The 521,100-nt window shown below is 40.6% G+C and overlaps 4 protein-coding genes, 4 long non-coding RNA genes and 1 other non-coding gene across 28 annotated transcripts in view; 5 read left to right on the top strand and 4 right to left on the bottom strand.

Annotated features, from left to right (window-relative positions):
• Positions 1-4,300, bottom strand: part of Hsd17b4 (hydroxysteroid (17-beta) dehydrogenase 4) — a 68,070-nt gene extending 63,770 nt beyond the window's left edge. The window contains exons 1-2 of the mRNA NM_008292.4: positions 4,092-4,300; positions 2,322-2,375 (exon numbers count right to left, since the gene is read on the bottom strand). Coding sequence (NP_032318.2) covers positions 2,322-2,375; positions 4,092-4,149 — 112 coding nt within the window. The 5' untranslated portion in view covers positions 4,150-4,300. The remainder of the gene's footprint in view (positions 1-2,321; positions 2,376-4,091) is intronic.
• A 34,971-nt stretch (positions 4,301-39,271) lies between these two features.
• Tnfaip8 (tumor necrosis factor, alpha-induced protein 8) lies at positions 39,272-153,074 on the bottom strand. 9 transcript variants are annotated; one of them, XM_011246795.2, is made up of 4 exons: positions 80,669-80,728; positions 79,753-79,814; positions 78,882-79,204; positions 40,719-42,301 (listed from the first exon to the last, which is right to left on the bottom strand). In XM_011246795.2, exons 3-4 carry the CDS (start codon positions 78,952-78,954, stop codon positions 41,736-41,738), a joined length of 639 nt encoding a protein of 212 aa, XP_011245097.1. In that variant the 5' UTR covers positions 78,955-79,204; positions 79,753-79,814; positions 80,669-80,728; the 3' UTR covers positions 40,719-41,735. The 9 variants fall into 9 exon arrangements, with proteins under 9 accessions (NP_001171231.1, NP_001171230.1, NP_001347864.1 ...); NM_001177760.1 differs by lacking the exons at positions 78,882-79,204; positions 79,753-79,814; positions 80,669-80,728 and adding an exon at positions 152,875-153,074 and having other exon boundaries at positions 39,272-41,235; positions 41,979-42,301; XM_011246796.2 differs by lacking the exon at positions 79,753-79,814 and having other exon boundaries at positions 80,669-80,748.
• On the top strand, positions 78,839-90,888 carry C030005K06Rik (RIKEN cDNA C030005K06 gene). The gene is made up of 4 exons (NR_155293.1): positions 78,839-78,983; positions 80,676-80,824; positions 89,416-89,519; positions 89,620-90,888. It is a non-coding gene; the product is annotated as an RIKEN cDNA C030005K06 gene (long non-coding RNA).
• On the top strand, positions 103,249-118,871 carry Gm33335. The gene is made up of 3 exons (XR_386228.3): positions 103,249-106,677; positions 116,167-116,285; positions 118,275-118,871. It is a non-coding gene; the product is annotated as a predicted gene, 33335 (long non-coding RNA).
• A 13,953-nt stretch (positions 153,075-167,027) lies between the features above and the next one.
• On the bottom strand, positions 167,028-299,911 carry Dmxl1 (Dmx-like 1). Of its 5 annotated transcripts, none has more exons than XM_006525916.4 (45): positions 299,325-299,911; positions 291,989-292,114; positions 288,644-288,715; positions 285,838-285,916; positions 283,707-283,833; positions 281,005-281,071; positions 280,077-280,255; positions 275,079-275,268; positions 273,217-273,385; positions 269,384-269,596; positions 268,300-268,553; positions 267,507-268,191; positions 267,297-267,418; positions 264,607-264,696; positions 264,424-264,526; positions 261,509-261,628; positions 260,710-260,931; positions 253,136-254,818; positions 251,659-251,766; positions 243,616-243,785; positions 242,941-243,038; positions 241,720-241,885; positions 240,849-241,110; positions 238,204-239,282; positions 237,328-237,519; positions 233,721-233,797; positions 230,113-230,240; positions 229,473-229,721; positions 228,974-229,087; positions 219,704-219,858; positions 214,780-214,922; positions 212,528-212,613; positions 211,470-211,671; positions 209,786-209,903; positions 206,520-206,582; positions 200,504-200,590; positions 197,796-197,917; positions 197,168-197,309; positions 192,892-192,952; positions 181,178-181,305; positions 176,592-176,684; positions 175,108-175,199; positions 174,052-174,104; positions 171,226-171,443; positions 168,236-170,328 (listed from the first exon to the last, which is right to left on the bottom strand). In XM_006525916.4, the coding sequence occupies exons 1-45, from the start codon at positions 299,409-299,411 to the stop codon at positions 170,104-170,106; spliced, it is 9,219 nt and encodes a 3,072-aa protein (XP_006525979.1). In that variant the 5' UTR covers positions 299,412-299,911; the 3' UTR covers positions 168,236-170,103. The 5 variants fall into 5 exon arrangements, with proteins under 5 accessions (NP_001074840.2, XP_006525979.1, XP_030106315.1 ...); XM_030250455.1 differs by having other exon boundaries at positions 283,707-283,808; XM_006525917.4 differs by lacking the exon at positions 206,520-206,582.
• Positions 299,912-314,544: 14,633 nt separating this feature from the next.
• 1700065O20Rik (RIKEN cDNA 1700065O20 gene) lies at positions 314,545-329,169 on the top strand. The gene is made up of 5 exons (NR_045386.1): positions 314,545-314,684; positions 324,082-324,169; positions 325,145-325,324; positions 326,623-326,720; positions 328,974-329,169. It is a non-coding gene; the product is annotated as an RIKEN cDNA 1700065O20 gene (long non-coding RNA).
• Positions 329,170-352,320: 23,151 nt separating this feature from the next.
• On the top strand, positions 352,321-352,466 carry LOC115488948. The gene has a single exon (XR_003952675.1). It is a non-coding gene; the product is annotated as a small nucleolar RNA SNORA48 (small nucleolar RNA).
• Positions 352,467-370,919: 18,453 nt separating this feature from the next.
• On the bottom strand, positions 370,920-376,880 carry Gm16283. The gene is made up of 3 exons (XR_386220.3): positions 376,305-376,880; positions 375,267-375,430; positions 370,920-371,061 (listed from the first exon to the last, which is right to left on the bottom strand). It is a non-coding gene; the product is annotated as a predicted gene 16283 (long non-coding RNA).
• Dtwd2 (DTW domain containing 2) lies at positions 376,850-436,356 on the top strand. 8 transcript variants are annotated; one of them, XR_386012.3, is made up of 9 exons: positions 376,850-377,180; positions 397,457-398,521; positions 399,340-399,430; positions 403,175-403,331; positions 404,042-404,132; positions 408,294-408,388; positions 408,687-408,879; positions 432,114-432,242; positions 434,001-435,687. XR_386012.3 is itself a non-coding variant. In XM_006526212.3 (8 exons), exons 1-8 carry the CDS (start codon positions 376,935-376,937, stop codon positions 434,169-434,171), a joined length of 1,671 nt encoding a protein of 556 aa, XP_006526275.1. In that variant the 5' UTR covers positions 376,852-376,934; the 3' UTR covers positions 434,172-435,687. The 8 variants fall into 8 exon arrangements, 5 of the variants coding, with proteins under 5 accessions (XP_006526277.1, XP_006526275.1, NP_081130.1 ...); XR_003952540.1 differs by having other exon boundaries at positions 376,853-377,180; positions 397,457-398,111; XM_006526212.3 differs by lacking the exon at positions 403,175-403,331 and having other exon boundaries at positions 376,852-377,180; positions 397,457-398,111.
• The last annotated feature ends 84,744 nt before the right edge of the window (positions 436,357-521,100 follow it).

Here is a 521,100-nt window from a genome sequence, read left to right as displayed (position 1 = left end):
TTTGTTTTTGTTTTTGTTTAATTCTAAGGAAGAGCAAGGTGCTCTTAGGCAGGAAAAATGCCTTGCTTGGTCCACAAAGTTCCCAGGAAAGTCACAGATGAAAAAAAAAAGGGTTAAATAAATAAATCAATGGGAAAAAGAAAAAGAAAAGAGGGCAATGGCCTTCAAAAAGATCAGCTGTGTCAAGTCCGGTGTGGTGACACACACCTGTAACAGGAGTATTTGGGAGGTTGAGGCAGAAAGACTGCAGGGGAATGCCAGCCAGGGTTAATAACAAATCCCAGGACAGGCTAGGCTACAAAGAACAGTCTCAAAATTAAAAGTGTGTGTGTGTGTGTGTGTGTGTGTGTGTGTGTCTGTCTGTCTGTCTGTCTGTCTGTCTGTCTACCTGTCTATCCATCTGTACCTTCACAAAGACTGGATCCTGCCCTTTAACACCTAACTTAAACCATCTTTCCTGCCAGGCTGAGCAATTAATTATCTTAATTTAGACTCCTTGAACTTTCAACTAGGACTTGTCGCAATAGCAGAGCAGCCAAGGCAATCATAAATAGACATACTGTCTTTGTATCTCTGACCTCTTTGAACTCAAGCCCTTATCATCTGAATATAACATATTCAGAGGTGATAGGAAAACAAGATGCACAGACTCATATATCACTGCAGTGCATTTCCTTTAGTGCTCTGAGGAAGAGCCTGACTGGCGAGCCCAAGCTTCCCTGCTCTGAAATTATTTATGAAATAAGATTTGAAATTTGAGGTGGGTGGGAGGTGTCTCTGCAATGTCGTTTGGTTGGCTTGTTGTTCTGGAGGCTTTGTTTGGTTCCAGGATGTGGTCCATGTACTGTTTGCTTGTTTGGTTTGGTTTGGTTTGGTTTGGTTTGGTTTGGTTTGGTTTGGTTTTTAAGAGGCGTTCTCATGTAGCTTAGGCTTGCTCTGAACACACTGTGTATAGCCAAGGCTGGCCTTGAACTTTTGATCCTCCTGTCTCCATGTCATAAGTGCTAGGATTACAAATATCCCCATGGCCCCTGGCTTGAAAGAAGTTATATATTTTCATGTCTTAGTTTTTTGGGTTTTTTTTTGTTTGTTTGTTTTTACTAAGGGGGTAGGGAGCCTCTCATATAGCCCCTCAAAAAAAAAAAAAAAAAAAAAAAAAAAAAAAAAAAACCAAGCAAAAAAACAAAAAGCAACAACAACAAACACCATGTCAGCAATGTACCCAATGAATAAAATGCCTTCTTTGCACAAGGAAATACTCTTCAGTCCTTTAGGAGTTAGGAAAGATTGAACAAGTTCTGTGTAAACTCAAAAAGAGAGTAGGATTTACATAACAAACAGGCTAAGGGTAAACTACTGAGAACTCAATAGCACATGAAGAGAAAGCAGTATCGGTGTGCGCCTTCAGACCTGCACACAAGCATCCTCAAGAGGACCTGACAATAAGAAATACGCAGCCTCGCTAAATATTATAGTGTCCAAACTTAGGAAGCCACTGCTAGCCAACAGTCTTATCCTCAGAATATGCTATAAAATATCGTGAGGCCCGAGCACTGCCCTGCATACACCCCTGTTCTACCACCCAGTCATTCCCAACCGTGGACAAAGTGGTTCCTGTACCCACACCGACTCCCAAACACATGATACTAATCTTAACGATGCAGATGGCTGAATCCTTCCATATTCTTCAACGCTGCAGCTTTCAATAACCCTTGACCCCCACCATGGAATTAACATATAATCGACTCCACCATTCGTTTGAAGTTTTAAAAAACTTTCCATTGAAATAGTTCTTTTAAAAAATTTTTAAAAAGTAACTAATAGTTATGGCTTCCTGGCTCCAAACTTCAACTATTTCCTTTTTTTACCAAGGCCCTAACCAGGAGCTTCTCATTTAATCTCCCACGTCAGCAGATAAGCTTGTTCCTCAAAGAGTAACCGCCTACCAGACTAAAGTCAACAATGAATTCCATACAATGAATATTTATACCACTTTATCAATTCTTTTACATGAGAAAGTCTATAGAAGTAATTTACTTCAGAAAGTGACGTAAGCCAGGCATGGTGGCGAACACCTGTAATCTCAACAACCCAGGGCTAAAAAAGATTCTGTCTTAAAAATAAATAAATAAATAAATAAATAAAAAGCCAATCTTTATAAAGGAAAAAAAGGTAGCCTTGAACTAAAAAAAATATATATTTCTGACAGAAATAAAAACTATGAAATGAAATCTTAATTGCACCAGAAGGACAGAGGGTACTTGTGAAAACTGTATTTTTGCTAACAGCTACTGGTTTAAAAGTAAGACACAACAACTTACCAATGACTAATGCTCCTCTTTCTGCAAACGCCAGGGCGTAAGCTCGGCCCAATCCTAATGAGAAACAAGGGAAACAGAAAGTTGAAAGACCTCAGCATGATTATTTGAGCCCATGAAGCCTGGTCCCCATTTGAAAGTAATAAGTCAACAATTCGTTACAGTAGGAGAAGATGGTACCTCCGGTGGTACTCTCAACATCCTCTCCACTCAGACCCTCTTCTGTCTGCAGAAGTTAAACAAGTTAAAGCCATGTTTTCCCACCCGTTTCCTACCATTCCCTGGGCTGCTAGAACACCGCATGTGAACTGGGGTCCACCACTACGCGCAATCAGGACATGTTAGAGGCAGAAGTGGGAGGGTATCGCCTTACCCGGGCTCTAGCGCTTGCTGCTCACGCAGCTGCTTCTCTTCAAATACCCATATTTTAAAACAGAGCCCCAAGAGGCAACTTCTTAACCTGGTCTCCTAATCAGTGCACGGCAGTCCCCTTACCTCAGGACCCTAATGATCTAGGGTACTTGGACTCTGGCAGAGATCCGATGACTGCTCAAAGGTGTGACTTCCAAAGCCCCGCCTGAAACCCGAATCTCTCTTATTCTAAAAGGTCTAGTGATTTCTATAGCCTGCGCTGAACCTCAAATGTGCAGCTGTCAACTGCAAATCACTTCAACTCTGAATCTATGACACTGGCAAGGAGTGAGGATGTTTGGGGAACTGACCTGTGAAGTTAACAGCCAAGGGTGGAAGATTTTACTCTGGCTTAAACTCTTTTTAATTTTTTTCTTCAGTTTTAGTTGACACATTTCATTGCTAGATGAGGAAGCTTAATAGAAAACTTATATTTTAAGATAAACTGATAAATATACAAATAAATATACAAATGGACGGAGGAAGATCAGGAGTTAAAAGCCAGTTTGGGCAAGACCCTGTCGAAATAGTAACAAGATCAAAGGATTAATTCAATACCCTGAAAACTGAGGGTAGAGGTTATTCACTGCTGTGGAACTAATGAAGACATTTCATTGCAAAGCATCTACCTGAATGTGAGTTTTTTGTCTTTTGGGGTTTTTTTGTTTTTGTTTTTTCATTTTCTGTCCTTTAAAATTAGTATTGCTTCAATTACAATTCTCTATCTCTGAAACAAAAGACATGCAGAAATAAAAGACAGGCAACTTTCCCACTGGCTGGCACACTTCAGAAATACCTTTGCTCTCAAGTTCTCTCTCCCTATCTTATCCCTGTACCATCTCTCACCTTTCACACACACACACACACACACACACACACACACACACACAGAGTGTGTGACCTTTGCCACAATTCCAGTGAACTTTGGTGTGTGGCCCTCTCAAAAACTTGAATCATGGGGCAAACAAACACTCAGCGACTGACTATTCAAAGTCAAGGAGCTGGCAAGTCAATTCCTCGGGTGGGACGCCAGGCCCCAGAAGTTCTTTTAAGCTCATGTGTGACTTGACAGAGGCCTAAGCGGTCAAAGGCAGCAAAAGTCACATCCATAGCCACACACTAGAGAGAGAGGACGAACTTTACTCAGCTGTGCACCCTGCAAGCCTGCTGACATCTCCCGGGGGAAAGACGTGGGCCTTATAAGCTCCCTCCGGGCATGGGACCCGGAGCACCTGCCGGCGTGCCCAATGCCCCTCCGTGCCTGGCCCACGCCCGTCCCTCCCGATCCAGCACCAGCTCCACATCCCGCAGCTGCGCGCCACAGTCCCTCTATCCGGATCGCTGGCCCAGCGCGAGGCTCACCTCCCCCGGCGCCGGTGACCAAGACCACACGCCCGTCGAACCTCAGCGGCGAAGCCATGAGTCTAGCCTGCACCACGCACACACTGGCAGCGTCCCGAGTACTGCTCGGCAAGACCGGGACAGCGGGCGGGGAGAGGAGGGGCGGCACACAAACAAGTGACCTGCCGGTCTCGGGAAACTGGCGCCGGTGGTTCCAAGTGCGCCTGCGTGGGACTGGCTTGGCATCATGGGAAATGTAGTCCAGTACGAGTCTCCTTGGTGGAGAAAAATCTGTCCAAGAGAATTGCCTTGGAAGTTCTTTCAGAAGAGAGCTTTGCCAAGGTCCGTGTGATTAAATGGCTTATTACTTACTCTACTTTCATATATTTCCCTACAGCTTCAGCATTCATTCAATGTGTTCTAAGTTCAGCCATTGCCCTAGATGAATAGCGCTTGGCTTCCGTTCTAGAGGGGTGTTTTGACATAGCTTCTAAAAAAGAAAGTTATCTGTCACAGTGATCAAGACTTCTCAGAGTGTATCCGCTGGATCTACTATGTGAAAATCACCCTGAAATTGTCAAAATGCAGAATCCTGCATCCCCATCCCCACAACTGCCTTCCCCAGACATAGTGGACAAAACAAAAAACAAAACTAAACAAACAAAAAGTGCTGCTAAATGAGTTTAGTATTCACGTGTTGGGAACACCCAGAGAGTGTCAGTCATTCATTCAACAAACATTGAGCAGCCAGGTCTTAGAAACAAACTTACAGAGAACAAAGGGAGGTATTGAAGCTATTAATAGTGTGGTGCCTAGCTTTCAATAGCATTGCAGCCTGACAGGACTTGTGAAAAAAGTGTGCAAGTGTACCAATGGACGGTGGCAAGATATAGGAACACTATGTACCCCTGGAGAGAAGACAAAAGAAGGACTTTCCCAAGGAAGTGACCAAGCGCTGCTTAATTAAACACTGGGCAAGTCCGAGGGGGCTTGGGAATACAGGGAGGGGAGGTACTAGCTAGGCTGGGGCAGCAAAAGAATGGAGCCACAAAACAAAACAGAGCTAATTAGATCATATTTCAGTGCAGAAAATGGTTCTGAGCAGGATTACTCCAGAAGGTGGTTAAGAATACATTTACTGTTAGAAAGAACACTTTGTCCTTTTAAGGGGGCTTGAGTAGAGATGAGCAAGAAAATAAAAAGACCTGGGAAGGGTTAAAAGAGGACAGAAGAGAAAATGTTGAAGAGGAAAACTGGGGGTATAATTTGAATAGAGTGAATAGGTCTCTGTGGGTCGTCCATTGATGTGTGGGAGGGGAGACTCTGGGGTAGTTACCTAACCAATAACCTCAGTCCTGGAAACGTGGTTTTAGTACTCCAGCGGAGCAAGAGGAATACCTGCCTAACCCAAGCCTTCAACTTCAAAGTTCACATCCTTTTCACTGACAGCTCAAAGCTAGGCCAGCACTTTGTTCTCTAAGCCAGCCGTCCCCATCTGCTTATCATATTTGACCCTTGAATTCCCATGCTCACTGAAACCCAAGCAGCTGAGGTCAGCGAGCACACAGGACTCAAGGTGAAAGGTGGGCAAGCAAATGCTCCTCAGCCGTGGGAGGCTCGCCTGGCATGAATGATAGCCTGGGTTCAGCGTTAAAAAACCAATTCTAAAAACTAAAGAGTAGGGGCCGGAGAGATGGCTCGCTGTCTAAGAGCACAGGCTGCTCTTCCAGAGGACCAGGGTTCAAATACCCATGAGCCCACATGGCAGCTCACAACTGTCTGTAACTCAGTTTCAGGGGATCTGATACTCTCACACAGACATAGGCAGAATACCAACGTACATAAGATAAAAATGAATAAGTTGGTTTAAAAAAAAAAAAAACTAAACTAAAGATTAAAGTCCTTTAAAAATTAGCCATATGCGAGCCAAATTTTCCAAACAGGCCAGTTTCAATTGCCAAGAGAATGAGGTTCTCTCCAGATTCCTCTACATAAAACAAAGTAACAAGATGCTAATTAATCTGTTATTTGTCTCTTGTTCTCACTCCTATACTTTCCTTACAAGGAAAAGAATTTTGAAATCACCAATCCACTTTGCTTTCTGTTCTGCTTTTGTCAAGCCTTCGTGCAACTCCGGTTAAAGCTCTTCTCTTCTCCTCTTTACCTCTGTTGGTAAAGCCAACTTCCTTCACTGGGACTGTGTCCTTCACTGGGACTGTGAACACACTATTTTAATGACAATTCTCCAATAGAAAAAGCAGAGCCAGTGAAGAAAGTTAGGAGGAGCGGGGCTGAGAATGGAGCTAGTAGCACTTGCCAATTCTACTCCCAGCTCTACTTTATGCCCAGCACCCACAGAAAGTGATTACCAACAGAAGCAGGGAGGAAGTACAATACCCCAAGGGCTTGTCCAGCTCAGGACCTTGTTACCTTTTCTCTTACGCAATGACTTCCAACCTCACCTGTGGAGCCTGCTCCAGACCACTGGCCCCAAGGCAAATCAGCCAGCTCCTATCCGGGTTCTCTGCTTTCCTTATTGTCCACACACGGCACGGTATTAAAGCATTTTAAAACAGGAATTTAAATTGAAATGTAGAAGTGAGCCTAGCTGTGGGGAACTCAAAACCTGACTCTAGAAAAAGCCTAGTGACCACGCAGTAACACTGTGGGCTTTGTGCCTTTGAGATTCTGGAGGGGAAGTCTCTACAGCTATAGAGGTAATGAGGAGCCAGACTTACTTATAAGCTAGCTCAATGGTGGACTACTTGATAATGTGTTTGGGACAGCTCAGGTTCCAAAGTCGCCACTGCAGTATATCTGTTCTGACCTCGTCTTGTAATCTTTCTTGATTAATTCAATAACTCTGTCATTCTGGTTTTTAAGAATGAGTCTAACAGCATTACTCCTGCTTTCAGAAATTGAAACGCAAAATCAACTCCATTGGAACTTGTGAAGAGGCGCGTTCTGGATCGCACCTGTTAGAAATGAGCCACTGTGGAGTTGGGGGTGTGGGGAGGGTGTTGGTATTCCACTTGCCAATGTCAATCTCAAAACCCAGATCTGGCTGTTTCTAGCTTGTCCTTGACCATGGCCAAAAGAAATAAGGAAATGCAGGTTGTTGTATACCGGCCCGTGGCCTACTTGAACCGGGTACACCTGGGAGGCAGGCTGGGGATGAAAAAGACTTAGCCGGCGAGAGAGATAATGAAGCCAAGACGATTCCCTGTTCAAGGCTCAATGTTTATTAAGAGACCGTGCTTATAAGGGGGAAGGCCCATCCCCTGTCAGTCCACTCTTGGTGCCTGGAGCCATTCTGACAGCACTGGTCGTCAGGCTTCTTGATGTATTGTTGCCAAGTTGTCAGCACTCGTCTGTCAGTTCCACAGGTAGTCAGCTATCTCAGGAACATCTCGGGAAGACAGGTTCAGCCTCTCTCGGCAGGTGGCAGAAGAGCAGGGCAGTTGTCACTTCAAAGAGGAACCAGTCAGAAGAAGCCAGCCAAGTCAGAAAGCTGCACCGCAGGTGGCCCCACCTCAGTGGCGGCCTGGACTATACCAGCCCGCTTCAGGCTGGGGGAGCCTACAGCAGATGACAAAGTAAGTCTACAAATAAGTATGTTTGGAATATGAATAGCTACATATTTAGAAATTACAATCATCAAAGTAGAATGAGTAGTCTAATTTAATATGCAAAAGAGCTTTCACTATGTAACTATGGATTTATCTATTCATATATGTATATAGTTTTCTTGTCTTGTCCTTGAATCCTGTTCTTACTTGGACAAAAAAAAAAAAAAAAAAAAAAAAAAAAAAAAAAAAAAGGAGACTCATTCTTGCTAATTAAAAACACATTGTTCCAGTCATGGTGGTACACACCTTTAATCCCGGCTCTGCAAAGGCAAAGCCCAGTATATCTTTATGAGTTCAAAGTCAGTCGAGTTTACATAGAGAATTCCAGGCCAGACAGGTCTGCATAGTCAGACCAGACTCTGGGAAAAAGAGAGTCATCTTGGTGTATTTAGGGCAAATAAATGAACTTTGGGATTTTTTTCCCTCTTTTGTCTTCTACTTTGACTGCACATTAGCATAAAGGAAAAGCTTGGTAGAATAGAGCTATTCCTTAAGGCTAGAATGATACAGTTCACGACAAATAGAAGTTCTGATTCATTCCCTCGGTGGTCCTCAATCCCCATGCACTTGGCTTCAGCTCAAATCTAGATAGACTCTAAATCATATTTACAGCAGTGTGTGGACTTGAGTATTCTTCAAACCTGCTAGAATTCATCTCAGTCTTTGTACTACTTCAGCAACGTCTATGTGAGTCAAATTCTGGCAGCAAAAATTATTTTTGAAGTGTTAAGTATGAAACCCAGAGTCGTCTTGCACAAGGTAGATTTACTCTACCACTGAGCTAAATCCCCAGCCCCTTAAAATAGAATTTTAACAAAAAATTATATATATATATATATATATATATATATATAATTACTTGCATAGCAGGCAGAAGTCTGAACAGGGGCAGACTCTTGGCTTGCTCATCACATATCTCAGTAAGGTACATGCCGGTATAGTCATCCATCTTGGTCAAGATCATGAGTGGGGTGGTGTCTTCTCAGGCTCTAAACCCATCTGATGTTTCTATCCTTTTCATTGCTACTGCTTTTCATGCAAAATCATCAAAGTGACAGAGTCAGTGGGTTCCTGAAGAACCCAGGTAGACCATCAGACCTATTATGGACTCATTTAATCTTTCCCCATTTTCCTTCCAGTAGGAAGTCCTTTACTTTGCTTGCTGATTCGAACTCTCCCCAGGTGTGTTCTTTGCTCCAGCCCTCTGGATGCCTCTCTTCTAAGCTGCCTCTTCTTCTATGGGTAACAGAAACTTTCTTGCTGAGTCCTGACAGGGTGGGGAAAGCTGAACCAGCACTAAGGGGTGTTACAGTGAGCTGTGTTCTTCCCCTCTGCTGTCCATTTCCAGTCAGGTTGCCGCAGTAAAACGGAAATCCGTTAAACACATTCTTAGCAGGTCCTGTCTTGAAGCCCTCCTGCAGGATTGCAAGCACTTGAAGCCATTTGGACCAGACTTAATCAGCTTCATCGAACATGAAACTTATTCATGTTTCCAACTGATCAAGCTCCAGAGCTTGTGGGCACAGAGTTTAAAGCGTCTGTGCTCCAAAACACATTACTCCTGTTGGGCACATGCGCGAGTGCGGGAGGGGAGGGGGGGAGTAAAGGGGGTGGCAGAGAACCCGCGTCCCACAAGAGCTCCGGGGCTCTGGGTGGGCAGGGGACTGCCCCGTGTGCTCTATACACAGCCCTGGTGGGCAGTGGGAAGCCAACGGGCAGTGGGAAGCCAACGGGGGCTGGGTGTCCCTGGTCCCTGGGAGGCCAGGGATGACTGGTTCTAGATCTTGGGCATCGCAGTATGTCACTGGACACCATGAAAGACCTGAGAACGGGTGGAGGCCGGAGGAGGGAGGGGGCGGGGGGGAGTCCTCGGGGGCCAAAGGGAGAAGAGAGCAGGAGGGAGAGGGGACGCTGGGCAGTTCCCACACAGGTGAGAGTCCTTGGTCCAGTCTGGCGGCTGGAAATGCTGGAAGGCCTTCCCGAGAGAGATTAGATGCGGCTCTTTAGGGGAAGGCCTATTCCTTCATTCAAGCACGGGTCTTGATGAGCAGAGATGGTCCATGGTTTTAGAGCTTTATTGTAGAAAGGCAGAGAGAAAGAGAGGAGAAAGAAAAGGAGAGGCTGGTCATGGCCACGTGGAGAGAGTGGGGAAAGAAGGGGGAGAAGTGGGGTGGGGGTGTATGATGAGAGTAGGAGAACAAGAGCTTAAGAGAGAGAGAGAGAGAGAGAGAGAGAGAGAGAGAGAGAAAGAGGAGGGGCCAAGCAGCCCCTCTTATAGTGGGCTGGTCTACCTTGCTGTTGTCAGGTAACTGTAGGGAGGAGCATTCCTGGCTATTGTCAGGTGGAGGGTGGAGTCTAGCCAGAATGCCAAGAGCTTGGGACATAGTCTGCGTGAATGATAGTCACTGGGTTATGGAGTTGGGGGCTCCGTGGTGTCAGGTGCCTTTGTCTGGGAATGTGGCTCATGGTCCTGTCCCGTGTAGTTTTCTACTGGGTCTCCGGTATATATATATATATATATGGAGAGTACACACACACACACTCTACAAGGCTCAACCCAGTTTGGGGAATTTATCTTAGACCTGCTTCTTGAGGGAGAGAAGTCTTAGGTTCTTCGAGGACTGAGACCATTATCTCTTACTTAGAACTCCTGTCTTTACCTGCTTACTGTGACATCACTGGGATCCTGTATTAAGCATAGGATTTTTTTCCCACCACTTCTGTGGGGTGGTGAACTGTGCACAGACAACCTGGTTCCCAGTCCAGCACAGGCCTGGAAGCCCCCCCCCCTACTCCCACCCCCGACCTGGTGGGCGGTGACTTCCACCTTCATGGGACAGTAGGAGTTTGGCCACACCTCCTGGGCCCCTGGCTCCTGTCACAGCTACAGCCTTCCTCAGCCCCCTACAGAGTGGTGTGTGGCTATCAGTCACATAGGCAATGCCTCAAGCTCCTGGTATTTTGTCTGGACTCCACCCCCACAGTTACATGGCAACAGCCAGGTATGCTGCTCCCTACAGTTACCTGGGTAGCCCAGCCCACTATAAAAGGAGCTGCTTACCCCCTCCTCACTCTCTTACCTCTTACTCTATTGCGCTCACTCTTGCTTCCTTGTTCCCCCTCTCTCTGCCTTCCCTTCTCCCCTCTCTCCACGTGGCTATGGCCATCCTCTGCTTCTCTACTCTCTCCCTCTCTCTGCCTTTCTATAATAATTGCCTTAAAACTATGTACTGTCTCTGCTCACTGGAACCCGCCATGCTGGAGCAATGCAATGAAGCAAGTCTTCCCTGCACTCCAGACATGGCCACCTCCAACCCAAGCCAGCCGCTGAGCTAGCCAGACTGTCTCCTCCCTTTGGTAACCTGCTAAAGCTCTCCCCTACCCCCGTTGCAACCAGGCCAGAGTTCTCAGCTCTTCCTGGACATACAACGGCATCTGGGATGTTCGAGAGTGAGAACCTGTCATCCCTGGCCTCCGTGCTGCCCAGGGACCCAGAACCAGCTCTTTCACTCTTCCACAGTGCCCAGCAGGGTCTTCGCCCTTCCTCACCCCCCAGAGTGGGATCCCACAGCTTCTCACAGTCCAACGCCCACCAGGTGGCAGACTGGGGTCCTTGCAGTCAAACTTCCTGCATCTGCCTTGTCCAATGGTCCTAGCCCCAAGTAGACATGGGACCCCGTTTTTACCCACACACACTTCAGTCACTGTTGTGCTTCTTGGCCATCATGACTTTTGTCATTCTCCTACTCCTGAGACTCTCTGTCCTTTACAGCTAACTCCCCTTTTACCTCCAAAACCTTGCAGGGAACACTTTTGACTATTCTTTAAAAAAAAAAAAAAGATTCATTTATTTATTATATGTAAGTATACTATAGCTGTCTTCAGACACTCCAGAAGAGGGAGCCAGATCTCGTTAAGGCTCCATGTGGGAAGAGCAGTCGGGTGCTCTTACCCACTGAGCCATCTCACCAGCCCACTTTTGAATATTCTTATCATTGGACTTGAGTTGCTTATGCAGCCTCTCCATTCAAATCAATCCAATTAATAATCTCTCTCCAGGGGCTGGAGAGATGGCTCAGAGGTTAAGAGCACTGTCTGCTCTTCCAGAGATCCTGAGTTCAATTACCAGCAACTACATGGTCGCTTATAACCATCTATAATGAGATCTGGTGCCTTCTGGCATGCAGGCAGAATGCTGTATACCTAATAAATAAAACTTTAAAAAAAAAAAAAAAAGAACTCCCTCCATATACACTTCCAATGGAACCCCTGTTACCCTGGGCTTACCACTGCTTATTTCAACGGCTGAAATTTAAACATCTTTTCTTCTTCTTCTTTTCTTTTCTTCTTCTTTTCTTTTCGTCTTCTTCTTCTTGTCTTCTTCTTCTTCTTCTTGTCTTCTTCTTCTTCTTCTTCTTGTCTTCTTCTTCTTGTTGTCTTCTTCTTCTTCTTCTTCTTCTTCTTCTTGTTGTCTTCTTCTTCTTCTTCTTCTTCTTCTTGTCTTCTTCTTCTTCTTCTTCTTGTTGTCTTCTTCTTCTTCTTCTTCTTGTCTTCTTCTTCTTCTTCTTCTTCTTCTTGTCTTCTTCTTCTTCTTCTTCTTCTTCTTCTTCTTGTCTTCTTCTTCTTCTTCTTCTTGTCTTCTTCTTCTTCTTCTTCTTCTTCTTCTTCTTCTTCTTCTTCTTCTTCTTCTTCTTCTTCACCTGAGGGCTTGTTCTTAATCGAGGCTTCCATTTGTACAAAAGCCATCATCTCCTGAGAAAACTGTATTCTTGTGAGCACCTTATTATCTTTAGAACTCGCTTACCTGTTAGGTAGAACCCCCATCCCAAAATTACCTCTCATAAAAATACTCCTAATCCCAACACAATGTACAAAATTCAAAACCATGTACATTCAACAAGTCTACTGACCAAAAGCATTCATTTGCTGCCCAAGCATGCAGATCCAATTAAGATCATTAGAAGGCACACAAAGTCAAATGTGGCAGTTCATGTCTGTGTGTCCAGCACTGTCTAGTTCATGTCTGTGTGTCCAGCACTCCTATAGTGAGACAGGAGGCAGAAAATGGAGAATTCAAAGAAGCTCACTGGTAGCAACAATCGTGAACAAGAGACTTTTTCTCAAACAAGGTTGAGAAACATGGGCCAACATGTTGAGTTTTCCTCTGATTTCCATGTGTGATATGAAACATGGCGCACACACGGGGGAGGGGAAGGAAGGAAAGAGACAGAGACACAGAGACAGAAAAAGCGAGAGAAAAGACAGAGAATGTTCTTTATTAATTTTTTATTAAACATTTTTTATATCAATTCAAGTCTGGCAAATACTTTCACTCCCATTTTGGCTTCTCAATCCCAGAACAAAACTAACCACTCTGTCTGATCCAAATTAGTTAACATTTGAGAAGTACAGAGGAAAATGTTACTGTAAAACTAGAAAGAATGAATCATGTTCAGAAACAATTTAATCAAGATCGTAATTTTCTTTTCATTTCACAACAAGAAGCATTAGCTGCCTTTTATTCCAGACTAGCTTCTAAAAGATCCTGACAGAGAATAAAAAATTATTTAAGCCCCTAGACCTGTGTCCAAAATAGCTCCATTGTTCCAGGATGCCAGGTGTTTGCGTTTTTTTCCAGGTGTTTGCAGTTTTTGCCTTTCTATAGCCCAATGCCAGGTGTTTGCGGGTTTTGTGTCTTTATAAACCCCTTACCCCTTGAACTCATCGTCGACTCCTCTACCCCTGCATGGAATACAAGTTGTCCCCAGTGCACTGGTCTTTCCCGAATAAACCACTTGCAGTTTGCATCAAGACCGGTTTTCGGGAGTGATTTGGGGTGTCACCTCTCCTGAGTCAGAACGTAGGGGAGTCCTCACGTTGTGGGTCTTTCACTTCTTTTTCCCTACCAGGGTCTTCTTATCAGCTTCCCAAATGCTTAATATTACAGGTGTGTGCTACTCGTAGGCCCAGGCTATTTTCAAGAAAGTTTAAAAAAGAATGTATAATTAACAACATAATGAACTGGAAGATAGAGATAACATCTCCCCCCAAGAATCAAAGGTAGCATTTATTGACCATTCAGGGAAATAAAGATTCCCTTTTAGACCAAAGGCCAGTTGAGTTCATTTTAGCCTTATCAAATCCGTGGTAAAAAGAAAGGCAAGTAGTACATCAAACAAGGAGAACATGTCATTCCAGACACATCATGGAAGATGTCACGAAGGACAGACATTGGTCCAAGTTGAATGGATTTGGGTAGGAATATGCCACCAAGTGGAACAGAGATCCCTGGAGTAGAAGAGGCTTTGTCAATGTCAGTGAGTAGAATAACAGGGCTAAAGGGTAGAGTTGATAAATTTGAGGTGGCATGCAGATTTTAAGATGCAAACAAGACTTTTTGTGGGAAAACCAGAAAGAATTTGGGAACCTAAGGTTGGAAACCAGGGAGAGGGGTGAGAATTTTAAAAGTAGGAGAGACTGATACTATGAAAGGAGAGTTGATACTGTAATGTATTACAGTACTGTCATGTACTGTAAATGACTGAAATTGTTAATCATGGAGAGGGAAGGAGGAAGAAGGAGTTGAAGGGTGAGTGCAAGAGAAAACAAGGAATCCCCATATTTATGATCTGGCTAGAAAAAAGGCATCCCTGAGGCAGCGTGTGAGCGATCAGGAAACTCAGAGCATCCTTGCAAGGATGAACAGAGGTTGGGAGGGTAGCAGCAACAGCTGACAGGAGAACCACTCTCACAAGCTTAGACAGAGTCAACCACTAGTTGAAATGAAGAACTTTTCTAAACTTTAAGCCATGTTCTAGCCTTGGTCACAGTAAACAGAAGACATTTCTCAGCCATACCATACTTTGTATTTCTCTGTTGTGGATGGCTCTGTGCTGCTTGTGTTTTTATGTTAATTCCGTTCTCCCAGGAGGGATTGTCTGGAATGAGGAATGAGTCATGTACTCAGGTGGCTTCTTGTGAACCAATCCCCTAATGAATAAAGGAGCCAAACACTGGGTGAGTGGGGGGGGGGGGGGCTTCCAGGTTGGATGGAGGAAGAGAAGAAGCAGGTGAGAGTTAGACCCTTTTGGATGGGGATATTGTGAGGACAAGATGTAACTATAAGTGTCTCCCAGTTTCAATGGAGAATCTGTCAGGATTCGCCACCAGATGATCTAGATTCAATAAGGCTTACAGGATTTGATTTTAATTGCTGTGCCCAGCGATTACCATCATCGTTTCTGAACTACATTTGTGTTGTGTTTTTCTTCATGCGGCGGCTCGTCTGGGTTCAAGAGAGAAAGATACAACAGCAAAGTGTGTACCTATAAGCCATAGATGGTCAACTGAATGAGCCACATTTACTAATGGGTAAGAACACCATGAAGGGAATGCAGTAATAAGGGCCTGCCATTTTTGCTTTACTTCCTACATCTCTCCAGAAGGCTTCTTCCTTCCTGGTAACATGTAGACCGATTGACTACCAAGACTGTTTCTCAGATGGCCAGAGGCTCAGTCATTCCCTTTTTCTAGTATAACAACTAGGTCCAGATTATCACTTAAGCCATAAGGGGCAGCCTGGATGTACTTGGCACTGGGCAGGAAGATGAGCTTAGTCATTCTTTTCCACCTATATGACTATTTTCTGTGGTTTTTGTATTTCCATCTTCAGTTGAACAACTTGCTGTATGAAATAGAGATCCATGCTGAACCCTTGAAAACATTGGTGTCAAATATAGTAACACACGAATGAGAACTACCTTCTTAGAACAAAAATATGAAGAACCAAGGCAAACACTGCATTTCTTGGCTAGTTGCAACATTATCACTGAGTAGCGGCTGGGTTTGCCTACAGCTTTTACATGTTTATCTCCCATTTAGACCTCAGTAGCAGAGGTAAGAAAAAAAGGGGGGGGGGATTCATTTCGGGATAATACAAGCTGTCCAAGAATTACACTGCATAAATCATGGTCAGTCATGGATAGAAATGGAAATGTTTTTCTTAGAGGGTCACAAGAAATCCCCTAGGGGACACAGCAATCAACAGACAGCTCTATCTTGCCAAAGTTGAGATCTGCTTTCTTCTCAAACTCAGTCAGTAAAATGAAAAAAACATACGTTTTGGTTGGTTGATTGGTTTGGTTTGGTTTTTTTTTGCAGTGATGTTGTTTGTTGGTGAGTCTTGCTATGTAGTCCTTGCTGATCAAACTTGCTATGTAGACCAGGCTGACTTTCAAACTCTTAGAGATCCACTGCCTCTGCTCTTGGATGCTGGGATAAAAGGTGTGAGACACTATACCCAGCCAATATTGTGGTTTTGGTTTGGGGTTGTTTTGTGTTTCAGTTTGTCTGTTTGTTTGTTTGTTTGTTTGTTTTGAGATAGGGCCTCCTGTAGCCCTGGGTAGCCCAGGCTGGTTTCAAATTTGCTATGTAGCTGAGGACAACTTGGAACTCCTCCCAGATCCTCCTGTATCTACCTCCCAAGTGCTGAGATTAAATGTTTTTCTCCATTATCTTATTTCATATTCATAAATAGGTAATATGCACTTATTCTGCTACAGGAAGAAAAGTTTTCCAGGAAGCTATGTGTGGTAGCACAAGCCCACTACCCCAATATTACTGATGCTGAGGCAGGAGGATTATAAGTTTCAGCTACATAGGAGTTTGGAGAGCAGCTGAGCTATGTAATGGCATTGTGTAGGTAAGTAAGAGGGGGAGCAGCAGGAGAAAGGAAGTTATTTGTAGGAAAGAAACTTATGCATCCTTTGTAGTAACAAAGCTTATGGTCTATGCCAGTGGTAACAGGGACTGCAATGCAGCTGGAATAAAGCTTTGGGCTCCTGCAGGGTATCAGACGGAGCACACCAAGCATAACTAATATGCTTATTTCCCAATGGAGTTTAGGTTCACCAACTCTGGTCATCTAGCACCAGTAGACTAGAAATCCAACAAAGCCAAACAGAAAGCTTTTCTCTTCTCTGTATCCCTAGATAGTCTTAAATCACTTTGCTGGAAGCCGCTACCCAGGCCTGGATTGTACTACAGTCTGGCGATGTCATTTGTACTTTCAATAGCAGCTGCTGGTGTTTTCTAAATATTGCCAGCAGGCAGCTGCTGCTGCACTGTTGTGTGAATTAGGTACCTTTGGCAAAAGTAAGATCCACGAGAGAATTGCAGCTGAGTGAATCTTGTTTTAGAAGTTTGAGGAGATCGCATCAATTCTTGTTTCAAAGAGCAAGATGGAGTGATGGCACTCGGTGCTGACCAATGGATAAAAGTTAAGCTTTTAACAAAAGATCATCTACCTGAGCCTCCCAAGCACTGAGATTGTAGTCCCTCACCACCACACCCATGATAGTCATTTACAGACTTATTTAATATCAAACAAGAGGATTTTCTAATAATCTGACTGATGATTTGGAACTTAATGCATTCATATGTTGGTTTCAGTCTTTTGAGCTATATCAGGTTGGCCTTCTGAGTCATCATTTTGCCAGTATTAATAAGGTTTCCACATGTACTTGACAAGAATGTGTGCTTTGTTGCCTGGGCTTGGGCTCTACATATGGCCATTAGATCATATTATTCCCTTCGTCTAAGTTCCCACTGATATCTTTCCTACTTGTCCTCTAGTTTCTGAGATAGATAAAATGTCCTCCTGTTCATGTATTTCTGAATATCCTGCTCTTTCCATTTTCATTTTATATACTGTTTCCTCTTATGCAGCCCTCCTCTGACTCTCTCTAGAAAGTAAGGACTTAGAAGATGCCCGGACCATCCTGAAAAACACGAGAAGCTTAGCAAGATTTCAAAAATCTGGCAATTTTTTTCTGATCATTATTTTACTAGAAAATAATGACTATTGAATGGGGTTCCTGGTAAGCTTATTTGGTGTCAAGACCTATTACTTTAGGATAAGACCTAGAATAGGTAGCCCCAAAACATAGTGAATTCTTCAAAAGGAATAGACCACCAATTTCATAAACAATACAACAGGGATTTTTATAGTTAGGTAACATGAGAACACTAAAATCATTGTAGAAATTCAGATTTAAGGGCATGGCCCACCTAACCTTGATGGTGGAGGAAACCTAATTATCTAACGAAGGGAATAGAGAATCATTCAAATGTGAGAAAACATTCAGGAAGACAAATAAAGGCATTTTACCTGCCTAGGGTAGGATCACACCTCCTATCTTTTTTTTACCTATATAGACCTGGGAAAGTCTTTAATCTCCTTCTAAAAGAAGTTCCTGGTTAATTTCTCAGTAGAAGGTAATTGATAAATTATAAATTTAAAATTTAAAACTATAAATTATATTTATATAATATATAAGGAGGGGTCAACAGTCTACTATGGAACAACACAATAATTACAACTTTACATTCTATGTGATTGGTTATATTTATACTTAATTGTGTGTAGCATTCATAGTGTAAACTATGGGTTTAATACCTCTCCCTAAATTGTCAGTTTTAAAGAATAGTTGTTCTGGGGAAGTGTTGGGTAGTTTTATGTCGACTTATGACAGGCTGACGTCATCTGAGAAGAGGGAAGCTCAACTAAGAAAGCATCTTCATAAGATTCAGCTGTAGGCAGGTCTGTAAGGTATTTTCTTAATTAGTGATCGATGGTGGAGGACCCAGCCCATTCTGGGTGGTGCCGCCCCTGGGCTGATGGTCCTGAACTCTATAAGAAATCAGGCTAAGCAAGCCATGAAGAGCAAGTCAGTAAGCAGCGCTCCTCTATGGTCTCTGCACCAGCTTGCCTCCAAGTCCCTGTCATGTGTGCGGTCCTGCTCTCAGTGGTTTTGATGGTGAACTTTTATATGGAACTGTAAGCAGACTTGAACAATGTGAGGGAAGGATCTTGGGGAAGATGCTTACGTTTTCCCAGCATGAAGGATGAGACAAATGCCACAGTCACCGTGACCTCATGGAAGCATCAGGACAGTTAAAGGAGGCCATTCAAACCCCCTGGCCTGAAGTGGTCTCATCTTAACAAATGCTCTTGACGCTACCCATTGAGAAGGTCCCTAAAGAAACATAGAACATTTAAACCATGCAGCCAGTTCGTCTTCCTTTGCAAACAGAGTCCATTTCTGATGCATTTAATTGAGATATGTTAATCCCATTCAGGATTTAAAAGAGGGACATCTCAAGTTGTGTCATTATTTCTGTTCCTCCCTGTGTGCAACACGAGAATATGCATATGAATTTAGACATCACATTTCAATTTTCTTATGTTGTTTCCCTCTGCTGAAACAGAAGTGGAGAAATTTGGCATCTTTTTGTTTTTACTGAATTCCTAAACCCCTCGTCTTGGTAGAGAAAATGTTTGTGTTGGTTTGTTTTGGTTTTTTGCAGTGCTGAGGATAGAACCCAGAGCCTTGTAAGGTGCTAGGCAAGTGTTCAACCATCGAGCCACATCCTCACCCCCAAAAAAGAAGTTTTTATAAGGATCTATTGAAGGGCATAGTAAAACTACATGTTTCCATACAACTTCTCACAGCTGACTTCCTGAGCTGTCTGAAAAAAGCGTATCCACATTTAACATAGACTTTCCTCTTTTTGCCCCATCGGATTGTTATAGTCACCCCAATTAGATTTTGCTGTTGAAGAACTAAGGCGATGAAGCCAAATCTGCAAGTTTGTGTTGTAGAGAACAGTGGTAACACACCACCACCAGAGGGCGTAAAGAGCCACAGTAACGGCTCGTTCTGTGTGTGGGTTGATTGATTTGTGGGGGTTGTTTTATTTACTCGTCTGCATATTTTACTTATTTGTTTGAAAAAGATCTCACTCTGTAGCTCAAGGTGTCTTTGAACTCATGACAATCGTCCTTTCTCAGTACTGGGATTCCAGGCGCGAGCCACCATGTCAGGTCAGTAAGTGGTGCTCAAGCTAGGCTCCCCTATGCTGGAGAGTACTGACAACTTCTGTTCCAGCTCTAGCCTCTTTCTCCTAATAATCCGGAAGCTGACAGAAGGTAGAGCGATACCTGCATATCCTGCTGCAAAGAAGAGGTAAGAAGAGCCGAGAGGCTTCTGTGACTGTGTTCCCAGACCAGCTCTGCAAAGGAATGCAGCTGATTATAATTTCCACAGCAGGCGGTTCCTGTCTCCAAGCCTAAGGCACCCTTCAGGGTTGGTCTCTGTTCTCTGACCCAGATCACTAGTTTAACAGTTCAACTGCCTTTTGAGTTTGCCGTCAAGCAATTAGATGACAACACTAAGGATCTGCAGTAACCTTCAAAGGCCAACAGCAAGCCGTAGGCAGAGAATGGTCAGGTTTAGAACTTGGGGAACCCCCGTTTTTTAAAGAATTTAAGGACGTACAAGTGCCCTGTAGCTTTCTCCACTGGATGTCCTAAAAACAGAAGCAATAAATGGTAAACCATTGCCTCCCCCACCCCAGCACCACACAGGGGCTTGGGGATTTGGTTTTTCATTACAGTGCAGCCTGGTAAAGGAATGGTTAATAGAGCCAAGTAGGATGATTCTCCTGTGCAGAATTAGCCAAACACTGCAGGCAGAAATGGTAGTCAAGAGTAACACTGGTACATTAACAGTGGCTGTGACCCTTTGACCACTGTAATGCCTTAGGTCCTGGCTGATGCGGCCTAATACAAATATCAAACACCTGGGACTTCATTTTCTGTTTTTGTTTTGTTTTGTGAGACAGTGACTTACCTGGCAGGCTTCAAATACACTGTCCTCCTGCCTCAGCATCCTAAATGCTTGGAATTAAAGGCCTGTCACTGAGCTCACATCTCCCCACCCCTGATTCCACTCCCAACTAGATTTCATCTAGAACATGTCTGCAAGCACATTTGCTGAACAGAAATGTGAATTTCATTTGAACACTGCTAGAGGGAAAAAACAAAAAAACAAAAATGTCATCTGGGCCTAGCAGAGGAGGGCAGGAGCAGAAGCAAACTGAAGTCAAGAGGTCTTAGAGGGAGGAGGACTCCAGAAAGAGAAAAGCTGAATCATCCAGAGGGGGCTGGAGAGATGGCTCAGTGGTTAAGAGCACTGACTGCTCTTCCAAAGGCCCTGAGTTCAAATCCCAGCAACCACACAGTGGCTCACAACCATCTATAATAGGATCCGATACCCTCTTTTGGTGTGTCTGAAGACAGTGACAGTGGACTCACATACATAAAATAAATAAATCTTAAGAAAGAAAAGGAAGGAAAGGAGGGAGGGAAGATTATAGAGAGGGCTAAAGGAACGAAGGCAGCACTGAGGCCCTGTACTGCCTCGTCTGGAAGCATACCGCTCCCACACCCGCCACACCCAAAATCTCCAGCTCCTCCAGAAGATTCAGATTTGGAAAGTCTCATGGTGCAACGTCACGAATTCCTCTTCCTTGGACCTTCTGCTGCTAATGCTGCTTCTCTTTCACAACCCTCACTCATGGAGCAACACATGACTCCAGTTCACCATCAGCTTAGATCCCTGGCATTTTATCACTTCTGTTTCCTAGCTCCAGACCTGCTGGAGCCACTGCTGCTGCTTACAAGGGGGCTCCAAGGCTTGGGAGAGACACACAGGCGAGCCTTGTACTTGAGCTAAGAAGGTTCTAAGACGAGATCTATTTTAGAAGCTTCAGCAAAGAGGGTAGAGTCCCAATTTCTTGTCATTTCCCATCTCTGAATCAAGCCCGATGTATGGGGAATTGGTCAGACTTTGTTCTTAAGCTACATCAGGACTGGAGATCGGCTTCATTGGAATGATCTCTTCAAGAACAGATTATCTGGAATGTCTGGGGCTGCACAAATAAAGTAAATGGATGCTGAGCAGGCAAGAATGGAAGCAAGTGCCCTCCATCTCTTTCCAGGCCGTCCCTCTGTATCAGAGAGCCTCACATAACTATAATGAAGTACTTCATAAGCTACTTGTAACGCTGAGACTTTTTTGGCTGAAAGTTAAAGTCCAAGATTAGATAGGCCAATTGGTTTAAGCCTTTGATGAGGGTCCCATTTCACGGTGGATATATACGGCTGAACAAGCCCAAGTGTTCCCATCTCAAGCTAGAAAGGGAGCAGGGAGGGGTAAGATGCCACAGTAATTCTGGGCATGCTTCCAAACTCTAAGAACATTCTAAGTCCTACCTCCTGTGGATCCACAGCACCCCCATGCTGCCATGCTGGAAAATAAATCTTGAACATAAGGAACTTTGCGAAACACTCATCCAAACCATAGAAGTCACCCAATACAGCCTATCTAGAATTTTAAATACAATGTAAACAAATCCTTTGTACAGTGCGGCAGCCTTGACTCTCTCAGCATCCATAGGGTAAGAATTGCAATCATGAGAATCACTCCTATCCAATTGCTCGGTACTGCTTCAGTCTCTGCCCAGGTCTTTCACTGATCTCCGTTGTCACCAAGTCACACCTACAGACACACAGAATCCCCAGGAGGCCGAGCCAAGCCGATGATAAGAGTTGACAAACAGCACAGAATGCGTATTGCAATCATCAGCATGGCATGGGCAACATGAAGATCCTATAGCATGGTAGAACCTGTTCTGTTTTTAATTCATTGTGAAGCCAAACTGTGTTGTTGATAAGACATTCACATAGAATTAATATCAAAAGTCATCTCTACCTCCCATTAGAACATTATCAATAAAATAAAACAATAAAAGTTTTTACCTTTCATTACCATCCGGTTCATTGCAGTAAAACTGTGTGCAGTGAGTAGAACTGCATGGGACTCATTAGGAAAGGGTGGTCGTTCTCTCACACAAGACATCGTCAATGTACAAAGGAACAGGCAGACAGAATACAACAATTCTTCTCAGGAAAGACAGCCTACTTCCTCAACATGATTCAGTTCTCTCCCATTGTCCATAATTGCCACTGGAAAATCCCACGGTGAGCCTTGTGGGTGACCCAGGGAGTCCTGAGTCCTGGAATCTAAGTCTCCTGTTGAGCTGAGACCTGGTGTAGAACACACAGGTCCTGGAGTCCAGAGGCAAATCCTGCCAGACTGGATGTGCACAGGAGGGTCGTGAGCAGTCTGCATAAGAGTTTGAAGCTCTGAAACCCACACAGCCTGGGTTATATATAACGCTGCCTCCACAGCGTAGCAGCTGGGACTATTTCAACAATTTCTTTTTTCTAAGCCTAAGGTTTCCCACCTGTAAAATGGTGTGTCTACCTCCTGGAGTTGTGAAAGAAACAAGATCAGTCCTAGGAAGGTTTCAGTGTACTGCCGGCCATAGAACTGGGGTTAGGCCTTTTGATTAGTGTTGGGTTGGTTTTCTTATTGTTGTTGTTGTTGTTGTGGTGGTGGTGGTGGTGGTGGTGGTGGTAGTAGTGGTTATTTTGTGTTGTTTTGTTTTCCAAATGTCCACTGGAAAAAGCTTAGCCCAAACATCTCATCAGGAGGACTGCCTTTGATAATGTATTTCAGCCTTAAACTGAGCAAGGAGAATACAAACATTCAACTCTTCATTGATACTCAGTGCCCTACTTTGCTGTTTGTGATAAACACCAGGAGCAAAAAGTGACTTGGAGAGTGTACTGGCTAGTTTTGTGTCAGCTTGACACAGCTGGAGTTATCACAGAGAAAGGAGCTTCAGTTGAGGAAATGCCTCCATGAGATCCAACTGTAAGGCATTTTCTCAATTAGTGATCAAGGGGGAAGGCCACTTGTGGGTGAGACCATCTCTGGGCTGGGTAGTCTTGGTTCTATAAGAGAGCAGGCTGAGCAAGCCAGTAAGGAACGTCCCTCCATGGCCTCTGCATCAGCTCCTGCTTCCTGACCTGCTTGAGTTCCAGTCCTGACTTCCGTGGTGATGAACAGCAGTATGGAAGTATAAGCCGAATAAACCCTTTCCTCCCCATCTTGTTTCTTGGTCGTGATGTTTGTGCAGGAATAGAAACCCTGACTAAGACAGAGAGGAAAGGGTTTATTCCATCCTACTGCTTAAAGTCTGTCACTGAAAGAAGACGAGGCAGGGACTCAAATCAGGACACAGACCTAGAAGAAGAGGCCATGGAGGGATGATGCTTACGGGCTTGCTTTCATGGCTTGCTCAGTTTGCTTGCTTATACAGCCCAGGATGAGGTGCAAGGGATGGTACTACACACAGTGGGCTGGGTCCTCCCACATCAAGCATCAAAGGAAACATTGCCCCACAGACTTGCTACAGGTCAATCTGATAAAGGCAAATTCTCAAGTAATAGGATAAAAAGGATGAGAAGTGTGACTTTATTGGAAGAAGTGTGTTATTGGGTGTGGTCTTTGAGGTTTCTAAAGCCCAAGCCAGCTCCCTTATATCTCCTTCCCTCTTCCTATGGATCAGGATGTAGCTCTCAGCTACTGCTCCAGTGACTGCCCAAGTCATGCTCCCACCATGATGATGAGGGTGATCGACTACACCTCTAAAACTGCAAGCCCTCAATTAAATCATTTCTTGTATAAAAGTTGCCTAGGCCATTGGGGTTACTATTGCTGAGCCAAAACACCACGACCAAAGCAAGTTGGAGAGAGAAATGCTGCTTACTGCCTTGTTCTCCAAGGAACCCAGGACAACCAGCCCAGGAGTGGCCCAACCCTGCACATGGGCTGAGCCCAATCATATCAACCACTGATTAAGAAAATGCCCCCCAGGCTTACTTACAGCCTGATCTTATAAAGTCATTATCTCAATTGAGGTTCCCTCCTTTGGGATGACTCTAGGTTGTGTCAAATTGACATAAAACCAGCCAGGACAGAGTCTCTTCAAGGCAATAGAACAATGACTAAGATGAGCATGATAATGATGGTGATTGTGGAGTTATTGGCTTTGAACTTGAAGAATTCCCAAGCAGGCTAACATCAGCTAGACCTAAGGTCATGGCATGAGTGGTTTGTTTTTGCTTCTTTTGTATTTTTTGTTTTTTGTTTTTTTGAGACAGGGTTTCTCTGTACAGCCCTGGCTGTCCTGGAGCTCACTTTGTAGACCAGGCTGGCCTCGAACTCAGAAATCCGCCTGCCTCTGCCTCCCGAGTGCTGGGATTAAAGGCATGTGCCACCACGCCCGGCTGTTTTTGCTTCTTTTGTTGGTTTTGCAATACAGATTTGGTTTTTCCTCAGGGTTTTTCCTCCTGGACAAGAGACAATGGTTTCTTCCTGTATCTCAGGCAAGGATACTGGAGTGAGCTGAGTCTGTCGGTACTATACTCAATAACTGGCCTATAATTACAGCTACTCAGGAGGTTGAGGTAGGAGGATTGGAAGTTCAAAGCTTACTTGGGCTACTTGGTAAGTTCAAGGGCAGCCTGGCCAATCTAGTGAGACCCTGTCTCAAAAGTGAAAAAGAGAAGAAGCTACAACTCGCCCACAGTGCTCTCAAGACATTGAATTCAGTGCCCAATACCAGTAAAAAGTAAATAAATAAAAAGTACTAGGAAGATCTATGGCTTATTGTGGAATTGAACCCAGGACCCTGTGCACTAGGGAAGTATTTCAAATGTAGGCACTTGTGCATTCTCGTTTGTGTCGACCCAGGGTACTGCACCTCCAATCCCTACAGCCAAATCAGTGTTGATTACATCACTGTATTATGTATTTAGTCCTGAACCTATCATTATTGGACAGGCACGGAATGTTCTGACTGGCCAGAAGAAGGTCATATGCCCAACTGTTTTTTGTTTATTTTATCAACTTTAACTTCATTACTATTGTGTAAGCAAGCGTGTGTGGATTCGTGTGCGTGAGTGTATGTGAATGTAAGTCTCAGTGTGCCTGCCACAGAGGGCATGCCCGTCAGAAGACAACTTTGTGGACGTAGCTCCGGTTCTGCTGTTTCTTCTACGTGGACTCCAGGGTTGTCAGGAATTCAAAGCAAGTCCTTTTAAGTGCCAAGTCATCTCTCTGGTCTAGCTGATACCTAAAGGGGCAAAAAAAACTGGAGACAGGTGATTCTTCTAAATGAAAAGTAGGGTATCTTTATAGTATAACAAGGAATGGGTTTTAGCAATGGACATCAACTCCCACAAACATGCACAAGATCTGATCACATGTATCTTTAATTAATCTCCAGCATATTGAATGACAATAAAATACAATGCCAGAAACCAAGACAGGCCATAAATTCCAGGCCAGATTGCCTCTGTTGCAAGATGGGCAAGAAGCCTCTGTTCTAGGAAGGAGTAGATCTAGTCAGTTAATTGAGAGCACATCTAGCCCAATAGTTGTAAGCCAGAGTCAATACCTACGAATGTAGAGTATTCTAGCAAGTGTCAATCATCCTCCTTCCCCTACACCCACACAAGGTCAGGACCTTGGAAATTCCAGGACTTTAAACAGTAGAGCCACCATAGAAACCAAAGGAAGCCAAGGGGGACAAACGAAGAATGTTTGTGTGTGTGTGTCTTAAAGAGCTCATCGGAAAGACAAGTTCTTCTCAGATGACACACATATGGATCACATTTATATGAATGGAATCCATATTAAAGCCATGGCCGGGAGCAAGGATGACTTAGAGAAAACTGACCAATCACCTTTCTAGGAGTGAGGATGCACCAAGAACATGATGTCAGCCAAGCTGAGGCCTGGGAGGGGTCGTCGTTGGGGGGGAGCAGCAGACTGTATCAGTCAGAATTTGGTTTTGGTTGGATGGAAGTGAGCACAGCCCTGGCAGCTATGGTTAAACATGTTATTGTATCGTAAAAGTGAAAAACATGATATAAAGTAATAGGAAGCATATATTTCCCAAAATAAAGGTTAGCATCTTACTGTAAACCTGAATCTTCCTTACGTACAAGCTGCTACATGTTAAAGCTTTGTTGGAATTTTGGAACGTTTCAAGTTTTTTGAGCTTTGGGTTTTGTTTGTTTGTATTTTTAATTTCAAAAGAGCACTCCACATTTAAAATCTGAACTACGTCTGGTCCAAGATTTTTGCATGAGGGCCATTCAACCCATAACCTAAAAATGCTCCAAGAATGAAGCAAGTCTCCAAAATACTCTCGATATTAGATTCCTTTTTCATAAAACAGCTAGGAGGATAGATGAAGTGTAGTGTGAATCTGAAACTTAGCAGCTAGAATTTTTTTTTTTTTTTTTAGAAGAGGAAACTGTTTACTGTGGATGAATCCTGACCCACATACAGGCTTCAGTCTACACTCAGCAAGTCCTCATCCCCTTCATATCCCACCCACCTCTTGTAGGTGACAGCAGTGGTACTGCAGGTGATGCCAGAAGTAGTGATGGTAGTGTCATGGTGGTAGTGTCAGTGGTGACAGTGTCAGTAAAGGAGGTGAAGACGGACAGTAGTAGAGCTCTTCCCATATGTGAGGTACTGGTTTGTTTTGTTGTTTTGTTCTTTTTTGTTTTTGTTTTGTTTGTTTTTTGAGACAGGGTTTCTCTGTGCAGCCCTGGCTGTCCTGAAACTTACTTTGTAAACCAGACTGGCCTCGAACTCAGAAATCCTCCTGCCTCTGCCTCCCAATGTTTTGTTCATTTTTATTGTTTGTTATTTTACTCAAATGCCTTATGTGCATTATGTGTAACAGCTATAATCAATTCTATTCAACGAAAGTGAGAACTCCCATCTTACTGTGATCGGACACCATCACAGACACTTAGTGGCTCTTCATCCGTATGCTTACTAATCATCGGAGCTGTGGACACAGTAGCAAGAGATCCCAGTTGTCATACTTTCAGCAGCAAGCCAGTTGTTGCAGCTAATGACTGTTAGCTTTCTGACTTTTGTACTCATGAGCAAGCATCACAGAAGTAAACACAGAGCTAAGTTTTGACGGCCTCTTCTTTGAAGCCATACAGCCTTGTACAAATGCATATCTGGGAACAGAGACACATATCAGCCATCCACCCATTCGTGAGCACTAGGGTGTGTGGCAAAGGGTAGGGTTCTTAATACTGGTTGCAGACTCAAGCCCCAGAGAGCTAAACCACTTACCAGCTGTATTAGAGCAATAGTTCTCAACCTAAGATGGGGCTCCTTTGGGGGATGACCAACCCTTTCACAAGGGTATCCTCAGACCACTGGAGAACACAGATATTTACATTAGAATTCATAACAGTAGCAACATTGAAGTGATGAACTAGCAACAAAATACTTTTATGGACTACACCCACAACGTGAGGATGTTAAAGGATCAAAGCACCAGGAAGGTTAAGAGCCACTGAGCTAGAAGGTGTGTTATCTTAAGCATGTCTAGGAGCCAGTTCCTCTTCTGTAACGAGAATGATGCTGCACAACTCATGGTGGGAGAGGATGGCAAAGACCTTCTAGTACCTCCATGATGGCAAACAGAGAACACTTCCTTATGACAACATCATGGACAGAGTGGAAAAGTCTGAATTCCAAGATAGCCACCATGTGAGATATATCTGAAAGGGGACAGAACTTGTAAATAAAACGGAAAGGTTCAAACCCATCTGATCTCTGTAAGAAGTAATTTTGACTACCCAAGATGCCCTCTTTCCTCTGTTCTGGAACAAATAATTTTATTATCTGAGAGAATCCTATTTCCCCTGGTTCACTCTCATTTGTACACAGGAGACATTAGACTAGCAACAGCCCAGCTACTATTTAGGGACGATGGAGCAGGCCAACCTAGGTATTCACCTCTATCCTTACCCAGATGTTCTCAGAAATGCTACTTGGTGGGGGTGGGGGGAGGGTGACAAAAAGTTGATGTCCATGGGTCCCCAGATTTTAGGAAATATGCTGACATCATGCTTGTCCCATCTCACTAGTCACCTGGATAACCTACCAGGTGCTTTGCTGTTAGGTCACTCTTCATAGAGCAGTTCAGGTGTGTGCTGTCAATATGTTATCACCCCAAAATACTATTTGGCTAATGAGGTGTCTCAGACCTCAGGATGGTGGATGCTTTGACAGTTGACATCTTCATGATGGTTGATATCCTCATGGAATTTGCTGCATGAAGTTGAAGTCGTCATGCCTGGAATCCAGAAATGTCTGATGAACCTTGTGATTAAAAGAAACCCATTGTGAAAGAGTTCACGCTGCATGATTATTTTCATGGCAAGTAGAAAACCAAGCAAAACTAATCTTTAGTCCTATAGGAAATAACTTGGTTACCCCGAGTATGTACGGTATAGAAGGGTTTAGCTGTTCTGGGGTGGTGTTGGTAGTTAATGTGCATTTCACTTCTGGAGAGCTGTACCTCTCCAGATACTTTAGTACGTTTATAAGAAGAGGAAAAGTGGTAAAGAGGGGAAAAGGGAGGAGGGGAATAAGAGAGGAAATGGGAAGAGTGGAAAGACAGCTCAGCAGTTAAGAGCACTGGCTGCTTTTTTCATAGGACCCAGGTTCTAGTCCCAGCAACTACACAGTGGCTCACAACTGTTTGTAACTCCAGGTCCAGGGAATCCAACACCCTCTTCTGATCTCTCTGGGTACACAGACATGCAGATGATATACAGACATACATGTAGGCAAAACACCCCCACACATAAAAATAATATTTTTTTAATAAAAAGAAAAGTAATAGAATAGTTCTTTAAAGGAAACCCAAGAAAATTGAAAGCAACAACTATAAAGAAAGCAAACAAGCCAACAAATAGTACTTGAAAGGATGTTTGGTGCCATAATTTAAAATCACTGGGGAGATGGCCCAGGCAGCAAAGCACTTACTGTGTAAGCCTGGGGGCCCAAGTTCTTATCCTCAGGACCCATGTGAAAAAGCCAGGTTCGTGCGCCTGCATCTCTACTCCCAGCACTGAAGAGAGAAGAAGCTTTAGGCCTGTACTGGCTGGTTTTGTGTCAACTTGACACAGCTGGAGTTATCACAGAGAAAGGAGCTTCAGTTGAGGAAAAGCCTTCATGAGATCCAGCTGTGGGGCATTTTCTCAATTAGTGATCAAGGGGGAAAGGCCCCTTGTGAGTGGGACCATCTCTGGGCTGGTAGTCTTGGGTTCTATAAGAGAGCAGGCTGAGCAAGCCAGGAGAAGCAAGCCAGTAAAGAACATCCCTCCATGGTCTCTGCATCAGCTCCTGCTTCATGACCTGCTTGAGTTCCAGTCCTGACTTCCTTTGGTGATGAACAGCAGCATGGAAGTGTAAGCCAAATAAACCCTTTCCTCCCCAACTTGCTTCTTGGTCATGATGTTTGTGCAGGAATAGAAACCCTGACTAAGACAAGGCCTATCTAGGTTCAACTAGTTCTGTCCATATTTGCAAATGCTGTTCCCGCAAATATGGCTAGAAACCCAGAACCCCTCTCCATTTGTGTGGGGAGCCGCCCTCACATTCGCCGTTACAAGATGGTGCTGACATCCTGTGTTCTAAGTGGTAAACAAATAATCTGCGCATGAGCTAAGGGTAGTTCTCCACTCCATGTGCTCTGCCTTCCCCGTGACGACAACTCGGCCAATGGGCTGCAGCCAATCAGGGAGCTACACGTCCTAGGCGGAGGATAATTCTCCTTAAAAGGGACGGGGTTTCACCATTCTCGCTCTTGCTCCTGAAGATGTAAGCAATAAAGCTTTTGCCGCAGAAGATTCCGGTTTGTTGCGTCTTTCCTGGCCGGTCGAGCGCGGGTAATACATTTGAGTCCAATGCTGCTGCCTGAGACCATCCTGCTTACTATACAAGGGCATCTACGCAAAGTCCTTGCACTCGGTAAGGAAGGAGCAACCATGCTGTGCCTCTTAAGTCTTCCAGCCTCATCTGTCCTGCTCCTTGAGTTTATAATAGTTTGCATGAGGAGGATCACCCGAACTTAGAGCTGGCTTCCAGGAACTGGAGTCTTCCCGGTGTGCAGGAAGATTTTCTCCGCTATTACAAAAAGTAGGCAGGGAGGACTATTTGGGGAGCACCTCTTGTGTTGAAATTGATTACTGAAAGACTGATACGCTTAGTTTGTTTTACATTCCAAATTCAGTTCACACTGGCAGCAGCCAGGAAGTCAACGCCTCTTATCAAGATGGTGACTTTTGGACGTGGAGAGAAGTTTCAGCATTAAGAGCACTCTCTGCTCTTAAGAGGACTTAGGTTTGGTTCCCAGAACCTGCATGGTGGCTTATAACCATGTCTCTAACTCCAGTTCTAGAGGAGCTGATGCTCTCTTTCCTCCTCTGTGGGCAGGCGCATGGTACGTACACACAAATACACACACACACACACACACACACACACACCATGCACGCAAAACTTAAAAAAAAAAATGGTGGTTTTTCCTTCCCTTAAGCTGATAGAAGTGGCAAGCCAATGTCTTGTCTGTAAAGTTTCCTTTAAAAGCCTGGGGTGAGGAGGGAAGTATGGCAAAGGTCACCTGTAAGACATTAGAGAAGAGGGCGTGGCCACGCATGCGCTCCCAAGAGGCATGTGTGTGTGTGTGTGTGTGTGTGTGTGTGTCTGCGTGCACTGCCTGGCTTTTCGAAGTAATTCGTGGGCTTTGAGACTTAGGCCTCATATCTCAACAGTACTGAATGTCCCGGTCATTCAGTCGTTAGTCCTTCTGTCCCTGTCCGGTTTCAGCCCCAGTCTTGAGTGCCAGAGGCAAAGTAATAAAAATAAAGCCCTTATTCTCAAAAAAAAAAAAAAAAAAAGAAAGAAAGAAAAGATATTAGAGAGATGTCTCTCTTGGGTCTGCTGTGGAAAGCCAGTCTGATTCAGAACACAAAGTGGGGTTTATAAGCAACGTACATCTTTACATTGTCAATCTCCGAGGAGAGGGCCTAGTCAAGTAAAGAGATAGATGGAAATGTGTATATGTCCTTGGGTGGTGTGTTTGTGTGTGTGTGTGTGTGTGTGTGTGTGTGTATGCACGCTTGCATGCGTGCGCACCTGTGTCCATGTTTGTGTATGTCTGTATCTATCTGTGTCCATGTGTGTCTATGTCCAATATGTCTGTTTGTGTGTTTGTATCCTTGCATGTGTGTGTGTGTGTGTCTGTGTCCTTCTGTGTATAGAATATGCATGTCCCTTGTTTTTCCATTTGTTTTTCTGACACACAGTCTTTCACTATTATATGAGAGCTTAGATTTGGTTAGCTGGCCAGCCAGCAGAGGGATCCTTTTATCTCCACTTTCCCAGGTTACAGCTCTTTTTGTTTATTTGTTTGTTTAATGGGGGTGCCAGACAGAAATCTGAAATCAGTCCTCATGCTTGCATGACAAGCTCTTTATCAAACTAAGCCATCTTCCCAGTTAAACAAAATTATGAACTTCAAAAATCTCATCTTTTCATAATCATGAAAAATAAAAATTTCTTTCCTGAGCCAGCCAGGATCGGGAAGTGTTGTGATTTGTCTAGAAGGTATCTGGAGCGGCTCTCTGGATGGAACTCAGTGTGAAGGAGAAGAGCCCTGTTTTTTCTAGACACAGAGAAAGCCACTGGGGCTGAATCTCAATTGGGGTCTGACCCCCACCTTGGGCTCAATGCTCAGGAGTCCATTCTGAGTTTGCTCTCTAATCCTCTGTAGACAAGAAGACAGGACATGTTGTTAGTGCTTTTCCTCAGGACAGTGGTAGTGACATGTGACTAAGTGCTGGGAAGAATTCACTCACTCCTGGGTCAATGGCAAAATCGTCCACAAACATGGCTTCAAGGGAAGCGATTGTCTTCAGATCCATGCTAATATGTTCTTCCTGGTCTCCACCCAAGGGCTTAGGGGGCACACGCATACATCATGACCACAGGTTATGAAGTCAGAATTTGTCTAACTTCTTGAGGTGTGGAGAAGTCTATTTTAAGTGATTTAAAACAAAAGGTTTTAAAGTAGGTATCGTATTATCCAGTAGTCGGGAAGTGGATGATGGAAGGTTGTAAGTACTTTGTCAGCCTGGGCTACAACTGAAACCCTTTCTCAAAAAATAAGGCAAACAAGTTCCTCTTTGCTTTGCTATCACTCAGATATTTGTGAAACTTTAAATATGAATTAAATGTTAACGATTGAAGAAACCGTTCCTTGTTTTTCAAATTCATTCTTCCACTTACCAGGGTTTGTAATCCACATCTCTTCACGGACTCACTGGTAACTAGCTTTTGTTTTGAATAAAAACAAAAGACCCCTATGCATGTTTTTGTTTCTTTTAAGTACACTATCCCTCATACAGGCATGAATGTGCATATATGCATGCCTGCTTATGCACATATACAGACTCTCACATACATTCGATTAAAGAAGGAATCTATCACTTTGAGTCTATTGCTTTAAAAATGTCAGCTTTAACCTCAAACTGGTAGAAAAAAAAAAAAACTTCACATCAGGAAGTATATCCTCAGCGTTCTGGGAAGCCAAAGTTAGAACTAGATTAAATGTGTACTGTTGGCTCCCCCTTCCCCAATCAGTCAGCAAACTCTTTAGGACCAGCACCCAGGTGTTCTTGCACAGTCCAAAGTATCTTGAATAGCATAGTTAAATTAATCTGTCAGGCATGGCTCGGGACTTACCTTTCACATGGACAAGAATGTCAACTCAGAACAGATTAGTCTATCATTATTTCTTGTATTTGTTTCTAGTTGAAAACAATTCCCCCAAGGAACTCTAGATTCCCCCAAGGGTTGGTATCTTTGCTGGAGCCAGGACAGAAAAATAATGACATGGTATTTAGTCAGTACAGGCCATTTCAGAGAACCACGCATTCTAGAGCCCTTGCCCTGGCATAGTTCCTCCTGTACTGAAGCCAGGTTGCATGTGCGTGCACATTCCGAGGAAAACAGAGTCTTCATCACACCCTGGAAGATCGTTTTTATGTGTTGGAATACCTTGCTTGATCAAAATTTGTCCATGTACCTAGGAACCAGAAGGCTTAACAAATACTTTATGCTAAGGAGGTCATTGATACTGGGTGTCTATTTTAAAAGTTCACCCTGGGACCCCGAGTCATCTTGTGTTCCTTTGCCATTGGAGGAGCTAGAGTCCCAGTGACAAGACTCAATCAAGTGGAAGCTACACATCTCAGTGAACACCCTGGATCCCATGAGTCAGAGGAGCTTTCTTGATGGTTGGTAATATTTTGCATATGTTGTCTCACATTGCGTCTGGAAAAATTAAGGGGTCTATAAAATTCTACTGGAGGAAGTCCCCTGGAAACATTCAAATTGGTCTCTTTTCCTTGCAGTATGATAAATCATAACTGTGAGTATAACCTTTTCCTGGAGTCCTGCAAGCTCTCCTAGAGAACCATCAGCCCCAAGGGTACAATTGACGACTCCCAGAAGAACCTTAGCACACTCTGACTGGTACAGGGAGCAGAAGTAATGCTGGATCTGTCTTGGTGTGAGGTATTCGAAGACCTGCAAACTTCTGCTTTTGCACTTGTGGTACTTACACTTAAGAGAACAAGAGGTAGAAGGTGCTGGGGAAGATCAAGAGGCCCAGTCACCCCAGGATTCCAGGCTAATCTTCAGCCTCAATATGACTGTAAGCCACGAGAGAAGAGAAATGCCAAAAATACAGGGAATGTAGCATATACTCAGCATAAACATGCACGAGGTCCTGCAGTCAATTCCCAGTCCCAAATCTAAACAGGGAATGGTCTGGTTGAGCCTATGTATCCCTAGGAATCATGAGAGACAGCTAAATGTTCTTGGTTAAAACACACACATACACACACACACACACACACACACACACACACACACACACACACACACACACACCTTCTATTGCCTGTGGCTAATGGCAGCTGAAACGATCAAGCAATTTACAGAAATGTAGAGTGTAATGGTCAAGTGGTCATGCCCAAATGACAACCAGGCAGGAGTTTTCACAACTCAATCGGAAATAATTTTCCTAAATTAAAAGCAAAAGCCAATTTTTCAAGGGGACCTGAATCGGATAGGGTTCTCTGGATCTGCTGAAGCCTGTAGCTAAATTCCCTTTAGGTTCAGGCTTATTCGCATTGCTTCTTGGGAAATGGCAGAAGGCCAGCACTAAACAGCACCCACAAAAGAACAGTCCTCAGCTTTCAGAGCCCTCTGTGCTTGATTTTATCTTCCCAACGAAAATATGAAATAGTTGAGTCTATACAAGTTCTAGAGACATAGGGAGAAAGCTCCCTGGCATGCCAGGGGCAGGAAATAAGTTTGCTGCTGGCTTCAGCCTCTGCGCTCTGTTCCCTGGCAGGTTCTACCTGGTCACCCTCCAGTGACTTCCCAGGAGGAAGAGATGCCAAACTCCTGACACACTGTTTGAAAACACCATGGAATGTTTCTACCCTTGGATTTCAGGGTCTGTTCTTCAGTGAATGTTTTAGCCAGGTAAAGGTGTGACTGCCCAGTTGTGAAAGGGGGGGGGGGGGGGAAGGTCCCTAGTTAGATAAACACAGCAATGCAGTGATTTTTGCCCAGTGATCAGGGAGGTTTTATCCTTTGGAAAACAAGTGGTCTTAGGTGACAGCAGCAGGCAATGAGGATGCCCTTTAGCATAGAGAAACGGCAGTGCCTACTGAGGGAATAAAAATCTGTTTCTAGGGAAAGAGAGCAGCCCATCTTGTAAACTATTAATTATCCCATGCAATGGTGACAATAAAGATATTTACCCTTTACTTTTCTGCCTCATGTTTAGATGCCACACACATAAGATGACTTAGCTGTCTGCAAGCTTTTAAATGGAAAAGTGCAGAGGAATTTAATGCCTTAGCTGACTTTGCAAATCAGAACACTTAAAAAAATCAGATATTAAACTAAAAAAAAATTGTGTGCACATATTTTCTGGGGGTCAGAGAACAACTTGTGAGAGTCAGTTCCTCCTTTTCTCTTGTAGCTTCCAGGGTCCAAATGCAGGCTTTCAGGCTTGGCTACCAGTGCATTTAGCTCACTGGTTCCCAATACATGTGTCTTGACCCCCCTGAGGGGGTTACATGTCAGGTATCCTGCATATCAGATATTTACGACTCATAACAGTAGCAAAATTATGGTTACGGAGTAGCAATGAAAATAGCTTTATGGTTGGGGGGGTCACCACACTATGAGGAACTGTATTAAAGGGTCATAGCACGAGGAAGGGTGAGAGCCACTGATTCAGCTGCTAAGCCATCTCGCTGGCCCCAATTCAAGTATTTTTCCCTCGTGTTAAGATTGAACTGTGAGTGCCTGATCAGTCATTTTACTTTCACAAGTCAAAACCAGAATTATGCAGCAGAGAGTAGAGTGGGCAGAATGCTCTCGGTCACCCAGGAAGGACAAGGGGTGACTCACTGGCTGCCTGACCTTACAAAGATCACATGGAACTTTCGTGAACATAGAGTTGGGTTCCCTGCATGTGCAGAGCATTTTCCCAAAGCACAGATGCTTTGTTCACAGCTGGGACTGCTGCCTGGCTTGTCCACATCCTCTCTCTGTGCTCTGCACACAGCAGTGCTGTAGCTCTGGTGTAGCCCCTAACCCGAACTTCAAGCTCATCACTGGGTGGAAAAAAACGCTTCTTGGGAAAGACAGAAACGAGTCTTACAGTGTTTCCCTTTCATGAAGTTTCCAGTAAAAAGGTCCCTCTGGTTCTGGGCCATATGTAAGTGTCCCGAAGGACACCAGAGTAAAAGAAAACTGTTCAACACTTGGTGGAGATGGTAATGGGCATTTATAAGCATAGATTTTCCTGTTGTACCATTTCAGAAGCAAAAGCTGACTCATTTTTCCTGTTTCAGCATTTTCATTAGGGAGTTATATAAAGGTTTTTCTTCTTTCCTTCTCTTTCTTTTTTTCTTTCTTTCTTTCTTTCTCTTTCTTCCTTCCCTTCTTTCTCTCTTTCCTTCCTTCCTTCCTTTTTCTTTCTTTCTTTTCTTTCTTTCTTTCTTTCTTTCTTTCTTTTTCCTTTCCTTTCTTTCTCTCTCCCTCTTTCCTTTCTTTCTCTCTTTCCTTCTCCTCCCCTTCTTCTTCCTTCCTCCCCCTCCTCCTTCTCCTTCCTTTTCAAGCAGAGCCTCATAGTCCAGGCAGGCCATGAATCATGAATTCACTATGTGTTTGAACTCCTGCTATTACTGCCTCGTGCTCCAAAAGTGCTGAGAGTACAGGTCCTTACCACCTTACAGCACTACGCTTGGTTTTTGTTTTTTTGTTTTTTTTTAATGACTCATTTTTAAATGGATGTGAATGTTTGTGTGGGTATATACACATGAATGCTGGTGCCAGCAGAGGTGTTTTATCCCCTGGAGCTGGAGTCACAGGCCACTACGTTCTGGGAGCTGAACTCAGGTTCTCTGTAAAGGCAGCATATACTGTCAACCCCTAAGCCATTTTTCCAGCCCTACATTTGATATATGATCTTTATAGAGAGAGCTTTGTAGTTGTTACTTGAATTACAGAAAATGAAATTGTGTCAGAGCTAAGATACAATTCTATCTGTCAAATAACAGTTCTAAAATTGCCTTGAGTTTAAGTTATTTAGAGGTTTCTGTTCAGGTGTGTAATTTCTCAAGCCAAACACTGCTAAGTTCAGCTAATTTAGAAAATGCAAGCATAGAAATTCAAGCCTAACAACAGTATTTAAACACTATTATTCCTATCTGCATGCTGTGCCATTCGAATACTTTAATTTTCTTGCGACTAGATAACACTTAACTTCCTCTACAAATACTTCAGCCTCTGGATGACTGCATGGATCTTTCATTTATCAAGGTGGGTTTGTTCAGTTATAGCTTAGCTCATAGACAACCCATCCTATCTCAAGGGCCATTTAAACTCTCAGTGGGGGAAAAAAAAATCCAACCCTTCAAGTTCAAGCTACAAAAAGTATTATCTTAAACCATGGGGTGGGAGTTAGGAGCTCAGGAACCCAGCAGGTTAAGCTTTGTAGGGTTTTGTTTTGTTTTACAAGTGTATTAACATGGTGGGGTGGGGGTGGGGCTTTCCAGAGAAATCGCAAAGGAGACCCTCACACATGCTTCTCACACATGCTTTCCTTTGTCACAAACTGAGTTGTATATGCAAGTTCTAATAATCAGAAAAACCCAAGAGTATGTTTTTAATCTTACTTGTCAAAACGGTTTTCCGCCTTCAAACCTGGAAGTAAAGTTGACGCTTTGAACTGATGTCATACTACTCCTTGGCACACAATGGGGGACTGCCTTGGGGCAGTCAGAGTGCTGTGCCTCCTCCAAAGGCTGTCTGGGGGAGGGCTGCCTCCCCTCATGAGCCCGTGTTCAAACCCAACTTAATTGTGAGCACCTTGAGTTGAGGCACTACAAGAGACAGAAATCTGAGCTATTCCATCCCTTCAGATTAGAACTCATGCTGCAATATTGAAAATGACTTTGCATAGTATTAGACCCGGATCTTTGAGAATAGGTCAGACTTGCAGTGATTTAAATTTGGTCTAAAAAGGACATTATTTGAAAGTTTTTTTTCAGAGGCATAAAAACCTCTTTTTCTGAGACAACGATATGCCTACTATTGTCTTTAGACATGCTACATTTAAATACAAGCAAGGGCACTGCTTGTCACACTGATGCTTAATTGTGACCTCAAGAAAAACCTAAATTTCCTTGCCTCCGTTTCCTCATTTGCAAAGTAATGAAGGTTTTGGTGGGGGTTATTGTGTGAGTATGCCTGTCATATCATAAACGTTAATTGCCAGTATTGGTTATTATTTATTACATAGCTCATACGTTTTGCAGAAAAAGCATCAGCCCATAATAAAATCAGTTCTAACACATTTCTTTCTTTCATGAGATCTAAAAAGACATCATTTAGAAGAAAATGGTTAGAACAGGCTGGGTTACAATCAGCAAGGGAGAGGAGAGGAGAGGAGAGGGGAGGGGAGGGGAGGGGAGGGGAGGGGAGGGGAGGGGAGGGGATGGGGGATGGGAGAGGAGAGGGGAAGAGAAGAGAGGGGAAGAGAGGAGAGGGAAAGAGAGGGGAGGGGAAGGGAGGGGAGGGGAAGGGAGGGGAGGGGAGGGGAAGGGAGGGGAGGGGAGGGGAGGGGAGGAGAAGGAAGGGGAGGAGAGGAGAAGAGAAGAGAGGAGAAGAGAAGAGAAGAAAGACATATAAAATAAGATCCCTAATTGCATTAGCTTAGCTCAGAATTTTCTACCCTAAGCTTCTTCAAACTCTTTCCAGTTCTAGCCCTTCCTACCTAAAGCCATGCAAGACAGGAAGAGAGTCTAGTCACATCAGAAATTAGCTGGCTACTCATACAAAAAGGAAACCCACAGGCATCATGAAATAACTTGCTAAACATGGCATTTTTACTGACCCAGAAATGCATATTTTCCAGAAGAAAGACTAACAAGACAATGGTTTTCAGAAGATTCTGAAAAATGGCAGCATAGACTCCCTACTTCAGCATACAGTTAATCTTCCATGTCCATTAGTTCTGTATAAGGAGATTCAAATTTGTGTGTGTGTGTTTGTAGGGGCCAGCAACATAGCTCAGCAAGTAAAGGTACCTGCTGCTACAGGCACCTGACCCATGAGTTCTCATTCCCAGAATCCACTGAGCAGAGTGGACACAGGACCCCAAACCCATCATACATCGTAGAAGGAGACAATCAACTACTCCAAGTTGTCCTCTTACTTCCACAGGCATGCATGCGTGTGCACACACACACACACACTCACACACTCACTAATAAGTAAATATTTTAAAAGTTTTCATTAAACACACACACACAAACACAATTTTTTCTTGTGGTTATTCCATAAGCAAAACACCCTTTTCCCCCAAATCAGCAATTACATTGTATTATGTGTTATAAGTTACAATTCTTGAGACTTGTAAATATAGAAAGATATACAGGCAGGCTAGATACAAATACAATATGCCATTTTCTATAAGGGACATCTACCGATAAGCAGAGTTTGACATCTACAGGGTGTTCTTGAACTAACTTTCCACATATTCTTTTTTTATGCCTTCCTGGGTATGTTGGCTAGTTTTATATCAGTTTACACAAGCTACAGTCATCAGAGATTAGGGCGCCTCAATTGAGAAAATGTCTCCATAAGATCGGGCTGTAGGCATGCCTGTAGGGCATTTCACAATTAGTGATTCAGACCATTGTGGACGGGGCCACTCCCTGGGCTGGTGGTCCTAGGTTCCATAAGCAAGCAGGCTGGGCAAACCGTGGGGAGCAAGCCAGTAAGCATCACCCCTCTGTGGCCTGTGCATCAGCTCCTGCCTCTAGGTTCCTGGACTGTTTGAGTTGCTACCCTTACTGCTTTTGATGATGAACTTTTATATAGAACTGTAAGAAGAAGAGACCCTTCCCTCTTCAACTTGGTTTTTGGTCATGGTGTTTCATCACAGCAACGATAACCCTAAGGAGGACTCTGGCATACAAAACTAAGGGGTGCTACCACTGTCCGCATCATGTGCATAGTGTTGCTACCTACAGGTCCATCAGTATGACTCAAATGTGCGGACGTCTCTCAATTTCTCCCAAGGTCTTCAGTTTTGTCGGTCACGTCCTGAGCTAAAAATTCCTGAGAAGCTTCAGTATCTGTGCTTTTGCTGCACAAGGACTGGTAGAGCAGAGTGAGTCAGACCAGTGGCTCCCATGAGAGCACACTCTTAGCTTCCCTGATGTTGGTTAAGGAAGGCTGCTGAGCTCTGTTTCTGAGCCGTTTAGCACTTAGGAAGTCCAATCCTCAGTAATGCAGCCATTACACTAGTGTTATCACCTCTAGGATCATCCAGAGGCTCCCGGAGGGAAGAATTATACTTTCCAGCTCAAATCAATATGACATCACACCTGCATAGGTAATTTTTGCCATTGCTGTTTATCTTTACTGAGAAAGCTGGGTCTCAGAGAAACCTGACCACTTCCTTCTAAGCTATGATGGGTCAAAGCGGATCTTAACTTTGAGAATTTTCACTTGTGGGATCTTTGCTGGTAGATTTTCAGTCAATGTTCTTGAGGTAGGTAAATGACAGGTTTGGTGGCAATTCCAATGTTTAGGGCCAGTGGTTGGGTCTGTTACTTCCCAGATGGCTTCTAGCTCTTTTACACAATAAGCAAGGGTCTACTTCATTATCCACACACCAAAAATTATACAGAAATGGCACACCAAGCACCGAAGACAGACACGGTCATCAGTCTACTCGTTGAAAAACCAAATAACACAATCTAAATCCCGAGTCGTTAAATAAAAAATGGCATCTTTTATTCATCAATCCCTGTTACACACTGAAATACATGCATCTTTCTTATGTTACTTAGCAACGTCCTTTCTATCCTTTCACCCATAAATCAGTCTGATGAATTCATCTTTAAATTCAAGAAGTTTTTCTTTTTGAAACGCTACTTACATTTTATTGTCTCAATATCAAAGCCAATCTAGAGATTTATTCTTCCTACAGGTGAAATAGATGTTAATACGGGAACATGTCAGTACATGTTCAAGATGACATCAAAGTTATGCCCTAAGCAGATATTTCAAGGCAATATCATGCCACTAGCTCTGAGACTCTAAGTATCACTGATAGTACTAAAAGGTAGAAGTCAGCTTCAAAAACACACTCTTGCAATGGACACTGCTCATGATGTCTAAGATTGTTCACTCCCACAGTCATGATTTCAGATGCACAGTTTTTTTTGCTTTCCTGAGCATTCGGTTTGACTGCCTCAAATTTAACTCCTGAAGGTCAATGACGATCTGTAACCAAAGAAGCAGAGTTGTTTCAAAAGGATCAATGACAGCAAAGAGAGGCTCTCGACATTGTAAGAGAGATACACAGACGTAGCAAAGGATCAAGGTGAGTCAAGATACACGGCTTTATACATATTAGAAATATCCAACGTGCCACCAACATGATTTCCCTAAAACACAAGAAGTGCCAGCGCTTGGGGCCACACTCATCTGTCTTTGTATCCCTTGACATCTGAATGACCAACTATCCGTTTTTCTCACATCTTGCCAATCATTAAGACGTTTGCAGCCAGAATTTTTGGCAATACACTTTTTTTTTTCCTTTCAAATACAACAAGCCACACAGAAGTACTACTATTAATGTCCAACAACAATAACAGGTCATATGGGGGCCAAGCCTTTCTGAAATACATGTGATTGATAAAAGAGTCTCCGTCTTCCCTTTACAAGTCATCGGTGCTGGACTTCACCTAACTCGCTGCTGGTCACAATCTTACTTCGCAAGCTCATATGTTCTCTTCATCTAACATTTTGTTGATGCCGTCGCAAAGTTTCTGTAAGTGAGGTTTAAACTTTCCAAAGGGATTGTACAAGGCAGCCAAAAAATCACAATCTGAAAAATGGTCAAAGACATTATTAACCCGTCCGTGAGACTTGGCGGTAAGGTGGCGCTGAATGATCTCGTGTAGGAGCTCTCGGCACTCGTTCAGCAGCCTGGACAGCACATTGCGGTCGAAGGTGTACTCTACCTGGTGGAAGCTGACGACCGTCATGGCAAGCTGGTGCACCTTCTTCTTGAACTTCTCCATGAGCGCCAGCTCGTCTTGATTGAACTGATTGTTCCTGTGGAGGACGGCCAGCTTGATGACCGTCTTGATGAGGTTCTTGATGACCCTCTCCGCCTCCTTCTTGTTCTGGGTGTACTCCTTGGTCACCCTGTACAGCTCATCTAGCACCTCGCTGCTGGTGTCGTCGATCAGCGTGGTGGCGATGGATTTGGATACCATTTTGCCCAGGATCTTCTTTTGTGCCTGAACGGCCAGGTTTTTGGAATTGAAGACATCTGTAGCCACTGCAGAATAAAAAACGAAAGGGACAGGTAGAAAGAACAAAAGATCAGTTAATAGCAAGTAAAATAAAACCAAGCAAACCTCCAAGAATTAGGGAGTCCTTCCCGGCACTCCTTTACCATTTACTGTTTGTTTCCAGTTATTGATATTATGCTGATAGAGCAGTTAACGTTGATAACTTCCTTGAAAAGAACTTTTGATTTGAAAATATTACGTTTTGGGGGCTGGGGAGATGGCTCAGTGGCTAAGAGCACTGCTGCTCTTGTAGGGGATCTGTGTTTGGAACCCAGCACCTATGTTGCCAGGCTCACAACTGCCTGTAACTCCAGCTCTATGGGGATGTGACATCCTCTTCTGAGCACCTGCCTACATATGCTCACATGGATGTATGCGCAGTCATATAAATAAAAACAAATCTAAAGATTAAATACTATGCCTCATGAGGGGGCAAACTTTTATGCCTTTCTATTTAGCTTAACTGTATAAAAATTTAAGTCAACTCCATACCTATCTTCTAGCCAATTGCAAACCTAGGCAACTTAAACTCATTTGAGAAAGCAGGATAGATAACAAGGTCAAAATACAGAGTGACATGGCATATTTACTCCAGCGAACCCCAAGGAGAGCACTGTTTTATGAACCAGCTACAGAAAGCACAAGTGCCTAAGCCATCGGTCATCGCTCTCCCAGCCATCCCACCCACTTTGAATTTCACTCTCAGATGTCAGCTTTTGGAAGGTTACACTCCAGAGAGACCTCACTGTCCGCTGCTGTTCCTGGTCTACTCTTGCTTTTACGTTTCGAAGAAATAAGCTTAAAATGAGCCAACAAAACATGCTACACGAAAAACATTCTCTGGAAAAGCTGATCCCCAGAGTCGACTTTCGGAATGCTCGTCACTTACTTTGGCAGATGTTTAATGTACACAGAAGAGTTGCATGAATTACAGATTAATGACATAAAAATGCTTCTAGCTTAGAGCCTCAGAAGTGAAAACGCTCAAGAAACCAACATCAGCTTCACTCTCTCAGGATTACCCCTTCTGTGTTCTGGCTGTAATATGAATGCTTGTCTGGGACTCTCCTTTCCCCCTGGCTGAGGGTCTCAGGACTACAGTGCTCTGGGTATCCAGAAATTTCTGTTCTCTCTGTACATTCCAGAAAATGCACTTAGAGAAGTTGGCATATAACCACTTAGTGATGAAGACGAACAGCTTAGGGCACTGATGATGTAAAAAGATTTGTTTGGACCAAAGCTAGCATCAGCAGGAAGCAAAATAGCAGAACTACAAAACCCAGGCTAGGACAGATATGAGCAAGTTTCATGCTAGATGTAAGGCGGAGACAAAGAGAACCCACGTTACACTTAAAATCTGGATTCAAAGCGGGTATGTGGTCTCATACAGGTTATTACAGAATGGCTCCTAGTTTGCAGAACTGACCCAGGAACATACAATGCCGTGCACCTATGGAAAGGATGTCCTGGTGGAACTAGACACAGAGCCCTCCCAACTGTTGATATTAAGTTACAGAAACATGAAGTGAAAATGCAGAAGAAGACCCGAAATGTGTTTTGAGAGAGAAAAGCTCAGGAGAAGAGATCAACTTCAGGAGGGTCTCCAAGCTTTTGAACCATTTGTGTTTAATAGTCATCTATTTGCATTCCCGTCTCTTCGTTGATTTGCAAAAGAGTGTTAATTCACAGTAATGAAATCACACTCACACATGCAAACACACACAGTACCCTAGCAGTTAATATTCCCTCATTATGGCCAAGGACTCTCTTTTGTGCTATGATTCCAGATACAGACCTTAAGAATAAACAAATCTAGTTTCTACAGGAAGAGATACATGGTCGTTCTCAGAAACATAACAAATTACTTAGATATCAGCAACTTACTTTATATAAAGATTCTGTTTTTAACTATTTAGAGATTGGCACCTACAAACACCCCATCTAGGATCTACAATCATGTTTCCCAGATAGACACACTTTCTGTTGGGAAATACTGAAACCAACGGGGGTGTGTGTGTGTGTGTGTGTGTGTGTGTGTGTGTGTGTGTGTGTGTGTGGTTTAGACTCATTTGTGCTAACTTCTCAAGGCTGAACCTGCATCTTTGTAGCTCATCAAGCTACTTTGCTCATTAACTCTCAACATCCCATTTCATTTCCAACATATAGAGAAGCAAGAACGCGACAGCACAGCATTTTAGCTTCCTGCAAGCCGGGGAAGAGAAGACAGTCTACTGCAGACTAAGCAACATCACCCCTCATTTACTGTAACCGAGTCATAACCCAGACGTGGAAGTTGATCTGAGGCTTTTCCTTTCTCCCCAGAACGTACACGTGACACTTCCATCTTACTCTTTAGATCACTTCAGTGCATCCTGCTCCCTCTCCACAAAGCAGACATGCATTCAGTGGGTTTATTTTTCAGGTCTGTTTTGAGCCAAGTCGGGGTTGTGGTTGACAGCTGCTTGCCAGGGATATGTGGTCTGGGATCGTAAAATATGACTGTTTTCTTTCTTGGACACTAACTGCTGCTAGCCTCGCCTGCTCGGGCTCGTTGTCAGATCTATCAGCTCTCTTAAAGGCCTGGCGCATCTCAGAGCTAATCCAGGACCTAGTTTTTCTCGTTCTGTCTAGGCTCACCCCTGTGTGATATCATCTCCATGGCTGTGGATAGCATCCATGTGCCAACAACTCCCACAGCCCTCAGCCCTGACTTTTTTTCCAGACTCATGTTGCAAAAACATTTAAGACGGTTTTCTTTTGAAACTTTGCAGGCATCTCGGACACACCGGGCCCCTAATTGAATCCTTGTTTAGCCCATCCTGTAGAGGATACTCCCTCTCCACTATTTATCACTTCAGTTAATGGCATCTCTCTTGGCTGTTGCTCAAGTCTGAGACCTGGGAACTAGCCACCATCTCGTCCTCTTCTTTCTTAGCCCATTACCAATTTTTCCCCCACTTTCCCATTTATCCATCTCTAGATCGTATGCAGTTCCTTCCATCTCTGCAGATGTCATCTAGGTCAGCTCCTTTCCGATGTCCTCTCACGCTACGGTCAGGGCATTTTGAAGACATTGCATGAGAAAATGAGGTTCTATTTAAGTTCTTTGCTAACCATCACGCTTCCCAGCTCCTAAATCATTATTTGCCTAATTGTTACAATCTCTCCCTTTGGCCCCTAATATCTCCAAAAGCAAACCCCACCTGTTTACTTGTTTGTGCCATGCCCTGGGCCTCGCCAGGCACTGGTTTCTCCCATCGCCTCCCCATGCTTAAGACCTTCTCAAGGAAAATGTTTTGGCCTGGAAAACGCAAATTTAAAACACACATTTGGGTGTTTCTGTTTGCTTATTTTAAAACCTAGAGAAATAGACACTTGTTTTAACTCACTAAACATGTGGGTTCCCCCCCCCCACCCATGTAAGCCTACTTCAGAAAGTGGTTTCTCTTACCATCAGCAAATTAGTTTTCTTTAAAGAGGGAAGATTTATTGTATACAAAGATTTATTGTATATATCAGAAAACAATAATGCAGATATTTTGAGTATAAGCAAGGTCTAATATTTCTCACGTGAACTGCAGTGGAAGATTAGCTACGGTGTCCCACTTCTGCTTCTGGCTTGGTGTTTAAACACAGGAGAGAGAGAGAGAGAGAGAGAGAGAGAGAGAGAGAGAGAGAGAGAGAGAGAGAGAGAGAGAGAGAGAAAGAGAGAAGGAGGGGAAAGGGAGAGAAAGAGGGGGAGGGGAGGGGGGAAGAGGAGAGGGAGAGTGACACCAAGGCTTGCGCTCCTGGACACAATTCTCTCCAAGGAGACAGTATTGAGAATATTGATCAGCTGTTTACAATTAAGATGGATTCGTTTGCCTTGGAAACAGACATGGAAATTGTTGGCAGAAGAGCGAGCCTGCCACCATATCCAGCATGCGTGAGGTCCCATTTCATTCCTAGTCTTGAGAGGAAAGACTGCCCTGCAGAATAGAGCACATCTTACAGTAAGTCTGCTCGCCTCCCTCCTTCCCCAGGACTGAATCCAACGGTCCTCCTCGACAGTGTTTTCTGCAAAACAAACTAATATTTAGGGATTCCTGGTTTTACCACCAACAATCATAAAGTTGGAGATAAATATTGATGGTAAAAATATTCTGACCCTACTCCAGGATCGCCCTTCTCCTCAGCTTCTTTCAGCCTTCCCTAATTCAACAACAGGGGTTAGCTGCTTCTGTCCATTGGTTGGGCGCAAATATCTGCATCTGACTCTTTTCAGCTGCTTGCTGGGTCTTCTGGAATTCATTGAGAGATGATGCACCTAACCCTCAAGAGACTGGAGACCCCAGGGAGTTTAGAGGTCAGGTGGGGTAGGGGGTGAAGACATCCATGTGGAGACAGGGGGTGTGGAGGAGGTATGGGATGTGGAACAGTTGGAGGGGGGGGGGGATAAAATATGGGATGTAATAAAATTAATTAATTAATTAAAAATATTCTGGCCCATGTGTGCAAGTGAAAAAACTGTGTTCAGAAGAAACCAAAGGAAAAGCTTTTTGCTACTATCAATGAGTGAAGAGCAAATTTTCTAAAAATGAACAAAAAGGCCCCACAATCGCTAATATTACACAATGAAGCACTCAAGTCACGCCACATATTTATCAGTAAACACATAATCTTTTCACTCAGTAGGTCTGTTATTCTTGCTTCTTTTGAATGCTGACTATATACACACATGTTATTCCAATTTATTACCAAGTTAAATTCCATCCAGTAGACCCAGAATGAGGAAGGGTGGAAGAAAACCATTCAGAGAGCATGTTGAGCCTTTGGGCTGAATTCACAAATGTTCTTTATAAACAAACAGTGCGAAACCTTGGGGTATAAGAGATGGATATGAAACCTGGGTGATGGTGGCACATGCCTGTAGTCCCAGCACTTGGGAGGCAGAGGCGGAGGCAGAGGCAGGACAGGCAGATCTTTACAAGTTCAACTTACTTTGGTCTACAAAGTAAGTTCCAGGACAGGCAGGACTGTTACAGAGAAACCCTGTCTCAAAAAAACTTTAAAAACAAGAAAGAAGAGGAAGAGGAAGAAGAGGAAGAAGAAGAGGAGGAAGAGGAGGAGGAGGAGGAGGAGGAGGAGGAGGAAGAAGAAGAAGAAGAAGAAGAAGAAGAAGAAGAAGAAGAAGAAGAAGAAGAAGAAGAAGAAGAAGAAGAAGAAGAAGAAGAAAAGTAAAAGAGGAGGAGGAGGTGGAGGAGGGAAGGGAGAATGAATGAGAGAGAGAGATGAAGGAAGGAAGGAAGGAAGGAAGGAAGGAAGGAAGGAAAAGGAAACTAGTTCGCATCAAATCCAGCTGTCTCGGGAGATCAGTGGGCTAAGGTGCAACCTCCCTACTCTGGGATCGGGTGGTGTTCCAGGAGAGAATGGCTGGTTATGTTTCCTGGTGGCAGCCTCCACACTGAAAAGCTAGAAGGAGGAAATAAACAGGACAGAGAAGAAATGAAAATAAGGGGGAAAGAGAGGATGGAGGGGGGGCAAGGGAAGGGACAGGGGATAGAGGGGGAAGATTGTTGTTAGGAGGAGCTGCATATCTATATGTGAGCTGTGAGGACAGCTGGCCCTGCAAAGGTCAGAAGTGACACCCATAGTCGGAGAGGGGAGGAGCGTGAGGCACCTTACCACAAACTGCATTCATGTCTTCAGATGGAAGAGGCTATCCCAGAGATTGCTATCTTGAGAGAATGGACAAACCTTGGATCCTTAGCTTGGGCCTCAAATGCATAGTGGTGTGCACATATTCTCCTGGTGCCACATGGCTAAAACCCAGCAACAGACACCACCACAGGGGCAAGGGCAAGCCATACACCCCATATCTCGCATGTAATCCAGAAACATAGGTGCCACTTTAAAGGGCCACATAAAGGATGCGCACCAGAGAAAATGGTGATTTTGAAATGCCTCCTGTCAGTCACTGGGCACATTCTTAGCAGCAGCTAGGACCTGGTAACAAGCCCTTACAGACCACTTTCATCTCCCTCACTACTACACAATTCAAAACCTGGCTGGAGACTGAAAGGGTGAAAAATGGCTCTGGCTTATGGAGGGGTGGATAAAATTTTCCCAGTGGAGTGTCAGTGAGCCTTGTTTGCATAGTTTAGAACTGTCCTAAGCGTAAAGTGTTAACAGCTGACCCTGTTCCCTCATTAACTCGGATAAGAAAAATCTTCAAAACATCCAGTTCGTGTTTGAGAGTCATGAAATGATCTGAAAATCACGCCTTCCAATAATACATAGCAAAAAAAAAAAAAAAAAAAAAATTAAAGTAAAAAAGGCTGCAGTAGGAACAGTCTGTGGACTTATTGTGGGTCCTTATTGTGACAATTCTTCCCGGACTCCTGGAAAAACAAGCCCAAACACTCTGCAACTAATGAACGAATGAGCTATGGCTCAGTTACTGCACAGGGGTATTGCTAGGACTGTTTCCCCACCCGTGAGCTGAGATTGCTGATCTAAGCTCCCAAGGTCGTTCTAAAGAGTAATAAGCAGGGCGGCCACATGGCGCGGCCGCCTACACGGAAAGGCTCCTCTGTAGACTTGTATGGAGAGCACAGCACAGCAACCTTCATCTGTATCTCCATACTCTAGTGACGAATTACATTTGGTCAAGATCAATCGACTCCTGTGAGTACCCTGAAACTGAGACACGCAAAGCACCAGATGGCTGTGTGGAAGCAGAGACCTCATGTGGTGTACCTGACACCAACTCCTCTTTCCTTTTCCATGATCACACTGAAATATAAGGAGCATATTTAAATCCTTCGGAAAGAAAATTTTCATTTCTGAAGGGTTTCGATCTCTCTTGGCAAAGACTCTGCTGCAGGAACAGGGAGGTAGCGGAAGGTCTTCTGAGTGATAAGACGGGTCCTCCCTCGGAGAACAGAGGGAATGCCTACCACGCAAGGGCAAGGACAGACGCGGTTGCAAGACGCATGCAAAGCCAAGCAAGGAACATCTCGAAAAGGAAGTGAACCAAAACTTACGCCACAGTGGAAGCCACACCGTGGCATCACCACTGCACACCCAGCCTTCCAAGGCCTCTGAGACTAGGGAACAGGAAGCCAGTGCAGCGGAACAAAGGGCCCGGAGTGGAGTGACGCTGGGCTGGAAGTCTGGGTGCAATTTAATGTCTTTAAAAATTCAGTTTTCGCTGGGCGTGGTGGTGCACGCCTTTAATCCCAGCACTAGGGAGGCAGAGGCAGGCGGATTTCTGAGTTCTAGGCCAGCCTGGTCTACAAAGTGAGTTCCAGGATAGTCAGGGCTATACAGAGAAACCCTGTCTCGAAAAAAAACAAAAAAAAAAAAATTCAGTTTTCTCGTCGTGTGTGTGTGTGTGTGTGTGTGTGTGTGTGTGTGTGTGTGCGCGTGTGCGCGCGCGCATGTGTAAGAGGAGTTGCCCATTTCCAGATGGTGTGGACCGAAGTGAGATCTACCGAGTTACAAACTTTGAAGTAGCCGCCAGTGTGCTAGGCTGCCTTACTTCAGCTGCCCTTCTTGGTGTGACTGGGAACTTCAGAGGCAGAGGTGCCCTGAGCAGAGGAACCAATTCAACACACTGTGTGTGCCCTCTCTGGTCATTTCTCTTCCTCTCTTCTATTTGATAGTTTGTGGACAAGATCGATGCTTTCTAGGGATTACTCCGGCCCTTTATTGCCTTATTGCTGGCATAAACTCCAATGAGACATCCCTACTTGGCTCCAGAAGTGGAGGACAAATTGGCGATGTTTAGATGAAGCAGTATGGTTGGATCTCAAAGAATGTCAGCTTCATAATTGTTAGGACAAAAGTTAGAGAAACAAGTATATTTTATGGCTGCCCCAAGTCAGGGCAAGATATATATAGCCATAAGAATTCATTACATCATCTTAGGTAATAACCACAGTATAGATAGCAAAAAATAGACAACAATAATAGTAGCTGCCACTAAACAATAGTTTTGTTAATTCTTTGAGAATTTTATACAATATATTTTAATCATATTCACCTCCCAGTCTTTTCCATGTTCCCCAGTTTCATTTCATTCCTACCCCCCTTTTAATAACACCTCATTACATTTCGTAATGTCCTTATACTTCTGGGTGTGGAGCCATCTTGGCAGGTTGATCTACCAAGAGCCACATCCTTTGAGAAACTTGAGTTTCCTTCCCACAGAGGCTATACCCTCTCCATAGTTCTTCATGTAGGAGTCGGGGCTTATGAGCCTCTTTTCTTACCATGCTAGAATGTTAACTGGGTAGCTGTCGTTTTAGCAATTCTTACTGTACTGTCCCTGGAACTTGCATTATCGTATTGAAGTTTCACATCAGTCCTAGAAGGAAGGCTATTACTACACATATTTCCAGGTCAGGTCTCTGAGGCCCAGGAAAAAAAATGGGAGTTGCTTACTCATACACTCTGTTTTGATTATATTCCTTTCCCTCTCCCAACTCCTATCAGATCTTTCTCATCTCCCTACCTCCCCAACTTCATGTTTTCACTCTCTTTCTAAAGAAAAACAAAACAAAAACTAAACCCAAATATCAAAACAAACAAACAAAACCCCAACAAGGCATGCATATACCAAAACAAAAGCCCATTTCAAAAACACGGAGTTCCTTTTGCATTGGTCAACTGTTCCTGGACACAGGGCCTGTCCTAGAGTGTGGTTGGTTCCTTTATCAAACATCTTTCTTTAAGGCTTAGGGATCTGTGTGGAAGAGGAAGCAGGACGATAATAAGAGCCAGAGCTAGTGGAGGACTCCAAGGAAACAGTGTTTTCCAGACACAACAGGATGGATGCATATGAACTCACGGAGACCGTGGTAGCATGCACAAGACCTGCACAAGTTTAAGCCAGCCCCGAGAAGGGCAAGTGGACACAAAGATCCTAGGCAAGAAGCAATTTGCAACTGACCCTGCTGGGAAAGGGAAATTTAGTTTTCTCTGATGGAGTGTCACTGAAACTGAGTCACCTCCAAACGGCTACACAGTCGGTGACTGCTAGAGATGAATTTGAATGCAGGCATGCCCCATGTAATCTGTTCTCTAAAAGACTCACGTGATATATGAGTTTTAGAAATAATGTTTTATATTAAACCACCAACCGAAAAGTACACAGGAGGGATCCATGGCTCCAACTGCTTATGTAGCAGAGGATGGCCTTATTTGGCACCAATGGGAGGGGAGGCCCTTGGTCCTGTGGAGACCTGATACCCCAGCGTAGGGGACTGCTAGTGCAGTGAGCAGAAGGGGTGGGTGGGTGGGGGAGCACCCTCGTAGAAGCAGGAGGAGGGGGGATTGGGTAAGGGTGAGGAAACCAGGAAGTGGGACATTTGAAATATAACTAAATTAAATAACCAATTTAAAAAAAAAGAAAGACTGTTTTATATTGAAAACACCTAAGGAAAACCTAATGATGGCTCTCTACGGGAAGGGAAATCAAAGAAGAGGAGAAGGCCCATCTTGTGTTTTTCAGGATGTACCTGGTCAGCTTTAAGATATGGAGTTTAACCTAAAAACCAACAGACAGTGAACAAGACTGAATAAATCAAGTGAAAGTCCCTTAGCTTGGCTTCCCTCACTGCACAACTCTGATCTCAACCCTTCTCCAAGAGGCAACAACTGTTCTGAGATTTTTGGCATCTTTTCAGAGCTATGCATAGATCTACGCCTGCATAGATAAGCAAATATATGAATGGCTCTTGAGCTATGTGAAGAAGTCTTAAAGGCCCCCCACCTCTCCTCTTTGATTCTGAGCTAGGGTTTCACTGTGTAACAACTCGGGCTGGCCTGATACTTGGGAGCCTCCTAAGTGCTGGGATTGCAAGTGTGCACCACCACACCTAGACTAAGGCTTGTGGTTCTTAAGAAATGTAATGTCTGAGTGATGAAAGGATTCATAACATGTAGGTGTTCAAAATGCTATGCATAACTGATATATAATGACGACGTGCCGAGGAACACGGCCATTCACCTTTGCTGCTTACTAACCCAACAGCAGTAAGAGTCCTATAAGTGGTGGGAGGAAGGAAGGAGGCCTTCAGCCTTTGATGAACCGAGTAAAAGGAGGACCACATACTGTGACTAAGATTATCATATAACTTATCGTCCAAATGGAACACCTTTGTACAGGTGCTACTGCTCATTACACCACGACGAGAGAACTGTAACTGCCTCAGGTAAAATATCCCTACAGGAATAAAAAAGGAGCAAAACTAAGGATTTAGTCATATATTTATAAAACATTTCTTGAGAATCCTGTAAACATATTGGCCAGGTTTTCTTCAAAACAAAAATACTAGGTTTTTTTTAAAAAAAGAAGTTAAGGGGAGTCATATTGGTGGCGTGGGGATGAGTCTTTCTTGTTAAATAGCTCTTGAAGGAATGTATACCAAGGTTCCCTCTGAAGATGCTCAAATATGCATGCAATAAAAAATTACTATAACATCGATTTTGCTTAAGTTGTCCAACCACATTTCAAACAGGACCAAAGAACAAATCTGTACATTAACATCATTTAAGATAATTAATTGGCTAGCAAACTGATGGAATGGATTCAGAGAAGATCACTGTAAATAGGAGTGGGCCAGGTGGGCAGGGCAGGCTGTGGGCAAAGCTAGGCAATACACTGATGCAGGCATAGCTTCTGGACCCAGGCAGCCTGGGTCAGAAGCTGCATCGTTCCCTGGGGGCCCTTGAGACTGGACCACATTACCTACTTCCTCTGTGCCTCAGTTTCTTTATCAGCAAATGGAGTTTAAATAAAAGTAATCCACATGAAGTACATTTGCTGTCAGGTAACCAGGTAGGTTTGTGTAAGTAATTATTGTCATCATTATAACGCTAGCTCACCATTAAGGTGAAGTTCTGGTACAGAATGGCTCAGGCACAAGTGAAGGGAGCAGAGAGAATATTAACAGGTGTACTACACCATTCAACAGAAACGTGTTGTTTGTAACATGCCAGATGCTGTGGCTTAAAAGGTAAGTAGCAATTTCTCTTCTCTCTAGGCACTCATACTCACAGAGGGGGTGGTTATGGCGGGAACCCAGGTGGGATGATGAGAACACAGGAGGGATTGATGGGAACACAGGTGGGATGATGGGAACCCAGGAGGGATTGATGGGAACACAGGCGGGATGATGGGAACAAGGGTGGGACGTGCCACGGAAGGTCCACGGGAGGACTGTGCAACAAGCAACAGTAGTGAAGAAGAGAGTGAGCAGTAGTACCTTTTTGGATGAGATGACGGACAGACGGAGGATAGAGTTGAAGGCTTCTCCAAAGATACTTAGCCTCAAAACAAAAGTACATCTTGCCTTTACAGAAACACGTTCCAGAGCTGACACAGAGACTTCCTATTGGCCAGTGAACCACTAAAAACTCTGTTCGTTGGCATAAACCAGAAGCCAATGTATGGATTTTAAGGGGTGGGGGTGGAGGGGGTAGTGATGGTAGTGTAGAATGTAAATAGTAGCTGTGTTCTTGTTGGGGACATAGAAATGCTTGCTACTGGGTTTCTCAGTTCTCAGGCAGTGTTTGGCAGGGAAAGGGGAGGCAACAAGTTTCCAGGACAGAATTCTGAGTCCTGGGCCACTGGTATCAGAAGTGCATGGAAGTGGCTTGGTAATTGCTGCACCGACTGCATGAAGTCCCCAGGACTGTAGTCTCGGAGATTGAAAGGTTCCACACTGCTCCGGGGTATGTTTCTAGAATACTGGACTTAAAATCCCAAAGAGCCACTTGTTGACCACAGGATCACATTGAAAACAAGACTCCGTGGGTAGCACCCCTTTCAAAAATTTTACGAAAATAGAGATGTTGACTCATGCTTGGAATCCACAGAAAATATTTTCAAGAGGAAGCCTGTTAATACTCAGTTTTGATAATGCAGCTAGGAGAGTATGAGGTAAGCCTTTCCAGGAACAATTCAAAGAGGGCCTAACTCCTACATACAGGATTGAAATTAAATGAAAGTATCTTCTAATCATTTATACAAAACCGACTATCTGATTAGTCCATGGCTAAGAACAACGCGATAAACCGGATATTGACTCATTCTTTTTTTGTGGTGATCAAATACAGGGCCTCACATGTGGTGGGCAATCCTTTATGTTTTAGCTATAAATCTATACAACACTGATGCATTTTCTGTTTTCATTTTTAAGCCATTGCTTTTCTCTCCATCCTTGGCCAAACCGTGCTGAATAGCAGCTACTTTGTTGGTAGAGTGACCATATTTAGTTAATTCAGCCTTTGTAGCAAATGATCTGGAATATCCCAAACAAATATCTCAAGCCCATCTGTTGGGAGTATTTTAGGAGCAGTAACCTGCTGGCCTTACCCTAAGCATCTCCCAAATATGCATCTTGGCACAACCTCCTAAAATTTTGGTCCCAAACTTTCCCAGCAATTACACTAAAATATCAGTTAAGCATCTTATGGCCATGCCAATGTCTTGTGAATGATCCTGTGGAGGGTAAGCAGAAGGTGAGAGGAGACTTAGAGCCTTTGAGTAAGCTACTTTAATTCAGATATCAAGACAGCCATGCCCTGAGGCTCTGTGATAAATACAAGGCTTCCTCTGGAGGCTCTCCGAAGCATTGTTCTCCACAATGGGTACTTCCAAGGAGACATCTGAGTTCTTCAAGAAGTTCTTTTCCTTCTGTCTGCCTTCTCTCTCCAGTGTTGTGCACCCTGGCTGACCCCTCTAATTTGGAGGGTTTAGGAAGCACCACACACCTTTGGAGCCTGGACAGGCCCCCCCCCCCCATTTTGGGTCTGCATAAAGCAGTGTGCTCTAAGGATAAGGGAGTAAGCGGGTGTTAGAAAATTATGAAAATAAATATAAAAATCTTTGTTTCTGATTTTTCATAAGATCTGTGCATAAGAGGCACACATTCCGGCATGACAATGGTCCTCTTGAGCTAAGCTGTGACCCCATTTTTTTGAAGGAGGGTCCCCTGGCCTTCTGAGTGATAACCTCAACCTGTACCATACAGATGTGACTAGATTGTAGGGCAACTTCTGGAACTCCTACTGAATAGTCAGGAATTAAAAATTCTGCCCAGCATCTCTGATCTCTGATCTGGTCCCAAGTGATTCTAATGTTTTTTTGGGAGGTGGAAGGTTGAAGTAGATATGAAGGCCTGTAAAATGAAAATGTGTCGTGATCCAGAGAATAGAATCACTGGCCAAGGGACAGGCCTCACATCTCAGTGTCACCAAGAACCTCCTAGCAAAGGACTCACAGGAGGAAGAGGTTCCCCCTAAGACATGCTAATGATGGAATAACTAATTCTTTGAATTAAGGTCCTAACTCAGGTTTACTGAGCCAACTATTACTAACCAGGTACTTCTCCCAACTGTAGGTTCTTACTCCCAGACAGGACAGAAAAAAAGAGCCTTCACCTTAATGAGCTTGAAAGAATGTTTAAAAACAAACAAAAGAGAGATTTGTAAGAAATATTAAATATGAGACTTTTCTATCAAAATACCATAAAACTTATGTTTAGGACAAAGAATTAATCTTTTCTAATCTTCTCCAGAAGACTTTCATGCAAATGTCTTAATCCTCTCCACCCAGTAAAAAACGTTTGAGTAAACGAAGGTCCACTGCTCTGTTGTAGGAATTTGAGGCCCTAGAGCAGTAACCCTTTTCTCCCTGGAGCAGTAAGTGACCTGTTCCCCTTTTTCCATCGTTTCCTGTGCACTAATTCTTTTCAAAGTAGCCAGTTGAACTAGACTGTGAGGTTGGACCCAAGTCAGTGGGGAAAAGACACAGTCACCGCCGAAGTTTGAATAAAAACCAAATATCTCCCTGTCTCAGTGTGCTCGCTCATCTGCGTGCACTCTCTAGATCAAGAATATAAAGTATGGGTGACAGGGGCACCTGCAGGAAGAGCGTGATGACATGGGGCTGAGGCACAGCAAAACTCAAACTCCTTTACAGGAGACTGCAGCTAGAGCTGAGTCCATGGCCCCCTGTCCCTTCTCTGGGACAGCTACTTGTCTTTGATTCTCCCAGAGAATTGGACCTGAGAGTGACAGGGACTCTGTGGGCAGAAAGGTCTCCTGGGGTAATAGTGACTAAAAACCATAGTGTTTCTGGGTGGTGGTGCTGGTGGTGGCACGCCTTTAATCCCAGCACTTGGAGGCAGAGGCAGGCGGATTTCTGAGTTCGAGGCCAGCCTGGTCTACAAAGTGAGGTCCAGGACAGCCAGGGCTATACAGAGAAACCCTGTCTCGAAAAACAAAACAAAACAAAACAAAAAACCCAAAAAACAAACAAACAAACAAAAACAAACCATAGTGTTGGGTTAAAAAAAAAAAAAGAGTAAAGTTTGGCCAGAGCAAAAAAAAAAAAAAAAAGAAAAAAAAAAGAAAGAAATACATCCTGTCTAGAAATGTGCTTATACATTAGTGTGGTGGTTTGACTGAGAATGGCCCCCCATAGGCTCATATATTTGAAACTTCATTACCAGGGAATGATACTATTTGAAAAAATTAGAAGGATTAAGAGGTGTGGCCTCATTGGAGTAGGTGTGGCCTTGTTGGAGAAAGTGTATCATTGGGGGTGGGCTTTGAGGTGTAGGCTTTCTTTCTTCCTTCAGATCAGGATGTGGATCTCAGGTACTACCCCAGTGACTGCCAATGTGCCACATGCTCCCTGCCATGAGGATCATGGACTAAACCTCTGAAGCTGTAAGCCAGCCCCAAGGTAGTGCTTTCTTTCATCAGAGTTGCCTTGGTCACGGTGCCTCTTCACAGCAACAGAACAGTGACTAAGACAACTAGAAACAAGAGTTTTCTAATCTGGTAAACTTAGAAAATGAAGACAAATTAGGAACAATTTGTGAGTTTCTCAGGAGGCCTTGCAAGGCGATGGAATATAATGGCTGGTCTTCACAGAACTTATTTAGTCACTGTGGTACTTTGAATAAGAATGGCTGCCGTAGGCTCACAGATTTGAATGCAGTCCTTAGCTGGTGTGAGTGTTAGGGAAATATTAGGAGTAATGGCCTTGTTGGAGGAGGTGTGTCACTGGGGGCTTTGTGGTTTCAAAAGCCCACACCATTCCCCGTGCGCTCTTTCTGTCTGTGCTCATGTATGAGATATGAGAAATTAGCTGCCGTTCCAGAGCCATGTCTGTCTGTCTGTGGCCACATTCCCCACTATGACGGTCACGGACTACCCTCTGGAACTGTAAAACAGAATAAACTCTTTTATACGTTGCCCTGGTCATGGTGTCTCTTCACAGCATGAGAAAAGTAATGAAGACAGTCACACACTTCAGCTATCTTTAGCGCCAAATCTCATTTCTATACAATGTGTTAACTAGGTCATAGAGAGGGAGTAAATTTGCCAAGTTTATAAAGATCCTAGGAGGAAGTTGAACTGGGTATACCATGTCAATGTGGAACCCTAAACAGTAAATGAACTTATAGGTGTGAGGAAAAACTTCATTCACTCACTCATTTTTTATTTTTTAGATTTTCTTAAAATTGTGTGTCTATCATGCCCCAGGCAGAACACCTGCTCACAAGGGGTTCAGATTCTAAAGGAAGACCCAGGGCAGAAACAAGTGCACAAGTGCCAAGTCATGGCAGGGGCCACATAAAACAGAAGTGCATAAATGAGACAGTATGTTCTTTTATCCAGGGTAGGCAGGGGAAGCCTTTCTGAAAAGGCCACATCCGAGAAAAGTCATGAGGAAGGCACAAGGTGTAACCCCGAGTTACTCCCATAGAATCTTTCCTGTTAAAGTGCTTGCCATACAAGCATGAGGAATTGAGTTCTATCCCCAGAACCCACACTAAATAAAAAGTAAGTTGTTGTAGTTGGAACTTCATGATGTTCATGCATAGGACAAGAAGATCCCGGGGGGGGGGGGGGGCTCACTGGACAGCCAGCCTCGCCTTCTCAGAGAGCTTTAAGACAATGAGAGAGCCTTCCTCAAAAATACAATGTAGATGGGTCCTGATTGACCCTGGCCTCCATACACAGGTACGCACAGACATCCACACACATTTTTCTCATACACACACACACACACACACACACATATATATATATGCCCCCTCCCCCACAAACACTACACACAGCAAGAAATCTAAGAAAGCACAAACGTACCTTAATATGTTGAGAAAGAACAAATTAGGGAATGTTTTAATTTTTATCCCATATTGAAACTGGCTGGCTTAAAATTACATTCAGAATTTAAAATAATAAACCCCCCATCAAACCCGAAAGACAAACAGTTAAGTTAAAATAACCACAATGCTAGGATGCTGACGACACAGAGCTGGTATGTTACACTCATCCTTTTCAGTTAAGGAAAGTAGCTAAAAAAGACCATTACAGTCCTTTCTTAAAAGAACTGGAAGGCGTCCCCTGAATAGATCAACCTGCCTGTCTTGGAGCTGAATTACTTCTCTAATGGTGGATACCAGGGTAAAATAAACTTTGGCAAATAACGCAACGAAAACGGGTCATTTTTATGACCTACTGCCAAATATCAACAAAATAAATGCCTTGCCCAGATACTTTGTCAGCCTGTGATTCCCCCCATCCCATAGCTTTCATCATGCTCTCTCCCACACTGGTCCTTCAATAGCTGCCTTCCCACCTCATTCATCAACCCCAGCTCTAGAGATGGAAGAGGGAGAGGGAAGGCTCAGAGGGGCGACCTAGGGTCACAACACAAGCCCTGATAACTTGTGACAGTTCTCTCCTTCCGGAAAGGGTTTTGCCAGGACACTATCAAAAAGCATTGGGTAGCAAGTTCTTCCACTTAAAACTTAGTTTTGGCACTTATAAAGCTGATAGTTGCTGATGGTCAGATGGACGAGACTCTACCTTTTTCTCAGCTCAGATAAAACTCATGGAACAAAATCTACACTGTCACCATCAAAAAAATATCTTTATTATATCTACATTTTGAACAACCATTTCTAGGATTTAATTCCAGCATGTTCCCATACCCACGAAAATAGGCTCCCATAATATTTTAGGTTTTTGTTTTTGTAATTTGTTAAATAAATCATTAAAAATTTGGAGTCTTCTCTCTCCTCCCCCTCCTTCAAAACAACAACAAAAAAACCTAGCCCTTCTGACAGCAGTGAGTGTGCGTGTATATGTGTGTGTGTGTGTGTGTGTGTGTGTGTGTATGTTGGGGGCAGTTATGGGTAACTAACTCCCTGTCCCCTGTGAGCGTATGAGTTCTCATCTCTGACTGGAACGGCCAGGGTCTCACACCGAGATCTGAGTCACTTTACGAGAGCCTGGGATAAAGGTCTTGGTGACTCAAGAGCTTCTAGCACTTTGTTCTCAGGCTGTCCATCAAAACAGGCAAGGAGGACACGGCGACACTCTCTTCCCCAATTCCCAGGCTTCTGTCAGCGTCTCTACTCACCTTTCCCCTCAGAATGCTTCCATTTCTGAAGTAGCCATCTAACGCCATCCTACATCCATGTGGCCACATCTTCAGCCTGGTCCTTTAAATACCACTGTCATGCTTTGTTTTCTACCTACTACGGACTTGATTTTCTTTTAGCTAATCAACATACTTTCATTAGAAAATAAACTTACTCAGAAAGGACACCACATATTCCACGTGACTGGAAACTAACATTATTCCCTTTAGCACATGAAGGTCATCAAAATCAATCACTATTTTTAACATCAGAAATCAATTCAATGGGAAAAAGTCAGTCACCAACACCATCAGCTGCTCCCAGGTGTTGCTGTTTGCCAGAGGCTATGAGTCCCTATGTAGCTTTGGGTTACAATAGTGAGTCCCATGACTAAAGAGGCAAGGGTCACATATCCCAAATACAAGCATTCTCTGGACAGATACAGAAGATTTCAAAAACACTTAGAAGCCCCTGGTCTCATGATGAGGCTGAAGATGACTGAACACTCTGTCTGGGATCACCTATGACCATTCCCTGTGGTACCAGCCGTCCAAGGACCACGTTTTGGGAAACAACCACACACTCCATTCTAAGCTTCATGGCAAAGCCACCTATCTACATCAGTAGTTTTGCCTCAGAGATTGTGGCCATAGACATTTGTTCATGAACCTCTCTCCCAGAGAGCATCCCCCTTGTGTACTTAATCCATATGTAAGTCTGGGAATTCCTTGAGACCAAGTTCCCAGGGGGCAGCCATGGGTCTTCCACACTTCATTGTTTTCTCTGGTGAAGCTACTAATATTAACTACCCCCTTATTCCAGTAGATTCCTGCCTTACCTGTGCTTCAATCTTTTAGAAAGCTCATCCAGATATTCTGAAAACACAACTTTTGCCATCAAAAATTGTATCTTGATATTTTTTTCAGCTACATTAGTTAATACTGTTGTTTATGGAAGCGTTTGTAATTGGCCCTGGTAACTATGTAAAATATGAACAGTTTCTTTATGGACAAGTAGGGCACCGTGAACCACCCCCTTATCATCCTGCCTTGCCATCTTTGAGGAGAACTGTCAACATTCTAAACCACCTTCCAAATGAACTAAACCATGTCCCAGCTGATCACGTGTTCAGTAGAGTAAAAGACTCAGGGATATGTATGTGCATCTCTGCCAGGTTCTCACCGTGGGTATCACACATTACTCAAGATAGTTATCAGTGAAGCTAATTCCCTCTTCTAAAAGCTACCCTATTCACAGCAAGTTCTGTTTAAAAGGGAAATACATGTAACTTAGAAGGTGAGGAAGCAGAGATGAGGGAGTGAGCTTTCTCAGCATGGTTTTTGGATGGATTTGGATGCCTCTTCTGGGGATGGTTCAAGGTGTCCTACATGTCCATGAAGACCTGTTCATTTCACCCGCGCCAATGCGAGAGAAACAAACGCCTCCATAAACAAAGAACAGCATTAACTAACATAACTTAAAAAATATTGAGATACAATATTTGATGGCATAACTTGTGTTTTCAAAGTATCTGGATTAACTTTCTAAAAGACTGAAGCACAGGCGAAAATCTGAGAAGGTCCCCCTTAAAGGCTGGGAATATAGTTTTACAGAGTCAAATGATTAACAAGGTTTATGGCCACATTTTTGGTCCTGGGGAAATAGTTTTGATTATATCTGCCAGTTATTTTACATTAAGTCTATATAAATAACAGAGCTTCTTATTAAAATATTGTTTCTTTGGAAAAGATGATACTTTGTTGAAAAATGTATTATAGTAGTCTCATATTGTTTCTTTGGAAAAGATGATAAATGTATTATAGTAGTCTCATATTGTTTCTTTGGAAAAGATGATACTTTATTGAAAAATGTATTATAGTAGTCTCATAGCTGCAAAAGGTTGAAAGTCTCTTCTTGTCTATTTTGTGTTGTTTTTAACATGCATCTAATGCCAAGTATAGTTCTGCCAGCTAGAAAAGATATCTGCAACTGCCCATGGGCTCAGGTTGACACTGAGCATGGTTAAATGGTCAAGTGCACTAGGGTTTATACAGAGTATCAAGTGATTCCCAGAAAGAAGTAGAACTCTCAGGATGGCTTTACTATGACCAATCTGGCCCCACCAGACCTTGTCCACTCCAAGGAGATGTGCACTCATCCTTTCTGAGTGGTACTCCATGATCCAACTACCTCCTATAGGATCAAGATTTGACCATTTCTCAATACTGCTACATTGAGGACCAACCAAGTGTTGAGCACATTTGAGTACAATCACACTATAGCACTAGCTAAGAAGAGTAACACTGACTTCATCTCTAAGATGTAAGGCAATGTATATTCCAGAAAACACATCATCTTATAATTCAATTCTTTTGAATGTATGATTTCAAAGTCAGTTTCTAAAACTGAATATTAAACCTACCCTGGCTAACTAGTTTTCCTTTGAATTTAAGGGGATTGTTCTTTTAATGTTTTAATTTATACCACCTAGTTCTCTGCTTTGGAAAAAAATTGCTTAGGGGAGTTAAGGATTTGCCAGAAGGGGAGGCCTTTCTTGCCTCCGTTTTCCACATTCATCTTTATTGCCTTTTGTTGATCTTGGAATGAAGGAAACAGATGCTGGTGTATGAGACGTGGTCTCGGGCAGTATTTATAACCTGTCAGCTGTAGAGAGTTAGTCTTTATATAGGCAATGGCAAGTGTTTCTCTGTACCTTTATTTCCCTGAAACACACAAATACACAAATGCCAGGACCACACCCACATTCCAAAGCCAGGCACTTTCTACTGCAAATAAACAAAACGAATCCCACACACTGTCCTTATTTATCTGTGCAGTGTTGTCCCACCAAAAATATAGGCTATTTAAACCAGTGTTTAGAGAATTTAGCTCATATCAAAAGGGAGTTTAATCCCGGAGAGCATGTGTTTAACATACACAAAGCAAAGAATTTCCTTCTATTATATTTGCATTGGGGGCAGGGTATGGCTTCATAGTAGAGTGCTTGTCTAGCTAGTGCAGGGTCCTACATCCTTAGAAGCACACATACACACACACACACACACACACACACACACACACATACAAGCACACACACACATACGCACCCCACTACCATTACATTTACACCACTAGAATATGGAACAATATTAGATACAAGGAAAAAAGAAAACAACACAATATTTGGATTAAAATTCTATTTTCCAAATTCAGAGTCTTAACAATCTCTCCTTTCCAACATTTTAATGGTAAGATAATACTGACAGGCCAGGCAATCTGGTCCACCTTTTTTTGCTGATAAAGGGCTTACTGCATTTTGATGACTATATTAATATTATGAAATGTTTATATATTTTATATTTATATAGCTCTATGTGTATATCTACCTTCTATTTATCTATCTCTATATCTACCATCTATCTATCTCTCTATCTATCTATCAATCAACCATCTAGCTATAATCATTAGGGGTAGCTGAGAAGAAGCTTGGCACTCTAGCTAGGGTTAGCTCATTAGCATAGGTCTTAGTAACAGCTATTTCTATGCCTAGGAAAGTCCAGAGCTTTGGCAAGATTTCCTTTCCAGGAACAGTGCAGGCCATTTAACCAGTGGCTTGCCTGCATTACTCACAACTGGGCAGAACTTCAAGGCATGCATATATATGGTTAGAGGGCTGAGGCCTTCTTGTCAAAGTCCCATAAAGTCCATTTCTTTTCATCTTCTGTGTCTAAACTTAGAAAAGCCTGAGCTCTAACGGTGGCAGGTATCAAACTGGGTTCCAAGCCTTCTTTACTCTGCTCAAAGTGTTTGAATTGGAGGCAATGCACTGTTTCTCTCAGTTATACCATCTCCACCACATAACACCACTCTCCACTCCTAAAACACTTTTGATTTGAAATTATACTTAGCTAATAGGAAGTGTCTTGAGGGGATTGGCATTCAGGGTTTTTTTTTTTGGGGGGTGGGTTATATGCAGGCAGGCAGGCAGGCAGGAAGACAGGGAAAAGAAAAAAGACTGCAGGTATTCTAGACACATTGAGTTTGGCTCAGATACTTCTTTTTGCGATGGTATCATGGGATATATTTACATCAGGTAACTATGTCAAATTATGTCAAATTTGAAAGACGAATCTTCAGTTTCTGCCACCTTCCCACTTAGTAAGGCGTTAGGTAGCCACAGCCTTCGGTCAGCTCAGACAGAGCCAGTCTGCTTAATGTCCTTCCACGGCCTGTCTGCTCTAAGCTGGGTCCTGAACACTGTGGTTCAAACACACACCAGCAGACTGAGGGCTCCCTGTGCAGACTCAGCCTACGAGGCCTTCCTAAGCTTGTGCCTATGAATTGTGTCAGAGCTATTCAGTCTAATTCTGACTCTTGAGACAGGATTGATGTAAGTACTGAGCGTCACATACTCTAGTACCTACAAACCAGGTGATTTGCCCAGAGACATAATAAATATCCAGGTTTGAATGATCCATGGACCTCATGAAAAATCACACGTTTTGTTTTTGCAAAGTATTTTATATTGTGAGCCATCTAGAAGTGGGTCTATTCACACTTCACTGGCTATCAAGCATTTTCTGTTTGCCTACAATGTAGTATATTCATCATTAAAAAAGGTACAAAGGGTTAGAGAGATGGGTCAGCAATTGAAATGTCTTGGCATTCTTACAGAGGATCCAGGTTCAGTTCAAGGCCATCCCTGCCTATCTCAAGTTCCAGGGAGTCCTATACACACACACACACACACACACACACACACACACACACACACAAGACATCTATACAAAATTCCTATCTGCTACTCTCCACTCTAAGAGTCTTGGTTTCTAAAAAAAGAATCAATATTTTCCATCAAGAAACTGTTTTTACTTGATGAAAATTCATACATAGGATTTCAAATTTTTAAAATTAAGCTTTATTCTAAACCAAAGCTGGCACTGCTTTTTCCTGCTTCCGTGTGAAAAAAAGAGGTATAAATAAGGAAAGCACTCAACAGCACACATTCTAGCGTCAGTCATGTCTGGCCCGACTGCAATACTGTGTTGACTAGTTTTATGACAACTTGACGCAAGCTGGAGTCATCCAAAGGGCGGGAACCTCAATAGAGAAAGGGGCTCCAGAAGATCAGGCTGTAAGCAGACAAGACTATGGGGCATTTCCTTAGTCAGTGATAGATGGAGGAGGCTCAGCATATTGTGAGTAGGCAAACCTCTGGGCTGGCCATCCTAGGTTCCATAAAAGGCAGACAACACAAGTCATGAGGAGCAAGCCAGTGCACAGCACCAATCATGGCCTCCGCATCAACTCCTGCCTCCAGGTTCCTGTCCTATTTGAGTCCCTATCCTGACATCCTTCAGTGAAGTGGAAGCTTGAACCAAATAAATCCCTTCCGCCCCAACTTGCTTAGGTCAATAGTGTTTGATCAGAGCAAGAGTACCAACCCTGACCGAGACAAATACCTTATGTTTTATGTTTACAATTTATTTCTAAACTTAGCAAAGTGTAGCCCTGTCACTGAAGATGGTTCAAAGATCTGATAATGACTTCACCCTAAGCCAACTAACAATATTTGCATGCATTTTGTATTTTAAATCCTCTTTCCCCTGCATGGCTGTGTATTTGGCAGACAAACGGTAACTCAAGTGACCAGCACAGTCGGGGATGCAGAGAAGAAAGTGCAGACAATCCTGTCTCACCGATGTTGCATCCATTTATAATTTCTACAAACTATATTCAAAACGGCTTTCTTTTGTAATTTTCATATTATTTAAAATGTCTCCTATGTGAATTCTGAATTACATAGGAAGAGACTCAATAGTCACAGTTTTTATTTTATAGTCAATACTTCTTAAATCCTAACACAGGGGGAGGATGCTACTTAAACGAGGTACCAGAGTTTTTGTTATTGTTGTTGTTATTTTAAGTTAAGGGAGGAAAAATTACAAAAGTTAAAGAGAAGGCAAAGGGCAGAAAAAGAAATTTCTTTTAGAGTCTTAGCTAAAGGCCAACAAGATCACTAAAAATATTTTGGAATTTGTCAAAATGGCATGGTTCTCCCTGAGTGAAAGAAAGATGTGATTTAAAGAAGTCTAAAAGACACTGGCTAACTGGAAGGAGCTTTAGGAGTGGAAAATGTTGCTACATCATGAGGGCCGTATATTCAAAAGGACAAGTCCACGGTCTGTGTAGCAGTCCAGGGTCACTTTCATCTCTTACCTTACACTGCTCTGTAGGCAAGTCAGGTAGGAACCTCAGGAGGGTGGCAACTGAAAAGGAGGGAAAACTCAAAGAACAAAAAAAGTAGAAAATACAGACCTAGAAGATTCTCAAGACAATTAAAATATCCTCATAATTCACTTACGACAATCAGCATGACACCCAAAGCCCGAGGACAGTTTCAGTCTCTATAACACAGAAAGCTGGGGGAACAGAGGACCTGGAAAAATGTAAAGTAGCCAAGGGGCTGGCTTTGAACTTCAACACGCAGCAAATGTTGAAACGAGCGACAAAGACCTATTATGTCCAAAATCCCCTGCTTTATTTAAGGCTTGGAAAATGGTTAGTCATATCTATCCTAAACACTTCCTGTCCACAGGCAGGCTGATGGCAACCAACTGCCAAGTTCAGTAGCTGCCTACATTCGGTCAATTGACTCATTCATGAACTAGAAGAAAAAAAAGCACCATAGATTGAAAGAAAAAAAATCTGGCTGAGTAAATCTATGGATAGATATACAATGAAAACTGAGGACTGACTATTTCACAGGAGAGAGAGGGGAGGGGAGGGGGAGGGAGAGAGATCTGGCCCGTGAAAAAATAAAAACCAGGAGAAAAGTCACAGACAATTCTACTCTGAGAGAACAAGTACTGGTTCTATGATAACTCTCGAACCTGGACTAAATATAACAGTTCTCTCTCCCAATCTGTCCTAGTGAACACTTATTGAAAATGTGTCCCATCCTAGAATGCCCTGGAAAGTGGCGAAATCAAACAACTGTCTTTATCTTCAAGTCCGGAAGGGACTGTCCGGATTGTCTTAACTGTAGGAAGACCCAACCCACTGTGGGCGGCCCCACCCCTAGGCAGTGGTCCTGGGCTGTATCAAAAGGCTAGCTGAGCTTTAGCCTCGTCATCCGGAGAGCAAGCAGGCGGCAGCATTCCTACTTCCCTAGATGGACAGTGACCTGGAAACTTAGATCCTTTCCTCTCCAAAGTTTGTTTTGGTTAGAGTATTTGATCACAGCCACAGAAAGGAAGCTGGAGCACCTTCCTCTACCATCAATGAATCCAAATGACATTCCACATCTCTGTGGACCAAAACGCCAAAGGCTGTAGCATGCTCAGGGAAGAAAACAGCAGTAACAAGGACAGCTCATCAATTTGTTAGCAATCCTTTTAGTTTGGTCGAAGCATGCTTTAAAGCAGAGCCGTCTAGAAAACTTAAAGAAACAAGAGCTAAGAGCTAAAACATATCAGGAAGGTATGTGACATTAACGGCTCTACTGGTCGTAATGCTACGCTAAGTACTCGTCTTTGGGAAAGAGAACTGAAAACAGAACACCCCCCCCCCCCCAACCCTGCAGGCAACCTCGGGGCTGTGTCAGGCTCAGCTGCCTCTCCCAGTAGCAATTAGAATATACCTGATTAACCCTTAGACGTGTTGAAACAAGCCAGCTGCAGCTTTGCAGCCAGGAGACTGTGAGGAACAACCCCCTCCCCCCATGGCCAGACACGCAGACGAAATGATCCCACAGCATGCTGGAATACGAGGCCGGAACAGGAATGTGAAGCAACCTACGCATACTTCTAGAGTTATCAGCTTGATCTAGAAGTCAGGACTAAGGCTGAGTGACCAAGAAATTCATTAGACATCCCAGGCAGCTCAACACAGCCCTGGCTTTTGAGTGGCCCCCAAGTCAGCGCAGGATTCCCAATGTCACTGCCTTCTTGGCGGGCCCCCTGTGGCCAATCCAGCCTGAGAAATTTCCTTTTCTTTTAACGGCACCAATCCTTCAGCTCCAAGTTTGCACATTGGTGAACATAGCCCGGCCCACGGCCCACTCGGCTTCCTGCTAACTCAACCAAAATAAGCAAATTGCCCGAACTTACCCAGGTCACCACCATTTCTTGCCTGGTGAATACTGCTGCTCACTTTGGGAGTTTTCAGTTGCTTTTTGTCCAACTCCCATTATTCCTCATGCCTTGATTCCTCCCCCTCCACAAGCCTGCCACACAGCTCCCACCCATTCCTCTCCTCCTTCTCCTCCCCTCCCTCCCCTCCCTTCCCGCCACCCACCCCCCTCCCCCCAGTTCTCCCTTTCTGTTCCCTTACTCTGGAATCTGCCAAATAGCCCCTCCCTTGATTTTCTGTTCAGTCCTGGGTCCCAGTCCTTCCTCCCCCTTGCCCTTCCTAGGTGCTGCTTGCCCCAGAATTCCACCTCTGTTGACAACTTTTGGGGGAGACTCCTTCTTTAATGATCACCTTTCCTCTCAGGAACCTTGTGTCCAGTGTTTGGCCCTGCGAACTGAGGAGGGATGTATCTTCATACTAGCTATTTCAAAATTGACTTACTCAGTTTTCATTTTAACCCGGGAAAGGAAAGGAAAGCATTTCATAAGTGCCTTACAATGGGGGTGGGGGGTGGGCAGTCGATGCAGAACCGTTTTACACTCACAGAATAATTTTGCAGGAGGAAAAGGTTGTTTCTTTGCTTTTCATGAAGGGTACAGGGGAGATTTCACTGCGTGAATGTGGTTGGTCTTGGGGTGTCAATGTGAACCACCTTATTTACTTAGTTGTTAAGTGAAACTATATACATAAACACTATCTCCCGGTTTCTCACCAGGAGCAAGCCATGCAACATTTTTCTGCTGGCATATGATGGCAGTTTTCTACCTTAATTACAGGACAAAACTGAAGTTTCTCAGAATGCTTCACGGAGTCTCAGTCCCACTTAACATGTTTAAACTCACGTCCAAAGAGCTCTGAATTAGATGCGGAAGAAGAGACCACCCTGGCAAAGCCCACCACCGGTGGCTTCCCACGACATACAGCGTATGCCTGAAGTAAATGCATGAGGAGGAAGTTAGACACAAGGGAGGAGAGCACATTTCTTTTATTCTCACGAGCACAAAGACCTGTATGACGCTGTGATATAATAAGAAATACTTATTCAGTCTTCATTTCTGGCTCCTGGCCAGAGTTTCTAAAACCCTGGGGATTTCCTAAGCGATAGGAACATCTTTTATTATATGTTCTTGGTTCACTGTTTCTGTCACAAACGCTCTAAGTGCGAGAAACATTTTGTTCCTCACAATAAAAATCTTACCTATTTATGCTAATGAGGCATCTCAGACAATATGGACAGTTTGCCACAGAACCAAGCGAGTGACAGGAGGTGGGAACTCTGTCTAGAGGAGCAGGGAGGAACCGGAGACTCAGTTCAGTCACTAACATCTAATGGTCTGAGCCCCTCATGCAAGTGCTGGGAGCTGGTACCCCTGGAGTCACAGCGGTGCTTGGGCTCCCACACAGGTCTTTGGTATGTCTTCCGTTTGGTTGCTTTTTTCTAAGTCAGACATTTCCCTGCGCTTTTGATCTGTTGTAGCCTGTGGGAGAATTGTTCCCATCCTTTTGTCGTTTACCTTTTCCTGGCTATCTTTTCCTGTTTCTTTTCCGCGCTGAAGTGTATCTGATGTGATGCCTCAGAGGCCTGCAGGCCTGCTCCCTGGGCTCCTCTCAACACTGAGGAGAGGTGCTGGGATGGACAGAATGAACGGAGCCTGCTGGTTACTAAGCCTTGGGCATCACACACAAAGGGAGATGACGGGCAGCTTAGGAGACTGGGTATTTACAACAGGACAGTCTTCATTCCCCCACTAAATACCAACCGAATACCTAAGGCACATTCCAATCCTATGACAGCCTCCTCAAGCTTTGGCTTCCAGGCTTCCTTAAACCCAACTCCACTCAAGGCCTCACACCAAAGCAAAGTTGCCTCTAACACAGGCTCAGCCTTGGCTGGCCATTTCTTCCATGGACTATTCTCCTGGCTTCCAAAGAGCCCATTCTCTCTGGGATTTCCTCCTCCCATTTGTACAAGGCTAATGCTGTCTCCTTGACTAGCTCCACCTCTCTCTGCTCCTGTAGAACAGTTGTTCTCAGGAACTGAAATTATGGTTTTAGCCTCTCCTTCCTTTACACTCTTCCTCTTGGAGATCAGAGAGCAACCGATCTCCCCATCTAACTTGGCTCCTCAGTATTCTTAAGCTAAGCCTTGTTCATTACTATGGAGCTAGAAGACACTCCATCTATAAGTGTCATATGTGAGTCTTAGTACAGTGACCATCTTAAACATCGTTAACATGCTGTAGGGTACCAAGATAACCTAGGCTTTGTAGTGTTGGTGATTTGCAGAGCGGGACTTGTTTTCAGTTTGCTCCCCACTCTGTGCCATTCCTCACCAGGGTGCTAACCCCCTGCAGCTAACTCTTTCAATGCTGGCCGAAGCATCTGAACAAGACCTGACACTCATTCTCTCATTGTCATTGTAAGGGGCTGTGGAAGACAGTAGGCGGCTGGCCCTCAACCACTTCATAAACACAAATGTTCTGACTCCCAGAATGCACCCGGCTGGCAGGCTCCAGGGAAGGTAAGGCTGTGGGAGGGGCATCTGTCCCTGCAATGGCATCATGCTTCATGCCAGGTGCTGGCTTGACTCCTTCTCCACCCACACGCATACAACACATTCTCCTGAAGAATGTGTTCCCCGCCCAGCCAGGATTCCCAACATCGAACTGGTCTTAAATGATAGCCTTAAAGGAATGAAAACAAGTGAGCCCACTGGTCAGGCCTCTCCTTTGGCCTGTTGCTTTCAAAACCAGGGAGTCTTATAGTCTTGATTTGTAGAGCTGAATAGTATTCCATCGTGCCTTATCTCCTATTGTCACTGGAGAAGGTTGAGCAGGACCACTTCCTTCATTCAAACATTCCATTTACACTTTTAAACTACTCCAAAAGGTCGTGAATGGCACCTAAACAGACAGATTAGAACCCTCCTGCTTTAAGGAGATCTCGGAGCCTGAAGCTAGAGCCTGTGTTCACATACAGCCTCACTTGTAAAACAGGCCAGGAAGAGGGTAGAAGAAGCCTAGTGGGCAGTGGTAGCCTTGGTGCCTCATCTCTGAGACAAAATATTTATTTAAAAAGATCTGGGATGCAATGCTAACCTGGAGCACAGTGATTCTACATGCACTGGGCAATAAGGATTGTTTTCCTTACGAAGCACTTGCTAGACAGACCTTCTGCAAACATTATAGACACACACAGGACTTCATTTCATCCTAATTTATTCTCGGTATTATTTTAGGAACAACTCTCTACACGAAGAGCGCATGTATCGTGCTTGTTTCCATAATTTCCAACAGAAATGCCTACAAACAAAAGGTTGTGGCAAGTCATTGACTCTTGTATCATGTTCAGATGAAATCACCAGATCCTGAGATTTTTCTGGCTGCTGTGCTCTCTTCCACCCACCCACCCTTTGGCTACTTCCTGGATTACTAATAGCCAGGAGCAGGGAATTTAATCATCTACTCTCTCCTGACAGTCCACTGTTATCATAATCCAAGAACAACAACAGTATGATGTATAATCAGGCTGGCAATATTTTTAGAGGCGTGTGTGGGGATCCTCAGTTGTATTTCAGCATTTAGAGGTAGGGGTAGTCCCAGGTACTTCAAGGCCAGCGAGTGGCTCACTATAGAAGAAAGAGTGTACCATACACAGGTCAGGATGAATTTTCTTTTCGTAGTCCTTGTCAGCACATTGTACTCTCAGGCTAGTGACTTCACAAACAGAAACAGTTAATCATGTCTGGCCTCTGAGATAGCATGCTATGCCTTTGATATTATGTATGATGCCAAGCTCAGGAAAACCAAGAACCAGGCATTACAGCACAGCCAGCCTTCATCACTACATAGCTTTGCTTCATCATTCCCTTTGCCAAGCAAGAGTCAGGGAGAGAAGACACACGGCAGGTACCCAGCAAGGCAATACATGAGAAATGGAAAGTGTCACACCATAGATGACTGAGACGGTGAGAATTAATAACACTGTGTGTAGCTACATAGTGTCCCAGGGGTCTCCATTACCGCATAAGAAGATTCGTGTAAGTCACCACCATGAAATAACCGAGCCTCTCCTCTCCCAATAATAATTGCTTGGCCAGCAAAACTATGAAACTCCTAGAGGAAAACCTTCAGGATAATGAAACAGAATGGGGCTTTTAAGGGGAGAGGACCCAAAAGACAGAAAACTAAAGCAAATGCAAACAAATGAGATTATATGACATGGTCAAGGCTTCGCGGGGCAAAGGGAACCATAAACACTTAGCCTACAAAACAGAAGATATCTGCAAACCATTCATCCGACAAGCAACTGCCATCTGCCATGTTTGGGGGGTCAAGGGACTCAACGGTTAAACGGTCAAATGCTTGGGTTTAGTCACCCAACAAAACCTGGAGGAACTGTCTGTGTTTCTCAAACGAATACAAATACCCAATCAATACAAATGCCCAAAGCATTTGTTCAGCCCTTGTCGTCAGGGAAGCGTAACTGGAAACTGTAGTGACATGCCATCACCTCAGTGACAATGGCCGTCAGCAAAAGGAGAAACAAAATCAAATGCTGGCATTTATTTTGGGGGGCGGGAGGAGAAATTCTTACACACTATTGGTAGAAGCATAAAAAATATAGCATTATAGAAAACCATACAGAAGTTCCTCCAAAGCAAGCAAGCAAGCAAACAACAGAAACAGCTTTATCACACTACCCAGCAGTCTCACTGTGTGTATATCCAAAGGAAATAAAATCAGTACATCAAAGAAGTACCCGTACCCCCATATTTAACACATCACTTTATAATAACCAAGATCTGGAATCCACATGGGTTTCAGACTGAAAAATAGATAAAGAAATGGTGAGTATAAAATGCAATACCTTTCAGCCATAAAAATAAATGGATTCTTGTTCTTTGTGACAATGTGACTAGACCTTATTCTATTGGGTGAAGTAAACTAGGCACAGAAAGTCAAATATCACATGTTCTCATATGTCAGGTACAAAATACATTACACAGAAGGAGTAAGTTCCAGCGTTCTCCAGCCCGGCGGTGACTACAATTAACTATAACATCAAATAGTGAAGAAGGTACCTCCTGCACTTGGGCTCCTCTCTGTTTGGAGGATGCACATACCTGCTACCAGCTTTGCTAGCTTCTAGATCTCCTGCACTTGGGCTGAACAGAGGCACTTGAGGGTGCCGGGGGGCTGCCTCCTGGATAGCGGTAGCAGAGAGAGTCATACAAGTATGAAATGAGAAGAATGCCCAGCCCTGACTCTAGTATAGAGAATAACTCAGTATATTCTGGCTTCAAAACTGCTTCTTTTGTGTTCAAGGAAATTCACGATGCAGGCCCTGACCCCAGACATGAAGCACACTTGCTTGTTTTGCTTGTACTAGTCACGGCACTTGAGTGAAAAATTTAAGAAAATCAAATAGGCTTGTCCTCTGAATTGGGAAGGCACTGTTTGTATTTCCGTAAAGAGGCTAAGGCGATGCCTCTAAGCAATGCTCTCCAGGATGCTCACACATCTTGATTTAAAATTAATTCTTTAATGGGGCATCATTGGCTCCTTCCATATGAGGTGACCCCAGTTTGGCGTAGGAGGTTCAGGAAGGGAAAAAAATGTATAGCTGCGTTGTCAAAAAGTTCCTAATAAGGCACGGATAAACATAACTAATGACTATACACAGGGTCAAAACAGTGCACACTGGGAAAGTGAGGGAGGGCAGGGAGCAGCCTGGAAAAGCATTTTCTGCCAAATGTGTGTACATAGAGACAGAATCCACTTGAGGCAGATCCAGAGAGAGATCACAACCAAGGAAACAGGGCTGCTGTGAGGAATGAGGAAGCAGAGGCCTGCTGGCCAAGTGGTGGGGTGGATTGGTGTGGTCAAGGTCATGCAAATAACAACTTCTCGATGCAGAGAAGCTGTCTTTTCACAATTGAAGTGATCTGCTCCCATTTCCCACAACCACTACTGGAAGCAGAAGGAGTGTCTCCCCCTAGCAGCAAGGGTGGGAACTCCAGCTAGCCAAGACCAATCAGATGGCTAATCTCTAGGATGTTGAAGGTTGAGGAGGACCAAATACTCAGTAACAGAAATCTGAGCAGTCAGAGGCAGTGAGGCAACCTAACCAGACCATTCTTGGGTTATCTGACTCTGTGCCTAATACATCCTGAAATCCTGGGGTTTCAGCCTGTTCGAGGGTGCTGTGGGTTTGATCTCAAATGTCCTCCAAAGACTTATAATGTTTAAAGGCTCTCAATATACAATTAGAAGATGGTGGGGTTTTCCAGTAACTGGAAGGGTACCAAGGTGAGACCTTGGCGCATCTTTGCTCTCTTTAGCTTCTTGGCCACCACGTTAACGGTTTTCCTTCCTCATGACAAGCTGCCATGAGCACAGACCCAAGGCAAGAGCTCCATCCATCAGGCCCTGAGACCTCTAACACTGTGAGTCAAAATAAATCTTCATCCAGTGAGGGACATTCCTGAACTCCTAGAACCCAGGAAGATAGGACAGGAGGACAGTGAGGCCTAGCATAGGCTACAGAGTAAAATCCTATTTCAAAACCAAACAGTAAGTTTTTTTTTTAAAGTGTTTTCATAGAAGTTAATCACATCAGGAATTTTGTTATAGTGACAGAAAACTAACACAGAGAATATATGAATTATTCAAAATTTCCAACAATTATTTTGTTTACAACAACAGAAACTACATTCCACTTTTTGCCATTGGAAGGCCAGTGACTGGGTTGATTACTATAACAATCAGAGCACAAATGCCACGGTAAGGACACATAAAGAAGATATATTTCAGGACTAACGAGGAAGGTAAAGTGGGTGACCTTTCTTGGTGACCAATTAGAGGCAGAAGACAAAGGAAAGGACAGAGTTGGTGAGAACATCCAGGCCTATAGTTTGGAATCCAAAAAAAGAAGGGTGTAGCATGCATGCATAGGAGACACAGAAGGGAGATCAGATCTGCGCTGGCAGAAGGGGTGCGGTCATGGTAGACTTATTGAATGGAAGGTCCCTGTTCAATGTTCAAACATAGTGTCTACCAGGAAGCCCAGATACAGGTGGTTCTTAGGAGTCCAAGATGGAGGTATAGCAGAGTGGATAAAGAGCCAGAAAAGAGGAGTCCAAGGTATGGTGAAATCCAAGGAACCAAGGAAGATGTTGGTCCTTAGTATTAAATATTGTGTGTTTTGTTGTTGTTGTTTTTAATTGCATTTGTTTATGTGGTGTGTGTGTGTGCCATGGGAGGTGTGTAAAGGTTGCAGAGGTCAAAGGAAGGACAACTTGTAGGAATTGGTTTTCTCCTTCCCCATAGACTTCCAGGGATTGAACTCAGGTCATCTGGCATAGTGGCAAGCACCTTTATTGCATGATCCATCTCACTGGTCTTTAAATTGTTATTATTACTAGTACTAGTACTAGTACTAATATTATTACTATCAGTTCTTTTAAAAGGACAAAAGACATGAGCAGAGGGTAGTGATAATTTTGACACATTTGTGGAATGATGAACCAAAAAGATGAAAGACAAAAAAAAAAAAAAATCTCATGAAACAAAACACAAAAGCAACCAGATTTCAGTAAGATAAGATAGCAGAGAAAGAGCATTTAACGGCCAGGTATGTTGCTTTGTATCTGCAACCCCAGCACATAGAGGCTGAGACAGCATCACCACTGTGAGCTCCAGGCTGGCCTAGGCTACATAGCCAGAGGATGTCTTGAAAATAAAAACAATCAAAGTATTTTTTTTTAAAGGTTCATTTTAAAGGTTGGGTAAGTAGTGCCTAAAGTTGGACAAAGCGATGAGAAGAAGCCTTATAAATAAGTCACTTGTTTACTCTATGGTGGTTAATGAGCACCTCTGCGGCACAAGTTCTAGAGATAGCAGTGGGGACTAAGAGAGACTCTTCTGCCCAGGAAGAAAGATTAGCTAGCGTGGCGTGTGCCAGCAAGGAAAGGGACAGGTGTTCTGAGAGAAGCAAACTGGGGGTCCTGGTTCAGACTTGGGGGCGGGGTGCTTCGACCAGAAAAGGCTTCTCCAAAGAGTAGACTAAGAAAAGAGTTCAGATAAAGATTAGAGTATCAGGGCAAAAAAGAATAGTGGCAAATACTAGTACCCTAGAATGGGGGAGTGCCCTCTCATCTAAGCATGGAGGAAAAGTCATGAAAAATAGTGTGGGACTCCAAGATGGAAGGGTGTCATTCTGAGGTAGCAAAGACACCTACTCCAAGGCTTGAGGATGGTGGTGAGTGTGGCTGAAGGAGAGGCTGCCAGTCTACAAGCAGGAGGTTGTGTAATGGCCGCCATGTTTGTTGTGAAATAGCAGGACTGGTGAGTCAGGAGAGGCCTAGGTTAGGTGGTAAAGGGAAATGGTTGGTGTGGGCAACAGAGGAGAGAGCTGCACTCTCTTGCCAGCCAACCCTCCGTTCTCTCCCAAGTGCTCACAAAGCGATAATGGCGTTCGCATTTCCACTCTAAAAATTCTGATTGATTCCCAAGGCAAAGGAGTCTTGGATCCTTCAGCACTTATGTCTAGATCATCCACAGTGAGCTCAACCATCATTCATTTTTACCACTCTCATAATTAAGCAATGTACTCAACAGGAAGCATCTAAATGCCAACTATGTGGATATTAATTGACTCCTCAGGAAGCCCATATCCACAGGAAATTGTTGACAGCCTCTTTTCAAAGGCATTCTCCTCCTTAATAGACTGGGCTCTTCCCATCCACTAATGTCTCCATATCTTAACTCGCCTTTTGATAAAGCAAGTTCTAGATTTTTTCCCCCTCACTTTAAGCACAGTCACTTACTGACGAGCAGGCGAAATGAAAGCAGTTCTTTAAGAGGTTACTATAGACGGGAGCTACCGCTGGCACAGAGTCAAGTGCATTCTAAGCCATAGGAGCCGAACAATCTCCCCAGTCATATGCATCCACGCTCATGCACACGCACAAATAAACCGGCCTCTAAGGACTTCTGCATCTCACGATGGTTTTTCCAGATTCAATTCCCCCGAACGTGCACTAGTCTCTTACTAGGGTTCTAAAGGATGAATTAGAAGTGTCTACCATTACAACGAATTAGATACAAAGAATCCAAGGGCAATTAATTTCCTTGCAGCTCAGAGAGTTTGAAGGGCTCCTGCTGATCTCTCACTACACAGAATTGACAAGTGTGCCACCAGAGGAAAGAACTCCACTGTAAGTGAAGGGAGATAGGGAAGATTGGAATCAGAGAGGATAAAGGAGTAAGAAAACTGACTGGTGATAGACAGTGTGAGAGATTAGGTCCCATAAAAGCAGGTACACACACACACACACACACACACACACACTCGCCCTAGCAGAAGCTTCAGTGAATCAGTCCAGTCAATAAAGTAATCGTTCACTTTTTCCTCAGACTTAGTAAAAAAGAAAAAGAAAATCTTACCCTACTATCAGTTTAAAATTCTAGCAGACGCGAACGTTTTGGGCTTCCTTTAAAATGCAGAGGGCAAAGCCTGTATGGTAGGTACACCGTTGCAGGCATGGGCAGGTGAGGATCAAGCTAAAGATTACACCAGTTTCCACACAGCTTACAAACTCCCTAGCAGAGCCAGCAAAGAAGGGGACACTGTGGATGTTGCTAGAGGGAGGTATAATACAGTTGACCTAGCAGTTTTTCATCCGATCCCCACCCCACCCCCACTCCCCCCCCTTTCGTAAAAGGCTGGGAATAACAGGCCAGGAAGAAAATGCTAATCTAAGTGCTATGCAATTATAAAGTTCAAGGATGGTTTTCTCAGCTCCGCTCCTATTTCTCTTTGACTGCTTTTGACTTCGTGCAAATGGTGCAAAACAGAAAAAGAAAGCACCCATCAGCACAAAGTTCTGTTGGTACAGAGGCCCCTACAGGGAAACATCCCAGCTCCAAAAAGCCCACGGGAAGCTCAGACACAATCCTTCTGCTGTCATTTTTTCCACTGACTGGCCCGTATTTCTATTAAACAAGCCCTTTTCAATTGACAGCTTCCCTCATGCCACAAAGCTAGGTACACAACCACACTGGAAAGCCTACATTGCAAAATGCAGAACTTCCCTTGCTCTGCCGCTGCCTTAGCTCTGACTGACTTGCAACTTAAAAGAGTCTCCCAAAAAGCTACGTGAAAAGAGAGGGAGACTTCACAACCTTGAACACTACCCCCCCCCCCACACACACCTGACTAATTTTCCCCAGCTACCCCTAATCCCACCCCCACTTACAAGTGGACTTTTGTATACATCAAGTTGCAGGGAACAAAGCGCACAAACACTCACACACAAATAAACTCCCAAGCTAACACCAGCTATAATAGTGTTTTGATTGGAGCTTGTCCAGCCCTGTCACCAGCTCTGTTAGGAGTAAATGAAACTCTTGCTTTTGCAAAGACAGAAAGGGACAAACTCTCCTGTTTCAAAGGACAAAAAGGCCCCCCTCACATCTTTCAGGCCCCCGGAAACTGCAGAAGGTCTGGCATGAAAAATTTAAATAAATAAAAGGGAAAAAAAAGAGCCTAACATATTCCCCAAATAAAGATCTTTCACTTCTCTCCTCACTCTGCTTCCCCTTTTTAGCCGGAAACGTATGTCCCTTCCAATTCTTGACACCCCCTTTCAAAGGGACCCGGACTCAGACTCTTCCTGGGAATCCAGCTTTGGGTTGTCCCCAGGCAGGCAGGCAGCCCATTCCAAGCGCGTTTTGTATTCTCAACAGTCAAAGCCCGCTTTCTCCTTTCCAGAGAAATCTGAAAAGCAGCCTTGGTGGGCTGGCTTGGCTAGGTCTGGTGCTGGGTCCTTTGCTCCTTAACTGCCTGGCTGGTGGGACAGGGCTGCCTACTCTCTAAAGTCCAGCCAGGCAGAGACAAAGTTCCCCACCGCTTTCTGCGAGCTCCCATCAGCTCCTGCTCCCGCCTTCCTCCACATTCCTGCGCTGAACTTGGCGGAGTCCAGCGGCTGGCGTACCTTCCCTGGGCTCCTCCGCTTCGGAGAGCATGCTGTCGGGGTGCACAGCCACAGGCGCCACCGCCACGGACATGGACGTGAGGCTGCGAGGCTCCTAGACGAGTGAGATGTGCGCCGGCGGGCGGGACGCGGTGGGAGGAAGCCTCTGAGATCAGAACCTCCCGGGGCGGGCGAGCGAGCGGCTGCGGGAGGGATTTTCAGGGGAAAGTTCCGCAGGAGTGACGAATCGAATCGCGCGGGGCTGGGCTGCAGGAGTCCGCCCCCGAGGGGCCACTGCGGGTGGAGGCGACCAGGCAGGTGGGGCCCAGTGCAGGAAAGGTGCCCTGGACAGAACGAATGGGGGCAGACGTGCAGGGGGACAAGCACTCACTACATCTGGGGAGTGACGTTTTTGACACTCTCGGTCTTGGGTTTTTACATGCCCCAATTCTTGAAAACTTTTCGGACTGTTATTTTTCAGGCTAGTGATACGGATGCTGTGCTAGCCGCGTTTAGAAGGGGTCCTGTTCACAAAGCAAAACTTCACCAGCGCCAGGACCGGCCTCTAAGGAAAGTAGGGCAGGATAGGCAGGGGGCCCTTATGCACGGCTGGCTCTCTCTAACCAAGCTGCTAGGAGCTAAAGGCTTCTCAGGCTTTGGGAAATGCTGACAGGCAGGAGATAAAAGGGCAAAGGGCAGCCATCCTGGCCTCCTCTCCCCTCCCCTCCCTTCCCCTCCCCACCTGGCTTCCACCACTGGCTCAGAGGAAGTCATCTTAACTCTGGGGTGGCTACACCAGCTCCCACCAGCCTACCTGTCTTACAGAGATTGTATTTTTTACAGGGCCTTGTTTTAGCATCAACCCTAGAGTGAGGGGCTCCAAGTAAAATACCTGAAAGGAAAACATCCAATGGAAAGAAATCTCTGGCTGGAGAGTGTTACATTCTCCTATAACTGAGAAAGGTTAGAGTCTTTAAGAAATGTATTTTCCAGCTACCTTTCTTTTTCTTATAGCATTTTTATATGGAAAGGAGGGCGGAGTCCAGGCCTTGTGGTAAATTTAGTGAAAGGACTATGTAAACTGACCAGGCTTTTTTGAATTGTAGTTTGGATTTAATTCTGCTATTTATTATTTATAGGACCTTAAGAAAAAAAAAACTCAAATATCCATCTACTTATCTATAAAATGAAGACAAAAGCAGTATGTGATTCACAGATTTGTCTGGTTATTACAGATGGCACTATAAACACAGTGATTTGAAACTGTAAGTTCTACACACAGGTTGTCACTAACTATTGCACCTTATTACAATAAACTTTGTAAAGGATACTCTTGCCTTTTCTTTGCCAATCAGTTTGCCATCAGTATCGAAGCTATTCACCGGCAAGGGGGATGCCATAGATAGAGCTCTATGGTCTGATATTAAATCAGTCGCTACTGCTGAGTGATTCTAACATGCTTGAGACCCTACCAGAATTTTATCTCAAATTTATTGAAAGGGCAAGGTGAACCAAGACATAATAGCCAGAGGGAAGAAAGAAACATCTGGAAAAGATCAGTGCTGTAGAGCCTACGGGAACTGAGCATGGCCGGAAAAGAATAACCGGCTATACCCTTCTGAAAATGACGGTTAACCTTGCTCTCCTGTGCCCTACATCCTAGTGCTGCTGAGATAGACAATCTATGCTCAGTACTCTTTGTATTCATGGCGGACACAAAGGATGCCGATGCTTCTGAAACAAAAGAAACGCCCCCTTGCTGTCTGTCTTTGCCTGTCCTTCGGAGCAATCCTTCTGCCCCTCCCTACCCGACAGCATCCGGCTTTGCCTTCCCTCTTCCGCTGGCCAGATGTCCACAGATGTCCACCTGGGCCTCGGAGGAACCTCGCCACAGCTGTTTGCTACACAAATGAGATGCCTTCGGCGGATCTAGAGCTGGAGTGAAGAAGCAGCACCTTTTGAAGGTGAGGCGGTAATTATGCAAATCAAGACAGCCCAGCTTCCACATCCGTTGGCTCCTGGCAGAAGGCCTTTCTTTCTTCCTTCGGAAAGTGCCCCTGTATGTCATATTTATTAAATGCCCTCTCACAAATCTGAGTATGTGCAAACCTCCCAAGGCCTGTTACGTAAAAGTCCTTAATACCCTGCTTGTTTTTACGTTGGTTCACAAAAAGTGCTTCAGCCCAGCCCAGGTTAGTCAAGGAGAACGTGTGCTGAACGAACAGTTTAAAGGCCAAGACAGCAGCCTGGTAATCAATTTAGCATCCTGTTAACAGCCCTGCAGATCTTTGAACATTCACCAGGATCCTTGAGAAACCTCCAGAGAAACTTTTTTATTCAAATGCAGTCCAGCAGTCACCTTGGGGGAGAACTTTCTGATGTAGAGCCTTCAAGAGCAACAATGCCCAGGTCATTAAAAAATAGACTGTACAGGATAAGCACTCTATAGCTGTTGGCAGGACCTCAAAGTCATGTGCCCTGGGCAGGCAAACTATTCTGTTTCATGACCATGACAACAGATAGTTGGTTCTCTACAGCTCTGGTAGCCTTATACTTCTTCCAAGTGAATACTTCGTAGTGTTGATTTGTTGGGCTTTTATTCGAAGAGGGCTGGGCTAGCCAGTGACTAACACTCTAATATGCCACACAGTGATCTGCAACTGCCTATAAGACTATTCACTTTTTGTCTTTTGGAGATAGGGCTCATGGATCCCATAGAGGTATTTCTATATGGTCAAGGATGCACTTGACCTTGTGATTCTCCTCATTTGACCCCCAATGTGCTGGGGTTAGAGAGGCTTATACTACCACGTCTAGTTTAGGTGGGGCTGGAGATTAAATGCTTCGTGCATTCTAGGTAAGCAAGCCCTCTACCAGCTGAGCTATCTCTCCAGTCCCCTACTTACTCTTGCATGTTTAAGAAACAGTCTAGTGTCCTTTCTGGGCAGTAAGCTCGGAATTCATATTAACCATCCACTATAGATCACCTAATATAAAGTAGCAACCAAATCGGCAACATTTCCCATCTAGAAAAGTGCATACTTAAATCTTACGTTGGGTTCTGACCCCTGTATCCCGTCTCTATCAAGGTGGGAGAATTCAAACACCTCAAGGATTCTGATGGTTTACTCCATTCATCCAGGCCTTACCTACTATTACACAAGTCACATAGAAGTGGCTCTTCTTTAGCTGGACCTTCCTTCTCTAATTATGATAATTCTGGACCACGGATTAAATTCATTCCTTACAAGGCACCTGGTTCTATGAAAAATGTATTAATGCCAACCCAACTGAGCTAAATCTTTGTAAGCCGACTAAATCTCATGCAACAGGACAAGCCTCTTAAATTACATTCTAATGAAGCCATTTTTTAAAAGAAAAGAGGGGTTGGCTACAAGCCTGGGCTCTGGGCCCTTTGGCTTACAGAGACCCAGGCGCTTTTGCAGAATGAAGTGGGTTAGAGAATTTGCAGTTCAGAAGGCTAGCAAGCAGAAGTGGGGAGAGCTGGTGTGGCTACTCGGAAACATCATGCACACCCCAGCAGACTCAAGGAGGGCCTGGCCATCTGCAGTGGAAAACATGCACGTCTGCCGAGTGCTCCTGCACCGGCATCTACTGGCTATGGGAATAAAAGAATAAGGAAATAAAAACATGGAAATGAAGAAGTCAAAACTATTGATAGCATGACCAGAGCTTCTTATGGAGCTATCGATAGTTTTTATTTCTGCCCTGGGGTCAGGATGCAGGAGCTGAACATATAAAATTATAGGTCACAAAATAGCTGTTTACAGAGTATTCTAATGGTCCTTCTGTTTGACTCGGAGGCTGTCCTCAACTTTTCTATTACCTGTCTGCAAAGACTCCCATGGTCTCTGTACAAAAGTGACCTTTGTTTTCCCTGACCTGAAATATGGAAAAGATCTTTTTCTCGGTCCCACGTGCTTGGGGCTATGGACTTCCAGCCTCTACCTTCACATTCCATCAAATACCTTGCCATTGGATCCTCTAAAACATGGGGAAGCCCCATTGGGCTTCCCTCAGCCCTCACTCGCTGGCCAGGATGCTGGCTCTCGGTGTGAAAGGATATTTGTGTAACAGTGGAGGCTACTTATGTATCTTCCAATGAGGTTACGCGTGTGCTTCATATGACCTCATATGTTGATGCGCTGATGAGTATGTGGGTACGGTTAGGGAGTTAGAACACAAGGGCCTGAACCAAGAAAGGCCACAGAAGTGTGGAAGTGAGAAGAAAACGGGGCACTGGCCACCAGATTCTGGGAGTGTGTAGCTATGGGTAAATTCCATTCAGATTTTCAATGACAGTTCCAGCAAATCTTACATAATCATTCATGTGCTGGGTGGGTGTGAGCGGATAGTTCTGAGGGAGGAGGAGGAGGAGGCAATGACACAGAGGTGCGCGCTGGCAGGCAGAGAGCGATGCATCTGGCACACACTTGTTTCCTAGGATTTCACTGTTTGTTTCTGTTTCCCTCCTAAGAAATCACCCTTGCTACAAAGCTTCCAGTAGACGATTAGATGCATGCACCAGGTTGGAAAATGTCTGAAGGTTTCGTGAGTCCCTGGTCCTCTTTCTAGAACATGCATCCGGGATTCCTTTTGTTTATGTTTCCTCTTTGGAAGCAGCGTTGGAATTGCTGGAGTTTACTGGGAGACCTTTAATCAGATCTCAGTGTGGGCATTAGATTTAGGTTTGTAGGAGAAGGGCAGTATATACCCAAGAAATAGACCTGGCTTCTCCAGAGATAATGACACCAGTGTCTTCCACAATAGGTGACATGTGTGACTCAGTGGCCTGACTCAGTAGCTTCAGAAGTTATATTCTTCATAGGGTTTTAAATATATTTTTCTCTCCTTGTTTTTCCTTCCTATATGGTGTGGGAGAGACCAAGTGATGGGACCATGGGTATTCTCTGAGGTGCAGTGGACAGGGCAGGCCTCAGAGGAGTGGGATTAAATTGCCAGGTCACATGACTCTGCCATCTTACTATAGGCCTGAAGGGTATACAAAGGAATACCTTCTCTTTGCAGGCATTCTTCACGGTAGATTCTGTTATGTCGAAACTCTTCACCCTTGGTTGGTGAGAGAATTCAACCACACCCAAAGTTGAGGGGACCCTTTCTCTTTCTGTGCCCTTTAAATTTTCTCTGACTTTCTATCTTGTCTCCATTTACCTCTCTGGCCTCTCGGTCTTTGTTTAGTCTCAGGGGTTGATGATGGCTGAAGACTCAAATTTCTCAAACTTCTTTATTGCTAACCAGGAAAGGAGAGTCTGTCTATGCGGGGATCAAAAGTCTGGATCTATCTGCGAAGGTCTCAGCTTCTTAGAGACGGAGGATCTTCGCTCAATGGGACACTAGTAGAGAGACGCTGCTAGCACAGGTTTTCTTTAAAGTCACCCCTTGGGATCACCATGGCTAAGATATGTAACTAAACAGAGGGGGTTATATGACTTGCCAAGTCACTGACTGAGGAGCAATGGACCCCAGACCACAGTGTATGGAGGCTGAGCCTCCTTCCTGTCTCCTGTATTCGGGCCCTTGCTTTCTACCCAGTTGCTCATACAAAAGCCAGTCCTCCCTTCACAGAGGAATACCTCAAAGATTGCTACACTGGAAGGTCACCAAAGAGTTTACAGCTGGCTGTCATTCCAGCACAGACTGCTCTAATCCCTGTTCACATGCTGAGATCACCGCTTCAAATTAAAGCAATTCCATTCTTGACATTTAATGCTTTAAATAAGCTATAAATTTAATAGCATCTATTTATTCAGCTACATGAGATCACAAATGTGTTGGATCTTTTTTTTTTAATTAAAAATGCAATTTGGTCCCCAACCAAGCTTCCTTGTATATAAAACAACCAGAATTAAGGGGTGAAAAGACTCAATTTGAGTTTTTTGTCCTTCTTACAGACAGCAGAGCCCATGCTGGTTAAGCCTTGCTTGTGTTAAAAGGGATCCCCTCTATTCCCTGTCTTTAAAAGAATTTCCTCTAGAAACAGGCAAGCTGTTAAGCCTCTGTTTGTACATCTGTAAAATGGGGAGGATGCCACTTATTTAACAGTCTCAGTGATAAAAACAGGCAAGGAAGCTGGCTGGGTACACAAACTATAGCGTGCCCCTTATCTCTTTCCCGTGTATTTTCATGAACGAGGCCAGACTGGTTTGGGCTGTTGAGGAATGTCTTTTTGGAACCCTACATGCTGACCCAGATTGATATGGCAAAGCTGTAGATAGCAAACATACCAGGACTGGAGTCCTTCCTATGCCCAGGTAAGTGGGGACAAATGGAAGACAGCACCATTTCTTCCTAATTAGAAAGTTCCTCTTTCTAATGAGTTGGAATTGAAGCTTAAAAACTGGAAAATGACTCCCCTTCTAATCACTGCCCCTTCCTCCTCACTCTGAAAAAATAAGTTTGCAAGGAGATGAGAATAGACTTATGACTGAGTTTTCTTTTGGAGCAGCCTAAGAGAGACCCCCTCGCACTGGCTGGCTGACCGTAGCTGCATGCAATCTGAGCTTATGCAACTTCCCAGCGCTGATAGCCGGCGCACATCTGTGATTGATTACTGTGAAGCGTTCAGAAGCCAGGGGCTCTGCCTGGGACCCCCAGTAATCACCTCCTCTCTCTACCTTGTGTTCACTTCGAGGGGCCACAGAACTACGCCAAGACAGGCTGAGTAAGGAGTCCAGGCTGACTGCATCCAGCAGAGGAGAGAGAGAGAGAGAGAGAGAGAGAGAGAGAGAGAGAGAGAGAGAGAGAGAGAGAGAGTGTGTGTGTGTGTGTGTGTGTGTGTGTGTGTGTGTGTGTGTTGTACTTTTGTTTTGTTTTGCAAGTTTCTGAATAAAATTTGAAATCCCAAAGTCATGCTCCACATGTGGAAAGCTGAACTCAGACTCTTAGTCTGAGATCTGTTTGGCAGTTGAAGCTACGTCCAGTTGTCATAGTCTGCTTCTTTCATGTCAGATTTTGGACAAGAACAGAACCTACGAGGTTTTGACCGTGTGCCAGGTGGTCACAGTTTAAGAGACAGAAGAGGCTCGTGGAGAAACTCCGGGAGGGATGGCCAAGCCGACACTGGACAGACAAACTCAGCAGGCGGTAAAATGTGAACTGATGCAGAACTTATCCAAACAGGGTTCAGGGCAAGAGGACAGGCTCCTTTTCTGCTGTGGCTCAGGAGGTTTTCCACTTGAATAGGTCAGGTTCGGAAACCGGTTTATTTGGCCAGTCCCTAGAGAGGGGCTATAGAGATATGTGTCAGTTACCCCTCAGAGGATGGGGTGCACGTTCTGACAACCCCCCTCACCTGAGCCGTGTACAGAGTACAGAATGTGATATTAAACCCATGGACTTTGTAGGGAAAAAAAAAGGTAAAAAAATCATTAACTTTCTCAATTTAAACTCTATTTCCACTGATTTTTTTTTTTTAACTACTAAATTCAGCAAAGTCACCTTGCATGGCATTTAAATTCTTTTCAATTTCAGCTATAAGTGATCGGATACAAAAAATAATGACATAGTCCCTGGAGCGCTGTTCACCCTAATTTTATCTTGGAAAACATGACGATGCAGAGCTGGGACTTTGCCCCTCTTCTGACGGCTCTCTGCACCTCCGCCTGGCCTTTGACCCTGGCAGCCCTTACCCAGGAGATGTGAGTGCTACATGGAAGACTATGTAGCTTTTGAAAACCTGATAGATGTGCATGACCAACGGCTCAGTAGTAAAAGGTGATTGCCACCAAGCCCTGGAGCTGTCATGTTGGAAGGAGAAAACTGACTCTCCCTCAAACTGTCCCCTGACCTTCGTGTGTACATACCCTCACGCATGCACGCGCGCGCGCACACACACACACACACACACACACACGCACGCACGCCCAGAATAAATGTGAAATAGAGAAAGAATGACTATAAAAACATTGAGAGAGGATAACTGAACATCCCCATGTAGCATCCTGTGATGTTTTAGTGCACTGTATGTTGATCTATGAAAGATACTTGGAGTCTCTCATCCTTGTCAACATTTTCCTTTCTCTGTATTAAAAACAATCAAAATAATAATAATAAAAAAGAACATTCAGAATGTTCTTTTCTAGTTATTTTGAGGTATCCATCTCCCCATAGCAAACGTTTCTAAAAGGGAGGCAGCCATTGTTGATTCCAAAGAAATCACAACCTGTCCCCATGCTAGAAAGCAACACTCAGTCCATAACTCTTAGAAATGTTGAGGGACAGGCTGCTAGTCTTAAGTGACTTTCTGGGAGGTCTTCAAAATTAACATTGGCTATACAGTTTTTACTGTATATGACTCTAATTCATTCCTAACTACATCAGCTCCTTAGACTCTCATTAGTTATAAAGGTGTGGCCTCAAGTTGCTGATCAGGACTCACAACTGCTGTTCTGAGATGTTTACATTGGATGCTACCATAAACTCACAAGGGCACCATGGCATAACACAGACTGGGGACAAGGAGGGGACGAGAATAACATCTAACCTCTTGCGCAATGCACAGTGCATAAGCTCTTTGCTCGGGTTGGCTACAGTTTAATGTCACATTGTGTCTGCGTGATGATATCATTTCTTTCCAAAGAAATGTGATAAACACAAGATTTCAGCTGATGGAAACACAGAACAGGAAATTAGGGTTGCAGGACCCTATCTGATCTCAGGGTTGGAGAAGTTGTGAGGTGGCTCACGACAGACTCTCTCACTTCACATTCTAAGCCTGTTCTTCATTGCCTGCCATGAGAAAACTCAGGGGTCTTTCTTTAGCCATTCTTCTACCGCTGACAGAAGTCTGTGTTTATTCAGGACAGCACTGATGAAATTTTATAGGAAGAAGTTCCCTTCCAGGTCTTGGTCCTTGCTTTTTGTGGGTGCCTTAGGCATGTAGCTCCCTAGTACAGACACTTCGTCAGCTGGCACTCAGTGTGCACTTGACTGATTGGTACAACCTGGCCTCAGAGAGTCTCTTCTGGCATCGATCGGGTAATGGGCAAATGTCCCAAGTGAGAAGACCCCTTATGAACAGCAGGCCTCAGCAGCTTAGAGGGCGAATTCCCAACAAGTTCTACCATCACAACAAACACCCTAGAGACTTCACTGCCACCCAGTGAGCCAATATCTAGAGTGGAGAAAGCTGTTCTTTCTTGTTCTCTAGCAAGCTCTGCATTTCCTACCAGCCAGTCCCCATCAGAGTTCATCCATATCTCTCTCTCTCTCTCTCTCTCTCTCTCTCTCTCTCTGTCTGTCTGTCTGTCTTTTGAGACAGGGTTTCTCTGTGTAGCCCTGGCTGTCCTTAGAACTCACTCTGTAGGCCAGGCTGGCCTTGAATCCAGAAATCTGCCAGCCTGCCTCTGCCTCCCGAGTGCTGGGATTAAAGGCATGCACCACCACTGACTGGCTTAATATTTCTTTTTAACACATTGGATTTTTTAAAAAATTATCATATTTAAAATTATACATGTGACAAAAAATTATCATTGCAAACATTAAAAAAATGTATAGATTAGTGACATTAAGTAATTCACATTTTAATCTTTCAACTTAAGTATATTATTTCTTCATAGGATGACAAAGTTCTTAGTATATAAATACTTATTAAATTGGCCATGTATTGTCAACTGCCTAGTACTGGCCTGCTTGGATGGCTGCTTAGTGTCAGTGTACCTAGAAACATCCACTCCTGCAGGCACCGTCAGGGGACACCTTGATCAGGTTTTGAACATCTTGACTTTCTTCCTACTTAACATTCATTCCCCACCCTCCACCCCCCACCATTTGGGCAACAGTGGCTAGAAATCTAGTGGTGATCACTCATGTTACTACTCTATCCCCCTTTATTTCCAATTTCAAATGCCAGTCATAATGTTTCCTGGGTGGCCCTTTCTCCTGTATTCTTGCACTGACCAGTCAAGTCATCCTACCCAGTTATAGCGCTTATAATGTTTAAATCGGGTTTCTCCCAACAGCATGGGCTGAAAACCCAAATACCTGCCAAGGATACAATACAACAGTCCCTACGTACCACAAACCTTAAGTGACACAGATAAGCTGGGCTGCAGGTGAGACACCACTCCCAGGGGGCCAGCCAGTGTGTTCATCTCTCCCCCAGATAAAAGCAATAGTAATGTAAGAAAGCATGAAAAGTGTCTCTGGGGACAAATTCACAAGCATGTGCCCACAGGCTCACTGACACGACTGGGTTAAAAAGTAATCATACAGGGCTGGAGAGGTGGCTCAGTGGTTAAGAGCACTGACTGCTCTTCCAGAGGTCCTGAGTCCAATTCCCAGCAACCACATGATGGCTCACAACCATCTATAATGGGATCCAATGCCTTCTCCTGGAGTGTCTGAAGACAGCGACAGTGTACTCATAAATAAAATAAATAAATCTTTAAAAAAAATCATGCAGAAACTTTTGACATTTGTTTCCATTAACTGGAAATTACTTACAAGAACACTGTGCAGTCACACTGTGGGGGCAGCTACTGCCAGGTGCACTTTTTTTTTTTTTTTCCTGCAGCTACATCCTCTTTTGGCCTCTCTCAAAGCCAGACTCAGGCCTCTCCTTTTCAACGAAGCCTACGGAGGCCAGTGGTGAATTTCTCCAAGCAACTTCTACTATTGGTAAGCTTGACATCAGATGTCCTCTGAGACAGATAACTAAGTTACGTTATTGCAAATACAAGTTTATCCCTCATGTCTGTTTGCCTATTTCCCTTTCTAGACCTATAATACATGTTGGGTCCTTTGAAGAGGCTATATAACCAATAAAATAATCATTTCAACATTTAATTATACATGAGCTATGACAACATGTAAGAATAAACTGTATTTCCTCCACCCATAAAGTATATTATGGAACCATCAAAAAAAAAACCAAATCTGCTATCTTCAAAGAAAAAAACAAAGTTTAAAGGAGCATTCGCTTGCACTGGAGACCAAGGCTGGTAATCTGCAACTATTCATAAATCTAACAAGTTTCCAAAAATTCCTTCAGAAAAGGAGCCAAGAGGAACGCAACTCTGCCAGCTGCAAGCCTTCTGTTTTACAGCGTGTGCCGAGTGGACGTACTTGCTTTATCATCCCCATAAACAGAGTGTGGGGGTACATGCAACCTTCCCAGAAGATGTTCGAGTCAACAAACGGGCTGTGCTTCCCCATAAGGAGGCACCTAACTAGCTCCCTCATCAACTACACAGCCCACTACCATTGGCATCCAGACCCTTTAGTACGACAGATTGAGCAACACTCCACTTCAGCTGATGGAGTTTCCAGAACCAGGAAGGTATCGGCAGCTGCTACCACTTGACAGAGCAAAAAGTCGCCATCGTCACGTTGAAAACTTTGTTTCCTTAAGTTAAGAACTAACATCCGGCTATGCCACCAACACGCACACACTAATAAATCCCAGATGGGAATTCCAGACACCTCTTCACTCAAGCCATGAATTTCCTTCAGGCGACCACATTCTATTAAGCTGGACTCCCAGTAGTGAGCCGACCTTCAGAGACTGCCTTCATTTACAATACATTGTGCTTTGTGGAGCAGGTTCTACATCCATCTTTGCATAACATGTAATTAATTTTGACACTTTTTTAATGCATGAAAAAAATCTGTTAGCATAAGAAGGCAGCAAATTAAGAAAGCTGGTCCCGTGGAAGCAGAAACGATGAATATTGGCCACTAGAGGCACAAGGGGAGGGAGCGGGTAATGGGTACAAAAGAGATTTGCACGGGAAGAATACTACAGGATGGATGAATGAACATCATTTACAAAAATGAATTATTTATTGTATAAGGAACCAGAAGAGAAGAGTCCAAAGTTTCCCATCATATAGAAATGATAACTGTTTCAGGGGTTGGAAATAACAGTTACCTTGATTTTATCTTTAGACATTTTATAAGTATATGAACGTGAAATCACCACACTGTAAGTATGCCCAAATAACATTTTAATTAAATATGAAGAAGAGAAAATTCTTTTAAAACGGAACACCATTTGTCTCAAGTATTTTGTTATCTGGCCCAGAACAAGAAAAAAACATTTCTCTTGATCATAGTCCCAAATTCTGACTCAGCAACTGAATTTATGTACAGAGATGTTAAATCACGCCCTATTTCAGCAATTGACACATATCACCTACTGTAATGTATTCCAGGTTCCGTGTCACACAAGCAACATCATAGGACATGTCTCTGAGCAAGATGGCGCGCTCCACGCTGTGGAGTACTTCGACACTGATCCCCTCTCACAACAATCCTTAAATAAGAAGTCTTGAGTGTTGCTTTCAACACTCACTTCTCATGAGTTTACAGATCCTCAGAGGCATTAAGTGGCTGGCCCACAGCCACCAGCTCCGGCTGATACTACAATAGGAGTCTTCAGACTTTAGCCCAAGTCTTTTATCTATACCCATGGTGTCTCTGTTTGCAAGGTTAACCTGTCATGCAATTTGGAAGAAGGATACAGACTGGTAAGAAACATTGAGAGTGGATACCACATGGAGGCTTTGAGGCTGGCTGACTAGGGGAAAGAGGTCCAGACATTAATAGAAAAGAGGAAGCCCACTGGAGGAACAGGTGTGACCAAAGGAAGCGGGTGCCACTTCACACATCTAAGGGTGCGAGAAAGCCATGTGGGAGGGTCTTCAGCCTCTTCTCCAACTGACTGCCCATATAAGCACAGCTCCTGGGTAGCTCTCAGTCTTGTGAAATCACGTAGACTATCCACTCTTTACCAAAATCTGCAGGGCATATTTTCAAAAGTTATTATTTTATTTTATGTGAATGGGTGTTTTGCCTTCATGGGTGACTATGCGCCATGTGTATGCAGTGCCCTGAAGAGGCCCAGAAGACACTGTTAGATCCCCTGGAACTAGAGTTACAGCTAGTTGTGAGCCACCTCGAGGTGCTGGGAATCACATCCAGGTTCCTTCGGAAGAACAGCCAGTGCTCTTAACTGTTGAGCCATCTGTCCAGATCCCAGAACACACTTTTGTGATGAAGTGGACTATAGTTAATCATACACTTATACAACATAGATAAAGCCCAACATCTATCCCCCAAAACTAGTAAAGGTGACCTTTCCCATTGTTTTTACACACAGGCAATCATTCTGGCCCAATGTCAAGAGACAAAATGATCAGAATCCAATGGGCTGATCAGGATTTCCCTTTGCTTCTAAATGTTCTTTTAGATAGCATGTACCAACACATGGTATAGGGTCATTGTGTTTTAGAGGGGTGATGAGAGGCACTGAGCTCTCAGATCCATAAGGTAGAGTTATACAGTTAAAATTTACCTTGAACCATCTAGAGACTGCCATATCCAGGGATCCATCCCATAATTAGCCTCCAAACGATGACACCATTGCATACACTAGCAAGTGTTTGCTGAAAGGACCCTGATATAGCTGTCTCTTGTGAGACTAGGCCAGGGCCTAGCAAACACATTAGTGGATGCTCACAGTCAGCTATTGGATGGATCACAGGGCCCCCAATGGAGGAGCTAGAGAAAGTATTCAAGGAGCTAAAGAGATCTGCAACCCTGCAGGTGCAACAACATTATGAACTAACCAGTACCCCGGAGCTCTTGACTCTAGCTGCATATGTATCAAAAGATGGCCTAGTCGGCCATCACTGGAAAGAGAGGCCCATTGGACACGCAAACTTTATATGCCCCAGTACAGGGGAATGCCAGGGCCAAAAAGTGGGAATGGGTGGGTAGGAGAGTGTGGGGGAGGGCATGGGGGACTTTTGGGCTAGCATTGGAAATGTAATTGAGGAAAATACATAATAAAAAAAATTTTACCTTTAACCATCCTTAAACAGTCCAGAAAATTCATCACTGGCTACATGATCTTGTGAGAGTCCTAACTATGCTTCAATCCAATTGCTACTCAGATATTCATGTTCTTCCTCCAAACATGGAGCAATCACCAGTACCTTTCTTGGCCTCTCAAATGATGTAGTCTCCATTTTCCTTCTGGTCTGAACCTCAGAGTGTATCCAGCTATTGTCAATAGTTTGATTTCATACTAGCAACATTGACCTACTTGCTCTTGATTGGGTGGTGAGTGCCAGTGGCCAGGATGTCCTGACAACTATCTTTTCCATCAGGGTCAGGTGCCTCTACAACTTCAGTTGTATATCACAGGAACCTAGGGAGACTAAACGTTGTTAAGGAAACCAGGGCTCACTGTCCACTCTAAAGAACGTTGTGTCATTCCAGGGACCACTTCTATTGACCTCTTTCTCCATTCTGCAAGTATCTGTGGAGCCCCCGTCTCTTACAGGAAAATGGTACCGATGACAACAGCTATAGTGTTTATCTTTGAAGAGCCAGTTAGTGGTTGCAGGGAGGGTGGGGCTGGAGAGGGACTGTCATACAGTATGACATCCACAGGAGCAAAAAGGCATGGGAGGTGCCATGGAAGTTCAGAGAAGCACCTAAGTCACACCCGGGGACAGAGTCATCATGGAAGCCTGGTCACAAGACATGCTGGAAGCAAAGGAGGTGGGATGGAGGGGGAAGGACCTGGGTGGTATTAGCAACACATGCAAAAACCCACACACTCAAGAGTGATCAGTGGGGAGGGAAGGCTGCGCTGGGGAGGAAGCCACTGGGAAGTCAAAAGGATTTTGTCCCTTGACAAATCCTTAGAAACCAAAGGGTCTGCAGAACAAACCAGCTTTAAGCTAATGGAGAAAACACGGAAGACCATTCATTTACAAAGTTTCCCTAAAAAGTGAACGTTATAAGGGGCCATTGTTAAAAAAAAAAAAAAAAATCTGACAATCTTAGTCCAGGGGTGAGTGCCTTTGAAAGGGAAATATTTGTATTTCCACAGCTGTATCAATGCCAGACACAGGAGGTGAGTGGGTGCCCTGGATCTCTTACAAAAACACATTTGCAAGAATCTACATGGACTCTGGCAGCAGCTGGAATACCGTATTTTAAAAAAGGACAAACTCAAAACTCCTTCAACTTCCCTGGGTTGGGGCTGGTCCAGCAGGCCTGACCCAAGGGAGCCTGAGGCTCCCAAGGCCCCAGCTGGCCTTTGGGCGAAACAGGAAATACTCTCATTAGAGAGGCGGTACTCAGTATGAAACTCTTGCCCCACTTCCTGTTCTACTGTGAGGCTCTTTTGAAAAAATACAAGCATTCCTTGGAGAAAGGTCCTGGGAATTACTAACATCTGATAGCAATTCACTATTGGATTTTTTTTTTTTTTTCATTTTCTGCAGAGGTGAGGGCTAGGGGCACCTGGGTAGCAAGCAGAGATGTAGAAATTAAAAGAGTATGGGGTGTACTGGGTACAGAATGAACAGCCATTATGGCTTCCCTCCCAGGTCTGGCAGGCCAGTAATCTCATGCCTTCCTAATACTAGCAACAGACAAAGAGCCACAGTCAACAGACAGCTCACAGAGCTGGAGAGTGCAGTTCAAAAGCTTGGGGTTCCTGCTCGACAGCAATGCAAATTATTTCAGTGACATAAAATATTTCAGAACAGTTTTGACTGTGATTTCCTTTTCTGCCTCTCTGATTTGTTTGAGCCTCCAAAGGCCAGAGATGACGTTCACAAGGACAGATTCCTTCCCAAAGTTTCCAATGTATGGGTGAAGTTTTTGGAGGTCTGCAAGACCTCCAAAACTCAGAGACAGACAGTTTCCTAATCTAAGGTAGAAGCTAAAGACAGTCACACACAAAAAAGAAATGACAAAAAGCTCACATCCATAAAATCTGGTGTCTCTCACTGAGTAAACACAGCAGTGACCGCTGGTCAGCGGGCTTCCATCCCTACCTGACACCATGTTGGCCAGGCAAGTCTTCCTTTGTTTCCAACTCCAGTGCTGCTAAAGGGATTTATACCAGCAGTTCTCAAGCTGTGGGTCACAACCCCTTTGGGGAGGGGGGTGTCATGTTTCAGATATCCTACATATCAGATATTTACTATGATTCATAACAGTAGCAATGAAATAGTTTTATGGTTGGGGGTCATCACAACACGAGGAACTGTATTAACAGTCTCAGCATTAGGAGGGTTGAGAAACACTGATGTATACAGTTCATCACAAGCCTCTGGACCTCCAGTTTCTTTCTTGGCAGTTGTTTACACTTCGGGATTTGCTGTGAAGCACTCAAATGCCTATCATAGCATCTTGCCGGCTGGGGCGAGGCCAGAGCTAGCCACTGCAGGTGAATTGTTGAGCAATAAGATTACTGATGTACAGTAAACCACCACAGTGTGCAACGCTGCAATCACACTACAAAACAGAAGTGGGAAGCCACCTTGAGACTGGCCAGTCCCTGGACAGAAAACACAACCAGGCTTTGAAACCACTTCTCCAGAGACGACTACTGGGAGTCACCCACTGATTTGGTCTCATGTACCCTGTTCCTGGACTGCTGCTGCTGACATTTGAGTGTTCCAGAATACAAGCCTGGCAGCCAATATCCTATTCCGGCTCGGCAAGGGCAGTAATTCCATTCTGTGAACTGTGGCCACGAAGGCGGCCACTTTCTGGTTTACAAACAACAACAACAACACTTGGAGCAATTCACCCCTGGCACCCCGCCAGCTGAAGCCTCTTCATAGCTAATTTGTAGCATGCAATAGAGACATGGTGCCATGGCCTGTCCGTGTGTATGGGTCCTCACAGAGAGGATCCAAGTCTCTTCTGCAGTTACCTATAACTCAGTTCCTCAAAATACAGCCTACCACTGCCTGCAGAAAACCCAAGAAACCCAGAAAGCTAACATTCAAGGACCAGTTCGTTTCCTCATTCTTCAAACTTGTTTTTAACAGATGGGGAAAATGGGCCCACGAAGTTCATGCGACAATAACCAAAAGCCCATCACACAAGTTCCTTCTCAGCAGCTAGACAAGTGAGCCTCCGGAGTCTGGACTGTTGCCTCAGGAGCTCTGTGGTGCGCTGCAAGGAACCTCCTGGAACCCCAGTAATGACACTTGGCCCCACTCTCTGAAATCTCACCCAGTATCCCTGGCCACTCCAGCTTTTCACTGGGGTCTGAGCCAAAGCCCAAGGTATTCCTTGTTGTGGCTGGCCCTCTGTGCATGAATTTCCTTATGGAACATAGCAGGGATGACAGCTGACTGGGGACAATGCTCCAGAGTCTGACACACGAGCCAGGGAATTCATCTAAAGAATAAAGTGGCACATCTCTGAGCCAACCAACTCACCCCAAAGCGGTATTTTCCTGACTCTATACTATATTCCCTGTCACCAGCCCTTCTTCTGTCCCCACCAGTTACTCTCAGGCAGGATTCACCTACAGCAAAAACAAACTCCTAACTATTCATGTGCAGTCTCAAAGGGTTTGTATTTCCAAGGGCCTACTTATTTTTATTAAAGTTAATAAAATAATTAGTCAAACATCACGACTAAGCTCATATATTTATAAGACTGGTCTTTGCAGGAATATGGTTACATAGTTTTTTACAAAACTATCTAGGACTTACAGTGTTTATAGTGACAATAGTGTACAATAACTTGAAGAACTGTCTATAATAAATTTTCTCTACTTACAACAAATACCAGTGTTGTTTATGTTACCTTGAAAATGCTTTATTGACCTTTGTGACTGTTTGTATGTGACCTATCATGATACGGTGGTCATGAGACTGGTGGTTTTGCATCTGATGGTAATCCCTGGGAGTGGTCAATTGAGATGTAGTGAATAGGTTTAGCCATTCACTATATCACCTTGGCCAGTCATCGGATGAGAAGCAAGTTAGTTAGGGAACCTGAAGCGACTGCAGGGCCGGATTCCTGGACTTCATCCCTCACTCACCTCTCAGGGGCTTCCTAACAGACTTCATATAGCCAGGTCCTATCCTATGGGGCTGACTGCCTCCCTCCTGACAGAGGGCAGAAAGGGCAAGATTTGTAGGGTAGGACGAGGTTCTGGAAAGGTCTGAACTGGTAAAAGCCCCGTGTTCTGAAATGTAAGGACCCAGGAGTGAGGTCACGCATGACTTGGGAGTTTTTCCCATGTTCAGCATGTTCAGGAGCGCCCCAGCACGTGAGAGGTGAAAGACAGAATGCTATTAACTAGTTGCTGAGGAAAGGTGGCTAATCAACAATACATTACTAATACAGGAAGGGTGGGTCAGAGTCTGCCTTTGAGGATGCTCAAAATCAGCTGGGTTTAGCGCTCATCTCTCTAATGCTATCATTCAGAAAACAAAGGCTGGAGGATCTAGGGTTAGATGCTAGCCTGCCTACATTAACAAGACCTTGTTTTCAAAAGCAAAAATTAAACAAACAGAACCAGAAAGTACTCAAGAGCCCATTAGGCGCGGCTTTCAACAAGAAACACAGCACACAGCCAATCACAATTCAGCACGCCCCACTCTGAGCATACAGCCAATCACAGTCCAGCACTCCCACTCTGCGCACACAGCCAATCACTGCCTCTTTGCAGCCTCACACCTGAAACAGACTCCCAACAGGACGACTTTCTGGAAGCTGATAATCCTTTAGGGCTTTAACCAGCCTCTTTAGTAGTATCTTTAACAGGGCCCTTCCATGCCCCGTCTCCCACATGTTGCAAATACTTACGATGCTGTTTATAATTTCTCCCAGCAGTCCCCTATTCTTAGATTCTCCGTAAATCTGGCTAAGAAGACTCCACTGGAGCTACTACCCTTCTGAAAATTATAAAGAAAAGATAGCACAGCTCTGGGCTCCCAGGCTCCCAAAGTAATCAAAGCACTTTACTCCAAGAGCTGTTAACAAAGAAGGAAATTTAATGCTCATCCTTTAGGCTCAGTGAGATTTCATCGGTCATTACAAAGAAACATGAAATGACCTTGGCTGGCAATTAAAAGGAAGAAAGGGAAGAAACTATACAAACAAGCATAAAAGCTCTTCCAGAGGTCCTGAGTTCAATTCCCAGCAACTACATGGTGGCTCACAACCATCTACTAAGGGAATCTAATGCCCTCTCTGGCATGCAGGTGCCCATGCAGCTTGATCACTCGTACATTAAATAAATAAATCTTAAATAAGTGAGAGATGGTGGGTGATGGTTGATTATGATTGTCATGATGATCGTAACGACGGTGGTGAGGTAAATCTCACATCTATAAGATGAACTCAAAGAGGAGGAGAAAGAACCATACAAGAGATCCTAGGACACACTCAATACAAGATGAAAATACCCTCTGTCACTTTCTTCATTGGACGTAGGACACAGAATGACTAAACAAGAGGAGACACTGCAGGTGACATCTCAAAGTCACCTTTTTCTGTACTTAGCACTGGTCAGACCAACATCACACAATGATATTGGAGGACTTGGCCTGTATCCAGAGGACAGCAGTCATAAGATGTAAAGGAATGCCAAGGGGGAAAATGGTTTGAACTAGCTCATCATATACAAAAGGACAAGGGCAGGCAAAATCTGTCCAGGAAATGCTGCATTTGGTGGCAGTGAGTTGACCCCCTTCTGAACTTCCGCTTTCAAATTAATCTTAAATACTATCTGCTTCTCAATCTCCTTTTCCTGACAGCTTGTGGACATTTCATCCTATGTTAACTAGGCCCAAGTAATCTAATCATAATGTGGGTGAAACATAGGTCATCCATCGACTGACTGGTAGAGAATTATCACGAAACTACAAAGGATTTATCTTCATTCCCCAAAATAGATAGGCAGTATTGGCACAACTGTCCTTTGGGCTTGAAGAGAAAGAGCCATTGTTGCGGTGGCTTCATGGATAACGGTGCACTGGGGTAAAGACAAAAGGTAATCCTACAGAAACATTGGTGCTAGAGGAGCCCAGTGCACTTGGAAGCCTGAGGCTGTATGCGACCACACATCCCTGCCCGTGTGGACAGAGTGGTGGAAAGGTGGACCTCGGATCTATAAATGAAACAGGGTGTTGTGACCTCAAGGCCTTTGCAGCTGCTTGAATTCTGCCTAGAACATTCACAACTACAATCACTTATATGACTCATTAACACATATGCATATAAGCATGCATGTACACACACACACACACACACACACACACACACACACACGGGGACGGGGACGGGGAGAGAGAACAAACTATTTCCCTCCCCATGTTTAAATTTTCCCATTCTTAGCACATAGTTTTGGCTTATTATATATTTTACATTTATAATGTTTGGTGTCAGCCTCTTTCAACTACAACAGCGGCTCTCCAAGAGCTGGTGTTTCCTCTTGCCTAGTCTACCTCTGTATCTTCAGGGCCTGAAAGGATGACTGGGATCCACAAGGAACATGGTGTGTGTGTGGAAAGAAATACAGCAGTGCCAACCTCTCGTTTCTTTGGCTTTCAGTCCTGTGGGCTGTAGTGCCCATGATCATAGGTCTCTCCTTCTTCACTAGCAGGATTTATTTTGTAACCACAAGACAACGCAAGAGAAGACCTTAAGGGCCAGTGGTGACAAGCTTTCACTCCGCTGCAGAACTGCGCAGGCGCATGCCCAATAGCTCTGTAAATAGTAACACTTGGCCAATAAGAAGTTCCCGATACCGCCATCTGGCTTCAAATTTCCAGTGTCTAAATTTTAGCATTCCCAGTGAGGAAAGTACCTCCATCTGCTGTAACTCTTCACTTAGAAGACCCAAGGAAAACAGAAGTGGTGGCGCTCCCATGCGCATCTCAGCTCATTCCACTAGAGGGCAACATGAGATGTGTGCTGGGATCCACGGGGCAGGAGGACGGGTGGGTGGTAGAGGGGAGGGCGCAGCCAAGCCCCTTGGCCCTTTGGTTCTTTGCTGGGCTCGCACTCTCTTTTTTCACACGATTCTGCTTATTTTCATTTGCTAACATACTCTGCTCTCTAGTGCTTCATGCTAACCCATGAAATCAACAGCCCTGAAAGGTTTACACGTAGTTCATTCTGCCAAAGTGCATCCCTTCCTTTTGGAAGTCTCCCCAAACACACTTCTCCAAGACCTTCCCAAGCAAAGCTGGCTCAGACCCCAGTTGTATAGACACCACGACATCAGTCATAGAAGCATGCCAGTGTGTGTGTGTGTGTTGTGTGTGTGTGTACTACATAAGCACAAAGCAGGCAGAAGGTCACATGCACAGTTCTGCACACCCAGAAGACACATATTTATCTTATATAATTGGTGTGCAAGTGACCACACTTCATCCGAAGTTATGACTCTACAAAATAGTATTGGCTGCCAAAGGTTCAATTAATGAACTGAGACAAGTTACCTCAGCACCTACCTATGTCTTTCAATTTCTAGTTCTTTCTACTAGTCACTTATGCTCTACCAGGTACTTTTCCAACCTTTTCCTTTCTCTTCTTTTCTCTCTCTCTCTCTTTCTCTCTCTCTCTCTTTCTTTCTTTCTTTCTTTCTCTCTCTCTCTCTCTCTCTCTCTCTCTCTCTCTCTCTCTCTCTCTCTCTCTCTTGACCAACTCTCACTGAAAATCCTTGAATTCACTCTCTTCCTGCTTCAACCAGCTAATTGTTGGGTTTACAGATTATTCCTCCTCACACTTGGCCCCCCAAAAGCCTTAAATATAAAACTTTTAGATACATTTATCTAAGTACTATGCACAGACCTGTAGAGACATGCATATAAAAAAAATAACTTTAAAGGATGTTTGAAAAGTTCTTTCATTTCAAATCTTGACAATTTTTAAAATTTATTTTAAAAATCAAATTGTTTATTTGGAGCAACAGTGTAGCTACAAACCTAAGGTATTATTCTTAAGAGGCAAAAGGTTTTCTATTTGGATAAAGTTGTTCTTTGGATATTAGGAAAAAAATAAGAGCAATAATATTCTCACCAGCAGTTACAAAATGGGGAAGAGAGATAAACTGGGTGTTTACAGGTTACAATGCCACAGACCCCTGGGAATCAGAGGTATTCTACAGTTCACAAATTCAGAGAAATATAGAAAATAAACTGAGGATCTTAAAAAAAAAACCTATAAAATCTTAGAGGCTGTGTTTCTGAAACTTTTTAAAGATTCTGTTTGTTCTCAAGTAAAATTACTTATCTGTACTATGCAGATGCCATTTTGACCCATAACCCTCATATCTCTCAGCTTAACACTGGCTCCCACAGACAGGAAGAGCCCTTGATTAGTGTACAGCCCCTCTAAAGCCATAACCAAACATTAGCCCCTTGCATACAGCAGGACCTTAGGCATCTGAACTTCCCACCAGACCCCACGAGACGCTGCACCCAGCGTTGTCTGAGAACGTTGTCTTAACTCACCCAGTCTCGGCATTTTCTCCCTGTGTTCCTAAGGAGGACAGCGTCAAAGTATGTCACACAAGCGTGAGGGTCATCCACGGTCCCATCTTTCAAGTCGATTCACCCCAGCCTTCCAGGAAATTCACCACAAGCTTACCACACGAACCAACGAACCAGCATACCGTAGGTCATCAGTGGTCACTTTAGAAGCTGTCCTGCTTGGTATTCAGGGCGCTGCATTTTGCAGTTTGTAGAGGAATGTGTTAGGCACCTCTTAATTGTGCTGTCACAGAGGTCTCTGCATTCACACAGAGGATGGATGGGGGCTGCCTGAGCTCCCTACCTGTGAGCTACACTACACAGAAACACGAGCTTACTGTGCTAGGCACATGGGCAAGATTAAAAAAAAAAAAAATTCAAGCAGAACAGGAAGTCTACTGTTCCAACAGGCTAGGGGGGAAAAGCAGAGACTTAAAAGAAAAAAAAAAAGTAAAAGACAAAAGGGTGTGGCTCCATTCACAGATGTCTGGAGAGGAAATTTTAAAAAACAACACCCCACTCCTACCTAGCTAGTACAAACATGAATGAAGGTCTATTAATAGGAAGAATTGCTCAGAGATGATCTTGTTCTTCGGAGAGCTAGGGAACATGGTGACAGAATGTTACTGCTTAAAATCGATAGCTTTTGGCTTGTGAAAAGAGGGATGGATAAAGAATGGGAGTACGAGCTTGTTTGGGCACACACAAATACACACACATACGTATGCAACACGCATGTCTCCATAGAAATGATCTAAGAGTCTCTTTACTATCTATTTACTTTCCTGTGGATTAGGAAATCGTCATGGCTGACAAACCACCTCAGATAAGATTCTGCCCATACTCGAAGCACGCTACTTAGGGGTGTGAAGCCTTCTCCTGGGGACCTTAACTGTGAGCGCAGGCTCTTCCTTTCAACCCTACAGCTACAAATTTCTAATTTCTTGGTATTATTTTGTGATAGCTACTTACAGTTAATACCATTCTTGGCTGTGTTTCTCTCTTAGTCCCCCAGGTAGTTGTGTTTGGATCTTACTCTTATCTTTTCTAGTATTGATAATCTGGCTCGAGTTACCAGGCACCCAGCAGGGGGGCGGGGGGGAAGATATACAGGGAAATAGAATTTGCTAGACCTGGTTCAAATTCCATTTCTGCTGCTCTCTGGTTTGTAGCCTTCCAAGTTCTTTAACCTGCCTGAACAACTTTGCACCTGTGCAAAATAAAAGTAATACAGCCAACCTCAGAGAATGGTTATTGCAGTTTAAAGAAAACCATGCAAAGCGAATAGCAGACTGCCTTACACATAGCGACTTCCAGCAGCAACAGGAACTACAGATGGCATGAACTTAAGTGAAATGACCTGTTAATTGGGGGAGTGACCTAAAGGAAAGGAACTGAGTGTCAATGTACAAACACAGACACATGTTTATTATTTTCCATCTACGTAATCACGTGGGAGGACGTTACAAACTTTGTGTTTTAGAAGCCACCTTTTAATACTCACAAAAATGTTCTCTCTCCAAACTCTGGCTGGCCCAGAATGATACAAAACCTCATCGGTGGGTGACAAGAAAATGTCAAGAGAAATCTGTTCCCGGAAGTTCAAGATTCTGAAGCCCAGGGACTTGCTAAACTTGGTTTACTGATATACTCTAGGGTAATTAATAAAGAGCCATGCCTAAATGGAGGGAAGATCTCCCACATCCCTAAAATGGCCTTGGTGATAGTGTCATGGCTGAGTGGTTACCAGGCCCTGCTTTTGATTGCTGATGATGGAGGTACGCAGTGAGGCTATGGGAAGGGGAAGCTGGAGGAAGACTCCTGCAGCTCACATCAACACCAAGCAAGAAAGAGAAGGTAGTATACCCAGCAGGACATCCCTGGTCTCAGAGAAGTCCAGACAGTGGGACAATACCGGAAAGCAAGGTGCCTGGATGGATGTGGCCCTTCTTTGCCAACTCTTCTCTTCCCTCACATGAGATCTCAGCACCAGGTCATCCATGCTTGGATCTATTCATTGTTGTTTAATTGTTCCAGCATTCAGAATTATATCCTGCTCAAGTCATGTTAGTTGGTTAGAAGAGGGTGGGTGGGCGGGCACAGGCGGAGGAAGACTCTCATGTCATGATCTGTGGAACAGCCCAACCCCCCAGGGTAGCCCGTGTACAAAATAGTTAACTCCTTTGCCTTTGAGGATATTAATACAGCTCTTCCACGCTTCCTTAAGACTTGGATGGGTCCATAGATCAGTATTTATTATGCTGTCCAGGGCAAATGCATCCTCGTGCTAATGGCAAGAGGGGAGCTCACAGAATTTCCAAACCTGGACACTAGTTGGTGACCTAGTAGCCAAAGAATGTGTCTAGACTAGATCTTGATAAGATAATTCGTATTCAAATACGAGTTACTCTTGATCTCCAAGTCTCCCCCCTCCCCTTGCCTCTATCTTATCTTTTTTGGCAATACCAGGGATCAAAGCCAGAGTCTTGTCTAGGATGAGCACACTTCAGTGGAGGCACAGGGCTGTTGAAACTCTCCAGCGTACAACTACATCGTCAGTCATGGAGATGCCAAGTAACACGCTGACACTGAGTGAGTGCCACCACCCCCCACCCCCGGATTCCAGGGCCATCCATCAGAGGTTTCTGCATGTCTCTGCAGCCACATGATAGTGGCCGCTAGAAAATCAGCTGTACTATATGCTATCTAGCAACTCTCAGCAAGAAAGAAACACTTACATCTATATCCTCCCTACACCCAGGGAAAATGAGTGGCAGTCTCAATCTCCATAGAATATGGCAGAGCAACTGGGCAAGCAGCAGCAAGGCTCTGCAGCACAGGGCAGGGCTGAGAAGAACAACCGTAAGGCCAACTCCTCCTACCCTTCCAGAACTATCTCCAGACACACACTCTCACTCTGGCTTCATTTCAGTGGCCGCGTATTATGAAGAAACTTCCTGTGCTGCCACCCACATCCTTATCAGCGGCACATTGAACACAATCACCACCACGCTGGTGCCTGCACGCAAAAGATACCTTCACTTATTACATACGACTTTTCAAGCCTTAGCGGGAACTGGAAACATTCACAGAACACCTTGACCTTTAGAGTCTGGTATTCCCAAGACAATGCCCAGCCCATCGTGCACAAAGCTGAGACTACCAACATCAATGTCATTTTCTGTCTTAGTGTTCAGCTTCCTCTGACCCCGTCAGTCTTCTTCCAGCCCCCTCTTTCCCGGTCCTACCTAGCTTTGCCAATGACCCACTGAAAACCATGATTGAACCAGACTGCTCTCCTCTTCTCACTTTGCTCTTCTTCAAGAAGGAGGAAGTCATTGGAGAAGAGGCAAGGAAGGTGACCTGATGGAACTGTTCCAAGAGACTCAGTGCCTGAGACTGCTACATGCTCAGAGGTGCCCTCCAGAAATTTCATTAAAGACAATGCAGATAGATGTACCTGGGGGATAGCCTACCTTTGCATGAAGCCCAGGGTCCAAGGCTAGTCATATTCAGAGAAAGCCTACTGTTGAATGGCCAACAGCTGCCCCACCGTGAGAGCAGGATGCTTCCCCAGGCCCTAGGAGGTGGGCAACATCTCCAGAAAAAGAATCTAAGCGCCCTCTAACAAGGATGGGGATACATGGGTGTATCAGGTTTGCCTCTCTCTAGATTCCTTGGCTTTCCCTCTTCATATCACTCTACAAAAAAAAAAAAAAAAAAAAGCACGTCCTTGGCTCATCAGATAACACAATGGGGACAGTCTGGGAAAATAAACAGAACACCTGGAAATCTCCCCTCTTGGACCTCTTAGAGTAACAAGCTAAACTGGGCAGCTGTTGCTGGGGCCAGCAATGGCACAGGTATCAAGGTTGGGGTGGAGGTTTCCCGTGTCCATTGCTGCAGCAGCTGCCATTCAAAGCCTTCCACCCAAGCAGCTGCTCAAACAGTGGCTCTCAATCTTGTGGGTCATGAGCACTTTGGAGGACTGCGAATCAGATACTTACATTACGATTGATGACAGTAGCAAACTTACAGTTATGAAGTAGCAACAAAAATAATTTCAAGGTTGGGGGGGGGGGGCGGTCACCAAACAGGAGAAACTGTATTAAAGGATCACAGCATTAGGAAGGTTGAGAACCACTGTGCTCAAAGAGCACATGTGAGGTTTTGAGCCTTTCCATTAGGTATTATTTATTGCTATAGTTTCAAGTATACATTGTATCAGAACGTTATTCTTTTGGTTTTCCTTAGGGTCTTGTTCTTTTGGTATTTCCAAGAGCTTTGCTACCATCTAACCAGGTCTCTCAAGCAAAGAAAATGAGTCAGCAGGGGAGACTGACAGCCAGGCCCCAATCACAGTGCTGGTGTTGAATGGCCATGAAGCGAGCAGGTCTGGGGACTCAGTGAACAGGGACGTCTGTCTTCTTGTCCGATTCATTTATACTCAATCCTCTTCGCACTTGCACCACCAGAGAAAACACTAAATCAGCCTTTAGAAAGCAAAGAAATGCCAGGTTCCAGCTGCAGCAACTCTGCTCCTACTTGGATGTGGTTTCTTCTCAACTGAGCTGAAGAGAAGCAGAGCCCTGGGCTTTTATAGCGTTCTCACACCACAATCCTTCACACAGAACAGAACAGCATCCCCAGTAATAAATTTTAAACTAATTAAATTCTCAATTGGCTAGGAGAAGCTCTCTCCAGCCTTGGAGTAAATCTCCCTATGCATTTCTGGAAATTCTATTTAATGAGGCGACACAGAATATTTTCCAGCCTGACGTCAGACATTTCCAAAGCCCCCTGCCTTGGCAGCCTGGTTGGCCATTGCTTCTGATGTCTTCTCATTGGTGCTGCCCCCCACTGGCTTCTGTAAACCTTTCCCACATGGTGTCAAAAGGTGGTTCCCTGAAGACACAACACCTCAGAGATCCCAGCAGAGTATTTCCAGTCTCCCTGGAGGTCAGAACATCTTGTACATTATATGGTATATGGTCCTATTTGAAAGCACAATTTTTTTTTTAAATGTAATAAAAATAAACTACAGAAACTCAAAAAAAAAAAAAAAAAAAGCACCTTGTTTGCTAGTGCTTGCCAGAGAGGATGATGTATCAAGCCATTCTGGGCCCGAGTCCATCTGTATGCAGAGCTTGCATGCTGTGCACAAGTTCTCCACAGCCTCCTCCCCAATGAAATACCTTTCCAGTAGAAGATGGAAGCAGACTGTATCTCATCCCCTGCAAAGTGGTTAGAGTCCCCCTTCCTTTCCACTAATACAGACCTACTCCAGAAGATGAGGACACAGGAGGCCCAAGTCCCCTGTCCAGTGCTATTCTACCATCCTTGTCTGTCTTGTTACTGCCAGTGAGAGCCCATGCAACAGTTTAATCTGGAAAATGTCAACTGACGCTTGACGCTTACCGAATATAAGGCTAACTCAGAAGCGAGGACTCTGTGAGGAATCAGCTGCCCTGCAAACTGACACTCGATGAGGGAAAGAGGCTGGCCGACAAGTGAACACTCACGTAAGTAAACGACCTATGTGGAGCCACAGGCATGAAGAAGGAATCGGGATGGAAAGTGGCTGTGACATTGATGGTGCATATCCAACAGCAAAGGACTAGCAGTCTGGAGCAAGAACTGGGCTCCAGCCTGAGACAGGGCATGCATGGCTTACTGTGGGCAGTGGAGTCAGGAAGGCAGGGCAGGGCAGGCTGTGAATGCACTGTTGGAAGCAAAGTATGAAAGGCAATTGTGAGCTAGGCAAGGGCTGGAATACACAGCTCATTTAAGACACTGTTGGAAATGTATACCATCTGGGGGGAATGTGACACAAGACAAATGCCTGGAAGGCAAGGTGGCAATACGGATCAAAAATCTTACAACTCCACCATCCCTCTGAACCACGTCCAAGCGCACAGTCAATGAGACGGATAAGAATGTAGACAGCTATTATGTAAAAAAAAAAAAAGTATAGATTATGACAAACAATGAGGGCAGAGCTACTTGGTGTGGTAACACTGGTTATCAGAGTTACTGGGGTGCCAAAGCAGGTGGATAGAGAAGTCAGGGCCAGCCTGAGCTAACCACTGAAACGAGATCAAGTGACTGGGGTTGGGGAAGGTATGAAGGGAAGACCCAAGTATCTAAATACCATACTCAGAGCAGGGCACTTCCACAGACTGGCATGCCACACAGCCTTCAAATAGACCTTGCATTTGAGGACATGGAGACCCTTCACAAAGGCTGTAAAACAATACATTGAAGCAGAGGGCTTGTGAGAAGGTTCCCTGGCTAAAGGAGCTTGCTGCGAAATGTGACAAACACCTGAGTTTGATCCTGAGGACCCACATGGTACAAGAAGAGAACCAACCAAACACTGTCCTCCAACCTTCACACGTGTTTCATGGTCTGCATGTGTCCACACACATACACACATGAAAATCCATTTTAAAGCAGAGAGATTATAGGAAACAGTATAGAGTCTTTGTGGAAAGGAAAGAACCTAGACTAATGATATGTACAAGTATATTCTCTGGACTTTTAAACAAGTTATTTATTGTACTTTATATGTCTAAGTGCTTTGTCTGAATGTATGTATGTGTACGACACGAGTGGTGCTTGCGGCCTGAGGAAACCAGAAGAGGGCACCAGATCTGGTTTTGTGCTGCCACCTGGGTGCTAGGACCCAAACCCAGGTCTCCTCGGCAAGAATAGCAAGTGTTCTTCCTAATGGCTAAGCCATCTTTCCAGCCCCAGTATGTTCCTCTTTATGTGGGATGAATAAGATGGGTTTTTGTCTGTCTGTCTTGTTTTTTTCTTTCTTTTGTCAGAGCATACTTGACAAATACACTCCACAAACATGATACTCTTCTAATGAGGGAGCAATGGATTAATGAAACCTGTAGATGACAAAGAAATATGCCAGGAGCCTATGTTTTGATAACTTAGAAGAAACAGAGGCTCAGCAGGACAACCTGCTATCTTTTCAGGGAATCTTCAAGCAAAACAGAAAAAAAAAAAAAAAACCATAAAGCCTGCCTAAGACTTGGGGCAGGAAGTGTGTCACTTCTGCCTGGCTGGCCCTTCTGACTCAGCACGGCCATTCAGGTCCTCTGATCCTTGTGGTTTGATGACAGATAGGAGCTGAGAGGAAGCTGGCTTCTCCCAGCCCAGGGAGAACCTGAACTGCTGGGCTTGGAATCTTCTAAGGAGAGGAACTTGACCTGGGGTGTTTTAGAATCCATACAACCAAGAGTGGTCCCTTCCCTTTTTACTGTTGCAAGTAAAACATGACTAAGTTCTGGTCTGTTGCTTAGGAACGAGAGACGGCCACACAGGGCCCAAACACTGTTGCTCTTCCTTCCCAAACAGGTTTGGAAGTTTAATAAATAGTCTGGACAAGTCGCAGCAAGTCTCCGGCATTCAGAGTCAGACTTACTACAGACAGAGCTGGAAAGCTGCTGAGAGTCCAAGTCCATTCAGCCAAGGCGCCCTGCTCTCCCCGGAAAGCAAAGGTGCCGCAGCTCCCATGGGCTGTTTTGTTGGGCAGCTTCCTGGATTCAAGACTCAGTGGCCAAAGACGACAGAATCAAATAATTTGCTAGCATAGAATCCCACACACTTCTCTTAGTTCTAAAAACTACAAGCAAAGGAAAGAAACATACACAGAACCAGAAATCAGAACGAAGCAGAGACTCAGAAAGCCCTTAGCAGGCTAGGGAAAATTAAATTAGAATTTAAGGACCTTGACAACCACTATCTAGAAGGCTACTACCTTCTCACTTTCATTCAACCCAGATTTCTCAAGGTCTTGGTGTGCCCTAAGCTAAATTACAGGATAAATGATAAACACCAGGGCAGAGGAGGCTGTCTGGGCAGGAGGTGTTTGTGAATAGGGACAGGCACTCTTAAGGAAAGCCACAAAATAGAGCCAGTTTGGGAACGAGTTACTACAGATCTTACGAGCCCTGTTAAAATGCTGCAACTGTAGAAAACCCTAATGCGGCACCTCCAGCCTGGGAATGAAAGAATCGGGATTTTTTCACCAGGAGTAGCACATGGAGCAGCGCTGGGTCAGAGATCGAGAGTCAGTCAACAGCCTTGAAAGCCATCTAGGTCCAGTCCGGTCTTGGCTGGTCAAAGTGATCATCCGCACTGCAGAGATGCTATGGGTACTCAGTGAAAGAAGGGACAACACTGGTAGTTCACCTGGAGTCAAAGAAACACTAAAGCAAGACGCTGCCCAGGCTTCCGGCTTACTTGCTGAGGAGAAAACCAGAAAGGAAGGCAAGGTCAGTGTTTTTCACAGTGAGAGCATGAGTTGCCCTCGAAACACATTCCAGGCAGACACAGGAGTTGAGGATGCAGATAAGAGCTTTGTCCTGAAATATAAATGTGGACGCCATTGGCACGTAGAGAATCTGAAGACCTGGAAATAGACGTGACCTCGAGGGAGAGGGTGGAACGAGGGTAAAGAACACCAACAGAGCCTGAGAAATGGCAGTGCTTGCAGAAGGGCAGAGCCAAGCAGAGCAGGGGGCGGTAGGGGGAGGGGAGGCAGAGAAGAGCTCAGTGAAAAGGAAGGCAGGGGTTGACCAAGGACATAGCACAGGGACAGAGAGTGGAAGCACCCTGAGTGGACAGGAAGGGAGAAAGTGAAAGGTGTCCACCCCTCACTAAACCAAGGGTCATGGTCACTTCCTTCCTCACACCTGTGTATTTCTAGAGTCTTCCGTCAAGAAGCCAATGAGACTAGCTTTTGAGATAGGCTTAGCAGTAGGTGCTGCTGGTAGCCCAGGAGAAGAAATGACAAAGCAGAAGGGCTTAGGTGACAAAACACTATGGCCTCAGGGAGTGGCAGACCACTATTCAGCCACAAGTACTGATGGGTCATTGACTAGTAGATTAGCACTGTGTCAGGAAGGGATGGTGACAAAAGATCTGTGGCCACCCACCGGCATGAGGCACAAAAATAAACCCAGCTACACTGTAGAGAATGAGGCTGAGCGGAGAGTTTTGGCCCTTTTCTGTTTCCTTACTGGGCATAAATAATGGCTCCATAATCCAGGGGCAGACTTGAGCCTTAGCCTAAACCTATACAGCTGTGTGCCCAATTTATTTATAGTTGTATTAAAATACTATCTTTAAATATGCAAACATTCAGATTTTTTAAAATTATTTATTACATGTAAGTACACTGTAGCTGTCACCAGAAGAGGGCGTCAGATCTCATTACAGATGGTTGTGAGCCACCATGTTGCTGGGATTTGAACTCTGGACCTTCGGAAGAGCAGTCGGGTGCTCTTACCCACTGAGCCATCTCACCAGCCCAGACATTCAGATTTTTAATCTGGCTTTGCAGTTTTTATCTTATTTGTCAATTTAATTTTGGGATGTTTTCTGTATTGTGTGCATGTATAAGGGTATATATGGGTGTATGGTGTATGGGTGTGTGTGGGTATGTGTGTGTAAGCCACAGATGAGTATCTTCTTCAATTCTCTCCTTTATTTAATTATTTGTACTGAGACAGGATCTCTCAGTGATTGGCTAGACTGATTGACCAGCGAGCCCCTGGGGTCTGCCCTTCTGTCTCTGCTGCACCGGTTCTGGGATAAGAGACATGTCACCACCTCTGACATTTTGCCTGGGAGAAGGAGGTACTGAACTTGGGTTCTCATTCTTGTTCAGCAAGCACTTTACTGACTGAGCCATCTTCTGAGCCCTGATTTTTTGTTTGTTTGCCTTTTATATTCTCTGAAGATTGTTTGTAGTGTTGAGACCCTTCCCTAAAACTTGTCATGAGAACTATTACCAAGGTACTTAATAATGGCAACTGGCAACAGTCTAGTGTTCCTTGTCATGAAGACGTGAATGAGCATGCATGAGTGCAGTGTGTGCATATATGTGTGTGAGTGTGTGTGTGTGTGTGTGTGTGTGTGTGTGAGAGAGAGAGAGAGAGAGAGAGAGGTGGGGGAAGAGAGGGACAGGGAGAGGGAGAGAGAGAGGGGAAGGAAAGAGAGAGAGAAAGAATATGTTGTGTTAGGGTTCGAAGACAGACTAGAATAAAAGAAAATTAAGTTACTTCTTAAAGACTGAATAGACCAAGTTCAAACCATGGACTAAAGATAGATTAGAACACAAGGCTAGAGTTTGTTCAGTCGTTAAGACCATGTCTTGGTCATTATTCCATTGCTTTGAAGAGACGCTGTGACCAAGGCAACTGTTAAAAAGAATTAAGTTGGGAGGCTTGCTTACATGGGGTTAGTCCATCATAACCAATCATGGCAGGAAACATGGGGGCAGGTACACAGGCATGGTGTGCTGGACAAGTAGTTGAGAATTTTACAGCCTGAACCATAGACAGGCATGTAGAGAAAGTAAGACACTGGGCCTGGGGTAGGCTTTTGAAATCTCAAAGCTCGCTCCCAGTGACACAAACCTTCTCTAACAAGGGGACACTTCCCAATCTTTCAAAAACAGTTCTTCACCTGGGGACCAAGCATACAAATATATGAGTCTATGAGTGGCCATTCTTCAAACTATCACAGAGCATGAACTGCTCTTTGCAGAGCACCTGGGTTCCAGTTTACTGGAACTCCACTTTGAGGTGATTAAACACCCTTTCTGGCCTCTACAGGCACTGTACTCTCAAGCATAAATCCACACATGAACATAGGCATATATACTAGTACCCACTACCTAGACTCTTATATATTATATTTTAGTTTTTAATGCATATATGTGTATATATGCATATATATGCATAACTAAAAATAAAATCTTTTTATAATATTATAAAACAAGATAGTGTGAAACAATTCTAGCTTCTTGAAAACCAGGATTATTGTATTTGATAATGTAGCTCTCATTCCATATATTTGTATATACTTCCAACATATTAAAAAACACCGAGGTGTATACAGAGTAGACAAATCAGTTACATCATTGGATAGCTAGTATTAATGATTCAGTAGGCAAATACAGATTAACATTAACTTCCTGTGGAACTGGGGATGTAACTGGGTTGAGCATATGCCCTGCATGTGCAAGGTCTTGGGTTCAATCCCCAGCAACCCACAAAGAAACTTGATATTATAATATTTCTGAAAGTCTCACAGTTAAATAAAATTAGAAGAAAAGAAAGACCTCCCAGAGAACTTAAATTCAGATTTCTTTCAGGTCACTCCTCTGGTTTGGAAAGACCAGGCAAATTCAAACTTACTTGAAAATGGTTCACTTGGCTAATTTCTATGGGTTTAATTTTCCTAACTTTGGTCTTCTTCCAAGTCATTAAAGTACGATAAATTTAGAAGACGAGACAGGGAGACTTCTGGCCCCAGAAATGAGAACCTGGTACACCAGCCTCAAGGACAGGCTGCCAATCTGGCAAGTCCAGGAGAGACTGCAAGTTACTGACAAAAAGTACTTCCTTACATATTCTTACCGAGGGGACAAAACTGTAACCTACCTGATGTGACTTCCCCATGAGAGGTACAAGCTCGGCTCTGGAAGCTCTTGGTTTCTGAAGTACTGTTTGTCATCCTTGGTTCTACTGATATTTGGGGCCAGTTTAATTACATGATGTACTAGATCCTGTGCACTAAAGAACGTTCTCGGCAGAATCTCCCACTACCTAGATGCCAGAAGCACACTGTGACATCCATAAAAGTCTGTAGGCATCACCAGATGTCCCCGGGGGAAAGTCACCCATACTTGAGAGCTGTGTTCTAGCTTGGCTACACACTGGAAGCGCCACAGGACTTTCTAAAAATACTGACTGGAGTTCCACCCTGAGAGGTTCTGATTTTACTTGTTTGGAGTAGGCCCTGGGCTTCTGAATCTGTGAAAGCCAGAGAGCCCATCACACAGACAAGTGAAAGAATGTGTCCTGCAAAGCTATCAAATACCTCATCTGAACACAATACAAAATACATAAGACCAGCCCTCCCCACCCCCCAGTTAGGATCCTTCTAAGCTTGGTGTTAGAGTCAACATGGCTGGAAGAAAATAAATGATCTGCAAACTTCTTCTCTCCTTCAGATGAACACCAACCAGTGAAACACTCCAGGGTCAGCAATATAACCAGTGGGTAAAAGTGCTTGCCTCTAAGCCAGAGGACCTGAGTTCAATCCCTGGGAACCACACGAACCACATGGTACAAAGAAAGAACTGACTCCAGCAAGATGTTCTCTAACCTCTGTACAAACACATAAACACACAGACAGACACACAACTAATTGATTAATTAATTAACTAATTAATTAATGGGGAAATATGCAAACAAATAGTAACAGAAGCACAGATATGCTAAGCTTTGGAATATTTACAAATAGCCTTAGGGGAATGAGACCCCAAAATGATAGCTCCACCATAAGAGACACACCTAAGCCACCTTAAAGCAATGTCAAGTTTGTGAAAAATGAGAAACCATCTGTGAGCTGGGAAGACCTCCACAGGAACCACCTATGGGGGAACTTATGGCCCAGTAGATGGTACAGTCTGTGATTTGTCTGGGACCCACAATGTTTAACACCTATACAAAAGTTTCACAGCCACAAACAGGCCAAATGCCCTCCTCCCTCCACACACAGCATCCTCTGCCAGCTTCCTCAGCATTCAACAGCACTGGGCTTGGGTCCAGTCTTCCTGGAGAATGGCATGGCTCTACCCCAGAGGCACAGTTCCCCTGGGAGCTAATTCTCAGGCTCTGGGCTCCTCATCAAATGTGTGTCAGTCTCGGAGAAAGGCTAGGCTAAGAAAGGCTGCTGTTTCTTTAAGAACCAGCTGATACACGTGTGACGGGAATTCCTTTCCTATTAATAGTGATTGCTAACTTGTATTGCATACTCGTGATACATGCAGTACTCATATAAGCACCAAACATGCAATACTATCTCACAGACTCCCATCAGCACTGTAGAGTAATTGCTATGAGCACATACATTTTAGAGACAAGGTAATTGAGGCTCCTGTGTTTAAGAAGCTCCCCAGAGGGAAAGCTGAGTATTGGCCCATTACTCTGTCCATTCAATACTGCTCTCTCGATCGTCCCTGAGGTTCTTTTGGTATATGTGACTACTTTTAATACGGAAGCTAGAATATTAAAAGTATAATAATCAAAATAGGTATTTTTTTCCAGGTTTTTAGCAGATAGCTGTTTTAGCAGGTGGTGCTTACTGTAAGCTAACTTCACCTTCTGCTCTAAAGTCTTACATCCTACAGGATTTTAATGAGCACACTTGCCTTCTCTGCATGAATGAACAGGCTGCCCTGCCCTGCAATCTCCTTTCACTTGCCCTCTTCATGGTCACATTTCCCTAACTTTACAAGTCCATACTCTTCCCAGTGAACAAACACACCCTCCCTCCCTCGGCAGCGGCAGCGGCATGCTGGTCCCTGCGAATCTCACTGATCTGAATCTGAACCAAGGCTTCCCACTGAAGCAGCTTTCTTTTCCTCTCTTCTGTGAAAAATAAACACATTCTATACAAAATGTTTCTATGCTGAGCACTCCCTCCATTGATCTGTTAGCAGGTTTTAAAAGTGTGTGTGTGTGTGTGTGTGTGTAGATATGCACCATCACACTTTCATCCTCAAGGGCTGCCCCCAACCCCTCTGTCCTCTCACAGGCTGGCCCTGAAGCCTCAACCACAAGATGAACTGCCCACTTTAGCCCTTACATTGTTTCCTTTAGTGTCACCTTTTCATTTTAGTCCCAGAGCCATCTTGTGGACAGACAGATTAAACAGTGCTGAAGGCAGACCAGATGGCTCATCAAATAAGGCACTTGTTATAAAAGTATGATAGCATGAGTTCTATTTCTGGAGTTTACATTATAGAGAAAATGAACCAACTACTGAAAGTTGTGTTCCAACCTCCACAAATATACTGTGGGAGAGTGGGTGCTACACAAACACACACACACACAAATATAGAAACTCACACTCACACACACACACACACACATACACACACTAATACTTAAACTTTTAAAACCTGCTAACAGGGAACCTCTTTCAGAGAGTGTGAAGTAAACCACACTGCCTCTGGCTACTAACCCTCACCTTGTTCATGGTTTCATCCTATCCTTAATCCTCGGCCCCCAGAAAATGTTGTAATCTCACAAGTAACACCTCCACCAAGTCTTTTTCCTTTAAAAAAAAAAAAGCTGAAAACAAAATGTTTTGAAAACCCCACTCAGGTGTGGCAAGGGTGTCTATTCAGAGGGACAGGGGCACTCAGCGAAGCCATGAGTGGCCACATTTCATCTTGGTTGGGTGAGCTTGCTACTTGCCATGCAGGGTGAGAAATCAGAATACTGAGCCTGCAGCAGAGCTGCTAATACAAAGGAAGGAAGCTGCGGTTTGAGCAAAGAAGGAAACTGCAGAAAAGGTTTCTGGTCTCTGTGTCTCACAAAATGTAACCAAAAATGTGCACAGCTGTCTTCTTCAATACCAGATGCAGTCAGCAAGAAACAGTGTAACGGCTTTACCACATAGAACCACATTGGCCTTTTTACTAGGCGCCATAAGTTACAGGAAAGGGACAGTCACCTGCAGCACGGAGCAGCAATGGCTCTGAACCCTTCACGCGCTATATTCAGTCTTTAAGAGAGATTGTAAAACATTACATAGCCAAGAACACTTATCATGCCTGGATTACTTAAGACCTTAGGAGGCCACTTTCTGCAAAGGCAGCCTTTCAGAAGAGGCAGGGAAGCCCAGGCTGTACCCCACATCATGCATGCAGTCAGGAAGCCCATAAGTCGTAGTAAGGGAAGAACACACATAAAAGTCCAAACTTCCAACTTAATTTAAACAGAAAGGCAAAAACTGACTCATGAAACCAAACATGGGTCAACACGAGAACACTGTCAACCCTGAGAACCCAGAGGACAGTTCACAGATGGGAAACTGTGGAAATGTCAGCAGCAATGTACTCATTTGCACTAAGCTATCATTTCGTGCCTGCAACACCCAGTTTACATTATTACTTTAATGTTAATCAACAGTTGGGCAAGATCCGTGAAGTGTCGAGTACTGGGCCATACGAAGTCAGATCACCTCTAAATTACAGGAGTTGGAATCCATCTCTATATTCTGCAACTCTAAGTGGCATGACTGATTAAAGGTACAGTTTGTGGCTTGTTTTGTTTTGGTTTTTTGGGTTTTTTTTTTGTTGTTGTTTTTTGTTTTTTTTGCTTGAAATACAGCTCTTTTGGAAATGAAAGGTGTTTTGTTTTATTTTGTTTTGTTTTGTTTCGTTTTCCAGGGTTGGAGATCAAACCCAGGACCTTAGGTGCAAAAATCACAATTTCATAGCAGTTGTGTTTTGAGGAAGGAATGTTATCTGTACATATCCATTCTACATTTCAAATATAAAAAGTTTTTAAAATGAATAAAAATATGAATACAAGAATGGAAATACTGCTCTATAACTAGATGATTATAATATGCATGAATAATTAGATGTATTTATCTACTTTACTAGGAAGTTTTCCCTAGTAAGAATGCCAGCAGAAGGTACTTAAAATGTAGAACCCAGAAGATATTTACAAATGAGAACTGTATGTCTACCCTTGACCTAGAATTTATCCAGAAAGTTACCTTGCGACTATAATTTACTGGTACCCAATGATAGAAACCTGAGTGTTTACTGCAGTGTTAGTTATTATATAAAAACCTGAGATTATTAAGAATGTTCAACAATAGGGGACTTGTTTTTGTTGTTGTTGTTTTTCAAAGATAAAACTATAATCCTAAGAGTCAACCCCAAACATGCAAATCAAAGCACCACTAACTTGACACAGTAGGATATATACATGCATACACACATACATGAATACACACACACACATACATAGAATTCATACTTATATATATTACTCAAGTATAATAAAATAACTATAAAAGAAGAAGTTGTAAGTTTTAGAAGGGGGTGTTTGAGTGGACACACAGGAGGAGAAGGGTGGAAATGAGGCCAATACAGTGTGCTCATTCACATGTGAAATCCTTAAACTACAAAAAAAAAAAGAAGATTTGAGGCAAGTCTATTCTATTTTAGATTTGACTACTCTATTTAAATAGAGTTTAGCAAACTCTATTTGAAATGACCTTTAAAATGAAAATGAAGCCAGGTGTGGTGGTGCACACCTTTAATCCCAGCACTTGGGAGGCAGAGGCAGGCAGATTTCTGAGTTCGAGGCCAGCCTGGTCTACAGAGTGAGTTCCAGGACAGCCAGGGCTACACAGATAAACCTTATCTCGCAAAAACAATAAATAAATAAATAAATAAATAAATAAATAAGAAAACCACAGCCCAGGAGAAAAGGTTTAGATATTCTGGGATTAAAACCTTTCTGTTTCAAAGTGTTTAGACACCAAAGCCTAAATTTAAAACCCTTCTCCAGAACTAGGACACATGCACTTTTTGCAACATATTCTGGAAGAAAATGGGGGTGGGGGGGCTTTTTTTTTTTTTTTTTGATTAGAGAAAACTGCTAACATGCCCAACTATCAATGCACTTTACTTCGGAAACCTATTTTTCCCTTGTAAATCAGCTTATTTCGATTCTGCTCATAGAGGGCCAATCACGGGGCACTCGCCGCAGCCCGGGGACTTCCCTTCTTCACAGGGCTCTTCCTCTGCTCTTTCAGTTTGGACTTCACAGATTTAACGTAGTCTCACACGATGACATGATCTTATCTCTTATTTTTTAAATCCTTTTATATCATGACAGGTAGATTATGTTGACTCACTGATAAGGATTCAATCATAAATCATCTTTCAGATAATCTCATCTAGCCAACCCTTTGTAAAAAAAAAAATATTCTCTTATTTACTTTTGTTTGGCATGGTTTTGTGTGTGTGTGTGGTCTGCATGTTCACATTTGAGGGGAAACACATGTATGTTCACACAGGATACAATTCTGCGGAGGCCGGAAATTGATAGCAGATGTCTTCCTCCGTTGCTCTTTATTTATTAAGGCAGACTCTCTCACTGGACCCAGAACTCAACTGCCCTGGGAATCCAGGTTTTAATCCCAGAATATCTAAACCTTTTCTCCTGGGCTGTGGTTTTCTTATTTATTTATTTATTTATTTATTTATTTATTTCAGTTGGGTCAGCACACCCACTCAGCTTTTGTGTGCTACAAGAACGATATGAAGACAACAGAAAACAAGTCTAAGAGGATGCAATTTTATCGACAGGAAAATTATCACCTGGAAGGAAAAGGAGATGGTTATGATTCTCTGTTTGGATAGAAATGAGTCCGTGCAACCTCTGGTTTACTGCAGGTACAAGCTGTGAGGACTGTGCCACACGCTCAGATGACGGCTCTGCTCCAGGACAATCAGCCAGGAAAAGGTTGAGAATTCCCCGTGGGTCACCAAGGAACGTCCGTCCACCTGCCTCGTGCTCCTGCAGAAGCTCATTGCCTAGGCCACTCAGTTGGCGTTGGGACAAGACACTAAGAATTCTTCTCCCTGTAGCTGGGGAGACAGAGCCAGCAGGAGTAGAGAGCTAATGTAGAGGACTGTGACCACAGTGTGCTGTATACTCACAGGAGATTGTCAAAGGTGAAAACTGATTTTTTAAAATTTTTTATTGGATATTTTATTTATTTACATTTCAAATGGTATCCACTTTCTCTGTTTCCCCTCTGGAAAACCTCTATACCATTCCCGCTCACCATAAAGATTTTTTTCTATTTGTATGTATGTATGTATGTATGTATGTATGTATGTATGTACGTATGTAGTATAGTGTTCTATGTGTATGCCCATAGGCCAGAAGAGGACACCAGATCTCATTGTAGATGGTTGTGAGCCACCATGTGGGTCCTGGGGATTGAACTCAGAACCTCTGGAAGAGCAGCCAGTGCTCTCAACCTCTGAACTATCTCTCCAGATCCCCCTGATTTTTCTCTTCTCTTCTCTTCTCTTCTCTTCTCTTCTCTTCTCTTCTCTTCTCTTCTCTTCTCTTCTCTTCTCTTCTCTTCTCTTCTCTTCTCTTCTCTGAGACAGGGTTTCTCTGTATAGCCCTGGCTGTCCTGGAACTCACTTTGTAGACCAGGCTGGACTTGAACTCAGAAATCCGCCTGCTTCTGCCTCCCGAGTGCTGGGATTAAAGGCGTGAGCCACCATGCCTGACTGCCTGATTTTTCTTGTTAATGCGGGAGAGATTGCTTGAGAGTACATCGAAACTGACAGCGATGCAGCCCTCATTCCATTAAGCTACCTTTTTGATAGGTTCATAATACACAGCTCTACTCACTACCATGCCCAGGACAGGTCCTGTTTCTACCAACTAGTAGCACAAAATCTGTAACAGTAAGCCAGAATTAAATCTACTAGCCTTTAAAATAATTTTTTTTTAATTAGAGAAATAAACAGCATACGATGTAAGCTGTAAAGCATTTCTGTAAGGACAGAATAATTTGATCAAATTAACCCCTTAGAAAAGTGTCTAGCTCTTCAACACATGCTCTCACAACCCACTCCCTGGGGCTGAGGGAGGCAGGCCAATAGATCAAAATTATTAGACAGTACGCTAAATCTCTAGAAATGTCCAGAAGGGAGCTTACACGGTACACAGGACAGCGGACATGCTTGGGAATATCTCAAAGCATTAGCTCTAAAGGAAGCAGCCAGTTCGAGCGGGAGAGGTGCTTCCCACAGAAAAGGGAGAAGACTAAAAAGTCTATGGAGGGAAGAAATAGTTCCAGCCAGCAGAGATGGAGTGATTTCAAAGAGGAAGCTGGGATGGACAGGTAGATATGAACTAGCCTTAACATGCTAGGTGAGAGGGCTTAAACTGAAAGCAAGGGAAACCCTTTAGTGATGGTCAAGCTGGGGAAAACAGTGTTTGCGTCTTAGACCACACAAGCTAAAACCTGGAGGACGGAAGAAGACTCCCATTAACATTCAGAAGACAGAGAGAAAACGTGGAGAGAATTTCCACTCAAAGCTGTTTAACTTTTTAATCCTTGGATTCCAGATCTGGTAAACGGACTTAAATGAATTTCCGACGCAAGGGGCTAGAAACTAGGGGCACTGTTGAACGTGTATGTCATATAGCAAGTGCATACATAAACAATGGGAAGAGTGACCCATGAATCTAAAGGGCATTGTCCAGTTCCTGCCCCTCATTCATTGAGCTCAACTCACCTTTCTTCTCAGTTCTATTGGTTTGAAGCATGCGTTCACTTCTTGGCTGTATACCATTATCCATCTCTTTGGATTCACTCCACTACCCCCATCCATAGATGGGGCAAGAAAGTCTGGCCCCTGGTCTTGGAGGCCTCTGAGATGTGAGTCAAGAATTCTCCTGTGGCACAGAGGTAGCAGTCCCTCTGACTCAGCCCATCCCCAGGCGCCCAGCATTGCTTACACTGCAGGTGTGGGGCTAGGGATAGAGACGGGTGTGTGTGTGTGTGTGTGTGTGTGTGTGTGCATGAGTCTCTCCTGCACCACATGTTGTTAGCAGAGAAACACTAGCTGTTCCCTAAGCTTCAAAAACTGTACACAGTCTATCAGACAACTTGCACTTGAAATAGAACACAACGCTCATTAACGTGGGCACATTCTGTATGACCTCACTGGCGTGGGTAATGGGAAACCAAGGAGTTATCTCTAACTGAAATGGAATGTTTACACGGGCTGTTCGGCTGCTCCCCCGAAAGGAATCAGCCCGGGAAGCCAGGCTCCCTTCCTTTCCTAGTGCATGGTTTTGTACTGGATGGAGCTAAAGCACACAACAGGGAGGCTTTCTAAGACAGAAGAACCAGGGGGTCAAAAAACAGCACGCTGGACAAAGTTCAAGACACACACACACACACACACACACACAAATAAATAAATAAATAAATACATAAATACATAAATAAAGTAAGTTACAAAATAGAAGAAAATATTATGTGTCTAGCCATAGGAAATCTCACATGTGAAGCATCCTTCAACACTGAATCTACAACGGTCTCCTGCAGGCTCACACTAAGGGCGCCCTTGGCTACCTAGCAGGCTTTCTAGCTCTGCTTTCATCAGCCCATTTGATGGGGTTGTGGCTGAAAGGGCTTTTAGGTGCTGAGACCCAGGCGGGGAGTAGGTCACTGAAGGTGTGTTTTTGAAGAGAAGAACTTGTCCCCAGATCCTTCATCTCAGTCTCTGTGCTTCTCGACCATCGAAAGGTCAGCAGCTCGCTCTCCCACATGCTCCCTGCCTGACCGTATACTGCCCAGGAACGACAGAGCCAAGACAACATGCACCTAGATTTCTGAAACTTTGTGCCAAAAGACATCCTTACTTCTTCGGTTGTTTCTCTTGGGTATTTAGTTGGTCACAGTATACAAAAAAACTGAGGCAAAATTAGAAAGAAGTGGGGGAAAGGCCAGGGGTATTTTCCAGCCTTTCTGCTTTGCCCTGCTGTTTGGGGTTCTGTTTGCTGTCGAGGGTGAATCACCTCAGATCAGAAGCTGTAAGTGTTCATTAAGAATGGAAGTTAACGCGCTGATCCCGCTGACCCCAGGAAAAGATGATCACGTGAGCAAGAGGCTCCAGATGAGCTCATAAAATGCCCATTAAGTCACACCACCCCAGCCCCGATGGCAAAACTGATAAAGGCCTCTGAGTGCTGGCTTGACAGTCTGAGCTCTGTCCCTAGATCCTTCAGGGTGGTAGAAGAGAATGCCTGAGCACTGTCCTCTGACCTCTGACCTCTGACCTCCAGGCAGGCCTTCACTTTTGTGTTCTCTCCCCATCCCCCCCCCACCCTGCCTCCCCCCCACACACACAGTCTCTCACATACATGCCCCCCTCACACACACACACACTGAGTCTCTCACACACATACACCTCTCTCTTTCACACACACACACACACACACACACACACACACACACTTACACATTTTTTTTTTCAAAAGACTATGGGACAAAGAGTTGGACTTGACTAAGAAAAACCAAATGCTATGCCACACACTGAAGCGGGTGACCTGGCAGAAGCAGCACTAATTCTCAAGTGCAAATTGCATTCTTTCCACCCTACCCTTCTCCTAGTGGGTAACTGTTGCTTTGCGCTTTTACCCACAGACTAGCAGAGAACACAAGAAAGCAGAGGGAAAAAAAAAAAAAACAACAACAAACACACCCAGCGGTCCCGGGAAATCTTTTTTTTTCCCCCCACCATAAGAGCACATGCATAACTCTAGGTCATACACTCTGAGGATAAGATTTAAGAGACTTGTCTCTAAGAGCACAGGGACTCTCCAGCTTACAAAACACCAGCGAGCAGCTGCAGACGCTGCACCTGGGAACCAAATGACTTTCATGGGACAGGGGTGTTGACAGTCAAGCCTAACGCACAGGTTAGAATCCACTAATAAGTCTAAAAAAGTTGGTTCCATTATTACAAATACATTGTGAGTGAAAAATAAATCTATCTTTTCTTTTCTTTTTTTTTTTTTAATTATATGTAAGTACACTGTAGCTGTCTTCAGACACTCCAGAAGAGGGAGTCAGATCTCAGTTAGGGATGGTTGTGAGCCACCATGTGGTTGCTGGGATTTGAACTTCGGACCTTCGGAAGAGCAATCGGGTGCTCTTACCCACTGAGCCATCTCAACAGCCCTATCTTTTCTTTTTTCTGATAAAAGATTAAAACTGAAACAACTACAATATTTTTGAGGCTTGTCAGGAGATGCTCAAGTCATACAGTCTAAGTGGCCCCTTCTTTCCTGAAGACAAACTAGAAATTCCTTAGGAATTTCTCTCTCACCTCTCTCCCCTTTCTCTACTTCCTAGGCTTTCCCGCCCTTCCCCAACAGAAAAAGTTCAATGAGACCTTGGAGTGGGTGAGAGGAGGCATTGGGGACACGTGGGTACGTATTTACCCGAGGAAGCAGGGTGAGGAAGCAGGGTGACAGTTGCAGTGCATTATGGGCAGGAACTAATGCTTTTAGGTCAGTTCCATTTTTTTTTTCACATGACAATGACTTGTTAAGTGTTTTCGTTGTACATGTTTAGACCTTTCAGAAATCATAAGCCAAGGAGTCCACCCCACTAGATTCCACGAAAGCCCACCACTGAATTTGGGAGTCAGATGTGAAGGAGATGTTAAGGCCTGCAGCCTGCAGCATCTGAAACACTCAGCAACCAGGAAAACCACAGGTAATCAAGATGTACAGAAAGTTCCATGAAACCCCAACTAGAATGACGACTACTACCTAAAATAAAAAAACAGCAAATGCTGATAAAGATCGGAGAGAAAGTTACTCACAAATGACGTCAGTGGGAATGTAAATTACGAGAACCACTATGGAGAAAGCATTGAATTTCTTCAAAAACATCAGGTTGGACTGTGTTGGACAGAAGTCTGTAGGAAATGGGCCTTTGGTGGAAATTATGCTCCAAGGCAATCAAGGATACGGGATGTATCAAAGCGCAGCCTGTAGTCAGCTGGCCACAGTGCTAATGTCCATTAGGTGGTTGCTCTCAGACAAGCTATGCAGCTCTTCTGTGCTTCAAGTTTCCTCATCTTAAGAGGCATCTTAGTTAGGGTTTTGCTGCTGTGAAGAAACACCATGACCAAGGCAACTCTTATAAGGATGGCATTTAATTGGGGCTGGCTGACAAGTTCAGAGGTTCAATCCATAATCATCAAGGTGGGAGCATGGCAGAGTCCAGGCAGGCATGGCGCAGGAGGAGCTCAAGGCTGGTATAAGGAGACTTGCTTCCAGGCAGCTAGGGTGAGGGCCTTATAACCCACACCCACAGTGACACACCTACTCCAACAAGTCCACACCTACTCCAACAGGGCCACACCTTCTAATACTGCCACCCCTTGGGCAGAGCATATACAAACCATCACAAAAGAGGAGCTAAAGTCTACCTTAGACTGGGAGACTGTGAAGATGGCTCAGTGGGTTAAGTGCCTACCGCACAGCATAAACACCTGAGTCTGGATTCCCAGCATCCGTATAAAAAGTCAAGTATGATGGTGCCTGTGTGTGACGCCAGCATTAGGACACAGAGGCACGAGGGGATTCCTGAGGCCTGCTGGCCAGCGACTCTAGCTGAGCTCCAGATTCAGCAAAAGACCCTATCTCAAAAGGTAAGGTGAAGAGAATTTGAGACAGACGCCCTGTGTTGACTTCGGACCTCCATATGCATGTGCACATGAGAGAGCACGCACATGTGTACACACTTGATCATGTACACAAACATACACAACGGATTTTATTCAGTCATAACAAACAAAATTATGCTGCTCACAAGAAACGGGATGAACAGGCCACCATCATGGGATGTAAAATAAACCAGTTTAAGAAAGACAAATATAACATGTTTTCTCTCATATGCAAGATCTAGATTTATAGGTAAAAGCAAAGGGGGTGGGGAACTATCTGGGAGGGAGGAGTGGACCAGCCTACTGGCAGTAAGACAAAAAATGGCAGTAGAGAGGTGAATATGAGTAAAATATAATATACTTATATAAAAGTGAAAACCCAATGTTTTGTATATTTTTTAAAAATATTAATTGCTCACCAGTTTTGGCATGTGAAATTTCCAACAGACATCAAAGTTGGAAGGATAAAGCGCTGTCAGCCCCCACCCACCCCCTTCAGTAATGACCGATGCATTGCTCACGGTTCACGGATACCGCTCTACTCCCTACTCCTTGGCCTCTTAATATCCTCCCCCATTCTAAGCAATTCTTTAGATTAATTTATTTAATTCTATGTGTACACGTGTTCTGCCTGCATGTTCACGTGTGCGCACCCCTGGTGTCTTGGGAGGCCACAAGAAGGCATCTGATGCCTAGGAACCGGAGTTAAGGCATGCTTGTAAGTCAACATTATATGTACTGGAAACTGAACCTGGGTCCCTGCAGAAACAACAACAGGTACTAACTACTGAGCAACCTCTCACACCCCTGCCATCCTCCCCTGGTTTTTTTTTGTTTGTTTGTTTTGTTTTTTGTTTTGGTTTTGGTTTTTTTCAAGACAGGGTTTTCTGTATAGCCCTGGCTGTCCTGGAACTCACTTTGTAGGCCAGGCTGGCCTCGAACTCAGAAATCCACTTGCCTCTGCCTCCTGAGTGCTGGGATTAAAGTCGTGCGCCACCACGCCCGGCTCCTCCCCTGTTTTAATGAAGCAATTTGTCACTTTAAATATTCAATTCAATACTTTAAATATACATTTCAATACTCCTAATGACTTTAGAGTTATGCCACAAACACCACAATCCAAATTCTAGAGTATTGCCCTGATAACAAAATGTGCCGTGCGTGTATAACTGGAGGGCAGGGGTGGGGGTGGGGATGGAGCAAGAGTGGGGTCAAGGCATGTCTAAACCCCTGGAACTCTTGTGCAGAGATCATGGCTCCTCCTGCCCGGGACCTGTGTCCTGATACACAAAAACCTGTGCTCTCACCCTTGCTCCACCAAGGAGGTCACATAACTACTCATTAGCCAGATTAAACTTTCTTTCCCCTTATAAGGGCATGTCCAGCAGCACCTGGAATTCCTCCTTCTGCTAATCAAGCAACCCCAGCACCCTGGCCCTGCTCAATGACAGACACTCACCCACCCCCCCCCCACCCCCAGATGTTTAATTAGCCTTTGTTCCCTGCAATTAAAGGAGCTGCTCTCTGAGGCCTGTCTACTGTTTCTTGCTGCACTGCCTAAAGTCGCCATCACTCCTGGTTTGTTCTTGCCTCCCCTCCTGTCTTGGGGTCTGAAGGTGGGGAGGGGGAGCAGAGAAGCAATGACAAATAATGGTACGCTGCTTGGTCTTTAAAAGAAAATCTCATTGACAACAACACTGGAGGAGTCTCCTGGGTAGGTCACTCGACACTGTTGAGAGTTATCTCAGGGAGTCTCAACTGAGGGACTGCCTTGATCAGACTACAGTGGGCATGTTTGTAGGGCATTTATTATTATTGTTAATAAACATTAGACAGCCCATCCTACCACAGGCTGCATCCCAGGACAGGTGGGCCTCAAGAAGCAGGCCAGTAAGCAGCACCAGGCCATGACCTCTGCTTCAGTTCCTGCCTCCGGGTCCCTTGCCTTAAGTTTCTGTCCGCCTTTCCCGCAGTGATGGAGTACGACCTGCAAGATGAAATAAACTCCGTCCTCCCAAGCTGCTTTTCGTGTCTAACCGCAGCCATAGAGGACAAATTAGAACAAGGACCTCCCGTTAAGAGAAACAAACCAGCCCCAGAAAGACAAAGACTGAATGACTCATTTATACATTGACCAAAAAGGCCTCAAAGTTGACAGAGACTGGTGGGTGCAGTGAGAGTTTGAGGTAATCACAGACATAACACTTCAGTTAGACAGGAGGACTCAGGTCAGTCAGGAGATCTACTGCACATCTTAGAGATGTGCATCCTGATGACAACAGCTGCCAACCATGCCCTATGCACGTGAACCCAGACTGTGGTGGGTCTCACATACCGGTGATCTCAGCTGTTGTCTTAATTTCCTTCACTGTAAGGGATGGGGGGAAAAAGAGATAGCAATACTGATATTAAGCACCTTAATTGAGTATTCCCTAGTGTAAACATTACCAATATATCACGTTGTACACCATTCATATATTGAAGACTTACTTGTCAACTAAAATAAAAACCTTTAAAGAAATTAAGGCAATCCAGAGTTTGTAAACGACAGACCGCACTTCATGATCTTGGAAGCACGCACATGCATGCTTTCATCCTTTGGAAGCCCATATAGAGTATATGAGCATACTCATAAAAAGTATTTGTATATCTTTTTTTCTGCATTAGATACCCAGAACTAGAATTTCTGAGGATGGAGCAGGGGATGGAGTTACTGCCCCACAAAATCATAATTTTTGAATCTGAGCAGACCTCAGAATCATATGACCCAGCTTTTGCATTTTAATAAATAAGGAACTAAAACCCAAGCGCATACACTAGCTGACTGCCCCGGATTCACAGCTCCCTGGTCGGGATTTGCGCTGAGGGCTACCAGTCTTAAATAGTTTGCTTTCCCATCAGACATTTTCTTCCCAGGCTCGCAGTGAATCTGGCCTGGCTGCCCTCCTGGGGCCAGAACTACTCGGGACAAATCCCTGTTATTCCTCCTCGGGCTCATTTTTCCCTCCTCCGCTCCCACTGGGAAGCTATGGGCCTCACCTGAGCCTCTGGAATCAGGACTTGGAGATTCCTGGGACACTCACGGATTCCCTGCTTCAGCTCCACCCTCCTCAGCAGACACCTCATAGTCTCTCCCCTTTCTCTGCAACCTCAGTGGCCATCCTTCATCTGCCTTGTGTCATATGGGGTTACCGCTATCTCTGCGGTTTATGAGGACTCGTCTATACCCCTTAGACTTCATTCCTAGTTTCACAAGATTTTGCAAAGATGAAAGCATGAATGTCCCTGCTTACTTAAAACCCAGACTCTAGCTTTTGTGAAGTGATAACTTCGGTAAAACACGAGTGTTACGTACGGAGGTGGACTGCAATCATTTCACTGCTCCACCTCACGTCCTGAACAAAAGCACACCTTGCTGTGTGCGCATGAGCGAGGCGGCCCATACTCAAATAAGAAAGCCACTCTTATTTCACACAGCTATAACTGCATCGGCAGTTATAACTGAATTAAGCAAAATAAACTTTTTGAAGTTAAAAATAACCCACAGGGTTTTTGTTAAATCATTTTTCCCCTAGTTTCCTCTAAATAGTTTGGCAAATTGGGATGTTTTCCACTCACCGCAATCTTATGGAAAGTGTTTTAACTACATTATGCACCCACAAGCTGGAAATGGTGGCTCTCCACACAGAGTAACTGGCTGATATTATCCACCAGTTAGCAAGTATTTACAGTACACCAGTGTGCTAAGCACAGCACAGGAAATACAAACAGATAAGACTAGGCCCTGTGGCCCTTGTAATCTCCCCATGATAAATAAGACAAACACATGAAAGTTAAACAGTACAAGACAGTCAGTGGCCAAGGGGGGCAGGGGCAAGAGTCTTACAGAATTTGGAAATGAGATAGCTGGGCATGTAGATAATGGTGAGAAAGACGAGGGCACCCAACCCTGAGGCTCACATACAAACTACAGCTACCTGTGTCAGTGATGAGGTTCCTGGCCAGCTCACAGCCTTGAGACACCTCATTCCCCACCTTAAGATCTCATAGGTGCTGATCTTCCTCATCCTGCCAGCTTCCGTTCCAGCCACACTGCATTGATGGCCCTCCTCCTGGTCCCTACTTCAGGACACACTTTCCCTTCCCCACTCAGTGACAGTCTGTCAATCTCAGATGTCACAGATGCCACCTCCTCCACCGGGGCACTTGCCACGTTTTCTTCAACGCTATGCAGATCTTTGCCTCCTGAGTCAGCTTGTCTCCAAAGCATCCCCAATGATTCTCACGTCCCTGTGTAATCCCTTCCCATGTGACCTGTGTAGCTAACTGTGTGACTCTCAGGACATGGTTATGACAAATACTTGAGTCTTCTACCTATACTAGGTTGGGTCACTGTCTCTAGGGAGACTCATCCCCCATGGAAGGGCTTACTCCAAAAAGCCTGTCAGAAGCTGAATGTAAGAAATGAGATTTCTTGCTTGGATCTTTCTGGTCCAGAATCTCTGGATTATGCAGACCTGGCTTCAAGCCTGAAGACACCTCAAGTCAGTGCCAGGCATCTAAGCTGCTCCCAAATTCATGGCAGCTCTATGCAAGATTATGTACTGATCATTAGCTGATTGACTCAAGAATAAAAGAATGGAAATACTAATGCTGTGCAGTGGTGGCGCACGCCTTTAATCCCAGCACTCGGGAGGCAGAGGCAGGCGGATCTCTGAGTTCGAGGCCAGCCTGGTCTACAGAGTTCCAGGACAGCCAGGGCTACACAGAGAAACCCTGTCTCGAAAAACAAAAACAAACAAAGAAAAAATCAGTAAATGAGCAAACATTTGGCTGTGTGGAAGTAGCAACCGCTGGCAGTTTAGATTCTGATTCTCACCCTGGGTCTTAGGAAATACTTCTAGGAAAACAGAGAGGCTCTACAACACCTCCAGCCCAGGCCTCATCTCCCAACTTGGCTTTTCTAACTCATCAAAAGCAAAATCAGCACTCAAGGGCCACCTGTGGCCATCAAGGGCTAGCAGTGACCAAGTGGGGTCGGAGCCAGTCTCAGATAGCAGCACTCAGAGCTTATCGCTATCCAAGCCTCATGGAACCTGGCACATTCCTATGGTTCCCTCTATCCCGAGACTGGAACCATTTCACAGATTTTCATTTGCTAGTTCTCTTACTCCTCCCATATTCCAGGACAGTGCTGGTGTCCTCTCAAACCTGGGGCTAAGTTCCAGTCTGACGATGTCATTCCCACAGGTCTTGGTAGGACCCACAGAGGCTGCTGTTAATCTATAAAAAAACAAACCAGTGGGTGAGGGAGAACTACTCATTTATGGCCCTTTCATAAATCAAACCATAAGTAACACACAGAGACCTTGTCATCCCCACTGAGAACTGCACAGTGCTCTGATAATATTTAATGTGTGAAACTACAGGCTGTAATATAGTAAGGTGAAAAATCATGAACTTAGCAGGTAAATGGATTGGATTGGAAAATATTATACTGAATGAAGTAACCAAGACCCAGACAGACAAAGACCATGTGTTCTTTCTTATTTGTGCATCTCAACTCTGAATCTTTAGGTTTGAGTTTAACTTGGGGTAACCTTAGAAGCCAGTAAAGTAGAAGAAAGGAGGGATAATTAGGAATAAGAATGTTTTAAACGGCCATAGAGAAACATTATTTTATAAGCTTACGTGTGTGTGTGTGTGTGTGTGTGTGTGTGTGTGTGTGTGAGTGTGTGTGTGTGTGTGTGTGTGTGTGTGTGTGTGTGTGTGTTGTATTACCACCACAGAAGGATAACGTTTCCACCAGAAACCACAGATGATCAATCCTAACCCCAGTGCCAGGCAAGGATGCCTTCCATTAAAAACAATACAGACTATTCCATTGCTCTTGGTTGCCTACTCAAACGTAAGTGCAAGAGCCTATTGCTGATGACATTCAGCCACAGACCATGGTGGGGATGGGGGAATCAGGAATCAATCTAGTACTGACCCCATGAGGGCTAGCTCTCATAGCACCAGAGGGTGCTACATAAGCTGAGACAGGACAGAAGAGACAATCAGTTGTCTAACCTAGCTACAGATCCTGTGAGCCACAGTAATGCCCAGTCCAGCAAGATATCCCTAGTGGTGCAACAGCTTGGAGTTAGCCAACAACTGTGATTGGACGCAGGGCCCACTCAATGGAGAAAATGAATGCCTGGTATCATAAACCTAGCTAAGGGCCTCTGGCCAGAGAGCTGATTGATACTGGAGGAGATGCCACAACTACCATTTTGCTAAATTAATACATTGTCCAACCGCCTTCTAAAAGCTTTCTCGGTATAGCCACAGATGAGCGCAGCTCCCGGCCCTCATCAAAGAACCTTCTTTGGCAGCAGAAAGCTGTTACAGAGGTTCACAATTGGTCACACGCAGGGAGCAGGTGGCTGTGGACGTTCTCATTCCTAAAGGGGACATCTAGAGGATGGCCCCTACTCTTAAGTCTCAGGGGAAACTGAGGAAGAGGGGTGGAGGATTGTAAAAGCCAGAGGACTGGGGTGGTGAACACCAGAGTCCTTCAGACATGGCAGAAATGATGCAACAGGAAACTCCCAACAATACAGTTACCTGCACAAGGACATCCCAGTCAACGTTCTAGGACAGACAAAGGTAGCGGGCACAAGACCCAACGCCTAGCTGAAGAGCTACAGGCAGTTAATGGTTACTAAAAGAGGGAGAATTGGTTTTGTCCTGGGGTGAACAACCTGACTGGTTGCTTAAGCCTAAATCCCTGTATATACAGGAAACACTAATTGGACTCTGTGTGTGTGTGTGTGTGTGTGTGTGTGTGTGTGTGTGTAAAACAAGAATGATTATAGAAGTCATGAATTCTCGACTTCTCACAGGTTGTAGAGGTGGAACGGGGAGGAAGTAGGAGGAGAAAAAAAGAGGGGTAGAAATATTATAACTGAGCGATCACTGTAACAACACTAGTCCCTAAACAGAAACGTAAGTTAGGATAACGTTTGTATTAATGACTGTGAGAGAGGAAAGAAACAGTAGAATACTCTAAAGCCTCTGTAAAGGAGGGTTGTAAGGGAGGTAGCTGTTTCTCAAGGTCAAAGCCAGTCAGTATGGCTTTAAGGCAGGAAATACAGTGCTAACTAACCCTTTTAACTTCGCCTGGGGCCAAAGCAAGTCTGGGTCCAAGAAAGAGTATTTAGTGCCTGTTAAATTCTGTGTGCTTAATACCCCTCTTTCTCTTTGGAGAAGACCTCAAAGAGATTCTGGTATTTAGCCTAATTCTCTCCTTATGTTAACCATACCTCTTTGCCTCTGTGTACAGGTCAGATGTGGTTTCTTCTAAAAAGGCTCCTTCGAGATTGATTCGTCTGTGTAAATTATTCCATCCTATCAGTTAAGAGACAAGGATTTTTATTATGGAACAATTTGGGGCTAGCCAAGGGGTGGATAAGGAAGGGCTGCTAGCCAGCTGTTTCCAACACACCTTCGTAAATAAAAAGCTATTGCTCAGGCAAAAAACTTGTCTGATCTCATGAGGGTGTGTGTTTAACTAAGAAAAGGCTTGCAGTTGCCTCAAGATCTTAGTCTCTCCGTGCTACAAATGGCAAGCATCCTCTACTAGTTTTAGTCCAGCCCATGGAGGTAACATCGGAAGAAGATCTCTTCTTTTTAAAGTGCATCATGGCCCTCCTTCTGGCTGCATCTGTTTTACAGTCTCCATCTCTTTCTCAGGAAAGGCCGCATCAAGTGAATTTTAAGAGTCTCATCTTGAATCCCAGCCAAATGTCCACGGAAGCACGGGAACTAGGGAGGAAGCAATGCCAAGTGAAGTCACCAAGCTGGGCTGTGTGTTCCCTGGGGAGCCATACGTGAGTACGTAAGGGCAGAGATGGAAGGGAACCAAGAAACGACATGCATTTTCACGCAATGTCTACAGCCTTACGGTGCTTTGTTTCCAAATTTACTTTTCTGGGAGTTGTCTTAATAGTGGGTGTGATATGTTTACTTCTTCAACTATCAAGATAAGATCTCGCTTATTTGATAAGAACTTACAATATTCAAGTACAGGGTGGTGACAAGGGAAACGCCTAAGATCCTGGTTGCCTAAATATTCCTCAATAAGGTTCAAGTTTAAACTTTGTAAGAGGAAAGAGATGGTCTAACCTATTAATCACAGTAGATTCTCAGGGAACAGTTTTACTTTTAGCCTCAGGCTTTTTAAAAAATGTATTCTTATTTTGTGTACATGTATGTTTTGCTTGCATGTTCTTCATGTGTCTGCCTGGTGCCCACAGATGTTGGGAGAAGGCATTGAATCCCCTGGAACTAGAGTTATGGATGTGTGTGAACTGCCAAGCGGGTACTGGGACTAGACCCTGGATACGCTGCAAAAAAACAAATGCTCCTAACCACTGGGCAATCTTTCCAGCCCTAACATTAGACTTTTAAAAATAGTTCTTTGAATGAAAGTAAAAATATTTGAGTGAAGCATAAAAATGAAATCACTCATTAATAAACACTAATAACAAGACTTTCTTCATAGAAGCAGAAAGCAGACATTGGTTGCCTGGGCTGGGGTGGAAGTATGGGGAAGGCTTAGTTAAATGTTACAAACCTTGAGTCCTAAGAAAAAGAATTCCAAGGCCCAATACTGTACAACATGGTGTCGTGAGCTAATAAGAGAACAGATCTTAAGCGTTCTGACCATACATGTAGATTGTAACTTTAATGAGAAGGTGTCCAGTGTTGGTCCTTGTAACTTTTATCTAGATGTAGCTGTCTATCATATCATATCATATCATATCATATCATATCATATAAGTTTACTTCTTGAATAGATTGCAATCATTATTCATTCATTATACCTCAATAACACCAAAAAAAGGTAAAATCTGGGCTGGAGAGATGGCTCAGTGGTTAAGAGCACTGACGGCTCTTCCAAAGGTCCTGAGTTCAAATCCCAGCAACCACAAGGTGGCTCATAACCATCCGTAATGAGATCTGACGCCCTCTTCTGGTGCATCTGAAGACAGATACAATGTACTTAGATATAATAATAAATAAATCTTAAAAAAAAAAAAAAGTAAAATCTAAAAAAGTCTTTACTGTGCCCAGGAAGTTATCTAAGGACACCAGAGAGAACTGCAGGTTGGAATGTTGTAAAAATAGGAGTCTGGGAGGACTCATAGGACCTCTGATGAAAGCAAAGTCATTTCTGGACTCAGATGATTTGTGAGACAGCACCTGGGCTGTGTCCAGAACAGAGAAAACTTGGGTCCAACCCAGCACACTCAGGGAAGAGAGGGTGTGGTGTGGCTTGGTAACCTGCAGAGAGATTTGGGAATGGGATGGGAAGTAAGCACAGAGAGAGGAGGGGGGTGGAGTCAGGCACAGCCTTGAGGGCTATACAAGGAGCTTTGAACCTGCTAGTCTATCCATTCCTCACTTGATGTTACAAGAGAGAAGGTTGAGAGACCTGGAAGCCAAACACAGTGTCTAGGAGATGCACAGCACACCAGTGTCTCTTGCATGAGTACTATGCCCAATACGTGGAACAGCCTTTGACACTGGATAACAAGTCAACAGACCAGGCCCATGATCAGCCACATCACCCTTCAGAACGTCAATAGACCCTGGGGGAAGCATGGATGGGTCTGAGCTAAAGAAACAGTCAGCGGAGAGTTGTATTTTGAAGAGGACAGGGCTGGGGAAATGGAACTGGAGAGATACCTAAAGCTGGGAGGCAAAAGTGTTTATATTCCCTTGGCTTTTCCCAGCAGGCTATTTTTATTCAGATTTTTCAAAGGGAGTGTTAGAAGGACTCAAAACCTCAACTGAAATCTAAATTCTCTCCCTTGCCAAATATATTTTTATTATGAAGTTGGAGCACTACAGATAGAACAAAATGAAAATGTAAACCCCCTTCCCTCCCAAGCTGCAGCTCTACTACCAATGGGACAGTGTTCATTCTTTTCAAAAATGCCTATGCACTCATAAACATAGAATATGCCTTTTTAAAAAACATAATGAGATCATTATTTGGTGTTTTAATTCAATCTCTCTTGAAGATCTTTCCATATCAGAGCACAGAGGCCAACCTTGTTCTGTGGCTGCATAGAGTTTCAACTCCAGGAAACACCGTTTTACAGACACAGGCAGCCAAGCATATTGAAGCCATTGAAGGGTTTTAGTTGTTATTTTGTTTATTTTGCAATTCTGGGGATTGAATGTGGGACCTCATGCAGCAGCTAGGTGAGCAAACTCTGCCAGAGCTATTCTCTCGGTCCTTGTTCGTTCTTAAAAACAAAACTGTAATGAACTTTTTTTTTTTTGTACGAAACTGAATTTACTTGTGGGTCACTCATATCAGCGTCTTGATATTGTCACAGATGGGTTCTCTATTTAGCATATGTAACTAGAGTTAACAGTCACTTGGCAAGGAAAAAGGATCATGAAGATAGTCTAAAAATAAATTTACTCACCAGAGTATCTCAGGACAACACTGTACAGCCCCAGAGTCTCCTGGGAAGACACTGAGCCAGGATTCTGCCTTCCCAGCCAAGCTCCTTGGTTAAAATTTCCTACTCTATCTTGGGACAGGAAGGGCAGTTTTCCTTCCCAGGGCACCTGGGACGCTATCTTTCTTATTCTCCCAAGGGCTTTGGTCTCCCCTGGCACCTGTGCTTGCAGTGATAATAAAAAGTGAATGTGATCGTCATCAGAACTTAGGATTCCAGCTCCAGGAGGGCCGGGAGGTAATCTAGTTTCTGCTTGACATTCTTAGATGAGGCTGTTCGGGCTGACAGTGATTACACGGTGATTACACAGTTCAGCATGCTCACACGGCCAGTTACAACACAACCACCACCTCCATGCCTGTCCAAGCCTTTCCCCACCACTCGGGACCAAATGAGTATTTGTTTTAACTTTTTAAATTACATTTAATTACTTGGTGGAGGCTAGAAGGTGTGCTGATGTCAGGGCACAGCTTTGGGGATTCAATTCTCTCCTTAACTCTGGTCAGCAGTTTCGATGGCAAGTACCTTAGCTGCTGAATCATCTCAGTGGTCCAAATGTGTATTTTTAAAAGGATTCTGAGAATATGTGGAGACAGCACAGTAAAAGCAAGCCAAAAGGGAAAAAAAAACCCACTTCTTTAGAGGCTTTGAAACTTTTCTTTACCAAATTAACATGTTTAACAACTTTTCAAAGTGACACATTAGTTACACACAAACACACACACACACATATGCATACATACATGTACATGCATGTGCACACACATGCACGTGCCTCATACATATGCATGCACACGTAGTGCTAAGGTATTAACAAGCAAGGGCAGATAACAGCACTGACTTATTGCCAGGATGATATGCAGTTCTCAAGTCTGCAGGGAGGACAATGGATTGGAAGCCACAGTGCTCCAGGTGTCATACCTCTTCCCCTTCCCGCTCATGGTCCAGGGTCTAAACCAGATACTTTTAATAGCGCTGAGGAAAGTCTATAAAAGTTCTAAACTTGGAAAAATATAGCTCCATCCTCTAACCCAGTCTTGTGCCCTACCTGTTACTGACCCATGGCAAGCATCTTCATGTGCCCCTAGATGAACTTGGTGACAGATTCTGCAACAAATGGGTAGTAGACAGGGCAGGAGAAAGGGAGTGAGCAAACGCAATCAGAGGCCTTGTGTCGTGTGAAAATCATAGGCAAGCTCTTTCTTCCACGTGCAAACTAAAAATATCTTTATTAAAGATGGATTCAAATGCCAGCTTTCCCATTGACCTTGAATAACACAGTTCTGAATGTTTTTACCTTTCACATGGTGATAACAGGGAATAGAAAGAAAGCTCAGTGCTTAAGAGCACTGGCTGCTCTTGCAGAAGCCCCAAGTTCTATTCCTAGCACCCACATGCCATCTCAACCATCTATAATTCTGGTTCTAAGGGATCCAATGCCCTCTTCTAGCGCCACAGGCACCAGGTACACAGGTGGCACATAGAGATGTATGTATTTATATAAATATACAAAATATTTAATATGCATATTAAATAAGGCATCAGTGGTCACAAATGCAATAATAAAGAAGTGGGAATCTGGCTGTAAAATAAAGAAAAGGAAAAGGGAATACGAACAGAGGAATCAAGCATAGGGACATTCTGGTGTTCACGGTCATATGTGCTGAAAGCATAGGTTTCCCTATGCAGTATGATGAGAACACAGCCTGACAGCAAGTATAGAGGACCACCACTGTCCAGAGAAGAGCTGCCTTGGTTGGCACAGCTGTATCTGAGGCAAAGCCTCACCTCACGGAAAGAAAATAATTAAAAAGGATAGATGGTTTCTCACAGCCTAATAAGGAAAGGAAAACCACCAGCTTCCTTGCACAACATGTAGTTAGTGCTAGCCTTGCACACTGTTAAGTTTCAGCTGACCTTTCAAAGACAAAAGTGCTATAGTTACTGAGAGCAGAGTTATTGTAAATTGAAAAGAAGAAACGATGGTTTAGTATAAGAACTGATCAAAACACAAACTAGCATTTGGTAGCATAGCAGCTCCCTAACACTAGAACGGGAATACAGTAGATTGACTGAAATAGATACACAGCATAATCGGTGCCCTCCAAAGTGTTACAAGAGTAGATCACAAAGATCAAAAAAGAACTGTATTTCCATCATTGGACTTCTGACAAGGGTGACATATTTTAGAGTCTCAAGAGAAGAAAATGTGACGTATGGATTTTATACCCAGCAAAACTGACTCTAATTACAAAAGTCACAAAATGTTAGCAATAAATCAGGGAATATAGTTCCTATGAGTTCTTATTATCAAGTCAGCTAAATAATCCTTCTTTAATTGGAATGTCTAAAGCCTCTGGTGTGAAGACTGATGAAAATAACTAGAGAAATAACACCAAATGGAAATTACAAGGCAGATTGTTTGATATATGGCTATATGATCTAGCAGTATAGAGAATAAATCATAAAAAAACTGGGTAGAAGGAGCATGACATATACCAAATAGTATCCTGTTTTTCCATAATCATGGTGATTATAACACTTGTGTTGTTACTTGGAGACTGATACATGTAATCATACGGAGCAATCAAATGTGACTGTTATTTTTCTCTCTCTCCTGTGACAAAAACAAACAAACAAAACAGGATGTGTTGACCACACCAGGCAAGAATAAGAGCACTACCACAATTTTTGAGCCAAATTTGAAACAAGCTTTATTAAATACTGACCAGAAAGATGGACGTTAGTCTAATCCATACCTGAGATTCCCAGAGAATGCCCACAAATTATGTTAGGTGCCTAGAAAGGCAAACCCCAGAAGGCTACATTTTTCCTGCCTTTGTCCAGTTGGAGCAAGCATACATCCTGACATACTTCCTATTGATGGATCTTCCACCTATGTGTGATCAAGCACATCCTATGCAGCTGGAGCAATCAATTTTGTTTACAGAAGTGAAAAACCTATGAGTAATCATCTTACATGAACAGACCTTAACATTCTAGGAAGTTTTCTGTCCTAGAGGATCCAGGGCTTATAGGTTAGAAGTATTTTTGTTTATCTCATTTAAAAAAAAAAGTAATTAAATCTTAAAACATAGGTTTATCTTTCACAGATTCCTACTACAGAAGGGAAAAAAATAGAAACACTCCCCCACCCCCAACACACACACACAGTCAAGGCATGTGAACTGGAGACATCGATATGAACTCAAAAAGTGTTGTATCTTCACAAGAGTCTATGTTTCTGTATGGATGTGAGTATTCCTCCCAGTTGAAACCAGTAGAAATGCCTACAAAGAATGGCTTCTCCAGTGAAGGGCATTTCCTACCTGTTTTGTGGTCTGTAAATATCACAAATAAAAACCTGGGATTCTGAGGCTCCTTACAAGTTGAGGCAGAACCATGTAAAACAAGCTTGGATCACCTTACCAGGGCAGCAAGCACATTACAGAAGGACTCCAGAGACAATAGGGAAGGATACTCCCCGTCTAGCATCCCAGGATGGAAACTCACCAAGTATATTTAATTCTAATGGTTTAAATTTTAAGCTTTATTATTTTAAACTTTAAAAGTAATAAAAGCCGGGGCTGGAGAGATGGCTCAGCGGTTGAGAGCACTGACTGCTCTTCCAGAGGTCCTGAGTTCAATTGCTAGCAACCACATGGTGCCTCACAACCATCTGTAATGGGGTCTGATGCATTCTTATGTTGTGTGTCTGAAGACAGCTACAGTGTACTCATATTAAGGAAACAAACAAACAAATAAATAAATAAATGTAATAAAAGCCTCCCTGTCATCTTCCAAGAATGATAGAAACTAATTCTAGAAAAAACTGGGTAAAACAGAAGACATAAGCATTTATCTGACTGTTCCTATGTGAATTATACCTCTGGGCAATCAAATAATGATCAAAGAGGAGTCTGGCTTTATAAAATGATTCTGCCTATAATTGACGTGATAAAAAAGGCAGAATTGAAAACTCCCCACACTCTCCAACTCCCAGGGAGTTATTACATCTACAGCATGATGCATCCTTTAGAAAGTGGAAAAACCAGACCCGGGGACCTTCCAATAACAGCATATTCCACCAGTTGGAGTCTTGCCAGAGGGGGTCCTGCCAGAGTCTATCAGGATGGAGGCAGATGTAGGAAACAGGAGGCAAAGGTGGAGCTGCATCTTGATTTCAAAGTGAGGGGAGTGGTAGAGCTACCGACCCTCCTCGATGAGAGGAAGATGGTGAGGGAAATCAGCCCCGTAATGACACTTATAAAATACACCGGGTGATGGCACCTAGCCTTTAACCCCAGAACTGAGAGGCAGAGGCAGGAAGATATCAGAGTTCAAAGCCAGCCTGGTCTCTTGAGTGACTTCCAGGATAGCCAGGGCTACGCAAAGAAATCCTGTCTCAAAAAAACCAAGACACAACAAGATTGTTTTCTGTCCAATGAGCAAGACTAAACCCCTGTGTGTCGGAACACAGAACACTGACTGGGATGACGCAACCAAAGAGGCACCAGAAAAGGCTTCCTACTAACAGGTCTACATTGAGTTCTGGAGGGACAGAGGGATGTGTGGTTGGAACACACTGAGGCTCCATTGACAATGCTGATGTGTGCTTGCCTTACAAAACCTCCCTAAGTCCTGTTCTAATTTTGTGTAGATTTCAGGTATTTTTGTTTTATTCTACAATAAAAAAAAAAGATTAAAGTTGGGCGTGGTGGCGCACGCCTTTAATCCCAGCACTTGGGAGGCAGAGGCAGGTGGATTTCTGAGTTCGAGGCCAGCCTGGTCTACAGAGTGAGTTCCAGGACAGCCAGGGCTACACAGAGAAACCCTGTCTCAAAAAAAAAAAAAAAAAAAAAAAAAAGTTTAAAATGTTAAAAAAAAAAAAACAAACAAAAAACTAAACCTGTAAACCTGTCAGTACATCAGAGAGAACTGCAGGATTTTGGACAGAGGAGCTGGGGACCAGGCTCCCAGAATTCTGCTCCAGAGACCCATTTATGTTTAAAGTAAACGGTTCTCATTTACAGGCTCAATTAAAACTTGACATAACATTTCAAAATATGTTTGGAAGCTTATAACATATGACGTGCTCCAAGACATCTCAAGGACAACTGTAATTTAAAATGACGTTGTTTGGGTGGGTGCCATAGCTCAGTTAGCAAACTACTAATCTAGCACCTACAGGGACTGGTTTCTAGCTCTAGCACTCTGTCGAGGCAGGAGAATCAAGAGTTCAAAGTCATCCACGGCTGCATAAGGATTTCAGTCTTGGGTGGGAGTAGGCAGGGGACCAGGCTTCCTTAACAAAAGGAAGTCAAGTGTTTGGTGCTCAAAACCCGAAATCCACTCCGGAAGCATGGAGCAGGTGGCTCAACACAACTCTCCAAGCATCTTTCTATAACCCAAACACCACCATGTATAGAGTGAACTGAGGAGTCCTGCTATGTGTGGAACCACCGGGCTAAAGACCTAGGGCCCAGGAGAGGTCACAGGAAATGAGTGTTCCTAGCAGCTATTCTGAGGAGCAAATCCCCTAGAGCAGTCAGAACACTGCAGTGTGGGAAGGAGGCAGCTGAGCGAGGGTGTGGCCCTGGGTCAGCTGGACAGGCCGCAGGAGGTTATTAACCTTCCTCACCTGGCTGAGAGGATTAACAAAGGCTCCTTTCTCATGGTTCCATTCCCAAGGTGAAATTGAATAGCAGTCTAAAGCACTTTGCACACAGTGCCTGGTCCATCAGAAGCTCTGGATAAATGTTTGCCACGATTATTGAGTTAGCAAACATTTGTGGAAATGTAATGAATTTTTCTAGGCTTAAATGCAGGATGATTTCGCCATAGTAAGTAATGCCATTTAAAAAAACAAAAACCAGAACAAAACAAAAAACCCTAAACATAAATTTTGCTGCTGGCAGTTCATACTCACGTGGGATTTTTAATATTTTTAAATCATTGAATATGTTTGGGTTTTTTTTTTTGTTGTTGTTGGTTTTTTGGGTTTTTTTGTTTTGTTTTGTTTTTTGTTTTTTGTTTTTTTTTTTAATACCCTCCCAGTAACCATCATCAGTAGAGTTTTAATTCCAATAAAAATTACGGTCAAGACCAGTCTTAATTCAGCAGCCTTCTGGGCAGGTGGGCAGGTTGGGGACCAATCCAGACGCTATTTGTCTGCCTAAGTATCTGGCCCTCCTGCTTCATCCTAGTGACCCATTGGAGAGTAGAGTGTGACTCCATCTTCACAGTTTCCTTTGAAGTTGTGACTGGTTCTAGCCAGGAAGGCATGGAAACTTTGGGAATTACTTACCTTCCAAAGAAGAGAAGGACTCTCCAGGAGAACATTGGTCATTGCTACCTCTATCGTGCCCTGTGCCCGAGTGCACACTTCCCCACTTTCTGCCTCCAGATGAGGCACTGCCAAAGATACCACTGCCTGCCCATGCTCCCTTTCATTCGCCTAACTACCCATTTGCAAATAAGCAAATGAAAGGTAGCACACATGCTATGGTGGGAAGAGAAAGAAGTCAGACAACCAGCACTGTTTGAGCCACTAACAATAACCCTGATCTACCCAACCACAGATTACCTTCATAAAAATAACTTAATACTCTTACTGTGAAAATCACCATGCCGGGGGCTGTCCCCTTACCTGTATACTTAAAGTTCCCTGATCGATATGAACTGACTGAATTGTGTCCTCCTGCCATCACCGAACATAAACCCAAAGGAGACAGCACTGAGACACCAGGTCTTTGGAGCAGTGGCTTGAATGGAACAGTTCTGCCTCATAATGTCATAAAGGAGTCAGTGAACTCAGACCAATAAACAAGGAGGCTTCTGAGGAGATTCTTCTCATATTTTGATATTTGGCTCCTCAGTCGTCAGAATTGTGAGAAATAAAGTTATTTTCTTTATAAATTACCCAGTGTTGGGCATTTTGTCATCTCTCTCTCTCTCTCTCTCTCTCTCTCTCTCTCTCTCTCTCCCTCTCTCTCTCTCTCTCTCTCTCCCTCCCTCCCTCCCTCCCTCCAGAATTCACATGCTGAACTGTTGAATCTCAGAGCACGACTATATCTAAAGACAAGAACTGTTACAGAACTAGGTCAGCTAAAGCAAGCTGTATTAGGATTGACCCTTTCCCAATATCCCTGGTGTCCTTATAAAAAGAGGAAATGACACACAGAGGCACCAGGCAGCCGCACAGACATGATCCATGGCTAGCAGATCTCAACTACAGGAAATATTGAAGAAAATTCTTCATGGGCCCGAACAGATGGCTCAGTTGGTAAAGAGCTTGCCAGGCAAGCATGAAGACTTGAGTTTATTCACATCCCCAGAACTTACACAGAAAAAGAAAGAACCAGAGGTACCCTCAGCACTGGGCAGGCCGAGACAGGTCTGAATCACCATGCTCCAGGCTCACTGAGAACCCTAGTTATGTAAGCAAGTTAGAAAGCAAGACCAGAACATCTGACACCAACCTCTGGCGTCTACACACACACACACACACACACACACACACACACACACACACGCATGCATAGAAATTAAAAGCAAAATATTCAAATCTGAAGAACAGAAACATACCAGATGTACACTTGGGTCAACAGTAAGAATGACAGGATCCAAATATATCAAGTGAGTAGGTAAATTCGAAATCAAAACAAAAACAGAAACCCAATTTCTTTCTGGGGCCAGTAAGATGGTTCACTAGGTGAGGGCATTTGTCACCAAGCCTGACAACCCACATCGTGGATGAAAGACCAATTCCCATAAGTTGTTCTCTGACTGCCACATGTGTCATGACATGAGAGCACGTGTGTGTGCACACGCACTCCCAGAGTAAGTCAATAAATGGGGAAGGAAAAAAACTTTCTCTCCTTTTAATTTCTATAAACCTAGATTATTGTGAGTGGAAGTGTGTCCCTCTAGGTTTTTTATATCAAGGCCCAAACTCCCAATGTGACCATATATGAATTCAGTCCTTTAATAAAGAGATAATTAGGGGTAGATGGAAGTCATAAGAGGGAAGCCCTAATCCAACATGACTGGTACCTAATAAGAGGGACAAACACCAGAGACATTCACAGCAGGACACAGAGGGCAGGTGGCCATTTGTTAGGCGTGGAACGAGACCCCAGGAGAAGCCAAGCCTCTGATATCTTGATCCTGGCCTAATTCTCCAGCACTCTGACAGCCTCAGAAACAGGTCCACACCTACCATGACTGTACACATACTAGTGGAAGCCATAAAAGGGAAAAGAACCTTAAGGTTAATTATAGGGATAGTTTGGGGGAGAATGTGCTTGTATCATGCATCAGGCAGAAGGTGGTTAATTCTCCGCTCAGGCCATCTGTCTCCGAAGCCAATGCCCATTCTTCCATCTGTTCACCCCTCAAATGGCAAGGCTGGGAGGCCTAGTCGGCTGGATCTGAGCCAGCAAACCTAGAGGACAGAGGCTGGACTCAAAATCCACCAGTCTTCACACTTGTTAGCACCTAATCAAATATTTAAAGTTAGACAGCAAGAGCAGTGGACCAACTAAAATTAGTGCTAGCTAGCACCGGGAGCAGGCCTTCGTTAGTCATACTTCTCCGTGACCTTGTTAGAATGAAAAATTAAAAAGGAACCAGAATTCAGCACAAGGACAGGAGTTCTCAGGTACTAACACAACCCAAAATTCAGGGAAGGGGAGAGAAAAGCAGAAGTCACAGTAAGATGGCTTCGAAGAAAAAAAAAACGGTCTCTATCTGGTTGCCTACCATTGCATAATCAGAGGAAATGTGGGACCGAGACAGGTTATTCCTGGAGGTTCCAGGACCTCAGGGCAGTGCAACAGGCCTAGGCTAAGGAAAATGGGTCACTTAGCAGCTCAGAGTCTCAGGCTGTGCTTGAAAGAAGGGTGCCATGCCGGACCAGCACTCTACAAAACACTGTCAGGGGCCTCAAAGCCAGCCGCACAGCAAACCCGCACCATTAGCACCACGTACGACCGACCGGCACCCAATTCTGACAGCACTCCTGTGCTGTCCACTCTGAGCAGATCCTCCCGTGTGACCGACCTTCCATGGATGACAAACTTGGATCTCTTTGTGGGGTGCCACGGAGTCCTTATTGTTAACACTTTCCAGTCCGGTGAGGATTGAACAACTACTTTGTGATTTCTTAAGATAGCTTTTTTCATTCATTGTACATAGTTCATTTCAATGTTCTTTCACCTCTAAAGCCACTCTACACAGAGAAAATAACCATGCTAGGCCGAGGAAAGGGTCTCGTGGGAAGCACTTGCTTTGTAAGCAGGGAGACCTGAGTTTGGGTCTCCGGCTTGGCAGCATGCATCTGCAATCCCAGTTCTGGGGGGCAGGCGGGTGTCCTGGTGGTTGTGGAGATGGCAGCAGATGCCCCAACCTTACTAGACAGGTGTAGTCTCCCCTCCCCCAGCCTGAAACCTGCTTGCTCAGGGGTGGAGCTTCCTGATCAATCGTTCTGCCACGCCCACTGCTGGAACCTGCCGCTTTGCTGTTCGGAGCCGTGCACGTGGTTACCCTGCTATTGGACCCCAAGATTATTTGGCGGGAATCGGGCCCCTTCCCCTGCTTTATAACTGCGTGCGGAACAGTAAAATTGAGCTTTGATCAGAATGACTGTCTTAGCTACATTTCTTTATCTCGCCGCCTAGCCCCTCTTCTCTTCCAGGTTTCCAAAATGCCTTTCCAGGCTAGAACCCATGTTGTGATCTGCTGGCCGGACACAACAGACAGGCAGTCCAGTCAAATCTGTGGGCTTCAGGTTCAAAGAGACAACCTGTCTCCAAACTGAAGAAAGTGGGGGAAGAGTCCTGACATCAATCTCTGGCCTCTCCACGGACATGCACACAGGTCTGTGCCACCAACCCACGTTCACATGCAGTAATACACATGTACAGGAACATATAAAACACACACACACATGCATATACAGCAATACACACACACACACATATATAGAGTCCCATATGTGTGTGTGTGTACATACAGCAATATATATACACACATGGTCATACAGTAATATATATATATATATATATATATATATATATATATATATATATATATGCACATGCTTACACAGCAATACATACACATACATACATATGTATACAGTCATACACACGCACACACACACACACACACACACACACACACACACACATCACTATAGATATCTGCTGTCCAAATACGTTTTCTCAAATAGGACATGAAAACAGGTCTCACAGACTGGAGGTTCTATTTTTTTGCTGTCCTTAGCTCGCAGGGAATGAGGTAGGGTAGAGCAGAGAGACGGCAGAAGCACAGAGTCCCAGGTCTACCCTGGTAGCAGAACCCAAGAACATTCACCTTTAACATCAAGTTTGCAAAGTGAGTGGCCTGTTGTGGGGCCAGAAGATAGAGCCTCCAACGTTTCAGTGCACACATTCACCTTTTCGGCTTCCTAGAAAATCCAGGATCTGCCCGCCTGGGTAGAGCTTCCTGTTGGGAAGGCAGCAAGTACATAGTACACCAGGCAGGGACTCCTTGGTGCCTCTTCCAGGAGTTCTCTCCTGATACAGAGCTTCCTGAATGGTGAGTAACAGCAGCGCGTCTTTGGGTCCTGTCAGATGTTTCGGGTCATAAAAGCAAAGGAGCAGAGAGGCTAGGCATGTGCAAACAAAAGTCATCTCTAGCAGCTGAGGAAGTCTGGGCTCAGTCGACTCCAGGTACACCCTGTGAGTCACTGGGGGCCCCGTCTCCACGAAGGTGATGACAGGGTTATTTAATCAAACACCAGCCATTTCCCAGAAAAACCACCTCACATTTTAGAGAGAGAAGAGAAAATAAATTTGTTTCCTGATCACCTCATGGTGGAGTCAGGCACTGGACTTATTTCTTGAAGGTCTGAGTCACCAAAATATGTCTTGAACTTCGAAATCTGTTGCCAACATTGTGCCTGCACTTTTCCCCATAAGGTCATGGCATTTCGTGGTGTGTGTGTGTGTGTGTGTGTGTGTGTGTGTGTGTGTGTTTGACTCTGATCTCAGATCTCAGTTGGCTGGACAGCCCAAGACAAGCCCATGGCATTTCATGGTGTGTGTGTGTGTGTGTGTGTGTTTGATTCTGATCTCAGATCTCAGTTGGCTGGACAGCCCAAGACAAGCCCATGGCATTTCATGGTGTGTGTGTGTGTGTGTGTGTGTGTGTATGTGTGTGTGTGTGTTTGATTCTGATCTCAGATCTCAGTTGGCTGGACAGCCCAAGACTAGAAAGCATCAGTTTAGCAAGGTTGCCATAGCTCCATACCATAACCTCTACATCTGCCATTGTTGTTGAAGGTCATGTTATAAGAATTTTTAAAGCTGGTTGTGGCGGTGCACACCTTTAGTCCCAGCACTCAGGAGGAAGAGGCAGACAGATCTCCATGAGTTTTCCCTGCCTTGAAAAACAAAAATAAAAGATGTTTTTAAAATTATGTGCATGTACACGTGTGAGAGTATGTATGTGCACATGTTGCGTGTACATGTGTGCACATGTGAGTGCAGGAGGCAGAGAGGTGACACAGAGGTGTCAGGTCCCCCTGAAGTCTGAGTTACAGGTTGCTGTGAGCTACCCAGAGTGTATACCGGGAACCAAACACTGGCCCTCTGCATGAACAGTGTACTTAACCTTTCAGCAATCTCTCAAAAACTCCAAATCTCATTTTAAAAAATAATTAAACCAACTGAACATGGTGACACACACCCTTAATCCTAACTCAGAATGCAGAAGCAGGAGAATGCATGAGTTCAAGGACAATCTGGTCTACACAGTGAGTTCCAGGACAGCCAGGACCAGGTAGAGACCCCGTCTCAATAAATAAATAAATAAATAAATAAATAAATATTTGGGAGTTGGTAGGACTTTATTAAATGAATCAGCCTGCAGGAATAAGTAGAGGTTCTGTTTTGATAGATAGATAGATAGATAGATAGGGATAGGGATTTGGGGGTTCAAGGACAGTCTGGTCTATATAGTAAGCTCTAGGACAGCCAGGACCAGGTAGAGACCCCATCTCATTAAATAAATAGATAGATAAACAAATAAATAAATAAATACGGATTTGGGAGTTGGGAGGGCTTTACTAAAAGAATCAGCCTGCAGGAATAAGTACCAGATGTGCCTGTCTAGGCTGCCTTCTACTCTTTGGCTCCTTTCAGACATCCAGTCACATATTGTGTGCCTTGCCCAATGCTGTGTTCCCAGAAGAGCACGGACTTCCCTGCCCTTTGCTTCTGGAGCAAACACTTAGGCTGAGTTCCTTGAAATGCCCCAGGCAGCTGTCTGTGTTGGCTACTCTGCCCTCAATACCTGTTTGGAACACGGGAGGGGCGAGAGGCCAACTCACTATTCATAGCTTAATTGTGACAGGTCTTAAAAGCACTGTCCCGTGTAGGGGGAGGCTTAATGGGCACCGGAGCTCCTCATGCTGAGACACAAACTAAGCAGCCCTGTGCTGGCTCACACCGCAGATGCATGCCCCTCAGAGAATCATGTAATCCCGCAGCAGGGAGTCACGGAAACTCTGCTGTATTCACTGGGCTCCTCTGGTTTTGTAAGAGACAAATTATCCACACCATGAGCACATTCAAAACAATTCCCCACCATCCTCTTCTACAGGACTGTAGCTCAGGACCGCCACCATCCTCCTGAAAGGAGACCAATTTGGCTAACTGATGTAAGGCTACCACTAATGGAGTACCTTAAATATTTTCCGTTTAGTCGATCCAGTAATCATAGAACACAATCACGGTCACCAACTTTGAGGAAGCAGGCTCAGAGAGCTGATGTCAATTTTTCAAAGTAACGTAGCCTGTGGTGGCCGAGAAACGAGCAGCTGACTCCAGCAGAGTTATCCTAACCTAGCTCCTCCTGACTAAACAGGCCATCCTTACTCTCATCACCCATGAAACAAACACAGGAAAATCTGAACTTAATACTCTACTGTTATCAAAGAGTGTCTGAGATTTGTTTGTACATGGGTTTGGGGTACTCCTGCATTGGCGAATTCCAATGCCTTCCTCCCTTGGATTTTTTCCTTTTGGTGGATGGAGATTAACCCATCCTTAGTCACCCTGAGAGAAACCACAAGTGTTTGTCTCTACAGCCCCTGTTCTCAATAAGAAGGGAGATGCTGTGAAGCCAACCACGGTGGCCTGCAGCAGCTTTTCTCCTGTACCATGAGTCCTTGCTGCTTCAGAAAAAAAACAGCTGCCCCCTGAAATGACGGGATAGGCACTACCCAATTGCTACCTGACGGCTACTGAGACAGGGATACTTTCAAACATTTTCCTCAAGTAATGTCCCCACTTTACACAAACATTTAAGGAAAGAAAATATTACAGGATCAGACGGATTGCCGTTCTGTCATTGTTTATTTAAAACCGACATCAGGCAAAATGTGCCAGATATAGTTCCTGTCTTAGTTAGGGTTTTACTGCTGTGAACAGACACCATGACCAAGGCAAGTCGTATAAACGACAACATTGAATTGGGGTCTGCTTACAGGTTCAGAGGTTCAGTCCATTATTAAGGTGGGAACACGGCAGCATCTAGGCAGACATGGTGCAGGCAGAGATGAGAGTTCTAACTCTTCATCTGAAGGCTGCTAATGGAAGACTGACTTCCAGGCAGCTAGGATGAGGGTCTTAAGCCTACACCCACAGTGACACTCCTCCAACAAGGCCATACCTCGAAATAGTGTCATTCCCTGGGCCAAGCATATACAAACCATCACAGTTCCTAATCATAATCAGAGAAATAAAACTATTTTGAGAATGTTTTGACTATCCTAAGTACCTTTCCTCTGTGAAACACAGAACATGTTAGTCCACTTTGCTTCAATCCGGTCACCCTCAAGGATGCCTTCTTACCTGGGTCCTTCTGTGTGAGTTACCAGCCTTCCAGGCCATCAGATAAACCAGACGTGGCTCTGAACTACCGGCCATACACCCAGAGCTCAATTAACTCTACTGTCGGAATGAAGGACGCTCATGTCCGACCTTGCTAGACTGACGAACTGGATACCCCCAAATCTGAGTGCCCCTAAAGGTTGTGGTCTAAGACCACGGAGAAGTGCTTTCTAAGGTGCCTCTTAACTGACCTTCTAGAATCATCCACCCTCTATTCTTTTTAACTCATCGCTGTATCTTCGGGCCATAATAAAGAATAAAAACCAACTGACCTCCACTGGGAGTTATTTTTCATTTACATCTTAAGGCAAGGCGTTCCCTTTCTTGCCTCCCTACCCTCCCCACTCCATGAAAAATTCCTTTCCAAATGTTGGACAGTGACGGCAAAGAAGAAAAGTCTAGAAACTGCAGTCCACCAATAACAGATATGGGATATCAGGAAAGGAAGTACTAAGAGTTGTTAAGTAGTTATGACAACCTTTGGGGGGGTTGTGAAGCTTTTTCCTGTATGCTTTCAGTATTCGATACAGGATGTGGGCACTGAAGGGACAGAGCCACAAGGAGATAAAAGCTACTCTGGCTAGGCACCACTTGCATCTCCCCTCATTGTCTCTATCTTAGACATAGATCCCTAAAACTATGAGTCTGCTCTGTGTGCGTCCTCGCTGGCAAAGTCAGTGCCCTTAGAGCTAGCTAACAATCCCCAAGTTTCCACAGGCCTCCTGACCTTTCTTCCTGTCTTTGTCATCCCTACCTCTCCCCTAACTCCTGGAAGTTACCTTGTATCTGGTCCTTTCAACTCCTACCATGCAAAACTGAGAAGGTGCAGAAGGGGTCATTCTGCTAAGTGCCCGGCAAAGCTCAACTCTAAATGTGAGTGAGATCCCCCAGAAGCAGCTGTGTTGCTTCCAAGTGCAGCTAACCCTAGCACAGTGCATGAACTGCGCTGGGCCTGACATGATGCCCCACACAACCCCAAGGATTTATACTGCTGGGAGTGTCCCTTAGAGACCTGCCCCTCCCCCTACAGGACATTTCCTAATGAGCAGGGCTTGGACGCAGTCACTTCTCTCCACATACCCTTTCCTCTGATTTCAACAGTACCAAAACTGCAAAAGGCCTGACCTCCAAAACAAAACAAAACAAAAAAAACCCGCTCTGAGCCTGGTGGCTACCATTCTATTTAGGGTCTCAGCACAGTCTGCCCTCATATACACTCAAAACCTAGGCAGAGACTATAGCTAAAAATACGATCACAATGGGAAAGTGTGCTTGGTTAGATTGGGTCGGGCTGCCACACAATAGAGTCACCTAAGAAGAAGAAACCTCAGCTGAGGACTTGCTTCCATTAGATCAGCCTATAGGCAAGTCTGTGTGGTATTTTTTTGATTACGAAGGCTGTGGGAGGGCCCAGCCAATTGTGGGCGGTACCACCCCTGAGCAGGTGGTTCTGGGTTACATAGATAAGAAACCAAGCTGAGCAAATCATGGAGACCAACCTAGGAATCTGTAAAAGTAATTCTTGGGGGGATGGGGAGGGAGGGGTGTCTCTGCCTCTCTTTGCTCCCAAATAACTGCAGGGTATTTCTAAGCCACCTGAATAAATGACACAGAGACCTGATATTTTCATTAACAAGCTACAAGCACTAAGATCGGCAGCTTCTCAATGGCAGATTCTAACCCTACTATGCTGGCTTGGGTACTTCCCCACCACGTGGTCCTGCAATGGGAGTACTGCCCTGGCTCACTCGGTTCCACATGTGCCCTCACCATGGCCGCTTTCTCACTGAGGCCTCATGGCAACGTCTCCTGGTCCATCTCCTTCTCACCGAATCTCCCCTGACTCTGTCCCTGGGACTGGGATTAGAAATCCTTCCATAGTCTCCTCTGCCCAGCGAATTGCTCCATCACACTTTATTAATCAATCCGAAGTGATAGAAAATAATTTTCACGTAACATTGAGATCGTGCATAACATGCATTGAGACCACCAACTAACATGTTTGACCATGCCAATGTCTGGACTGCACCCAGATGTCTGGGCATGAAAACCAGCATCTGAATACAGACAGCACAAAGCCATCCCAGCAGTAGGCATTGTCTCTCCGTGCTTACTCTGCTTCAGTGCCTCCCTCGACTTCCCCCAATGGTGGATTACTTATAAGCCCCTTCTTCCCTCCAGCTAGTTGCTTTTGGGCATGGTGTCACAGGAATAGAAAGAAAACTAGTACAGAAAGACAACAAGAATGAGATTTCTGACTCACATGACCCCTTTTTTCAGTAAACACAAACTCATGAGAACAAGGGCTGTGAAGATACTGTCTACACTTTTGATAAAATATTTGAGGATTTATTAAACCAGGAAATCTAGACCCATTCAAGAGCTTATTAAATCTACATCCAGAACACATATTATCTAAATACACTATACACATCTTACAGGAATATGGGAGCTAATCTATTTCCCTAAACTTTATTTATCCAGTTTACAGGCAAACACTCCAGTGGTGGTGGGTAGAGGAGGAAAACATTAATCTACATGGAGGGAGATAGCATCCCAAAGATCAAAAGAAAAAAGAAAAGAAAAGAAAAGAAAAGAAAATTATATTACTACCTAGAATATCAGCAATACATTGTTGACTTAACTCCCTATGACAGATCTAATTAGAAGGTGGCAATAAATGTTTCCAGGTGTTTAATTAAGTGTGATAATTATTTCTTTTCTTAAACAGAAATGGAGTCATATGTTTACACTACAAAGTATAATGTTCTCTTAGTTAAAACAGCGTGAAAACACCTTTGTGTAATACAGGATTCAATGCATGATAAAAATATCCGCTGTGATAAGCCGCACTTAAAGTGATTTATCAGCTCTTAACTTGCAACCACCAAAGCACAAAGGCTTCTTAAAAGCCATCCTGTTTATTCTTTCTTTTCTTCAGCTACAAAGTTTTGTTAGCCCTGGGCTTCAGTAAATAATTTGTATTCAAAGTATCTTTCCCCACCAGCATCCAGGGGATTCTCAACAAAGATGTGGGAGAAGTTTCGTGGGAATGCACACAGCGAGAATAATCTGACCAGTAGGAGAACCAGAAATTATACGTAGAAGGGAACTCAGAAACTCAAGCACAGTAAGGCTGTTAGGATGCAGCAAACTGCTCAAGGTATCGTTTTTTTGTGTGTAGAAATATGCCCTTTGCAACGAGTGTACTGATGCCCCCTCCTCAATAGAACTAACTTACATTAGGATGAAACTTTCAGATTTAAGCAACCCAAGGACGTTATTATTTCAACACTGGGCAGTAAACTACAGTTGGTAGTGCTGTATGTTGGGAAATCAATCGGTTTAGAAACATGGTGTTGCTGAGTCAAGGAACATCTTTTAGGTGGCCAAGTCGTTTGATCAGACTGGTCTTGAAACAGCCTATCAGCAGTACTGGATCACCAGGCCCTGGGAAACTCATCAGGTGTTCTCCCAGCAGGTGCTGGAAGCTCGGCGCCACCGGTAAGCACACGGGACAAACAGAAACGCACACACGCACACACGCACACGACTTTCTTCGCAGGATGATTTTAAGGCAAAACTCTGCTCGCTGCCCGTTTACAATGCAGGATTGGATAACAATCTCAGAGCAGCATCTCAGTCTACAATCTGGGGCATCCTGAACAACACAGGCAACCCTTGCTTCAGCGTGTGAGGTTGGTCATGGAGAGGACAGTACTCTTCGCCAGAGCGGAGTTCAGAGAAGAAAGGAAAGGATGGGGAGAGGGGGCTCAACGCAGGGGCTGGAGGAGGTCTCTCCCCAGCGGTAGATTGCCAGCAACGGAACTGGGATCCATAGTGTGCGCGGATACGTTAAAACTCCGGGACTTTCCGAGATGCGCGCTCCTACACACTCACGCCCACTTGTACTCCCCACTCGCACCCACTCGCACCCACTCACACCCACTCTCAGGGCTGAAACTCTTGGCGAATTGCAAGCGCGACCCCAGTAGCACTTTAAAAGTTCCCAAATAGTGTCTGGTTTTATCATTACTTTTTTTTTTTTTTTTTTTTTTTTTTTTGACTCCCACAACCCCTAAGCTCCACTCCTGGGAGGGAGGCACTTACTCGGAGGAAGGGCGCGGCGGCGCCGGGACGAGTGAAGAGCGGGGCGGTCCCGCAATGCTGTTCCCCGGAGTTGGACTGCTCGCGGCTCTCGGACCCCTAAAACCCCTGGCGGGCCCCAGCGCGGGAGAAGTGGAGCTCGCGCCTGGGGCGGGGCCAGGAGGAGGCAGGGGCGGAGCCTGTGTGCCAGGGAGGAGCTGGGAGGTGGACTAGGGGAGGGGCCAGACTGCTGGACGAAGCAGAGAGGAGGTCAGGGGCGTGGCATGATGGGAAGGGGGCGTGGCCGGGGCAGGAACTCAGCTGTAGGATCAGTGGGGAGGGGCTGAGCTGCTGGGCGGGAGGAAAAGCAAAGGCCACCTATTAGGGCGGGGTCTGGCGGCAGAGACCAGGCAGTGTGGCCAGGGAGCTGGAAGCAGAGCGGGTAGATCTGCACCTCCAAGGGCCCCAGTACACAATGGTCCGCGCAGGACGGTGTTACTCAGGGCAGGCAGTATGGAAGGTCACCGGGCAGCGAAGCACAAACTTTGGTAGCTGGCGGCCAAGATCTGCTTGTGAGATCTCTCAGTTTCTTTGCATAAATGAAATTGCCTTTGTAGTTGTTATGGTCAAATAGGGCCACTCTCTTTTGCACCATGACTGACACTTAACCCATGTACGTGACTGATGATCTGCAGAAGTCTCTGGATCCTGCTTCTTTTCCATCTTTCTTCCTCTCTCCCTCCTCGTGTTAAGATTACTCAAAGACATTCCAAGCACTTGTGGATTCTTGGCTTTCATTGTCAGAGATCGTGGAATTCATCTCTCGGTTAGTCTCGCATTGGCTTCCCCGTGGGAAGCCTGTGGTCTTGGGCACACACTCAGACTCACACCACTCTAGCATGACTGACTGCCTTTGCCCTAGGAACCAGGAAACTCCAAAGGAAACACGGGGATGAAGCTGATTCTGCAGTTTCTTTCTGTTAAAGAGCCATTCCTGGGTGGCTATGGTAACTGGCAAAGACCACTTGTGAGTAAGAGGAACCCACTCATACCGTAAACATCCACTCTTGAGACTAGCTCTGTAAAGCCGGTCAGGAATACTATTAACAAATTAAAAATGTACACGCAACCATTCTAATCCTCTCAACAGTCTATGATTGTAGCTCTTAATAGCCCGGCAGAGAAGCCGGGCGTGGTGGCACATGCCGTTAATCCCAGCACTCTGGAGGCAGAGGCAGGCGGATTTCTGAGCTCGAGGCCAGCCTGGTCTACAGAATGAATTCCAGGACAGCCAGAGCTATTCAAAGAAACCCTGTCTCGAAAAACAAAACAAAACAAACAAACAAAAAATCAAAGAAAAAAAAAAAGAAAAGAAAAAAAAGAAAGCAACATGCCCAGGAAGTGTATGATTGACCCAGGGGAACGGGGGAGGGGGTGGGGGTGGGGTTGGGGGGTTGTGGAGGGGGCGAAAGAAAGTAAAGACTGGGTTGGTGAAATGGACAGAATCACAACGATACGGATTTAAAGCAAAGCACAGGACCATACACTAGATACAGAGGTGAATAAAAGAGGATCACTGTCCGAGGCTGTAATTAGGCATCAGAGGTATCAGGATGACTTTCTGGAAGGGGTGCTCTGAGCTGGGTTTGGGTACGAAGTGGGAACTTCACAATCCTTTTTAAGGTAGGAGCAGTGGTTTTGTGTAGTAGTTTTTCTACAAGATTAAAACATTCCTAGCCTGCTGGGCAGTGGAATCCCCAGCCTTTAATCCCAGCACTAGGAAGGCAGAGGCAGGCGGATTTCTGAGCTCGAGGCCAGCCTGGTCTACAGAGTGAGTTCCAGGACAGCCAGGGCTATACAGAGAAACCCTGTCTTAACAAAAGAAAAAACAAACAAACAAACCAACAAAACCATTCCTAACCCTGGGCTTTGGGGGAAGGGGAGAGCTGGAGACTTTTAATGACTGTTTCTATTTCAGTAGGAGTTAGCGCCCCCACCCCCGCACATATGTAACAGATGTGCAGCTTAGTCTTCATGTGAGTACCCCAACAACTGGAGTGGGAGTTGACCCTGAATCTGTTGCCTGCCTGTGGATCCTGTTCCCCTAACTGGGCTGCCTTGTCTGGCCTCAGTGGGAAAGGATGTGCCCAGTCCTGCAGGGACATGATGTACCAGGGTGGAGTGGTACCCCTGGGAGGCAGCTCCCCCTTCTCAGAAGAGAAGAGAAGGGGAGAAAGGGGGACCTGAGTGGGGTAGGACTGGTGGACTGGGAGGGGGTGCTTAGATCTGTAAAGTAAATAAATAATTAATGTAAAAAGATTTTTAGTCCTGCAGGGCTGTTTTCCTTAAGGAATTCCTTAAGCCAGAAGGTAAACAGCTCAAGACAGCTTCAGGAAGTCCCCTAAACTAACCAGATTCACTAGGCCCCTCCTCCCTAGAGTAAACCATAAAAGCTGACAGTCCCCCTCAGACAGAGGGACGCTGAACCGCAAGGATGACTCTGGAAGAAGCAGAAACCACCTGAACTGCCTAGATGTTTAGACCAAAGTCCCTTGGAAAGGACACTGCCAGCCTGTTGAGCATCCCCACCCCCGCCCCCCTTACAGGCTGTACAGCATGCGTCAGGTTCTCAGCCTTGGAAGTGGAGTTTTGTGACTTTGAGTGATTTCTGCTCCTTTAAGTAACCTCTTACCCATATTCCTACAAGTAACCACACTAAAACTCATTGTTCACCAAATTGGACTTTGTTGGTATCCATACTTTTGTTTGTCATGGGTTCCCTGTCAAGGGTGAATAGATATGTGTGCTTCATCCTCCAAGGAAATGTTTTGTCCCACAAGTGGCAAGCATGTTCTCCCATTACAAATGATTGCAGACTGGGCAGGGTGGTGCATGCCGTTAGTCTCAGCATTCAGAAGATAGAAACAGGTGGCTCTCTGTAAGTTTGAGGGCAGCTTGGTCTACAGAGTGAGCTCCAGGAGAGCCAAGGCTATGTGGTGTGGCTCTGTCCCCTCTTCCCCCACAAAATATGATTACTAATATTAAAATGATAATAATAATAATAATAATAATAAACAAAGGATTAGAAGAGAGGTTATATTGATGGTTGGACTAATGCTAAAACAACAGACCAGAACCCAAACTAAAGTCTTCCATCCTCCAGTACCCTTGGATGGAGGAAGGCAGAAGGATTTTAAGCATGGGAGATATGTCAAACGTTGTTCTATAGATAGAAAAGGCTTTCCCATATGGAAACAACCTAGAGGACCCCAGAGCCAGGTGACTTGTTCAGTAAACTGACAAAACATGTCAGGCAAGATGCTGCGGCAGACAAAACAATGTCTCACAGAGAGGTGTCCAGCCTCTGACTCAAGAATCTGTGAATGTTAACACTTCAGCGGGGAAGGAGTTCTTTCCTCATGATTAAAAATAAGAACATTGAAATGGGGGCATTACCTTGGATTATTAGCTGAGCCTAATTATGTGGGTCCTCTAAGGTGGAAGTACATTGGAGCAGAGTGTCAAGATGTCAGGAGACATTCAGCCTGGGTCATGAGCCAAAGACCACAGGGTGGCCTCTAGAAGCTGAAATGGGTTGTAGCTTACAGTTCAGAAAGGGTATGAGATATCAGCCTTGCATCCCTGAGATGTAAGATGTCATTAACCAAAATTAAGCAAGGAGATGTTTCTTTCTTTAGGGCCCCCAGAAAGTAACTCAGCCCTCCAGACTCCATAATTTGATACTGGCGAGACGCCCATGAAGTATGGAACTATAAATAAAACTTTGTGTCAAATGCCTAACCTTGGAGTAATTTATCATGGCAGCAATTGGAAACCAGTACAGATACCGAAGGCTGGAGGGGATGAAAGGGTAAGACGGACTCCAAGGCCTACAGATGGATAGGGTGCTGGGTTGTTGGACAAGGTTTCTAAATGCAGTAAGCCATTATGAGTAGACAGAAAAAGCAGAAAAATGCATTCTAAATATTCCAGAATCTGCAATTGTGCAGGTAAATTAGAATGAAATGCGTTTTTATATTTGAGCTTTCTTGCTCCCAGATAACTAGAAACTACCTCAATGCCTACCTGCATTGGCTACTTCCTTATTGCACACAAAATATTGTAAAATAGCTTAAGGGGATGAAAGATATATTTGGGTTCATATAATGTAGTCTATGGTGGTGGGGAAGTGGGGCATAGTGGCTCTGTCTATGGGCCAGGAGCATGAAGAGTATGCAGTGGTTTTCTTACAGAGTGGTTCCAGGAGCAGACATGCTGGCAGAACCCAGAAGCACGAATAACCTTCTAAGGCCCACCCTAGCTAGGCCCCACTTCCCACAGTGTTGAAAATAGCACAGTGTCTTAACTAGGGTTTTATTGCTGTGAAGACTCACCATGACCAAGGCAACATGATCAAGGAAAACATTTAATGGGGGCTGGCTTACACTTTCAGAGAATTATCATCATGGCAGGAAGTATGGAGGTATGCAGGCAGACATGGCGCTGGGAAAGAAGCTGAGAGTTCTACATCTTGATTCAGAGGCAGTGGATCTGTGGACTGTGTGCTACAATGGGCATAGCTTGAGCATATATGACCTAAAAGCCCACCTCCACACTGACATACTTCCAACAACAAGACCACATCTACTCCAACAAAGCCACACTTCTTAATAGTGCCCCCACTATGGTCAAGCATGTAAACACAAGAGTTGGGGAGGGTGGTGTAGGAATTCCTATTTAAACTCAGACACACAGCAAGCCAGAGACTGAGCCATCAGAATGGAAGCTTATGGGGGCAAATTTCACATTACAGTCATTAAAGCATCTATGGCCACTGAGTGGTGTTCGTCACCATTAGAAAATTCTAGTACCAGATCTGCCACATATCCACTGGATGTTTTTGGATAAAGCACAAAGCCTTAACGAGGCTTCTGTTGTAAGTGTGAGTGGCTGTGTGAGTCACCAGGATGCCCTGTTATCTGTAAATTCAACTCCATACATTGTTGATGTTCTTGACCTTCAGTGTGTGAATTGTTTCCTCCAGGTTTGACCATCAAATGCCACCATGAAGCAGAGTGGGTAGATGACCTATGGGAGGACTGGACTACACAGTCATGACGATGAAATGAACAGACCTATATAGCAAGTAGCAAGGCCCATGGGAAGGGGATTGCTACCATTCCCTCTCAAAGGGAAGAGAAAGTATCACACACTTCCATAAAACCTGATATTTCCATCACTACTCATTCCTGCCCCAGTCATAATCTCAGATATATTTAAGTATATAGGAGGTTTAAAAGTGGGACCCTTCTGTGCTGAAACTGTTTACAAGTTACTCATGCTCCTATAGGTAACATCAATATCATTATTCATTCTCCCAAACTAGACTCTGTGGAGTCTTTCTTTAGTCTCTCTTCTCTGACTTGCTTCAGTATGAATAACCATTCCTTTTATGTCTTCCAAAGAAAGTCATCTGATTCTCATGAGACATTGCCTTGCCTACACTTTTAATTCCTTGGCCCCATTATTACTATTGGCCCATCTGGAAAATATTCCTTTTTTCTTCCTTCCTTCCTTCCTTCCTTCCTTCCTTCCTTCCTTCCTTCCTTCCTTTCTTTCTTTCTTTCTTTCTTTCTTTCTTTCTTTCTTTCTTTCTTTCTTTCTTTCTTTCTTTCTTTCTTTCTTTCTTTCTTTCTTTCTTTTTATGAGACAGAGTTTCTCTGTGTAGCCCTGGCTGTCCTGCAACTCACTCTGTAGACCAGGCTGGCCTCGAACTCAGAGATCCACCTGCCTCTGCCTCCGCCTCCCCAGTGCTGGTATTCAAGGCGTGCGCCACCATGTCCGGCTTGGAAAATCTTTCTAAGCACCCATTATAGAGGAATTTTAATCCAGCAACATGGCTGCTCTGGCAAGGGATCATGTCTAAAGACCTTTAAGGTCTAGATGATCTGAGCAGAATACAGACACTCCCTGGATTACAGTATGATCTGGTTGGAATATAGACACATCCTTAGTATACACCTTTAATCTCAAACAGTGAAAGGCAGGATAGTTTATAGTAGGAAGTAGCCATTTTGGAAAGTGACATCTAATTGAGGGGTAGACAAAGTGATAAGTCAGAGAAAGATTTGACAGGAGATGCTCAACTCTCACAAAAACAAGATGGGAAAGAAGTTAAATTCAGTTGAGTCAGTTCAGTGAGTTTGGTTCATGCAGTCTGTGCAGATCAGAGGAGGCAGTTTTACTGGGAGAGTTTTACAGAGACAGGTTGTCGGTAAATACAGAAGGACCCAGAGAATGAGAATGAGCTAGAAGATTAGAACACAGTGTTCTGGTGTGTGGGGGGTTACTGGTTAGTTCATATTGTTGATCCTCCTATAGGGTTGCAGACCCCTTTAGCTCCTTGGTTACTTTCTCTAGCTCCTTCATTAGGGCCCCTGTGTTCCATCCAATACATGACTGTGAGCATCCACTTCTGTATTTGCCAGGCACTGGCATAGCCTCTCAAGAGATAGCTATATCAGGGTCCTGTCAGCTAAATCTTGCTGGCATATGCAATAGTGTCTAGGTTGAGGATGGCCTAGTCAACCATCAATGGGAGGAGAGGCCCTTGGTCTTGAGAAGATCATATGCTCCAATACAGGGGAATGCCAGGGCCAGGAAGCAGGAGTGGGTGGGCTGGGGAACAGGGCAGGGGGAGGGCATAGGGGACTTTCAGGAATAGCATTTGAAATGTAAATGAAGAAAATATCTAATAAAAAAAAAAGAAGATTAGAACAGATTGCCAGAGTTAGTTTGAGACCAAGCAAAGGAATTCAGTCAAGAAGACAAGAGAAGCCAGTTTGAATTAGTCATCTTGGAGAGGAATTTGAGCCAGAACAGCCGAGTGGAACTACTTCTGAAAGAAGCAAAAAGGGTTAGTTTATTCAGTAGTAAGCCTCTGAGACAACAATTACATTTGCACGCCATGTTTTTCATAAGAACTCCTTAAAAATCAAAAAGTATAGAACTTGGTGCAGCAGAGTCCTAACATCCAAAGGCAGCCAAGCCATCATGTAGCCTGGATCTGAGTCTGCAGAGTGAGTGGGAGGAAGGGATTTTAATCATACTAGGTCATCTAACTATCTTTCCCATTCCCTCAAATTTTCTGCCATTAATATATATGATATTCCCTCCTTGTTCATAGAAAATAAAGAAACTGATAAAAAAAAATCTCTCAACATCTAGGCTAGCTGCTAAACACAGCACCTGTATGTATCTTCGCTCAATCAGAGCAGGCCTGTTCCCAACTGTTTGGGTTCCCAATTGTTTGAGCCATCTCTTCTATTCATAGGGTTTAGATTCTAGTAATAAATGATTTTATCTTCAACCAGCCCGTTCCTATGATCCTTTGTAACATAAAAATGCTAAAGTACAAACAAGATACAAAATGAAAAACTCTTTGAATAATCCACTTTATCAGAACCAGCTATACCTATTTCTGTTTTCTCATGTCTTCAAATTTTTCTCATTTTATTAGTTTTCATTTTAGAGATATTAGAGTGAGAACTTAGGGCTGGAGAGATGGCTTAGTGGTTAAGAGCACTGACTGCTCTTCCAGAGGTCCTGAGTTCAATTCCCAAGCAACTGTATGGTGGCTCACAACCATCTGTAATGGGATCGGATGCCCTCTTCTAGTGTGCCTAAAGACAGCAACAGTGTACTTAAAGACATCAAATAAATAAATAAATATTAAAAAAAAAAGATTGAGGACTTAAACGTTTTAAAGGCAAGCATTCATTGCTACAAATCTCCCTCCATGGCTTTGAGGAATAGTGAATAGATTTTTCTGATTACTTCTTAAAGACATTAAATAAATAAATATTAAAAAAAGATTGAGAACTTAAACAAACTTTTTAAAAGTAAGCATTCATTGCTACAAATCTCTCTCCATGGCTTTGAGGGATAGTGAATAGATTTTTTCCAATTACTTCTCCCTCTGTAGGTATGCTGGCTACTTTTCTGTCAACTTGACATAGGTTTCTGAGAGAAGGAAGCTTCAGTTGAGTAAATGTCTCCATTAAAATCAGGCTGTGACCAAGGCTGTGGGGCATTTTCTTAATTAGTGGGGCCATCCTTGGCCGATGGTCTATGGTTCTGTAAGAAGACTGAGCAAGTCATGGGCAGCAAGCCAGTATGTAGCACCCCTCCATGACCTCTGCATTAGCTCCTGCTTCTAAATTCCTGCTATATCTTCCATTGATGATGGAAAATGATATTGAAGTGTAACCCAAATGAACCCTTTCTTCCTTGATTTTTGCTTATATTTCATTGCAGCAAATGATAGCCTACCTAAAACAAGTTGGTACCAGAAGTTAGGTATTGCTGTGATAGACCTAACCATGAGTGCTGTTTTGTGGAAGATTATGGAAGGACTTTGGAACTTTGTGTAAGAAAAGTCATTGAGTATTCAGTGCTTGGTAAGATGTTCTGTAGAAGCTTGTAATTTAAGAATGTTGAAGGCAATGCAGAAGATGGAACATTGTGAAGTTTAACTTCTCTGATGGGGCCTTTGTTGCTTTTGAATTAAGATTCTTTTGTTCTGGTTGGCTGGAGTTGAAGAATTAGTTGTGATTAAAAAGATACCTTTCTTTTGCTGGAATACTTGATGCCAGTCAGCTGGAACTGAGAATTTAACAGATTAAGAAGATACCAGCATTATTGAGGTGAAATCTCCTAGGAAGTGTCTCCTGAGAACACATATAAGCTATGTTCCAGAGGTATCCAAGGTTATACTGGCAGTTAACGTACAGAGGTACGTTATACTGGCAGCTGAATTTGGTAGTATAAGTCACTCAGATAGTACTCATTTTAAAGGCATGAAGTGCCCTCCTCCCAGCCTTCAGCGGGCTGAATCAGACCTTGTTTGCCACAGTCAGCTAGCCCATGTAGGGTGGAGTCTTCTGACCTAGGTGAAGTCTATTATCCTGCCCCATCTGCAGCTTCCTGCAAGAAGCCAATAGCTGCTGAGCAGCTGAGCTTGTCTTCCTGACGAGATCCTGGCAAAGCGGGGGCAGCCCCCCCCCTTTAAATTCAGACCCTAGAATTAAACATTGAGCCTTGATCAGAGAACTTTGTCTTGGTGAGTTATTTCTCTTGCAGTCCTTCCAATCCATCCCCAGCTTTCCTTTCAGGAACCCAGGAACCCGTGGCCACTGGCGGCTACAATGAAGGTGTCATGGAGAGCTGCTGGGGCTTGGCCTTGTGAGAGGCTAAGAGAGGCCATTGTTGGAGGTTCAACCACACTGGCAATTGAAGTGCCAGGATTGAACAGGTTATGCAGAGAAGTTGAGGCTTGGCACCATGAAGAGGCGCTTTGTAAGGTTATTAGTGAAAGTGTAGTCTAATTGTAGCAGATGACTCCAGCATTTTAAAGATGTAAGTACCTTGGAATGACCACCAAGAACAGCATCAGCAGTGGAGTGGAGCCAGCTGGAGCATATAAGACAAGCTGTGTGTTGAAAAAGGCAGAGCCAGAGAAGTGAGCTATGTCACTTGGAGGAACACAAAAGATCCAGAGTGAATTCCACTTATTTATACTTTTGGGAGTTGTTTTTGCTTTGATTCGTGACTGTGCCCTGGTTCTTCCCTCTTGAAGAAAGCATTTGATTTCTTTTTGACTTTACAGGAGCCCAAAGTTGAGAGATTGAGTTTTTAAGAGAAATTTTAGTTAAGAGACTTTGGACTATTAGAAAATGAATTTTAATGTTTGAATTTGTAAAATGTTTTACTTTGGGCTGGTGAGATGGCTCAGTGGGTAAGAGCACTGACTGCTCTTTGGAAGGTCCTGAGTTCAAATCCCAGCAATCATATGGTGACTCACAACCACCCATAATGAGATCTGATGCCCTCTTCTGGTGTGTTTGAAGTCAGCTACAGTATACTTATGTATAATAATAAATAAATCTTTTTTAAAAGTTATATTTTGTAATGTCAATATTAACATGTGATCTTGGCGTTGGAGAAGGAAAGGAAAGGTGGTGGCATAACAGTGAGGTATTTGTGTGTCAGGTTGACAAGGGGTCAGTGGTGTTGGCTACATTCCTGAAACAAGCTTCTGAGAAGAGGGAGCCTCAGCTAAGAAAATGCCCCCATAATATCAGGCTGCAGCCAGAGTTATAGGCCACTTTTAAGGGAAGGCCCAGCCCATTGTGGATGGTGAGCCTGGGTTCTATTAAAAAAAAAATTAGGTCAAACAAGTCATGGGAAGCTTAATGTGGTGGCACACGTCTTTAATCCCAGCACTCAGGAGGCAGAGGCAGGCAGATTTCTGAGTTCGAGGCCAGCCTGGTCTACAAAGTGAGTTCCAGGACAGCCAGAGCTATACAGAGAAACCCTGTCTCCAAAACACAAACAAACAAACAAACCAAGTCATGGGGAGCGAGACAGGAAGACGGAGTTGTATTGCTTTATCTTTCCATTTTTCTGTGTTTCTGTGTTACACTTTTTGCATTTGTTGGTTTGTGTTGTGTACCCTGGAATTTTGGCGAGTGGGGTGGGATTTTCTTACTGAGCAGCTTTTTCCAGTACCAGGCTCTCACCGATGTAACCTGTAGCCCACTATCTTATTTGGAAGTTCAGAAATAAGCCTTCACATTTACTACTAGAATACCACAGAAGTATCTAACCACTTTGAAAATGGTTCTTAGTGTGGCAGAAGAATTGTGCAATATTTACCTCTTATATATAGCTCTCGGAAGACCTCACTCCTAGGGCTCCCCCGTCTCCTCAGCTGATGGCCCAGTGCCCCCTTGTGGAAGAATACGATTTAAAAGCAATCTTTCAATACTGTGGATTACTAATTATCCACAGTATAAAGAAGACTGGTCTAGAGTGAGTTGCTTGATTCAATCTCCTAAAGTCCACATTCTGGGTGGAATGGCATGATGGATAATAAGCCTAGGCTTGGAAATGTAGAGAAAGGTTCCTTAGGCAGAAAGTGTGTGGAGTGGAGGGGCTAGAGGACACCACCAAGGCGCTCTAAATCAACATATACACGTATAGAGACAGAAGCAGCATGCAAAGGGCTTGCACAGGTCTATAGCAAATGGGGTCCTAGAGCTGAAAGGAGAAGCAGCATATCCCCCCCACCCCCCACAGTCCAGAAGCTTTTACTTGATAACCACTTGCAAATGAAAATTTCATTTTCTCCACAGGAGCCTCACTGAGGAAGCTCCAGTAGATGGACAAGATAGGATGAACCCAAGGGCATCTTTGGAGGTTCATTGTCCATGATGTCAGAGATTTCCATTTTTTTTTTTTTTTTTAAGACAGGGTTTCTCTGTGTAGCCCTGACTGTCCTGGAACTCACTTTGTAGACCAGGCTGGCCTCGAACTCAGAAATCCGCCTGCCTCTGCCTCCCGAGTGCTGGGAGAGATTTCCATTTTAAAGGTTATTTTTATATATAATACATATTTTTCTTTTTACCCTATTGATCCTTTGCACATATATTATAGCTACCAGTTTGTTTTTATTGAATTCCCAAATGTGAGCCTGTTCTTGTGCCTTTTCTTGAGCTCTTTGCCTTCTCTCTGTTTTGTCCAATTCCAATGTGTTCATTTTAAAATTTTATATTATCCCATAATTGCTTAGAATCCTGTGTTTTCTACAGGAGACAGAAAGGATGGATCAGATAGGAGGTGGGAGGAACTATGAAAAGCAGAGAGAGGGGAAACTAAGCAGGACACATTATGCGAAAACCAACTCTACTTTCAATAAAAGGAAAAAAAAAACCCACCTGTTTAAAAACTCTTACCCTTAATTTTCAGAATATTTTTCACTTCCAAATCTGTTTCTATTCAATTTTCTCTTAATCTGATTTTTTTGCATTTATCTCCTACCCAGCACATCGTAATTATGTGTACGAATGCATGCATACCAGATATCACCCAACGCTATTTCAAAACACTATCTTGTTCAGTCAGGTTCTACTTGCTGGACTTGCAGTTCTTTGCTTTGTATCTAGAACCCTGACCACCTTCAATAAGCATAAAATCGTTGCCAATATAACCTATTTTCTGTAATTTGGAAATATTTCTATTTTAGCAACAGAACCTATAGCTACCAGGGGAGGCAGTATTTTGGTATGTAGATTTATTTTGAACATTCATATTCATACCAATCAATGCCACCAGGAGATCTTAAGCTCATGTAAACTATTAGACAGCAAGCAAGCATAGCAATAAAAATAATAAAAATGACTCTACGGAGGAAAATATGTGGCTTCTTTAAAATTTTGATTCTGATTTCTTTAGTTTCTTGGAGAAAAATTACAACAATTTTGTCAGCTGCTTGCCAAGATCTTTTTCAATCATGTTTTATTAAATTTTTATAGATTAAAATATAATTACATTAATCTTCCCTCCCCCTTGAATTTTTTTAACTTCATATTTTATCAGCTCAGGTATTCCATGCCTAGCCACCACTCTTTTTTTTTTTTTTTTTTTTGTTAAGATAAATCAAGTAGCCGGGCATGGTGGCACACGCCTTTAATCCCAGCACTAGGGAGGCAGAGGCAGAGGCAGAGGCAGAGGCAGAGGCAGAGGCAGAGGCAGAGGCAGAGGCAGAGGCAGAGGCAGGCAGATTTCTGAGTTCAAGACCAGCCTGGTCTACAGAGTGAGTTCCAGGACAGCCAGGGCTATACAGAAAAACCCTGTTTTGAAAAACCAAAAAAGACTTAAAGTCAAAATTACTCCTTGAGTTTCTCATTATAGTTACTACCCCAGTTTTCAACCCTATCAGAACTCCAAGGTAACAAAGGATATTGCCAAGGAACAATGTTTGCAAAGGAATCTTATTATGGTCAGTAAATTTCAACAGTGAACACAAAATAGTCAATAAACTATGCTGTAACTAGGTATAAAGTTACCAGATTTTCTTGCTTTATTTATGCAGCAGCACAGGAGTTAGTGTAATTTGGAAGAGCCTAAGTACTTCCACTCTTTTCAGCCTGGCAGTCACTGCCTTACCCTTTTTGGCTCTAATAATCCCAGATTGTATCTTTTTCTCCTAGATATGGTTGTTTCATCTACAAAATCTTCATACACCTTCACAGAACCTTTCTGAAAGCTTGCTGCAGCTTCTTTGACAGTACTGCCACCTTGAACTTTCACGCTGTAGAGATGATTGCTCTCCTTAAGTCTCATGAATCAATCTCTGCTAGCTTCAAACCCTTCTGTAGCTTTCACTCCTCTCTGAGCCTTGATAGATCGAATAGTCATGGTCTTAATCTGGATTAAACACTTTTGGATTAAGGGAATGTTATATCTGTTTTGATGTTCTAGCCAGACCACTAAAATTTGTCCCATATCAGCAATAAAGCTGTTTGGCAAGTTGCCTCCCTTTAGCTTAGTTCTTTTCTCTACCCCCTTAAAAAGACAAAACCAAAATGTATGCATGTATAAGTGTGCATCTGTGTCTTCACAGGTCAGTAGACAACTTGAGGAAGCTGGTTCATTTTTATTTGTGGATTCTGGGGATCAAATTCAGGTAGGTTATCGGTTTTGGGTATTTACTTCTTTTTTTTTTTTCTTTTCTTTTTCTTTTTTTCTTTTTTTCTTACGTATTTTCCTTAATTACATTTCCAATGCTATCGCAAAAGTCTCCCACACCCTTCCCCGCCCCCCCACTCCCCTACCCACCCATTCCCATTTTTTGGCCCTGGCGTTCCCCTGTACTGGGGCATAAAAAGTTTGCCTGTCCAGTGGGCCTCTCTTTCCAGTGATGGCCGACTAGGCCATCTTTTGATACATATGCAGCTAGAGTCAAGAGCTCCAGGGTACTGGTTAGTTCATAATGTTGCACCTACAGGGTTGCAGATCTCTTTAGCTCCTTGTATACTTTCTCTAGCTCCTCCATTGGGGGCCCTGTGATCCATCCAATAGTTGACTGTGAGCATCCACTTCTGTGTTTGCTAGGCCCCGGCCTAGTCTCACAAGAGACAGCTATATCAAGGTCCTTGCAACAAACGCTTGCTAGTGTATGCAATGGTGTCATCGTTTGGAGGCTAATTATGGGATGGATCCCTGGATATGGCAGTCTCTTGATGGTCCATCCGGGTATTTACTTCTTTTCACACACTTTTTTTAAAATTTAAAGCCAAAAGACTCTTTCACTTTAACACTTAAGAGCCACTGTATGGTTGTTAATTGGTCTAATTTTAATATTGCATCTCAATGGATAGGAAGATCTAAAGAGACAAAGACTGGGGAACAAAGAGTCATGGAGCAATCAAAATGCATTTATGTGAGTAAGTTTGCAGTGTTCTATGTGTATAGGTCAGGATATCCCAAAATAATGTGATCAAACCAATACAGTGATAATTATAGTTTGAAATATTGTAAGAATTACTATAATGTGACAGCTATGAAGCAACTTTGCACCATTTGAAAATGGTGTTGATAGTCATGCGCAGTTGAGACAAACCTTAAATTTGTAAAACATTCATATTATCTTCAAAGCACAATAAAATGTTATGTCTATTCATAATTTTTTTCTTGTGAGATTACACTAACTACTATTAAGGCCATTTAATATTTTATTAACTTTTAATGTGCTGCCCTGTTATTCAGTTTGACTTTCTCTAATAACATAAAAGTTATACCACATACAGAGTCACTAACACACCTCTCCACAAATATTTCTTGTAGTTGACTTGGTTTTTAACTGGCTGTGGTTCTTTCTCATAAGATATTTAAATTTCTTGTTTTGTAACGTATGTTTGCCTAGGTTTCTAGCCTTTTAATCATACCATTGCCACTTTCAGGCTGTATAAGCATTTTCTGAAATGTCTAATTATATTGTTTCAGTCAATGAGATCCACTTGAACATTTTTGCTGTTTTAAAAAACAAGCAAACCTCATTTTTAACTAAAGAATGTCTGTAAGGGTGACCTGCTGACTTGGTTTACACCAATCCCTTTAAAGTTCTGGTAAGCACAACAGCAAATGTTCTATCTTAGCTAAAAGCAAACTGTGGGACCAAAGGAAAATCAAGTAAGCAGTGTTTCACGGTGGTAAGAGAAATCCAGTATTTTAGAACATGAGACCTGCCATGTTATAAATCTCTGTAACATGACTCTATGAAAACAGAGCATGTAAGTTAATTGTGATGTGACCATTTCATTTGTGTGGATAATGAAAATTTAAGTGTATTTGTATTATTTTCTATACACATTTCAATTATTTAATGAGCACCCATTAAGTAAAAAATATTGTAGAAAATAACAAGAAGGTATTTGAGGAAATTAAATTATCTCTTCAATCATCACATATAGAAATTCTGAATTTAAAAGTCACATAATTAAAATCAACTAAACTGGCAGAAGTATTTCTTAAAACAAAAGCATGCGAAAAAAATCACTGCATGATTGTTTATTTAAAATATGACTCTGGATGTAAATACATATGGACTTACATAATGTTGTTATTCATATAAACTCTCAATTAAAATGCTCAATAGATCATCCCTGAAGCATTTTGATTTTAATAAACACGATAGTAAATTTTCTTTCTTATGGAAAGTGTTTAAAGCCTTTTGAATCTTGATTTGTGAAGAGATTACTAAAAAATAACTTAGCTACATCAAAGAAAATATTGTTTGTAATGTTGTCACAGATTCCTCCATGGCAAATAGTCATATATTGCTATTGCACAATTTACAGGTACAGTTTACTCTGTGCATATAAACTCTCTATAATGACAGTGTTTTCACTGTAACTTGCTCACTATATTTAAAATATGAAATACAATTACAAAACCTTTAACAATACACTTTTATAATAAAAGTATCCTGAGGATATTACAAAATTCATTTACCAGCCCTTCATTTCTTTGCTTTGACTCTTCAATTCCTAATAGTTTTCCATATTTCATTACATAAAAATGGCCATTTCTGGTTCTAACTAAAAATAAATTTGAGCTAAATAGTATGTAACTGTCCCTTAAACACTTATTCTACAGCCAGTCTCATTGGCTAAAAATCAAGTATTTTTTTCAAGTTTTTTTTTATAATTCTGAATCAGAAAAGATATAGCACAAAACAGACAGAAATAGGGTTATCATATTTAAGATAGAGGCATTGTAAATTTTAAATATTTTGGTCAAATTTTATAATAAAATAATATTTTGGCAAAATAATAAAATATAACATTTATTTCCTATCAATGTAGATCTGCAGGGCATTGTACATTTGTAAATACTATACTTAAATTGACTGTTTTCACATTTGATTCTAAAAACACTGCTATAACATTTTTAGAATTTTTAGACTAAATTCATCTTAAAAGAAATAAAATTAAAACAAAATTTAACTAAAATGTCTGATCATCAAAACTGCTGACAAATTTTTAATATAAAATGCCTTGTGTGCCACACAACATCTTTATTGCCTACTGAGACTTATTTGATTCAGTATCTTTAAAATAATAATAATAAATTTAAAGCTTCTTAAAAGTAACATTAAGGTTAAAATAATTTAAAAACTTAAAAAAAAACCAAGAGTTTTATACTGCGGCAGTAGGTGTTATGGCACAAAATACATGAAAAGACTTGTAGCTTCTGTTTCTGTATATACAATATCAAGTAAGATGTATAAGATATATATATATATACACATATGCACACATATATACATACACATAAATACATTTACATATACACTTCTGGGTTATAGGAGGGAAAGAGAAAAACGAATAAACTCTTGGATTCTCTTATCACTGAAGTCCCAACAGCAGTTTTAGTGACAATGTCTTATCTTATCTGTATTTATATGAAGTTTTCATTATTAACAGGAAAACAATTAGAGCTGTCTGTGTGACAGAGAAGTGAGAAGGTGGAGAGTTCAGTGGTGAGTGTTCTCTTGGTCGGCACCTCTCTTAAGGGTTTTACTGTCTGTGGACTTCATGCAGCAGTGCTTGCAGAATTTATAACAATGAGAAAACAAAGTCTCTCTAACACGATGGCATGTTTACTAAAATATACTTTGAATAAGTACGGATACAACATTACTCATACACTCTATGTTAGGCAATAATATCTAACGCTGAATGACCTGTTATCTCTTAAGGCATCAGTGCATCAAGGGCAAAGCTCCATAAAATAAATATGAAAACAAGAAAGCATTAGTTCATCCATGGTGCAGGTGATTACTGTGCATTGCATCTGCTCGCTACTTCTACAAACAGGTAATAAATCATATACCCTCTTGTGAAAATGTTATAGCATAAATTTCACATCATTTTTCAACACCTCGTTTAAAGGGCTAAACTGATCCGGCAGGATCCTCATTTTCATTGTTCCATCAGCTCCACAAGAGAAAATGTGATTTGCTGGTCCTGTCTCAATTTGCATGACTCCAGTTCCAATATTTCTAAAAATAGACTGCCGAGCGTGTTCATTGATAAAAGTATGGAGAAGACTAAAGGACGAAAGACTCCAAATCTGAAAGATATGAAGGACAAAATGAAAGTGGAGGCTGGTGATTGATTTATGAATTCCAAATAAAATGCAACTCCCTTCCTGTGCAGTTAGGACATTTCTAAAACAAGGACAATCAGTGCCTGTGTGAGCTCTGATCACAGTCTCCTGATTCTCTATAGGCTATGACCATTCATCAATTGCTTTTTTTTTTTTTTTGTTACTCAAAGTCCATCCACTGAGAGTAGGAATTATTGTTAATGCACTGAAGATGCAAATACAGGAAAGGGGGAGAAAACTCTATTCAGGAAAAAATCCCAAACCTATTCCTAGATTACCCTGTCGGACTTCATCTTCTGACCAATCCTGCCCTCTATTTAGATTTGCTTATAAAATGAATTATCCAAAGTTCTAGCCACATGATGCTTGAGTGTGTAATTCTACTTTGTTATAAAATTTCTTCTCAGTTCTTTGCTTTCTCTTGTTTATTTCTCTGAGAGTGATGAGAATTGAAACCCTGGTGGCCTTTACCAGCAGCAACACGTTGAAATTTAAAAAGTGGCTTCAAATCAAAGAAAAATAATTCTGCTAGGATATATTCAGCTAACCTAGAAATTTAGTAACCATATAACAAAGAATAGAGTCAAGACTTATCTTCTTATAATATCTGAAATATATTTAAATCCATAGAAAATTTAATTCTTAAGCATTAATTAAGTATATTTCAAAACTAGTAAAAATATAAAATTTAAAGTTAAAAGTATGTCCATTCACTAAAGGACTTATTAAACAGTAATTAGCATTGTTGGCTAAAATAGAACTGATTCAACTATTATTTGGAATATGTTGGTATCATAAATATAAAGGCCTAAGTTTCTAATTTTTTTCATATTACAGATACCATGTATCAACTGTATTTACCTTTATATTGCCTTCTGCAGATCCTGTAACAAAGTACTCTTCAGTTGGATCAATAGCAATGGCTTTAACAGGGGAATCATGGCTCTGAAAAAGCTGCCTCTGTTGTCGTTGTCGAAGGTCAAATATACATGTGAAACCTTTTCTGCCACCCGATATGAGGAGTTGATGTTTGGGAGCATATGCTAAAACTGTAGCTCCACTATCATGGCAGGTAAAAGCTGAAGGTCAAAAACAAAAAGGTTAAAATCACTTAGTAATAGAAGAAACAGGCTTCCATTAGGTGGGTGAGATTGAATGAACAGACTTGCTTTCCTGCCTAAGCCAACTTAAAAACCAATGCAATATAAGGAATGATTGGATAAACCAAACATGAGACAATGAAGAATCACTGTGGAGAGAAGAAAACTGAGGTAGACATAGGGTTGTTCTAGCAAACTGCCTACAGTTTTGTGTCAGAACTGGACACAATAGCATCAAATGGTTGAATACTATCTATTATATAAGTGTGACAATTTATAAATATACATTTATAAATATTATAACACTGCTGTGTTATAATATTATAACATTCCTGTAACAAGCCTTTTTGTAGCTTTCATATATAAAACAGTACATACAGGTGGATCACGCTAGGTACAGGTTTAACTTTATTATAATTCTAAGGTTTTCAAAGTGGTTGTTATCTTGTAGCACACTGAATGGACTTTTTTCTGGATTACTTTATCTTGATCATATTTTTACAAGCTTACTTTCCTTTCAAATAATGAGAAAAAGATTATTTAAAAATCCTTGGATATATCATCACTTTGTTCATAAAACTGTTTGTTAAGTGTTAAATGTAAAAATTCATCTCCAAACTAAAGCTAGAGAAAGTACCCAAGGATCTGAAGGAGTCTGCAACCCTATAGGTGGAACAACAATATGAACTAACCAGTACCCCCAGAGCTCGTGTCTCTAGCTGCATATGTAGCAGAAGATCAATGGGAGGAGAGAGGCCCTTGGTCTTGTGAAGATCATATGCCCCAGTACAGGGGAATGCCAGGGCCAGGAAGCAGGAGTGGGTGGGTTGGAGAGCAGGGCGGGGGGAGGGTATAGGGGGTTCTGGGGATAGCATTTGAAATGTAAATGAAGAAAATATCTAATAAAAAAAGAAAAAAAATCACCTCCAAACCAAAGCCACCTAGTTTTTCCTGGCCCCCCACCCCCCGTTAGTTTGCACTTTACATGTAACTATACAACCCATTTGTAGCTAAATTTGTGAAGTGAGGTCTGTGTTAAAGATATTTTTGGTTGTTTCATGTCACTATTCAATTCTCTTTTTTAAAATTTTTTTTGTTAGATATTTTCTTCATTTAAATTTCAAATGCTTTCCCAAAAGTCTCCTATACCCACCCCCGCCACCTCACTATTCAATTCTTTTAGCACTATATTGAAAACTGTTTTGTTTTTTTCTTTCTCTACTGAATTCTTCTGTGCTTCTGTTAAAGTCCATGATACATAAGGGAGATTATGAGATTTTTTATTTTTTTCAATGCTCTAACTTTTGAAAAAGCCACTGTCACAATGCTTAATTTATTGCAGCTTTACATTAAAAGGATTAGGCAGTATGAGTCCTCTAAATTTGTTTTTCTTCAGTATTTTGTTGGTTATTTGTTATTTTCATACAAACTTTAGTGTCTGTTTATTGTTATACGCAAAACAGTTTTCTTGTATTTCATTTACCCTGTTGAATCTATAAAGTTGGGATGAAGTGGCATTTTAAACAAAATTAAATTTTTCAAAGCTCCATACTTCTATATTAATTTAGATCTTCTTTGACTTCTTTAATTATTTTTGTACCTTTCTACATACACATCCTGTATGTATTTCTTTTGACCAATGCTTCAGTAATTATTTTGGGCACTAATATGATAAGGCCTTTCAAATTTCAAATTACATATATCCACTATTGGTACAGAGGAAAGCAACTGGTTTAGTATACTGTCCTGAGACCTTGATGTGTAGCCCACATCAGTTCTAGGAATTTTCTTTTAGATTTTTCATACAATTATATCATCTAAAAGATGGCTTTATTTTTTTTTCCCCTTCTAGTCTGCATAGCTTTTCTTTTATGCATATGTTACTAGACTATCCAATACAATGTTGTATAGGAGTGGCCAGAGGGTACATAGTATGAGGTTTCTGATGTTCAGGTCTCTGCATTTGCCAATCGGCTAGCACATACACGGCTGCAAATATGCATGTGCACACATATAGAGATGCTATTTATTCTTTAAGTTATTTGTTTGCCTGCAGGTATGTATATATACCATGTGCATAAACCAGAGAGGATATCAGGTTCGCTGGAACTAGAGTTACCTATGGTTGTGAGCCAACATGAGGATACTAGGAATAAAACACAGGCCCTCTGCAAGAGCAACAAATGCTCTAAAGCCATCTTTCCAGCCCTAACATATGGTTTTAATATTGTCTTTGTCCCACTGTCTCTAGTTAATCACAAGTATCTGTTTTCAAATACTGATAACATGGACAAAGTTAACCTTGCAATCTGATAACATGTACTATTAAACACAAATTATTTGAAATTATTTTTAATTTATGATTTTCTTTTGAGATAGTCTCCTATAGTCCAGGCTCAAACTCTATGTTGCAAAGGATGGCCTTGACCTTCTGAGCGCTGAGATTACAACATGTATTAACATGTATTAACACGCTATGTGGTGCTGGGGTTCACACCTAGGACTGTGTGTGTGCCAGGCAAACACTCTCCAAATGAGCTACATTCCCAGCTGTAGCTTCAGTTTATAAACTGCCTTTAAAACTTACCATGGACTAAACTATTGGCAGGCGCTACAAGTGTGTCCCATAGACATATGTTTCTGGAGGAAAAAAAAAAAAGGATTTCTTTTAACTGACAGAAAAATAGAATAAGAAAATAAGCCTAGTATTAAATACCTGAACTTTCTTTAAAGGGATGTTTTTGTCGTTAAATATATAAAAATTATGTACATAACATTCTCACATAAAAAACTTCTAACTTACAAAACTGAGTTATGCTTTGATAATCATGCACTTAAAAATAAGATTAATGAAGGCTGACTATAGAAATTACTTGATGTATTTACTGATTTCCCAATGTATCAGCTGAATAACACACAAGTCATAGAAAATGCTAGTTAATATAACAGGGTGTGCGCGTGCACGCACTCACGCACGCACACACACACACACACACACACACACACACACACACACACACAATTTCTACTAAACATGGGCCAGAGTCTACCACCTCGAAAGCTAGTTTCTAGTACAAACCGAGGCTTACAGATGAGTATCAGAAGGTTGGCAAGCTCATGGTCCTGACGGAAGAGCTTAGCTGCTCTGCATGAGTGGGTGGAGTGAAGAAGACGGATGTTCATGCAAACTGGCAGGCTGCTCTGAGTTCCCTATGTTCTTATGAAAATGACCTACCTAGTAATTATGGCATGGTGAAGACTAAACAAGTTAACTAAATAATATGGCCAATAAATAAATAGTACCTTTTCAGCTTCAAATTTTCTGGATATATAGAAAATAACACACAAAGAAATGTTCATTTCACCAACAACCACATCCTTTCTTCTAAAGTCTCAATATGAGAACACTAAAAACATTAAAATTCTCAATATGAGAATAAAAAATAAATTAATGGAGAAAAAAAGGATAGTTTTTGTTTTAAATGGTACTAGAATTTTATAAGTTTTATGCCACTAAAAATGCTTTATGAAAAAAAATCTTTATGATAAAAATTCCTAAGGCCTAACTACTTAGACAAAAGAATACACAACAAAAAATAAATTTAGCTATCCATATACACTTCATTTCAGCTACATCTCTTACCTATTGTCACTTGAAAGACCAGCTGTAGCTATCAGAGAGGAGGAACTAACGAAGACAAAATCATTGGCTGTTTTGTTATGACACTGCCAAGCCTGGAATGGTTATAAACAACAAATGTTACTGTTGCTAGTGGAATTTCCAAAACCAAGTACATGTATGACTAAAATGTGATCATGTTCTTTACGTCTCTTAAAAATAATTTCTATCTTCTGAACCTTTAAAAAAGTTGGAGAATATAAGAAATTTTCATGTTGATTCTCCCCCTTTCTGTAAAAAATACAAACAGTTCCTGAACCACATTTTCCACTTTTGTTCCACCAACATCTTATGAAGCAAACATACACAGGTTAAACTTCAAATACCCCCTAGATCTAGTTAAGTGGGAAAAAACAAAAACAAAGCTGTTTTATGCAGACAGAAACCAGGATTTAAGATTATTTTAGCTGTAAGTATCTTTGTCAAATTGGCATTATGTATTTTTCAAAAACATTTAAACTTTTACATAATTGTTGAAAAATCATAAAAAGTTACAATCACACTTAAAGTTGAAGCAAGCTTACTATGATACATTTTATTAATTAAAAAAGAAAATCAATGGTCTCAAGCGGTCTTTTCACTGGAATATAAACTTACACATTTCACACCGTAGCGTAATAAATCTAGGAGGAAAGAACTCACTAAATCCTTTTCAAGTTACCCTAAACAATCCTCCATTGTGTTTACTCACAACAGTATTAAACTCTAACCTTTAACTTCAGGTGAATTAACAGAACCACAATGCATAACCTTTTTTAATACATACTGTTTATGTTTAGTTCTGTAAAGGGCTTTATTAAAGAACAGACTAAGTAATTACATTATTTCATTTCTGTAGGTCAATTTTTATGAAGAATCCACACTCTTTTTTTGTTGTTGTTGTTAAAGATTTATTTTATTTATTATACATAAGTATACTGTAGCTGTCTTCAGACACACCAGAAGAGGGCGTCAGATCTCATTACGGGTGGTTGTGATCCACCATGTGATTACTGGGATTTGAACTCAGGACCTTTGGAAGAGCAGTCAGTGCTCTTACCCGCTGAGCCATCTCACCAGCCCGAATCCACACTCTTAAATAGAGATGAAAACAACAGGGTCAGCAGCAAGATGCCCTTTCTAATTTGTTCGTAAGTAAGAGCTAAGTAAGGAAAATGATCTGATACATCTGCCAATCATCTTAGGTAGAAGACTGATTTACAGCTTAGTGAGGTTAGAAAAAGTTCCAGTATTTTCTGTGAGTCTCTGAAGATGTGGTGCTGTACCCATTAACTTTCTAAAGTTTACTCATTAATTTTCACATATTACAACAGGAGCCTATAATAGCAACTGAACAGATAAGAATAGAAATGTTTTATTTATTAATTTTAATATTACTTGTTTCAAACATAGCCTTGATTCTTAAACATAAACTTATATATATATATATATATGATTTTTTTGCTTACCAGATATGGCTTAGGCATGCTCCCAGTAACTGGGCAACATTTCCAGTTTGTTTGGTACAAACTTAAATATCCATCAGCATCAACAATTCCAAACTTTAAAAAAAAAATCAAATTGTTAATGCAAATAAAAGCACACATTTATCTTTATCCTCAATGTGACACAATGTTTAGCATTTGATTGATAAAGACTGTACCTTTTAATTTTTTATACCACTTTAAGAAGACTTCCAGTGTAGCAAGAAGCAAACATAGTTAAGTAATGTGTGCCACTAGTGTATATAGTTCTTATAACTTAAGTAATGTGCACCACTAGTGTATATAGTTCTTATAACTTAAGTAATGTGTACCACTAGTGTCTATAGTTCTTATAACTTAAGTAATGTGCACCACTAGTGTATATAGTTCTTATAACTTAAGTAATGTGCACCACTAGTGTCTATAGTTCTTATAACTTAAGTAATGTGCACCACTAGTGTCTATAGTTCTTATAACTTAAGTAATGTGCACCACTAGTGTATATAGTTCTTATAACTTAAGTAATGTGCACCACTAGTGTATATAGTTCTTATAACTTAAGTAATGTGCATCACTAGTGTCTATAGTTCTTATAACTTAAGTAATGTGTACCACTAGTGTGTATAGTTCTTATAACTTAAAAAAAAAGCATACTGAATTAACTATTAGGCCATACAAAACCTTTGTGTAAATACAAATATAGGTGTTCACAAAAACAAACAAATAAACCCAAAAACCAAAAAACTAAAATAAGGTCTTTCAAAAACATGCAATTTGAAAAATACATAAATAAGGTGACCTGGCATGGTACTACACACCTGTGATTCAACCCTTTAGAAGGCTGAGGAAGGAGAATCGCTTTGAGTTTCAGGACAGCAAGGCCTACATAATGAGTAACTTGGGACACTAAACTACAGTGTGAAATCCTGTGTCAAAAAAACAAAAAACAAAAAAACCCCTCAAAAGCACAAAACAAAGCAAAACACAAAACAAACAAAAACCCTTAATCACAAAGAAAAAATACACAAACAATAGAAAGTTAAAATAAGAATTAATTATCATAGTCAAATAGTTCTTTTTCTGAATCTCAAGGTAAATTTAATTGGGAAGACACTAAATTAAGTATAGGAGAATGTGATACAGAACTCACAGGTTAAAATAGCTAACTTTTTTTTTTTTTTAAGACATTATAAAAACAGTACATGCTAGTAAGGGACTCACACCTGTAAATCCCAATCATTTAGGAGGCTAAAGCAGAAGAAAGGATTGTCATGAACTTAAGGCCAATATGAGCCACAGAGTGAGATCCTGTTTAAAACAAACAAACAAACAAACAAACAAAGGTGCATGCTTAGAAATTATATAAAACTCATGTTTATTTTGGACCCAGTCTTCTTCTAATTCTAAATCAACCACCTATTATAACAAGGTGATTATTTCCTGTAAGATTTCTTTTTATGAATATTCAAACACTCATATAGATTTTTATAGTAAATTGGATAATATACAGATAAAAGTTTACATTTTAAGTTTATTTTAACTGACCTCATCAAGACATAGAAATCTAGCTATTCTTGTACTGGGGTGGCACTGCAGTGTATAGTTGTCTTACAATTGTAAACTTTCTTTTTATAGACAGTTTTCAACTTATTGTATTATAAAAGGTGCTGCTTTGAACATTCATATAAATGTACACCTCTTTATAATTATATAGACTAAAAATTTAGAATTGGGAATGCTTTGCATCAATTAAAATTGAAAGATGAAGCTGGCAAGATTGATGATCTCATCTTGTTCCCTGGGACCCATATAGTGAAGGAAGGAAGGAAGGAAGGAAGGAAGGAAGGAAGGAAGGAAAGCCCTCTAAGTTGCCTTAGACTCCACAGTATGCTCTTGCACCCCCCCCCACAAAGTTCAAAAAATGTAAAAATATGAAAATTGAAGGTAAAATCAATTTTAAGCAAAATATTTGAAATTCGCTACTTATTTATTCTTACATATTAGTAGCACAAGGAACTGTCAAAATTTAAAATATTTACCAAGTTTTAATTTTGAGTGATGATTAGTGAACATATCCAATTTTTGGCAAACTTCATATTGTTTATTTACTACTCTACTGTTTTTTGAAAACTCTGATAGCCTATTCCTTTTATATTTGTTTTACTTTCTCACTACCTAGCCCTTTTTTCTAGTTTATTCTGTTTTCTGGAGTAGAGCTAGATTTGTTCTTCAGCAGGTATAAACGTAGAATATATATTCAAATAGTGTTAATTTGAAATATAGTTTGGCTGAACGTCAACTTATTTCTCACTTCTTATGTTACAGGATTCTATAACTATAACTCTACTAATTGTAATTTTCTCCTTTTAATAGGGAATTTTGAACAGCTTGATTCCGATTGTTTGAAAAGGAAGGTGAGTAAGTAACATTTACAACTCCATTTCTTTCACATTTAGAGGACTATTTCTTTATACTTGAATCAAAACAAAACCTAGGATATGTGCACACATATCTGTCAATACATCTTAGTACTAGGTAGACCCTTTTGTTGTGAAATTATATTCTTTGCTTTCAACAAATAACAAGTACTGCTTTCCCCTACTACTTTGATTTTTCTAAAATATTCCCTGAACTATTTCTCAGGAGATAATTTCTTATTTGGTGCTTCCTCAATATACATACATACATACTTGTTTCTTACATTTATGTTCACTGACCCCCATTTTTGAGAACTGTGTTTTTAATTTGTAAAAACGGTTCCCTGTTCTATGCTGTTTCATTCTAGCCTGTTTTATTGATAGCATTTCTGAATCTCTTAATTAATTTTTCATGTCATTTATTAGTCTTATTATCTTAGTTTTGTTGAAATTTCAGTCTTTTGAGTGCCCAATTCTATCTGTAATTCACATCCAAACTGATTTACATAACTGGGATGGATTGAGTCTTCTCTACCATTTACTAAGGATGATTCCTTAATGAAGGCTAGAGCATGTACAGGTGTTGTGCTATTTGGTTCCATCACATGGTTAAAGTAAATGAAAAGTTAACTGCTTAGCAAGATATCTGGTAGGCAATGAACTAAAGCCTGTTTTACTTTAAAATAGACTATATGAAGGACTAGTAAGTGCTAATGCTAAAAAAAATAAGCCAGACCACAGAATCAAATTATAGAAAGGTTTGAGTATCATACTGATGAATTTTGTAAAAGATATCTTGAAAGGTTTCTCCAAAAAAAAATTACTTATTTTAATTATGTTGTTCAAATTATCACCTTAATGGGAAGACATTACATCAAAGGAACTATGGATTAACATACACCGACTAGAAGCAACAGCACAGTTAACTAAAATGGAAAGCATAAAAACATAGTATTTCAGACTACACTTATTAAGCACTCATAATCTGAAAAAATCTGAAATTCAAAACAGTCTGAAATGTGAACTTGCTGAGCACCATCATAGAAATTTAGGAAAAAAAAGGCTATTTTCTAGGATCTATGTAAACTTTTAGTGATGCGTGATCCTGAAGACAATACCAGGCTAATTTATACTTTAAGCCCTTGATTGGAAATAAGTAGCGATGTGAGAAGTTAGTAAAGGGATGCTCTAGAGGTGTTTCAGCAAACTTCTTAAAAAAAAAAAAAACTAAATAAAATATTATCATTTCCTCTTTCTTTCCCTTCCATTCCTCCTTGCCCCACTTAAAATTTATGGCATTCTTTTTTTTATTATTGTTACATATCTATGAATAAATATATAAATAACTTGCCCAGTCTGCTTAGTGTTGTTTATATATATGCTTTTAGGGCTGACCATTTTGTATTGGATAATTACGAGGCTTGTCTCTGGAAGAGATCAATTCTTCTCCTCTTGGTAGTCATTAGTTGCCTATGCTCTTTTTGGTCTAGGGCCCTATGAAATTTCCCACTACTTCATCTATTTGTGTCATTACTGCTTAGGTACCGTATCGCTGAGCTTGTCATGGGTGTACTTTTCCTGTCATTTCTAGGAGAAAAATCTCACAGCACACCTAGTCACACCCTCTCTTCAATGGCTCTGTAACTAAAGGTTTGCCCTCCATAAGGTCTTTATTCTTCTTAACTCTGCTAGTAGAAAATGCTAAAAGAAATCATAATAAACAATGGAACTGTAATATCAAAATGTCCTATTAAAGCTGTGTGGCTAGTTGACAGTTTGCTGACATGTCATTCTACAGCAGTGTTTCTCAGTTTTAGAATGCACACAAAATCACAAATGCAGATGACTTAGATCTAACACACCCCAAACTGTACTTGCTGCTTGGCGCTGAATCATATTCCAGGAACTAAAAAGTTGGACACTTACTGGTCAAAGAAATGTAAGATAGAGCACTGGTTCTTAGGGTACATTTAAATTAAGCTTAGTAGTAATATATATGTACCATAAACTATATACATATACTAAATGTTCTTTCAGAAGAATTAGAAGAATTCTTATGAGTTAGTACTTTAAACACTTTGTTAAAAATCTCAAACTAGTGAATTTATACCCCAAACTTTTTTTTAAAAAAAATCATTTAATTCTCAATAGTACCTTATTTCCCTGATAGTTAAATCTCATTCTTGTAATTCTTGAATTGCCACCAGACCGAAAACAGGTTATTTGCTGAGAATGGCCCCATTCAAACATTCTGACACTTCCATCTTGAGCTCCGGTCAGATCTGCATTATAAGATGACAAAAATTACATATTTATTTTAAAAAGTTTTGAGAAAATTTATTTAACGCAATCTAGAATTATTTAGCAGAGTTATACCTAGGAAATAAATCAATCCATTTATGTAAATTTCCCTTTTATTTTTCATTTCATACAACAAAAATAATATGTACTTCCATTTGAATGCGAGCATGTCTTTAAACAAAACAGTAGAAACATGTATATTAGAAACATGTCTATAAATTAAGATTGTTCTCAAAATTATCTTAATGTCTTAATACCCTAAAATAATTTTTATATTTATAATTATTGTAATTATTAAAAAATAAACCTTTATCAGTTATACTATTAATGTTTAAATTTATGTTTTTCTCAGGAAAAGACATGTTAAAGGTGGTCTTGAATGACATATTAAAGAAAATTTCATTTTTAAGTTATTCTGACTGGCTGTTATCTCAAATATATGCTAATGACTCTGATAATACTAATTATTATAAAGATTAATAATATCAGTAGGTAGTTTTGATAATGAGCACTCAGAACTATACAAATGTCACCCAAATTGTATTAATCATAACTCAGAATTAGTGTGGTATAGGAATAATGAAAATCAATACATATAAAATACCCAGCATGCTGCTAATATACTATTAGTTGAGTTTTATTAATTCTTCATCAAATACTTAGTTTAAATGAATTCAGACTATTTTAGAATGTTTGCTGTGCACTGGGCAGGGCTGAGAGGGCAGCAGCATAATGCCTTGACACTAGCTAGAAGAGATGCTCTCTTCTTCCCATGGTCTTAATTATTTTCTTTTATATTTATGGGTGTTTGACCTGCATATATATTTGTGCAACATGTGCATGCAGAGATCAGAAGAGGGTATAGGATCCCCTGGATCTGGAGTTAGATATGGCTGTGAGTTTTATGTGGGTGCTGGGAATGTAACCTGGGTCCTCTGGAAGAGCAACCAGTACTCTTAACCTTTGAGCCATCTCTCTGACCTCACAGACTTACTTAATTATAACCAATGAGGATAACCATTTAAAATTATTTAAGTTTTCCAAATATTATCTATAGTGCTAAGAACTCTAGGCTACATGGCTCTGGTGTTCTTGAATTGTGGTGTATTAACAACCTAAAACACAACTCACTCTAAACAGTAAGACAAAAACTGAACCTTTAACTCTAATTAAGAACCTATCACTTCAATGAATCAAATTTCTTTTCATCTTGCCTCCTCGAACACCTTTTTATTTTAGTTCTGCTACCTTGGTGTGATGGCTAATATTTTACTGCCTGGGTCTAGATTCACCTAGATTGATGAGACATACCTCTGGCTGTGTTTGTGAAGATGTTTCTAGATAGGATTAACTGAGATAGAAAACAGATGAGCTACAAATATAGCAGGTTACATCTCATGGGCTAGAGAAGCATATGAAACAGAAGAGGGCAAAGGAGAAAACAAGCTCAAAGAGATAGCACATCTTTTTCTATGGTTCTTGGCTAGCTCTCACCATACTCATTTCTTCTCAAGTAATCAAAAGACTCAACCCCCTGAAACCTTAAGCCAAAACAAATTATTCCTCCCCTATCAGCTGGTTCTGTCAACTATTTGGTGACAGCACTGAGAACCTAACTCGTGGTAAAGCCATAAACCACCTGCAGTCTAACTTCGTAAGTTTATGAAATGGCGAATGTTCAAATAGCCTTCTGATAGTTCTGTGTCAGAAGACAAACACAGAGGAGACTACTTATAAAACTCCTAAAAGCAGCAACTTACCAGGTACAGGAGAGCCTTATGTACACTGCTTCTTGCTGCTATTTATAGACTACCACAAAAACCTCACCCTCAGATTTCAGCTGACAGCTGATTTGAACACGTTCCCAGACTAACTCTGTATTATGTGTGATGTACCAGACGGTGTCCAGCAAAGTGCCTCGGGTAACAGAATTGTGTGTCTTCCTAAATTCAAGTCTAGAACTCCTATATCTCAAACTCTACCTAACTTCAGGCATAAACAATATGGACTCATAACCTTTTATATTTTATTTTTTAGTTTTTGAGAAATGACTAAACTTTATCAAAGATAATTTAAAATTATGGTAGTTACAATGGGGAAGCTTAAATTAGGCAAATTAATTATTCCTCTCTAGGACTCAATGGATAAAAAGGGATCCCCAACACCTCAGCAAGAGTAGAATGCATCTTCTGACAGACAAGCAGAAGTTACAAAAAACGAGATGGACCAGTGCTAACATCTTTTGAATTTGTTTTTCTCCCTACGTTGTTCCTTCCCCTCCCTGCCTCTGTCCTCTTTGTGTGTGTGTGTGTGTGTGTGTGTCTGTCCGTTGTGCCCCACCCCACTCTGTGTGTGTGATTGTGTATACATACACACCAGAAGTCAACTGTGGTATCTTCTTCAAGGGCTTTCCACCATATTTTGAGACAGGGTCTCCCAAGGAACCTGGAGCTCATTGCCGAGCCTACAGCAAGCCTATCAGGCCAGCAAGCCCCGGAGACTCTCCTGCCCAGTGCTGAGATTACAGGTCTGTGCCACCATACCCAGATTTTTCTGTGAGTGTCAGGGATCTGAATTCATGTCATCATGCTGGCTAACAAGTACTTTACTGATGAGACCATCTCCTCAGCCCCATATATACCTTGTTAAATGACTGTTTACAAAAGGCAAACAAAAAACCTGCACCTCCCCATGGACTCTTTTTATAGTGTACATCTGGGCCCTACAGTCTTTTTATAAGATCATTTTAAATCAAGATTTTAGTGATTTTTCTATCTGGCACACGGCTAAAATCAAACCCAAAGATGCATTATTTGTGTGACATTTTTCTGTCTCTAAATTAAGAGTTCTAGATAACTTGGCTTAAACAACAATAGATTCATAAGTAAATTAAATGTTCCCTAAACTCTCAGAAGGAAGCTGGCCCAAGTATACTTTCATTTCTCATGGACTCAGAGAACCTTTGGTAAATACATGCTACTTTGATCCAGGCTTTTTAACTCTGTGTTACCAAGTAGGACCTGATCCCTCCTCACCTGACTGGCATTCTGGAGTCTCTAAGAGTTTGTCTGTGTTGCCAGATTACCTGACTTTATGTCTAGATCATCTGGAATCTCACTTCTGCAATGTCAGGGGACCCAGCTCCTCCTGGATCTTGCAGTGTCCCCACAGTCTCTGTCTTGGCTGACTTCTCATCCTACAGTGCCCCCAGATCCACCAAGATCTGACTTCACTTCCCTGTATAGGTAGTTAGGCCCTACTCATCTGTATCACATAGATCTCTCAATGCTGTATCTCTGAAATCTCACATGCCTAACCTCTGCTTGACCAGAGATGACTAAGTGGCATACATAGAAGGACTAGCAACATATGTTAACCCTTAAATGGTGACTCTTAACTCAGACAATAGAAAACTCTCAAAAAGCCTGTCCTTTCTTGTAAGGGCAGTTCTGATGGTAAAACCTGTTCTCCAATTGGTTCTTGATCTGTAAAGAAAGCCATGGCCCAATTGCTGCTGGGTGGAAGGAATAAGCGGGACTTCTGTGTCCCTGGAGGAAAAAAGAGACAGATGAAGGGAGGAGAGGAGAGTTTACCATGCTTTGGAGAATGATCAAGGAGCCATGTGAGGTCTCGGGAGGAGCGGCAGTCTGTGACTGCTCCAATAGGTCAGGGATGTTTAGCAGGGACTAGATGTAATGGGCACTAAAGTTTAGGGCAGGCGGGAGGTGTGGAGCTAAGAGTATTAATAAGGGCATGCTAGTAGCGAGTTTTTAATAATGCCCAGCAATTGTGCCAAGAAGGCAAATTGAAAATGAGCAACCTGTGTGTGTGTCTTTTATCTGTGGATTGAAGGGAAACTGGGTGGAGGCTGGTAGCGCAGCCTGTTCCTGGAGCTTTGAGGGGAGAGTGAAAGCTACACACAACAGATGGCACATACCAGGGAAGGCGAGAATCCACTATTAATTAGTCATTCTCGGACTGATCACATACACATAGTGACGTAAATCTAGGAAGAGGGAATATTGGTTTCTCAGGGAGCAGACCAGAGTCATGTGGCTCCATCTCAGCAAACCTGATCAAAGGAACACAGGCTCAGCTCACAGTCCCTGGGATTCCCTGCTGTGAAGAGAGACAGGGTGGCTGCTCTGAGGCAGAGAACCCAGATAGTAAAAGCAGCCTGCTTCCTGCAAGCAGGTAATCAAAGGATAGAATTCTAAAGTTCATTTGTTTGTAAAGACAGAAGGGAATACAGATTTTGCCCAAGCCACATGGGGATCCCCCTCCTCTCCCACACACAGTTTGGAACTAATACTGAGTTTGGGCTCAGAGGCACTGGGAGCCCGGCTGTGCAGAGACAGGCTGCTTGGAGGAAGACAGAGAGAGGCAGACAGTAAAGGCCTCCAACAAGCAGATAAAGGATAGAGATAAATGAGACTTAGTTATTTTAAGGATAGAAGGGAGTATACTTTAATTGTTTAAATGTTCTTAAGAATACAGAGAAGAGTCGGGGAGGTTGAATGAAATAATGTTATCAAGCAAATCTAAAAAGGTCTATGCCAAGATAATACTCAAATTCTTTGAATATGAGCTCCACAGGAATTCTGGGATCGATATTCCTGGTATGACAGATTAGAAGCCTCAGAATAGGCCTATACAGTAAGCAAAAGGGAATTTGTTGATATTAAAATAGTGAGACATTCAATCTTAAAAAATTAGATGGAAGGCAGGAGATAGGGTGCCTAGCCTATCTTAGACAGTAGAAATTTAGGCCTTGAGACTTATATAGAAAGAGAGCCTGGAAATAGGCTCATACAGCAAGTAGACAAAAAATATTAAATAAAAAATTTAGGCCTTGAGCTCATGAAAGTTGGGGCAGGGGACAGTAGAAGCACTGTCTCAACAGATAACATTTGCTTAGATTGCTTTATTTGTTTTGAACTGTCTTAATTATCAAAATGAGTGTGATTTTTTTTCTTTTTTCTTCTTCTCTTTTTTCCCTGCAATGAAAGCCTCATTTTGCAATGTTCTTCAAATAATAGAGGAGACTCCTCTATGCACACCCTGTACAATGTTAACACTGCCTCCATTAAGCCTTAATTAAGAAAGGCCAAAGAATAAGATGCTGAGTTTCTTTTAAAATAATTTAAAATATATTAACATTCCTGAGGCAGATTTTGTGTGAGGTCTTAAATAGGTAACTGCTACTCAAAGAATGGTGCTTGGAAGGTCTGTCTGTAAATCCCGTGAGGTCAAGCAGCAGCAGCAAACACACGCGATGGCATGAGCCAGTGATGTCAGCACTGATTCCACACAACTAAGACTTGGTTCCACAATTGGGCCACTTAAGAACTCTGGTCCTTAGAGACAATTGAGAAAACACAGTTGTACCTTAATATCTGCTGAGAAAACACAAATAAATATGATGCTGATAAACTGCCAGCTGACTGACATGCAGTTGAGGAATACTTCCTCGTATGATCTGAATATTCGCTTGTCATTTCCTACACATGCAACCACTGTTTAAAGGAAAATAAAGCCGGCACTAGTGTATTAGTGGAGCACAGCCCAGTCCACGTGCAGCTGAGTAAGGAACCAAATACCAAAGTTCCTCTGACCAGAACAGAGGAACTTCAAACCATGCAGCCTCTGACTGGAAGTAGGCAGCAGGCACTTCCCAGTTAAGGGAATGTGGACTTGGCCACCACCAGAGAGGCTCTGCAATGTGCCCAAACAGCATCCACAACTGCACTTGGCTTCAACACAACTAGACTGACAAAGGCTGCTCACCACGGATGAAGACGAGGTAAGGCTGGCACCACAAACATGGGATCATTCAGACCTACTTGCACATGCCATGGGAGGAAGGTCCACACTGGTTCAGTGTGATCTGTTTGGCTCCATTCTAGCCAGTCCCTTGTACTGCTTCCGCTGCAGGAGATGGGGTGGCTGGCACTGCTAGAAAGTCCTGTACGTGAGGAACTCTTCATTCCAAGCCTGCACCACCTGTCCCTGCCCTGCTGCCACCTCATGAGTGTGATTTTGAGTTTGGTAATTATTTCTGGCTACTGGACCAAGGACATGCTATTTTGGGAGAATGCCTCTGCATTTGTGTTGACAAAAAAGGAGAATAGGCTCTGGACCCCATTCAGAGTGATATGGATCAGTTATGACAGGAGGAGACTCCCTGAATTCAGAACTAGAAAAATTCAAGAGAACCAAACAGGTAAAGATTCTTTGTGCCATCCTTCACATAGCATGAAGACTTACTATAATTGCTTATTAATAAAATTAACTCATAAAAAAGACATCTGTCTTTCACATGCTCGAACAAGGAGCAGAATTTCATCCATACCTAATCTGTGCACCCTGCACAATCCATACAGATATCTTAATGGTACTAAAATTTTGGTGGTGAGATTTATATATTACAGAATGTACAACTTCAGCAAGATTCACCCTCAGAGATGCTGAACTGATCTGCTTGGACCCCTGCTTCTGGGAATTGTCATGAATTCCAGAATATCTTGCCTCATCCACCTTTCAGATGGACCGAGTTAGAACTTCAGTCAAGCCCTGAGCCTTCTAAGCATAAGAGACTGGATAACAAATGCTAAGGCTAGCTTTCCCAAAGTGTAACCAAGTTTTCTAATTTTGCTAACCCTCCCCAACCCTTTCAAATTTTTTTCGTCACCCTTGTTCAGCTGGAAGAAGTTATGGAGAGTTGTCAGCCTAAAACTCTGGGTTTGGGGGTCTGGTAATGGTTATTTTACAAATTATAGAAAAATTGTCACTTTAAGGGATAACTTGAGAATGGTCATAATTTTGAATAGGGAAGAAATAGGTGGAATTGATTATGTAGCCAATGTGTACATTGGAAATAAATGACATCATAAAATAAATGGACCTAACAAACATCTACAGAACATACCACCCAAACATAAAAAGAATACACTTACTTCTTTGCAGTTCATGGAACTGTCTTCAAAATTGATCATACATTATGGCACAAAACAACTCTCAACAAACAGTGAAAAGCTGGACTAACTTCCTGCATTCTGCCTGACTATGGTGGCACAAAACTAGTTATTAATGTTAACAGAAACCATAAAGAATATCCAAACTGCTGGAGCCTAAATACCACACAATTCAATCATTAGGTCACTGAAGAAATCAAGAATGAGATAAAAAAGAAATCCCAGAATAGAATGAAAATGAAGACGCAACATAACAAAATCTATGAGACAAAATGAAGGCAATCCTAGGAGGAATATGCTTACGTTAAACAAACAAACAAACAAAGCCCTAAGATTTTTTTTTTTTTTTTTTTTGGTTTTTCGAGACAGGGTTTCTCTGTAGAGCCCTGGCTGTCCTGGAACTCACTTTGTAGACCAGGCTGGCCTCGAACTCAGAAATCCGCCTGCCTCTGCCTCCCAAGTGCTGGGATTAAAGGCGTGCGCCACCACGCCCGGCTCCCTGAGATCTTAAATGGCTTAATGGTGCATGCAGCTGAAGAATGTGGAAAAAGAGAACTAAACCCAAACAAGTAGATAAGAAGAAATAATCAAAATCAAAGTAGAAATCAATGAAGCAAACAAAAAATATCAGTACAAGGAAATAGTGAAACAAAAGGTTGGGTCTTTGAAAAGATAAACTAAATTTAAAAACAGACCTTTGGTTTAACTAATCTAAAAGAAGACTCAAATTAATGAAATTAGAACTGAAAAGAGAGACTTTATAACAAATATCAATGAAATTCAGGAGAATCATAAGGGCATTTTATTCTACTAAGTTGGAAAAAAAATCTAAATGAGATCTATGAGTTTCTAGATACATATGTCCAAATTGAACCAACAAGAAATAAATCACATAAACAGATCCGTAAGCAGCAATGAGAGTGAAGAGGCAACAAAAAATCTTCCACACTAAAATATCCTCTCAGACCAGTTGGAGTTACTATAAAAATTCTACAGAACAAAGAATTAACTCTAATACTACTGAAATTATTTCAAAACTCAAAGGAAGGCTTCTAAACACGCGCGCGCACGCACACACACACACACACACACACACACACACACACACACCTGCACGCGCATCTCAGTCCCCCTCCCCCCACTCTCTCATAAATCTGACTAAGGAAATGAAAGATCCTACGATGAAAACTTTAAAGGACACTTTAGACAGACACTGAAGAAGACACTAGAAGAAAACACCTTCCATATTCATATATTGGAAGAATTAATCTTGTTAAATGGCAATCCCAGCAAAAGCTATTCAGGTTCAGTGGAATCCTAACTAAAATCTTAGCACCGTTCTTCACAGAATGAATATTTTAATGTTTTTCAGAGAAAAATAAACTAAAAAATTCTACGGTGGGGTGGAAGAGTTGACTCTGGTTAGGAACATTTGTTGCTCTTCCAGAGGGCTCTAGCATTGACTCCTACCATTCATTCACAGGGCAGCTTAGAAGCATCTGCAAATCCAATCCCAGGGAGTCTGATACAGTGACCAGTACCCAAGACAGATGACTCCTAACAACCCATAACTCCAGCTTCAGGGAGATCCAGTACCTCTGGCCTCCTAGGGCACCTGCACTCAAACGCAGGCAATCCCTTCCTACATACACACAGAACTATAAATAAATAAGGCAAGCATAAAAATTACAAATTTGTAAAGTAAAATCATTCAGATCTGCAAGAATCAAACATAGGACTGAATGACAAAATTTCCTTATTAAATGTTTTTATTTTGTTTAATATGATACTAAGCCTTTAGTGATTTATTTTCAGGACTGAATAAGCTATCTATATTGTATAGCAATTTGGTGAAGTAAGGTGAAAAAATTACTTTTACTTTCTATCTATTTGGAATTTGGAAGTTAAGTATCTTTATGGCAATATGGTCATCTGCACAAGTTCAGTAAGAATTCAGATTTGGGGATTGGGCTCAGCAAGAAGACACTTGCTGGGTTTGATCATCAGCACTGAAAAGAAAGAATCTTGTCTCCTTTAATAGGACATAATTAGAAAGCTTGGTTATATTACCAAGTCTTTGACTGGAATGTCATACTTGAGAATTCAATACAATCAAATATAACTATATAGTATTAAGGTGGTTTTATGTGGCCAATAAAGCAACTTGAAATAAAACTGGCCCACTACCATGTACATAGTTTATGTAACTCTTAGGTGCTTGTGTTACAGCTGAGTAAGGGTCGTGTATCACTTCTGGAACTCAAGCTATTTGGAGATCTTGGGAAGAAAGGAACTGATGGCAAGTCCATGGGTTGGTTCTTCAAAGTCTATTACAAGATTCTTCATAACTGTCCAGCAAAGTTCTTTTTAAAACCCTGTATAATTACTATTATTCTTGTACCTATATAAACATTCAAGCCAAGGTCAAAGAAACTAGACCTATTTTAAAGAGTCTAATTATCTTTGGTAAAAATTGGGGTCAATAATAAGCTGTAAACTTTGTATGAAGACTACATTCTATAAAAACTCACAAACAAGAAGATTAGTGAGTTTCTTCTTCATCAGTAAATGTATGTATGCTAAGAAGTACAATCCAATTCTAGGGAGACACAAGCTCCGGTTCTCAGGGCTCTTCAGTCCTCACCCTGTATATATATATCTTCATCTGTGTTACTTTATAAAAACCTTTACAATAAAGTGTCAAATGTAATTAAAGTGTTTCATTGAGGTTTGCCAACTATTCTAGCAGATTAGTCAAACCAAAGGAAGGGGTTGGGAAAATCCCCTTTAGTGCCAGATCTATAATGGAAGTGGACAACAAGTGTGATTAGCATGTGAGGCAGAAGACAAGCTTGTGAACTGAGTTCTTGACTTGTGGCTTCCAAGTCTCACTGCAGGCAGAGAGTGTAATGAGTTGAACTGAATTACTAACATATTAAGTTTATCTTCAGAGTAGGGTAGCTGTCTGGGATAAGGAAAAAAATAGTCACACAATTGCCATAAAAAGTGTTACTGAGAAAGTATAGAAACAATGTATTTTCCCATTTAGGAATTTATTTTTGTTTCATTTGCTTAAATAATAAGCCCATATTCTTTAACTAAATCACCTCATGGACAGTATGGTTGTGACAAAGAAGACATGTTGGGGAACAACTTAATAATTAAATTAGCTTTCCTCTCCCAAGTCTCTCATATGTCAGTTATGGAAATTCTCTCTATAGAGAAAATGCCTCATAAAACAGTGGTGATTTTTTTCTTACCTAATATTTATAAAATAAGTCCACTAATAGCCCCCTAATAATAGCTGGTAATATCTTTATTTATATTTAATAGTTTGGACCTAATAGCATTCACTGCAAACATTCATGGTAGAATATTAAGCTGGCAGAATATATGCAATAGAGCTGATAGCACATCAAGTCCCTTCAATATTTCAGGACAGTTACAAATCTTACTAATAGAAGGCAAGAACATTTTTAAACAATTCCAAATATTTTGCTTACCAATAATGTTATTTAAACCTTGTATATAAAATACATTTTCGTGTTTTTGAGAAAGGACCTCATTTTGTAGCCTTGGATAGTCTTAAACTCACTAAATGTGAACTTGATAGCACCCTTCCTCAGCCTCCCAAGCAGTGTGATCTCAGATATACGCTACCCACATGCTCTGTTAAAATATACACGGACATCTTATTATACAGGCTTTGATGACTGTCTTTAGTTCTTTCTTCAAATTATTTTATATGTGTGTGTCTATGTATCCAGTCCATGCTATATGTATTTGGGTACACAGAGGCTAGAAAGGGATGTCAGATCCTTTTAAATGGGAGTCACAAGAGGTTGTGAACCCCTAAAATAGGTGCTAGAAACCAATCTTGACTAAGCAAGCACTAAGAATACCAGGAATTCTTAACTTTTTAGCCATTTCTCAAACCCAGATTACCTCTAAAGCTATATAAACTCAATATAAGGGAGCCAATTGAATATTTTATACCAATTTATACTTTTAGTATGATCCATTTTATTTGATAAAGTATTCAATTTAGATAACACATGCTTATAGCACATCTCGTAATACAGCCGAAAAGAACACAGAACTTTGCTAATTTTATTTTATTGTACAATTGTCTTTGAGAAAAGCTGATGAAAATTTTATACATTATTAATTTGGAAAGACATGAATATCTCTCAATATACTCCTTTAACTGTGAAGAGAATAACATACAAATCTTTTTAAAAACAATAATCATATAGTATGAGTATATTTCAAACACCAATTAATCAACACTTCCAATAAATTTATTATTTTTTGCTAAAACAAGAGAAACTTGTGATTTCTAGGAAAAAAAATGAAAAAATATTTCCTACATAAAACTGTAAGAATTTAGTAATAATCCCTTTTATAACTTCTATTAATGTACCAGATGAAAGATAAGCTGACAAAATTAGTATAACACAAACTTATCTATGAAACATAAGGTAGGATAAAGGCTATCTTTCAATTGAAACTAAAAGCTACCCATGAATTTGCTGTACAATAAAAAATATAAAATAAAGACGAGAGAATCAACAATCATTGTTGTCAACTTACAGTAAGGAAGAGTTGGATGTGATGTCATTCTTCTAACGTTATTAATGGCTTTCTTAAGCATCTGGTAAAAGAAGAAATACTTTATAGTAACAGTAAAATAAAGGACTAGAAATGTAAGTTGTATAGCTAGGTATAGCTCAGTGGTAGAGCACTTCCTAATTAGGAGTTATACACAGAAACAGGACACACAGACAACAAGACATACACACAGTTTCAACCTTCTAGTTAATCAATACCTCCAAAACCCACTCCACCCCTCTTTTTGTCTAAAACAATCAATCAAAGAAAAAAACTTCAAGAATTTAGTCTTCTTTCTTGCCAACTGATTCATTTAAAATAATTTTTTGAATTATTTAACTAGCCTGTCAAAAAAGAGTAAAATAACTATGTAAAATTGAGCGGAACTGCATGTAAGTTGACATTTGCATATTAGTTTACATCTGTACATCAATCTTGAGGTAAACTTTTTAGTTGCTTTTTTGGATTTTAAATTGTTTAGCCCAAAGTTGCGGAGTAGGCTGGGTAGCAAGCAAGTAGGCCGTCAGAACTGGTAAGTGATGGGAAAGCTTTATTCCAAAACAGAAGCTGCTTTTAACAAGTACTAGTACTGAACATTTAGTAACAAAATAGGATTAAGAAATGTTTTATTAATTTTCCAGAAAACAAAAACTTGATGAATATATCATTATTTCTTTAAACTTCACATCAAAGTCTCTTTACTTTGTTTGCGGGTGGGGACTGAGACTGAATTTTGTTATATTGCCCAAGTTTACCTGTAACCTGCAACTCTCCTGCCTCAGACTCCTGAGGTACTGGCATAATTACAGGTATGTTCACCATGACTACCAAAATCCTATGTTCTTAGTTAAAATTTTTTCTAAAATTTGGTCACAAAAGTGACCAAATTATCATAGAAAAGTAACAAAACACAGATTAAAAGTTTTTCTGAAAGCATGTAATAGAAAATAAAGAAACCATTAGCTACTTTAAGATTCATAGAAAAAGAACCACCTTATTCTATTGGTATCTTTTTGAGAGAGGAATGGGGGTAATTTTTAATCAGAATGGCTTCCAATTAAAAAGCCATCAAGATGGTAATGCTCTACTGCTGAAGACAACACCTACACAACTCACTGAACACAGACACGTATAGAGCAAGGACCTACATAGAGCTTATACCCCTACTGACTAGTGTTTGTGGTACTTGAAGGTATTCTGTATGCTATCAGAGGAAAAAGATAAACAGCAACGCTTCTACAAACCTTGCTATCTACAATAGTGACCTACCTGCATGATGTGTTGATGCAATAGTGGCACAAAAGTTTTGACAGTAACCAACTACTATCTGGTTGGAATTAAGGCCCACTCCATGAGACAGAACCCACGCCTAACATTGCGAGACTAGATAGACCATAGACCTAGAGGAAACCAAATTCCTTACAAAGGAACAGCAAGAAAATGATTCCTAATGGTATCTTAGGGTTTCCACTGCTGTGAAGAGACACCATGACCAAGACCAACTCTTATAAAACATTGGTATTTTCTGTCTTGTATATTTTGATTTTCTTTCTTTTTTTTGAGATATATGAGGAAGCCGGGGGTAGGGGTGGGGGTGGGGGGTGAAGAGGGAAGAGCACAAGGAATATGATCAAAATATACTGAATGCAATAAAAAAAAAAAAGCAGTCCTAACATAGGCAGGAAGAATGCTTTGGTGTATAAACAACTATTTTTGACTACTGACAGCATGACCTGCAGTGCTCTATGTGAAGCACATCCATTGACAATGTAGGCAAACCCTCCCAAAGTTTCTCTTTCAGAAGGCTTAGAAAATGGAAAACTAAACCGTGAATTGATAATTTCAACAACTACTACATGCTATAAAGATAATACAGTGAATAATTAAGATTAGAGGTACAGTGGATAGGGCAGATGTCTTCTCTATGAACTCCATGGAAATCTCTTGAGATCTGAAGTTGGAATGTGAGTGTTAATACAGAGGTAGGAGTATTTTTAAAAGAATGCAAGGCAAAGTCTTTGCAACAATGGATGAGTCTGAGGGAACAGTAAGCCAGGATGAACAAAGCAAAGAGGGTAAAGTGTAGGCTAGAGCTAGGACTAGAGGCAGGCAAAGGTTTTGGAGGACAGGTTAAGTTATACTGGGAAATATAGAATTCTCAAGGCGTGACAATCTCAAAGAATATTTTAGAAACATCTGCTGCTTTATAAAATAGTGGGAGCAAGAGGTTGCAGCAAGCAAGTAGTTACAAGAGAAACCATACTGTTTTATCCAAGGCTCATGTTGAAAAAAAAAATCAGTTTCTCTATGAAATAAGACATGACTAAAACTCACAAATTTTAAGATTTTTAAATTATATACTAACCAAATTATTATATTTTAAAATTACTGATTTCTAGGGCTAAAGAGAAGGCTCAATGGTTAAGAGCACTGGTTGCTCTTCCAGAAGTCCTGGGTTCAATCCTCAGCACCCACATGGTAGCTCACAGATGCCAGTAACTCCAGTTCCAGAGGATCTGAGACCTTCACAAATGTACATTCAATGAAATATTAAAAAAAAAATCACTAATACAAAAAACAAATCACTAATTTCTAATTACAAATTCAATTTAATTCTTAAAAAACAGACACTTGAAAACATTGAACTTGACCTTTGAACTAAGCTTTAGCTGATTAATGAGTCAACAGGAATCTATGACAGCTCCGGCTGTATTAGTTATCAGGGGAAAGATTACAAAAGACTACAATTTTATAATCACAAAATTACAAAACATTAAGAAGGGTTAGTAATGATGACTGAGTCTTCACTTGAACAATTATCGTTATCAATTAGTTAAAAAACATCAGCTGACTGGTAAAGAAAACAGAATGTTCTATAGGACTTAGGGTTTTAAAAACAAAAACAAATAAAACAAAGCAAAAAAAAAAAAAACAAAACCAATAGTCCTTAACACCTAGAAATTACTAAAAGAATGACAGGGAATATTTGCTTGTAGGTATTTCTTTTTAAAGATTTATTTATTTATTGTATGTAAGTACACTGTAGCTGTCTTCAGATGCACCAGAAGAGGGTGTCAGATCTCATTATGGGTGGTTGTGAGCCACCATGTAGTTGCTGGGATTTGAACTTGGGACCTTTGGAAGAGCAGTCAGTGCTCTTACCTGTTGAGCCATCTTGCCAGCCCAGGTATTAATTTTTATAGCCTAATCAATTAATAAAAGAAAATCTTAAGGAGAAATAAATATAGATAACTTCTTAGGCAATCAGTGCTCAAATACATGCTATACTACTACCAATATATTTAGTTTAAATTTGAAAAATGGAATTTTTTCCCTAGAAGGAACAATATGTCTCAGCATTACAAAATGCCATACCTAAAATAGATAGTGTTTAACTGATATCTACTAAAGGTTATTATCTGGAACAGGGTTAAGTACAGCTTTTGAAAAAAGCTGGATAAATACCTTGGACTTTGTGAGCACAGCATGTCTGTTGAGACAGTAAGTTCTATTACTACAGTATGAAAGCAGGACCCACAAATATAAAAAAAAAAATTGACCACAGCTGAGTTACTATAAAACGTTATCAACAGATATAAAAACTTCACTTAATTTTCATGCGATACAAAACATTGAGTTTTTTTGTTTTTTGGTTTTTTTTTTCCCACATAGGGAAAAACTTAGGGCTGGGGCTGGAACTCAAGAATAGAAACCTTGGCTGACACACATGAGGACTTGGGTTTAACTTTAACACTGGAAAAAGAAAAACAATATAAAACAAAACAACTTAAACCGCACTCTTATTATAGTAGCTTCTATACAGTACATGGTTTACATATGGCCTATAACTTGATCTGGACCAGTAAGCTTCAAATAATCATTAACTAAAATGTAGCTCTTTCATTTTTAAAGTATATTTTAAAAACTATAACTTTCATTTTTAAGTATATTTATTTTTGAGTTAGGGTCTTTCTCTCTAACCCTGGCTGTTCAAGAACTTGCTATGTATTGTAGGTTAGCTTCCCAGAGATTTGTCTGCCTCTATCTCCAAAGTGCTGAAATTAGAAGGTGTATGCTATCATGCTGGGCCAAAATATATTTACAATTTTTCTGTAATCCTTCAAATGAAAGCATTATTCTTAATTATAAAAATGTACAATTCTAGCATATAAGACTTAAATAAAACTTTAAAAGTCCCCCTTTATGCATGAACCTAGAGGGAAAGGCTAAAGGCAAACCTAAGGATCTTGAAGCTTACCACTGATGCTCCTCTGCCCGTCTGTGTACTTCCAAGCCACGGCATGTTGATTGGAGTGCCAGGGTTGCTGTGTGTGTATGGAGTTGAACCCTGGACAGCTGATAAATCATCACGCGCATGTATAACCAAGAAGTCTTCTGATCTACAAAGGAATATCAACTAGAATGAAAAAAGACCGTCAGTTCTTCTTCTTTTTTTAAATAGATGAAAATTTAAAGACTTTGTATTTCCTTTCAGAGTTAGTTTTCCATTTTTATTACTCTTTCTCAACTTTAATTTTCCCTTTAAGAACCTACTGTGACCCCTTACCCACTCCTTAGCAAAGCAGGGCCTACTGAGCCTACAACTAAGAGTGCTACTTTGAGACCTTATGTGCTGCATCAAGAGGGCACTTATTCCTGCCTCTTAAGGAATCTTTTCAAAGTTATAGTCCAAAGAATACAGTCACCTATATTATATGACTGAATTAAAGAATACAGTCACCTATATTACATGACTGAATTAAAGAATACAGTCACCTATATTATATGACTGAATTAAAGAATACAGTCACCTATATCATATGACTGAATTAAACAATACAGTCACCTATACTATATGACTGAATTAAAACAAAGCATAAGAATACCCTTTGGTTTCTGTCTCTGTATCATCATCCACCCAAGTATAGATCTGTGTGGCCAGAATTGCAGAAACATCCAGTTCTTGTACATCATGGCTGGAGGCAATTGCTATGCAATTTCTATTTGCCTGAAAAATAAATCACGTTAGCTTTTTACATTAAAAAGGTATAAGGGCTATGTCTGAAGAAAGTCTCTAAAATCATGAAGAAAAGGATTCTTACCAATTAATATTTTAAATTAACTTTAATAATTGAATTTTTAGTAAAATAATCATAAGTGTGAACCGAATAGATATATATGACTGTGTTTTAGAAATTCTAGTAAATCTAACAGAAAGCTAAGTAGAAATGGAAATGGGTGTACCACTTCAATTTCTCTCCTTTTACCTTCTAGATGACTTTGTTCTTAACATCTCTACAACTAAAAATGCACACAAGTCCACTGCAGTAGCTCACACCTGTGGCAGCTGCATGAGAAAACAGCTGGGTCTCTGAACGCACTGACCATCTCCAGTAATACAGCTCACTGGAAGTCCAGCTACTATCTGTCCTGCTTCTGTCACTCTGCAGGAGCTGGCAGGAAACAAGTCACTGGTAGCCCAAGGAATCAGTGTGAAAAGATTCATCTTGTAGTGGCTGCTTATGCTGCTAGGTGTAAACTATCTGTCCCTAGTCAGAGAGACTGGATTCTTATGTTATCAAACAGCATCCAATAAACTAAAAATGAACTTGTTAGCTTGAATATGATAAAATCTCATACCATTCACAGTTTTCAATACAAACAATATCGAATGAAAGAAATGAAGAGGAGCTAAAGGGATCTGCAACCCTATAGGCGGAACAACATTATGAACTAACCAGTACCCCGGAGCTCTTGACTCTAGCTGCATATGTATCAAAAGATGGCCTAGTCGGCCATCACTGGAAAGAGAGGCCCATTGGACACACAGACTTTATATGCCCCAGTACAGGGGAACGCCAGGGCCAAAAGGGGGGAGCGGGTGGGTAGGGGAGTGGGGGGATGGGTATGGGGGACTTTTGGTATAGCATTGGAAATGTAAATGAGTTAAATACCTAATAAAAAATGGAAAAAAAAAAAAAAAGAAATGAAGAAATTTCAATCTTAATGCCATTTTAAAAACATGGTATGTGGGGGCTGGAGAGAAGGCTCAGAGGTTAAGAGCACTAGGTGCTCTTCCAGATATCCTAAGTTCAATTGCCAGCAAACACATGGTGGCTCTCAACCACCTATAATGAGATCCGGTGCTCTCTTCTGATGCAGGCAGAATTTATAGATAATAAAATCTCCAAATTTGGAAGAATGTAAAACTATAATATCACATGTAGAGAAATGATGTAATTATGTGTATACACGTGAGCAACAGATTTTATATCTGTGGATGACTATTCATTCCTGGTTACTCATACTTTTTTTTTGGACAAGGTTTCTTAGTAGCCTTGGCTGTCCTTAAACTCAGACTGACTTTTTAAGGGGAAAGAAGACATCATAGGGTGAGGACAGTAACAGACACAGAGATATTACAACTTGAGAAATACCTAAGGGATTAACTGCACTTCTGCCTGATTTAAAAGTCCATGGTGAAGGATGTTTATGAAAGAGGTGAGATGAAGGATACAGGGAATATAAGAACAGAATGGCTAAAAAAACTGGTTAGAGAAAGTTATGAAGACAAGTGCAGACTATAAAGATGAACAATCTATTGGTAAAAGGATTTCTGGGTAACTTTTACAAGACATATATCATATAACATTTTTTGATAGCATGCTTGTAGTCCAGATACTCAGAGGCTGAAGCAGGAGTCTTACATAAAGCAAGGATTTCCAAGAATGGCCTGGCTGGATAATATTGTAAAATTAAAAATAAATATGTGCATACACATTATCTTAAGCATCCTTTACGTACACATGAAAAAATTATAATCCTATCCTTTTAAATGAAAAGGAAAAAAAAACAACAACAGTGAGACACTAGAAACTATGCTGTATGGCAATTTAGGGAAATTCAAGTGGGACCTGATTTAGACAAACTTCACCTTGGACTGTTATAAGTAAGACTGAGCTCTTCTCCAGGAGCTTACAAATCTCTCTAAGGAGGATCTTAAGCAGACAAATAACAACTACTGAGAAGACAAACAATTTTTACAGAAATACACCAAAGAAGGAGGTCTTCTAATGCATGAGTTTAAGCTCTAGAATTATATACAATAAGCTCATATAAGACCCTAGAAAGCCTTTTTGGATTAACTAATATATTATCTTGCATATATTTTTAAAGTTATTGGTTGATATTCAAATACCTAATACTACTCTCTGTGTGGCAATAAAAGTTTATTATATTTCCCAATAACAAAACTACATTAGTAAATTATATAGTAGTTTTACTAAAGACAAATCTTACTGAGATAATAATTTGAGGAATGGGAAGTAGATTTGGAAGTAGAACACTATCATTAAGTGAACTGGTAAGATGTTCTCCAATAAGAAATAGTTATGCAGGGTGTGGTGGTGCATGCCTTTAATCCCAGCACTCGGGAGGCAGAGGCAGGCGAATTTCTGAGTTCGAGGCCAGCCTGGTCTACAGAGTGAGTTCCAGGACAGCCAAGGCTACACAGAGAAACCTGTCTCGAAAAACAACAACAACAACAAAAGAAATAGTTACAAGTCATAGAAAAGACAACTATCTATTTACTTACCCTATTAACAGCAAAGGCAGTAATGATATCAGATTCCTTATGAATAATTCTTGCTTTACCTCCAGGATATCCCAGATCTGCCTCTATCTAAATAGAAGAAAGTATAATATTACAATTGCTATTTTATTCATAAAACAAATGTATATATGCAAATTATTTAGTTCTTTCATAAATTATTTTAACAAACTTTTCAAATACATCAATACCAAAGGTACTACTGTACAGGTTAATTATCCCAGAAAAGAATTTGGTGAGGGGAATTTCTTTAAGCTTGTTTTCATATATAAAAAGACAGCTGATAAAACATATAGCTTCTTGAGCTGTTTCTTTTAAGAACACTAAACTAACAAGGATAAAGACATTTTAATAATTGAAGTAAAGATTTTCTAAGTTTTAAGTAGTGTAATTATTTAATAATGCGTAATACATATAAGCATTGCAAGGGAGGTCGGGTGGTAGTCAGTGCAGCTTTACAGACCACAGAGGTTCACTGTAGGTATTTATTTTGTTTCTCCCTTTAAACTACTTACTACAAAGTCCAAAGGCCATTCATAGTTCTTAGACTAACAAGTGTTGTGATCTTACCAGTTAGTTGTAGGGTACTGACTTCTGATCTAAAAGAACCTCCAGAGAAACTGGAGTTCAGGAAGAATGGTAGCTCATTCAAGTCAGTGACTCATTTGAGTAGCTGAGTAAACCCAAGTGAGTCTATATGAGGATAAATATTTGGCATTCTGCATATCCATGTATATAACATTTTTGAGTTAAGAAGTGAATATTGTAACATCAGCATTACCAAAATAGGCAGTTGGAAAGTTCCGACAATTAAAAGAAACATTGCTTGATATATTACTTTTTATTTTAACACCCTTACCTTTAATCTTCTTAAATAGGTTAATAAGAAATGTTTTAAATCTCATTATGAAATGCAGAAATCATTATTTCAAGAAGAATGAAGACTGAAGTGTGGACACTATGCCCCTCCTTAGAATTGGGAACAAAACACCCATGGAAGGAGTTACAGAGACAAAGTTTGGAGCTGAGATGAAAGGATGGACCATGTAGAGACTGCCATATCCAGGGATCCACCCCATAATCAGCATCCAAACGCTGACACCATTGCATACACTAGCAAGATTTTATCGAAAGACCCAGACAGATGTAGCTGTCTCTTGTGAGACTATGCCGGGGCCTAGCAAACACAGAAGTGGATGCTCACAGTCAGCTAATGGATGGATCACAGGGCTCCCAATGGAGGAGCTAGAGAAAGAACCCAAGGAGCTAAAGGGATCTGCAACCCTATAGGCGGAACAACATTATGAACTAACCAGTACCCCGGAGCTCTTGACTCTAGCTGCATATGTATCAAAAGATGGCCTAGTCGGCCATCACTGGAAAGAGGCCCATTGGACACGCAAACTTTATATGCCCCAGTACAGGGGAACGCCAGGGCCAAAAAGGGGGAGTGGGTGGGTAGGGGAGTGGGAGTGGGTGGGTATGGGGGACTTTTGGTATAGCATTGGAAATGTAAATGAGCTAAATACCTAATAAAAAATGGAAAAAAAAAAGAAATTAGCATACAACAAAGAAAGTTTAAACATCTATTCATTGATTTTAAAAAATTATTTTAAAAACGGCCTCCAAAATGACTGTTTAATTGAAAGGTGCAGAGACTTATGCAACAACTAAGCCTATATATTGTTATTTATAGTTCCTGAATATATAAATGTCAAATATAGTCTATCTAAAATATAACTAGCTTACAAACATAATTTCAGTGTTTGATAAACATTCTGGGTTGAGGGTCTACTTCTATAATAAGGCAGGTACTAGTTCTGACTCATTTCTATATTTTTTAAAATAAAAACTGGAATTATCCATTTATCTGTTTGGTATCTAAAGTACACACAAGGCCACTACAGTGGTTTTGGGTTATCAACAAAGTACACCAAGAGACTACTGCTGGGTCTAAAGAATTGAAGGTATTAGAAGAGACATGACATTTTTAGAGAATAGTGGGTCTGCTGGTAACAGAGAGTAGGAACAAGCTGGTTCAAGGGAGAGCTCTCTCCAACTTTACCACGAAAAGAAAGCAGGCACAAATGAATTTCAAAACAGCTTTCTCAATATGGGAATATATTCTTATCTTCTTACCTGAAACAATGTTTCTCACAGCATGCTGTTAAGATGGCCTGCCTGAGATTCAATTGGGGTGGTATTTTAAATATGGAGGTTCTGAACACCATGTCAAATACACGATTAAATCCCATGAGGGTGAGCAAAAGAATGGAGCCTAGCTTCTCAAGAGCTTCAGGTAAATTTTATTTAAGAATGACTATACAAGTAGGATTTAAGATCTAGAAAACAGGCAGGTTCAGTTTATGGAAAGGCTTTAAACACTACAATACAAATCCAGTTGTCACAAGAATGTTTAGAGGCCATCAAATTATTTTGGATAATCTGTTAGGACCTGAAACAAAGGATGTGAGAATGGCTGTCAGAAAACAGGGTGAGAAGCTGTTATGGCTGAAGAGAGAACGGGGGAAGACTGGATCAGGAGACCAAGTGGTAAATGGTTAGAAGGAGATAAACTGTGCAAATGGGTTGTATTCTTTTAGCATGATTAAAGAAAGGCTGATTCTAGTTTTCAAGCCTAAAAATGAGTACACGAAGGAACCATTCACACTGAAGGACAAGTGAAAGAGCAGCTAGGGTGGGAGGAATGTAGCCATTAGGAATGATTTGGAGCTAGTGTGATTTAAATGGTACCAGCACAAAGATAATACTTACTGTAAGATCAATCAAATATAAGATCAATCACAAAGAAAAATAAAAACAGAACTAAGTATTGTCAAGGAAAGATACAGGTGAGGCCAGGTTAGAAGCTGTCAGTAACCCGGCTAACACAAGCAACTCTGATGTTATAGAAATTAAGTGAGGCAATCATGTTAGGAAACTGTCAGGGATCAGTAGTAATAAAGGATATTGAAGAGCTGAAATGAGAGGAACTGGCAATGAATTTACAGTTTTTCAAAGCCAAATTATGACAAGGACAACCTCAGTCAAATGGGCTAGCGATAATACCTACCCACATTAGGTGTTGACATTTAGTGAGGAGAGGGAATAAGAGGGGCATTAAAAGGAACTGATATTTAGTTTGTTAAAACAGACAGTTTTCTCATGATGTTTGCAATATGAAAATGAGGAAATGGCAAGTTCATGCAAGAGCAAGTGCTTAATAGAAATTAAATCTACAATAAACTATAACGATTAGTAAAATTTAACAACTGACTATGTCATACGTTAGAATGAAAGGTAAATGAGATCTTAAACACTGCTAGTAAAAATGTAAAATGGTATAATCACGGAAGGACTTGGGACAATCTCCGAAAGAGTTAAAACATATACTAAGGATGCAGGTACAGTTCAGTGATAAGACTACTTGGCTAGTACATGAGAGACCATTGCAACAATATCTAGTACTGCAAAAAATCTGTATCTACCATGTACATCGGCTATCTACTCCTAGGCATTTATACAAGAGAAATAAAGTCTATACATAAAGACCCTAATGCATGAATTTTAAGGCAGCCCTATTTGAAATTGCTCCAAAATACAATCAAATCATTAGGTAAAAAGATGGACAGATTATGATCCAGTCATCCAATAGAATACGTATCAACAACAGTAAGTAATAAACTATTGAAACACATGACATGGAGGAATCTCAAAATGATTATGCTAAATAAAAGACACAGACAAAAAAAATAAAAATAAAAATAAAGTTAAGCATGGTGGCTTATGCCTGCAATCCTTAGCACCTGAGAGGTTGAGGCAGACAGACTGCCCTGAGTATGAGGCCACCAGGGGCTACATAGTGAGCTCCTGGCCAGCACAAATTCTCTATTAAATAGAATAGCAAAAATAAAATAAAATGACATATGACTTCCTGAAAATGAAAATTAACTTATACATTTGTGGCTACTTGGGGAAGAAAATGACAGATGAGAAGGGAGGAAAAAAAAGAAGGATTAAAAAAGGTTGATGAGGGTTGATGTATATACCCATTATCTTGATAGTGGTGATGATTAAACTGAGCAAGCTACATACTTAAATATGTGCAGTTATTTAAGTTTACAAAATGATTTTTTTTTTACTTTTTAAAGACAGCATATGGAGTTCCCTTATAACATTTTCTCGCATGTGCTACTATGCTTCCTTCTAATTCATCTTCCTCCCCGACTACCCTTTGCCCTCCTGCTCCTCTTGTTGGTGTCTTTCCTCTACATGCCACAGACAACTCCCACTAGCCTTTGTTATCTAGCTATTTCTTTAAATTGAAGCATTTCATCCTAGACAAACTGAGACTCTTAAGATTTTCAAGAAACTGGGGCTGGAGAGATGGCTCAGCGGTTAAAAGCACTGACTGTTCTTCTGAAGGTCCTGAGTTCAAATCCCAGCAACCACATGGTGATTCACAACCATCCATAACGAGATCTAGCGCCCTCTTCTGGAGTATCTGAAGACAGCTACAGTGTACTTACATGTAATAAATAAATAAATAAATAAATAAATAAAAGATTTTCAAAAAACTAACAAAACTTAGATGACTTAGGAAAGCTCATGATATAGTCAAGGCCCAAGAAACTTGAAGTTACAAGAAAGTTCACAAGGACCTCTTCAGAGTTTTAGGAGCAGTAAAGAATTCCTAGGCCAAAGAAGGCTGTCTGTGAGGATAGCAAATTGGGCAGGAGCTTCAGAGATACATGTTTTGTGAGTATCACTCATTTGAGGTCCACTTTTCAGTGATGTAGTTGCTTTGGAGTCACATATGCGCATGCAAATAACCTCAATAAACTCAGTTATGCCAATGCAGACTTGAGTGGACCTATTTTTCTGGTCTGTCATGGTATCCTTTCTGAGGCGAAAACAGGTTTATTCAGTTACATAAACACCATCTGTGTTCTCTTTTCCCATTTAAGATGTTTGCCTCTCCTCTCATAGTCCCCATTCTTTCATGACCTACACACACACACACACACACACACACACACACACACACACACACAGAGGTTCATATAAAGAAATATTTGCCTGAGTCACGCTTATTTTGCTTAAAATAATGATTTCTACTTCCACCCACTTTCTTGCAAGTGTCATAATTTCATTTTCCCTTAAGGATGAATACTATTTCATTGTGTACATGTACAGCATTAACTATAGACAAACCTAGGCTGGCTCTATTTCCTACCTATTGTGAATAGTGCGGAAATAAACAAGGATGTGTTAATATCTCTGTGGTATGTTGACTTAAGAGTCCTTGGGGAGCACCCAGAAGTGAAATGTCTGGGTAGGTGAACCCTATTTTTTAGTTTAGAACCTCCATATTATTTCCATAGTGGATGTGCCGGTTTATAGTCCCATCAGCCATGTGTAGGGCTCCTCTCTGCCCACACTTTGAGTAAAATCAATGTAAGAGTCATACCTGAATGTTGTGGCCACAGAAAATAATCTAGGAGTTATTTATGATTGTACAAGTTCTTATCTGCTCTGCTTTAATTTCAAGAATGTAGGTACTTAAAATGCATAAGGCATTTGTGTTATATGCTATTCTTCAGAGTAAAATAAAGACTATACAATAGTAATTGCTATATTTTTCAAGTAAGAGAGAAGTTTGACTTTCAAAGGTGATACTTGCAAACACAGAACAATGGTACTGAACTTTATACCTCTTGATGTGATTACATTTCCTAAAAACTTCAGAGGTATTTATTCAGAAAAATCTGTAGCCAACACAGGGAACATTCAACTCCCTTAAAAACTGCATTCTTTAAATTAACAAAAGAGAGCCAATTTTTATGATTGCAACATTTAAATTGATAAGATTAAACAGTAAGTTGAGGGGATGAATCTCATTCCACTAGAAATCAAGTCCAGTTGAAAACCAAAATGCAAATCTCTTCTTGTTCTGGCTAAGAATGCAATTTTTAATTTCAGTTGAATGACATTAATGTACCTTATTGATGTTTGGCTCCTCCATCATAGAATTTTTGATGGTTTCACTGCTGTCCTCTAATGACTTCGTTAAGAAAGAATAATCACATGTCAAAGAGTAAAGATGAGTTGTAACATGCACAACGCTGAGGTATTTTTTAAACTTATATTTGTAACCAAATTACTAAAAAAGAATATGGGAATAATATCTTCTTAAATTTCATATATTAAAAAAATATGCTGGAGAATATATGGTTAGAGAGTAAGAAATCTTAAAGGCTCAAAATTCCTTATCTACCACTATAAATTTTATTTCACTGCATATTTTTTTAACTCATTTGTTTTATAACGATGAGATTAAAACATTTTATCTAAGGTACCTTTTATGTGTAAATTCAGAGCTTGTGATGTCAACTAAAAATCAAAGTCAATCTATTGTCTTAACACTTCTGTCTTATTTCCATGACATATAATTCCTCTAGAAATTATCCTTAGTAGAAAATCCCAATCACTATCTTTCCAATCCCCCTATGCATGTTGGCAGGAATAGTTGGTAGCTTGCTTGGAGGCATAGCTTCACACAAGGGTGACATTATGACTGGTTCAAGAAAAAGCTTAGTCAGGACTTCTAAGTTCTCAAAAAATAAAATACAACTGATAAAGAACAAAGATGCTAACTGTTGAATCCAACTTTTGTTGGATATAGCTTTAACAGCCTAGCTCAAACCATGTGTAATTAACTTCCAAATAAATACAACCACTTTGGGAGAAATTTTAGTTAAAAACTAAAAGAATGTCCAATAAACTACATTATACTGGAAAAGAAAAGCTCTGAGATACATAAGAATTTTAAGATATGATAAAGAAATGAAGTCAGATAAAGAAATGGTAAATTTTCATTTTCAATCACAAAAAGGAATAAAAAAAAATTGCATCAAAATACAGAACATGCCATTTATCAGTCTTCTGAGTAACTAAATTCACAATGGCTTTAATGATCATTTTAATATAAATAATACATAACAGGCAATTTTATGAATACCCAAAACAGGCAACCTAAATGGTAGCAAAGATTATTTTCTATCAACTCTATAAATTTAAGACTTTATTTAACTCTATTCAAGCTATGATTTTATTGTTTTTTTTTCCACATTCCTTTATTAAAATCTCTTTAGGAGTATCACGATCAGTAGTAAAACTACGAGGGAATAACAAATTCTTACAGCTAAGTCCAGGATGGCACTACATCCTATAAAACCCAAGGTCTTTTTCTTTCATAAAAGGGGACTTTTCAAGACCTCATTTTCTCCTTAGCCCAGGCTTGAATAAAAATCTGTGTGTGTAGCAGAGAAAGAGAAAATGGGAGCCAGTGGAGCCTACCTGGGCCAGGGTCCTTGACCTGTCTATCTCCTTCCATCCCTCTCCATCCTCGGAAAGGTCTGGCTAGCCTGTTTCACAGCTACATTTACACTTGGGCTAGTTTCTGTACCATGGCTCCCTATAAATTATAAGGCAGCTGAAGATGGCATGGGAAGAACAGGAGTCACCCCTGCCTCCATTTAGCCAGCTATATATAAATTCATTTTCCTTTACAAAACAAACACAACAAATTTCTCAAAAACTTTCAACGATTGTGCTAACGTTTAAGTTATTTATTTTAAAAATATTGCAAAGAACTTAAACAGTTGCTTTGTAGATTAAAAAATTCAGAAAAATACTTAGCTTACTGATGTTACAGAAGCTATTATTTAATACTTATGTTCATGCTTTTGATTAAAAAAACTTCAACAAAAGCAGTTTTGTTTTTCAGAAGGTATCATGAAGCTCAAAACAAAGCTATGATTAAAACTCTGTTCCATTATCCTCCCCCTGATACAGAATACAGCAATGACTACTTAGTTATGGGCTCAATACAACATGAAAATACAAAACATTTGTTACCAATTTTAAAAAGTCAATATTGTATTAGAAAATCATTAAACCAAATGTTAACTCCACACCCATAATATAAACTAGATAAAAATGTACAAGTTAACTGCTATTCTTATGCAATATGGCAGAGTTAGTTATACAACTGTTTCTCTATGCTGAGTCACCAGGACAACGCTGTGTGCATATGCATGTCAAAGGCACACTACCAGAGAAGCAGCAAGCTTAGTGAGCATTTAACACCTAGGACAATGTAGCATATCCTTAGAGACTACATAAGAAAGCTGTAAGTTGTAATTCATTTTAGAAAATCATATCTTAAAAAAGTATACCTCTCTACCTATCAGTTTAATCAGTTATATAGTTTTGTCTAGCATATTCACTGTTAACTGTATTTTTCCATTTTCTTGAATGCATATACTAAATAACAATATTTTCACAGTTATATTAATAAGTAAACAGCATTTATGCCTGCCTAGATTTTAATATGCAATCAAAGTATTCACTTTTAAATTCCAAGTTAGCAAAAGTACTGTATATTCTTTTTTTGTCGTATGGTCATAGCAAATAGTAACAATATCTCCATCCAGTTGTTTATTATGATTTGTTACTATGGGAGAGGAACATGATATAAGTACATTATAATTTCAAAAAAAATTCAAATAAAAAACTCAAGTACCCCAGAGGAATAACTGGCTAACTACAACTGTGTCTACTGTTTAGGTTCACCTAATAACTATTAATTACAAAACATTTTGCATGAAGAAAAGAAAAATGATGTTCATTTATTTATAGGTGGTAAGATCTTCATGTTATCAAATGTATTTTTTAGTAGCTCTGAACTAAATAATCCTCTCCAAAAAAAAAAGAAAGAAAAAAAGAAATCCCAACTCATTGTAATGATATTTTCAAGGTATAATCACACTATTATAGTTTAATTATAGACTACTTTAGATTTGCAAAATTTCTTTTATTGATATATAATTCACAAAAAGAGAAAATACACATATTCAAAATGTTTCCTGTAGGTAAATCAGTTTCAACTAACTCTAAGATAGACTTCTTTTTAACTATCATAGGAAAATCATAGGAAATGTCTCTTAAGTAACTGGTCATATAATGTAAAACATGATATGCAAGAATCAGACTCTCATCTCAATATCTACTTAAGAGGAGAAAGCTCCAAGAACATGATGCAAAAATATTGTTCCTTCACTTTTAACATAGTTCTCTAAACATTAAAGTTTATGATATAAAATGGATCTGCACAAAGATGGGCAAACTTCATTTATTTTATTGGTTATATAATACTATGAAACTTTAGTAATAAAATAGTAAAGAGTTTTAAGATATACAAACCTCATTTAGACATCGTTTCTTTGTGAATATATTTCTGATAAAAGTTTCTTGAATTTCTTCCTGTTTCACCAAGTACTGCCAAAGCCTCTTCACAGATAGTGCGAGATGATTTTTGGATCTATAGGTACAGTACATTAGTTATTTACCTCAAAGATTTCTGATTAACTTCCCAAGTCCTTACAACTATACCAGTGTTTATTAGAATAAGTTGGCTAGGATCACACCTCATGACCTAAGAAAGCAGCCAAAGAGCTTCCTTATAGAGGATCATATAACGGATAGTTTGGGACTAGTGGACAATGTGATTCCTGTTAGTTTGTCACTGTAGTGGGAAAGCAGACAAGTTGACCATCACTAATCTGAACTTTTTTTGGTTTTGGGTTTGGTTTGTGTTTTTTTTAGACAGTAACTCAAAACTATGGTAGGACTGGAACTCTCTATTGTAGACCAGGTTCAAACTCAGAAAGACCCACCTACTTCTTGTCTCTGCCTCTTTAGCACATGCACCTCCATGCTTGGCTAAAATTTAATTCTTTTTAAGAGATGATATGACATCCAAAATGTTTTAGGTTTTAGAGCATAACGGATTCTGCACTAGAGATACTTATACAAGCATTTACTGACATTATAAAGCATTAATTTATGTCTTATCCTAATATAAAAATGGTATTTGTAGCTATAGGCTAATAAAATTTTACTGACAAAAACCAGGAATAGGGCTGAATTTGGCAACAGGGGTTGGCCACAATTTCCTGAACCTTAAACTAAGGACAAGGAATTTTTAAAAAGTAGTGTCTCATAGAAGACAAGTAGAAGCAGAGTGTTTTTGTTTTTTGTTTTTGTTGTTTGTTTTGTTTTAGTGTGTTTTCTATGAATGCAGTAAGTCTATAACCTTCATGTTCCTGGCCAAAAGTGCTTCTGCAAAAACAGAAGTAATGACACTGAAGAACTAAATACACTATTAAGTATACATTTATTCAGGAAAACATTTTCTAGATAAAACAAGTATCGTATAAACTTACTTATAGGTCAATCATTTTCTTCTTCTGGATATTAAAACATCTGCTGAATAGTTTATTCTATTGCAGAGTAGTTCAATAAAAGTACACTCCTCAAGCTACATCTAGCTAGTCTGTCCCACATTTTGAAAAACTCAAGTTTACCGGCTCATAGCCAAGCCTCCTTCATTACATCTTCTGTGTGGTTGCTTTCACTCTGCAATGCCAAAGTTAACTAGTCACAACAAGGAATCCTGAAAAGCCTACAATAATTACTATCAGGACTTTCAACAAATGTTAGATAACCTTCGAGAATCACAAGCATTACACCAAAGACACAGATATGTTCCTAGAACAAAATGTTAAGCATTGCTGGGCAGTGGTGGCGCACGCCTTTAATCCTAGCACTTGAGAGGCAGAGGCAGGTGGATATCTGAGTTCCAGGCCAGGCTGGTCTATAGAGTGAGTTCCAGGACAGCCAGGGCTACACAGAGAAACCCTGTCTCGAAAAACCAAACAACAACAACAACAACAAAAATGTTAAGCATGGACTATAAGTATGTTTTTCTCTAAACACTACCCAAGGACAGCCTGATTCTCCAAAACTCTTTATTATTATTATTATTATTATTATTAAGACAATAACAATAAAGCAACAACAAAACAACATCCATGGTAAAACCTACTTGAAAGGAGTGTTTGTAGGTTCTAGTAAAGCTTTGTGACGGAGTATTGCAGGGCCTGCAGACACATTCTCCTCAGAAGTGTGACTTGAGATATAGTTTTGAGGTGGTCCACCATGGATTTCAAGTCGCCGGAGAAGAACTTGTTCCCAGCATTGAAGAGTTTTTAGAACTGCATGACAAAGAGGTGAACTAACTGGTAGTTCTAAAAAACAAAAACATAATTGATAAATGATTATATTCTACATAAAATGTTTCTGAGAAAGCAAGGGATATTGATAAAATATAGTAGAATATGTGGGCACAGAATCTTATATTTTAAAGATAAAATGTCGTAAAGTCTATATGACTATTTCAGCATTACTACTTATGAATTTAATTTCACATGAAAATGTTTTTGAAGATTACAAAAATGTTTATGAAAGAAAAATTAAGTACTTTAATCTTTGAAACAAGCCAGACTATCATTTAGCATTTTTGTTTAAAAAAGAAAATAATAAGCAAGCTTATATAATCCTTACCATGAAATGAAATACTAATTTAACTATTTTTGTTTATCTATTCATATTTAATAATGGTCTTGATTTATAATTCTGAAAATTACATACTGATTTATAACAATAGAATGAGTATAAACTTTCCTTCCTCTATTATCCCAACATAGTCACAAAATTTTTATCATTAAACTGATATTTTAGTGTTTACTTTTTAGCGTATGATTAAAACACAGTTCAAAGCTGAAACATCTTGCATAGGACCACATTTCCTTACTTTCTGTACAACCATCTCCTACTGTGGAACTCATCACTATTTTTGAAGGTTTATAGGTTTAGTATTAAGTTCCAGGTAGAGATACAGTCTCAATATAATAATATCATGTACAGAGCCTTTGATTTCTCAAACATTTCCCTCCTCAGTAGGTATGATAAGAACATTTAAAAATAGTTTATACCTGACAGAAATGCATCCTTTACTACAGAAACTCATTTAAACTTTTAATTTATTTAGAATACACATAAAGAATAACAATCGGCATCAAGCCACACTAAGATGTTTATTACCTGCAAGATCATGACCTGCAAAGGGATAGAAAGTCTTCAAATTGTTGAGCACCAACTGGACCATAGCCAATCTCATCAAAGACCAACTAAAAATAAAAAATGTCCCCATTAAAGATTTACATGAGATCTATAAATGATGCCATCCTTTAAGGCAGCAATTTCCTAACAGGAATTAGTTTCAAGATACACATCTGCAAAACCTAAATCACATACACATGTAACTAATAATTCATGTCAGCATTAACCAAAACAGTGAAAATAATGTAAATGGCTGTCAGGAGACAATAACGATAGTTTTCAAGGATGCAATTTTAAGGTAACTATAAAAATGAAGTATAATATTTATAAAACTACAGTGTGCAACAGTAATTGAACAGCAAGCTTCAGAGCATCGTATATGATTGTGTTGTCCTCTATGTAAGAAAGCAGCAGACATACAGAGGTACTTATTTCTGTAATCAGAAGGACATAGAAACTAGTAAAAATGGCTATCTTTACAAGTGCCAGAGAAAACTGAGTAGAAACAAGAAATGAGGCGCTTGACTTTATATTTTTATATAGTCCAATTTAAAATTATTTCTCCATCTTTAATTTTGAGTACATCATGTTTATGACTTATGGTACTAGTTTTAAATTATCAACCGTGCAAAACGCACACACTATAAAGTTTAGCAGTATAACCTTCTCAACAGCAGTACATGCACACTGTTTTGGAACCATCACCACCATCATTCTCCACAACTTCTCATGGGACCTATATGCTTCTCTCAATTTCTGTGAATTTGACCATTTCATGCATTTTATAAAGTGGAATTAAAATACACTATTTTATTTCTCTTTGTATAATGCCCTCAAAATTCATCCATGATGCAGCATAAATCAGAATTCTCTTCCTTTGTAAAATAATTTTCTAATTACATATATAACATATTTTGTATATTCAGTCACCCTGTCAGACACTTGAATTGCTTCAATCCACTGGCCTTTAACCTGCTGTCAACTAGATGTACAACCACATGTTTGTGCTTACTTTCAAGTCTTTTGGTATATATCCAAAGCAGAATTAACATTTTATACAATAGAGTAAGTTTTTAAATAAACTACATTATCATTTTCCAAAGTGACTGTACCATTTTATAGTCTGACCAAAAGAACACAAAGGCTCTAATTTCTCTCCAGTTTGGCTAATACTGCCATTTAGTTATTTTTGTAGTAGCTACCTTAATGGGTGTAAGATAACATCCTTCCCACTCTGGTTTTCATTAACCTTTCCCTAATAACCAGAATATATTTTTCCAGTGTTTATCAGTCATCTGCATGTCTTCTTTAGAGAAATACCTATCTATTCACATCTTTTGGCCATCTTCCCCTCGCCCTTCCATTTATCCAATACTGAAGATTAAACACAGGGCTTCACACATCTAAGAAAATGTTCTACAACTGAGCTACATCTCCAGTTCAGGCCAGTTTTTAAGTAGATTTCCTTCTTAAATTGTTGGGTTATACAATTTGGATTCTGAGTCATACATATGTTTATACAGTCAAAAAGTAAACCTAATTCAACAGGAAAAAATACACTAGAAAGCAAAATCTCTTAATTTTTCAATAAAGATTTACAATAAATATTTATAAAACTACAGTGTGCAACAGTAATTGAACAGCAAGCTTCAGAGCATCATATATGATTGTGTTGTCCTCTATGTAAGAAAGCAGCAGACATACAGAGGTACTTATTTCTGTAATCAGAAGGATAGAAATCTGCTTATTTCCTTTTAAACTACTGTTAACTCATCATTAATATGCCATGTCTTAATAAAATGTATTGCTGCTCCAATGTAAACATGAATAAGATCACTCATGAATATAAAGCCAGTGAACCTTTCAAAATGCTTTCGAGTATAGTGAATAATTAAAGATTTTTATAATCACAGATGCTTTTTAAAGACATCTAGAACTAGAGGTCTACCAAACAGGCATTTGAAGTTCACAGTTAAAGTCTTAAGATTTACCTTATGGGCCCAAATCAAAGCATAATATGGAAGATTTGTACAACATGTTAGAAATTAGAATGATTTACCAAGAGATAAATAAACAAAAGTTAATTGAAAACTTACTGTTTTAGAAAAGAATTTGGCAATTTCAACTAAATAGTGTATAATCAATCAATAAATTATTCCACATTACCTTAAAAATATTATTTATATAGGCCAAAGTGATTTTCTAAAATAAGCTTAAAACACAATATTCAGTACCTGAATGAATTTGAGTTTGAATGCTCATGGAGCTGGAGACCAGAAGGCAAAGCATCATCGTCGTCCTCTTCTTCTTCATCATCACTTTCTAGACTTTCCTCAGAATCATACTCTGCTCTACTTTGGGAAGGTGGTAGAAAAGGCTGAAAGAAAAATTATATATATTATCACCCAAATATCTGATTTGATGCTTTCAAACATATAATTCATCCCATTTGTGACTATTTCACAGTAAGCAAAGTACCTATTATTTACCACAGTATATCTTTGATATAAGATTTTATCTATTCACTCAGTAAACAAAAACATTCTTCAGAATGTGCCCCACAAGTCTACTTGAGATAGATCTGCTCCACCCCACATTCCTCTGTCAAGGTCTTTCTAAGCAGCCCAGTCTTAGACTTGTGACCTACGTGTTTTAACCTCTCAAGTGCAGGAAAATACAAGCATTTGCAAGAATAAATTGGCTTGATAATACAATGTTTAAAAGAATCACACCCAATGATACCATAAAGAATTTTATATTTTAATGATAAAGATAAGAAAGTAACTAAAAAATTAAGTAAAATTTATATATTAAATGTTACAAAGAAAAAAGTAAAGATGGAGAAAAGTGAAAGCTGACCACAGAAGGCCTCTTTGACAAGTGGCATTTAAGTGAAACCTAAAGGAAGAAAACATTACCAGCCTAAAAATAATAACAGGGCTAATAAAGTCTGACTAAACAATAATCTCATATACAGAGAAAACAATTCTCCAAAACCAATGATTAAATGAAGACAGAGAGGAAGAAAGAGACAAATTTCCTACATTATCTGAAGCATGAAGTTTAACAGGCCAGTGGAGTGAGACCATCAGAGATTAGATCAAAGTTAATTACTATAAGGTTGTTTGGAAAATATCCAAATGTTGAAAATGTGAGGGATTTGGCAATTAACATAAAAAAGCAGTAGAAATAGCCCCTGTTCTGTAGAGTAGTGTAGGACTGAAAAACTGATCATTAAGTAGAAATTCTAAAAACAATGTTAATAATTAGGAAGAAAATAAAAATGTTCTGTAACCTTTAACAAAAGTATTTGTCAAAAGCAACGGTTAAGACAGCTGAGAATGCACTATGATACATCAATTCATTCTAAGCATTAGTAGATTACATAAGTAAAATGTGTAACCTTATCCATTCATTGAGATCCATAACTGAAAGATTACATGTGAAATTAAAGGCTTCTCATGAAACTGTTCTTATGGCTTAAAAATAATTTTTTTGTGTGTGTCTATTTGTGTGGGTATGCACATGTGGAGGCAAGGCCACTGTTGGGTGTCTTAATCATGGTCCTCCACCTTAACTTTTGAGACAGATTCCCTCACTGAATCTAGAGCTCATGATTTCAGCTGGACTGGCTAGCTGATAAGACCCTGGGAACAACTGTCCACGGTTACTGAGTTAGTATGTACATTGCTATGTGCCTGGCTTTTGGGTAGATTAAGGAATCCACATTATTGTCGTTACATAGCCCTGAAGAACAAGAGGATTCTTCCATCGTATGTTTTATTTTTCTTTAACTGTTTTAAAAGAGAAGAGTTTTATGTTATATGTGTGGTGGTTAGGCTCCCTTAGGCTCATAAATTTGAATGTTTAGACAAGATTAGGAGATGTAACCTTGCTGAGGTAAATGTGTCCCTGGGTGTGGGCTTTGAGGTTTCAAATGCCCAAGTCTGGACCAGTGGCTCTTTCTTCTGTTGCCTGCAGATCTGGATACAGAAATCTCTTGCACCATGTCTGCCTCCATGCTGCCTCGCTCCCTGCCATGATAATGGAACTGTAAGCAAGATGCCAATTAGATGTTTTCCTTTATTAAGAGTTGATGTGGTCATACTATCTCTTCACAGGAACAGAACACTAAGACAATGTGTATGTGTCTATAAATGTATATGGATGTGCTACATATATGCCTGTGCCTCCAGAGGCCAGAACAAAGAGCTGGATTGCCAGAAGCTGGAGTTATAGGTGGTAACCTCTCTGACACGGATTCTGGGAATTAAACTTAGGTTTTAGTTTGAGTTTCTATTGCTGTGAAGAAACACCACGACCATGGAAACTCTTATAAAGAAAAACATTTAAGGTTTATAGGTTCAGAGGTTTAGTCCATTATTATCATGGCAGAAAGCATGTTTGCAGGCAGGTGTGGTGCTATTGTAGGCAAGGATGACAGATGAGAGTTTTACATCTGGATCCACAGGCGGCAGGAAGAGCGAGCGACACTGGGCCTGGCTTGAGCTTCTTAAACCTCAAAGTCTACCCAGTGACACAATTACTCCAACAAGGCCATATCTACTCTAACAAGGCCACATGTTCTAATCCTTTCAAATAATGCCACTTCCTAAGAGCCTACGGGGACCATTTTTATTCAAACCACCACAAGCAGTAAGTAAGCAGTAGTAACTACTGAGCCATCTCTCCAGTCCTCTGCAAATCTGTTCAAATGTTTCTCACCTACTCTACTGTAATTGATTATATAAGCTAGTGTTTCCCTAAAAATTGAGGCACAGATGATTGTTATATATTATATGGAGACCATTTTAAAAAAATAATTCAACAGAGCTATATTTTAACATGTTAAAAAAGAAATATTGCCAACCACTAACATCAACCTAAGCAGCAGGAAAGACTATAAAGGACTTTTCCAGCCCCAAGGTGGGAAAGTAAACAGGAAAAAAAAAAATCCTACCAGTCCTTGAGCTTGCCCTAAAATCAGGCCGCACAATCCCTCTAACCTCCAGCCACCCCGAAAGCTTCCCTCCCCTCCAAGAAACCCTATATCAACCATGTGTTCAGCCCAGTTCTCTGCTGTTTCTCTCCTGAGCAGAAGCAGTCACCCTCCTGGGATTTTGGAATTTTCCCACCCAATAAATGTCTTGTGTGAGGTTTGTTGTGCAGTGTGATTTGTTGTATTGCTTTGCTACTGATTGCCAGGATATCTTTCCCATGCAAGCTGTAACACTTACAATTACAGCTTCTAAAAATGTATAGTTGGAGGCCGGGGCAATAACTCAGTTATTAAGTTGCTTGCTATGTAAATACAGGGAACAAATTCAGAATCAATGTAAAAAAAGGTCAGGTGTTGTGGTATGTATCTTAGCACTAGAGAAGCAGAGACAGGTAGATCCTGGGACTTATTGTCCAGCAAGCCTAGTCTACTTTGCCATTTCCAGGCTAGGGAGAGATACCCTGTCTCAAAAATAAGGTTGATAACACCTGAAGAATGACACGCGATGTTATTCTCTGTATACATGTGTATGTGTACCACTCCCCTACACATGCATACATACCAGAGCATTGATATACACGCGTGCGCGCACACGCGCACACACAAGCCATGTACAACTAAAAGGTTTAACTTACAAGTTCATTGACATTATTTAACATGAAGGTAGCTTTAAAAAAATGAAACCTTAACTTTAAATGATTAAAGATATATTAAAGGAAATAACATATAAAAATAAATAGAAATGAAAAACTTTACTTTTGGCTATCTATGTATTGGGGAAATATAGAAAGCAGTACAACCGAAACTCATGTAGCATGATTAAAATATTAGTTACATTATCATTACAGTTTTTTGTTCATTTAAACTAGTTGTAGTTCAAAAAGTACTTGCATTATTCATATGTAAATCATGGCATGAAAGGTACCTTTTCTGTATACTGGCAAACTGACAAACTTGGTAAGTTTCACTCCTTTACATTTAAAGGAGTTTATATGAGTACACTCCAGCTGTCTTCAGACACACCAGAACAGGGTATTGGATCCCTGTTACAGATGGTTGTGAACTCAGGACCTCTAGACGAGCAGTCAGTGCTCTTATTCCCTTAGCTCTCTCTCCAGCCCACTCCTTTACATTTTAAATATTGTATCTTTAATGTACAGTTTTTGACATCTGAAATATTTTCATTCTTTCTTCAACACTACCCTCAATACTTACGCTGACTAGCTTTACTACATTCTCTTTGCATAAACTTTTAAATATCACCAGCGTTACTATTCACAATTAGCTCTTATATCACTTCAATTTAATTTGAGATGACTTCTTAGTATTATTACTTTTCAGGATTGTGTTGTTATATCTTTCATTTTTGTTGCCAATTCCCTCTTCCGATTATAAAATATCTTATGGGAGATGAGATAAGAAATCAAGATAATACATGCTATGTTATTTGTGTGAGATGAATCACAGACACTAAAGGGTTTTGAAAGAAGTAAAGTAACTGTTCGCTTATCATAGCATGCATCTGTTATCACACAGTCATGTGTGGAATGAAGAGCCAGTAGGGAAGTCTGCATTTTATGCAATTACAAATATGTAATTTAGTGTAGAAAGTTAAAGTTGAGATAATAATGTTATTTAACTAAATACTGGTAAATAAATAATTTGTATCTGTAAAACAATTCAGGGTGGCCTCAATGTTAAAATGAATGAGGGACTATGGAGTTAGTGGTACAAAGCTCATATAAGGTTCTAAGTTAGATTTACAAGACTGTAGGGAAAAAAAGATTGAAAAGAAAAAGAAGCAGAAATTGAATAGGGGTAACAGATGATCAGAACACTCTGACTCCTTGACTCTTGGCTAGTATTAGGTATATTATATTAAGATGTTAACTAACTACTCTTTTTATCTTACTTAACCTTAGTTTGAAGTGGAGAGTCCTAATATGTATAATATATATACTCCTTTAAAAGCTGATTAGATGTATAATTAAAATAGTTCAGTTTTTTTCTTGCTTTTTATATTGTTGAATATCTTGACACAAGTTAAAAATTTTAAAACTAGCATAGGAAAATACTTAGAAGTACCAAGAGCTAACCATTTATCTCTAAACCCAACTGTTCCATTTGATTACATTCTTCTGTCAGTGATGTTTTAGTACCTTGGCTATGAAGTAGTCCCAGATACTTAGTTCAGGCGGGACGAACTTCTCCTTGACTGCAGGTGGCTCCTGATTTCCAGAGGAAGAGGATACAGGAGATTCTCTGGCAGACACTTTTGATGGACTAATATGTCTGTTTTGTTTTTCTCCTTCAACTAGTAAAGAAATGAAAAAAATTATTATTAGAAGTACTACCTCCAATTAACATCTTTAGATAAAAGCTAAATGTAACTACGAATAGGATACAAAAGCTAAAATATGATTATGAAAGTACAGAGCAGATGAAAAGCAGACGAAAGGAAGGAGGCAAACCATCTCTGTATAGCAGCCTGTGCTTTTACTCTATCTTGTCCATAATTACCTGAATGGCTATTTATCTACTGTCTGTAGTGGATAAGAGATGTAGTACCTACCTACTAAAACATCCCCTACAGTTTAGTTAGGACTGTGACAAAAACTTCCCAAATCCTTTTACTTTGTGTTTGTAGGGGGTAGGGGTTTGCTGGGCACTGAACCCAGAGATTTAAGCATGCAAGCATATATTCTACTAGTGAACTACCCCAACAAGCTCTAAAAAGAAAGAGAGAGAAAAAATAGATGGGGCTGGAGAGATGGCTCAGTGGTTAAGAGCACTGACTGCTCTTCCAGAGGTCCTGAGTTCAATTCCCAGCAACCACATGGTGGCTCACAACCATCTATAGTGAGATTTGGTGACCCCTTCTGGTATACTTGAAGACAGCTACAGCATACTTATGTAAAAAAAAAAAAATTTAAAAAATAAAGAGACAAATGAAATACAAATCAAAAATAATGCCACAGTTCAGACTGCTCATGAACAAACTGGTCTTATTATACATTTAAAATATTTTTATTGGAAAATTTTGACTTCCATAATTAAATTATACTTGTTATAACTTGAAAAGTGGGTGAGAGAGAGGGAATCTCTAGTCATTAGAATTACACAGAAGAGAAAATGCTATCTTTGTCTCATTTTTTTCAAGCCTCTAACGTTAGAGAGCATTCTTTCAGTATTTGCCCTAGAAAGTAAAAATTATATGGGAGTTTCTAAAACAGATTTATATGGTGCCAGTGATCAAAGCCAAGGCCTGCACATGCCATGCAACTACTGCATCTCTGAGCTACATATCCATAGGCTATAGAAATGCTTAATCAATACTAAGTCATAGACAAACAAGGATCTTGTAACCATAAGCATGACCTAATAGGCAAACAGTTCACATGAAGACACAACAATATTTTTCTCTAATGGTTCGAATGAGATTTACTTACCTCCCAAAATGATCTAAGTATTTGTGCCATAATTACAATTTTAATTTATTATTTTTAACTATTCAACTTTAAAATACAACATGCACATGCAATATATCAAGCAACAATAACCTGAGTTTAATGTAGTGATTATATGACTTTGGCAGAGGGGAAAGAATGACATATTAATATTCTAAGATATTATACATTAGTAGTTCCCCTGGCAGTTCAGGTATTAATGCTTATGTTTACACATTTAAATTTGTATGAACTTTTCCATTTACTTATATCTGACAATCTACAATCAAGTTTCCAATACACACATTGTATACATTAATACACATTCTAAAACTAAAATGGAATAGAAACAGGATATAGGCCTTATGATTTATCTAAGAGGAATGGAGAGGGTAAAGTGTAACTAATAAAAAAGAAAGGCATGCAAGGATGGGGAAAAGCCAGATAGGATCAAGAGGTAACATGAATTTTAAAAACACAATTCTTATTTGTCTTGACTCACTGATTGGTTTCCATGACAAACAGATTTCACAGACATTCCTTCCTTTCCTTGAGAATCCTGACCTGACCCTCAGCACATTCTGTACTATGGATTTAGAAATGTAAGTCATTCCCAAAAGACTCAAACAGAAATGAAATGTGTAAGAGGTCACATTATGGCATAGGCATACGAGTGGGTAACTATCGTGTCTGTATTCCTAGATTTGCTACAATGAAGCTATTACTGTGATTAAAAACGAACAAACAAATTAAGAGGAAGAAGTGAGAAGGGGAAGGATAATATGTACGAGCAGAGCTGAATATATTCCAAGTTCATTATATACATGCGTGGAAATGGCCTTAGGTAACCTGGATGATGATGATGATGACATAATCAAGAGTACATCAAAAGTTTGCTTAATATTTATGTTACCTGTGTGTGTGTGTGTGTGTGTGTGTGTGTGTGTGAGTGTATGTGTGTGTACTTAATGTGGTGGCTTTGCATGCAGGGTATGTATCATATATGTGTCATATGAAAGCCTCAAGTGTCAGTTCTCAATAATGTCGCCTACCTTGTAATTTGAATCAGTGTCTGCCAATGGCCTAGAATCACAGTTAAGCAGGCGGGCCTGTAAGCCACAAGAATCTGCTATTTGTCTTCACATCCCCTTCTCCAGTGCAGTGGTTACACTATAACTGGCGTTTTATGCACATTTTAGAGACTGATCTCAGTTTTCATGCACACACAGCAAGCACTTTATTGGCTGAGCTATCTCTCCAGCCTCAGCTTACCATTTTAAAGCAGATATAACAAAACCAGTATTTTATAACCCGATGTAAACATTATTTCTTTACAATTTTAACACAATAAGCAAAAGTATTTCATGTCTTCATTTCAACTGAAAACTCACTTATCTTTGGGGCTCCTACAGAGAATGCCAGAGTACATGAAATTCATAATGGTGACTTTGAACCTTAACACCAAAATACAGAGAAGAAAGGGCAAATTGCTTAACTAGTGACTTAAAGTTAGGTTGAAGAAAATACAGATTTGTAAAAGATAAAAGTCATTGAAGCTTAACAACAAATTAATTCCAAATCCATTTCTTGTTTTAGTAAGACAATTCAGGCTAAGTGCTTAGTCTTTTTACAGGCATGTATATCATGAAGGGAACTTTAGATATGAACCTATGTGAAATCTAGAAATAAGCTTCAATGAGTCCAAAAAGGAAAATATTAAAGAAGCCAGCAAATTAAGTAAAGGTTTTTCTTAAATGAATACAATTAATAATTTTCAAAACCTGACATACTATACATATAAGAATGTTTGACTCTCAGGATCCTCCTAGAATCATTACCTCATATAATATATTGTACTTGTTCTGTAAGTATTCATAAAAATAAATTAACAAGATGGGTATGGTGACACACAGTGCTAATTTCCAAACTTTGAAGGCAGAGCTAGTTAGATTCTGGAGTTTAAGGACTGCATGATCTACAAAGTGAGTTCCAGGCTAGCCTGGACTCTAGTGTGAGACCCTGTCTTAAAAATAAATAAATTTACATATATTTGAATAGAAAGTAGTAGATTCTAAGGTAGCTGATGAGCAAAATGATTCACTGGGAGATACCAAGAAAATACCAAAGCTGTTATTTAGCCTTTTTTGTTAAACTGCGAGAGAGAAGGAAAAGGGAAAAGCTGGGGTAAGTAAGGCAAAGGGGTGGAAAGGAACAGGGTGGGGAGAGACAAGGGTAGGAAGAGAGAAAAAAAAAGAGGAGAGAATGGAGCAAAACTGGTTGGAGGAGGAAGAAAACAAGTTTAGTGCTGTATGCACAGGAGCACACAGATCTAATGCGGGTCAGTCAAGTATGCTCAGTAGAGTTCTGTCATCTAAAGATCTGTGATCACTGTGCTGACATGGCAACTCTAAATTATTACAGCACCACAGTTAGGAAATAATATTCAACCCATTTTGTTGCACAACTAGAAACAGCCAAAAACATCAGAAAAAAATGTCTACAGGAAGACACTATACTTAGTTTCAAAAACATCATTATCCAGTGAATGAGACTATCTATACTAGACAGATGATATGCTTCTTTTCCTTATAGCTTCTAGCTTTGTATATCAAAAAGGACAGCCTTAATAGTGAAATAAAAGAATAATTATAAAAATATATATTTACATTCCTTTCAATTCTTCTTGGAAGGCTTCTTGTATCTCCCATTCTCACAAAAAAAAGTGTTCTTTAAACATAAAGGGAAGCTTAATATGGCATGGCCCTCATCTCATCAACACCTAACACTAACAACCATGGATTCATTTCCCTCTAAAGTGGTTGTTTCAGACTTGATCATCTTTTAAAACCTCTCAGCAGTCAGATACCAGTGCTGAGTGTTTGTTGTGCTCAACTGTGTTTTATCGCTGACATTTATCTTAAATGTGTATTTTTCTTCTATAAGAAATGTTATTCTGTGACTAATAAAACACTTAGCTTTCATATAAGTTCTATGTATACAAATTACTTAGATTTTCTGATCTGTATTTAGCATAAATAATAAAAAAACAGAGATAATTTTAAATGTTTTCAAAATATGTGACTTTTTTCGTTTCATAGTAAGGAGACATGACATGCTTACCACAAATAAAAATAATTTTATAGCCGGGCGTGGTGGTGCATGCCTTTAATCCCAGCACTCGGGAGGCAGAGGCAGGCTGATTTCTGAATTCGAGGCCAGCCTGGTCTACAGAGTGAGTTTCAGGACAGCCAGGGCTACACAGAGAAACCCTGTCTCGAAAAAAAAGAAAAAAAAAAAGTAATTTTATATTTTATTTTACAATTAGGAGTTAAAATTTCCTTAAACTTATTAAGAGAAGACAAAATTCATAGGTTTTATGGTAAATCCAAAATCCAAAATTTTAAAATTTAAAATATTTTCCTGCATAATACAAGAAACAAAAGTATGGATTTCTGTTTGCAGGAAAAAAAAGTTAAACTTCTAATTTTCAACCTAATGACTAGCTATCACAAAATAACTAAAAATACTATGAGCATACACAATTACCACAATTTAATTATAAAAATCATGTTTTTCACTAATATGTGATATAGAATTCACAAATAGAAATTTATTAACATTTAAGTTAATAAATTATATATATAACTAACTTTTTGGTTAGGAATCCTAGCCTGCCATTCCTAGTCAAGTGGCCATGGGGGCTCCCTAAGAAAGCTATCTGAGAATGCTTCAGGGAGCAATCAGGAGGCACAGTTCCTTCAGGCTCCGAGCTCCAGTTGGCTGCCTTGAACTTCTCTGAATGACTCATCTAAGGAGAAACCAAATAAACCTTTCTGCCCCAAGTTTCTTTTGGTCAGAGTGTTTTGTCACAACAAAAAGCAAAGAACAACAGTTAGTAAAAGCACTAGAACAAAAGACATGTAGAAAATAATTGAGTTTATGAGATCATTGCTTCAAAACACTTCAGATAAGAATTTATACCAGAGTAGGAAACACAACTACCAAAGTTCAAAGACCTTTCCAAGCACTAAATTTGAAAACACCTTTATAAAACATGCATTTAGGGGTTTCAAACAAGTATTTCACTTTCAATACACTGAATTTGGATACTGATTATTTAGGAAAACGAAGTACTGTAGACATCTCAGTTTTCATTAGGCTAAATTTAAAAACTTAAAATATACATGTATTTTAATGATGATTAAACTCATGTCAACTTTCTGACGAATATTTTTTTATCCTTGTGACAGTTAATGTCAACTTGATAGAATCAAGAGTCACCTAGGAGATGGCCCTCTGGGCGTGCCTACGGGGATTACCTTGTATTGACTAAGGTGTTATCAGGTGTAGTGCCATTTCTGGTGGGGGTCCTAGATTACGTAAGTAGAAAAAGGGAGCAGACACTCACTGCTTTAAACTTCCAAGGGCAGAAATGATATAACCAACTGCGTCAAGTTCCTCCTGCCTTGACTTTACGCCATGATGACATTACCTTGAACTGTGAGCTAAAATAAACAGTTCCTTAAGTTGCTTCTGTCAGGAAATTTTATCATAGCAACAGGAAAAGGAATGAAGACAAACTCCTTACTCGACAATGTACACTGAATCTTATTTAATACACTTAAGATCTTGAAGCACTGTGATTGCATTTTGCAGCAATCCAAACAGAGCACTGCTTATCTGCACCGAAAATTCCCTAGATTGCCATGCTGCATTCCTGTGCTTTAAGAAAAATAATGTGTGCCGGGTGTGTTCCCAGCACTTGGGAAGCAGAGGCAGGCGGATTTCTGAGTTCGAGGCCAGCCTGGTCTACAGAGTGAGTTCCAGGACAGCCAGGGCTACACAGAGAAACCCTGTCTTGAAAAAAACAAAAAAAAAAAAAAAAAAGAAAAAAAAAAGAAAAGAAAAAGAATGAGCTTAAAACTAAGATTTCAGAGTTTTATTTCACACGAGCAGCCATCATTCTGCTATTTTCTCCTAGATGCTATTGGTCAACAGCTTTTCAGAGTATCTGCTTCACAGACCAGGCTATTTCTGTCTGCCATTACTCTACAATCTGCTTCCCTTCCCCCTCAGTCTCTCCATCCTCTCCTTTTATTCCTCTCTTTTCCTCCCTGTTCCCTTCCAAACTGGATTAGTTTTGGAACCAAATACCTGTCTTAATCAACTGATCAATCATGTAGGTGCACTTGGTGTGACTTCTGTGACTACATCCAGTTTCTCAGTTCTCTAAGATGGGTGAGTATAACCTAGGTTGGATATGTTTACATCTAACTCCACTACTAGGTAACTGTGTTTTGAATATTTGGTTGTCATATCCCCACTCCAAAAGGATAAACATAAGATAATTTTTGGTTACTTGATTATTTTTGATTATTTGAGAATGGTTAGTATTAACATTTATGAAGATTCTTATGTACAACTATACAATGTTACTTTTGCCCTAAAGCAACAAATCTTAGTATATAAATAAGAATCAACCTATACATTGTGTAAGGCTCTTCATATTTACCTGTGCTCAGCATAAATATGTAGAACTGCGACTACTGATGTGTCTCAGTGGTAGAAGCTTGCCTAACACACACATGGTTCTGTGCTCAATTTTCAGTTTCAAAGAAAAAGAACAAGCTGGAGCTACGATCAGGCTAACACTATACTTTTCATCTTAAAGCATATATTAACATTGTCTAGCAGAACTTATCCCTTTCAGTATTTCATAGAAATAAAACTGGAATCTTAATTAATTTTTCTAAAATATATTAAAAATAGAGCCAAAATTAATTTAACAATTATTTACTTAATCATTAACTTAATGATCTATGAGTTTAACTCCTGTTAGGTTTGAAATTTTTTTCTTGATCTCAGATATATGAGAAATACAATCAAGGTAAATTTCACAGTTGTTAATTTTAATTTGATAAATATATCATGGGAAGTAATTTAAAAATTGTGAAAATTAAAATGTTTAATATTTTAACGAACAAGTAAATTTGATAAGCAACTCTGCACTTAAAATTTATAATTTTAAGGGGAAAAGGTAGAAGAAAATAATTTTAATTCAGAGCGAAAGGATTACGTAGACAAGTGTAGTAGGTGTATCAATAGCAGGTGAGACAGAGTGAAGTCTGTGGAGCAACTACATCTGCACTGGACCTTCCAATAGAAGAGCAAACTTCCTACCTAAGGGCTGACAAAATGACTTTGGGAGTGTGGAGGGAAGACAAGGTTTCACTACATGTAGCCCTGGCAGTCCTGGAACTCACTATATAATAGACCAGGCTAGCTGTGAACACACAGAGATCTCCCTGTCTCTGCTTCCAAAGTGCTGGGATTGAAAGACATGCATCATCATGCCTGGGTTAAGACCTTTTATATCTGAATTTTACTGAAATACAGCCATACTTACTTAATGTTTGCTATTGCTACTGTGGTACTACAAGAGAAGACTGAGCAGTTACAAGATACCAAACCATCTCTGTACCAACACAGCTGCCTGAAGTTCGCTCAAAATTATGAACTGAATTTGCTTGACTCTCAGCATTAAAAATCAGGAATTTAATCCCTGTTTATTTGAGGCTGTATCCTACCTCTCCTGAGCTGTTGAAAAGGGACCGTATATGGATTAAAAAGTAACAGAGTGGCAGATAAAATGAGCAAATAGTTTCAATGTGAGGATAAAGTAGAAACTAAGTTGCCAAGAATTTTGTTCTATAATCATGGGATTATAGCTCTGTGAAAAATATATGCCATTACTGCTTATAATGACTATTGAAAATAACCACTTTTCTTTCTTCTATTACAGAAGAATACTTCAGGTCTAAAAATATTTCTTTATCAGAGTATGAACTCTAATGTTTTTGAAAACCTTTTTACAAATTTATTTTATGTATTTGAATGTTTCACTTGCATCTTTTTGCTTGCAATATGTCTGTGAATCCTGGTGTGACTCCTGCCTGGGAAAATCAGAAGAGAGTGTTGGTTCCCCTGGAATGTGAGTTACAGACAGTTGTCATCTGCCACATGGGTGCTGGTCCTCAAACCTGGGTTTTCTGAAGAAAAAGTGCTTCTGTCTGTTAAGCCATCTCTTTACATCTCCCACAATGATGTTTTAAAAGTAACAAATCCAAGTCAAATTTTATTTTTCTGTAAGTCCTCATCATCTAAATCATAAACATCCAAACCTACAACGAGTGCAGGTGTACGGTGCTTAGAGGTGGTGAGGAGTAAAATTCAGAGATGAGCTTGCTGGGCTTCACTTATATATGTACCGACAAGGGTTTCTTCTAAAAAGCATTTAAAATTGTTTTCAGACTTATACTCGAAGATTTAATTTTACACATTTTAATAATTTTTAAATTTAATATCAATAAAGTAGCAGGATTTCCAGTATTATAGACAAGCTTCAAAACTGAAAAACCAATACTATCACATATGTTAATAAATCACAAAAAAAAGATTTAGAAAATATCATGAAAATTATTTTCTAGTTCAAAAAGGTGACTGTTTTAATTTTATTTAAATATAGTATATGTAGTAAAAGGATACATTTATTTAAAAGATTTACTTTTCATGGTATTCTAAACACTTAGAAATTTAAAAACTCTAATAGCCAGTCATAATATGCAAACCATAAAGCAGCCTCATGGGAAATGCTTTCCCAATCATTTCAAGCCATACTGTGATTTTCTATGATCAGCACTAGCATTTGTTTCTTTTGGGTTTTGTACACTTAGAAATATTATAATTTAAGGGACAGAAAAAAATATCAAAAACCAAGTATTTGAAACTTTAATGGAAGAGCAGAAACAGTTTTCTAAAATGCTAATCATTGTTTTAAATCAAAAATATGGCTTGATTAAAAGAAATGTCAATTTTCCTTAAATGCCAAACAAAACAAACTACCCCACTGTATGCAACCCTTGAAAAACAACAACATAAAGCAAGCTAAACTGTAAGAGCCTATTTCTAAAGCTAAGATCTTGCCTGCAAGAGTGGGAAGGCTATGAGAACTGATGGCTGAAAGAGCTTTGGAAAAGCCCACACATTCCATGGAGAATACCACTACCTGGTGAGGGCTAGGCATAGCAAAGTGCCTTCCTGCCAAAGAAAGAAGAGAAAAATCTGTATTTGGTATGGAATAAAACCAAAGTGTATTTCAAAAGAAATAAAGATTTTAGTACTAAGAGACATTATAACTACATTGTATAGTTTAATTATCAGTATAGGAATATCTAAAAGATTGAAAACTGCACAAGAAACTTTAAAACTTCATTTTTTACAATAGTATTTGTTGGTGGTCTTGTACAACAAGAACTTTCTTACATAAAATTAAGATGTAATTACATTTAACAAAGTTACCATAAAATGAATAAAGCTTCAGCTTATAAAGACAGAACTGAGAGGAAGGTTAGAGTGGAAGGAAAGAATGGGAGGCGGACGGGGTGTTGTGGGGGGAGTGCACAACAGGACAATAAAAACTTACCAGATAAAGCTTTTGAGTTTGCCTGTCCTTTGCTGGGAACATGTGCTCCTCCACCAAATACTGCAGACCACATTTTTTCATTTAGGGGGTGGGCTACAATCCGAAATAGCTCATTACTAGAGTGTGTTGCCAGCCCATGAATGAACAGACTAAGATATACTGCTGTGAGAATTTCACAAAGCAAGACTGTAAGTCCTGACTGAGCTTCTTCCCCAGAGGAATTCAAAAGCTGAATTAGAAAATTTATTCCTAGGACAAATAAGAAAATTAGCTGATATTATCAAAAACAAGACAAAAAATTAAAAATTTTTAACGTTAAAAATTAAATACATTTTTCTACTTTTTGAGTTTTTAAAAAGATGTACTCAATAAATATTAAATATATTTCTGCTGGATTCATAATTAGTAGATTATTGTGGTTTTAGGAGCAATTGATGAAACATTTGTTCAATTCAGATAAACTTACGTAAAATCTCATAGCTAAAAATTTAATACAACTGAAGAATATGTATTGAATTTGCAATGGTGTCAATGCTATCAATATTTAACAATGATCATCAACTGGTAAAACTAAGGCAAGTTTGCTTTTTATCATTTAACATTTCAAAAAATAATTCTTATATATGTAAATTATTTATACCTGGCCATTGAGCTGGTGATGTGTTGGGAGTTACTGATTCATCCAAACTTCCAGTTCGCAAAGAATGCCGATGGGCAAGAAGTACTGTTTGATAAACCATTCCAGTAAATTGATTTGTTTGAAATGAACTAAGAAAGGAGACAATATTGAAACCTAAGATGAATTTCATATATAATATTCCCATTCTTAGATACAATTTCTATGATACTTTAAAATGTTTATTTATGAATTATACTATTATGTTTAAGTTACATGTTCTACAGTGCTATATTCTATTAATACAGTATCCTTTAAAGTATACCTACATATATTTTCTAAGCTAAATCAAATTCGACAAGTATCTAAGTATATTTATTTAGTGAAAGATAAGGAATATTTTAAGGAAGAAAAAAACCCACATCATTTTGGGCCACTAGAAATAAACTTGCATGTATGAATTTAAGGTTCTTATTTGACTCAAAAAACAAAAACAAAAACAAAACAACAAAATAAACTTATTTGATAAAAAAATGAAGTGAGTCTAGGCTCAATTTCATGTTTAATGGCTAGCTCATCCACTGTCTGGCTCTGAACCAGGCACTTAGCATAGAATGGAGAAAACAGCTTCTACCTCCATAAAAGTTATGGTAGGATGGAAGAATCGAACCTAATTAGTTTTTATCATATTGTTGTTGATGAAATTATACACATCACACTATTAAGGCAAAGAGGATAATCATTACACATTTAAGAACTTATGGAAAGATAAACAAATAACAGCTTAGCATAAAGGATTTTAACATTCTGATACCCAGCAGCAAAAAGATCTTATAAATGTGCTAGAAAATAGTTCTTCAAAAACTCCTATAATATATATTGAGTAAATGATTATATTGTTTACACTTAGAATGATAGTGCCTTACGGCTAGACTTGGCAAATCTCACTGGTCATACATTTTGAGACTTTTATAATTATTATTGGGCCTTATTTTTCAGATTTAAGATGGCAGGGTAATAATAAAAATTCCCTCTGCCTGTAGAAAGATTTATGACAAGAAGATAGAAACATTTTGATGAAACCAAACTAATACTCAATTGCATAAATTAATTCAGTTCAAAGAAATAAAACTGAAGCTACCTTGGACACATACATATAACCACAGTGAAAAGTGGGATTGCCCATGGACAGTTTATAAAGATGAACTGACAACCAAAAGTCAATACAAATGAGAGCTGATACCATCTAAGAGATAACAAACACACCAAACATCTCCACCCACAGAAGCAAACTTACAAGAACATTTAAAATGAATGTTATATTTTTAAAAAGTTCTCTAAAGTCAAAACACAAAGATGATGTATAAAATGGGAGAATGATTAAAAGAGATAGAGACTACACAGCGGAATAGGAATCTCCGGACTTCCCTCCACCTAGGGATGTACCCTAATTATTTATCAATGGATTGATTCCCTCTGAAAGAAGGTCAGAAACCAGTTCAGAACTTCCTAGTCACTCCACAACTGAGAAAACGTCTATCAAATGGGTAGGAAAAGCTAAGGCACATTGAGGTATGGACTCATTTCACTACAAAATTATCTATCTTCTTGTGAAGATATGGGTAGACCTCATATAATAGTCTCTAAGTCTTAACCCTCTCCACAATTACTCCATTTAATTTTTAAAAATACTTTTAGAGAACTTCGTAAGTACTGTTTACATAATAATTATCTCTCTTTTCATTCCAACTCTTCCTTTATCCCTCCTACTCTCTCAAATTCATGACTTATTATTGCTATATGTTATTTGTATCTCTCTCCCCGTGTGTGTGTGTGTGTGTGTGTGTGTGTGTGTGTGTGTGTGTGTGTGTGTGTGTGTGTTTACACATACAATCTACTGAGTCCTAGTAGTGGTTAGGGCTGATGAGTTGGGACTGGATAACCAATCAAGAGGTTTGTACGTAGAGAAAACTGATTCTATCTCAGAAGCCACTGACTGTTTTTCAGATCTTCATCTGCAGAGGTGGGGTAGTGAGAAATTCCCCTCTATATGCTGTTTAGGCACAATATTGCTGAGATCTCGTGGCTTTAGCTTCCTTCTTATGTCTAGAAGTCCTATCATGCAGCAGGAATCTGGGTTCTCTAGCACTTAACAACCTTTCTGCCTCCACTTGCATGACTTTCCCTGAGCCTGAGATGTGAAGTTTGTGTTAAATATATGATTTGGGTTAGGTACCACAGCTCAATTGTTATAATCTCAATTTATCAACTAAGGGAACAGAAAGGATTAGAAAAGGCCCCTCTAGCCTTAACAGGTAAAACAAGTACTACCAGGAAGTACTACGAACTGGAAGTAGGGACAGGACTTAAAATAAAACTAATTTCCCTACCCTAATATGATCTGATGCCCTCTTCTGGCATGTAGGCATATATACAGACACTGTACTCAAACATTAAGACAAACAAACAAAATTAAAATACCCACAAAACAAACGGAAAATATATAAATAAATAAATATGAAAAGCAAATAAGAAATAGCAACTCCAGCAACAAACCTGGTACTTATGGTCTTCTCTAAAAAAACCAAAAACATACTGTACTGCATAAAAATGTACAATCAATATGCATACATTTAAAAAACTCTGCAGTCTTAAAATAAAAAAAGTAAAAAAAAGAATTCCTTGTATTTTACTTTATTATGTTTTGTTGTTATCTTTTAGAAGCCTGTTCTTTTCTATTGAGAGATAAAAAAGGAATTGATCTGGATGTGAGGGTGTGGGGTGGAACTGAAAGGAGGGTGGGAAACTGTAATCAGAGAAAGAATCCATTTTCAGTAAAAAGAAAAAAAACAAGCAAAAAAATTCTAAAATATGAACTCTGCTCAAAGAGAAAATACTGCAGAATTTTCTAGAATGTATCAATATCTAGAAAATGAAAGTGGGGTTTGCCTTAAAATGAAACCAGTAGATAAAAGAATGCATGACATTTGGAGGAAAAAAAAAAGAGAGATGGACACGCAAGTTATATTACCTGTCTTTAAGAGTAGAAAATAGAAGTCAGATAATATTTAACTAAATAATATCAGAATATTTCAAAGAACTAAAGCTAGACTATATATCATCATGTCAATTTTAAGAATTTTAAGAAATTATACAGAAACTTGAAATATGAAGAGAAATTTCTAAATAGAAACTCTGTGAAAATATTTTCAATCTCACGTCAGTTGCTCCTGTGTCTCAGGCTTTTTGTTATATACCAAACTATAGAACTAATCACTCAAGTATGATATTGTATTATTTAATATCAATTCATTTAACTGTTTCTAATAATGATCTTAAGGAAAGACTATTTTGTTCATTTTACAATTCTCGGAGTCTATCACAGTATCTAGCATGATGGCAGTGTTAATTATAGACAACTAAGCAAATCATAATAACAACAGTTGGCTTCTGATTCTTTTGTCATAAAGGTATAAAGATGAATTTTCAAAGATGAAAAAGTACTCAACATCTCAGTCATGCGCTTTCTGCAGTTACTAAAAGCAGTGTTGTGTATACTTTTAAATTAATAACGTACAGATAACCCCACTATTTACTGAAAGTGATCTTAAATTTCACAAGAAGGCATTTACCTGTAGTTATGACTACCACAAAGGCACTGATAAATACAAGCAGAAAGTGAGGCTGCTAAAGTATGCATTACATATACCTGTAAAAGTAAGAACACACACAGAATAATTACTTTAAGTAAAAAAAAAATTAGGCATAATTTTGTGAAAAATGAAATGAAAATGAAGAGTATTTTGCCTCTGAAAGCTATTTTTTCTTCTCCCTCTTCCCCCTTAGAACATAGTTTCTGCCTAATGAAGTTGTTCTTTAGAAATGTTAAAGAAAAAACTCAGTTCTTTGGTAGAAATTATAAAATATACAATTACTACCAATTCTCTCTTTCCAAACCAAAAGAGAGGTATTCCCAGAACAATATGAACCATGTACTAAAAGCATACTCTTTAAAACTCGACCTGCTTTTTCTTGAACAAAATATGAATAAGCCACATTAATAAATGACAGTTCACTTATGTACAGGTCAAAGAAAATGCTAACATCTATTATAGTCACCCGAAAGGGAAACTTTAGAAAAAGGAAAAGGAAGAAAGGCAGTAAAGTCAAATATTTTTTAAAGAAGAAAAGGATTCTAACCTAAGATGACAGTAGCTATAATAAAACAAGGATGAATAAGATTAAGGTACAAGAAAGCATACTGGACTATACAAGATTATCTGATTATCTGATTATGAAGCACAAGTCTTTCATGTAGATGGGTATTCATAGATAGAAGTCTAATTACTTCTTTGGCTTCTACTATCAATACTACCTGTGGTGAAAAATAGCTTATATTGAATATGGCAAAATGCAGGCAACAATGACTTATATTTTCTCCTCAGTATATAGTTAGCATCTATTTCTCCAGTCATGGCCTTCTGACTTCTTTAACCAATGAACAGAAGTATTATGTGAGAACTGAGCTTACAACTCAAAAGTCCTGGCAAAATCTACTCTCATTGCTCTTAAACCTCTGAGATTTTTGTAAAACAACAACAACAACAACAAACAAACAAAGAAAAAAACAGAAATAAAATGTTACTGGGCTATGAGGTATACAAACACTTGGATAAACCTCTGAGTGAGTCTCTAAGGATATTTCCAGAGAGATGTGTTTTTTTCTGAAATCAGTAGTCTGATTAAACAGGCTGACCTCTCACTTACCAATGCATTGGAAGACCTATCAGGAGGAGAGTATAAGAAACAATATATATATATATATGCATATATCTATATATCTATATATATATATATATATATATATATATATATATATATATATATATATATATACACACACACACACACACATACATATACACATACATATATACACATACATACATACATTTTTTTTTTGGTCATCATCCTTCCTTCCCTACCTACAGAATGTAACTGATATATGAGCTCTTTTAATCAAAACTCTGACCCATAATTGTTCTGGTATGAAAAAACTGCAGGGATGGAAATGGAGAGGAGCCTGAGGAAAAGAAGGTCCAGCGACAGGTCCAAAGTGGGATCCAGCTCAAGGAGAGGCCCCAAGGCCTGACTCTATTACTGAGACTATGGAGCATTCACAAAAAGGGACCTATCATGACTGCCCTTGGAAAGACCCAACAAGCAGCTGAGTCTGATGCAGATATTTGCGCCCAACTAGTGGACAGAAGCTGCTGACCCCTAGGGTTAAATTAGGGAAAAGCTGGAAGAAGCTGAGGAGGAAGGCAACCCTGTAGGAGGACCAGCAGTCTCAATGAACCTGGACCCAAGATCTCTGACACTGGATCACCAATCAGGCAGAAAACACCAGCTGATAACAGGCCCCCAACACATATACAGCAGAGGACTGCCGGGTCTGCATTCAGTCAGAAAAGATGTACCTAGCCCTCAAGAGACTGGAGGCCCCGGGGAGTTTAGAGGTCTGGTGGGGGTGTGGTGGGATGGGGACATCCTTGTGGAGGGGGACAGGAGGAGGAGGTATGGGACGTGGAACAGTTGGAGGGTGGGAATAGGAACAGGAGGGGAATAAAATCTGGAGTGTAAAGAAGAAAAATTAATAATAATAATAATTTAAAATAAAACTAACTTCCTAAGCTTTGAACCTAGACTAAAACTATACTGTCAGTTCTTCTATTCACTAGCTTACCATGTGCAAATCCTTGAGCAACTCAGACTTCACAGTAACTGCGTTGGTTTAAGGGAGAATGGCTCAGACAGACTAATATACTGGGATGTCTGGGTCCCACTTGGTGGACTGTTTAAGAAGAAGTAGGAAGTATGGCCTTGTTGGAGGAGGTTTGCAATTGTGGTGGCCTTTGAGGTTTGAAAGGCTCATATAAAGCACATTATCTCCCTCTCTCTTTTTGCTCCTGCCTATAGGTAAGGATATAAGCTTACAGCTATTGCTCCAGCACCATGTCTGCCTGCCACCATACTTCCTGCCATAATGATCATGGACTAACACTCCTTTGAAACTTTAAGCAAGCACCCAATATAATGCTTTTCTTTCATAAGCTGCCTTGGTCAGGGTGTCTCTGCACAACAAAAGAATAATAATTAAGAGAGTCACACATGCAAATTACTTATAAACAAATTTTTCCTCTCTTCTTCCTTTCCTATTCCACCACGTTTCCTACATCCTATCACTTCTACTTCTCTGGAGAGACCAGTTTAATGCACTGGGCTTGCCTGCTGGCTGATTAAAGATGAGACACATATATTCAAATCTTGTCAACCACAAGAAAATAAATAAAGTTGTCCTACAATCATCTAGTTGCCCACCAGGGAAGAATGAATGAATGAGTTCCGACACTAGCCAAGTTAGCTCAAACCAAAACAAACAATGCGCCAACAATGAAACCAAATTAAAGCCAGTTCTATTTCAGAATAGTTCGAAAGCAGCAAAAGGTATTTTAGAAGGAAAAAATAATGTGATACAGCATGGACTCCTGTAATTAATTAAATACACACACACACACACACACACACACACACACACACACACACACACACACACACACACACACACACTGTGGACAAACTGTAGTAATCTGTTCTCTTCTCTCATGCAAAGTAGCCAATGAAGGTTTTCAGGTTTGGTAATAAGTTCCTTTAATTACTAAGTCATCTCTGCTGCACAAGTGTTTGTGTAGAATAAATAATTGATATGCTAAACTGAAAAAAAAAACCATTCAAGCATCCTATAAGATATAAGTAGCACAGTAAGTCTGGACTATAGCCAGATTTCCTTAACTCAGAATCATTAATACAGTAAATACTATGTCTAGTCTGGTGCTTTCATTTATTTTGCTAGAAAGGCTTAATTAACATTTTATCATTCTGTAGAGGGAAATGAATGCTTAAGGCCAAAAAAGGCAAATAAAGCCTAAACTCAAGAAACAAAGTCAACTAGAATCAGAAAATAAGTACTTGAAGGCAGAAGGGGACTGCTTAAAGAAAGGAGCAACCAGAGAGAGAAAAATAATAAATACACAAGTAGAGCAGGGATCTCACAGAAGGTAGATGTGGAAAATACAATTGAATATCTTATAAATATGTAAAAATACTAAAATAAAATTCATCATTTTATCTAGACAATATATGCTGATTTAAAAAAAGCTTGAAATGAAGCATACTTACTTTATTGGTTTGGCTATCAGGATGTGGTGGTGAATCAAAATTTATTATGGCATGTAGAATATCATGTGTTAAATTACTAAGGTGCAATAATGGATTGGCAACTACTGTTTTGGCACTGGCTGTACAAGCAAAGAGAAGAGGCACTGAAGTTTGTTCTGACAAAGGGTTAGAAAATATTGGTTCTGCTGTTTCCTTAAAAATGAAGAGAAAAAAAGTTAACTATTTTTATTTATAATCTACTCCTTAAGTAATTCAGAGTAACTTTCAAAAGTGTTCAAAATTAAAAATTAAAAGCACTCAAAGTACATATTTAAATTGTTATGATCTGAGGAGGAAAATGCTTCTACAACTGCATCTAGAACGATAATACCCTTAACACCCCTCAATAAAGTATAGCTCATTACCTCAGAAGGCACTCATAAGACTGTGTTCATACAAATTAAGCAAGTCAAAACATCTGTTCTGCAAGTGTCATGTACATAGCTCCACCAATTCCTAATGACTACACACAAAGATTCATTCCTTAACGTAATTATAACAAAGAAAAGCAAGTTTTAATATTTCAAATAAAAACCACAATTTCAAAAGCTATTTCAGATATGTATTATTCTTTTCTTTAAATAAAGCTTTTAAATTTTTAATTAAAATAATTATATTATTCCTCTCCTTTCATCCACATGTTCTGTTTGACTGTTCAAAGTTATATACCTGCCAGTGTGATGGCACATGCCTTTAGTTTCAGTACTTGGGAGGCAGAGGCAGAGGTAGGAAGATCTCTGTGAGATCAAGGTCAGTTTGGTCTCCATAGGGAATTCCATATTAGCTGGAGATACATGATAACACCTCACCTCACAGTAAAACAAAAATGGTACATACCTGCTGAGATTCTTGCAAAAGTAAAATTAATTCCATTCTCACTGATGCAAGACCCCCACCATGAGAGCCATGAAGCACACAGTAACTAAGAAACATTCTTAAGAGTGACTGATATTTCAAGAGCCACTGCCTTTTTTCCTGGAAACTTTCTCTCAGTTGTTTCACTTTTGTTTGGTGATGCAAATCATCAGCATCCTCAGTTGATCCAGATTCATCTGCACTCTGGCTAAATGTGGTCTGCAGCTGGTCTGCGTCTGAGCAAAAGTCACAAGTCCTCTGAAGAGCTACTACCTCTTTCTCAAGCCAGTGGTAGAGTTGGTAACGCAATTTCCCACCATCTATTTCATAGCCAGTAGATAAAGTACGAAGTTCTACGGTGAGAATCTTCAAACATGCTCTAAATTTTAGTTGAACAGCAATTATATCTTCTGATGGATTTAAAATGTCATTTTCATCTAGTGTGCTTAAAGAGTCTGTGTAACTGCTCAATTCATCTATTTCTTTAACTGTCTTTCTCTGCAAAGGTCTTATTTCTTTCATTGAAATAGGGGGATCTTCATTTTCTTCATCATTATCACTATCCCATTTCAACTCCAAAGAGTCATCTTGAAATACCACACTCGGTTGGCTCCAATCAAAAGAAAGGGTAGAATGTGAGTGCCTCTCTGAGGAACCCTCTGAAGAAGATTCAAGACCATTTGTCAGCGACGGTGACCAGTCAGCAGCACAACACTTGTCTTCTCTTACATCCAATTTTAGTGAAGAATCTTTACTAGTTAAAAAACTAGATCCTCTACAACACGGTTTTGCTTTCTTACTGACTTTGGGCATCTTTGACAATACTTCCAAAGCCAACATTGGGCAGCCAGCTTTTAGGTGAGCACTAGCAGTAGTAAAAAATAATCTTCTTTCACTTAGATTAATTGTTCCTGCCAGTCCACTTTTTCCTGCTAAAGTCATGTGTGTTGAAAATGTTTCCGATGATGATCCAAAATGTCTTCTTAGCAAAAGAGGATGTGTTCTTAGGTAATTGTAGAAATTAAAAACTATAGGATTACAGGCTGACATCATGACTTGATCTGAAAGTAAATTAATTTGATGAATCAAGAGAACTTCACGATAGGAACTGAGAATATGTAATCATAAGAGTCCCCTTGCTCTCAGAGGAAACAATATTTTATATCACAGTTAACCAAAGGCCATACTACTTTCCAAGTGAAACAAAGTCTTCAAGTAGAATCCTTAGCTCTTTTCTTGCTTGCTGCCTCTTCAGTCAGCTTGTCTAGACCTCATCTTTTCTGACCACAGAAGCTATATTCTGTCTCCTAAGAATCCCATGATGTTAAACACCATCTCTATGCTGTTAAGTTGAACATCTCTATCTCTTCTTTCCAAGTTCCATAGTTCGTTTTCACTTAAATACAAACACTTTTGCCCTGTGGGCTTATTTGGTGTGCAATCTGTTTTGATTGACTTGCATTATTTAAGCCAGTCAACCAGTCCTTTGACCAAATATCATCTAACTTGAGAAGGCATCCTAATTTTATCAACATTCCATCATATCATTCACTATTAGTCAAGCTAAAAACCCAGGAGTTAATTTCTAATTCTTCGGCACTCCATATCAAACTTAGACCTGTGTTTTAACTACACTAAAGTTATCCTATAGCCAAATACTTGTCTCTGCCTGTAGTCTTCTCACACTGCCCATGAACTAAACCACTACTATCACTTTTCTCTGATTTACATGGTTCTAGGGATATGTGATCTTGCATTAATATTCACTTATTTTTAAAAACAGAAAAACATGTAAGTTTTAAATAAAAATTTTAATACAATATTAATAAAGTGATGTTTCCCCTCAATTATGAAGAGGCCAGTATGAAACTTTACCTTACATGGCTAAGAGACTTGAATACTTGAGTCTCATAGCTTTCTTCTTAATTTAAAAAGATACATATATCCTAAGTACCACAAACCACATATGTAGTGGCACATTAAACAACATGAACTAGAAGCTACTTTACTTACTGTTAAAATAATGCACTACTATATCATCTACACATATAGTTCAATCCTGCCTAGGGGAAAATCCTGGGAAAGTAAACCCCACCATTTTTATGAATTCACAGAAGAATGTACTTTTATAGTAGGCTATAAGAATGTCTCACAAAAAAAGAAAAAAAGAAAACCAGAAGTAGAGTTCTAAAGGGTACATTTAATCTCTCTATCCTACTGCTCACAGGAAAAAACCAGTCAAGGATGTGGCCAGTTTAAGGTTCCCTAATCACACCTCTTACTTAAGTTAGCTTTCTTTAAGCTCAGTATGTTTTTCTTGTAAAAATTATAAAACTGATTAACAAGTGTAATAGCCCAACCTAATATTAAAAATTGGCTTCATATTTTTACACTTTATATTTACCATATTTAAAATCCAAATTTTGGTAATACTGATGTTTAATACATTTCATAAAAACAGAAAGTCTAAAGTTCTTTGTTTTAAATGGTTTATCTTTCTGAAAGAACAAAACCCCATTTAGTCACAAAGACCAAATATTTAATATTGTATGTTACGTTAAACAGTGGACCACATGCTGAGAAAACACCAGTAACGTTTTTATTAAAATCTTGCAAGAGCACCTTACCTTCATCCTCTGTAACTGGTTGCTTTATTAATGTTTCCAGAGCAGCACTATAATCTTCTAAAATCCAATGTGCCATACTCCGAAGAAAGGGGTCATGATGTGCATTTATGCTTGACGAACTGAGCTCACTGGCTGGAGAACCAATTCCCAAAACTTTTTTGCGTAAAATAGACTTGTATGTTGCTGACTTATCAAATTCAGATTCAAATAGTCTTGCTATTACAAGAGCCAACTGAATGTCATTCAGTTTCTCAAGACATACCTTTAAAACATTTATAAATAAAAAATATTTATAAACAAAGTCAGCTTTTGGAAGAAACTTAATTTATTTACTATAAATGTATAAAGATTTGTTATCTCCAAATTTAGCAAGTAATAAATGTAATAATGGCATGCATATTATCTACATTAGTAAATTAACACTGATAAGATCTCCAAATATATGTTATTACTAAAACATGTATTTATAAACTAATTTCACCTGAGGTAATGGATAATTCTATCTAGTTTCAATTAAACCTATAATTTTATTTTATTCCTCTTAAACTTCAACTCTCCTCAATTCATCTAATCAGAGTAGTTTTCAAATTAAAAAGCTATTTTTTAACTCCACCAAATAAAAGAGCCAAATATACTTAAAATGTGCAGTCATATGAGTAACTTACTTTACAAAATCTGCTTTATCCCAGTTATATAAAAATATCATAAGCTACATGGTAAAAATAAAAAAGCTACTGTGAAATCTTATCAGTTACTTTATGTTCTTAGCCTTGTATTATTTCTAGTATAGTAAAAATAAAAATAAAAATTTAAGATTTAGATTGTTTAAAGAAATGGTAACACTACTTGAAAAAGAAGTTAAACTAATTACCTCAATTGCATCTTTGAGGCAACCACCTAGAAGAAAAAATGCTGCAGAATGTTCAAACCTTTGCTTGCCTAATAAAGAAAAGGCATTTTTCAAAGCTGCTTTACGCCACCTCTCTTCCTCAAAATTGTGCCCAAAAAACTGTGTCATTTTGGTGTCTTTTTGAGATCTATAAATGAATGAAAGTTATGAAAATTTTAAAATCCAATTTTGTAATCACCCTTTTCCGGTTAGAACATTAAAGTTAGGAGTTTCAAGGAGAAAGACAGCAAATTTGAAGACAGTCTGCACACACCAAGATCCAGTTACGATAAAAGTTATAACAATGGAAACAAAACTTTTGCCAGTTCAGAAATTCCAATGTATCTACATCTTTACCAGCAGATTAAGATTAGATAAACATTTACTTTTATAGGTAAACCACAGAAGTTATTTAAAAATTCTCTTTCAAATTGCAAAGTGAAGTATACTAGCATAACTCAGAAAAAAATCACCTTTAAACTCATGCAAAATTTTATTAATATATACTTATACAAAGATAATTTATACATTAACATTTATGCTAATTCAAAATTAAAATCTCTTCAATAATATTGTTCTAGTCATGTAGAAATGACTTACATAGTCCAAAATTCAAATAATGGAACCTGCTCTGATAGAAAATAATACTGAAAAACCTAGATTCTTAGGAAACTTATATTAAATATCAAAAATTTCCCCAGAGATTGTCATTCTTGAACAGGACATCAAACAAACAATGGAAATCATGGAGTCCAGGTGCTGTTGACAAGTGAGATGAAAAAGATACAGCATCAAGAGTAACAATTTCAGGGACTTCCTGGTCCATGTCCTTCAGTAACAGAGGAAAGACGCTTATCTGACAGATGCCAGACTTCACTATCTACCATGTTCCAGAAAGCTGATGAAAATTCATCTCAACAAATTTTTTTCTATTCCACTTCTTTCCTCCCTCCTTCTTGGTGATGAGGGAAATGTCTCTAGAATAAGCTAATAAGGGAGAAAATATGTTTTTAGACTGACAAATGCTAAAACAAACTGAAGGGGCATCAACTGGTTTCTTCCACTGTAGTACACATGTAATTTTTTCCCAATGAAGTATGAAACACAAAAGCACTAATAACATATCACTAAAAGCATATTTTACTTTACGCATTCACTTAAAGTAAAGAGTGACTTCGAGCTGGGAAGCAGTCATTTACTTACCTATATAATCCCCAAATCACAGCTTTTTTTTTCATTGCAAGGTAAAAAATTGCAGCATCTAAAGGATCATTATTTCTATGAAAGGCTGCTTTGGCTACCTATAATTGGGAAACAGTAGTCAATTGTTTACAGAAGTAGCTTGTGAGTGAACAAATAATTTCTCTTACATACAAGATTAGTATGTGTTATTTCTATGTTAAAATTTAAAGAAGTGTACAAATACTGTTGTACATAATTCCAGTAATAGAAGCATTTATGGTAGCAAAATATATATGGCTAAACTACTGTATTTTTTTCAACAAACACTTCAGAAATTCGGAAATACACTAGTAAATAAATGTGATTAAAAACTAGAGTTTGAGGATAGCTAGGTCTAGCAGCTGAGGTTTAGAATTACAACAGTTCAAGAGTTTTAGACAAAAGGATTATACATTGAAAACCAGTGTGAGACCATTAAATATAAAAAACCCAAAGTAGGCTAGGCTGGGGAGTCTGCTCACTGATACAATGCTTGCCTAGCATTCACAAAGCACCAGGATCAATACCCAATACCACACACACACAAACTATGAAGCTGTTTCTAAAACAAAAGGGAATAAACTAATATTAGAGGAGACAGAATGACATAAACAAGTATTCGAAATATACTATTTTTATAACCAAATAAATTCTTACTTTTTCTATGCATCTGCGCAGGATGCGAGCATTGCGAACCCACCACCCCACACCCATTGCTCTCAGTTCAGACCAAGTTGGATCATCTTTCTGCATGGCCGGCAACATATTCAGTAGTTCTTCCTCTGCTACTGAATGAAAAGCCCAAGCAAAATGACCAGTAGAAAGGCCTGAGGAAAAGCCAAAAATGACATTTAAAAGCAATGCAAATATTTAATATGATCATCATAAATGTATATGATATTTGTGCAATAAACATATAAACTGTTTTAAATTTTTAAATATTGGCATAAATAACTCCAAATAATCTCATTTAATATGTCAGGGTACATAGTAAACAAACTGGGTGCTTAAAATACAGAGTAATATGGCATATTCTTTAACTTTGCAGACTCCTTTTATCATAACATGTTAAGAATAAAATCTTGGATATAGCATAAAGTCTAAGTGGAAAGGACAGAATTTTAAGGAACCATCATCATAAGTACAAATCCTGCGTTTATGATTTAAGAAAACATTTCTAGGCATATTCTATCTATGGCTACTTAAAACTGTGATGGTAACAAGTCTGAACTGGAAATCAGATGCTCTGGTGCACAGTCTTGGCTCTCTCAGAACAAGCCTTTTGCCCTTGGAAAATATCTGTCTTACTAACTCTGCAGATTGTTACATGGGTCAATAAGAAGTACTCTTTCAAACTTTTATCATAGTTACATATAACTTTTATTGTTCCTAAACTATGAGTTATTTTTATTCTTGATTCTCTAAACAAATGATACCACTCCAATGCACATAATTAAAATCTATTTCTTTGAACCAACAAAATACTTATGGGAAATGTCACTGGGCTGCAGTATTTTGTTCTATGGCTATCTCTCACAGTTTGGCTGAGACTATCAGAAGCACTTGAAGTGCTGTTACTACATAGTGGTGTGCTTTTTCTTCAGTATTGCTTCTCTTTTCTCTGTAAACATCTTTTTTAGATGTTCTAATAGCACAGACAGAATTAAAGAACTCCTTTCAATCATATAAAAGTAAAACTCCAACTAAGTATAACAATTTATTACTCCCAAATTAGAACATACACATTATATCTGAGAACTATTAAAAAAATATGACCTTGGGAAAGTTACTTAATTTTTTAATGACTCAAGATTTCATGGGGGTGGGTGGGTATGGGGGACTTTTGGTATAGCATTGGAAATGTAAATGAGCTAAATACCTAATAAAAAATGGAAAAAAATGTACATAAAGGATTAGAGAGAAGGCTCAGTGGTTAAGAGCACTGGCTGCTCTTTTAGAATACTTATGTTCAAATCTCACCACTTACATGGAAGCTCACAACTGCCTGTAACACCAGCTCCAGAGTATCTAACATCTTCACCCACACATGCAGGCCAAACATCAACGACAAATAAAAATGAACAGATCATTAAAAAAGAGAGAGAGAGAGAGAGTCTGGTGGTGGTGGTCCATGCCTTTAATCCCAACACGTAGAAGGCAGAAACAGGAAATCTCTGAGTTCAAGGCCAGCCTAGTCTACAAAGATAAGTTCTAGGACAACCAGGGCTACACAAAGAAATCTTGTCTCAAAAAAACAAAACAACATCAAAAATGTGCATAATGAGAACACTATGCTATTACACAATTTTAAGGATTGAATGAAATAATAAAATAAAGGAATATAGAATACAACCTAACCCATAACAATTGTTATTATGCTGTTTTATCATATTGATTTTTTTTTTCCAAGACAGGGTTTCTCTGTTTAGTCCTGGCTGTCCTGGAACTCACTCTGTAGACCAGGCTAACCTCAAATTCAGAAATCCGCCTGCCTCTGCCTCCCAAGTGCTGGGATTAAAGGCACGCCCCACCACTGCTCGACCATATTGATGTTTTAATACTGATGTGTAACATCTGTGTCAATAATCTAATGATCAGTACATGTAATATTGCTCAGATTTGATTCTGTTCTTACTTCTTTCCTTTCCCTTTTTCTTTCCCCTCCCTCCCTCCCTCCCTCCTTTCCTTCCTTCCCTTTCAGATTTATATCTTTGTTTCAGGAAAAGTCTTCAGACACATGAGAAGGTGGCATTGGATCCCATTACAGATGGTTGTGAGCCACCATGTGATTGCTGGGAACTGAACTCAGGATCTCTGGAAGAGCAGTCAGTGCTCTTAACCTCTGAGCCATCTTCTCCAGCCCTGAATCTGTCTTTTCATACTACATTTTTTTTTCTAGTATTATTGAGCAAAATAAATGATGTCATAAGATTTTAACATATGTGGTTTCACATTTTTAATCTATACTACAGAATAATTTCTTCTCATTGATGAGACATTAGCGCTCTATTCCTACTGCTAGAGGGTTCACTATAGTCAAGATATGGGAACAACCTAAATGTGCTTCTACAGAAGAATGGGTTTTAAACTATGATTTACATACACAATGAAATACGAAATTCTGCAATGTGTAACACAAATAAGATTTGCAGATATTATACTAATAATTTAACAATAATCACATTAATGATAAAATGTATTATTCTACTCACAAGAGATATTTCAAAGAAAAAAATTCATGGAATTAAAAAGTAGAGTTGTGGTTGCAGTGACTGAGAGGAGGGGACTCATTAGGCAGCAAGTTTTACCAAATAAGATGAATAAGCTCTACAGGCATCTGCTATACAACGGTCAATAATATTGTGCTGTTTACTTATAAGCTTATTGGAAGGATGACTGCATGGCATGCAGTATAAAGAATACCTTTATTTTTAAAAAATCACTAAAAATAAGCAGATGGAAAAGCTAATAAATATCTAAAGGAAATAGTAGAAATCAAAATGTATATTAAGAATGCCAGTGGGGCTAAGATAACTCAGCAGTTAAGAGCCCACATGAGGATGCTTCAATCCCACTTAGAAGTGGGAAGAAAATAATCATGGGGCCAAAGGGAGGGAGGGGCCTGTGTGGGAGAGGAGAGAGGAAGGGGAAAAGGATCAGCTTTGGAGGGGTGGGGGAACAGGAGAGAAGGCCAGAGAGCCAGGAGACTGAATGAAAATAAGCTACCTAGGTGGAGAGGGTGGGAGGACTCTCTAGAAAGTGCCAGAGGCCCAGGAGATGAGAGACTCTCAGGACGCAATGGAGGTGACCTTAGCCAAAATACCCAACATTGGGGAGAGTAAACTCAAAGAGTCCACCTCCAGAAGACAGATGGGCCTCAAGTAGAGGAACTGGGTTAGTAAACCAGTCAAAATTTTTGACCTAGAAAAAAACTATCTAAAAGAACTGCAGGGGGGCTGGTGAGATGGCTCAGTGGGTAAGAGCACCCGACTGCTCTTCTGAAGGTCCGAAGTTCAAATCCCAGCAACCACATGGTGGCTCACAACCATCCGTAATGAGATCTGACTCCCTCTTCTGGAGTGTCTGAAGACAGCTACAGTGTCTTTTACATATAATAAAAAAATAAATAAATCTTAAAAAAAAAAAAAAAAAAAAGAACTGCAGGGACAAAAATGGAGAAGAGACTGAGGGAATGGCGGTCCAGTGACCAGCCCAACTTGGGAATCAAACTTAAGGGTGGGGGAGGGACATGAAGGCCAGACACTATTACTGATGCTCACAACCATTGGACTGAAGTCAGGGATCCCTCCGGTTGAATTAGGGAAAGGACCCCATCCATAGGAAGACCAGAAGTCTCAACTAATCTGGACCTCAGGGAGCTCCTAGGCACTGAGCCACCAACCAGGACCATACATAGGCCATTCTGAGGCCCCTAGCAGATATGTAGAAGAGGACTACCTGGCCTGGCCTCAGTGGGAGATGTGCTTAATCCTCAAGAGACTTGAGGCCCCAGCGAAGTGGGGAGGCCTGGTGAGATGGGAAGGGGGAGAAGGAATAGGATAAGGAACTGTGGAGGGAGGACTGGGGGATGGGAGCAATGACTAGAATGTAAATTAAAAAAAAAAAAAGCATCGGCTGCTCTTCCAGAGGTTCTGAGTTCAATTCCCAGCAACCATATGGATTTGACGTTCTCTTCTGCACACAGGTGTACATACAAATAGAGCACTCATATACATAAATAAATAAATCTTTAAAAAAACCAACCAAACAAGAATGCCACCAATGAAGTCATCAGCAGGCTCAAAACAGTCAAATGAAACTGTAAGAATATGAAGAATTGTGGTTTTGTTATTAAGTATAGTTGAGCTACCAGCAGGAGGAAAAGGAGAACAAATTTCTCAAGCAATAGTGGCTGAAATTAATGAAAACCACAGACACTCGCAGAGCACAAAGCAGGCCAAAACAACCTATAATTCTGCATGTTACCAACAGCCTGGAGCTGACCCTGTGCCACAAATCTCTATACCCAAATCCCGCCAGGAGAGAGCTGGTCAGATGAGACCACCAACTGTTGTAATCCTCAACCTCTGGAAAATATGCCACACTGTGAAAAGACCAAGTCTAAAAATAATAGAAATAGAGGAAAGAAAAGAAATCCAGGTCAAAGACACAGAAAACATTATCAACAAAATCACAGAAGAAAATTTCCCCAATCTAGACGAGATGTCTATCAAGATACAAGAAGCATACAGAGCATCAAATAGACTGGACCAGAAAAGAAATTCCTTCAGAGTATAAAAATCAAGCACTAGGCATACAAAAATGTACCGGCTAGATTTGTGTCAACTTGACACAGGCTGGAGTTATCACAGAGAAAGGAACTTCAGTTAGGGAAATGCCTCCATGAGTTCCAGCTGTGGGGCATTTCCTCAATTAGTGATCAAGGGGGTGGGGGTGGGGGGGAGGTCCCCTTGTGGGTGGTGCCATCTCTGGGCTGGTATAAGAGAGCAGGCTGAGCAAGCCAGAGGAGGCAAGCCAGTAAAGAACATCCCTCCATGGCCTCTGTATCAGCTCCTGCTTCCTGACCTGCTTGAGTTCCAGTCCTGACTTCCTTTGGTGATGAAAAGCAATGTGGAAAATGTAAGCTGAATAAACCCTTTCCTCCTCAACTTGCTTCTTGGTCATGATGTTTGTGCAGGAATAGAAACCCTGACTAAGACAAGAACCAAAGAAAATTAAAAGCTACAAGGGAAAAGGACCAAGTAATATACAAATGTAGACCTACTAGAATTGAACCTGACTTCACAATGTAGACTCTAAAAGCCAGAAGGGACTGGGCAGATATCCTGAAAGACTCTATGGGACCACAGATGCTAGCCCAGACTACTATGCCCAGAAAACTGTCAATCACAATAGATGGTGAAAATAAGACATTCCATGGTAAAAACCATATTTAAGAAGTATCTATTTAGAAATCCATTCTTACAGAAAGCAAACCCCAAGCTAAAGAGTAACCACACCCAAGAAAACCTAATAATCTATCCTGGGCTAGCAAATCAAAAAAGGAAGAAATAAACACCACACACCACCACACCACCACTACCAGCACACTACCACACCACCACCACCACCACCAAACACTGATCATTTGTTTCTCATAACATCAGTGGTCTTAATTTCCCAATAAAAACACACATAGTAATAAAATGGATACAATAATCGTATCTACTCTTCTACTAAATCCAAGAAACACACCTTAACATCAAGGACAAACATCACCAAAGGATAAAAGGATAGAAAAAGATATTGCAAGCAAAAAAAAAAAAAAAAAAAAAACCTGACAAAATAGACTTCAAATCAAAACTAATCAGAAGAGATATGGAAAGACACTACAATAGTCAAAGGAAAAACCTACCAGGAGGACACTGTCAATTCTTAACATCAATGCACCAAACACAAGGGTACCCAAATTTATAAAAGACACACAGCTTAATTCACATATCAATTCTCACATACTGACAGGAGGCTTCAATTTCTCTCTTCCCAATACCCAGGTGATCCAGACAAACTCAAGCAGAAATAAATGATGGAGCTAACTGATGTTATAAACCAAATGGACCAAACAGGTATTTACACAACATTTCACCCAAACACAAAACAATACTTCCTTCCAATCAGCATCTCAAGGAACTTTCTCCAAAACTGAGGACATACTTGGACACAAAGCAAATGTCAACACATACAAGAAGACTGAAATACTATGCATCCTATCGTACCACCATCATTTAGAGGTGGTTATCAAAACAACAGAGAACTCAGAAACCTGTGAAAAATGAACTCATTACTGAATGAAAAATGCATCAAGACAGAACTTAAGAAAAAGAATCAAAGATTTTCTAGAATTGAACAAAAATGAACACACAACATACCTAAATTTATGTGACACAAAGGTGGTTCTAAGAGGCAAATTCACAGCACTGTTTCAACCTAAAAAAATGGGAGAGATCTCATACAAGTAACTTAGCAGCACACTTGAAAGCTCCTCAAGAAAAATAAAAAATTACACTCGAAACAAGTATGTGGCATTAAGAAGTATGATCTAAGTAAAATCAAATAATGGAGAGACAATGTCTCAACTGGACATCTCTTGTCACAAAATTAATTTTCCAGTATTGGGACTGGGCTATATCTAATTGGGTTGTTGGCCAAAGGGGAATCCCCAAACCCATACTGACACCAAGACTATGATCTCAACAAACAGATGGCACCGCAGAAGACAACACCTACATAACTACTGGACATAGAAAAGTTAAACTAGCACTTAGCTAGAGCATTCACCCCTATATATTATTGTCTTTGCTAAAAAAAAGTACTCTGCATGCTACCAAAGAAAAGACATAAGCACCAACCCAACTACGGACCTGATGATCTACAACAGTGTCTTGACTCCAAGATACACTAAGCAATGGTGGCACAAAGCTTGCAGGAGTAACCAACCAATACTCCATGAGATGGAACTGATACTCGACTCTGATTAGGTTCTGATCAAGAACCTGAGACTACATAGCATGGGGACCTAGGATGAAAGCAAATACTAATATTTTACTAAAAGAATGTTTCAATAAAATGACTTCTCATGACATTACACTATAGATAAGAGCCTTGCTCGGTTATCAGAGAAGCTTCCTCCAGCAGCAGATACAAACATAGATACCCATAGTCAAACAGTCAAACTCAGCTCTAAACCAGGTATCGCTATCAAACCCTCAGGGGTCAGAGTACCTGAAGAGGAGGAAGAAAGTCATGAGCCAGAAGGGTTGGAGGATAGAAAACAAAGCCCTCTAAATTAACAAGATCAACACACAGATGAACTCACAGAAAGCAAGGCAGCATGCACAGGGCCTGCCTGGGTTTGTACTAGATTGGGTCCTAGAGCTGAAAGGAGAAGAGGACACATGCTCCCATCCCTAACCCAGAAGCTATCTCCAATTGACATCCACTTGCAAGTGAAAATGTAGTATCCTCCAAAGGAGTCTCACTAGGGACACAAACTATTCTTGAGGGTAGGCTGCAGGCACAGCAGTAGATGTTCAATAGAAAATAGAGAAAATGAACTCAATTACATCTTTGGAGATTCTGTGTCTCATAATGTCATGTTGGGACATTATTACTCTTTTTTTTAATTATCTTTTTCACTTTTATTTTAAGCCCACTGATTATGAATTATGGCTTTCAGTTTAGTGTTTTTATGGGATTTCTGAGCATGTAAATGGGTAGGGTCTCTGCAGTTATATCTCCTTCTTGTGTAATTTTTTCTTTCCTTCTCTTTGTTTTGTCTTATTTGAATGTGTTAAATTTTGTCTTATCTTTTGTGTTGTATTGTATTGTATTGTATTGTATTGTATTGTATTGTATTGTATTGTATTGTATCATCCCTTAGAAGCCTGTTTCTGTTTTCTGAGAGACAGAAAGGGGGTAGATCCAGATTGGGAGGGCAGTGGGGAGGAATTGGAAGTAATAGAAGGAGGAGAAAATGTGATCAGGATATACTATGTGAGAAAAAATATATTAGTAGATAAAAAAGTCAGTAAATGATCCAAAGACATTAATCATAAGAATATGAATTACCAGTAAATATGCAGAAAACATGTTTAATACTTCAAAATCTACGGGAAAGTAAATTTAGATTATCAAAATCACCTTGGTGAAGGAGTTGAGCTCGGTAGGCTGGAAGGGAAGTTGTAAGAAAGGTATGGAGTCGAACAGCCAAAAGAAACTTTAATCCGCACTCGTCTAGAGTTTCCCCACCTATGACCAGAAAAAAAAAAAGGTGTTTGTGATTTTAAAAAAATATTTAAAAAATAATTTTATAAGCATAAAATACTAAAAAATGAGTAGAATCAGCATATGTCACAACTACCACATATAAGAATAAAACATTCTTAAACTGGCAAAATGTTTGTTACTCTTAAATATTTTCTAATATTTCTTTTTACTAAGCAATTTTTATATTATAGGGAAAAGAGCATGACTAAGTAAGTAAAGTTAAATAAAGATGAGAATAAATTGATTTAGAGTCTATTAACATTCTTGTTTTGTTTTGTTTTGTTTTGTTTTGAGACAGGGTTTTTCTGTATAGCCCTGGCTGTCCTATAGCTCACTTTGTAGACCAGGCTGGCTTCTAACTCAGAAATCCACCTGCCTCTGCCTCCTGAGTGCTGGGATTAAAGGCGTGTGCCACCACGCCCGGCTAATATTCTTTATAATCCAACTGCATTTGATTTGAACCTTTTATTTTTAAGGAGTTTATGTTTTCTGTGCTATGTCATTTACTACACGGATTCAAGTCATATCTGCATTCTAGGATTCAGCTGTAACACTGGAGGAAATAGTTTTTGCTAACAGTATGAAAATTGAGTCCTGATTTTTACTTTAAATGATTAAAAATAACAATATATTCATTAAACATATTAAATTACCCATAACATAGTCAAATAAGATTAGTAACCACTACTGATGCCCTTAAAGTGTAAACTAATTTTTCTTAAAAACTTTTATTAAATTTTTGTGTCAAATTGAATCCTTTTTTTTGGGGGGGCCAAGCTTAGTTCAATGGCAAATCCTACTAACCAATATCTGGGTTAAAATAATAAATTTATTAATTTCAAGCTTTGAGATATAATGGAAAATTTCCATTTAAATTTGTTTATACCTTAGATTAAAAAAATATTCTCTAAGTGATGAAAAGATCTCATTTTGCTGTGTTTATATTTGTTATTCTAGGTAGGCATACACAATAATGGTAATTTCTGAAAAGTCCTTAATCACTCTAAATTTTTACAGTGGATTATTCCCACAGAAGGAAAAAAACAGAAATACTTAAATTCTGCTATTTAAAATCTGTACTTTTGCTAAACTCATAAGGATTCAGCTGGATCTTTTGTAGCAAGCAGATCATTAATGATGAGTTATGAGTTATGTTATGAGTCTGTGTACTTTATCATAGTACTATAATTTACAGACTAAACTATTTATCAGAGTTAAAAGTGTTAAAAAAAACCAAATTTTTATATTAGCTTTTAAAAAAGGCACCGTATCATTTTATGTAAGATCATACTCTTAAAAAACAAGTAAAACTATCTTTTTTCTTTCCATCTTGTACAGAATTTACTTTTACCTTGATTTCTGTCTCTACTTTCTCCAATATCAGTGCTTGTAGTTGCAATTGTATCGGCTAAGGCCATCAAAGACATCTGCTCCATCCTGGTGAGCCCTGGTAAGCTAGAATGAAGTAAGTGGCCAGAAAGAACCTGAGCATGCTCAGGACCAAAATAAGTTGGACTGTATTGTGAAAGGTCAATGACTCTGGGCTGAGTATTTTCTTCATCTGTTTCTAACATGTGATTATCAGACATCAGAACTGAAGTCTGAAAAAGCTCATCATAACTTTCTTTTGATAACTGTTTTGATTTCTTTAAGGAACTCTCACTCCCAGTTTTTTCCAAAGATGAGCAATAGCTGTCATCATCTGCTGCAAGTAAGGCGTACAAAGGAAGCGGGGGGACAGAGTCTATCTCTGTGTAGTCTCTGCTGTCAGCTTTGTTGAATGCCTGCGGGTCTCTGGTGGTGCTTCCACTAGCACTGATGGTGAGAGATCTAAGGCGGCGCTCATGATTGGATTCAGCTTCATTCAGAGCCACAACTTCCCCAGCAATGCATTTGACAAGATGTGACAAGATGGCCTTGGCTCTCCGAACTTTGCCAAGATCCATGAGTTCCAAAAGCTGCAGGGGATGGTACTGAGGTAAAGTTGGGGAAAGTACATGAGCGGCTTCAAAGAGACCGGAATCTTCCATATCCACTGAGGGGTCAAATATACTTTTCTTTCCACAGATTTTCTGTGCAAGACTGGTCATGGATCGAGTCAGAGTCTTCTTTGGAGGATGTAGCCCAGAACTTGATGAGTTACTTTGTTTTATTAAACTTAGTATAGATGGAGTGCTTCCATTGTATGACTCTGATATAACAGGTTCTTGTTTATTAGATGGCTGCCATTGGGAATATACATGCATTTCACAATCCATTCCTACCACAAGGATGCCATCCCGGACCCATGATAAAGAAACAGGAAAAGGTGGGGCACCTTCTACAGAAGAAACCAAGTCCACACTTCGTAACAGTACAAATTTAGAAAGAGGTACAATTTTAGTACTGTCCCAGAGAGGAAATGCCTGGTTTTCCTTTCCAGTCTGATCTTGTACCTTGCCAGCCATAGGTCCATACATAAAAAGTTTTGAGCCAATCCCTACAGTTAAGATATGAGAACCATCTTCTCTAGACATCCAATCTAAGTGAACCAAATGTTTTGTGTTTGATGTAATACTTTCTTTACTGACTAAATATGTCTCCTGTTTATTATAAGCCACTAAATTGCTATCAATACTAATGCCAGAATCCAACACTGTACTTAACTCATCTAAATGAATTGTCTGCTCAAGGATCCAACATGAGCCTCCTGTAGACTCACATTCAAAGATACTTACATGCATCACAAATTCCTGAGATCTACTATTACCAGTGGGCTGTTTATAAGCTACTGCTAAGCGACTTGTATGTGCACAGCTCACTTCTACAGGTCTACCAGGGACAGTAACACTACTATTGTTCTCAAGTCCATCTTCAATGAGTAATGGCCATTCTTCCCAAACATACACAACATCTAGTTTTCCATTCTTTGATGTTGCTGATTCTCCATTCGTTACTCTGCATCGCCAAAATCTTACTTTATCATCTGAGCATGAAGTTGCCAATAAATAAGGGGCACTGCAAACAGGATATATGGAAGATGAACTCAGGTGTCCTGGAAAGAAAATGAACCATTAAAAATTCTGGTAATGACTGTTTTTTTCCCCCCCTTTGGGTTTTTTTCTTTTTCTTTTTTTTTTTTTTTTTTGCTGATACAGGGTTTCTGTGTGTAACCTTGATTATTCTCAAATGCACTCTGTATACCACTTTGTCCTCAAACTCAAGAGACTCACCTATTTCTGCCTCCCAAGTGCTGGGATTAAAGTCATGTGTCACTACTGCCTGGCTTACTTATATTTTCTATGTATTAAAAGTTTGAGGGCTTGTGAGATGGCTCAGCAGGTAAGAGCACCCAACTGTTCTTCTGAAGGTCCTGAGTTCAAATCCCAGCAACCACATGGTGGCTTACAACCATCCATAAGGAGATCTGACTCCCTCTTCTGGGGTGTCTGACGACAACTACAGTGTACTTACATATAATAAATAAATAAATAAATAGAAAAAAAGTTTTAGCTGTTTTGCTGAAAATGTGTTAAAAAACACAAGATGTTAACAACCTGGCTTTTAATGATACCAATAAGCTATATACTACAGGGCTGTCAAGATGACACAGTGAGTAAGAATACTTGCTGCCAAGCCTGACAATCTTGAGTTTAATTCTCAGAACAGACATGATGGAAGAAAAGAATCAACTTCCTTAAGTTGTCCTGACATATGTGTTTAAACACACAGGCACATGCCACACACACAGAGACAGAGAGACAGAGACAGAGACAGGCAGGCAGGCAGACAGACAGACAGACACAGAGAGAAACAGTATGACGGCCAATCCTTATCTAAGTACTAAATGGTCACTTTACAGTTTTGTTATCTTTTCTTTTTAATTAATTTATTATTTGATAAATTGTACACTTGTACTATAATACATTCTGATTCTCTCCCTCATACTCCTCACCTTCTCTTGTCTCCCTTCCATCACTACCACCCACTCCCCACTCACATTCACCAGTGTCTTTCCAAGGCTCACGGCTTTCAATTTTGTTTTTTGATCCATCTAGCTTATTAAAGAAGGCCATCTATTTCACTAGTGGATTAAAATTACCATTGGAGCCCTTGAAGGCAATGATATCCCCTTTCTGACCCTATCAGTGGAAAACAGTCCCTCCTCCATCCATGCTTGACTTGATGAGAGACTCATTTATATACAAACCCTGTATGGGCACCTACAATTGCCAAAAATTTATCTTGCCCAGAATGACATTCCGCAGCCTTCTTCCTATCTGCTAGTTTTATATTACACCCCGCCTCCTTCTGCAATTTTCCCTGAGCTTTAGGGGGAGATAATATATTTCTTAGATTTGAACACTCATCTACCATTTACTATCAGTACTTGGTGCAGCCATGGGTCTACGTTGACCACTAATCACTAGAAATAGAGACTTCTCTTATTAGTACTGAAAACCACATCAAAACCACATGGTGATGGTGACTGTTAGTCCCGAGTGGAGAACTGATATTATTTCGGTAACCTGACATATCATTAAGCTGTCTTCTAAATATTTAGTTTATATCCCCAAAGTCTTATAATACTGAAGTATATTTATAGCACTAATTTATTCCTAAGTGAAACTTAATATTTTATCAGACTTAAACAAATTATATATTCTATTAGTTTCCCAAAATAGATTGTCAAATTTAAAGGGACAGTGATAACGACTTCAGGCGTTGGCAGATGTAAGTTCTCTATTACAGCTACTCAACTTTTCATTGTATAAAATCAAATATATGCAATAGTAGACAAATGATTATAACTACATATTACCAAATTTATTTAAAAATGTAGGTAACTGGGCTGGGGAGATGGCTCAGTTGACTCAGTGTCTGATGTACAAGTATAAGGATCTGAGGTTGAGTATTTAGAACCCATGCGAAAAGCTGAGCATGAAACACACTGGTTAGTAAGCTAATTGTCAAAAACCAACTTAAAAGAGATCAAATGCACTTATCCTACATATGAGAACAATGTCACTCCCAGAATATATAGTCTATTAAATAAAAATGACAGTGCAAGGTATGGTATACCTCCCTACTAGTCATTGTCAGAAAGGCTTTAGAAGTCTACGAAATAGTACATGATGATGCACTTGATGACCAACCACAATGAAATAGACACTGTACACACTGGTTTAGGATAGAGAGGAATCAGTCTAAAACTGAGTAGAAAAATTCCTCTATGGTGGTGAGCTTGCACAGTATGAGGATGCTGTGCAGGATACTGGGTGAGACAAGACAACTCTGGACCATGCTTGTCAGAATACTGACCTATCAGCGAGGGTAACTAAATGCTTACTGATAGGATCTGAAGTCTGCTACAAAGGAAGACATTTCATGTCTGGTACAATAATCCTAGTCAAAAGAACAGGCGTAGTAGCTGCTATTATTATTTTATTAGGTGGTCATGTGGTTAAATCTCTGTTTATATCTATAACCTAGGCTACTCTGAACCTTGGTCAGAGACACCTCCTTTTGCAGCGGGCAGCAGTCTATGGAAAGATGCACAATTGGTCCAAGTGCTAATAAGAGACTGTGTGCTCAGCCCATATCAAGTTCCCTCTTCTCAGCTCTTGGAACATCACTGAAGAGAAGGCAGGAGACTCTAAGAGTCAGCTGGAGGAGGGGGAGCTTTGTGAAATGCTATATTCTGGATATGACATGGCTATCACACTCATGAACAAAATCACCCGTGGTTACTTGCATAAAATCAAAACAGCTGAAATTCTGGCAGTGGTGAGTAGATAGTATCTAGGTACTACTCCTTATTGAGGAGCTATGAGTAATTGGTTAAGTTTCTGAAGGACAGAGAATCATTCTTTTAATGACCTTGGTAGGATTCCAATATCCATATGTGTGCATATATAGGCAGCACTGACTGGACTAAATGGGTTATTAAAAATAAAGAGACATGGTAGAAGTGCATATAAATGGAATTTAAGGAAGGAAATAACAGTTAGGGATATAAAAAGAAAAGCTGGGAATAGCAGCTCTTTAGCCTTGTGGAGTAGAAATAAGTGGGCAGAAAGAGGTAGTTTGGCTGATTATTGGCCTAGCTAAATGTTTGAGCTTCAGATTCAGTGAGAGACCTTGCCTCAAAAAGTAAAGGAGGAAAGCTAGAGAGAGTTCAGCAGGTAAGGGAGGTCACACTATTCTTCCAGATGGCTTAAGTCTGACTCTCAGTAACCAAACTAAGAAGTTTGCAACCACTTGAAACTCAAGCTTCAGAGAATCAGGCTGCCTTTCACAGGTACCTGCATTCACATGCACATACCCCACACATATATGCATAATTTAAAATACATCTTAAAGAAAGATACAAGTGACCAAGGAAAGATGCTGAATGTCAGTTCTGGGATTAACAGTAGATTAACAGATTGTCAGGCCTAATAGCAAACACCTTTATCCACTGAACAATCCCATAAGGCTCTATACCATATTTTAGAGCACATATCATCTTAACTAATGTAACTTTAAAGCCTTAACCAAATGTAACATTACAATTCCTTTAAGGTCATTGTCAATTCCTTTAAACTGAATAAAAACATTTTTAATCCTTTCCAAGACAATTTACTGAATAAATAAACAAATCTCACCCTAGAAAAGCTTTCACCATATGCTCCCTAAACACCTTTTTATTTTTTAGTATGGCCTCATATAACACAAGAAGTCCTGGAATTGGGTATGTAGACCAGGCTAGCACTGAACCTGCAGCAATTCTGCCTTCGCCTTCCAGCTGTGGGAATTACAGGAATAAACCGGATTTGATTGCATGCTGCTTTTATGAAATAAAACAAATACCTGTTTCCCACATAAATTAGACCAAAAAATTGTCAATGATAAGTATCTTTGTTTCTCTATTTTGCTATTTTACTTTAATTGGAGTTAAATAACGAAGACCTGCTGTTCTGAAGAATAACAGAATTATGTCAATACTAAAGTTATTCTTTTTCTAGTTTTAATTTTCTTTACACTGATGCTTTAATATGTAGAAGCATAATATAAAAATTAGTTAGAATATCGTTAACAACCCAACTCCTAAAAATTTCACCTTTCACAAAAGATTAAAGTACCTGATAGCATTTGGGAAACAGAAAAAAGTTCTTACTTTAAGCAATCAGTTAAAGGAATGAGAAGTAGCAAAAACAAGCAAATAAACAAACAAACAAACAAAAAGCAAATAGATACTTTGAGTATGAAAATGGAAGAATAAATGACTAAAACCATGGGTGCTGTAGTGGTAGTCTCAGAACAGTCGTTCTCAATCTGCGGATCACAGCCCCTTTGAGAGTTAAACCACCTTCACACGAGTTGCCAAAAGATTATCAGAAAACACAGATTACAATTCGTAACAGTAACAAGATTACAGTAATGAAGCAGCAATGAAATGTTATGGTTGGGGTAACCACAACATGAGGAACTGTATTACAGGGTTGCAGCATTAGAAAGCTTGATAACCACTGTTTAGAACCTTAGCACACTGACTCTATACCTGAAAACACAAAAGTCACCACAGTACTTGTTACTTACATCAGACTTGCTGGTCTCTAACCTAGTGTTTGTGATAAAGTGTCATACTCTCATAAGAATTTGATTACTTAATAAATAGGTGATTGAGAATAGTTTGGAGTGACTACAGTCCCTGCACTTGGAAGGCTGAATAAAATGAGTGAGTTGGAGAATTTAAGACCACTTTGAGATACTCCTGTTTATAAGCAGTCCAAAAATAAAGACTTTTGTTTTATATTATTGATACACATAGATCAAATACATGAAATGCTTATTAGATAACTGGGCACTAAGCCACTGTGCACAAATCAGTAACTTTATTTCTAACAAGTTCACAGAATGCTGCTGCTCCAGGTCCAGAGATAGCATTCTCAGAATGCAGTCTGAATGATGCCTTAGAATAAAGGTGATGATTCAGGCACCTTGAATGGTCTATCTTATTAGCACATGGCTCCAGAAACTACTATAAATACTAAAATAGATGGCAAATGGGGTAATGTTTGTAACCACCTATAAACTTTCACTTTGTCTAATGTGATAGTTTTGTCAACTTTGTCAACTTTAGAGTCACCATGGAAACAAAGGTCTAGGCAAGTTTCTGAGGGAGTTTTTAGGTTCCATTAATGGAAGTCAGACCCACTCTAAACCTGGTAAAACAATTCGATGGGCTGATTCTTAGACTGAACAAAAGAGTGTGGTGGTTTGAATGAGAAAGGCTCATGGAGGCTGGAATATCTGAATTCTTGGTTCCCAGTTGGTAGAACTGTAAGGACTAGGAAGAGTGGCTGTGCTGGAAGTGTCACAGAAGGTGAAGCTGTAAGGTTTTCTACAACTTGGGCCAGTCCCAGTGTGCTCTGTTTTCTGCTTTTCAAGTTGTGAATTCTCAGTTGCTGTTCCAGGCAAGCTGCTGCTTGCTGCCCTACTGTCCTGCCACCCTGCCATGATAAAACTCTAAGTTTCTAAAATGTTAAGTCTAATTATATGTTTCCTATGATCAATGGTATGATCTATTATGGCAATAGAAAAGTAAATAACACAAAGAGTAAACTGAGCTGAGCACCAGCATCCATGTATGTATGGTTCTGTTTCCTGTGACCAGACAGTTCAAGTTCCTTCGATGATAGTCTTTACCTTGGAACTGTAGCCAAAATAAACCTTTCTTAGGTTGCTTTTTCAGATATTTACTCCAAGCAGTAAGAAAAGTAAATAGAGTTGGCTGACAAATGTCATATAACCTAAAAACATAGTAAGTCTTCAATGTACATTCAAAGTACATACTGCTTTGTATGTACTTCAGAGTGAGGTACAGTATTTACTTTTTAAAACCCTGGTAAGCATTCAAGGCTTACAAAGTTGGATTAGTCTCTTTCGGTAAATTGTACAAACCTGCTGAAGGCTTAACACTTATTATCTCAACTCCTTCTGGCAAATCCAACTCTTTGCTGTATACCATTTCAGAGAAGAGAGACAATTTGCTGGTACTCTGGAGATTAGCTCTGCAAGCCTGGAATTTCTGTGAAAATGGAGATAGAATCTTCTCTGGAGAAGAGGAATAATGTTCTTCTGGTAGCCAACTAGCTTCTGATATTTTTGTGTCTATTCTTTCATCTATAAAATAAAAAAACAAAAACAAAATCTGGGAGGGAATCCTTTACGAATAAGTATTGTAATCACTACTTTTAAATAAATAGCTGAAATATAAAAGATAACATTGTAGACACATTAGTGACTATTTACAAAAAGAAAGAAAGCTGTTTTACTTTCAGTATTCTAAATAAACTATAATTATCAGCAGTATATAAAAATGGTTTCAAAACTCACTCTATAAACAATGGGAAGGAAGATAGGTTCAAGAAAAGATAATAGGAGGAGGAAGAAGAAGGGTGAGAGGAAGGATATGGCCAAGTAACTATACACATATACGAAAAGGTAATAATAAACCCATTACTTTGAATAATTAATATATACATTAATATTAATATTACGTATAAGAATACATATAGTTAGTTTGTAAAATTGTTTCTCGGTTAAATATGTAGGATTTCATGAATTGTGTAATGAATTATGTAATCAAGTAAAAATGAATTTCTTTAAAATAAAAAAGGCCTAAAGTTTTCTACTTGTGTATGTATACTTTCTTGAAGTGCAGGTCTATCTGAATATACAAAAAACAAAGTAGACTTACCCAGTGAGACAGGAGTTGACCTTAAGTGTAAATCCCACATGCGTAACAGTGAACGGTTGTCTTCAGTACACTCTATCACAACCAGGTAGAACTTTTCAGAAAATCCATTACATGAGCTGTCTGTTGACATCAGGAATATTTTTCATTAAGACAGATGGATGAGATGGTATACATAATATATGAAGTTAAAATAGTTTTTTTTAATAGAAAGAAACTTTAAAATGCAAAGCAGATTACAGAATGGGTCATTAGCACATGAATTTGCATTAATTTGAAATTTTAATTATATACATGCTATATGCAAGTTGCATTTCCAAGATCTAAATTTTAAATATTTACTTTGAGCATTTTAACCTTACAATCCCTATTATAGTTATCACTATGGAACTGTTCACAGCGAGATACCACACACAATCACTGGGGGAGACAGACACAAACCAACCTCACTGGGTAGTCCTAGAAAGTAATTCTAAGAATCTTAAACCTTTCTGTATCAGGGGACTAACTCAAAGGGTAAGTCTGAAAATAAAGTTTAAGTGAGCTACTCAAACTATAAGAATTAAAAGAAAAGAGAGGATAAGACCAATCATTCTATTTTTGATCATTACAATAAAAACAAAAGAATACCCTGATAATAGTATTTGTAAAATATTTTTCTTGATAGAACAAAAGATAAAAATATAACTCCATAGGTATTTTCCGGCAAACAATAATAATAAAAGTAATGTCTTTTAAAAAGTATAATCAGTAAAAATTCCTTGAGTATTTTAAGAAATAATAGATCATGTATTTGGTTTTAAAGAGAAAAAATTAAAATAAAAGATTCTTAGAAAATATTAGAAACATAAGCAGCATAGCAAAATTTACTGTAATGCAGAGTAATTTCCCTTTAAAATTTTGGTTGTAATATATTTATTAAAAATAGGATGCAGACATGTGTAGCCACTTGCAGGGCCAACTATCATGCAGCACTGTGGTTACTTTGTCATGTAGTCTGATGGAATTTTCCTTTTGCCTATTCTTTCTTTTCAACGTTTTTAGACAGGGTCTCACTACATAGCCTTGTCTGGCCTGGAGCTCATTATGTAAACCAGGCTGACCTCAAACTTCTAGCTGCCTCAGATTCACAAGAGCCGAGATTAAAAGCATTCTCCATCTCACAAGGCTTTCTATTCTTTTCAAACACTGGTCAAAGCCTGGGCATGCTTTCTGCAACACTCTGGTCCTCTTTCTCACTTTTCCTTAAGTTGCTCCCTACCCTTGCCATGTGGTCCTTGTCCTCTACTGCGGACATGTTTGCTTTCTCAGATACTAACTTTCAAAGGCTTGTATTTTTCTCTTCTTTAACCTCCTCCTAGCAGATGACAAGATTTACAGCATATCTGCTCTGTTTGTTTGTTTGTTTTTCTCTCAATCTTGAATAGAATTTTTGGGGGTGGGGGATGCTCAAGTATGTACAAGTGTGTTGAGGTCAGAGGTTGATGCTAAACTCTTTCACAAGCACTCTCTCCTTTGTATGTTGACACAGGTCTCTCACTTCAAAATGCATCTGTCTCTGCAATGTTGGCATTACCAATGTACGGCTGTGTCCAGCTTTTTAAACATGAGTTCTAGAGATCAACCTCAGACCCTTCATGCTATGTGACAAGCATTTCTCTGTCTGAGCCAGCTTACCATCCCTGTATTCCCTTTATTTTTAACAAATGGCCAGGATGTCCAGAACTACAAAACCACATGAAAAAAGCGTGCTTTTACAGTTCATGGAAGCTCAGGGAATACCATGAAACATGAACTGAAAGCACAATAAGAAACTGCCAGTGTGCAGAGCTCTAAGGAGTGCTGCTCAGAAGAGAAGTGGGAAACACGGAAGAAACCATGTATTGTAAGAGAAATCCTTGAACAAATAAGTCATGTTATTAATTAATGTTATCTGAGACTTAATAACTGACTTGACTAACATAGTGTAATTGCTTACTTCGGATTTTAGTCTTCAGGAAAATTTTACGCACTTTGGTCTGCCTCTGTAATTAAATAACCAAGAAATTTTATCTCTATTTTCTCAGTTTTACTTCATGTAAGATAACAATAAGGTTAGGTGGTAGAATTTAATTAAAAGTTAACTTTTATTATAAATGTTTTACTAGTAAATATTTATATTAAGACTCTGCTTAATGGCATTACTATTTATTTATTTATTTAGATTATGGGCATCTGGAAAGCCAGGTTTTACTAATAAATATTTATATTAAGACACTGTTTAATGACATATCTAGCTATCTCTATCTATCTATCTATCTATCTATCTATCTATCTATCTATCTATCTATTTAAATTATGGGCTTCTGAAAAGCCAGGTGTCTACATTATTCAAGTCAGTAATACATCCATATAAAGAGCATTCACTCACTCACTCACTTACTATGGCAATAACAGACTCCACCTACTGTGTACTTAAAGTAACATGAAACTGGGCTAGGGGTAAGGCTCAATCTTAGCTTAATATCTTGGAAGGAGACCAGGCAGCAGGTGGGAACTAAGAGTAAAGTAACATACAACCGAGGAACAGTTAATTGCTTTGATTTGTGGTATTTCAGTTTTGTTGGTTTTTTTTTTTTTTTTCCTATTTCCTGGTTAAGAGTAAAAAGCTAAGCCAGGAGACGGCCTGTATGGCTGTTTTCAAGTTATTCAGGAGGCTGAGGCAAGAGGATAGCTTGAGCATGGGATTTAAGGCAAGGTTAAGCTACTTTTATCAGACCATATAAATAAGAATATAAATTCATACTCAGAAGAAAAAGGTAGTAGTATTTATGATAAAAATACCAACCTGAAATACAACTTGAGGTGTATTAGTTCATTTTTACTGACTATATAATATAAGCTGCAAATACTTATCATCATATCAAAATTCTTCTTACCTGAATCCAATAAAATGTTATCTACTCCCAGACGTTTCTTCTCAAGGTTATTCAAAATGAAGTCTTCTTGGAAAACATGAAGCAACTGGGTTTTTCTGCCATGCTGAAGTAAATAAATAACAACATAAATTGACATATACAGGTCATTTACTTAATGATAAATAGAAGAAAAATAATACTTACAAGCTTGGTAATAGAATCTAATGCAATAATGCATCCTGGTCTGGCTGTTGATTGCTGACTGACAATGTTAAACACTTCACCAACATATTTCTGTTAAAAAAAAAAAACAACTTCTTTAATAATAAAAAAAAACCCTAAAAACAAAATTTCATTAAGATAAATCATGAACTCAAGTATTATAAATATAGTTTCTTTCAACTATAAACAATATAGGATTTTACCTTAATAGAAACTACACAGGAATGATTCGAATACAGCTATATTAGTAGGTATAGAGGGGGAAAGGCAACACTTGGTAAGCTTAGGTGGAAAATAATTTATATCAACCAAAGTGAAAGACTATCCTCAACTTCTTAATATACTAAAAGCAATGCTTTTAAAACATCAATTTTTCAGGATATCATATTTATTTATTTTGTTGTGGTATTGGGAATGAAACCCAAGGCCTCATAAACATATGCTGTCTCACTGAGTTACATTCCCTGACTAAGAGTTTCCTAATTACCCATCAATAGGATAGTTTCTCTACACTAATAATGTTCTATTTGAATTTCAGGTAAGTTTTTTTCATGTTAGTGGGACTGGGACTAGAACTCAATATGCATACCAGGCTAGCTTGGAACTCACAGAAATCTGCCTGTCTCTGCCTGCCTCCTGAATGCTGGGATTGAAGGGATGTGCCACCATGTCTAGACTGAATGCTGGGATTGAAGGGGTGTGCCACCATGTCTAGACTCAGATACTTATTTTATATCTTCAGCTCAGACTTTCCTCTAAAATCCAAAGTCCACTTTATTGAATCTCTTGGATGTCAGACAAAATGAGTATGTCCAAAGCAAAGCTCTTAAATTCTACCTTTCCAAATCTGCTAGTCCTACATTCTTCCATATTTCAACCATAGCAAGTCTACTTTATGCTTAGCTGACATAGAATTGAGTCATTTTTTCCTCACATACAAAATCCTGTCCAAACCCAACTATTCACATTCAAACTACATCTAATACTTGACAAGTTTTCAGTGTTTCTAACATTAACACTCATTGCCATTCTTGATTCCTTAACTTTTCTCCTAGACTAATGTAATAGCTTTTTAAATTAGTCTCCCTCACTCTACTTTTTTGCACAGTGGGACTTAAGTCATCATAGTAACCTATTTTTAAAAATCCTACGTCAAATTATTATCACATGAGTATAATTTTCAATGGTTTCCATGTCATTTTAGACAAAAGTCCAAAGGATCTGACCAGGCTAACTCTCTCTTTTCTCTCTGACTACTCGAACTAGCTTTATTTATTGCACTAAGACCTCCTTAGTGTTTTGTTATATAATCACACATTTTGGCTGCAGGGTCCATGAACAGGCCAACCTTCTTTCTGGATCCCTCTTCCTATAGCCACACATCTAGCTCATTCAATTCCTTCATGTGTTTTCTATAAAGCTTTCCCTTGAACAGCAACATAAGGGGTACTCCCTTTCTTTTGCAGCACTGTTTCTCTCCACGGTGCTCGTTAACTAACGTATATATTTTTAGCTAGTTCCCTTCCACCAGCTATCTCGCTTCACTAGGATGAGCTTTCTAGTATCAGTTTCTGGCTTTTTATAGACAAATTTCCAGCAGTTAAAACAATGCTTAACAAATGAAAGACCCTCAATAAATGCCTCTTTTCACTAAAGCAATATATGTGGGTAACATATATACTCATACACTTTACAAGATATTGTTTTATAAAATTATGCTTTAAAAAACTTCACAAGACCATAATTAAGCAACAACTCTACTCCTTTTACATTCTGAGCATTAAAAACTAACTACTGGCAACTTAGGCTAGAATCACCTAAGCAGGAAACTTAAGTACCGTCTGCCTCAGGAGAGATTTGAAAACACCAATAAGCCTGACATAATGGCAAATGCCTACAACAGGAGCACACAGGAGACAGAAGCAAAAAAGCCTGGGTGTTCAAGGTTAGCCTATGTCTAGAAAAATGTTTTTCTTTTTGTAAAGTCAAGTAACCAACTCAAACAGAAAAACAAAATGAAACAAAACAAAACAAAAACTCATCTAAACACTAGAACTGAAAAACGCAGAAATATTCTCTAAATGGAGGGATCAGTAAATACAGACAGTAGGCTTTCACTAGTTAGGCTTAGGAAGAAGAGGGTCTCTAGCATGGTAAAAGTCTTACACTGACATTTGATAGATTTCCTTGAGCTGCAACTAAGCCAAGGGTTTTTTCTTCTCATGTTTAAGATTAAAATTCTACTCTTATTATTCTAGCTCCTTTTAACTATAGAGGAACCAACACTTTCTACAGTTGGAAGCCTCTGTCTACCTTTGAGTAAAGAAGCATATAACTAGACTCGGGAGAGGGATGGAGGGAGAGGCTGGGACTTGAACTCATGGACCACATGCTCAACCAGGCTAACTCTCTGCTTTTCTTTCTGACTACTCTTATTGTAATGTACTATGACCTCCTTGGTGTTTTATTACATAACCAACATATTTGGTTGCAGGATCCATGAGTACAAAACAACAATAATAATAATAAGGAGCTCAACCCCAGCCTAGAAATAATGAAGGAGCTAAACTTAAAATCACTATACAAGTGTCACAAATTATAGGCCACAATTCTAGAACAGGTCAAGCTAGGACAGGTTAAGAATCCAAAAACTTCATATAGCTTGTACTTACAGAAATTTCAGGGTTGGAAAGTTCATATAAAAGTTTCTTGGCATCAATAACTGCTTCATATAACCTCAGATATTGTCCATCACTAGCTACAAAGCATGCACTAGGAGAGTTGCAGTATGCACCTAGAAAGTATTTAGAAACATTTAAAATGCAACCTTTCGGTAAGTATCTTAAAATCTAAATCACTAAAATGGAAATCAGTGTGCTTACCTAGACAGTAACTGGGTATGAGAGTAGGGAGCCATGCCACATTGGAAAAGGCAGAAACATGAAGAGAATTAATCCGGGCAAGTTCAGATACTCCTCCAGAAAAAGATAGTGGCCCAACTGGATCGACCCTCCAAAGAATAAGCTCACTGTAAATTGCATTGGGATCTTGAAATGCCATATCAACGTTGCTTTTATTTTGTTGTGCCAAGGAGCATTCTTCAGTATTTACAGCATCATGAGCTTGCTTTTGGTTACCAACATTTGGTGTCCTTAATGCATTATGGTGTGACGTTGTCAGTAATAAAGGTAATACCGAGTGGCAAGCTAAGTCATTAAGATGAAAACGATGACCACAATATCTGGATTTGTGAGAAATACTAAGCACTGTAGAAAAAGCAGATTCCTCAGCAAAACTAACCAGCCACTGATTCAAAGAACCATCAGCATGCTTTGAAATCATCATAACATTAGGGGTAAAAATACTTAATTTTAAGTTATTTGATGATTTACTGTGAGCAGAGGAGATAAGCATTGATGTGGAACGAGTGAGGCCAGTGGGTCTCTGTTTTCCTTGTTGAATAGCCAAGTCAACGTTCTTGGTACAAGCATACATCACTATGCTTTTACAAAGAGAGTTTGCATCACCTGTGGGGAAAGCTACAGGAATTCTGGAAACAAAGGACACCTAAAATTAAGAAAGTGGGTGTTAGAACATATAATTACATAAAAACATGTTAAAAAAGTTTTCACATAAAAAAAAAAGAATTAGCTCCTCATAGATGATTAACAGTACCTGAACTTGACGAAACATACCAGGCTGGTATTCATCCAGCCAATCTACATGCCAAACTAGTAAAGACCCATCCATGGGATGGATACTGAAAAGCATGTCTGCGTTTTTACTCCATTCAGACAGAAGCACTTCAATCTGATGATCGACGGCGGCTGAAGATAATGGTGTAAAACTTGAACTTGGTAACATTTTGTCTTCATCCAATTCCTTCTTTTCATGATTTATTTTTAAATCATCAACACCATCATCCAGTTCTATAAGCAAGAGTTCATGAACCAATAAAATTATCACTACAAATTAAAACAGAGCTTTCTAAATAAATTAAAAGTGAAAAAACATACTTTTGTATTAACAAGAAATAAGATCAACGAAGTTAACTTAGTAATCAGACAGCTAGCAGGACTGTGAACATGCATATCTTTACCTCTTTCAAAAAGCCCAGACTCAATACCCTTTCCTCACCTCCTGGATGAGGCATATTAAAAGAGGCAATTACAAATTTTTTTATCAAATTTAAATGAAAAATAAATAAAAGCTTACAAACTGGCTAGAAAATGAGAGCACTTGGGACTCTGTGAGTCTCTTTTGCCAGTGTAGCCAGAGTGGAAGGGGTATGTATCAAGGCACAGAGAAAACGCTTGTACTCTCTCCCTGCCCTCTTCCTTCTCCACATCCAACAGCATGATGAATACAAAGCACTGTGGTGTTAGTGGTAAGCATAATTGCCTCTTCTTTCATACAGTGTTTCTCAACTCTAATGTACATATAAATCAACTATATTTAAATTGCAGATTCAGGAAAGTAGTTGTGTAGTGTATGAGATAATACATTTGATGCCATTAATCCATACTTAAGTCATAAAGTCACAAGCCTTACAGGCTGACAAATCCAAAAGAACAGAAAGCTCTGAAAAAAAAGTAATGTAAGCAAGAATATCCATACCCAGTTATTAAATAAGCTAGTCCATATTACATTATGCCACAATGACCATGGGAAATTATCTCATATAATAACTAGTTTTATCCTCATAAAAACTACTTATTTTGGACTGCAAATTTAAAGTTTCATCCTTCTTAAACTTTACCTTCATCAGATTTTAAATCTGCCTGAATAGAATCTTCTACACTGGCTTCAGATGAGGGCTGTTCAAAACTTTTTCTAAGTTGCTGTAAGAAGACTTCCATGGACAAAGTAAAATGTAACTCTTTATTGTTTAACCAGTGTACCACAAAAGGTCCACATTTCTCTTCATTTTCATTTAAACTCAAGGATGTAATAGATGGAAGAAGTGGGATATCTATAAAGAAAAACAAATGACAAAATACATATTTTGAACCTCTATAACATAGCATACACAATTTCTATTTTTATTATTGGCATTATACTTACCCTTTAATTTGAGAAAAATTTATCTAGTTTTCAGTTTAACTTAAAAGTTATTTTATAACCAGAAATTGAAAACAGCCTAGCTATCTATCAACTAATAAATGCATAATGAAAAAGTGATACATTTATACAACAGATTATTATTCAGCTGTTTAATAAAATAAATTTGCAGGTAAATGGATGAAGCTAGAAAAACATGCTGAGTGAGGTACTCCAGAACCCAAGGGGGTAAACACTGAATGTTTTTCTCTCATATGTGGATTTTAGCTTTTAAGTTTTTGACATATGTGTTATAATCAAATAACCACAGACATTAGAAATTAGTAAGGAACCTGGGGGAAGAAAAAGATCTCTTAAGGATGGTGAAATAGCATATAGTGTTAAGGAGAGATAAAGGGGAAAATAGAATAGGGGAATTAAATGTCAAGGGATGAGAAGACAGGACAAAAGAGGGAAATATGAAGAGAAACAACTAACACTAAAGGGCATTTGAAAAGCCATATGTAAACAGTCTACTGGAAAGTTTCCAGAGACTTTGTAGCAGTCAGTCTTAAATGAGTGTCTTCATCAAATCCTTCCGTAGAAGGTTGATGGCGCTAAGCATAAGAGGAGGCAGAAAGATTTTAAGAGCCAAAAATAAGGATAACACCAAAGAAACAGTGTCTTCCAGACACAACAGGATTGATGCTCATATGATCTCACATAAACTTTGGCAGCACACACCAGATCTGCAACATTCAAGGCAGATGGGGGCCCAGTCCTGAAAGGGGGAGATGGGCACCAAGTCCCAGCTCTAAGAGATACTTAGCGGCTTTCTACAAGGAAATCAGCTTTCTACAAGGGAATGCCACTGGAATATATCAAGTACATTCCAGAGCATGCCCCATACCCAGAAATAACTGACCAACGCTAAACAGACTCCATGGTCAGCTTTTTGTTTTGGTACTTTTGTCTTATTGGTTTTTTTCTGTTTTGGAGGGGAGCTGGGGTGAACATAACACAAACAAAATCCAATAGTAGGGAGGCTCTTAAGAAGTTTGAGGGGAGTAAAACAGGATCAAAATATATTCTATGAAAAAAAATTAAATAAAAAAAATATTTCTTAGCATTATTTTTTTTTCCATTTTTTATTAGGTATTTAGCTCATTTACATTTCCAATGCTATACCAAAAGTCCCCCTTACCCACCCACCCCCACTCCCCTACCCACCCACTCCCCCCCTTTGGCCCTGGCGTTCCCCTGTACCGGGTCACACAAAGTCTGCGTGTCCAATGGGCCTCTCTTTCCAGTGATGGCCGACTAGGCCATCTTTTGATACATACTTAGCATTATTTTTAAGTATTTAATTATGTATTTTGAAGTACAAATCCAATCAGTTGCTACAAAGATAAAGAAAATTCAAGTCTATCATGTCAATAAAATCTGAATCATGTTGTTATCAATAGAACTATAAAGGCTGCAATGGACTTAAAAAACACAAACAATATTCCACAAATTAAGCTTTTTCCATGATAAAAGATTTTTAAAAATCAACAGAATTATCTGTTTGATTTATCTATAGTAAAGGCAAAAGTAGAAACAATACCAGAAGAGATAAATGGTACCGGAAAGAACCTTTCCCTTGATTCTACTATCAGAGGCAAGTTCTAATGTATCCAATCCAAGAGTTCCTGTTTATATCTATACAGTAGCATAATTATTTTGATTATTTATTTACCTATTCTACATCTGATTACAGCCTTCAAGAGAGCAGGACAACAGCTATTTAAAGTGTCACTTTCCCTCCAATTCCTAACACTATCTCTAATTTCTACACTGGTATAGAGTAAGCAAGTAACTGAAAGCCTGATTTGCCAATGTCACTGTTCCTGGGTAGAGCTTGGAACTGAAATGGCACTTCTCCAAGAAGTTATGGAAAAGGCTTTCTCATCTTTGGCTGACACAAATTCAAAGAAGATTACAATGCTGTTAACTGACAATAGGCATTACAACTGTTAAGTACACAAGAGAAGAAATACTGCTGGCTTTTAGCAAGATATTCTAACTAAAGAAAACTCAGCATTTTGTGCATTAATACCCCACTCAAGGAACATGTTATTTTTGCAACAAACTTTCACAGTTAAGATATAAGACCTAGAAATGAGATTCAACAACATTTTGCTTTGACATGTAAGATTTTGTCTTAATCACTGTTCTACTGCTATTAAGAGACACCATGACAAGGAAACTTTCATAAAAGAAGCATTTAATTGAGGCTTGCTTACAGTTTCAGAGGTTAGTGCATTATTATTATGGTGGGGAGCATGGTGGCATGCAGGTGCTGGAGAAGCTGAGAGTTCTACATTTTGTTCTGTAGGCAGAGAGCTAGCCGGGTATGGACTTTGCAAACCTCAAAGCTCATGCCCAGTGAAGTACAACAGGGACACTCCTAATCCTTCTAATCCTTCCAAATAGTGCCACTCCCTGGTGACTAGGCATTCAAATGTGAAACTGTGGGAGCCATTCTTATTCAAACCATCACTGTTTTCCTAGGTGATCTATAATTTAAAGAAAGTTTTAGTTCTCCTTAGGAAGCTGAGGTGCCACATTCAAACTCAGGGCTCTTCTCTCAAATAATCTCCTAGGCATTTTCTGAGAATTCAGGCTTTCGTTATTCTTGTAATATTGTTGCTTTTTAAATTTATTTCATTTTTTTTCTAAGGTGCTGCAACTCAAAGCAAGGGCCTCATCCATGCTAGAAAATCACTTTACCAGTGAGCTTTACTACAACCTAATCCTGGTCCTTGGCTCACCAGGAGCCTTCAAAATTATGCCACTAACTTTATAGGTAACTGGTGTATAAGCACTGTCAATATTATGTATTTGATAAAGATGATCTTTCCCAAATCTAAGTAATTTTTTAATAAAGATGATTCAATATTCTGACATATTTTTCTTAGCCCATGAATACTTTTACAACTAAGATTACAGTCAACCAAATAAATCAAAAGTATTTCTATACTTTAACTTAGCAGAGTTCACTCTGGTAGACAGAATTCTACTCAAGTAATTAACTGATAATTCCACTGCTATATTTCTTTGAAAATGCAATACTGCAATTTCAGCTCCATGGAAATTGGTTCTGCTTAACTGATGCTTAAGAATATTCTGTAATATCGAGGCCAGCTTTGGCTATATAACTAGACTCTGTCTAAAGAGAGGCAAGAGGGGGAGAGTAAAGAAAAAAGATAGGAAAAGAGAAGGAGGGACTATATTCTACAAGATATAAAAAAAATAAATTTTTGTTCTAGAGAAAGGGACTAAAGTGTAAAAATCAAAGGAGTCATTTATTTTCCACTTTCCATAAAGGTGGTATTAATTATGTGTAAGTATTACCTTTTTTTAAAAAAAGAAACACTTTGATACACTACTTTAAATGCATCATCTGTGACCCCTGATTTTTTATACTCATAGAAAATATTTACTGAAGTGATAAGAGCTTAATTCTCTAAGTTCACAGGTACCTATCCAGATGGTATGGTAGTTAATTACCTGTGGCTGGGTTGATGCTGGCTGCAATATGAAAGTGACAAAGTGCATTGGCATGCAGTGGTGTGTTCCTGTGGGCATGGTGAGGATCCTGCTGATGAGGCAGATAGCCAGTATGTGCTACAAGAGCAAGTGATCTACTCCGACCTCTACGGAAAGGTCTCAGATTTACCTGTATATATAAAAACAAAGTAAAGTGACTGCATATTATGATTGTCAGAATGAATAAAAATGCTATTTTATATAATTATACATGTAAAAAAATAACTCTCCATTTTTTGACCTATCAAATTTGAATCTTGAAGAATAAGTACCCGGCCTACTATTTTCCATATTTGCTTTTCAACATCTAAAATCAATTTCCAGAACTTAAAAGTTAAAAAAAAAAAAAAAAAAATCAAGAACCCGAAAAAATAGTAAGATGGGCATAGTGATGGACACTTGAATCTTAGTACCTGGGAGAAAGGTAGGAAGAGCTCTGACTGAGTCTATACAATAAGCTAGCCTGGTCTATACAATAAGGCAGCCAATGCTAAATAATGAAGCCCTTTTTTCCAAAAATAAAGTACCAACAAAGATCTGTCTGCTTGATGTCTTTGCCCACAACTTGCTCCCTGTCACTATGAATATTACCATGATATACCAAGTTATCCAATTTTAAAAAAAGCATCATTTTTCACAGAGATCATTTTATCTGATCTCATGTGGTATCCAATTTAAACATGCTATTTTAATATTTCATGGCATGAAATAATTCATATAGACCGTAACTAAGGTTATCGAGCTAGTAAGAAGCAGAGTAGAACAGATTCCTTGGCTAACACTTTTTGTTACGTGATTAATATACAAAGCCACTGAATATGTCACACAGCTTAATTATATTCTCAGCCATCATCTCTGTGACTTCCAGTCCAGCCTGATCTATACAATGAGTTCCAGTACAGCTAGAGCTAAATAATGAGACCCTGTTCAAACACCAAAAGAGGGGGAAAATTTGTTTTCTATACTATACAAGTTTAAACAAATCATTTTCAAGCCACTTCATGTTTTAATACTAAAAAAGGAATAAGAAGCCAGGTATGGAAATGCATGTCTTTAATCCCAGCACTCAGGATGCAGAGGCAGAAGCACGAGGATCTTCGAGTTTAAGCTAGCCTGGTCTACAGAGAGAGTTCCAGGATAGCCAAGGCTATACTGAGAAACCCTGTCTATGAAACAAACAAAAAGCAAAACCAAAAAGAAAAAGAACAGAAATACTGAGTCAGTATTTCTATTCTATTTTCAATCAAAAATGGTTTTTCACACTTGTAATCCCAGAACAAAAGAGACAGAGACAGGATGATTGGCATAAGGCTGAGATCAGCCTGGAGCTACAATGTAAGACTTTGTCTCAAAAGAGCAAAATTTGTTCTATATTCAATTAGCCCAAACATCAAAAATTGAGTTTTACCATCAATGCTTATAAACTAAAGATGTGTTCTGACGGGTCGAAAGATAACAAATGGCAAATGGTACAACAGAATATAAAAACAAATCTACCTTATGCTCCAAGAGAAAATATATTTTATAGTCAAATCTTTGAATTCTCAGATTTTACATTTGCCAAGTAAACTGTTACCATTATTTCCATTATTTTGTAACTGGTTAAGCTAAGATTAATCTCATAATTAAAGATAGCTCATAAGTTACAAAAAAGTACTTAAATGTATTTTCTTTACTTAGATAAAAGGAACATTTCTATAATTGTTTTCCTAAGATATACTACTACTTATAATATTATTATGTAACCCAGAAGAAAAAAAAATACACTGTATACAAAGTTTTTAAAATCTGTAGGAAACACATAATATAATAAAAACACTTACTTCTAGAGCACTTTGAACTCGGTCTTTACTGGAAGCATTTCTCTTTAAGTTATTTGTTAAACTAACTGGTTCACACCAGTGGTTGCAGTCACTTCCATACAGGAAGCAATCATTTGGTAAAAATGTTTCTACCCAAAGACGACATACATTATCTTTACAGCAAGTCAACAGTACGTTACATACAGAAGCCCTGAGGAATAAAAATATTTTAGAGATATTACTAATTACATAACACATCAGAAACATCCTGCAGTGTTTCTATACATATTTAAACATTTAACTAATATTAACAAGAGAGCCAAAGAGATAACAGCAGTCAGATGGCTATTCCTTTTGAGGACTAGGGTTTGATTCCCAGTCCTTTTAGCTCCAGTTCCAGGGAACTCAACACCCTCTGTTTTCCAAGGGCACTATAGAGATATACATGAAAACAAAACAACCATACATATAAAAGCTTATAAAAAAGTCAAGAGAACATGTATATATTGATGTCACAAGAGAAAATGTTTATCAACCTATTTCTTCTGTCTAGAAGAAAATAGTTTTTGTTACAATAATCTTGAGATTTTTATTACATCTAAAGAGCAATGACTTAGATCAAGCATTAATTCCTCAATTAACAAACACAAAACAAAGTTCCTAATAAAATGTTCCTATTTATTCAGTGAATGACCATTATTTTTAACTATTTAATGTTCAAGTGCTACTTTCTGCAAAGTCATTAAGAAACTGATGTAAGCATATAGTATACTTATTGTCTCTTAGCCTACCTAGGCCCAAAGCAGTGATGTGCAAAAGAATTCATGACAGACCTGATCGAACCACATCCATCATTAGCAATGGACTTAGCATTCTGGACTTATTATGAGTTATTTCCTTTTATGACATCCTCAAAATAAAAAGTATAAACAGCTATTACCACAAAGAAATCTTTTATCAGGTAATTTAGCAAATGAAAGGAAGAAAGGAGGGAAAGGAGGGAAAGGAGGGAAAGGAGGGATGGATGGAAGGAGGGAGGACAGGAGGGATGGATGGAAGGAGGGAGGAAAGGAGGGCAGTAAAGACAAAACAGAAAGAAGAAAGCTAAGAGGAATGAAATAAAATATTCTACAGCAACTGCCTTATCATTCATCACTTTGTGATTAGAAAGACCCAGCACCACAAAAGAAAAATGAAGCAAAATCAGTGTTTTTCCTTGGTTCCCCTGTCAGCTTCAGCTTCCCCAGTGCATTCCCCCACCTCTCCCGTCCAGCTCTCTCACCACCTTCTGTCTATGCCTTCACATTCCTTTCTTCTCCCCAATGCTTCTTCCCTTTTTCTGCCCTGACACCATCCTCTCAGCCTCTCTGGGCCATGTTTTGTTTTCATCTCCCATCCATCTACCTCTCATCTCTCCTTCTACAATGCACTCTTTTGATTTCTTCCTGAACCTTTTGCTTCTCACTCCTCATCATTGTAACACTCATCCATCCCTTGAATTTCTCCTTCCTTTCTTCTGTCCCTTGCCTATACTTATTTCCTCCCTCTAATATATATCCATCCCTTGCATTTCTCCCTCACATAGACCATAGCAATAAAATTAAAAGTAAGCAAATTTAACAAGAAAATAAATCAAAAAACAATACCAAAAGTTCATACTGTCAATGAATAACTAGCATAGAAGCACTGACAAAGGAAAGTAGCAGGCGGTAACTAAACGGTGGACTAGATAGCAATCAGATGAAGCAAAAGAATTTAAGAGAAACAAACAAGTCAAGAGAGAAGCCAACTAAAAATCAACAGAGTGCAGCAATCTTAATGCATGTCTATAGCTTCAAGTGACTCCTCAGAATATCTGTAGTCAATATCAAAGACTGGAGCTGCCCTTCTTCACTTCTCTTACAATGTTTATTATTCCCTTGATGGTCTAGCACAGTGTTTCTCAACCTTCCTAATGCTGCAACCCTTTAATACAGCTCCTATATTGTGGTCACCCCAACCATAAAAATTATTTTCATTGCTACTTCATAACTGCAATTTTGCAACTGTTATGAATCATAATGTAAGTATCTGTTTTCTGATGGTCTTAGGCAACCCCTGTAGAAGGGTCATTTGCTCCCCCCTCCACAGAGGGATCATAGCCCACAGGTTGAGAACCATTAGTCTATCATATTGATACAGAGTTCATTCGGCATATAAAAGCAACAAACAATAGATTTAAACTCACAGAAAGCAACCCTGTGATTGACTACATGTCTCCAACATTTGTCCTACACTGATGAAACAACAAGTTAAGATAGTTTTGCAATTTGTTATCTCCAGCCAACTTTTGGAGGTTCCTGCAGAATGTCACCAAACCTTACAACCTGGCCTATATTCATCATTTTTTAAATAAATAGTAAAGATTATGCTTACTACACAAACATGTCTACTGTTCTTTCTCAAATCAACAGACTCTCTGCATTCAATTTTTTTTTTCAGATTCTACCCATTTTTTTTTCTTGGATATTTCCTTTATTTACATTTCAAATGTTTTCCCCTTTCCAGGTTTCCTTCAGAAACTGAAGAACCCCCCCCCCACCTCTATGAGGGTGCTCCCCCACCCACCCAGTCCCATCCTCCTGTCCTGACATTCCCCTACACTGGGGCATTGAGCAACCCCAGGCTGGAGGGCCTCTCCTCCCACTGATGTCCAACAAGGCCAATTTCTGCCACATATGTGGCCAGCGCCCTGGGCTGCTCCATGTATAGTCTTTGGTTGGTGGGGGGGTCTGGCCTGTTGACACTGTTGCTCCCTCCATAGGAGGGAATGTAAAGAATATGCTTACTACACAGACATGTCTACTGTTCTTTCTAAATTCAACAGAATCTCTGCATTCAACTTGTTTTTAAAGATAAAGTTTCATGTAGTCCAGGCTGACCTCAAATGGACTCTCCAGCAAGAATGACTTTGAGCCTGTGGTCCTCCTGCTTCCACTTCTTAGGAGTATGTATCCTAAGCTTGACCTTCAAAGCCACATTAGAGAGGGCGAGGGAGAGGGAGTGGGAACGAGGGTAACTTAATAAAATGGCCCAAAGGTAGGAGAGTAACTATTACTTCATTGCTATTTGCAGGAACCCCTAAATGTCCCAGTTTTAGGCATCTGCTATCTGTTTCAGTCTTCACTGTGATCAGCTCCATCGCAACTTAAGCTAAGTCAGTCCACAAAACTTCAGTAATGCATAAGCCTGTTTAGTATTCTGATGGCTATAGCATCAATACATGAGTATACTTGGGCTGGAGAGATGGCTCAGTGGTTAAGAGCACTGACTGCTCTTCCAGAGATCCTGAGTTCAATTCCCAGCAACCACATGGTGGCTCACAACCATCTATAATGGGATCTGATGCCTTCTTCTGGTGTGTCTGAAGACAGCTACAATGTACTCATATACATAAGATAAATAAATAAATCTTTTAAAAAATGAGTATATTCATTTATTATATATCAGAAGAAATTAGTTTCTATAAAATAGTTTTCTTCAGATAGGTTTAAAAGACAAATTTGTAATGATCAAGCTGGAGTCACTTACAACTTATAAAATAAGAATTAACATACACAATGAGATCATTTTATTGAAAACACATTTTAAAGTATGTAGGCAAGAGAACTAGAACTTAAGTGAACCTGCGATACGGTTCCTTCTGCTGGCAATACCGATTACTCAGATCACTCTCTCTTAGCTTGAGGACTCGGCCACAAAATAAGAGCAGAATCAGTACTTTTCCTAGTTTCTTTTCTCCACTAAACTTGGAATGGAGGGCTAGGATGAGGACAATAACACTCTAATAGGTACACATCCTGTTGGTCCCAAGGGACAAAATAAAGCCGACAAATGATGTGAGCGCATAACCACAGTTCTACCTGAACATCTCAACAGAACCAAAAAGGTGAGACAGACAACCCAATCTGCACTCCACGGAGTTCAAGACAGATTTGCCGATATACTTACTAAATCTATGTAACCTACTCAAAGAACACATAAAAATTCTATGTTAGGTAGTTTTTCAAGGACTACAGAAAAGAAAAAAATACTAACAGACATATTTTTGAGCTCGTATGAGTTAAACTGAGCTCCTATGGGTTAAACTAATACCCAACTCAAGGAAAGATAATTTCAAGAATTAACTCTATTTCCTTAAAGAAGAAAAGGACTTCAATAAATGCTATTTTGTTTTTTGGTTTGCTTGTTTTAAAAAAGGATACCAGAGGATTCAACTGCAAGTACAAATGAGGGTGGTAACTGTCCAAAAAAAACCTACACAAATAGCAATCTGTATAAGATACACAATGGAACACAAAACAAAGGAAAGAAAACTGTGTAGAACTGCATGACAAAGACATCTAATATGGAAATAAATTATCTTGGCCTCAAATTCACTTTGAGGCTCTTATGCTAAGCATTAATCTTACTTGGCTCATATCCAGACATGTGCAGCCTGGCACAATCATCGACTATTACTCTAATCTTCAAAGGTTCAACGTAAGAAAACCAGTTCAAGTTGGTGACGCTCTCTAACATACAGTGAAACACTGACAGTTCAAGTTGGTGACGCTCTCTAACACACAGTGAAACACTGACAGTTCAAGTTGGTGACGCTCTCTAACACACAGTGAAACACTGACAGTTCAAGTTGGTGACGCTCTCTAACACACAGTGAAACACTGACAGTTCAAGTTGGTGACGCTCTCTAACACACAGTGAAACACTGACAGTTCAAGTTGGTGACGCTCTCTAACACACAGTGAAACACTGACAGTTCAAGTTGGTGACGCTCTCTAACACACGGTGAAAACACTGACAGTTCAAGTTGGTGACGCTCTCTAACACACAGTGAAACACTGACAGTTCAAGTTGGTGACGCTCTCTAACACACAGTGAAAACACTGACAGTTCAAGTTGGTGACGCTCTCTAACACACAGTGAAACACTGACAGTTCAAGTTGGTGATGCTCTCTAACACACGGTGAAAACACTGACCTCGGCATATATTTGCTTGTTTTACGCCAGGAAAATCCATTTACAGCTCGTGGATGGGCCAGATACACAAAAGAAAAGTCAATTTCTCCTTGGGATTGTTTTTCTGAATTTTTATCTGGAGACGTAACAGCTGGTCGCCAGTTTTCTACATTATACCATACCTTTAGAAGACAGTCATCCTAAGGAGAAAAACCAAAAAGCATCTAGTGACCATATAACCACAAACATTATTCAGAAAAAGGAAAATTAAGGGGTTTTATTCTCTCGTAAGTCAAAAATTCAACTAAGACTGCAATACTAGTTGCAAACTGATGGCACACCCCTCTAATCCTGGAAGAGGCAGAAAGAAAGCTATCTATGAGCCACATAGTGAGCTTTAGGCCTGCCAAGGTAACATAGGAAGACCATGTCTTAAAACAAACAAACCAAACCAAACAGAAAGAAAGCAATACTATCTCCAAATTATAGACAATCCAGATAACCGAGATAGATGGCAAGGCCGTTCATAAATTATCATTTTAAGAAAATATTGAAAATGAAAATCATTTAATAACTAATACTGTAGAAGTATTTTATTTAGGGCATTTCAAAAAAAATCTAACAGTCCTGGATCACACATGGTAAAAGAAAACCAACTCTGGCAAACTGTCCTCTGCATGCATGCATACAGACAAGACAGACAGACACAACCACACATACCCATTCACAGATACACAAAATATTAGAAATCAAGTATTATATGTATGTCCACCCTCATTTGTACTTAACTTGGGAAATAAAGGGGGGGAATACAAAGAAATTAGTATTAGGTTCCATTTTTGAACTTCAATCAGAATAAACAACTCCATCTCACTCCATAAAAAACAATATGGTGGTGCTTGTGCGCACGCACAGACACAAAACAGACACACATATTTTCAAAATTTACCTTTCCAGCAGTGGCAAAAAATTCTCCATCTGGTGAAAATTTCATTAGGTGGACCTGGGAAGCAGTTCTGTAAATTAAAAAGGTGAGAGTTAATCACCAAGGAAAGTAGACTCAAAATAACCAGTACTTTCCAAATTAAACTCCAGCAATTTCTCATGATTACAGAACTTTGAGTAACGCTTTTTCCCCTTATGAGGTGGGTCTTGCTCTGCGGCTCAGGTTGGTTAAATACCAGGTTAAGCAGGCCTGTTTCTAACACAGCTGGAAATGCAGAGTACCACTAGTGACTCTAAAGGTTCACACGAAGTTTTTGTTGTTGTTAAGAAATTTTGTTTTGTTTTTCCCCTTTTTTGGTGTTGGGGTGAACTCCAGAGCCTGTACATGCTAAGCAGATGTTTTACTAGAGCTTTCTCCTGGCTCTTAACTTTTAGAATATTCCAAAAACGAAGTAGTTACTAAGAGAAACTTTAAATATAGATTTCCAAGTCTTGCAAATGCAGGAAATTCTAGCATTCAAAAGGTAGAATAAAGAATACTTCAAGTTTGAAACCAACTTGGCCTACACTGTGACTACTCCAGGTAAACCAGGGCTGTAATGGTGAGGTCCTATCTCAAAAACCATTTTTAAAAATTTTCCTAAGAATCACACAAGTAATAATTGTTAAAAACAAAAACCCCCAAAACCTTGACAAGTCTAACACCCAAGTAATAGCAAATTCTCTCTAAATATGAGAGATGGTTTCAGTTTTCATCTGGATACCTAATTTCCAGAGCCATGTATCTCTTATACTCCAAAATATATTTTTTAAACAACAATGTTTGGTCATGGTGTTTGCCACTGCAACAGAAAAGTAACTAGGACAGCAGCAATGCCAATATTTCCAGCTACTGAGAAGACTGAGGCTAGAGGATCACTTTAGTATAAAAGATTGCCTGAGCAACATAGCAAGACAGTTCCCTCTTCCTGAAATGACCTCACGATGCCATATAAACAACTTCCTCTATCATTCTATGCCCTGCTCATGTCACTCTAGCCACAAGTTAAACACTCACACACAGGGAACTTTGTCCTCAATGACACTCATTTCTTTCAGGATGATTCTCTAATGTCACCTTCAGCTCTCTTTCATTTACCTTGCTTACTTTTGTCTTCAAAGTTCTTATTCATCTCAGTGTTTGAAGCACATCACTAATAAGGAATGTGGTCAAAACTGAACTTTGAGATGTTCTCTAGACATCTTAAGCTTCAGTTTCTATTCTCAGGCTTTTCTACTTGCTTAATAAGACACAGTATCAAATCAATAGTTATCATGCCTATTCTAAGTTACTATTGCATTCTCTGACCTTTAACAGTCTTCCCTCCCTTCTTACAAACGCACAAAGTACATTTTATGTTCTCAGTTTATTTCATGGAAATCTTTGGATACAACTATAGGAAAGAATAAGCACACACCATACCCCCCCCCCCCCGCTTCAATAACTTAAAAGCAAATAGCAAAACAAAGGCACGGTGCTGCGAACAGCTGAAAGTTCACATCTTGATCTATAAATATGAGGCAGAGAGAACACAAAAGAAAGCCCAGTCTTTCTAAAAATTTTTATGCAAAATTCTATTCTCCTTCCATATATTAACGTGTTTCTACCTACAACACTTCTGCAAACTTAGTATATAAGTCTGCCTTTAGTGTATATATAGGTCTGTCATTTGGCACCTAATAACACTCTACTATCACTTCATAGAAGATGGAGTAAGAAGAAATCCATTTAACATCCTGCTATTTCAGTTTACTTGTCTAACACTGGACTTCCCCTATCTGTTCAATGCAACATTCAAACAATTTTACAGATACCTGAAACATTTTATGCAACCAACAAATATTTGTTGAATGACAGAAACCTGAAAATGCTAATCAAAATATACAAAATTTAAACCTAAGCTATATTTATAAATTCCTAGAAAAAATATTAATAATCTAGTGTTATTATCAACAATTCACCATATACTTTGAACACTCACTATTAATGTTACTCATACTCTTCTTTCTGAACACTTCACATTTTTTATTTAGAAATAAGTTAATTGCTTCTTAAAATGTCCATTAGTTATTCATACTGCAACTCTGAAGTCTCTCTTCCAGTAGTTATCTTCATATGAGGCAGAGAACACAAAAGTAAAGCCCAGTCTTCATGACTCACTACTGATAACTAGTGATCTAGTCTTTTTAAACTAATCTCACTTTTAAAGAAGGTATTAACTCCAGAACTGTACCTATTTTCCCCTCAAGTTTTTATTTATTAGAGAAATGTTTTATTTGGATAGTCAAACCTATTAATTTTCCCTCTTGTCACTTTATAACTTTGGTGTCATTTTAGAAAATCTATTTCCTTACATCCAAACAATATTTTTCTTGTCCAAGAGCAACATGACATAAATGACAAATGGGTGTGTGAACAACTTGGAGGACTCAGTCCTCTCCTTCCACCACATGGGGTCAGGGACTGAACTTAGGTCACCAGCCTTTGTAGCAAGCATCTATGGAGTAAAGCCATTTCACTGACAACCTATGTATTTATTGTAACCTTTGACCCTAATGTCTGTTCACAGTGAACAGACTAAAAAACTCATATATACAACCAATGTTAAAAAAAAAGAAGAAAAAAAGACAGGTTTACCAGTAAAAACTGTCTAGTCAATTACTTACTTGCAATGCCAAATGCACATCCAATTTCCAAAGTTCAGATCTGTTTTATCTGGATTTTCATCTTCAGTTTGCTTTCTTGAGTTACACCAAAGCTGCAAACAGCTGGAACCAGTTAAAAGACGATTACCTAAATAAATATACATATATATGAACAGCATTTATTATGTAAGTTGTTAGCACTGAGTTAAGATATATACTCAATGATTTCTTATAATACTATAAAGTACGATAGAGTACCTAAAAAAGAAACTGCAAAAGAATAATTTGGGGTTGGCTAGATGGCTCACTGGGTAAATGCATTTGCTTCCAATTCTAAAGACCTGAGTTCTATTCCCAGAATCTTCATGTTGGAAAGATAGAACCAACTCCTCCAAGCTGTCCTCTGATCCCCATATAGCATGTGCACACCCATACATACGTACACATAAATAAGAAATGTAATCTTGATAAACACATATATATATTAAAAACAAAAGAATAATTTAAGAGCTTGGATCTGTCAACTACTATAGGAGGGAATGATTCCATGAATCTTGTACCCTTCCCTTGGGGAGTCTAACCAGACAATGGTAGCTGGGGCAGGGCCAATGAGGAACCACCCCTGCTTGACTATCTACAGGTTTTCATTCCTGAGAGAGAAAAGACACTTTATTTTGTGTTATAGTCACTGGGAGAGAGCCCATACTCTTGGAAATAATCTCTCATTCAGTATGCTCAAAACCCTCATAAAATGCAATGAGGAAAGAAAGAAGGAAAGAGGAAGGGAGGGAGGAAGAAGGGAGGAAGAAAAGAAGGAGGAAGGAAGAAGAAAGCAAGGAGGGGAGTGAGAAGAAGAGGAGGAGGAGGAGGAGGAGGAGGAAGGGGAAGTTTGAAAAAAGAAAGGAAACCCAGGTGTGGTGGCGCATGCCTTTAATCCCAGCACTTGGGAGGCAGAGGCAGGTGAATTTCTGAGTTTGAGGCCAGCCTGGTCTACAGAATGAGTTCCAGGACAGCCAAGGGTACACAGAGAAACCCTGTCTTGAAAAAAAAAAAATAGAAAGAAAGCAAAAAAAGAGAAAAAAGTGTTAGTCTAGAAAAAAGCACAAACTTTAGGACAGAAATTTAGAAATGTATTTAACTCATTTACTTAGCCATGCAAATTGGGTCTAGTTGGACAATCTTTGAATTTCAGTTTTCTTATATTCAGAGCTTTTTAGAGTTGTAAGGATTAACTGAAACGTGTACAAAGTCTGTACAAGGACCCCTGCAAAATAATTTTCATACACCTTAGAAGAATGGGATGTGGTTGTCTCTTTCTTGAATACCTGGACTCCTACCTTCTTTTGAACAGAGAATGAAACAACCACAACAAAACAATCCTCTGATAAGGAAAGGCCAGGGTGTAGGAGTATTTGTAGCTTAAATTCTCGCTTTCAAATGTTAACAGCCGTGTAATTACACTACTCAGCTGTAGAGACCACGAGAGACAGACCACATGAAGAACAAAGGTAATACACTAAAATTAGCCAAAGGTTCAGGTATGCAAAGTCTTTCTTGGTTCCTCTACATGCTACTTAAAAGTAATAACACACAGGTAAGAGATACACATCCCACAAAACCCTACAGCAATTCTGACCCACAAAACATAAGCAGAAAAATTAATGCTGCTTTCTGCTATAAAATATTTATTTTTATTTTGTATGTGCACATCCTTTAGAATGGAATTACAGATGCTTATGGGCCACCATGTGGGTGCTGGGAATAGAAATGGGATCATCTGGAGAATAACCAGGTCTCTTAACTGGTAGCCATCTCTCCAGCCTCTCCAGCCCTACGACATGTATTTTTTAATGCAAATACATAGCATAATACAGAAATCTTATCTCAGAATTAATTTAATCTATTCTGCCCTAATTGTTAAAAATCTATCAAAAGTCAGGTCAACAAAATCTTATTTTCCAGAGAGAAGTATCTTTTCCCAAAAGTAATAGGTATTCTGTATATCATTTATCATGTCCTGTCATTTACTAGAGCTTGTATTGCCTTCATTTCAATATAAATTATAAAAGGGCACAATTTGTCTTATTTACTTTTGTACTCACCACTGTCACACAGATAAAATTGTTCTAGTTATTCTTGTTAATTTCCTTACCTGCGGGATCCCAGGTTATATTATGTGCTATTGAGTCCAGAAAAAATTGGCCACTTTTCTGCCACTGACTATAAAATTCCTAAAATCAGAAAAAAGTCACTTAGCTAATTATGATTAGCATTTTTTAAACAAATGAACATGTCATGTTTACTGTGCTCATAATAATGCAGTTGTTTTTAGGAACAATACAATTATGTCAGGAGAATATGAGTTACATCAGCACTTCCCAACCTGTGGGTCACAACCATCAGGAAACACATATTTCACATCACCTTTGGAACTAAGACACTGCTCAGTAGCAAAACTACAGTTATGAAGTAGCAACAAAAATGATTTTATGGATAGGGGTCACCACAACATAAAGAGCTGTATTAAAGGTTCACGGCATTAGGAAGGTTGAGAATCACTGAATTAGATAATAAAGACTATTTTTTTAAAAGACTATTCAGACTACCTGCTGCTAGGGTCTAAAAGTCTATTCTTAGTATAAATAACCAGTAAACATATATTTTATACCAAACATTGCTTACATTATTTGTATTTTATTAAAGTCTAAAATTTAACTTTAAGTGTGTATATAAGGATCAACTAATTTAAATATCTTTCTCAATCTCTCATCTCTAAGATATATTACTTCCTTAATATAAAACTTTCCCATTCTTTCAACCATCTTTTATTTGAACCTACAAATCAGTAAAAATGAAAGAAAAAGAAAAAAATCATGTGACACTATATACACATATTACAACTAGGGGGTATCATTACCACTTTTAAGAGAGAATTCCTGCAAATTGTCCTCTGGCCTCCACAGGTGGTCTCTTCCCAGTTAAATAAATGTAATAAACACTTTAAAAGTACAGTTTAGTACTGTCAATTATTTAATGCAGCAGTAAAGGCTTCTAATACTGGATAAACTAGATAATCCACAGATGCTAACAGAAATCAGAGAGAATTTTGGAAGCTCTTCATGAAACTGAATGCTCATGAGTGCTCAGCATAACGGCACTTGCCTGTAAACACAACCCTTCAGAGGCCGAGACAAGACAACTGGGAGTGCAGAGCTAATCTGGACTCACAGTAAGTTCTGTACTTGTCTTGTGCTACATGGCAAGATTCTGTTTCAAAAAGACCAATAAAGTGTAAGGGGGACAGGATAGAGAAAAGGCAATTTATAAGACAGTATTGTCTCAAATAAAAGCAGTCTCAAAATGATCAGAAGTTATATAAGCGTATTTCCACCATTAAAACACCACTTAATTATCTACATTTCTTATCTTTAATATATCATCCTTGTAACAACTCTATCAAAAATGAACAAATCCCAGTTAATTTCAAAGTTGAGCAAAGAGGGTCATAAGGTGGTCTCTATTAAAATCGCATAGGAGCCCAGTTTGGTGGCAAAATCCCAGCACTCCTGAAGCAGAGCAGACAGATCTCTGAGCTCCAGCCCAGCCTGGTCTACATAGTGAGTTCCAGGACAGCCAGGGCTATACAGAGAAACCCTATCTTGAAAAAAAGAAAAAAATTAAGTTCACATAAGTAAAAGCAACAGAAAAAACAGACAACAGTTCTAAGACTAAAGGATGGACCATCCAGAGACTACCCCACCCGGGGATCCATCCCATAATCAGCCACCAGACCCAGACACTATTGCATATGCCAGCAAGATTTTGCTGAAGGGACCCTGATATAGCTGTCTCGAGTGAGGCTATGCCAGTGCCTGGCAAATACAGAAGTGGATGCTCACAGTCATCTGTTGGATGGAACACAGGGCCCCCAATGGAGGAGCTAGAGAAAGTACCCAAGGAGCTGAAGGGGTCTGCAGCCCTATAGGTAGAACAACAATATGAACTAACCAGTACCCAGGAGCTCTTGACTCTAGCTGCATATGTAGCAGAAGATGGCCTAGTCGGCCATCATTGGGAAGAGAGGCCCCTAGATCTTGCAAACTTTATATGCCCCAGTACAGGGGAACTCCAGGGCCAAGAAGTGGGAGTAGGTGGATAGGGGAGCAGGGTAGGGGGAGGGTATAGGGAACTTTCGGGATAGCATTTGAAATGTAAATAAAGAAAATATCTAATAAACAAAAACCAGACAGCAGTTCTACAATTTCTAAGCCTATCCCTCCAGTTCCCCATGCTGATGCTTTCATGTGGCTTAGGAATCACTGGTTTAATCTTCACGGTGACTACAAAGACATGGAGAAGAATATGGCCTGTTATACTCAAGAGCACTAAAACACATGAAATCTAAGTACATACTCCCAATATTTATAAACGACTAGTTAACAAACTTTCTAATTTCTTATATACTTTCCTTATAAAGAACAGCATTTATTCATCTGACAGCAACTGTATTACATAATAAAAGCAAAAAAGAAAGTCCTAAAAATGTTGTAATACTGAAAACAAATCATGTAACTGTATGAATAAACATATGAAAAGGCAGAAAACTTAAGATTGCTGTATAGACCAAATAATAAGGTATCTCTTGGCTCAACAATGGTTTCTGACAGTAGCAATAAAGTAACTTCCAAACTTTAAGTTATTGACACTTTATATGATATCAAATAAAACTGTTAGAAGGAAAACAGAACACTTTATATTTTGTTGACAAAATATAATCTAATTCAATTCTAATGAAAAATTTAATTATATTTTAATATGAAAATTGAACTTAACATGTGTCTTCAATTATAGTCCATAACTTATACTATGGACTTATAACTTATATTTAGTATGGTCATTTTGATTCTTTCATACTAGATCTATTTCAATTCCTAAAAGAAAAATAATAAAATACTGACCAAGTTTTTCCTTTTTTTCGGCAAACTGACTGGTTCAAAAACAGAGATAACGTTCCCATAGGATGCTGCAATCTTTTAAAAAGAAAAACAAATATAAATTAAAAATACCTATAGATCAAAAGAACAAATAACTATTGCAGTTATATTTAAAATATGCAAGCATATGATTTCACCCATCAGTATTTAAGAATATCAATCTAGAAGACATCACATGATGTTAGAACCCCAGCACTGCTACCTTTTTTATGCACACTCAGAGACTTCTCTGTCTGCATTTATAATACACATAACACCATCTTTTGAATAGTCCTATGGTCAAGAAATGAAAAGAACAGCCATAAAATGCTTAGCATGTATAATAATGACAACTATTTCCTCACAGAGGAAGCATGTAAATACAGTCTTTGCCAAATACAAACTCTGACATGATTTTAAAATGAGTTTTAAGGTTATCTATCGTTGGAGTTCCTAATTTTCCCAACAAATAATTTAACTCAATAAAAATAAAACAAGACCTATTCTTTATAAACACAATGAGTACAATTCTTAACATTTATGTTTTTGAAATTTCTTCCTTTTTCGTTTTTTATTTTGTGGAGGGCAGGAACACATAATTTGATCCCAGGTCTCTTACACAGAGATACTTACACAGTATACTGAAAATGAGCTACATATTTAATTCCTTCTTGTAAGTCAGCAACTACGATAGCTTGAATGAAACTATCAAAACATTAGAAATCAACTAGACATGATGGCACAAACCTGCCACCTCAGAATTTAGAAGAGTAAGGGAAAAGAATCATAGATCAGCATCAGATACACAGTTAAGACCCTATCTCAAAAACAAAAGTTAAACCAAACAGGCAACAAATAAGTAAATAAACAAATAAATAAATAAGGCAGTCAGCTGGGCATGGTGGAGGCAGGCTGATCTCTGTGAGTTCAAGGCCAATCTGGTCTACATAGTTCCAAATCAACCAGATTAAAAAAAAAAATGTAGAGTTAAATAAAAGAACAATATGTTCTAATGGAAAGAAAGAGATGAGGATATCATGTATACAAAAATTCAAAATAAGTATGCTAAATAAACTGAGTTTATAGAATACACAAATCAGCTGCACTGTGTTGAGCTAAGAAATACTGGGCCCGAAGTATGAGTTGGTTTTGAAAATTAAGTATCCATCCAATTTTAAAATGAAGGCATATTATCAATACAGTTATTTACAGGTGACTCATGACCAACTTAGCTAGAAGTGTTCTTTGTAACAGAATGATGAACATAAGACTAAAAGATAGGTCTGAGCCTTATTATACAATGATTCATGCCATTGTGAACAATTTGAATTTTTCCAAGATAATAAGAAGTTTTGAAGCTGAAAAAAAAACAAGAAATATACAGGTACAGTCTCTCAGACTAATTTGGTGGTTATACAAAGAAAAAATGTTAATGATATATGTTGCTGACATCAAATAGTGTTTTCTTTCTTAAAGACAGTCAGAAGTACCTTAGTACCAGAACCTAAAAAATTTTCTTCCTGATACTTTATAGACCTATTCACCTATCCTTAAGCAACCCTGTGATCCCCTATTCCTAGGAGGCCACCAGATGGATATCAAATTTAGTCCAGATACAAGATGGGCTCAGCATACTACAGCACAGAACTCCTGAATTCAAGAAACCCTCCTGCTTAGGTCTCCCGAGTAGCTAGGACTACAGATATGTGCCATCATGCCTGGCTTCCTAATACTTTAAGAAAAAAGGGCTTTGACCATAGCACTACCTATTAATAAGAAAACTTACTTTTTATTAGTTTGATCATAAAATCAAATTACTTCCTCCTAACCTAGATAATTGTATAACTTAGTGAATCTTCATGAAAAGCTTTTGCTGGAAGCTATCACATTTCCAACATTACTTAGCTCTATGAATCTGGATATTTAAGTAAGTTTTTAATAATAACAAAAGATTACAGAACTAAAGAGCTAGACAAGCAAACACTAAAACCATGAAAAAAAAATCCTCACAGTTTTAGAATCCTAAAAAGAAGAACATGTCAAGGTCTAAACAAGAGGCAGATATATGAGAGATATTTGCAACTACATTGAAAAGAAGACCTATAAAGTGACAAAAGACAATGGAAGTACAACAAATAGATAAAGACTGACATAGAAACACCTTTTATCAATAGTATCATAAAGTACCTAACATGGTGACGTATGCCTTTAATCCCAGCACTAAGGAGGCAAAGGCAGACAATCTGTGAGCTCAAGGCCACCTGGTCTACAAAGCAAGTTCCAAGTTAGGCAGATCTTGTCTCAAAAACCATATAACTAAGCCTAGTCGGCTATACTTACTTGGTGCTATTTTTAGGAATGTATGTTGCCTAGTATGATGCCGAGCAGGATACTCCACAGAGATATCAACAAGAACTATGCTGTGTTGTATTTGCTGTTATTTTTTTCTATTTATTTATTTTATTATTATTTATTCAACTTACTATTTTTACTTTTCATATACATAGTTCTAACAGTTTTTAATTCCATATTTTAGTTTATGTACCCTTTCTGTTTTCTAGAAGTTACTAGAATAAAGTCTACCTACAAATGACTACCAAATGATTTGTCTTTTGATAATAATGCTATTTTTTTCCATTTTAAGGAAACTAACATCTCAAGAGATCTTAGTTTTTTATCAATTCTGTATTCCAATGCCAAAACAATAAGCTTTCAGATGTTTATAAATAATAAGTACTATGCTTCTATCTCATTTAGTAAAGATTATACTACATCTTAAAATTACACAAAAATGGAGTTCCTAACTGGGTATAATAGTTTATGCCTATAATCTCAACATTCAAGAGACAGACAGTAGGACTGCAGAAAGTTCAAGGCTAGCCTGGGCTGCATTGTGATTTCTAGGACAAGCTAGGTTACAGTGTGACCTTGTCTCAAAAGTCAAAACCAGGTGAAGAGATGGCTCAGCAATTAAGAGTACTTGCTACTTTTGTAAAGGGCCTAGGTCTGCTTCCAGAATCCAGGTCAGGCAGCTCACAACCACCTGTGAAGTCCAGGTCCAGGTGATCCAAACCCTCTTCTGACATCCATGGTTGTGCCCCACCCCTACCACCCCACCCTTACAGAGTCCACATAAATACACTCAGGCATACACATAAAATAAAAATAAATATTTTCAAACAACAACAAATCACCACCAGAATTCCTGACATTCTCCAAAATTCATCTTGGAGAGCCAAAGAAATGTATAGCTTTGTCCTTGGAAGGGTCTTGGAGATAGATATTTCAGAGATTATTCTGATAAAAATCTACATGTTACCACAAGATTACCTTGCCTTGTTGCATTGAACAGTCTACACATCCCACTTGAATATTTCCATGCTTAGCGCCTGGGATGATCTGTAATCTTTCAAAATTACTTCCCAGTATTACAATGTCACATCCAGATGCATAGGCCTAAAAGGTAAAATAAAAATGATAAACATTTCAAAAAGTATGTACAAAACTGGTATTACACATTGTTTAAAACATAAATTTTAACTGCCTCTGAGACAGCCTTTGTTACAACTATTTTCTTTCCTTCCTATATATAACTCAACTACAAAAACCAACCCCATGTGAAATTCACATGCATTTCTTTCATCTTCGTTGAATGTCCTCATCCTATTTGTAACAAAATCATCTGTCTGTTGTCCTACTGTTAACAATCCAATTGCTTAAATCCCTGTCTCTGTTTTCAACCCCTGCCCCAAAATGACTTCTGAAGAAGTTTACTGAATCAAGTTATAATCACTGTTTAAATTTTAGTTTCCTACTACACTTGCAATAAAGTCCCTAACTCCTTTCTTCCTATGAAAATACCCTACGTGATTATCCTTCTATAAATCCATCTCAGGCACTTTTGCCTGTTTCCTTCCCTCTCCTTTCAATGCTCTTCCTTCTGTTCTTTTTTCCATTTAAAATCAAACATATCTAACACTATATAATCCAAAGATGCAGGAATCTGTTCTTAAGAAGGACCACCTGACCATAAACATGCTTAGTCTTTAGAGCAGTTGATTCCATCCCAGGCTCTCTCTTTTTCTTACTTATTCTCATGTATTTACTACTCCCTACCTCTCTAATTGCTTGGGAATGCAATGACAAAGGATATCAGAAATAAAGAACTAGGCTACAGTTTAAAAATAAAAACATAGGGGCCATAGGTGGTGACACATACATTTAATCCCATCACTTGGGAGGCAGAGGCAGAATCTCAGTGAGTTTGAGGCCAGCTTGATCAACATAGTGAGTTCCAGGCCAGTCAGGACTATATAAAAAGACCTTGACTCAAAATTAAATAATTAATTACAGGAGGAACAGACTAATCTGACTAGAGACTTCTACTCTAAGGCTTTAGGAATGAGGAGCAGATAAATATTAAGACCTTTTCCACAAAAGCAGGAGTTGAAAAAGTTGTTTGAATAAATCTGCCAAAGTATTTGGATGTAAGAGAAACAAAGTATTTAGGATTCCTACTGTGCAAATTGTGAATATTATAGATATACCTCAAGTTTAAGAAGGCAGTTCTACAGCAAAACTGGCAGGAGACTAGAGACATTTATTAAAATACCCAAAGAGGTCACACTTATCTTAATTTGCCTTCTGCTCTGGCAGCATTAAACTGAAGATATGCATAACTGCATTCAAGGACATAGGTTAAAGGGCTATTTCATTGAGGGAGTAGAGATAAAGACAAACGAAGAGATCTGAAAACTATTTAGGAGGTAGACTCAACAGGACTTGAAAAACAAAGTTGGAGGAGGGGCTGATGATTCTACCAAGCCTCAAGCTTAGAAAACCAGCTAGGGCTGGGTGGCAGTGGCACATGCCTTCAGTCCCAGCACAATGGAAGACGCAGAAGGATCTCTGAGTCTGAGGCCAACCTGGTCTCAAAAAAAGAGAAAAAAAGAAAAAGACAGGCAGACAGAACTTGCAACTATTTTCAAAAGGTAACTGAAATAGGGAAACAAACAAAAACAAGGTGGAAAACTGAGTCTAAACAATGAATTTGAGTGTGAAATCTTTAAGTGAAAAATCCATGGATCATTTAAATTTATCAGTTTGGAATTCTAAGATAGGTTTCTTACCACTGAAGGTAATATACTCAGGAAGTGTACATTGTCAGCACTAAGTATGGATGAATTACAAAAGGAAAAGTATTATTTTATTTTATGTCAGTATTCTACAGAAAATATTAAGAAATCTAGATTCTAATTAATGGTGTCTCTTTTTAAATCACTGTGTCTTGTAAACTGAGCATTTTCTCCGTCCAAAAAACAAAAGCTATTAATAGGTCAGGATTAGAACACTCACAGAATATCACAAAAAGAATGAGGTAAGCATGACTGTAAACAAGGAAAAGAGTTTTGCCCGATGTACCTAGTGTACCAACTGGTTTTGTGTGTCAACTTGACACAGGCTGAAGTTATCATAGAGAAAGGAGCTTCAGTAGAGGAAGTGCTTCTCCATGAGATCCAGATATAAGGCATTTCTCAATTAGTGATCAAGGGGAGAGGGCCCATTGTGGGTAGTACCATCTCTGGGCTGGTAGTCTTGGGTTCTATAAGAAAGCAGGCTGAACAAGCCAGGGGAAGCAAGCCAGTAAGTAACATCCCTCTCCATGGTCTCTGCATCAGCTCCTGCTTCCTGACCTGCTTGAGTTCCAGTCCTGACTTCCTTTAGTGATGAACAGCAATGTGGAAATGTAAGCTGAACAAATAAACCCTTTCCTCCCCAACTTGCTTCTTGGTCATGTTTGTGCAGGAATAAAAACCCTAAGACAAATTGGTACCAGGAGTGGGGTATTCCTGTGGCAACCTGATCATGTTTTGGGGAGGACTGGAGAAAGACTTTGGAACTTTTGGGCTAGAAGATACATTAGATGTTAAGTATTCTGTGGGATGTTGTGTTGGAGCTTGGAAGATAATGTTAAGAACAGTGCCTGGCTTGTGAAATTTCAAAGGGAAGATTAAAGACTCTTATCAGAGCTGTTGCTATTTTGATTGTGAAGAATCTGTGGTTTTAGTTAGCCAGGACTGAAGAATCAGCTGTGATTAACAAGATACCAGAACTACTAAAGAGAAAACTTTACATTACTGGGATTACTAATGCTGATTAGCTGGAGCTAAGAAATTATCGGGGATTAAGAAGAGACCAGCATCATTTAGGTGACATCTTCTGGGAAGTGTTTTCTGAGAGGACAGAGGCTGTGCTCCAGACATAGCCAAGGTTATACCTTGTGCTGTGGCTGGACTTGGTAATGTGTAAGAGTCACCCAGGTGGTACTGGTTTTGAAGGCATGAAGGGGTCATGAAGAGCAGCTAAGGCTGAGCACTGTGAGAGGCCTCAGAAGGCCACTGGTGAAGGTGTGGCCTCAGTTGCCACTGATGGCACAGGACTGAAGGGGTCATGCAAAGAAACTGAGGCTTTGGCACCATGAAAAGAGCCTATGAGAGGCTATTGCTGAAGCCTCCTTACAGTGGAAGACAGCAGTGTTTTGGAGATGCCAGTGCCATGAGATGACCACTAAGAACAACAGCAGCAGTGGAGTACAGGCAGCTGGAGCCTAGAAGATCATGAGTGAATCCCAGACATTAGACAGTTGGAGTTTAATTTTACTTTTGATTGTGACTGTGCCCTGATATTTTTCCCTTTTGAAGGAAGAAAGTATTTTAGTGGAGCCCACAGTTAAAAGACTTTGAATTTTAAAAGATACTGGATATTTTAAAGAGATTAAACTTTTAATATGTAAAGACTGTGGTACTTTTTAAAGTTATTTAGATCTTGGGGATGAATAAGAAAGTAAGGGTTGAGGTTTAATAGTGATGTGTTTGTGTGTCAGTTGATAAAGGGCCAAATGTACTGTTCGGTTTTGTGTGTCAACTTGACACAAGCTGGAATTATCACAGAGAAAAGAGCTTTAGTTGAGGAAATGCCTCCATGAGATCCAGCTGTGGGGCATTTTCTCAATTAGTGATCAAGGGGAGAGGGCCCATTGTGGGTAGTACCATCTCTGGGCTGGTAGTCTTGGGTTCTATAAGAAAGCAAGCTGAACAAGCCAGGGGAAGCAAGCCAGTAAGTAACATCCCTCCATGGCCTCTGCATCAGCTCCTGCTTCCTGACCTGCTTGAGTTCCAGTCCTGACTTCCTTTAGTGATGAAGAGCAATGTGGAAGTGTAAGCTGAACAAATAAACCCTTTCCTCCCCAACTTGCTTCTTGGTCATGAAGTTTTTGCAAGAATAGAAACCCTGACTAAGACACCCAGTGTCTCCTAATTCCTCACTTTATGTTGATGATAAAATGTGTAACAAATGAACTGTGTTAAAATTTCAAGGACTTTTAGTAAAAATATTGTATTGAGAATCAAATCTAAATTATTAAAGCAATTATTAACTGCATTGCAATAAGCTTCTGTACCCACTCATCAAATCAACCACTATTTATAAAGTACTTTCTAATACAAACTAAATGAATTAGATACAATGAATTATAACCTTAATTGAATTAAGAGTTGACATTTCACATAACAAACACCAAACAGAGCTCCATTAAAAGATGATTTTAAAAATTTAGATGGCCGGGTGTGGTGGCGCACGCCTTTAATCCCAGCACTCAGGAGGCAGAGGCAGGCGGATTTCTGAGTTCGAGGCCAGCCTGGTCTACAAAGTGAGTTCCAGGATAGCCAGGGCTATACAGAGAAACCCTGTCTCGGGGGAAAAAAAAAAAAAATTAGATGTTAATAGAGAACTTGCTAAAACAAAACAAAACAAAAAAACCAACTAATGACCTATGGCCTCAGCTAGTCAGCAAATAGTGTATGTGTGTATGTGTGTGTGTGTGTGTGTGTGTGTATGTGTGTGTACATGCATGTGTGTCTGTGTGCTGGAGTCCTGGGCAGTGTGGCAAAGCCCTGCCTCAAAAGAAAAAGTGAAAGCAGTGTTAAGGACAGAGTTCAGTAATAGAAAGCTTCCATAGCATGTAAGCATATGCATAAGGCCCACTGGCTTGATCCTTAGAATAAAAACAAAAGCAAAATTTAAAAAGTAAACAAAAACAAAAGCAGGCAAACAAACCACAAAGCAATCTAACTATAAAGAACCATGCTTCAAACCAAACCAGGTTATGACTCAAGTACTAAGTATCACTATTACCTCAGTAACTGTCTAGGCACTCACAATGAAGCCACTGAGGATACTTAAGCAAAGCAAGACAGCTTAATAATGAAATAAAGGAATTCCGAAAGCAGGAGTCACACGGTCATTGCCCACTAGAAGCTTTCTAAGGGCAAATCCAAACTAGTGTGATGGCACTTGACATAATTGGGAAAAAAATTTGAATGTTTTGATATGCTAACCTATATTAGTAATTGCGCATTTTAAAACATAAAAATTGTCATTCAAATTCAATTTGAAGTCTGTCAAAACTTTAAGCAGGAACCAGAGTCTTGATCTTGGAAATCCTTCAACATAAGTATTGCACTACTTGCAAGTGTGTAAAGGGAAGAACTGCAAACACGGACGCATCTACAGAGAAACCATGAAGCACCACCACGGATGAAAGAAGCCTTCAAGGGGAGGCTGCAAATCTCAAGTCCATACTTCAGGTACAGCTGCAACATGAAGATTTTAATCCTTTGTACATTATGTATCATTAATTTTGCTCTTGCTAAAAAAATAAAAATAAAATAAAAATTCAAAAGCCAGGGGAGGGTGGAGCTTGGCGAAATGCTTGACTAGAATGAATGCCACAGACCTGATTTGATCCTCAGTGCCATCACTGACATTCTTCCAAAAAAGGTTAAAAACAAATCTCAAGGAAGGAACAACAGACTGTTCATAAACATGAAGGAGAAAATGGGCAAAGACAAAGAAATATGAGCTGCACCCATTTATTCAGGAAAGTAAGCGCAAGAAACTTGCTGAAATGGAACTCCAGAAGGCTGCAGGAGGAAAAAGCAGGACCATAATCTTTAAACTGTCGCCAGAATTAAAGGGACCTGGGATCTGTATACCAAACTAATGTAGTTATATTATATGTGTTTAAGTATCTAATGTGTAGATAAATGTGTGTATAACTTATGTGATTACATGCTTATCTAGAAGCAATCTACAACCAGCTTAGAGGAAGGTCATCACAGCTTGCTTTAAGGAAAAACTGACTTTAAAAACAGAAGTGGGCAACAAGTTACATGCTAGTATATGGTTGCTATTTAACCCTTAGCTCCTAAAAACTAGCATGAAAGCAATTTGCCAAGGTTTTATATTTTATAGACTAATGCATGTAGTTGTATTGACGGGCTGTCAATTTATACATGCTTTGAAGTACCCACACTGCCTTATGTGCATTCAGAATGCCTTTTTCAAAAGTTCTTAGCATTTATTTGCCTTGGAGAAAGCTCTCATTAAGCTTAGGGGATGGCAGAAAATGACAATACATCATTATCCTAGAATCTCTCACTGGAAAGACATTCAGTGAAACCTCGTTGGCAATGCTTCCTTCCTTAAGGAGAGATAGCACTATCCAGCTATGGGGTGACAAATGCGAAGACGGGATCTCCTCCCCTCACTTCCCCTGAGAATTTTAGACTAGGCAAACATCAAGAATTAGAATCTTGACAAGTGCTAGTGTCATGTGCCACTCCACTGGGAAGTCACAGGCTAGCACAACTCTAAAAGTACAGTCTAAGCATTAAATGCCTAAAGCACATTAAATGCTGAGTACTGCTTATTCTAACAAAAGTCTGAGTCTCTCTCTCTCTCTCTCTCTCACACACACACACACAGAGAGAGAGAGAGAGAAATTAAGATTTCTAAGTCTGGGGCATGTTAAGCTGTTTGTGTTTTAGTTGTACAAAATTAAATTTTACATTTAATAAAAAAGTTGTAGCTAAACACATCAGCACTATAAATATGTTCAGACTAGAGGTCTGACATCCACTACTGACTTGTGACTTAAAACTATTAGAAAAGCTAAACTAAGATGGAAAAGTGTCAGTAAACCCACGAAGGCAGAAATGTGAGACTCTCTTTTTTCCAACAGCTGGAAATAGAATAGAAAAGACAAGCAAGTCACACTGGCTAAAGCTTAACTTGCCCTTAGCAAACAGGAGACAGGCTGAAGATGCAAAGGTGAAACCCTCGGGAATTACCTCGAACAAAACTTTTCAAGGACTACAAGGCCGTTGCCTAAGTAACTCAAAGGACGTGAGGAATGAATGGAGACTATTTTCTTGGCAAAGTTTTTCATCGGTGAACTTTTAAGGGAAAATAAATAGAAAGGCGCCGCTTTCATTCTATTGTCATTTAAACTAGCTTAATAATCAGTAACCATTTTAAGACACCCACTCTTTTAACTACAAAGACTTGACCTTAGAACCTTGACCTGAAAAAAAAAAGCAGCAGCAGCAGCAAATCCGAACTACTGAATGTAAATGAATTCCACATTCCAGGCCTATGCAGCGGGAAAATCATCGCTGATCCCCCGAACCCCAAAGTCGTGATTCTTCTAACATTTTGGAGGAACTACTTTGGCCAGAAGAAGTCAGTCAAACATTTTCTTTCTTTCTTTTTAAGCCCCAAACCGCGCTGCCTGGAGCGGAGGCCGTGCGGCCTCTCCCGCGCTCACCGTGAAGCGCTGCTCGCCGACGCTGCCCACGGCGAAGCAGTGGTCGCCGGGGTTCACCGCGCCGGTCAGCACCTGGTGCAGGTTCATGGCGGCGTCCTAGTCCCGCAGCAGCCGCCGCCGCGGCCAGCTCATGCCCGTGCTCAGCCGTCTCCCTGCGCCTTCCCCCTAGGGGCGGCGGCCGCTCCTCCGCGGCGGTGCCAGGCGCCCGAAGCCGCAGACGTTCGGTCGGGGCCCGCGGCTCATCCCGAGCCGGGCGGCCGAGGCCTGAGGGGGGCGGGCCGGGGAGCGAGTGCGGCGCCGCGCTCGCTCTGCACCTGTCACGGCCGCCCAGGTAAAAGCCGGCGGGCGTCCGCTCACCGGGGCGCGGCCCGCGGGGACCGAGCTGTCCACACGATCCTCCCGAGCCGGGTCGGTGGGCCGCACAGCCCGAGAAGCGCGGCAGTCCGCGCTGCTCCTCACCAGAGCGGCCCCAGCCCAGCCGCGGCCCCGCCGCCCTCAGCAGCTGCCAGCGCTCGCTACGCGGCTCCGGCCCTTGCGCCAAAGTATCGCGAGAAGTCCTTCACGGCTCCCGAATGGCCAGTGGGACACACGGCAGCAACGCCTTTTCTAGTCGTGAGTGAGCCAATCCCGAGGCGCAAACGTACCTACTGCTCCGCCCCTTCCTGAAGAAAAGCCAATCTCTTTGAGGCTTGTGGAGGAGCCCAGGCTCACTTTGAGCCTAGTGTAAACACTGTAAGACCCAGGAGTTATCTAAAAGTAACCGAGCTGTGCTTCGGGTAAGGGATCAACCTAACAGTTAGGACAGAAAGTTCAACTGTGAGGAGGTGCAGGTTCCTTACTCCTAGTATGACTACAAGTCCCAAGATGCACCACTTCCCCCCCCCCCCCCCGGCGCCCCGAGGGAATCTGTAAAAGTGATGCTAGAAACCTCTTTTAGCCTTGTCGCGGTTATCTTTGCGCATTTCCAACTCATTAAGTAAGATAATTTAGAAAGGTTTAGGCTCTTCAGTATTAGTAATGCTTTATTTTTTTTATTATAAACAACCGAGATTTTAAAATAGTGCCGATAACAATGACCCACCAGTCCTACTTTGTTTTTAAAAAAGAACCCAAGAATCTCAAAATGAATTGTCAGGTACCAGTGGTGAGATCCAGTTTCCATGTTTTGACACTTCTTTCGTCTTATTATTAACAAAAATCTGCTCAAATGGCTTCCTGGCTTAGGGAAGGCATTAGGCGGTTCTATTCCTCTCTGTCTCAAATGTTTGGCACAGGCTTAGTGCAAAGTGTTCAAGAAAGTTTCAAATAGATGAATATAACTATGAACTTTGTTGCAATAGTATTATCAGAGGTGAGAAGGGTCAGGAGAGACACAGCTCCGGCGCTGACACCCTCAGCCTCCTAAGGAGCTTGCCTAGATTAGAAACTTCAGTTCAAGCCAAACCGGAATTTGGAGCTTGGGTGCAGAAAAGAATTTCAGGACTATCCAGTTTATGAAGTACAGGTGGAGTTTAATAAAAAAAAAAAATTAATATAGGCTTAAGTGCGAACGTTAATAGAACAGCATGGGCTACAGAAAGAGAACCAGTCTCGAAACTAAATAAATCAAGAAACTTAAGCTAGTATTTCGATGAGAAATACTAGTAACCACTTATCTCCTTTTCCTAAGATATTTGCAATATACATTTACTTTGTTTTGCAATTAAAAAATATCCGGGACCAGACACGTGTGCCTTTAATCCCAGCACTCGGAAGGCAGAGGCAAGTGGATCTCTGAGTTCTAGGCCAGTCTGGTCTACAGAGTGAGTTCCAGGACAGTCAGGGCCAGACAGAGAAGCCCTATCTCGAAAAACAAAAATCAAACAAAATGTAAAAATATTCTAAGACCCATCTCCCCTTTTAAAATAGGAAGATGAAAATGGGTTCAAAATTCCAGTCTTTTCGTAAGTGGACAACACTAGGCCAGGGATGGAGCGACATACTGTGTTCCAGCACTTGGAAGGTAAAGGCAGGGGATTCAGGAGTGCCTTGGCTACATAGAAAGCTTGAGGCTGGGCAGCTGTGGCTACATGAGACCTCTTTTCGAAAGAAGACAAAAGACAAAATGTAATGTATTTTATTGAAGTTTGTGCAGTCTAAGTTGGCTTTTTCTAATTGACTCTGTGGTCTCTCGCTTGCTAAGCAAGCACCCAACTGCTGAGCTACAGTGCAGTCCCTAGAAATCACCTGGGAGACATATCTCTGGGTATGTCAGTAAGGGCGTTTCCTGAGGCATTTCACTGAGGAAGGAAGACCCATTAGAGATGTAGACAGAGCCACTCCATGGGTCCAGACTAAATAATATGGAGAAGGAAGAGGAGCAGCAATATTTACATCTGTCTTTTGACACCAGCCACCTAACGCTGCCTTCCCGCCTGATGGACCAACTGTATCCCCCTCAAATAGTGAAACAAAAACCCACCAAGCCTTCCCTCTTTACCACACGTTTGCCACGTGTTTTGCCCCAGTAATGAGAAGAATAAAGGAAAGTCTACAGGAGTGGGTGGCTAAAGAGTGCACTGGCATTCTGAAGTACAACATCATGTTCAATTACATTCAACTTGACTTTACAACGGTGTCTTCATACCACAGTTACATATAGATAACAACTTGACACACAAATAAATGGAAAGTCTACCCACAGGAGCATCTGTTTTGCTAGGGACTACAAGAGTTTGAGAGGTTCAGAATCATGTGAGCTTTAGCTGATCACAGGCCACCAACTAATAAGACCTTGTTCCAATAAGGCAAATCCTGACCTGCAGCCAGTCAAGCCAAGTATAAGCAACTGATTTCTCTTTTCTGCCAACATTAAGGCTAGAGGAGGGTTCTCTGGACCTTTTCTGGTTCTGAGGGATACCAACCTAAGAATCATATTTTTCCTCAATTAAACTCTTAATTTGCATTTATATAAAGCTTTTTCTTTAATAGTAAACCGCCCACATAACAAGCTGTCTGAATTACAGAATGACTCAGAGCATTTAATGCTAGTTTTTGTTTAATTTTATCTACTTCAATTAAAAAAAAGTGCTTTAGCTATGATCTCTCATTTATTTGGGGAAAAGATTCAAACAAAAAGCTTTACTATAGAAATCACCTATGAAAGTTTATCTGATGCAGTCTTTGGCAACAGCTGAATTCTTACCAAACTGCACTTAGGTTTGTGAACTGAGGAGCAAATTGTGTACAGTGGCCAAAGAACAGTGAAGACACAAGTGTGCATGTCACCTCTGCCACTAGCCCCAGGTGACCTTGGAACAGATGCTTTAACTCATTAGGCACTAATACTTCCTAACTAAAGCGAGGCACTGGGGTAAGTCTGTGGCCCATGGGCCAAATGCAGTCTGCCTCGATTTTATAGAGTCCTTGACCTAAGAATGATTTTTACAGTTTTTAAATAGCTGAAAAAAAATCAATAAAAGAATAATATTTCATGACACACAGATATTTATGAAATTTAGCCAGGACTGATGGTTCAGTTCCTTAACTGCTCACAGGGCTGAGGCAGGAGCATGATGATAAGTTCAGTGCTGGTCTGGCCTACAGAGTGACTTTGAGGACAACTCAGCAAGACTTCATCTTAAAAACAGCAGGATGTAGCTTGGTGGTAAAGTCCTTGCCCAGCATCCACAAGGCTCCAGGTTCAAACTCCAGGAACACACAGAGACAGAGAGAGTCAGAGAGAGAGAGAGACAGAGAGACAGAGAGAGACAGAGAGAGACAGAGAGACAGAGAGACAGAGACAGACAGAGACAGAGATAGATAGAGACAGAGACAGAGAGACAGAGATAGAGACAGAGACAGAGAGACAGAGACAGACAGAGACAGAGATAGATAGAGACAGAGACAGAGAGACAGAGGAACACAGAGAGAGACACAGAGACAGAGAAGGGACAGGGAGACAGAAACAGACGCAGAGGATTGAGGTTGGGGGGAAGTGACTGGTAGAAAGTGAAGGAAGGAAGGAAAAAGAAAAATTCTAAAAGTTACACAAATTAGCATTATCAGAACATAGCTATGTATAGTCATTTTTATGTTGCCAGACAGACTCTGTGAGTCCAAGGTCAGCCTGGTATACAGATTGAGTTCCAGAATAGCCAAAGCTACACAAAGAAACCCTATCTTAAAAAAGAAAGAGAGAGGGGGCTGGAGAGATGGCTCAGTGGTTAAGAGCACTGACTGTTCTTCTGAAGGTCCTAAGTTCAAAACAGCACACATGGTGGCTCACAACCATCCGTAATGAGATCTGACATCCTCTTCTGGTGTGTCTGAAGACAGCTACAGTGTACTTAGATATAATAATAAATAAATCTTTGGGCCAGAGCAAGCAGGGCCGGGGTGAGCAGAGGTCCTGAATTCAATTCCCAAACAACCACATTGAAGGCTCACAACCATCTGTACAGCTACAGTGTACTTATATACATAAAATAAATATTTTAATGAAGAAAATATCTAATAAAACATGGAATTATAAGTAAATAAATAAATAAATAAATAAACATTTTAAGAGAGAGAGAGCTTGTTATGATAACAAATAATGTGGTTAATAGAATATAGACACAAAATCTGAAAACAAAATTGGTTATTTCACCGTTATTTCCTTATAAATAAGGATAGGGAGATGGGACAATAGTAAAATTAACCTATTAAGTAACGTCAGATTATTTCAGGTAACTTTGCATTAAAGCAGAGGGACCTTCATTATCATACCAAGTAACATCTACCTATTTTTAAAAGCTGCCTCTTTTCCTAATGCTCATTCCTCAGATCAGATGAGTAGCTTAGTCTCAGCTTGAGGAATGTTAGCGTGGTTGACTTTATTTTTATCTTTGGCCAGGTATGTATAGGAGCATAGCCTACAACAATAGCTCTCTGTTTGTTTGTTTGTTTGTTTGTTTTTCCTCAAGCACGGATTTGCTTGCTGTGTGTATGGGAGAGGGGATAGTAGCACATACGTGGGAGTCAGAGGACAACTCGCAAGAGTGGAGTCTCCCCTTCTTCCATGTAGGACTGGGGATTGCACTTATCTTCACACTTTGTTGCAAGCCCCTTACCTGCTAAACCATCTTGCTCTCCCTCCCCTGTTGTTTTTCCTTAATGGCCGCAAGCTGACAGCTCTCATAGACCATGCCCTAACATACAACTTGGCTTAATGTGGCTCTGTTCAATCATGAGTCTATTCCTGGCTCCTATAACTTCTGAGTAACGCTCATCTTCTGGGAAGGCCGGGTAAGTGAAGTGAGGGAGGGGGGAGGCAGATTGCTCCCTTGCCCCTCACCTCCCTTCCCCCTCTTGTTATTGCAGACTTAGGACACAGCACTGTCTGCTCACATCTTGCTTTCTCACCATCTCTACCTTCTTTCTGCTCAAAGGTCACAGACCCACCTTCTAACACGAATAGTCAAAGATAAGTGTTAAGTCAATTATCCTCTAGTGAGGTGGAATTGTGTAATTCTGTCCTTTTCTCGTGTACTGCATGACATTGTACTGTTTTCCTCTTTATTTTCCAAGAAATAAAACAGGAAGACAGTTTCTAAAAGGGAAGTCTTTAAAAAAAATTTTTTTATTATTCTCTACATGTCACACTGCCAGCAAAATCTCTAAAAGTCAAACTGTTAGTGTGGGAAGATGGCTCAGTTGGTACAGTACCCACTGGGCAAGCATGAGGAAGTAAATTGAAATCCCCAACACTCACGTAGAACATGGGCATCCTGGCTCATGTCTGGAATCTCAGCACTGCATGGGGAGGGGGAAAGGAGAGCTAGATCCCTGAGGCTCAGTGGCCATCCAGCCTAGTAGAATCAAAGGACTCCAGATTCAGAGACCTTGCCTCAAACAATGAGAGTCACCAAGGAAGATGCGCCAAGTCAACCTCTGTGCCACACACACACACACACACACCCAGCATTAGCTGGGTAAAATCAATAACTGGGCAAACCTGACAACTGAGTTTGATAACCCAGACCCACATAAAAGACCGAATGTAGTGGTGTGCATCTGCAGACCCGGGTCTTCTATAGTGAGCTGAGGGCAGGAAGCAGAGACAGGTGAAGCTGACAGGCTAGCTAAGCTAGAGCTTATAAAACAGAATTAGCAAGACCCTGTCTCAACGATGTAAGAAGAACTGACTCTGGAAAGCTGCCTCCTGCCCTCCACTTGTGTTCACACATGTACCTGCACTTACACACACACACACAGAGAGAGAGAGAGAGAGAGAGAGAGAGAGAGAGAGAGAGAGAGAGAAGCAAAGTTAGAATAGGTAGAATTGGCATGAAAAAAATTAAATTTTGTATGTAAAGGTAATATAATTAATATAAAACTTCAGATAACTCAGAAGTCTGGTATGGTGTTACATGACTGCAATAGAAACATTAGCAGCTTGGGAGACCTAGGCAGTGTTCTTGTCAACTTGCCACAACCTAGAGTCACCTAGGAAGAAGAAACCTCAGTTGAGAAAATGCCTCCATCAGACTGGCCTGTAGGTATTATTATTATTATTATTATTATTATTATTATTATTATTATTTTATTAATGACTGATGTGGGAAGACCCTACCCACTGTGGATGGTGCCATCCCTGGGGTGGAGGGCCTGGTTTGTGTAAGAAAGATGGACAAGCAGGATAGAGAGAGCAAGGCAGTAAGTAGCACTCCTCCGTGGCGTCTGCTTCAGTTACTGCCTCCAGGTTTCTGCCTTGCATTCCTACCTTGCCTTCCCTCTATGACAGTTATGACCACATAACTGGTAAGCCGAATAAACTGTATCTTCCCCAAATAGGTTTTGGTGAGTATTTTATCACAGCAACAGAAAAGCAAATTACAACCGGCAGAAACATCATGACTTTGAGGCTTTGAGAATGAGAATCTTAAAAACAATATTATTAAGTGTTTCACAAATGGAAGGTGAAAAAGTGGTTCTCAGAAAATAAGAGAATTACGTGAAAATAGCAAAACATACATTTGTTTTTATTTTTTATTTTTGCTGTTGCTTTGACAGGTTCTCATTAATGTAGCCCTGGCTGTCCTGGAACTCACCATGCAGACCAGGCTGGCTTCATACTCCCAATTATCTACCTGACTCTGCTTCCCAAATTCTGGGATTAAGTGGAGGGTGCCCCCATATCTAGTTATTCTTATGCTTTTAAAGATGTGGGAGGCAGAGGCAGGCGGATTTCTGAGTTCAAGGCCATCCTGGTCTACAAAGTTCCAGGACAGCCAGGGCTATACAGAAAAACCCTGTCTCAAAAAACAAAAACAAAAACAAAAACAAAAACAAAAACAAAAAAAACAAACAAAGGGGCTGGAGAACTGGCTCAGTGGTTAACAGCACCTACTGCTCTTCTGACGGTCCTGAGTTCAAATCCCAGCAACCACATGGTGGATTACAACCATCCATAATGCGATCTGATGCCCTCTTCTGGTGTGTCTGAAGACAGCTACCGTGTACTAACGTAAAATAATAAAGATTTAAAAATAAATAAATAAATAAATAAATAAATAATAAAAATAAAAAAGAAGAGGTTAAGAATTACAAACAATAGAAATCTCACCACTCAAAAGAAAATAATATGTTCTTTTCTGGTATGCTATGCACATTTTTAAACCAAAGGGAGGATAAAAATATTCTATTTTTATTTAAAATTTTAGTGTACAATATGATGGGTCTCATTATATGTTATAAATATATGTGTGTATGATTACACACACACACACACACACACACACATACTTTGTTTCATTCTTTACACTGTTGAATCTTTGTTTCACTGAATTCTGTCCTGGTCTTTATGATTTCTTGCTAGTTACATTGCTTTGGTGTTTTGCTTGCTTTCGTAGGGTTACTACTGTTGTAATGAAACACCATAACCAAAAGTGGCTTGTGGAGGAAAGGGCTTATTTCACTTACACTTTCCATATCAGAGTTCATCCTGAGAAACAGTCAGGGCAGAAACCCCAACAAGGCAGGAGCCTGAAGGCAGGACACAGTGACCATGACTGTGGAAGGAGGAGCAACTGTCTTGTTCCTCACGGCTTGCTCAACCTGCTTCCTTAGAGAACCCAGGGCCAACAGTGTTTTTGTAAAACAAAATCTCAATTGTTCAATTTTACCAACAAAGACTCAGGAGCCAATTACCAGGGAGAAAGCCTGCTAGCTCAGAGAGACAGAAAAAAACACCTCACTGACCGTCCTTCTCAGCCAATGTCCCACCAGGAATTTCCCTCTCTTACACAGTCTCTAAGATCCTCCTTCAAACTCAGTGTCTCATCCTTGTACTTCTTGTGTGTCACTCTATCTGTCCCCTCGACTCCCTCTTACTCTACAGTTTTTCTTAATAATCCTATGTTCATTTCCTGTCAACTGTTTGCTTGTTCTGCCTCTTGACCTGTGCCTGATTTTATTTAATCCTAGGTACAATATTCAAGTAGAATAGCTCTTGGTGTGTGCTACAAAACAAACAAACAAACAAAACCAAACCAGGTTTTGCCAGCTAATAACACAATATTGGGGTTCACAGTGTCACCAATTATCCTGCAACACACCAGCTCAGGGATGGTGTCACCTACAATGTACCTTCCTCCACTGATCATTGTTATAAAAAATGCCATACAGGTTTGCCTGCCTACAGTACAATCTTATGGAGGCATTGTCTTAGTTGAGGTTCTCTCATCTCAGATGACTCTAGGTTGTGTCAATTTTACATGAAAGTAGCCAGCACACTTGTTCTGGGATCATTCCGAGTTTGAACATGAACTGTAGTCCCCACACTATAACCCCCAGGCTACAGATAATGAAAATCAAACAGCAAATAGGAGTGATTTCCTAGGATCACACAAGTTCACTGAGGCTGTCTAACAACAGAGCACAGTCTCTGACTAATAGTCTATCCTGCCTTGTTCCAGGTTCCCTCTTCATGGTAATTAGTTCAGAGCTGAAACCCCAGCTTTGCCCATCAGAATTCACCTCCACCTAGCAGGGGATTTTTATTTTTCAGCTTTGAAAGCTTCCTAGACACAGATGACAACTGGATAGTTCAGAAAGTTGAACTGAACTCCAATTTTGAGAGGATAAAGAAGTAGAAATAAGTCATGACCACCTCACCTGACCTGTTGGTCCAAGCTTACTTCATGGCCATCCTACCCAAATGCATGCTGGTCTGAATTCAGTTCTCTTTACGTAAGAGTTTCTGTTTTCTGCACCTTTGGAAATAACTAGCATGTGAATCAGCCCTGAGAAAGGATTCAGGAATTCTAGGAAAGAAAGAATGCCATTTCTATAGACACTTTACATGTAACATAACAACAATAAACTCCAACTCCTGCTGGTCATATTTTTAAAAATAAAGTATGGAATTGAGAGAATTCCACAGAGGAACATCTTACTAGAGCCCTGAACAGACAGAAAGGAAAGCAGAGTCAAATGGATGGATGGCTTATCTTTCATCCAGCATTCTCATTCTGTTTTTCAAAAAAACACAACCTTTATAAGACAGAAATTAAGTTGTTAAAAGTCATAATACTTTTTAGAATTTATATTATTTATTTAATTTGTATTGTTACTACTATTGTGCATTCCAGGCAATCAGACTTTTGTTTTGCTTTCCAGACAGAGTTTCTCTATATAGCCCTGGCTGTCCTGAAATTCTCTTTGTAGACCAGACTGGCTTCCAACTCACATATCTGCCTGCCTCTGCCTCCCAAGTGCTGGAATTCAGTCAGATTTCTTATTGTAGGTTGTGAGCTTTCAGAGTCCTTAAAATCTAGCAGTAGATAAATACCATCTTTTACTATACAACATATTACACACATTTTTCTCTGAGAAAAAATATTGTCCTGTAGCTTATAATTTTCAAAAAATAAAAATGGTATATTTACATTTTCTAGTATAGATAAAACAATTTGATGCCTGCCATGGTATACATGTTTGCTATATATAATTTTTTTTTTTTGTAGAGAAGTTTTGCTCTGGATAAAATGAGGGAACATGTTTTGAAGGTTCCTCTTAGAAGAGTAGGAATTGAGATAAGCCACTGATTAGAGGGTTGGATGTCTAAGGAAATGTTGTTTTACTAATGTAATAAAAATAGGGAGAAAATAGCAGGATGAGCCATTTTGGTGAGGGAGGCTAAGTATAATGTTAGTTTGTGAATTTGAAGTAATTACAGATGATGTTTGAAGAGATGGGACTGAAGCTTAGGAATTCTATCAGTACTTCCAATGCAAACCTGGCTGATAGTCACCGTGTCAAGAGTTCAGCCACAGGAGGGGAAGTAGGTTTCACAGGGAAGAGGGTAAAGAAAGCGGATCAGGGAGAACCAAGAACTAAATGTAGTGACACTCCTGTGGTGTGAGTTAGTGAGGAGATGTGACTACCTGATTCTGTTGGGTTAATGTGGGGGCCTGTAGGAGATTGTAAGAAACATTTTGCTTGTCCATTGCTAAAAGAAGCAGGATGGTACCCCAGGTAATACAAAGAATTAAAATTCAAGAGGAGCTCATTGGATTTAGGACTTTAGGAAGTCCTTAGTGAAGTCACTCTTTTTGGGTAGAGGGTATGGATGTTATTAGAAGATAAGGACATTGTGTTCGTTACTTTTCTTATTAATTGAAGGAGGAAGGGTTTATTTTGGCTCAAGGTTCAGGGTGACTGGAGCTAAAAGCTTGACAGATGAGCTAGCTTCCTGCATAGCAGCAGGAACAAGGGGTAGCATTCCTCACGTCACGATGGACCAGGTCAACTTATCACAAACCTAAGGTTGTCTGGGAAGAGGAACTTCAGTTGAGGAAAATGCCTTCATCAGATTGCTTATAGGCACGTCTGTAGAGCATTTCTAAATTAACAACTGATGGGAGAGAGCCCAGCCCACTCTGGGTAGTGCCATCCCCCGGTTACTGGTCCTGGTGCTTTATGGAAGCAGGCTGGCTAAACCATGGGAGTAAGTCAGTAAGCAGCATTCTTCCATAGCCCTATACTTCAGTTCCTGTCCCAGGTTCCTGCCTTCCTTGAGTTCTTGCCTTAGACCTCTCTCAATGATAGACTATGATAGGGATGCATTCGCCAAACAAACCCTTTCCTCTCAGGATGCTTTCGACCATGGTGTTTATCACAGCAATAGAAAGCAAACTAGGACAGCTCTGAGGCGTTTGCCTGCTGTGAGGGACTCAGCTTTCAGCCAAGCCTAGAAGATAACCTGCACACCAAGCCCACAGGAATATATGGAGACAGGATTCCTTTCTTTTTCTGTTCTTCTACCTTTCTTTAAACAACAACAAGAACCTGTTTGCTTGAGCCTAGAGTAGTGTCACATGCTCATTTCCCTGAATGTTTAAGGCTGAGGAAGAAATATGGCTGTGAATTTGAGCCTAGCCACATAGTGAATTGCAGATCAGCCTTGACAACAGTGTAAGAGCCTTTCTCAACAAACAAACAAAGAAACAAACAAATCTTTTTTGTTTAGCTAGCTTTTAGGAATTAGGAAGGTTTAAAAATCGCATTGCTGGGCTGGTGAGATGGCTCAGTGGGTAAGAGCACCCGACTGCTCTTCCGAAGGTTCAGAGTTCAAATCCCAGCAACCACATGGTGGCTCACAACCATCCGTAATGAGATCTGACTCCCTCTTCTGGAGTGTCTGAAGACAGCTACAATGTACTTACATATAATAAATAAATTTAAAAAAAATTGCATTGCTGTCTTTAGATAGGGTATAGACTGAAGACTATCTGGACTACACTAGATTTTAAAAGGCTACAGCTTCCTAGGTATCAGTTAGAGAGTAAGTTCTTTCTAGCAGTGTCTTTGGATCACTGTCCTGAGCAGTCTAATTTATTTGCTTCCTTGGCCTTGATTGCTACCTTTAAAGAAGGCTTTAAAATCAGCCAGCTTCCTAAACTCGCAAAGTCTGCTGCCTGTCTGGTCAATAGTCTTGACTTGCCCAAACCTCCAGCTGTCTGACCACACTGCTTAACCAAGCCCATTTATGTCATACTTACTGTCTATGTCTTTTGGGAAGGCTCATTTAAGATTTAGCTCCTCCATAGCTTAGTGGTAGAGACCTTGCCCGGAATGTGCGAGTGCCTGGGTTCTATCCTAAGGACCAAACAAAACAGCCAAAGATACTTCGTGTAATAAATACCAGGAAGAAAAGAAATTAAAACTGAAAGCTGGGTGTTTGTATATGGTGTTGCACAGTATAATCATAGCACTCAGGAGGTAGAGTCATGAGGAGTAAGAGTTCAAGGTGAGCCTTGACTACTTACCAAGTTTGAGACCAACGTGAGGTACATAAAATTGTGTCCCATACATGCACAGGTATACACACACGTAAATAAAAATAAAGAATAAAAAACCAAAACAGTAGGAGAGATAAAGCCAGAGGGATTGGACTCCATGAGTAAATTACAGACATAAGGGCTGATCAGTGGTTCTCAGCCTTCCCAATGCTGCCACCTTTTAATACGGTTCCTCATGTTGTGATGACCCCAACCATAAAGTTATTTTCTTTTTTTTCTTTTTTTGGTTTTTCGAGACAGGGTTTCTCTGTATAGCTCTGGCTGTCCTGGAACTCACTTTGTAGACTAGGCTGGCCTCGAACTCAGAAATCTGCCTGCCTCTGCCTCCCGAGTGCTGGGATTAAAGGCGTATGCCACCACGCCCGGCCATAAAGTTATTTTCATTGCTACATTATATCTGTAAATTTGCTTTTATGATGAATCATAGTGTAAGTATTTTTGGAGACAGGGTTGCCAAAGGGGTCACAATTTCAGGACATTAAGTGGCCTATCCCTTGTCAAATGCAGACATCTATTCTGCTCCAAGCTCTCTCAGTCCCGTTTCACTATGTGCCAACCCAAAAATGTGCCCATATGTATCAAGTAGGACTGTAGCCAGGGGTGGTGGTGCATACCTTTAGTCCCAGCAACTGGGAAGCAGAGGCAGGTGGCTCTGTGTACGTTTGAGACTAGCATGATCTACAGTGTAAGTTCCAGAACAGCCAGGACTACACAGAGAAACTCTGCCTTGAAAGAACAAAACAAAACAGCAACAACAACAACAACAACAAAGTAGGATTCCAAGATAAATTCAGGAAGCCAAGTTAAATTTATGTTTCACATTATTTAATAATTTTTGTATGTTTCAAATAATACACGAGATAATTCTATTACTTATAACAATAATTCTTCTATTACTTAAAATTCAAGTAGATCTAAATTCTCCATATTTTTATATTGAATTGGTGTGTGTGTGTGTGTGTGTGTGTGTGTGTGTGTTCGCATGCCTCTGTGTATGTGCTTGTGTGTGTGTGTGATTCAGAGGACAACTTGCGATAGTTGGTTATTTCTATAGTGTGGGTCCTAGGAACTGAGCTAGGTCATCAGACTTGGTGACAAGCACCATTACCCGACAAAGCATGTAACCTGCCCTTTCCATGCTTTTAATACGTTCTTCTTAAAAAGCAGTTTACTGTGGACATAGATAAAATTTATTTTATTAAATATACCTCCCCCCCCCCCCACACCACAGACAAACCTCCCCTGTTACCTACAATTCCATCCACAATGGTGCAGGTGTTATAGCTGACACACTTATCTTTACCGTTATCATTATCGTCATTATGCATATATCATTATCGAAGACCACAGTTTAGAGTCCATCCTTAATGTTGAACAATTTGAATTTTGACAAATATATAACGGTATGTGTGTATCACTAGAATATCAGACAAATTTTCACGGTCCTAGAAAGATTCTTTACTACATACGGCTTTCTCTATTGCTGAATCTGGCAACCCAAATCAAAGGCTTTCCAGAGTGCCGCCATATGTCTTGAGAACAGTTTCCTCTCAGAAAACCCCTTCCCAGAGTTCTGAATATTTTAGTTCAAGTTTCCGCAAGCATCCATTTGTTCAGCAAATACTGATGTTGTACGTTTCGATACATGTCTTAGAATTAGAAACTTGGACACTCTTCCTGATCTCCAGGGACAATTGAGTCTGCCTCCCATCAGTTGGTCAGACAGAGCAGTTTGTTGTTATAGCAACGCTATAGTGTTGATACGATCTAAGTGTTTTCCCCACGAGTTCTCAGATGATTCCAGAAGTACTGCCTAAGAAGAGACAGAGCCTAATGGAAAGAGGTTGGATTGATGTGGATGCTGTCTTTGGAAGGGATTGATCAATGTACTTCTGGGATCCTCAGTTAGATACTTAAAGACTGAGTTGTTGTAAGAGTGACTCTGACTCCTGAATCTCTCTAGTACTGTGTTACCCCGTGATTTCTTCTTGTAATATTTACACTGACCTTGAGCTTAGGAAATGATTAGCCAAGGAGCACTTCCTCCTCTCGTTTGCTCTTCCTCTCACCTTCCTGTCCACCCTTCCTCTTCTTTCTTCTCTCTCCTTCATTGGAGATCAGACCCAGGGCCTCATGCATTAAACTTTTTACTTTTTAAAAAAGCTCCAGTTTTCATGTATTTGGTTACAATGATGGACAATGGAATAATGCAGTTAGAAAGAAAATCATGTGTGCAGTTCTAATAGTGTCTCAGGTAAAAAAGGAAAATAGTGAGATACTGATATTTTGGAGAGCAATTTAAGACAGATTTTTATTTGAAATGGAATATCATTTTATAGCCTAAGTGTGTCTCAAAATCCTAGACACAAGTGAAATTTGTCCTCAGCTTCATAGGTAGAATTAGCTAAGCTTCTAGAAACATGTTACCATACCATGCAAGGTGAACATTTCAATACTGGTACAGGCAGAGGGTATTGGCTAGGATTGGCTATAGATCAACATATTGTTTATATGGATGTTATCATTTAGAACTGGCAGATATAAGCATAAATGTCTGTTTGATTGTTTTGAGACAAGGTCTCACTGTGTAACCCTGGCTGGCCTGGAACTCACACATACCCCTATCTTTGCCTTCAAAGTGCTAAGATTAAAGGTGTTCGCTACAACACCCAGCCTGAAATATGAAGTTTTGGGTTTAATCTTGGCATATAATTCCTATTGAATAGTTTATTATTCTTTCAGGAAAACCTCACTCTTTGGCATTCTTAAATCAAGATGGATAATAATATCTTGTGTGCGTCTCCATGGAAAAATCAGTAATATTCCTGGATAATTATGCCTAGGATTCTATTCAGGCACACCCTTACTGTTCCAAAGAGTATATATTTCTCAGCAGTCCTGCTTGTATCATAAATGTGGATGGTCTTTTGTTGGGCTGAGGTGATTTCTATTATTATTCCACCATTTTATTCCTTTTTTTTTAACCTCAAAGAGACATAAGGTTTCCGAAGAAATGATTAACTACCAAAGTAAGGTGTGTTGGGTTATGTGATTTGTCCTGTTCGTTCAGACTGCCATGTCATACACTGGAAGGTTAGAAACAACAGGAATTTATTTATAAGACTGAGACGTCCAGAGTCAGGGCAGAGTCGGCACCTGATGAGGGCCTCCTTATGGTAATGTGTCACTGTGTACTTATATCATTCATGTAGGCTTTTTCCCCTTGTCACCTCCTCCAAAGTTCCATCTCCTAGGTGCTTTGGGTTGTCTCATGCAGTAGTGGTTAAACTATGACGTGTCCCCAGGGCATACATGGTTTAGTTAACAGATTACAGGTTTCCAGACCAAGGACTGATCTGAAACACAAGAGGCATTTTTTTCAATCTGTTGTAGTAGGTCCCCAGACCTTAGCACCACTGACACCATGACAGAAGTACCATTGAGGCCCTGGAACCCACCATGCCACACTTGCCAAAACAAACACAAAGACCTAATGTATTGAACTATTGTTCATAGTTCTAAGAAAGTCTCTAAATGTTCTACCCTTACTTTTTGGCTTCTGTAGTTCTGCTTCTGGCTAACTGCTCTTGCTAACTAAATATGTCACTTAGAATGTGTGCTTAAAAGTCCATCCTGAGAAAGGCTTGGGGCTACACTAGGGTCCAGAACCCTCAGGGTAGCTGCCAGCCTGCTAATGAGACCATTCTATTGGATTAAACCTGTGCCCAAGTACTTTTCTCTGGTGAATATCTCACAGCACTCAGTTTCCAGCTCTTCTGAAATGATGCTTTTGGTGTCTGTTCAAGGCAGCTGTGGTGTTTTGAATAAGAGTGGTCCAGTGATTGGTCAGCAGGGAGTGGCCTTGTTGGAGTAAGTGTGTCACTGGAGGTGGGTGTAGGACTCTCAGGTATTTCTCCAGCACTATGATGATAATGGGCCAACTCTTTGAAAACTGTAATCAAACCCCAACTGAATGCTTTCTTCTATAATAGTTGGAGTGGTTATGATGTCTCTTCACAGTAACAGAACACTTAAACTGTTGATATTCTGTCTGGACTCCACCCCCACAGTTACCTGGCAATAGCCAGGTATGCTCCTCCCCACAGTTACCTAGCAACAGCCAGGTATGCTCCTCCCCACAGTTACCTGGCAACAGCCAGATAGACCTGGCCCACTATAAAAGGAGTTGCTTGCCCCCTCCTCCCCCCTCTCTCTTGCCTCTCTTGCTCTCATACTCTTGCCTCTTGGCCCTTGCTCCCCCTCTCTCCCTATTCCTTTACCCCCTCTCTCCATGTCTTCATGGCCAGCCTCTACTTTCTACTCTCTCCTTCTCTCTGCCTCTACTACTCTCTTAACTCCCCTCCCCGTGCCCTGAATAAACTCTATTCTATACTATACAGTCGTGTAGCTGGTCCCTCAGAGGAAAGGGATGCCTTGGTATGGGCCCGCAGAGGCACCTCCTTCCCCGACACCTTACCACACCCCCATAGACCATATCTTAATACCCTTTATCTTTTTATGATCACAACACTGACTCAAACCGCATCTGTAACTTAATCTCATCTTCAGTAGCAAACCTTTGTTTTGGAATCTAAACGTGAACGGGGCTTTTATGAATTAAAGAGCCCCCACTATCCTTCCCTTAACCAAAATAACAGCTAAAGTGCTGAAGACGTTCACAATTAGTTTGGGGGCTTTCCAGCATATGTTATCATTCCTCTTGCTCAGTCGGTGGCTGTCACTGAATGGGTCACCCTTTCAGGGAAATAAACTTGCTCTTACGGGAGTCTATTATTGCCTTTGTTACACGTCTCTACTCATTACAGTAATACTTTAAGTCCTGCCATTTTTTCTCATTATCCCAACAAGAAAATCATGATATCTATTAAATCAATTATGTTCTGAGCAAAATTAAAAAAACAAAACAAAACAAAACAAAAACAACACAACCTTCAGAAAATAGAAACTTAGCTCAGTTGCTTGATAAGTCATATTTTAAAATAAAAACAAAAGCATTAGGTAAAAAATAAACACTTGCCCATGACCCTGTACACACATCCTAAAATATAGACCTTTGCCAGGAGGTAAAAATTGTCTGAATGGTGGGACTGAGCTTGTGAACTTGATAACAAGATTGCAATCACAGAGAAAGTAGGCACATCTAGGGGGTGGGGGTGGGGTAGCCAGTGAGGTTGAAGTGCTGGGAGACAAACAAGGTTTTTCCCTTAGGAGGAGCCAATCAGGAACCAAGTCAGGAGCCAAGCATAGGTTTGGAAACCCAGCACTCAGGGACCTAAGGCAAGAAGATTTGGAGTTCAAAGTCAGCCTGAGCTACAGTACAAGACTCTAACTTCCAGGAAAAAAACCAAGTTGGGGTTTGGTACCCTGTAGAAAAAGAGAGGGTTTAACGGTATGGCTCATTCAACATCAATGGTGCGTCTTTAGTGTTGGGTCTGATTTCTTTTTTAATGTCAGTTTATGAATTCTGAATAATCTGATTTTCCTAAGGTGAGAGCTGTTATAAAAGTAGGAGTACAGGAACACACACACACATGTGCGTACATGTATACACATGTTTTTAAAGTAGAAATGTACACAAAATGCTAAAGAAAATATTTCTGTATGTAGCAAAGATCCCAGCAGCACTTATGATATCTCAAAAAATATAAATAAAAAGTATAAAAGCCTATCAGCCTATCAAGCTAGGTGTGATGGTGCACACTTTTAATCCTAACACTTGGGAGGTAGAGGCTGGCAACTCTCTGTGAATTCAAGGTCAGCCAGGGCTACTTGATGAGAAGCATCCCAATAGAAACAAACAAACAAACAAACAAATAAACAAACACAGCAAGGCAGCCAGCCAATTGGGAGAGTTTCAAAGCATCTAGGACTGTTGTGTTTCCAGATCTTAAAGTCCTGCTGGGTAGCAAAAACTTAAGCAAGAAAATGCAAACAGAGAAGTAACCCTTCTGACAGCAGGAAGCTGAGAGGTAACTGGAGGCCCCCCCTTCTCCCTCCCACCCCTACCCCTAGCGCCCCCCCCCCCCAGTCGAGGCAATGGTCATTTCTGAAGTAGGGAACTGGACTGGTCACAGATGTGGAATACTTTAAGAAGCGAGGGTGCCCTTCAAGTAAAGCTTCAAGATGAGGGTGAGACAGGAAGCAAAGGGGAGAGCTTTCCAAGCACAGCAAGCAAAAACAACCACCTGTCAGAGACCTGCAAACACGACCTGTGTCTGCAGCAGTCAAGGAGCAGTAAGAGACAGTGGGTTCACTTGGGAATGTGTGCAGACCCTGCTCCTTGCCTCCGGAAGGCATTTTCTGAAAGCATCCTTCCTTCCTTCCTTCCTTCCTTCCTTCCTTCCTTCCTTCCTTCCTTCCTTCCTTCCTCCCTCCCTCCCTCCCTCCCTCCCTCCCTCCCCCCCTCTCTCTTTCCTCTTTTTTTCTTTTCTTTTCTTTCTTTTTTTGACGCAGATTCTCTCTGCATAGGCCCGTGAATCTTGGAACTTGCTACATAGACCAGCCTGGTTTCAAACTCACCAGCCTCTGCAAAAATCATAATTCTAAATAAAATGTTTTATTTGATAAATTTCCTGAACTATTATAAGTATATCTGAACTCTGATAACCTTACTTTATTTTTTTTATGACCCTAATACTTAGCTCTGAGAATAGAATTATGCCTATCTTCAATTGCATTAAAATGCTTTCTTTCTCCTTCATAATATAGTTCCTGGTAGTGCCAGAACACTCCAACACCCGGCCTAACAGTGTGACTCTTGACCTGCGTTGCCAGGCCAACGACCCTCAATCCCACAACCCACTTGGCTCAATTCCCACCCTCACTGGTGTGACATCATTTTCCATATAAATTAGGAGACCACCCCCTCCTCACTCTCTCTCTTTCTTCTCTCTCCCCTCTTTCTCTTTTTCCTCTTCTCTGCCCTTCTACCTGCTTCACCACCCCTCTACTTCTGCACAATAAACCTCTCTCACATGGAACCACCTTGGCCTGGTGTGCTGTTTGGTTTATCCACTCAAAATATATAGATTAATATTGTTTGATATTAATTAATACATCAGCTCCTGAAAACTTTAAAATGGTTGGAAAAGCATGAATCCACATGTATAAGTCTATTACTAAACGGATGTTATTCAAGTAAAAGCAGGTATGCTCTGATATTTAGAATATGCAGAATACTTTGTGCATTTGTCTGTATGCACAAACATACCTATTTGTTTTTACAGCACAGATGATCAAACCCAGAGCCTTGTGTATCCTAGGCAAGCAGTCTACTATTGAGCTAAAGCCCAGCCCCCCTTATCTATTTTTCTAACGTCTAACCAAGATTATATGCTGTCATCTGATGGTTTTCTAATTATTGTATAGCATTAATGTTAGCGAATATTTTAAATGAAGGGAAATATTGTAATAAACTAGTAGGACCGCTAGCTGGACCACATTTTAATGCCTGCACACAGCATATAATTATGTAGACAATAATATAACATTAGTGTGAATATACATTTTCAGAACGTAAGCAAAAGAGAAGCTTTTAAGAGGAAGGAGAGTCTGTTCCACACCTGTTTCCTTCTTTCTGCACTTCAGCTCTGTGGGCAAAATGTAATCGTGCCTCACTGCCATCACTTATGGTGTAGGTAAGGACTCATTTCCCAAGTGTACTCCTGCTCCCTAGACTTCAGAGGGAAATGCAACCTCAGAAGAGTTTCTGAATGAGAAAAGGCAGGGGCTGGACTGGAGTTCTAGATCACGTAATAGACAGATCACTTTACATGCAGTAAAAGATAAGAGTCATGCAATCTTGGCCAAATGAGTTAACCTCTATGAGGATCGGTTTCTGCATCTGTGAAATGGGTATAGTAACAAGCACTTGGGAGGTTGTTGAGACAGTTAGAATCTACTCCTTAGGGATGAGCACAGGCTAGTGCACGGTAAGTGCTCAGGGTATTTTCGCTCCTGTTTTTAACGGGTCGGTGGTATAGCAGCTTTGAGTCTAGGGTAGGAGTCTCTACTAACATGATATGTGACTTTAAACAGATACTTTTTTGTGACACTGTAATTCTGTTTCTGCATCCAGAAATTGAAAGTAATATGAAATGTTTATAAATCTGTGTGCAAGAGTTGAAAAATGAAATAAATGCTAATTAATGTATCATATTGAAACCTCTGGTTCTGTTTATGGTTCTGAAGATAAGAATAGTTGATGTTTTGTATTTACAGTGTTCCTTCCACTCAGGCATTAACGAGACATTTCCAAGGTGAGCAATCACGCAGCCTTGAATGTTGTCAGGGTTATGAACTTGGGAGACAGTGACAGACAGGAGGGACTGGCATTCGAAAATCCACAACAACCGCAGTTCTTAAGCAGTAAATAATGGGTCTTGGGTGAACCTTGGCAGCTGTTACAGTAGGAAGTGAGTAGCCCAGCCCTCCAGGGTGGGCCCATATGACAGCTCTCTAGGCTGCTTGAAAGCCTGTAGCCTTTCTTTTCCTTTTCAATGCCCAGATACACCAAGATTCAGTTCTCTGTAGAGTTAATTAGCAACAAAACAAGAAAGTTATGCTTCAGGAGTGTGGTTGGGTTAAGGCTCCTTGCTTTGACTCTCATTTCTTAAGACATGAGATTAATCATTATAACTAGCTCATTCAAATGCTAATTTAAGAGTTGTGTAAACGAATTCTGACTTTGGAGTTTTCTAGCAGTGTAGATGGAATAACCCCCCTGGGGTCTCAGTAAAGATGACAAAAATAGTATTCTACCTCATTAATTAGACTAACACCTTCCCCGTCATTCAAGGCTCAGTTAATGTCTCACTAGTTGTGTGCCCCAGCTGGGTGGTAAAGGGTGTAACTGGAAGCTCACTTTAACTGAAAAACATAATGGTAACTCTTAAGATACCAGTGCACATTATTTCATAAACAACATCTGTTTCTTCCTTCTCATCATTAAAATTCAAGAATGTAGTACAGCACACAGGCTGTACACATGGGCTTGCACGTTGGCCAGAGCACAGCTATGTACCCTTCCCTTGGTTTCTCTGTTAAGTGGTTAAAAATAATGCCTTCTTTATGAAGTTGTTTAACTAGAACTGCTTAGATAATACAAGTAAAATATCAGGCCATTTTGTTTCTTTGGGCTGCTTAGATAATACAAGTAAAATATCAGGCCATTTTGTTTCTTTGTTTCTTTCTTTCCTTTTCTTTTCTTCCTTTTTTCTTTTTTGTTTGTTTGTTTGTTTGTTTGTTTGTTTGTTTGTTTGTTTTTTGAGACAGGGTTTCTCTGTGTAGCCCTGGCTATCCTGGAACTTACTCTGTAAACCAGGATGGCCTCAAACACAGAAATCTGCCTGCCTCTGCCTCCCAAGAGCTGGGATTAAAGGCGTGCTCCACCACTGCCTGGCTTCAGGTCATTTTCTAACAGAGGATAATTTTTAGTGGTGTTAATGTTAGTGAAAGGATGTAAGTGCCTTCAGATACTCCTGAGTAACTATCATTATCACAAATTTAATGTGGTCAGAGTTGAGATGTCTCATTGTAGACTTAGATATAGTAAACAAATCTAAATCAAAGCTATGTCTGGTATAGGGTAGACACTCAAGTGCCTAAGGCATGCTGCAGTGGGAACTCTGCAGGCTTCCTGTTCCTTTGCAACCCTCTCAACGCTGTCTCTGAGAGGCTCCAGATTGCTTGGGTTTACCAACACTCTTCAAGTCCATTAAGCTAAGGGAGGCTGTTTATGCCATCACAAGGTAGGCAATATCTGAGTTTTGATTTGAAGCTGTTAGAAGCAGCCGAAAGAAGCCATAACCAGATGGCATGGGAACTAGACATTGAGAAAGTATGGGGAGGGGGGTTGCATTTTGTTTTTAAGAGTTATAAGAAAAGAAGAGAATCTTGACTTTAAGTGCCTTACATATATGTTGGAGTTTTGCTGTATTCATATTAATTGAGTTGTGTTTTCCTTGCACGGGCTTATGGGGTAGGAGATTTGCTACAACAGAGTTTGATTTACAGTCTCTAAAGGTTAATTCTGGGAAAAAAATGTTAGTAGCATTTTTCTTTATCTAATTTATTCTGCTTTAAAGCTCATCATTGTCTTAATAGATGAAAATTAATTTTGGTATTAGTTCAAGCAAGATGTACCAAAGAAGTCAAATGCTTTGCTTTAGTCTTCCTCAATGACTATCTAAAGTAAAAGAGTTTTATATTATGAATTGTTCTCAAAGATTCCAACCATTTCTACCTATCATTTAAAGCAATAAATGCTTACAAATTGTATTCATAAAATAGCAAAATGTTTTAGCGGAAAAAAATTGTCATTAACACAAAGGGAATTAGAGTTAATAAGGGTTTTATCCATTAATATTCTTGAAATAGACTGCTTTATTGAATTTCCTTTTGCCTAGTTCTTAACCTAAACTTTATCTTCATGTTGCTATGGAAACATTGGGACGTTAGAATGTGGCCAGATCAGAATATAGTCAGTCACATTTCTATGTGTGTCTATAAAGTCTTATCTATGGTAGTTAGTGTTTAGAGGCTGTGGGCTGTGTGTCGTTATTGTTAGTTATTATTTTTTTCAAGACTGGGCTTGGCTTGATAGCACTAGCTGTCTGGGAACTCACTCTGTAGACTAAGCTAGCCTTGAACTCAGAGATCCACCTGCCTCTGCCTCCCAAGAGCTGGGATTAAAGGTGTGTGCCATGACCACCACTGCCCAGCTTAGTGTAGTTATTTGTATATGCATCCCAGAAGATAGTTTCCAGGACTTCCTCTGTCTGAATATCTTGAAAGAAAAGAAAGGAAAAGGAAGGGAGGAAGGGAGGAAGGGAAGTAGAAAGGGAAGGAGGAAGGAAAGGAGGAGACACAGGGAGGGAAGGAGAGAGGGAGGGAGGGAGGGATGGATCGATGGGTTATAGCTTTAGAGAAGCGGGACTATAAAAACACTATTTTAATTAGGCTTCCTATCTTTGTCTTGTTATGTTTATACTGCTGTGATAAAACATCATGACCAATCACATGGGGAGGAAAGGGTTTATTTCAGCTTACAACTCCCATGATACACTACATTGATGAGGGAAGTCAGGGTAGGAATTCAAAGCAGAAAACAGAAGCCGAAGCCACAGAAGAATACTGCTTGCTGGCTTACTCTTAATGGCTTGTTCAGCCCGCTTTCTTATACCACCCAGAAGCACTTGACCTAGGTTGGTATCTCCCACAGTGGGCTGGGCTTTCCTACATTAATCGTTGATCAAGAAAGTGCTCCAAAGACTCTGTTAGCATTCCATCTACTCTCCACCCTACAGATAACTGGCCACAACCAGGTAGGTCTGGTCCACTCTAAAAGGGTCTGCTTGCCCCCTCCTCCCTCTCTTACTCTTACTTCCCTCTTGCTTCTCTCTTGCTCTCTTGGGCACTTCCCTTCCCCCTCTCTCCATGTGCTCATGGTCATGGCTGGCCTCTACTTCTCTACTCTCTCCCTCTCTCTGCCTTTCTCTGCCTCTACTATCCTCTTAACTCCCCTCCCCATGCCCTGAGTGAACTCTATTCTATACTATACCGTCTTATTGCTGGTCTCGCAGGGGGAAAGGATGCCTTGGCATGGACCAGCCAAGACATCTGCTTCCCCCGCACCTCACCACACCACCATAGAACATATATTTCTTTATCTTTTTATAAACACATCAGACTGTAGGCTAAATTTATGACAGCATTTTAACTGAGTCTTTCTTCCCAAATGACTTGAGCTTGTGTCAAGTTGACTTAAAACTAACCAACACAGTTTATTTTTTTTTAAAAAATGTTTATGTACATGGTTGTTTAGACTGCATGTATGCCTTTACACAATGGTGTGCCTTCTTACCATTTCTTACATAACTTGCAGTGACTTTTGGCTTTTTGTTATTATCACATTTCAACTTCTCTTAGTGATGCTAGTCTTAAAGAAAAGTAATTCCAGTTTATCTTCTTTGTTATAAATGAGCAGATTTGGTCCTATAAGTCCTCAAGAGTAGTAGCAATGCAGTCTTAATGTGGACTTTAAAATAGACTACACTAATTAATTAATGCATTGCTTGTTCATGCTCTTGTGCTTCATTCTCTTTTTCAAAGTTTTATTTTGTGTCTGTTATCACTGAGATCAGCGAAAGCTTCACACACACACACACACACACACACACACACACACACACACACAAGCATCATTTTCCTGATGCACCGCTCTAACTTATCTTTCTATCCACAGCAGCTGAAAGACTTAATTTGGGAAGCACTGTTATTCTCCCCCCTAAGGCATGTGTTAAATGATGCATGGTGACGTACAATGAGGTGTGATTGTTCATGTGCCTTTTCTGAAGTAGCTTTCTTCGTCTCCAGAACCCCATTGATTGAGTATATTCTTCTCTTTGTAGACTAGTACAACCATTCATTAACCCTGGGCACAGAGTGACATTTGCAGTTTTTATGACAGGCTTTTCTCAACTTAAAGTATAAGCACAGGTAAGAGCATTTCTGAATAGGACCTCAGTCACTAAGGAAACAAGGCTAACAATCAACAGATGCAACAAAAGCTTCCGTGTAATAAAACAGCTAATCAAGTGAGAAGACATCCTACCGAAGGGAGGAAACCTTTACCAGCTCTAAGTATAACCGAAGATGAGTATCTAAAGTCTAAAAAAGATGGCCTTAGAAAAGAAGAAATACAAATGGATAGTAAACATTTTTAAAGTGTACAACATTCTTAGCTATCAGGGAAATTCAATGTTAAACTGAAATACATGTCAGCCAATGCTGCCAAAGATGGGGGGTGGGGGGGAGGAGAGCAACCCTCATCTACTATTGATGGGAATATAAATTAATTTCCATTATGTGTGTGTGTATAATTTATATGTGTACAATGTGTGTGTGTGTGTGTGTGAGAGAGGGGGGGGAGAGAGAGAGAGTTAATCAGCCATAAAGAAAAATGAAATCATTAAAGTTTCAGGAAAAATGAATGGAACTGGAAAATATATTGGGCGAACTAACCTCTTGGAACGACAAACTGCGTATTTTCTCTCACATGTGGCTTACCAGCTTCTACTTTTTAGAGCTGCACGTATGTGGGAGTTTATATGGAGCCCAAGATACTGCATGTTGCCATGAGAGGTTACTGAGGTGTGAACGATGGTGGTGCAAGGTTAATAGAATGTGTGAGATATTAAAATATACTAGGGAAAACAGGAGATAGAAAGATTTAAGCAGAGGCCAGGGGGATGGGTGAGATGCATGAGAGAAGGTGGGGTAAATCAACCAAAATGAGCATGTACGGAAAAGCCAGGAGGAACGCTGACACTTGGTAAGCTAATTAAGAATAAAATACAAACTTGGAGGGAGATACCCTGTGAGGGCAGATAATGTTTCATTTAGAAGCCACGGGTTATTAAGTGAAGATGCCAGAACCAGACATCAGCTGCCTTTCTATGTTTTCTTGGTCAGAGAGGCCCAAGAGGACCCAGAACAGCACAGGCAATTGCCACTGCTGTTGGTTGCCCACTAGAACTATATGGTAAAAACCTACTGATGAGGATAACATGTGCCCTAGGAAAAGGCCATAGAAAAATGAAGCTCCAGTTGAACTTCTGCCTACAGGAGAGGCATCATAGAAAACGCCAGAAGGTGCGTGCAGGTTTCTGGGAAATTGTTATCAATGGTCTTAGTATAGCCCTTGGGTGCAATACTCTTGACCTACAAGGTGAGATGAACTCTTGAGTGAGCTCTTGAGCTCTGCCTGTCTCTGCCCTCTGATGCTAAGGGCACAGATACTTGCAGGCTACACCTAGCTTTACACACAGATGTTGAGGAGGTCCTTGCATTTACAGAAGACCTCACACCAAGCCATTTCCCCAGGCCCTTGAATTGTGTTTGTTTTATTTATGTAGTTTTTGGAGATGTCCTGGGGAGTAAGGTTTTATTTTGTAGCTCATGCTGGCTTAGATCTCAAGATTCTCCTGACTCTGCCTCCCAAGTTGTAGTCATCATTTTGATTTTTGACTCGTCTCATTTAGTCCAATCAAACATTTGGTTTATTCTGTACATGTCAGATCCAGTTGTTACCTGGAAGAGGTATTTCTTCCCACTGGACTCTTTCAATATAGGGCTTCCGCTTCCAAAAGGAAACACTTCAGCATAATGAAACTCTCATTTGAACAAATGTGATAGAATTTTAAAAGGGTTTGGCTATACTCTTAAATGGACTTAAACAGATAAAACAAACATCATCTTGGGTTTGTCAGTGAAGAGGTTGATTTGTGTAGGAAAGACTTCAGTTGTTTTAATCTTGTCATGTGAGAGAATGTCAAATTCTGCTTCAATTCCAATTGCAATAGAGCCTTCTCATTATCTTTGAATCTTCTCACTTCTGTTTTTTTGTTTTTGTTTTTGTTTTTGTTTTGAGCCAGAGGGTGGGGTTTCAGTATGCAATCTAGAATGGAACTTGAACTTATGGTCCCCCTGCCTCAGACACCTCAGTGCTGTGACTGTTGATATGCCCCACCCCCAATCAATTACCTTTTCTTTAGCATGGGTCTCTATCCTGAAACTTTTGAATTTACACTTTGGGAAGTTGCTCAGTGGCCTATGCTTTGCTTCTCAGTGCCTTGTTCTGAGCGTTAAGGTTGCAGCTCGTAGACACAGTCACAGCATGAAACATATTTTATGTAATCCCAGATACTTGGGAAGATCACACATTTAAGGCAAGCCTGAGCAACTTTGTGAGACACTGCCAAAACCAAAAGTTTAAAAAGAGACTCTGTAGCTATAGCTCTATGCAGGGACCCTTGGTTCAGTGTTCAATAAAGAAAAACTAGAAGTCATGTTGGACATAATGGGAAGTGATTCATCAAACAGAATTTCAAATTACTGCTCAGTGAAATGGGCTATCCTTGACTGAGAAGGTTGTTCTTACACAATCCTAGGGGGAAATATTTTTGACGTAACCCTGAAGGTATGCAGTCTTCCCTGCAATGAGTCCTGTATTGAGACTGTAAGAAGAATGTGGTGGCGAAGATATGAGGTGAGGTATTCTTCACGTATTATATCAGTTCACAGAAGACCTCTTTCCAATGAGAGCCTTCAGTATTTCTTTGAGTTGATCCTCCTTGCTGGCTTCACTGAGGTTATATTAAACTCTGTGGTATCTTATACCAAGGCCTCAGGGTTTTACTACTTGTACCACTATATATTTTAATAATAGAACATGTGCTAGCTAATAGGGACAATGTTTTCATTTCTCATTATTAGATACTGTGACCAGGCAACCAGGAATCTGATTAAGATCAGCTGTTTGCTTGATACACAATTCTTACTGTTCTCAGGAGTTCCACCAACAAGGATAGATATCAAACATTTCTAGAACTATAAGATCCCTTATGTTTAACCTTCCTGCCCCCGTCCCAGTTTCAGATAAAGTATTTTCCTATTTATTACTGATTTTAATTTTTGTTAGGACCTCTGCTTGCTCCAGTCAGCCCTGCTTGCTCTGACCCAAAGATTTATTTATTTTTATACATGAGTACACTGTAGCTGTCTTCTGACACACCAGAAGCAGGCGTCAGATCTCATTATGGATGGTTGTGAGTTCATCATGTGGTTGCTGGGATTTGAACTCAGGACCTTCAGAAGAGCAGTCAGTGCTCTTACCTGCTGAGCCATCTCGCCAGCCCTTATTACTTATTTTTAAAAAACATTAAAAAATATAAAAAAAAACCAGAAAACAAGGCTAGGTGTGATGATGCACACCTTTAATCACAGTACTAGAGAGGTAGAGGCAGGCAGATATCTGAGTTCAAGGCCAGTCTGGTCTACACAGTAAGTTCTAGGATGGGTAGGAATACATAGAGAGGCAAAAACAAAAAAATGAAAAAACAACCAACCAATCAAACAAACAAACAAAACCTTGATACTCTTCAAATGGTTTCAAATGTAGTCTTTTACCAATCTGATGTTGTACTTCATATGTGCAGGGTTATCCAGGACCAAGAGATACATAAAAGAAATAATGTTCTTCTAAAAATTAGAATTGTACAGGAAATATTGATGTTTTATTTCAGCATGTGTTCTCATACTAAACTTTATCACAACAGAAAGCACCAGAAGTTCTGTGGTTAGACATTTTTGGTTTAGGTCACACACAGTTTGGTTATTCTGTTTTCTGCCCTGACCCCATTTGTTAGGTTAGTTATAGAGTGGTTATTTCCGAGGCAAGGACCCTGAGGTAGTGATGATGGCTGATGGAAAGCTTTCCTTTTGTGCTTCCTACCTAGAAACAAAAGCAGAAAGGAAAGCTGGGATCTCCTAACCAGGAAAGGGCTTGCCATGCATGCACGAGGACCTGGGTTTCATCCCCAGCATCCACGTAAAATTTTCAGCATGATAGTGAATTTGTAATCCCAACTACTGGGGTAGAGAAAGGCAGATCATTAGAGCTTGCTGGCCAGCCAGCCTAGTCTAATTAGTGAGTGCCACATGCCAGTGATAGACTCTGTCTTAAAAGAGAAAATGGATAGTTTCTGGGTTACAATATTCAAAGTTGACTCTGGCCTCCACATACACATCACATGCACATACACACTCATCATCAACATACAAATGTGCACACCCACACATGCTTACTCATACACACACACACACACACACACACACACACACACACACACACACACACACGCTCAGGCACACATCAACCAAATCAAACAAAAACTAGAAAGTAAAGGGTGTGGGGCAGAATTCAGCTGTACCTGGACAGAGTTCTTTGTCCCTAAGATGATCATATATGCAACAAATGTTAGTATTTCTTATATATTTGGTTGTGATCCTAGCCTTTAATGGCTGAGCCATCTCTCCAGCCCTAGTATTTCTTAAAGATAACAACTGGGTCTTTAGGTACTTAGAATCCTCACAAATTTGGTTTTAAACAAACTACCAGGTTGAAAAAGAGTAGGAGTATGACCCATTTTATTTCCTTGCCATGGCTTTAGAAGCATATGCTGAACCTGACAGTCACTCTCGGATCGACTGGTTATGAGTTAATAGCACAGCTCCACCTCGGACTCATGGAGAGTCGGGTACAGTCGTTGACTCATCTGTTTCTTTCATTTAGGAAATGTCACTGTACACGTTCCATAAAGTGCTTATAAAATGCTGGGGTCCACAGAGAAAAGGTGACAGATACAAGATTAAAATCTCATTTAACATGAAGTTTTATAAAACTTGCAACATTTTTATTTCATTTCAGACCATAGAAATCCAACTCACCCTTCTCCCTTAGGTCTTTTTATCCATTGTTCTGTTGTGCTGCTGGGGACAGAACCTGGCCGCAGAACCTGGCCGCGCACTTCTGCAGGAGGAGCACATGCCTGAGCAGTGAGAATACCACCAGCTGCTTTTTTTTTTTAATGAAATAATTTACTAAAAATCTTTGTAGTTGCTGTTTGTTTCTGGTAACAATGCTAAATAAAATAAGTAAAAAGAAACATCCAATTTTGGATTTTTTTTCCCAGTTAAATTTAAAAATTCACATAATACCCAGAAACCACAATAAATTAAATTAATTAAAGAGTGGATTATGCTACTTTGGTTGAGTATAATAAACCTGTCTCCACCATTGATATTCTAAGATTGATTAGTGTGATAGTTCTAAACTATGCTGAGTACATGGGAAGTCTCACACAAGGTGGAAATTTTGCTTGAATAACTAAAAACTAAAGAAAGTTTTTTTTTTTAAGTTTCTGATAAAAAAAAAAAAAAAAAAAGCCAGGCTAGGTGGTGCACGCCTTTAATCCCAGCACTCGGGAGGCAGAGGCAGGCGGATTTCTGGGTTCGAGGCCAGCCTGGTCTACAAAGTGAGTTCCAGGACAGCCAGAGCTATACAGAGAAACCCTGTCTCGAAAAAAACAAACAAGCAAAAGTTTCTGATTTAGTTAAAGACAAATTGAGCTGATTGTTTATAGTTCCCACATTTTTCATATGATCTACTTGTTAAAATTGTTGAACCATATTGGTACACTATTAAATAAGTATATTGCTTATTAAGATATCCTAGTCTTAACCAATGTCCTAACTTTTGTCTCAGTATTCTGCTAAACATAGCTTACAGCATTTAGTTATTGAGACTTTTTGCACGCTGGTTAGCTATGACACCTTTTTTCATGTATTTCTGTGGTTTTGAGGAGGGCTGGTCAAGCAGTTAATAAAATGTCCCAGTGCTGAGATTTGTCTGGGCTCCAATCCCAGCCGTCAGTCCCACATGGTTAAGCTGAAATACAGATGTGGGTTTTGGAAAAGGGATTCAGGAGCAGAGTCGTTTCCTCACACCATCGCCAGGCTCCACCTGTCCACTGATTCACCCCAGCTCACACTGACCTTAGCCACCACGCTGGCACAGTGCTGGATGGGCTTCTCCAATGAGATCGGGTCATTTTTCCTTCCTTCCGATTCTGTACACCTCAGAAAGAAGTCACTATGTATGGGCCACACCAGGTAAACAGGCAAATATTCACCTTGGGGATAAGATGTTTACACAAGTTATTTGAAATTCTCTTACATAGAAGATTTCTCTTTTTGCCCTAATTTGTTTATTGAATAATTTTTTTTCAATTTTTTACTAGATATTTTCTTCATTTACGTTTCAAATGCTATCCCGAAAGTCCCCTATACCCTCCCCCCGACCTGCTCCCCTACCCACCCACTCCTACTTCTTGGCCCTGGCGTTCCCCTACACTGGAGCATATAAAGTTTGCAATACCAAGGGGCGCCTCCTCCCAATGATGGCCAACTAGGCCATCTTCTGCTACATATGCAGCTAGAGACAAGAGCTCTGGGGGGTACTGGTTAGTTCATATTGTTGTTCCTCCTATAGGGTTGCAGACTAATTTGATTCTGTCAATTCAGATTTATTAATTTTCCTTGTTTTATTTTTAAGATTTATGTGTATGAATATTCTGCACCCTCTCTGTCTGGTCTCTCTCTCTCTCTTTCTGTGTGTGTGTGTGCGCGAGTGTGTATGTGTGTGTGCGCGAGTGTGTATGTGTGTACCACATGTATGCCTGTTGTCTGCATAGGTCAGAAAAGAGGGCATTGGATCTGCAGTTAAAGATGGTTGGAAGCTGCCTTGTGTGTGCTGGGAACTGAACTTGGTTCCTCTGAAAGAGTAACAAGTGTTCTTAATTATTGTGATCTCTCTCCCATCTGGTTTTTATTTTACATATTTATTTATAGCCCAATATCACTTCATTGTAATGTCTGAGATAGTCCAGCTTTGACTGATGGGGTTTCATCACTTGCTCCCAATATCCCTTTGAAACACCCGAATTACTGACTGTTGTGTATTCACCTGTCTGTTTTAGCATTTCTTTGTTTTATAATACTGTCCAAGTCTCCAAGTTCATTTAAGTTTGGCTAACAACTTTTAAAAATTTATATTCTGGTTTCTGGCAATTATGGAAATTTTGTTTGTTTATGTTTTTGTTGTTCAAGACAGGATTTTTGGCTGTTCTGAAACTTACTCTGTAGATCAGGCTGGACTTGAACTCACAGAGATCCCCCTGCCTCTGCCTCCCAAGTGCTGGGAATGAAGGCTTATGCCACCACCACTTGGCTAATTAGGAGAATTTTTATAAACTATTATCTCCTCCTTAAAAGGAGTGGGTAATCCATACATGTATTCTTCTGCATTAGATGTTATGAGATACAGTTGTGAATCAAGTGTGAGTTTAGCCCTGATTTCTATCATTTCTCCAGATGGAGTGCACTGTGATTCTACTAGCACTTATAATAATGACAAGAACAGGAAAAGAAGCTCAATAATAGTTGAAACCAAGTGAAGCTTTAAACACATAAAACATAATTTTGATACTAGATAACCATATATGGCTTGAAAAGTTGCAACTCAAATGCAGCATATAAAATCCTCAGATTCCTGATCATCGTAGACATTTGGAATTTCACTTGACAGGCCAATAATTTATTTATGGGAATGTGTGTAAATCAGAACCGTGGACGTGGTGTTGTTATTGTGGTGGTGACGATGCTGAAACTCCAGGAGGCACAGGCGCTACAGAAACCCTCTCCCAGTGAACTGTAGCCCTAGCCCGAGTCTGAAAGCTTCTTACCACACAACGAATGGGATAAGTTACAATCAGATGACAGAGGCATTCTTATAAACAGTAAAATGATGATCGTACGCATGCCAATATCAGCAAAGTACAGTGAAATGATAGTACACATGCTGACATCAGCAAAGTATGACAGCATCCGGCCTGACACATGTATTTGATCCTTAACGCTCGGTATAAAGATGGCCACAGATAAATACCAAAGTGGCACTCACCTGGCCTGGCAATGTTCCCCAGTACACCTCACAATACTTGGAAATCTCAGTGTGTACAGGAAAGGTGCCTTTGATGCTGTGTGCGGATGATCCCAAGAGATGGCTGAGTCTCTGGGTCACTCTAGATTAAGCTTTAGAGCAATCCTGCTGCTCTCGCCTAAAAGACCACACTGTGTCCCACTGTTTAAACTTTACTGGTTGAGAAAAAAATATCCAAGCTTAGAATGTTTCCGCCATTACCCTGCAGTCAGTTTGCCTGAGTCTTTTCACTGTGCTCAACCTTCCTCTGGGACCTCTCATGTGGGACCTCTTCTCCTATATAAGGTCTGTAGCTGTTAAAGGTGCAGTGGTTAAAAGAAAAGTAGTGAATAGAATCTAGACCTGAGAAGACAAGGACTGTTCCTCATAGTTTCTTATCAATGGGACAAAGTGCATCACTGTTCGAGAGTTTTGCTTTCATAAAGACAGGCTCTTGTAGATTAGATGGCATTTAAATATGGTAAACATAAAATGAGTTGGTTTCTCTAATACTGTTTTTATATTTTAATATTGAATTGTCCATTGCACCATGCTTTTTTTCCCCTTTTGCATGGTTTGTGGATAATAGTATTAAGACTATTGTGCGATTTCAGTTTCACAATCACTCAAGAGAAGAACAGGAAAATGGTCCAGAGAGCAGTCATTCACAGAGGACAGCAAAAAGACTAGATTTTGAAGCTCTGCATTTTGTTCCAAATACAGCACTCTCTCTATAGTACTAGTGTTCCCCAAAGTGAAACTGAGGTGATGATGTTTAATAGCAGCATAGACCTAATTAACAGGTCCATACTATCATTTAATGATGTCAGTTTAAGATTAGAGCAGGAGAGATAGTGATCCTGTTTGAAACTGAGTCAACCAATAAAAATACAAATGTTGACCAAGTACTGGAATTGATGGTGTGGAAGAAACCATTATGTTGTTCTAGGAAGTAGTCAGGGAGTAACACTGGCCATGGACAGGCCATGGGCTTCTTCCTGGTACTTGGGTTTAGCTGCAGGTCATGTTCTCCGGCTTTTTTTTTTTTTTTTTTCTTTTAAGATGGAGGCCAGTTCCAAGATGGAGTAGGTTTGGCCTCTCAAGAGTTTAGGAAATACTAAAGCAAAAGTCATGCCTAGATAATAAAGAAAATGGGGACATTTTGAAAGGAAATCAAACAGGAAGATAAAATGGAAACAAAACAGCAGCAATCATAGCAACAATAAAAGTGCTTTTAAAAAATGGGGTAAATAAAAAGTTGGTTGATGTTTTTTGTTGTTGTTGTTGTTTTGTTTTGTTTTTTTAATTTTTCGAGACAGGTTTTCTCTGTGTTCCCCTGACTGTCCTGGAACTCACTCTGTAGACCAGTCTGGCCTTGAACTCAGAAATTCGCCTGCCTCTGCCTCAAAGGACTCAACCATTTAGGTAATCAAGATGATGTATGTACTACATAATTATAAACATTTTAATGTTTAATGTTTTAATGACAAGTATGTTATGTTAGATGTTGAAGATTTAAATATATAAGATCTAGGCTGGAGGGATGACTCAGGAGGTAAAGGCGCTTACCTCAATCAACCCTGAAGGTCTGAGTTCAGCCCCTGGATGGAGACTCACGTGGTAGAAGGCAAAAACTGATGATGCTCACAGGTTTTTCCTGCATCCTCCCCAGTGTGCTTTCAGCTGACTCAGGCTGTCACAGAACTACAGTGGGTGCTGGAAAGAACAGTGAGCCAGGGCTACCTTCATCACCCTATGGAAGAAGGCCGTACATGGCAGGAAATAACACACACACACACACACACAGACACCTCTCAATTGTGATTTTCTGTGAAACAAGATACAATAAAAGTGCCCATTAAGGCACTATATCTTAAATGGAATTTATGGGTGATTCATGAAATCAATCTAGTGGCTTATAATCAGTATCTTTTTTTAAACAAAAATAACACTAGAAAATAGAATCAATCATAGACAGTGAGAACCATCAAGCATTAGTGAACTTCTATTTACTCCATGTTTTCAGTAAAAAAAAAAAAAAAAAAAAAAAAACGGACACACATCTAAATCCCTATGACCTATGTGCCCCAGGAAGTTAGATCATTTACATAACAAAAGGCAATGAGGAATGAATAAAAGGCTAGAATGTTAAAGTTTAGCCAGGGAGGATTTCCATATCCATGATTCTTTTGGTTCAAGGGGCCTCTGAGAATTCTGGGATGCATGTTATTTGGTGGATAAACATTCTGCCTAAAGAAGTACTGTTCAGTACAGAAGCCCGAGGTTAGCCTGCTTGTTTGAAAAAAAAGCAAGAGCAGGATGATTGAAAGGAAAGGAAGACTGGCAGATGCCGAGGAAAGAGAACCTGTTGGAGAGACCAATCTACCTGGGGCCTGACAGACACATCCCAATACACAACCTACATAGGGCCTGACACATCACAATGGGGCCTTTTGTTTTGTCTCTGGGTGAAATGGGAAGCCCTTAGATCATATTGAACAGTCAAGGCTGAGCTGCGTTTACAGAGGGCTGGATGATTTTTCTTTTCCTTTTTTAGATTTATTTATTATTATAAATAAGTACATCTTAGAGGTCTCTTCAGATGCACCTGAAGAGGGCGTCAGGTCTCATTATGGGTGGTTGTGAACCACCATGTGGTGGCTGGGATTTGAAGTCAGGACCTTTGGAAGAGCAGTCAGTGCTCTCACCCGCTGAGCCATCTCACCAGCCCCCCTGAATGGTTTTTCTATGGAAGTGTTGTGTGAGCAATATCATCAGCCCAAGAAACTGGAATGTTTCTCTCCTTAGTCTTTGTCCGGTGTTCACAGCACCATTTTTATTGTCTACTAAGTCAAGATCTGCTACCTTACATGTTGGCATTTCATCTCGGCTCTGCCCCACAGTTACCTGGCAACAGCCAGATGTGTCTGACTCACTATAAGAGGGGCTGCTTGGCCCCTCCTCTCTCTCTCTCTCTCTCTCTCTCTCTCTCTCTCTCTCTCTCTCTCTCTCTCTCTCTCTCGCTCTAGCTCCTTACCCTCTCTCTCTACATTCTCCTCTCCCTCTCTCTCCATGTGCTCATGACCAGCCTCCTCTACTACTCTACCCTCTCTCTCCCTCTTTCCTTCCCTCCCTCCCTTCTTCCTTCCCTCTCTCCCTCTCTCTTCCACACCCCCTCTCTCTGCCTTTCTCTCAACTCCCCTACCCATGCCCTGAATAAACTCTATTCTATACTATACCACCATGTGGCTGGTACCTCAGAGGGGGAAGGGATGCCTCAGCATGGGACCACAGAGTCACCTTCTGTCCCCACACCTTACTGCAACCCTGCCAAACATATTCCTGGCTTTCTTATCTTTTTATAAACACAACAATACTAGCTATTTCACCCTGGGTACACACACAAACATATGTCTTACAGTCTTAATAAAAGAATGTATTCATTTAAAGGGTTTTGTAAGCTAAGCACATTTGGTATATATATATATTTTTAATGCTAGTTCAGTTTCCATGATGTTTTAATAGTTATTGATTTGTGAAATAAAATGTTTAGGCATTGTTAAAAAATACAATTTATGTTACTAAAAAGAATCAAATTCTAAGTTTACTAATTGAGATGTAGAATTGACTTATAAATTCAAACAAACTGAAAACTAACTTGTTTTAAAGAACTTTCACAGTTGTGTTAAGTAAATATTTTCAAAGTCAGGCTATCATACTATAGCCCAGACTAGCCTAAAACTCACTATGTACTCAGGGCTGGTCTTGAAATTGTGGCAATCCTCCTGCCTCAACTTCCTAAGTGCTGGAATTATAGGCATTAGTCACTGGCCAAACTCTTTTGTCCCTATCATAGAGATAAAGGTTGTAGAAACAACACCAAATACAAGGATGCTAATCAAAATTATCTGTAGTCAGATTGCTCAGATATAATACCACTCTTTATCTTCATAATAGCCCTACCCATTGCACCTGCCTATACTTAATGCACATTTTAGTTGTTAGAATATTATTACATTAATAATGGGTAGAAATTATTGACCATTTACTATGAGGCAAGCACTTTGACAATATCCTCTCAGTCACCACCTGGATGCTAGAACAGTTACTACTAATATACTCACTTTTTTAATTAAGGAAACTGAAGCTCAGAAAGAAGTAACAGCTCATTCAAGCTCACATGTAGACATAGTGTGAGGTGACTTTGGAACATCGTCTGCTCTCACTCTAAGGGTAAAGCCAGTGTCCTCTAGTATTGTCCTTACCCAAGCTTTTCATCTGCCAGGAGGTTGGGTGAATTTCTCCACGTTGTTCTATGCTCTTGTAAAAAAATGACTTTCAGTTCTATAAAGGATCTATTTTCTTCCTTCCCTTTTTAAAGATTTATTTATTCATGTGTAAGCACACTGTAGCTGTCTTCAGACACCTTTTCTTCTCTCGCCAGCCCTGCTCTCACGGCCCTGCTCACTCTGGCCCCGCTGGCTCCGAAGGATCTATTTTCTATCCACATCACAACTAATGTAACCTCATCTTCACTGATAGCGTGGTAGGTCATTTTCAGCTTTGAAGTTGAGGGCAGAGCATGAGAGCATGAGTCATCTTCATATCCCCAGCACCTAGGAAAATATTTGGCACTTTATTCAGGCTCAAAATGTCAACCTAATTACTGGGCAAGGATAGGAGCTTCATCTAGAAAGAAATTAGAAGAGGGAGAAAGAAACCAGCATGTCTGGGGGAAAGTGAAGAGACTGAAACAGGGACATAGAGAACACATGCTGCGAATTCCATGTCACTAGGTTCTCTGAGTCGTCTAAATCACCATAGTCACAGCACTTTTCAGAAAAAGCAGAAATGAATGTATGTCATTGCTATTGAGATAATCAACAATAGGGAAACCAGGCAGTTTTTTGGAGGCAAGCCCCTGGAGATGTTGCAGGCTCCTTCATGCTTCTGCTAGTTTCCTCCAGCGGGGAATTGTCCACTTGTTTTCTCCCTAATTTCCAACCAACCCAGTACTCTATTCTTTTTATGTTTCTATATTTTCTTGTTCCATAGGTTATTTCCCCTTAGTTTTGACTCACTGTTGGGCCTCTGTCCTCTTCCTATCCGATAACTATTCTAATTCTGCGTTTTAGACTGAACTGTCTAGTGCAGGCTTGAAAAGCATAAGATTAACATAACCAGAATCATAGAGCCTGGGAATGGTGTTGGGAGGAAAGAGGCGTGATGGAGAATAAACCAACGTTAGATCTTCATTCCAGGCACAAAAGGCATTGTAGAACTTCCTGTCCACTTGGAAAATCCTGTTCCTTTGTCTTGGAACAAAATTTTTAAATGTTTGTCTTCTGTTTGGTCATAGTATCTGGAATATACTTCTAAAGATTTATTTATTTATTTTATGTATATGAGTACACTGTAGCTGTACAGATGGTTGTGAGCCTTCATGCAGTTGTTGGGAATTGACTTTAGGACCTCTGCTCACTCGGTCAACCTCGCTCAGTCCATCCCAAAGATTTATTTATTAGTATAAATAAGTACACTGTAGCTGTCTTGAAGGCGTCAGATCTCATTACGGGTGGTTGTGAGCCACCATGTGGTTGCTGGGATTTGAACTTAGGTCCTTTGGAAGAGCAGTCAGTGCGCTTACCCACTGAGACATCTCGCCAGCCCCTGGGATATACTTCTAAGGCCACCCCTGTTATTTCTTTTGTAATTATGTTTTATTTTCCATGACTGCAGATCTAGTTTTTCGATAGCAAGAGTAAATGACTGACTGTTAAGATTTATTTATTCAGCACCGATGTATTTATTGATGCAGAATACTTTGAGCGTATTCTGAGTTATTAAGAAATCATGGCTAAACAGATGGTAAGGATGTACAGATCCCTCTACTTCATCCATGGGTGGATCCTGAAGTATTGCAGCAAAAACAAAAACTCTCACAATGCATCAAATTAATGTACTTCCAGGAAAATAACCTTTTATGTCTTCAATGAAAGAAGCTGGGGGGGGGAGCCGGGGGGAGGTGAAGTAAAAGTAGTAACGCAGCAGTGCTGAAGAGTCAGCCCTAGCCCAGTGCCTGGCGCCAGGTTAAGTCTAGTCTTAACTCTCAGGTGCCACTGAAAAAGTACAATGTAAAAACAAAATTCTAGGCCTTTAGGCCCAGGCTTGAGAACGTGACCTTTGTGACTCAATGCTCCAAGGTATGCTAATCATAAAACAGATAGCGACATTCCTCCACCCACCCGATCCCTGGGCTCAGGGAGTGTTCATTCAAAGAATGTCACCCTGACCACCCTGACCATGGCTGGAACCCGCTATGCAAAGGTGCTATTGTTAGAGGCTCCTAGAAAACTGTCTTGACTTTCCACTTCCTCTTGACTCTTAACCAGTATCTTTGGTATTTTCCAACAACGCCCTCCCCACCTCCTTGACTTGTGGTTTCTTCCTTTGAATACCCCCTTACCTAGCTACTTGGGGCGTCATAGTCCTCTACTCCTACATGGTGTATGACTTGGGGCCCGAGAGCGCTCTTGAAATAAAAGTCCTCTTGCAGTTTGCAGCAAGACCATTTCTCATGAGTGATTTGGGGTGTCGCCTCTCCTGAGTCAGAACGTGGGGGAGTCCTCACATTGTGGGTCTTTCACCACACTGGCAGAACTCAGGAGACATTCAGAAGCTCCGTGAACATTTAAGCCACTTGCCCCTGCGGGACAGACGTTTACAGGATACAAGATTTTTTTTCAGTGCTCTGAAAAATTGACCCAGTAACAAATATCTGACCCATTAGCTCATTCATAGGGGCTTCTCCTCCCTCCCTCCCTCCCTCCCTCCCTCCCTCCCTCCTTCGCTTCCCTCCCTCCCTCCTTCGCTTCCCTCCCTCCCTCCTTCGCTTCCCTCCCTCCCTCCCTCGCTTCCCTCCCTCCCTCCCTCCCTCCCTCGCTTCCCTCCCTCCCTCCCTCCCTCCCTCCCTCCCTCCCTCCCTCCTTCCTTACCTCTCTCCCTTCTCCTCTCTCTCTCTCTCTCTCAAAAGTATAATTTATGTAATGATGATTTTGTTTTTGTTTTTTTAAGTATTTTCACCTGTTAGAAGGCATGCAAGGCATTACATGATATTCAATGCCTTAAAGGAATATATGAGACCAAAACTAGACTAGCGTCTGCATGCTCTAGGCTGTACCTTCTAGAGACAGTTTAATGAATTAACCTCCATGTTTCATCAGTGCCTCAAGATTTTCTTTTTCTTCCCTTTTTTAGTGCCAGGCATCAAGTCCAGGTTCTCCTGTTGTAACAAGGGGCACTCCCACAGCCCCCTCTCTACTGTTTGTCTCTGTCGCCTTTGATCTGTCATTTCTCGATCTGAAAGTAGTCGGTTTCCTAGATTTCCATCAGGTAAGAGAAACTCCTGCAGGCTTTCTGTCACATTTCATTGACTAAACCTGATATACACGCTCCTAACTAAAGCAGTTATTGGTCAGGGGCGTGAAGTGATTCCGAGGGAGAGGTTCTGCCTCCCTTAAAGCACAAAGCTGCCCAGGACCTGAGCAGCAGGTTCTATAGGCAAGGTGCAAAGCGGAACGGGGCTTTAGGGAGCGTCCTATCGTCTAGGAAGGGAAATGGTTCTGACCCTAGAGTCTTCAGTAGAGCAAAACCAGAGACACAAACACAAAAGCAAACTGTTCTGGGCCATTTAGCTGCGAGGAAAACACAGCCATATATATTTATTCTAAAAGACTAATTTGAAGCTGCCTCGGTGGCAAATAGGAAATGGGTCTGAGACAGGCCTGGTCTTAGGAGTGGCTTTACCTTAGAGAGACTAAATGTTCTCTAATTCTGCTTGCCCCCTTATTAGATGGGAAACAATAGTGTATATCTGTGATCAAGTCTCAGCTCTGTGATCACAGTAATTTCCCAGAACGCTATAGGCCGTTTATGAAAATATATTTCAGGCTGGCGAGATGGCTCAGTGGGTAAGAGCACTGACTGCTTTTCCGAAGGTCCTGAGTTCAAATCCCAGCAACCACACGGTGGCTCACACCACCTGTAATGAGATCTGACGTCCTCTTCTGGTGCATCTGAAGACAGCTACAGTGTACTTGTTTATATAAATAAATCTTTGGGCCAGAGTATGCAGGGTTGACTAGAGGTCCTAAATATATTTCCCAATAACCATATGAAGGTTCACAACCACCTATACAGCTACAGTGTACTCACATACATAAAATAAATAAATCTTTTTTTAAAAAGACCTTAAAAAAGAAAATATATTTCTCTGCTCCATTATTGAGATTATAATAATAAATAATGATAATTCTAAGTCATTGATAAAATGATAATTAGAACAATTTTACTTGGAAGCAGACACTTAATATACATTGGATTTTTTTGTTACTTCTTATAAGGTAATAAAATATTAAAAAAAAAAAACCCTGTAGTAAAGATACCTAAGATGATATGTCAATAATAATGACATTAATCCATTTGCTGTTTTGTACTGTATGTAATTTTGCTTCTCCTGACACTTTATATAAATGGAACCGAACAATATGTGAGAATTTTTACTTTTATTTAGCATAATGTTTTCAAGATTCATTCTTGTTGTAACTTGTGTCCGTGTTGTTTTTCCTTGTATTGATGAATAATGTCTTATGCTCTGACTATATACTCTTGGGAAATCTCTTGGGAAACTTCTTGGGTAAATATGAATGGTTTTGTTGGGTCACATGTCATCTCTGTGTTTAACATTTTGAGGAACTGCCAAATTTTTTCCAAAAGCATTAAATACTTTAATTCCTCAACAGTTTTGAATGAGGATTGTGATTTTTGCACACATCCATCAAACAACACTTGTGATTGTGTGTGTGTGTGTGTGTGTGTGTGTGTGTTCGTGCCTTGGCTGTCCTGGAAGTCCCACTGTAGACCATGGTGACCTCAAACTTAGAGATCCACCTGCCTCTGTTTTCTGAGTGCTAGGAATAAAGGTGTGCACCACCACACCCAGCTTATTTTGCATTTTTTTTAAAAAAATTACAGTCATTCTTATGGGTATGAGCTAGTATTTAACTGTGGTTTACATTAACATTTTCTTAGTGACTTATGCCCTTAAGAATTTTTTTCATGTGCTTATCACAGTGACATATCTGTTAATTGCCTTTGCCTACTTAAAAATTTGGCAGTTTTACATAAATATAATAATTCTTTATATGTTCTAGATTCAAATCCATTACTAGGCATGAGACTTACAACTTTTTTCTTGTCTTTTAAACTTTACTCTTTGTCTTTTTAACTTTTTAAATGGTGTATTTTAGAGTCACAATAGTTTAAAAACAAACTTACGTGTTCAAATTAAAAAAAAAACTTTTACTTAGTATTTTTAGGGGGAGCATGCTAGTGTCATGTTACATGCATGTGGGGACCACAGGAGAACTTGGTGGCGCTGGTTCTTTCCTTCCACACGATGTGGATTCCAGGGACTGAGGTCAAGTTATCAGGCTGTACGCTAACAGCCTTCACCCCACGGGCTGTGCTGCCAGCTCTCCTCAAAGTGTTTGACTGCAATTTTATAATAAAGTGTTATTGCTTCTAGTTTAAAAATGAGACTATACCTGGGAGTGGTGGCACATGCCTTTAATCCCAGCACTCAGAAGGCAGAGGCAGGGAGGGAGGTCTCTGTGAGTTCTAGGCCAGCCAGATAGACATAGTGAGTTCCCAGACAGCCAGAGCTACATAGTGAGACCTTAGTTCAAGAACCAAACCAAATGAACCAACCAAACAATACACCACCACCACCAACAACAACAACAACAAAAGCTTTAGAGGTTGGAAAGCTCAAGATTAGATCTGACTCTATAAGTCATATGTATATTTGTCTTTAATATGTGGTCTGAATAGGGTGAGAGAATGTTGGTAAGATTATTATATAAAAAAAAACTCATCATCTCTGTTTTCAATAACAAAAATGTATGGTGATTGGGGGATAAACTGTTAAGAAATGGGGAGTGAGTCTTAAAAGCTTTGAAGAACTGTGCCATGTTCTTGGAGAGCAGAATGTGCGCTTACTGTCCTGCTTGGAAGCCTTCAACCTTTCTACAACAGAAACACGACAGATGGGACGAAGGAAGCTTTAGAGACACTAAGTATGGAGAAGTGCTTAACAGGTAGCACAAGAATGTGTTAAACTAAAAGAATAGATTCAGATGACCAAGACACTAAATAGATCTAAAACTTCATTATGTTAAAGATACAGGACGTGACTAATATTCTGATGTACTAAGTCCACAGCATATGCATTGATAGGATCCAACTCAACCATCTCTTTGTGACCCCTATTTTCCCTTTTTATGAGGTTAAGACATCCCTGGACTGTATGTTTTCTTTCGAGTTAATATACAAAACAGTGGGCTTACTTATGAGATGTCTTCATACATGTCTATCACTTTACTTAGCTCTTGTGCACCCCTCCTTACTCTATCCTGTGATAATTTCCCACTCTGATCTCCTGTGTCCTCTACACAGTGAGCACAAATCAAGTCTTACATGTTCAGTAGGCTAAGTGGTTAGCTATCACTGTGGCCAGGTAGTCTTGTTTCTGAGTCTCTCCACTGGAGAAAATATGCATTACTGGTGCTGGATACCTTATAGATTGAGCCTCCTTGCAGACTCCAACTTTAACTTTTGTTTTTTTGTTGTTTGTTTTTAGAGATCAGGCTATGCTCCCATGCTGAAATTATTGTTCTCAAAAATAATTACATTTTATTCTACGAATGCATGTTCTTTAGAATTTTAATTGTACAATGCACACTCACAATGTAATAAAGCAACATGAAGCACTCTGTAACTTTTCATCTATATGCCAACTATGTCAAAACAATAAATCTAGACCACTTTATTTTATATTATCTGGAGCATTTGTGAATTGAAAAGTCTTTTTTTTTTTTTTGCAAAATCACAATTTCATGACAAATTAAGAGTCATATCAATGCTTGAAGGGTGTAAGCTGTGACAAATCCAGACAAATGTGACCAGAGCAACAACATAGTCATGACAATCTGGTTTACCTCATCACATACAAGTTGACCCGTCCAGCAGGTCCAGTTATTCAAGGGTCTCGAGGGGACCTTCTCCTAAGAACCAAATGGGGGGAGAGAAGGATGGACACGAAGTGTGAGAAACAACACGTAAACAGTCTGAGAAGCATCAAGGTGTCTCTGTATTCATCAAGGCTCAAGGCTTAAATGCACAAGCAAAGGAGGAAGTACTTCTCAGCAGGAGGGATGGGGCAGCGGAAATTTTTCTTTTGGCGACTACACGGGGAAGCAGGAACTTGGTGGTATCAGGGTACATCTTGTGGTCAGGACATCTGGCGCTGACTTAGGGCTGGAACAATCTGTGGTTGTTCTCGGAGTGGTGCATCGGTGGCCCGCTTTTGACCCCCTTTTCTTCTGGGGTGGGGAGAGGCCCAATTCAGAGATCAGGACAATTGTGTTGTCTTAATAGCTCCCAACAACAAGTGCTACTTCAATTGTCTTATTCCAGACATTATCATGTGTATTTTTCAAAGACAGACCAAAACACCTCTTTGGCAGATACAACAATGATGGGTTTTGTTCACAGTATAATGGAAATATCTCTAATTGCACTTATGATCTGAGCAGTCAAGCAAAGAAACAAAGATTGTCAGAAGAGAAGGAATAAAAGGTAAACCTTTGTGTTAGAGCTTTCTCTCTGCCCATCTCGGGAGTTTAGCAGAAGCTGTGTTACAGTTATTCCTGGACCTCTTGCTGCACACACGACTTTAACCTTTGTAACTGTGCTATCAGTGGGGAAGGCTGATGATACGACATATAAAGAATGGGGGGACAGTTTTGATCCAATCCCAAGGCCCTTAGTGTACCCCTCTCCCCACACTCCTCATGAGATGCTTTAAAAGGATATATTACCTATGTCATTTAAGCATTTTAATTTTACTGTGAGCCTTTTTATCCCGTGACCTCTAAGATAGTGTCTTAGTCAGGGTTTCTATTCCTGCACAAAACATCATGAACAAGAAGCAAATCGGGGAGGAAAGGGTTAACTCAGCTTACACTTCCATGTTGCTGTTATCACCAAAGGAAGTCAGGACAGGAACTCATACAAGGCAGGAACTTGGAGGCAGAAACTGATGCATGGATCTCATGGAGGCATTTCCTCAAGGGAAGCTCCTTTCTCTGTGATAGCTCCAGCTTGTGTCAAGTTGACACACAAAACCAGCTGGTACAGATAGTGAAGATTCAATTGCTGAAAAAGGCAAATAGATTCAATGATTTGTTTTGCTTTCCTCTGTGGTGCTGATAATCAAATGAGGAACCTTAAGCATGCTACATGATCAATTCTACCAAGTAAGTTATATCCCCTGTCTACATTCACTTTTATTATTATTGCAGAACCGAGGGTCTTCCTGTGTTAGATAAGTGCTCTGCCACTGAGCTACATCACCAGGTCCAATCTAATGTTATTTTCATCAAACAGACCCTCAATACAGTAATTTTTCATAACTGATAAGTTAACTCCTATATATAAATGTATGTGTATTTTGTGTGTGTGTAATTGTTTTTCCTCTTAATGTTGGCATTGAACACAGGCCTTGTGCATGATAGGCAAGCACTTTTCCTTTAAGCTATATTCTTGGCCCTTGTAAATTAATTCTTTTATCATGTTGTTGTGGATTGAATTGTGTCCACCTTATATCTACCACTTGAATATGATTTTCTGTGAAAATAAGGCATTTTCAATTTTTCAAGTTTGATGAGGCAATTTTGGACTGATCCTTATCCAATAAGAATATTTATTTATTTATCTTAGGTGCACAAAATACATTCTTCATAGTGCTTCAAACATATACCAAGTAAATTTGAACTATTGCTACTTTCCCCATTTCATCTTTCCCAGTCCAGATATTTTCAGTAACCATAAAATAAGATCTTGGCAATGTGAGGAGAATTTTTTACTATTATTAAAAACAAATTTGAAATGAAAACCTAATTGTTTGATTTCTCCTTTTTTTTCCTTCTCTCCAACCCTTCCCATGTACCCTGTTTGTCTCTCAAATTCATAGCTTCTTTTTCCTCATTATTACTGCTTTACACACATTCTCATATAAATATATAAATATGACTTTTCAGGTCATATTAGCATTACTTGTACATATTTGATTTCAGGGCTGAGCAGTTGGTGTTGGATAACCAGTTAGGTGTTTTAGCTCTAGGAATGACTACGACTCCCACTCAGGCTTCCTTAGTTACCTATAGCTCTTTGTTCAGGGTCCCAGTGAAATTCTGAGGGGAAGCTTTTTGAAAACCTACCAGCAATGATCAAAAAGTAAAATTCCACTCCTACTGTTGCTTCAAAATTTGAACACTACATTTGTACACTAGCCTTGTGGGCAAACAACTATAGTGTCTTATCTGATAAACAGAAGGATTTCACTATACCTCATACATTTAACAGCTATGAAGCAGAAGAATGATGAATTTTATCTTTTTTTAAGACTATGTTTACCTTTCTGTAACCAGGCAAGACTTCCAGTGGAGGGATGGGGACACCAACCCAGCCACAAAACGTTTGACCCACAATTTTTTCTGCCTACAAGAAGTGCAGAGATAAAGAAGGAGCAGACATTGAGGAAATGGCCACTCAATCACTGGTCCAACTTGACACCCATGCCATGAGAGAGAGAACCACGGCACTATTAATGATACTCTGCTATACTTGTAGATTCTACTTGGAGCCTAGCATAACTATCACCTGAGAAGCTTCACCCAGCAGCTGATTGAAAAAAAAAAAAAAGACACATAGATCCACACCCAAACATTAGACAGAGCTCGTGAACCTTGTGAAAAAGGGGGAAGAAAAATTGAAAGAGCCAGAGGTCAAGGACATCACAGTAAAACCTACAGAATCAACTAACCTGGGTCCATAGGGGCTCACAGAGACGGCACCACCAATCAGAGAGTGTGCATGAGACAGACCTAGGCTCCCTATGCATATATAAGAGATGCACAGCTTAGTCTTCATATAGGACCCTTAAGAGCAGGAGCAGAGACTGTCTCTGACTCTGTTGCCTGCCTTTGGACCCTTTCCCCTGCCTGGGCTGCCTTGTCTAGCCTCAATAGAAGAAGATGCAGCTAATCCTATTGCATCTAGATATGCCAAGGTAGGTTGATATCCTTGGGAGGTATGGTGGTTTGAATATGCTTGGCCTGTAGGGAGTGGTAGTTAGGAGGTGTGGCCTTTCTGGAGGAAGTGTGTCACTGTGGGGGTGGGTTTTGGAGGTCTCCTCCTATGCTCAGGCTCTACTTATTGTGGAAGGAGCTATCTCCTAGTTGCCTGAGGATGCCAGTCTCTCCTGGTTGCCTTGGAATCAAGATGCAGAACTCTCAGCTCCCTCTCCAGCACTATGTCTGCCTCCATGCTACAATGATAATGGACTAAACCTCTGAAACTGTAAGCCAGCCCCAATTAAATGTTTGCCTTTATAAGAGTTGCCTTGGTCACGATCTCTTCATAACGACGGAAACCCTAACCCAGACAGGAGGCTTCCCCTTGATGAGAATGAGAGAGACTGGGAGGAGAGGAGGGAGGTGAAGCTGTGAAGCTGCAAACAGGATGTTAATTAATTAATTAACTAACGAATTGATTAATTAACAAAAAGGGATGTGTGTTTGAGAAAGAGAGGGGGAAGGAGGGAGAGAGAGAAAGAGGGGTGGGCTTTGTAAGCACATGTACAATGTACATGTGGAGGTCAAGGTCAGGGGATAACTTTGGGGAGTTGGCTTTCTCCTACCATATAAGTCCTGGGATCCAATTCAGGGCCCTGGGCCCAGCGCTTTACCTGCTGAGCCACTCTGGCCTGAAAGTTGCCTTTTGAAACAGTAGGAGGAGAAGGAGAGACAGGAATCTTTCAGGATTCTGCAGCTCTTAGAGAAACCTTTAGAATTCAGATTCACACTGTCCACACAGCAATACTGTGTGTTCTGTCTCTGGTCCTAGTCTTATGTTCCTTTGTTCCCACTTTTGGTTCTCTGTCTACGCCATCATTGATATTGATGGAATCTCCCAATTCATGATGAGTTTGTTAAATCTGTTAAATAGTATTCTTGGCAAATCATTAGGACGTATTATGAGTCATTGATCATAGGCCCATCAAGATCATCAGGTAAACCGGACTTTCTTATGTAGGAATAATCACATCTGAAGCCGTTTTGTAGTTCTTAAGCCACCTGATATGCTCAGGGCCTCTATGTGTCCATTGCAGAGTTTCAAACTGATCAGCATGAACACCAGCCATGACATCATGATGACCTCCATGTCTTCCTCTTCAGCATGGGTCATATGACCTCCTTATGGTAGTGGTATGGTAGTGGACACCTTGACCAGGAGGAGGAAATGGTCTTTGATGTGGGCTCAATCTCTGCTAGAGAGAAGCATGGCATGCTTACTTCAACTAGATAGCTTCCTACCAAAGACATTTGTTCCCTATGTGGAAAACCCTATGGATACCCATGGTAGTCATAAAACATCTTTGCAAAAGTGCCATAATAGTTTAATCCTGAAAACTAGGTTCACAAAGCTGTGATTTCCCTTTGATGGACAGCTCAGGTTGAAGATGAGGATACACTCTCCAGCCAATCCAGCCAATCAGAGCAACTCTGTCACTGGAATGGGTTTAGTATTCCCAGAAAAGCTTGATTGCTGTTGGTTGTTGATTGCTTGGTTGAGTCTTCTTTTGAAGTTCTTTGTTTGTTAACTGTTTGGACCCCAGCAATTTCTCCCTCTCCCCCCAGGTTGACCAAGTCACAGCTCAGGATCAGAGTCAATTCATTTGTACTGTCGCAGATCTGGGCATTCCACACCAGCAGGTGAGCTGGCTGTTGCTATGGGTGATGATGGCTTCAGTCCCTGCTCTAGTTGTCAGTATCAACACTGATCCTTGTCTGGAATGGAAATGCTGACATTGTAGTCACATGGACAGCCTTCATGTTTGTGACTCATTTCACAGTCACAGCCCTAGCACAAGTTGTTCTGAGCTAAAATATGCAGCTCAACCATCTTGCTGGTATTTCTAGCTTTTTTTTTTTTTTAAATGTCTGATCCTCTTCTAAACCTTTTGTGATGCCCACCACAGTCACACTTGGTTTTAGTGTGGGAGGAAGATTTCCTGCACCTGTTCAGCTTCCACTTTCTTGTGTTAAATGGACTCACCAGTCAGCAGATCCAACAACCAAGGTCCTAGTATTTCCATAGGTACATGAGTGTCTACACATTTCTTCACTGCTTGCCTAAATAATTTTACCTCCCACTATTAAAATTGATTTGTTAACATATATATGTATATATATACGCATATATACACATGTGTATGTATATAGAGGTTCATTTTGATAATGCATATAATATATTCTCATTTAACATCAGATTCATCTATCATTGCTCTCTTGTCCCACTCCTGCTCCTCTTCTCTCTCTTCCCAGAAAGCTCTCTTTCTACTTAAACCTCTCTCTCTGTCTCTCTGTCTCAGTGTGTGTGTGTGTGTGTGTGTGTGTGTGTGTGTGTCTGTGTCTGAACCAATGAGTTTAATTACCACTGCTTACAGGCGCACAGGCAGTTATCAGTAACAATACTACTGAAGAAAATTCCTCTCTCTCCCAGGGGAACCATTAACTGTAGATCAAGTCACTTTTTTTTAGCAATGTCTTGTTGCTGCTTCTTGTAGAGGGCACTCTACTCTCATGTGACAAGAACACAAATGAACGAAAAGGTCTATGCTAGTTGCTTCTAGTCCTTTAATAAGACACTAACTCATTTAAAAATACACCCCACCTCTTAGTTCAGCACAGTAGGGTTTAAATTCCAACATCAGCTTTAAAAGTGTGCTAGCTTGCTTTTATGTTGTGGTGATAAAACACTCTGCCCAATAAAACAACTTGGGGACGAAAGGGTTTCTTTCATACTTTTTTTTTTTTTTTTGAGACAGGGTTTCTCTGTTTTTTTTTTGGCTTTTTGTTTTTGTTTTTTTGAGACAGTCTTCATACTTTTAAGTGAGTATCATTGAGGAAAGCCAAAGCAAGAACCTGGAGGCAGACCCTGGGGGAACTCTGCTCACTGGCCCGCCCCGTGCTTCAGACTTAGCTGTCTTTCTTAAACAAGTCAGGCTCACCTGCTTAGGGATAGAACTTCACACAGTGGCCTGGGTCCTTCTACATCAGTTAGATATTAAGAAATGTATCGCAAACATGGCAACAGGCTAGTTTGATCTAGACAGTTTTTCAGCTGGGTTTCTTCTTCCTAGGTGACTCTGTGTCAAGGCTAAAACTAGCTATAATAATAGGAATACACTGAAAAAGTTAACGGTTCACTGATTTTAATTTTGGTAATGTTTTTTCTGTCTTTCTTTTCATTGTTATTTCCTTAATGGTTGCTCTAGAGGTCTCCATACCCATCTTACTTTGTCAGTATCAGCTTCAGATTTACATTAACTTAATTTCAGTGAGAGAAATGACAGAAATGTTACTCTTATGCAAATTTCTCCTCCCTTTTGGGGGCATTATTGTTAAGCACATTGTACCTATAGCACATACAAGTGATGTTTTGTTTGTTTGTTTGTTTGTTTTGAGACAATGTTACTCTGTGTAACCCTGACTGTCCCTGAACTTACTCTGTAGACCAGGTTGGCCTCAAACAAATAGATCTGCCTGCCTCTGCCTCTCAAGTGCTGGGATTAAAGGCATGTTCCACCATCAGATGGCTAACACAATTGTTATGGCTTAGATTGCACTGTTTTAACTACTATATATAGCTTTACATGTTTGTTTGTATGTGATCTGTGTGTGTGTGTGTGTACACACGCACAGGTGAAGGCTAGAGGACAACCTCATATGTCATTCTTAAGATGACGTCCACATGTTTCCAGCTTCTTTGTTATTCATTGGTCATAGCTTTATTAGTTGTATATGAGTTAGTTCATGCCACAGAAACGCGTAGTAGAATATGAGTCAATTTATTCACTGTACTACTAGTATTTATCCAGCCTTATGTGCTATCATTCCTTTTATTTTTCTCATGCAAAAGCTGAGGACTAAAAAAGTTGCCTATCTAAAGCCATATAATTAACATTACCATGCTTGTTAAGGTAGGATGACTACCATGTGTGGTGAGTTAATACTGACGTTTAAGAGGTTTCATACATAAAATGAATATAGAATGTGCCTCTGTATCTATCCTCATTCTTGTTATGTATCCCTAAAAAGTTGGTAGGGGGCTGTGTCCCAAATTCGCCCTACAAGATCCAAGGCGGTACAGACACACCATCTTGAATCTGTATTTTCAAGAAAAGGCTTATGTGAAAGCAAAGGTAGAGGTCACGGGTGAGGCATATTATTTTTAAATTTAAAAAAATTATTTACTGTATTATCATTTTATCCTCCATCTGTAAATGAGGAAACAGAACAATGTTTACCTTTAGAGACCTGTGAGGTGAGTTGCTGGTTCTACTTTTTCTTTTTGTTGTTGTTGTTTAGCATGTAGAGTAGTAGATTTCTTTATGACATTATAGTACTTACTACCAGATATTGCTTGACTTTCCTGTACCCCTCATCTTCCTCATCTCCCTGGTCCCATACCCCTAAGCCCCCAGTAACCCCCCTTTCATTCTTATACTGTTATGTTCTATTACTCTCCCCGCCCCACCCCTCTCTTTCAATGTTTCTCCCTGTACTTTTCATGGGGATCCTTTCTAGTTTTCTGGGCTCTACAAAAAACTCACTCCTACTAGATATGCACACATAAAAGTCAGATGCAAAAAGCCACAGATGAGAGACAACTTGTGTTTGTCTGAGCCTGGCTTACTTCACTTAATATAATGCTTTCCAGTTCCATCAATTTTCCTGAAAATTGCATAATTTCATTCTCTCTGTTAAATAGAATTTCATCGTGGATTTGTACATTTTCATTATCTACTTATCTGTGGATGGGCATCTAGGCTGATTCCATTTCCTTTCTATTGTGAATAGAACTGCATCGATCACACAGGGAAGCACGGGTATTTCTTCAGTAAAATGTACAGTCCTTTGGAGTGGTATAGCTGATCCTATGGTGGTTCTAGACTTTTAAGGACTGTCCACACTGACTTCCAGAGTGGCTGCATTTAGACTCTCTCCATGTAAGCTTTCCAGTGTTGCCGTTTGTCTTCCTGATGATGGCTCCTCCAACAGGCATAAAATGGGACCACATCATTAGAATTTCATTTCTTTGATGCTCATTCATATTTCTTCATTTGGAAATGCTGCTCAGTCCCTTATTCCATTTTAATAGACTGTTTTCCTCTTTAGTCTTTTGAGTTCTTTGCGTATTCTATTAATTCTGTCAGAGGTAAGTTTAAGGTTTTTGGTCCATTTGGAGTTGACTTTTGTGCAAGGTGAGAGTTACTGATCTAGTTTCATTCGTTTCCATGTTAATATCAGGTTTCCCCAGCATCATTTGTTAAAGAAGTGTCTTTTCTATAGTGAGCCCATGTGGCATCTTTGTCAAAAATCATGAGATTTTAGTGGCACAGATTTATGACGAAGTTTCTGTTTCATTCTGTTGATCTACATATGTCTTTTTGTGCCAGGCTCATGCTGTTTTTATTTCTATGGCTCTACAATGAAACTTGAACCCAGGTGCCCTTCTTATGCCATATATTATGCCATTATGTTATAATAACCTCTTTACACTAATCCTATTGTGATGGTTTGTATATGCTCAGCCCAGGGAGTGGCACTATTAGAAGGCCCTGTTGGAGTAGGTGTGGCCTTGTTTTGGTAGGTATGTCACTGTGGGTGTATGCTTTAAGACCTTCATCCTTGCCGCCTGTAAATCAATATTCTGCTAGCAGCCTCCAGATGAAGATGTAGAACTCGAAGCTCTTCCTGCACCATGCCTGCCTAGATTCTGCCTGGATGATAATGGACTGAACCTCTGAACCTGTAAGCCAGCCCCAATTAAATGTTGCCCTTATAAGAGTTGCTTTGGCCATGGTGTCTGTCACAGCAGTAAAACCCTACCCAACTAAGACACCTATATAACTGCAACTTCATACCCTTTGGCCCATCTATGGTGGTTTAGGTAAAAATGTTATCCTTGTGGTTACAAATGGCAGGACTTACTTCTGTTTTCAGTATTGTTATTCTATTTTACATGTTCAGTCTTATGCACAATTTATATTGCTCTTTGCATTAGTTAAGAAGAGAGTAATAGCCCCCTGGCAGTGGGCAAAGTGACACTTTGTTGGTGGTGGTGTCCTTATTATCAGTCAGGAGCAGAGCAGATGGCAGGCCTTTGTTCATCCTAGTTCCATGCTTGGCTTGGTGGCCAAAACTGTTTTATGCCTAGAACACATAAAAATCAAATCAAATCAAACCAGGCAGCACACAGCACAGGAGGAGGAAGACAGAGAGACCTGCATTCTGCCATGCCACCCACAGACCTCCCTCCAGTGCACAGCACAGGCAGGCCTTAGCCACTGCTTGCTGCCACTGTGGACTAAGGAGGCCACCCAGGGGCCTGCCAGCCATATGGCCAGCCTGCAGCTGGAAACAGCACAATGTGAGTGTGTGTGTGTGTGTGTGTGTGTGTGTGTGTGTGTGTGTGAGTGTGTGGTGGTCAGATGGGAGAGAAAGAGAAGTAGAGCCACTTGAACATTATGAAAAGAGATGAAATTGGAGACTCGTGAACAGGAATAGCCTCTTGTGAGGCCATGGTAAGGTCCCAGGCCGAGCTGCTGCTAAGGGCCATGTCTGAGTCCATGGCTACACAGTAGCAACGTTGGTGTTGATATCCATACCACAGAGAACATGGTGACATCACTGGGGTATGCAGCCACTGGGGACTATGTGGATATCCAGGTGCTGTGCAGAACTGGCCCTGCCTCTCACAGACTGTAATGCTCTGGAGAGCTGGCCCCATCTCTCAGCACTTGGGAGAACTGACCCTGTACCTTTGCCAGGCAGCACAGTGGAGCTGGCCCTGGTGGCAGGGGTGTGGGTGAGCTGGCCTCAAGGGTGTGAGTATGGGAGAGCTGAACACACCACTCATCTGTTGTGGGGTGGTATGGATGCAGAGTTGATGCCCCCTTGCCCCTTGCTACCTGAGGCAGTCGGGAAAGCAGCCTATAGGATCATGAGCACGGGAGATCTATCCTTGTCCCTCGCCAGCTGCAGCATTGAGGAGAGGGCCCTACACCTCACCTGGACAGCACAAGAGAGCTGACCCTTGTGGCGGGGCATGTGTGAGCTGGAGAGAGCAAGGGAGAGCTGGCTCTGCTACTCCTATGCCATGAGGTGGTTTGGGGTGGGGGACACCTCCTTTGCCACCTCCAGTAGTCAAGAGAGGTGGCTCCAAGAATGCTATAGAGCTAGCCATACCCCCTCACTGGCTGCAGCACTGGGGAGCAGGCCTGCACCTCACCTGAGCATAATGGAGCTGGCCCTGATGGCTAAGACACTGGTGAGCCAACTCAGAGGGTATGAGAGCAGAAAAGTTGGCCCAGACCCTTGCAGGCTGAAGCACTTGGAAGAGTGGGCTCTGTGCCTTGACTGAGAAACACAATGGAGCTAACTCTGGAGTTGTGGGTGAGGTTGAGCGGCCTCTGAGGACAAGAGAGGAGAGCCAACTAACTCTGCCTCTTCCTGATGGCAGCATTGGGTGGCCTAGCCAGAGCAGTGCCTGAGAGCTCACCATGGTGATGCAGATAAGGTGAGCTGGTGGTGCAGATAAGGGAAACGCCTGGCATGCTGACCAGTTCAGCTACTACTCAGGCTCAGACGCAGGGCTCCGAATTAGCTCCCACCAAAATCTATATCTTCTATGAAGGGTTGGGACAGGTGAAAGGGGCAGTTCTTCTAATACAAAGCTACAGAATCTTTATGACACAGGGCAACAGGAAGATTACTGGGAGAAGTCCCAGTGAGGATTCAATATGGATGGTCTCACAGAGGCCAGAGAACTTGAACCAGACCTATGACTCATTGCAATGAACATTTGTAAGCTAAGATGTGTGGACAGAAGGCTGTGACATACTACAACTTCTATAATGATATGTTCTTTATGCTTTGGGTTCTGTGTGTGTGTGTGTGTGTGTGTGTGTGTGTGTGTGTGGTGTGTTTGGGGTGGGGAGGTTGCAAGGGTGAAGGGCAGATATTAGGGGAGCAGGAATGGGGGTGCATGATGTGAAACTCACAAAAAATCAATAAAAAGTTTTTAAAAAGGAAAGGATAATGCATATAAACTATACTGTTATTTAAAATTGTGTATCATAAACAAAACCCTCAACCTTCCAGTAGGTCTACTCCCACTAGATAGAACTGCATGTTGGTGTGAATATTTCAGTATATACAAACACTTTAAAGAACTGAATTCATACAAGTACTATTAATTCTAATCAAAAGCAAAGGACCTCGCTTTATCTTCCTTCATGACATATTTCTGTGTCTCTCATCCCTCAAGGGCAGTGCTACCTGCAAGGAGAATTACTCAGTGACAAATTCTAGCCACCTTTCAGAATTATCTAGCAGGCTAGAGTGTTAACTCCACATAACTTTATCTGCTTGTGCCTGTACTAAGATGCCCATTTCAGGATCTGTAGCTAGGGAAACTCAGGGTACAGGACACCGCTACTCACCTCTCCCACAGACTCCCAGTTACTAATAAATTACCTTGTAACAGCCACCAATATGCAAGCGTGAAGCACAATGGTACAGTAACAGACTCATCAGCTATATATGGAAAGCGAAACACAGTACATGTTCCATAAGAAAAAATTACTTCCTCATACTTCTTTCTATTTTAAGTCATTGCCTCTATGCTTTTATAGAAATAGAACTACATTGTTGACAGTAGTTTTATTTGTGAGCTAAATTGTAGGTGTGCGGTTAGATGAAGAAAGAAAAGAAAAGAAGGAAAGGGGTGAGGGAAAGATAAATACATGTGTTTGTAGGGTGAATGCTTTGTCATTAAGTGGCTTTTATGAATCATGTACGTTAGCAATGTGTCACTCGATCCACGTGTTCACCACAGGATCAAATGTGGAAACAAATGAACTTGAAGGCTGGATTTGGATCTCAGGCAAGAATGAGGAATGTTTCTTTTTCATTTAGCTATATAGGTTAAAAAAATAAAAATAAAACCAGTATATAACAAAACACCTCTTAGCAGTTTTAAGGAATGAGGAAATATGTTAAGTCTTTGACATAAATCAACTATATAGATGAAAGGCAAATATAATATTGAAAAGGTCTCTATATTGTACATAAGGAAGTCTTTTAAAAACATGAACTACACTCAGGAGACACGGTCAGTGGAATCACTTGAACCGGTGAGTTTGTGATGAGCTTAGACAATGCGATGAGATCCTTATTTCAACAAGCTAAAAGTAAAACCAAAAAAGTATGAATTATAATTTGAAAACTTCATTTATATTTTAAAGTTTAAAATGCATGGGGTAGTTACTCCCCAAGCATCAACAGTGTGACTTCCTACATACAGCTTTATTTAATGAACAACAACAAAAAAAATGACATCACAAATGGTTCAAAGACGTAAGTAACTCTTGGAATGGAAATGCTCTTTGATCGCTTGCGTTTGTAAGGCGCTCTTTTTGGGTGAAAAGCAGCAAGCACTATTACAGATGGAGTTGCTTATGCTCTTGGTTCACACAATGAAACATCCTCAGATAGATTTGTGGTAGTTCCTCTGTTGGTCTCTGAGGTTCTCTTTCCCTACCAGTTGGAGGCACCTCCATCAAGTCCCTAGCCTGTCGTGTAATGCTCCTTTACCCAGGAGAGCTTACCTGTTTGACTTTAGCATTTGAACAACTGAGCTCCCAGATAAGCCTCAGGAGACACCCCTGCAGGACCTTGCATGAGCTGCTTCATTCATTAAGGGGCAGCTCTTCAGTGGCCACCTGAGTTGTGGGATTTGCATGGATTAAAGTTCAGGCGTTGCTGCTGTTTTTTGGTGAATGATTAAAGGCAAGACGTTGCTGGCACTGGAGGGTAGCTGGGGGAGGGGAAAATCATTCTTCGTTGGTGGTATGACAACTCCCAGGGGGTCTCATGCTCAAGTGGATGGTTGCACTTAAGGGCACATAACCATGGATGTAAGGGCAGAGTTAACTGGACGAAGTGGGTTATATTAAAAAATCCACAGTGTTGGAAGGAACACATGGTATGTGGGAGGAGCTGGATGGGTAAAGAGAGTGCATATGATCGTGTACATATGTCCTGTACATGGATGAAATTGTCAAAATGGAGAAAACTGAAAAAGAAACGTGTGAGACTGTGAAAGGCAGCCTGTTTTCTGGTTGAGCTAGGTTTAAACCCCGGAGACCCAGCAGGTGTTCCTGCAAGGAACCGAAGGTGTTTGCCAATCCCCCAGACACCAGGCTCCTGACAAGAGGCCTCAGCTCCATAATTCTGAGGCCACCAATCACATAGAGCAATGCCTCAAGCCCCTGGTATTCTGTCTAGACTCCAACCCCACAGTTACCTGGCAACAGGTCTCTTACTCTTGCCTCTTTTGCCCTCTTGCTCCCCTTCTCTCTGCATTCCCTTCCCACCTCTCTCTATGTGGCCATAGCTGACCTTGCCTCTCCGCCTCTCCCCTCCCCTCCTCTCCCGTCCTCTCCCTCTCTCCCCCCTCCCTTTCTCTGCCTCTTCTACCCTCTTAGCCCCCCTTCCCAGACACTCCACCCTGCAAAAGGTATTTTGACCTCAGGCCCACCCTGAGAAAGTGGGGTACAATTTCACTCATCACAACTCTCCACCATGAAAATAAACTCCTTAAAACCATGGACTGTCTCTTCTCATTGGGATATGCCATGCTGGAGCAATGAAGCAGGTCTCCCTCTAAAGAGCTGCATGTCTAATCTCACGCAGGAGGTCTCTCTGCGCTCCCAGACATGGCCACCACCAAGTCAAGCCAAGCCAAGCCCACCTAGCAAGCCAAAGACTGTCCTCCCTGCAGGACCCAGCCGGAGCTCTTCTTTCACCCTTTTCCCTTGGGCCTGAGCTAGAGCCAGCCGGATGGCTGACACCCTGTTCTCAGTTCTTCTACGGCATCCAGCTGCTTCCCAGCTGCATCCACAGTGTCCAAGAGTTTGAGAATCCGTCTTTCTTGGCCTCTGTGCAGGCCCGGGGATCCCAGAGCTGGGTCTTCTGCAGCACCCAGTGGCATCTGTGGTGCCCGGGAGTCCGAGCCAACTCTGGCAGTCTGCGAGGACCTCAGACTGTGCTTCCCCACCCCTATGGCTTCTCACAGCCCATCGTCCACCCAGCAGCTGTGGTGTGGGGTATGCGCAGTCAAACTTCCCGCTCCCAAGCCCTGGGCTAGACGCAGGACACCATTTTAACCTACAGAAACAGTGAGTTAAAATTGAAAAGAAGCAAGCTAGATTGTCTAATAAATGACTAGTTCTATCTGGGTTCTATGGGTGAGCTAAATGGGGTTGGGAACTCTGCTTTCTCATTTGTGGAGGCCAGTCTCTGAAATAACTGTGATCACTAATGCACCTATGGTTGTACTTTCTCTAGTGGGAAGGACTAAGCCATAAACCAATTTCACACAAACGACAACTGTGTTGTTGCTTTGTGACTCAACTCCAGCCGTTTACCCTTCCAGCTCTCGGTCTACCCCGACTTTGACATATAGAGCAGTGAGGAGCAGAGAGTGGATCTGCCACTTAAAGCCCAGCGTGTGTGATCTTCTGCCCCCTCAGAAGACTTGAGCAGGAATGGGGCTGGAGAGCTACAGTTCACAAGGTTTTTAGAGGAGGCTATCAGACTACTGAGATTATCTTACTTTTCAGTTGGAAATGTAGCTGGGAACCAAACTATAAAACCTAGATCTTATCTAGTTAGACTTTTAGTATTCATAATAGACCTCAATATTGTTCTTTGATGTTATAGACTTTAACAAGTCAAGGAGTCATGTGTAACTAAAATGGATTTTCTAGTTTTGGGGTCAGAGAGTGATAGATTATTTTGGATTGCATATACTAATAATCTTCTGTGTCATGTTCTATTGTCTTAGAATCCTTTTGGTTTGGCTAATTACATGTGCTGAAGTGTGTGGGTCTTTTTAGTTTTTAACTATTGCCCTGCTTCATGTATTAGGTATTGGCCACTGTATGTGTTTTGAGAATACAGATGGTTTTTCAAGGGCTAGGGATACAGTTTTATAATTGTAATTTTTTCCAAACCTTTTTCAAAATGGTTCTTAAATGCAATAACCTTCCTTGTAGCCCATCACCCACCAGAGGTAGTGGAAAAGAAAGGATTTGGGGGGAGTGGACCTGTTTAGAAAGGTTTTTTGGAGCAACTCCCATCTGTGTTGTGTGGAAATCAGCAGTTCAGTTCACAGGTTAGCAGGCAGTGGAGCTCAATCCACTTGCAAACACTTCACAGATACACCAGCAGTCCAGTTTGGTAGAGTTGGGATAGCCACAGCAGTGGCACGACCTAGCAGAGACAGCCAGGCCTCAGCCTTGGCTCCAGTCAGCAGGAGAGATCAGGAGGAATACCAGGAGTTCTCAGCTGTGCCTCTCTCAGGGAAGCAAAGATCAGAGAAGACACAAGACACACAAGCATTGCATAGCTAGTTGTACCAGCAAGCCAAGCTCTGTCTCTGTCACTCCATCCTATTTATACCCTCCAACCATCACATGTCCTCCATGTGCCTTGCCTCAGCATGGGTCTTGCCTCAGCATGTGCATCCAATCAGCCTGAGTCCTTGGAGTATCAACAGATATGGCTCAACTACAAAAAGTAAGGTGGACCAATACATGAGTGTTATTAGCAAAGAATCCTTCCTCATGTGTCCTTTCACATGTTTGCTTTAGCAGAACATGCTCTCTCCTGTGTCTGCTTCAGTGACACGTTCCTTCACGAGTCTGCCTTCGTCTTTCATTTGTGTCCATTCTAACGGAATGTACCTTTACGTGTTTGCCCCAGCAAAACATCATCTACCTGACTTTCCAAAGAACCGTTCAGTTTCCACTTCACAGTTCAAAGCTACAGGTCTTGCCTGGTGTGCCGAAGAAATTAATTTGGTCCTTAGAGCCACGTCAAATGCGTGTGTGTGCTTGTGTGCTCCCATGAACACACACACACACACACACACATACACACACACACACACCAAAAACAATACACACGCAAGCTTTTTAGACAAGGTGGCTCATACCTGTAATTACATCCCTTAAAGGATAGAAGGACTGTTGCCTTCTGATCAAAGCCAGTCTGAACTACACAGTGTGTTTAGGCTACGGTGGCTTAAGTAGAGAGACTACTTCTTAAAACCAATCAGGGAAGAGAATGTAGAAAGTATTGGACTGATTTCAATGGATATGTTACTATTCAACTGAAACCGCATTAGCGTACTTAAGGCACAATTAATTTCTGTCTGCTGATCTGTTGTTATATTTAACTCCAATTCTGGAACTTTTATTTTATTCAAAAGTTACTTGACTACAAGAACAACTAATTTTTAAAGCTAAGATATTTTAGAAAAGAGCAGAGACATTTTCAGCCTCCTGTTTGCTGGCCTTTCCTTAAGTGGTGCTCATACTTCATCTAAAGTAACTACAATAAACCATCCACATATGCTCACGTAGTGACGTCGTCAATGAATGGGGGCTTTGTGCGTAATGAAAAGTCTAAAGATCTCCCATGTGCGACTGTTACAATGTGTGCACTCATGCCTTCCAGCACCTGACAATCTAATGTGATTTGAATATTTTGTTTTCCTTTCTTTACACTTCCTCTTTCTTTTTAATAGCCACATCTGCTTTAGAACTTTTGTGATTTGTTAAAACTTCCTTCTGTGAAGGAGCTTTTAGCTTGTACAGCAACAATGACCTTTTTGGAAACTTGAAAAACATAGTAAATGTGGTAATGAATTGAATTATAAACAATTGAAAGAGAATATTTTCATTGTTGCTCTTTTTTGGAAAAAGGGTCTCCCATATCCCAGTTGGCACTGAACTTGCTATGTCGTGGAAGATAACCTTGAATTTCTGATCTTACTGCATTCATATCCCAAATGCTGGGATGCAGATGTGCATCACCAAACTCAGTTTATGTGATATCTCGGTGTCTTGGTTATTTACTCGTTTATTTATTTTTGTCATGTTATCTGGAAAGAGGAAACCAAATTTTTTTTTTTTAAAAAAAAAAGCCTCAATCAGATTGCCTATAGGGAGGGCATTTTCTTTTTCCTTTCTTCTTTTTTTCAGGGGGTGCATTTTCTTAATTAATGGGTGAAATAAGAGAGCCCAGCTCATTGTAGCAGTGCCAGTCCTGGGCAGGGGTCCTAGGTTATATCAGAAAGCAGGCTAAACAAGCCAGACAGAGCAAGCCAGTAAGCAGCACCCTCTGTGTTTTTGCTTCAGTTCTTGCCTCCAGCGACATGTTCCTGCCTTGGCTTCCCTAAATGATGGGCCTTAATGGAGACCTGTGAGCCAAATAAGCCCTTCCCTCCTCAGGTTGCTTTTGGTCATGATGTTTTATCATGATAATAGAATTCTAAGTAGGACATGGGCTTTGCAGGTGTTTAGTAAGCACTTTACCAACAGAACTACATCCCAGCCCCTTGTTACAAGATTTATGCCAAGCATATTTTCCTTGTGAGTTTTGGTTCAAAGCATTTATGTAGTTACTACGAGAACAAACAATGGCCGAAATATCTCCAGCTGAATCATCAGTGAAAGCTTAATGGATTAGTGAAGAAATAGCAACTCAGGAAACAGAAATTCTAATCTTGGCTCCCTCTGACATCATTTGATGATGTCAAACCTTTCATTTTACTCTAAGCTATTTTTAGCTCAGACCTTACAAATATGGGAAAACTATTAATAAATAACCCCTCCCCAGTTGTGGGAAGACTAAAAGAAGCTTCACAGTAGAGGAGGAAATACAGGCCAGGAGCGAGGCTTTCTGAGTACAGCCTTGCTAGGTAACGAAGCTGTACTCATTTAGACAAGTGACTCCGCTTGCAGAGTCTGTCATTCTGCCTCATGTGTCGCACACAGGTGAACACATATATCTTTTTTAGCTTGTAAGGCTGCAGGGAAGCACAGGATGCAAAGACGCTGGTGACAGACTTTATAAATCACAAGGTGCCCTCTAAATGCAGTGTAATTCCAGCAGTAACAGCAGGGCTCGGCTGCAGCACCATCTGCTGTGGCATGAAACACACTGTGTGATGCTGCCCTGTGTCAGAACGTTCAAGAGCTGTGTGAGTGGCAAGGCGACATCCTGTTCAGCGTTGTGCGAACTTCTAGGCTGGCGTTGTCATGGAATTCAAAGCATGCTCATTTGAGAAGTCGGATTCTATTTCTGTCAGACCACACAGACACTACCTCAATGGTTTGCCTTTGTCTTAAGACTGACCCAATCTTTTCATTGTTTGCTTTCCTTTGTTCCTTTTACAACGGACGCCCTTACTCTTAAAAGGCATGTTCATAGAGGATTCTCAAGGTCCTCTCTGTGCTTCAGAGTCCCTGGAACTCTACAGTACATTCAAAGACATCTGAAAATCTCTAAAGGACTGTTCTACCTCTCTAATCAGCGTTACACAGGAAACAGCCGTGACACTAGCCCTGCCCATTCTGAAACCACACAAACACCTGGTATTTGGAAGGTATAGTCAAACTCCAGTTTTTAATTTTTTTTAAATCTCCCACAGTTTTTCTCTCTCATACAGATATATCTATATATATACACATATACACAGTGTATTGTTATACAGATATATTATGTATGCATACACAGTGCATTGTGATACAGATATATGTATGTATGTATATACACAGTGCATTGTGATACATATATATGTATGTATACACACACATACAGTTCATTGTGATTGTATTCATTCCTATTACCCTCTGGTATCTTGTTCCTTTCTCTCTGAACTCTTTCTTCCCAAGAGTTCCTTAGTGGCTACATCATTATGGAAAATTATAATCCCAACTCCAGGAAACAACTAACAGACAATAGCTCCTCAGAAAGGGATGGAGCCTCATGTGTACCGCCTTTATCCATGACGGACAGGTGAGAGGCCCAATCCTGTGCAGGTATCCACAGCTGCTGTGTTCATGACTACAGGGACCGTGTCATGTCTGAATAAAGTGTTGTACAGCATTCCTCCCCAACTTCTTTTTTTTCTAGATTTATTTATTCTTATACATAAGTACACAATAGCTGATTTCAGACACACCAGAAGAGGGCGTCAGATCTCATTAGGGGTGGTTGTGAGCCACCATGTGGTTGCTGGGATTTGAACTTAGGACCTTTGGAAGAGCAGCCAGTGCTCTTACCCACTGAGCCATATCACCAGCCCTGCCTCCCCAACTTCTACATCTTAAATTTTTCCATCTCTCTTCTTTGATGTTTCCTAAGTGTACTAAGTGTATTAGTTACTTTTCTGTTGCTGAGATAAAATACAGTGACCAGAAGTATAGAAGAAAGAGTTTATGGGACTTAGGAGTTTCAGGGGGAAAACGGAGGCATCACTGTAGACAGGCACGGTATGGTTGGAGCAGCAACCTGAGAACTCAGATTGGAAAGCACAAAGCTGAGAGAAGGAGGGAGGGAGGGAGGTAGGGAGGTAGGGAGGGAGGGAGGGAGGGGGAGGGAGGGAGGGAGAGAGAGAGAGAGAGAGAGAGAGAGAGAGAGAGAGAGAGAACTAGAAATGTTTTGAGTAGAGCCCACCTTCCACCTTTAGTGACTGTAAGATTTGTGGTAGCTCAAAATGACCACTGTTGTAAAATGTTAAGTAAATGTATTCTTTTCCCAGAATTTGTCTCACTGCCAGGTGTGCCAAGAGATAGGCCTCTGATTGTATAGAAAAGCCCACAAAATGTCTCCAGTCCTTAAGTTTACACGCTAAGAGATAGTTCTCTAATTGTTTAGAAAAGCCCACACAATGTCTCCGGTCCTTAAGTCTGCCCCCTTAATGCAGTTAAAGGTTAACCAATGGTAAACTGCCAGCCCTAAACTGTGACTGAGAACTGCTCTAAAAAATGTATAAAAGGTGTGTGCTTTAGCTACTCGGGGTCGCTTCTATCCCGATTTCAGGACGACCCCAGCACGCTGGATCAATAAACCTCTTGCTTTTTTGCATCGATCTCCGTCTCTGCGTCTCTGTGAGTGGGACATCCTGGATGTAAGGCTTTTTGGGTGTACATGACACACTTAATCCAGTCAGCCCATGTAGGAGAAAATGCAAGCATTACCTGGTGGCCAGCTTACTTGGCACTCTGCGCTTCTAAATAAGAAGCATGGCTCACCATGCTGCTGAAGTCAGAACACTGGTAGCTGGCCTGTAGACAAGTCTGTACTCTCCACATCTGCTTTAATGTGCTTCTTAGGCATAGAGACCCTGGAGATATGAATGCTCACTGTCCAATCTGAGATAATGCACTCATCAATAAGTTGATAGGCTTGCACTATATAAGTGATTGTTCATATATAATAAAACAGATGCTGTTTCCTGAAACCATCTCTGGAATGGTTTATCTCCATGCCCTTTACTGACACATAAGCATTTCCATCTCACAGGGAGACACACACACACACACACACACACACACACACACACACACACACACCATATACTGGTAATAATGAGCCATACCTCCTACACCTCTCCCGAAGTATCGCCAACTGGAAGGCATTCACATTCAGACCATACCAACTCTTGGAGTAGTGGTGGTGACATACAAATGCTATTTAGGAGAACTCGTATTTTTATTTTTAGATTTTGCTTTATGTGTATGAGTTTTGTTGTAGTTGTTTTTATTGTTGTTGCACATATATATGTGCACCACAGGGGTTAGACAATGGTGTCAGATTCTCCAGGACTGGAGTTATTGGTGGTCTATACCCCACGAGGGTGTCATCTTCAAGACAAGTGTTGTGAATAGCCCTGGGGCTAATTATATTTGAGGTTAATTCTGTTCTCTGGTGAGGGGTTTGAACAAGGAATGAATCAGCACTCAGGTAATTTCCTGGAAACCTGCTTCCCACCTTAATTTGTAAAATAAAGGAAAGCTGATGACTGGGCAGATAAAGGGAAGGTAGAGCAGAAGGTGGGAGAGAGAAGAAGGATAAAATGGAGGAGGGAGAAGATGCAGAGGAGGAGGAAGAAGAAAAGCAGAGCAGAAGCGCATGGCCTAGAGAAACCGCAAGTTCTAAGGGGTCTTATAGATGTGGAAGACGGTAGTGTAGCAGTAGATTTGCCTAATCTATGTGCACAGCATGTATTCATATTAACTGAGTCATGTTTTCATTGCCGGGGCATATTTGGGTTGGAGATTTACCGCAACAGACGAGTGATCGTTTTTTGTTTTGTTTTGTTTTGTTTTGTTTTGTTTTGTTTTGTTTTGTTTTGTTTTCGAGACAGGGTTTCTCTATAGAGCCCTGACTGTCCTGGAACTCACTCTGTAGACCAGGCTGGCCTTGAACTCAGAAATTCGCCTGTCTCCCAAGTGCTGGGATTAAAGGCATGTGACACCACTGCCCGGCAAGTGATCGTTTTTTTAAATTAGATATTTTCTTTATTTACATTTTAAATGTTATCCCCTTTCCTGGTTTCCCCTCAGAAAACCTCCTATCCCCTTCCTCCTCACCCTGCTCACCAACCCACCCACTCCTGCTTCCTGGCCCTGGCATTCCCCTACACTGGGGCATAGAATCTTCACAGGACCAAGGGCCTCTCCTCCCATTGATGACCAACTAGGCTATCCTCTGCTACACATGCGGCTAGAACCATGAGTCCCACTATGTGTTTTCTTTGGTTGGTGGTTTAGTCTCAGGGAGCTCTGGGGGTACTGGTTAGTTCATATTGTTGTTCCTCCTATGGGGTAGCAAACAACTCACTTCATCACCTTGGGTCCTTTCTCTAGCTCTTTCATTGGGAACCTTGTGCTCAGAAGGACAAATGATCTTAACCATTGAGTTATCTCTTCATCTCTGAAGTCAAGTTTTAAAAATCAAGAGGATGTTTATTAACATAAGCATCAATTTTAAACTTGGCTTTTATATCAATGCAATATTTGCTATCTCAACTATTTCAAGATTTTCACCTCCTCTCTTTCCCTCCCTTTCATATTTGTTTCCTTCCTCCATTTTTCCTTTCTTCTTCCAGAGTCTATGAGCTGAAGTTGATGTTGTCCTTCCTCCTCTCGTCTCTGCTTGCTATGTGCTGGGATCACAGGTTTGTGCTACCATGCTTAAGTCAACCATGGTGGTCCACACAGTATGGACACATTCGAATTCTTGTTGATGGCTAGATCTTCTCTTCCTCAAATAGTAGTCTCTATGTCAACCGAGGATACCATTACTCAGTTATTCCAAGAACAAAAAGGAGGATGATTTTTAACCACAGATCTGTGGGGGTTGGTCTGTTGCTGCTGTGTATTCAAATGCTAAATACCGGCCCACAAGATGTGGTTGTACCAAGTGATGCTACGTAAACCTTGCTCCCCAATTTAATGCTATGGGTTAAAATAAAGTGCCTACAATCAATTACTGGGGAGAAGAGAAGATGCGGAATTTCAGTTCCTCAGCTGGGGACAGTACAGGTAGGAAGGAGAGTGAAGGAGGAGGAAGAGAAAGAGAACAGATGTCTCTATTAGACAGAGCACCTACCTGAAAGAAATGCCCCCCAGGACAGACTGCTGAAACAGAAGTGAGCTGGATGAGATTCAAACAGCAGGTACTTGAGAATAGCTGGGAACTACCAGTGTAGTGAATTGAAGTATAGATTTAGAGGTAATCCCCCAATCGCTTCTCGGCCTTTTGGCTAAGATCAAGTGTAGAGGTAATCCCCCAGTAATTGTACAAGAGCTGATTAAATAATCCATAGGACTCTGCCTTGATTAATGAGGGCTGGCTGGGCCATATTTATAACTAATAGAGTTTATCAGTGTCTTAGTTAGGGTTTTACTGCTGTGACCAGACACCATGACTAAGGCAAATCTTATAAAATACACTTAATTGGGGCAGTCTTACAGGTTCAGAGGTCCAGTCTATCATCAAGGTGGGAGCATGGCAGCATCTGAAGGCATGGCACTGCAGGAGCTGAGAGTTCTACATCTTCATCTGAAGGATGCTAGGAGAAGACTCCCTTCCAGGTAGCTAGGACAAGGGTCTTGAAGCCCATACCCAAAGTGACACACTTCCTCCAACAAGGCCTCACTTCCAATAGTGTCATGTCCTAGGCAAGCATATATAAACCATCACAATTACACTCCATTTTCAGCAGGCCAGGATTCTGACTTCACTTGTAAAGCTCATCTTGAACCTTTGTGCTTTTTCAAAGCATCTCATTATCATTTCCTTTTTCCTTTCCTTCATACCTTTCTTTCTCCCTTCCCTCCCTCCTTCCTTTCTTCCTTTCCTTCCTTCTGTGTTTTATAGACACAAAATCCCACCCCCACCCCCGTTCAAAAATTCATTTAGAAGTAAGGTGCAGATATAAGGCTTATTACTCTATTTCAGTGTTTGGTCCCTAAATGCAAGCAAAGTCTCTAATGGTCACAATTCTAAAAATAGGGACATTAATTGACATGATAATGTTACCTAATCTATGGCCATTTTTCAAGTCTTGTTAATTTTCTAAATAAAAGATATTCACTTGCAACTTTTCTAAACTGACAACATAAACTTTAAGTACAATTGTCGCTCAGAGAGGACCACTGTAGCCTCACATTAATTACGTATTTTTATGTCTTGTTTTAATGGTAGCCCAGTCTGGCCTTGAACCTGTCTCAGCAGGGATCTAGGAGCTATCTCTCTACTATTTACATGGTACCTTTGTGTAGATACAGGAAATGAAGAGGGGATTTGGTTCCAAATGTCCGTTGTCAGATACTTCATTGGTGATCTCAAACGCCTAGACCTTAGTTTCCTTAGCTATTTGGCAGTAAATGATTATCTCAGAAAAACACTGAGGTTTTAGGATTCCCTGAGGATAGTTTACACTCTCGGATTTAATTCTCAGGCTGAATTATAGCCTCATTCAGAGGTTCCTTGCTGTCAGTGACAGTTCTTAGCATTTTGTCTAAGCTCTGCCCCACAGTTACCTGGCAATAGCCAGGTATGCTCTACCCCACAGTTACCTGGCAATAGCCAGGAATGCCTGACTCAGTATAAAAGGGGCTGCTTGCTCCCTCCTCTCTCTCTTGCTCTTGCTCCTCTCTTGCTCTTGCCTTCCTGCCCCTGCTCTGTCCTTTAGTCTCTCCCCCTGCCTCTCCATGTGCCCATGGCCGACTACTCCTCTATTCCTCTACTTCTCTACATCTCTTCCCCTCCTTCACCCGCCCCCCCCCACTTTCCCTGCCTTTCTCTGCCTCTACTACTCTCTCAACTCCCCTCCCCATGCCCTGAATAAATTCTATTCTATACTATACCATCTTGTGGCTGGTCCCTCAGGGGGAAGGGATGCCTCAGCATGGGCCTGCCGAGGTATCCCCTTCCCCCCCACCTCCATAGAACATATTCCCCCACCCCCTTTATCTTTTCATAAACACATCAGTTCTTGACCTAACAGGGCTTTTTGCTTTGGAGGAAGCAGATGAGAAGAGTCAGGCTTCTATCTATTGTACTAGTAGGATGCTTTTGAGTAAAGTACAGCTCCCAACTTTGAGGCTTCTCCTCAGCCATATTCCAAGCTCTCTGCCCATTCTTTACTAGGGATGAGCCCTGTGAATCCTTCCTTCCATACACCTTCCTTAATCCTGCAGATCTAGACTAAGTCCCACATCTAGCACCCCAGCCTAGTCTAGCTAGCCCTGTTTTTACAGGCTCAACCTTCAGACTCCAGTCAGGACACACTTTGCCATCACCTACAGATCCATTTTATATCATATTTGACCTCTCTGCCCAGTTAGGTCCTGCACATTAAGCCAGGGTTTAACAAGGTGTGTCTGGCTGATTATCACCTCCAGTCACCCTTCCCAACTCCCAGAACTAAAGCCCTAAACTCCAGGATTGGACCAGGACACCAATCCTGTCCACTAGCCCAGCTTCCAGTGCCCACTTGACTTCATTCCACCTCAGCCATACCCAGCCTTTAGGCTCAACCGGCACATAGATCCTGTGTTCTTCTCCAACCTTCTCTGTCCATAACAGACACAGAACTAACAAAAGAGGTTCACATGTCCAGGTGTCATTGTAAAAAAACGAAAACAGTATGAGAGGTGAAGGCAGTATCTCTGCATCACATACTCACAGATCCATCTTTCCTATAGAAATGTTTGCCCTTAAGAATGACCCAGATAAACACCAAGAAACAAAAAATGAAAAATGTCATGCACTTGATCAGAGAATTCAAGGAGTTGGAAGAGGACACATAGAGCCAACTCGATGAACCCAGAGATAACGAACTTAAGGAAAACAAATGACTGAGCAGTGCCCAAGACAACAGAATCAAGGTTGATAGAAGTGACAAAGGCAATGCGTAATTTGAAAACAGAATTCAATAAAAAGAAACATTGATGAGAAGAACTCAAGCTGAAGTGAAGATAGAATTGAAAAATCCAATAACTCAACAAGACAACACAAGGGAAAGCCTTACAAGGAGAATCAATCAGGCAGAAGAGACTCAAGACTCAAAGACAGAGGATCTACATGAAATAAGCAAAGAGTATAAAAACTGTAAAGCAAAAACATAAAGAAGGGACATCCAGGAAATGTCGAACACCATTAAAAGCCCAAACCTTTGAATTATAAGCATAAATGAGGGAAAAGAATCCCAGGTCAATGGCATAGATCAGATCATAAACAAGATAGAAGGAAACATCCCTAAACAAAGACATAAGCCTGTATAATACAAGACATATACAGACCACCACCTAGACAAGGCCAGGAAATAAACTCCTCCAGCATATCATAGTTAAAACACCACTTATATGTAACAAAAAAGGCCGATTGAAAGCAATAGAAAAAAGAAAAAGACACAAGTCATATGTAAAAGAAAACCCACTAGAATAACATCTGGTTTCTCAATAGGAACTTTGAAAGCCAGAAGAGCATAGAGCTAGGCATTTCATGCCCTAAAAGACCAGAACAGCCAACATAGACTAATGTACCCCAGATAACCATCTACTATAGTTTGGAGAAAGAAAAACTTTTCCATGAAATAAACATTAAAAAATTATACTCACCAGACGTGGTGGTGCATGTCTTTATCCCAGCACTTGGGAGGCAGAGGCAGGCGAATTTCTGAGTTCAAGGCCAGCCTGGTCTACAGAGTGAGTTCCCGGACAGTCAGGGCTACACAGAGAAATCCTGTCTCAAAAAAACAAAAACAAAAACAAAACAAAAAATCATACTCAACAACAACAGGAAAAAAAACTAAAGAAAATACAGGAAGTAATATTTCAGGCTGACAAAAGGAATGAACATAGCCAAGCGATTGTAAAAAGAAAACAGTTATAATTGCTAAAACCTAAAGTACCACTAAGAACATAAACTACAGTGCCACAAGTCAAAGGCACAACCACTGCAATCAATCACACCTTTTGAATAATAACTTTATTAATGGCCTCAGTTCTCCAATCGAAAGACACAGGATGGATGAATGGATTAAGAAACAAAACTCCTGAGACAAAAGGATGGACCATCTAGAGACTGCCATATCCGGGGATCCATCCCATAATTAGCCTCCAAACGATGACACCATTGCATACACTAGCAAGCGTTTGCTGAAAGGACCCTGATATAGCTGTCTCTTGTGAGACTAGGCCGGGGCCTAGCAAACACATAAGTGGATGCTCACAGTCAGCTATTGGATAGATCACAGGGCTCCCAATGGAGGAGCTAGAGAAAGTACCCAAGGAGCTAAAGGGACCTGCAACCCTATAGGTGGAACAACATTATGAACTAATCAGTACCCCAGAGCTCTTGACTCTAGCTGCATACGTATCAAAAGATGGCCTAGTTGGCCATCACTGGAAAGAGAGGCCCATTGGACACGCAAACTTTATATGCCCCAGCACAGGGGAACGCCAGGGCCAAAAAGTGGGAATGGGTGGGTAGGGGATTGGGGGGAGGGTATGGGGGACTTTTGGGATAGCATTGGAAATGTAATTGAGGAAATTACGTTAAAAAAAAAAAAGAAACAAAACTCAAGCCTTCAAACCTAACACTTGGAAAACAGCGGCAGGTGGATCTCTGTGAGTTTGAAGCCAGCCTGGTCTACATATTGAGTTCTAGGACAGCGAGGATATTCTTTTCTCCATCTGAGCTTAATAGAAATGCTTTGTTTTTTTCTCCACTTAGCAAGATATTAGCTGTGGGCTTGTTGTGTATTGCTTCACTATGTTGCAATGACTCCCATGCATCCCTAGATTCCTTGGGACTTTTATAAATTTTGTTGAAGACCTTTTCTGTGCCTAATGAGATAATCACACAGTTTCTTTTCTAAAACAGCTGTAAGAGATGCAACTTTCCCTCGTATCCTACGCTCATGGGCAGGCCTAAACCAGAGCCAAACTTGGCCTCCCCTGGAGCTCCTCCTGAAGCTGTTGGAGCCTGCAGAACGTTCCAAGCCCCAGTACCTCTTACCCTGCTTCAGGATTACCCATGTCTTCACGTTTCAGCCCAAACCACTGGGGGATATGGAACTTTCCATGAGTTTGTGGGCCTAACCTGGGGTGAAAAATCCTGTCTCTCTGCCAGGTCTGAAGCTTTTCTGAAGCTGCAGTGAGATTCACTTAATGTGTCTACATTTACCATATTTTTGTTCTTCTATGTACTGAAATAAATCCTCTGCAAGAGTCATCAATTTTGTTTCATTGATTGATTTTTTAATTATAATAACACCACATGTATTCCTATCTAGGAACAGAAAAATATGCCCTCTGGAATTATTTGATAGTCAGTCTAAGCTGGAAGGGATCCATGATGTTGAACTTGATCCAAGTTCTGCATTTCTGGAAGAAAGAAAATTAAATCCTTTAAGACTGTGTGTTCTACAAAAGGCTTTCTGAAAAGAGGCATTCTTCCCCATGTAATGTAGATAAGCCTCAGAAATGCTTCTCTTGTTTCCTTATAAGGCCAGGCACAACCTCCAAACTTGAGAATCCCTCCTGTTCCTTTCCCCTCCAGTTGATCAATGCTATTGGCGAGACTTTCAACTAAATTTTAGAAAGATTTATGTATTTCATTTTCTGTGTCTGTATCCATGCGGAGTCAAAGTCTATGCATTATTTGTGAATCCTTTAGAAGCCATAAGAAAGCATTTAGATCTCCTGGAACTGGAGTAGGGGCAGACATGAACTACCAGATTTAGGTACTGGGAACTGAACCTGGGGCCTCAGCAGGAGGAGAAAATACCTTCCCCCCCCCCCTTTTAGCTGAAAATTTATACAATATATTTTGATCATATTTCCCCCTTTTTCCCTCCCAGGTCCTCCCCACCTACTCACCCCATTCAACTCCAAGGCTTCTTTCTCTTTCTTTTAGAAAATAAACAGGCAAATAGAAAACAAACCCAAATAAAGTAGAATAATACATAAATTAAAGAACATTAAAAACGTCAAGGACCAGCCTCAGCTAGCAGAGGGGTTCCTGAGAAAAGGGATGTTGGGGAGTGGCCTAAAAATATATGCAGACAGTCTATGTTCTGCTCGAGACAGCTTTCCAGATTGTGTTCTCTCTCTCTCTCTCTCTCTCTCTCTCTCTCTCTCTCTCTCTCTCTGAGACAGCTTTTTCTTGAAATTCTAAGAACTCTCTAGATAGCTCATCTCTTACAGACCAAAAGCCCAGTCTTTTATTTCCACATCAATTCAGCCACTACTCTAGGTCTCCTTTTGACTATCCCATGAATCAGCAGCCCCCTGATCGTTAGAGAAGGCAAGCACAGACATTGAGCTAGCTGGGTGTAATCCCGTCCTGAGATTACCATCTCTACCTGGGCCCAAACTTGCTCTGTCTCAGGCTGGCCTTGAACTCAGGAGTCTGCCTGCCTTTGTACCTTCCTGACAAGCTGGGTCATTGATTTTGTTTTATGTTGGCCATTTACTGCTGGGTACGAGACCTGCACTTAGCATGGTTTCTATACCTAGTGAGACACTATTGGAAAAATTTATTGTTCCTTTGCAATCTGTTGTCAATAAGAGATAGCTTCTTAGGTAGATCGTAGGCCACTTTCCCCTCTCAGCACTGGGACCCAGTGTGGCTTGAATCTGTGGCAGTGCTGTGCACTCTGTTACAGACTGTGAGTTCACATTGTGCATCAGCCCTGTTGTGTCTGGAAGAAGCTCTTTTCTTGGAGTTATCCGTTTTCCCTGCCTCTTACAATCTTTCTTCCGTCTCCTTTCCGTAGCTCCCTGAGAGCTGACAGGTGGGGTTTGACGAAGACATCTCATTTAGGACTGAGTGTTCCACGGTCTCTCAATCTCTCCAGATTGTCCTGTTGTTTGTTCCCATCTACTGCAAGAGGAAGCTTCTCTGATGGGGGCTGAGTGAGGCACTGAACTGAGCCCAGCTCCAGTGTGGCCTGTGCTTTTTGCTACTGAGCCATCTCTCTAACCCCTCCACTAAGTTTTAAATTTTATGTATTGAAATTTCATTTCCAGCCTGTTTTTTCTTTTTCACAGATCTGTGTCTTGCTTGAATTACTGTTTTATACTAATTTGTCTAGCTATTTGTATTCTTTTTGAAGTTGCAGATCATTAAAATAGTTAATTCCTCAATTCTTGATCTGGCCTTTCATCTACATTGACAGCTTTTGATCAGTTACTGGAGAGTTAAGAATGTTTGGAGGGATCGTGTCACCTTGTTTTTTTTTTTTTCATATTTCTTGTGTTTCCATGGTGATATTAATGCATCTGTTGGTTTTTGTTGCAGAAAATATTAAAAAAGAATGGCAAGTTCCCGTGCTATACCCTGCTACTCTCAGCCTTGGTGGTCTTGACAGCCAGTTCTTAACTCAAAGTCTCTTCACCCAGCTCTCTAAGTTCCCACTGGCAGGTTGCTACCGTGTCAGCCCCATGCTTCAATTCCCTCACGACCTTTGTGGTACACATCAGGCAAAGGTATGCTTTGCCGCTGTACCTTTTTCTCTTGAACCTAGAGAGCTAGCTGCCTTGTGAAGGAAAACACAATGTAAACTTAGTTCAGAAACAACGGTAACTCAATCACTGTGCACAACAACTAAAATCCTAATCTTGCAAACCTTATTAAATCTAAGTCCTCTGGAGGCGGATCCTAACGGATCCACCACTGAAACCCGGAGACACTAGTAGCTACATCTTGTGCTCACTCTATCCGCAACCAAATGGTCCCTCCTCTCTCATGCTTCTTCTCTTTCCCTATCCAACCCAGAAGTCCCTCCTCCTTGCCCAGTGATTGGCTCCTTTGTTAGGGGATGGTTTACCCTCCTGGCACAACCCCTCCCAGGAAAAGTAATTAGCATCAAAATACAAGCAGCCCCAGGGCTATACTTCCCCCTTTCTGTCAACTTAAAAAAGACTCTTTTATCTCATATATAAATTGAGCACAACTATTACCATTCTGTAATTTATAAAGTACAAGATAGACTTAACACTCAGTCCATCATTTTTGTCAATAAAATAGAATGCTGTCATGTATCCCAACTTAAAAGACTTATAATTCTACACTTGACTTATGTACTGACTTTAGACAGTATGCTATCTGAAAACTATCCTCTCTAATCTGGTCTCTCAGTGTTAAATAGCCTGGGTTGGCTATGAGAATGACCAACATTATCTGAAAATACAGGAAGCCTACCACAGCTTCCAGAACTGAGGCAAGTTGTAGAGACAGCTGCCTACCCATACAGCCCCAGTAAGTCAGGAAGCTGGAGCATCAGTCTTCAGCCTTCTGGCCCAGGATCATCCGACAGACCTTTGAAAAACAGGAATATTAAGGACTAGCCTATTCTGTCTCAGCAGAACTAAGCTGCCCTAACCTGTAAATTGTGTCCTTTCAGGAACAGAACAGGTTTGCAGGAGAGATGGGCAATGTCTGCCCAGTGGTGACCTCACCACAATGTACTCACCTGGAGGGAAAATGCTCAGCTGCTGCTTTGAATCTACAAATGGGAAGCTGTTAGGAGCAGATCTGTCTCAACAACAAGTGAATAAATAACATTAAATGTCACATTCTGTGGATTTGTGACATTTTTGAAAACTAACTATGCAATTTGGACTGTTCTCTGTTAACTACTCAAGAGTTATTTCTAATGAAATATCTTGAAAACACCCTAATAATAAATAAATAAATAAATAAATAAAAATAAAAAGCCATGAATTTGCTATTTTGCCCTCAATTCACAGTCTTAAGCATTTAAATTCCCGAGCCTATGGGGACTATTTTTATTCAAACCATACCTTCTCTTCCTTCTGTTCTAGCGTTTCCCAGGCAGGTTATTGCTAGTCTTGCCTTACTTTTCTGTGTTCCAAGGTAACTGCCCACATGAGTTCCCTCAGCTGCTCCAAGTCAGAGGTGGTAAACATGGGCATAAGGGTGTGTGCTAGTTTGAATAGGCTTGGCAACCATAAACTCATGTGTTTAAGTGCTTGGTCCACAGGGACTGGCACTATTACGAGGTGAGGCCTTGTTGGAGTAGGTGTGGCCTTGTTGGAGGAAGCATGTAGGGGTGGGCTTTGAGGTCTCCTATGTCTAGACTCCCCTCAGTGTGGAATGAGAGCCTTCTCCTGGCAGCTTGTGGAAGAGAGTCTCTTTCTGGCTGCCTTCAGACCAAGATATATAATTCTCAGCTCCTCTAGCACCAAGTCTGTCTGCATGCTGCCATCCTTCCCACCATGATGATAATGGACTGAATCTCTGAACCTGTCAGCCAGCGCCAATTAAATGCTTGCCTTTATAAGAGCTGCCGTGGTCATCTTGGTGTCCCTTCATAGCAATAAAACCCTAAGACAGGGTGCATATCCTACTTCTTGGAGTGAAATAGGTGGCTGTTTTTGTTTGCTTCCTGGACCAAAACTATTAGTTCCTTTGTTTTGTTTCAAAGAATTGCTTATTGAATCCCAGGCTTAGCTCATGCAAAGGACATGTGTTATCACTGTGTTAGCCCCTGAGAGGTCTAATGTATTTGCTTATTAACAATTTAATTTTATATTCTGGTCAACCTCCGGGTAAGTGGACTTACAGAGATGTTTCTTTCAAAAGTAGAGATGAAGCAGGACTCATTTGTGCTGATGGAAATAATTTATTCAAGAAACATAGAAACCGGAATGGGGCAGAGGTGGTGGCCCAGATGAATGGCTGGATTCTGCATCCTTTGTAGGTCAGAACCAGTGATCTGGTGTGGACCTAATGAGAAAATCCATTGTTAGCATGTATCTATTGTCTTAGCAGATTTGATAGTGCAGAAAAACTGTACTCAACCTACTTGTGCTTTTCCTATCTTGCAATGAGAGAGCAGGGCCATCCTTTGGTTTAAACAGTTACTAGGAAACTTAATTCAATCTACACCTGTTGCCAGGATTTCTTTATTTTCTGATTTGCCTTCCTTCCTATATTTCATTTCCTAATTTAAACAGATATAAATGCCAGTTTGTTTTCTATCCTACCTCTATTCACCAGGACAGTTCAGCCTTTCCCCCTTCTTTTAAAGCTAGCCCCAAATAAAAGGATACTGTTTTTTTAGGGAGAAAAGAATTAGCAGTAGCTTAAAATACAGTCCTGTATACTACTCATCAATTTGATTTTAAGGTGACTGGAAAATCTAACGCTAAAATAAAGTATAAGAGATACAGTATTTATTTGCTTTTATCGTTCCGTTTACTGGTTAAGTCTAGTCTAGGTAGAGCTTCAAGGCAGGAGCCACTGCAAAACAACTCAGAACTGATGAAACCCTAGTGTCCTTGTTTAAATGTATACTGGTAGAATTAACATTAATACGCATTAACAAATACACCCATTTTCTGTAACCAGCATTTCTACTTCCGTCATAACTTTTTGTTGTTGTTGTTGTTGCTGGTTTTTTTTTTTTTTTTTTTTTTTGAGACAGAGTCTCTCTGTATAGCCCTGGCTGTCCTGGAACTCACTCTGTAGACCAGACTGGCCTCGAACTCAGAAATCCGCCTGCCTCTGCCTCCCAAGTGCTGGGATTAAAGGCATGCGCTAGCACTGCCCGGCCCGTTATAAGTTTTAAAAGCTGAGCTACCAGACTTTGTTACGTTACCTAGATGTGAGAACTTTGGTAAGCAGTGCTTGTTTGCAGTGTTTTTTCCTCATCCAACATACATAGTAGGCAGCTCTTTTTGCTTAGTTCCAGGCGGCTTGGGGAGTTAAACGCACCATTTAACAATCATTTGGTGTCAAACGTAAAATGGTATGGCCGATGGCTAGAGGAAACACTTGGGAAGACAAGGCACGGAGCACCAGAGCTCCCTCTGTCACTGCAGCAGTCCTCGGATCAGTTTTCAGTGGCCGCAACCGCTCCTGTGCAGTCTTTGGCTATTAAAGTCACGAGCTGCCACAGGGCTGAGCGTGCGCGCGCCTAGAACCCGGCGATGCTGCCTAGAATTTCACGTTGTCTTTTAAATACAGAGAACTGCGCAGAGCAAAGCGTCAGGGTGGCTTCTGCAGGCGACTCCTACACTTTGCGCCTAACCTTACCCAGGCAGCCACTAGGCTCACAATCTCCTTCCGGCCCGTAGGAGAAGCAACCCAACACACCAATAGGCTTCTTATCTTTCTGCAATGGGGAGGGACCTCACGGCACCTCTGAGCCCCGCCCCCTACGTGACGTGCGCGCGCAGACCCCTTTCCTCAGCGCGTGGCGCCCCCCGGCGGCGGCGGCGCTCCTTCCATGCGAGGGCCTGACTCTACCACCACCCATGGAGCCGCAGGCCGAGGAGCGAACTCTCGGGGAGCCTGCGCCTCCGCCTTCTGGCGCCTTGGCGTCACCGACGCCGGACGAAGAGGAGCGGACCGAGGGCGGCGCACCGCCGACGGCGACTCCCGCGGGCGCATCGGGGGACAGCACGAGTGCAGACGGGCTCTGGGGGCTGCCGGTGGAGCACGCGGAGCGCAGGCCCGAGTGCGGCCGCTGCAGGTGAGCGCGGGGCCGGGGCGGCCCGGGAGCTGCGGCGCCCCCTGCCGGCCAGGCGGACTCCGATTGTGTCTGCCAGAGCAAGAAGCTTTTCGGCCTAGGGCCATAATTATGTATCCCGACTTTCTTCAAGACTTACTTTTTGAACTTTTGTTTGTTTTTTTTTTTTCGAGACTGGGTTTCTCTGTATAGCCCTGGCTGTCCTGGAACTCACTTTGTAGACCAGGCTGGCCTCGAACTCAGAAATCCGCCTGCCTCTGCCTCCTGAGTGCTGGGATTAAAGGCGTGCGCCACCAGGCCTGGCTTTTTTTTTTTTTTTTTTTTAATGGTTTGGGTAATTTTTTGTTTTTGTTTTTGTTTTTTTAGACACGGTTTTTCTGTTTAACAGAGCCCAGGTTGTTCTGGAACTCGCTTTGTAGACTAGGATGGCCTTGAACTCGAGAGATCTGCCTGCCTCTGCCTTGTTCGTGCATCAAAGGCGTGTGTCACCAAGCCCAGCAAGACTTAGTTCTTTTTCCCAAGAAATTTCAGTCTTTAATAAAGGGCATTCTGGAGGCGTAATGGCATTAATACCTAACGCCGCTTAAGTGTGCTTGCCATCATAATAATGGGTTGTAGGAGCGATGGATTGGGGGAGAGGAACAAAGCGGCTGCCTGTGTTGAGAATTTTGAATTTACTTGGCAGTATTTACTGAAAACCAGGTTTGTTATCCGAGTACTTTGAAAGTGACGGCAGAAAGGTCAGAAATTCAAGATCATTCGCAGCTACCTAGGAAGTTAGAGGTTAGCCTGGCTGTATGAGGCCCTGTTCCAAGAAGATTTTGTTAAATGGAGTTTCTTGTGTGTCTGCTGTCTGCTGGCTGTTCTAGGCACTAGAAGTGCATCGAAGAATAAATAAAGCGCCGCCTCACGCCAGCTGGACACTTACAGGCTCGTGCAGAGGTTATTGGGTGGACAATGACAACCAGGGCTGGCTGGTCACAACATAACTGGTTATTCTTTGGGGGGCCACGTCAGTGCGTTGGTGTGCTTCAGCTGCGCGTTTTGTTCTTCCTGCTTCTTTAATCTCAGCACTTTAAGAAACATCACTCCTGGCCTCTTGGACGTATGCCCTTCCTCTTTTAATTATTAAATGCTGGTCAGCTTTCTCTTACCTTGGTACCTGAGGTATTCAGCTTAGAAGGAGAACGTTTATTTGGGTTCAAGGTTTCCGAGTTTGCAGCTCAAAGTTTGGTTGGCTATGCTGGGTCTGCAGTGTTGTACAGGTCACTGTGCACGGAATAGATGAGGATACAGAAAGGGGCCAAATGCCCAGGGTTCCACGCAAGTCATTTACCTGATGACCTTACTGCCTCTGCCTAGTGTACCTTTCTGTAATGCCGTAAGCCTTTGACACATGGACCCTTGCAAGGTGCGTGCATGTGTGTGTGTATGTGGGGGGGGGGGGGGGGCGAGAAGAGAGAGGGGGAGGGGGAGGGAGAGGGAGAGGGAGAACATTTCAGATCCCAACAAATTAAATCTTACTGGCTCTCCTTCCTTGCCTTATTGTCATTGTGCAGTTAGCCGCCGGTTCATATAGTTGCCCTGAAATGGCTTCTGCTACAGCTGCCAGTAACCTTCCTGAGATAAAACCCAGTGGATCTTTGTCAGGTTAGATAGCGGGCAGCATGCTGTAAACACTGTTACAGACGCTTTCTTTGGATCTCCTTAAATTAAGACGACGTCGTTAGTCCAGTCTCCTTTGCCTTTCCTTCTCAGACTCTAAATGTTGGGCTTCTCTGTTGGGAGCATGAAGGTCCTTCAACTGACACCTCTCCAGGGAACCAGGAATGTTAAGCACACAGGATTGTCTTTGATGAAAAAGATCTAAGCCTGGACTTCCACCCAGAAGGCTCTGAGCTGGAGGTGATTAATAGCCCGGTGATCTGCATTACCTGTTGGGCCAGGACTAAAGATGGCTAGTAATCTAAATGACCCTTTCGTCCAGAGACTTTCTAAGCTCCCACAACCAGGACCAGAGGTGGCTAATAGCCCAAATGACGACCTCTAGGCTATCTCTATGACCGAGACTTGCCATACCCTTGCTTAGGCCCTTAAGCTAGTACAGGTAGCCTATTTTTAGAACCCATCTTCTTGGAAGAAATGACATGTGCCCTGATTCAAGTTTTGATGTAATTATGCTTTCCCATGCATTGGGGATTGTATTACACCAGGAAACTTTTCCCCAAATGATACCAAGTTTAAATTTGTTGGCAATAAACCACCCGGCATCAGAGTCTCCGAAATCTTGATCCAGGTTGACAAAGTCAGTCTGAGCTGAGTTTTCATGTCAACTCTTCCCAGTGGACTTTCCTGCAGGTGTCTCTGCCTGACACCTGCAGAGACCCCCTCGCTTCTCCAGAGAACTGATTCTAAGTTCTCTTCTCTTTTGAGTGGTATGCACTTCCCACCGCTGATTTTACCCAGTTTCCTGGTAGAGTATCATCTCTAATCCAGTTTCTCTACCCTGGGCCTTCTGAGCACCAGGCCTATGCATTTGCTTATAACTTATTGACTGCTCTGCTAATCACTTACAATACAGTGATATAACTTCATTTGTAAAACAGATACTATAGGCAAAGGAACAGCAAACAAGTGGGCTGCATACTGGGGTTTGGTGATTGGAATGCTGGCCCAGAATGGGGTCAGGAAAGCTCTCTTGAGTAATGTGATGAGGTAGGATGCCTTTTCTACTTGAACACTTGGGATACTTTATCTTTCATGGTTTTGCCTTCTGCCAGAAGTCAGAATGGATCTGGATTATAGGATGCCTTACTTTCTAGATGTGCTTATCATTGTGTGGCTTACAGTTTTCCAGCTTCACAGTAATGGGAAAGCAGCAGGCATTCAGTAGGAACTGGCCTTCAGGTTTCGTATTTTGTCTTCTTTTGGGGTTAGCAGTGTGTGGCTCAGAGCTCTCTTGAGAGCTGGGCAGCAGCACTGAGCTGCAGTTCAGTTGTTACCATGGGTGTTCACTGCACATGTTGCTACGCTACGTCACCTGAGTTACATGTACCAAATGCATTCCAACTTACTAATGTTTTAGTTCCTTCCTTCCCCTCCCTTTCTTATTCTCAACAAGGCATCCCGTAGCCCAGCTGGTTTCCAGCATTCTGTGTGGCCTGGAGTGTCCTCGAACCTCTGATCCTCTGCCTCACTTCCTGGTGTTGGAATTATAACATGGACTGGCACATCCCACTACGGGATGCTGGGGTTTTACCAAGGGCTCCAGGAAAACTCCATCTGAGGTCCATTCCCAGCCCTTTTTGTAAATACAAAATCAAATACATTAGTGATGATAATGTTTAGGGTAAAAATTTAGGTATTCTGCAAATTTAATTATTTTTTTACATATAAAAAATTTCTAAGGGAAAATTATTAACTTGTTCCTTCCGGTTTGCATGGAAAATATGTTTATTCTTGAAAGTGGTTTGTTCATAATATTTGTGCAAAGCTGATTTAAGTCGAGCAAAGATGATATATTCCAAGAAACATTTTCTTTCTTAATCGTAATTAAGTCTTCAAAGAGGAGTGACCAGTTAAAAATAAAACATACCAGCGCTTACTAAATATTTGATTTACTTCCCCCAAGAAAAATAAGAGTGCACTGTTACACTCAGATAATGTTTTCTTCAAAGAACATTAAACCACATTAATTCCTTATGTTAATTTGTCCCAAATTAATAATTTATAGTATTAGTTATGCTTATAGATTCAAGGACTATGTAATAAGTAATATTCTAGTTTAAAACTTGCTATTATTTAAAAGAAGTTCATAAGTTACAAAGTAGTTGAGAAAAATGTGTGTGCCTGTATACTTGTGCACACCTGCCAGGCATAATAAATATGGAAGAGACAGGACAACCTGTTTTTGACTTTGTCTCTCTTTTTCCATCTTTAAGTGTGTTCCTGGGATCGAACCCAGGCTTGTAGGCTTTTACAGGAAGAGTGTTTAGCTGCTGACCCCCAGAGTTCTTTTTATACATTTTTATCTAACAAGATAACTTTGTGATTTGAATAGTGTTTTTCCTGTTTTAAGGAAAACCTTGGTGCTGGCCTTTAATTGTGGTCTCTGTTCTTTTTGTTTTGTTGCTGGATATGCCAGGTGGGGGGAGGTGCGGGGTGGGGGCGGTGGGGAGGGGGCTTGAGCTGAGACTGTAGACTGCCTGACTTTATTTGGGCGCAAAGGATTTGAACTAAGGTCTTCCTCATTGTGTGGCAAATGTTGGATCTGTCTCCCATGCCTCTGTGTTTCTGTCTTTGATGATCTGTCAGTGGCTGGTGCTTAGTGACTGGGGTAGCTGCTCTGGCTTTGATGTTTCTGTTGCTGGTGCACACAATGATGAGCTGTGTACAGACCAGCATATGGGCCCTTAGCTTTCTACTGCACGGGGTATGTATTTGTAACAAAGTGTTTCTTCACCCTTTCTGATCCATAGATTGTTTTCTATTCCTTTGGCTGTGGTCATTTTTAATTATTTTGAGATGAACCTATTTATTTATTTATTTATTTATTTAAGTCCTCTGGTCAACTTCTGGTGTGTCAGGTGTGTTCTACCATGCTCACCTTGTTATATTGTCCATGTTAAGGTCAAGCTCATAGCTGCTGAATCTTTTTCCTGCCGAGGATCAGATTCTCGTTTCTTGTGGTGGCTCTTCCTTCCTCAGTTAGGAAAGCAGCTTTGAAAGTAGTGCTGTTAGGAATTTATGTTTTTCCTTTGGTTTTTCTTTTCATTTAAAAACATTTTTATTCTGTTGGAAGCCTAATAAAAAGATGGGGAAAGAGGGAACAGTGAAATGGAGTGAGTAGAAGTTTTGGGACCATGCAAGGAAAAACTCCAGAAACAAATACAGCAGTAGTCTTAAAGAATGAAAAAGGATTCCTCCTCTCAGAGTACATTAGACTGAGAGTGAGCCCAAATTTGAAATCTCTACTCCCCCTGAGTCTTTCATCTGTCCTGTTTGTGATCAGTGGCCTGTCTTCTGTTTGTTATCTGTGTCTTAAGTCTGTCCCTAATGAAGGGTTTTTCTCAATATTTGTTGAATAGCACAGAAAACATGGAATGGGAAAGAAAAAAAGGAATTCCTCTTTACAGAAATTTTTAGTGGAAACATACAAGGAAAGAGTCATTTTACTGACCCCAGATGACCCAAATAGTACTTAAAACTACAAACAGATGTTATTAAACTATATCCAGATGTTGCTTCCAACATTTATGGTAGATATTTGTTTTCTTTAAAATGACTTTCAACCTGTTGACTGCTTTCAGCAACTTATTGCCACCTCTGTCTCTATGTCTTCTCCCACCTCTTCCCTCCCATCCCTTATACACACACACACACACACACACACACACACACACACTCACTCACAGTCACACACAATTTTCGGTCAGAGGCATGAAGGAATGTGTAGTTAAAGGTCTGAGTTTAGCTTATGTTATAAAAGCTGATTGCATGTGAAGTCCAAGGTAGAGTTAGGTAGTGTTATATTGTTTTCTTAAAGGCAAGTTAGCCAGAGTAAATATATAGTAGGGAAACAGATTAAGTGTATAGTTTTAAATGGTCTCAGGGCATATTAACTTGGTTGCAAAAGTTTAGTTGTGAAAGCAAAAGGTATTTTCAGAAAAAGCCATTCTCACAAACAAAACGAATGGTTTTTCACCAAGCCCACTATTCTTGCAATAACAATTAGAAGAACAGCTCAATAGAAACATATCTAGTTTGTTTGTTTATATGGGTATTTGAATGTGTGATTCCCAGTTGTTGGACTATTTAGGACTAGGAGGCATGGCCTTGTGGGAGGAGGTGGGAGGCTAGGCTTTGAGGTTTAAAAGCCCAGAGCAGGCTCAGTGTCATTCTCTCTCTGGCTGATGCTTTGGATCAGATGTTAGCCCTCAGCTGCTGCTCCAGATCCATGCCTGCCTGCCTACTGCTTGCCCTGTACCATGATGGGCATGGATACTAACCCTCTGGAACTGTAAGCGCTTTGTTTAATACGCTGCCTTGGTGATGGGATCTCTTCACAGCGGTGGGACAGTAACCGAGACACATTAGATTTGTAGTGTTACATAGTCATCAGCACTGTGTGAACCCGAGCCTTTTTATCGTCTTAGTATGAACTCTGTGTCTTATAAACATGGGAGGAAAGGGCTTATTTCAGCTTCCACACCATTGCTCATCCTCAGAGGGAGTCAGGACAGAACTAGCAGGGCAGGAGCTGGAGACAGGAGCTGATGCAGAGGACTGGGAAGGGCACTGCTTGCTCACTGGCTTGCTTTGCACAGCTTCCTCAGCCTGCTCTCCTACAGGACCACCTTCCCAGCTGTAGCACCACCCACAGTAGGCTGGCTCCTTCCACACAACCTTGAATCAAGGAAATGCCATATAGACTTGCCTGCAGGCCAGGCTAATGCAGACAATTTCTAATGGAGGCATTTTCTAGTGGAGATGTTTTCCCAATTGAAATTCCTTTTCACAGATGACCTTGGAAAATTATGTGAAGTTAACAAAAAAACTAACCAGCATACTATGTCTGTAATAATTTTCCATTTTCTTCTTCCAAGGACTCTAGTAATTTTATTTTTCCTTTTTGATTATGATAAAAATTTAAAATTTGACATATATATGGAGTCTTATACAATGCTTTAATGAATGTATGCATTTTAAATCAGAATAAAACAGATGCTCTTTATGACAGAAAAACCTTAAAATCCTTTCTAGTGTTTAGAAATGCACCGTAAAAATTAACCACGCTCTCCTGGCTGTGATGGTTCGTCCGGCTCTCTGTTCTCCATGATTCTGATGCTTTTGAAGGACACTGCTCAGTTACCTTGTAGGATGTTGCTTAGCTTGGGTTTGAGTCGTGCTTTCTCATGGTTAGCATTAGGTTGCACGCTCTGTTATTTTAAGGGATAACAACTGCAGAGCAGTGTGTCCTTAGCACCTCACCTTAGAGCTCCAGAATAGGGAGCTTATTCACAAAAAAGAAGCGTGTGTGAGTGTGTGTGTGTGTGTGTGTGTGTGTGTGTGTGTGTGAGAGTGTGTGTGTTCATGTAATGGAAGTCAGGACAACTTGCAGGAGTCAGTTCTCTCCTACCTTGTGGGGATCAAACTCAAATTATAAGGGTTGGAGGCAAGTGCCTTTACCTGTTAAACTGTCTCACTGGCCCAGGGCTGCTTAAAAAAAATGCATGTGGATGTTTTGCTTGAGTGTATTTCTGTGCTCCAAGTGCCTGAGCCTGCCTGGCTCGTGCCTGAGAACAGACGAGAGCCCCAGAACTGGAGTTACCGTTGTGAGCTGCTATGTGGGTGCTGGGACTTGAACCCAGGTCCTCTGGAAGAGCAGCAGGTTGCCTTACTTGCTGAGCTAGGTTTCCAGCCTTACAGTTAACTTTCTTTATATATTTCAGTTTATATTTTTATATGTAATTTATATGTATTTATTAAAGCACTACAAAATTATTAGAATCGAAGGCATCAGATATAAACTTGAAAATTAAACTTATTCATAAAAATGTTCTTTTGTAGTAACTTAGCTTAAAATAACATAATTAAAATATTTTCATTCTATTATTTTAGCTATTTTTTTCTATTTTGAAAATTTTCAGCTACTTTTTCAAAAATATTTTAAGTTTTATGAAAAGCAAAGACAAGTATACAGTATACAAGTATACAAGGGCCAGGGTTAGGGTCACCATCACTGTGCATCAGTCTCTGTGTTATCCCACGGTGAAGGCTTCTGGGCTGTAACACACCATGTCCGTTCATTTGCTGTGTTAACAGTGCCTTGGGACCCTTTCCCGAGACTTGCCGCTGCCTTCTCTCAAAATGGTGTAACTTGTTTTAGAAAAGTGCCCTTGTTGGTTAGCTGCCACCACCACCTGCCCTGCTGCTACTCTCCTCCTCCTGCTCCTCCTCCTGCTCCTCCTCCTGCTCCTCCTCCTGCTCCTCCTCCTGCTCCTCCTCCTGCTCCTCCTCCTGCTCCTCCTCCTGCTCCTCCTCCTGCTCCTCCTCCTCCTGTATCTCCTCCTTCTCTTCCTGCTTCTCTTCCTCCTCCTTTTTTCTCAATCCTGGATTTCCTTAACAATAGGTAAAGCACCCTGGCACTTCTCTTAATGAAAACCTTTGTTGAGGCTTTTCAAGAAGTGTTTTTAGTTATTTTGTAACATAGTGACCAACCAGCAATTAGCCTCAGTTATTTGGCTACACTTTAGGGAATCCAGCAAGTAAGTACAAATTGAAGACGTGATACTTATTTTAAATCATCAGAAGCATCAGATAGCAAAGCTGCCTCAAGTCAGCCAGCAGCGGTGATGACGCCTGACTTCCTCCTGCTACTTTTCAGTGCTGTGAGAGGATGGCTGAAACCACCTTACAAGGGAAAGGTTGCAGGGTCATGGTGGTTTTTTTGTTTTTGTTTTTTTTGTTTTGTTTTTTTTGTTTTTTTGTTTTGTTTCTTTTTTGTTTTTTGTTTTCTGGTCTCACTTATGGTGAGACAGAACATACGGCTAGGAGAACAAAGTAGCCGGTTCTGTTAGACCTAGTGGGGAAACCCCCACTCAACTCCCGATTCGGCGTGCACCCAAAAAAATCACGAAGGACCATCTCTTGATGTAATTACATGAGGACGTTTAAAGACGGAGCTCCGGACCGACATGCATCCCACACAGGAGATAACGGATGTCAGCCACGAGGCTTGAAAGCTAGGGGTTTTTATGGGGTAAGGGTCTTAGGGGTGTGGAATTCAGCATAGCAACACACTATTGGCTTATTCAAACATTAACAGAAAGATTACAGGGCATCAGGACTTTGTTCCTGTGGGCTGGGGGCTTATCTTTTTTCACATAGCAACCAGTTGATGTATGACTTTACCTGGCGGGTGTCAAGGGGCAGTAGACGTGGGAGGTTCTGGCCAGGTGGTGTTGACTCAGACAAGATAGCCCTGCTTGTACAATCAAGCCGTTCTTAGGAATGTCTTAACAACAGCCCTGTCTGTTCTGCTTTGTTTTCGGCCCCAGGCCGCCGGGGGCTCTTAGACAACTTTTTTACATGAATCACAAGATACAAAATCTCATTTTCTTTCAGTTCATGGCAAGTAGGAGACAGAAAGGCCAACAGCAATGCCTAAAGACAAAAGTCTTTCAAGGCCATCACACCTCCCTGCCCCCAGCCTCCTTCCTCCACATGTGTCCTACATGCCAAAAGTCCATTCAGCTGAGAATCATGTTAGTCCATTGCAGAAGTTAGGACTCTCATATGTACTGACCTCTCTGAAGTCTGCCACCCACCAACTAACCCTTCAAATCCCAACCCTCTTCTCCCTGGCCATTACGTGGTACGTAGGTGACACTGGTTGGGTCTGATTATCATGGGGCCGTCTTCCAGTGCCTTCTGTAGCCTTTGACAGATGTGATCTGGCCAAACAGGGACAATTGGGATTTTTATAAGGACAGCGGACTGAAATAGTTATGATTTCTCCTGCTTTCCATAGTTAGTGTTTCTTAATTGTGCTCACCCTCTGAATACAAAGGAGGTATGCACTTAATGGGAAATGCTGCCTATTGCTGTATCTTACAGTCGAGCATATGGAAACACCTCATACCGTCCCACAACAGACAGCAGTTACCTACTCACATGTGCCAAAGAAATGTCCACTGACTTAAGCAACCTTTTTATGTGTATGTATTTTGCCTGCATGTTTGCATATCACGTCTGTGCCTGGTGCTTGTGGAGGGTAGAAGAGGGTACCAGGTCCCCAGGAACTGGAGCGATACACATTGTAAGCAACTGAGTCAGTTCTGGGAATTGAGCCTGGGTCCTTAGTACTTAAGGACTGAGCCATCTCTAGCCCATCTTCTTGGCTTCCCTGACAAGTAGAGTTTAATTCTAAAGATTGAACCCAGGGCCTCAAGCATGCTAAGCAATTGTCCCACTACTCTCTACACCTACAGCTTTTTTTCTTAAACGTTTTATTGCTCATGTAAATTTGCTAGAATGTCAGACATGCAGCCAATTCCTGATTTATGTCTAGGATTTTGGGTGGCATCCTGGAATTTTGATACTGTTAAGGTAGTTTTCTGGGCTGCAGTCTCAGTGACTTGCATCTGTGGTTGATATCATGAGTTTTGGCAGAGGAGATGCTGTTGTGTGTATAAAGCACCAATGCAAGTGGGAGGTGAACACTTGTCCTAGCAGTCATGGCTTGCCAGGGCAACCATTGCAAACCACCACAACTTAGAAGCTGAAGACAACAGAAATTTGTTCTCAGACCTTAGGAGTTGAGCGTTGGAGCTTAACTTGTCACTGGTGTGGTTCCATCTGGGAAGATATTGTTCCTTGCTTCTCTTTTCTGGCTGTTGTTTGATTAGTGGTCTTCCCCTCTTTCACCAGATCTTCCCTTTTCTTATAAAAGTCATTTTAAGTCATCCTAGACCAATTTCATTGCATGGTTCTTAATTACACTTCCAAAGGTCTGATATTCAAATAAAGCCATATTTACGATGTTAGGGGCTTAGGACTTGGACATACCTTTTTAAGTGACATTGTTCAACTCATACGATCTGATACCTCTTATATCTCTTTGGATATTCTAGTAAGAATTTAAGATCACCAACATTTTTACCTTTTCTTTCTTTCTTTTTTTTTTTTTTAAGATTTATTTCTTTATTTTACGTATATGAGTACACCATTGCTCTCTTCAGACACACCTGAAGAGGGCATCAGACCCCATTGCAGATGGTTGTGAGCCACCATGTGGTTGCTGGGAATTGAACTCAGGACCTCTGAAAGAGCAGTCAGTGCTCTTAACCGCTGAGCCATCTCCCCAGCCCCATTTTTACCTTTTCTTAAGGGTAATATTTATACCAAGCAAGCTTGAGAGATGAAATCTTTGTCCCAGCAAAGGTTTGTATACTACTTACAAAACCAGTGGTTTCCCAAGCTCATTGTTTCTCCTGTGATATAAACCATTGATCACCCACTTTATTCTTGTGGGACTCAGGGAAGAGAAGGACTGCTGTGAACATTTGGGATGCTCAGAGTACCACAAATAATAAATACACTAAGATGCTTGACCTCTGACTCAGAAGTCTCCCCTCTTCTTTAGACTAACTCACTGATCTCCAGTGGGGTAGAAATTCTCAGATGTGGCCAGGAGGCTTCTGTCTTGTCAGATTCTTGGATGCTGGGATCCCTTGGGCAGGACATTCCTGGAATTTGATCCAGAACATGAGACTTAGAGTAAGAAAAGGACTTTACCCCTTGTCTAACTCAGCGGTTACCATCAGAGGATCAAAAGGATAGCACGTGAGCCCAGAGTAATAGGGTGACAATGGCCAAGCATGTCTCCAGGAACAGCTAACCAGCTAGGGAATACACAGAAGACAGAGAAGACCTCTCAGTATGGGACACAGTGCCACTTCGTGCCTCAGTTTCCAAGAAACTGTCGTAGAATCCAGATAGATATGAATCACTAGTAGTTTTTCTTGAGGAAAAACAGGTAGTGTGACTGAGTTCAGATTGTACGGTTCATTGCTCAAGCCTTGTGTGAAGTAGATTTAGACTTCAGCTAGTTCTTCTCGTATCTCAGAGTAAACAACTCAGGTGTGCTCTGCAGATGTTTGTCATCAGTCCAATTCCCAACACTTGGGGCTGCTCCTGTTATTCTTTCCTGGAGAGCTGTGCTTGTATTCTAGGTAAGGGGAGGGGTTCAGACTCCTGAGTGTACTGCCTGAAGCCTGCAGCTTAGTCCTCAACCTGCTGATTTGTGTCTTTCTCTGCCACTCCATACATATTCCTTCCTTGTTATCAGGAAATGTTGCTTTTAAAGATTTATTTATTTATTTATTACATGGAAGTACACTGTAGCTATCCTCAGATACTCCAGAAGAGGGAGTCAGATCTCATTACGGATGGTTGTAAGCCACCATGTGGTTGCTGGGGAAATGTTGCTTTTAAACAGTTATTTTTTTATGTTTACCTCTTTACCTTTGTCCTGTTAATTTTTCCCCTTTGAGAGTCTCTTCCCTGTATGAAATCCTATTCTATCTCAGTCCAACTTAACTGCCATTAAAGTTTTTATCCCTTTCTGTTTTTTTCCAAATTTGAGGACATACACACACTCTCCTTCCCTCCCCGATTCTCCCTTCTTTCTTTGCATATATGTGTATAGCACATGTGTATGATATTTGTGTGTGTGTCTGCATGTATGTGAGTGTGGGCACATGCACATGTCAGAAGACATGTCAGAAGTCAGAGGACAACCTTGAGTGTGGGTCCTTGCTTTCCACTGTTTTGAGACAGGGGTTGTTTGCTGTTGTGTGGTCAAGACTTAATGTGCAGGCTTTCAAAGAGTTTCCTGTCTTTTCTTCCCCTCTCCCCTTAGGGGCACTGTGATTATAGTTGCGTGGTACTGTGTATGGATGTCTATGTTTTCTGTGGTTCTCAACTAAGTCCTCATGCATGCCTAGCAAGTGCTTTTACACACTGAGTCATCTCCTAAGCCCTTGAACTGTTTTTTTCTTTTAAACCTCAATTCTCCCTGCTAAGTACTGTTTACTTCCTTATATCTATCCTGACATCCACCCTCACATCCCCAGTTACTTTTAGCCATTTTATACTAGTTTATGGTTGCTTGGGCATTGACCTTTTTCTTCTAGCTTCTTACAGGGTCTAAAGTTTATCTTCCAGCTATTTTAACTGTAGCGATATACACGTAGGGCCTAAAACAGCTTAGACAAAGTTGTACCTTAAAACATCATGAGCAGTAGATAGATGGACTCAATTTAAAGTACTAATTAAAAGCATCTGGACTGAGAGCTGTTGTAGCGCCTGCTATATTTTCTTCAAAGGAAGTTGCTAACCTGTGTGAGCCTTCTATTTTTTACCCAGAGTAGGGCAGTAGTACTAGCACTTTGACAGGTAAAACATTTGCATTGCATCTAACATAAAAAGTATGGGAGCAATGCTAAATTCTCCCTCTTCTCTTCCTCCTCTCCTCTTTAACTCCCTGTTCCTCTTTTCTTCCTCCTCTCCTCTTTAACTCCCTGTTCCTCTTCTCTTCTCTTCTCTTCTCTTCTCTTCTCTTCTCTTCTCTTCTCTTCTCTTCTCTTCTCTTCTCTTCTCTTCTCTTCTCTTGTATGATCTATCACTTATTGTCACTAATGAATTAATACCTTTTGCTGGTATCAAACTTCCTTATTGCTAGGATATTTTCCCTTAAACCAGAGGCTAAGGGACATAATAAATTTGTGTTAATCTGTAGATCACATCAGGTCAATTACCCCTCCTTGGAGGTTTCACCCTGGGGCTTCCAGTAGGTCTTCATTTTAAGCAAATCTTGTCAAACTACTTGAAACAGACAGACAGACAGACTTTTTGGATATGACTTCAAATCTATGGGTTATTCATAGTATTGGGTTCTTATGCAGTAAGCTCACACTAAACTAAACCTTAAACTACTCTATTTCAAAAAAAATTCTCAAGTCTCTTTATATATTTTTTGAGGAAATAGACATGTAAATAAAGTTAGGAAAATATAAAACCCCATATTTTAAAATGTAGGCAGTTTTTAGATAAGAGACAATGAACGAATGAACAAAAATGAAGATTTGTCTAGTAACATAATCCTCACACTTATGCTGTTGTTTGGGAAATAGCTTTACTTTTAACCGTTGACTCCTTGCCTGTGCTTTTAATTCTGCCTGTGGCAGGGAATATGAGCTTCTGCTGTATGTGTACCACGGGGCGGGGCAGGGGCGGGACGTGGCTTCATGTCATGTAGGGTCTGGACATGTGGCCCAGGGCCACTTCTTTAGCATGCACAGGGCCTGGGTTTGACTCTCAGTACTAGAAGAAAATAAAGAACAGTTTTTGTTGTTGTTGTGCTTTGTTTTTTGTTTTTTTTTTCTAGGGAGGGGCTTGTGGATTTGTCTTATATTTATCCAGTCATTTATTTTAATATTTAGTATCTGATAAATAATATTTCAAACAAATTATGCAAGTATAGAAGCAACATTATGGAGGGGACTCTGATTAATTTACTACTAAGATACCTACTTCTGTTTTTCCTGTGTAAGGCATCAAAACCAGGGTATTGTGGATGCAGGCTAGATGAGAGCACTCTCTTACGTACATCCTCTAGGATGTTCCATCCATCCGTCCATCCGTCATCATCTACTATCTATATATCATCAGTATGTTTATCTTAAAAAACAGGAAGTAAATCATAGCTGAATGTAGATAATAATAAGGTTCTCAGTCCATAGGATCAAGTGTTTGAATAGTTGAAAACCCCCCCCCCCCCATTGATAGAAGAGTTGGGAAGGATTGGGCAGTATGACTTTATTAGAGTAGGTCTGTCACAGAGGGCAGGCCTTTTCTCTCTGCCGCATGATTTTGTTTCAGTATGTGAGCTCTCAGCTGCTGTTCAGTGTCATGCCTGCTGCAGGCTCCCTGCTATGAAGGTCATGGACTCCGAACCCCTGAAACCACAAGCCCCAAATGAAACGCTTTCTTTTATGAACTACCTGGGTCATGGTGTCACTTAACAGCAATAGAAGAGTAACTTTAAAAGTTAAGGATCTGACAGAATAAACTTACCTCCATTACTGTACTGGAAGTTTGGTTTGTTTCTCTGTTTTTTTTTTTTTTAATCACATTCTATAGATGATTAAAAATTAGTATGTATGTCTATTACATATATTTATATACATTTTATTTAATAATACTGGATATATCTTATAAACAAATATAAAATTGATCAAAAGGAAAAGACAATGAGGAGATAATCTGTGAAAATGTCTTTCTCAGTAATGATAGTAAAATGTGTTATCATTTATTATTTTTCAGTTACTCATAAACAAGAGTAAGTTGTGAGTTTAATGTACAGTTTCTGGGGCAGGTGTTTTTTATCAAGATACTTATTCTCCTTGAAGAGTTTCTGCCTCTTTTACAGCAGTCTTTTTTTTTTTTTTTTTTTTTTTTGGTTGTAAAATGTGTTTTTAATTGGGAGAATATTTTTACATGTCTGCCCCCTGTGCCCCATCCTCTCTCCAGCCCCTCTTAGGTACCTCCCCTTCCACCCCTCCCATTGCCCATCCACTCCTAGGACAGCCTCTTTGTCTTTGATTATTATTGTTACATATGTATGTATGTGTATGCACATACATTTTTTTTCTATGTATAGTTTTAGAGCTGAACACTGTGTTGTTCAACCAATAATGGGCCTCATCCGTGGGAAAAGCTGATTCTCCTCTCCTAGAAGTCATTAATTGCCTATGGTTCTTTGTCTATGGGAGCAACTCTATGAAAAGTTTCCCTTCCATGTTAATGGCTATTGATGCTGCTATTGTTATGGTTTTGTTTGTGTAGCCATTTCCGGTCGAGATTGTTTTACAGCAGACTTCCTGGTATTCCGGCTCGTACAGTCTTCCTCAGTGTTTTCTGAGTGATGATGTTAGGAGCTGTGGTAGAGATAGATGTATCTTTTAGGGCTGGGCTTCCCACTCTCTTTTTAATTTTTTATTAGATATTTTCTTTATATACATTTCAAATTTCAAATGCTATCCCAAAAGTCCCCTATACCCTCCCCCCCACCCTCCCCTGCTCTCCTACCCACCCACTCCCGCTTCTTGTCCCTGGCATTCCCCTGTACTGGGGCATATAAAGTTTGCAATACCAAGGGGTCTCTCTTCCCAGTGATGGCCGACTAGGCCATCTTTTGATTCATATGCAGCTAGAGACACGAGCTCTGGGGTACTGGTTAGTTCATATTGTTGTTCCACCTATAGGGTTGCAGAGCCCTTCAGCTCCTTGGGTGCTTTCTCTAGCTTCTCCATTGGGGGCCCTGTGTTCCATCTTATAGATGACTGTGAGCATCCACTTCTGTATTTGCCAGGTACTGGCATAGCAATACCAGGGTCCCTTCATCAAAATCTTGCTGGCATATGCAATAGTGTCTGGGTTTGGTGGCTGATTATGGGATGGATCCCCGTGTGGGGTAGTCTCTGGACTACCATTCCCACTCTCTTTATCTCCGTGTTGTGTCCAGTTGTAGTTTTCTGTGATCTGTACTTGCTGTAAAGAGAGGCTTCTGTAATAAGGAGTGTGCACCTACCTGTGGGGTAAGGATAAAATAAGGAGTGTGCACCTACCTGTGGTGTAAGGATAAAATAAGGAGTGTGCACCTACCTGTGGTGTAAGGATAAAATAAGGAGTGTGCACCTACCTGTGGTGTAAGGATAAAATAAGGAGTGTGCACCTACCTGTGGTGTAAGGATAAAATAAGGAGTGTGCACCTACCTGTGGTGTAAGGATAAAATAAGGAGTGTGCACCTACCTGTGGTGTAAGGATAAAATAAGGAGTGTGCACCTACCTGTGGTGTAAGGATAAAATAAGGAGTATGCACCTACCTGTGGTGTAAGGATAAAATAAGGAGTGTGCACCTACCTGTGGTTGGTGTAAGGATAAAATTTGCCGTGCAGTAAGGAATTATACTGGTTGAGCAAATGGCAGTAGTAGATTCTTATCTAATGTCCATGACCTCACTAGCCTCAGGGCTGGCTAGGTTTCTAGTACCTGGTTTAATTTTCCCGTGTTGAGTGAGCTTTAAGTCCAATTAGACAGCTTACAATAGTAATTTTTCCTTTTTATGCTTTTTCTTAACTCCTATAGTCAGTTTGAAAAGAATCCAGCAAGAAAAACAGCTGGGAGAGTATATGAGAGTATTATAGTTACTTAAATATGAAATAGTCATAAATGGGAGAGCTTACCTATGTATGGGATGAAAATTTATAATATGTTAAATGTTTGTACAGGTGCTTGTCTTTTTATTGGTCAAGTTGCATATATAGTTAAAAAAATCTAACAAGTAGCATTCATTTTCTAGGCCATTTTAATTCTTTAAAAGATAGTAAGAACAGAGGGGGGCTGACGAGATGGCTCAGCAGCTAAGCGTGCACGTTGCTCTTCGAGGGGGCTGGATTTGCTTTTCGTACCCACAGAACCCGTCACAGTCCTCACATTGCTTAGAGCTCCTGCTTTAAGGGATGTGACCCCTTTCTGGCCTGTTGGCACCTATATGCAGGTCACACACAGCATCAGCACACACATATACAAAAGTGAAAGAATGTTAAAAAAAGGAGCAACCAAAATACAGCAGAGGGCACTGTGGGATTTAGTTTTTCAAAGTATGTTTTAAAATGGGAAAGCTGTTGCCAATTTTGTGTGTGCAGTGTTGTAGTCTTCAATTAATGCTGCAAAGAGCTGTGGAGTTCTTAACTTTCTTCCTCTTTTGAGAATATTAAGAAAAATTGTTGTTTTGGAAAATTTGAGTTAAGCTATTAATTTTTGGGGAATGGGTTTATGTTTGTGTTTCTTTAGTTAATGAGTAAAAATCCTTTAAAATAGTAATTATTGTAAATCTATTCATAAATCCTTAAATTTTACTTTTACTTATGTGAGATTATCTGGACTAAAATCAGTACTGTAATAGGAAAAAGCTTTCAGTGAATATTGTGTAAGGGACTTAATTAGGCTTTGAAAGATTTGTCTATAGGTCCTAGCATCTCAGATCCATGCCAGCTATATCTGCATTAGCTGCCAGGCTGTCAGAGGGGTGTTGGGAACGGCAGGTTACCCAGGTACTGCCACATTCACTGAGGAGGCAGTTTGTATCTGCAGGTGTCCTACATATCCATTCCTGCATCTCTACTGAGAAACAAAGAAAAAGCTTATCTCATTCAGATCCCTTAGGGAAACTTTTTTTGCAGGTTCCATTCATATTTTAAAAATATAATTAAAATGTATTGGGTTATATAGATTTTTAAAGAAGATAAATCCTAATGAATGGAAAAACAATAATGTGTTTACAATGCATTATAAATGTAGTGAATGGAAAAATTCAACTCTTTGGTCATTTCATTATAATTAGATGTATAGTATATATTAAAATAGGAATTCATTGAATTTATTATTTAGTGTACTTTATACAGGTATGAATTTTTCAGACTTAAGTTTAGATATTTAGAGTTTTTTATTCTTTTTTAAAGAGTCTAGAATGAAGATGGCAATTACTCTGCAATTACTATTTATTAAGAGATAGCTTAACAGCTGAATGGTCAGTCATCATGGCATATGTGCTGTAGGAAAAGTATTTAAAAGAGGAAAGGTATTTAAGGTAACAGACACAAATTCTCAATATAAAGTAATTCACTAAATATAGAATTGGTTAGTCGAAATGATAAGATGTTTTAAAGAACTGTAATTTTGAGGCTGGAGAGAGACCTCAATTATTAAAGTATTTGTTGCACTTACACAAGAATCTTAAGTTTGGTTCCTAGAGCCCCTATAAAAAGCTAGCTGGAGCTGGCAGCGATGGTGCACAGCTTCAATTCCAGCACCCCAGAGGCAGAGGCAGAGGCAGAGGCAGAGGCAGGTGGATCTATATGAGTTTGAGTCAAGGTTGATCTGGGACAGCCAGGACTATAGAGAGAGAACCTGTGCCAAAACAGACAAATGAGGGGAAAAAAAAGAAAGAAAGAAAAGAAAGAAGAGCCGGTGTGTTGGCACAGGACCCTGAGGTTTTCTGCCCAATCAGCCTACTTGGCAAGGTTCAAATCAGTTAACTACCCATGTCTCAGAAACCAGTGTGGATACCTCCTGAGGAGTGATGCCTTAAGTTGCCCTCCATGCACATGAATACACTTGCACACGCACCTGCACACGTGTGCTCACACCAACAAACTATAGTTTCAGGTTACGTTTAATTATTTGAATTAGATTACTAAAGACTAAAGTTAAATATGTAGGAATTGGTGTTTTATGAGGTTATCAAAGCATGAGAGGAAACAATTAATTTTAGCTTACATCACACTTAGAGAATTTACTCAAAGTGCTTAGCTGTTTTCTTCAGTAACAGGTTTGCCTCTTTCATCCTACCACTTATTAAGTTGGTCACAGAATATTCAAATGGAGAACAGAAATGCTGGGTTTGTAGTAGAAACAAATTACTTAAGTACTATAGAGAAAGAACATGGCAGAGGTATGAAATTTGATGACTAGGAAAAATGAAGGTATGGGATAGGAAATTGAATAGAAAAGCATCCATTGTGGAGGTAAGAGAGATTGTAGAGGTATTCTTTCATACACGGAGGATTGTTTGAGATCCTATGGCCTTGTTAGGAATGTAGCAACAAAAAGAGGAGGCCAGATTTTGTTGTCCTGTAGCTGACAATGTAGTAACCCTTCCCTCCAGCCCCCTGGGTATTCTGTTAATACGATCTCCAATAGTGATTAAATATATGAAGGGAAATCAGGATAAGGAGCTAGAAAGTGGTAGTAGGAGGAGTGGATTATTTTAGAAAGGTGTATTGGAGCAGATAAGATGATGAATGAAGTCCTGCAGATAGTGAGACATCCTGGAAAATAGACAAGTATAGGGTACTCTTCCTACCCCGCCCCCCTTTACCACCTCCCTCTCTTCTTTGGTTTTTCAAGATTTCTGTGTATCCCTGGCTGTCCTGAAACTCACCCTTGTGGACCAGGCTGGCCTTGAACTCTGAGATCTATCTGCCTGGTTCTGCCTCCCAAGTGCTGGGCTTAAAGGCTTGTGCTTCCACCGCCTGTATGTAGGGCACTCTTGGTACCAGATACAGGGCAAGAGCAGCAGCTTGCATCAGAGCAGGCCTAGGTGCTTCTTTTCTGCCATAATCTTTGTGGCAGTCTAGTTTAGCAGTCTGGCTCAGGAACAAGGTGATGTATTCCACACAGCACAGCTATAGATGACAGCTTCATACCTATAGGAATTAACATCTCATAACTCAAGCAAGTTTCTAGGGCTCTAAGTTAGGGAAACCCAAAGTATGGTGTCCTGATCAGGTCTTTATAGCTTTCTAGGCAATATGCATTCTATCAGTTGTGGATTGTTTTAATCATATGCGGGGTTGCCTAGTGATAGAGTTGTCAGGGCAACTCAACTGGTTGGCTAGGAAAGGTCATATCTTCATGAAGAGAAAATGGTTTCATTGGCTTGTTCGTTTACTGTTCTGTTGTTTGTTCTCTGGTAACTGCTTCTTTAAAAATTCAAAAGGCGTTGACAGTCTTCAGATGCCGGAATGGATAAGTAGGCAGCAGTTAGATAGGAATGAATTTAAGTTATTCAATGGGAAAGAAAATCCTGCAGGGTGGATGCCTATAGGGAACTGCATCTGAGACTGTCCTGCTATTCATCTCCATGCAGCATCAGTATCACTGCAGCATCAGTACCACTGCAGCATCAGTACCACTGCAGCATCAGTACCACTGCAGCATCAGTACCACTGCAGCATCAGTATCACTGCAGCATCAGTACCACTGCAGCATCATCAGTACCACTGCAGCATCAGTATCACTGCAGCATCAGTACCACTGCAGCATCATCAGTACCACTGCAGCATCAGTACCACTGCAGCATCATCAGTACCACTGCAGCATCAGTACCACTGCAGCATCATCAGTACCACTGCAGCATCAGTATCACTGCAGCATCAGTACCACTGCAGCATCAGTACCACTGCAGCATCAGTACCACTGCAGCATCAGTACCACTGCAGCATCAGTATCACTGCAGCATCAGTACCACTGCAGCATCATCAGTACCACTGCAGCATCAGTACCACTGCAGCATCATCAGTACCACTGCAGCATCATCAGTACCACTGCAGCATCATCAGTACCACTGCAGCATCATCAGTACCACTGCAGCATCAGTATCACTGCAGCATCAGTACCACTGCAGCATCAGTACCACTGCAGTATCATCAGTACCACTGCAGCATCAGTACCACTGCAGCATCAGTACCACTGCAGCATCAGTATCACCAACTTGTCAGAAATGTTACTCTGTCAGAAGCTCGGTGAGCTGATGCTTAGGCTCAGCAAGTTAGCTTAATGAGCCTCTGAGGTGACAGGGATGTAAGCTAATGTTTGTAAACTTATATCTCAAACACCAAAAGGAAGTAGACTAGTCAAAGGCCACCCTGTACTGCAAGACACATCTCCTGATCCTTCCAGACAGCCACCAGCTGGTGCTAAGTATTCAAATATCCAAGACTAATGGGAGGGAGGGAACATCTCAGTTCACACCACCATGTTTCACTTGCTGTAGCCACACCACAGTCACAATTACTTAGAAGTCCAGAAGTACAAGTAAGAAGTTAAGGAAATGTATGACTATGATTAATGACAGTGAATTCAGCCCTGTGAGGAAGAAATAACTGCAAACAAGACGAGGAGTGTTCTAGAGCATAATCATGTGATTCTGAAGGTTAGACACCATCCTTAAAATTATGTAGTAAGTAGGGTATGGATTGATGGGTTAAATTGGCCAGGACTCTAACCAGTTCCAGAGAACCAATTTTATTAATAGACTGCTAGAGCACACTTGGTAAATGTTCTTAATGGTTGTTAGATAGAAAGATGACATGTCTTTTGTACTTAGTTGTATTTGATATCCAAAATTTCAAGCTTAAGTTTTAAAAAGGCTATAGTATTTTGGATCAACTTATTTTTTATAACGCTAGTCTCATGTAACATTTTCACCAAGTTCACTGAAGGAGTATTTATAAAGGGAAGTTTGAGTAAGTTGATTTTGCAATGCTAACAGGAAATTTTAATGATACCAAGGTTTTTAAAGTTTTAAAAATGTCCATAATAGTTGAAATGACACCTAATAGCAAATGCTATACAACACAGCTGATGAATGATAATTATAAAAATGCAGTGTAATTGGTGATTCAAATACTAAAGGTTTGAGATGAATGTTCACTACTGTGCCAGCACAGGGTGCTATAATATTAGGACTTCGATCTATAAAAAATTAAAGTTAATATTTTTATAACCATAGCTGTTTTGGGGCCAAAATTTGCATATGGTTACTAAAAATTTATTGAACTATACCTTACCTACTGGGATATGGTTAGGGTATAACTTTAAATTGCCTGATGCTATACTAGAGAAACAGAAATTTTTATTTGATTTTTTTCACTGATTATCTTAGTTTATGCTTTTTGATAAATTTCATGTGAAGTAATAGAGTTTTAAGCTTTTGGGACTTTTAATGTTACCCTATTTCTTCTTTTACAGAAAGTGTTCTTTCTTATAGCAGACCTTGGTCTACACTTCTTAGTATACTGAGATTCTTTAGGTCTGTCTGCTACTCTCTGCACTTTATCTAGTAAGTACAAAAAGACTTGTCACCCTAAAACTCTGTTCATAGTCAGGACAGGGCATTCACTGTGCTGCAGGACAGTTACACTAGATCATCGCAAAGGGAGCTAGAAAGTGGGTGCATTGGATTATTAGTCTACTTAAGGTTCATTGAGGGGGGGAAAAAGCTGGTGTGTGTGTGTGTGTTTAAAGATTTATATATCTTATTATTTTATGTATGTGACTGTTTTGTTTGCATGTGTGTCTGAGTACCACCTGTATGTTTGGAAGAGTGTATCAGATCCCATGGTACTGTATTGATGTGCAGTTGTGAGCTACCATGTGGGTGCTGGGAATTGAACTTGGGTCTTCTTCAAGAGAAACAAATGTTCTTAACCACTGAGCCAATTCTCTAGCCCAGGATTGCATGTTTTAATTCCTGCACAAGGCATCGTCTAGACCAGAGCTTCTTAAACCCTTTCCCAATGTTGGGGTTGGAGAGATAGCTTTATGCTTAAAAATACCTACTGCTCTTGCATAGGACGCAGGTTCAGTTCCTAGCACCCATATGATAGCTCACAGCTTTCTGTAACTCTAGCTCCAGGGAATCCAGTAGCTTTTTCTGGTCCCCAGGGGCATTGCACACACACACACATACACACACACACACACACACACACACACACACACACACACACATATATACATATACAGACACACATATATATATATAGAGAGAGACACACACATACATACAGTAAAAAATACATAAAATGTAAATATACAAATCAAACATTTAGTGAAATTAAATCAGAAAATTTTTATTTTAAAACAATTCTTTGGAATAGATACAAATTTATCATAGAAGATAGACATCTTTGTTTTTACATAAAGAAATAAATTTTAGCTAAACATTTGATCCTGCAGAACACTACAAAGTCTTCTGTATTTTTCAGAGTTGATTGATACGTTTAAATTTATAATTTGGGTTCCTGTTCTGACTTCCTTTGGTGATGAACAGCAATGTGGAAGTCTGTATAAACCCTTTTTCCCCCAAGTTGCTTTTTGATCATGGTGTTTGGTTGCACAGTAGGAGTTGAAGGAGTTGGTTGCTCTAATAGCTATTTTAGCCAGCTGACCCACACTCTGTAGTTTAGTGTAAGCATTTCTTACCTTGGGCTACCTTACACTTAAGTGGAGGTAAGATTTCACAGTGGTCAGTCCTGAAGGTGAGGACACTGATGGGGATTAACTTGTTTGCTGCTGTAAATGTCACGTGCCATCACGGCTGTAAGCACTCCTCAAGTGTTTATTGGTCATTTGTATCTCTCCTTTGAAATTTGCTTCTCCACCTCATTCTGTCCTTTTGCTTATTAGATGATATATTTTTTTTAGTTTGGAGTTATTTATCATTTATAGTTATTAATTCCCAGTCACATGTTTGTCAAAGATTTGCTCTGTAGTTTCACTCTTTACTCTTCCTATTTCCTGTGCTGTGGAGAGGCTTCGTGTATGCCAGTTGTCAGTTCTTTGTGAAAGTAGCTTTTACTTGCCTGATGTCTCAGAAGCTCACTGCTGAATAAGCTCACTCTAGTTCTTTCTGAACTCTGGCTGGCTGGGTCAACTCAGCTTTTCTGGCTTAAATGTTCTTCAAGGTGACTGACTGAATCTGGCTTCTCTCAGCATCTCACTGAATTTCTCTGCTTGTTCTCAAACTAGCTCTGGCCATTTGTTCTAATCTCCTGGCTCCTCCTTATTCTTCTACTTCAACTGCCTCTGCTGACCTGCACTGACCCGGATGAACTCAAGAACTCAGCTCCACTGCACTGCGCCCCCTGCACTGCATTCCCTGCACTCACTGCACCACACTGCGCTCCCTGCACTGCACCCCCTGCACTGCACCCCCTGCACTGTGCTCTCTGCACTGACTGCCAGCGCACTCACCTGCCACCTGATTGGCTGAACTCCTTCACTCTCCCTGGACTGCTCTTCAGTAGCTTTTCTCCTGAGTTGGGTATATTCTGTTTCTGACTCATTCTGTCAAATCTTTCTCTGATTTGTCATTATGTTAGCCCTTCAGCAAGTCGTCATTATTTGGGATTAAAGTTGTGCAGTAAGGGAGTATCTGTATTCCAGCTGGATCACACAGACAGATTTTGGTCTTTGGATGTGATCAGAGCAGCCATGTTGCTGGATTAAAATTTCTTTTCAGCTCTTTGGTGGTTTCCTGTGCTATTTGAGTTCATTACAGAAGGCCCTTACATATGCTTATATTTTTCTCTAGCACTTTCATTCTTAGGTTTAAAGAGGGTCTTTGATATACTTTGAACTTGGGGACAAAGCAACAGTTCTAGTTTCATTATTTAAAATCACGGTGTCCTGTTTTAGCAGGATTATTTGTAAAGAGGCTGTCTTTTTTCCCACTGTATGTTTCTGACTTCTTTGTAGAAGATTGACCTGTAGGCTTATCTATGGGTTCTCAATTCTGTTCTGTTGGTCAGTGTCTTAGTCAGGGTTTCTATTCCTGCACAAACATCATGACCAAGAAGCACTTGGGGAGGAAAGAGTTTATTCAGCTTACACTTCCACACTGCTGTTATCACCAAAGAAAGTCAGAACTGGAACTCAAGCAGGTCAGAAAGCAGGAGCTGATGCAGAGGCCATGGAAGGATGTTCTTTACTGGCTTGCTCAGCATGCTCTCTTATAGAACCAAGACTACCAGCCCAGAGATGGTCCCACCCACAAGGGGCCTTTCCCCCTTGATCACTAATTGAGAAAATGCCTTACAGTTGGATCTCATGGAGGCATTTCCTCAACTGAAGCTCCTTTCTCTGTGATAACTCCAGCTGCAGTGTCTGGTTTTGTGCCTCGACAAGGCTGGTTGTTTTACTGTCTGTGGCTTTGTAATGTGGTTTGAAGCCTGGAATTTTGATACCATCAGTATTGTTTTTTCTGTTTAAGACTTCTGTGGTTGGGACTGAAGAGATGGCTCAGCAGTTAAAATCACTTGTTCTTGTGATGGATGCAGGTTCAATTCCCAGAACCTGCATGGGGACTGAAAACTGTCTGTAACTCTGGTTCCAGAGTCCAACACTCTTCTGGCCTCACTGGCACTGTGTGGTACACATAGATTAAAAACAAAGTACTCATATGCATTGTTGGGTTTCGGATCCTGGGACAAGGGACTGAGGTGCATATTTTACATATTAAAGTAGACCTAGTCTCCAGGTTGTCAGCACCCCTCAGTCCCTAGTGGCACACCCCTACCATGATTGTTCCAGCCCAGGGTCTGGGCTGCCCTTCCCCAGAGGCTCTTCCCTATATAGTCCAGACATTTTGTCTGCCACACGTCTCTCTCTTCTCCTTACCCTGTCCTCTCTGCACTACAGCCCTTTCTTTCTCATCCGTCACCACATTTCCCCATGGCGACTCCCTTGGCCTAAATCTTTGGGGCCAGTGAACTCACCTAAGAGCAGCTTCCCAATAAACCTGCCTTTAATATATTCTAATCCGGCTTGAATTGGCTCATTTTGCCACCAGAGAACCTATCACACATAAAATACATAAATCTAAAAGACTATTGTGGTTATTTGAATTGGTTTGTGAATCTTAGGATTTTTTGTTTCTTCTACGAAGAATGAAATTGTGACTCCGGTGTTAAATGTAGATATATTTACAATTGCTCTGTTTGCTTAATTAGTTACTTCCTTTATTAATATGTGGTGGCCTTAACTCTTCTGGCTAATTTTGGTTTGTGTCTTCTTTTACCAGATATCAGCCATGTTTTTGGCCTCAGTTCTCTTGATATTGCTTTTGATCTTTGCCTCTCAGTCTGTGGGTGTTTTATTCCAATGGGATATTTGCTTTGGAGACAACAGACAGTTAGATGTAGTTTTTGAGTCCAGGCATCCAGTCTATGACCTTAATGGTGAGTTGAAACCATTTACATGTCAGGTTGTTGCTGAGAAATGTTTACTGTTTACTAAATCCTGTAATTTGTTGGTTCTTCCTTTGCTTGGCTGGGTTATTGTTTTTCATTTTTTCACTTGCTAAAATTAGAGGTTTCCTAGTTTATTAATATAGACAAGTGGACTTCCTAACTTTTTTTTTTTTGTTTGTCCTTCCTTTCCTGAAATTTATTTATCATGCTCTTAGGACCTGAGACTATTTTTTTTTTCCCTGCCTCTGGGTCCAGGCCTTTTGTTTTGTCCTGAGTTCTGTTCTTGATGTGAAAAGAAAAAAGTATCTCTTCATGAATGACAAGGCCCTGGTAACTTATTGACTACTTTTCCATTAAAGACAACTAATATTTATTGAAGTTCTTTAATATTAACCAATTAAATTGGTCTTGTGGTGAGTCGAACCTATGGCTTTGTGAGTGCTAACTGCTATACCACTGAATTGTGGTATACTGCCAAGCCCAGAATCTCTATGGATGGAGAAGAATTTACTTAAATCTCTTTCATAATTTCATGTCTAAAGTATTTTATTAAATTCATTAATGATGTTTTATTTTGAGCTTACATAGCTTTATAAGCCTCTCTAGTTATAAAACAGAGCATGATGTTGACTGGCGTTGTGTTAGGATGACGTTCTATCTCATCTTAAAAAACTCACTGGTTCTCTTTTCTCTTTTAGCCGGCCCCAGAAAGTGTGCTTATGTCCATATCTCCCAGTGCGCCCACTCCAGATCTCTACCCACTTGTACATAATCCAGCATCCAGCAGAGGTGAGTTGGTGTCCTCAGGAGAAACATGAGTCCACCGAGGAAGCACGCGTGCGAGCATGCGCATTCCTCACTGCTCCATAGTGTTCCAGAAAAACCATTCTTGATGAGAAGTATACTTTATATTTTGAAGCTTTATCTATTAGATGATAATAGATGCTTGAGACAATGTTTCATACAATTCTATTATAGGGTAAAGATTTAGAACTTCTCCAGATTTCCATGATACAAATATTCATTTTTTGTGAATAAAGAACTCAGAAAAATGATTACTTTTAAAACTTTGGGCATAGCCTTTGCTCCCTGGTGTCTTGTCTAGCTAGAGTAGATACTGACTGGCATTTTACTCTGTCAAAATGGATATGAAGGTAAAATTTTCTTTCTTTTAGGTGGTTAGAACAAACACATTTACTTAGTACTGTGCCATCTGTGATACTTTTAAATTAACATTCTTTTCCTTTGTTTAGAAGTCTACACGTGCCAGTGAGTGTCATATTTGTGAGTTTTGATTTGTGATGAGGGGATGTAATGAGGTCATAGAAAATTGTAACTGAGTCAGCAAAAAACTAGCAGTGAATGATGTAAATGGACTTAGTGTTAACCCGAGTGAGAACTCCTTAGCGTTTAGAACTCAGGACTCTTATGTCCAAGCAGGCTATAACAAACAGATAATAGTAATTAGTTTATTTTTTAAGTTCACAGCCTATTCAAAGATACAACAAGGATGTGAAATAAATTAGCCTTTTCTATTTTCTGAGTGATGAACACTGTTTCTCTGTTGCAAGTTATTTCTTGGCAGCTCCTCCTCAGACTTCACAGGGTCTTGTGATTTTTGCCGCCGGATTTTCTTACTGTAGTGAGAATTTAGTTTCTTTGAAAAACACAGAAATGTTATATATATTATGTTTTTGTTTCAGTCCCAAGTGTGGGGTATGTGAGCTTTTCAGATTGTCCACAGCAGCTGATTTGCCTCCTGCCCTAGCATGGGCTTGATTTTGCCAGCTGCAGATTGTTTCTGCGATAGTGTAACATGTTTAGAATTCTGAGAACTTTTTCAGAGGCTATATAAATACTTGGGCCCTAGGAGGTGGAGTGGGTTGTTGGTTGTTGGATGGTTGCTGTTGGTTGTGGTTTGTGAAGTAGTCTGTGCAGGGAAGAAACAAGAAGAAAGTAGATGTCCTGTCGGCAAATATCAAACTTGCCCCAAGGAACTCAGTGGCCCTACCCAGCAGGAAGTAGTCAAACGACTACCTCTTTCCTCTCCTTTTTTCTCTTCACTCTATGGTTAGGGGGTTAAAAGGGTGGAAAAGAAGGTAGACAAAGTGGAAGAAAGAAGAACCCATAAAGTAACAAAAGACCAGGTACATGTTACTACAGTTAAGATTGTAATATTGTACAACTTATATTTACAGAAAACAATAGCTTCTTGGTCATAGGGAGTTAAACATTTTAATGAATTTTAATGATTGCTGTACATATTATTAATATGTACAAGAATATCTAGTGAATATTTGTATATATTATGGTATAAATATGGTTCTTTTTCATAGTTGTCCTAAGATATTAGATAGCCTTCAAGATGTAGTTTTAAAAGTTGATTTGTGGTGATTTTTATATTTTGAATTTTTTTACAGGTATTTTTAAAAACCCATAATTCTCAGTTTAGATGATCCATTATGACTACTACAGTTGTATTTTATGGATAGACTAGCCAAATAGATTCCCCTATCAGCAGAGGGACTTCCTGGTCTTCATCTAATTCACTGATATTAGGCTTCCTGTGTGTAACTTCAGCACACTACTTTGCATAAACTGATTTGACAATTTCATGGGTCTCCCATGAAAATGGGATTGAAAACCATTTGGATGGGTTCCAGGAGTGAGATTTAGGGAAAGAGATGTGGTAGAGTGGATTGCTTGGAACTGATGTGATGTATATTTCAAGAGTAGGGACAAATGTAAAACATGCTTAAAAACAAGAGGTTATCTCAAAAAGAAGTAAAAAGAATCTTTACAAGGAAGGAGTATTACGCCAAATTGCATGACCTTATGAACTATGTATTTAGCCATAATGATATAATCACTGTATATTGATTTAGTTGAAATCATTATCAGATGTGAGAGTAAGCTTGAGGTGAGAGTGCAGAATGCTAACTTGTTAGGAAAGCTTGCACTTGTGAAGAGTCAGTGTTCTAGAGAAAGACTGCCTGAGTTTCAGATGCTGTTAGCTATGTATATAGTCCATAGCCTTATGCAAGATAATACCTCTCTCTGGGCTTCAGTCTCCTCATTGCTAAGATGGATGTAATAAATGTTCCATTTCTTAACTGGTTTGTTGAGAAAAGTAAATGGGTATTATATTTATATGCCACACACTTGGAATTGTATATCTTAATGTTAGCTATGATGATGATCATTTGCAGTTTATAATATAAAAATTGAAAAATCAAAATTGTAACAGATATTATAGCAAATACGGAAATAATTCTCAGAAGCAAAAGCTAACAGTTAAAGTGATTGCTTCTTGGACATGGTGTGGGGCACTGGGCTATGCACAGACAGGCTGATCTCCAGTTGAGCTGAGATGCTGAACTCCAGGACCTAGTGGTCATAATTTACCTTCAGGCTAAACTCCTCCCCAGTTACCTAGCAACAGAAAAGATAGCAGCTCCCTAAAAGGGGTGGTTCAGCCCCTCCTCTCCTCTCTCACTTCTCTCATTCCTTTGTTCTCTTACCTCTCACTTCTCTCCTCTGTCCTCTCCTCTCCCCTCCCCTCCCCTCCTCTCCTCTCTTCTCCTCTCTTCCTCTTACTTTCTTTCTCTAGCCTTCCCCCCACCCCCTACCTTCTTCTTTCTCCCTGCCTTTCTACAATAAAGCTCTAAAACCATAGTCTGTGCTCATCAAGATCCGCTGTGCTCACTCTCCCATGCCTGGGAACCTCTCTTCCCTCTCTCCCATAACCCTGGGGCTAAAGGGTGTGGCCTTGGGCCCCCTAGGTTGGGCTGCCCCTTGTCCCCCTCACCCCGTCGAGTGGGTCAGAGGCTTGGATGCCCACCAGGGCTGAGTGGAAAGCGTCTGGCAGCCCTCCCGAGTCCAGAGCATAGGTGGAACTCTGGCAGGACGTGGGTTCTTCCTCCCCCCGTCTTTCTCCAGGCCCCTTTTTAGTTCCCACAGACATGGTACTGGGGTGTACACATGGGAAAATTAGGACATTTAAAATCTTTGTGACTATTTAATTTGACATATATAAATGTATTACTTTAACACAGTGGCAAATTTCCTGCCTCCATAGAACTAATGATAGAGTTGTGATAACAGAAAAGCTTCTTGTGAGCAGTGAAGTTAGGATGCTGAGGAAAACTACTGATGTTTTCTTGGCAATTGTGAATCCTGAAAGTGTGGCCTGTTTACATGGGAAGAGAGAGGGGGCTTTCTAGGGTGGGCAGTGTCTTCATCAGCAACTTAGAGATGTGTAAGAAAGCTACTTCCCTTGTACAGGTAACATTGTGGAGACTTTTGTATTTTTGTTTAGAGTCCAGTATTTGTTTTGTTCCTTAAATTGTTCCATTTGGCCATTAGCAAGTGTCAAAATTAGTGGTTGTCATTTGGTCATGGCCTTTGTTTTATCTTTTGTGCATTTTGCTGCTTTTTTGGTATAGATACACAGGTTATCATCTGCAAGCTGACATGTTCAAAATTTAATTACTGTTGAAATAAAAAGCTTGTCAGTAAATTATTTAGTTTAACACAAATTTACATGCATTTATTTATAATTTATTTAGTTTATTATTAAGATTTATTAATTATACATAATAATGGATTTCTTTATGGCATTTGCATGCATATCTACAAAGTGTTCTCCCCTTATAATTTATAATTCTAACCATTAGCCTGTAAATATATCTAAATAAGTTTAAAAGGTGTGCTTGTATTATACCCATAGAGACGTGTTATCTCTTTTTAAACTCTGATCTTGATTAAAAGGCTTGTGAAAATATATTAAGTTAGAAACCAGATAGTTCTCAGAGAAGCTTTTCTGTCTGCCGTGCTGATGCTGACACTCAGGTCCGTGTATCTCATGAGCACTTTCTCACTGAGTTTCATCAGAAGAGTTTAGAAGTGCTTATCTAGGTGATAACGCCATGCTTTAATGTTTCATTAAAGGAAAGCAGAGTGTTGCGCACAGTCCCTCTGCTAGCAGCATGCCTTCCCCCAGACAGATGCACAGTCAAGATTGGCCGCCGCTTCAGTGAAGAGCGGTAAGTGGACTGACTGACTGGGAGGTTGGGAATAGTTCTTTTCAACGTAGATGTTCCTTTGGGAGGGTGAAAAATGATGCCACTGGCTACTGGATAGGAAATAAGGAAGAAGAGCATGGAAGAACTGTGCTGAGGAGACAACACTCCAGGCACCGGAAGCTGAGGCTTTGACTGGCCTTTGCTTTAGTGTCTCCGTTCAGTTAGATGGCAGAGGGAACATTGCTTAGGTATTCACTAGTGCAGAAAACTTATGTTTTCCCCATACCTAATAAAGATATCTTAAAAATTATTGTTTTAGAGATGTTGAACTTGCAACTGTTTGCCGGGACTCTGGTACATTAATATTATATCCAGGGGCTGAAGCTACTAATTTGGAAGAATTTATATTAGATTCTCCTGTTTATCCTTCCACAATCATCCTCATTGATGGTACATGGAGCCAGGCTAAGGACATTTTCTATAAGAATTCCTTGTTCCGACTTCCCAAACAGGTAAACTACTTTAACAAACAATAAGTAGTTCTATTGTATAATTACATACTATTTAGGTTTTTGGTGAAAAAATATACTTTAATATATGAATTAAGTGGTATTCATGTGTATGAGTATATGCACTTAGATATGCCTATAAGTGAGTATATATATATATATATGTATATATATATATATATATACTTACATTTTTATAGAGAGAAAATTTTAATTGTGTCATCTCTTTATGTATATAAATGATTTTGTTAAGAAATATTATATTTAGCTGGACAGTGTTGGCACATACCTTTAATCTCAGTACTTGGGAGGCAAAGGCAGGTCGATCTCTGAGTTTGAGTCAGTCCTGGTCTATAGAGTGAGTTCCAGGACAGTCAGGACTACACAGAGAAACCCTGTGTCAAAGGGAGGGAGGGGACTGAGGGAGGGGAGGAGAAAAAAAAGAAAGCTATATTTAAATACCTACTTAGTTCTTATTAGTAATGATTAAACTTTTGGCAAAGTTAGTCATATTATCATGTGATTTATTTTTTATTTTTCAGTTTTTTTTTAAACATTTAGTGAGTGTTTCAGATTTGACATAATTTGTTGTAATCAGAGTTTTTGAAGTATTGGGTTATGTTTGTGTACCTGGAGTGAACCCTCCTGACTTGATATTCTGTGTACAGCTGCAGCTTGTACTCTGTTATGTATTGAGCTGTAACGCACATGTTTCCATACTTCTGCCTGGCAGGTTTGGGCACCAAGGTTGTTCCAACTTCATAGGGTAAATTGAAGGACTGTTTCTCTATGGCCTGGAATAGTTCCGTAGAATTAGATCCTCCATAGAAATGAGATGGAATGATTTGATAAAGCAGTCTGCTCTGGTCACTTAAAAAAACGGTATCTTTTTCAAACCCTTCAAACTCTTCTGTGGATTCCTCAAGCTTTTTAGTTACATTTGGCCTTTCTTTCTCTGTTTCTTTAGGGGATTCTCCCTTCCGAGTGAGCAGTAACATAAATTGTTAAATAGTTAACTTGTCCTGAATGTGTTCTTTCTTGTTTCTTATACTATACACTCAGATCCCCACATACAGATACATAGAGATATACCCATGTATATACACATATACATAAACACACACACACTTCTTTTTACACCTCACAAAATTCTCTACTTTATGAGCTTTTCAAAGCTTCTATATTGTTTATAGTTGCTATTCTATTTTGCTTTCACTTAACTAATTTAACTTGATCAATTTTTCAGTTGTATTTTTAATTGCCATAATCCTTGCCTATGCTTCTGGAGTGGTTCTCTGGGGCAGGTATATATGCTTAATGATAAATTAGTGTGCTGAGTGCCATTACCATGAGTAGTCATTGTTCTTTTGTATTGAGACCATTTCCTCAACTGTGATTGTTTCTTCGTGGTCAGAATATTTAGATTTGTTTTCTGGCTATTTTGAAGCTGTCTGTTCTTGACCGGAGCCACGGTACTGTGTGACTGAGCGTGAGCACCTCCTCCTCCCGGCTCACTGGGTCCCGTGCTGTGGCCTGTCACTCCCCTCTTTGCTTTGCCATCCCCCACCCCTTTGCAGTCTTTGCCCATTATTTCACCTCAGTTCTGTGATAAGCTTTAGATTCCACAGGAGCATGATTGTATAGCACGTTTCTTTCTGTGTCTGGCTGTGTTACCCAGGATGTTGTTGTCATTGTCTATCCCGGTGATGCCGATGGCAGGGCTTCATTCTGTATGGCTGCTGACTCATACCTCACCACACATGAGTGAAACTCATATGTGGAGGAAACTCTCTTTCTTCTCCTTCATTGTACAGTTTTCTTTGAAGAATTTTCTCTGTTGTGGTTTGGTTGCCACAAAGTCCTTTAATTTGTATGTATCTTGAAGTATCATTATTTCTCCGTTTTTAAACATAACATCAATGGGTATAGCATTTTCTGTTCATAGTTATTTGCTTTCTGAGGTTGAAATATTTCACTTCATGCTTTTCTGGCTTTGTAAAGTTGCTGATGTAAGGTCTGGTTATTGTGGTGTTCCTGCCTCTGCTTGTAAGTTGATGGTTGTCTGATTCTACTTTTAGTATTTGTACTGTTGACATCTTGGCTATGATATATCATGGAAATGTCATCATGATATCAAGGTCATGTCAATTTGTGGTTCTTCTCCTATGTTTTTATGTGTACTTTTTTCTATATGTTTGGGATTTTTTTCTGCTGTACTTTCATTAAAGAGGGTATGTGTTTCTTTTAGCATCACCTCTGTTCCATTTTTATCCCATAAATTCATAATTAGGTCCGGACTCTTGAGTATATCTCAGTCTTCATGGAAATATTGGTTGTTTTAAGTAGTTTTGCTCATATATGTATTGTCTTAGGGTTTTACTGCTGTGAACAGACACTATGACCAAGGCAACTCTTATAAGGTCAACATTTAATTGGGGCTGGTGTACAGGTTCAGAGATTCAGTCCATTATCATCAAGATGGGAGCATGGCAGGAACCAGGTAGCATGGTGCAGGAGAAGCTGAGAGTTCTACATCTTCATCTGAAGACTGGCTCCTGCATGGTTAGGAGAAAAGATCTCATTGCCCACCTTCACAATCACACACTTTCTCCGACAAGGCTACACCTCCTAATAGTGCCACTCCCTGGGCCAAGCATATTCAAACCACCACATGTGTGTTTGTGTGTGTGTGTATATATACATATACATATACATATATATATATATTTATATATATATGCATATATATGATTGTATTGTTTTCCATCCTTGAAGAAGTTCTTCGTAGTAAATAGTGTTGTCTATTGATGATGCTTTCTGATGTATTTTTTATTTAATTAATCATGTTTTTCATTTCCAGTATTTCTGTTGGGTTCTTTTTCATAGTTTCCTCAATGGATTTTTTTTTTTTTTACACATTTTGTTTTTTTGGCTTTAATTTACTATATCACTCACTTTAAAGATTGTCTTGTCAAAATTTTGGATAGATTTCTTTAGTTAGTTTGTTTGTGTGTGTGTGTTTGAATGTTCACTATAGTCATTTTTTTTTAAAATTAGGACTATAAATTCTTTCTTAGCATTCCAGCTATCTCAGCAGTTTCTGCCTTCTCAGGGAGCTGGGAGGTTGGGAATGGGCTGTGGTACACAGTTGTGTTATTCTTTCTGTGGAGTTTTGCATGTCTGTAGTTTATTTTGTGTTTTAACTTTTGCATGTCTGTGTTTATTTTGTAGTTTTAACTTTCTCTTCTTTCACTCTCTGGCTGTTTTGTTTTCTGTGAGTCCTAGAGAGAGAAGTACATTAGCCTCACTTTTGTTTTCTGACTATGTATGGTGGGGATTCAGGGGTATGCTCCACTTTCCATTGGCAGACTTTGGTTTGTGTAGCTATAGGAGAACCTTTTCATTACACTTGTTATGTTCAGAGACAGCAGCTTGGGTTATTAGTTAGAGAAACTCTGATTATAGATTTGTTTAGAGCTGGGTGTATTAATATTGGAGTAGCAAAGTGTGGAAGAAATAGGAAAAAGAGAAGATACCATGTGTCTGAGAAGCTGTGTGAATGGCTGAAGGTATGAAAGGGACTGAGGGGACTATTATAGATGTAGAAGAGAAGATTTGGGGGATTGTGAAAAGTGAAAACAATTAAAAGCTATTAAGGACAATTTTGGAAAGATAGAGGCTAAAACTTAGTGGGTTAACAACTAATATACAAATTTGTAAGTATAATTGCATAAGAAATAACAACAGGAGAAAATTAACTTCTAAAATGTTAGAGAAAAAGACAAGCAAAAACAAAGATACAACCAGCTAAAATAAAAAAATGACAAAGAATGAAAACACACAAAAAAATTAGCCACCCAACCAGCTGAAAAACCCACCAAACAAATTGGAAGAGAAGCCAGTCACTGTGGTACACATCCTTAATCCTAGCACTCAAGAGGCAGAGGTAGGTGAACCTATGTGCAGTCAAGACCATTCTCATCTACATAGCAAGCCCCTGGCCATCCAAGTGAGCCTTGTACTGAAAAGCAAAACTGTGCTAGCTAGTTTTATGTCAACTGCATACAACCTATAGACATCTTGAGAGGATGGGGCTTTTAGAAAATGCTTCCAGAAGACCAGGCTGTAAGCAGACAAGCCGGTAGGACATTTTATTAATTAATTAATGATCAGTGAGAGAGGTTCCAGTCTACTATGGGTGGTGCTACGCCCGGGCTGGTGTTCTTAGGCTCTATAAGGAAGCAGGCTGAGCAAGCCACGAGGAGCAAGCCAGTAAGCAGCACCCCTTCATGGCCTCTGCATTAGCTCCTGCCTCCAGGTTCCTGCTTGGAGTGATGGTCCGTGCCTTTAATCCCAGCACTCTGGAAGCAGAGGCCATCTGAAACCCTGGGGGGTGGGGGTGGGGATATCACCAGTCTGATGGGCTGTTCTGACTTCCTTTGGTGATGAACTGTGATATGGAAAAATATGCCAAGTAAATCCATTTCTAACCAAGTTGCTTTTGGTTATGGTGTTTCATCAAAGCAATAGTAACCCTAATTAGGACAAAAATTGGTACCAGGACAGGGGTAATTTCTGTGAGAGACCTGGCCATGTTTGGGGAGGATTGTTGAAAGACTTGGAAACTTTGGGATAGAAGTCACTGAGTGTCCAGAGCTCCATGGGCAGAAGCTCCATTTGGCAGAAGCTCAGAAGATTAAGAATGCTGAGAGTAGTGCAGACAATGGAGGCCTGGCTATGAAGCTTCAGAGGAAAGCAACAACTCCACGTCATTTGTGTGAAGAATCTGTGGTATCTGGTTAGTTGGAACTGAAGAATATTTTTGTGATTAACAAGATGGGGGTTGCACTGAATCTGTAGATTGCCTATGGTAGGATGGCCATTTTTAATAATCTTAGCAATCCAGGCACATGGGAGATCTTTATATCTTCTGATAGCTTTCTTCAATGTCTTTAAGGGTTTTGTTTGTTTGTTCTTTTCATACAAGTCTTTCATTTGTTTGGTTAGGGTTACCCTGAGATATTTTATATTATTTGAGGTTACTGTGAAAAGTGCTGTTTCCTTGATTTCTTTCTCAGTCTGTTTGCCGTTTGTGTATAGGAAGGCTACTGATTTTCTCGAGCTCATTTTGTATCTGGCTATGTTGCTGAAAGTGTTTATCAGTTTTAGGAGTTTCCTAGTGGAATTTTTAGGGTCGCTTATGTATACTATCATATCATCTGCAAATGATAGTTTGACTTCTTCCTTTCCAATTTGTATCCCCCCTGATTTCCTTTTGTTATCTTATTGCTCTTGCTAAGACTTTACTGTATTGAAAAGGTATTAAGAGAGTGGACAGTCTTGTCTTGTTCTTGATTTTAGTGGAATTGTTTTGAGTTTCCCTCCATTTAAGTTGGAGTTGGCCATGGGCTTGCTGTAAGCTGCCATTATTGTGTTTATCATAAAGGGGTGTTGGATTTTGTCAAAGGACTTTTCTGCATGTGATGAGATGATCGTATGTTTTTCTACCAGTTTGTTTATATTGTGGATTACATTTATTGATTTTTTTGTGTGTTGAATTGTTTCTGAACCTCTGAGATGATGTATTTTTGATCATCATTGGTCTTTTTGATGTTCTTGGATTTGGCTTACAATTTTTTTTTTCCCTCTGAGACAGGGTTTCTTTGTGTAGCCCTGGCTGTCTTAGAACTTACTCTGTAGACCAGACTGGCCTTGAACTCAGACAGAGACACCTGCCTCTGCTTCCTGAGTGCTGAGATTGAAAGCATGCATCACTGTGGTACAGTTGGTTTGCATAGGAGAAACTGTAATTTCTGTAATTCTCCCTCTTTGTTGAGTCTTTGTGTTGTTTGGGTATCAGGGTAACCAACTATGGCCTTATAAAATAAATTGGGCCATGTTCTTTCTGGTTTTGTTTTGTGAAATAATTTGAGGGGTATTGGCATTAACTCTTCTGGCCCTGTGCTTTTCTTTGGTAGGATTCTTTTAATAACTGCTTCCATTTCACTAGGGTTATGGGTCTGTTTAAGTTGCTTATCTGACCTTGTTTTAACTTTGGTAATTGGTATGTATCAAGAAAATTATCCATTTCTTAAAGATTTTCCAATTTGATGGAGTACAGGTTTTTAAAGTATGTCCTTATGATTGTTGGATTTTCTTGGTGTTTGTTGTTATATCTCCCTTTTTGTTTCTCATTTTGTTCATTTGGATATTTTCTCTGCCTTATAGTTAATAAGGTTTTCTCAGTCTTACTGATTTCCTCAAAGAACCTACTCTTTCTTTCATTGATTAATTGTATTGTTTCATTCCTAAGTTTGATTATTTCTTACCATCTACTTCTTTTGGGTATGATTTTTTCCCATTTTGTTCTGGAGCTTTGAGGTGTGCTGTTAAGTCACTAGTATGAGATTTCTTCTTCATTATTATTATTATTTTTTGGTAGACACAGCTAATTTAGCTTTTAGAATCCTCTTCATTATATCCCATAAATTTGGTATTTTATATATTCATTTTCACACATTTATAGAAAGTCTTTAATTTCTTAATTTATGTCTTGACCCATTTTTTTTAATTCAGTAGGAGTTGTTTAAGATCCATAAATTTTCAAGATTTCTGCTATTTCTTTTGTTGTTGATATCCAGCTTTGATCACAGTGGTCAGATAGGATGCAAAGTATTGTTTCAGTTTTCTTGTATATGTTTAGATTTGTTTTGTGTCTGAGTATGTGGTTAATTTTGGAGAGAGTTCCATGAAGTGCAGTGTAGAAGGTCTATTCTTTTGTGATTGGGTGAGATGTTCTGTAAGTACCTTAGGCCCATGTGCTTTATACTGTCTGTGACCTCCAGTATCTCTATACTGTCTGTGACCTCCAGTATCTTTCGGTTTAGTTTTCATGTGGATGACTTGTCTGTTTGTGAGGATGGGTTACTGAAGTCTCCTACCAGCAGTGTGGGAGGATCAATATGTGTTGTAAGCCGTAGCAGTGTTTCTTTTTAAATTTGGGTGCCGCTGTGTTTGGTGCATAGATGTTAAGAATTGCAGTGTCCTCTTGGTGGATTTTTCCTTTGATGAGTATGTAGTATTTTTCCCTTTCTCTTCTGATTAGTTTTGATTTGAAGTATAAGTTATTCAGATATTAAAATGGCTACACAAGCTTGCTGCTTATGTTCATTTGCTTGAAATATCTTTGTCCATCCTTTTACCCTGAGGTCATGTCTGTCCTTGATGTTAAGTATGTTTCTTGGATGTAGCAAAAGGGTGGGTCCTGTTTTTGCATCCATTCTGTTAGTCTGTGCTTTTTACTGGGGAATTAAGACCACTGATAGTGAGAGATGTCAATGAACTCTGTTGATTTCAGTTAGGGTTTGTGTGTGTGTGTGTGTGTGTGTGTGTGTGTGTGTGTGTTTGTGTGTGTGTATTTATTTTTCATGGACCGTTTTATTTTCTCTGTCTACTGTGATTGAAAGTTTTCTGGGTATAGTAGTGTGGGCTGGCATATGTGGGCTCTTAGAGTCTGCATTATATCTGTCCAGGCCCTTCTGGCTTTTAGAGTCTCCATTGACAGTTAGGTGTAATTCTAATAAGTCTCCTATTATATGTTATTTGGTCTTTTTTCTCTTACAGCTTTTATTATTCTTTCTTTGTTCTGTATGTTTAGTGTTTTGATTATTATGTGCTGGGGGGAGACTTTCTTTTCTGGTCCAGTCTATTTTTTTATTTTTTATTTTTTTTTTTTTGCATGCTTCTTACACTTTGATAGGTATGTCATTCTTTAGGTTGGGAGAATTTTCTTGTATGATTTTGTTGATTTTTGGCTTATGTTCCTTTTACCTGGTTTTCCTCTTTCTCTATTTTTATTCTTAGATTTGGTCTTTTCACAGTATTCTGGATTTCCTGGATGTTTTGTGCAAAGGGTTTTTTTTAGATTTAACAATATCTTTTTAAAATTATTATTATTAAACAATATCTTTGACTGAGGTATCCATTTCCTCTCTTGAGGTTTCAATGCCTGGGAGTCTCTATTCTATCTCTTATATTCTGTTGGTGAGCCTTGCCTCTGAGGTTTCTGTTCAAGTTCCAAAATGTTTTTTTCAAGATTTCCCTCAGTTTTGGTTTTCTTTGTTGATCTGTTTTCCACTTTTAGGGCTTGAAACATTTTCTTCATTCTTCTCACTGTTTATGTTTTCATAGAATTCTTTAAGGGTTATTTAATTGAGTCAATTCTTCTCCAAGGGTTTTTCATATTTTTAAAGGCTATTTTAAGGCCATTTTATTGTGCTTCAGCTATGTTGTAATACTAAGGGCTTGATGTGGTAGGCTTGCTAGGCTATGGAGACATATTATCCTGGCTATCCCATGTTTACGCAGGCTACTCCTGCCAGGGAAGCAGATGGGCTAACCGTCTATCTTCACCTATTCCTCAGTTCCTCTGAATCCAGCCCTTCGGTCTTTCCCCAGCCCTGTAGAGGTCACTTCCTGCAGCTCCCACCTCCCTGAGCCTGAGGGGAGGAATATGATATAGACCTCACCTTTGGAACTGAGTGCTCTGAAGTCTTTCATTTGCATGTCGAGCTGTTGTAGGCCTTGGTTTTGATTGTCTTCTACTGTAAGAAGCTTCTGTGAAGAATGGTGAGAGATGCACCTATGTATGGGTACAGCAGTAAGTCATGAGGAATCATTTTAGTATAATGCCCATTGAGCAGAATAGAAAGTTTTCCATGTGGTTGGATTTATATTCTTTTTTTTTAGATTTATTTATTTATTTTAGGTATATGACTACACCATTGCTCTCTTCAGACCAGAAGACAGCATCAGATCCCATTACAGGTTGTGAGCCACTATGTGGTTGCTGGGAATTGAACTCAGGACCTCTGGAAGAGCAGTCGGTGCTCTTAACTGCTGAGCCATCTCTCTAGACCCTGGATTTATATTCTTTTATTAGACTAGTAGTAAATTGAAAGTTAAGGTGTGAGATTTCCTCCATTTATTTCTGATTTTAAAGGAAGTATGACTATAAATAGTGGAAAGTGATAGTCCTGTCTGACAAACAATAATTGACATTTCTATACAATATGCCTTTTGATTATTTATACTGTGGGTATTAATTACATGAATAATTTTACTAATATCCATCTATGAGGAACCTTCCTCGACTCTCCTGTGACATATTTTTTAATCACTTTTATGGACTTTTTAATGTTTATGTTTCATCCTACTTTTTGGCTGGTAGATTACTAAATCCATGAGAAGATGAACTGTGGTTTTACTGTGTTACATTTAATAAATATTTATTTATTTATTTGCATTACTGAGACTTGAGTCTAAGATCTTCCCCAGGTGAGGCACCTGCTGGATCTCTGAGATTCATCCTCAGAAAATTCTTTACAAATGGTAAACACTGATACCTTTGTGATTGCTCATTTGTGTTGCTATAAGGGAGCACTACACACTGAGTCATGGGTAACAAACAGAAATTGGTTCCTTACAGTTAATTGAAATTGAAAAGTCCAGTAACAGTTTTCCAGCAGGTTTGGCAATTGTCATTCTAAGACAGTGCCTGCCTTTTGTGTTAGAAGGTGAGGAAGTGAACCAAGATCAAGATAAAGACCCGCTTCTTGGGGGCTGGAGAGGTGGCTTAGCAGTTAATAGCACTGACTGCTCTTCCGAATGTCCTGAGTTCAAATGCCAGCAACCACATGGTGGCTCACAACCATCTGTAAGGAGAGCTGATGTCCTCCTCTGGAGTGTCTGAAGACAGCTACAGTGTACTTTCATATAATAAATAAAAATTAAAAAAAAAAGACCTTCTTTAGCTTTTTTATTGCCTGATTTTATTTAGTCATGAGGATACTACCTAACCAAACCCTATTAGCCAGTTTGGTCCCATTTCCAGTACTGTTACAGTGAGAATTATTTCCAGTACAGGAATTCTGTGGGACATGTTTAAGGATAAAACCACAAAGGCTCCCAAACCACCATAAACATTTCTGTATCTAATTAGAAGTTAGACTCGAAGACAACAGAGCTAAGCCTTAAACAAAAACACAAAAGGCATAATAATACAGTTAATTTATTACACACACACACACACACACACACACACACACACACACTTTTTGTTGTTTCTGTTGTTTTGAGACAGGTTTTCTCTGTGTTAGCCCTGGCTGTCCTGGAACTCACTCTGTAGACCAGGCTGGCCTCAAACTCATGTATCTACCTGCCTCTGCCTCCCGAGTGCTGGGATTACAGGGATGCACCACTCTGCCAGGCTAGGCTTGTACCTTTTTAATGTTCTCTTGATTTTTATCTTCTTACATAAGAAGAAAAAAAATCTATATTTAGCAGCCCAATTGACATGTTGGTCATGTTATTTTGTTTTCATTAAATTTATAATCATTGAATATATTATGTAGCACCCTCTGTATAATTACAATTATATTTTGTTTTGTAATTGTATTTTCCATAGTCATTTAAATTATGCTTAAGCTAATTTATTGTTCACTATTGAGTTAGTTGCTTCTGTGTTTCTGTCACAGAACACCTGACCTAAACAAAGAAAAAAAAGATTTACTCCAGGTCCTTGGTTGTCTGGCTCCATGACTGTGGCCTGGTAGGCTGAGCATTGTGATGGCAGATGTGTGGAGAAAACTGGCTATTCAAAAATTACCTTTTGGGCTGGCGAGATTGGCTCAGCAGGTAAGAGCACTGACTGCTCTTCCAAAGGCCCTGAGTTCAAATCCCAGCAACGACATGGTGGCTCACAACCACCCGTAATGAGCTCTGACATCCTCTTCTGGTGGGTCTGAAGACAGCTACAGTGTACTTATGTAAAATAATAAATCTTTAAAAAGGAAAAAAATTACCTTTCAGCCAGGCAGTGATTGCACACACCTTTAATCCCAGCATTTGGGAGGTAGAGGCAGGCAGATTTCTGAGTTCGAGGCCAGCCTCATCTACAAAGTGAGTTCCAGGACAGCCAGGGCTACACATAGAAACCCTGTCTTGAAAAACCAAAATAAAAAAAAAAAGTACCTTTCAAATTGTGTAATATTTTATTAGTAGCACGTAAATAGCATGTTTAAAGGTTTACCTAGGACACTACAATTAAGAATTACTTTTTCAGACATTAATATTACTCTGAGATTTTCTATAATGATGCATATTTCAAAAAGTATTATTTATACTTTTTAAATTTGATACTGATTTCTGTGAATTGCTTTTAATTTTCTCACGGGAGTGTTACAAATGACGTTTTGTGGTTGGCTGTGCCCATAATGTTCTTACCAGTGTCTGTGTTAGTGATAGTTGTCTCGCTTGCCTGTTGCTGCCTGCACAGAGAGCACCTGACAGACACAGCAGGACGGAGACCACTCAGTCACACGCACTGAAGGAGACGTTCCCTAGACATGAGTAGTGCCTGTGCTCTAACTGGTAGTTCACGGTGTGCCATGAGATGTGCACCAGCTTTCCTCTGGGAGTCTGACATGTGGCCTGTGCGAGGCAGAAGGTGGCTGCGTGACTAGCCTCCAGGAAAAACTGTAGATACTATTTCTGAGATGCTTCTCCTGTAGCCAGCACTGCACCAACTGTTAGGATTCACTGCTGCCGGCCTTAAGTGCATCTCGTTCTATTCCTATATCACTACTGTGAGAGGGCTCTAGGAACCTCATGCATACTTTCACTGGGACCAGACCCCTGGGTCTTTTTGTTGCTTTTGCTTTTGTTTCTTTTGCTGTACTAATTCCTAGTCACAACACAGACTTTGGGTGTTTTAATCCTGGCAAGTCACTGAATCTTTGTGTAGTTCCGGGAACACTTAGAACACTGTATAATAGACTTCACTGAAACTTAGTCTCAAAGCCCCAGCTGTTTTACCTTATCTCACAGTGCAGTCACAGTTCAGTATGCTGCTGACAGCTCGCATGGAAACACTCATCACATGGTTGGCCTGGACTAGAAGGTCAAGATAGCTTTTGCAAATCCCTGGCACACTGGCATGTATAACTGGATGGTGGAATCAGGCTGTTGGTTAGAATGGATACCTGTAGCTTTTGTGATATTAACACCCCAAATGAAACCAGATTAGACAGATTATTTAATTTTTTATTTTATATCCTGGACTACTGTGTATTTTTATTAGGAAGAAAAACTGTAGTCCTGAATTCCCTATTTTTGCATGTATGTACATTGTATAGAAGCTGGTTATTGAAAGTAAGAGCACAGTGAAACCACTGAGCAGACTACTTGATGAGTAGAACGAAAGGTTTATTAGGGAATCACACTATTTACTGGGGTGTGGTGGGTGGGGGTCAGAGAGAACAGCAAAATGGTGGGAAAGCAAGCAGATTTTATATGACTGTCAGCGGGGTTGTGGTCTTTAAGCTAATACAGGCTATTCAGACTGACCAGGAACTAGATGCCCTTGCCTGAGGCAGTTGGCCATTGTGTGGATAAGGATCTTCATGGTTTTCATTGTAATATAGAAACCCACCCTCCTTCAGGCTTCTGTTTACCCAATAGCAATCCTTCTGCTTACTTGGTCAGAGCCCCCTTCCATTTACGACACTGGTCTTTTGAGGTCCTTTTGGACCTAACAGTAATTCCGTTCATCTCTTCCCCAACTATCTTTCTCAAATCTTAAGGAACATGTTTTTATTCTTTGAATGATCCTATGTGCATATATCTTTGGTTGTCTTGTTAATACATAACACCCTCTCCTGGCTCTGGTGTTTCTAAGAGAAGCAGTGCTTTGATTATACGCATGATAGGGTGTCTGTTCTTCTCCCGTTTTAATTTCAACCTTTTTAGGTTGATACTGTATTTGGAAATAAAAATCTGTCCATCATATAAAACTGAGAGCTAAGGTACACTAACTTTTGTTCTCCAGAAGAAATATGGAGGAAAGACTTCTAGTTATAGAACATACTATAGGTTCTATTCTACGACTAGAAGTTCGTTGTACTTACTATAGAAACATTACCGACATGTTAAGAGAAACGTTTCTTGTTTACTCACTCCTTTATAGCTCCCGACAGACCTTGTAGTCCTTCCTCTGAAGCATGGTGAATCTTCAGATCTTATCTAGGGATAATTTGATCTTTGCATGTACAGATTCATTCAGTGCTTCTACGTGAGTGTTAATTTGTTTATATTTAATACTTGAGTTTGTATTTTAGTATTAATAAATGATAACTTTTTGGAGGTATTACATGTTAGAAAATAATTTTGGATAAATTTTATTTTATGTAAATAAAAATTGAGGTATAAATACTAATGATTTCATGTCATTATGAATTAACAAGCTTGAGAAAAGAAGAAAGGAATGAGAAGAGGGGTCTTCTGACTTCAAATCTCTCTGCTGGTCTTAGTGTTTCTCAGGTTCCTCTAGTTTTTAGGGACAGCTATGCACCCACCTTTGTCTAGACAATGAATTTGTTTTGTTTGCTTTTTTCTTCTTTCCTCTTTCCTTTCCTTTCCTTTCCTTTCCTTTCCTTTCCTTTCCTTTCCTTTCCTTTCCTTTCCTTTCCTTTCCTTTCCTTCCTTTCTCTCCCCTCCCTCTCTTTTCTTTTCTCCCTCCCTCCCTCCCTCCCTCCCTCCCTCCCTCCCTCCCTCCCTCCCTCCCTCCCTCCCTCCCTCCCTCTCTCTCTCTCTCTCTCTTTCTTTCTTTCTTTCTTTCTTTCTTTCTTCTTTCATCTTCCTACTTTGTCTTGGTTGAGGTAGCAGGATACTATACAATTTGCCTGCAGTGGAGGTTGAATAAATGATTTTAGCTTTGTTTTTGGTAACCTCAGGATAACCACAAAACTTTTGTTGAATCCATGTTTCTTTATTTTAATACTCTGTCTAGATGAGTTAATTTTAGCCCTGAATTCTGAGTTCACAGTCTGCTTACCTTAATGGGACCCGGGCCTTGCCTTAAGTTGCTAGTATTTTAGGTCTTACTCTTACACACTGGATCACAGTCCTCCAACCACTTGCTTCAAAGTAGCGCAGTGGGCTGACTCCCTCTACTCTTACCTGTCCCTCTCATTAGGTAGAATGATGGGTGTTTGCTTGACTACTGTTTTGGTGCTACTGAAGACCTTATAATAAGAAGTTTTGGGGGAAGCGCTGGTAGAGCTGGGAGGGAGGGATAACTGTGGTCTGGATATGTTGTATAAGAGAAGAATCTATCTTCAATTAAAAAATAAAATAACACACCTTTTCAGATTAAAAAAAAAGTAGTTGGTTTGGTCACCAGCGTTGGGTAGAACCTTATAATCACACTCCTTAATTTCCACTCCCTCCTTTTCCACAGTCATGGGTACTGACATTGAGATTCTTAATGCTCTTTTTGTGTATACTGTTCATTATGGAAATCCTAAATTACTAATTAGACATATAATTGTTTGTACATAATATGTTTTCATTCAGATTTTCTGCACTATTCTTGTGACGTTGATAATTCGGAATCTTATTAAAGCAATACATTCTCAGTGTTCACTTTGAAGGGGTGGTTCGGATCCGCCAGTCATTTCCAGATAGATATGACTGAGTGGAATGAGGATATGAATATTATTATCTAGAATGAGAACATAGACTAAAATAAAGAGAGAGGGGGAGTGGGTTGGGGTTTTAGCTTAGTGGTAGAGCACTTGCCTAGCAAGCACAAAGCCCTGCCTTCAACCCTCAGCTCAGCTCTGGGGAGAGAGAAAGAGGGATGGGGAGAAGAGGAGAGGTAGAGAGAGAGAGAGCGGGGAGGGAGGGAGGGAGGAGAGAATAAGAGAATATATATTTAAGATTGGGGCTTGAGAAACTGGAGTGTTTACTGTATGGGGAGCATACACTGTAAACGAGACTGTTGGCCTGATGGATGGAAGGGAAACCAGGGAGTCTGGTGTCTTGACAGCAGGGCAGTAGAGCTTCATTACAGTTGAATACTGCTGTCAGAGCAGTTAAAGTGAGGACAGGTTTAGTGCTGTGATAGTTGCTGCAGTGCTGCTTTTAGTAAGACAAGTTTTAATGGAGGGCAGAGATGGAAACCAGACAGTCTGGCTTAAGGGGCAATTTGACAGGAGCTAATGGCGAACCCTGATGTGAGTAGTTTGGAGAGAAAAGGAAAGGAATGGAAGCTGGTGGAATTGTGAGACCAGTGTGTGGGGCTGTTACTTTCTCCAAATAAGATAGACTCAAGCTTGTTTTAAAGTCAGCACGGAGGATATAGTTAAAAGAGATCAAAGTAAGAGAAGGAATGTATGGTAGTACGTTTCTCAGACAGTAGACAGGATGAATGAGGGTGTTTTGAACATTCTTTCGGGACACATGCTTTCATTTGAATATCTACAAGTAGACTTTGTCTCTTACTTAACTTTATTCTTGGTTTTAGCCATTTTAACCATAATAGCTTGTGCCTCATAGTGGTATAATTTGCATTTGTGTCCCTTATGATCAGCCAAGCATCTGTTTGAGTTTTGTCATTTGAGTTTCTTCAAGTATTTGTCCTTTCCTACTTGGGGGACAGTTTTTATTGTTGAGATGCACGGCTTTAAAATATATACATAAACTATATCTTTGCCAGATTTATGTATTACAAATATTTATTTCAGTTTCCACCTTGCTTTACATTTATTAATGTTGGTTTTGAAGAACATGTTTTTAACTTTAATGAAGGCCAGTTTGCTCCATTTTTATGGTTTATATTATTACAATGAATTTTTATTAGTACTGAGCTTGATTGTTTTGTGGTTTTGTTTATATAAAATTTGTGGATAATTTTTTTGAAGATTTATTTATTATATGTAAGTACACTGTAGCTGTCTTCAAGACACTTCAAGAAGAGGGAGTCAGATCTCGTTACGGATGGTTGTGAGCCACCATGTGGTTGCTGGGATTTGAACTCTGGACCTTTGGAAGAGCAGTCGGGTGCTCTTACCCACTGAGCCATCTCACCAGGCCTTGTGGATAATTTTTAATGTGTGTGTGTGTGTGTGTGTGTGTGTGTGTGTGTATGTGTGTACCTACATGTGTCACTAGGTGTATGTCGAGGTAAGAGGACAACTCTGTAAAAGTTGGTTTCTTCCCTTTACCATGTCCTGGGGACCTGGGGATCAAACACAAGTTATTGGGCTTGGCCGAAAGTGTCATTTATTACTTAATAAGCATTTTGTCAGTCTCATTTTACATATTTATTAAATACTCATGCCTTGATTTCATGTATGTAGTAAGTTGCAGTCATATCTGAAAGGGCCTACTAATGTGAGATGTTGGTATTTGTTTTGAATCAGTGACTGTAACTTTAGATAGTCATATTATTTTCTGGTGATGCATAAGCCTCTAACTGTGTAAAATTCTTGGAGTACATTATTTAGAACTGTTCTGCATATCCACAATGAGAGGAGGCTGTGAGTAGCAGTGTATGCACTGTAGACTTGCATGCAACAGCTGTCACAGTTGGCAAAGTCATCCTAGAGAAGTGCTGTATTAAATTGGTCCAGCGGACACAATTAATTCAGAAAAAGGAGCTGTTTGCATGACAGGCATGCTTGGCAGAGTTAGGCGGCTGGTGTGATAATGTACCTCAATTATGGGGCGGGGTGGGTAAAGCTGCCTCTGCTTATGAAAAGATGAGGAGTGCACGGTATGAGCAGATGGTAAGAATGCTTGACTTTCTAATACCTTGCCATGTTACTAGTCATTTTTAAAGAATTGGGGATTTTTTTGTATAATTTGAGAAATACCCTGAATATTAATGGAAGAAATTTAGATAAGCTAAATCAGAAGAAACATGACACTAAATTATATTTTATTGCTTTTAGAAGTTACTAATGAACTTCATTGTTGCTTATAATTGTTTTATAAACATGCAAGTAACCTTTGCATTTCCTAAGTTTATTGTTGTTTATTATAAAATACAATACTTTTAGGTATTTTGCTTTTGTAGCCCATATATTTCTCTCTCAGAACATATACAAAACCACATCACTCATACACACACACACATACACACACACACACACACACACACACACACATACACCCCTTTATGTAGGCACATGTACAAATGCAGTCTATATAAGCCATGACATTTCATGTACTTTGTACTGTCTCTTAGCTACTTTTTGGTATTCTTGCTAAGTATGTATGTCCCAAATCAACTTGAAAGTGACTCTTTTAAAATTTATTGAACCAAAAGCAGATAGGTAGTATTCTATGATTTATGGAGAAAATTAAAAATTTATCATTTCCATTTTCTAAGGGGTTAGTCTGAATCTGAGAGATAAAATTAGACCATTTTATGTCCCATCAGTGTTGTGGCATCTGTTTTAAAGTGATCAATATTTCTGGCCTAGATTGAAGGCAGTGAAGGAATGTTTCTTCTTAGGTTCAAATTCAGATCCAGATGTATTGCAGAAATTCTAAGTAGTCAAGAATGAGTGTGTGTTAAACTTTTGAGGTATGAATACTTTGAGGATAGAAAGGGGTATATTTAAATTTTCATTAGCAAAGTCATGGGTCTTGGAGGAAAACCTATAACCGTCACCCCCAAAAACAGCACGATCCATAACTATACTCCAAATATTTGTCCTTACACTGACACATAAGTGTGCTTTTCACCTGTCATTCAGGAAACTTTTCTTTGCAACAGATGGAGACCATTATAGAAAAGCAGAACACATCACAATGCAGAGTTGTGTAGCCTACTCTCAATGGATACGTCTGAAATACAACCCAGGGATCATTGCAGTAGCGGGAATGGAAAAATAGTAGGAGTCAGAGGAACAGGGAGCTTGCAGTGAGATTGTTTCTTCTAGGAGTATTAGAAGTGACACCCATGAAATCTCACCCACATGACTGCCTAAACATGACCTGAGTAAGGATGACATCAGTGGACATGCCAAAGTGGACAGGGACTGGCCTCAACCCTACACAAAGAGCTGCAGGCAACCATGGAATGCCGAGGGTGGGAGAAAGTCTTCCCCAAGAAAGAACACGCCAATCGGTTATTGAATACCAAATGATCAGCCTTGAGAACACACACACGAGAACAAGGAAGTATACATGGGGGAGGGGCTAGAAAGGGGAAAGGGGGAAATGACATATTATTTCAAGAAATAAACAATATTAACCTTTTATTAGCATTGCAGCAGTCACTTGTTGCTGAAAGACTTTTCAAACACCTGGAATAAAAGTGTCCAAGGATAAAAAGGGACCTACTTCATGCCCAAGAAGAGGGCGATTCTGTGGTTTTTGAGAAGTTTATCAAAGGAAGCAGTTTTTGGAACTTAGCAATTAAGAAGGGGATTTTTATAAGTGAGCCTATAACCACTTGGGACACAACACTGTACAGTTTCCTATAACGCATCAGCTAGAAACTGAGAATTAGGTATGAAAAACATCTTTGTTTTTGATTTTTAAAAGAGTGTGTGCTTCTACTTTCCCACCAGTGTTGTCTGTTGTCTTTGTAAATTGTACAAATTACAATTTACAAAGCAATTTTACAAGCAATTTGTTTAGTTACATCATTGTCTGTTTTGCTAATACAACTCAATTTGGGGAAAAGGATCAGATTTAAAAAATAGTTTCCAGTAAGTTTTGAATGCTCCTTTTAGACTTTAAAGTGTGTGTAAATTTCCTGTAAGGGACAAGTAGATCCTCACAGATACTACTTTAAACTATCTTTTACCTAAAGGGCAAAAAATAAAATCAAGTAAATAATGAGCCTTAGTAATTTCTCAGTCATCTTAGCCATAAGCTTGTAGTAAAATATGTGTTTAAGAAATATACTTAAGATTTTATTGATTTGTTTTCCACTTCTTAGGGTTATACCTTAAGTAGCTGCTGTGGATATGTCCTGTGCCTTTTGATCTTTCTCAATTGACAGTTACTCTTATATTTTAGACATATATATATATATATATATATATATATATATATTCATATCCCTAGTAAATACTTGGTCATTTCCTATTTTCTATACATGTTTAGACCCAAATGAAATTTAAGGTCATTATAATATAATTTTTCTGTGTTTTCTGGTATTATATTATATAGGCAGTTGACCTGGATTTTTAGATGGATAGTCCAGAAAACACAATAAAAATGATTGTGTTGGTAGAAAAAAACTTTAAATATAGCTTTTGGTTCTTTAATAATATAAGAGCAAGACTTTCTGAACAGAACACCGATGGCATGGGCATTAAGAACAATAAATGGAACATCACAAAACTAAAACTCTTCTGTACAGTAAAGGACCCCACTGTTCAGGCAAAGTGGTAGGCTACAGATGGGAAAAGATTATTTTTTGTACCAAGTGCACATCTGACATAAGGCTAATACTCAAAATATAAAAGAACTAAAAAACTAGACACCAAGAAATTGAGTACAGATCTAAACAGAGAATTCTTAAAAGAGGACACACAAATGACTGAGAAACAAATGTAAACTCTAAGATTTCATTTTGACACCCACCCAAGTAACCAAAGCAATAAAACAAGTGCCAGCGCCTGCAGGCGAGGACACAGGGTCAGGAAACACTCATCTATTTCTGGTGGGAGTACAAACGTGTATAGCCACTGTAAATCAGTGTGGTTGCTTCCTTCAGAAACTAGGAGTTGTCTACCCTAAGATCTAGCCACACTACTTTTGGGTGTATACCCAAAGGGCACTTGATCATGCTACAGAGACATTTGCTTAACCATATTCATTGCTGCTCTATTCATTATAGCCAGAAATTAGAAACAGCTTAGATACCCATCATAGATGAATGGATAGAGAAAAAGTGTATTTACACACAATGGAATATACTCAGGGGTTAAAAAATGAATCATAAAATTTGTGGGCAAATGGTTGGAGCTACAAAAACCCATTGAATGAGGTAACCCACACCCAGAAGGACAAATATGGTGTGTATTTCTTATATGTTGGTGTTAGCTGTTACATCTTTGATAAACAAACTATAATCCGCAGAGGTTAGGTGGGGAGGGAGGGAAGAATAGATCTCCCTAGGAAGAGGAAATAGAATAATTAATTTTAGATGGATGTGGAGGGTGTGCTGGAATGGGAGAATCAGAAAGGAAGGGGGAGCTAAGAAAGAGATGAGGCAGGGACTATAAGAAGGAACAGCTAAAGCTAAGGGCCATCGGAGAGGCTATATGAAAACCTATTGCAGTAGAAGCTTCTGGAAGTATATGTATGTATGAAGGTTATCTAAATGAAATAAGCAAATAGCAGGGGAGATGCAATGCCAACTGGACAGCTCTTATCACAATGAAGTTCCCAGTACTGGGAATGGATTGCATCTCATTGAGTTGTTGACCAAAGGGGGCCCAAACAACTTAGGCTATTGCCAAGGCAATTGGTTGCTCTCCAGTAACTGATGACAGGCCCCTGTTGCTGAAGACAACACCTGTACAACTAATTGAACATGGAGAGCTAGTAACTATGTAGAGCATTCTCACCTACAGAGTAGTTAGTGTTCATGGTACTGAAAGGTACTTTGTACACTATCAAAGGAGAAAGGTAAACACCAATCCAGCTACAAAACCTAGGACTGGTTAAAAAATAATCTTCCTGTGAGATATATTGGTATAATAGTGGCATGAAGCTTGTGGGCATAACCAATATCTCATTGGATCTAACGGCCACCCCATGGCGTGGAGTCCATCGTTAACAGCTCAGGTGGCCAAGAATATTACTGTTTTGCTGATGGAATACAGCAATAAAATGATTCCTCATTACATTCTGCATTGATCTGTACTGTAGATCAATGCCTTGCTCAGTCATCATCAGAGAAGCTTCCTTCTGCAGCAGATGGAAACAATTACAGAGACCCACAGCCAGACAATGTGCAGAGAGTGAGAGACCTTGGAACACTCAGCCTTAAACAAGATGTCTTCATCACATCCTTCTCAGGACTCAGGAAGAGGAAAGAGTCTAAGAGCCCGGGGAGATGAAGGACACCAAGGAAACAAGGCCTGCTACATACAGCAGATGCACAAGAGGATCCACAGAGATTGAGGCAGAATGCACAGAGCCTGCGGGGTTGGGGGCTGCACCCAATGGGGTCCTGGTGATGAGAGGAAGTCTGTCTAACTCAGAAGCTATCTATCTCTAGTTGTTAACAATTCACAGATGAATTAGACTTACTCTGAACGTGTAAACACAGCACATTTATGTCCAAGTTCACAGTACAGGATTTCTTGCCCCAAATTGAGAGGTTAAAACTTATATATGGAAGCCCTCAAATGCATTCTTCATACAGTTAATGCAAATATTGTTGCATCCTCCTCTAGGAAAGAGATTTTGAATCATATAAGTGAAAAATCTCATCCCCTGCATTTTCTTATGATTTTCTAAATCATTCCACATAGAAGAGAAGGGGGTGGGGAGGAGCTGTGTGAGGGGATACGGAAGGAGGGGGGCTGATATGGGGATGTAAATTAATTAATTAAAGAAAAATTATTGACTAACAGAACTTTCCTCTGTTTAAATGCCCGAATAGATTTATACTTAACAGTTGTTTTCTTTTTCTACACTGAATTTTGCTAGTATCAGATCTTATTTTAGTTAAAGGAGTAACATGTTTGTTTTTTTCTATTTTTCTAGTGCCCCCATCTCTCTCTCTCGCGTGTGCGCGCTCTCTCGTGTTCTCTCTCTCTCTCTCTCTCTCTCTCTCTCTCTCTCTCTCTCTCTCTCTCACACACACACACACACACACACACATACACACACACACACCACACATTTAAATCTGCATACGAGAAAACATAATGCTTTTCGTTTGCATCTGTTTATCCTATAAATGTCACAATTTCATTTTTTGTTTAGAACTACATAAAATTTCATTGTATATAAGAACCATGTTTCTAAAAGTTTACAGTTTCTATTTTATTTTACATTTAAACTCATTTTTCATGTTTTACTTTTATTAAAATAGATTTTCCTCTTACATACACAATACTTACTGATTAGGGCTTCCCTCCCTCCTTTTCTCCTATTTCCTCCCCATCTTCTCTTCCATCCAGGTCTGTCCCCTTGGTATCTTTCATTAGAAAACAAATAGGCTTCTAAGGGATAATAATAAAATATAATAAAACAAAAACTAACGTATTGGAATAGGACAAGACAAACACAAGGAAAAGAGCCTGAGAAGAGACAAGAAACAGATTTAGATTCAGAGACACACTCATTCACATACTCAGGAATTCCATAAAAACACTAAAATGAAAACTATAATAGGTTTCATTTTATAAAAGGACCTGTAGGGTAAAAAGAGAGAAAATATAACAAGATTGAAAGAAAAAAAAGAAAAGAAAAGAAAGGCCTTAACACAGTATGAGCCAACTAACCTCCAAAGATGCCATAAAGTTTGTTTTCTGTTGGCCATCTACCAGGCAGGCAGCCTGTCCTTAAGAGTAGTTTTCTCCCCAGTAAGACTCCCTTGGAGAAAAACTTTCATTTACAAATGGTTATCATTTGGAGATAACTTCAGGGTTAATGGTGGAGGCATGTGCCAGCTTCTTTTAGTTCTAGGACCCTAACTGGTACAGACCCATGCAGGTACTATGCATGCTACCTCAGTCTGTGAGTTCGTGTGTGCGTTATTCATCCTGTTGATTTACAAGGCCTCGTTTCCTTGCTGTCCTCCACCCCACTGGCTCTTACACTCTTTCTGCCTCCTCTTCTACAGGTTTCCTGACCTCCGAGGGGAGGGATTTGATGGAGACATGTCCTTTAGGATTGAGTGTTCCAAGATTTCTCATGCTCTCTGTATATTGTCGGTCTGTGGGCCTCTGTATTTGGCTATAATGATGTTAGTTTTTTGAGGGGGAAATAAGGGAAAGGCAGATTGAGTTGAGGGCTTCCTGCATGCTCAGCAAGGGCCTGACACTGAGCTGTATCCCTAGCCGCATGGTAACTTTTTTCCTGTTTTAAGCTATTCATTGGGTCATTTGGGCACTTTCCCATGTACCTGTTTGCTATTCTTTTGTGAAATGTGTACTTCTTGTTCTTGTCCTTACTGGAGGGTATATAGAAATTTGAATGTATTATGGGTAACTTTCTTTCTCAGATGTCTTTTTGTAGCTAGACTCTTCTGCTGTTCGATAGTAACAACTAAAGATATGTGCAAAGATCTAATATGTTTAGTATTTCTGAAGTTGCAATCTTAGGAGGAAGGTGAACAGTATTTAAAAATATAGATTTCATCATTTTAAATTTAAGATGAAAATTAGATCTTATTACTTTGCTTTTGGTTTTAGGTGCAGTTAAAAACTAGCGTTTGTAGTCAGTATGTAATTCGGATGCAACCAACAAACAGGTGCCTTTCTACCCTGGAGTGCGCTGCTGTTGCTCTTTCCATCTTGGAGAAAAACAATTGCATACAAGAGGTATGTGGAAGTCATAGATTTTAAAAGTAGGGTTAGATTTTATTGAGAAAACTTAGATATGCATAACTTGTAAACTGTAAGCCAAATGGCAAGTAGAGTATATCTGCAGTAGATATTTATGGGATTTTACTGTGTTGGTTTAGATTCCAGATTGCATTATTTAAATATTCCCACTGAGCTGTGCTAAGCAGCACAGCATTCAGTAGAGGCTTGGGGCTGGATTTTTCCTTCACTGTTCTCTACTTCTTTTTTTAGTAGTTTGTATTCTTTAGTGATCAACTTTTTCTTTTTAATTAAAAGAACATTCTCCAGCAACATTGCTTGTTTGTATTGGTGATTTTATTTGAGGAGATCTGCTAACAGTCTCTTTACTTTCTAAAACTTTCTTAGAGTGTAAAATAGGTACTTACATGGATAGAAATGCCATAGAATATAAGAAGGATTTAACCTATAATCAGCATTATATTTTAATTCCCATGAAATTCTAATGCTTACACACACACACACACACACACACACACACACACACACACGTACGTACGTACGTACGTACGTACGTACGTACGTGTAATAGTCATCAGCAGAGAATAACATTTCAGTGAGATTAGTAATATCTCAACTTTTTGAGACATATTAGAACCTTTACATTTAAAGTAAAAGTATCATAAACAAATAATTTTTAAGGTGGGTTATGAAAAATAAGTAAACTATTATGTCTTACTCTGGACAAAAAATGTCAGAGGATGACAGTTATAAACAAATGGAGTTGATAATGCTTCCAACTCACATTGCTCCTCACGGGCACATACATGCATGCCTGCGCATACAGCATTCTTCCTGCCTCTTTCTCTCATTGTAGAGTGTCTTTACTGTTATGAGACAGTGCCTTACTGATGAATAAAATTTCAGCAGTGAATACAACCTAGTGCAGAGTGGCTGGAAGCCACAGAAACATTAATCTTGAAGAAAACAAACAAAAAGATCTCTAGGAACAGACCAGTTGAAGAGTGATGGAGCCAAGGTTGAGTGCTTTGCCCCTCCTGGGGCCCTGAGCTGTGGAGACTGAGAGTTGCAGCCTATCTTCTTTTGATGAAAGTTGTGTTTCATAACAAGGCTTTCTCTAGATATGTGCATAGACTGTTTCAGCTAAACAGTTTATTTCTCCCATGTAGTCTTTGAGAAGAACACAGCAATCCTAGGTCTGTGAGTTGAATGACCAGGATGTCCCAGCCATGTCCCTTTCTTTGTTACCATCGCCTTCCTCTGTCTGTGTAATTTTATTTACATTTGTTCACTACTTTTTCTTCTTGATGTAACCAGAAACATTTATGGATAACAAAGAGCTGACATTGATTCCTGCTAAGTTAGCTCTGATAGTTTATGATATCTTAAAATAAAAGAAGTAACTTTTGATGAAAGCCAACTAATTTGATGTGCCCATCTTCATAGCTAAATGTTTCCTTTAAGCATCTTGTTAACAGATTAAATTATTCTAATGACAAATTTCAATTTTATTTAAATAAAATTAGTGTATAAAACTTAATTCAGACTCTATTGCCTGTATAGAAATCAGTATAAAACCTTTTATTAAAATCTGTTAATTTAGAAATATGTATGGAATGTTAGAATAGCCATTGCTCCTCATAGTTAAAAGAAAATAATTAAAAAGGTCACATAAGTGTCTGTATTTGAAAGAAAGATGTAGATAGAATACAAGTTGACAAAATACATTTTTAGTGTCTTTTTTTTTTCTCACAGACCCTGCTCCGCCCCCTTCAAGCTCTGTGTTCTTTCCAGCTTCAGCATGGCGCTCAGATTCGCCTCAGCAAGGAATATCTTCTGAGAAACGGATTGTATCCCAAGCCAATGCCAAAGAACAAACGCAAACTCAGGAAGATGGAGCTGTTGATGAACAGTGTTAAAATTTAGCACGTCTGTCCCTGTGGTGCTAGTTTACCTGTCACTGGCTGACAAGACTGTGTTACATCTTCCCAGTCTAGGCTTTCGCTCTGAAGAATCGTTGGCCCATTCTTGTGCTGAAGGACGAGGGCTGCTCCACAGCGCCTTATGGTTCACTTCCGTTGACTGTGAAAAGCAGTTTCACACTGCCTCTCGTTTTGTTTTTGTTTTTGTTTTTGTTGTTTTTGTTTTTTCAATACAAGGTTTCTCTGTGTAGCCTGTAGACCAGGCTGGCCTCAAACTCAGAGATCTGGCTGCTTCTGCCTCCCAAGTTCTGGGCTGAAAAGCATGCCCCACCTCTGTCTAGCTTCTGTATTTGCTTTTAAACATGTGCTTCCAATACTTTTTTTTTTTTTTTAAAGAATCTATTCAAAATACGATTAGTCTAGAGTAAGGAGCTGTTGTTTGTAAAATGAGGAAAATTGTGTCTGGGAACATGTTCCCGTCAGTGTTTATAGGTATGTAGGTGTAGATCACTGATGGAATATACCCCGTGAAACTAATGTTTCAGCCTAGTGAATGAAATTATAAGTGTGAAGTAAGTGACACAGAGGGCAGTTTATGTCATTAAGTAGTGTAAGGGAATAGGGAGACGTTACTGTTTACAGTTGTACTCGGACTCAGCTAATGTGACTCACGTCTTCTGTTAGCATCTGAATTCCTGTGGAGACATATAATTTTGAAATAACCTGCATTCTCTATGGGGGATGCTGTGCATAACTTTCAGTGTTCACTGAGCAAGCTAACTGGTGGTAAGAGGTTTTTGATGAAGTTTCTACATGGAAATGACTGAAGTAAATTATAATAAAGCTATCATTTTAAGAACATATTTCTATAAGTAGCTCTACTTACTTTTTTTTTTTTTTTTTTTTAAAGAAAAACAACTTTCAATGTGGAAGATACATGCCCTTACCTTATTTGGAGAATATTTACTGATATTTTGTATAGAAAAAGAGAAATTTATACATTTTATATTTATATCCAATTTACAGTTAAGCATACACTTTGGCAAGATCACGATGTTTCATTTTGACTGTTGTTCACAATTGCTAAGGTTTCCTAAATTCAGGGTGACAGTGGAAGGGAGAGTCAAGCATGACTTAGTTTGTGATCTTTAGTTGTGATTTTGATAAATACCTCTGTGTGTGGCATGAACACACACCAGTTTCTGATTATTTTTATGCTTTTTTTGTTTGTTTGTTATTGGGTTAGATCAGACACTCATTAAGAACTTGGCTGGTCCTAATTAGAATGCTAACAGATATGTAGCATGTTACAGAAAGATATTAAAATTTAGGTTTGTCTTAAGTTGCTGACTTATATTTGCATTTAAAAATAAGTCGGTCTTTTATAACCTAAATGTCTAGTATCAATTGAATATTTATATAATAATGAAATAGTAGTATTATGTATAATGGTTTCTTAAGGAATGAGTTAAAATCATCTCATAATAATTTTTTATGTTGAAAATAAACTTTATAAAATCTTTTGAGTGCTATGATTGCTCTTTAAGAACAATCTGACAAATGATACTATTTATATTTCCAAACATCAATTTGTGTTTACCATTTAGAATAACTTTTATGTTTTAAACATAATACTTAAATACTTAAAGTTTATTACTTTGGCTACATATTTTTTCTTTCTTTCTTTTTTAAGAAGATATATCTAGATAGAAGAAAGATGGCAGAGTTGAGATACTTGGCACTTTGATGCATCTGTGAATCCTAACAGCATCAGATACATGGCTACAGGGTGTGGGGAGTGACATGTAAAGTCAGGAGTTTAGCAGCAGACAGAGATTAGGCAAATCCAGAAAAACCAGAAGTTTAGATTTGTTGAAGAAATTGGACCCTAAGGTGGTATGTGTTGGGAGCCGCCCCCACATTCGCCGTCACAAGATGGCGCTAACATCCTGTGTTCTAAGTGGTATACAAATAATCTGCGCATGTGCCAAGAGTAATTTTCCACTACATGTACTCTGCCTTTACTCGGCCATGGGCTGCAGCCAATCAGGGAGTGATGCGTCCTAGGCGAAGGATAACTCTCCTAAATAGGGACAGGGTTTCGCTTTCGTTTTTGGGGGCTTTCGTTTTTGGGCTTGGGGCTTGCGCTCCTGGCTCCTGAAGATGTAAGCAATAAAGTTTTGCCGCAGAAGATTCTGGTTTGTTGTGTTCTTCCTGGCCGGTCGTGAGAACGCGTTTAAGAGTTGGTGCTGAAACCCGGGACGAGACAAGAAAACTCGGGACGGGAGTTAACCATCACCGACGCAAGGAAGATCCCTCATTCCGGAACCAAAACTGCGGGTCACGGTAATAAAGGTTCCCGTAAAACAGACTGTTGAGAAGGATTCAACTGCATGAATTCAAAACTTTCCAGCTGGGGAACAGGAGTACCAGTAAGTACAGCTTTACAAGGTAAGTCTGGTCTTGAACTTTCTAACGAAATTCAAGACAGTCTATCAGAAGTAAAGTGGAAAATAGCTTTACAAGGTATGTTTGGCCTTGAACTTTTTCTAGTGTTAGGAGCCCTTTTGTTCTTTTTCACATGTTATCAAGTGATTAAGATAGGGCTAAAAATTCTAGATGAAATTCAGGACAATCTATCAGAAGTAAAGCGGGGAGAGAGAGTAGGAGCAAAGAGGAAATATAGTGCACAGAATAAGTATACAGGCCTTTCCAAGGGTCTTGAACCCAAGGAAAAGTTTAGGTCAGGTAAGAATACCTGGGGAGAGATTAGAAGGAAGGAAAAGAAAAAAGATCAATTAGCGGAGGTCTCTAGGAGATACTCGTCACTAGATGAGCTCAGGAAGCCAGCTCTTAGTAGCTCTGAAGCAGATGAAGAATTCTCCTCTGAAGAAACAGACTGGGAAGAAGAAGCAGCTCATTACCAGCCAGATAAAGTGCTAGCTAGTCGGTCAAGAAAAAAGCCAAAAGCGGCTGGCGAAAGCCAGCATGCTGTTCAGCCTCCGGGCAGTCGGCTTCAAGGTCCGCCCTATGCGGAGCCCCCGCCCTGCGTAGTGCGTCAGCCCTGCGCAGAGAGACAATGCGCAGAGAGACAATGCGCAGAGAGACAATGCGCAGAGAGGCAATGCGCAGACTCATTCATTCCCAGAGAGGAACAAAGGAAAATACAACAGGCATTTCCGGTCTTTAAAGGAGCCGAGGGTGGGCGTGTCCACGCTCCGGTAGAATACGTGCAGATTAAAGAACTTGCCGAGTCGGTCCGTAAATACGGAACCAATGCTAATTTTACCTTGGTACAGTTAGACAGGCTTGCCGGCATGGCACTAACTCCTGCCGACTGGCAAACGATTGTAAAAGCCGCTCTCCCTAGTATGGGCAAATATATGGAATGGAGAGCGCTTTGGCATGAGGCTGCACAAGCACAGGCCCGAACAAACGCAGCTGCTTTGACTCCAGAGCAGAGAGATTGGACTTTTGACTTGTTAACGGGTCAGGGAGCTTATTCTGCTGATCAGACAAACTACCATTGGGGAGCTTATGCCCAAATTTCCTCCACGGCTATTAGGGCCTGAAAGGCGCTCTCCCGAGCAGGTGAAGCCACTGGGCAATTAACAAAGATCGTCCAGGGACCTCAGGAGTCCTTCTCAGATTTTGTGGCCAGAATGACAGAGGCAGCAGAGCGTATTTTTGGAGACTCAGAGCAAGCCGCACCTCTGGTAGAACAGCTCATCTATGAGCAAGCCACAAAGGAGTGCCGAGCGGCCATAGCCCCAAAAAAGAACAAAGGCTTACAAGACTGGCTCAGGGTTTGTCGAGAGCTTGGGGGACCTCTCAGCAATGCAGGTTTAGCGGCTGCCATCCTTCAATCCCAAAACCGCTCCATGGGCAGAAATGATCAGAGGACATGTTTTAACTGTGGAAAGCCTGGGCATCTTAAGAAAGATTGCAGAGCTCCAAATAAACAGGGAGGGACTCTCACTCTTTGCTCTAAGTGTGGCAAGGGTTATCATAGAGCCGACCAGTGTCGCTCTGTGAGGGATATAAAGGGCAGAATCCTTCCCCCACCTAATAGTCAATCAGCTTATGTGCCAAAAAACGGGTCATCGGGCCCTCGGTCCCAGGGCCCTCAAAGATATGGGAACCGGTTTGTCAGGACCCAAAAAACAGTCAGAGAGGCGACCCAGGAAGACCCACAAGGGTGGACCTGCGTGCCGCCTCCGACTTCCTATTAATGCCTCAAATGAGTATTCAGCCGGTGCCAGTGGAGCCTATACCATCCTTGCCCCCGGGAACCATGGGCCTTATTCTCGGCCGGGGTTCACTCACCTTGCAGGGCTTAGTAGTCCACCCTGGAGTTATGGATTGTCAACATTCCCCTGAAATACAGGTCCTGTGCTCAAGCCCTAAGGGCGTTTTTTCTATTAGTAAAGGAGATAGGATAGCTCAGCTGCTGCTCCTCCCTGATAATACCAGGGAGAAATTTGCAGGACCTGAGATAAAGAAAATGGGCTCCTCAGGAAATGATTCTGCCTATTTGGTTGTATCTTTGAATGATAGACCTAAGCTCCGCCTTAAGATCAACGGAAAAGAGTTTGAAGGCATCCTTGATACCGGAGCAGATAAGAGTATAATTTCTACACATTGGTGGCCCAAAGCATGGCCCACCACAGAGTCATCTCATTCATTACAGGGCCTAGGTTATCAATCATGTCCCACTATAAGCTCCATTGCCTTGACGTGGGAATCCTCTGAAGGGCAGCAAGGGAAATTCATACCTTATGTGCTCCCACTCCCAGTTAACCTCTGGAGAAGGGATATTATGCAGCATTTGGGCCTTATTTTGTCCAATGAAAACGCCCCATCGGGAGGGTATTCAGCTAAAGCAAAAAATATCATGGCAAAGATGGGTTATAAAGAAGGAAAAGGGTTAGGACATCAAGAACAGGGAAGGATAGAGCCCATCTCACCTAATGGAAACCAAGACAGACAGGGTCTGGGTTTTCCTTAGTGGCCATTGGGGCAGCACGGCCCATACCATGGAAAACAGGGGATCCAGTGTGGGTTCCTCAATGGCCCCTATCCTCTGAAAAACTGGAAGCTGTGATTCAACTGGTAGAGGAACAATTAAAACTAGGCCATATTGAACCCTCTACCTCACCTTGGAATACTCCAATTTTTGTAATTAAGAAAAAGTCAGGAAAGTGGAGACTGCTCCATGACCTCAGAGCCATTAATGAGCAAATGAACTTATTTGGCCCAGTACAGAGGGGTCTCCCTGTACTTTTCGCCTTACCACGTGGCTGGAATTTAATTATTATAGATATTAAAGATTGTTTCTTTTCTATACCTTTGTGTCCAAGGGATAGGCCCAGATTTGCCTTTACCATCCCCTCTATTAATCACATGGAACCTGATAAGAGGTATCAATGGAAGGTCTTACCACAGGGAATGTCCAATAGTCCTACTATGTGCCAACTTTATGTGCAAGAAGCTCTTTTGCCAGTGAGGGAACAATTCCCCTCTTTAATTTTGCTCCTTTACATGGATGACATCCTCCTGTGCCATAAAAACCTTACCATGCTACAAAAGGCATATCCTTTTCTACTTAAAACTTTAAGTCAGTGGGGTTTACAGATAGCCACAGAAAAAGTCCAAATTTCTGATACAGGACAATTCTTGGGCTCTGTGGTGTCCCCAGATAAGATTGTGCCCCAAAAGGTAGAGATAAGAAGATTTCACCTCCATACCTTAAATGATTTTCAAAAGCTGTTGGGAGATATTAATTGGCTCAGACCTTTTTTAAAGATTCCTTCCGCTGAGTTAAGGCCTTTGTTTGGTATTTTAGAAGGAGATCCTCATATCTCCTCCCCTAGGGCTCTTACTCTAGCTGCTAACCAGGCCTTACAAAAGGTGGAAAAAGCCTTACAGAATACACAATTACAACGTATTGAGGATTCGCAGCCTTTCAGTTTGTGTGTCTTTAAGACAGCACAATTGCCAACCGCAGTTTTGTGGCAGAATGGGCCATTGTTGTGGATCCATCCAAACGTATCCCCAGCTAAAATAATAGATTGGTATCCTGATGCAATTGCACAGCTTGCCCTTAAAGGCCTAAAAGCAGCAATCACCCACTTTGGGCGAAGTCCATATCTTTTAATTGTACCTTATACCGCTGCACAGGTTCAAACCTTGGCAGCCACATCTAATGATTGGGCAGTTTTAGTTACCTCCTTTTCAGGACAAATAGATAACCATTATCCAAAACATCCAATTTTACAGTTTGCCCAAAATCAATCTGTTGTGTTTCCACAAATAACAGTAAAAAACCCACTTAAAAATGGGATTGTGGTATATACTGATGGATCAAAAACTGGCATAGGTGCCTATGTGGCTAATGGTAAAGTGGTATCCAAACAATATAATAAAAATTCACCTCAAGTGGTAGAATGTTTAGTGGTTTTAAAAGTTTTAAAAACCTTTTTAGAACCCCTTAATATTGTGTCAGATTCCTGTTATGTGGTTAATGCAGTAAATCTTTTAGAAGTGGCTGGAGTGATTAAGCCTTCCAGTAGAGTTGCCAATATTTTTCAGCAGATACAATTAGTTTTGTTATCTAGAAGATTTCCTGTTTATATTACTCATGTTAGAGCCCATTCAGGCCTACCTGGCCCCATGGCTCTGGGAAATGATTTGGCAGATAAGGCCACTAAAGTGGTGGCTGCTGCCCTATCATCCCCGATAGAGGCTGCAAGAAATTTTCATAACAATTTTCATGTGACGGCTGAAACATTACGCAGTCGTTTCTCCTTGACAAGAAAAGAAGCCCGTGACATTGTTACTCAATGTCAAAGCTGCTGTGAGTTCTTGCCAGTTCCTCATGTGGGAATTAACCCACGCGGTATTCGACCTCTACAGGTCTGGCAAATGGATGTTACACATGTTTCTTCCTTTGGAAAACTTCAATATCTCCATGTGTCCATTGACACATGTTCTGGCATCATGTTTGCTTCTCCGTTAACCGGAGAAAAGGCCTCACATGTGATTCAACATTGTCTTGAGACATGGAGTGCTTGGGGGAAACCCAAACTCCTTAAGACTGATAATGGACCAGCTTATACATCTCAAAAATTCCAGCAGTTCTGCCGTCAGATGGACGTGACCCACCTGACTGGACTTCCATACAACCCTCAAGGACAGGGTATTGTTGAGCGTGCGCATCGCACCCTCAAAGCCTATCTTATAAAACAGAAGAGGGAAATTAAAGAGACTCTACCCCGAGTACCAAAAGTGTCTGTGTCTATGACACTCTTTACACTCAATTTTTTAAATATTAATGTTCATGGCCATACTGCGACTAAACGTCATTGTTCAGAGCCAGATAGGCCCAATGAGATGGTTAAATGAAAAAATGTCCTTGATAATAAATGGTATGGCCCAGATCCTATTTTGATAAGATCCAGGGGAGCGGTTTGTGTTTTCCCACAAAATGAAGACAACCCATTTTGGATACCAAAAAGACTCACCCAAAAAATCCAGACTAACCAAAAAAATACTGATGTCCCTCGTCTTGGTGATGTCCAGGGCGTCAATAATAAAGAGAGAGCAGCGTTGAGAGATAATGTCAACATTTCCACTCCTAATGACGGTGATGTATAATGCTCAAATATTCCCCTGCTTTTTTACCACTAACTAGAAACTGGGTTTGGCCTTGATTCAGACAGCCTTGACTCTGTCTGGACAGGTCCAGACGACTGACACCATTAACACTTTGTCAGCCTCAGTGACTACAGTCATAGATAAACAGGCCTCAGCTAATGTCAAGATACAGGGTGGTCTCATGCTGATTAATCAACTCATAGATCTTGTCCAGATACAACTAAATATATTATGGTATATAACTCAGCTGGGATGTAAACAAAAGTTTCCGAGATTGTCCATTACTTCCATTCAGTATGAAAAATTTTACTAGGGCAGCTAATTTGTCAAAAAGTCTTTTTCAGTATATGTTACAGAATTAGACGGCTGAATTTGAACAGATCCTTCGGAAATTGAGACTTCAGGTCAACTCCACGCGCTTGGACCTGTCCCTGACCAAAGGATTACCCAATTGGATCTCCTCAGCATTTCCCTTCTTTAAAGAATGGGTGGGATTGATATTATTTGGAGATACACTTTGCTGTGGATTAGTGTTGCTTCTTTGGTTGGTCTGTAAGCTTAAGGCCCAAACTAGGAGAGACAAGGTGGTTATTGCCCAGGCACTTGCAGCTCTAGAACATGGTGCTTCCCCTGATATATCTATGCTTAGGCAATAGGTCGCTGGCCACTCAGCTCTTGCATCCCACGAGGCTAGACTCATTGCACGGGATAGAGTGAGTGTGCTTCAGCAGCCCGAGAGAGTTACACGGCTAAGCACTGCAGTAGAAGGGCTCTGCGGCATATATGAGCCTATTCTAGAGAGACATGTCATCTTTCAAAAAGGTTGAGTGTCCAAGTGTCCTTCTCTCCAGGCAAAACGACACGGGAGCAGGTCAGGGTTGCTCTGGGTAAAAGCCTGTGAGCCTAAGAGCTAATCCTGTACATGGCTCCTTTACCTGCACACTAGAGATTTGACCTCTATCTCCACTCTCATTAATATGGGTGGCCTATTGCTCTTATTAAAAGGAAAGGGGGAGATGTTGGGAGCCGCCCCCACATTCGCCGTCACAAGATGGCGCTAACATCCTGTGTTCTAAGTGGTATACAAATAATCTGCGCATGTGCCAAGAGTAATTTTCCACTACATGTACTCTGCCTTTACTCGGCCATGGGCTGCAGCCAATCAGGGAGTGATGCGTCCTAGGCGAAGGATAACTCTCCTAAATAGGGACAGGGTTTCGCTTTCGTTTTTGGGGGCTTTCGCTTTTGGGCTTGGGGCTTGCGCTCCTGGCTCCTGAAGATGTAAGCAATAAAGTTTTGCCGCAGAAGATTCTGGTTTGTTGTGTTCTTCCTGGCCGGTCGTGAGAACGCGTTTAAGAGGTATGTATTGAAGCTTTAAATAAAAAAAAAAAGGGAAGAGTGTTTACTGAGCTCCGCAGGCACTTAAATGGCATTTTTCAAGATGTAGTTTAAAGCAGGTATCTGAAATGTGCAGCCTACATGTGCACAGCAAGCATATAGGGCAGAGGAGCCCACCTCCTCCTCAGTGTGCACACCAGTGCTGTGGGATCACCATAGGAGAAGTCTTATGGTCAAACCTTTTGGTCAAGAAAAGAAGCCTGCATTCTTTTATCCTCAAGCTGCAAAGGCCTGCTGGCTAAGCGAATGACCACTCTGATAAGCAGTGTAACCTAGGGAGCTGGCTGTGACTTGGACGTAGGTCAATGACCCATTAGGCCATGTTTTCGAGGAAAGTGGAAGATGAATACATTAGGAATGGCAGCCTGACTTTGTGAAGAGGTAGATCACCTTTGTGTGGATATGAGCAATGTAGGAGGGAGTCTGGTGTGGCTAGGGCATGCAGGATGCTGTCAGTGCAGGCACATAATTCTCTTTCTAAATTCTTGAGCTTTCGATAAAGTAATTTAAAATAAACTCAATGGGAAATGAGAGACAGTTAACTAGAGTTAGAGAGAGAAAACAGTAGAGCAGGTAAGCTAGAGAGCTTGATAGCTGATGGAGGAGAGAGATGGTAAGGGGAGGAGGTTAGAAAGTTATGTTTCTATACACTGGCCAAGATGAAGTCAACTTCATCCCAGAAATGTAGAGGTAACTCAACAAATGTAAAGCAGTAGGTATAATTCACTATGTAAATAGACTCATGGACAGCGACCACACAATCATTACATAAAGAAAAAGCCTTCAACAGTACCCTCCACATCTCATTATGGCACATGTCCTGGAGAATCTGGGGATACAGGGTCATCTTGCAACATAATGAAGGCTACCTTCTAGACAACACAGGATAGCAAGCCCAGTGCCAGGAATGAAAAACTGCCTTTGGAGTTGTTGGCCTGTGAGGTCTCAGAGATCTCCAAACATTAAATGCTGTTGCCAGTGCTCTCAGTTACATGCCAGAATTGGATGAAACCCTATTGCTGAAGGCTCTACACACTTGAATCAGAAAATGGAGAAACTGAGCCGGTACTGACCTGGAAGCTTTCACAGTGCCAGAAGATGCCATACAGACTGCATCCGTATAGCATCTGGAGGAGGAAAGTAGTCATCAGTCGCATCCATCTGTGAACTGTGAGCTACAGTAATACTGGCCTGACAAGATGTGCCCACTGGCATAATAGTGGTTTGAACATCAATGGAACAGCTAACCACTTTCTGATTGGATTTAAAAATCCATTCCATAATAGAGAACTCATACCTGTCAACATTATGGAAGTCAATAATCTGTGGCTAGCAAAGCCCTAGGGTAGAACCTACTCCTATTATTCTACTAAAGACTTACCATTATATTCTTAGGTTAGTGTAGGTCTTAAATGTTATCAGAAAAACTACTTTTCCCAGTAGATCATGATTAACAGAAAAACCGTCACTGATCAAGGTACAGAGAATATAAGACTGTAGAATGTTCACCCCTAAATGACACATTTGTATCACATACCCTCCTTCCAAGGCTTCATTCAAGAGTTCATTGCAGAAGATGGGGCAGAAAAGTTGTAAGAGCCAGAGATAATGGATGACAGTGTGTTTCAGATGCAGCGTGGCTTTTGAACATAGGAACTTGCACTATACATAAGGCTTGCGAAAGCTGAAGCCAGACCAAGTCACGGCACAGAGAGGGGAGAAGAGCTCTGAGCAATCGGTAGCTTCTAGGAGATGTAAATTTCAATCATCTTTGTGTGGCTCCTGGCAAGTCAGTTATACTCCAGTGCGTGACCATGCATTCAAGAGTATATGGGCAGCATAAGTCGGACTCAATGGAGTTTAAAAAATTTTACAATTATTAAATAAGTTGGAGGAGTTAAGGGAGGGAAGTTAATATGGTGAATAGGCATTGCATAAAATTATGAAAGAACTGATAAATGAGGAAAAGCAAGCAGATGAGTATGTTGCTACATAGCTGTAATCCTAGCACTGGTGAGGGGAGGAAGAGGTAAGAAGATCCTGGTGGCGTGTTGGCTAGATAGTCTAGCAGAATTGAGACTCTATCTAAAGAAAGTCCAGTAAGCCAGAAAGCTAAAAACGCACAAGTGAGAAGAAAGGAACACAGTATTTGAATGAAGCAGAAAAGATTTACATGTGTCAGCTTATCTTCCTCAATAATGGTAAATGAATGGTTTTCAATGTCCAACTCAAACATAAAGATAGGATTATGAAAACAATATCCAATTGGTGTTCTAGAAGGCAGAGAGGATGGAGGAGAAGTGGAGGGTGGGGTGATAGCAATCAAAACTAATGGTGTATTATTTTTTAAAGTCTTGAGGAAACCAGGTAATAGATAAGCTAACTAAAACCTCACGGCAGAGAGGTGGCTCTCTGGGCTATCATGCTTTCATAGGTAGACTCAGGTGATGTCGCCTCCCAGGCACTGTGGCCAGATGACTGTTCTTCATACCCTTTTACTACCCTAGTTAAGTCTTAATGTGAGCTTTTCACATCCCGCTGGCCAGCCCTCCCCATCTCCACTACTGCCTTCATAAGTGCCTTTCTCCTTCAAGCTGTGTCAAGTGAATTCCCAGCTTCCTGGAATTCCTAACCAATTGCCCAGAATAGTTTAGTCTATAACAATAGGTTCCTGTTAGTGACTTCTTAATAAGTGTGTTGTAGTTTTCCTTACTCAGCTAGCTCCCAAATAATTGAGACTGGACTACTATATCTATTTATCAAGCTGTAAGGGCACAATAACTGAGCAGTTATTAATTTTCTATGCTAATCTGGCTACCTCCCAGCCAAAATCCCTGAGATACTTGGCATTTTATGGTTTTCTCTGCTCTGGATATTTTTCTAATGCTCTCTCCCCAACCTGTCTCTGCGGCTGAATTCCCTATTTCCTCTCTCTCCCTGCCCCTCCTCTGGCTGGCAGGAAGTCCAGCCCTATTCTTCCCCTGCTCAGTCATTGGCTGTTAAGCTCTCTTTATTGACACATCATGGAACAGTTGGGGAGCTGGTGTTTATGAATGATTGAGACAGGAGATTCTTTGAATAAGGATTGTAACCAGATATAGGGGCCCAGAAATCAGCATTTGAATAATTTATGCTGTGCCCAATAACATTGTGATTACAGGTTCCGTTCTAAGATGATAACCAATCATAGCCCTCTGAAATATGGGAAATAAAAAAAAAAAAAGAATCATCTCTTCACTGTTGACCCATCACACAGAAGGAATCACTGAGTTACGGCCTGTGAGAACCATGGACTTGTCCTGTGTGCAGGACTGGCAGTGTTTTTACATGCTTGAAGGTGGAGGTGAGGGACCAGTGAAGTCAGGGACTTCCTATGGCATTTGAATATTTACTTCGTGAGCTTAATGAGCTGCTGTTTAACCTCTCTGTAAGCATCCTGTGCCTTAACACCGTTTCCTCCAAGATGGAAGCTATTCATCTTAGGGGAAACAGTGGAGTAGGAGAGAGAACTCAGTGGTTAAAAGGGCTGGCTGCTCTTCCAGAGGACCCAGGTTCTATTCCCCTTATCCATTTGGTAAACCTCAATCAGTTTTAACTCCAGTCTCAGAAGAGCTAATGCTCTCTCTGGTCCCTGTGGGCATTGTACATGGCCTATACATGATGTACACACAAGTGCAGACAAACACCTAAATACATGAAATTCACATCTTCAAGGTATAAACACCATAACTCATGGTGTAACCCTCTCTGAAGATGCCCTCTTGATATTCCCAGTATTGTGCTTCACTGATCTCTTAGGTCGGTGCTTCTAAACCAATGGGTTGCAATTCTTCTGTGGTTGAACGACCCTTTCACAGAGGTTGCCTAAGACCACCAGAAACATATTTACATTATGACTAATAACAGTAGCAAAATTACAGTTATGGAGTAGCAGTGAAAACAGTTTTATGGTTGGGGGTCACCACAACATGAGGGATTGTATTAAAGAATTATAGTGTCAGGAAGGCTGAGAATCATGTCCTAGGTGATTTTCAGTCCGATCAATTTGACAATTGAGATTAGAATCACACCCAGCTACTTTGTGTAATATAAGTGATCCAATCGAAGGACAGAACTTGTCAGATGGGTTAAAAACTGAGTTTCAGCTATATACAGTTTAGAGTAGGCACTAGACATACAGAAAAAGAACTTGAAAGTAAAAGAGATGGTAAAGATACTATATAAACCAAAAGAAAATTGATAGATTGGTGCTAATCTCACACAAAGTAGACTTCAAAGATTACCAAGCCTAAAGAGGACCATTTCAGCAAGGAATGTTTCTAAACAGGTTCAACACAATTTGTTACAACCAAGGGAAAATATAAAATTTTACCTTTTGGTGGAGTTTGTTTCTACATTCCTCCTTTTCTAGTTGGTAAAACATTTAGTAAGGCTGTGGTTGTTCTGAACACCACAGTTCATCACTTTGACATCATTGGCTTTGTGGTACATTATCCTGCAGAACTCGTAGTATGCAGGTATTGAAGTTCACATGAAACAGTGAGGTAGATCATCTCCAAGTCTTAATAGAATTCCTGATAAACAATAAAGGATTGAAAGCCTATAGAATATATATTAGTTCCTGGATATATTTGTATTTAATTAGAAATCATTATTCACAGGCAGCACACTTCAAATAATTTCAGGGTCGGTATAATCACAAGGAAAATAGTAAGTCTTTTCAAATAAGCCGTAATGAAAATTTATGAGATTTGGTTAATGCAAGCCTTCAAGGGAAGTTTGTAGCTTTAAATTTTCATATTAGGAAAAGTATTAAAGAAATGATATGATTTTTGCATGGTGATTGTAGTAATATTGGGGTGAGACCCTTCAACACATACTTAGTGCTATAGCGCCATCCTTGTGGGTGGGATGGGTATCATTATCGAAAGGCCACTTCACCTCCTTAGCCCTTACTCCTTCATCTTTTACTGCAGGATGATGGAAAAAGAAGACTTTTCCTAGATAACCACTCCACTGATGGTGGATTTTCTAGTTTTTAATCTGTAAAGGAATAAATATGTGAGTTATTAAACAAATCACTCTACCTGTGGTATTCTGTTCTCACAATATGCAAATCAAGAGGTCATGTTCTGTACGTGACCTTGTATTAGGTTCTAGTCACAGCATCAGATGAGTACTAGTGTTATGGAAAAGGGATTAATTAAAATACCTGGATCTTACAGAATTAGGAATGGAAATGAAAACATGAAGGCTCAAAAAATGGGAGTAGAGTGTCAGAAAGGGACTTAGTAACACTTAGTCTGTCTGAAGTCCTGGCCAGCCACATAGGTAAGAAAAACCTACCACCCTGGTAAGACTGTGATGAGAATTCCCTTAGGCAGCATGGTGTCTGAACGGCACTGTGTGTGAGTTCTCCATCAGCCATCTGTAGTGGCCTGGAGCAGCTGCTGATCAGGTAGGCTAGAATGCAGGAAGAGGGGAGAGCGAGGAGAAACCAGAGGCTGCTAGGCTGCACTCAGGTTCCTGAATGCCTCATCTGACCCTCAGGAAGCACCCTTTTCCCACCTTTCAGCTTTCAAGGTCCCCTGTAGGCTTAACCCCAACAAGGATCTAACAAGAGACAGATTTCGGAGGAGTGGCTTCCAGTTTAATCAAGTCAGCCCTATAGTAACCATTACACTTCCTCTCATAAATACACATCTTATGCATGTGTCTTCTAACCAAATGTAACTTTCTATTAAGGGTATCAATAAAAGCATGCTTCTACCCACTGTAATGTAGATATGTGTAAAACAACTGAAAATGTGTTAACTCCTCCCTGCAGAAGTATATACAATGTACCACATCAATTTATCTGTCTTTGTATGATGTTTATTTCTCTTTCAGCCAGGTTCCTTGGTTAACTCTAATCTTCTGTAATGTAAATACTGAAGTTAAGAGTGCATAAATCACTGTGAGGATAGCTTCCAATTGGTAAAAACAGAAGGGGAGGAAAACTGAAAACTTACATCAAACTAATGTAATTATTATAGTTATTCTTTCTATAGAACTCACTTTTGTAACTGAGCATACACCTTTATTTATGTCCCCCCTCCTAAACATTCAACATTTTATGTGCCTTCAGCAAGCACTCAGCTATTCATGTTCCCCACCCCCACCCCCATGGTGAGATAACCTTAACTTAAATTCTTGAACTGGATCACAGCTTGGGGAGGTGATAGGAAAAGAAGACTAATGCCCATAAATTGTGTCACCTCATCTACTCAGTGATTGAGATCCCTCTGCACCCAGGTTGCTTTTGGTGATAATTCACAGAGCTTCACACTTAGTTATGAACTGCTTCATAACAAAACACCCCAGAGCAACCACCATTTACTTGCTCATATTTCAACCCATGACACCAGCGGACTGACTTATCTTGGGTTCTTGTAGTCTCCCATCAGCCTTTCTCCTGGGCCCATGGGAAATAAAAGAAGCACTAAGGGATGCTGCTCATGTTAGTCTTTGAAGCTCTCATTTGTGCTGGGCAAACTACTTTCTCTTGATGATCAGGATTAGTTAGTCAATACTGTAGCCCTTCTATCTACCTGTTGTTTTCCTGGCATGAGGACCCATATAGTTGGGTGAAGTCTCAGTTTCCAGTTTAGTGGACCACTGTTGTATCCCTTGGTTGATGCCTTCCTGCTTTGGAAACAAACAAACAAACAAACAAACAAACCAACCAATCTCTGTATCTGCTGTTTCTAGGACCACTAGGACAGGAAACAGAAATTTTGTTTATTGATAAGACTTAAAAAAGGAGTGGTTCCTATTTTTATTTTCTGATTCCTGGAGTTAGGACTCCTCTAAGCACAGGAGGTGTGTCACCATAAATTACTGCTCATTCAGAATGTGTACTGCATCCTGGAGGACATGATTATCTCAGCCCTCTAGTTACCCCACAGTATGCCAAAATGAGGTTTCAAATGTTCAACATTTTATCAGGCCAGATGCTTCAGAGTGATGGGAAGACATAGCCTTAGAGCATTAATTCCATGTGTACAAGAGCCTGCTTCCAGCCTTCATTGGCTTAAAATGAGTTAATTAGTCCTAAATGATGATGATGTATGGAGTATCATGCTAGTGAATTGAATTTCCTTGGATTTTAGTGTTAAGCTCTTCAGGCAGGACAGACAAACCTGTGTCTGTAGTAAATGCTTACACTATTGCATTCTATGATAGAAATGGTCCATTATAATCAATCTGCCACTCCATGTATGGCTGATTTGGGCAAGAAATGGTACTGGGCTCCCTTAGTTTCTGTAGTTGAGTTTTAGGGCAGTCAGCAGTAACTGTGCCCAGCAAATGGAAATTCATGTTGGTAAGCCCATGCATAACTTGCGTCCTGGTGTCCATCGTCAAATTTAGTTTGAGCCAGCCGGCCAAGTGTGAGCATAGTGATATGGGAAGAGGACTGACACCCACACACTGTGTCATCCTGTCTACCCGGTTATTAAGGTCCCTTTCTAATGAAGTTCTTTGAAGTTCACACTTAATTATGAACTGCTACACAACTAGTCATCTCAAACTGATGCTCACGTTATTTCCGTGCTAGGCTCAGCTAGGAGTGTCTCGAGTAGACACTGTTTCTGTTAGCACCCTGACATTGTTCATGAAGCTGCAGTATTTAGAAGTATTACCATTTCTAGATGACCCACAATGGCTTCATTTGCATGTCTTTCACCTTAGCATGACCGGATAAGACATTCTGGGCCTCTTCCCATGTGGCTATTCTAATAGGATAGCCAGACTATTTGACATGGTGCTTAAGGCTTCCCAGAGAGTGAAGGCAGAGGCTTATATGCCTCTTATAGGTTAGGTCCTAGAATTCACACAATATAATTCCTACTATATAATATTCATACAAGTTATGAGGTTAGCTGAGTGTTAAGTACACAGATGAGTAAATTCAATCTTCATGGACTATCTGGCATTGTGAACAAAACTCCTCAAAGCTGTGTCTCAAGAGATGGATTGAGTGGTTCGAATTTCAATACTATAGAGAGATTGGAATGTCTCAGGTCCAGAGGCTAATTACCTTGGGCTTGCATAGTCCCTGGAGCTATTTCTTGCCCAAGTCTGTATTGGAACTAACATCCTGTGACTAATAGATAGCACTCTTCTCAATCTATTGACTTAGCAGAACCAATGACTTCCACCAATCCCAAAACTAACAATAGCATCAGCTAGCATCTCAGGCCTATAGAAAGCCTCTACCATCTTTCTGTAGCCACCTCGCCAATGTACCCACCCATGTATTTTAAAGTTGCCTTGATTTATGGTTTTCCCTGTAAAATTATAAAAACTTCATAAAACTGCTTCCATATTATAACATGGAATTTGCTGTGTTCCTGGTCCATGATCACTCAAAACAGCTTGAAAAGAAACCATTTCTTACTTGCTTGTGTTTTTTTTTTTTTTTTTGTCGTTGTTTTAGTTTGTGTGTGTGTGTGTGTGTGTGTGTGTGTGTGTGTGTGTGTGTGTTGAGAGTGGACACATTCATTTCTATTTAATCTTTTATCCTAGGATCTCATGGTTTAACATAACCAATTTTAAATGTTATAGTTTGAAAATCACACTTTAATATCTTGTTGCCTCCTTACCATCTTGTTCGAGAAGTTTCACTCCAGTTATTCTTTGACCTCACAGGGCATTGAAATTTCTGTGTGTGTGTGTGTGTGTGTGTGTGTGTGTGTGTGTGTGTGTGTGTGAGCCTGTGGTGTCTGTGAGCATATGCATGCCAGAGTGTGCATATGGAGGTCAGAGGACAACTCTGTGGAGTCGGTTCTCTCCTTCCACTTTATGCTCTAGGGAAGGAACTGGAGTCATCAGGCCTTGGCATCAAACGCTTGCCCTCATGCAGCATCTTGCCAGGCTGATCTCTGCACTGTCTTTTATTCCATCAGATTTTGATTTTGTGTTCATTTTATAACTCATCCCATCCCATTATTCACTCAACATATTTATGTTTGGCAGTATCTGAGCTCACACATTCTTTTAGGCACAGGGAATACAGCAGCACGCATGCAGTAAACTCACTAGTGTTCTGGAGTTATATGTTCTGTCATTGGGCTAAGCCATCAAGCAAAACATGAAACATATGGACACTAGTGGTCAGCTTTCTTTATATGTCTTCTAAAGACCCAAGTGTTCTGAAAAGTTTTTAAAAGATGAGACTGAAAATTTGAATCCAAAATGATCCTTAAAAGAACATCCTCCCACAGTTTTCTGATGAGTATTTACATTTAGCTCAGAGAAGACCCTACTAGGCTTCTCCCAGGGACTTAGGTAAAGCTTATGACATCACCTGCTGCCATCACCTGCTGCTGCCACTAGGTGCAGCAGGGGTGGGCTGCATATAAAAGGACAGCTCACCACTCCAGCTCTGCTCTCTCTCTGTTTCCAGATCATCTCTCTCTCCTCCTTTCTGTCTCCTGCTCCATGTTGGTCCTCATGGCCCTGGTCCCATACCTGTCTGCATGTCCATGTGCCTGCCTCTACCCCTTCTCCAGGTGCTCACTCCCTTCCCTTTCCCCAGTAAACCCCCTTTATACCATATCTGCTGCATGGTCTAATTGCTCAGGAGTGTACCTTGGAATGGGCCTGCCAGGTACCCCCTCTAGCTGCATTATATCTGAAAACATTTACCATTTTTAGTTTCTGGTGCTTTTTCTCAGTGGTTCTTTCTATTTATTTCTCCTTCCATGCAACTCTTGTTATTAACATGTTTCTCTTGAGCTTGTGTTGGGGGCAGAAGGTAGGTGAGTGGGAGAGTTTCCTCTTCTTCTTGCCTGAACTAGAAGCAGCCTTGTGAAAAAAGGGAACAGAGGCAAGAGAACCAAAGTTTCTCTTTCCTGAAATTTAGTGTATTCTACTTGAGAACTACACCAAATTTATTAAAAAGTAGACTTGCCTTTCCATGCTTGGGCAGTTCTGGATGAAGCAGCCTTCCTACAGAAGAGATTTTTACCCAAACCAAGTTATATCATAACTGTCAACGCCAGACTGCCAAAGTAGTGGTAAATCATAACTTCTGAGGCAAGCTCCCTCCCCAAAGGGAGAGTTCAGACCTGAATTATACATCTTAGACCTTGTCACCAAGTTTAATGTTAGAAAAAAATGGTCCATTTCCCAGAGATGGCATGGAAAAAAAAAGTCAGAGAGAGGCTACAGGAGTCTTAGGGAGGAGGAATGTCTAACGTCTGAGATGGCTGCTCACCACACCTGCCAATCACACGCGCTGAAGGACTGTCGGGGTCAGTCCCTTCGTACAGTGTGCAGCGCCCTTCCTCTCACATCCTCACATCTTTCTGGCCCTTGTCCAGATAGGAAAGCTGTATTTAGAGCCTCATATCCCCACATTTCTTCCCATCCAACGCATTTCGCATGCATTCTGTTGCTCTGCGTAGCAATTTTGCTTTTTTCTGGGCCCAGTTACTTCCTAGCTCAGACTATAGATGCTAGCTTAGTCATATCTTTCCTGCTAAATACTCGAGACAAATATCATGAGGTCAAAAAATTCTATTACATGCATTGACATGTTGATGCTCTTTTAAATACCATTTCTAGATTTAGCTTTATTTCAAAAACTCTGATTAGTTTCTACTGCCTTGACTCCAGTAGATGTTCCAGGAAGTTTTGGTTGCAGTTGCTTTCTTAAGTATCTATTGTAGTACATGTCCCATAATGCTTCTTGTGTGAGCTTATGATAAAGGAATGCGATCATTTTTTTAAAAAGCTATTATTCTTAGTGTATCTTGATGTATCATAGTCTATTTTAAAGTATTTTGATAGGGATACTTATTTTAGTATGCAGTCAAAAATGCAAATTCATGTTACTATTGAAAAATGTTTGAAATAAGTTTTTGAAAATCTTGTGTTTGGGAGAATTTTGCTTTGACTTTACAGTTCTTTCTTGTTCATGAGGTAAAGATAGAGAAGAGGCCACATTGCATAAAAACAAAAAACAGAAACAAAAACAAAAACCAACAAATCAATGAACAAACCAACCAACCAACCAACCAACCAACCAACCAATCAATCAAACAAACAAACAAACAAAAAAGGGTTCCTTTTCTACAGAGCGCAAGACGTTTTGTCTCTAATCTTGGAGTCCACAAAAACAAAATTTCTTAGATAGGAAATTCCTGGGCTTAACTCTAAAATAACACTAAGGACTTGGACTTGATTAGAATGGGTAAAGCATCTTGTACAGAGAATATTTTGTGTACTGTATGGATGTATCACCTGCCAATTAAAAAGTCTATGGCCTATGGCTTAGGCAGGAAATAGAAGGTGGGACTTCCGGGAGGCAAGAAGAATTCTGGGATAGAGCCAAGTACAGGGAGATTCACCAGGGAGTTGTGAGGACACAGACACATGGTATGTGAGCACAGGTAACCAGCCATGTGACAGATTGTAGATTAAAATAAATGGGCTAGTCAGAGAAGAGCCTGGCTATATGGCCAAGGTATTTGTAAATACATTTTGAGTCTGAGATTTACTTCTGGGAGTGTGGGGCTAGAAGGTAGAACTGGACCTAATATTTACAAAATCTGTTATTCTTACTCTCTTTTATTATCATCATAGTTGAGAGTTTAAATGGCATACAACATGCTTATTTTCAAATAACTAAAATGGATCTATAGTGTAAAGTAGCCAATTCGTATCTTTCCAGCTGAAATTATGTTTCTAAAAGCAGGTTTTATAAATGTATGTATTATACCAACTTAAAATTATGATTTTCTAACACTTTTGGTTTTAGCTAGGAAAAAAATAGCATAAAGATAAAAAAATCACATAGATACTTGTTCTGAAAGTCACATGTGTTTCTATAAGAAGGAAAAGCAACTTGTCGAAGTTGAACATCTAGTAGTACTCTTTTTATACTTCTAAGTATGGAAGAAATGTAAACAGAAGGGTGTCCCTTTGCCAGAGATCTGTTCTTTCTCTTTCATTATAAGATCACAACAGTTACACCACTGCTCCTTAGAAAATCCTTTAATTCTGCCTGAATCTTTATAAAGAAAGGTCCAACAACAGTAATATTTTATACCCACTTGCTAGCTTGCATTGTTCATCTCGGTCCTTGTGATCTAGTATTTGGTTCCCTAACTTATTCCTTTAGAAACCAGGTCACATCCACACCCTCTTTGCGTGGGGAGTAGGATATCGTTTCTCTTTCTGAGCCCAGGAAACTATTCACTACACATGGGAAATCTCTGTCAGATATGAAACAAAGCTTCATTAGATGTTCCTTATAAAGAAAATCAATTCTGTGTTCTTAGCCCGCTTCACCAAATAGCAACAGAATATAGTTTACGAAGTGCTTTTATGTTGACAAGGACTTACTGCACAGGGGTTGTTCTGGTTAGCTTGCTGATTTGTATAGGAACATGTCTTGCTTGGTGCATAATTCAGGTAAGAGTAGCAAGGGATTGGACTGACCAATGATTCCAGTGAGGAAATCTTGTAGGAACTAAAATATTCTATGTAAAATGTATGATATTCTTAATGCTCCTGTTTAATATTTAATATGCCCAGTCCCGAGGGTTTCTATTTGAAACACAAGTTCAGCTACCTGACTGGCGTTTCTCTAAGCCATAACCAGAGCTGTCAAAACCAGTTCCTTTAAAGCAGAAGGGAAGAAGCTCAAGCATTTGCTGTCTGTAGTTGTGCCAGCACCATCTGATGTGAATGCAGAAAGGTAGAGCCGAATATGTGCTTTCTGGTAACAAGGACACACACGTGAGCACACACAAACTAAAGGAAGGGGCACATTTTTCAAGGCTAATATTTAGATCTTTGTTCTTAACCAATTAGATATTATTTGCATGAGCATGCTTTGCCAAAAATATATAAAGAAACAGAAAAACCTTTTGAAACTATGTCAAAAACTTCAAATGGTTATAATGTGAAAGAGAAAACTGTCAAATATAAAACTTCACACCAATGATTTTTCATTTTTGATGACTGTGTGTCTAACAGAAATGATTTAATTTTCTTCCAGATCTCAAAACTACATGAATCATGAAAGTGGAGTAAGACACAAAATGGCCTGTAGCTCAGTCATCGGGCCATGAAGGTGGTTCAGACAGGGAAGGTCTAAGGCTCTTGGGCGTTGCCTTTACAGCCGGGCTACAGAATACCTAGCCTCTTCCCGAGTCAGAGTCCTTCACACGATACTCATAGCAGAACATTTTAGTGGAATCATTAAGGTGTTTTTAGAAAGTGCTTTTGTCTCTGTTCTCCCCAGGCGGCAAGGTCTCCGTCAGAGAAATGAGATGGGGAAGCTGCAGTAAATCCTACAGGGCTTTTAGAAACTTTCTGTAATGTCACCCAGAATCCAGACACCAGTTCTCCATATTATAGGCAAGAAAGTGATCTCTTGATTGTTGACTTAGATATACTCAAAATAATAAGAAAAGGAAGTAGATTTTTACTGGGAAAATTCAGTGAAGGAACTATAGCTTGTTTCTTGTGAGAAAAGCCAGGTGAAGTACATTGATCATCCCACCCTTGGATGATAGTCTCCTTACTTCTCACCCTGCCTGCCTTCTTTCTGCACACTCAACTAACAATTGTCCCTTCAAATCTAAACACTCGCCAATTTATCTGCGCCAGGCTTCATCCACAGAACATGACTTTTTCATGGAAGATTCTACCTATTTGAAAGAAAAAGATCACGATTATAAGTCTGGCACTTTATAATATTTCAGAGTTTTGAAATTTTTGTTTAATTGCTTTCTGGTACTGGTTAGTTCATAATGTTGTTCCACCTATAGGGTTGCAGATCCCTTTAGCTCCTTGGCTACTTTCTCTAGCTCCTCCATTGGGAGCCCTATGATCCATCCATTAGCTGACTGTGAGCATCCACTTCTGTGTTTGCTAGGCCCCGGCATAGTCTCACAAGAGACAGCTACATCTGGGTCCTTTCAATAAAATCTTGCTAGTGTATGCAATGGTGTCAGCGTTTGGATGCTGATTATGGGGTGGATCCCTGGATATGGCAGTCTCTACATGGTCCATCCTTTCATCTCAGCTCCAAACTTTGTCTCTGTAACTCCTTCCATGGGTGTTTTGTTCCCAAATCTAAGGAGGGGCATAGTGTCCACACTTCAGTCTTCATTCTTCTTGAGTTTCATGTGTTTAGCAAATTATATCTTATATCTTGGGTATCCTAGGTTTGGGGCTAATATCCACTTATCAGTGAGTACATATTGTGTGAGTTTCTTTGTGAATGTGTTACCTCACTCAGGATGATGCCCTCCAGGTCCATCCATTTGGCTAGGAATTTCATAAATTCATTCTTTTTAATAGCTGAGTAGTACTCCATTGTGTAGATGTACCACATTTTCTGTATCCATTCCTCTGTTGAGGGGCATCTGGGTTCTTTCCAGCTTCTGGCTATTATAAATAAGGCTGCTATGAACATAGTGGAGCATGTGTTCTTCTTACCAGTTGGGGCATCTTCTGGATATATGCCCAGGAGAGGTATTGCTGGATCCTCTGGTAGTACTATGTCCAATTTTCTGAGGAACCGCCAGACTGATTTCCAGAGTGGTTGTACAAGCCTGCACTCCCACCAACAATGGAGGAGTGTTCCTCTTTCTCCACATCCACGCCAGCATCTGCTGTCACCTGAATTTTTGATCTTAGCCATTCTGACTGGTGTGAGGTGGAATCTCAGGGTTGTTTTGATTTGCATTTCCCTGATGATTAAGGATGTTGAACGTTTTTTCAGGTGTTTCTCTGTCATTCGGTATTCCTCAGGTGAGAATTCTTTGTTCAGTTCTGAGCCCCATTTTTTAATGGGGTTATTTGATTTTCTGAAGTCCACCTTCTTGAGTTCTTTATATATGTTGGATATTAGTCCCCTATCTGATTTAGGATAGGTAAAGATCCTTTCCCAATCTGTTGGTGGTCTCTTTGTCTTATTGACGGTGTCTTTTGCCTTGCAGAAACTTTGGAGTTTCATTAGGTCCCATTTGTCAATTCTCGATCTTACAGCACAAGCCACTGCTGTTCTGTTCAGGAATTTTTCCCCTGTGCCCATATCTTCAAGGCTTTTCCCCACTTTCTCCTCTATAAGTTTCAGTGTCTCTGGTTTTATGTGAAGTTCCTTGATCCACTTAGATTTGACCTTAGTACAAGGAGATAAGTATGGATCGATTCGCATTCTTCTACACGATAACAACCAGTTGTGCCAGCACCAATTGTTGAAAATGCTGTCTTTCTTCCACTGGATGGTTTTAGCTCCCTTGTCGAAGATCAAGTGACCATAGGTGTGTGGGTTCATTTCTGGGTCTTCAATTCTATTCCATTGGTCTACTTGTCTGTCTCTGTACCAGTACCATGCAGTTTTTATCACAATTGCTCTGTAGTAAAGCTTTAGGTCTGGCATGGTGATTCCGCCAGAAGTTCTTTTATCCTTGAGAAGACTTTTTGCTATCCTAGGTTTTTTGTTATTCCAGACAAATTTGCAAATTGCTCCTTCCAATTCGTTGAAGAATTGAGTTGGAATTTTGATGGGGATTGCATTGAATCTGTAGATTGCTTTTGGCAAGATAGCCATTTTTACAATGTTGATCCTGCCAATCCATGAGCATGGGAGATCTTTCAACCTTCTGAGATCTTCCTTAATTTCTTTCTTCAGAAATTTGAAGTTTTTATCATACAGATCTTTCACTTCCTTAGTTAGAGTCACGCCAAGATATTTTATATTATTTGTGACTATTGAGAAGGGTGTTGTTTCCCTAATTTCTTTCTCAGCCTGTTTATTCTTTGTATAGAGAAAGGCCATTGACTTGTTTGAGTTTATTTTATATCCAGCTACTTCACCGAAGCTGTTTATCAGGTTTAGGAGTTCTCTGGTAGAATTTTCAGGGTCACTTATATATACTATCATATCATCTGCAAAAAGTGATATTTTGACTTCCTCTTTTCCAATTTGTATCCCCTTGATCTCCTTTTGTTGTCGAATTGCTCTGGCTAATACTTCAAGTACTATGTTGAAAAGGTAGGGAGAAAGTGGGCAGCCTTGTCTAGTCCCTGATTTTAGTGGGATTGCTTCCAGCTTCTCTCCATTTACTTTGATGTTGGCTACTGGTTTGCTGTAGATTGCTTTTATCATGTTTAGGTATGGGCCTTGAATTCCTGATCTTTCCAAAACTTTTATCATGAATGGGTGTTGGATCTTGTCAAATGCTTTTTCTGCATCTAACGAGATGATCATGTGGTTTTTGTCTTTGAGTTTGTTTATACAATGGATTACATTGATGGATTTTCGTATATTAAACCATCCCTGCATCCCTGGAATAAAACCTACTTGGTCAGGATGGATGATTGCTTTAATGTGTTCTTGGATTCGGTTAGCGAGAATTTTATTGAGGATTTTTGCATCGATATTCATAAGAGAAATTGGTCTGAAGTTCTCTATCTTTGTTGGGTCTTTCTGTGGTTTAAGTATCAGAGTAATAGTGGCTTCATAAAATGAGTTGGGTAGAGTACCTTCTACTTCTATTTTGTGAAATAGTTTGTGCAGAACTGGAATTAGATCTTCTTTGAAGGTTTGATAGAACTCTGCACTAAACCCATCTGGTCCTGGGCTTTTTTTGGTTGGGAGACTATTAATAACTGCTTCTATTTCTTTAGGTGATATGGGACTGTTTAGATGGTCAACTTGATCCTGATTCAACTTTGGTACCTGGTATCTGTCCAGAAATTTGTCCATTTCGTCCAGGTTTTCCAGTTTTGTTGCGTATAGCCTTTTGTAGAAGGATCTGATGGTGATTTGGATTTCTTCAGGATCTGTTGTTATGTCTCCCTTTTCATTTCTGATTTTGTTAATTAGGATTTTGTCCCTGTGCCCTTTAGTGAGTCTAGCTAAGGGTTTATCTATCTTGTTGATTTTCTCAAAGAACCAACTCCTCGTTTGGTTAATTCTTTGAATAGTTCTTCTTGTTTCCACTTGGTTGATTTCACCCCTGAGTTTGATTATTTCCTGCCGTCTACTCCTCTTGGGTGAATTTGCTTCCTTTTTTTCTAGGGCTTTTAGATGTGCTGTCAAGCTGCTAGTATGTGCTGTCTCCCGTTTCTTCTTGGAGGCACTCAGAGCTATGAGTTTCCCTCTTAGAAATGCTTTCATTGTGTCCCATAGGTTTGGGTACGTTGTGGTTTCATTTTCATTAAACTCTAAAAAGTCTTTAATTTCTTTCTTTATTCCTTCCTTGACCAAGGTATCATTGAGAAGAGTGTTATTCAGTTTCCACGTGAATGTTGGCTTTCCATTATTTATGTTGTTATTGAAGATCAGTCTTAGGCCATGGTGGTCTGATAGGATACATGGGACAATTTCAATATTTTTGTATCTATTGAGGCCTGTTTTGTGACCAATTATATGGTCAATTTTGGAGAAGGTCCCGTGAGGTGCTGAGAAGAAGGTATATCCTTTTGTTTTAGGATAAAATGTTCTGTAGATATCTGTCAGGTCCATTTGTTTCATAACTTCTGTTAGTTTCACTGTGTCCCTGTTTAGTTTCTGTTTCCACGATCTGTCCTTTGAAGAAAGTGGTGTGTTGAAGTCTCCCACTATTATTGTGTGAGGTGCAATGTATGCTTTGAGCTTTACTAAAGTGTCTCTAATGAATGTGGCTGCCCTTGAATTTGGTGCGTAGATATTCAGAATTGAGAGTTCCTCTTGGAGGATTTTACCTTTGATGAGTATAAAGTGTCCCTCCTTGTCTTTTTTGATAACTTTGGGTTGGAAGTCGATTTTATCCGATATTAAAATGGCTACTCCAGCTTGTTTCTTCAGTCCATTTGCTTGGAAAATTGTTTTCCAGCCTTTCCCTCTGAGGTAGTGTCTGTCTTTTTCCCTGAGATGGGTTTCCTGTAAGCAGCAGAATGTTGGGTCCTGTTTGTGTAGCCAGTCTGTTAGTGTATGTCTTTTTATTGGGGAATTGAGTCCATTGATATTAAGAGATATTAAGGAAAAGTAATTGTTGCTTCCTTTTATTTTTGTTGTTAGAGTTGGCATTCTGTTCTTGTGGCTGTCTTCTTTTTGGTTTGTTGAATGATTACTTTCTTGGTTGTTCTAGGGCGTGATTTCCGTCCTTGTATTGCTTCTTTTCTGTTATTATCCTTTGAAGGGCTGGATTCGTGGAAAGATATTGTGTGAATTTGTTTTTGTCGTGGAATACTTTGGTTTCTCCATCTATGGTAATTGAGAGTTTGGCCGGGTATAGTAGCCTGGGCTGGCATTTGTGTTCTCTTAGTGTCTGTGTAACATCTGTCCAGGCTCTTCTGGCTTTCATAGTCTCTGGTGAAAAGTCTGGTGTAATTCTGATAGGCCTTCCTTTATATGTTACTTGACCTTTCTCCCTTACTGCTTTTAATATTCTATCTTTATTTAGTGCATTTGTTGTTCTGATTATTATGTGTCGGGAGGAATTTCTTTTCTGGTCCAGTCTATTTGGAGTTCTGTAGGCTTCTTGTATGATCATGGGCATCTCTTTTTTTATGTTTGGGAAGTTTTCTTCTATTATTTTGTTGAAGATATTAGCTGGCCCTTTAAGTTGAAAATCTTCATTCTCATCAATTCCTATTATCCGTAGGTTTGGTCTTCTCATTGTGTCCTGGATTACCTGGATGTTTTGAGTTAGGATCCTTTTGCATTTTGTATTTTCTTTGACTGTTGTGTCGATGTTCTCTATGGAATCTTCTGCACCTGAGATTCTCGCTTCCATTTCTTGTATTCTGTTGCTGATGCTCGCATCTATGGTTCCAGATCTCTTTCCTAGGGTTTCTATCTCCAGCGTTGCCTCGCTTTGGGTTTTCTTTATTGTGTCTACTTCCCCTTTTAGTTCTAGTATGGTTTTGTTCATTTCCATCACCTGTTTGGATGTGTTTTCCTGTTTTTCTTTAATGATTTCTACCTGTTTGGCTGTGTTTTCTTGCTTTTCTTTAAGGGCCTGTAACTCTTTAGCAGTGCTCTCCTGTAATTCTTTAAGTGACTTATGAAAGTCCTTCTTGATGTCCTCTATCATCATCATGAGAAATGTTTTTAAATCTGGGTCTAGATTTTCGGTTGTGTTGGGGTGCCCAGGACTAGGTGGGGTGGGAGTGCCGCGTTCTGATGATGGTGAGTGGTCTTGATTTTTGTTAGTAGGATTCTTACGTTTGTCTTTCGCCATCTGGTAATCTCTGAAGCTAGCTGTTTTAGTTGTCACTGTTAAGAGCTTGTTCTTCAGGTGACTCTGTTAGCCTCTATAAGCAGACCTGGAGAGTAGCACTCTCCTTAGTTTCAGTGGGCAGAGTATTCTCTGCAGGCAAGCTCTCTTCTTGCAGGGCAGGTACCCAGATATCTGGTGTTCGAACCAGACTCCTGGCAGAAGTTGTGTTCCACTCACTAGAGGTCTTAGGATCTCCTGTGGAATCCTGTGTGGGACCTTGCGGGTGTCAGGCGACTCAGCTGGCAAGGTAGCCCGGGGCTCGAGTGGAGTGGAAGGGGTTTGTGCCCCAGATCAAGCCCGGGTAGCCTGCTTCCCTATGTACAGCAGTCTCAGGTTCCGTGCGATTGGATTGGGGCAGGCGCTGTGTTCCACTCACCAGAGGTCTTAGGATCCCGTGGGGAGTCCCGTGTGGGCCCTTGCGGGTGTTGGGCAAGACTCTGCTGGCAAGGTAGCCCGGGGCTCGAGTCGAGCGGAAAGGACTTGTGCCCCAGATCAGGCCCGGGTAGCCTGCTTCCCTATGTACAGCAGTCTCAGGTTCCGCGAGATTGGATTGGGGCAGGCGCTGTGTTCCACTCACCAGAGGTCTTAGGATCCCGTGGGGGGTCCCGTGTGGGCCCTTGCGGGTGTTGGGCAAGACTCATCTGGCAAGGTAGCCCGGGGCTCGAGTCGAGCGGAAGGGCCTGAAAAATTTCTGTACAGCAAAGGACTCCATTAATCGGACAAAGTAGCAGCCTATGAAAGGCCAAACTTACTCCATCTTGGGTCCCGCTTCCATCTTGAAAGAAAAAAAAGCTTGAGAACTTGACCTGCAGCTGAACCCAAGCAGCACCCAAGATCCAGGAAGAACCCCTTGGCTTGCCCTTGGCCCATATCCCAGAGCTACTTACTCCCTAGCTACTTCCTAACAATAGTCAATCAAAGATTAATCTGATTGTTTCAGATATACTCTCAGACTGTTTGTGATTACATATGGTCTTGGTTCACCTGTTGGCTTATAAAAGTCATTCAATTAGGTGCTTGCCAGGATGGACACCCCCTCATTTGCTCCCATTCCCTATAAAGCCTTGTCTCAATGAGAGTTCAGGGTCCTGTGGGTTGGTGATGAGTAGGCCCAAACTCAAGTTTGTAATAAAGAGATCTTAATGTTATTACATTGGAAATGGCTCCTTGGTGGTCTTTTGGGGTTCGTGAATGCTTCCTGGCAAACACCTACAGAGCAGGAAAAGATTTCCACCAAATCCACATCTGACAGAAGGCTAAAATCCAAAATATATAAAGAACTCAAGAAACTAGACATCAATAAACCAAATAATCCAATCAAAAACTGGGATACAGATCTAAACAGAGAATTCTCAACAGAAGAAGCTGAAATGGCTGAGAAACAACTAAATGGACATGCAACATCCTTAGCCATCAGGTAAATGTAACTCAAAACAGCTCTTAGGTTCCATCTTCCAACTGTTGAAATGGCCAAGATCAAAAACTCAAGTGATAGCTCATGCTGGTAAGGATGTGGAGGAAGGAGAACACTCCTCCATTGCTGGTAAGAGTGAAAACTTGTACAGCCATTATAGAAATCAATATGGTGGTTCCTCAGAAAATTGGAAATAGTTCTACCTGAAGACCCAGCTATACGGCTACTGGGCATATACCCAAAAGATGCTCCACCATACCCAACTATGTTTGTAGCAGCTTTATTTCTTTTTTTTTCCATTTTTTACTAGGCATTTAGCTCATTTACATTTCCAATGTAAATACCAAAAGTCGCCCATACCCATCCATACCACTCCCCTACCCACCCACTCCCCCTTTTTGGCCCTGGCATTCCCCTGTACTGGGGCATATAAAGTTTGCAAGTCCAATGGGCCTCTCTTTCAAGTGATGGCCTATTAGGCCATCTTTTGATACATATGCAGCTAGAGACAAGAGCTCCGGGGTACTGGTTAGTTCATATTGTTGTTCCATCTATAGGGTTGCAGTTCCCTTTAGTTCCTTGGGTGCTTTCTCTAGTTCCTCCATTGGGGGCCCTGTGGTCCATTCAATAGCTGACTGTGAGCATCCACTTCTGTGTTTGCTAGGCCCTGGCGTAGTCTCACAAGAGACAGCTATATCTGGGTCCTTTCAGCAAAATCTTGCTAGTGTATGCAATGGTGTCAGCGTTTGGAAGCTGATCATGGGATGGATCTCTGGATATGGCAATCACTAGATGGTCCATCCTTTCGTCACACTTCCAAATTTTGTCTCTGTAACTCCTTCCATGGGTGTTTTGTTTCCTATTCTAAGAAGGGGCAAAGTGTCCACACTTTGGTCTTCGTTCTCTTGAGTTTAATGTGTTTAGCAAATTGTATCTTATATCTTGGGTATCCTAAGTTTCTGGGCTAATATCCACTTATCAGTGAGTACATATTGTGAGAGCTCCTTTGTGATTGGGTTACCTCACTCAGGATGATGCCCTCCAGGTCCATCCATTTGCCTAGGAATTTCATAAATTCATTCTTTTTAATAGCTGAGTAGTACTCCATTGTGTAAATGTACCACATTTTCTGTATCCATTCCTCTGTTGAGGGGCATCTGGGTTCTTTCCAGCTTCTGGCTATTATAAATAAGGCTGCTATGAACATAGTAGAGCATGTGTCCTTCTTACCGGTTCGGGCATCTTCTGCATATATGCCCAGGAGAGGTATTGCTGGATCCTCCGGTAGTACTATGTCCAATTTCTGAGGAACCGCCAGACTGATTTCCAGAGTGGTTGTACAAGCTTGCAATCCCACCAACAATGGAGGAGCGTTCCTCTTTCTCCACATCCTCGCCAGCATCTGCTGTCACCTGAATTTTTCATCTTAGCCATTCTGACTGGTGTGAGGTGGAATCTCAGGGTTGTTTTGATTTGCATTTCCCTGATGATTAAGGATGTTGAACATTTTTTCAGGTGCTTCTCTGCCATTCGGTATTCCTCAGGTGAGAATTCTTTGTTCAGTTCTGAGCCCCATTTTTTAATGGGGTTATTTGATTTCATGGAATCTACCTTCTTGAGTTCTTTATATATATTGGATATTAGTCCCCTATCTGATTTGGGATAGGTAAAGATCCTTTCCCAATCTGTTGGTGGTCTTTTTGTCTTATTGACTGTGTCTTTTGCCTTGCAGAAGCTTTGCAATTTTATGAGGTCCCATTTATCGATTCTTGATCTTACAGCACAAGCCATTGCTGTTCTATTCAGGAATTTTTCCCCTGTACCCATATCTTTGAGGCTTTTCCCTACTTTCTCCTCTATAAGTTTTTAATCCTTGAGTATGTGTGTGTGTGGTGTGTTTGTGAGTGTATGCATATATTCAGGCATGCCCATAGCAAACAAGTGAAGGTCAAAGGACAACTCACAGGTGGTCAAAGTGCAGAGAACAGGCGTCAGTGGATTACTTAGCTACAAATGGGACCTCTGTGCCACCATCCACCAAGGCTCAAGGACCACTGAGGAAGAGTTAGCTGAAAGACCATAAGAGACACAGATTGGTTAGGACTGGAGAGAGACAGTGTCTTCTGGACTTGACAAAAACCATCAAAATGATGAACTCTCAGTAACTGTGATGTGTCTGCACACCACCATCACAACTTCAGGCCACTCAATGTTGTACAGAGGAGGTGGGAGGGATTCATGAGCCCTGACTCCTAAGAAGCTATTGTTAATGGCTTCTGCGGGAGGGAGAGTCAGTTCTTGTTTGTTTTTGTTTTTGTTTAAAAGGGTGTGGCATGTGGTAGGTTGACCACATTCCAGTGATGGTTTTACATCCTTAAGTAGGAGGGCCGCACAAATCACATTCAGTGGATTATTAAGTGAATTTGGGGGTGGGTAAGAAGGTAGGAAGTTGGATCTGGAAAGGCTTGTGGGCAGCCAATGTGATCAAAATAAATTGTATGAAATTCTCTAAGAATTAATACAAATCGCATGTTAAAATAGTTACTAACACATCACAATGAAGAATGTCATTAAAAAAATAAAACATAAACCTGAGACTCCCAACTTCTCTTAAAACATTTTGTTGATTTGGTTTCTCTAGGCCAGTGCTTCTCAACCTTTCAAATGCTGTGACCCTTTAATACAGTTCTTCATGTTGTAGTGACACCCTCCCCATTAAATCATTATTTTCATTGTAACTGTAATTTTGCTATTGTTATAAATTGTAATGTAAGTAACTGATATGCAGAATACCTGATATGTGGCCCCTGTTGAAGGGGTCATGACCCACAGAATGAGAACCAATGCTTTAGGCTTGCGCTCTTCATGACAGACATCAGATAGAGAGCAGTACCGTCAGCTTCTGTAGTAAGAACAAACTTCAAGTTTCCCTCTCACTGACCACCAGTCACTTGTGCTATCTGCCCCCATGTGCTGTCATTTGAACCTGTAGCCTTTGTTTTAGAACCATACATAACTCCTTTTCGTCAGAGAAGATGACAAGGAAGGCCTTTTCATGTTTTCCACAGTGTTTTCTGGGTTGCATTCAGCAGGTGTGGCTACTAACACATGGCTCTCATCATGACTGAGTAAAAAAGAACTAACACAAATAATTTTTATGTCCTAGAGTGTTTCAGTTTTTATGGAGGATGTGGTAGGATTCTGGATATCAGTGTGTTTTTGATGAGGGCCGGCCATATTTCCATAGGAGCTGAAATGCAGAAAAGTGGTTGCATTTCTGGTGATATTGGGTAAATTGAAAGAAAGAGCATTTATGGGAGATTTTGATGGCTCCCTTCCCTCCCCAAGTTCAGACATGCATTAAAAGCAAACTGTAAGAGTATGCGTGTAACAAGGTATAATTTAGAAAATGAAGGCAATGAAAGTACTAAGTGGCAACTTTTCTGGAAAGCATGGAGGTTTAATATGGATCAGGGGGAGGGGCAGAGGAAAAGAGATGAAATGCGAGTGGGTGCATACGTTCGTGTGTGTGTGTGTGTGTGTGTGTGTGTGTGTGTGTGTGTGTGTTTTGGGGGGAGAATTCAGGTGGAACTGATACCTTCGATATTCAACAGAATATCGAGCTGAAATGCCAAAAGGTGCCACCTTCCTCCATTTAGACACAGGTACCACCTTGACTGACATTTGTAATTCTGAATGACTTTAAAGGAATTTTAATGTTAGACAATTGATCTAATCAGCGAGGATCACCCAAACGATTGGACACATCATTTTCATTGACCTTTTGAAGACCTTATCTGAGTGTGAAGTGGTGCCGGAGAGACAGACGGGGCTGAGCTTCCAATAGACTGTAGGGAAGTGACTCTCAGGCTGTGCCGTCATTACAGCATCTGCGGAAGTGTGCAGTGGGCACGGGACTACTGCTTGCTTCTGATTTCCTATTTCCAACAGGCCGTTAAATTGTGTTGCGTTTTGGAATCATCAGCTGCCTTCTGTGATGACATTATTCTACTTTGAACTCGTGTAAGTTTTCCTTTTGAAACAGTCTAAAATGATTATTATTAAATCCCCTCAGGTGTAACTTGACTCCTTTTGGAATTGTCTAAAGTGATTAATTTTTATAAAGCACCCTCAGGTATAATTTGATGATATGAAAGTATACTAGCTAGCAGTCTTAGGGTTTTTATTGCTGTGAAGAGACACTACGACCACAGCGACTCTTGTAAAGGAAACTATTTAATTGGGCTAGCTTACAGTTCAAAGGGCTGGTCTATTACTGTCATGTTGGGAAACACGGCAGCTGCAAGATAGACCCAGGGCTGGAAATGTATTTGAGAGTTCTACATCTTAATTAGCAGGGAGGGAGAGATAGATAGATAGATAGATAGATAGATAGATAGATAGATAGAGCGAGCCATTAGGCCTGACTTGGGCCCTTGAAACCTCAAACCCCACTCTTAGTGACACACTTCCTACAGCAAGGCCACACCTACTCTAACAAGGCCACATGTCCTAATCCTTTCCAGTAGTGTCTCTCCCTATAAGCCTATGGGAGACAATTTCATTCAGATCACCACACTAGCTTAGTTAGTTAATCACAGAACAAATTTAAAGTACAAACAAGATATTGGTAGAAAAGTGAAATAATATATATCAAATCAAGTACTTTTGGAACAAATAAAAAAAATCACATAACTAGGAGGACTAGATGCCAAACTTCAATAAAAATTTCTGGTCTAAATGTGGGTTCTTGAAAAGAAGGCATTTTAGACACATAAACCTCACAGGTGCCAGACTATGTTTATGGAGACATCAAACTTAATATTTCTAATTCCTGGCTATCTTGAATATAGCAGCAATGGACATGGTTGATCAAGTGTCTCTGTAGTAGGATGAGCATCCTTTGGGTATATGCCCAAGAGTGGTTGTCTTTGGTAGGGTTTTACTGCTGTGAACAGACACCATGACCAAGGCAACTCTTGTAAGGACAACATTTAATTGAGGCTGGCTTATAAGTTCAGAGGTTCAGTCTATTATCATCAAGATGGGAACGTGACAGCATCCAGGCAGACATGGTGCAGGCAGAGCTGAGAGTTCTATATTTTCATCTGAAGGCTGCTAGCAGAGTATTGGCTTCCAGGCAGCTAGAATGAGGGTCTTAAAGACCACACCCACAGTGACACACCTACCCCAACAAGGCCACACCTATTCCAACAGGGCCATACCTTCTAATAGTGCTACTTCCTGGGCTATGCATATACAAACCATCACAGGGGTATAGCTAGATCTTTATATATATCAATTCCCAGTTACCTGAGGAGCTGCCACACTGATTTCAATGGTGGCTCTACAAGTCCGTGCTCCCACCAGCCGTGAGTAAGTGCTCTTCTTTCCCCATGAGCTGTGTTGCTTGCTTTATTGCTCTTCACCATTCTCAGATGACATCTCAAAGTAGTTTTAATTTGCATTTCCTTGATAGCTAAGGATGCTGAACATTCCTTTAAGTGTTTCTCAGCCACTTGTTTCATCTTTTGAGAACTCTCTGCTTAGTTTTTTTTTTTTTTACCCCATTTAAAAATTGGGTTGTTTTCTTGATGTTCAGTTTTTGAAAGTTTTTTTTTTTTTGTATATTCTAGATATTACCCATATAACAAGGTGTATAGTTGGGAAAGATTTTTTTCCATTCTATAGGCTGCCTCTTTTCTTAAATGATGGTGTCCTTTGCCATACAGAGGCTTTGTTGCTTCCTGAGTTCCTAGTTATAATTTGTTGGTCTTAGTGCCTGTTCAGAAAGTTCTTTCCCATGCCAATGTCTTCAAGCCAGTTACCCCCTTTCTCTTCTATCAGGATCAGTTTATACAGCCTTATATTGAGTCGCTGATTGATCTGGAGGTGCAGGTATAGGTATGGATGCACAGGTATAGGTATGGATGCACTTTCATTCTTCTGTATGCAGCTGTCCAGTTTGAACAGCGCTATGTGTTGAAGGTGCTGTGTTTTCACCAGGTTGTATATTTGGCTTTTTGGCAAAAACTTGGTGACTGTAGTGTGTGGACTTAGGTTTCTGTCTCTAATTCTGTTCCTTTGTTCAGTATGTGTGTTTTTACACATACTGTAAAGATGCCAGGCTATCTTGATCACCATAGTCCATAATACAACTTGAAACTTTTACTTTGACTTTTTCATTCCATATCAAACTATGCAATACCTCTTCTTATGTCTGGCTTATTGTCTCCTTTAATCTTTCTCTCTTTCTTTCTGATATTGAAGAAAAAAGCTATTTTGAAAAAGCCAAATACTATTCCATTGTATATATTTATCATAATTTCTCCATCTATTTATCTGTTGACAGAAACATTAAGGTTATTTCTATTCTTGGCTGTTGAGATAATGATGCTAAATAACCATGTAGAAATAGAGATATTTTATTTATCTGCATATATTTGCACATTTTATAATGCAGTGATTCTATTTCTTTTTATTATTTTTTTCTTCAATAAGAGGTATTGCTGGGTCCTAAGGAAATTCTATTTTTAATAATTCTTCTAGGAAGGTCCATATTATTTTCCATAATGGCTACACTAATCTAAGTTCTCATCAACAATGGATAAAGATTTCCATCCACCCATGCTCTTATAAATACTTGGTATTTCTTCTCTTTTTTTGGATGATAATTATCTTAATAATTGTACTTGGGTATTGTGGTTTTAACTTGCATTTTTCTGATTGATGATGTTGATCTTTTCATATAGCTGTTGGCCATTTGAATCCATACTTGGAGGCCTTCTATTTATCTACTTTTTAATTGGGTTATGTTTTCTGGTTGAGTTGTATGAGTTCTTTGTAAATGGTGAATGTTAACCCCTTATGAGACATGTACTCGGCAAGTATTTTTTTCTCAACCAAAACCTTTTTGTTTTGTTGATTGTTTCCCTGGCTACACACATGGTTTTCAGTTAGATTGTTTCTGTATATTAATCTTGCCTTTTGTTATGGTTTGGATCTTAAATTTCTTCAAAAGCATCATGTAGGATCTGGAAAGATAGCTTGGTCAGTTCAGTGAAGTGCTTGTCATATGAATCTGAAGACCTGAGTTTGGATGTTTTAGCACCTGTATAAAAAGCTAGGCTTGGTGGTGTATGCACTTAAAACTCAGCACTCGGGCAGAGAGGACAGAGGCAGGAGGTTGCCTAGGACTCACTGACCAATCAATACAGCTGAATAGCAAGACTCAGGTCTGCCTGAGAAACGCTGTCTTTAAAAACACTCTCTGGCAGGACCCTGAGGCATAACAATGTTTACTTCCATTATTCACAAGCATGCATGCTTCTGTGCATACGCATGCACACCTTCCCTCCCCAGGCTTATATGCCAAAGGTTTGTTTACTAACTGACTAACTGTGCTGGTTCATGCTTGTCAATTTGACACAAACTAAAAATCACTCTGGGAAGAGGGAGCCTCAGTCGAGCAATGGTGTCCATCAGATTGGCTTGTGGGGGGCATTTTCTTGATTAATGATTGATGTGGGAGGGCCCGCACCACTGTGTGTGTGTGTGTGTGTGTGTGTGTGACCTTGGGTCAGGTGATCCTGTATTGTATAAAGAAACAATCCGTGCAAGCCATGAAGAGGAAGCAGGTGAGTAAGCGACATTCCTCCAAAAGCTTCATGAAATGTCTCTGCACCTGCAGCTCTTCTGCTAGAGTATTTTATTTTAACTTTGTAAGTTAGTGGGCAGTTTGGTCTCCCACTTCAGAACAGTAAAACTATGTAACTTCTTATGAGCAGCTCCATGTCCCCAGAAAGGACTCTCACCTCTCATGCAGGGTGGAAGAAACTTGGCAGATGTTAATTGTATTGGCTGAGTTGAGGGTAGGGCTAATGTCTCCACCTTTCTGATTATAGAATTCAATCTACTCTCTTTTTACTTCCCTGATTCACTCAACTATGTGAGGAATCCTAGAAAGCAAATTCTTGGTCTTTTGCTAGAGGGTTGCCATTTGGTTATGGTATGAGGGACATCTTTTAGTTCCGTGCAATGAAGATGAAACCCTTCAAGTAATCTGCATACATTAAGCCATGAACAAACTTTTACTGCCTCTTGTTCCAAATTCTTTTTACAAGTCTCAGTTGTAAATTGACACGTTCCCTCTGTGGCTTCTTCATTTCTATCATCATCTCCCCACAGCAGGCAAGATTTCTTAAGCCTTCTTCTGTCACTCTTGTATGCAACTGGCAATATGAAAATATTTATATGATTTTTTGCATTCATAAATATGCAAATGTATATGTATTTGAAGGGATTCTTAAAATATTTACTGATTGAGACAGGGGATCATGGCAGGAAAGAACTGCTCATTTCAGGGACATGTTATTAAATTTCTGAAAAATCATTGCATATGAAGATAGGATTGGCTGAGTCTTCCTTAAGTAACACTAAATATTTGCAGGAAGAAAACACAACAAAACAACAAACACATTAGATTAATCACACGAATCTCTGGAAATACACTTCTGAATAGACATTTCATGAGTCATATTTAGCATCAATTTTTGAGGACAATTTCTTATAATTAAGAATACTCCCAAATAAAACATGCTGATTTGAGTTTTTAAAATCTTTAAGAGTTTCCCTCCCCCCTCTTCCTTGCATTAAGTTTTAATGTTTGATTTTGAGTAATTCTGGACACGAAGCCTTCTTTTGGAGTGATATATTGGACTAAATGGTTTTAAGTCCCTCTTAAATCTAATATTCTAACATTTGAAATAGAATTTAAAGGTACAAAGTGCCATAGAAAAGTCGTTTTGAATTTGCAAGTTGGGCCTTAGAGTAGCAGTCATGCTGTGTAACTTTATTTTTATTAGTTGTAGCTCAGTTTTTGTCACATAACCCCATTATGGATGGTTCCTCCTAGGGACATTACAAATCCCTTGAAACTTAAAAATCAAGGTTCTGTGTCGTTACCAAACCAAGCCTCTTAAAGCACAGTTGAACTTCGTGTGGTCTTGTGATGGAGTCTCAGGTTGAGAAAAAATTTGCAATAGTAAAAAAGTTTCTGGATGTGTAGTGACAACAGTTTAATTCAAAATCAAGCATGTCACATTATACAATGACAGCACAGCTTTTATCCTGAACACAGGATACTCACAGTAGCTGTGTCTCCAGCACGAGCCATGAACATGATCAAGCCAGCCAAAAATCCCAGCATGGAAGGGGCAGGGGTCCCAGAGGTCCCCCCTATAACTTATCTGACTGAGAAGCCATTGGCAGTTGATGGCTGCTGAGGGAGGGGTGTGGCTGATGGCACCTTGCCCATGACCTTGGGGATGGTCTTACACCTGTGCCCTTAGGAACAGCACTAACTGGACTCGGGAAGTTATTAATAGCAATAAAAAAAGCATGAAGCTGGGAGGGAGTTGAGTGGAGGTAGTAGGAGGAGTTGGATGGTGAAGTAGTTGAGAGATAAGATCAAAATACATTGTATAAAGTTTTCAAAGAACAAATAAAAACATTACAAACACTGAGTTTAATAAAAATCCATTAAGTAATTGTTCTCCTGGAATTAGGAAAGATTTTTCCACCAGGTTCTGAAACAATCCTAGGCTTACTTCTGCTGTTTTGTACTATATATTTCTATGAAGAAACATTCTCAGACTTATTATAAAATATAGATACCAGTCTGAAAACTGCGGAAGGTGCTGTACATCCTGCAGTATTGAATAATCAGCCAAAAACTATCTCCTTCATCTCATTAATATGCAAATTTATTTAGTATTTAATAAGTGGTAAATTTATGTGTATTCCAAAGAATTGTTTCAAAATAAATTTCTTTATAATCTACAAAGAATATGTGATTGATTTGTATGTCTGTTTTATATACTTATATACCTAGGATTGCATAAAAAAAATATCTTGGACAGAAGGGTTCACATGTGGTTAGAACGAAACCAAACCATTTCACTGGGCTGCTTTCAAGTGGAATAAAAGTGTTTATTTATCTGTCTAGCTTTAGAATTGTTCTTAATTTGGGGACAGTTTAGGCTTATAAACACACAAACATTAGTCAGTTAGGGACAGGGTGGAACTTACTGTGTTTACACAGGATAGGCATTTGACTGTCCTAACAAAAGCTGGGCCGGTTACCTGTCACTGACTCTTTCTGTCTATAACTGATTAGCTGCCTACTCTTGGTCTGTTAACTCTCACTAACTTCGTGGATTTCTCTGTCATTCCCTATCTGAAACGAGAGGGAGACAACTGTAAATATCAGCACCTGCTGAGCTTGACGGTCTTGGTCTCTTCTGAGGTCAATTCATAATGCATCTCTGTGTGTAGGACCAGGCGTGGGGCTTGCTAGCTTGTGTGCTTTCCAAGCCCAGACTGTGAGTTGTGTCTGTACCTCTTATACACAGCACAGATAGTTTAACAGTTTGTACTAGCACAGATATGTGCAAATTAAAATTTGATTTAGGACTACCCATGAATCTTTCACTTTTCACAGTACGCCCTTACTGATGCAGAATTGTAGAGATTGTTTAATCCCATCCTGGGGTTTCTACCCCATCTTGATCATTCAGTTCCTGGATAAAAAACACATACAACCTTTATATTTACAATCAGCCTTAATCAGCACTAGAGCTGGGCAGATATCAATCCTCAATGATATTAGAATCTACTTTCCTATCAATAATGCTGAATTACTACTTACTAGGTTTCATCTGGGCTGTTCTTAACTTGAATTGGCTAGCCCTCAGGGCCATGTTTTTAATGGCTCACCTAACCCATGGCAGCTTCTCCTTCCTCTTCCATCTTTTTCTTTCTTCATGGTCCTCCTCTGCCTGCGAATCCTAAACCCCACCTATGTCTCTTCTGCCCACCTATTGGCTGCTGGCATATTTTTTATTTTTTATTTTTTGCCAATCAGAAATAACTTGGGGGCAGGGTCACATAGCATCACTTGGGTCTATGTGCAGACTCCAGGTCTTGGGGACTTGCACTTAACATTACAATAGACAGTAAGACCAAACCTCAACATAGACTTCTGCTGCTATATGGAAATGGAGACTAACTGGTTACATTGGTCCTGGGAGATAGGGACCAGATGTTGCTGCCTTGGCTTACTCTTAGTATTTGAATATCTAGTGTTGTGGTTTGAATGAAAATGGCCCCTATGAGTCCATAAAGAATGGCTCTGCTAAGAGGTGTGGCCTTGTTGAACTGGGTGTGGCCTTGTTGGAGGAAATATATGACTGGGATTGGGCTTTGAGATCTTAGATGCTCAAGCCAGGCTCAGTGTCTCACTCTTTCTGCTGTCTGCAGACCTGGATATAATTAGCTACCTCTCCAGCACCATGTCTGCCTGCATGCTGCCATGCTTTCTGCCATTATGACAATGGATTAAATTTCTGAACTGTAAGCCAACCCCAATTAAATGTTTTTCTTTGTAAGAGCTGCAGTGGTCATGGTGTCTCTTCACAGCAATAGAAACACTAGGACAAGTGTCTTGCTTAAAATGGTAACTTGGGATCCAATCCTTCAATTTGTGTGAAAGCTTTTTAAAGACTATTGCTATTGGCTTCATGTTTTTGTTGAATGCCATTCAGATGTCTATATTTATCCCCCAAATCTGAATCTTAAGTCATTTCAATTGCTATAATAGTAAGAATAGTACCTTGAAATTTTGCTGAATTATTTAATGGATTAGTTATTAGGTATACTGTTAAACACACACACTGGGATTCACCAGAATGAAGTGTTGAATCCACTCTCTAAGTTGTAATGTCATCTAACACTAGTGAATATTCCCCCCCCACACCTCTAGACTTATCATCTATGATCAAATGATAATGTGATATTTATAGACTGGTGTTATTATTAGATGATACACAAATGCACTAGACATTCTAAGGAGGCAGAATAGTTAGTGTGTGTAAGAGCACACAGACTCCATCCTTACTCTTCCATGAAACATCTATAAAATGGGAAAATAAGAGCTGATTTTTATCTTATCCAAGTGTAAGCATCTTGACTGTTTTTGCTTCCTAACTTCTATACTTCTATTGTTTCCGCTGCTTCCCAGACTCTTTCTTCTGAGTCTGTTAGATTATCTTTCAAGACAATACCATGCATATCCTTTCCTGTGTATCCTCTGAATAAACAAAGTAGAAAAGTCCAGGCTCTGTCTCACTATCAGATATTCATCATACCAGATAGCTTATCATACAAGCAGTTACTTTCACTAATACTCAAGGCTTTGGCTCAGGATTTTACATACTATGCACTCTATAGATGTTCAATGAAAGCCTTGAATGTGTTTGTCTTAGACTGTGTTCTATTGCTGTGAAGAAACACCATAACAACAGCAACTCTTGTAAAAGAAAGTTTATAACTGAGGCTGGCTTATAGTTGCAGAGGTTTAGTCTACTAGCCTCATGGTAGGGAGCATGGCAGCATTCATGCTGCTGGAGGAGTAACTGAGAGCTCTACATCTGGATCCACAGGGAGCAGAAAGAGAGACTTGGGGACTGGCTTGGGCCCATTCCCAGTGACACACTTCCTCCAACAAGGCCATACCTACTCCAACAAGGCCACACCCACTCCAACAAGGCCACACTTCCTATCCCTCTCAATAGTGCCACTCTCTGATGATAAAGCATTCAGTTATATGACTTAGGCGGGCCATTCCAATTTAAATCACCACACTCTTAGATTTGTTATAGCTTTTAAAATAGCAAACCAGCTAAATGTATAGTTGAAACCTGTTTCTGCCAGTTTCATTTGAGCTCCAGGAGCGCAGTTGGGGCTTGATGGTCTAAAGGGACCTTACCCATGTGTCTGATATCTCAGTCTAATCAGAACAGTTGGGGTCATAACATGTTTCTTTCCTTGTGCCCTTTCACTGGGTCTTCTTACAACGGTGGACACATCCCTGTGGAAAACTGTTGTTCAAAAACTTTCTACCGTGTCAAGCTTGCTGACTTTCCTTGGGCAAAGCAGGCCATATAGGTCAGACTCAGATTCAGTGTGGGAGGAGACTGTATAAAGTTTAGATGGCAGCATGCACTTCAGGGCCATTGATGAAGCTCATGAACTTTCGCATTCACCTGTTACAGATTGTTCATTCAAAATACTTTTGTTATTTTTTTTTCCTCCACAAAGTTTCCCACTTCCCTCTATAGTTTTTCATAGTTTTTACTGCACCTGGAAACCTCCATTCCCCCTGCTGTATTCATCAAGAACTAGGACAACGCATTCATTTTTACTCTATCTTGTTCTAAGACATTGTAAGGCCCATCTTGGAAATAGGGATCACAAGGTCACCTTGAAACCTTTAACAGAACAACACACGGGGTTTAATACACATTGTCTCCTGGCTCATGTCTGTGCTTATTCACGGTTCTAATATATATCACAAACAAATATATTGTTTTACAAATTCCAATTCGGAAAAGATACAAACAAAAAAAAAAAACCCCCAGTGCTGTATTGGGATGGGTTCAGGGGGGACATTCTTCTAGGCAGTAAGAAATGAGATGCTTGCAACTGTCCTGTAAAGCAATTTAGCGGTGTGCATTGAGATCTCAGAAAGTTCACGTGGAGTCAAATCCAGCAATCCCAGCTCTAGCAAATCATTCGAAAGGAATAATAAGAGAGCATCATATACAACGACGTTTACTGCTGCAGTGTTTACACAGATGGAAGTGAAAGAGGATACAGCTGGGATATAGATTCATGGACTAGTTCTATAATGGAATAGTATAGGATCAATAAGGGCTCTTTGGGCTAAAAGTATAATGATTTGAAAATTGCTCATAATGTAAAATATACATTACTCAAAGGTATAAAGATTGATTCAATTCTATAAAACTTTTGGTATGGGCAGGTAGTGAGCGCACGCATGTGTGTGTGTGTGTGTGTGTGTGTGTGCTTTCAGTGACCAGCAATTCTGAGAGGCAGATTCTGCTTCATCCTGAAACTCAGTGGAAAGCACAATAAGATTCAGCAGTTGTTTCTGTCACTTTGCTGACAGAGTAGTGAGGAGGAAGAACCATAGAACCATGTGGGTCAGCGCTGCCTGCAGTGGGGATGGTGGGTAGATATACATTAGAGAAAGACTAAGAAGAAAACGAAGAATAAATGATTGTTACTTTGAATGGACTGAGTGGGTGGAGGAGTGTTTTGACTAGGGGATAATTATGGGTGAGAGAGTAGAGAGATTAAGTCAAAGTTAAAGGGCTTTTAAAAATTTTCTGGCCAAATACATTCCCACATTATCTTTTTCTTTTTGGCAAAAGACTGCTACAAATATGTAAGTTACTTTCAATTACTTTAAATGTTGAGCTAAAATATCTTTGAATCTGACATGGTGTTGACACAAAACACTGTTGTCAGAGTCATAAATATACCTGTTATATGCGTCTAGAAAAATTAAATTTAGCACAGTGTATCTGAGCAAATCAAGACACGTGAATTAGGCAGCGCTCACGCCTGAAAGTTTCAGAGATCGGCTCAGCAGCATGAGCCTTGACGTCAGAGAATCAGACAGCACGGTGAGTCATGACGTCAGAGAATCAGACAGCGCCTCGACCAGCTGACTGTCTGAAAATTCAGCTATTTCTTTCAAGAATATGCTCCTAAGGAAGGTTGGAGTTTGTTTTGTAGAAACTCAAAGAATGCAGACATCCTTCTTCTCATTTATTTTACACCTACACACCTATTAGTTGGTCGTCCCCCCCCCCCCCGGCCCCACGCCCCCTGAGACAGAGTTTCTCTGCATAGCCCTGGCTGTCCTGGAACTTACTCTGTAGACCAGGCTGGCCTGGAATTCAGAAATCTGCTTGTCTTTGCCTCCCAAGTGCTGGGATTAAAGGCGTGCACCACCACGCCCGGCTAATTTTTTTTTAAACAATTGTATTAAAGATTGGAGGCATAATAAAAAAAATATGAGATAACTGTAGGTATTTTTATTTTGTTGTTAATTTGCCCAAAGTTAAAAAACACTTGCACACATAAAAGAGAGACACCTTAAAACTTGAATATGGCCATGGAAAAGTAGGTTTGTCAGCAGAGAAAGCATCCTGTTGTCTTGGCAAGGGTCAGGCTAAGTATAGTGTTAATTACTCAAGCGTCCCCAAAGGGTTTCTCTAGTGCAGAGATCAATGCCCTAGGTCTTCATAGCTTGAAGTCACCAGGCACGTGTTGCATTGAAATAATTCTAGTTTTTATCCTACACAGACATTCTTCTGAGTACAGATAGGACTGGCAGCGTAGGTAGTGAGATCTGCAGAACGAGTTGCCTGTGTCATCTCAACTCTCTGTCCATGATCTATAGGACAAGAACTAGCCCGCTAGAATTCTTTGTCCTGTCGGTCAGCTAACTTAAGCCATGCCCTGCAGAGAAATTCATGCTGTGTGCTGACAAAACCCCATTGCTGTTTTCCAGGGAGCCTGCACCACAAATGTGGGTCACAAAGGCTTGTCTGTAGAAGCTTCCTGGTGGTTGGTTGTGTGACCCATTTTGGTGGCATGCTCACTTGAATGTATGGGCATGCTACATGTTCCTAAGAAATCTATGATACTGACTTTATAGAAGACTTTCCACTTTCCTATTTTCCTCAGCAAAGGGTAAGACCTTTGAAGGCCGGTTATCCTGTCTTCATTTTTTTCCATATCTAGTCCCTAGCTCAGTGCCAGCATAGAGTATGCACTTAATATTTATTACAAATATATGCCTTCATGTGGCTAATTATCAGCCACATTTAAACATAAGAATATGGACATAAACATCTCAGGACTGGTTGGATATAACCCAGTGTTGCTGAGGGGAGAAATTTGTCTATCTAAATGAATTTTATAACTATTTCAGTGACATTTCCTAGTGGGCTAAAGTTTATCCTGCCATTAAAAAAAATGTCTGCAGAATGAATGCACGTGGGCTCAGAGGAGCACGGGCATTGGCATTTTCTCTCCTCCATAAACCAGATAGAAGCAGACAGGGAAGAAAGGTAAATACCTTTAACCTCCTTTAAATCAGTCTCTGTGAAGTCATTGGGAGTGAAATGAGGCTTACAGCAAAGAGTCCTCTGGGAGACCCCACGTTTCCTTCCCCTCCCCGGTTGACATGGACTTGGGTTTCCCTCTCCGTAACTCTTCCGGGCCCTCACGAGGAAAATAAGTAATCGGCTTAGACCCGAGCAGTGGCCTCCACGTGGCTTGAGGACATTTCTCAAGTTTTGTTTTCTTACAACTGCTGAATGGACGTTTCTTCAGCTTCAGCTACTGTCCCTCTCTCTGATGAATGGGGCAACTGGTGACATCAGCGGTGCAACCAGGAGACATTCCTGGCTGCAGTAGTACTTGATGCTCATTCAAAAATGAAACATTGTGTTTTGTCCTTCGGAGGGTGTGGGAGAAAGGCAGTGCGGAGAGAACAGTCGCCCTTGACTGCGCCAAGGGAAGTAAGAGGGACCGTTGCTACTGTGTCGCAGATGGCAGCTAAAATGTGGCCGTTTCAGCTTGACCCACCTTGGGAGGCGGATTGGATTGTTTTCCTCATGGCCGTTATCTTTCTTTTGCTTGGGTCCATCTTCACTTTAATATTTAATCCATGTATGTAATACAGGTTTGTTATGATATACACCAAGTGTAATCCCTAAAAAAAAAAAATCCCTAGAAAATAATTATCTGTTAGTTATCTGTTTTCATTCACTGTAATTTTCAGGAATTTTAAAAAGATATATTTTTATTTTTTACTTGTGTGTATGTGTGTGTGAGCATAAGCCGAGTGTGTGAAGATGCCCAAAGAGTTAATGGCTGTGAGCAGAGGATGTGGCTTTTAGTAAGTGAACTTTGGTCCCTTGCAAGAGCAGCAAATGCTGTTTACCACTGCGTGGTTTCTCTAGCTCCATGGTAGAAATATTACACACACAGAGGGTTTCAAGTTAAAAAAAAAAAGAAAGAAGAAGAAGTCAAGGAATCTTTAAGAAAAAGAATTAAGAAGAATTATAGTGAGAAGAAAGGCAAATTCGGAGAGGGAAAAAGAATCAATGTGTTGGGGTCAAAAGAGGACCCAAAGAAACAGTGTGAGGTGCCCCAGGCTGCGGCTGTAGAAGTCCTGGCTGCAGGAAGAGCGGGTAATTCCTGAAGTGTAGCACAAAGGGAAAGTGCATCGTAAGATGTACATGAAACATATTTCTGATGAGTAATTACATTAAGTGCTCATTTGCACATCACATCACACCACGCTTACCAAAGTCATTACGGTTTGAGACCTTAGTGGTTATCCACAGAAGACCCACTGGAGTTGGCCCGAGCAGGAGAATGTAATGAGTGTTGAAAGGAAAAGGTGTAAGCGGGGAGGCTTGGTTAAGGAACTCAGGCAGAACCGCCAGGCTTCCCGGTCGGTCTCCACATCTCCTGCTTCCTCTGCTTTGAATCCCCCACAGTAGCGTTGTCCTACAGCCACGCTCTTCTCTGCTTCCTTTTCAGTTTATGCTGTAAATGTTGTGGGATTTCTCTTGAACGTCCTAGCTTAACACTCATCTAGATCATTAACTGTGATGTAGAGGAATTCGAACGAATATTAGGTTACTGACTATTCTCTGGGGTTAGGGTAGGAGCCATTTGAACCACGCACTGACCTGAAAGAGAAATATAGCCAATAAAAAAAAAAATCAAAGGAATAAAAAGTCATAAAGGAATAAAAAGTCCATTGTATGGACTCATGTGAAATTGTCTCAAAATAAAAGGATAATGAAGAAAGAGGAGTGGGGATGTATTACGATAGTAAAGTACTTGGTGAGCATGCGCAAGGGTAGGGCTGTCTCTCGATAGTATAGCACTTGGTGAGCATGCGTAAGGCTATGGGATAATTTCTAGCCCTGAAAACAAGAAGTCTTAATGGAAAGAGAAAAGGATTAACATTAACATTGTCTAGCACAGTCTACCACATATACTAAATCTTAGCTTACTTAACATAACTTTTTTGTGTGTGTGTGATAGGGTCTTCCTGTGTAGCTCAGGGTGTCTCAGATTTAAGCCCCTCCTTTCTGAAGCTTCAGGGTGCTAAGAATAGAGGCATACTTTTATCTCCATGCCTTGCTAATCACCCTGTCCTTTTAAAACAGATGATTAAAAAGGAATCAATGTTTTATTATTGACCCAGTATAGAAGGGTCAATAACATTTAACATTCTTATTACTTACAGATTTTCAAGTTTCTATGCTGACCTCTGTGAACATAAGCAGATTTAATCTCCTCTGAATATAGCTTTTCCTGTATGTAGAATGTTTGTTAAGATGGAATATATTAAGTCGAACGTCCGCGTCCTGCTCTGTCTCTTCTTCACCTCCATCCTAGAAATTTCAGTAGACACTGCATAGGCAGTGCTGAGCTTGCTGTGCCTTTGGTGCCCGCACACTAGGTGTGGTGGAATGACCTTTTTATATCGGTGGCCAATTTTACTGCTCTAACTGAATCCGTAAAGGATGCTCTAAAATTCAATATTCCATAAACTGACGTGGTCACAAACAATTACGTCTGTTATAGTGCTGAAGGCTGGAAAACCCAAGGTCAGGCAAGGTTAACACGGATTGCTCTCTGGTGAAGGCTCCTTCCCCAGCTCATATGTCCATCTTCTGACTGCGTCCTCACCTCTAGGAGACACAAAGGAGCGTATTGGGGCTGGTTTTGTGAGAACACCAGTCCCATCTATGAAGGCTTTTCCCTCATGGCCTACTCATCTCTCAGAAGGACCATCCCCTTATGCGGTGGGTGCTAACATTTCAATGCACAGATTTGGGGAAATATCACGTTTTCAGGCAATAACTTCCTCTTTAGGAATAACGAAGGTAGGGTTAGGTTCCGAGAGGTGAGATGGGATGAGAGGACCTTGCCCAATAATCTTTATTACCTCCTTTGTTTGGGGGAGGGTTCCTGCGCCTTCTCATCCCACCTCTTGGCTTTATATCTAAGGGGGACTGTGATAGACATTTGTCAGTGAGTGATTTTCTGATTCATTGCTACTGTTTTTATTCTATCTATTTTCTCTGTCTCTGTCTCTGTCTCTGTCTCTGTCTCTGTCTCTGTCTCTGTCTCTGTGTCTGTCTGTCTGTCTGTCTGTCTGTCTGTCTCTCTCTCTCTCTGTGTGTGTGTGCCTGCTCATGCCATGTTGGCCTTTGTGAGGGACTCAGAGGGCAAGTTGTGGGTCCTGGGGTTTGAACGTACGTTGTCAGATTTTATCTGATAAACCATCTCTCTGCACCCCTTCTCTTTGAGACAGTGTCTCATGTAGCCCATGATGGTTTGAATTCACTGTGTAATCGAGGATGACCATGAATACTTGGTTCTTCTGCCTCCACCTCTCTAGTGCGAGGATTAAGGGTTTTAATACCAGCAAACCACGTTATTCTCACAACAATTTCTTTTCTCTTTGCTGAGAGATACTCGTATCCTATTCATATATGAATTTTCATGGCATGTTTTTACATTTTTACTAGTAAAGTATAGTACACTTAGCAGTGTGAAACTGGAGCTCACTGTTTAATATTTAACAACCAACGTTCCCAGTTATAAATGGAAATATTTAAATAAATTCAGCTACTGGAAGAGAGAAGGGTGGCAACAAAGGATAAACCAAATTTGAGATATAACTGGATGCAAGTTTGTCTAAATCATTTATCTATTCTTATTTTCTTTCTTAGCAACTGAGTCATAATGGTGAGTTTTAATTTTAGTTAGAATTCTTGAAGACTTTGAAGCAGTCAACTAATTAAAGAAATAAATGTTGTTGCATAGACTAGGACCAGCTTCTACGACTGGAAATAAATACTCGTTCTGGAGCTTATGCCTAATCAATCAGCCAGTCAATCAATCGATCAATCAGCCAGTCAATCGATCAATATGTTTACATACTTCAATATATTGCTTTCTCCACGATGTAAGGAATTTGTTAAGAAACACTCAAGGATCACTTATATTTATGGCAAAGAAGTAGTCATTCTGAGGTGAGCTTTTAGGCAAGTCTGCTGTGTGGTAAGGTTAGCAGCGAGGGAGCATGCTTCTCTTCCAGGAAGACCTGACTTTTTCTATTTTCCATAGTCACTGAGGAGGATACAGAAAACCCCAGGGCATAGAAAATGCCTTTCATAGCCAGGGCAGTTGGATGCCTTTTTTGAGCTCTGTTTCTACTGGATTTGGATTCAGGGCTTGGCTGTATTCACAGTTGCCACCAATCCCTGGAATAGTTTCTTTGGAGCACAGACCTGCCTTAGATTTGCTTCTCCTATTGTCTCTGTGTCCTCGACCATCCTAAAGCCACATTTTCTCTGCTTGTTGGGACAGAACCTTTTGCCTTCAACTGGGACTTTCACCAGAGCTGCCATATCTGGACTGTGGACTAATGTGAAGATTAACTCTCCTGAGGTCACTGATTCTCTCAGAATTTCTAGTTTCCCTTCTCCCTGTACTCTGGCTCTGGCTTTCTAGCTCCCAGAATCCTCCACTGCCTGCACTGATCTATAGATGCTGTAGGTAATGGAATTAGGATGTAGAACAGAGCAAGTGAATAGACTACAGAAAGCATGTTTTTCAGGAAAGGAAAGTACATGGTTTTAACCTTGGTTACCTCATGACCACATACTCATCCTGCTTCGTCATAGGTGTACACCCTCCCCTCTTCACTTAGTATCTTAATTTATTTATTTTGTTTAGATAAAAATCCGTCCCTCCTACAATGGGATTACAGACTCTTTATTCTGGGTAATTATCTTACAGTGAAATCTATTTTGTTAATGTCTCCCTGAAAATTTTGTATCCAAAGAAACAAAACAAAGGTGACCAAAGAGTTCACCTAAGTGTCCCATCATCTGGCCTGCTTTTCTTCATCTTGTAGACAAAGATATCTTGAGAGACTTTAAAAAAATGTCTCTCTTGAAGTCTGAAGGAAATGAGGCAGTGAGACATAAAACGAGCAATGAGACTATCTTACTTAAGGTTACTGTTGTTGTGATGAAACACTGTAACCAAAGCAACCTGGGGAGGAGAGGGTTTGTTTGGCTCATACATCACCTTTCATCAAGGGAAGTCAGGACAGGAACTCAAGCAGGGCAGGAACCTGGAGACAGGAGCTGATGCAGAGGCCATGGAGGGATGCTGCTTACTGGATTGCCCTTCATGACTTGCTTGGCTTGCTGTTTTATAGAATTCAGGACCACCAGTTGAGGGATAGCACCACTCACAATAGGCAGGGGGCTCTCCTCCATCAACCATTAATTAAGAAAAGCCTTACAGTTTTGCCTACAGCTTGATGTGGAGACAGTTTGCTAATTGAGGTTCTCTTCTTTCAGATGACTATAGCTTGTGTTAAGTTTACTTACATCTAGCCAGCACAAGTATACCTCGGATTACATTTCCACATTACCATTTAAATGTGCTGTTTTCCCCTCCCTCCCTCCCTCCCTCCCTCCCTCCCTCCCTCCCTCCCTCCCTCCCTCCCTCCCTCCCTCCCTCCCTCCCTTCCTTCCTTCCTTCCTTCCTTCCTTCCTTCCTTCCTTCCTCTTCCTCCTCCTCTTCCTCTTTCTTTATGGAGACAAGACTCCATCATGTAGTCCAGCTTATACCTGAAGCTGGCCTCAAATTCATGGCAATCCTCCTGCTTCAGCATCTTTAGTGCTAGTCCTTTGCAGGCATGTGCCGCCATGACTGGGCAAGGCTTTATTTTATTTTTGGTCTTCCAAGTAGTACCATACTGACAAGAAAAATAAAATCTAAAACATGCCAGACCTTGGCATCTTAGTATCCAGGACTTTTCTGTTTTAAAATGACCTATGTTGGGTTAACTTGCATATTTTGTATGAACATTCATTAAGATTTTAGATCCAAACTTTTTGCTAGGAAAGAATAATTTATTTCCTTGCAAAGATTCACTCTTCCATACTCTGCTCTGTGAGGCGCCTTGTGGGCACCCTAGAGAGCATCCTCCAAGGGACTAGTTCAAGATGATAATCCTTGATGAGGTCCCCGGGCTGCGTTGGCATCTTCTCCGGTCATTTCTTCCTTATCTGTGTCAATCATTGAGAAGTTGGTGTCTGCTGCTGGAAGTCTGTGGCTGATAAACTGGGTCATGGATCAGGTTAAAAATAATCTGCCCACTATAAATCATAACTCTTTCACTCACTCTAGCAGGGTCCAGGTAAAAAGGAAAAGCTGGAAGCTGGGTGTCTTGATGGACAACTTTAATCCCAGTAATCAGGAGGCAGAGGCAGAGGCAGAGGCAGAGGCAGAGGCAGAGGCAGAGGCAGAGGCAGAGGCAGAGGCAGAGGCAGAGGCAGAGGCAGAGGCAGAGGCAGAGGCAGAGGCAGAGGCAGAGGCAGAGGCAGAGGCAGAGGCAGAGGCAGAGGCAGAGGCAGAGGCAGAGGCAGAGGCAGAGGCAGAGGCAGAGGCAGAGGGAGGCAAGGCAGATGTATTTCTGAGTTCAAGTCCAGCTAGGATACATACTGAGACCCTGTCTCAAAAAAAAGGTGAAAAATGAAAATAAGATGATCTTTGTGTGGGAATGAATGACCCATTTCAGATGGCAGACAGTGCAGCAGGTTCATAGGTTGGCGTTCTAACCCTGAGTGCACGACAAGGTGGACTTTTGGGAATGTAATTAGGACACCATAGCAAAGTGCTTCTTGTGAGTTGTAGGATTGGCGTTCTTAGGAGAGGAGTTTCAGAAATCCTATTGCCCTCTTGCTCTCTTCCTGAGAATACAAGGAGTCAACAGCCTCAACTGAGGAGTCCTGTGTCAGAACCACAGATGGTAGCTAGCCCTTCATCTCAGCCCCCGGAGCCTCAGGAAATAAATATTTACAAGCTACCCTCTCTATTACTTTGCTGCAGCAGCCAGGAAAAAGGCACTCACAAGTGTTGGAACAGCTACCTTGACTGTTCCTCAAAAATAGCTGCTGCTAGAAGCAGCTTCCAAACACCCTGGTCCACTACAACCAGGCCTTTGGAGGGAGGAGTGCCTTGTCTATGGGAGCATACCTACAGCGTGGTTATCCTGTAGCCCCACCCACAAATTGGGCTTTAGCATCTCAGCTCCTGACGTACAGATGTCTCAACACCAAAGTGTTAACTTTGCGGGTTGCTTTGTCTGAGAAAATCAGCTGCTTAAGGAATAACAGACTTATGATTCAGAGTGGACAGCACTTGCCCTGAAGACACAGCCATTTCCCTTTATCCCCCTGGAGTCTTTCAAAAGTCACTAAACTCATCTGAACTTCAACTTCATCACCAGGAAAGCAGGGGGTGGGGAATGTCCATTTGACTAAAGCAATGTTCATTAAGTCCCTGTTATAATAATGACAACAATAATAATAACTAATAAATAATAATAGTGTCTTCTAAGCAAAATATATTCTCACTAAAATTCCAAATGGAAAGCAAGTTGCTCACTGCGCCACTGGTTGGCTTCATGGAGTATGTGTTTCCTATAATATAGCCGTTTTCCTTTAAAATACATCTCTTTACTCCTCAGAGGGGTGCATTTCTTATTCTTCCTGACAGATCCCAGAGGATCTCCTGAACATAGTTCTGTTCTTTCCTTCAAGGACCTGAGGCCATCCTGGTCCTTGTTTGATAGCCATCATGACTCAGTCCAAGGAGGACGGGTGGAAACTCCCTTGGTGCTTCCTTGACCTCAATGCTGAGGGTGTACTTTTCAGGAAGCCAAATGGTTTTCAAATCAGAAGCAAAAGGATTTAACACAGGGAGATGGGGGCCCACATTTCTGCCAAGAGAGAGACAGCTAACCCATCCCTTTCTCCACAGGCATTCATGTTTGTCCCACCGGACTTCACCTCCATGTCAGGCTTTAAGCCTTCCTACACTGGTTCTCTAATCCTCTCAGCCACACCCTAGGTGGCTGTCTATCTTTTGTGTGACTGGGCTACAGGCAGTGAAAGCAGCGTGTTTGTCCGGGTCTGGGCATGAGGGCTCTATTCTGTGTGGAAGGCTTTTGTTAGTAGGCTACACGAGCTCTGACTGTGTTTACTTACAATGTAATTTCTACAGCAAGTGTTATAAAACATAACAGCCACTAAAAGTACCCCATGAGGAACATAGCAGTCTAGCTAAGGAGACCTGGGCCCCAAGTTGAGTGGGCAAGGTTTTCCTTTTGTCCTGGGACAAGGTGGCTCCACACTGTGACTGAACCCTGGATTTGCTTATGAACTGTCCTCTGTTGTCTCTGAGCCTGCATGAGTTGGAAAGGAAGGGAGTAATGGTTAGCTGCCTACTGCTTCTACCCCTCTTCGATAGAATTTAGGGTCTTGTGCATGCTAGGCAAGTGCTCCACCACTGAGATCGAGCCCTGCCCCAGTCACATCTTTCATTCTGATAGGACTCTCAAGCGTTTGGTGATAAGAAGTTTTTTTTTTTTTTTTTTTTTTTTTTGATACAGAGAAACAGTCATTCCAAAGAAGTATGGGTGTTTTAAAAGTAAGTTCAAAGGCCACTTCGTCTGGGGTCTCTATAGTGTGCGACAATCTCTAGGTAACCCATCACTTCTCTTTCTGTTTTACAATACACACTTTTCACTGAGAAAAATAAAGGCATGATGCAAAGGGCATGTAATACACTCGGTGACCACAGGGTGGCACTAGTAGTATTTCTAAGTTGGTGTTGCTGAAGTTGAGGTAACTAATACTGCACTTGTTTTGTTAACACTACCAAAAAAAGGGGTGTGAGTGTGTGTGTGTGTGTGTGTGTGTGTGTGTGTGTGTGTGTGTGTGTACGCGCGCGCAGAGTGCGTGCGTGTGTGCGTGTGCGTGCATGCTTTTATCCCAACCACTGGAGCCTCTTCCTTCTGTTGTTACAGTGAATTCAAAGGCAGGAAGGTTTTGTTTGTTGAGGTTTGCCTTCTGGACGGAGGATGCTTGCTTTCTGGTCTTTGAAGCTTTAAGGCAAACAGCCCCAGATTCTCTGGGAAATGACCCCTTGTTTAGCAGTTATTCTCCAAGCTTCCTTCACCAACTTGGGACTGTTTTAAAGGTGTGGAGCAAGGACGGTACTTGCCTCCTAGCCAAGCTCTCTGCTTCTTCAGGCTTTTAATAGTCCTTGTATAGATTTAATAGAGAAGGTACCAAGTCACTGCTGCCTTGGCATAACCAATGGACTGCTTCATGAATGAGTAACCCCGTCCATATAGTTTTAATGGTAAAAGTGCTTACTTAAGAAAGATCTTGAAAGCTACAAGAAACGCTGAAGAAATTCAGCAAGCCTGTCAGGAAGCCTGACTGTGGCATCTTCTTTAGCAGAGGACGGTTTTCCAGAGGAAGTAGCTGGAAGAAATCTTACTAAGAACAAGAGAAACCCACCATCTTAAGCATTTGTTTGCAACTTTCTGAGGCAGTTTACCCATAATGACCTGAATAGCAAGCATCTTAGGCTGTGTGGGGCGGAGGGCCTTGGTTGTGGCTGCTGGACTCTACTGTTTAAGCTTGAAGGCAGCCATAGGTAACAGCCACATGAGAGGCTGTAGTTTTGTTCGAACAACGTTCTATGTACAGAAATAGACTGTAGGCTGGATTGAGCTCAAGGTCCACAAATCCCTGAAGTAGAGGAAGTGAAACTTCACTTTTCCCACTCTGACGGAGTCAGTAAGTTTTTGCCTATGAACCGCACTTTTAAGTGACTTCTTTTTTTTTTTTTTTTTTTTTTTTTTGGTTTTTCGAGACAGGGTTTCTCTGTATAGCCCTGGCTGTCCTGGAACTCACCCTGTAGATCAGGCTGGCCTCGAACTCAGAAATCCGCCTGCCTCTGCCTCCCAAGTGCTGGGATTAAAGGCATGCGCCACCACGCCCGGCTTTAAGTCACTTCTTAGCAGGTATTTCTAAAGAGCTTATATTAGACATGGAGCCTTTCTTCCCAGAGTGGCATTGGCTGCATCATTCCTGTTTTTAACGAAGACAGCCACGTTTAGAGAGATGAAATGATATGCAATTGGGCTACCAAGAATGAGACATACGTGCCATTTCCCAAGGGCACACCAGAGATTGTGGACGAATTTCTGTACTCCATAGATAGGATTATAGCCTCAGAGTCATCTTTCCTGACGACGATGTCAGCAGCTTTGCTCTCAACTTTGCTACATCTAAACGAGCAGTGGTTTTCATTACAGCCTGTTAAACAAGTGGGAGCGTAAAGCAGACAGTGAAAACTCTGACGTCCCGCCCCTTCCTTCTCTCCCACTCTCTTCATTTCCTTTCCTCGCTATTGTGTCCCACTTGGAGCGTCTCCAAATTGTCACTTGTGTGGGCAGACCATTTGAGAATGAATATGTCCAGCAGGAAATGGAATTTCAAAACATGATCTTGCAGCACTAACTTACGGGAAACGTACTTAAAGAAACCAACTAAATGGCTTTCTGCATCATTTCGGAGCCCCATTGTAGTCAAATGTCAGGCTTTATGTGTGTAGGTAGGTAGAGTTTCTGTCACCGGGTCTGAATTCTGAATTCTGCATCCCTGAGACCAGATGCTGGTTATCAGGAGCCTTCAGCTCTGCTTATCAGCTCTAATGATCTGGACTACAGCAAAGAACAGAGAGGCGAGCTAATCACCGGGGTTTAGCTTCCTGGGTTGCTTACCATGAAGACTTTTAGAAGACAAATCTGTTAAAAGATTTACCCCACAGAGCACGTTAAGCCTGACGCTATTCGCTCATGGTTTCTTCAGCAGTTCGCCGCCCTTTGATGTCTATGCCACCTTTCCACAGTTTTCCTTCTGACAAATCGGTTTCCCGTGGAATTCATTTGTAGTTTTTGAAAGCAGGTTTGAAGCCATGCTCTCTTATTTCTTCAAATAATATTTTTATTTACCTTTTGAAAATTTTATACACGTATAGAGCATGCTTTAATATTGCACACATACACTCTAGTTTCCTCCAGACATACTAACTTGTCTTCCTCTTGACGTCATGTCCTCCTTTTAAAAAATTAAAGTTAATTGTCTCTGAGTCCAATAAAGTTTTTTTCCCTTAAGTTAAGGCAAGATAGTCCTGTGTAGCCCAGGATGTCTTTGTACTCAATCTTTCTGCTTCTGCCTCCCAAGTACATTGACTTTGTGTCAATGCTACCACAGCTGGGACAGTTGTTTTCATATTATGTCTAGAAATAATTTTAAGAATAAGATTATTTGAGGAGAAAAAGGAAAAGGAGATGGGATTTTTTTTTACAAAGGTTTTGATAGACATGATTTTATCTTTGGTTGGTACTTTTTCATAGATGAGAGCATACTTGATTTAAATATTACATTGAATGATATCACTCAGGATCAGAATAACAAACACTAGTTGCTCCTTGTTATATGAAGAGCCTAGCTTTCCATCATTTGCTTTTTTTTTTCCGAGACAGGGTTTCTATGTATAGTCCTGGCTATCCTGGAACTCACTCTGTAGACAGGGATGGCCTCAGAAATTCTGCCTCTGCCTCCCAAATGCTGGGATTAAAGTCGTGCGCCACCACGCCCAGCTATCCTTCATTTGCTTTTTAAACTTGAAGTATATGTAGAAGTCAGGTAATTAGAAATGTGTCTTTACGATGCATTCATTAGGGAAGGAGAGATAGAAAGGTGTAGGTAAAATGTAGGTAGAGATGGGCAAATACTGGGGAGTGGGGCCAGAAAAGGCTCAAACAGGGAGGGATGGAGGGCGTGGTAATGGGGGGAATGAATATGTAGGGCAAGGCTAACCAAATGGAAGGTGTATAAAAAAGCTATATGGAAATCTCTGGTCTTGCAACCCAGTTTCAAACATATACTTAGAGTGGATGGTAGAACACAGATGATTTGATGGAATAGGGAGGAATACTTCAGGTTAAAAGTTTAGGTATACATGGGGAAAGGCAGATATGGGATATCAGAGATAGAAGGTATGTTAATCAAAAAGAAGGATGTATAATAAGCTGTGTGGAAACCCACTCATTATAAAGCTGTTTTAATAGGAGTTTTAAGCTAAAAGGTGATTTTGTTGCTTGATCAGCATGAGTAGACAACGGTGGCCTAGAAGACTTGGTCTAGAATAATAGCTAATTCCTACATTCTAAAGCAAAACCAACAAGAGGTCCAGCCTCCTCCCCTTGGGCTTAAGATGGAACACAGCCATTTCTACTAACCACATAATCAACACGAGAGGAAGGGAGGCGATATTCCTAAAAACATTTCTGTGGAGATCATATTTTCTTTTCCTAAGACCAAGTGTAGGTTCCCAAAAAATTCCTGTGAGAAAAAGAAAAGTACTCTCTTTAACAAGCTCTCATCCCTTGGGGGAAGGGTGTGCCTGTTTTCCCGAGGAACTAAGCTTTTTACGAGTGTGTGATGTTGGAGTAATATCCATTCTTGCCAGCCACTGTGAGTGAAGAGAACATTTAATGCCAAACTCGGAGTAGAGTTGGCCCAGACAGAAGGGTGGTCTTGTTCTTTTCCTGCTCAGCCATCTCCTTAAAGGGAACAGTTCCAGGTGAGGCAAGGAAGACAGAGATGTATAGTTAGGGCATGTGCATACTTCAACACTTTAGGTTAAGTAGGTCTAATCTTTGGCCTTTTTAGGGGATAAGGTAGAGACAAACGAAGTATTGAAGTTTTTTTTTAAAAATAAATAGAACTGAATCTTAGAAATGCAGAGAGTGCTGGATGTGGTTGGTGGTACACGCCTTTAACCCCAGCATTCAGGAGGCAGAGGCAGAGGCAGAGGCAGAGGCAGAGGCAGAGGCAGAGGCAGAGGCAGAGGCAGAGGCAGAGGCAGAGGCAGAGGCAGAGGCAGAGGCAGAGGCAGAGGCAGAGGCAGAGGCAGAGGCAGAGGCAGAGGCAGAGGCAGAGGCAGAGGCAGATTTATCTCTGAGTTCAAGGCTATTCTGGTCTACAAAACGAGTTTCTGCGCAGTCTAGGGCTATGTGGAGAGACACACAGTCACAGACTCAAAAAAATGTAAAGAGTACTTTCTGTGTAAGTCAAAACATCTGAACCTTTAGTAATAGCTCAAGATGATTCCCCCTACCCCTGAAAAAAACATTGCTTAGATATTTTAGCTAGAAATAGCTACTCACCACTCCCCAACATCAGAATTAGTTACCAATGAGTTGATTGGCTTCAATCAGCCAGTATTATGTCTAGTTATTAAATATTTTAAGCAGACATAATAATTATATGATAATGGCATTGTCTATTTGTTAAACTAATGGGGCCAGAGTGGTGGGGTAGGTCTTGAGACAGTCCTTCTTCAATGGAGTCATCTTTACATGGCTTCCGGGAGTCTCCTTTACTGCAGAAGGCCACCAAAAGTTGAGGGTGATAGAGAAACAGGCACGTGTGCCTTCAAAAGCCAGAGCTCAGAAGGAATGTCCAAGGCTGACTTTCTCATGCTGGCTCGTGTCCCTTTAGCCTCCAGAGGGCACCCACAGCTCACTTTAATGTCAATCTACACCCACAGAAAGCTCCAGCAAAGGGTTGAGTCTTCTAGGAAACGTTTGATAGAAGTCACGGTTCTAATGATCTTGGTTTCCTTGTGCTCAAAGAAAGACATTTCAAGCTTGTGGGCTATGTCTGCAGTGGGAATGCCCAAACAAGCTTCCCACAACCCCTTTCTTACCTTGTCTATAATATCATCTACCTCCTTCTCATAAAGAGTTTCCTCCCCTGACCTATTCTGTCTTCTTTTATTGAGGCAAGGGTGTGTGGTGGGCATCAAGCAGTACCACTATTTAGACCAGGTTGGTCTTTAACTCAGAGAACTCTGCCTGCGTCTGCCTCCTGAGTGCTGGGATTAAACATGTATGTCACTGCTCTGATGAGAAATGTTTCTTCTCTCCTCCTAGACATCACCATTCATTGCTTTCCACAAAGGCTCTGGTGTGAAACTGGCTGCCACCTCTAACCTCTGCAGGCCTGCATGGCTGGTTACCTTGCACAATAGCTGGGCATCTGCCTACCCTGCATGTTGTTAGAATCTGCTTGCCTATTGATAACCCCAAGTTATCATTTACTATTTACTATGTTCCATCTGGGCTGCTCTTAACTCCAATTGGCCAGCCCTCAGGGCCATGTTCTCTTGACCCTTAACACATGTTGGCTTCTCCTTCCTCCTCTCCTGTACCTTCTTCTTCCTTGTGGTCCTCCTTACCCCCCCCCCCAAGCTTGAGAAATCTGAACCCCACCTATGTCTCTTCTGCCCAGCTATTGGAGATCGGCATCTTTATTCATCAATCAGAATTAACTTGGCGTCAGGGTCACAGGGGCTATATGCAGACGCTAGGCCTTTGGGTGCACATAGCATTACACTAGACAGTAAAAGACAAAAGCTCAACCAAAAAAATATATATGAGAGGAGCTGGAGGGATGGCTCAGAGGTTGCTTTTGTACAGGGATGGCTTAAGTTCCTAATCCCTATAATGGTGGCTCACAGCTAACAGGAACTCCAGTTTCAGGGGATCTGATACTATCTTCTGAATTGCATGGACTCTGGCATGTATGTATGTATGTATGTATGTATACATACACTTAGGCACACACATACCTACATGAAACTGAAAAAAATGTTTTGATGTTCTCATGAGAGGACTAAACCAAACACAGGAGTTCCATTCTGAGCATGGAACCCTCGGGGGCTGCAGTGCTTGTGAGAACTGGAGCCTGCTGCCACCTTCTTTGTATCACCTGTTTTATTTGCCTGTTTTTTCACAACTACAATTAAACATTTGAGGAAAGATAGGTTTTTTTTTTTTCCCCAGAGCTGAGAACCGAACCCAGGGCCTTGTGCTTGCTAGGCAAGTGCTCTACCACTGAGCTAAATCCCCAACAGGAAGATGGTTTTAAAAATAAAGATGTTTGTTTATGCTTACTGTTTTATAAGGGGAACATTCATAATACGATAGTACAGGTTCTGGTGAGGGTTTGTCCAGGGCCACATCACTTAATGGCAGATGGCAAAGGTGGGCTCACATATGGGTAGAAGGAATCGCATCATCAAACAAAAAGTCAGAGAGATTTTGTGTGGGAAGATGGCAGGAGGCACCAGTTTTTTTTCTAACAATTTTCTCAGAAGAGTTAACCAGGATCTCATGAAACTGATCATAATCCCTTTTGATAGCACTCCCTCTACCCTGCGGGACCTAAGGACCCTCCTTCCCATATATCCCCCAACCCCCTAACGTTCATCATGTCTCACACTCTCATCATCGTATGGACCTTTGTTGGGGACACTCATCCCTATCTGAGCCATTGTACTTGGAAGGGGAAGAAACTTTCACAATCATTAATTTTCCTTAGAGACACTGCAGTTATGAGCATCTCCAATTAAAAGCACTTCTGTCCTGGCACAGTTCTGATTGCCCCACAGGAACATACACAGCTCAGACGGGGCAAGGATTCACTTGAGCCATTGCCATTTATGTAGACCTGACAGAATCCCAAATGAGAAAAACACTCAAACTTCTAATTCTTCTTTCTGATTTAGGAGATGGTGTTGGTACCAGATGATTTATTTTTTTTCAAGGTAGGTTGTCACCATGTAGCCTTGGCTAGTCAGAGATTCTTTATTTAGACCAGGCTGGTCTTGAACTTACAGAGATCTGTATGTTCCTGCATTCCAAGTTCTAGGGATAAAAGTTATGGATCACCAGCCTGCCTCTGATTGATTTATTTGTATTTACTGATAGAAGAAGAAGGAGAAGGAGAAGGGGGAGGAGGAGGAGGAGGAGGTAGAAGAGGAGGAGGAGGAAGAGAAGAAGAAGAAGAAGAAGAAGAAGAAGAAGAAGAAGAAGAAGAAGAAGAAGAGAATTTCTCTCTCTCTCTCTCTCTCTCTCTCTCTCTCTCTCTCTCTCTCTCTCTCTCTCTCTCTCTCTCTCTCTCTCTCTCTGCAGCCTTCACCACTATCCATCTCCACAGCTTTCCCACTGCCCTAAAGCTGGTTGAGTTCACTGCATCTGCTCTCTTGAACCGGAAGCTCCTGGTAGGCCGAGAATGTGACTTACTCAGTTTTCAATTTCCTTCCAGCCTTCCTATAGTAGATACTCAAAATGCTTATAGAACTGCATTTACATCCAGTGGGTGGAAACAGGAGAAAGGTATTTTATTGCTACCTGTTGCAATGATGGGATGTGTACACTCTGGTTAGTACCACCTGCTTGTTATCAGTGTTGATTTGTTTTTTCTTTCCAGCTTTGGATGTGAGTAGACCCTTTCCACGTGTGCAGTGCTGTATCCTTCATGATGCCCTGCTGCCTTCTCCTTTAAACTTCTGTGTTTCTTAGGGTAAAAGCTGGTACAGTGAGTTAGCCACCGTATTTTAGTTACCTAACACTGTTTTTTTTCTGTGGTCATTTAGGGACATAAGCCTCTGTCATCTTGTGTTTGTATCACTGCTCAGTGTCTTCAAATCAGTTCAGCAAAAGGCAGAGGAGTAGGAGAAGGCACAGCAGGAAGTGATAGGCATTGCTTTTTGTTCACTTCCTGTTATAAAACTCAAACCTAGAACTGGTGACGTCACTGTTATCCACACTTCTTAGAGAAATCTTTGAAGGGTGGTGAATGTAGTTTTATTTTTGTCCAGAACCATTTTGAATGACAATTGTGTCTTACTGAAGAATTTAAGGTGCACAGTTCTTCCCTTCATGTTATGAAAGAAAACTAACCTGGTTGGTGTCCTTATATCAGCCAGTTACCTGGGCAGCCCATTAAATAGGTCAGCCACATGCTTACTCTCTCGCATCCAAGTTCCATCAATGGTTCTCGGGATATAAGTTCACAATAACATACATGTGTGTGACCCCTGCTCTCTAAAAGCAGGGTAGCAATCTTCATGTCAAACTTTCCTCATACTTAGCTTATAATTTGTACCCTCATTAGGCAAGCATATTTGAGGATCAGAAATGAAAGCCTACTTTGTCATAATGGGGAATGCTAACACGGTCTTGTCAGGGCACACCTAGTTCTTATAATTATTACTATGCAAGTGGAGTAGCCACTAGCTACTGTTTTTGAGTATTTACTGTTGAGGAGGCATTGAGCTAACTGCTGGGTAAACAGTAATTTGTTTAATCTTCCTGAGGATTCCACGAGCATGTCCTAATCGCTATTGAAATTTGGAAATTTATGCATAAGAGAAATAATTTTCAGATGACTTATGTAAGATTTGACTTTACTAGAAAAGCATGACATCAAAGGGGAAAACTTTTTTTTTGAGACAGGGTTTCACTGTGTTGCCCTTGTTAACCTGAAAGTTACAGGCATACACCTCTCTCTCTCTCTGCCTTTTGAGTTCTGGGACTAAGGGCATAGGCCATTCTCAACGTGAAAGGGTGCTCTGTGCAAAAACTGCCCTGGTCAAATAGACTGAAGTCATTTGGGGCCCAGAGAACTTTAGATAAACATCATCTAAGGCAGGCCTCATAGTAGTCTCAAGGATCCAGGTAGAAGGAATTAAGGGGCATGGGGAGGGACTTACTACATCTCTCCTCAGTCGAGGCAATGAGAAACTCTGGCAAGTCTAACGCAGACATACACAAAGAGGAAGAATTCATTACCACTGAAATATCCAGACCTTGTTAATGGTAAACTTGGTAAGTAGTAGAGACATGATTCAACTTCTAAGGGAAGTCCAAGTTAGTGAAAAAAAGTAAAGGCTTTAGAAATGGACCCTGTGGAAAGTCTAGATTCTGTATTACCTGCTGTGTGAACTTGGTGAGCCTCAGCGTTTTCTGTTAAACAAACAAACAAACAAACAAACAAACAAGCAAACAAACGCAGTGACTAGCTATCAAGACTGTCGTGAGGATTTAAAGCCTTTTGTTCCAAGGGAAGGCGTAGTGGGAAGTAAACAATAGCTTCAAAATGCACTTGACCTACTAAACAGATAAACGTCTAGACCCAGACATGGTGTGTAGCACTCACAATATGGGTTCAAAACTTTGCAACCCCAGGCGCTTTGTAATTGCCTGTTATACAAGATGAGAGATAAGTCCATCTAACAGAAGCTCTGCATGGATTTGTGCTCTAAACACACAATCACTGATATTTCTAGCATGCCCTAGTTTTATAGATTTTTGAGAAAAGCCTATCAAAACCACTAAACAGTTACATAATGGTTCCCATACTTACAATGCCCTTCAACTCCTTTCTCTTGATGTGTTTTGTAGATCACCCTGCTTCTGTCAGTCAGTAAACACAACTGTGTTCCTACTGGTCTTTGGGTACTGGATTTTAAGGGCTATGGTTTCATATATGTATATATATATATATATATATATATATATATATATATATATATATATGTGTGTGTGTGTGTGTGTGTGTGTGTGTGTGTGTGTTTGCATGTACACAGGGTATGCACCCCTGTGGGCTTTTAAAGTGAAGCTATTTCATAACTTCAGAAAAATCAACTGATGCCTTACATACTTTATTGTTAAAGGAAACATCTTCCACTGGAAACGGAGGGTGCAGTAGCACAACTTACACATGCACAACACGGGACCTCAGTTCCCATCCTCCTCAGTAGTCAGTGAGAATATAGGAAAGAAAACAGGAAACAACCACGTTCTCATCGCCCAGCAAGCAAACAGACACCAAAAACATAAAACCAGAACCTCAAAACCTAAGGATAGACTTAATTGTGCTGACTAGGTTTTTGTCAGTGTTACCCAAGCCCCGGCCATCTGGGAAAGCAGAACCTCAACTGATAAAGGGCTTCCATCAGATCGTCCTGTAGGGCACTGTTTTAATTAGCCCACTTTGGGAAGTGCCACCCCCAATCAGGTAGGACGGAGTTGTGTGAGAGAGTAGATTGAGTACTCCAAGGGAAGCCGGCCAGTAAGCACCTATACTATAGAGGCAGAGTAACAAGGCAGCATGGTGCAGGAGGATAGATGTGTAGACTGAAGCAATAGAATGCAAGACTCAAAGACTGACCCATACAACCACAGCCACCTGATTTTCAACAAAATGTATGAGATTTTACATTTTATGTTCAGGAAGTAGCATCAGGAATTGACAAATAATATTGCATGATATTGAGATATTATATGATGTTGAGATGATATTGTTTGATATCAAGATGCTATTATATGATATTGAGATATTGTATGATACTTAAGGCTTTTTTGCAGCAAAGGGAACTACTAAAGTGAATGGAAGAAAATAAGAAAATGGACTTATTTGTCAAGAGGTTAGCATCTAGAAGTTATGAAAGACTCAGAACAATCACCAAAAGAGCAAGTAAATTAATAAAAATAGGCAAATGAGCAAAATATATTCTTCAAGTGAAAAAATATTCAAAAATTTTCACCATCAGGGAAATATAAACAGAAACTATGTTGAAATTTAATCTCACCTTAGTCAGAACAAGGAAACAGGCAAAAGAAAATCCTGGCAAGGATATGGATGGAAAGGAACCTCAATATACTGTTGATGGGAAGGTAAATTCTTACTGTTACTATGGAAGTTACTATAGAATTTCCCTCAAAGTCTAAAAACAAAACTGACTCTCTTAGGTCTAAACAATACACAGAGGAATCAAAGTCAACTTGCTATAGACATACCTACATATCCATGTTTATTGGGGCAATATTTACAATGGCCAAATTATGGATAATGACTAGGTCTTCATCAGCAGGTGATGTAGAAAGATACAGTACGTACACACACACACACACACACACACACACACACACACACACACACACGAGTACCAGTCAGGCCTAAAGAAGAAGAAATCATGCTTGCATAAAATATAGGTGGATTAGAGCTAATCTGAAAGGAGTTGGTTATCACCATGACAGTCATGCCACTTGAAATTTTTATTTAAAACAATGTAAGAGGTTATCAATTATATATGTAGAATTATAACATATATCAATGACATATGACCAGAGAACCAAAATCAAATATTTAATCATAGCAACTTTCCTTGTTTTTTTTTTTTTTTAATTTCAGAACATTAAAACTGGTAAGATAACTTTACATTTCTAAGCTGTCAGTGCCTACCGTCAGGATCCGGGAAATACTGCCTTCAAAATACTGCACTTTGACGCTGGAGGAAACCTCAGAAGAAAAGCTTTCTTGTTTTTGGTTTTTTGAGACAGGGTTACTCTGTATAGCCCTGGCTGTCCTGGAACTCACTTTATAGACCAGGCTGGCCTTGAACTCAGAAACCTGCCTGCCTCTGCCAACTGAGTGCTGGGAGTAAAGGCGTGCGCCACCACGCCCGGCTGAAGAAAAGCTTTCTTAGCACCCTTGTTCTGTGAGTCATGCCATGAGAATTACTGACCTGCCTCGGAAGCAAATCATAAGAACTTCATTGCTAGATGCCCACCCTACACACGGTGTTCACAGAGAGGAGGACAATCTAATTTAAAAGGCCTGCTTAATCCCCTTCATTCTTTTGCCATGATACCAGATACCCTTGGTCCAAATGTACTTTTCATATCCATCGTCTCCATACCCCTGCACTTAAAACATAGGTTTCTCTGTTTCCCTCAGTCTTCATTTCTAAAGCCTCTCATGCCATATAAAATACACTAAGTGAATTTATTATGATTTTCTCTTATTAATTGTGTTTTTTAAATTTTAGTGGCCCCTGCTATAATGAGTTCAGTGATGGGTGTGTCAGCATTGTTCTTCTCCAGCAAGAACATGAAGATTAGAAAGTGTAGCTTATAAAATGAAATCTAACAGAAATAATTAAGTTTGTGGCATTCTCTACAATTTAATTAACTCCAAACTATTATCGTTGTTTGTTTATCAAATTTGGAAACAAAATTTCTGACAAATTCAAAAGAATCGTAGCCTGCCAAGGTTAACTAAATGTTAGTAAAATGCATTAACATGCGTTTTAGGAGGATCGCTATGTCATCCAACTTAAAAAGTACACATGCTGAAAACAAACACTAGAAAATTAACTGTCTAGAAATTGTGTTGGTAGCGATTAAGAACTTGGTCAACAAGAAACAACACTTTATTACAAAAATTAAAAAAAATTCCCCAAGGTTTGTCACTATATTCTCTCATGATGGTAGATTCCTTCCCTGGGCCATTACCAGTCACATCCTTAAAAGCTGATCTTGTACTTCAATAAGGAATTCCATTCTCTTCATCACTTTGCTGTCATTTTCTTTAATAATTGACCACAGCCGGAGAACATACAAGGTGTTTCTGCTTATTAATTGTATTTCTCGAACATGTTCTGTTCTAATTTAATAACTGAAATTCAGAGTCCCAGAATAGCACCAAGAGACTTTGCTATCAGAAACCAAACTGTCAACAATACAAGAACCATATCAATAAATACTGCTGCGATATTTAGATTCCATTTGATAGAAAGGACAGTTGTGGTGTGTAGGTCTTGATGTTCAGGATGAATTGAGTAATGGAGTTACACAGGATAATGTGAGTAAGGCCATTTGAATGAGATCAGCCAGATGTTATCAGATCAGCCAGATGTTATACCCCTGGACTAGTATAGCAAGTATCTCTGTTGTCTCCATTTTTAAAATTAGGGAATCTAGAATTCAGAAAATCAAAGTACTTGTAAAATTCCCTGTTTGAGTGGCAGGCTGCCCAGCAGAGGCCGATGGTCTTCTGACACCATTTTTGCTGTGCATTCTTAGCTTTTAATTAAACATATTTCCCACATGCCCAGAATAAGTGAGGACATCTCAGTCAGTCTTGATAACCTGGGAAGGGCATTGCTGGGGAGGAGCATGGCACAGGCTACAAGTAGGTCTGAGTGTTCTTGAGAACTTGAACTTGAGAACTCAGCGAATGGATTTGAGTGGTGTCAGATAGAGGAGCTTTAGTTGAGATTTGTCCGTTTTCATGACTGGTAGTGAGACTATGAAACAATCCGGGAATGGAACATGGGAGTTCCCTCATGTTTTTCTTGAGGGTTTCCAAGGATGTTCTGTCTAGTAGGCCAGGCTGAGTTTCCTTCACATTTACTTGGTTTGAGTATGAAGGAAGTTTGTATTTTCCTTTGACCATTACGATAATAACCACAAGACATCTTAAGAGCCCGAAGACCAGAGTTATTAATCTCGGTCATTATCCTTAGAACAGTGTGCCAACAATATGCTGAGCTTCAGGGGCCTTGAGGGAAGGGTCATCAGCTCATGTTGCCGTCTTTTATGCTGTGAAGATGATGGTGAACAACTGTAGCAGCATCAGTGAACAGCTTTCCTACACTAGCTGCAATCCAGCCCTTTTTAAGCACATTCTCCATGTCGACTCACTGGGTGCTTGCACTAATCTTACGGCATCCTATGATGAGGGCCTTGCACTGGTCAAGTAGCAGAGAAAGGTGGAATGGAGAGACTTCAGTGTGTAGTCTCAACCATCATGCCATCTTGATTCCCATGAAGAGTCCAGCTTCATCAACCTGGTGCTCATGATCATGTATGTATAACTGAGTATGGAGGTTTTGGGAAAATTGGCAACAATAAAAGGTTTCTTAACGCACAACAATCAAAGTTAATTCAACATGAAATGTGGCAGATCTGAAGTGTTTCCAGCAGTGATTGACCACATTGTGTCTTTAGCTTTCACTGCACACTTGCTTGTGAATACTCTGCACTGTGTAAATACTTGTACACTTTGCACTGGGCACGCCATTCTACTGTGCAATTCCAGTGAATGATGCCTGAGACATCTTGGCTCAGATTCAAGATTATTCCATGTTACGAACTGAAGTGTTTTTATCGTGCAATGTTTTCCACTCTTCTAATGGTTTGATTATAGAAAAGAAGACTCAATATTTTTTCTCATGTCATTTCTCAGTATCTAAGAATTCAAACCTATTTTTAGGTTACATTGAGCTGAGAGGTTTCATTTGATTTTTGAGCTACTGGCTTGAGTTTCTTAAGAATGTTAGATGAATTTTTATTTTAGGATTGGGACAGAATTTTTTTGGCATTCTTGAAATATCTTTAAACATTCTTCTTCCATTTTGTGCTTTTATGCACATAAATGCTTTGCATTTATGCAAAATCTTAACAATTATAAAATTAAAAGTATCAGTCAACTCTGGAAGACACTGAACTTGCTGAATATTTGACAGTATCAATAGTCAGCCAAGTTTAATTCTTTATGTAAAAATAAGCCCACCCATCTAATTATCTTACAAATTGTTTTCATCCTGAATAAATGGCAAAATTACATATAGAAAATAATTGTTTGAAAATAAACTTCCTTCTGATTTGTTATCAGTAAAGGTTGGTGTGTATATTTTTTTCATAGACCTATACTAGGGGTCATCTAAACATTTCTTGGACAAAAAGGGGCTGTGAGTGAAAAAAGTTTAACAGACTCTCATTCAAATGTGTTTATTTTTAATTCATTTATTTATTTACTTTGGGATTGTGGATTAAAGCCAGGGTTAGTAGGCTTGCTGTGTTAGTGTACGATAGCCCCAGCCTAGAGAGACTTCTAAGTCAAAGCCAGAAAAGCAGTGGTATCATGTGTTTCCGGATACATGGAAAATGTTAACTCTTTTAGTACAAGCCTTGAGTTTACAGTACTTTTCTTTACAGCAGTTACTTCTAGTGTATGTATGTGTGTGTGTGTATACGCATGCTTACCCTTGTGTATGTATAGAGGTTTAAAGACAACATGAAGGGAGCGGGCTTGCGGGCCTCAAAGAAGTTATTTTCAATTGAGACTGTTGTTTAAAGTGTCCCCCTTCATTTTTATGTAGCGACAGTGCACTGTTTGTAAGAAATCACTGTCTCCTCCAGACTTCCTCGACCCCTACCTCACAGTGCTCTCCCTTTCCAAATAAGAAGTAGGAGCTTGTTGTCTGTCTCTCACATTAGAAACTCGGCTAGGGTTTTCATTTCCTGTTTCTGTTTGTACATCTCTTTTCACACACAAATGTACATATCTATATTTATACGAATATTTACCAATTAATGTAACTCTCAAGTGAAGTGTTTGAATCTCCATTTTCTTATTATTTTTAACTTCTGCCCACAAAAGAAACTTAAGGAAGCTAAAATATATTACCCTCATATTATAGTTTGCTTTCTATTACTGTGACAAACACCATAACTGACAGGCTCTTGAGAGGGGAAAGGTTCATTTATTTATACATCAAGGTCACAGTTCACCCTTAAAGGAGGGAACTCAAGCAAGAACCAGGGAGCAGGAACTGAAGCAGAGACCATGGGGGGAATGTTGCTTACTGGCTCACTTCTAGGCTCACATTCAGCAACCTTCCTCATACAGCCTAGACCCACCTGTTTAGAGATAGCGCTACCGACAGTGGACTGGACCCTCCTACATCATTAGGAACCAAGAAAATGCCTCAGAGACATGTTCACAGACCAGTCTTAAGGAGGTAGTTCCTTAATTAGGGGCTCCTTCTTCCCAGATGCCTTAAGCTGGCAACCAAGAGTATTCATTATGCCCAGTGAAGTATATGATAATTAGGAATAAGATGGAGGCAAAAAGAAACTATAAATGATTAGTGATGGTAAATTCAAGGTAATGATTCTAGTCAACTATGTACCATGATAACCTGTACACTTTGTTTCAAGTGGACTGCATTATTAGCTGGATAATTCAAAACATGGATTTAAACAATATAGACCTTGTGAAGCTCTTGACAAACCATGTAACAAATTAAGAGAGGCATAACTACCATTGGATCTAAGAACATACAATGGCACCTACTTCGAGTCTATAGTGAGAACATAGGTTAGTTAGTGGCCAAAGGAAACTTCTTGGGCCATGACCTCAAAATTATATCTAATATTTCAGGGTCCAAAACATGCCGTGTTGTTTTGTTTCTTTGTCCCCATTCTCCCACTCTCCACATTTAAAATTTTCTGTGCTTTCTTCACAATTTTCTGTCTTTACTCACTCTTCCCAAATCTCAGAAAATAAGCTTTTTTTGTTTGTTTGGTTTTTTTCTTTTTCTTTTTTTTTCTTTTTTTGGTTGTTGTTGTTGAAGACAAATTAGAAGCCATCAATGGAGAACTAAGATCATTCCTTTACTGCCATCATCATCACGAATAAACTTCTTCACATGGCGCCTTCTCCTTTCTCCTTGCTGGAGCAGAAATGATGTTTTCCCTGGCTAAAGATCAGTTCTCCCCTGTGATATGTAACTCACTTGCTGCCTTAGGAAAGCTTGGATACAGTATTCTTTCTCTCTTGTTTTTCTTTTTCTTTCTCTTTCCTTCTTCCTTTCTCTCTCTCTCTCCCTCCCTCCCTCCCTCCCTCTCTCCCTCCCTCCCTCCCTCCCTCCCTCCCTCCCTTCCTTCCTTCCTTCCTTCCTCCCTCCCTCCCTCCCTCCCTCCCTCGCTCCCCCCCTCTCTCTTTCTTTCATTCTTTCTTTCTTTGAGTTATTTATTTTATGTATATGAGCACACCATTGCTCTCTTCAGACACACCAGAAGAGGGCATCAGATCCCATTACAGATGGTTGTGAGTCACCATGTGGTTGCTGGGCATTGAACTCAGGACCTCTGGAAGAACAGTTGGTGCTCTTAACCATTGAGCCATCTCTCGAGCCCTCTCTCTTGCTTTTTCATCCTCTCTTTTATTAGGACTTCTTAATTCACGAAAGAGCTCTCTTTAACAGGGTTAGTGAAAGTGGGGAAAGAGGGTAAAAAGTATGTGGTTACAATAAAAATACATTATATTCATGCATGCAAATGTCATAAGGAAGTTATGTATAATTAATACATGCTGATAAAACATTAAAAAAAAAAGGCAGGAATCCTCTTTGTCCCGGAAGCCACACATTTTTCAATTTTACAACCAGACTTCCTGGAGTCTTGTTACTTTTTCTATTCCAGTTCAGAGGAACTCTTCAAATCATGGCATTCTGATCCACCTTGGTGACTTGGTGGCACTAAATCCTTTGAGCACATTTTGTATATGGGATTCCAGTGTGTAAAATACACATGTAAACAGTTCTAAGTAAACAAACCAGGCAGTGTCGGCCTCTGTGTTCAGGACTGAAAATCTCACGCCACCCCCCCACGCCCCCAAACCATTTCCTATCCTCACTTCTGCTCTTCATGCCCTCTGCTGCTCCCATGAATCACCTCTGTTCCTTTCTACCACAGGGGCTTGACACACACTATTTCCGTGGTCTGAAAAATAAGTTCTACCACTTATCCTCTTCCCCCTCTCTATTTGATAATTTCAGTTATTCAAATGCAGATCAAATGTTTTTCTGAGGAACCTTTCGTAAACTTGATCATTTTCCTTGGAAGGTCAAGAAACATTGTTTAATAACTCCATCCTTTACTGCTCAGAAGTGACTGGTGCCCTCTACCTGGTTTAGTGATAGCATCTGAATTTTGAGTGTAACTGCGTAATGATTTTTACAAAAGACATTTAGTGAGTTCCTGACAGCGGATGTGTGACTGGTATGTTTAAATGTGCTTCAAATCAGAGCGCTTATTTTGTGAGGATTCAGGGCTTTCCAGGCCGGCTAAGCACAGCTCTGCTCATCATTAAGCTCATGGCAGTTGCAGGAAGCAGATGTGAGTGGGGTGAGAGGTCCTGATCTAAGGTGGTGCATCTCGCAGCTGCAACAGAAACTCTTTTCTTGAATGATTTGCGGTTGCTGCTGGCCATTATCTTTATTGTTGCGGGGAGTCCTACTGTTGAGTCAGCCAGCGACTTGATTCTTCACCCAGCTCACCTTGCCCTGTCCCTTTGATTTGTCAGTCTCTCACGTTGTAAAGATACCCTGATCTGCTATACTTACTGGGTAATTCTTACAGGCATAAAAATGCTTTGTAAATGAATGCTAGACAAGAAGAAGGAGAGAAGGGCTAGAATAATAATGTCCGTTTTTGACATGAATCAAGACAGTAAGTAGAAAGGCCAGTGGTGGACCTTAGGCTTACTTCTGGTGCTGCGTTCTTCTCTGTAACATCTAACTGCATATAGTTTTCTCTTCACCTCAGTTCTTAAGGTTTTTTTTACACTAATTGCCATTCACCCCAGTGAAGTGCTGGCTACAAAGAAGATTCTTGGGGATATAAGCCAATGATGGAAGGTCTTTAAACATCATCACTGGATAAGAGGAGAGGTGGAGGCTGTGCTGGTTTAATGAGGATGACAAGGAGAAGCTCATGTGTTTGATTGCTTGCTTCCTAGTTGGTGGAACTGTTTTGGGAAGAATTCAGAGGTGTGGCCCTATTGAAGGAGGTATGCAATCGGGGATGGCCTTTCAGTTTTCAAAGCCCACACCATGACCATTTAGCTCTCTTTGCCTCCAACTTTCAGATGAGATGTAAGGTCTCAGGTCCAGCACCAGTTCTATGCCTGCCTTCCTGCTGCTATGCTCCCTGCCTTAATGATCATGGACTAGTCATCTGGAACTGCAATCGAGTCCCCAAATAAATGCTTTCTCTTCTAAGTTGCCTTGGCCCTGGCTTCTTTTCACAGCAGTAGAAAAGTAACTAAAACTGGGATAAAATAATACCAGTTACTCCAATACTTCAACGCCTCAGGCCCAACCTTCACAGAATTGAAATTAGGCCTGGTTCTTGAGTTCACTTTCTTCATGTCTCCCTTGATGAATGTTATACACTTAAAGCCAAGTCAGATGACAAAAGGATTGTGAGAGTCATTGCAAAGGAATTTGTTTTTGTCCTTAGTCTTGATTGAAAGAGATTACAAACAAGGACAGTTAAAGCTTGAGGTAGGTATTAAACTTGGGTTATTTATTAACATTTAATTCTTCTTTGAGGCCTATAGAGGAATCTCCTCTCTCTCTCTCTCTCTCTCTCTCTCTCTCTCTCTCTCTCTCTCTCTCTCTCTCTCTCTCTCAATTGAAGCTTTTTTAAAAGAAAGATTTATTTATTATTTTTACATGTATGAGTATTTTGCACACAGGTGTGTATAGGTACCACATTCCTGCCTGGTGCCTCAAGAGGTCAGAAGAGGGAGTCAGGTCAGATCCTCTGAAACTAAAGTAATGAACTGTTGTGAGCTGCCCTATGGGTACTTGATGTCAAACCTGGGTCCTCTGAAAGAGCAGTAAGTGCTTCCAACAGCTAACTGCCTTTCTATTGCTCTGGTGCCTACAGAAGGAACATCAAGTTCTACTTTTCTATGTTTTTCACTTTTGCTAATTTATTGTGAAACAAGGAATGTTCAGTGTTTATAATATTCACCGCTAGTTGCGTTTCCCAATATCTAAGCTGTCCACATATATTAAGTACTGCATTTTTTCCTATTCTCTTGTAGGCAGTCTGTCTGTGTGGCTGTGTACTAGCCAATGAAACATAATGGAAGTTGCCAGCATCCATAGGTAACTTAAAAACCACCTCTATGCACTTTTTTAAAAAATATTTTTTATTATTACGTATTTTCCTCAATTACATTTAGAATGCTATCCCAAAAGTCCCCCATACCCCCCACTTCCCTACCCACCCATTCCCATTTAAGCCTTTCTTCCTTTTGCTTCTGAGTCCATGGCCAAAGCACGACAGGATGAGAGGAGATGGGAAGTGGCCGCCTAAGCTTTGTGATACACTAGCGCTGAAGTCAGCTTTTGGATAATAGTTTTGGGCTAAACTATTGTTGTAAGTAGCTAAGCCCAGTTCTAGATGATATCCTACATCCAGTACAGAGATGTCTTAAAACTTGAAGTTTTTTTTCCCTCTCTGGGAGAAATAATTTAGTCTGAGTTCTGTTTAAAAACTACAATAGCTGGAGAGATGTCTCACCAGTTAAGAGCACTGACTGCTCTTCCAGAGGTCCTGAGTTCAATTCCCAGCAACCACATGGTGGCTCACAACCATCTGTAATGGGATTTGATGTCATCTTCTGGTGTGTCTGAAGACAGTGGCAGTGTAGTCATATACATAAAAATAAATAAACAAAAACTACAATAGACAATTGTATTCCTGAAAGAAAAAGTTAACACAAGTGCGAATAACAGAATAATATTGTTTTTGTTGTTGTTGTTATTTTCTCCTCTTTCCTTCTTCTCTTTCTTCTTTTTGTATCAATCCAGAGGACCCAAGAAGGAAATGAAAGGAATTCTGGGCATATTAGTCACTTTAAGTTTTTGTGACAAATATTTTTAAGGAACAGTTTTTTGGAGGAAAGATTTTTTTTTAGGTTCGTTTTTCAAGGGTTTCAGACATGGTCAGTTGTGGCATGGCAGAAACATCATGGTGAAAGGATGTAGTAGAGAAAGTACTAATTTAAAAGCAACTAGGAAGGAGGGAGAGAGGAAGGGGTAGAGGAGAGAGATGAGCAAATATGTCTTTCAAAGGCAGTTTATGCTACCTGATAATAAGCTACTCAGTCATGGGTGTGTCAAAAGATTATTCCACAGATCAGGTCAGAGTGCACATGATCTTTAATACACACACACACACACACACACACACACACACACATTGAATGACTTTTATAAAAGCTCCTGCTTTGAACGTTAGATTGATAGATTCAGGACCAACTCTTTGTCATCAAAGTCCACATTGACAGCTCTTACCCAAATTGTAGTACTGTGGTATTGGTTGACACTTGAAACCTGGGAGAGAAATTTAGGACCATCATTCCAGGTAGTTCTAGAGACCTGATTGGCAGGACAGCAATGGCTTTGAGTATGTCAGAGAAGATGGTATGAGTACCCATGTAGGTCAGACACTGGATACTCCGTGATTAACCATGGGATGGAGAAAGGAAAAATGGTGGAGCCATTAAATGACTATTAAACTAGTTATTAATAGTCATTAACTGACTATTTAATCAGTGATTACAACAATACCAACCTTGGTCTCATTTTTCTTAGCCTCATAGCTTTGGGTTTCCTGTTTGAAAGAATGAAAGGTTTAGGAATCAAAAAAGGTGACTTTTATTGGATTGCTTGAAAAATGGTTTTGTATGGGGGTACTCCACTTAAATTGATTAGACTTGGAATCTGAAGAAATGTTTTCTCAACCCTCAAGGAGTAACTCACAATATTAGCGAAGAGTGGAATGTTCATTTCCCTTTTTACTTAGCGAGTAAAGCCCATGAAGGTTTTATCAACTTAAGATGTGCAATTGGAACCTAAATGTCAAAATATTTGGAGAAATGAGAGACTGCACCATTAAAGAACAGCCTTGTATGAACTTACACAGAGAATTCGCAAAACTGGCCCTAAACAGTACCCTCAGATTTTACTGGAAACCCTGCCAAAAGCAGCAGGTTTGGGGAGCAGACATTTGGCCTCAAACATTTTGCAGCTTGTAAACAGAGCAGTAGCGCTGACAGAGCTAAAGCCATGGGATGGAGCAGATGAATGTCCTGCTTGCCTGATGCTAAGGGCTGTGGTAAACGTTGGCTGTGAGCGACGGTGTCCAAGGGGAGCCATGCGTTCACACTGGAATTTGGGATCTTTCCTGTTATGGCAAATTTCCTGAAATGTCGGAGAACAATTTTATCTACTAGGATAAGAGTGATGATATTGTTTAATAACGTCAAATGTCCCCAGTTGAATGAGATTTGTCTGGCAGATCCTGTTGAGATGGATCAGTTATGTTCATAGCATTGGTCTCAGAGTCTGGGTTATGGTAGAGGCCTAAAGAAATAGAGAATGCTATAAGATAGTTTTGGAACACTTTACTTGCAAAAACTTTTCTCCTGGCTGCCTAAAGTCACAAGACCTTGGCCATCTGGAACTTGTTATAAGTCTGCCTCTGTCTTTCCTCTGTGAATATTCAAAGACTTGGCTGAGTCTGGAAAGATGAGAATAATAGATCATGAAGTGCTACACATCAAGACAGACACACTCTCAAAGGCTTGCTAAGAGGCAGCTACGTTCCTCTTTACCATTCTGTGTATGCAAGAAGCAGAAAGTTTGATGTTTAAGAGAATTTACTGAAGGAAGTTTCTAGGAAGAAAGAATGGTTTGATATTTTTTTCTCTTTCTCCAGATGACAAGTAATTTTACCCCAGGGTAGGTAGGAGAGACACCAAGAAAGTTATTTAGAGATCCCTGGAATGTTTCCTTAAGAAGGAATTGGTGGAGGACATGGGGCTGGAGCTATGCAGGAGTTTTAGGAGACTTTGAAACCCATCCTTTGTGTCTTTGAATTGGAGTGGAGGGATAATAAGTCAACCAGAAGAAAGTGCAGGACACCACCTTCAGAGTGGGATGTGTATGAAGTGGAAGCAGAAGAAGGATATTGTGGGTAATGGATACCCGGGAATGCACAGTGGAGGAAAGGGACAGATGACAGCAAAGTGTGTAGGCAGCGGTCATAATGATCACCACGACTTTGTATGATGATTTACAAAAATGAAAGTCTTGAGAGAAGGTGTGGTAGACAGAGGTGAGAGGCTACAGAAGACCAGTGTTCTCACTGTGTTATGAAGCCTGTTGAGCAAAGGGGTACCAGGGGCAAGTCAGGCTTGAGTTCCTTGGATGAGGCATTGCTTAAGACCACCTGTCTTCTTGGGGAAAGGATCCCATGAGTGTGATGGTTTGTAGATGAGTTGTAGAAGAGTTGCCCAGGGAGTGGCACTATTAGGGGGGTGTGGTCTTTTGGGGTAGGTGTGGCCTTGTTGGAATAGGTGTGTCATTGGTTTGGACTTTCAGTACCTTGTCCTAGCTGCCTAGAAGCCAGTCTTCTTCCAGTGGCCTTCAGGTGAAGATGTATTTTTTATTATGCTATATTTAGGTATGGCCCCCCACAGACTCATGTGTGTGAACAAGCCTATGGGGGCCAGGGAGTGGAATGTGATGGTTTGTATATGTTTGGCCCAGGGAGTGGCACTATTAGGAAGTGTAGCCTTATTGGAGTAGGTGTATCATTGTGGACATGGGCTTTACTACCGTTATCCTAGCTGCCTGGAAGTCAGTATTTTCCTAGTAGCCTCCAGAAGAAGATGTAGAACTCTCATCTCCTCCTGCACCATGCCTGCCTGGATGCTGCTATAGTCCCACCTTGATGACAATGGACTGAACCTCTGAATCTGTAAGCCAGCCCCAATTCAATGCTGTCTTTATAAGAGTTGCCTTGGTCATGGTATCTGTTCATAGTGGTAAAACCCTAGCTAAGACATATGAGTGAGAAGCCCTAAGATAGACCACTGGGGCCCAGGGGAAGACTCAAGAGGCCAGTCAACTATGTCGGGGTGGTGCAGTGATCCTTTCTCATGAATCTCTCCTTCCTGTTTCACTGACTGTAGAGGACTCACAAACAGGAAGGTGGCATTGAAAAACAAGAGGAAGGAAAAAAGTGTGGAGGGGAGGGAAAGGAAGGAGGGAGTGGAAAAGAGAAAGGGTGTGGGGTGGGGGAAACATGCTGCAATGATAGCTGATATTCTGAAGATCCCCCAGCCCAAGTCTTTACTTAAGATTAGGCAAGGCTGGATATTTTTTAAATTGCACATGAAAATAAAGGATTAAATCAGGCTTGATTGGATTTTGTAATGCCTAAAATTTAGTTGTAATTAACCAAATTAGATTTGTTCTTATAAGTGAAATGACTAGAAAGTTAAAGAACTTACTTAATGGTTCATCCTGGTGTGCAGTGGGTGGCAGAGGGGGGCGTTGTTTTGAAGGCAGTGATGAGAAACAAAGCTATTTGCCACATAATTAGAAAAACATCTATTCCATATATTGATTTTCTATTACTACATGAATTTTTTTTCAGGCTTGAGAAATGGAAATGATTCAGTTGGTGTTGTGGGGTAGAAATGAAGTCAGAAATGAGTCTGTATTAAGTGGGTGACTGCCTGGAGAGAAAAACAGTTCTCACAGAAAGTCTTGAATGCATTTTACAGGAAGCTTTTAAATGCAAAGAACATGGAAAAACTACATTATGCTTGGCAATTTTAGGGATATGTAAAGCAAGCAAGCAAGCAAGCAAGCAAGCAAGTAAGCAAGCAAGCAAGCAAGCAAGCAGGCAGGCAGGCAGGCAGGCAGGCAGGCAGGCAGGCAGGCAGGCAGGCAGGCAGGCAGCCAAGCAAGCAAGCAAGCAAGCAAGTAAGCAGTTTAACAGAAGTCCAAAGCATGCAGTTAACTATGGCACTGCAACCTGGAGTTTCTACAACAAGATTGTATACTTTTCCATGGGAGTTTTCATGGCAGGGATAGGAAAGTGGGTGGGGATCCATTTCAGGTTAAACCAGAGATGGCACCCATAGAGATAAGATGGAGGAGCTTTTGACCTACCCCAGTGAAATGCTTGCTGTACAAACCCAATGTGGCCTTGGGTTTGGTCCCTTGAACAAAGGCAGCACATAATAGTGTTCACCTGTAATTCCAGTGATGGGGAGATGGAGACAAGTGGCTATTGCTGGCTGGCCATCCTGGGCAAATAGGTGAGCATGATGAGAGACTCTATCTGACAGAAAGGGTGGATGACTCCAGAGACTGACCTGTGATCCCCCCCCCCCCATGCATGTGTGTTGTGCATGGGTGACATCCCTGTCCCATGCGCACACATGCATTTGTTTTTATGTTTTGTTATAAGGAATGTTACAGTGAAATTCTTTCAAATGCACCTGAGCACTTATCTATAGGTCAAATTTGGAAAATGACATTGGTGTTTCTAGAATGTATATGCAAAACATGTATAAAATTTTAACAGAGATAACAAACTAATTTTGAGACATTCTAATGCTATTGTTTTTCATACTTCCATCCATATTGGATATTATTCAGTATTTAGCTCTGTATAGCGTTTTTAGATTAAATTATAGGATATTATTTTTGGGTTTGATTACTCAGAACAGAATTTAATGCCTCCAAAGGACTGTGGATTCTGAATCTTAACAACCCTGCTTTGTGTTTTGTGTGATTGAAGGCCATACAAACAAAGCCTTTGAAATATAACATAATTGCATACTTCCATTTCTACATGTTTAAGGACATCAATAACTATATGTAGTTTATAAAAATGAAAAGATTAGGGATAAGACTAAATTCATCTATATTTATAACCTAGTCAATACTCTGTTCCTTTTCTTCCACATGCCTTTATACCCAGGTACTTCTCACAACTGCCCCTGGCAATTTTACAGCTATTTCTCCTTGCATTTACTTTGGTATTTCTAAATGTTATGCTTCTGAGGCTGCATTTATTCAATGAAGACTTTATAGGTGATGTTTTTATTCAAGGAAACTATTCTAATCATGGTGTCACTGTGTCCTTGGTCAGATGTTAGATGGAGGGCTATAAATATTGCTTGTTTGTTCAGATTTTTCTGTATCCCTCTAACATGATAAACTGTATTTCCATTTTTTAGTTTATATAAAATACATTGACATTTTTCTTAAGACTTCTTTAACCCATGTGCTATTTAGAAGGTTAAGTGACAAATAGTTTGGGATTTTCTAGCTGTCTTTAGTTTAATTCCATTGCACTCTGATAGTGTCTTCCTTCCTTCCTTCCTTCCTTCCTTCCTTCCTTCCTTCCTTCCTTCCTTCCTTCCTTCCTCCCTCCCTCCCTCCCTCCCTCACTCCCTCCCTCCCCCCTCCTCCTCCTCCCCCCTCCTCCTCCTCCTCCTCCTCCTCCCCTCCTCCTCTTCTTTTTCTTCTTCTTCTTCTTCTTCTTCTTCTTCTTCTTCTTCTTCTTCTTCTTCTTCTTCTTCTTCTTCTTCTTCTTCTTCTTCTTCTTCTTCTTCCTAGTTTTAATTTGTAAAGGTAGTGATCTACTTTTTGTTAGGTGAAACGTCCTCTGAATGTTAATTAATTCTATGCATTGATGACATTTAAAAAAGTAAAGGGTTTAAGGAACTCTGCCCAGGTTGGAATATGGAAGGTGGAGTAGGAGACCTATAAAAGGGGGGGAGATGAGGAGCCGTTGTTTAATGTAGCTGTTGCTGAGAAGGGTCAGGGATGGTGAATGTTGCAAGCATGACTGGATGGAGTACCTACTTCGATTTGGAAAAGTATCTTTAGGAGAAGTGGTTTGACTTGAAACAGTCAAGTCTTGCAAAGAAGGCCAAGGAGATTGAGACTTGCAGGCTGAGTCTGAGTGCTGCTGTAAAAGTATGCTTTAACTCACACCTGCAGAGTTTAAAAACCTAGCTGTCAAAGCATATGCTATGCACTGGCTGGGGGCAGTGCTGGACTAGAAGGAGTTGTTGACTTTAACTCCTGTAGGGTATAAGTAATCTGATTCAGGCTGTCTGCACAGGGGACTAAGGAAACTGGAATCTTGGACGCAATATAACTGATCAAAGAGCAAGTCACCGGTTTGTCCATCTTGTGGTGTGCTTTCCTCCACTGAGAGCATGAGTTCAACCAGAATCCAAACATTCACCATCTTCTTATTTTGTAAGTACATTTGTAATCACCTTTAGTTACAGATACACACCCACACCCACCCCCACACACAGTCACACACACACAGTCACACTCACTCACACACACATGACTATACATCACTTGTATAGTTATGGTATGGTTATAGATATTTATAGCTATATAGAATAAAGGGACAATTATGAATCTATTGGTATAGTTATAATGGCTGAGCTTTTTTTATAACTTAAAAAATTCATGTGTTTCAGAAAGGATTCATTTTTCCCTTCTATAGAAGCTAAACTGTCAGATGGCTATGCAGCTCTCTTAGTGCTCTTTCATAGGACCCAGTTCTGTTCCCATAGTTTACATCATGTGGTTACAACACCCTGTTACTTCAGTTCTAGGAAATCCAGTGTCTTCTTATGACCCAAACAGTGCACCAGAATGTGTCTCCTCTCTCTCTCCCTCTCTCTCCCTCTCTCTCTCTCTCTCTCTCCATACACATACACAGAGAGATAGAGAGACAGAAACAGAGAGACAGAAAGACAGAGAGATAAGTAAACTAAATGAATCCTTAAAATGAAAGCCTGATATTTAATGTAGAAATGTTGCTCTCAAGATTATATGCTCCAATACAGGGAAATGCTAGGTCCAGGAAGCAGGAGTGGGTGGGTTGGGGAGCAGGGCAGGGGGAGGGTATAGGGGACTTTCAGGATAGCATTTGAATTGTAAATGATGAAAAGATCTAACAAAATTGTTTAAATAAAAAAAAAGAAATGTTGCTCTCGGTGTGTCTCTGTCTTAGTAAACACAAACACACATATAAACACACACAAATATGCACACATATGCACTCACATTTACACACATGAATATTTAAACATACCTCTTTAGGAAAAGTTGAACATTAGTTCAGTGGAAAAATACCATCACTATATTTAAACAGAGTACTTTAGAGAATTTTTCTGGTGAAATAATTTGGTGTATTTTCTGTTAGCCTTTCATCTGTCACCACTTTTTCTAATTTTAATATGTTTCACACCCAGGTTCGTATGACCAGATGTGATTTACAGTGCAGCCCCTTTCTCCTCCTCTGGTGACTTCATGCCTCTGAGGCTTCAGGATGTTGGATGAAAGCTTTGCTTCCTCTCAGCAGCTGTCTTTTCTCCTATGGAGAGAGTGGTTTGAGTCCTTCTGAACTCTTCAGAGTGGTGTGGGCCTTCCTTCTTCACCCCTCTTCTTTCAAATGTCCCCTTCCCATCTATGTGCAGGATGCTAAGGGAAGAATGTGCCGCCTAGACGGACAGTGTGTTGAAAGGACAAATGCCCTTCAGACGAGGCCTCCAGTTCTCAAGGGCCTTCTTGCCATTTTGATCTTGATATGTTTAGAACATTTTATAAACTGTGGCTTACTGAGAAGAAGGCATGGTAAGAAGTCAGGTGATGTTAATGAGTCCAACCCTTGGGGAAAAAATCACAAGTCCCCTGTGTCTCTCTTCCATGTATGAAATGAAGCAGTGGGATAGTCTGATACTACATTTCTTTCTTGATCTATGATACTAATTCATTCCTAACTTCCTTTTTACATCATTGATGTGTGTATATAGCACAATACACACATGTATACATGCACATAATTCACGTGCACACAAATACACATATACTCACACATACACATATACAAACATGCACACGTACACTCACCAACACACCTCCACACCCCAACACATACACAAGTACAGAAGTACTCACTGTAATAATTTTCTCAAATTATAGCTCACTTCGGTTCTAGAAATTAATTGTGTTATACACTTTCCTATATAGGAATTGGAATAGGGGAATATTGAACATTACTGATACAGAATAGTTTGCATGAAATTAAGCAAAAGATTCCACTGAAATTTATATTATTGCATTGCTATAGGTTCTTCCAGAGGATGTCTTTATGGGATGTTTGTTTACGAACCACCATTAAGTTTAAGGTCCCACAATATAGAGGACCCAGTCAGGGATTTTAATTAACAAGGTTGCAAACTCTTAGAAATGAAAAAAAAATGTGGAGGTGTGTGAGACATAGCTCAACGATTGTTTGAATGAAGGCAAATCTGACTTTCTTACAGGCATTGTAGTTACAGAGAATAAACAAAAAGTAGTTCTGTGTACTTCTAGGGAGAGGAGGATTAAGGAGATGAGGGTAGAAAAGTCTCTGGGTAGTAAGTTAGACAAGGCCACGAACACCGCAACCCCCCCCCCCATATTTCATGTTTGAAGATTGGCAGAAAGGGAAAAATTTTAAAAGGGAACTTGAAACATGAACTTCAAACATGAGCTTCAGAACAAGACAGAGGAGCCTACTGTCAGTTGCTGGAGGGAGAGACTGTCACAATACATGAATTGTCAGAGACACCACTGATAGAAGGACAATGGTGACAATGAGAGACCTCTCTTATGTCTTTGGTCACTTGTAGGCAAATCACCAACTTGGGATTCCCTGGTTGATCTAGAAGCCTGAGTGCGTGGTTTGTAAACAGAGTGGGGATTCTGTTAGTTCTATCTGGCTATTAAAAATGGCTGCAGTAAGAGGGATCTCCCATCTCAATGAGTAAGACCCAATGCTTAGGACAAAATTATTACCATTGCTTATTCAGGTTAAAAACTGTAGACACTGACATTGAGCCAGCTAAGCAATTTGTACTGTCAGGAAGACAGCGATTTGTGTAAAAACCAGCAGTGGCAGTTTGGATGAGAAATATCATCTATCGTCTTGGGCATGTGAACACTTGGCCGCAGTTAGGGGTACTGTTAGGGGAGGCTTAGGAGGTGGTGATAAGTGTGTCACTTGGGACCTGATTGAGAGCTTAAAGCCTTTCCCCTCGAAATTCGCTCTCTCAGCTTCATGCTTGTGGCTCGCCACAAGCATGTTGCCAGGCTTCCTTTGTGAGCTGCAGTGCTGGGCACTTGCTGCCTTACTTCCCAGCTGTACCTGCTTCTTGCTTCCCTGCTATCGTGGACAGTAAAGCCAAATAAATTCTTTGTAGCATAAGTCGCCTCTGTCATGGTGTTTTATCGCAGCAACAGAAAAGTAACTAACACACTAGCTTTAGAGTCTCATTTGTAAAAGGTGAATTCTCCCTTTAGAAAGGCCATCATCACTGGAAGTGTCGAAATTCTTGGCTGGGCCTTGCTGGTGGGGAGATCTGTGCTTTTCTTCTCTAGGGTTTTCAGAATTAAGTGTCTGTGTTGTCACAGAACTGGTGCTATAAGGACAGTAGATGCTCACTCATCTAGATAATTCATTTAAAAAACTGAAACATAAAAGCATCTTTTGCTCCCTATGTTTGTGCACATAAATGACACACAGTATGGCGACGGTCCCTTGAGCTGAGGCTTGTATGAAGTATTGAATTTAAATTCCTTATGTGTCAGACAGTGTTTTATAGATTTTGGGCTGTAGAATGTTAGCTTGCTCACTTCTAAATATCTCCAATTTGACCAGAAACTGCAGAATTTGTTAGCATATGATCTATCTAATAGGCATGGATTTTGTGATGTCAGTAGACAATATAGGCAGAGTTGCTTCCCTGGGTGTCAACGAGTATGTCCCACAGCATCTTCTCCTAAGAAACTAACATGGTCAGTATTAATACAGTGGCAGAGAATGCAGACAGACAACTATTAAAACACACCTTCTTCTCTTATTTCAAACAATTGCTTCAGTTATTCAAGATCTAATGGTCTCTTTTGGTTTGCTACCATTTTTAAAAGTATCCTGTCTCAGTGTTTGAACTAGCTTTAATCTGTTGGTCCTTAAAATTGACTGTTTTTATATCCAGCAACTTGTGTCATCTCAATAACTGTAAAATTGTTTGTTTTTCCATGGTTTGTTCTCTCTTTATGGATTCCTGGTTGTGAAACTGGATATTGATTTGGAAAAACACATCACACCGTATACTCTGAGTCTGTATGTTGCTTCTGTTATGCTCCGGATCTTTAAACACAGAAATCCTCCATCTCCTGATCTGAAAAGAGAATGAAGGACTATGGTCTTTATCACACATCCCTCAGATGCTATAGATCAGCATCTTGGGAAGGGCCTGGAATAAGAGACCACACTGGCAGTGTACTTTATGAATAATTGATTCAGCTTTAAATCTTGATGCTGTATTTGAAAAGTGAAGTCGGGTGGACTACATTCAGATTCTAAGAGCCAGATATGTAAATATGCTTTCTTCCCCTGGACTCCTCCTGCACCAGGTATATTGCCTTCTCATTTATTCTGGTTGCTCACCTCTGTGTTCCCCAAGTCAGTAGTTCTCAGGAGCAGGCAATCTCTTCTTTGATTGTTAACTAGAGATGTTGACTATTATGTCTCGTGTGCTTTGTTCTGAAGCCTACACACACCATGTATTATGATTTACTATAATTAGCTTTGTGGTCCTGCATAGCAATTGGCGAAAGGTAAACTGCTATGCCAAACAGAAACTTCTCCATTTCTAGGTGAAATCCAGAGAGGTGGACTTCTCGTAATATAATTTGCCTTCTACCTAGTGAATCTTGCATCCTCCTCTGGCCTTATGCATATTGGCTAAATTCTCAGGTCATTCATCCAAAATGACAAATAATAATGAGGTTATTAGATCCTCTATTAGATCATTGGGCCTACAGCACCATTAATAGCTGAGGTAAGGCATTGTCTTCCACTGGGATACTGTCTGTGAATTCCCTTAAGAACGATGCTTTTGTCCATGGAGAACCTATTCATTTTCTAAGCCCATTTTCACTTAGCAGTGCTGGCCTTCAGTGCTGAGTTACTTCTGCTTATGTGAATGAAGGCTTTGAGTGGATCTTGCTCTGAAGTATCAAACTGTAGACTCAGCACAAACCTAGGTGGCTAGAGGTGACGACCTTGGGTTTTACTAGTTATCCAAAGACAACTGAGCTGCTACCTCATGCCACCACCTCTACTCTGTGGTAGGTGTTCAGCTGACCGGGACTTTGTCATCAAACCTCTCTCCAAGATGAACCATCCTTTTGGAAGTGTTGTGTCTTGGATGTTTAGCACTCCATAATCCAAGTGACAAGGTCCGAAGATGAACACATGAGGAGTTTGGCTCACCCTGGACAGCTGTCGTTATGTGAAAAGTTACTTGTCACTTGATTTGTGTGTGTATAAATGTAAAAATCATGTCTATGTTTGAAATGTTCCAAGGGGAATCTTTAGGTAAAGAAAACCAACAGTGAGATTCCTAGATAGAACACCCACCCCCTCCAATCTTGCAGGATAAATAACCACAAATTTTATCAGTTCTGTGAGTTTGAAGTTTACAGAGCATCTCTCTCTAATAAGAAATTCTGTTGTCTTTAAGCTTTTGGGATTGGTGTTCATATTATGGTGTTCCATAAAGTCTGCAGAATGGTTTACGATAGCTGTGCTTGCAGTTTCAAATGAGTGGGCTTATTAAGTACAGAGCAAGCAACAGTACAAGAACAAATAGCAAACAGGAGACAGACAGGAGCAGCAGATAGATGGGAAAGCATCACTGAATCTGGAATTTATAACATCAGCAGAGATGACTGGAGTATCCTGACTGAGAGAACAAAGGTGATGGACGCCATCAGATCATGGGGTCTTTCAGACATCCAGCAGAAAGCAACTGGGGAAGCTGAGTCAGTCAGCTGGAGGTCTCATTGAACGAATGCTGAGCTTCTTGGGTCCATTCTAGGCATTTTAATATTGTGAGATGAAAGACAGTGATGGCTGTGGGAACTGCTTACTTCTGGCTCTTCTCTTAGACACAGAGCTTTAATGCCCTTACCATAGCTGCTTGTTGCTTTCCACCCTTCTTGCTGGGGCAGGACAAGAGGTTTAGGGAGACACTCGATAGGATCATGCTTGAGTCACAGAGGGACTCCTCACTCTCAGGGTCTGTTTTTTTAAAAAATTT

This window comes from Mus musculus, chromosome 18, assembly GCF_000001635.26.
Source record: "Mus musculus strain C57BL/6J chromosome 18, GRCm38.p6 C57BL/6J".
Lineage (NCBI taxonomy): Eukaryota > Metazoa > Chordata > Mammalia > Rodentia > Muridae > Mus > Mus musculus.
The sequence above is the reverse complement of the archived record's forward strand: the minus strand, read 5'-3'. Positions and strand labels throughout refer to the sequence as shown.

Bases quoted from the DNA above. Each gene is read 5' to 3' on its own strand.
- Tnfaip8 (XM_011246796.2), bottom strand. From the start codon at position 78,954: ATGTCCGTGGCGGTGGCGCCTGTGGCTGTGCACCCCGACAGCATGCTC. The intron at 42,302-78,881 runs GTACGCCAGCCG...TTTATTCTGCAG, and splicing joins AGCGGAGGAGCCCAGGGAAG to TGGCTACAGATGTCTTCAAT.
- Dmxl1 (XM_006525916.4), bottom strand. From the start codon at position 299,411: ATGAACCTGCACCAGGTGCTGACCGGCGCGGTGAACCCCGGCGACCAC. The intron at 275,269-280,076 runs GTCAGTGTTTTC...TTTATTCCTCAG, and splicing joins ACAAGCAAATATATGCCGAG to GGCTTCTGTATGTAACGTAC. The intron at 241,111-241,719 runs GTAATTAGTTTA...AATGTTTTAAAG, and splicing joins GCCTCAAAGATGCAATTGAG to GTATGTCTTGAGAAACTGAA.
- Dtwd2 (XM_006526212.3), top strand. From the start codon at position 376,935: ATGCGAGGGCCTGACTCTACCACCACCCATGGAGCCGCAGGCCGAGGA. The intron at 377,181-397,456 runs GTGAGCGCGGGG...ATCTCCATGCAG, and splicing joins CCCGAGTGCGGCCGCTGCAG to CATCAGTATCACTGCAGCAT. The intron at 408,880-432,113 runs GTAAACTACTTT...TTTTGGTTTTAG, and splicing joins TGTTCCGACTTCCCAAACAG to GTGCAGTTAAAAACTAGCGT.